Source organism: Phaethon aethereus (assembly GCF_964289735.1).
Source record: "Phaethon aethereus genome assembly, chromosome: 15".
NCBI classification, from domain to species: Eukaryota; Metazoa; Chordata; class Aves; order Phaethontiformes; family Phaethontidae; genus Phaethon; species Phaethon aethereus.
The window spans coordinates 2569400-3142841 of NC_138591.1; the positions used below are offsets into that span (position 1 = coordinate 2569400).

Sequence of the window (573442 nt, forward strand, 5' to 3'; positions counted from 1 at the left end):
TGCCTCTACTCCCACTACCCCTGGGTCAGGATTGGGACCACCGTTGCTGGAAAATAGATGTTCCAGAAAGAAGCCTGTCTGCCAGCATTTTCGTTAATAATGTTGCAATGCATCATATTTAATGAGCAAATTTAGGAAAGCTTTCAATGCATCAATTTTCAGATAAGACAGCCAAATGACCTTTCCAACAAACAACCGTCTGGGGAATTCGGTTTCGTAACAAATGCCTGTTCCCCACCGGGGTCAGAGGAGGAAGCACAGCGGCAGTTGCAGCCAAGAGCACACACAGGGTCTGCTTCCCACCCCCAGGGAGAATCCAGCCCCTGGGTCAGCCCTGTTGGGCTCTGGGGCATTCTCTCCTCAGCGTGGCCCAGATGAAGTAGTTCAGTGTAAATCTGGCAGCTCTTTTTCTGGCCCAGGGCTTTTCTTCTGGGAGCTGCTCTGCGCCTCGCAGGTCTCCTCCATGGCTCCTGCAGACCATCTCCCCCACGGGATCCTCTCCTCATCTCAGGAAGGCTTTCCTCAGGCTTGAGCTGTGCCTTCAAAAGCTCCACTCGCTCTTTTTCCAAAGCCTATGCACTGCTCTTGGGGAGACACGGGTTTCCCCAGCAGCTTGGCGGTGGATTTCTGAGGAGCCAGGCAAGCTGACAGCATCTCTGAACACATTTCATCAAAACATGTCATGCTTTGACAAAGACTGACAAATTCAGATGAAAATCTGTCCTCCCAACCAGCCATTCCCAGAAAGCAAAAGACAGAAGTGACACTCCCCAAAGCCGTTATTTTTTTTACACATTTCAAATCCAGTCACTAAGCCTGAGGGATTGACTGACATTTTTAATATCTCGACAGACAATTCTTCAAATTAAAACTCCCTATTCAACTTTAAATACTCCTTTCTTGGCCAACCTTTTGATTCATTAAAGTATTACAAATGTTAGCTCTTCTGCTGCACTACTGAAAACAAACACCCACCCGCACATGAAGGTCAAGGAAACCTTGCCCTGTGCCCATCTGACCTTCATAAGGTTGCAAAATATATTTGCTTGTTAGCACTTCTGTTTAAGTCCCCAGTTATGAATATTCATTGAGATTCATGCAGACCTCTCAATAAACAGATTTTCAACTGCTAGATGCTGAAGTGCTTTGCTGAAGTATGTGTGCAAAAGTAAAACAAGCAACAGCTGGGATAAAGGAGTACCTTTCTCAAGCGTATCACTTTTTATTCCAATGAAAATAGGTATAAGTGAAGGGGGAAGACACATACGCAGTTCAGCGTTTGCAGAACACAGCAATTCCAAATGGCAGCTTCCAGGTGGATATCTCAGAGGGATCAGGAGTCACCTGGGATTAGTGTTCTTCACCGGTGACTTCTGGCCTCCTGGGTTTCAGTAGGGTCACCATTGACCCCACTGGCACCAGCATCTCCCTCTGGTTGTTCTCTAAGCGAGGCAACACCCAGGCACGTATCTGAATTGGGGCCTGAGGCAGGAGTATATCCAGAGACCGATGGATTTACACTGGAGTAAGAGCCAAGGATGGTATTTTTACTCCTTCCCTCTTTAAGTTGTAGCTAAATGTAGTCTAACTTCCAAAATCAATATTGTTTATGTGTGCCTTAATGCAAACCTCCTTGGGAGCAGCAGGATCCTGAGATACCACCTGATAAAACCAGATCTCTCTTCCCTGAGGCTCTGCGCGCTGCTGGCCCCAGGGACCGGGTTATCGCTGGGATCCAAATGCTTCCTGCAACGCACGGTCCTGGCACAGCCTTGGACCATGCTGCAGCATCCTTAAAAATGGCAAGGCCATGTTTCTCGCACGTGCAAATGACGCCTTTCCCTGGTCCTCCTACCTGCCTGTTACCTTCTGCAACCAGAAAGAAGGCAAAAGCTGCTCATTTTATACTTCTGTGGTTTGTTCCCAGAACGGTTTATCCAGCTCCACCATCTCGGTTACCCGAAATGTCTTAGTTGGTCACCTCAACCTGCACTTTGTTTTCACGTCACATTTATTCCTGCTGATTTTTTAATAACTCCATCTAAATCCAGCCCTGTTGCTATGAGATGGATCATGCTCTGGGGTTCTGTGTTCTCTCTCTCTTTCCTGCTGTAATCTCGTAACACTTAATCCTCTGTATCTCTTCATCTTTCCCTGAAAAGTCACTAAAGGTGAAAGCTTTCTCTACCTGCTCTCTTGCCATCTGTATCTTGACCCTTTAAGCTCTTGATCCAGGTTTCTGACCTTGTGCACTGAGTCATCCCAACCATCAAATGCGTCCTGTTCCCTTAGGCTACTCTCCATTTCCTAGGATGAACCTTCAGAGTTGCTGCAGTGTTTAGGTTTTTTTCCAAAATGGGTGACAGAAAAGCGATAGCCCTTAAAAGAGGTGGGTGCTAGAGGGGACGTACAGTCCTGTCTGCCGGTGATGTGAGGTTAGGTGATGTAAGGCCAACAGATAAGTTTGCATCTGAATTTGACTCGACAGCCCCCGTGCTGCAAACGTGATACAGCACAGCCCCGGACCTGCAGCACGGCCGTGGTCTGGGAATTACCATCAGGGACAAGTGTTTCACTAGACCTTTTCATATAGTTAGGCTGTGCCTCTGCCAGACAGTCTAAGGCGCAAAATGTGGATCTGGGTTTTATATTCCTTGTGCAAGTGAAGAGTGTTCGGATAGGAGGTCCGGGCATGCAGCCATCACTGGTCCAGACCATCTGCCATTGGCTTCCTGGCTTCGAAACTCCAGAGGAAGTTTTTGGGCTTCCCCTCCCAGTGCTCCAGGGGCAAGTCCCACCATGTCTTTCTGTGGAGAGTCTGGATAAAAATATTTTTTCCCTCCCAAGATCTCAATTAACTGATGCTTCTCTTGTTTTTTCCCAGCATAATATCCTGTTGCCTTCTTGAAATTTGAAATAAAAGCGTGTTGCATCCCTGCCCTGGAAGTTAACAGCACACCCAGAGAGCACAAACAAAACCAGGGTGGAAATGAAGGGCTCTTAGCAACACCACGTAGAAGGTCCAAGGCTTTAGGTCCATCAGCAGAGTTCACCATCTCTCCAGCAGACAGCACCTTTCAGTCTGTGTTTGGCCATCACAGGTATCTAGCCCATGAACCTACAGCCACTACAAAATAATGAAGAATAGGATCAACGGGAACATATTTACCCAAATTAATAACACAATGCATTGCACGGGTTCTTCCAACCAGTCTCACATTGAGGTGTATGAGCGATGGCCATCACTGACACTTCGGGGCTGCGGCAGCTCTGCGCAGCGGGAGGGATCGTGCACGTCACATCTTGACTTCTCCGCAAAACTGCTGCTTCCAACAAGCAGAACAAAGACAGGCAGCACACGCCAGAGACTGTCATGTCACACGAAGGGATGCCGGCTCTGAAGAGATGTGATGACAGTAGCTCCCATGGGCAGGGGAAATTAATTGTGCCGCTTCCAGAATTATTGCGATCATTCTGCCTTCCTGTTTGCACCTCTGTTAAGCCTCACGCCACAGGCTGCGTTCGCTTTCTGTAGCCACATGTGTGAATCCACTCCCATATGCCAGGTGATAGACAGAGGTCTGATGGGCCTCACGTCTCAGCCTTGCAAGTATTTTATTTTCTGGTGCGCATGTGCCCGACTACTCCAGACAGGAATCAGCAAAGTGTCATTTACATAAAATAAATTTATGCCACCAAATTGTATTTGGATTTCTCCAAATATTGGAGACGGTTGGACTTGATGATCTTAAACACCTTTTCCAACCTTAACGATTCTGTGTGATTCTCCAACACCCATAAAATCTTCTGTGGGGGAATTGCAACTGCATCACACTCCTGACCTGATATAGCCATTGCATAACTGTGGAGCTGAGCTGGAACACACAGACTAAGCCAAGCAACATGAACAGGGGGTTTCTGCACCCCCGAAATGGGCCGGTTTGCTGGCAGGGTAACATCAACCCTGCCTCCCAGACTGGGATCCTTGACCAGGTTCTGCAATGCCAGTAGCCAGCACGATAGATACCAACTAAAACCAGCATGAATTTAGCCTCAAATCACTTCAGGCAGTTCATTTAGGTGAAATTCGCTGCTGTGCAAGAGGCCAGAGTGAAGTCTATGAACCACTTATGTCTCACAATGACGGAGCTGGTGCTGGCTGGCTGCACGGGGGTGGATTGCAGCCTTTGTGAATCCCTCGAGAAATTTTCCAATAGGATATTAAAACACCTCCATATTGTTCAGCAAGCAGGAGCCAGCACTGTCAGAGATGCACTTAGCAAAGAGCATTTGCAATTTCCAGAGAGCACAAAAAAAGAGGGTGGAAAATGGAACTGTATGAAAAGTCCATACACGAAGCTGTTTCTCTTCCTTTTTTCCCCTTTTCCAATCATCTTCCTTCCCCAGCCCTTAAAAGGTACAACCTGAAAGCTGAGGCTGATCCTAATCATCTAAATAAAATGCTGAAAAATTTCAAAGCATGGCCTATCCCGCACATCAAGATGAAAAAAATACAATATTCTCAAGATTTTTGACCATGCATGGCCAACTTCGTTTAGTGGGCATAGTGGTTTCGGGTGGATGGTTGGACTTGATGATCTTAAAGGTCTTTTCCAACCTTAATGATTCTGTGAACTCTGCGATTTACTCTGGGACCGGGAAGATCTTAGTTTCAGGAAGATCACAATAAATCATAAAGAGTAACCGAGATGCGTACGACACATAGCTGAGATGTTTAATTTCAGTCTGTGCATCGACCCTGGCCGGTGGCTTGGGGCACGTTTGTGTCAGCCAGACCATGCTGGGCACCGGATGCTGTGGCAGCTCAGCTGGCCCAGCCTGGAGGGTGCTGCTGGCGCGGGGATGGGCTTTAGGTGAGCAGAAAGCCCGTATTTCATGGGATGCCTCTCAACAGGTACTAGCTGTTCTGTTTGTGATGTGATGAAAACAGAAAGGCAGGATGCAGGTTCTGCAAAATTTAGTTAAGAATTGCTTTGAACTGATCTCTTGGCGTCGCATCGGTTAACCAGGCTTAGGACAACTTGACAGAGACCTGCACCTCTCACTGGGGCTCAAATCAGCATCGGGAATAACCTGCTCGGTGGTCAGCTGGGCTTAGCCAAATGGTGGTGGTGGGGCATGAATTACACTATGAATGTTCCAGTTTGAACACTATTTTTTGGTACTTTCACCAATAAATCAGTGTAGCCTCTTTTGTGTGAAATACATCATTTTAACTGGGATATTTTGTCCTGTTTGGCCGCACCACAGGTCTGAGTCTTAACAGGAATAAAGACTAAAGCTTGCTGTTATTGCTAAGTTCTCATGAGAGCAAGCATCAAGGTGAGGAGCAAAATAGGAGCCTAATAGGAGCTTGCATACGCAGGCTTTCACCACCACTTTTCCAGTCAAACTGAATTTCAGAGGGAAATGAAAAAACAAATTTGTGGCACTTGGCAATTTAGCAAGTGTCATTTCCAGGGAGTAACAACCACAGCAAGTTCAAGAAACCTGAAAGAAACTCCTCCCGCAGCAGAAGGCTGGGAAAGCACCGCTTTGCTCTGCGGCTCGATGTGCTATCACACCTGAAATTCTCCAAGGGCCTTTTTCAAGTAGTTCTTTGCATCAGGACACTGTGCACGAGCCACCTTGCACAAAAAGTGGTGCTGCATTTAATTTGGTTACAAATGCAAACACACAGACTCCTTTTACTCAGCAACGGGCTGAGGCTGCAACCCGGTAGTTGGGGATAAGAGATTACAGGACACTTCCCGAGGATCTAAAATAGATCCCAGGCAGACAGAGTTGAATTCTGCAATTAACTTCAGTAATAGCAGGATCCTATTCAACTCATAAATCACTTTGGAACAGTATTTGATCTAGTGCCACAGCGTATTGTTCAGTGTGAAACTAAAAGCATTTGGGGAATTTTATATCGAGTGCCCCGGCTCTTTTTGCATTTTGAAGACCTAACACTTGACTGCCTCTGGCAAATGCCACCTAATAATAAAAGCTTGTGGTATTTTCCTTTTCACTAATCCAGCAGAGAGGCAGGCCACGAGTCAGTGCAGTAACTCAGAGGCTGTTGCACGGCTGCAGGCTCAGCCCGCGGCACCGTCACGGCGTTTTCAGCCACACGCAAGAGGGACGGCCCCAACGCACCCAGACAACGGCTCCCGCCGCAGGCGAAGGAGCCACAGCAAGCCAGGAGGGGCACCCACGCCGCCGCCGATTTTGGGGACAGATCACCCGGTTCTGTGATCGTCACAGGGTTGTCCTGCGATGCTGCGGGTTGACTTGCGGCCAGCCGGTTCTCAGTGAGGGCAGTGGGTGCCGAGGCTAAAGCGCTTTGCACGGGAGGAAGAGCGGTGCAGGCCATGTGAAGAGGGAGATCTGCTTCGCCCAGGGCGTCAGCGGGGAAGGAGCTTTTCGGCTTGACAGAGCCCGTGGTGTCTGTCACCTCCGAACACCCACTGCTTTCTTTCCCAAAGCCCCTAACAAATGACATTGCCAGTAATTAAGCAAATGTGGTTAGCGGTCTTATGGCTGATAAATTGTAACCGCTATTCTTAATGAGCAGAGAGACTCAATTAGGTGAGGTTAATATACCAAATAAATGCTATTTGCTCCACTTGAGCATCATCCAAGGTGAAACAGCCTGGCACTGGGAGATACTGGGCACGAAATACAGCCACACCAGAGACGCTGGTGATCGAACATTTGCGAACATGCAAACCATTTGGAGAGCTGTCGCTAAAAACCAGAAATCCCCAGGACACAATAACTTGAATCCTCTCCCGTAACAGGCCAGGTCTGATCAGTACAGGTAATGCTGGCTCTACGACCCAGGCTCTATGAATTTGCTAAATTCAGGCTAGGTTCCCACTATCTGCTTGATTTTATTTCATTCTGGGCTCAGGGGTGTTGCTAGAGGAATGATTAGGGATTATATCGGGTTGAGTCACAACTCCAAATATTTCAGCTGTGTAACCTGCACCGGCCCTTCCTTCAGCATTCACAAATGGGAGCCAGGGCTGGGGAGGAATCCTTGCCAAAATCCTGAGTGCATCAATACCCTTTCTTAGACCTGATCCACTTTCACCTTGGGTCTTCAGAGCACTAAGCTCTTCTGTTTCTTAATGAGATAAAATAGACCTGAGCAGCAAATGTATGAAATTAAGTGTCCCTGCTTTGGCACGGCAGAGAGCAATTAAGGTCATGTGCACTGTTAGAGCTAAGGTTGTGCAAGGAACCTCTATGACTCAACATGGTTGCTGTAGCATCCCAAATTAAATGTGCCTGGTAGGTTTTTTCATGTTTCCTGCATTACATACTCCTCCCGGCCCTGTATTTCTATTCCCAGAAGAGCAGCAAGGCTCACCCTTTCTCTGCAACGTATAATAAAGCCAAGACATGCAGCACCACTGCCAAATGGGCACAGAAAGCACGTCAGGAGAGAGCAAGGAGGAGCTGGCATCCACATCACCTAGTCCAGTGGTTCCTTTTGTATTTTGCTGGTTCTTAAAAAGACCAGATGACAAGTCTTGCACATAGCAAGCATCATAGCAGCAGAGTTATGCCGCTGTCAGCTCATTTCTCCACCCTGGGGAGCGACTGCCATTAGTCTGTGGTCTGAGGGAGCATTTCCTACAGAGAGGAGCAGGTTTCAGGGCCAGAGCCTGTGTTTGGTCACAGTTGTGTGTTTTCAAAGCTTTTTACCGCAGTTTGAAAGTCTTGGCATTTCCTTTCCCTCCAGAGCAGTTTCTGAGCTTTTCCCTCCTTGATTTTACCCAGGACTGAAAGCAAAAGCAATAGGGACTCCTGTCCAGAGCAGCAGACCCCCAAAAACCAGGCAGACACTGTTTAATTCCCTGGACTCTAACACGTATGGACTTGCCATCCCAGATCTACACAGAAGCATGTGATTTACACTTCGCTGTACAGGTGCCTTTTCAATCAACAGGAGAGTCGGAATTCTTCCTGGAAAAGGGATGAAAAGCACAGCCAGAGAAACAGAGGGAAGCATGGCCTTGTCAAGTAATTGATTTACCTTCTTCCTTGCTTAGAAACAGAGTGATGTGATTCCCTACGCAGTGCTGGCATTTTGCATTAGCAAAAAAACAAACCCTGTGGCAATTCCTCTGTTTCCTGCAGCAGTTCTGCTCCTGAAATGGCCTCTCAGTGGCACAGGCAGGAGATCCGCCACTTGCTCACACTGCAACATTCAGGACCTTGAGCCAGCAAAAATGTGTCTGCTCCCCCAACGACCGAGGGAGGAAACAATTTTTTTGGTTGAGTTGGCTTTAATGTAATTTTCCCTGGAAGAAAGCAGTTGCAAACGGCATTAGGTTGTCATGCCCAATGTATAGCAGCAATTGTCGGGGTGCCCAGATCCTCTGCAGCAGCTTTTGGCTGGAGCACGAAGTGCAGCTGCTGTCAAGAAAAAAAATCTGCTGGTCTGGGAGAAGGGAAGCAATGCCCTCACCGCCACAGCACTGGCAGAGGGGCTCCACCGGCTCATCCTCCCTGTTTGCCAATCCCTGAGCTGCAGCCGGTGCTGGCAGAGGGGTTAAAGCTCTGCCCACATTTCTGCTGTGGCCAAATCCAGCACTGTGAGGACACAGATATAACCAGCTCCAAGACCATCCCACAAGAAGATAGGTCCTGCCCCATTATAGTCACAGCGTGGGAACCCTTTTACCAAGGGACTTCTAACTGAAGACCTGGTTAGGCAGAAAGCATATAAAATCTGACAAAATTAGGCAAAGAAAAGGTGCCAAGGAGCGAGGTAGCATGAACTACCAGAGAGCACAAGGGTTTGCAGTTTCCAAATGCTGTATATTGGATCTTTGCCACGAAAGCGAAAACCACCACGGAAAATGAGGGTGCAGCAGGAGAAAGGCATCGCCAGCCGCGGTGCACAGCGCGGAGCAAGAACGGGGACCCCGTCGCCGTGTCCCACCTCTCCCCAGCAGCTCACGGCGGGGAGGATGGAGGGGTCCCCAGCCTGTCCTGGGGCACTCCTTGCTGCTCTGGCTGGAGACACAGCCCGGCGGTTTGGGAAATACCGTTCCCAACCGCCTACCCAGGCAGGCTGCAGGGCAGGGGTGGGGAAGCACCCCATGCCTGCACGGCTTGCACAGGCCAAAGTCTCCAGCCTTTTAGCTATGTATTGCTCCCTGGCTTGTAAGTGGTTTCTATTTGTTTTAACACTTTCCTATTCTATCTGCTGCATTTTATCTGCTACTTTAAATCTTTGCTAGTGAATAGGTTCTTACTAGAATCGTTAAGTTCCATTCAACTCATCCAAACGCAACCCATTAGCTTTACTTGTTGCCTGGTTTCCTTATCTGCATTGATGTTATCTGCCCGTTCCTGTTGTAAGATAGAAGTTTCCTCACTGAGAGGAAGAAAGCAATTCGCCGAAAGGCAGAGGTTCCTTTTGTGCTTACCCTGACCGACAGAGAAGGATCCTTCCAGAAAGCCAAGAGGGACGAAACCTCACCAGAAGCAGCCTCCCTACCCAAAACAAGGCTACGAGGTGGGAATGCAGGGTCCGCTGGACGCCCCTGCTGCGACAGCCTGCAGCACCCCGGGGGAGGGAGGGGAGCGACCAGCAGCGGAGCAGGATGCAGCAGGGCCCTGCACGGGGGTGTCCGCGGTACCGGCTAACCCACCGAGCGCCAGAGCTGCCGCACACCCGCGCGTTGGGTGTTCTCGCACATCCCCAACAGGCTCGGGAAGAATTTTTTCCGGTTTTAGTTGTCATGTCATCACTGCTTTTAAGACTTGGTTACCTGAGGAGAGGTTTCAAAAGGGATGAGGAGGGTAGTCAGGCTTCCAAAAGTGTCCAGCGTGTCCTCAGCACAAACTGCTTCGTGCCTAGTCAGGCTTATAACACAGCCTGGGATCGATGGAGCAACACTGAACTGCTGGGGACAAGCATGTCTGCTGTCAGGTCCCACTCTGAATACTTACAGGCAGAAAAAACCACAAAGAGCTAGAGCTTAGAGGAATTTAACATTTTGAAAGTCGGCAGAATAGGGATTTTAGCAGTCTCATTTGGCTGGGAAAAGCCTGATTCACGCTAGCTCACAGCCCTTGCTAAGCTTATGATGAGCCCGAAGAGAACTGTGATTACAGCAGTTACGAAGGGATGGCTTATTGCTGCAGGCTGAAATCAAATCAGGGAATCAGCCTATCTTTGAAGAGCACAGTTGAAAGACTGAGCACAGAGCAAGATCGCGGGTTTAGCAACTCTAACCCTGGCTCAGGAAGCTGCTGTAAAGCAGGGAGCCAGCAGCAGGATGAGCACATCCTCTCTCACATGTGCTGGTGCTATGGGAGCAGGAGAGAGCACAGGAGCCAGACTGCTTTAGTGGTTAGCTCAGGGGACAGCATCAGCCCTCCCAGGTCCTCTTCTCACCTGGCTCTGACTACTCATTACCACCATAGGGGTGCAAGCAAGGCAATTAACTGTTCTTCAGGTTCACTGCTAAACCTACAGCAAGATGAAGACTTAATCTTCACCTGCTGCTCTATTTATTGAGAATTTAGAAAGTGCTATAAGGGCTCTCTTAAATAAGATGACTTTTGCTTTGCAGCTCAGCAGAACCATCTGAGAGAGTCAATGAACTAGTTCAGAAATTTAATCAAGTTAGATGAGGCTGACAGCAGAGAGCAGCAAGGTTTGACCAGAAACAAGCATACAAGAACAGAGTAACTAGGAGAGAAAACAGGGAGCACACAGAGGTTGTAGTTTCCTTGATGCCATTTGGCTTCAAAAGTACTAAGCACCATCCCAGTCACCAGCTCTGCCTGGTATAATGAGCTCTAATAACACTGTAAGAGCTACTAGCCTGAACACTGGTTTGTCACAGCCAGGATTATAAGCCCTTTGACACCTCTTTCAAGACAGTAATTTCTCAGTAGCTATAGCATTATTTAAAGACCACACAAAAAGGCATTAAATTCTTTAAGAGCAAGATCTTCTGCTAGGTCAGCAAAGGAGTTGCAGCACCAGCAGTGGGACCCCAGGAAGGCCCTTGTAGAACAAAAATAGCATCTCCTCTAATCTTCTATTAAATACTAAAGGACAATTCTAATCTAAAATTTTTCCCAGCACCTCACTCATTAAAGCTCCAGGAAACTCACCCACCCCACCCCAGCAAGCCCAGAAGGTGCCCCAGCCTTTACTGCTGCCTTATACAGCCCCTCAAGTTGTTAAGGCAGCCTCAGGTGGGCTCCAGGTGATTTGCTGCTTCTCCATATAAAGAGGAGTTCAAGCACCCTCCCTAAATTCTGCTCCAGGAAAGGGAGAGAGGAGGGGAAGGAAAGGGAAGGAGAGTCTGTACTATTTTTAAGCTTCTAAGAAAAAAAGGGTCAGACCCTGTAAGGAGTCAGATGCTTTTGTGTTTGAACTCAGAGAAGTGGTGTTTCTAGGTTAAGTCTGCAAGTGCAAGGATTTTTTTTGTTTTTTTCACATTTTATGCTTGCAAGGTAAGAATTGAGAAAATGAGCAAAAACAAGTTATAGAGCAATTATGTGGTAAGAGCTCTGTAGAAATCCTACAAATCATAATGCAATGCTTCATTTAGTGAAATAATGTGTGGAAGGGTAGTGAATGAGCACATTTGGAAGTCATAAGACAGGCTTAAGCGGAGGATTCAGTGGGGCAGATAGATCCCCAGTAATTACCCAGCTATGCTGCAGATTTTCTTATGTGTGGGTTTGTGATACTGGAAATTGCAGCTGAAGCATATTTAGAGCAATGTGAAAGCAGGCCTGGCTCAGCTTCTTCATATGGGGATTTTTAGTGGGAACTATTTCTTGTGGCTTTTTCAGCCTTTCCTCAAGAAAAAAAAAAAAAAGCTGTTACTTAAATCTACAGAAAAAGAAGATTAAAGGTGTGGTGTGCTGCATTCCTCTGCTCTAAGCCAGAGCTGCCCTGGGATGGGCAAGATCCTGGGGTAGAGAGCTCATTTTTAAGGCTGCAACCACTTGCAGAGTCTGATTCTCCTTCTACTTGAAGTGTTTTTTCCTTATATTGAACATAAATCTTGCCCTACCCCCAGTGGATATGGGCATGTCATTTGCTTGCTCTCTTCCATTCATCACCTCCTTGGTACAAGAACAGACGCTGTCCCAGCACATTCTCTCCTTATGAGGTGCTCTTCTGGGGCTCTGATGCTAAAGAATGAGGGTGAGGGTGCTAGATGAGGTTTATCTCCCCTCTATTGCCAAAGTTCGGGCTAGTAAGTGTAAGTCTTGTACAGATTTGCAGTCAGAAAACAAAAGTTATGTTGTCTTAAAAGTCTGGTTTAATCTTTCTATGCCCACCAAAGGAGATTTTTGGGGGGCAGATGCTTCTCACCTGATGTTTTCCATAACCTTTCTGTTACAGAAGGCTCCCGTTCTCCATTTACAGCTCCTTGTATATGATCCCAACAGGTTCCTCCGCTTCCCCTGTTTCTGGCCCTGCCCCAAGGACAGGTATGGTTATTTTGGCAGATTGGTTTATTGGTGCCTTGTGCCATGGGGGCTTCATCTTCCACAAGGATCCTGAGAGGGACCTCCAGGAGAGCTGAAGTTTCTTAACGGCAGCTGAGGCAGTTTTGTCATTTCTGTGTAATACTGTTCACCGAAGGGTTTGCAGAAATGATTCTAACAGATCCCTGGTGACATTTCAAAGCATGAAATACGAAGTACCGATTTAAGGAAGTAATTGGAAAAACAAATACAAATTAATTTTTTTTCCTTTTCATTTAGATTTCAGCACTTAACCCTGCCACTTTCTTCTCTTCAAAAGAGAACCTAAAAAGCTTTTTTCAAAGTTTAATTTCCAAGCCACGTATTACTGAGGGGGTAAAAAGGGATTTAATTCTGTTTCTATACGACAGGCCCTGACAAGCTGCCTGTATGTTGATGAGCAGATCCCAAATATTTGTGCTTTGGATTTGGCTCATTAAACTTCTCTAAATAGGGATGCTTGTCCCAGCGCTTGAAGCTGGAAAAAAAAAAGATGGATGCACTCAAAAGGTATGAATGGCTTTGTACATTAAGCTTTTTAGATATTTCATTTTTTTTCCCCAAAGAACTCGGAAGTTTGAGACTGCTAGTTCTTTGATGCTATGACTAATTCGAATAGTGCAGGCAACCCAATAACATTTTTTATTATCTGAAAGGTTATCCTGCACCTGAAACCAATGTGGCTTTAATGATTCTCCTGCTTATGCCACTGGTGTATCAGTCATGCGCATTTTGAAGGTGTCGTATCGCTTCAGCAATCAGAGCCTCTCTGTGTCTGGGTGTTACGGAGATACACATACAGAGTGATACAGGTGGAAGGATGGGGTTTTGCTTGCTTCCCAGTAGAAAGTAACTTTTCCAAAATCAGTGTGGCTGAACATAAACCCGTTCTCGGTGTGTTTTTTCCAGCGCTGGGTTAAGCACTGTCAATAACTCCAGCTGGGCATGACATTTTAAGAGGGCCGGATCATTTTTTTTCCTTTTTCATTATAGTCAATGCAGGGAACTGCAGACGGGGTGAGCAAAAGCTGTGGTGAAACCGCTCGATATGCGAGGAATGTTAGACAGCCCCATGACCGCATCAGCCTCAGCGAATAACCCCTGCTCCACCACAGGCATCTCACGTGGTCCTCTGCTAGTGGTACCCTGCAAGCGGAGTTTGACTTTCTGCAGCTGCAGAATCCAAGTCTGGGTGGGGAATGATTCAAAACTAGGGACAAAAGAAGCGGGGGGAAAAAAAGATTTTTTTGAGCTCTCAAGTGAGGTATGTGGCTGGGAGAAACAGCCTGCGAATGCCTTCACTGAGGCCAGCGCAGTGGCAAGGTTTCTGCTTGCGCCTGTGCTCGCCCAGGGCTGGCGTCTCCTGCGAGTGCTCTCAGCACTAAGGGGTGTGCTGCAAACAAGCAATGCAGCCATTAGGGCTTTTCCCGTCATCCTCGTGGACACGGCTGATCAGGAAGCTTTTTTGGAAGGCGGGTGGGAAGGAAATGCTGCGCAGTGGCCTGACCTAAGCAGCGGGGGTAGCTGACAGCAGGTCGGTGGTGGATAGGCATAAAATGCCAACTGGGAATGTTTTTTAAAGTTATGCAAGTTTCCCGCTTTTCCTTTTTGGGGTTGCAGGCTGTGATGGAAGCAGGAGCAGACATGATGTTTGTAGACCCATTTGCACCATGCATTTACTTTGCAGATAGGCTACTTAAAAGTTCCTGTCTTCACAAAGATTGTGACACCTCAGAGCTTCGGTATTTATTTTACAGCAAGGGGTCATTAACTTTTCTGTCTCCCCATCCTGATACCTGATGATGGCTGTTTACTGGCCTGCAAGGAGAAGAGTTGGTGTCAGTCTAGTGTGTGGAGTCTGTTAGTGATAAAGTAACTAAAATTGCCACCTGAGACAATTATGTGGGTCTGGATGTTCAGTCCAGTGCTTTCAGTCCTGTACTGTGAAAAAGCAAACCCAGGGCTCTCAAAGCAAGTGTACTCAAAGCAGTATCTTTATTTCAGCTACTTTTCCAAGCAGCTGTGGATAGGCGAGGTACAGCAGTGAAGCAAGAAGTTTTCAGGTATCCTTCATACAAATGGTTCAGGATGCAAACAAGGGACTGGAGCAACTAGGGAAAATAATGTTTCTTGCTGCTGCATGTACCTTTCCACTGTAATATCGATAAATTTTTAAGAAAAAAGAAACCAAATACTCTAAAGTATCACTGCTTGCATTAAAGCACCTTTTTTCTTTCCAGGTTCTTCTCCACTATCTGGAAATGAGGGTGCTACAAGACGGTAGCTCTCAGACGTGAGCGTGGCCTCAAATTCCAGCTTGGCGATGAGCGCTCTGAAATTGGATCCTAAGGCAGGGCCCACCATCTTCCTTAAAATGAGAAATACACGCATTCCCAGCCATGCTGGATGCTCTTGTGTGAGAAGCATTGCTGGCAGTACGGAAGTCTAGCAAAGTTATAGGATGCGGCTATAGCTGTACTTAAAAGTATATGCTTCTGAAAAAGCTTTGCCAGATCGATGTGCTGTTATTTATCTAATTCTAACATTATGCTCTCAGAATGTAATATTAGATGAAATGGAACAAAAACTTAATTTAGGGTAAGTGTACTGAGCAAAATATTGCTCTCAGCACTGGTGCATTCTTGCCCACCTGAGTGGAGCAGACCTGATGTACGTGTTGGTGAGTGTGGGCTCTTATTAGCAATACTGAACACTGCAAAGATACCCAAGTATTTTTGTAGGAGTAATGACACTCCTTAACTAGCACCCAGATAACTGGTATCTGAAGGTGACCCTTAGATATAACTAAAATGTCTTCTCTAAAGCAGAGCAAAGAGGTTAAATTTTTGCTACCAACTCGGCAAACTGTTCAGGGATATTATGGGGGATCTATACAGGGCTGCAGAACTGGGACCACCTGTGTGCTTCTCCAGGGCACACAAGGGCTGAAGCCTTCTTGGTGCTTGTGCAGCTTGCACCACCTTGAAGCACAGTCACCTCCATCCACACAGGTGTCCTTGGCATGGACACACAGCCCTGTCAGCATGTCAGGAGGCCTGTAATCCTTCCAAGTGGAACTAGACATATGCGTTTCTAAGAGGGAAGACCCTAATATAGCTACCAAAGCTTTGAGCCTAAAGTTGATGAATGGCTACTCTACGGCTGGCTTGATTAAATGGCCATTGAAGATGATGTAAACATCAGACTCCTCACTATAGATGGCATTTTCTCGCTCCCGCTTGAACATCCTCACCCAGACCTCCTCTCCTTCCTGCAGGTCCAGCATCAGGCTCTGGCTCTGCATGATGCTCCGATCGCTGGGCTGAGCGTAGAGGATGGCCACCTCTTTCTCATTCTTCATCAAGTGCAGGTAGGTCTCCTTGAAGTTCCAGGTGTGGATGTTGAGGCTGAAGTAGTAGATTCCTGCCACATAGCAGAAGAACTTCCCCGAGAACATGTTGAAGTGCTTGTAGAGGTTCACAAACTCGGTGTCAAAAGTGACGTGCTGGAAGTAGTCTGAGCTATGAAGGGGTTTTCTCCGACCCACCGAGAAAGCAGCGTAGAGCTGCTTGCAGGAATGACCTTGCGGGCCAGGCTGGCCTTTCTGTCCCTTCCGTCCATTAAAGCCACGTAGCCCTCTTTCTCCTTCCTTCCCCACTGCTCCAGGGTACCCTTTCTCTCCCATTTCACCCTTCTCACCTGTGAGCATAAAGAAAAACGATGTCAAACGCAGGCATGCAAGGCTCAAGCTGCAGACACATCCTGGCAGGGACAACAAGGAAAGCAGTTGTGCTAAAACCCTGTTTTCCCAGCACAGATGTCTGGAAGCATTTGTTAGACACCAGCACCCTCCTAATTCTCAGAAGGATAAAAATGCCAGGTGAAAGCTTGGCTCCCCTGAGTTTGTGGTGCCAATGCTCAGTGACCAGTGGTGGAACTCCAGGGCCTGACCAGACTGGTTGCGTGAATCCAGTATTCATGAGCCCAGACCCTCTGTGCAGAGGTTCGGGCAAGAAAAGTTACCGATTTTTCTGGGGTCTGATGTGGGTCTGGGAGAGGTGGTTGGGTTTGTCTGGTCTGCACATCCCCGCTCACAGGACTCCCTGGCATGTCTCCTGTAGTACCTGCCTAATTTTTGTTTGCTTGCCTTACCGAGAGAAAAAAATGTGCAACGGAAAAAGTGAGTGAGTGTCTTTTCTAGTTTCTAACTCTACTGTTTAGTAATTTTGATAACATTTGCATCTGGCTTTTAGCATGACCTAACTTGAGCTTCCAATGATTTTGGATTTTGGTGGATTAGAGCCTTTTGCCAACTCATCTCACTTGCACACATTTGCAGCCCGTGCCACGTCACCCCTTGACCTTCTTTTGAGTAAATAAGGTGGATGAGTTTCTTGCTGTAAGGATGAGCACAGCTTGCAAAATGAGGGTGAGCAAGTAAGATAAAGGATGTTATCGCAGTAGTCAGCTTTACCCACCTTTGAGGATGGTGATATCTATAGTGGGCTGGACTTTGGGTACCGAATAGGCAGGGTCACTGCTCATCCTTGTGTATCGTGAAGAGATGACGGAGACGGGCTGCTCTGAAGGCCCGCAGCATCGCACGCACGAGACACGCCGCGATTCCCGTCTCGGCAGACCCTTTTCCTCCACGGCACCGATGTTGGCAGTGGACACCAAGAGCAGGAGAAACACAGCGCTCATCTTCAGAGCCAGCTGGACCAAGCAAAGGAGCAGAAATTATTAACACGGCGATTCAAATCGGAGCTGCTGATGGGCCATCTGTTAATGTTTCCGCAAGGTGCATTTCTTCTGATTAATTATTAGCTTATCTTGTAGTGGCACCAGGAGACTCCAGGTAGGAAGGGAGCCCCACTGCGTACTGTTTACAAGCAATGGAAAAGGCAATCCCTGTCTCATTACCTACGGTTGAAATATCTGACAATAGACACTAGGTAAACAGAAGAAAAAAAACCAAACAAACCAAACAAAAAACCCAAAGCCTGCTGAGATCGGAAGCTAGGGCTGAGATGCTTAAAGCTGTCCTAGAAAACTCTGCTCAAGGCACACTCACTGTCTGGCTGTTGGAACAACCCTTGCAAAAAGTGCTGGGTGAAAGACTGGAATTGTTGCTCTGGTTACTGTTTCTTGCATCGCCATTCTGAAAAAGTCAAAATTGAATGCAGAAAATGGAACTATTTAAATAGGGCCTAAATCTGATTTTTTTTTTTTGAGGAAAAACCTGAAGGGAAATGAACCCAAAAAATCGAAAGCATTTGTCTCTTTAGATAGTCTCTTTTAGCCTCTTGCTGGTAACCTCTTTCCAAGGTGACGTAGCCAAGGAGTTTGCGCTTTTGACTATATGTGCTGTTCCTAGCAGAATTTCTGTGTATGCTTTCCATTTTTATTTTCCAACGTGCAGAAAGGAAAAGCCAAATAGCTGCAACGGACTGAACTGGGATTCACTCTGCACAAACACTGTTTTTCTGAGATCATCTATTACATTTTCATCTGCTACTGGCAAGCTCAAAAGGCCCTGAATACTGGGTGAAATGAACAGAGAAAATGATTTGGGTGGTGCAAAGGAGGTGAGTTTTCTCTGCCTCCCCATCAGCCTCCATCCCAGGGAGGGACTGGAGCCAGGGATGCGCAACAGCTTCCTCACACCATGTATAATTAGTGTCATTCTACTGATTGCAGTGGTGTTTCAATCAAGACAGATTTTGGACTGATGCCTTTTTTGGACCTTATCCAAAGTCCAATTAGTTAGGTGGACTCTTGCTGACCTCAGCCTGGGAACAGCTTTTACAGCTCCTCTCCTACCAGCTTTAATTCCTGGAATAGTTGGGGAAGGTAGTAGCTAGACGTCCTGGCTTTCAGAAATAACTCAAGGACACACAGGTCCCATCTGCAGAGGGAGGAAGAGGACCTTGCCCTAGGGCTCCACAAAGGCTTTGCTGGGCACAAAATGGGACAGTTGAGAAAATATGGAAAAAAAAAGAAGTGTCAGTCCAGGGCAAGGTACTTGGATTGTACCGGCGTTCTTGGGAGAAGCTTTCTTCTAGTTCTTACCTGCCTTGAAAGAACTGTCATTCACACCTTTTATTACTTGCCGTAATCCAGCTCCCTGGAAATCCGATGAATACTCATTAGCAGCAATATAATAACTTTCCTTCTGACAGCAGTGGAAGTTCTTTCATCAAGTCTGTCATAACTTGAAATGATCTTCCTGTTCATAATTGTACCTTATTCTAGGTACAAGTCTGAGGAGGGATTAATACTGCTTTTATATCAGTGTTCAGGGCCTGAGTTTCATTTTCATTAAGTCCTTTTTAATTTTCCTTCACTTCTTAAGCCATCTTTGTGCCGCCAAACAGGAACAGAAATGCAACGCAAGTCTAAATGGACAGGAGGTCATAAATAACCAGCCCGCACGTGACCAGAACCCAGCTTGCACTGCAGAGAGCATTTGGGGTCTGTGGGATGTTTCTGGGGTCTGCTCTGCAGTGATTAAAGTTTGTGCATATACATAAAGGTCTGAAGAAGACCTCATGTTCACTCAGTCCCAGGCGATCAGGGCCAATATATCCTCTTTAGGACTAAAAGCTGTTTAGCCCTTCTCAGGAGCGTGGGTAGTCAATAACCTGGGGATAAAGTATAAGGCATTTGATTACGTTATCAGAACATTAAAACTGGAGGACATAATTGCTTATAATATCTTTGTGAAGGAGAAAGAGCATTTGCTAAGAGGGGTATTCATAATGAGCGGAAGGAAAAGAATTCATAAATATGAAGAAATTACTTTACATTTTTATAGGCTATTATTCTCCCTAAGATGGATGACTTTCCTATTTTTAGAAGTGACTTAAGGAAAAAAGTCTGTGTGAAAAATCAGTGTTCAGGTTTTACACATTTTACATTACTGTAATCCAAGCACCCATTGAAGAAATCACGGCCACTTGCATGATTCATGGAAAAAAAAATTACTCAAGTTATTGGCTAGAAACTGCATTTGGAGAAAAAAAAAAAATGAAGCAAGTGTTGCAACAATCCAGCCAGTTCAGGGCATCTTAGAGCTGACACCACCCACATCATATTTTCCTTCAAAAAGTTAGCGATGTTAATTCACTAAGGTGGCAGAAACATGCATTTGGTTGCAATATCTGTGGTTAGGTGAAACCTTAACAATGTATGTGAATAAACAGAGTTTCAGATTTGCAGTCTGCTCATAGCAGACAAGAAAGGACAGGAGAAGTAAAATAGGAAAGAGGTGGAGAGAAAGGAGTCCGCAGAGGACTGCAAGAAAAGGACAATGAATTCAGCAGTATGAGATTATGTTTGGAAGATATCCAGCACAAAACTGGAGATCGGGTGAAGGGAAAAAACCACCCCAAACTAGAGAAATCAAATGTGCAACAGGAAATTAAACAAAGGATTTGTTTGGTAAGGTAAGGATTTCCTTATAATATGATCATGTCAAACCAGAGAAAAGATTGATTTAAGACAAACTTCAGAGGAGCAGCAAATACAACTCGTGTGGCGGTGGGGAAGTAAAATCTGACACTTCGGAGAAAACCAAAAAAGATACAAAAAGGATGAAGTTCAGAATTTAAGACCTGTGAGGTAAAGCAAGAGGTTGTTTTTAGCCATTTGTTTTTTCCCTTAAAGATAATTATTGTGACCTTATTTTGTCCAATGTGGCAATGATGGATTTGACTTCAGCTGCACAGGTTTATCTTCTTGAGAAGACAGCAAACAAGAAACCGTGCCTTGCTCTGCTGCGGCCATGACTCACCAGAGCACAGGCTGGGAGGCTGCCTCTCCCGCACATCATTCAGATCCCCGCACGGGAGGGACATCCATCCTCCTCCCCACTGTGCTCCAACATGCTCGTTACTGCCTGAAATGATGCATTAGTACCGCACCGAATGCCCCGAGGCTGCAAAACCGAGTACGTTCCTCCTTGGTCATCCCTTACGATGCTGCTCTAGAGATGGACAGGAGCATCTTGAAAGCAACAGATTAAAACTGAAAGTATGAAGTATCGTCTTCATCTTCTGTACGGGCAACCTGCAAATCGCAATGTGGTTTGATTCAGAAATCTTGTTTTTCCTATTGGGTAGAAAACCCGAGATGATGACAGACACGCAGACATCCTAACGGCTGGGAGGAAAACTGGTCTCATGTCTTTGGAAACGTTGATGTCTGTAAATGTTTCACCTGAGGACAAGAAGATGGTCTCAGCCCTCCCTCTCTCAAAACTGTCTTTTCAGTCCGGCTTTTTTGGCTCTGCTTGTAGCTTGGGTTCATTTTGAAACAGTTGATTGACAACTGATGAGTTTGAAACGCTTCAGTTGAAAAGCTTGTGGCGACATGTAGAAAAATGTAAATTGCTCTGATGCTTCTGACGCCTCTTGCAAAACGCTCGCGAAGCAGAAAGCTCACCGTGAGGTTGAGCACAAGACCTATTTTGTTGCAATAGGTAATTTCAAAATAAATGACTTGTTCTTCTCATAAGACTTTTGAGCCTCCCCACTCCAAAGCCACGAAACGCAGCACAGCCCCCAGCCTCTGCAAGTGGAAGCAGGATGAAACCCAACACCCAAGTGTGAATTTAATCTGAGGCTAAGGAAGAAATTCTGCATGTGTTAAATGGGCAGATCTATCTTTTGGGCAATATTTTGGCAAACAGAATGAGAATTTACTAATGATGCAACGAGACACCTGAACCTGATGAAAAGGCAGTTAATTTCAGTGAATTCTGGTGGTGGGGATGGCTGGTGGTTGGCTGTGTTCATTATAACATTAGAATACATGTTGTTGGAGAGCTGTTTAAATGTAATGAAAGGTTTCTTTGATTGAAACCACTCGAGCTAAGGTTTAAAGAGACTATTTGCTTTTTCTGTCCCTTTTCTTCCCCTTTCAATTTCTGAGTTGAAAGACAATATTAAAATATTACCAAAAGGGATTGTTTGTTCAGGTACTTTTGCTTAGTTCAAAACAAGATGAAAAAGCAAGCAAAAATGCCAGTCTCCTTGCATTAAATCCAAACACTGCCGTTGTTCAGACCCTTTTGAAAGAGTGTGTCTGTCTTTCTAACCGGAGCTGGCGGTATGAGCCCTTCAACGGCTGCTGCCTCGGTGCTGGTGAGGAGGCAATGCCCACACCAGGGACACTATTGTCCACCATGCTCAATCCAAGGCAGAACAGATGATTAAATAATGTATTTTTGTTCTGCACGGACCTTGGAAGCACCCTGTCTTAAAATATAATAAATTAATCTTTTTATTTACACATTTTTTTTACCTGCTATGAACAACCTGCATCAAAAGTGCTGGTTTTCCAGTGATACCTGGCATTCCCAGTGTGTGCCAGCAAAAAAAAGCCAAATTCCTCCCATGCAGGGCTCTCGCGATGCCACAAACCCTTGCTAGGGAAGGGCAGAAACCATTAGTTCCAGTTCAGGGAGTTAAATGATGTGATTCTTTCTTCTTGTCTGCAACTTCTTATTCAAATATATTTTCTTGACACTATTAGAGCTGGAGAGAGCTCCTTGATTGATTTTTTTGGTTCATGATTGAGTTTAATCTTATAGCTCAAGGTAGACAGCTTATGTATGAGGCACATTCGCTCATGCAAAGCTTTTTAATGATTCTGTGTACCTGACGAATTTTAACACTTTGTAAAGCAACACATCTGGGCAGTAGAAATTATAAGAAATCCCCATAATATCTGCAAAAATAGCTTACTTGCTCTGCACACAGAGAAAACAAAGCAAGAATGCAACGCAAGTCAGCCTGGAGGCTGGACCAAAAGGTTTTCCTTGTGGTTAGCAACGTGGAGTTTGCAACCTCAACCCTAATCTTGGCCAAACCTTGTCTTGTCCATTGGCACTGCAAGCGGCCCCTACGGGACGTACAGATCTACATTACTCTACCCCAGCCCATGTTTTCACCGGGTACGGTGGATGTATGTCCTTACCTTGCACGGATGCTCGAAGAATAAATCCCACTAACAACTGTGCTGAGCTCACACGGTGTGATATTGAGAGTTCACGAGGCAGAAATTGCTCTTGGATCCCTGAGCCGTGCTTCACATTGCTGCTAACGTTTTCCTTCCTGTTATTCCTAGGGCTTCACTCGGAAAAGCAATTTATGACTATCTTTACTTTCAATTCACAGCGCACAGGGCAACGCCAGCCGCTGCTCATTTTAATTAGTGACAAATCTTGACTGAAAACCCAAGAGGGCAGTTAAGACTAAAACCTTTCTTGCACCGCAGAGATGGAAAACGCATAGATGTGTCAGCCTCAAACCTCGGCGTCGTTCCAGAGATGGAAAATATTCCAGTTCTGCTTTTTTACTTTTTTTTTTGTCTTTTAAGCCTCAGCCTTCTCACTGCTCCAGACCTCCTTGCATCGCCAGCGGCAGGAAACGAAGCATCGTTAGGGCTGGCTTTGTCTGGACACTGGACTTCCGCTTGGAAATTGTTTAGGATTTTTTTTATTTTCTTCCCCAGGAGGATCTAAAATTTCTTCATGAGCAACTTATTGTAGAAAAGCCCAAAACACTGAAGGAGCTCGTGCGTTTCCCAAGGCAAAGCTGCGACAGCTCAGTGGTTCCTGGGCCCGTGGTGCCAGAGCCGAGCGGGGGGCAGCTCCTCTCCGACATGATGCCGCAGAGACGCTTCGCTCAAGCTGCACATCAGGAGCCCGCCTGCGGCCACGAAGTGATCTCAGGGCTCACGGACAAGAATATTTGGATCCCGAAAAGCAACGCCGTCTAAAAATTTCCGCTGTCTGTAGCACTTTGCAGATGACCGATGGTAACGCCCTCCCGTCCGCAGCGTTTACACAACGGTGCCGGGGTGAAGCCGAAGAGGGCTCGGGAGAGCTGCTGCAGGCAGCGGGGTCAGCTTGAGCCCTGCGAGTTGTGCGCGGGGCGTGAACAGAGGCAAAGCCGGGGTCCGGCCACGGCCCCGGCACGTTAGCTGCAGCCGCGTTGGTAATGGCCTGGGTGAGCGTTTGGTCAGTGAGCTTGTAGCTCCGTTTCTAGTTGCCCTGGTTTGCTTTTTACGTTCTGGCGCTTTTTTAGCACGTGCCCGTTTCCAGTGTGGGCGAATTGCCCCAATTCCTCTGTGCCAGGAGGAGCTGTGAAACGCCTTCGCCCCCACCCCACGTGCCCCCGAGAGCCGCGGCTCGCGCAGTCGCCACGTGCTCTCTGCAGCTGCGATTTCACCGATCCAGCGTGGGAAGGGACGAGGATCCCAAGCAAACAGCCCTTCCTGTTACCTGCACGCGCTTAGAGCCGGGGGACCGTACGGATTTAGCGGGGTCCCCTGCGGGCACCGTGGGAGGAGAGGCCGTGCCCGCAGGGGAACGGCCCCGTGCGCTTGGGCACCGGCTCCTTCACGTGGTTCCGCCTCTCCCGGTCTGCGGCCGGGGCTGCTACCGCACGTAGCGCAGACGGGGAGCAAAAGGACGTTTGCTGGGTCCGCAGCAAACAACTCTTCTCTCTCTCCTTCTCCTCGGTCCCTGCCTGCGCCTCCAGCACCGGGAACATGCCTGCAGTGTCTGGAAATGGCCCTGCTCCGGGCTGGGTGGCTCCTTGAAAGCGGCCCCGTCTCTGTCGCGCGCCCGGCGGTGATTCAGCCCGGCGCTGCCGAGGCACGAGGCAAGTTACAGTAAGTCATTCCCAGGGCAGCTTCTCCGACAGAGCAAATCACCCTGACGCAGCGGACGGCACCCAGCTCTCCTTCACCCTTCCCAGCGGAAAGGCAGCTTTCCCGTGACGTGCCACTGCTGACTCAGTCGCTTGGGGAACTCGGCTTTCTGTGTGCCGAAAGAGAGCAGGCAGAGGTGTCCCCGTGTCCCGGCCCCGTCGGTGCTGTCCCGGCTGGCTGGCTGGGAGCAGCGGGGCACGGGTGGACCGTCCCGTCCCAGCACCACTGCAAACCCCCGCTCATGGCTCCGGAGCGAGCCGCGCGTTGCAAGCGGCTGCAGTTCCCCAGCGAGGCTGGAGATGCAGAGTCCCGTGAAAGTTTCCATGTCTGCGGAAGACGCCAGGAAAAGGCGCTTTCCTGCCCTCGGATCGGGCACCGTCCCGGTCCCCCTGCTCAGCCGCAGCTGAGAGCAAAATCAGAGTAGAAGAAAGCACCGTTCTGGAGTGCTAAGGGTGGTTAACGAAACGAGGAGTGTTAGTAGGAACAAATTAAAGCCAGCTCAGCAATAACCTGGCCTTGCACTTACTTCGCCTGCTGCAGTGAGGCAGAAAAGGCGAGATGAAGCAGCGCAGGCACAGACCACCTTTTTTATGACTCACCCAAGCAACCTGCTTCTGCAGGGTGGGAACACTTCGCTCCCTGCAGCAATAGTATTTTTTTCCCCCAGCTTAGATCAATTTAACTTACCTTGTCACGCAGACCCTTGTCTTTTACTTTCCTTGCTGTTGCTTAGCAGGATGCATAATATGAAAGCTGCCGTTCATTCAGGATTTTCAGTTCTCGGTGGCAGCTGCAGCTTCCTCGCTGGAGTCCAAATGAAACACTGAAAGTCAGTCCGGCTCCTGATGAAACCCAGCAGCTAGGTTGTTTGCAAAAGCAGGGTGTTTTCTTGTTTCTTTACTTGCATCAACTTGTGCTGGGTTCCTGTGCTTTTGTCCTGCTATAGTTTTCTTAGGACTCGCAGCCAGTCTGTCGGGTTGCACAGTGCCTCTCACAATGATGGAAATGAAGACCAAAAAATCTGTGAATAAAAAAAAAAAATATATCAAAAAACCACAGACCCAAAACCACATCCAGTGTTCCAGCCAAGAGAGAAAGTGCTGGGATCACATGGAAATAATTTTTCTTTGGGTGATTTCAGCATCTTTTTAGGCAGGAGAGAGGAGTCAAAAAAAACCCCAAACCTGCAATAAAAGCTCTGGCTCTTGTGCATGAGCTGCAGAAGTGGCAAAAGCCTCTTGCAGGGCTGCAGCAATGGAAAGTGTCCCTGCAGTGGGGCTGAGGGAAGGTGCACGGTGTGTGCCCGGGTGCCTGGGGACAGGCCAGCACCAAGGGAAGACATCACCCCCGCTGTCCCATGCATCTCCATGCTGAAAAACAAGCCGGTGGCTCTTCGCTTCTGCGTGGGCGGATTTGGGGCCCGTCCCAGGAGGGTGATGGGCAGCAGCAGGATGCTGCCTCCCCTCCCTGCTTCACAGGTTTAGGGGATAATGCCTTACGCCAAAGCATCCACGGCAGCATGCGATGAGCATTAGCATCCTACGAACGGGGAAGGAAGGGGAGGTCAAACACAAGCACGGGGAGGGGGAAACGTCCTCAGCGTGCGTTTGCAGACAGTCTTCTCCCATCGCTACCCGTTAGCGTTGTGTTCTGCACTAACCCTTCCCTGACACCAGAAATGGCCGGACAGCAAGTTGCCGCTATTTCACGTAATTGGGACTGAATCACCGACTCCCCTGGCTTACTGCAGCAGCTCCAGCCGGGGTGCCACGAGGGCCGGGAGGTGGTCCTGGCCGTGTGCGTGCCCCTCGGGAGGGCCGGTGGCTGCCACGCTCCCCGCGCTCGGGCAGCCGTGAGGCTGCAGGACGGAGCGCGGTGCGGCGCGGCGCTGCGTGCCAGCAGGGTCAGCCCTTAGCCAGGAGGTAAGGTGGGATGTAGCACAGATCGCTCTTGTCCAAGGGAGCTGAGACAAAGCCGCTCGGGACAGCAAGGAGCAGACACGGGGGTTTCAGAGCGCGCTGAATGTCGCGCGCCTGCCTGGCTCCGGGCAGAGCCGCGCTGCGCCGGTGCGCTTTGATTTAACGCCCACACTTTCTTAGCTGAAATTGCAAATGTGGTAATTTCCAGCCCTTGGAAAAAAGCACATCGTTGGCTTTATTTAAAACCAGGTTTGGGCTCTGAATTTTTTTTGTTCTTTGGGGTTTTTTTTTCCCCCTCCCTTTCTTGTTCTGTTTTGCCTCTCATTGATTGTAAAAGAGGAGGTTAGAAGAGCTGGATGTCCCACAGGGCGTAAGCTCCAGCACCATTCCTGCACTAAGACTGAAAAAGAAAAGCAACGCTTTTGATTGTCCTGAGAACATCAGGAGGGGAAAGGGGTGTTTTGTCCTCTCGCGGTGCCCTTCCCCACCTCAGGTCACAACTCGGTGCTTTAAATATTCCTCCCCGCAGCCCTGCTCTGTCGCCTGCCCTGCACCAGACCCCAGCACTTCGACACCCCCCAGTCCAGGGGAGCCCATGCTGGCCAGGTCATGCCTCCTTCTTTTTTTGGAAACAGTCTCTTCCTTACGTAAGGATGAGATATAAGAGCACCTTGGGAACCTCTCTGCTTTTTCAAAACCCCTTCAAAGCCTCCGCATCCCTCCCTGACCCAGCCAGGTAGGGGACACCTCAGCCGAGGTCCTCAGAAAGGTCCCCCATCCCTGCTCCAGGTCCTGAGGTGTCCCAGCTCCTAAATGCTCTGCACCACCCGTCCCCCATAGCTCCGAGCCCTGGATCAGAGGCAGGAGGCAGCCCTCGCGATGGAAAAGGGGTTTTGCACGTCTTTGCAGAATTAAGTACGAAACGAAACAACCTTTAAAGCTGTCGCTGGACCTGGGTTCTGTAAGGGAGAACTCAAATTGTTTGCAGGTGACTTATGTTGGGAATGTTTGTATACTGGTGGTGTTAAATAAAACTAGCAGGTGATTAAAACAGACTGCAGCATGATTTTTTTTTTTTTTTTTAATTCAAAAATCTGCCACCAGCGTGGTGAGGAGAGGGAACAGGGGCTACCGGGGAGCGAGGGCTGCCCCCGTACCGAGGGGGAGGGAAGATTTAGGCGTGCCGCCGGTACTGTGCTGGGAGGCTCCGTTAGCGAGGAGCAGTGAGGCGAAACGCGGAGGTTTGCTGCTGTCCCAGCACGAACCCGAGCAGCGTCCAGCTCTCCATGAGTCACCCGCCAGTGCCGGAGCCTCGCTGGACCCCCCCGTCCCTGTCCCCTCCCGCCGCAGCCATCGTCCCCGTCCCAGCCCCGCACGGACGGGCAGGAGCAGACTGCGCTGGGCAGAAGCCACGTGTAAACGGGCGCATGGAGCCCCGTGCAGCGAGGGGGAAACGCGGCTGCAGCCTTTCCAGAGCTGCCAGCAAAAAGAAAATCCTTACTCATGCTCTTTTTGGAGGCACCTCAAACAGCCTCTAAGAAAAGAAACGACTTTGTCTCACAAATGCCAACCAGAAGCCTTTCTTGTCATCTTCTCTGTTCTGGATTAAACTCCAAATCGGTGTCATCCTTTCTCATCCATCGTGTTTCCCAGGTACCTGCTCCCCTCCTGGCGCTGGTCAGCCCCTCTCATGGAAGGGAGAGGTTCCTCCGCGTGTCCTGCACCAGTGCCTCCAAAGCCATGCCGCTGGAGTTGCTGCATTCATTTACTCGGTCCCACAAATCACCTGGACTCCAGAACCCAATGTTCTGCATTGATGCATTTGTGTCATGGTCAGCAGAGGCACCACATAGGTGACATTGATGCCTTTTCAGCATTTGGGTCTATCTGCCTCCCAGGGCAGCGCAGTGTGTCCTGAGCACACCGTGCGCGCTGCGGAGAGCGTCTCTCCTTCCTTTGTCATCTGTCAAATATTTATAATTAGAATGCAATTAGTAAATAATATCTATTACCCCTGCTGAGACACGGGAGCCGCTTTGCATCAAGTACGTCCTTGCGGCAAGAACCAATGCACACACAAGTGCAAAGGCAAACGCCGAAGCGCTTAAGGCAGAGGGATGACGCCCGGGAGATGGGAGTTTGGTTCCTGGCCCTGCTGCCGACTGCGTGGGGTTTTGGGAAGACTCCCCTCCGCCCTCCTGGGGATGGCACGACTCTTCTCCCATTCTTCATCGCCTATTTTTAGACTGAGTTCTTCAGGGCAAAAGAAAAGCACAACCAGAGTGCAACTGGGCAGAGCTCTGGTTTCACAGGGGGGTGCGAGGCCACCACTGAGAGCTTACTTGCATGGATATAAAAAAAGTTTATAGATGTAACTCAATAGAAAGAGTGTTTGGGGCTCCAAAAATGATCTTAGCTGGTCAAAAACTGTCCAAAACCAGTCTATATGAGATGGATTTATTTTTACCCTGAAACTTAGGACAGAAGAAAAATGTTATGGTAACCAGCGCCTGGCATCAGAGCTGGTGTCTCCAGATTAAACAGGTTTTCTGCCTCTTAGAACGACAGCCTCCTTTTTTGAAATAATAATCACATTCAAGGAAGAAGGATATTTCTGTTTACAGAGTTGATTTATAAAGCTTGGCTTTTGTCCATGCAGGGAGCACGGAGAAAAAAAAAAAAAAATTAGTTCTGCACACTGCTGAAGGCTTGCAGCAAATTAATAAGAAACTCTGTGTGTGATAGAGCAGCGAGTTCAGGGCATGCAGAGCTGGGGCCGTTACCGCAATGAAAGCAGTAAGAGATTAAACAATATTCAGCTAGAAAATGGACACACCTATGGTAAATTTAAGGGACATAAATTATCAGCTGGCAAAGCCACGGTTTTCTTTGCAGCCTTGGTGTGCAAAAAATTGGTCTGGTCTACAGGGAAGTGAATGTTTCTTTCTAATCACTTAATTGATGAAGTGCCTCGGTTTTTAGGAGGGTGCTGACTTTGTGCTGCAGGAAGAGGAGCTTTGCCTACTTGGGAGCATGTGCTGGAGGATGAGCACCTATGGCCGGGAAAGGACACCTGGAGACACGTGGAGGATGAGCACCTATGGCTGGGAAAGGACACGCGGAGACACGTGGAGGATGAGCACCTATGGCTGGGAAAGGACACGCGGAGACACGTGGAGGATGAGCACCTATGGCCAGGAAAGGATGCCCGGAGACACGCGGCCGCGCGCTGTTGCTCCAGGCAGCCAGTATTAGTGACCCAGTGCTGAACGCGGGATGCGGTCCCCTGCGGCGTGCCGGGATGCTGGAGCCTCTGTGCTCTGCAAACCTGTTTCCCTGCGTGGTCAGGCCACGGCCGCAGCTCTGCTTGTGTGAAAAGGCGTTGGAAACGTCTCAGCCAGCATCCACAAGCACGCTCACCCTTTCTCCTTCTTTTAAGTGAAGGCGTATCTTTGATTTTTTTCCGCTTTCAATCACACTATATATAATGGCTGAAGTTATTTGAGTTGTAACCAGCTCTTTAAATGAAAAGGCATGTTTTATATGGATTTTTCCACTGCGCCGAGCTCGGTGAGAGTGATCTGTGTTTGCTGTCTCCTCCCGCTCGAGGCCGGGGCTCCGTGCCATGACACCGTCTGCACCACGTGGCAGAGACACACACGGATCATTCCTATGGAAACATTAAATATTAACCCAAGTTTCCTCCTGGCTTTCAGCTGGGGTGTCATTTTGGATCACGGCAGCCTCCCGGCACTCACAAAATGCAGCCAGACCTCTGTGGCGGGTCGCCGGCAGCCCGACGGTGTCCCGGGAGCCGGCTGGCTGTGTGCGGAGGTAGGATAATGCAGAGGCTGTGCTGAACTCCAAAACGAAGTGGAAAAAGTGAAGAGCGGCTCTCTGTGCACTGCCAGGCCAGCCAGGCAGCCCAGGAAGAGTTTTCAAATCCTCTAATACAGTAATCCCCAACCGATAGTATGATTTACTGCAGTAAAATATATATATATGTGTGTATATATATATTTTTTTTATATATGTGATCGTGTGTGCGTGGTGCTTTCAAGTGGCCAGTTGCACAAAGCCAAAAATAATTGCGAGGTGATTGGAATTTAAACAGCAGTGTGTGAATGATAATTGGGAACCGCTTAAGAATCATTTACTAAATAGTGTGAAAGCTATGATCTCACAACAGAGTGAGAAAACATTTATGGCTAAAGCCTGGTTCTGAGGGGGACTGGAAGCTTTCTGGATGAGGAGAAATGCTGCGTATAATAGGTAAGGAGGAGAAGCGGGTGGCGTTGTCCAGGCTGCTGGAGCCTTCCCGGGCTGCTCACGCTGAGCAATATTTGCAAAGGAGAAACGAGACGACCTAGATAAATATAGGTTAATGAGCCTTATGGGTTAATGAGCCTTAGGTGAACCTGTCAAAGTAGCAGAATTGCTGATGAGCTCTAATGGAGAGTTAATGGAGGGTAACGTGGCCAATGCCCATCAGCCGGGACTGGTGGGAAACAGATCTCCTAGACCGAATTTCTGTTGTATATTACAAGTTTATTTGACGCAGGCATGCAGACTTCGGCAAAGCACTGGTCAAAACCTTTTAATTAAAACATGAAAATGAGACTAATTCAGGCTGGCACGGAGAGATGGGCGAGCACGTTTGCTGCAGCGTACTGGGGAGGGATGATCTCTCCTGCCGTCCGGGCTAACGGGGCACGATGCCACGCGGCCTGATCACGACGAAGCGGGTCAGCTTTGCCAGGAACCTGCTGAATAACCAAGTGGTACTCTTAAAATTGGCTATAACTGCACTAAGCTGCAACATTGATTCATCGTTAAACCTCATCTACAAGCTGTCAAGCTTTAGGCATTTAAGGACCTGTTCCGAAATCGACATTTGGAAATCCTGAAAGATTTTAATCTTGGTTTTGAGTTAAGCCTTTGTTAAATGGAAATGGGAGCTCACAGTGGTCATAAATAGCATATCCATCTCCCCTTGTATCCACCTTCCCTTTGCATAAAAAGCAGCTTTGTTTTGCTGAATAACCTCTTAGGCAGGACTTGGAGCATGAATTCGCTTTAAACCCTGGGTTTAGTGTCTTTAGCACTAGCTAATCTCACAGGGCTTTAGGCGTGTGTTGAGAACGCTGTCTAAGCCCTTTCTGTGCATCACCTTTTGGGGAGAGGTTTGTAGCCGTTCTCACAGCTTCTGGCTGATGGTGGGAAGAGTGTTTGCTCAGGTCTGTGGCACACGTCGTCGACGTTTCACATCGAGAAACATAAAGGTGGCTTGACTCATTCTGTGCATTTTCTCACCCCCGCCCCGTTACTCCGAGTACTCTTAGGCCATGGGCAGTGTTCCTGCCCACAAAGCTCAAATCCCATTCCCCAGCTGCTTGGGACAGACTCTGGTCAGGCATAGCTGAGGTGACAGCACGGCCAATATCCCATGGTTTGGCTTGTCCCATCCAGGATCGAGGGCCTGCATGGGCTCCCTGGCTGGGAGAGCGGCTGCGCCTTCCGAACCGGTCACCCCGCTATCCCATTGCACATGCATTTCTGGAAACTGGATGAGCAAGTTAAGTGCGCAGTTGAGAGACACGTTATTTAAAAATCTAATCCGGTGACAGATCCAAATCAAAATATCTAAACCCAGGAAGAAGTCCTGGGTACAGCACGAGTGTTCAGTGTTCAGGTAGGTTTGTCACACTGACTGTATTTGTACAGAAACCAAAATGAGCTGAGAAGGAAAATATTTCTCTTTGTTGTTTTGTTTCCAGGACAAAAGAGAGTTTTGATTTTTCACACTCATTTCCTTTCCACTTTTTAGATTACTTGTAATTATATGGTGCTGAGCAAATAGACGGTGCTCTACCTTTTTGTAAATGACTTGGAAGTTTTCTTTAATCCCTTGGTAGGGTTCACCTGGTATGTCATTCATCATGCCGCTGCTCTGCATTCCAGCAACTGGCTCATTTAATTTCCGAGGCTGAATGAAATAGCTTTACCATGCCTGCTTATACAGAAGTAATGATGGGTAGAACCCCGTGGCACATAATAATTGCTGTTTTCCACAGAGAGATGCATGCATGTTCTCAGAATAATCTTTAAAAAGTTAAAACTCATGAGAGTGGGACGGGCTGTGGACAACAGTCAAAATGATGGAGGGTGGTTTTCTTCCCAGGTTCTTTTTTTAAATCTCTACTTTTCAGCTTTAAAATGGTATTTGCTGGTTGAGTCCCTGGGCCGTGAGGCACCACGCTCCCCCTCCCCACGCCGGGCAAGAGCAGCTGCGGGTCCCGTCTCTCCCTGGGGGCAAGAAGTGCCCACATCCACATCCCCAGGAGCTGCCTCAGCCTGTTCCGGGTCTGAGCCTCGAGCATGTTCATCCTCTCACAAAAATGTCAGTCTGAAACCCACCTTTCGCTGATGACTTCTCTGTCAGAAAAGGCAACTAAAAACAGATTGCAGTAATTTTTCAGCGGGGAGATAAATGCAAGGGATGGGTCCTGACAAGCCCTTTTGCCTGAGGGCTGAGCTCAACCCACCGGTTCTGGCAGCGCATTGACGTGCGTCGGTCACCCCCGCACAATCGATACGCTGACATTTCGGGTCGACCTCGCAGACCTTTCCCCAGCACAAGGGAGCTCAGGCCGCCTTTGCCCGGAGGGTTTAGCCCCGCAGCCCACCCCTCCGTCCCCTCCGCTCCCCTGGCTGAGCCCGGGCAGCGTTTCTGCCCTTGGACGGCTCGCGGCTCCTGCAATCTCTGTTAAACGCTCCCGGCCCTCCCCGCTCCGGCTTCACACTCATTTCCTGCGCGGGGGCAGACAGGGCTGAAGCTATCGGTGAGTTTTGATTCCCTGGTGGCAGTTGCAGAAGCAGTGCACAAGAGTTGGCTGAGGTATCAATAAACTAAACCTGTCCCCTCTGCTCTTCTGAGAATTACTCTTCGTTTCTTAAATTGAGGCTGTTCTGTGAAGTCATAGGTTTTTGCTCTTAACGTTTAAAGAATACCCAGGCAGAGAGTTTTCCAAGAGCAAGGACCTGTGGTTTAAAAGTGGGAGCAAAAATCACTCATCGTGTGAGGGAATCAGAGATGAGGTGGTTTGATAATTAAAGAAAAGAATTACAGAATGTGCTTTATAAGCAGATCCAATGCCAAAACTTTTGCTGCCCTCGTGTTACTCCTGAGCTGCCACAAACCCCGGGAAGAAAGTCTTTGCTTTTTAGAACTTGTAAGTGAAGGAAACAGAGAGAAAAATGTCCAGGCAAGTCAGGGGAGAGGTGGGCACAGAAAGCTCAGGACAGCCCGGGCAGAGCGTGAGAAGTCCCCCGCACGAGCCACGCGCAGGTACAAGACCGTGAGATGCGCACGCGCCGGGCTCACATCAAATGCAGAGCAAAGAGCACAGGCTTGAATCTCTCTCCCTGACATTTACTTTAATGCCTTCAGCCTTTCTTACCTGCCAAGGTATGAGTCCTCACATGGACACCTCATCCAGCTCTGCTGCCACGTCATTCACCGAGCCATGGACACATCGGACAGGAATCCACGTGCCCGTGGCAGCAGAGGGTGATGATTTCAGCTGGTCTGGTATAATTTGGGAGACCTTTTTTTTTTTTGTTTTCTTTTCGTATTTGGTCTCATTTTTAAGCAGATGCAGCATTGTCAATAGCGTAAGACCTGGATGGAAGCGGTCTCTGGCCATTCAGCTGGAGCAGTCTGCTCGGGTGGCCCCAGCACCAGGAGCAACCACACAGATCTTTTTTCCATGCTGGCTGCCAGACTGAGGATCTCAGCTCAGCGCCCTGTCCCCGCAGCTAGCGGCGGCCAACAGCATCATTTTTCTTCTCGCGTCTGGAGAAAAAGAGGAAGGAAGGCCTGTAACACTGATCTGCAGGAGCGCTTGACATTGACATATACCGTGAGTATTTTTAGCATCCAAGCACACTTCTTCTTGGCCGCATCATGACACCTGAGACCGCTCCTACAACATCAGTATAAGGGTAATTGTTTTATGGCGGGAGAGCAATGGCATAGAAAGGTTAAATGATTGTTCTCCATCTGCGCAGCACGACCGCAGCAGACCTGGAATAAATCTCAGGATCTCCCTGCACATCCCCACCGCAGCCTCGGAGGCTGTCAGCAGCACGGCGGTGGTTCAAGAGCTAGCTGCCACTCTCTAACGGGTCTAACGGAGACGCCTTTGTAAGGAAGGCAGGCAATGCATCAGCTCCATGACAGTGGCATTCCCAGTGCCCTTCCCAGCTTGGCCGGTGTAGCTCCCATCCATCATCAAATGCTTTTCAGCACTGTACTTCCGAAAGAGGCTCTAGTACCGTAACTTCTAGGCACGGTAGCAGCAGTTTCAGAGCAGTGTGAGGTGAGAGGTGGCAGAGAGCACCAGGAACACTCCACAGGGCAGGCACCTGCTACAAGTCTAATAAACTTGCAAAATCAGTTGAGTTTTTGGCAGAAAAGGGCACTGAGCTGGAGCTCTTCTGTTCCCACTGGCCTCTAAGAGGGGCTGTTAATAGCTGGAGAACTGATAAGAAGAAAAGCAGAGAGTTTTACTCACACAACTTGATATGGAGAAATTGGCTTTTGATGGGAATCCAGTGCTGTGAAATGTTTCTGGGAATGGCAATGATCCCTGTTCAGGATCTCTCAGGTTAACGACTTCCAGGCTGGTTCGAATGGGGTCCCTGTGACAATTGGGGATTGTTTTCTGCTTGGTCATAGCATAAGAGCAAAGCTGCTGGCAATGCTTACCGATGTCATTGTGACTGAAGGCCTCCTGTGGGCTGCCCATGCATTTTAAAATCCTATTCTTGCACAACGACCAGGGATCAAATGAGCAATTGCGGCAAAGATGCTTCTGTGCTGAGCCTACCTCTTCCTTTGTTAAACAACAATCACGTCTCTCTGCTTTGACATCTCACTGTTGGCCACGGAACAAACCCATAGGATGAAGACAAAGCTGTCGGTTAGCATGGCCAGGAAGCAAAGTCTACGGCTGATCTTAGTGATGCTCGTCATTAGGCTGGGTTCCTGTCTCAGGGCGGCCAGCGCTGATACGGAAGCGCAAAGAGGAGAAAGTATCTGCCGGGGGCATGATGTGGAGCACAGACCAAACCAGAGCAGATCTGCCCAACCACAAACAGCAATTGCCAGCAGACAGATGTTTGTCTGGTCTTAAATTACATTGCCTGCACGCCTGGAAAAGATGCTGTCTTATAAATAGCAGTGCTTCAATCCCCTATGGCTTTGCATATTCAGGTCCCACCGTAAGGCGTACAGGTGTTAGACAAAACTAGCTGGAAACGGGCTGTGGGTGTAAAGTCTCTGGAGGTGTCTGGCAGTGGGGTGTCTTGAGCTTCTCCATGGGAAGCTTCTGGTGGTGAGGCGGGGAGTGATACATCCTTTCTGTTCTGCACTGCACAGAAGGAGAAACCCTGGGAAAGCACCATGTTTCTGGCTAGAAAAAAGGGTTGTAAGATTTTTGTCCTTGAAATGTTTCATCAAGAGTCCACATTCTCCGTGCAGATCAGACATTTGCCATGAATATACAGAGGATCCAGGCTGTAAAGCGGCATTTCCCCCACTCCAGCGCTGCCTTCATTTCCTGGGCAGGATCTCCGAGACCTTCCCCCGAGTAACGGCCCCGAAGAGACGGCAAGCGTCGAGCGCTCATTGCAGACTAAAACCCAAGCAGAGCCGGATTCCCAGCCCCGGGTGGTGCTGCCGGGGGCTGTCCCCCGGGACAGGGTGCGGTGGACCCCGCGCAGTGCCGCGTCTCCTCAGCTTCCACTCGCGGAGCAGGGCTCCTGGCTCGCAGGGTCAGCCTCTCCCGCTATGAGATCCACTTACTCCCGGCGTCAAACCCCTGATGAACAGCGACCCAGAACTTCATCTCCGGCTTTTTTTAGGAGGGGGATGATGGAGCTGCGCTGATGCAGCCGACTCGCGCAAGAAGAGAACCAGGCAGGAAAACGAACGTCACCTAACTTTTTAGGGAGAAGGAGGGGGACAGCCAGTGCGACTCACCCATGGACTAACCCAAAACATTCTGCTTTACAATTTAATGTGATGGAAAGCTGCAATTAGCTCTAATTAAGGCAGCCTTGCCGAGATCAGAGCTGCTGTCAGTTCCATTTTCTTACCTCTCCACAACACTGACACGCTGCAATTCATCAGATTAATACTCCCGGCACGGAGTACTCCCCATGTAACACCCATGAATGGGCGCTGAGGATTTATTACTAATATGCTGTGGTGGGGCCCAGAGGCACCCCCGGCTCCGGGCTCCCTTGGATCGGGGGTATATTTATTCAGGGTAAAAAGTCAGAGCGTAGAGGCTGCAGACACAGGATGTGCCCAGGGTGACAGTTGGGATAAATCCACCTTCCTGTGATTTACAGGTAGTGATGGACCCATTAGAGCACAGAGCCAGTTGCCTCCAGGCGTTGCAAACTGAGTATCGTTCGCTGCTGTACGTCCTGAAGAGCCTCAGTGACATTTCTGAGCTGCATCTCAGAAAACGGCTAATAAATGGATGAAACCCAGAAGTTATTATAAAGCATGTCTCATAAATTTTCGTCTCAGTCCATGAGCATCACTGGGCTTCCTGGAAAGAGATTTAAGACCCTTTTCACATCCTTTCTTATGCTGATCTCTTTGCAAACTATTTCATGTGCAGATAAGGCATGTAACCTGCACGTCTGCCTTAGGATGAGTGAGCGTTTCTCTCCGGCGTGCGATAACAGCCGGGGCTGCTCTGCTCTGCGTTGAGTGCAGCCGTGAGCAAAGTGAATCATTCTCATCTGCGATGCGCGGTATTCAATGAGCAGAGATGCTCTATTCTTGCAATTAAATGTAATTTCTCTGTTGCCCTAGTGAATACAGAACCTTACCTCATTAGTGCCACCAGTCTTTTACTGATGCCAGGACAGCATTTTATTATAGCTGTGTTGCACAGGATACTGAGTCAAGACTTGTGCCATTTTGGATCGTGTTATTAACTAAAAAAATCTCTGTTACAATGGATGGATTCACGTCAGCAGATATCTTGAATCTTTTCCTGAAATCAATCATCTTCAGGGATAAATACAGCTCTTGTTATGAGACTGTCGAAGGCTCTGACAATGCCCAGTATCTGTCTGCACACTTTTGGGCTTGGCCAGGAGCTGGATTCCCCCACGCAAGAAATTCCACCCCATTTTACTTCTTATTTTGAAGCAGAAAGGAATGAAACATAAAGGAATGTTGTGATTCAAATGCAATGCTTTATGTGAATTTCAAACTTCAGAAAACAACAGAATAATAGAATCATAGAGTCATCGAATCATGGGTTTGGGTTGGAAGAGACCTTTAAAGATCATCTAGTCCAACCCCTCTGCAATGCGCGGGGACATCTTCAACCAGATCACTAGTTCAGAGCCCCATCCAGCCTGACCTTGAACGTTTCCAGGGATAAATATTGGTGCATAGAAGGAAATCATTTCATTTCAAAATGATAAGAAATGCACGCATTCCCTCCTGGGAGGGTCAGAAGAGGACATTTTGTCATGGGGTGGCTTTCTCATCACCTTCGCAGAGCAATGCCAGGCTTGGGGAAAGGGTCCCGGGTGCCGGGCAGCACAAGGAGCTCGGTGGTGACCAAGGCACTCGGCTCCATAAAGGTAGGTTTTTTGATGTTTACCCACCTCCCATCTGCAGAGAGATGTGAACAGCAGCGGGATAACTAGACGAGACCCAACCATTGCACGTCATTGTGGTTAATGGCTTATTGATGGGATTACAGCTTTTCTTTCCATCATTAAGGTGTGAGATCTGGTTTTAGATTTTTACTAATTTGTTTGTTCGTAACTGTTCAATAGATCTTTTCTGCAAACATGTTTCAGTCCCTGGGTTGTTCACAAACCTGTTTGCTCAATGTGTTCCTGTTCACTTAATGAATTCCAGCTGTTCATTAGTATACCTATCACATGATGTTACTTCTGTTTCCTGAATGGATGCAATAAAATAGATACATTAAATAAAAAGTAAATTAAACAAAAAATGAAGGGTGGAGGAAAAAAAGTCTCACTGATATTTGCAGGAAGAAGAAGTGGAAAACACCTGGACTTTGTGCTGAAGAGGGCAACCTTTCGCCTGCGGAGGCAGAGCAGTGGAGCAGTGGCGAGGCAGTAGCAGCCATACATAGTGCATCAACCATGGTCCAGAGCCGTAACCCTGAGCCATGATGAGTCAAAAACACGGAAAGCGACAAAGGTTCAGTGTTCACACCTCTAGCAGAAGCTAAACCAGCTCTGCGTAGCTTATTTCACCCTGCACTCTCAGCCTCACCATATAAACCTCAATCATAGTGTAAAGCGTGTATCTCAAGCAGAGCAGAACGGAAAGCAGATTTCCTATTTCCCCAAGGAGCTGTTAGGAGGATTTCCAAGTGGTTTTCCATCCTGAACCTGAGAGAGGATGGAAAATCTCAATTTTTTGTGAACTGGAATCACTGAACTTTCTAATTTTGGATTGGCTGACAAGCTGTATTGATTTTAGTTTTATTTTTGTTTCCCTAGAAAATTACTTCTATTCCACAATGGAAGTTAATTCAGTTAGGGCGGAAAAAAAAAAAGAAAAGACCCAACATTCCTCCTTTCCGAGGTGCCATTCTGTCTGTTTTGACAGGTCAGTCACATTTTCTCCCTCGGGAATTTTTAAAAATGGGATATTTATGGACACAGATTCTGAATCCTACGGTGCAATCTACGTTGGCAAATTTAATTTTGCAATAAAGATTTTGTAAATTAAATGAACCTATTCAAATACCAAAAGATACCTGGTAGATGTGGGATTCATCCCACCTCAGTGGAGCCACCCATATCCCAGTCAGGATAACTGGGGCTGCAGACTGGGGAGTATTTCAGCAGGAGCTGTCACGTTTGGGCCCTCTCGCACAAACGTGTTTGGAATATATTTTCAGTTCCTCAGTGCCCCTTGTAATAGAATCAGATAAACACGGGGAAGGTACAGCGATATTCAGGCGACATGAAGTTCTGTGATTACAGCAGATCTTTCAGCTCCTCTGAGCTCGCTGACAGTGACTTATTTCTGTATTTGTAAGTGCTGCTGTTTATGGTGGAGGAGTTCACAGGGCAATAAACAGGATAAAAAGCCAGGCTGAAGAATTTGATTACTGTAGAATCTATTTATTTCAAGTATACCAGTTATTTCTATTATGGGACGTTTTAGAAATAATTCTGCGTCTTGAAGTAGTTTAAAGAAGATTCATTTTCCAAGGAAAAAAACCTTTCTCAAATCCATTTTATCTGCTTCTCAGACAAAGTGTGAAATTAGGAGCTCATCCTAAAATCACCGAAATCAAAGGCGGGTCTTTCCCTTGACATTGGAAGGTTATAAATCAAATTGGATGTGAGTAGCTGAGCAGTACTGTTGTGATGGGTAGCTGGTGCGTGGGACTGAAGATGCACAGTACTGATAAACATATGGGAGTCATCCGAGCAAAGACTGAGTTTCGCTAGGCTGGATGGTGGAGATGCCACCTGAGAGCTTCAGACTTCACCCAAGATGTTTCTGGATCAAGGTTATTTTTCCAAACCTGGTCCCTTGTTGTACTTTCTGCCTAGCTATATGACCAGAAACCTTGAAAAGTGGGGTAAAAGGGGACAAAATGGACAAAAGCTCTTCTTTTAATCTGAAAAGGGAAAATATGAGGGCACACCCCATACTCTGGAAGGTGACAGTAGCATCTTCCAATGCTCCACCTGGATCCAAAAGACACCAGTTGTCCCCACCCCTAGAAAAATCCAAGAAAGTAATTTTTCAGGCTTCCTTATAGTTTCTAGCTGGTTGCAGGAGGCTGATGCTGAGACCACTTGGGCTGTAATCCTACAGGCGGGTGCCCCATGGGCTCTTCCCAGGGCTATTGTAGAGCCCACACCTGAGCTGGCTGCTCAGGGTGTCCGTTCCCAGAGAGGGCTGGAAGGTGCTGAATGTATGCACCAGGAAAAAAAAGCTCTCGGGCTTTTCCATCCCTGTTTCTGCATCATGATCCCTGCTGAGGACACTCCTCAGGGGTTTCCCACAGATCTTGGGACTGTGCTCCTGTGTCTGCTGCCAGGGAGCAATATTGACTGTATCTGAGGGGTTTGAGCCCAAAACCAACAATAGCTGAGCCACAAGACCGATCCATTGGGATCCTACTGCTCACAAGGGTTACTGATGACTCACAACAAAAATTTTTTGCATTTCAGGTACAACCTTCTGTTCCAAATACAAAACTCTTGCTAGTTTCTGTTGAATTTATGAGGTTTTTTTGTTTGCATTCCCAATGCTAGTCCTGAAAAGAGTTGATGCTTTATCAGAAACCCTCATTACTGCACATGGACTAAAATTTCCCCAGATTTCTGATTCTTTTTGATTCTCTGCTCTATTGTTCTTTATGACCCTTTTGCTCAGTCTATTCAGTGTACTTGTTTTTCAGCAGCTGCCTGGAAATATTCACAAAGAAACCACAAAAAACCCTCAGTGCATCAAAGAACAACTTCTATGGAGTATTTGAGAAAGAAAATAGAAATAAAATAATTAAGAGGTGGCAATTAATAAAACATAGAAATTATCTTCCTGCTAAATGGTTTTGAGTTACATTTTAGAAAGTGAAAAACAGGGTGGCCTTCGCTGTAATCATTTACCTGATGGAATTGATTATTTTGTGTACATATTCAGATCACTGTTGCTGCTGCTGCAGCAGAGGTAATTCTAGCTGCCTGTCAAGGAAAAAAACTACAATTACGTTGCTACTGCTGCGGGTGTCCTGTTCTATATGTCTAAGAGATATTTAAGGCCTAGGAGATCCTATTTAAGCAGGTCATAATAATTACTATTGCCTGGAAGGGCATCTGGGCTAGGTCCGTAACGACGATGGTGTTTCGGATCCTCTTGCACATCTAAGGGGTTGGTAAAAATGTTTTCCTGGGGCAGCAGCAATCCACGGTACTGATTCCGCCACCCCAGCCCCTTTGGGTTTACCCACATTGTCGCTGCTGATGTACCGCAAGACCCCGGGCGTGCGCCGGTATAGACGCGGGCAGCTCGCTCTCCGTTTGGGTCTGTGGTCCTTGTACAGCGTGAGGCTCCTGTTGTATCTCACCTTCAAAATCAGCCCACTGCTACTGTGCAAAGGACCTTGCTTCTGTTAAGGGAGATGCAGGGTTTGGTCTCAGGTTGGAATCTTGCGCCTTTGAAGTCAGTTTATAGCATTGGTCCTCAACAGCCTTGTGATGCTCTGGCCCCAGATTATCAGGGATGCATCTACTGAAGGCATCGCCTCCCACATCAGTGTGCATGAATTATTTCCTCCAGCTGAACACCCCACATTCAATAAACACCAGTTTTGAAATACATCCCTGGAGGCTCAGCTTGATCAGAAAGGGCGGGATACCGAAATAGGAGGAAGCGTCTCATTTCGAGGATGTGCTCACGTGGGAATGCACAGGGGAAGCCCGGGGGGTAAACGCCATGGTTAAACTTGTGCCAAGCTGTTTTCTTAATAAGACCTAAAGTCTCCCTTTCTTGATCCAGTGGTTTAAGTTAGCGTCTGAGTTTAACTGATCAAAGGACAAAGTGAAGCCAAGTAGGATCATATTTGTGGAATCACAGAATCATTAAGGTTGGAAAAGACCTTTAAGATCATCAAGTCCAACCATCAACCCAACACCACCATGCCCACTAACCCATGTCCCAAAGTGCCATGTCTACAAGTTTTTTGGATGCTCCCAGTGATGGCAACTCCACCACCTCCCTGGGCAGCCTGTGCCAATGCTTGACCACTCTCTCGGTGAAGAAATTTTTCCTAATATCTAGTCTAAACCTCCCCTGGTGCAACTTGAGGCCATTTCCTCTCATCCTATCGCTGGTTACTTGGGAGAAGACCAGCACCCACCTCACCACAACCCCTTTCAGGTAGTTGTAGAGAGCGATGAGGGCTCCCCTCAGCCTCCTCTTCTCCAGACTGAACACCCCCAGTTCCCTCAGCCGCTCCTCTAAGACTTGTGCTCCAGCCCCCTCCCCAGCTCCGTTGCCCTTCTCTGGACACGCTCCAGCACCTCAACGTCCTTCTTGTCGTGAGGGGCCCAATCTATTGGAAGGAACAATCTATTAAATTTGATAGATCTAGAGATAAAATGACTGCTTTTTCCACAAAGAAAACACAGTCATTCATTGATTATGTTTAATTTGCTAATGCATTTTCTCTTTCCTCAAAAGCTCTAAAATTCTTTCTCAAGAGCTGCCTTCACTGCTACACTGTACGTTCCCCTCTCCTTTTCTCCAGTTAGTGCGTACTTCAAATCTGCTCCTAAAATATTGATATGCAAAACTGCCCTTACAGCAGACCCCATGTAATGAGCTCTGCGCAACGAAGTGCAGACCCCGGCTACAAAATCTGGATTAAGGTACCTCACTAAAAGTATTTTCATTATTAGGGAGAAGAACAATGTTTGGATTAGCCTTCAGGCTTGGTGTGAGTGTAAGGAGAATAATTGCAGATAGTCAATTTATTCAAACTTAATTCCTATTCTTAAATATTCCCAAATCTATAGAAGTCTCCCTTGAAGAAGCACAGGAGAGATTATTTCCAATGGTCTGACAAAGAGGAAGAGCTTGTAACAAAGTGCAAGTCTGCTAGTTCTGGCTTAAAAATTAGGGGAAGCCAAAGTGGCCCCGAGAGCTGAGATGGTGCCTGTTGTTCCTCCAGCCCTTCACCTTGCCCCAGGCACCAGCCGTGAGCTCTGCCCTCCCAGCTAACGCTAACCTCGTGCAACGGAAAAGCACATACGTGATGTGAATATTCATTCCCCTGGCTGCCACCTTGCAAGGAAATCCCTTTTTTCCCCTTCTTTGGGACGGCGTGATTTAGGGTTGGATGGGGGCTTGCCCGAAGGGTGGGAGCCGTCCTGCAGGGCAGATTCACGTGTTGCTCCAGTGGTTCCCGTCTCCCCTGAAGCAGCTTGCAAGTCCTGCCCTTGCCATGTGGCGGGACTCTTCCTGCCCAGTGCTTCCCCACTCCTGCCTGCCCCGTTTGCCAGCGTAGGCAGGTTGCTGGTCCTCCGAAACCTCCCCAGCTTGCACAGGCAGCCAAACCCAGGACCCCGGCCGGCAGCTTCCCAGCTCCATCACAAGCCTGGGAGGACAACGCTGCTCTCACCCCAGGGCCAGTCCTCGGGATGCTCTCAACTCTTCATCAACAACGTGGCAGCTTCTTGCAGGTTGAAGCATCATTGCTCAAACTCCTGACAATGGCTCACAAAACATGCGGGTCCAGCCGCACCGTGCAACGTGTTCCCCGTGGTGGTGAGCGCCCATGGGCCTCACGGAGCCGCTGTTGGGACGGCATCAGCAAAGGCTCAGGGATCGGGTGGATAAGCCTCCAAGCACCCGCTTCAGACTTCAGCCAACGGGTACCGTGGTAAGTCAAAGCACCTTAGTTAAACGCTTTCCCCCTGGGAGCCTGTTTTTGCTATATTGAGCCCGAACGAAGGGCTCAAGCACCACTCTGATGCAAGGGGCTCCTGCTGCCGTTGCAGCCTTTGCTGCGAAGAGCTCCTGCTCTCAGTGAAAGGAAAGCAGGGAGGGAAAGCAACCAGATGGCAAGATTTGCCGGTGGCTCCAAAAGTGGTGATTAGCGGAACCAGGAGAGCCCCGGTCCCTTGACCCCCATCCCGAAGCTGCTCACACCTACAGCTGCACAGGGTTTTCCAGCGCGTGGCCAATTTGTCGTTACTTTTCCTGTTTGACTTTTTTATTATGCCAGCTCAAGGCTTCTCTCTCTTGCTGATCCAGTCTAAAATAATTATTATAATCTGAAAAATTGTGTCTGTCTTCCTGGGAATTAAATATTTAAACTCTCAGACAAATGGGCCTTGCTTATTTCTGTTAAATGTTCGTGCTCTCAAAGTCACAGTAAGTTAAATGTACCTTGAAAAATAATCTCATTTCTGGTTACTTTACTTTTCATTCCTTTTTACCTCCATATAAATTACCCACACTAATTCAATCAGAGAGTTTGACACCGCAGCTCCCTGGGTGGACAGCTGGGAAAACAACTGTCACCTCTGATAGGAAAAAAATGAGAATGGTTTGGTGAGAAAAGCCGAAGGGGGTGAACACCTCCCTTTGGGTGACACACCGACCCCGCGATGCTTCTCAGGCTTCCTCGCATCATTGCCATTTTGTTATGAGCATCTTCTCCGCTGGGGAGTTAACCTCTCGCCGCCAAAGGACTTGCAGAAATGTCAGCACGTTACAGTGTTCCAGAAGACAGAATAGTTAGGGATATGCTCTTTGGGTTTTGCTTTTATAATTTAATGAGGAAAATTGAAGGTCGCGTGTTGTAAAGTCAGTTAGGCTGTGCCCACTGCAGCAGCTCTGCGGGTTTTCGCAGCTGCACGATGGCGAGGGCTGGCTGAAAGCTGCCGAGCCCCAGCCGTGAACCTGCTAACGGGGCTGGGAGAAACCTCCGCAAGTCACTGCAGTCACTGCCACAAGCTGTGACGTCACGGCCCTGAAGGGGCTAAAGAGGTACTGGCACAGCCTGAAAGCCTGTGCGAGATTTGACTTCTGAACCCTTTCGTAAACCACGGGTGGAAAGTCTCTAGTTCAGTGAAAACTGGCACGTGAATAGGATAGGGTAGGATAGGATAGGATAGGATAGGATAGGATAGGATAGGATAGGATAGGATAGGATGGGATGATATGGGATAGGATGGGATGGGATAGGATGGGATGGGATGGGATAGGATAGGATGGGATGGGATGGGATGGGATGGGATAGGATGGGATGGGATAGGATGGGATGGGATGGGATAGGATGGGATGGGATGGGATGGGATGGGATGGGATGGGATGGGATGGGATAGGATGGGATGGGATGGGATGGGATGGGATAGGATGGGATGAGATGGGATAGGATAGGATAGGATAGGATAGGATAGGATAGGATAGGATAGGATAGGATAGGATAGGATAGGATAGGATAGGATGGGATGGGATGGGATGGGATAGAATGGGATGGGATGGGATAGGATGTGATGGGATGGGATGGGATAGGATAGGATAGGATAGGATAGGATAGGATAGGATAGGATAGGATAGGATATTTCAGTTGGAAGGGACCTGCAACGATCATCTAGTCCAACTGCCTGAGCACTTCAGGGCTGACCAAAAGTTACAGCGTGTTATCAAGGGCATTGTCCAAATGCCCCTTAAACACTGACAGGCGTGGGGCATCGCCCTCGTCTCTAGGCAGCCTGTGCCACTGTTGGACCACCCTCTCGGTAAGGAAACGCTTCCTAATGTCCAGCCTAAAACACAGACTGTGATACTCCCGATACTGTGAACACATCTGTCTTGAAGCAGCAAGTGTGCTGCTGTGCCTGCTACATACATTTAGTGTATGTAGCATGTACATACGCTGTATCTCAGCGTACAAAGTCTCATTACCAACCGTGTCCGCTGGATCGGGCTATTTATTTTGTTTACAGGAGGAAGGATGCTGCCATTCAACCACGTTTCCTGGAAACTCCCGTGGCCAGGTTCAGCAAGGCAGGATTTGACCATCAGTCCCTGGCACTGCGCCTGCAAGAGGTATCTGGGCTGGTGGCCTGTAGCACATCAGAGATGAAGATTTATTTGGGCACATTTTGCTGGCAAAGAGCTCCCGGGAAATGCTTTTGTTGTGCTGCCACACGATGCTCGAGGTCTGCTGATAACAGACGTGTCGTTGCTTTGATGCCTCGGCTGGTCATGTGCTCTGTTTCAGCTCAAAACACCGCAAAATAGCAAGAGAAGCTCAGTTTTTAGTGACAGAAGAAATGATCTTCAACCCAAACCACTAAAAAGGCACAGGAATCCTTAAAAAGAGGGTCTTGCAACCCTTGCTGCAGCAGACCTGCCAGCTCCAGAGTCCTCCGCAGGTTTTTCTCTTCCAGCAGTTCACAGCTTGGCACCTTCAACCTGCCAGTCCTACGGCACGGCAGCGGTGGGGAAAACGGATCCTTCCTGTTACCGAGAATAGCCATGATGACAAAATACCCACTGCCGCGTCGCCTGCTGCCGCCGTGGTGGGTGCCGAGCTCCTCGGGAGCTGCTTTCCCATCCCGGCACGGAGCGAGGAGCCGCAGCTGATTTTAGTCTCCCCCTCCCCGAACTGCCTGGGGAAAGGGCAAGGCAGATAAAACTTCGTTTCTGTGGGATGAGAAATTGGGTTGCCGGCAGCTTCCTAGCCCGGGGGACCTTGAGGATGTGTTTTAAGCAATGACCGTGTTGGGTGCCGGCACAGGAGCCTCCGAGTGCTCTGTCTGGCTCCTGCTCTCCAGCCGTGTGGCCGCAGGGATTGATGCCATGGTCGGAGTGCTCCTGAGAAAAGCCTTCGGAGGAACCCAGCGCTCAGCAGCTGCTCGTGTGTGAACATGAACGCAGGAGGAAAGAAACTCCGGGGGGCAGTTTGTAGATAGAAAACCTCATAAGAACCAAAACTTAAGAAAAAACCATCCATGATTAAAAGAGGTTTTGAAAGTGGTAATGCTGCGCTATTTCAATCAATTCATTTGACACCCACTCATTTCGAAGTAATTTATCACAATTAAGATAGGCATTGTAACGCAGCGTTGAAAACTCCGGCAAATTACATACCATTATGCCATTCAGTGATGTTTGCAAGCCTACTTTTTTTTTTCATCTTTTTAATAAAAGCACCACATTTACATGAACCATTATTTTTGAGTGCTCGGAGCCAGTTCTCCTCCTCAGTCGGGGATGTGGTCTCTGGGGAGTGGGCAAAGCCCTTCGGCTGCTGCTGGTCCTTCCCAGGGCATGAAACTGGGATCTGAGGCCAGCAACAGGGTGCTGGGGAGCCTTCCCCCCGCCCTCATCTTCACCTGTAATCACTTCACTGCTGTTAAAGGCCTCTGCAAGACCAAACCCAAGCCCTGAGGGCCCAGTCTGGCACTGGTGGATGTGCTCAAACCAATTCTCATCAAGGTCCAGTGACTGGCATGATTTGATCCATGGGATCCAGGGATGCTGCCAGACATAGAAAAGCCAGAGGGAAAACAGCTTGATGCATCCCCCAATGCTATTCCTCTGCTAATATGCCCAGGAGCCTTTCTTTTTAGCCAGCGATAAGAAAATCCACTTGTTTCTTGAACGAAATGATATTCTGGGAGGCTGGGATGGGGAAGTTTAATAATTTCTGCTAAATTAAACAAAGCTGCAGTTCCCCTGGCAGCCAGAGTTATCTGTGAGTGAGTGATTGCAGAGAAAAATTGAAAGAACTCAGGGCATTTCATTCCGGATTTTTCCAGAGGAAATATTTCTGTCTTGAAAATTACTGAGTTCTATTCTTTAAGGGGGGCTGCGGTCAAAAAGGGTCAGGATCAGTAAACGAACCAAGCCATTTCGGAGCCGGTCACACAACGTATTTCACTTGACCTGTAAAACGATACTTCCCCCCCCCAATTTAATTTCACTAAGGCAAACATGCTGTGAAAACAAAATCTCATATCAGCAGAGGATGATGAATGTTTAATGTTTGTTTGTTTTTTCCATCTTCCTTTACTTATTATTAATTAAAGGCAGCGTTTTCCTGCTCCGCGGCCCCATCTTTCATGAGCTGATGGCTGGCGGTGTGGGTAGGGCCGACACGTTGCTGATTGCAACCACGGGAGAGATGGGGCAAATTCTCGTGCAATGTTTTCCCTGTCCTACCCATAAAAGTTTGGAAGATCCTTGTTGAAAGAACAGAAGTGAATGTGTCCTGAAGTCTTTTCAAGCTGTGAATTTGCTCCTTTCTTTAAGTATAAAAAGAGCACAGGAGGGAAAAACATTGCTGGACTTGCAAGTTGTTGCAATTCTTGGGTTTGTTTGGTTTTTCGTTAATTTAATTTCTCTTCATCCAGTAGGACTGTAAGCAATGACAGCAGATAAACCAGGACAGCAGGATCTCAGTCGCTCCATTTCTCTTAAGTGCTCCTTGGCTCAGCACTCAGTTCGTGATGAGCTGTCAGGGAGAAAAATGGAACTCTTGTTCAGCATCAAAACCAGACAAACAATTTGTAAAAAATAATCTTTTTGACAGATCATATTCTTTTTCCTGCATGAAAACACCTTGTGGGCTTTTCTTTCCCCTTCATCAAGTTTTATTTTTTTCACCCCAAACGCAGTAGATGAGTTAAGTGGATTTCAGCGCAGCGATCCGGAGATTAAAGTAGAAAAGCGGAGCTGTTTCGGCAGGACACATTGGCAGGTGCTGGTTTCTCTGTTCCCAGCCACGTAACACGGCGCCGATCAGCCCTGAACGCAGACCTCCCCTTCCCCAAATACCATCCGCTGCCGGCCCAGCCCTGTGCCGCGGGAAAGCTGGCCGGGCTGAAGGTGGAGAAGTGCCTCCGATCCCGGCAATAAAAGGAGCTGAAAGGAAGAGGCTGAGGAGACAACCCTGGCTTTGACCAGAACAGCTAATAAGCGGTTTCAGCACATCTCCAGCTGCCTCCGGAGCAGCGGGTCAGAGCACGGTGGGAAAGGCTTTGCACGCCCAGAGTTTGCTCAGAACGGGGCGTGTTGGTCAAGCTGGGCTCTCCCTGCTGCTCGGCAAAGCTCCAGCCCTCCGTCAGAGCCCAGGGAAAGCTGCCACGGCTCGCTCTGCCGGCTGCCGCTCTGCGGAGCTCGGGGTCTGTCCCCGAGACGCCAGCGAGGCTCCTGCCGGGGCTGGGGGCCAGCGCTGGCTGCGGTGAGCCCCAAACCTGGTGCATGCAGCAGACATCTTGCTCCCAGAGGACTATTTTTCGCCCAATCTCAGCACAGGAGTGGGAATAAGAGAAAGATTTTTGTCATCTTGCATTTACCTCTTGCCTGGACAGAAGTGTCAGCTGGGGCTGACGGTACCCAAACGGCCCAGAGCAGACCCAGGCGGCCTCAAACCTCAGAAATATGCTCAAAAAGTCTTTCTCCAGAGACTACAAATACAGAGCAGCATCCTGTGGTACCTGTGTGCCAAAGGTACCTGTGTGATGGGAAGGTGAAGTGACAGGGAAAAGGCCACGTCTCTGCTCCTGTTGGAGGATGTCGGGGGAGCTGCCACTCTCCCTGATTTAAGAAAACTTTTATTGCGGGTAAAAGTGGAGCTGAGCATTTGTCATTGTGAAAAATAACAGCTGAATTGATCGTTTGAGTCGCAGGGTAATGAGCCAGGGTCAAACACTTGCATCCATTTTAGACTAATGCTGCTTAAACTTCTCAGAGCCACAAGAATTATTTGGTTTAAACCTAGGGCAAAACTCCAGCTCCGACTTTCTTTGTTTCCCCTGAAGCCATTTGCCACAGAAAAATACTGTTTATCTAAACCCCACTTTCATTAGCAAGATGATTTTTAGCTTTTTGCACTTACCACATCAGTCTATGAAAAGTGTTAGCGGTGATTTTGATTTAAAGAAATATTTCTTTTCCCTGTAAAATGGAGTGTTTTGAACCTGGAAGAAAAAGTTGCCTGCGAGCACTCGGAAGTGTCCCTCCCCTGCGGGAAAACCCGACCAGCGGTGCACAAAGATGGAAAATAGCTGGCAAGTCAGTACGGGTGACTAACGAGGATTTGAACAGAGTCTCTACTCCTATTCTGGACAATCCTGAAGCTGATATCTATTTACATAAAATGTATAATCGAAATGTCAGAAGAGAACAATTAAAATAATTGACTGACATGAATGTCAATGGAAGCAGTACCGTGACTTTCTGCTTTCTGTGGGAAGGGAAAGATGGGTTTGGGATGGTTTTCCCTTTTCATTCATTTCCTTAATCTCTTTTCAATGCACCGAATGTGATCTACTAAATAAAATGTGTGGCAGAAGAAAAAGGTTTTAACCTCCAACATCTTGGAGGGCAGGAGGGCTCTGCAGAGGGATCTGGACAGGCTGGATCGATGGGCCAAGGTCAACTGTATGAGACTTAACAAGGCCAAGTGCCGGGTTCTGCACTTGGGCCACAACAACCCCAGGCAACGCTACAGGCTTGGGGAGGAGTGGCTGGAGAGCTGCCCGGCGGAAAGGGACCTGGGGGTGCTGGTTGGCAGCCGGCTGGACACAAGCCGGCAGTGTGCCCAGGTGGCCAAGAAGGCCAACAGCGTCCTGGCCTGTATCAGCACTAGTGTGGCCAGCAGGAGCAGGGCAGGGATCGTGCCCCTGTACTCGGCACTGGTGAGGCCGCACCTCAAATCCTGTGTTCAGTGTTGGGCCCCTCACTCCAAGAAGGACGTTGAGGTGCTGGAGCGTGTCCAGAGAAGGGCAACGGAGCTGGGGAGGGGGCTGGAGCACGAGTCTGATGGGGAGCGGCTGAGGGAACTGGGGGTGTTCAGTCTGGAGAAGAGGAGGCTGAGGGGAGCCCTCATCGCTCTCTACAACTACCTGAAAGGGGTTGTGGTGAGGTGGAGGTTGGTCTCTTCTCCCAAGTAACCAGCGACAGGATGAGAGGAAATGGCCTCAATTGCACCGGGGGAGGTTTAGACTCGAGATTAGGAAAAATTTCTTCACCGAGAGAGTGGTCAAGCATTGGCACAGGCTGCCCAGGGAGGTGGTGGAGTCACCATCTCTGGAAGTGTTCAAAAACATGTGGACGTGGCATTTCAGGACATGGGTTAGTGGGTGTGGTGGTGTTGGGTTGGTGGTTGGGCTTGATGATCTCGAATGCCCTTTCCAACCGTAATGATTCTGTGATTCTGTGATCTCAATAGATCTTCCTCCAGCAGCATGGCTAAGGTCTCATACTTATTAGGCAGTGAGGGCTTTGTTAGGGTCTAAATGACGTTTTCCCACGTGTGTGCGAAGGACAGGAGGCATCAGGGTGATGGTCCATGGGATGCCCCCATCCTCTGCACGTTCCCTGCAGGATTTTAACCTGGTAGAGGTACTTTCAGGTTTCTCCTTGATTTTTGTGGTTCACCCTCAGCTTTTTCCCTCCTCTGTAGCTGGAAAATCTTCATCTGGTCTTGCAGCAGCTGGTCAGACAAGGTCGTGTAAAATAATTGCAGCCTGTATGCAGTCCCCGGTCTCCAGCCTGCTGCTTTGCTGCAGAACATCCTTTTATTGTACCTGACCTTCAGGACGCCGTTGCAATTCTACAGCAATGATAACAATACTTACGAGATGGTCCTTTTGGCATTTCTGGTTAATTTTTCATACATTTCCGAAAGAAAAGGAAAAAAAAAAAGTGAGAGAAGCCCTTCTTACACACAGCATCGTGTTTTTCCAAAGAGACACCTAATGAGACCATTAGCATGAGTGGTCTGTTCGCTCTATCGCATAACTCCACACCAGAGCCCTCCCGTCGTCATTCTGGTTTCCCTTATTGTCACAAGGGGATTTGCACCAGGCTGCTCATCAGAGGGCAGCGGATGTTTCCCACAAAACTCTTAGTTCATCGCAGCGTGCGACAAGCGGCGCGGAGAACGTGACAGTAATCAGAGCTGGCAGCAAGAAGTGGAGAATTTATTTGTAAGAGCTTTGATTAAACTGTCAGCTGGCATTTTGGAGCAGATGCAGAGCATTTAAATATAGGCTGTTTAGTGGTGGGAGGTCTAATTTTTTTAATTTAAATGTTGTTTTAGGGGAAAAGCTATGGAATGTATTTACCTCTCGGTGCATACACACTTCTTGTGCTGCGACACAAACTGAGAATTAGGAGGCTGGGTGTATAATCAGGAAGGCTCGATGCTCGTGCTTCTGAAGGATGCTCTCTTGCACGCACTGAAAAGTTCCTCTTTCTTCAGCACCAGAGTGCAGCCATGGGGAAGCGTTAGGGTAACAGGAGGAGGTGACATTTGTGACAAACCCAGGCGGTGGCTCAGCCTGGGCTCGCCCCCAGCCTGTGGACAAGAGGAAATGGCCTCAAGTTGCGCCAGGGGAGGTTTAGATTGGATATTAGGAAAAATTTCTTCACTGAGAGGGTGGTCAGGCATTGGAACAGGCTGCCCAGGGAGGTGGTGGAGTCGCCATCTCTGGAAGTGTTCAAAAAATGTGTGGATATGGCGCTTCAGGACATGGTGTAGGGGACATGGTGGTGCTGGATTAATGGTTGGACTTGATGATCTTAAAGGTCCTTTCCAACCTTACTGATTCTGTGATTCTGTGATTCTGTGAAGGTGTGAACCAAGCTCTGGAAAAACTTGCACCAAGCAATTAGGAGGGTAATTAGAATATTTTCCAATCATAAATGATTGTAGAAGGGTTTAGCCAAGGAAAGGCCAAAATTGGAGACGATGCTTCCAAAGGTCGGTGCTTGCAGCGGGAGCGAGGCGGGTGCCTCTTGCAGGGTGGTCCCTGGGCTACAAGCCAGCAGCGCGGCTGGGTATCCCCAGGGCCAGTTGCCTTCTTGCACCCAAAAAAGCATGGCGGGATGCCAATTTAAAGGGTTATACTATTGGTAATGAACAGTAATGATTACCAACATGTTGGCACACCAGGCTGTAAATGAGCAGCCGGTTTTGAACACCCTGAGCACAAAAAGCCTCCCCCTCTGCCTTCACAGCTGTGCCCCGTGCATCCCGCGGGGCACATCAGACCTTTCAGTCTGGCCACTTCTTTACAAATAGAGAGAGTCCTGGGAAATGTGATTTCCCTGCTAAACAAGGTTATTTCCAAACTTCTCGGCTTTCTCAGTGTATGTGGATCTTTGCCACGGTCTTCACCTCGCAGGGGAATCTGTAGAAGATGCTCAAATAACCCCACGCTGCTGCTGCGGTGCTGCTGCCAGCCCTCCCGCTCTCCTCCCTCGGCCGAGCACCTTAGCTGGGCTGTACCTCTCGTTCATCCCACTGGATGGGATATTCCAAATTTAGGAAAGCACTTAATTCCCAGGGATTTCAGTGGGACAGTGCATGGTAAGAACTAAGCCCATGCTTAAGGACGCTCCAGGTAAGGCCACATGATACAGTGAATTTACTTACATTAGAGGGATCCAGCCTCGGAGGTGATGCCGATGCGGGCAGGGGAGGTTTGCTGGCCTGAGGTGGGGAGGGAGCGGCATGGCGCACGCGGGAGATCGGGATATGGCACTGGCAGAGCCGATCTGAGCTGCATTTGCCGGGTGCCTGCCTGCTCTGTCACAGGCTTTGGCTGTGAAAAACATCAGATTTGCCTGCCTTTAATTCTTTATCTTATTGAAGGAGACAGCTGGGTACAGTTTCGCATCATCAGCTCTAGAGACACGGAGACCTTGTAAAAACCATTCTTGCCTGTAAAGCAAACTGAGGGTGTAATAACTGCCGTGGCCAAAGAGTATTGCCGCAGCCAGGAGGACGGGGAAGGGGTGCAGGAGGAGGGCGAGGTTTGATCCTTCCCAGCACAGGTTTCAGGGCAGGGAGCGCAGATCCTGGGGAAGTTTCCATTTTAGACCCACCAGTCCCATGAGGCAGGAAACAATAATGTAAAATTAATTAAAGGTAAGAACTTGTTTGCTCAGCTTTACCATCTCTCAGCGTAAGCTGCACAGGCAAAGCTCTGCCCTCCTCTTCTTTGGAGCCCGGCAGGGACTTCACACAAGTTTTTGTGGCTTCTCACTTGTTTTGTATAAAGATTTCCACGTTTGTTTGGCCAGGGGGGTTCAATGAGACTGGTCTCCTGGGAGGAAGCTGGGGAGGGGTCTGGAGCACAAGTCTGATGGGGAGCGGCTGAGGGAACTGGGGGTGTTCAGTCTGGAGAAGAGGAGGCTGAGGGGAGCCCTCATCGCTCTCTGCAACTACCTGAAAGGGGGTTGTGGTGAGGTGGGTGCTGGTCTCTTCTCCCAAGTAACCAGCGACAGGACAAGAGGAAACGGCCTCAAGTTGCACCAGGGGAGGTCTAGATTGGGTATTAGGAAAAATTTCTTCACCGAGAGAGTGGTCAAGCACTGGCACAGGCTGCCCAGGGAGGTGGTGGAGTCGCCAGCACTGGGAATGTTCAAAAACCATGTAGACGTGGCACTTTGGTACGTGGTTTAGGGGACATGGTGGTGTTGGGTGGATGGTTGGACTTGATGATCCTGAAGGTCCTTTCCAACCTTAGTGATTCTGTGATACTGTGACAACAAGTCCTGTCGCTTGCGTTTGTGTTTTGTGAGCGAGGAGGGAGTTTGCTCACTGCCCCGCAGGCTGCCTGCAGCCCATTCCCGAGTGGAGCGGCCACTGAGCCGCTCAGCAGCAATGGCCCGTGGGAGGCAAAGTTGCCCCTCCTGTGCTTCGGGCGGCTCTGGTTAAGTTTCTCTGAGAACATCCTCAGCCTCGGTGCCTCGGTCCATCACTGCTGCGAAGCCTCCGCAGCTCTGCAAGCTCCTCTGTGACCCAGCGCTGCGCCCCGGACCAGAAACGGTGCGAGGAGGCCATCCTGCCAACAAGGAAGCCTCTGCCCAAAGGGTACAAAAAGTTGTTTGCTGTGTTCGTCGTTGTGTAAGTGCTACAGCAAACCTGCCAGCTCTCCCATTTTGGCAACAGACTTTGGTAGGCTTTTCATGGTAACCTACTGCCGGGTTTCCAGACAAGTGGCCACCGTCCGTGGGCAGACAAAGTCTCCCAGACTTTCACAGAAAGCACAGAGCAGTTTTACAACCAAAGTGGCCTTCGCAAAAATAAATTGGAATTTGCAGACTGAGGTAGATGCGTGCAGCCCCACATTAATCTCTCGCACGCTTGAACCCATTTGGATTTTAAAAGCCTCTCCTATGAAGAGCTCATACACTGCAGCAATCATAAAAATGATCTTCTATTTACAAGGCCTGAAGGCAATCCTTAATCATGAGCCCACATCTGAACAAGGCACTCCATCATTATGGGATCAGTGTGTGAAATGGAAATACAGCCAAGGGCTTTGGTGGATTTCAATTTATTCAATGTGTAATCCTGCTCTGCAGTCCTCAGCTCCAGCGATGCTTCACATCTCCACAGCAAAAGCGGCCACCGGCAGCTCGGTGCATTGTCGACAGCCAGGATCGCACGTGCCGGCACGTGGGACGGGCTGTCCGCAGGGCGCTGGGCACACAGGGCAGCCCAGGGACCACTGCTGAGTGCTCCAGCCTCCACCACATGTGCCCCACTGGGGACCAAGGACACCCCGTCGCTGGTAAGTGGGTGAAAAAGGACTTTGAGCCGCTTTGGTGGGCTCATCTGCAGCAGGTAATTTCACTGCCTGGCCGAAGAAATGGTCCCAAAATGAACAGATCCTTCCATGTTCCTGTATCTCTGACCAGCCTTCTCCTCTGGGAAGAGCAGCTACAGATTAAATTTGTAACCTCTCCCTTTTGCTCTTCACATCCCACCTCCCCTGAGCTGCTGAGTAACTTTGACTCAGTTCTGGCTGATTTAATTCCCTCCAGTAATGATTCACCCAGTTAATGCATTCTGGAAAGGAGCTGGTTAAGGAAGGAGAAACTGCAAACATTTCCAAATAAAGAAAAGCTCTTACATTAAATCTCAGTGGTTTTGTCACTTTCTTCTGCCATTCCATGTCTGGGACAAACCTCATATTTTTTTTCAATCTGTGAACGCAGCCCAAACAAGCTGTGTGATATTTGAAAATAAAATCCCCCATCCTGTTGTCCCTCTTTCCATTTTCTCTCCTCAACAGACATGAAATGAAAAACTTGGATGGTAATTTGTGGTCTAGACACCGTGTTGCCACAACACGCGGCTAGTGCTGAGCTCCGCAAGAGTCTTGCTGGCTCGAAGCTTGATTGTGCTGTTTCTTCTGTGACTCCTAATGGGTCTTGGAAAATGTCTACACAGCAGGAAGAACTCCAGCCAAGTGCAGCTACAGCTAAGTAAGAGCTAATCACAGCTCCATGATTGTCAGGGACCGTGTCTTGGGATGCCAGCAAGCCCTTCATCCTGGCAGCACGGATGGGCAGGAGTGGCCACAGTCCCTCCTGGAGGAAAGCCCCTGCCTTGGAGGAAACTTCTTAAATGCCCTCAAAACTCAGAAGGAAAGATGTAAAATTCACTAACCCTGCAGGAGGAGAAAGCTCAGCATCTAGGCAGGCTTCCACCCAGTGTGCAAGGGGCAATGGAGAGGTTTGAAAGAAAGGTTGGGAGAGAGACCAAGAGGCAGCAATCCCAGCCCCTCACAGCCCTGTTTTGCCTCACACCATCCAGGAGGCAAATTCTGCACCTCACAGGTACAGCATCCAGGGAGTGTCTGCAGATGTCCCACCTGGGAAGGACATGTTGGCCAAGTCCTGCCCAGAGTCCTTTGGGTGCCCAAGAGTCACGGTGGTGGTTCCCCACCTCTTCATCCCAAGCTGAGCACAATACTCTGCCTCTGCCTTCACCCACTCTGCCGGTCTGTCCTCTCCCCAACAGCAACTGGTGGATCGGGAGTTCTCTACATGTGCATTGATGCCTTTCAGCCCTCTGGAGATGGCCTGGCTTTGATGCACGAAGCTTTAGGGTAACAATTTTACAGCTCTTGGCTGCTCTCTGCTCCATCCACCTCCTGCTTGTCCTTTGGCGGGGAAGCCAAAAACACGTGCGACCCACAGGTTGGGCTCATTTTGCTGGTACGATGTGTTTTGTTTACAGCTCTTGAAAACACATACATAGACCTAAGAGCTCTTTCATGGTTGCAGCCTGTGACTGATTCATATGAATGGGAGCTACAAGCCTTTATGACCCCTCCCTCAGTTTTACAGATTTGAATTTATCCTTGGGCAAAAGCTGGTGTCATAAAATGCCAGGAATCTTGGCTCAGGAGAGCCCATGTCCTGCACCCTCTCATCCTACAATTACTGGGCAGATGCGACGTTCTCAGCCAGGGAATGGCCATGGGAGCGCAACGTGGCTTGACTAAATGCCAGCAGAGCTGATGTAATCGTTCACATGCTGGGGCTGCGCTAGTAAAACGTGCTACAGCCTTGTGCACGTCGTATCTATATAATCCCAACTCAAGGAGCAGGAGGGAGAGCTGGGGGAATGGCAGCTGACCGGCTCATCGACATTCTCCTGGAGTCTGGTGGCCCATCTCCTGGCTCTTTGTGTTGCCTCATATGCAGGCTGGCAGAAAAAAACGTGAAATATTGAAAAGATGAGGGTGAAATGATCATTAAAGCTTGTGGAGAGGAACACTTCCCGTGCTGGGAAAGACAGCGGCATTAGCCCCGACGTCAGTCTGCGGATCCCAGACATTGTCTGTCCATGGGGCGCTTGGAAGTGCTGCTCTTGCTCCGCTTTGTGGTGTTGGCGTGAGGCAGGTTGAGCCGGGAAGGTGATGGATTCTCACAGCCACGGCTTCTCGGTGCCTCTAGCCTGAATCAGAGCTCTTCACTGCCGTCTGTGAACCTCCGGCTGTCCACAAGGCATCAGAAATAGCTGCCAGCTCCTGTCAGTGCCCGCAGGAGAGCCAGGAGGAATTAGCAGGAACTGGGAATATTTCATAATAGTTAGTAAAATTGCCGTTGTTCTTTTTCCAGGAGCAGTTGTTGTTCCCTTCCAGGCTAGCTGTGTTTTGGCCTTTGCTATCCTGCAGTTTCTCCTTTCCCTGACCATGGAGGGTGTTTGCTCAGATGGTTTGGTGCTGCTTTGGTTTAAAGAAATTAAAAGCCATTGATCTGAAAGACAGCCCTGTCCCTTAGCATGGAATGTCACTGGCAACATTATGAATTTTTAAAGGATTAAACAATCAATATTTTAAAGAAATAAGTTAAATTCTCCCCATCTTCACAGTTATTTCCTTTCTGGAAGAATGTTTTTTAAATCTCCCGGATTACCCTATGACGGATGTCTCAGTCTTGATTAACTGCATGACTATGGGAAAAGGTCATTCGATTTTATTTCCCTGCCATTATATTGACATAAATCCTCTAAGAATCAGCAATAAAATACCTCATCTTCCTATTTCTTTTAAAAATAAATCTTTATTTTTTACCCTCTCTTGCTGCTGTTTTACTTGCAGCGTGGCCAGACTTGTTGAAACTGCAGCCACGCTTGAAGCAGATCTTGGTGCAGCATCTGAGAGGAGCATAGAAGTTCTTCCATGGAGATTTGACTTACGGTCTGGCTTCTTTTTTTCATTCTCCAAATAGATAATAAAAGGCATTTAAAGAGAAAAGATAAAGTTTCTCTCCATATATGAAGAAGCATCACAAGCAGGGACATAAGCATATTTGATACGACTGAATTGCGAGACGTAAGGGAAAAGGAGAAAATGGGGGAACCAAAGTGGATTAATTCTCCAACAAATTGCCACGCTTCTGCATTTCCAAACAACCGGTGACACACAAAGAGCCTAACTCCTGCCACCGCGTCCACAACAAAGTGTCTCCTTGCGTAGTCTGCACGTCGGGCAAACCGAGGCACACTTCCATAACCCCCATTTGGAGCCGTCCCCATTGTCAGTGTTTGGGGTAAAATCCGTCGCTGCAGGAGAGGGTATTACTGCAGCAGCTGATTTTCCTCACAGCACAACAGTACTATGGATGATGCAAAAGTATAATTTTCCTAATTCCTATCAAAACCCGTGGGATTGAAATATTGTCGTAGAAGCCAGGTGTCTAAAACATTTGTCAACGTGGGCTTGCTTCAAACAGGAATTTTCTTACTGTCTAGTCCTCCTAAATACTCAACTTGCTTACTCTTCCCATCCTCCTTTATTTTTTTTCTAAGGAAAGCTTAAGAGGAACTCATGGGACTAAAGTGCATGTGCCTGGCACATGCAACAAGTCGTAGTAACCAGAATATCCCCCTGTACACATGGTTTTTTGAAATAAGGACACGGTAGTGAGGTTGTCATAGAAACAACTGCATTCATCACCCACAAGATGGTGAGAACAGACTGTTGTTCCTCATTCGGGGAGGAATGATCCTGAGGGGCCCATCACTCCTCCTGAGACAACAGGCAGCAGTGGGAATTTAAAGGCATTCTGCGGCTCAAAGGGTGAGATCTCGTTCGGGTGCATTGTGAGTGTTTCTGTCTCGATGAAGACATTACAAGGCTTGATGCTTCTTCCCCTGAGCAGAAGAAATGTAGGAGCCCCACTGAAGCCTTCCTTCAGGCAAACTTTCTTTGCAGGAAATGGAAGCAAAAGTTTTCGATGAGATAAACTATTTCTCATCCATCTGGTGATAAGCACGTTCCCAGAGAAGGGAGAGCGCAAAGCCTCTAGTAACAAAGGTGTCTGGATTGAGCAGGTACTGTAAGGCTGTGTGTTGAAGGCAACCTTTCTTGCAGGCTTCCATAACCCCTCTGGTTAATTGTGGGCTTAAGCGTTGGTTTAAGAGCTTGAACAACAATGGACCAAAGTGCAGTCTGCTCACAATGTGGATCGGTCAAAGTCTGCTTGGGTACCTGGGCACATGTAATGTTTTATATCTATTAACTTCAGGTATATAAACTCTGAGCAGAAGAAAGACAAATGACAAATAGTGGATGGCTATTTTCCAACAGACTTTAAGAAACTTTTAAGATGAATATGTTTATCAAATGCTACTCAGTTACTAGGTAATACCCAACGATGTTATTAATAGCAAGTCTAGCTCCGGTTGTTTGTTCATGGAGATATCAGCTGCACTGATCTTTCCCCATTCAGCCAGTTCTCCTCATTCCTGTTCAGCTGGGATTCGTCTCTTGATGCTATGAAGACCATCCGGCCACTTTGGACATGGAAAAGGGGATCTAATATGTGGAAACAAGGCTTGCAAACAACCAACTGTGCAATGATCCTGCAAACAACCCTTGTGTGAGGAATTTTTGGATCTGCTTTAAAGGTTCTTCATTGCTCCTGCTCTCAGCCTGCCGTGGACCCAGTGTGGGACCTAGAAATCAGGCACTTCCTAGGAATAAAATAGGCCACTAATGAGCACTGTACGTGGCCATAAAACTGTTACTGCGGCTTTTATTACTGCGAAGACTGATGTTGGGATGCAATTTACTTAGAGGTGCCAGCAGAACTAAAAGACTACCCAGAAATTACTTGGAAAAATTGCTCAGGAAAAGATTTAAAAGTAATTTCCACTTCTCTGTGGGTTATTTTGTAATTACGCTGCAAATTACCTCAAACAGAATCTTGAAGAACAACAGAAAAAAAACCTGCCTGTGTTCAGATCTCTTGTTTAAGACACGTCTGGTGTTACTGGCTGTCCTTGTGGCTATTTGCCATGCAGATTGAATTGAAGACCAATATTTTAAGCAGGTATTGTTTGTACCATGTGCCAGGGGTCCAAAAGCAGAATCTTCTGAAAAATCTCACCTGGGCACCTCGATACTGGTGTTTGCCACTCTGATACTAATTTTTTTAGTGACCAGTGACACGGTACAAGGCTGAAATTATTAGACAGTTTTTCTAAGATTCAGTCTTAGAGAAAATCAATTATTCATGAGAAGATTACTACACAAATATTATCTCCCATTTCTCTATAACCTTCTTTGCTCCCCTTACAGAATGTCATCTGTTCTTAAGTAATAAATAAGTTTTTAATGGGTCTTCACTCCTGGTTTTTCCTAAAGTCCCTGTACCAGGCATTATAAGGTATCATTTTTCACACTATTAACTCCTTCCTCTAGCTCTAAGCAGATGAGAAAACTCTCAGACTTTCCAGAAATTGTCTTCATAACCAGAAATCTCTCAGGATAATAACAAACAAATAGGACAATAATAAACACGATAATAATAAACAAAAAAAATCCAAAAGTAAAAATAGCCCTCACTTTTCATACAGATTAGCAGGTAGAGCTCAAGACAATTGGAAGCTATAGCTCACCTGTGACCCCAGCTCACATGAGAGCCAGCTAAAACATTTTTAAAAATATTTCCTGGTAAATCCTCAGCTTAAGAATGAATGATGAAAAAATAATATAAAACATATTTACATGCCAGAGCGGTGGCTTTAATTATGATTTTTTTAAAATTAGTAATTGAAGAAAAAAATAATTACTGAAACTTGAAGCTATTCCATCCGATTCTCACTCTTACAACCTGCTCGTATTCATCTATTACCATGTGAATAGGGCAGTGATTACACTCCAGCCAATGTATTAGGTTTACCAGAGCAGGATTTCCTTCATTGGCCTAAAGCAAGGGCAGACTAATTTCGTTCACAAAGGAAAATTAAACTGCTAGGCTTTAATTAGGGAAAGCTCCATTTACAACCCAATATGGGGCATAAGGTTATTTGTACTCAGCACAGTCTCAGAGAAGATGACAGCACTTTTCCTTTCTTCTCTCTAATGCAAAACTCTTGAATCAAAATGATAGTTTTGGGCCCTGGACTGCATATTTTCCTCATCCCATCTGCCATAATCATAACCCAATTCCACTTTGATTCCACTTTTTTTTTCTTTAGTGGGTGAGTAAGGTCAATTTGAACATGTTGCTCCTTTCCATATTTTCTAAAAAGTTCCTGTGAATATTCCCATTAGTCTAAATCCTGGTTCACTGTCTTATTTTCCCCTCTTTTATGTGCATTCCTAGAAATGTACATGTGACCAAACAAGCAGTACTGTCTGAAGGTTGGGGCTAAATGACCAAAACTCTTAATACCACAGCTCTGTATACTGAAACACTCTTTAAAGCATTTTATTCTTCTGGTGCAGCTAAAGTCAGTTTTGTACACAACTGCGCAGTGATGCAGCTGCATCCAAGGTGTGTGATCCACCGATTAGGCTGTAAGACTTAAGCATGAAGAACAAGCTAGAATATGCTGCCAGGAAGAAAGGTGCTGAAGGTGTTTTAAGGCAGAATGAAGGAGAATGTTTCCAATCTACCAAAATAATCTTTAGTAACTGTTTTAAGTTCTGTACACAGAAACCCATAGTAGAGCCACATTTATTTTTTTTAACCGACATGCTATTTCTCTCTAATAAGGATTCAACATCTGGACTATAAAAATACAATGATGAAGAGGAAATCTATTAAAAAGGCAAAACAAAACTCTTGAACACAAAGCCTGTAAAATAGAGGCTTGGGCCAAAAGCCCTCACTGACGCAGCTGGTTTTCAAAGAAATGGTAGTAGCTTTTAGCAGGAGGGCAATTGCTGAATAGTGCTCTGCACATCCTGAGTTAAGGTAATACAAATAGCTGTCTGTGAGAAAAACAGATAAGCTAATGGCCTCTCCTGCTCTGGTTAACAGAGCAGGGCTATTCAGAAGTGTATGCTGGCTAGCGTTTTTTTGTGTGTTTTGCTTTTTCAGTTGGGTTTTTTTTCCTCTCTTTGATCAGCTGCTTTTTAAAAGTAAAAAACTGTAATACAGGAAACCATAATACAATTCTGTTCTGTGTCATCTTTCCCCATTTTTTGACGCGTCACCTATTTAACCAAGTGGCCTACTAAGCTAATGGATGAATGACATTTGTTACATTGCTCTACTGGAGTAGATGAATCTGATGTGTTCTCCATTATGGGTAATAGTTCAAACACATGCCTTGCTTCCAGGGAACGGTTGGAACAGATCAAGAGCTCAATTCAACATCCAAGTACTTAAACTGAAAGTCACAATTGCTATTCACAAGCTGTCTAGGTTTTTTTCAGAAAAAAACCACCCCTAAAGTTATTCATTTGAAGGTTAAAAATCCTTGGACTCGTTTTCAGATTACATAAACAGGTGTCATGGACTGGGAGTGGTTTAGCCAATAGTCAGATTATAATCTAACCTGTGCAAACTGTTTTTTTAGCTAATAATGTTTGAACAGCTTAAAAGTCTATCATCTATTTCCTTGCTGATCATGTGATCTGTCAGGCAAGCAGTTTTATTGCTCTCATTTCAGGCTGCCTGAAAATGCTCGAAATCTATAAATGTTCTATCTACCTCTGTGTATATTATTATTATTCACAATATTCACTTAGCATATTCACTTATTAGGGTGAAAAGCACAAATATCACATACTGTGCAAATTATGCATGTATGGCATAGAGAAATTCTAGGTGTAATGAATTAACTTTAAGTTATTTGAAACCCACTAGAAACATCTGTACTCAGACTGAACTTTTAAAGGCAAGACTCAAAGACCACCATACTAATGCATTCTACCCCAAATAGAGGAAAATAACAGTGAATACAGTACTTCTATGTATAATATTATCCATGTATTTTATATGAAAGATTCTAGACTACATTTTTCTTGCAGACTTTGCATAGTTACAGAGATTACTACTGGTAACCTGCTAATTTAAGAACAACCGGGTAGCGTGTGCGATGGGCCATGCACTTTTGCCTATCAATAAAAATACTGTTTGTTTTCACAGCTATTTCTTTTTCTAAATTCATCCGTGTGTCTTCCAGGTTCCTCAGAGACTGTTCAGATTCCAGCAGTTTTTTCTTCAGGGATTCAGTGGACTCCGTTAATTCTTCAGCTTCACTGATCAACCTGGAAAGAATTAAATTAAGTAATAAAAAAAAGAGCGGAAGCCAGTCGATGTTCAGGAAGACATATGAACTATAATGGGAATAAAGATCAACAGCTATAGAATCGTAATACGCAACAACAAAGGACCTCAGAGAGGTCCTACATACATGGTCAAAAGCAGAGTTCACTTTCACAGCTTCTGTACAGAAGTGTCCCATGGTTTAGAAAGTACCAAGAATGTCTTTTGCCACTAAACACAGTGGAACTATCCATCCTCACCTTCTCCCACTCTGTAGGACACTTGTACTAAGAATTATAGGACAGAAATTGCTAAGTAAGGCACCCAGTTTGACTGGATCAGCATCTTGTTAAGCCAGTTTTTTGATATCTGTTCACTGATATAAAACTCAAGTATTAAAGATGATACTTGCACCAGAGATCAGAAAACAGTCTTTACTTTAAAAGCATGTAAGCTTTTAAAGAAGCAGTAGCAGACCATTTTAACAAAAAGGCAGCAAACCATTTTTGAACCAGCACATCATTTCAGCTGAAAGTCAGTGAGGCTTAGGTGCTTTATCGCAATCTGCCTGCAGAGAAGGCACGTGTTTACTTCCTGGGAAAACAAGATCCCCGTGTGCTATGCAAACTGAGTAACTACAAACAGTGTAAGTCTGGCAATTAAACACATGCCCATGCAGCAAAGGACTTGCATGTGTCCTTAAATCCCATTAAAGGCAATGTACATACTGAAAAGCTTGCACATGGGTGGTTTGCTGAATCAGGACCTTAAATGAGTGTGCCTGAGATGGTATAAAGCATTTGGACTAACTATACCTTCTTCCTCACTGTATAAAGAATAGCATATTGGCTTTGAATGGTAGGCACCTTTGCTACAAGGATATTGTAAGCCTGCAAAAGCTGATTCCCTGCTTTTCCTAAGGGTAGGAAAATGTGAAAGAGGAGAATCAATTACAAAGCTTATAATGAGATCAAAACTGACAAATGTGACACTCAGACCTTTAATTTGAAAGGATTTGTTGACCTCCAGTTTTAAAATGGATTATTACTGAAAATCAAATGCCACCAGCCTAATGCTTTGTAGTACCGAGGACTTCTCTCAGACTATGAATTTGTGCAGCCCAATTACATTCTCAGCACTTCAAGCATAATTCATTCAGCACATGGTCCACCTTGTGGTGAGTTTTTTGCTAACAGCAGTAGGGTTGCAAGTGATCCACGTGCTGTCAGATTTTTTTGGATCATCTAAACCAAAAAGAAACTACACAGTTCAGAGAAGAAAGTGTTACAGACAAAAGGCAGAGTTGAATCCATAGATTTTCTATTTGTCAATACATTCAGTTAAAATTATATTCTCCTCCCAGTGATTTCCATCAATTGAATTATTTCTGACATATCAGAATCAAACCTAGTAATAAAAGCTAAAGGCTATGTGTTGCCAATAAAAAATGTAAAAAACATCTAACTTTTATACATCACTTCTGTATAGAATGGACACCTTGTAGGACTTGCTTAATAGTGTTTACCTGAATTGTGCTTCATCTCTGCAGAGCTCTACATTGGGCCTAAAAGACCTGTCATACAGCCTTGTTTGAGCAACTTTCATTGGGGCTTCTTTGTCTTTGATAGCTTGTTTGAGAGCAACAATGTTAGCTTCTTGATCTCCAATCTCCTTAAGGATCTGAAGAAGATACCCGTGAGAAAGAACTGTTTAAAAAAAGATACACATTGTCTCTGTCCATGCTCTACATCTGTTCATGGTCCTAGTGAACCAGTTATAGTTTAGACCTCCTATTTGGCCAGAATATAGAAGAACTAGAAGTACAAAGGTGGTTTTGACCTCTTTATTTCTACTACTACACTGAGAATCTGATCTTCAGCCTAAAAAGAAGCAGAAAATATTCTGCAGCCTGTTCAAAAACTATTCCATGTCTTCTGACAACACATCCCACCTCCATGAGTTGCTTTTATTTGTAAATGTTTAACTGTAAATTATCCAAGAAAAATTCAAGTTATTTTGAATGAGATTGAGAATTGCTGATCAGCTTGGAAATGCATGAGTTTCTGGCATTAGTGAAGAAAATGGAAAACCCAGGAAATTCTGAATCCCTTCTCCCTCATAACCGCTGACACACATGCAAAAAACAAAGTCTACTCAGTTGTCATTACCCACCAGGTGCTAAGGAATGACTATTTTTTCCACACTTGCCAATATCCTCACGCAGAAGTAGGACCTGCTCCAGCCTGGAGAAGGGGCAGAGGCTGAAGACACCTCTGGTCACTTGCCAGGAACTGCTGCTGCCGATACTACTGCAGCATAGCATGGCTTTCAAACCGTAAAAGTGACAACCAGGCTAGCCTGGGAATCCTGGCCCAAAGATCAGCTCCTTATCACACAGTTTTAGGTTTTAGTTCAGCAAAACATGGAAGAAAGTATTCAATTTTCTTCATATTTAAGTCCATCCCTTGTTTAAAGAAGCACAACAGAGAGCAGAAAAAGCTGAATTGGAGCCACAATCCAGCTCTGAAGACTCTTATCAGATACTAAGCTGACACAAAAAAATAGTGTTCGATACCTGACATGGACTAAGACTTTTTTCTAGAGGATAAATCTACTGTGATCTTCTAAAGGAGACTATCACACCTGTAGCCAGCATTCAAAAAAGAACACTTACTTTTTTCAAATGATACTCTAGTTTGTGTTTTGTATCATCCAGCTCCTCACAGCGTTTGGCAAAAGCCTCATTAACAGCAGCACATTGCATCCTCAGGTCCTCAGATACGTCATGAAGAATATTGTCAATCAAGGCACGAAGATTGATGGAAGCCAGTTTTTCTCGTTCTGCCCTATAGATGTTGTCATGACTGAACTTGGCCCATGTCTCTGGTGTTGAGGCACTGGAAGAAGAGGTGAATGGTACACAAATAGGAACCTTGCTCTTTTGTTCAAGTGGCACATAAGAAGACAATGTGAAGTTGGTTCTCTCCCCGCAAAAGCGTTGTCAACCTCTATTGGTTTTTGCTGTTTCATGCAGTCTAGACTTACCATGAAGGAAAAAGACTAATCCTTTATAAAATTAATAAACTCTTGTTCATCATGTGGCTTCTGAGGGAAGTAATACATGACACAAAATCATCCAAAGTTCTTCCATATTTAGCTAATACTACTAAGGCAAAAAAAGTATATACATACTTTTTTGTGAAAGAACAAGCAGTTAAGTCACCAGCAAATAAACACATTAATATATTCAAGCTTTACAGTCTGTGTATAGTTTGAAACAAAAAGAAACAAGAACTCTGGTTATACTTTGCCATGTTGAGCAGCAGAAGGAACTACATAGCACTTGGGTGCTGTGTGAACTGCCTGAAAGGGGAGGGGGAAGCAGCAAGATTTATTCTAGTAGTAATCCTCTCTGTGTACAGGAAGCAGCAGTTGCCTTTCCCAAAAGAATGGCATGCCTGCTGATGTCAAACAGTAAGTCTCAGTAAGATTTAGATCAGCCTTTAAAAGTATAAAGCCAATTATTTCCAAGAAAAACTACAAGCTTGCACACAGTTGCACACAGTGAACCAACTTTGCCATCAGTGGTATGCCATGCTGAGCTGGTAGCACCACCTTTACTATCCATGTAGCTATTTTAAAGCTATGACATTGTATGTCCAAAGAAGCAGCAATCACACCTTTAATTCAGAGCAGTATTACCGCTTTCACTAACACAAAGGATGTATTGTATCTTACCAGGGTTATTTGTGGAGGAAAATGACGGTAACTACTCACCCCTCTTCAAACTTCACTGAACTAGGATGGAACTGGATGTTGGTGCTCTGGTTACTGTATCTTCCACATTTATCATCAATGTTGTACGTTTCAACTTTGTCTGACCAGTCCATTTCACAAACCTCTTTGTGATTTCGATTTAATCTGAAAAGTTATTATCACACATTGTTAGTGAAAAATAATACAGTTAACAAAACTATCAATCACAGACATTTGTGAAGCTATGCTCCGAGCCTTTGTCTTTCAAAGAGCAATGAGAACATTCCTTTTTGTCTTGAAAATCCTAACCAAACTCTATCCCACAACTATCTGCTAGAAGGACAGTAAGCCTGATGGGTTAACCACTACCGTAGACCTTCACCACTGTTCTGTGCCTACTGAAGACTTAGAGCTCTTATAGCCTGAGACAAAGGAGTTGTTGAGCTTTGGAATTTACATAATAATCCTAAAACACAGGATTTTTTCAACAGTGGTGACAGCTGCAGTTATTATGGGGCGAATAGGGAGGAGGGAACTCTCTTCCCATGATAAGACATCAGGTAGTGCTAGTAGAAGACCCTTCTCTTTCGCTAGTATATTGAGCGTGACTCAAATTTAAGACCTCCATAAAGTGACCCTATATCATTCTCCCAGTCTTCCTATCTAACCTTTCAAAGACTGTAGCACGCAGACAGTGTAATTTGTCCTTGGAAGATACAAGTACAATGATATACAGAGTTAAAACTGCTGCTTTGCTGCCAATTACATGAGTCGCATGTCACCCAGTTAATTAGAATGGGTGACTTTTAGATTACAAAAGACAGTGGGTCTTTTACAGATTACAAAAAACAGTGGGTCGCTGTCAACTGTTAACACCAGATGTCACTCTCACCTAAGGAATTAAAAAGACTGCCAGACAGTAGCATGAAGTTGCATATTTTAAGTTCATACTGACATCTGGTGTCAAAAAACCCATCTTGAAAAGGCCCTTTGATCAGATAAATTATTTCAAAGGAGCCTATCTAAGCCTATCTAAAAGGTAGAGTGATATCCAGGTAATACTTTTATTGCACTTAAGCTTAGTGTTGGAAAATTAGAGAACGGAATACAGATTCTGGAAACCAGGACTGAAAATCTACAGCATGGCTTTAGGGCATGGCTCTTCTCCTACCTTACCCTACTTGAAAATCCTGATGTTCCATCACTGAGTATCTGTTTTCAGGTTTAAATGGAATTCACACAGCACATCTGCCTAGCATTGGTAAGATCTTTATCCACTGGGCATTGTAACCCTATACACCAGGAATTATTTGGTTATATAAATTAGCTACTAAGGTATCGTGAAAAATGCTTTACCGCATCTGGTTACCAGCTTGTATCAAAGTTCTTTTCAAAAGTTCCTGGATACTTCTGATAAGTTCAGTTTCCTAGAAAAAAACATTGAGACTTCTGTGATATCCAGAGCAGTATGTACTCTCCTGCAGAGCAATTTGATTTCGGTGGTTGTGGATAAATACTTAAATCTAACACTCATTACCCACAAATCTAACACTCTTATCCTACTATTGCAAGACATGATTTCTGCGGAGTTAGCAGATACTGAGGTAACTCAGCTATAAGTCTAAGGCGGTAACAATACTTGGAATAATTCTAAAGCCTGGGAATTCATTATTTTCATATTGTATGTGGATTCTATGAAAAAGTCTATGTTCTATCAGATTAAACAGAATATCTGAATTACTTGCACAGCCTTGAAGTAGGGAAAGCTAAGGCAACAGCATCATACTCAGCAGGAGACCAGAGTCACTGCCTTGCACAAATGCAAGGTGCCATTTTAAAACTGGGCAGGACACTGCCCTGCCTTGCACAAAGTCAGATGTCAGAGGCTGCTGCCTTGCACAGGGATGTGGTACAGCAGATCAGCTTCTCCGCCAAGACAGTGGCTTCCACAACCTGCTGAGTCCCCGCAGATACCTTCAGAGCCCACTGCCTTGTTGTGTAGAAGAGTTTTATCTGTATGCAAGGGAGAGCCTTCCCATCAGATTCCTGCAGATCTCCAAAAATACAGCTTGTCTGACATATGGTGATAAGATGCTATTTAACATAAGGGAGTGGCAGTATCATAACCTTCTGTTGGCCTGCCTCCTTTGAATGCTTTCTATTAACTAAAAATAGAAGTTACTACTCTATGATTTAAATAGCTACTGTCTGCTTCAGCGAGTGTAGGAAATCTGCCATAATATGAACCCAATGACACTTGCAGCTTTAATTTCTTTATTAGATCTATTTATGCCAGAACTCATTTTGCCTCCGTTGACAGACAGTATGGAGGACTGCAGAATTATCCCAAATATGCAATGATGTTTGAGGGGTTCATTTCCTCTGAGCTGCAATACGGTGACTGCTCGAAGTCATGCAGCTTTGTCTCACCTTGACAATGGATCCGATGTCTGAAGCTGATTTTAGCAGGAATGTTAATTTGAACACAAACATGATCAAGAAAGACCACATTTTCTAATAATCCCCTGTTGAACACAAGGTATCTGGTGCTCATTTTTTACTGTAATAATGCTGCTTTAGGGATTAACTATCAATGCTCTATGAAGTGACTTTACTGACCTGGTGATGGCATATTGCTACATAAAAGCCAGTCCAGCAAGCATTTTCTTTTTTATTATTTAAAGGAATTTAGTATTTGAGGCTTGAATATTAAAAAGAGCTTTTGTATATGAAAAACTCCTAATTAATTTTGCTGGTTTACATCAATGACAGTCATTCAATGACTGCTAAGGGAGTATATGCATACTAATAAACTTTATTCCCAGAACACTGCTGGCACTTGTTGATCCTTGTTTCTGAGAAATACATGAGTGCATGTGTCCCTGCAGTGTCAGTTTCTCCATCATAAGAAACCAACAGGGACCATAAAAAAGATCTTCTTTTTCTAAATGGAAAAGGAAAAACATGACTGGAAAGAAAATATTATTTTTAAGGATCCAAAAGAACACAATTAAAAAAAATAAATAGCTGAAGGTATCATTTTACAAACTGTGAGAACACTAAAATTCACATTCTGCAGGGAGGAAGTATTACAATGGCTGAGTTGTTACAGTAAAAATTCAAAAGGATTTTAAAGAGTTAGAAAGATCCAGCACTCAAAATTACATTTATAGTAATTGATATTATTTTGTGTTGGGCGGTCAGTCTCCATGTAAATAAAGAGAAAACCCATTTCCTGTGAGTAATGTGCACAATTTTAAATAAGAAAAGCCTTCCTTTAGCAATGAAGGTCTTTCACATGGAAAGAGTGAAATAATGCAAAAATAAAGAATTCCCTTGTTCAATGTCCTAAAATAAAATTTAAAAGTGGATTCCCTGTTGAGGAGATACGCATTCAAGTACGACACTTAAAACTGAAGATACGGTTCTCATAATTAAAGGCAGTCTAGGACTAGTTAGAGTGAATAAGCAGGTGTAAATGACAATGAATTTTTAATGCTTATCTATTAAATAATTTTTCTTAACTTTTAAAACAGTTAAAAAGCCAGACTGTATGGCTGGGAGGAGCTGTGGCACTGGGTTGAAGATGAAGATCCTTTGATCTAGGTCCCTCGGTCCTGGCTGTGCTGTTAGACGTCACGGTACAGTCCAGTAGCTGTGGCTGGCTCGTGGGATTGACGTGGGAGAAGGTCCATACTGCAAGAACGCCTGCCAGGTAGCACTACCTGCAGAGGAGCAGGAGCTGGGACTCTCACACACCATATGGAGGACTTCTAAAATGCCATGTCTGCTCCTTCACAGTTTTTTGCAGAGTAAATTCCAACAACAACCATGGCAGAAAGAGCTGCAGCCAGGAGCACAGCTCTCCCAGACTTTGTAATTTCAGCCATAAAAATGTGGGTGATTCCACATTAAAATCCTGGGGGCAGATCTGGGTTTTAGCAAGCGGCAGAATAAATGACCTCTACATAGTGTGTGCGCAGAACTGCGTTGGCAATTCATTTGAAGGCCCAGTCTGCATTAATAGAGGAAAGTCATGTGAAAGAGTTTTAGGAGCTAGCAGCATGTCTGGTTCAGAGGACCATGTTAACTGAGATTTGCATTTCTTCAGTTCATGAGAGGACTTGGTAGATGAAATGTCTTTTTTTTCCCCTTATTTTCCCCATACATGTCTTCATGTGCTGTCTATTAAAATGAAATACTGCCAAATCTGAAGTGATCTTGGCTTCTTTTCAGCTCTCTTCTCCACAGTTAATACTAATAATAAACCTCTGTTATTATAAATGGTTGTCAATTAACAGGGAGAGAACATTTTATAGTTTAGCATGCCATATATTTTATTGCAGTATTAAATGTTTATGATGCAAAAGTTGGATTTTTCTCAAATCTAGTGATAAAACCATCCCAGTTCATGACTTTGTAAGCGTCTAATTAATGGTGCAAAGAAAACGTTGAAGAGCAGATGTTTGTGCCTTCCATGAATTTACAAATTCAGTTCTTTTGCAGCCTGTCTTTTTACATCAGCGGCTTGCAGATGACAGCACTGTCTAAATACAGCACCCAGGGCCAGAATGACACAGTGAGGGAGCAGCTCAGAGGAACGGGTAGAACCCCATGAGAGAGGCTGTGCAGTTGCCCTTGATTACAAATCCAGCTGCATCCATCCATCAGCAACAACATGACACCAGATGTCCCACACATCAGCACAGCGAATAAAAGCAAGCTAGCTTACAGATCTCACTAGATTTAGACCCCCAAACAGCATGTAACAGGAAGACCAGTCTTCAACAGTCTTCAAAATCTCAGCTCCGTGAGTGGCCTTTTTCCTGCTGGTCTCCGAAAGTAATTTAAAAATCCACAATCTGCAGATGTTGAAAATAAGCACTGCACTCTCAACTGAGTTGTCTATGTACAGGACTGTCCTATTGCACACTGGTTCGCTTGGCAAAGCTACAGATCACAGTGTTTGGAAACGGTATTCTGTTGTTTTCCTGGCCGCATTATTCCAGTTAGCAGGAATACATACATATGTATCCTTTCTCCACTTTTTTAAAGTTTCATTTTACACAGTTGACAGGATCTTGGCTAGTGACTTTGTCTTCAGCATCAGGGAATAGCTGGGGCTGACTTCATTTTTGTTGAAGCAAACACACAACAAATCAGCACTCTGAGTCCAGGGTAAAAAAATATCATAAATTAAGTGCATCCACTTATTCCACAGTCTTATCTGGCACTCAGTTAATGAGTCTGGACACGGGACATGTGGAAATAACCTTGAAATGCAGTATATATGCAGCTGAAACGTGATTTATTGACAGTATACCACCACGTGGCAAGTTTTTTGCTAGGGCTTACATTTTCAATATTGAATGTGTGCACATAAACATACTATACTGTCATCAAACTGATGCAAAGGGGATTCAGAGGAGATGTCATATGGGTTACGAAAGTCAAAAACCTCATACAAACAGATGCCTGTACAGCTTTTTATGAATTCAGTTATTTCCAATGCAGAAGCACAAAGAAATAAAATTATTCTATTTTTTTAATCGTCTTTTTTAGTCATCAAAGACCCTTCTTTATTGGAGAAACAATTGTGTCCTTTCGCTTCTTTTTCTTAACCAGAACTGCATTAAGAAAAGATTAGTATGCTGTTAAGTGGAGTCAGTGAACTTCAGAGTAACAGCTGATTTTACTATGCATGTCAGGAGCTTTCACTTAGATACCCTCATCCCTTACTCCAGACGTGGCTATTTAGTGATGGTATGTATCACAACAGGTGGTCTAAATATGACTCCATGCTGCAAAGCAAATAGGATAGATGAGTTGGAACCAAAACTCCCTAAAAGAAATAGATGGTGTGTCAAAACACCTGAAAACCCCAATATTACCTGGATGCATAAAACCTTCATCAGAGATACTTCTGTTTTCTTTGTGAGTCGTCTGAAGTGATTCCTACTGAACAGATAATAAAAGTGCAATTACATGCAGAGATTCAAAACTGCTTGTATATGTGTATTTGATGTTGCCTCTATAGATGTCATCTGCCAAAAGGCTGCTGAAAGGTGGTTATCTTGGCAGGATGCTCTGGGAACTGGGAAATGTTCTTCATTGCTGCAGAAAGCTGAAAGCAGGAACAAAACCTATGTCCTATGGAAAGCTTTTCCATGACTATGTGAAAGGTAGCCCCTTGTTCAGACATGCTCTTCCCCCAGTTGAAGATTCCCTCATGCACATGCCCATGGGAGCGGGCAGGAACATGGCAAAGATACCAGAGATGGTGCCAACACAAGCCTGGGCTGCTAGTAGGACAGGAATAATTTCAAAGGAAGGAAAATGCCCTAGAATACCAATTAACTGTGTGATTAAACCTGCAAGAAAAAGAACGTCTGTTTCCTAACACAGCTGACTTCTGGAAACTATTTCTTCTTTTCCTCAGTTTTTGAATGGGAAGAGAATAAATTACTCCTGATCTCCCTTGCATTACTGTTTCTTAAAGTTAAGATTAGAAAGTGACTGGACAAGTAAGCAACACTCAGAAAAAGTATGTCAGTACTTTTGTGATAAAATTTGCATAACTCCTCCAAATAAGCAAACGTTGTAACACAGAGCTACCCGTGAACTGGGCCATTAACTTGGAAATCTGCACAGCGAACAGTCAGAATTCATGGAAGAGCAGCTCTAAGTGTCAAGAATTATTATTCAATTTTGGAAAGAGTAAGAATTACAAAGTACCATCTGATTTCTTGCAGGGAAAGAGGTATAGAGTACAGCTGCAGCTTAAAGAGCTGGCAAAGCCAGAGAGGGCGCATTTTAACACAGTTTGCAAATATTCATGCCATAAAATCTATTCCTCTGTGCAAATGGGAAGGATTTCCTCTGATATTATGTACTCTTCTTCCTTCTGCACGGCAAAGGTCATTGGCATGGCAACAAAATCTTCATTTCTCAAGAGTCCATCTGCTGCTGGTATACACGCCTCATCTGAACTCACATAATTCTTTTTTGGTGACATCCTACTTGGCTGTTGACGGTCTGTCGTCACAAGCACACAATCACAATTTCAGGTGAAGAATTAGCAGCAGCAGCAACAGATGGACTTCTGAGCAATGAACAAACTATTCTCTGAGATCAGGAAGAAAGAAATACAGGAGAGAAATCCTGCCAGCATTTTTTTTTTTTTTGTAAATCTTACATTTCACAATTTCTCAAAAACATCAGCAGCTGATGAAAATAAATTATTTTCTGTAACCTGAATTTTGTAACAATTCACACACTGAAATATCCTATACACACTGAAATATCCTACACATACTGAAATATCCTACACACTAACTCGCACATGTTTATGTTTTTGATTGGAACAACCTCTCAAATATTGGTTACAATTCAGCTATTGTACAGAATTCCTATTCAAATTGTTGCTAAATCCTGTCATGCTAAATCCTGTCATGCCATCAACTATGTAACTCTCTTCAATATTTTTCTAATAACAAATATTAATCATCAGTAACTCATCATGAATCAACTTTCACAGTATATTTGAGGCTGCAGGCAAGTAATCACTAATTTATTTGTGGGATACTAGAACATGTATCATTCCAGAATGAAAAATGACCCAGAATCTGTTCTCTGTAACATGTGCAGCCACAATAATTACATCAGCTTTGAAGTTAATCTACATGCAGTGTTGGATCTCAGTGACAGATCACAGTGTGTCAGCTGGAGTAAAGAGTCCTCTATGGGAGGAAAAGGATCAAGCAAATTTCTGGAGAGTCTCAGGTTTGTTGAAGTCACACTGTCAGAAATACCATCTGTCTGTGTCCCCCCTCTTGCCTGGAGCTATCATCTCGTGCAGGTGTCACACAACTACGTTGTACTGTTCGTTGTGCTGTCCTGCAGGATGTTTAAAATGATGGTTTGTGTTGAGACACTGTAGTACAGTATTGGATCACCACCTCATCACGAACCTTGGCACGACTATTCCATCAGACTCAGCTGTAAAAGGTAATGGCAGAGACTGCCAGATTTGGACAGCTTGAGCATGGAAACAGGCAAGGAGCATTGCACTGGTCCTGAATAGTCTGCTTATTGGGTACTGCATTTTTAAAGTGTAACCTGCAGAGATGAGGGGACTTTAAGCCAAGTGGAGGCTGGAAGAAGTTTAATGCCAGAATAGGATGCCCACCTTGGTTCAGGAAACCTGTGTTTTTATTTTGTTTGGATCTGGTCTGAGAAGGGGGATCTGGTCTCCTCTAGTCATACTTATGTGATTTTAAATACCTTTTAAACAGAAGAAGGATTTTAAATAATCCTTCTTAAACCTAGGAGTGTCAGAGAGAGTCCAGGCTGCCAGGAAAGGACATTAGGCCTCTGTGCATTGCCAGAAGATACCTTCATGAGCTGCAGTTATCACCTACTGACCAAGCTGTTCATCATTTTAGAGACCAAAGCAGAACTAAGAGAGGGCTGCCAACAACCTTTAACGACCTAACATCATCCTTACCTTCAGCAACTCCCTCTCCACCTCATCACTGACCAGATCTGGGGGTTGCCTCCTTTCCCGACACTGCAGGTTATCGGTGGCAATGGCATAGGGCACCTCGGTGGCATTGAGCGCCCTTTCCAGCCGCAGCTTCTGGGCTGCCAGCAGGCCAGTCTCGGCATCTAGGTCCTCTATCTCCTTCTGGAGCTCAGCCTTCCAGAAGTGTATGTCCTGCAGGCGCTGGCCCAGGGTGGCTGTGGAGTCCTGCTGGGCACGCTGGGCGGTGGCAGCGGCATGTTCGGCCAGCTCCTTGGCCTCGGCCCGGCCACGCTCAGCCTGCTCGCAGCCGGTGAAGACCTTGTGGTACAGATATGAGTTCCTCTGGTGCCACTCGGCGGGCCGGTACTTGGCAGTGTGGAAGCCGGCCGTGGCCAGGCCGCTGGAGGAGTCGGGCCCCGTGTTCAGCGCCGCCTCGCACACCTTCATGGGCAGGTCGGTGGCGGGCACCGTCTGCGGCGCCGGCTCTTTGGTCAGCAGGACCCCGGCCTGCGCCATGGCGCCGGGGCCTCCCGCAGGGCAAGACCTGGCTCCCCGCTACGCCGCGCCGCGTCCTCCCGTCGCCGGGGCAACAACAGCAGCCAATGAGAAGGCGGGTCCCCCCATTGCGAAGGGAAACCCGAGGTGGCAGCGGGGGAACAGCCCTCCCCTCGTTATCGCGCAACGACAGCCACCAATCAGGGCGCGGATCCGCCCCAAGGGCGCGTTGGATAGGGGAACGCCGACTGCCAGTACCCGCCTCCAAGCTGGTTGTTACTATGGCGACGGGGACACCCAACTGGGAAGGCGCAGGGCTGTCGCGGGGCGCGGGCAGTGTCATGGCGGCGCCGGGCGGCCTCGGGGCAGGAGCCGCAGCCACCCTCGGGGCTTGAGGCGGGAGGATTTCCCGACACAGTCCTTGGTGCATGTTGTAACGTTTGCAGTTCGCATGTAGATGTGGTGAGAACAAAGATACGCTGAAGTCTCTACACTGCGTTCTGGCTCCCCTTTGTGATGAGGAACTTCTCTTTTCCAGTTGCTGTGTGGGCCCAGTAACACTTTTTCCTGTTTGTTTTGGAAATACAAGAGGATCCTGACAGGACTTCAGCCGGGTTCCTGCCCAGCAAGCGGTGGAGGCAGGGGGAAGGCACTGCATGCCCCTCCACGCTTGCCCCGGGACCCAGACAGCCCCTCAGGCAGTGGGCAAGGCCCTGTGGAGACCCCGGGGCCCTGTGCGGGGCCTGTGGCATCCGCTGGCTTTAAGCCATTCAACTGAATACATGTTTGCACCTCGCTCCGTTCTTATACCCAAATGTTCATTCTTAAGACAATTTGTGTGACTCTGGCCTCATTGCAGATCAGGTGCATGTGAAATCCATCTGCTGGGGCATCCCCTGTGTACTTTTCACCCGGGGAGATACAGCCTGTGCCTGAATTGTATTAGATTTTGGGGGATTACCATCGCTGTGAAACAAGGAAAGGCGATGAAAGGAGAGGCTGCGAGGCAGGAGCGACTCTTCAGAGCCCTTGGAGGAAGGCGGGAAGATGCTGGAGAGCACAGTGACAATAGAGGGCACTCTGGTCCTTGCACTGCGACAGATCCTCTGTCTTCAATGTCATTTTGATTTAGAAAATAACAAGGAAGAAAAAGCCATGTGCACTACAGCCTGCCCAGCGTCATCCAGGCTAATCAGCTCCTTGGATGTTGAGGAGAGCGACGCCTGAACTGCACCGAGGTGTGCACGGCAGGTAACACACACACGCTGCGGGCGTGGAGTAATGACTCCCTAGCTGCTGAGAGGTGCCATTTACACCGCACAAACTTTTGCAGAAGACATGTTGCTTTATGAGAGTTTGGTCTAAATCCACAGAAAGTCAATGGTCATTTTTCCTGTGGGGTCTTGCACACTTTAGAAAGATCAAGTGGTTGTCCCTGACATAGAGCCTGCGCTCAAAAGATGTGTCGTGCATCGTCTGCAAGCTGCTGCCCACCAACTCGGTGCCACAGCTGGCAGCACATGCCCAGCAAAGGCTCCCTTCCACAGAGACAGTGCTGAAAAAGGAGACTCAGTCCCAGCAGAGAGAAGAAATCTTTCACCTTCCCTTTTGTAAATATTATAATATAATTGGCCCTCCAATTAAACAGCAGCAGTGGATGATACCTTTGCACTGCTGAAGGCACTGCAATGACACCCTTTGCTTTCCCTTTGCAATTAATTTCTGTTTCTCTCCTTTTTCATGCATCTTTAACTGTAACTGTCCTATCTGCTCCTTTCCTTACATTACCCCCAGCTGATACCTTTCTTTCTCTTTCCTCTGCTTGTGGCCTTCTCTGCTCGATGATCTATGCAAATTTTGCATTTTTAAAGTACAATAAGCCTACAGGAAAAGCCCTGCTGAGCTATTCAGAGTGAAAGTCCTTGGTGTGGAAAATACATTTTTTGAAAATAAGGGCAGCAACAATTTGCTATTAAGTAGCATTTTTCTCTGAAGGTTTCAAAAGAGCTTTTATTAGTGTATCTTATCACAGTGCATTTGATGTCACCCAGGCAATTTTGAAGGTGGGTCAGTTAGGGCCATGACAGGATGTGGCTGAGGTTGCAAACTTAGCAGCTGAGTTCTAGGCCCTAAATGTGACTAGTAAATTATAATCTCAAATAGGGGAACACTGCACAAAAAGTACGTAAAGTCTTCCTGATCCAGTGCAAGGATTACTTCAGTGAGCCGTTTTAGGGTTGTTATCCCAACTGGTCAATGTTTCCAAGACCAGACAGATTTTGGAGAGTATTTTCATCAGCCTGTGTTTTGTTTGTAGGGTTTTTTTGTTTGTTTGTTTGGGTTTTTTTGTCAGTCTGAATCTGCTTTCAAGTGCTCACAAATGCATCATGTCCTAACAGGCTGCATATCACATTGTTGCAAGAAACAAAAGCAAAATCTACTGGCACCTGGAAGATTCAGGAGTTCCCTTCATTACCCAGGGCAGACCCAGGGACCCTGTGTTTCAAAGGCATTCTAACAGCCAAGTGATTTAATATGCCACTGTAACATATAAATTATTAACATCTATTCAAGATGTTCCCAGAGCACAAGATGACAAAACATACTGGAAGAAAAGAACAGAAATGTTTTCCAGCTCAAATCTTTTGACTTGCAATAGATCAAGATTTCCCGTGGCTAGAATCCTTTTTACAGGAAACTGGTTCCCCTTCCCACAGCAAATGCTCCTGTTTATGTCAGGCGCCCTGTGAGCTTTTTGGCCTGCCGCTGCTTCTTTTCCCCTTCTTTCTTTCTTTTGTTTGATTTTTTAAATTAACATGAGTGGCCAAGGCAACATTGTCTCCTGGATCCAGTCTTCATGTTTGCACCTAATTCCTTCCATGCTGCTGTCTGTAGGACAGACTACAAACTGCTTGGTGGAGTAGCATAGGTCTTGTGCATGGAGGAGGGAAAGGTTTTCTCTCATCTCCCAGCACCTGGGAGGTTCACATCATGTTCCCAGCACAGAAGTACTGGAAACACTTTGTCCAAAGGTCTGGTTCTTTTAACGTATTCCTCCTCCTTGTAACGGAAATCAAAAGCTTGAAAATGTGACCCACTGCCATCCAAATATCCCTTCAAGCAGAAGCCAACACATGATACAGTATTCTGAAAAATTTGCTTTTCAAGCTATATTGATGCTTTGGGGTTGCCCATGAGGACCTGCTGAAGGGAGGAATCCAACTTACTTTGTTGTTTTAACTTTAATAAAATCTCAGCACCGAGCAGCTATATCATGTATGCTTTCTTAGAATTAATAAGCATAATTACTAATTAAATGCTGTCCCATCAGCAGAGGAATCAGAAACAAGACCAACAAGACCACCTGCCATATATTTTCTTGGAAGAAGGAGCTTTGCTCTCGTGTTTAATGTAAGTAAAACTTGCTAAGAATGGAGACCGTGTTATAAACCCTTAGTTGGACAGGTATAAAGAGATCTACTGCAAACAGGCTACAGACTGATCACCTGGCATAAATATAATTTACTCCCCTTCCCCTCCCCAGCTCTGTCCCAGTTTCCACAGATGAAATATCTGGATGTGCTGGCTGGCAGGGAGACGTGGTGCCTCTGCATCAAAAGCATTGCAGTCACTTTTCATATCTCTGTTATGAAGTGCCAAAAGATGTTTCCTGTCTCAACTAACGTAGTGGGGTGGGCAAAGAGAGCTGAAGCACTTTCCTGGGCGTCTGGACTGCCTGTTAGGCTTTGAAGTGCTCACTGCTAACAAATAACCAGCCATGCACAAACGCAAGCAATCAGTCACACAGTCAGGAAATACCGTCTAGCATTTAACTGTAATTCAGCATTTTGCAGTGAGGGGAAAAAACACAGCTGAAATGGAGTGGTAGTACCTTAAAGTTTGTATGGTACGTTAGAGGGGCATTGGCCTGAGCTGCCCATTCTCAGGACAGACCCGCTTAAAAAATTGTTCTCCCTTTTTTTTTGTTCACAGTGGACATTCTCCTGATGTCCATTTTGTCTGTGAAGCAGCCTGGGGTTGCTTTCACTGCATTTCAGACCCCAGACCCCAGTCCTGCAGTTTGGACTACTCCCATCACATAAAAATTCACACCAATGACCCCCACTGTTTTACATCTAAGAAACACTGCATCTGAGGATCCTGATTTGCTTTTCTTACCTCTATGAATCAGGCAGATACTCACAAAACCCGTTCAATTTATGTAGTTTTGTCATATTTGCTGCTGTTTGAATGATCCAGTTTGTTGAGTCATTTGATAGTCCTCGAAGTCTCTCTGAAACGCAGCTTCTAACTCAGACTCTCACCAAGGAGAAAAACTTGCTGGCAAACGCTGGCCAGGTCCGAGACATTAAAGGCACAGAAACTAGATGCCAGGCTCTTAAATCTCACGCTTTCATATCTTCTCTTGGCTCACCCCAAGAAGCTTGGCGCAGACGGGCACCTCCAAGAACAGCACCAAGGACCCTCATGTCCTCCTCCATTTATCCAGCACCTGATTCTGCATCTCCACACTGACCAGGGCAAGAAATCCTGGGCTCAGACCGGGCATCAGCAAGGAGGGCTGTGTGAGCCCCAGTGAGGAGGGCTGGGGCAGAGGGAGGACAAGGGATGAACCCTGGCTTTCCCAAGCCATGCGACATTGCAAAGGAAGGCCTATGAATATCATGGTCTGGGAGCGCTGCTTCAGAAAAGCCATCTGCTTGAAACAGAGGGCCAAATTCTCCTCGTGGCGACCCACTTGTTAGAATTTGGCTCAGTTTTACTGACAGTGGAACATCCATTTTCTTTATTTAATACAGCATCATTATACTTTTTATCTGCTGGCTGCATACCCCAGTGATGAGTACCTTAGCAGGGTGATAGATAGAAAACACAGTGCATTCATCTAGATGATAGATAAGGAGAAAACGTGGTAAATTAGTTCAGAGTTGAAAAAATACAGTCAATTATTTTACATAAGGCAGCGTCTGGTACTCACAATCCCTGCCTGAGAGTGACAAAACACATGAATAAAAAGATTAAAGAGTTCGGAAGTGCAATTTTTGTTTTAATATCAACATATGGGCAAAATGTTACATTTCAGCTTAAGGAATAAACATATGCTAGCCTCAGGAGCATGGATGTTCAGCAAAAGACTGAGAGCAAAGGTTATCTAAGAACATAGGCATTGTTTTTATACTGTCTCATATAATTGAGATTAGAAATGTCTCTTCTGGTTGAGTCTAACCACTCCCTCCTAGAATTTGATAGATTCAGATAACATTAATTATTTGTAGCGGTATTAGCATTTCTTTTAAAAAAGTAGTTATTTCACAAACAAAGCAAAGCATAAATTGAGCCACCTCAGCATGGGTGAAAACGCCATTTAAAGCCTCATTTCCCAGCCTTATATCTTGGAGGCAGACTGTGTTTGATTAGATCCTTCCAGCAGGTGAGATCAGTATGACTGACAGCTATCTATGCTAGATCGATGCTCTGTTTACTTGCATTTTCCCCCAGCTCTGTGAGATTGCACTTTCTCCTTCCTGAGATCATCTTGATGGGGCAGCATTGGACAAATAATTTTAATTATAGTGCAGGGGGTGGAGGCTTTCCAGAAGGTCAGGGTCTCTGTGCCCACAGGTTTGATTAAAACCACACACAGGTAAAGAGACCAGAGTTAGATGGAGAGCAACACGTCTGGGCCAAAAGGGAGAGAGACGGCAAGTAGAGATTGTTTCACCTCCGCAATCCCCTGTCCATCTTTGCGGTGGTGGCAAACCAGGATGGTGTGGCGATGAGAAAAGTGAGGACACTTCTGTTTACATCACATCAGGGATGTCAAACTGGCAGTGTGCATCGTAGGGACACTCGGAGGTTGAGGGTCATTAGTTAAAACTCCTTCCTTCTCATCTCCTACCCCAGTCAGAGCTGCCATATCCTCTATGGCAGGAGGTAGCTGATTTGCAACAGTTGGGATCTGCTGCCCTCCTGTTACGCCAGGCTGGTCAATGAGGAAACTCAGTGGCAATGCTGGTCCAAAGCTGCGCCATGGTAAGACTTGTTTTGGCAAGGAGCTGCCTGCCATGTGCTGCCAGGCAGAAGGACTGGAAGCAGGAGCTAGTGAGTGCCTGGTCGGGGTCTGGCTTGGCAACGTGGGCACTGAGCTGCTGAAACAAAACCAACACTGTCTTTGCCCAGTACTGCCAGGCACCTTCCTGCTGCTGGCAGCTCCTCGTACAGGTTTGGGCGGAGATAGCTCTTGCATTATTTAAAAAGAGAAAGCAGTCTGGTTGTTCAGACTTTCACTGGAATACACTGGTAAATACTCCAGTAGGTAAATGAAATTACACTGGCATTTAACAGCAGAAAACCTGATCTCATGCTTATAGAAAGACAAGATATTCTCTCTTTAAAATCTTCTCAGCTTTTGACTTTCAAATTCCACTTAGCGATTTTCTTTTGATATAATTTGGTCTTGTTAGATTCCCTTATGCTGATCCACACATCATCTTGATGTCTATTTTTGGAGCATGTCTTCCTCCCAGATCAAACACCTGGCACGTGAGCGTGGGTCCCATTGGTAAGTGTGTGGGTGTGGGAGCACAGCACTGAATCATGATTCAGTCTTTTGAGTTTGTTGACCCTCACCAAATTGCCTTCCCATGTGAAGGATATGGTGCTCTGTCCCTTAGACCTGCGTGAACAATGAGTCACAGGCATTTATTTTTGCTCTCCAACAATTGCTATCAGTCAGGGAAGCGTGTCCTGCGATTCTTCAAAACTGAAATCCATGTGCAGATGCACCAAGCTCTTCTGTAGAAAGCAAGTCTTGGGCTGTCTTTTTGGTGGTGTTTTTTTCTCTTTTCTGAATTCATTCTGCTTACAGGAGCCACGTGGTGATAATCAGACAGTGTACTGCTGACCTTACAGAGTTCAGCAGCCATCTGTTTAAAACGGAGATGTAAAGAATTTCTAGAGATGCCTTTTATTATTCTCTTGGTTCTGGGGAATAACAGGAGGAGTCCTCAGCATGGACAGCAGTTTTACAGCACTAACAAATTCCACAGCTAACAGGAAAACAATCAATTTATCACCCAAGGCCGCTGCTTTCTCTGCATGGAGCCCGGAGGTTTGCTGCGGTTTGGAACGATAGGCCATCAGTTTTAGTTAGCTTCATTTTCCCAGCTTTTTCCAACTTTGTAGTTGAAAACAAAGTCTCTCCTTCAGCTTCATTCTCTTTCTGCAGCCAAAATGTACATCTGCAGGCAGAGCAGAAAGCAGGGATTTTGTTTGAACAAGCTCAGGCCTGTTTAGGATTTTGTCTGGTACAAACCAGGGCCTTGATCCTACACTGAGACATCCTGGGAAGATCCTTGTTCTGGCAAGGAGCCCCATCAGAACCATCCAGCCTCCTTATGGGCGCCATGCAGCCAGCCAGTGCGGGAGATTTATGATGGATGACTCGAGTCTATCAACATTATGGGATACATTAGCATAAATTCTGCATAAATAGTTGCATAAATTAGCAGAGGACTTTGTTTTTTAGCTAAACAATTTCCATCTTGGGCCTTTCTGTATTTCCTTCAGAGCCCTTTCAAAGGTGAGCATGGTCATCTCCTTGACCGCTTCGCAGTCTGATCCTGTCAGGCTCCAATCATAAAACTATGCCAGGTAAAATGGTCAAGGAGCTGACACTAAAGGCTTAATTGTTTTTCTCAGCATGTCTAAACTCAGTACTAATAATTTGTTAGTAAATAAGGAGTATTCCTCATCCACTGCATCAGTACTTAAGAGAAATTCAGTGAAGCCCCAATGATGGTGTTAAGTTTTGCCCCATAAAGGAGGGATATTTAAGAAGTGAAGCTGCTGCTTTTTTTTGCAAGATATAAAATGTGCAATTGTGTAAAACATATAAAAGCCTGAGCCTGAAGGTCTTTGCAAATGGAAGTAGAAGAACGTTTGATTTCCATTACAAACTTGAGCTGAGGTTGCACTCTATGCTGTTCACATTGTCTTTAAACTGGGGAATGAAGAACAAAAACCTTCAAAAGCAGTGACTTGGGTAGGTGGGAATTTCAGCACCTGATAATCTTAGAAAGTGTTTTCCAGTGCAGAGCTGAGCATTTCTCCTGAAAATCACTCCTAAAGCAGTTCCTGCTCCCAGCAGGGCAAACCAGTCCATGTCATGGGCAAATCAGTCCGTGTCCTGGGCCTTCTGAGCTCCTTCTGAGCTCCCCCAGCTCCTGCGTGGGCAGCAAGGCTGCACACTGCTGCGTGAAGCCATGGGAAGGTCATCTGAGGGAAGTGGTGAAAGCTTCCATTTGGACTTAATACATTTTGGTTTTTAAGTCCTGAAGATAGAGAGTGTACATGTTGGCACAGGGCTGCCCTTGGACAGGTGAGCGGGGAGGGAGATCTCAAGCCAAATTTCATTATTGGAGGCAGAACCACTCTTGCTGCAGGTAGTTTCTATGGGTCTGTGTCTTTGCGATCTGCTGCCAGAGTCTGGACATGTTGCTGCTTTCCATATCTCCGGCAGCGCTAATCAAAAGCACAATATGGTCTGAGAATTTCACTTCATACCATGGAATTAGTCGGCAGGAGAGAAAGCTGATAATCTGCACCGTGCAAGTTCTCACCTCCTGCAGCACCTTGAAGTGAGTCACTTGGAAATGGCTTTTGCTGAGCTGCCACACTTTGCCAAGACATTATTTCTCATCAGAAATGCTCAGTGCTTGAAGTCCATGTGAACGGTGCTGAGCCAGGTGACAGCAAGAGAGCAGTTGGGGTCACACGAGAGCGTGACTCAGGCCATGGTGGTAAGGACATGGTGGGGAAAATGGCAGCAAATATTTGCACAAATAATCTCAGTTTCAGGTTAGGTCAATGCCTTTTCCAGAATTCAAGACTCAAACCGTCTAACCAAAACAGCAGCCTTGCACAGTTCAACCCTTCCTAGCGCTTTACTATTATTCTCCTTTTCTGGGAAGAAAAAAAAAAAAAAAAAATTGAAGCCCCATAAAATTTCCAAGTACTGGAATTGAGGATGAATCCCTCAAATGTTCTCAGGTAAACCAGGCCCAGGCAGAGAGATGAGTGATGGGGAAATAGAAATTAAAAGCCTGAGTGTGAATATGAAGAGGGATCTGAAAGTAATTTTCTTAAATACATAGAAAAATCCACAAACCAGGTTTCCTTTTAAGAAGCTGAGAATTACTATTCTATTACTTCAGTGTGTATTTCACTTGCTAGGAGGTATTTAGTATGAAAATTCACAGGGATACGAGCAGGACTTTCATAGTCACTAAGTGGAAGAGCTTTAATGAAAATGACATATCAGGTTTTTGACTGATCAGCACTAAAAGCTTTTTTTTCCTGTCTTTTCTGGGTGGCTGATTATATTTGGGTGGCCAGTCTCTAGCTCCATCAGACCACTCTCTGGGAGGTGAGAAGGGGTGGGGTTCAATATGCAGTTAAAATTGATGTGATTCTGTTTTGGATTTAATGACAACAACTTAAAATTTCTGGAGTGTGTTTCTCTTCTAAGATTCTTCTGATCTCAGCCATTGAGTTTATCTTCATAAACGGCAAGGAAAATGGAAAACTAATGTCCTTGTCTTGGGAAGGAACTTATTCAAATTTGTAAGTTTGAGTAATATTCATAATATATATTACTCTCTTATTACTATTAGCAAATCTGACATTAACAGATCTTCTGCAAAGCTATTAGTCGTTGGTAAATATTTACTTAGCAGCATCAGGACATTTCAGCCTATTTCTTTTCTCATTAATCATTAGTTCATAATATCTTTCTATTATTATTCTGGATGCCTGATCGGTCCCCTGAATTGTGAACACTGTCTCTGCTCCCTGTTTCCTGGCTGACACCAGCAGCTGACTTTCTGGTACATTGTTTTGGGTGATAAAACTTTGGTTCTAGAAGTCCTGAATGCAGGAGACGGTGAACATTTTCAATAACTTCCAGATACTTATGAAAAAACATTAATAATATAATGCTCCCTTAGGAAAGCGCAAACAAAAAGTGGTGTGTTTCCAGATCAGCTTATTCTCTCAGATTCTCTAAAGCAGGGGCAATGAGAAGTGAAGCTATTCAACAAATGCCTGGATCAAACTAACTGTAATTCTTTGGAGAAATGTGGGTGTATCTCTGCTGGGAAAGTGAAAATTAAAGACAAGTACATTGGGTTCAGCAAAGCTCAAGGTCTCGTTTCAAATAACAAGTCATGCGTATATGAGCTAACCCAGAATGATGCTATTTGCCTCGCTCTGTCCACTAGCAACACCCAGTCAGCTCTGTCTTGAGTTGGCTCAGCAGCTTGGAAAGCTGCTGTAGATGGCAGAGGAAAAGGACCTGAGTCTTGGATGCTCTGGGGAGGCCAGTGTGCTCCTTCAGGATTTACAAAGCCATCTGGATGGCACTGGCCTGTGTTCCCGGTGGCAACGGTGAGAGGCAAGACAGCCCTAATACTAAGCCAGCCTCTGTAATTCACTGGCCCTACATATTCCCCAGAATATATCTTATTTATCGTACCTGGCTCATTTCCTAGGACTGAGTCCAAAACTGCTTCTGATCTTGACTGCTAGAGTATCAGTGTAAATACAGCATGCTGTACGCCCTCCAAGAGCAGTCCCCAGCGAGTCGACTGTGGTTATCCCAGACAACAGCCTGATATTAAGATCCCCCATTATCAATGGTTTGACTTTTAGAAAGCCGTCTACATAAACAAAGCCTATTTAGCTTGTGATTGTGCCCTGGAGAGTGTCCTACAATCACTTTCATTTCCCCTTTTGCCTTCAAGTGAAGAATCTGTCCCAGCGATGAGAGCAGAGACCAAGAGCCACAGCTTGGATCCACTCCCGGCTGAGTTACTGCGTTGCTGTGTGGCCCTGGCCATGGCAGGGCATTTTTGTTTTTCAGTACATTAAACTAAATAATGAATATTCTGTCTGGAAGTGGTTGAGAGAGTCTTGTCCCTACAGAAAACTGCATAAGAACAACTCAATAAATGATAATACAAGGAAATTAAAATTTAATGGAAATTAATTGAAAACCTAGCAAAAACCAAACTTAAATTCTTAAGAAAATGTTGTACATGATTTTGAGATCTTTGCTTATTGATAATGGACACGGATGTTTTTTGCTAACCATCCATAAGACAGATTCTGCTTTTTTTCTCTTTGTTCTCCTATAAAAATTACATTTGGCCAGCACTTTCCATGCAAATTTTTGCTTCAGCACAACAGAGTTTTAAATGAAAAAAAGATTCTGATAAAAAAGTTTTCTCTCCTTGTTTATATCATTCTCTCCCACCTTTAACAAAGGATTGGTGCCTTTTGCAGCACATAGGTGATATCTTAAAACGTTCGTATCCTTTGCTTACTTTCTGAAGACACTAAAGGCTCTTTCCCTGCATGACATGTGCTGCTGAAGAGCATCCTCTGCCGTGCCGGGTCTGTGTCCCAGAGTCTGCTCACCCGCTGTTCTGACCGACAGCAGCTCTCCAAGGTGCCTTCTCTCTTCTAGCAGAGATGAGCTTCTCTAGAGTGATACCCATGACTGCTAGCCAGAATTTCATTATAAGATTTTCTCAAATGAGTGGACATGTGCCAAGTTAATACTTTTCCTGGGGCTGTGACTATACGTGGGGACCTATTTTGTAGTGAGAGGTTTTGGCAGTTTTTTCCCCTCATTAGCACTGATAGTTAATTTGCTGTTCCCCTTTAGTCACTGCTGCTGTCAGATTTGTTTCGTCTTCCTGATACTGCTCCTGTAGTGGACTGAGCCCCACGGGGAATGCTGTCTCACATGTGCCCCCTCCATTCCCCAACCTGGGACGTGATGCTGCCCACCTCCCAGGTGGTCTGCAGTGCCTCTATCCTCACACCTGTGTCTCTTCAGGAAATGCTAGTTATTTGTACAGTCCATTTATTTATCTCCTAAGGCAAGAGAAAGATTTCAGAGCTGTAAGTTTGTTTGTAGTGCTCCCACAGAGGAAGGGGATTTTCTGCCTCACTCCTGGTATGCGTCGCCTTGGGATCATGCAGTTACTGTCTCCAGGCAGTGCTGCGTTCCTACGCCTGCTCTAACACTCATGTTTTCCTTTACCTGAAGTTGCAGGAAGGTTTCAGCATGACAGACTTGCCAAGCTTACCACTGCTTTTGGCTTTGAGGGGCTCTGAAGCAAGTGAAGTAGAAGTGAGTCTGGCTGTGCCACTGAGAGAGCAGGCAGCGCCTTTAGACACTCCCCACTCCTCGGGCATACCCCATTTTGTAGATGACAAGGTGGGATGCATCCTCCAGATCTACAGATTTCAAAGCTGAGAATAGCACTGTCATAACTGAACTGGGGCTTGTTTCTTCTTTTTTAACATTTTTTCATTTAGGGCTTGCTTACATGGAAAATTCACCTGGACTAACTGAAGGCTGGAATTTAAAGTGGGTTCATTCAGCTGCATTCGATTCTATGTACACAGAATTACAGAGACCTTTCTTTGGTTTGTTGTGATTTGTCTCCAAAATGCATTAAGATAAACTAAATTAAGTCTATTTTTATTCCAAAGAAATATTTTATATATGCTCATTAATTTTAAAAGTTCTTAGTTTAATTTTGCAGAAAATGTCCCTGTGTAAACACATCAACATTCCTAATAATATTTGGCTGAAATGCAAGATAATAGCCAAGTCCAGGTTCAAATAAAAGGGATGAATCATCTCTAAATCACATGTTACGATGTAATAGGATAAAGGACAATTGTTTTGCTGGAGAGAAGCTGCCATGCACAGACCAACTGTAGGGTCATTTCAGCCTCTGAGACAAGAGCAGGGCGAGTCTGAGGATTGTCTCCTGTGCATCTAGGGAGGGTAACACAGCCTGATTTCCAGAGCACACATTAGCCACAGCTCTCACCCCCACCCTGGATGCTCAACCTGCAAATGCAATGGTGGCAGCAATTGATTCATCAGGATTTGTCTCTTGGGACTGCAAAAATGAGCACAGGATGGAATCAGGGCTGATCCAGAGACGTGTGAGGGTGAAGGTGTCCTGTCCCCTACCGGACTGTAATGAACCCAAGTCCCTCGGCTGGGGTGCAGTCTATGTCCAGCATCCTCTAGACCATCGTAAGAGCTACAGAGTCACACAGTTATCCTATGCACACAGCTTTAAAACTGTGGGCACTCCATGGAAGCCAAAAAAAGTTACTTCATATTTGCATTAGTATAGCCCAGAATAGGAGGTGACTCCCTCTGCCAGCAAAAAAATTAAAGACTGAAATGCCTACTCATTACTTAAGCACACATGGACCCATTTTCATAGCCTTCATATCCTGTGCCCCTGGAAAAAACTGTTCCTTGGAAATTACAGTAATTGTTTTATTCCCTTTGATCTCCACTAATAAAGCTATGGACTATCACTCAGCAGGAGCTGTTTCTCTTAGTTAGGATCTTTCCAACAGTACTTACATTAGGAAGGCTCTGGGGAAATTTCAGTAAATGCACTTGAAAAGAGCTCTGCAAAACTGCTTAGACTTTCTGTAAAAAATAATTCCCCTGCATTTGCTCAGCATACTTCTCTGTTTGTTTGTTTTTCTCTTTATTGCAGTTGTTGTTGGACTGAGGTGAAATGTAGAGAAAAGAGTTGTGACTCCTTGTCAAGAGATCTTACGGCAGCTGGAGAAGAAAGTGAAAGACTTCTGAATCCCAGACAAGTCACTAGAAATCACACTTGAGAATAACAGTGTCCTGCTGTTCATATTTTACTTTCCAACCTTAGGAAGGAAGATGGAGGAGTGATGGATATCCATTGGTCCTCCTGCAGGGATTCTTTCATGTCCAAAATGTGCTGTAAGAGCCCCCAGCATCCGCAATTATATCCCATTGTAGGAAATATAATTTAATTCCCAGGAAAGGCAGCGTGGATTAGACTTAAAAGTAGCTAGGTACTTCACTCTCATGGAGATCAGCGTAAATCCGGCCTGCTAACTTTAAAAATGCTGTTCCCCAGTTTCACGTATGTACATGATAGGAACTGTTGCCTTCGGTATGGTACCTATGTTATTGCCAAGTCCTGGGAGACCTGGTGGGTCGGTCCATTCAGAACTGGTGCTGCAGAAGGACGGCAGCATCTCAGTTCTCCAGCTCCTTGGACAGCAAATGGCTTGTTCAGGAATTTGGGAAGTTGTTAGATTTAGTTCTTAGTCCTCAGGTTTTAAACACTACAGCCAGAACTGAAGATCAGCCTGGCAGGCTGAGTCAACAAGCCAAATGTCGGCCCACCTCTGGCACACACAGGATTGACAGTGATGTTGTGCACGGGCGAGTTCTCATGTGTGGCTCTTGGTGAGCTACAAGATTCTGCAGTCACCTTCTGTTGAGCTGACAAACAATATACAGATGGTTGTAAGAAGATGCAATGAGAAAGCCAAATGTCAGAGCTGCTGGGCATTGATGGAAGAAATCTGACCCTTTAAAAGCAATTCTGCATTTCAAATGAGGTGACCGATGGGGTCCCCAACCTATGACATCTTTTGGCCACTTCTTGCTGTTTTAAGATGAAAGTGGCAGTAGCCTTCACACCAAATAGGAAGGGTCTAAAGCATATCCATGTACCTGCCTGTTGCATAACTGGCAATTGAAAATGAGTAATTGCACCAGCTGGTCTCTTTTTTTTTTCTTTTCTCCCTCCAGCTAGAAACTGTAAAAGCTCAAAAGACCAACTGCGCAACCTTAAAGTCGTATTTACTGTGTTTGGCATCCTGCCACAGGCAATGGGAATATGGTTCTGTAGATGTTGCTAGCTGACTGCTGCTTTATACTTAATGATCTCATGGATGTGCAAAGTGAAGAAATATAAACCCCAGTGAAGACAGGGGACAGGGTTGGTAAGGAATAAAAAGCCTCTACCTCTAAACTGGTTTTGATCTTTATGGGCTGGAAATGAAAAACAGTGATCAAAGCTTAATTGGAAGAGATCAGAAAGCTTTTGAAATTATTAGAACTTGTAACAGGCATCCAGGATGATCATATTTAAAGTCTATGCAGGCTGCTGTGTCAGTCGGCTCTCAGAGCGAGCGTATGCTCTCTCTGTATAGGTGTGCCAGCCCCGGGAGTGCCAGCATGCACACGGGAGTCATGTTCCCAGCCACACTGCAAACGGCACCTTCCTCAGCTCCTGCTGGGTTTCCCCTGCTGTAATTCCTTGGACCACACTGGGATTATTCCAGATTTACTCTGGTACTCTGGTTTGTCAGGCCTTACTTACAGGGATGGCAGCAGGTAATACATGGGACCCTTGTTCCCAGCTCAGTCACTCACCTGGAGCTTGTGTTTTATTTTTCACCACTCAGTTATTTTTTAATGATGAGACCATCACCATGGACTTGGTTATCTTAGAGATCTTTTCCAACTTTAATCTTTCTATGAATATATGATTCTGTGTGACATGCCTCCAGCAGCTGATGCTTTACATGAAGAACCTCAAGCTGCATGAATTGACAACATTGAAAAAAATCAAATAAAGACATATAGTCCTCTCCTGACCTTTTAGGGGCAAGGACGTCCTGTGTATTACTTGTAAAGATAATAGCTTAATTGTTCAGCCTGGCATTTTAATTTAGCCATTGTCCATTTAAACACAAATGTGCTTTGTATCAGGAAAGAGGCAGACAGGCTGACCACTGCCTCAGAGACTTTAAAAGCAGTCATTTTACAACAGTTTTGCTCCATGCTAGTAATATTTTCCCACAGGAGATAAATGTTCTTGGTCTGGTCCTGGGGAGGATGCAATGCTCACACCAGAACAGCCGGGCTCCCCTGTGGCAGGAGCAACAGCTCAGAGCTGGGGACAGAGACCTGCACGGCTGCAAGTATCTCAAAGGCCTGTGCCAAATGCCTGTGTTTTACGTTTTCTTTATCCCACTGTTTGAAGGACTGTGAAACACATAAATGGCTGATGCATGTGGGCACCAAGAGTGGGTCTCCTGAAGGGGGTGAGCAAAAAGTTCACCATGGAAATTGGAGAACTTGCCCAGGAAAAAAACATCTTTCTGCAGTGCACTAACATCTCTTTGCATTGCCATGTGTGTAGCAAAGCTCTTGGTTGGCAGCACTCTGGCAAAGGCATTTTTTCCAATTAAAAAAGTCCTGGACAGAACTAATGCACTTTTCTGAGCTCCAGAGCTGACAACTGCGGGAGTAAAGAGAGGGAGATGTTCCACATCTTCCCTTTTCCCGTGTGAATGCCAGTGGGAACTTAAACTTCATCTGGATGAAAGTGATGTGCAAGGAAAGGACAGAGAGCAGCCACTACCTCTGGCTATGATCCACTGAGAGAGGAGGATGGGAAAGGAGAGGATGTTTCAGTCCTTGACTGCCATTTATTCCAGCACTAAAAGAAAATGAGTTTTTAAAACCTAATGCTGAAACACCTATTAAAAAGAGTACTAAACTCTGGCAGAAGAGTGTCTGGGAGGTAGGGCTTTTTGGATTAACCCAGCTGATTTTTTTTTTATTTATTTTTTACTGCAAACGAACTCTCACTGGCTTTCTTTAAAGGTCACTTTTTTTGAAACTACTGTGCTGGGAAAATGCTTTTAAGTTTCATCTGCTTTGAGTGTGTGCATTTTCTAAGCCCTGGGTTTATTTCTTATTAGAAAATGGTCTTGGATCATCTCTGAGTTGGAAATTTTATTTTATTTATCAGGTGCATGTGAGAAAGAGTTTTTTTAACTTTTTAGACTCTTTTTTTTATTGGATGCTCAGCACCATATCTTTAGACCTCAAACTGTGAACCAAATCCTACCTACTGCACCTTTTATTCCCTCTACCACCTGGCCTCTGCCAGCATCTCATCAGGGGCCCTGAAGCTCCCTGTCTCATCTCCTCATGTCTCTGCCTTGACACACAGAAGGGGTTAAATGGGTTCTCTCAAGTCTGCTTGATTGCTAATGAGCTGTTATTTCCTCCTCCTGCCACTGTCACTATCAACAGTTCCAGAAGGCGAGGCTGTTTTTCCCACAACACCCTCCATGGTTGGTGGAGAGGTCTGGAGGTGTCTGAGGCAGACATTTTCACGTCTTACACTCCTGACTATAATCAGTCCATAGCCTGTGGATGTTCATGGGCAAAGTAAAGCTTTCAAAGTAAAAGCTTTCAAAAATTTGATCGCAGCTCCAGAATGTTATTACATCCTTCTACACTTCAGTATCTCTCTCAAGAAAAATAACTGACAAATAACACTGAGAGGGGAACAGTCATGCAGGGAGGGATGTACCAGCTCAGTTTGCAACCTCAAATCCTTATTAGGGATTAGCTCTCTGGCCAAAACCTGTTGCCTGAGGATTACTAATAGACAAATAGATTTTCAAAGGGTGCCCAAGTCAGCTCATATTATCCAGACGTTGTCCATACTCAGCCAAACCCTAAATCACTAATTCTCATGAGATGTATCAGTTTTAGGTTGCTCAGGAAGAAGCACAGCAGGAAAAAAGCCCACATGAAATACATCAGTCACTCTTTCTCCCAGGAGATCACCAGTTACCCAAATCCATTTGCTTGATGCCCCAAACCCATTTGCTTTGCCAGAGCCCTAGGCTAGAGCGAGCATTGCTTCACTCCACGGGATGTTTCTTACTCTTTTGTGCAGAATTCCCTTAAAAAAGCCATAATAAGTGGGTTCCCTGAACCTATTACACAAATTATGTTTTTATTGATTATAAAGCAGCGCCGGCTTGAAAGGATACTCCCATGACGCTCTGTATGCAAGCATGTCACATAACTCTTTTATATTTATCAACTTCCATCTTCAAACTAGTTAGATTTTTGCTTCATTAATCACATTAAAAGGCTGTTCCTGAACCTCACACCTCTGATGGTTAGAATTACACTTCTGACTTCCATCTTCATTTATTTATAGCCAGTTGATTCACATTGCCACATAAGTAATACTAGAAATATAAAAATAAAATATGATATTTAACAATCTGTCTAGACTGAGGACAGAGAACGAGTCAAAAATCCCTATTTTTATTACTATATACTAAGCATATGATGGTATATTTTACTAATAGGAATTTGCATTTCAAGAGCAGATGAGCAGACAATACAGACGTTAATTTACTGAAACCAAAGCACTTCTCGATCAGTAAGGTTATGTACAATTTGTAGCCCAATGGAAACAGAAAATGTTGCAGTTAAACCCTGCTCTTGCAAAAGTCCTGGCTCTCCTTCGAAGGCTCGGCTCACTGTGCTGGTGAGCGCTCGGGCTCTGGGACCGCCTGTCTGAGCTGAGCCCAGCCTCCTGCCACCTCTGCCTCTTTGGACACTCGCATCTCCAAGGCATCAAATTTGCATCATATCACTATTCTTCACAGCACGAGTAGAAAACAGAAAGCCACTGATTTCATCCAAAGGTATCTGGACCTCTACCTCCTGAGCGTTTTGCCTTCAAGAAGCCAGAAGTTGCCATAGGTGGGGCTTCTTTATTCATATGCTTATAAGCATAGATCAGCTCTTCTGCTCTGGATTGTACAGCAATGAAATCCATCTTCATTGCAGAATAAAGCTCATGTTAAACCAAATTCCAGATGCACAGAAACTCCTTCTATTGCCTCATGGGGATATCGTCCATCCCAGCAACTTGAAAGCTAATAGGCTACATCTGAAACTATTTAATCTTCAAAAAAAACTGCCTTCCACAAGACTATGCCTATTTGTAGCTATGAGAAGATAGCTATTTGTTAGTGTTTCCTAGCAATGGCCCAAGTATTGTCAGCTAGAAATGCTGAAGAATTTTATTCCACAAAGACACATTTCAGAGTATATATTATCCCTCTCCTCTAGAGGAGGAAATGCAGTGTAAAACTGCATAGTTTTCATGCTTTGCTAGCACTAATAAGTTGTAATCAAGCTATCATCCTCCATGTGATTCAACGGGTTTCTTGTTATTTGAACTTCCCCAGGGAACGGTTCACTCCTCGCACTGCTCTGCCATGCGGTGGTCCCACCTGCAGAGGAGGAGTTGGCTGTGTCCCCTTCATGTGCCTCTGCTTGTCGGCCAGCTGCAAACCAGCCTGGCTCCAGATGGCTCCTTAAACCAGGCTTGGACCTGGTGCGCCTCATTGTGCTGGAGCAGGTTAAAAGCTGGTGATGCCCAGCAAGGGCTGGTGGTGGCCAGGCACCTTCCCTAGTTCCTCTGGATGTGGAAGAAAACATCACCACGTTCATGTTCCCTGTGTTGAGATGATGTACCAGCAAAGACTTCCTCTGTGTGTGATTTCTGAGGCGTATGATCTTTGCAGGGAAATGCTGGCCCGTTACACTGCTGGGAGTAGCATCTTCGCTGCTCGGCAAAGCGAAGAGCTGCTCATCCCGCAGCTTGGGACCCGTGTGTGCCCACGGGCCGTTTCGGAGTCCTGGGGAGCACGCGAGGGCGAAGGCGGCTGCTGTGCTGCATGGCCATGCTGCAGGTCGCAGAGGCTCAGGAAACCTGATTTTTTCCAAGCCAGCACAGCCAGGTTCATCCTTCCACTTGGATTGCCTTAGCACCATCACTGTTGCTTAAAATCTTTACTGCTTTGCCCCCCGTGCCTAGCCAGCTGGCTTCCCACCTACTCATTGTGCTGTTGTCGTGTTTATCGTGGTCACGGGCTCTGCACCTCCCTTTTGGCTCGTCACCGTTGCGTGGGAGGAGGTGGGGAGAGGCTGCCAGGGCGAAGTGTGCAGCCAGCACCCAGGACTGCCACCGCCTCCCACGGGCCCCTGGGTGGGAGCGCTGCCTCCCAGGGTGTCACACGCGGCCAAGGGCTTCTCTCTGTTGCTGGCAATACCGTGGTCACCTGGCCCACAGGCATGAGTCTCAAAGCTGGCAGCCTGCTGCTGGAAAGGCTGGAGCATCTCACACACACTGCATTTTTTCCCTTGGCGCGTGTACATGTCTATAATATGGCATATGTTTCTTTTTTCATTTGATAACAAGAGACATCAAAAGAGGTATATTGATTTATTGCCTACGGAAATGCACGCTGTAATATGGCTGCAAGATCCCAACGAATCTGCTAAGTCAATAGCTCCAGCCCCTTCGCAATGAGCAAATGGAGAAGTCTGTGAATTAATAACTTCCCTGACCTCCAGCCTCTGCGAGGCCAACGGAGGAGTTAATCCAGTAATCCATTTTAGCATCTGGAAGGCAGCACACTCCCTGCCTGAGCCTCGACCTACAAAAAAAAAGTGAAAAGAAGAAAAAGCAAACAAATCTTAGGGCTGGGGAGGGGAGGACTGAAATAGAAACAAAAGGGGAGGAGAGGGAAGGACTGCAACCCGACAAAGAACGCTGCAGGCTCATTTGCAGTCCCTGGCTGCCTGATGCCTTCATCTTGCAAAAGAGGTCTGAGGCTTTATTTGTTCCACCAGGATCAGCTGGGCTTTGTGAGCACTTGCTGCTGGTGTTTTGCACTGCTCAGTGCTCAGGGGAAACTAAAGCTTCTTACAGTGACCTCAGCCTGAATCGCTTCTTGCCTCTGCAGTGAAGTCCCTGACCTTTTCCTTCCAGCTCAGCCAAGGGCACGGCGAAGCTCCTGCCCGTCCTGGGACCGCAGAGGGCTTCGGCAGCCGCACAACTGCCGCTGGTTTGGGAATTCTGCTTTCATACACTGTTCTCAGTCACTTTATTACTTTACCAGACTCTAACTAATCAGTCTGAAATTTCCTCTGTAACATTTAAATTAAAAAAAAACAAGGGGGGGGGAAGAAACTGGCTAAAATATTCCAGCTGCTCAAAAAAGAGAAGAGAGTTTTAAAAATACATTTTAAAGGCAAGGCAATGGTATGCTTTGCTGTGATCACTAGCAGTCCAACTTTCAAATCCCAGTGAGAGGCTCAGAGGGGGTCAAGGGTTTGCTATTCTCCCCGTGTGAAATCTGCCTGTGCTGGGACAGAGCACGAGCTGCTGGCAGACAACTCTGTGCCGGGCTGGAGCATTCCCGATGGGCAGCAGTCGATTTTGCTCTGTTAAGGTGCACCCTTCAGACAAGCCATTGCTGGGACACAGATAGACACTGCCCGCGCTGCACTGCACATTAAAGCACTTAGAGGCAGAGGGAAAGCACCTTTTTGGGGTGACTTCCAATGGGACGCTTGGAAATTGTGAAAAAGCTGCTGTCACCTCTTCATGAAGCCATCTGCTGAGCATATACAAATGTGAGCTGGTGAATTCAATATCATAGATTTTATTAAAAATCCAGGCAGTATATGGAGTTGGACAGAAGCTGTTAACAGCATGAATGGGCTTCCGGTAGCAGACAGAGCTCAGCTGCTTTAAGGAAGACCCACTCCGTGTGCTGGGCAGCAACTTGTATTATTTTGTTTTTGGATTACAGTACTCTTTAATTAAAGGTCCTGACTTTATAATCCAATCAATCTAGATAAATAACAACTCTCTTTTGCAGATAAAGTTGTAGGCTTATCACTGCCCAACAGCCATATTTTAAAGACGATCCATAAAATTACACAGCAAATCAGCTTACATAGCATCTGGTCGCCGCAGCTGCGTGCAGGCAGAGCTCTGCACTTGTGCTGACAACCGCATTTCAGCGACACTGTGCCATCCTGGGCATGTGTCCTACCCAGCCCTTCTCCTGTTACCACCATAACAAAATTACTGCTTCCTCAGCAGTATTATACTCTCTACTACTCATCCCATTCATTCCACGAAACCTCCAGCTCAGAGTTATTGTAATTATAAGGGGGAGGTTACAGTGCTGGAAGATGAAATGTAATACAATTAGTAGACCAGTTTACCCGTTCTTCAGCTTTTCCTGCCAAATAGCTTTGTCCTAATGAAGGGTATCAAACAACCATTTCATTGTGATTTAATTGAGCAGTTACTTGTGCCACATGGACATCAAGGAAGGGGTGGATGTGGTGCTTCGGTACATGATTTAGTGGGCATGGTGGTGTTGGGTTAATGGTTGGACTTGATGATCTTGCAGGTCTTTTCCAACCTTAATGATTCTGTGATTCTGTGATTCTGTGGTTGTGGAATGCTATTCAGAGATCAGTGGAAGACACGGCATAGTGGATTAGCATACATACCTGTAAGGGATGAATTGTGCCAGTTCTACCTTTAATGCCTGCTTGCTTGCTGGAGCCTTGCTAGACTCAGCCTCCCCCCAGTCTATGTAAAAGTTTAGAGCTCACTACAAAAGCAGCACAGGGGGATGTGACACCCTGTCCTTGTGCTGGTTGGGATCGTTGGGTGCAGAGGAGAGGTCAGGAAAGGAGCCACGGTGCGAAGAGACTCTGAAGCGATTTGCCCAATATAATGCAAAGAGTTTAGGATTGATCCTAGACGTTTTTTCCGCTCCTGCATGTGAGCAACCCTTTTCCCACACCTTGCAAAACTGCATTTTCTCAACACAGATTTGCAATGAATTTGGCAGAGGTGAAAGCAAGGGCAAGTCGGGCAGCCGTGGCCAAGCTGAGTATGAAATTCCAGAGGGTATCTGTAGAGCTGAGACAAAAAGCCTGTGCAGATCCATCTAAGCAAAACTTGCCCCCAGATAGCACCGCTGTCTCATTTCCTGGAATATATTACCTTGACATAGCTGACAAAAATAAACAGAGGAAAAAAGACCATTCTGTAATGCAATCAAACCTCAATTGCCCATTTGTTTTTGTCCTTTAAAAGAGCTAATAACATGGTAATTGGTGGAGATATCTCCAGGGCTCCATAAGTGAAAGCAAGAGAGATATTTTCCCACCGTGAAATAGAAAGGCATATTTTTCTAAAGAAGGGAGGAAGGTATTACCCAAATTAAAGGAATCCATATAGATTTCTACCTGATATCCAAACCAGTGAAATGTTGTTCCTTTGAATGTTGGCTTTTAATGGATCAGAGAGATTTGGTGTGATTGCTGTAGGAAAGCATCCCTGCAACTGAAGAATCCAAGCCTACTGAAGTGTATCGAGGGTCAAAAATACATGGAAGCAATTTCTCCACCATGGCTATTCTTGCTTACATGGTATCTAGCTTTGGCCCATGACACACCAAAGTGGGATGCACTGTTTTTATGTCCCAAACCCTGTAAAGTGAAGAGCCAACCAAGTGCAGAATATTCAGCTAAAGCACATTTTGTCTTTTAAAGTAATGTCCCTGACCGCCCTTGTCCCCCTCTTCCTGTCATCAAATTTGCATTCAAATTCACCTGTTTTAATAACCAGCCATTATCACCCAAAAGGCACACAAAATTTTGGGACACAAACAGCAAAATTGATCTAATCTTTCACAAAATGCCCAAAGCGGACTCTGATTCTTTGAAATACCTGTTCCTTTACTGAGCCTTATTTTATTTTTTTAATTGACATATCTCTAGCTGGGGTCCAAGAAATATAGAAACATCCTGAAGACAGGTCCTAAAGTTCAGTTCTTGCATTGGTTGGAGTCTGGCTTGGAGCTTCTTTTGGCTCTCCTCTATTGAAGGACTCCAAGGACAGAGATGACACACTGTAGATGCAGCAACCCCGAGAGTCAAGGTTAGGTGTCCAAATCCCAGCCAGTTTCTCTGAGTCTTAACCTTAAAAACATTTCACAAAATCACAGCCTAAAATTGTGGAGGGCTTGAATAATCCCCACCACCATCAAAATGTGTCTGTGAAGGGCTTCTGAATCTCACTTTACCCCGTTGTGTGTGTCCTTGCTTGGCTCCGCGGGGACTGCCAGCGGGCAGTGCTGTACTGGCTCATCGGGAGCACCCGTGGGCTGGCACCGCTGGGCGCTGGCCCCCACAGCACCCATGCCCACGCGGCAGAATCTGCGAGGATGGTCCGATCTTTCACGGAGAAAGAGAAAGGCCCTGCCTGAGCCCTCCTCCACTTCATTGTCTTGCAGTGCCAGTGCCAGGAAGACCCCGAGGGTCTTCCCCGAGACATGGGAAACATAAACTTTTAGTCCTCCATTATCTTGCACATTAATTAGTATTATTTAGAGCCTGATCTATGCTGCTTTTATCCTCTGCAAAGTACTTATGATTTCTTCAGGATCCATGAGCTATATAACAGTAAATTATTGCTTTATTGAAGTGATTGGCTTTATCCTAAAGGAGGTTCTTAAAGTATGGGCTTTAAAGGTTAAACTCTGTGCCAGGGTAATATGTATATCACATTCCCGGGTGTCTTTTGTGTTTAAAAATCGACAGTTTCCATCTGTGAAAAGAGGAATTTAGACGTGCTGATACTCTGACATTTAAATGTGAGCAGTGGAAGATAAACACAGTCTGACATAAAGTAAATGGGGTGATATTAGGGAAAGTTAAATTTCAAATATTCATGCTCCTGCTTCTACCTGCTGGGGTACTGTGTACCAGAAGGAGCATTACCATGCGTTAACACTGTCATGACTCCGGAGTTCGTTACAGCAGGTCAGCACAACACGCCCATGAACGTGATTTTTTCAAAGCAAAGGCCGTAAGCTTGTTCAAAACCTTTTCTGGTCGGTGATGAGTCTGACATCCCTACTTCGCGGCTAGCAAAGCTAGGCTCAGAAGAGATTTAGGATGCAGTTCGCCACCGTGATCTCAGCTGCAAATAATTTTACAGCAGTTCTGGACGTGCAAGGAGCGACAAGCGCAACTTTTAGCCCTAAGCTCCCCTGCTCCAGCCTGCGCCTGTACCTGCAGCCCAAGCAGGTTGCGGTCTAGACACGGACACCCGCTGGCCTTTCTCCAGCCGAGTGAAAAGGCAGGTCTGAGTGGTGGGGAATACCTGAGTGGGCTGGCTGTCATGGGCTGTGGGCATCAGCAAAGTCTGGAGGGAGATGTAGTATCTTTTCTCCTTGAAAAAGAGGGGGTTCCTTCACTTGCTATAGCAGTTTCTGTAGTAAGTAGTATTATTACAAGTGAAACACAAGCACAAGAATATGTAAAATGTGCTAAAATAAGTGAGATAGTGAAAGCAAACAGTAAAGTGCTAGGGGATAGCTGGATAGAACTCCCTTTGGAGTAGTCCCTGTCTGCTCTGATTTTGGTGTTGATGCTGTCTTGTACCCAGGCGACCTTGAACTAAACCAGGAAAACTTGCATTTGTGAATATTTTTAAAATCTCTGGCCCCTTCAGTAATCTGATCCCACACACAACTGTGTGTGACAAAAAAAAACAGCTCTTTGGGATCTTGTCTGACTTTCTCTTTCGGAGCCCCAAGGGTGTGTAGGCAGGTTAAATAATGCAAAAGCAGCTGTAATTACACTGTGCAGTTTCTCTGGAAACATTTGAAAAATATTAGCACATTGTTCTTTTTTTTTTCTTTCTTTTTTTTTTTTTCCATGGCCTCTTTCATAAGGGGTCTAGAACAAATCTAATGGCTTAATGAGATATATGACAACATACGACATGAAAGAGATTTTTAGTGGCTTTCATTACCCAAACTCAATTAGAGGAGAGTAATCAGCAAGTCCCCTGCCGTGAGAAGTGCAGAATGAAAACTTGGCAAGATGGGACAGATGCAAGAAGAGACAGTCATTGCAAAATAAACAGAGAGATACTCACTGTACCCCCCAAAGCACCCAATGAATACTGAAACACACAGATTGCAGCATTAACAACTTGTCTCTGCCATTTTCTTCCTCTAAGCTGGATAATTAAACATAAATAGTCCCTCAATCTATTCTTTTAAAAACTATTAATTTAATGTCGGATAAAATCCTTTGATTGCTTGTTTCTTGGGAGAGGGAGGAAGAGAAATAAAGGCTTGTCTTTTGTTTTCTTTCTTTTAGTCCCACAGTAAAATATTCTTGGATTTTGCTGCGTGGTGTTATATCAGTGCTTGGGACTAACTTAGTGCTCTTTGAATGCTGGACACAGGAATTTCATGAAATGTATGAAATCTATGTCTGCTGTGGCTGGTTCACACATGCAGTACTGGTCCCAGACTTGGAGGAGAGGCAGCACGCTGGGTTGTTACATGCTCCTCCATTTCTGCTCTTGCCAGCGTTATCCACTGCAAGCTGCTAAAACCGAAAACACATGTTCATTTATCCGAGGCCCAGAGCCTGCATGTTGCAGTAACTGAGGACACAGAACCCCCCACGGATCTGCAGAAAGGGGTGTCACAAGCATTTCTATGGCAGGTCTAGGAACTGACTCAAGAGAGCGAGCAAGGGTAGCTTTAAACTACCTCTGCCCCTCTTCCTCCTGTATTCTTGTGTCTCTTGTGCCTAGTCATATGCTGAGTAATACCAGGTGGGCAAACCGTGTATCTAAGCTCGGGTGACCTCAAAGACAACCATTTCCAGCAATTCTGCGGCTCCAGCTGGCTGGCCAGTGGCGCGCACCCACGCTGACCCTCCAGTGCGTCTTCCCAAAGGGCTTCTCGCATCGGATCCCTTGCAAGGGGCTCTCGGCAGCTGGCTTCCACCCTCATTCCTCTCCCTCACAGCTGTGCCCAGCCCGTGGGATGATGCTCTCCTGGCCTACTGCTCCGATGCACCACTTCTTTTGACTCTTCCCCATTAGGCAAGGCCAGGATGGAGGCCCTGTGTTCCCTTCTTTCTAGTCCCATCCCCGTCGGGGTGGGTGAGCTGCCTGCCAGCTCCTGTGCTCCAGTTTCATCTCTGCTCTCGCAGATGCACCGCAGCCTCTTGGACAGCGCACGTTTTGCCATTGCTTTTTTTGGCTATCTGCTGGCTGGAGCTGTGCCTGCTCAGCTGCACGCTAGCCTCAGATCCAAGGCTCTGTCGTAGCAGGCAGCTTGCCTGGCCTGGCCTGTTTTAACTATTGTTAACTTGTGTCCTCTCCATCTTTCCTCTGCTGGATTTTAGCAGACAACCCCCTCTAGAGAAGCAGCCAGCACCCGGCGTTCCTGCTCGTCAGTCCTCCCAGCAGGCTCCTGTCTCGTGCTATGAAGGATGCATTGCGACGATCCCACGATACAAGCGTTCCCTGTCAGTTGCCTGTCTTTACACTTCCGAAGCCAGGGCTGACCTGTGCGTTGGGTCACACGACAGCCAGAGCCCCCCACGCATCTCCCCGCCTAGCCAGCAAGACCCCACGTTACCAGGCTGCTGGGTCCGCGCTTTCTCGTGGCGCTTCTCCCGGGCAGCCCCTCGCCCTGCAGGTCTCTGCCCCACCGGGCACTGAGAGTGCCGTTCAAGAGCAAGGGAGAGGCACCACGACAGGGAATGGTGCTGAGGGACCTCCCCTCCTCTGCCTGTGAAACTGGAGAGCTGAATTTTGGTAGGCTGTTTTCATTCATTAGACATTCTGAACTATTTTGCTGTCTGGTGATGGCTGGACACCGATGCCTGGCCAGACAGTACAGTCTCCAATTTGTCTCTGGCACACCTCTCATAAATCGAATTCTCTTTGCAAATGAAGAGCAATACAGTACTGCTAGCAGAGGTAACCAGGTAAAGTACTTTGAATAGGCACATGATGAGTGAATTCCCCTGAATATCTCAGTCAGTGATGGCTATACACACTGGCCCACACTCAGATATACTACAGTTTTACTCATGTTCAAGGATAATCTCCATTAGTAAAATGCATTCATGTGTACAGCATAAATTCTTTTCGTGGGAACACGTCAGTCCGCAGTCAGGCAGCTTTGCAGGATTGGCTCAAATACTTTCCCAAATGGGAGTGAACAGAGATCAATTTAGACATGTCCTTGCATTATTGCAGGAGGGCAGTAACACAACAGCATGTTGCTCACAACCACTTCCAAGGAGGAGTGTAACACCTACTACAAATCACTGCTTGTCACTGGGGTGGGGGAGAAAGAACTGCCGGCTGCTGGGAAGTAAATGGCTATTACTTTCTGATCCATTTACGCCTGGAGATTCCATAAATGGTGTAGATTTAATTCTGCCCAAATGAGGAAAGCACATGCAGGTTACAGGGGAGATGGATAACTACTCACTTAAAATTCCAGGCAAGACTTCTGCTTTTATGACCCTCGTTATAATTTAAAGACATAACCAACATAGCATATGCAAATTATCACCTTAGATTATTAGCAGGGAAAACCCTACTGCACATATGAATGCACAAATGTGACTTAGCCACAAGCACACTAAGGATATCGTACATGGTCACGGATATCCATTTAAAGGCTTCTGGATCACTGCACTGGTTTCATGGGGCTGAGTGTAACTGGAGTTTGGCTGAGTTGTACTGTCAAAGTGATCTCAGGGCTCGCTGTTGTTGTTGAAAGGGGCAATCCTGCTGCCCACTCTGTCCCCATTCTCCTCCCCCAGGGCTGCCTACAGGCTCCAGCCTCTGCTACAGATCAGACCCTTCACTGGAAAAGCCAGTGAAGTTTTCTGCTGCTTTAGGGGGCTGGACCAGCTCAGTGAAAGATCTCAGGAGCACCAAGGCAGGCATAGGAGGAAGGTGCTAGAGCTTCCCTTGGCGGCAATGAGATATTAGATCAGCTCGGTCGTGATAACCAACAAAGTCTTTCTGTCTCAATTCTGGAGCTTAATTGCCTGTGCAAACGTACAGCCCTTCTGTGCCTCTAGCCCGCACCTTGCAATCCCTCTGCCCACAGGGCATGTGGACTTGTAGGAAAGTGCAAACTGAAAGCACAAAGACATGCACACAAGGAGTTTTAGCCCTGCAGACGTGCATTACAAAGCATCCTGCATTCCCTAAGAAGTGACTTCAACTTTATCCCATAATGTTCTTCGACAAGATAATTTAGTCATCTTAGTGAGCACGACATCCATCTCAGCACTCAACCAGCATCCTGGGTTCATCTGACACAGCAGTCTTCCTTCAGGATGTCTAATTCAATAAGTAACAACCCAAAAGAGTGGATGCTATGGAAGAAGATGGTATACTCAGCAACGCTGACAGATACAGCAAGACAAAAAGGAAAAGCTGAATATCAGCTGTGCTATGCAGGTTTTCCATTAAAGAAAAATTATTATTATTATTCAAAATTTTTACTATAGAACAAATAATGCTAGAACAATCTATTTCCATTAAATTCAGTAATAGTCTCACTGGCTTTTGGACTTTTGAAAATTGTTCTAGTGGAATTACATTACTTAATGCAGAAAGAACAATGTACAGAAATAATAGGCAGGATATTCCTCAATAAGTATCATATCTTTAAAGCATTGTGATAGAAAGGTCTGCACAACATTGTGGCTGAGGTGCCAAAGGTTAAAAGCTGCAAATGCTTGTCCCAAGGGCAGGATACTGGGTAAGCTATCTTGGGACAGCAAGGAGATTAATGGGGTACTCGGGTCTTTTGCTAGCACATGAGGTGTTTTTTGGATAACATAAATGGACTGCATTCCTATGACATCTAGCATTCATCTATCTACAGAAAATACTGGGATAAAATTGATGAAATAAAAATCTCTCTGCAAGTTATCATTCCAACACACTGAATTTCTTTAGTTTTCCTTGATTAAACAGAGAGCAGCTCCCAAGACCCTGTCCCTGCAGACCTAGCATGGGCCATGCAGGATGACTACAAGGCAGGCTGATCCCCCAGAGAGCCTAAGCCAAGGGTAGCCCATGTGCAGCAGAATATTAGCTGGTGAAATACCTAGTGAATGTCCTCCAGCTCAGCTCCAAGCCAGTTCTGCTCATGAAGGCACTGCTCATGAAGCTGGTGGCTTAGCAGCACTCCCTGCATCTGCTTGCTGGCACTGATTGCTGCACAACGACGTCTATCTTGAGAGGCGAGAAGAAATTTATCTCCCAGCACCTCATCAAATCAAGTGTAATTCCTGACCGTTTGCCAAATGGGAGCGATAACTGTGCTAAGTGCCTTGCAGGAGAGTCTTCTCTGAATCACATGTGTGGATCATGAGCTCCCGTCGGCCGTAGTTATATATGACTTGATAAAGCCCTTGCATAGAGGAGCTCTGCTGACCTGCTGAGAAAGGTCAGAGCTGTCTCTATTACACTATGGACATTTTCTGCACATGGCACATTAACTTCCTGGACGTAAAGTAGCTGTACTATGCCTCCAGGTTGCCAAATACAGGCCACTTGGCTCCTGTCAGCTAATTTCCCCTGGGCTTTGTGATCTAGAAGAATATGGTACTTTTTCAGCCACTCAAAAACATCTCTCTCCTATTGTACAGGGCTTTTCTCAGAAGTCTTAAGGTGAGGGAAGCTCAATAATAACCTCTTTCAAATACTCCTAAGGCCAATCTGTAAGTTCTCTGCTCCTCATCCTTTCTCCCTGAAAGGCCCAAAGACAGTCAGTCCATCCCAGCCTCCATGCAACGTTTGGAGATTTTCAGAAAGAGGTGAATCCTTTTTAAAATGAATGCTGCCTATCTACAGGGGGGCATGTAAAATATACATAAATATATACACTTACAAAAACTAGTCAGTGCATTGCCCTGAGCTCAGCTTTCCATTGGTGCCATTCAGCTCTTGCCAGAGACTTGCTAACGGCACTGAATTCATATTTGACTTTGTCTAGCTATTCCCTTTAGGACTAAAGGGGTGTAAAGACAGTATTGCAAGGTAATCCCAACTAGCTGGTTAATGCATACCTGGCAAGCTGTCAATGCTAGTCAGGATATAATGAACAGGTGGAAAACATTGGCAGACTGTTGTATATTTTCTTCTTCTGCAGGAGTACAACGGCAGCATTATCCTTGCGAGGTCTGGTACAATTCCCTTCCGCGTGCCTAGGAATCCTTCTCGTGATTGCAAAAGGAGTTGGAACGGAGCCTTTGTAGCAAACCCCAAGGAATAAACACGAGCCCTCATCTTCGACTTTGTGGGATGGCAGAGCATATGGGGTGCCATTAAGAATGTCATATTCTAGCTTCAGTGTTGCCAAGAAATGCAGGTGATAGTTGTTTGCACCTTGGCTTTTGGCTTTTGGATGGGAAGAGCAAATCCAGTCCTTTGAAAACAGCTGGCATTTCTATCTGTCACCTCTACAAGCAGAGGTGTTTGGCAAAAATATGTAATGAAATACTTATTACGAATGTCAGGTAAAGTAAGCTTTTCCTTGTCGATGTGGATGGAGACTTACATATCTGAGGGAACGGAGGAGTTGTGTTTTTAAGGGGCAGGTGTATTTTGAATGTCGTTTTGTTTCTGCTTCTGCTGATTCACTGTCACTTTGGAACATGTTTTTTATGCTTCCTTCTCTATCTTTTCTATTTAGACTATAAAATCTTCAGGGAAAGTATTGCTTTACCTTGTATATACTCAACACCCAGCACTCACCTGAACCTCTTCATGATTACTGTGGACCAAATACGCAGTATTGTGTCTGCAACAAACTGCTAGAGGTTGTACGGCACTGAGCGCGAGGGTCCTGCTTCTTGATGGGGTACCCAGGAACCAGAATTGTGCAAGAAATAAGCCTGTAATAAGACTATTTTAAATCTGGATTTTAGGAGGTTGGGATTTGACAATGCTTTGCTATATATCCACAGTAATGAAACAACAAACACTAGTGAAATATTTCAGAGTCCTCCTTTGTATAAAATCAGATGTTTCCTCTTCCCTCTCTGTCAAAACTTCAGTGAAGAGGGGAATCTCTGTGCCCTAGGAAGCTTAGAGGTGAATGTTTTGAGCTATTCCAGCGCTTGTGTTATAGCTTGGTGTCTACAGTCAAAATTAGTTAATATGTGTATGCATTATCTCCTACCAGGCTGGCTGGAAAAACACTTTCTAGCCTGGTATGTATTTCTTCTTCATTTGCAGTGGCTTCCAGCCTCACAGTCCTTCTCTAAGCATTATATATACTGATCTAATTTATTTACAGTTAGTTCATATGCCAAACTCATGGGAGATGATGGCGTGGCCTGGTAAAACCAGTGGAGAAGCTAGTCCTCCTAGCATGTAATTAATTATCCATGCCAGACCAGCATTGAAACATGGGTATCAATTTTGTACAGATGTGGCATTTAGTCCTTAAGATAATGGTTGCCTTTATAAAGGCAGTGAATTAAGTTAGAGGATTGACTGGATCGGACTGATAAATGATAGATGATGGTACACAGATTTGGCAGAGCATCCCTGATTTCTCTTGCATGGCTCTAAGTGTCACTGTAAATTGTTTTTAATATAATTTTTAACCTCCAACTCTGGCAATGGGCAACAAATCAGCTTGAATCCATCAGCAACTGGCCTTATGTGTGCATTCTGGCACTCTTTTTTGTGCCCCTCTGGTTTGAATATAGCTACTATTCTGTGAAATCCAGAAGGAAATTTAGACATCATAGAGAAAGGGAAACTTTTAAGTCACTCAAATACAATTATGAGAAAAAAACTCTAAGCAGCAAGAAATAAACATTAAAAGCTGCCAGGAAGATACAGTCAACAAAGATATATTAGGATATCGCTGATTTAGAAAGAGCAAAGTTCGGAAACTGCTTTGACTCCAAGTTTTTGGCCCTTCCTCTTGTCCACAACATTTTTTTCCTTATCCTGTGCCTCCAGGCTCCAACTCCCACCAGTAAAGGCAGGTGCTGTACAGTGTGAATTTGCAAGTCCCTCACTCCCAGCCCCACACATCTGCCACATCCCAGAGTTAGAAGCATGGCGTACACCTCTGAGTCTCAGCCATGTCCTACTGCCTTCACTGGCTTCCTGCTATGGAAAAGCGTCCTCCAGTGCAGGTGGAAAGTCATGTCCCAGGAGATAGCATCTGTGTTCACTGGGACTTGTTTATCAGAGCCATGATACCCTGGATGGGTTCTTCTCACTAGCTATAAGTGCCTAGTTAAAGGTCATCCACAAGAGTGCTTCCAGAGAGTTTGCAGAGAGAATTATGTTCATGGAGTAATTATTTTGGTCCAAGACTGGTGAGTTGGGTCTCCTTCAGGAGATGTTGATCTTTATTAGCTCCTGTGGAAGCCTCTAGCTAGCTGGCTTAGATGAGATGCTTGAGTTACAGATGGCAGAAGTTAGGCAAGAAACTGCCAGGTGTCATTAAGGTAGGTATGTGGGCAGGATTTCTGAACTACACAGGCACTGATGGATTCAGATACTCAGTGTGAATTTTAAAAGCGCATGCCCATTCGGCACCCATTCCAGAGATTTAGTCTTGCCTGGCAGAGATTGCTCTGGAGGATTACTCATGCTTTTGAAAAAACATAGATTGAACAAAAAAAGATCCTTAGGTCTGCAGAGATAAGTGTTGCTCAGACTCATACTTGCTATCTGTCCAAGTGTGTTCCAGTGCCTCCGAGTTTTAGGGTAATGCCACAGAAAGGATTACAGATATTCCTTCTCATTACAACAGTGCTAGTAGAATTTCAGTCATCAATCATGCTTGCTCCAGAGTCTCTTTATGCTCTGAAGCTGATTAGCTGTTGAAATAATCCAGCTTTGATGGCAAGCAATGCTTTATTAATACTGCAACTGACTGCTTTTCTCCCATCATTTGCTTTGAATGGATCCCGTGCTTCTTTGTTCCTTCTTCTGCCCGTGGAGCCCTCAAAAAGGTCTGGTGACTAACCAGATGCTTGGATGCATGTTCTTTGCATCCAAACAAAGCCTAAAATGCAAATGCTGCTGGTTGTGTTCTGGTTTTAGGATCTCTTCAAAGAGTAAACATGATCTGACAGTCTTTCTTCTCAACTAGGCGCTACACAGGGATTTACTGAACTCATCTGCGTAGGGATGTTCTGGGTCCTAGGCAGACTGTAATTGCTTCACATGGTCTCCATCTGTTGCATGTTGCGTGAAGAAGGTCTATCCCTGGAGCTGATACTCCTCTCTCATGTGGACCTAGGGAGGTTCTGTGCCCATGACCCATGATCTCAAGAAGAGAGAAGAGGATCAGCAACAACTCTACTTTAACTAGAGGGGATTGATTTCAGCAATAGTAATGAGCACACCAGAGAACCGGTAGCAAGCTGATAAAGACGCACCAAACAATTAACAGCACTAACACGTAGCCCCTCACCAGCCTTTTCCCTGCCCACACCCCTAGCAACAAGCAACAGGTAAATGAGAAGGATAATATGAAAAGATTAGATCGGCAGCCATTAACAAAAATCTTTTGTCCTACATACGTTTTAAGTTGCCTCAAAGATTTCCTTTAGATGTAGCAAAATTAGGGTGCTTTTTTCCTATGTTAGTTAAGTAGCACCTAAATTGCAATATTTGTTGCTGAACACTAAGCAATAGATGTTAAATGACTTTAAATTAACCTAAATCATTGCTGCAGATGAAAAACTTGCCTTTTCCTGGACCTGCCAGTTGCTGGCCACGATCTGTTGCAGACCCCAGGTTTCATCTGACATGGGCAGAACTGGGCCCGGGGATGGGTTCCCCTTGAAACTTCACAGGAGCCTGCAATAATTTTGCCTTCCATTTGTGAGACTGAACAGCACTGCTGTACAGTTTACTGGATCCCAGAGGAGGCTCTGCTGTCACCATCTTATATTTGGGGAAGCTGTGGAGAAAGGTGAGTCCTGCTTTCTCAGACAGACCAGTAGCCACAGTGGGAATCTCCTAGGCTTTAATTCTGCTGTGCTGCCTACCCTCAAAGCACTCACCATATCTTTAAATCAGTTCCTTCTTAAACCGAATGAGGAATTATGTGCTTAGTGAAAATATTTAATTCAAGAGCCTCAAAACTTTGTCAACATACTTGACAGTGTTTTGGAGAAACAAAACTACCCAGCGATATGATGTCTCGTTTATATGTAAATTGTGAAGAAATTAGGGATAGCAGAGGACTGCCATTACAAATATTACACAGATAACAAATAGTTTGCATATTTGATTCTCTAAAATCTTTTTGCCGTGTTTCAGCTGGGTTTATAAAAAGAAACAAGTGTTTTGGGTGTGTAACTTGCTGGTCTGATTCTCAGAGCTCAGCGTGCCTTCAAAATCAGGTTCCTTTCAAGTGCCTCAAAGCTGGGCAGCAAGAATCATGAGTCTTTTTTTAAATATAAGCCTTTGATATTAAATATGTATTCAAACCTCCCACTGATACCAAGAAGGCTACATGCATATATTCCAAGGTAAAAGAAAGCTCTCAGCTACAACATGCCTAGTGTTCTGGTTCTGAAATGAACATTTTTGCAACATTAAAAAAAAGGGGATGAGGATCGAGACATCGAAACACATCAGTGCTTCATCTTTGGTGGAACTGGAAGGCGCATTTGCAGAGGTGAGAGAGTGGTGTGTTCTGCCCCAGAAAGACAACCTGTACAACTCGCGGCACGAGTTGCAAGGTTCAGAATAGCTCCTGATGGAGACCAGTGAAATCTGTAGGACACAGATAACATGTGAAAGCACTACCTGAGGGGAATAATACCAGAGAAAAAATGGCCACAGAAAACATGTTGGGTTTGTCAACTGCCACCATCAGCAGCTTTCCAGGGTTGTCTGTCTGAGCAAAACAAACATTTCCAGATTGCAGGACTGGAAAACTTGTAATAGATTCAAGTTATTGTGCAGGGCGATGCCAGGCTGGGCTATTTTCATTTTCATCTTCAGATGAAATAGAGTAGAGAACAAGTCTCTGCCAATTTAACTTCATCATAATCCCATTCAGTTACTCCTAGTACATCTGGTAGGTTGAAGATCGCAGCCGTCAGCGGCGTGATCTGTTGCCAAGAGCAATTGCCTCTTCGTATCTGGTTCCAAAGGCCAGAAAGGCTAGCAAGTCCGTTAAACGATCACTGCAGTATGATGGTTCTGAAGTTAATTTCAGAGATTGTAATCACACTAGGCAAATACTCAAAAATTGGACATGCCTGTAACCTCACTATGCTATTCTGGCATTGCCTCAAAATGCGGCTTGTTATGGTTGGAGTTCGGTACAGAGCACGCAGATGAACTGTCCTGCCCTGGGTATACAAAAGAACCCATTATCTCTTTAAAAAAAAGACAATCAGCCCAAGCTTGAATTGATCGGCTGAGTGACTACCGTCTCGCCAATTAGCTGTGTGCTGGTACCAATCAATCTTTGGCAGAAAGCTGCCAGTTCATTTCAAGTGTTGCTAATGCAGAGGGCCATTTTGGAAAGGCACGATCAGAAGTCACTGATTTTTGTTGCAACCGGAATGTGAAACAAGAAAGGCGATATGCATCCTTAGTTCTGTTCTGAAGAGAGCAGGAGCAAGAGGAAACGCATCTCATACCGGGACTTTTTAATAAACTGCTAATAAATGGCAAGAGATGTTTTAATAATGGTAAATAAATGGCATAAATTAAAAAAAAACCATATGCCTACTTAGTCCTGGAGATTGCAAACCATCCTGTAAAGATGCAGTAAACACCAGAAAACTGAAGCTATAGAGACAGTGCTGTAACTTTATAAATGTATACAGATAGCCATCACTGATTAACTATTTATTAAAACATCTCTTCATCTCTGATTAACATATTATAAACTATTTATAAGCACGTTTGCAAACACTGGTGCAATCCATGATGATTTGCAATTATTTATCCATTTGTTATAAGGGTTGTCATTGCTTTTAACCCTGCATGCGCTATCTATAGATGCAATGTTAACAAAGCACCTGGCCAAAACAAAAATAAAGGTTAAAGACTGTAAGAGCAAATACTGAACATACTATAGGTGAAAGGACAGAGGGAAAGAAGAGATTTACAGCCTGTCTGGGCAAAGTGACCAGACGCAGCTAATGCGGTTACAGATGCCCAGGTGATGCAAAGCCCTGTAAAGCAGTTATGGATTCAAACCCAACCCAAGTCACCCTTGGTCATGATAGTGGCTGCAGGGCAGACCCAACATCTCTCTCTGTGTGAGGAGGAAGATTTCTTACAGATTTGTTACCAGAAATGACAGTCTCACTGAGCGCATCACAACCTGTATGAAATAAAACCTTCCCCATCCAAAGAGTAGTCCTTTCACAATGGAGAAAAACACAGACGATTTAGTATTTGCCTGGGGTATGAAAATACTGCACTCATGTGACCTTGGTCACTGGCTTTCTGCAATAAGTGAGTCTCAGTTTCCCCTGAATATCAGCAATGGTATTGATTTCCTTATGAAATATTGCCTTCAATTTATTTTATTTTGTTTTTAATTCAGATGTATGCTGTGTGTTCTGAAAACCAAAAGTCTGTGACTACCTGCTTTTGCCTTATACTCCGGGGTTGCATAGATACTGTTAATGACCTCAACTATCTTTGGAAAGGCAACAGGTATTCAACAATCCTACACAGGTTATGAGAGTAGCATTTTTCTATTGAAGGGTCGTGTTTTTATTGAGAGGACTTGTATTTAAAAAAAATATTAGAAGACTTTTATTATGATGTTCTTCAGCACAATAACATTCTCAGTAACTCAGAGGATTTATTAATTATGTAACCTGATCTGGAAAAAATATTAAAGTACTAAATTAAGAATCAGGTGAAGACAATCCCCACTGAGATGCTGAGATAATGTCTAAACATATTAATACTTGATATCTTACTTTTCCCCCCAGTATCTTCAGAGGATCATATTTCACATTTTCTATACATGGAGATAAAAAGAGTATAGGAAGTAACAAAGACTGCAGCATTATCAGCAGGATTCAATTGATCCAGCTGGCATGATGAAGAGGCTCTTGTCAAGCCAATGCAGGAGAAATCTTTCTGAGCTAGTAGAGAATAAAATCCAAATCAATTGGTGAACCATAGTTTCAGGTCTCAGAGCAGGTCAGGTTTGACTCTTGGAGCGTACGAAACAAAGCAGTTCTCAAGAGGCCTGAGATTTATCTTGGTCTTTGTTATGTCTTTGCACCCATTGAAGTGTTTAAGCATGAGGTGGGTCCTGACCACGTTAATGCACTGTGGTCATCGGCCAGTGGTCTGTCCTTGGCCAGCTTTGGAGCAGAAGTCATGCACATTCTGGTCACAGCAATTTACCCCTGTCCAGATGACGAGCAGTGACCCAGGTACGGTCTTCCGTAAGAAGCAGTTAAATCCTTCTGAAGACAACACGGCAGTTATTCGTGTTTCTCAACGTAATGAGAATCCCACTTAGGTATTGTTTTATCTCAAGTGTTTAAGGGTTTTAGTGAGTCTTTAATAACAGGCAGTCTTTAAATGGGTCTCACAGGGAAGACTCAATTGCATTCCCCAGTACAGACAGCAAATCCAAAGATCACTGTATTGTTTAAAGCGTTTGTAAAGCCCTAACACAAGGGTTGAAATGGTGCTCAGGTGATGGAGAGGGTTTTAGACAGAGCTTGAATTTCATCCCCAGGTAATTGCAGCATTGACTCTCCCGCGGTGAGGTCTGCCCCCGAGGAGAGCAGCAGCGTGAATGAGGCTGGAGCCCGCTGTACGAGGGTGCAGTAATACGCCTGCCTCCCTGCCTGCCTTGTTTCTGCTTTCATGGGGTGTTTTCTTCTCTTCACACTTTTTTTTCCTTCATTTAATTATATGTATTTTAAGGAAAACAGAACGCTGGAGTGAATCTAATTACAAGGAATTTATTGACTTGAACCTCATTCACAGCAGACTCCTAACCCCCATCATCTTTCTGACGAGCCAGACAAGGCTGAGAACTGTTTCTCCCTGTTCTGAGACACTTTGACCCCGATTTGATTTAATTGGTCTCTTGCAATAACCGAGTACTTGTCAAGAGCCAATTTAAAGGTGCTACCATCTGATTTTTCTCTCCAGTAGAAGGATTAACCCCATTAGCAATGAACTCTGTGTTGCACATCCGTAACCTTGCGAAGGAACATAATCCTGTCTCACTCCACCGCCTCATTTTTTCTTCTGCAGTAAATACAAATCATTAAGAATCTCCTCATCCTTCATCACAGTTTGGACCTGTTTTTTCCTTGGGTGGTCACAAGCAGGCGGTGATCCCAAACAGCGATGGGCCAGGATTTGAACTGCTGGAAACACTTGCCAATTCATTCTGGTTTCTCTTTTTAAAATGGCATGGATATTATTTTATGGCTCCCAGCTTCAGGTCGTGGCTTGGTCCTCAGCTCTGAGGAGGACTGAGAGGCAGCAGAGCGGCCATTTTGCAGGGACACGGCAAGACCCGGTCTTCAGTCATGGCTTAGGTTATTTCCTCTCCCCGAGATTACTACCTCTTCCTCCCCAGCCTGTCTGTGGGACGGCAGAACAACAGCCCATTTTCCCTTCAAAGTCTCTCAGAAATCGGCTTTGCGTGTTTTAAGAGAGCAGGCGTTTGTAGTTAAAAGGCTCCTCGCGAGCCCCAGTGAGGCCTGGGGATCCTTACCCCTAATGGGAAGCCGCCGGCAGCGCAGTTGCACAAGGAGAGGCGGCCGCCAGCAGCGCCTGGGCCGGGCAGGGTGACAGGGTGGCCGGGGTGCGGAGCAGCTCTTCGCTCCGCTCCTGTCAGACCAACCTGAAAAACATCCCCAGCTCCGTTCCCCGGCCTGAGCCTGCCTCCATCCTCGTCTCAGCAGCCGTCCTCCTTGGCAACCGCCTCAGGGCGCGCCCGGGGGACACCCGCCTGCCGCCGGGGTTTGCCGAGGCAGCTGTTTTCCTGCAGCTTAAACATAAAGACCGAGACCTCGACTGACGACGGGCTGCGGGCCGTTCTCGGGCTGGGCTGCAGCCGCTCTCGCTGCTTGGCGTGGCAGCGCCCGGGAAGCCGGAGGGCCCCGTCGAAGGCACGCAGGAGGGAGGGAGGGAGCTGCAGGGGAGGCCTGGCTGTGGTTTTTACTGAGCGAGTTTTTAAACATCGAAGTTGTTTGTAACAAGCTATAGGAAATAAGGGGTAATTAGGAGGGATGGAGTTACTCTAGTTTACTGATGAAATTATATTCTTTGTAGATAAGAGCAGAGACACATGAGGAAGACACGCTGTGTAAGGAACAGAAGGTAGATGCTCCAGCAGCCTAATTTTATACACTATAATGCCTCCCTTATCATTAATAACACCATCCTACATTTAAAAAGTGCTTCTCTTCCCAAAGGACCCCAGACTGCATTGTAACTGTTGGCCTAGTCCTGAGGGCAGATAGACCGATAACAATTTTAATAAGAAATTTGTCGGATTCAAGCCAACAGAGGGTTATGCCGTCTCCCAAGGCTGAAACGCAGCCTCTGCTGGGGCGGGGGAGAGCAGCAGCTCAGCCCCAACACCTCGCAGCGGGTTAGCGGAAGCTGGCTTAGGAAAAGGCTGATGGAAAGGAAAAGCGTTGCGCAGAAGGAGCACGCGGGACTTGCTGCTGGGCTCCTGGGACAGAGGCGGGGCCCCGCGCTTCGCTGGCTCTCGGCTCGGAGGATAAATCAGCAGTTTGGTTGCTCTGAGTTTGCCAACGCTGTGGGAGGGAAGGTGTCGCCGATAATCTAATAGGAAGCTGGTGCCGATGGGGAGCACGCTGTTACCTGGCAGAGAGGGATGCTGGTGGAGAGGTAGCACTTGGGAAGCGACACGCTATCGTGCGCTTGCTCTCTGCGGTGCGTGCTGCCGCAGCCCGTGCTGCGGCCAGCTTGGGAGGAGCAGGAGGGGCACGCTTGCTAGAAGTGTGAACAGTTTGGTTTCGAATCCCAGGAATGTCCATTCAGTAAACTTATCCTAAAATTGGAGTAACCTGTCACTTGCTTGCCAGGGGAGGGTGTGGGGTTGTGGAATGTGGTTGTGATGCCACCAGGATCTTATATGGGGTTTTGCTGCTTTCAGTACGCTGAAGCTGCGCAGCTACTCTGAGTGTGAAAGTCTGCCCGGGTCGAACTGAAAGCCTGCTTGTGTTAAACTTGAGGATTTTTGCCATTGATTTCAGTGAGGCCACAGTTTTAACTTCTGGCCCTTTTAGTTATTGGAGCAAAACACAGTAGAAGACCCTAACTACTGCTGGGTGGAAAGAAAAAAAACGTGTATTGGTTTTGGCTTGGAAGTTCCAACATTCGCTTGTGAATTTAAAATAGGAAATCTATTTACCATATGTTTGATTCCAGAAGAACTACGTCTCTGGAGAACCTGCTTCCTTGGGTTGCTTTGGATGGAGAGGGGCTGCTTACAAATTTCTTTGCTTTTCCCCCTTCTGTTTTACTTCTCACATTTACCATTAAACTAGCATTGACATTTCTGTGCCATCTGGCTTTTTTTGTTGTTGATTTTTGTAAGGGACTGGGGGAAGAAAGATTCAGGGTAAAGCAAGGGTTTGTGTTGCTAGACCAGCAGTGAAGAAAGTGAACAGGGAGAGCCTACACTGAAATACTTTGCCAAGGGAGTCCAGGCTTCAAGGAGAGGTTTTAAGTCTTGCAAAAAGGAGAGGAAATCTCCACACATCTGAAAGGTGGGCTGGTTCTGGCACAGCTAGACATACTCTCCACGAAGGCTGCTACAGCAAAGAGGCGCAGTGGTAGATAGCCCAGGAATTGCTGACATACAGATTACTGTTTTATTCATCTCTCTAGAGGCCAAGAAATGTTCAGACAAATGAGGTTGTCCATTTTAAGGACTATAAGGAAGTTTGAAGTCCCTCTGGACCCACAACCTCACATGTTTTGAGGTAGAGGTCGGTAGGTTTGAATGAGGCTACTGTGAAGGGAGAGAATCGGACTTGCTGGCTAGGAGATTTCCCCAGGCTCCTGTTGGATTCATCAGTTCTCGTTAGGGTTGGGACAAGCCTGGGAGAGGCTATTTCCAAACAGGAGGAGTTCTCAGCCTGAAAAACAATAAAGTAGGGTTTCCTGTGAACACTTCATGCAAACATTTGTGGCATTCATAATCTCATCACAGTTTCTTGAAACATCTCACGTTTCCCAGACGATCGGGTTTTTTTCCTAACTTACACCGAACAGCTTAAAAATTCAGTCTGCCCTTGCTGACCTTGTACAGCTGAGGAAAGAGGTCATGGCTGACATTGTCAGCTGCAGTGGTTTCAGACACAGTGTCTGAGCCTAATGTAAGCAGAAATTTATACTTTTTAATTTGGGTAGAAGAGTATGTTAAATGCCCAGAGAAAAAGCCTAGATTGGAGCCTGGCCAATTGGTATGCATTCCAAGTGTCTTCGGCAGGGCAGAGCTGGGGGCTGACATCAGCCTGGCCAGACGAGGCCATGCGTGCATGGGCACACAGATCACCCCCTGCGTCACTTCTGGGGTGACAGGAGAAGAGGACATGTGAGCCATGAACCAGATCATATATTGATCCTTCACAGCATGTAATTTATGTAAATTGCACTTAATGTATGTAGATAGAACTGACATTTCTCCTGGACTGTTTATCTCCAAAGTCTCTTGCAGAATGATCAGATTATGACTCTGCATCACAAGAACGTCTCTTCTCTCAATCCTACGGACCAGATATTTGTTTGTTGTCAGCGCGGGCAATTCAGTTACTAATTCCCAGGGTTAATATACAGTATCAGGCTATTACACTGCATTGTATTGCTCTTACCGAATAACATTACATGTGGTTTATATTTAATTTCAACTCCATTTCTAATTTTGCTGTGGTGATTTACATGACCGAATAGGGCTGTGGATATTGTATCTGCTGCGTTTGTCTTCTTGTTCATCCTTCACCTCTGTTTCTCCCCAACTCCACTTCTCCTCTTGTGCCCAGGCAACTGTCTCCAGGTAAATATTTAGTAATCAATGTTTTTTGTCTATTGCAGGCCAAAATGAGACTTCTTATTCAACTGTTTCACAACTAATTATCCACATAACAACAATAAGAGGATTTAATGTTTTTCTACATATTACCATTTGGTTGGTGTATAATGCTTCCTGAAGAGATATCAGTGAGGTGAGGCTTAACATGGAGTTAAGAGCTGTAGACCTACATGGGATATGGCACTAACCAAGCACGTTAGGATCTAAAGGACCACCCAGAGATTTAGAGGACCTGAGTTAAAGCCTAGCTGTACTATAGCTGTACTACAGGCTTTTCTTCATGGCCTTGATCAAGTCACTCAAACTATGAAGTCCTGTAGCAATTCACGAGTTCTTTCAAAAGTGATGTCAACACTTAAAAGTTCACTGGGGTCTCACTGGAAGTCAGTGGGATTCATTACCCTGAGCCTTAATTCTTCACAGACTGAGACATTTGAATTTCTTCCAGATCTCTGTCTCGATCTCTGGATGTAAGGATCTCACTATCCAAGTTACTGTAGAGCAAGGCAAATAGCAGTTTTGCACCTCACAAATGTGCTGGCAGCGGGCAGGGAGGGGTGGCTTCGAGATGCTCATCCCGGGTCTTCTGCCCACCGTTGCCCAGAATGAGGCAGACAAAGCTTCCCTGGCAGCACTGAAAAGCCAAACCCTCCCCTGCAGTTCTGGTGTATGAAATCCAGTGAGTGAAATGAAGCAAGTTGGTTTCGCCTATGAAAATCAAACCTAGAATATGTAACAAAGCACAATAAATAGGGAAAAAGCAGGGTAAGAGTAAAGTTCTGCAAGCTCAGCACTGTGGGGTGGTGGGTGGAGGGGGTGTCTGCACTCAGATTAGGCAGTTCTGGGTCTTCAGCCTTTTAAGAGTTCTTTCAGGCTTCACAGTCTTTATGAAACCAGTTATTTTCCTCTTATCTGGGTCCCTTTTAATTCATATTGTTTCCAATCCTCCACGCTAGGGAGAGTGTTTGTGCTGGACTGGGCGGGAGCAGGGCAATTGCTGAAAAGGCTCCTGTAAGTATTAACAATAATAATGTGCACTTTATAACCATGGTTAGTATTAAAAGACATTTGACAAACACTGGACTTGGAATGAAAGGCTTTTAAAACCCCAGCCAAGCTATTTGCAATTAGAACACAGTAATGTACATTCATTTTGTATGTAAGTTGAGCTCACAAAAATCTCCTTTTTTGTCCATTAACAAAACCACAGTATCCCCATGAACAAGTCCCCTTAATCTTCACAGCGCATAGTCTGTGATCTTATCCTTAGAAAAGCTGTGCAATTTCATGCAGCTCCAAGAGAAACAAAAGCAAAGTCCAAAGCGAAATGGACTCTCTCCCAGAAGAAATAGCATTGATTCGGGGGTGCACCAATATCGGAGGGTTCTTGCAGCTTGAATGAAGAGTACGATGTATTTAGATCCCAGAAAAGTGCAGAGAGCACAAATTCCTCTTGCTCCTGCATAAAAATGAACAAAACTCAGAAATAAAGGAGTTTGAGCATAAGCACAGCAGTGACTCCATTTCCCCTCCTTGTCTTGAGTGTCTGTTAATGTAGGCTCAAAAATAGAGAGCAAGAGGCAGAGTGCACAGAGAATAAACGTATCTGGCAAGGCTTACTGCCTTCCTGCTTTGCCTTCGTTTCACTATCCTCATTACAAGATTTAGAAATTTTCCCAATTTCTGTATGAAAGATGCAGGAGTCAATCTCTACGCCCCAGGCTGATCGCCACGGAGGGACTGGGGACTGTTTAATCTCCTTGGGCTCCTTCCCACCAGTGCAGGTCATGTAAACAATGAGACCAAAGGAGTCCTCGTGGGTTGTGGTGACCAACCCCAGCTGCTGCAAGCAGCCCTGTTACATAAACCTGTCCATAAATACATCTGACAGCCTGCCCTCATTACTGCTCTGAAGAGACTCTCCAAAAATCCGCTCCTCTGATGGTTAAAAACTTTGTAATTTCCAGAATAAGTCTGTACTCACTGGATCTTATGTCTCTTTACACAAGGTTCACCATGCACCCGTCGTGGGACAGGGAACAGTTCTACTTTGCCTAGCCTTTCCCTTTTGACATTTCCAGCGTTTTTCTTCTTCTCTTGAAAAACAGGCTGTCCATACTCCCCGGTCATGCAGTAGCTTTGCAGGAGTGGAAGCAAATGTTCCAGTCTGAGCGACTCCCCTGAATGGAGCCTTCTCTCATTTTCTGGTGGCTGGGCCACTCTGAAGGCTTAGAGCCAGCCAAAACGAAGCACCAGGCAATGGAAACCAGGCAAGTTTTCAGCTGTTTAAATGCAGTTCGTCCATCTCTTTTGGATAAGCTGTGTTGACTCCTTTTCATAAACTAATATGCCTGGATCTACCCAAGTGAAGAGTTGCCCAGATAGCCTTTGGTCACAGTTGTTATATCCCCAACCTCCAGCTGACCTTGGAATGCATGCTTGCAGAGGTTGTTACTCCTGTAATAAGTAGCCAAGGACAAGCTGCAAAAAGGCAGAGAAGAACCTGACTCATTCCCATCCTTAAGCAAAACATCTGTCTCGCTGTTGTCAGATGAAATCAAGTATTTACTTTTGCACATTAAGAAATTTAAAGAAAAAGTCCTTGTGGGGAGGGCTGTCAGCTCCCCGAGGAAATTATTAGGTTGGACTTAAAGGATTTATGGGAAAAAGGGGTTTATCTGCCCCCAGAGCCTCATACTAGCCCTCGTGTTGTTCCAGTTATTTCATCTGACTGTCTTTACAGGTATTTCGGGTAATTTACCTGCACAGCCAGCCTCAGAATTGCTCTTTTGAACGCAATTGCTGTTATTTGTGAAAGCACCACTCTCAAAAGCAATATTTCATCATTACTGTAAAACATCATCCCTGCAATTATCGGAGAGTGTCTGTGGGAATCTTATGGGAAACATGATGACGCCTGAAGCAAGCCCCAAACCCTAAACTCGCTCTCATTAGTGCCTGGCTGTGGCATGACACCGTCTTACCCCAGCACGAGAGGGATGAGAATTTGGCCTTTACACGGTCATGTGTGAAGGCACTGGTTTAGCTCAGATGAGTCTGGCTTCTTAAAAGCACTTTGCTTCTGGAGGAAGAACACCACTTTATTTCCAGCATAACTCCAAACAAAGAGTACGACACAACGAGGAATTTCTCCTGCCTCGGAGCGAGCTCTTACACTGCCTTCCCTCCAGCCCTTTTCCGACCGGCCACCAGCTCCAGAACTCTGCAGAAGGTTTTCCAGACTCGCTGGGAATTTAGGCTTGTGTCTCAGATGACCACCATACAACCCACCTGGCAACTAAGGGGCAGCAGGTTTAGAGATGTCATAAGGGAAAAAATGGGGAAAGGTGATCTTCAGTCCTCCGATCTTCAGTTGAACCTCACATTTGTTCAGCAGATCACCTGGTCACAGCAGAGTTGTCAAAGCTGGTAACAATTTACAGGTAAAAGAGGTTGGGGGAATCTTAATTACAAAGATATGATTTCTTTTTGTAAATTGCAAATTAAAAAAGGAATTAATTGGTTTTTAGTCACCTGTCGCCCTTGTCCTCTGGAAACAGTGAAGAGAGAAAAAACAGGAAGGGGGGTGAGGCAATATCTAAAAAAGAAATCAGAAAATGAGAAAACATCCATCAGAATGGAAACACCTGACTTCAGGAGGAAAAAACCCGACATTTAAAATTGGAAAATCACCTTGACAAATTTTGACCTTCCTGCCTGAGAAAGGAGTTTGCAGGAAATCCTTTGTTCGCTGTTAGGTACATGCACGGAGGTGTAAAATCAGTTAAAGACTGTTACCCTTATCTGTTTACTACCCAGAAGTTTTAGCTGAAAGAGGACTCCATCTGCTTAGACTCAGAGTTGACCTTCCCTAAAGAAAAGGCTTTTAGATACGGAGATTTTGTTTCCAGATTTCTTCTCATTTAATTTTACAGAATGACTTTACCAAACGGGAAGGGTGTATGACAGTTTGACCAAATGAGAAATCCAGGTAGTGACAGCCCTTCTGGTGTCTCGTATTACACAGCGCAGGCACACACAAAGCGGGGGAAGGAAGGTTATCGGTGTTATCAAGTCATCACCGACGACTACAGCAATCACAGCAAAGCCTGACTGACATTTTCAGCAGTTCCTGTACTTACATAAGCACAGATGTAGATACGGTAAAAGCACATAAGCAAAGGTAGCTCCAGCTGAAGTCACAGCAGTGTTGCAGACAGGATGACTGACTGTGCCCAGTCATCTCCAGGCAGGCGGCTTACTTGCTAATTGTAAGCAAAACTGTAAAAATCAAAGCTACCTGAAGTTACTCAGGTCAGGATGAAATGTAAAGCTTCCTGTGACAGTTATTCAGAAGAGCATATTGTTTTCCAGGGCTGCTTGGTTCACGTATCTCATTTTTGAACCATCTGCACTTCACTGTGTCACCCACTGAGTTAACAATTTGTGACAATTACAGTAATTATTCTGCTACGGTAGCAATGCCGTTGCCCCAATATGTTCGAGGAATGGCTTTACTTAAATGAACGAGAATACCATGAACCTGCAAAAGCACTTGTGGATTGAATCATTTAATTTTCTGATCCTGTTAATTCACGGTATTGAAATACCGATAATGCTGTTCATTAATGGAGCAGTAGAAAAGCAGGAGGCGATTGGTGCTGCGCTAATGAAACAAAAGCTTTGCAGTCACTTTGGGAGGACGCAGTTGCACGATACGCGAATGCATGTCTTCTCTGCAATCTGGAAATCGCCCAAGGTCAAGAACCAAATGCAAAGGCAGCTCTAAGGCTGGCTCTAGCCAGGAGTAGGACGCTGCCGTCCTTGCGCAGCCGAGTGAGCTTCGGGCAGGCTTCCATCCCCACGCCTGGGTCTGTGTCCTGCTGGAGAAGAGCCTGGGTGGAGGCTGCTCACGGCTGCCCACCGGACTGTGCGCACACCTCCGGGCCCGACTCCTTCTGTATTCCTTATGTCTGCGAAAGACTGAATAAGCCGTTGCTTCAAAGGAGGTAGTTGGAAAGTGCTTCTCTTTAATAACCAAATCATTATATGTGCCACTTTTTGGTTTTGTCACGTTCTTCCAGCCTTATCACAGCACTTTTCCATCTCGGAGCGCAGTCTGTATGACTCCTCAGTTGACGGATGTTTATTCTTGAGGTCATGATCTTTCAGCCAGGATTTCACACAGAGCCTTTTTCTCCCATTCCACCTTTGTATTTTAACAAGAAGATGTGGCATGAAAAGGAGAGAACGACACTGAATACTCCATTTAATAAATGGAAACTCAGCAAGGGCACTAGAGGTCGTGACTACTTCATAACTTCCAAATTATGCTGTATGTGAAGCAGGGAGATTATTCTGGATGGGTCCACTTGATTTCTTGCCAGGGTCAGGACTGTGGCATTCTGATGAGGAAGCAGTTGCTTGACTTGCTTCATCAACTATTTACTTCAGGTTTAATGACATCTCAGTGTTATTTTTCCTCTGTTCTTGAGTCATTTGCTGCTTGTCACTCCATTTGCAGCTGAGGATGTCACCCATGTAATTCTGTGAAAGGCAACGTATATCCAGACTTCTGTCAAGGCTGAACCATGTTTTGCTGCTTCATCTTAGTTAGCATTACTTTGCGGTTTTAAAGTAATTATTTCTCATCCTCAGTGGTGAGAAATCAGTGGTGATTGCTCTCTGATTCCTTATAGACTGGGTCCCTTCTGGTCCTGAGCTACAAAATAAAAAAAAAAAAATCTGTCAGGAACAGGTTCTGTAAAGAGTCTGTCCTTTACAAGTTCCTAATTTGTTCTGTCTCCATTTCTCTCTTCTGCAAAATATCAACCAGTTATACTATGGATCCTACCTCCATTCTTACACTAGATTTTAGGTCCTATCTGGCATAGACTGCTTTCATGATAATGATTTTTGTGAAGTTAGTTATGTCATATTTTGAGGGTTTTTTTTTCCTTTCTTTAAAAATCCAGCCCTTTTTTCAATAGGGAACAACAAAATGTGGATTCCTGGATCTCTGCTGGCTGCTGGCTTTTCCCCAGACCAACAGTGACATTTGTGGAAGAGACACAAAGAAATGCCAGAGGCATCGCAGCAGTTTGGGTGTTGTGGATGCGGAACAGGCTGTGGAAGAGTTAAAGCAGCAGAACAACAAAGCGTTGAAACGTCTGCGGTTCATACCTTACCACTCACGAGTTCTCCCTGCCCTTAATCTCCAGGCTGTCTGATAGTGGCTGAGAGTGTCTTGTGCTCCCTCCTGGAGTCCTTCCGTGGGCTGAACAGCCAAACGGGAAACATTATAGGCCTCTTTATAGAAGAGACCTTTTATAGACCTAGGAAAAAGGGGGCTCGAGGGACCCTGAGACATCTCTAGATTACCCTACCCCCTGCCCCAGGGCGGGATCAGCCATCCCCAAGCCTGGGAGCAGCCTGGTTGATACCCAGAGCCCTGGAGACAGATCCTACAGTGCCCCGGGGCAGATCCTGTCACACCTCTCCTTCCCCCTTGACAGCCGTCATTCCTACATTTTGGTCTAAATCTTCCAAGATTCATTATTTCATGACCTGTGCCCAGGTGACAAGCAGAGCAGATCAGTCCCTTCCTCTCCTCACCCATAGTTTTTCCTGAAGGGTCTCTCAAGGACCAGCCCTATATAGGCTGCTGCTGACTTCACCTATTTGCCACAAAGCAGTGACGTCTTGTCTTTGCTTGCAGTTTTCCTCTGTGACAGCAAACACAAGTTTGGTTTTCTTAAGTAAATAATTTTTTTCATTTCTTCGTCAGGGGTGGAATCACTGGACTCAGAGTGCTGTAAAAGATGCTTTCCTCCAGGCTCCCTGGGAGAGGACTGAATGGCAAGGTTGAGCCGTGCCCTTCCCTACCCGGAGCTACCTCCTGCGATTCCCTGGGCACCACAGTTAGAAGCCACGGCCTTGGAATATTTATTTGTTCCTCACACGATGGACAAAACATAAATGGGGCAAAAAGTGGGGCTGGCCACAGAACAACACTTCTGTTGCTGAGGAATTCAAGGTTTCAAACTGGTTTCATTCTGCTTAGAGTGAAAATGAGAGCACAGGAGTTTCGGGAGAAAAACAAACCATTAAACACCCTCCAACGCTAGCCGCTAACCCAGCACCCAGCTGACAGACGTCTGAATCTGTCCCATGAACCGCATCCTCTGCAGAGCTCAGCCCCAGTGTGTCCTTGCTAGGCAGCTTCCTAACTCCTCTGTCCTCTTTCCACCCGCACCGCAGCTGGATCCAGGTCTGCTGAGTGTTATTGCCCTCATTGCACAGATGGGGAGCCTGAGGCGTGCTGAACTTGGCCAAGAGAGTCTTCATCCAGATCCCTATGATGTTTACATTTATTTTCCTAGTCTTTTCACTGCTTTTTGTGAAACCCATGGCCACGTCTCTCAAACCCTCATTCTTGTGCCTCAAAGTAATTCAAGTTCCTCAGATCAAGAACTGGTCAGGACTTTTTTTTTTGTGTGTGTGCAATGTTAGTTGGTGCGGTTTCTTTACTTTTAGGAAAATATGATTTTTTAAACCCAAAATTGTTGATGGGAGCTGATTTGACAAATTTCTCAGTTCAAAACCATTTCCTTTGGGGGGAAGCATTGAAACTGTTGAAACAAGCACGTTTGTATTTTTTAAACAAAAAATGTTTTGATTTAGGGTTCAAAATAAGTTGAAAATAAGTAGGACAAAGAAAAGAGTCAATTTTAGCTTAAGAAAAAGAAATGACAAAAACATCTAAATCAAAATGAACCCTATTTTCATATCACTTACATACAATGGTTTTATAGCCCCTAATTACATATTTAACATTTATTTTCATTCCCAGGCCATGAAAAATCTCTAGTTTCGGTACTTGTCTTGATTGGAAGGGGGTATTTTTTTAGGGGCTGCAGTTTGGAAAGCTCCTCGCGTCCCTGAAGCTGTTTCTTCCCCTCTGGCACTCAGAGCTTCTCAGTTTGCAGACTTGGCTCTTCCCATCTGCAATGGGAGAAATCTTTCGTGGGTGTGGAGACGAAAGCCTCAGTGGGCGAGACTGCCTCCAGGAGAGGACACAAGCACCCAGCAGCGGTTTCCCTCCTGCCCTGTGCCTGTACTTGCTTTGCAAGAGCACCTGAAGTACAGTCTCAGCCCATGGGTCTTTGCCCACCCATACAAAACCACCACATTTTTGCAGCAGTTTGGACCATGCTGCTGTCACATCTCCAAAACACCAGCCCAACACGTGAGACCCACTGGCTCCTCCATGTCCATGAAGAGGAGGGAGGACGGAATGCCTTGGAGATGGCCATGGCAACCCACAGTGGCTGTGTTTGAGTTGGGAAGGGCAGTGGAAAGCCACTCTTGATTCCTCTTTTCAGGGAACAGAAGACAAGCAGGCACTGGTCCCAAGTATGGGGAGTAACAAAATAAAGCCGGGCCATCTGTGGAGAGCTCAGTGCCTGCCGTCCAACCAGACAGGAGGACACTGGGAGGTGATCTGACTAGGTCCAGGAGAGGGTGATTTGGAAGTAGGCTATGGATGAGGAGCGGGGGGACTCTAACTCCAGAAATGTTGTTCTGGGACTCATGTCTGTGCTACAGAAGAGGACGGCATTTGTGCGTGATCCTTGGGGGACTGGGACAGCCTTTGCATTTGCCTTCTCTTTCCCAGTGAGCTCTCCTCAAAGATGTCTCTGATTTCCACTGACTTGACATTTTCTTTTAGCATAGCTTGGTATCCCGTCCAGGTGTTACCCAGGACTGCTGACTGATTAAACTGAACCAGATGAGAACATTTTTCTGATACTGAAGTGACTTTGGAACAAGCACCATCAGCTTATGCCTTAATAATACTAACCTGTACCAAGTGCCCAGTCCAAGATGTTATAGGAACCATCCCACTTACTTGGTCACTTCAGTGAGATTTGAATAAGGCTTGTAAGCCTTGATGAAAAATTCTACTTTCCACCAAAATGCGGCGCACTCTGTGTTGGACCATGACAATAAATCTGCTCCCAAATAACCTGCATCACTCAGGCTTTCTTTAGATGAAAGGTGGGCCTGTCTACTTCTTCATTCATCTTACCTCGTTTCCAAATTCCTGACAGTTCCTGAAAGGGGAGAAGAGGATGGTGATGCTGGGCAGGTGGCAAGGGAAGAAAAAAGGACAATTTCGTGTCATAGTTTAGGAACCAATAATGTATTAAGAAACCGTGAATAAATTTTGCTTCTAAATATTACTTTAAATGTTGTTTTACTTGAATTTAATAAGGACAATGTATTGACCTTCTCAAGGTTAATGGCTCAATGATGTACTAAGAAAAAACATACGCAAGGCCGAATTGATTCTGGTGTTAATTATTTCTCTGGACAATATAAAATGTATTTTGAAAGATTTTCCATGGTACCTGGAAAGACATTTCTGTTCATCAGGTTATAGATGTTCCAGGCAATCACAACGATGCCGTGAGTGTGCTGATTGCTTAAACTACATTCCTTATACATGAGCATTTCTTCCACTGCAAAAATTCGCTAAAAGAAGTAAATTTCCCATGAAATTAGATGAGATCTGTTTGCTTCTGCCCTGCCTTACATCCAGTGCAAAATTTTGGCAGTTGAGCAAAAACTCAACACAATCCAATTTATGGAACCAGTTGTGACAACTCACACAGGTCTGAGTTTTACCTCCCCTGAAATCCTTGGCAAAACATCTGCAGCTCCTTGTTAGCATATGCAAATAGATCTCTGGATATAATCACGGATAGAGAGGCAACAGTAAGTGAGGGTGTGCCCAGTGCTGGCCTTCAGGGACGGCTTCTCATCCCAGTGCCTTATCAATACTTGTATCAATGACCTGGAGGAAAATCTGGAATCATTACTAATAAAGAATGCAGATGGCTCAGACTGGGAGAGTGGTAAATGACGACGACGAGCCATAGATGCGAGTGAGCTCGATCACTCAACAACTCAGATGCAATCAAAGTTCGTCTTTTTTAATACAGCTAAATGTATAGGCATGGGTACCTAGATGAACATATGCATATACTCATGAGAAATCAGTGCGGCATGGAAATGCTCCGTATGGGTAAATTATGCATTTTGCAAGCATAAATACTTTATTGCTGCCAGACTGGTGGGCTAGTGTAGCTTGAAGGAGAATTATTCTGATGTGTTACCAACTTAATAAAGACATTGAACTGCCTGTGCAGTGCTCTTACACCATCTCCTGCTGCAGCCCAGTGAGGCTTGAGAGTTCTGACACAGAACTCCGGTTTGAGTACAGGTTACATGGAATTTTTACTACCATCAGCTTGAGATTAGGTGGGCACCAAGGTTCCAGTTTTCCATGCTTTCCCTATTCAGTGCTTAGGACAGTAGGATGGGTGGGAAATGGGGATTAAGCCTTCATGCACATGCAGGGCACCTTATCAGCTCCATCCAGTGCGACTTTCCTCTTCTAATGATCTCTTTGCTCATTACAAAATGAAGCCAGCCCCTAACTTGCACCAGAGCCAGGGAGCCGCTGTGTTCGCAGAGCCCCTTGCAGATGCCTTTCCTATCTGTGGCTCTTGCTTCCCTGGGGCCGTTACTCCCTTCTGTAACAGAAGTGGGTCTCTGGAGTAGCCGCTCTGGGTGCTGACGGCTTTCTGATTAACGGCAGCGAGAGCTCAGCCTCCCTGCGTGAGCTGGGGGAGGCTGCACAGGGCTTTCCTCTCCCTCCTCATGGCTCAGCCTTTAGCTCTGTGGCAATCGATCCACCACAGCAACCCCCCGGCACGTGAATTCAAAACACGCAAACTCCTGCCACCCAAGCTAAAAAAAGAAGAGCAAACATCAGCACGGCAGAAACGGTATTGTTGGAGGTGTGGGGATAAAATGCAGCAAGGCTCGTAGGGAGAGGGAGCATCATCTGTTAGACCACGTACCTACTTGCTGGGGGGGAAGTGGGATGAGCTTTTGGGTACGCAAAGGTTTCTTTAGTCTAAAATCAAAGCAACCATCTCCCAAGCTGAACAGAGGTTGAGACTAACTGCACTGAGGTTACACTATGTTCATCTGTTAGACAGTGTGGGAGAAAAGGGGGTTGGTACCTCGAGATCATCTGAGAAGGGCAGGAATAAAGTCATAAAGCTTCTTCGAACAGAGGCAACCAGCTAGTTTGCTCTGCTGCTGGATTAACCAGAGATGGAAAAATTGACCATATATTGTTACACTAACAACTCTGATAGTCCTTGATTTTTAGCAGCCAGCAGAGTTATGAATTTTAATTGCAAGGTTTAAATGTGTGAAATATCTACCAAGGTCTTGTTGTGATCTTTGACTCTGGGAAAAAGCACAAGAATCAGCTCTGAGAGCTCTGATGGCGAGAGACAGGAGGGGGCTGCGTGCGGCGCTCGGAGGGGAGGGGGCTCCCAGCCCTGCTCCCGCTGCTAGCTTGGCTGACGAGCTGAAAAGACAAACAGGCAGAGACTTGGAATTAATACTCCCTCCTAACACAATAAAAAAGTTAAACTTTGCAAGCAGAATCCCAGTTTTACCAAGTGGGAACATGGAACAAGGGAGAGAGCAGGAACGTCAGTGGCGGAGCGCCAGGCAGCCGAGACTGAGATCCGAGAGCCCGAACTCAGCCTGTGCCTGCCCGCCGAGCACCCACAGCTCCCCACGCCTGCATCTAAGGTTAAAAACCAGGGTGTTCAGAGCTTCACGTATTTCGGAGCCGACATTCAGGGAGCTTGTGTCAAGCCACAGCAAACCCAAGGGCTGGGTTTGCACCGGAGCTCCGGCAGCGTAGTTGGAAATAAACTTTTTGGCCGTAATGCCTGAACAACAGAAGGCACCGCTACTTGCAAAAGAACATGCAGCCGGGATAAACCCTGCAGTGATTTATTCCTTGCTGCAAAGGCCAGGGCCCAGGAAGGAGAGAGCAGGGCAGGAAGGGGACTGTAAAGTTTGAAGCAGACCATCCTAATCCCCTCTTCGGCAGAAAGCATTAGCACAGCCTTGGAGAGAATTTGTTGGACTCGACGGGGTGTGTCGGACGAGCGGAGTCCTCGGCAGAGCTGGTGCTCCCAGCACAGGCCAGTAGCGCCCTGATCCTTTGCCATCTTGTAAATAGAGGGAAGGGAAATCAGTTTAATCCAAGCTCAGTGTGTATTGGAATATAACCGAAATAAAACATCCTCAAAGCCCAAGAATAAATCACCAAGGAAAGGAATCTCCTCGTGCTGTGTGCCGTCTGCTGCAACTTCCCACTTAGGAGCTGGAAAAACCCTTTTTGTCTGTCGCTTTGGATCTGTTTCTGCGTTTCCTTTGACACACGGAAGCGAGCTGCGCTGCCTGCTGCCCTCACGCCTTCCCCCATAAACATCACAGCCGGGGCCCGTGTGAAAGGCAGCACGTAGTAAATTGGGAAGATTCCTCGACTGAAAGGTTTTTTGAAAGCTGGTTAAAAAATTAATTGCAGCCGTGTGCTCTCTGTCTGCAGATGCGTCTCAGAGCCACCGAGGCAGCGTCAGGAGGGTAACAAAGAGGAATTCTTTGGGAAGCTCTAATTTTTTAATTGTAGGGGCCTGAGGCAATTTTGGTGTTTATCAAAGGACTCAGCCTCAGTGGAGTTAGGGATGGAAAACTTGGGGTTCCGATCCCTGTTTCCAGAGGCAGACCCTGTCTGGTACGGCGCATCAGATCCCCCCGCGGGACCCCCAGCACGGCGCTCTCACTAGCTCGGTGCCTCTGATGTATGTTTTATGCACGTGGTCCCTGTATAAATACTCCACCCTCTTCATTTTCTTTTACACAATGTTGACAAAGCAACTGGTCTCCCTTGTGCAGTCAGGTCATTTTGTGTGTGTTCCCTGATGTCTACAGTGGGGTTAAGCTCCCACTGGCTCAGGCTCTTTCTCAGTAGGTGCACAAATGCCACGGGTTTACTCTCAATGCAGCCTGTTTGCATGAAAATAGTATCTACAGAAGATGCTATCTCTAAACTTGATGCTTAATTGAAGTGCAACTGCCCAACAGTTATTAAAAGTTATTAAGAGGTGACTAATTCTCTTTCTCTCACACACACAAACACAGGATAATCACGTAAGCCTTGTTTCCTTGGGAAACCAACTGAAAAAAACCAGCACTAGCACAGAAACATACTGTAAGATGTGAAAACAGACCAACAGCCCTTCCAGTTGGGGAATGTGAGAAGAGCCACCGGCGAAGCCCCCTGAGCTAGCAAGGTCCACGCAAGTAGGCTGCAGCTTAGAAAGGGGAGCAGGCAAGCACCTTTCCGCAGGCTGCAAAAGCAGCGTGTGTATGTGTGAATGCTTCAGTAGTTGCTCTCTTTGAGCTCAACTGAAGGCAAAATTGCTGTTAATTAATGCTTCGCGTAGCAGTGCAAATCAGAGCCTGCCGTGGTTCACAGGCAGTTGATTGTGTGTGGAAATAAACTGTGGGTAACAGCAAGTGCCCTCCAACAAGTGCCCTCCAACAAGTGCCCTCCTCAGTGAGGGGCCGAGAAGCAGCTGCCCGAGCAGATGACCTGTGTGAGCTCCCCGTGTTTGTGTAGCTGCCGCTGGTCCTGTGTACGTGTCACCTGGGAAATTCCCATGGGATACCCCAGAGTAAATATGGCCCAGTGCATTTGGACTGCTGGGAAAACAGCACCGGAAAAGGTTGCAGGATTGGCAGAGCCGGTCTATCCACCCTCCTGCAATTGTTTTGCACCGACGACACAGCGTAATCAAAGAGGAGAAACCCTCCATCTGCAACTCAGCGCCAGTCACAGTACTCACGTTTTCTAGATAAAACAAACGAGACAGCGAGCGCCGGGCCAGATACCTCTGCGGGGACGCAGCGCAGAGTGATGCTCACGGGGAGTACCCAAGACGTGAGGCTCCTTGGGAGGAGCCTGCCCATTACCGTGGCGTTGGTCTTGCTGTAAGGCGCTGAGCATGCTGTATAACACATGCTGATTTTCAGCTGGTTTGTGTTGACCGGGACGACTCATGCTAAAGCTAAAAGTTTTGACGTCGCGCTCCTTGAATTCCGCCTGCCGTGTAATTAATCCCACTGAGAAAAAAAAAATTAAATGACTAGCTGCCTGCCAAGTGGTGAGGTGAGGCTGCCTCAAAGGGAATCCTTCAAACACCGTGCCCTGACCTCTTTATTTTCCTTTCATCGTTTATTTGGCTATCTCAGTGCTACACGCACACACACCACATCCTGTTTAAATGTACGTTGCATCTTCCTCAGAAAGGGATGACAGAAATCACTGTCCAAGATCAAAGCTAAGGACAGCTTATAAACAAGCTGAGATTAAAAAAAGGCAAAAGTGTTCCTCAAATGTTTCGTCTGTGATGTTGCTTCATTGTGCGAGGGAGTGGGAGGACCTTCACTGGAGACTGTGTGTAGCCCTGGCCTCTGGCTCTCAAGGGGAATTTCGGGCTGAAGCAACACTCGGAAGGTCAGGCAGGGCCAGACCTGCCTGGCTGCCTGGAGCTGGTGAGGAGACATCTTCCCTACCAAAACGAGCACTGAGGAGGCATGATTGCTTGTAACAGAAGACGTTGGGAGTAAGTGCCAAGAAGGGAGAACAACTTTGTAAAAAGCAATGACGTGGGAGCGGCCAGTCTCATACTTCAGGCTGAACATTAAATGAGTGTTTCTAACCATGGGAAGAGCAAGACTCTGGGATGGCCTTCACATGGAAATAAGGAGACCAAGGTGCCGATCTAGTTTTATAGTGGAGCTTCATACATTTATGAGCAGGGATCTGTGAACTGTGTTGGTACAAGATCCATGATCCGAAGCGGTTACGTCCAACAGTTGGGAGTATTTTTCTCACTGTGTTTCAGTAATAAAAAGCTTTCACCTTTGGCCATGTGAGAGATGGAAGGAAGTTATCAAGGCTTCAAAAGTAGCATGTAAGTGAGAAGAACTCTGTAAACTCTGTGAACTCTAACTCTTGCAAGGAAGAGGGAAAGACCTGGCAAGATCTGCACAGGGGCAAATAGTGCACTGTGGACTCTGCATACTCAGAGATAGCGATTTAACTGGCTCACAAATGTCCTCTCTGGCTGTCAGTCATTTCCAAACGCAGGGCTGGATGCAGCTATGATGGTGCTGAGAAGAAAAGGAAACCTGCATCTAACCAGATGTTGCCAAGAGGAAAAGGGAGAGAGGCTACCTTCTCCTGAAGTCCTCAGATGCTATCAGCCCAGAAAGAAGTGAGCAACCAGAAAAGTGGCAGGGCAGTGAAGAAAACCAAAAGCAGAAGTGGTGTCCTAAAAGGATCGACAGGACTCCTTGGCGATTAATAATTCCTTGAACTGAAAGGAATAAAAACTAGATGGCAAGTGTCTGCGGCAGACCAGCAAAAAGGCCGGGAGGAACTGCAGATGCACCTCTCTCTGGTCTCCTGAAGGCACCCAGCACCTCTAAGGGAGCATAAGGGCACCAAGTGGGTGAAGTATCACCTGGCCACCAAAACCACCTTGTACATGAGTAGAGGAAATCTATAACGGAAGAGGGGGTTGGAACCCCATCCTGCATGTCTCCTTCCTACCACCTGCCTGAGGACAGGCTCCTCATCTCCCCGAGAGGCTGTGCAGAGCCCCGCACAATGGGCGAGGAGGCACTCCAGCACTCAAACCGTGATGCCTTAAGTACGCTAACATCGGGCTACCACATTAGACCCCAGGAGGAAAAAGTGAATAAATCTTGCCAAGAGAACTTGATTTCCTTCATGTGATATAATTACAGAGTGAACCTAAGGAAGAGAAGGGAGCAGCTGTACTCGGATACGTGCTGGGATCTGGTACTTGGTACCGTGCCCCAAGAAATGGCACGTTCAAATTTCCCAGCTAAGGAATTTTGTTAGAAGGTGATTTTGTTCCTGCGAGAAGCCCACCAGCGGCACAAGGAAAGGGACAGTCTGCGCAGGAGAAAGCCATCGCTCTCCAAGAGAAGCACCACCTAATGTCTCACCTCCACCAAGCTCTGGGTGGTGGGTAGAACCCTTGCCACCACAAGTTGAAGTTAAAACCTGCCCGCTATTTTCACACTGACTGAAATTAAAGGCTTCTTAAGGGAAAGTGGGGGTCAGCTGCTACGAATCAACAGGGCTCCATGGAAGTCCACGGATTTCTGCTGATTGACCCCAGATGGATAATCCAGCCGGTTCTTATTTGCACTGGCTTTGCCACTTAGGCTTTAATTCGTAGCCCTTCCAGGACAGTTTATGTAATCTATTAGGATTCACCCACCGATCTCCAAATAGTTTTCAAGAGCCAAAGGTGCTGTTTTTGTTTTGCGATTGATATCTTGCTGGCAGTATGATTCAGGCTTCCGGCAGCAGGTATGAGGTTTAACGGCAGGAAATGAGCCTATTTTTAGCTGAAGCATTCACTGGAGGTTCGTGTAAATGGATTTTTTCTGGGTGTCCTGTTTCTTAGGTAATTGAGTATAAAATTTTAACTCTTGCTTTTAATAGAGAACCTCGTCTGAGGAAATAGTTACTGAGTAGATCCAGAAAAGTTCATACCCAGGTAAATACCTAAGGCTGGGAGGGATGCATGAACTGACAGTCCTGGAGACTGGAAAATTAAGATGTCTGTGATGTTTCCAAGCAACAAACGAGGGTTGGGCTAAAGAGAAAAACGCTGGTTTTGATTCGGTTTTAATGTGAACCTGCAGAAATTGTCTTCTTTTGATTTTTCTGATGGGACCTTGAAAAGCTGATGGAAAAATCCAAATATTCTTATGGAAATTTTGTGTTCTGCAGAGGCTGAATTTCCAGCTCGAAGATCAAAACAAAATCACGATGACAGAAAAACACCGATCAGCCGTAAGCAGCTACCCACTTGTCTCCAGAAATCTGGGCCCGTGGTTGATTGAAGTATGCGTAGAAATGAGCAGCCGGGGGGCTCAGCCTCCCTTTCTCTTCTGCGGGGCCAGGTACCCGGTTTTTTCAGTGCGTTAAAGCTGTCCGTCCGCTCCTGTCCCTGATGTGATGTTGTTAGAGCGGCAGCACCTCCTCTCTGAGGTCCTCGGTGGGTGCTCGTTCCCGCCGCACGTCCTGGGTGGGGAGGTCCGAGGTCTGCCCAGCGCGTTTCACGCGGTGCAGAGCGCGTCTCTCCAGCCTGCCCGGGGGAAGAAGAGCAGATCGGCCCTGAGAAACAGCTTTTCTGGGGCAGCGAAGCAGCAAGAAACAGCGTGGCAGCACCGGTACGCTGGACGCGGATTTCTGCGCGCCCGCGGCTTGCTCCCCGCCTGCTAGGCTGGTATCGCCGCTGCTCGAGCATTCAAAAAGCTTTCAGTGCTGCTCCTTCTCGGGTGCTTTTTTGGGGGGGGGATAGAGGACTGGCAGCACGCTGGTAGAGATCTGGGAGGGGGGGACGAGGGTTAACGCTTGAATGGTGTCAAGTTCATCCCTCTGACAGCTCAAGGAGGGGGAAGAGGCAGCCCCCTCCCCTCCCGCACAGCCATTCCGGCGTGCAGAAGCCTCGTGAGGAGGGTAAGGGGTTGATTTAACCTTTACGGGAGGAGAGGGCGGCTGTGCAGCGGCGGCCGCGTGCGCGCGGCCCCAGCCGGGCGCCAGCGCGTCCGGCACGCGCGCACCCCGCGGCGCGCCCGTCGCACGCGTCGCTCCATGTGAGGGTGGATCTGACACCGTGCAGGAGACGTTCGCCCACGCAGATCTCGCTCGCTGTCTCGAACGGGGAAGGAGGCGACCGCGGCCGGAGAAGTCCTCGCCCTCCTTTCTGTCTCTTACGCGCCCGTGCAGAGGGAGGGGGGAGCGGGGCAGAGACAAGAAAGGCTTTTGGGGGGATTAATGAGCGTGGCTGTGCCATAGTGACGAATTTTTCATCTGGCCCAAAGTGTAATTGTAAGGCGGGGATTAGGGCTCTGGGAGCTGTTCGGGTGTTGCTGCCGGGTGTTTTTAGCTATTGACGCACAGAGGGTCAAGGCAAAAGCGCGTTGTGCTGCGCTTTGAGGGAAGCAGGCAAAGCAAAGGTGTCCGGAGGGGGCTTTGGGGCCGGAGCGGGGGGGTTGACCCTCCCGGGGGTCCGGCTTGCTGCTGCTGGCTTTGACGCTCTCGGTGGGGACAGCTCTGCATCAGGCCAAGGTGAAGAGCAGCTGGAGGTGGAAACCCTGGGGAAACCCACGGAGGATGAGGATGGAGGGAAAAATTCACCCCCAACGCGTACTTAGTTATTATTCATAATCAGTAAAGAGGAGAATGACGAGCCTTGCTGAGATGCCGCCTCTTCATCATCTGTGCGTACGTATGTCAGCGGAAGGTGTTTTGCCGTCAGGTGCAATGCCCTCTCCTCCGCTGGCAGCTCTTCAGTCTCGCTCGGAAAGCTGTGCCGTAAGCTTCCAGGAGCTTACAGGGATTCGGCGAGCATTCGCAGACCAAACCGTTTCTCTGCTTTGCAACCTCACAGCTTCCAAATCTCCTCCCTAGCATAAAAGCACGTGGTACTGAGTAAGTGCCCACAGCTGAAAGGGAAAAGATGGCTGGGTTGGTGTTTTTTTTTTTTATTTTATTTAATCCACATTATTATAGCCAACCCATGGGAAATCCTGTTAAAATATCAGAGCGGACTTTCTGAGTGGAGGGAAATGTTACATCTCAGTTAGGGAGTCCTTTGGATGGGCTGGGCTTCAGGAGGACAGGGCTGCTGCAAAACTCCCCGAACAAAGGGCAGGGAGGCACCCACGCTGATCAGTTCGTTGGCCCAGTTCCTTCTTTTCTTAGTGCTTTTCAAAGAAAAAAGGAAAAAACAAAAGAACACTTTCCAACGCACTGAAAATGTTGTGTGCTTCTTGCAATTGCTGCTTTTCACGCTGCCTGTTGCCTCGGTGCCGTGTTGCTAAGGGGGGAAGCACCTGCCCTGGCAAAGGGACAAAACCGGGTGCGTCAGGGCTGCCGCCAACTCCGTGCGATCCCCGGGCTGGGATTTCGTGTGCTGAAGTACGAGAGAGAGAGCAAATGAGGGTGCTCGTACCAGCGACTCACCGCTGCTGGTCTCTACTGGTCCCCAGGCTCCCACTGCCGGGCAGGGTTCATCCGGACCCTTGGTTCGACTCCTTGCACCCTTCTGGGAAGATGGAGAAGCTTGTCTGAGCTTCCCCTGGGGAAACTGAGATCTGCACAGTCTCCCCCAGCCTCGTGGTTCGGATGCAGCCGGGGTTCGGTGGGGACCCCGGGTCCGCTCCCCTCCCCGGAGCCTGTTGGCAGCTACTTACGGAGAAGAGCCCAGCCGTGCTCCCCCAGCCTCCCCTTGGCCTTGGAGCTGCTGCTGAATGTGAGGCATGAGGGGACATGCCAGAATACCAATGTATAGCCAGTTCTTTGAGCTGGGTGCGTATAAGCCCCTTCTGTTCCTGTCATTAGTAGTGGGCAGGTCGGGGAAATCTCGGTGCTCTTGCCTGTCCAGCCATGCTCAGCACCTCGCCTTCCCGTGTTCAGGCGCTGCCCATGCGACCTGGCTGGCGCCGGATGTTTTTCCATTAGAGCTGCAAATGCCTTCTCTTTTTTTTTTTATTTTTTTTTTTTAACCTTGCTTTTGGGAAAAGAGCAGAAGGATTGCTAAGTGACTTTAATTTGGGAGGCTGCAGTATTTCTTCCTCCTTCTCTTCTTTCCCTCTTATTCTTTGTCTTTATTTCTAAATCTGATCTAAATAATTTTAGTTCCTCGGTAGCTACTTCCTCTCTCCCTTCTCTTCCCACTCTGTGTGCATGGGGTGGGAGAGCACAGGGGTGATTTATGTGCGCGGGAGAGAGAGGGTGGCCCAGCGGACGAGCGGTGGGAACCGGAGGGCACTGTGTTGTCCCCACCTGCCAGGGACGTCTCCTGCCCCAGCCCCAGCCCCGTCCTTGATGTGGGGCCACCCCACATACGCAGGACGGCACGCTTGCCGGGTCGTTGCACAGACCCCTTTTCCAGCGACAGCCGGCCCTGCTGTCAGATGGGAGCCAAAATGCTTTTCCCAGTCACCCAGGGAACATCCCTTGCTTTCCACGCAGGGCCCCGTAAGGCTAAAATTAGCAGGTTTTCCCTCTGCAAAGCAAGTAATTAGTTCAGGAGAGGGTACAAGGAGAAGCGTGAAGAGGAAGGGAGCTCCCCTTATAAAATATTTACCTCCTCAGCTTCAGCAAGCACCTCCTGAGAAATTTTGGAGAACTGTCTAATTAGGCTCAGAGCTCTGCTTCTGCTTCCTGTGCCTCCTGCCCTCCCCTTCGCTCATCCTTAATTAATGGGGCCTTTGCATGACATAACGGGCTGTTTGTTTCCTAAGGGGCTTCTTATCCCTTTGTTCTTGCACAAGAAGGGAAAACACCGTTACGTCTAGCAGAAAGGAGTTTTCTTAAAAGATGTGCGGGAAAGTATTAGATTTTTTTATATGTATGTGCGTGCATATAGATATATATATATTTATATACATACGCACACGCATTCCTGAAACACGTGAGCCTTTCTTGTGTCGACCTACAGTTCCTCATAAGCCCTTTTCCCGATATTTACCCTGGACGTACCTTACCCTTTTTAACTTGAGGAATTCCTTTCTAGTGACACCATCGCTCGATGGTAGAGGATCAGTGTCGAAATGAAATGCGTGGGGTCTGAACAAGTGTCCAGCGACATCTTATTTGACTCAGACATTTTCTAATGTCGCAATCCCGTAATTGTTTTATAAAACTCAAATTTGCTAGAAGGGCTTAACGCATTTTTTAGTAGGACTGAGTAATAAAGTAATTGTAGATTTATTGCTCTTCTTAACACTAGGGGAAAGACACACCGCTCCACTTGGGACCACTTAAGCATATAGTGTTTTAAAGGATACAGTTGGGCAGCACGGATTTATTAATATTTAGGGAAATGCTGATTCACGTCTCTCTTTCTTTTTTTCATTCGTACTTCGGGGAAGAAGTGGAAGCGTGGCTCTGCAAGGCCTTACCCACAGCCCTTGGGGACAGACAGCTGGCTTGGCTCTCCCTGAGTACCCAGAGCCTTCGTGGCAACCCCGAGCAAACGACCTACTCCTGTCACAGCCCCTTGGCTCTCAGGCACGTGTTTTTCTCTCCGGCGTAAAGTGAAACAGAATACTGCTCTGAATTTCTTCATATAGTGAGCAAGCTGCTGAAATAATATTGCCTGGCAAGCCATTATGTATTTTTTATTACTAACATAGTAAAATATTGAAATGACTTCCGACAGAAAGAGAAGAGCAAAGGAAAACACCCAGGAGAAATCATTTTATCTCAGAGGCTTTAATTGAATGGTGTAAAACATTTTTATGGTAAAAGAAAGATGATTTATTTTGCTCTTATGATCATCAATACCATAAAAGAATGCCTCCTTCGAAAATCTTTCACACTCCCACTTTTACCTGCCATCGTGTATTTGGGGGTTTCTGCTGCACAGAAGATTCTCGAGGACGGTTTTATTTTTTCCCCTCTGCCTTTTTTGTTTTTTTTCCCCTCACCACTGTGAAAAATCTCATTTGTTTACACGATTGACTCTGCGACGGTTTTGCATCCCCCCAAGAGGGCAGAGGAAGGCGGTGGTCAGCCTGGCACGCTCATTAGCAAGCTTGAGCCTGATCCTGTCCGGGGGCTAAGCCGGAGCCCTGTGCCCATTGTGGGACCGGGGCTGGGGGCGGCAGGAGCGGCTCCTGCCGTCCTCGGGAGCCAGCCCCCTCCTTTGCTCCCTCACAGAGACGAGACCTCTAAGAAAGCTGTTCACTCAGGGTTGATTTTTGTATTGTTCAGCAAAGTCCCCGGTGAGCGGGATTTGCTGCCCGGCGACAGTTCGTCAGACGACTCGATTGTTTCCTGGAAAATCCTGGAGATATTGTAATTTAGCAAACGGTTCTTGCAAAAGAGCCGGTCAGCCCTGCTCTTATCCCCTGCGAGTTCTTATCCACGCCTGTGGTTGGAAAGAAAGATCTCAAGTTCAGAATAGACAGCCCTCTCAGCCCTGGTGTGCGCTGTGCCCGGGGGGGACCTTGGTGCCACGCGAGGGCTGTGACACCGACCGTGAGCTTGGGCGAGCAGCCCGGGGCGGGAGCTGCGGCGGGTCATGGGAAGGGAAGAGCTTTGCTGAAACAAGGCAGAAAACACCAAACGCCCTGAGCAACGTTGAGGTCTTTATTGTGTCTGTGGCTGCCGGAGGGTGAGGTTCCCTCCTCCGGCTCTCAGTGAGGGTGCGGGGTATCACGGCGTGGGTTTGTGAGGGTGACCCAAAAGCAAACACAGGCCAGGAGCAATTCAAAACTCAGCAAACGCCGCTGACGTGCCCTATGCCGAGGGCACTCGACCACCAAGATGGATCAGGGTAGGCACATGAACAAGCCCCCTCGTTCTGAGGGGCTAGATGGGAGCACGCTGGGTTTGATGGTGATGATGGTGACTGGTCTGGCTGGTCCCATCTCCTCTCCCTGCCCAGTGAGCAGCAATTTGGGGCTGCAACTTTTCCATGCTGGCCCGGGACAGTGCGGGGAAACGGGGCAGGCAGCACTCAGTCCCACGCAGAGCCAGCCAGCTCCTGCCAGGGACCCTGACACCCACCCAGAGACACACGGGTGGGCCGGTGGGTGCCCCTGGCCCAGCGCCCGTCCCTGGAGCCGTGCTGCGGGGCTCTGGCAGTGCTCACTTTGCTGACACTTTTAAAGAGGGCAGCCGTTCTCCTTCTGCTGAAGCAGCCTCCTATTGCTAAGGCAAGGTGACTGCATCTCACACCGTCCCAGCTCGAGGTCGCGCTTCTTCGGGCAAGACGACAGGACAAGTTACGTCAGAGCGGCTGCTGTCGCGCTAGGCTCTAAAGGAAAATGAAAGAAAACCCTCTGTATTTCTTTTAAATCGTTTTAGTGCTTGAGAAGTGTGCCTGGCTGACCTCTCGGGAGGCTGAACGTCTGTGTCAACAGAAACGGGGGTGTTATAAGCCATCGAGGGGCAGGTTTTCGGGCTCCTCCTTCCCACTGTTTCGCTATATGCCCCCGGATGGGGGACTGCACTAGTGTTGCCTGGTCGCTTAGTTCCTACCTGATACCCCAAAGTACTTGGTGCCGCCTCCTGAAGCAGCACAAGCTCGTCCCAGGTACGAGCCACTGGATCAAAGGACTTTTTTTTTTTTTTTTTCTGCCCAAACTCCCTGCAGAGGGGACTGTCCCTCCCTGAGGGGACAGCCTGGTGCCCATGACCAGGTCAGGGCTGGCCCATCTGCTCACATGTCATCCGCTCAAAAGCTGTTTCAATCTTACCGTCCCTCCCGAAGCGCAAATACAGATGCCACAGACGGTTTTCTTAGTAGCCTGGTATGGGTGAGTACCTCCAGGACTGAAAAAAAAGAATCTTGTGGTGAAATTATAGAGGAAAAAAAATGTGTCCTGACTTTTTAAGAATATGTGCGCTGCAGGGCAAGTGAAACTGCAGACATTGTTTTGAGTAATTTCTGAAGGGGTTTTTTTTTATTATTGTCTATTATTTTTTTATTTTCCAGTGTGTTGGAGCAGACTGCTGACACACTGTAGGGCGCACATGTGCTAAGGATTCCCTCACTGTATTTCTATTGGTTTTTTTATTAAACGCTGACTTTAAAACTTGTCTGTTTAATGTGTTAAATCCTGGCTCAGTGTTTCTATAGAAACCAGCTGGCTGTTCATTACAGCATGAGGATTCCCAGGCTGACCTCATCAGAGTCTCCCTCTCCGGTCACGCTGTTATCTCTGTCACACGTCTCTGGGTCCGACCTCTCCTTGTGTCACCCGTAATCCCCGCTTCCATCCCCTGGCACCCAGTTTCTCCCCCACATCACCCCAAGTATCAGGTTCCCAACACAAAGGGGCCACGCAAGACCATGTAAGGCTGGGTTTTGCAGGAAAGCACCATCGCCGTGGCAGGAATGATTTATATTTCCTTTCTTCCTCTGACAGTTCTTTGCCATTTACTTGATGCTGAAGGAAAACTACTCTCTTAAAATGCTCCGGGAAGGATCACCATTTAAATATTCTACTGGAGGATTCACGTACATGCACTATATGACCAATAAAAAGAGAATCCCCTCGACTACATTTGACTTCCAAGTGTAAAACCTGCACGTTTTGCAAGCACGTTGCCTCTTAATTGGCAGGAAGCATCTGCATAAATCATAACACACCTATTTCTGCCGCGGCTCCGCAGGCAGAGCAGGGACCGCTGCAACGGGCCCCCCCGAACTGCCAGCGGCCATCGCAGCGTCCTGCGCTTCTCCAGGCGCTGTTCTTGCTTGTCTTTTCCCCACGTTACTTTGATACAGCACACCCTTTCCCTGCTTTTGGCAATGTTTTTTGCCCCGGTGACCAGCCTTTGTGCACGGCAAACTCTCTCATCCTTCCCATCTCTTGCTATAAAGGAGGCCAGACTCAAAGCTGAAGCAGGACACGGGGCAGATCACGCAGCCAGCATCCCCGCAGCCCGATCCCGGGAGGCAGGGACATGAGCGTTGTGCCCGCGTTGTGCAGCATCCCTCCATCCCTCCTGGTTGCATCTGCAAAGCAAAAGCCCTAAAGCACGGCGGGGGCAGCGGCTGGGGGTGCAGTCCTGGTGCTTCGCCCCACGTCCTTGTGTGCTCAGCCTGGGCACTGGGGATTCAGGGCATCTGACACAAAATATCTCTGGATACACACCCAAAATGGGGGATATTTTAGCTGGATGGGGGCAAGACCATCACTCTCGGGTCGCCTGGGAGACCTGCTACTCCTGCTTGCCCTTGGCACAAAGGGCATGGTCAAACCCGCAGCCGAGAAGCCAGCACTTGCCAGGGCAGGCATCGTTCGTTGTCGTTGCCTTTCCCTCTTCATAGCTCTCACCTGCTTCTTTTAGACCATCTGACTTTGCCAGAGATTATTGCAGAGAGCGAAGTAAAGGGCAGCATCCCCCTTTTAAACTGATTGGTAGGGTTATTGTCACTTTAGCCTGAGCAGCTGGTCAATCTTTGGGGCCTGGCTGGGTTTTTTCCTCGATCAGGAGAAGCAGACGAAACAAATCAGGTATACCTAGAGGTGCAATGTGGGATATTTCTTCAGAACATCCATACACGCCTGTTTCCTCAAAAGGCAGGTGAAAGCTGGCTCAGTACCATTTCCAGGGTCATCCTGAAGCATGTGCTGAGCTGTTAAGTCACATTCTTGAACTAATTTTCCTCATTAGCCAACCCCCGACTCTCACATTTCCTCCAACCTACCCTTGTGTGCCCAGACGCAGGACACTCCTGCCTGCTTCTTCCTTCACCAGGTGCCCATGGTTAGTAGTTTTGAGTGTCTCCAGATCCCTCTCCTATAAAAGGAGAGGCTTAATTGCTTTTTCTCTAGCCTACAAGCATGGTAATTAGTCCCATTTTCAGTGCCAGCCCGGTGCATGGTTGATGCAGCCAGGCTGCAGCAGGGAGCTTCGGGATGCGCGCGCTGCTCCGGCCAGCTTGGGCAGGGAGGGAGAGGACTGGCAGCAAGGGAGCCATGTCCAAGGAGACAGGTAAGAGGGGATCCCGATGCCTTGCTAAAGAACTTGGTTTAACTTGTTTTCTGCTTATTTGGTAATTGAACTCTGATCTCTGGCAATTATTTTTTTTTTTCTTCCCCCCGCTTAAGCCCAGTGCAAGGGGGAAATAAAGCTCTTGCGTGTCTGGAGCCACCTAATTCAAGCAGCATTGTCCTAAGCTGCTAGTCCAGGACAGATCTGCTAAATCCCTACTGCAGGCAGGTTACTAGACAGTGGGAGATGGGAGACAGTGAAGGAGACCCTGTGAGGGTAGAGCTGCTGCTTGGTGTAGGTGGACAATGTGTTCTACCTGTTTCTTGCTGTCCACCAGCCTTTCCTAGGGCTATTCCCTGTAATGGGAGAGTATCAATTCCCTTTACCTATTGACCAGCCATTTGTTGGTGCGTTCATCTATTCCTAGAGTTTGGGAGAATGGATGAAAAGGGATTTAGCAGTAAAGTAAGGGAGAATATAAACACCTAGAGAACAGTGTTGCATTTTGGAAACCTTTGAAGAATTAGCACCTCTTCCAGTTTTCCTATTCTCATTAAAGGAACAATACTGAAAGCTGTTTGTTGCTCTTTCAATGCTATGTACTAACATAAAGCTAGCAGAAAGCACTGGGCAGGTGCACAAATGCAGAATGATGTTGAGATCAATATTCAACAGAATAATTGCCAGGAGACAGTCAAATGACCTTCCAGAATAAGGAGCGCTTTGTATGATGAAGCCAAGCAGAAAGGACAGTTGTTACGGATTGGTTGGTACACTAAAATCTTGCCACAATTAACACAACTAAGTCACTGCTGCCACGAGAGAATGAAATAGTGAAAATGGAAGAAAAATAATGTGTGGGTAGCCTAGGGTATACAGGCAGTGGAGAGAAAAGAAATGCAAGAGATGATGGAAAACTTTGCAGGGAGATGGCTTGTCTTGTGGTGTAAATATCACCTAGATAGGTATATTTTGGGGAATCATTTTGACTATGAACATCGATGGTGTTTCAGACAATGTCAAAGAAGACTTAAGAGGACTTAGAGAACTGGCCTTACAAGAAAGGACAGAAATAGGATTGAAACTGTAGAATTTAAATATCTCAGCCATGAGAGAAGTAAACAAATTAGGAAAGCAGTTCATAATAATAGTGGTGAATTAGAAATAAAGCTGCTTCCTCTGCTGTGATTTTAAGGCTGCCTTATCATTCCCTGCTGTAGTAGGGGTCTGTGTGTGCGTGGCGTAATAAAGCAAAACTCCCTCCCGGGTTGCACGGGAAGGAACGCGTGCTGTGCAGCTCTGTGGAAACCAGCACGTTTAAATGGAGAAGAGCCAAGTTCATGATAACTAAGACATAAATAAAAGGGTTTTGGCACTGGAGTTATTTCATCAAGGAAGAGAAATGCAGAGCATCTCCTTTATCTTGGCTTCTGGCTGCCGTGCAATTTCTGACAATGCCCTCGGAGCCGAGAGCCGCCGTGACCCGGTGAGGAGCAAAGCTGGTGTCCCCTGAATTGCCTTTCAGAGGGGGTTTGTCGGGAGCAGGTCTCTGAGCAGCTGAGCCCAACCCACTGCCTTCCCGCTCAGCCGCTGCAGAGCTTGACCTGAACTGTCACTTGAAAGTCCCTTGACTTTTCAAAAAGAGGTTCCGTTTCCTTTTTGCTCTGCTGTGCAGCAAACCCAGCTGTGGAAATTCTGAAAAATTAGCATCTTATCACATCTGCGCACACGAAAGCTCTTGGCAATGCTCTCATCAGTATGCCACGGCCAACCGCGAGCGCTAATAGGCAGAAACAGCCAAATACATTTTGCCCATATTCCACCAACTGTGCTGGAGCAAATTATGCCAGCTTAGTGCCAGTTTTCTCTTGCATTTCACATCTGCTGGAATCCCAGTGCAGAACACCAGCAAGCAGAATATGGTAGATAGCATTAGGAAATAAAAAATCCTGTTTGTATAAATAGTCCATTAGGTTGCATCATAGCAGACGGCGTTTCTGCTTTTGCAAAAAATCCCCGGGCAGTTGGAAACTGCTCACCAGCTGAGTTGCCATAACTGTGGCCGCAGTTACGCAGGCTCTTAACACCCATCTTGAAGCCCTTACATCTCTTGCATCATCTCTGACAAAGCTAACGACATCACGTGCTGAGGCCTGACAGCTGGATTGCGTGATTCCCCCAGCCTGAAGCTGTGGGTGTTTAGGTGATGGCTTTATGGAACACACCACTTTGATGCTTATCCAGTTTTTAACCTGGATCTACTCCCATCTCCACAAAAGTCTCCTGACCTAAATCTGGGTGTGATTTAAGTCTGAGCCTTGGCTCCAGCTGCCTGCTTGCCTATAGCCACATGGGCGAAACTATTCACGGGTTAGTTGTCCTTTTGCAGATTTTCCCTCTTCCGTGAAGGATGGGCAGGCTGTAACACCCTCCCGTTGCTCTCCGCCCAGGCTGGCGTGTGTTTTATCACCTTTTTAATGTATTGGTCCCTCAGCATTGAGTCTCACAGGCTATTTGAACACGGTGTATTTTCTTCCCCCTTTAAGCAACTGCCATCTAATTTATGAAGCCAAACTGACCTCCTACCAAATCCCTTTTGACTCGGAAGAAGGGCTGCACAAGAGATGCTCTTGGATTAGGAACTGCAGAGCTCCCAGGCTGGGATCAAGACGCATCCCCAGGATGGCGAGGGGAGGGGATCTAGCACAAGCTGAATAGGAGAAGAAACCAGGACTTGCGAGGCACAAGTTGCTCAACATCATCACATTTCAATATTTATAGAATGCTGTCACCTCTCAAATGTGAAATTGTGCTGTTATCTCTGTATGTGCAGATTTTCTACAAATGCAGATATACTCACTCCATATGAGAACTCTTTCAATCCCTGCCTTCATTTCCTTCATAATCAAAGCAAACTCTTTAAGAGCTTGTCTTTATTTTCCTTCTCGCTTAACAAGGATGGACTTTTTTCTGCAGTACACAAAACTCCAGGCAACACACCCCAATGCGTTTTGGACGTGCTGTTTCCTGGGTTTATGAGGACTTGAACTCCCCCGAACCATCGCTATCTCTTATAACCGGAGGTTCACACCTTTACTAATTTGCAGGGTCTAATGGTGCCTTTTTCTTGACAGCTTTACCACAAATTAATGAGAATTTCCACCTGAAAAGCTGAGTTTTGGAAAATTACAGTTTCCAAAACTGGGACTACAGGGGAAATAAGTCTGGCAGGAGAAAACGTTACCTTATTGTGCTCTAATCATCATTTCTGCAAATGCTGTCTTCAGGGATGCCTTGAAAAGATGAAAAGGGCCCTATTTCTCCCCCCAGGTAACCTCGCTAAAACTAGAAAAGCTTCACTGCTGGAGAAGTTTGCAAGTTTGAAGTGAAACAGGCACCACCCACCCCAAATCCACTCACCTGCCTGCTGATAAGGAACCTGATGTCTTCCCCCTGCCCCAGCCAAGGTTTTTTGTCATTTTCATGAAAAATTATGCAGATCTGCCCTGTACATTTTGTGATCTGAAAGATGTATCTCAGCTTAATTATTTACCCTGTGAAAACACATTTCACTCCAGGCAGATGGCTGCTGGCTGGGACAATCTCTCATTTTTCTGGCAACCTCAAGACCTGTAGGGACCATATGTTGTACCATATAGCTAATGCTATGGCTGTGTAGCCCCAGTCAATCCTTCCTTGCAGGAACAGATCTGATTTTTTTTTTAATAGCATCCCTGTCCTTGTTTTATCAAGGACTGTCAACAGCATAAAGAAATGCCTTAATAAATAGTGATACATAAATATCAAAACCCTGTATTTACCGCATTCAGTGCACTTGCCGAGCTGCTCATCATCTAATGTCACCGGTGCTGCGTGGCAACCGGTGCTTAAAGGTTTGCTGACTCAAAGAGCCTCTGTACTTTAAAAGGTTTGGTGTAGTTATTTGACAGCCTCTGGCTTCAGTGGGTCCTTTTTTATCTTTATGGGTAGCTGATACTTTTAATGATTATGGAAACAATTTAATTTGGTTTCTGTAAAGTTGGGCACTCAGTATTTTTAGATTATTATTACTACAGAAAAAGATTTGGGTCTGCCAACAAGGAGGACCCAGCATGTTTATTACTTTCCAGGTGTATTTTACATCACCCACCATTGCATCGTGTCCCTCAATGGAGGCACCAGCCCCATTTGCTGAGCCGCCGTCTCACCCAGGTGTTATTTTGGTGATGCTGCGTGGGTGCCCCAGGGCTGCCCGACGACCAGAGCTGGCAGAGGCAGCTGGGCCGTGTGGCCGGCGATGCCGTGTGGCCAGCAGCCCACCTCCTTGCTCGTGGAGCTGGGCTCGGTGCCGAGCCGAGGCACTGCCGGCGGTGCAGGCTATCGGGGATCAACCCTTTGTAGCCAGGTTGGAGAAAATCTGGGCAGCGGCCAGACCTCCGCTCCTCTTTGGTTGTTTGTCCCATATGGAAACAGTTTTCAGTTTTATTCAGAACAGGAAAACCTCACCCCAGAGGCTGTTGGCATAAAACCAGAATTAGTTGTTAAACACAAACCCAGGCAGGTTTTAGCAGGGCTTGAAGTTTCATAGCACAGGTTCTTACTATAGTGAAAATACCACTGCATAGCATGTAGAATTACAAATTCCTGATCAAAAGGTACTGAAATTCTGTGTTACAACACGGCTTTTTCCAAAAAGTCCTCCGGAGGTCTCTGGCACTCCTGCTATGTGTGGTGCTGTAGGCACAGTGCTCAGATGTGTTACGGGGCTTGGCAGCCATTTGGTTTCAGTATGTTGCATTATATGATTAAATCCCAATGCTGTGGCTAGCAACACATTTATTTTTATCTATTAATGGAATGAATATTTGATTGATACTAATTTCTGAAGTTTGTCCTTCACTCCTGTGTGCATTTGCTGAAGGGCATTAGCAGCTTCCTGGCTGTATAGTAAGATGTTACAATAGGGCCAGACCTCAGTGAATCTTTGTTGGTTCAGCCTCTTATTTTGGGTTCCAATTTTCAACATTGAGGGAGTTTTCCACTGGTTTCAGCCAGTTTTAGCTAAAGCCTTTTCAGAGAGACTATAAACTCCATGACTTTTTATGCAAGTGGAGCTTTGGGGGAGGTCCTCTCTGAGATGGGAGATGAGTGACCTGCTCAGGAGAGATGGGAAGAAGGAAGAATTTTTTTCCTGGAAAGCCATAGGGATGAAGGGCATTTTCTCAGTGGGAAAGCAGCAGCAGAGCGATGCACAGCCTGCCATGCGGGTCTGCCGGGAAGGGGTGGGTGGTTCAGGCTGCCGGGGCATGGGGCTGTTCATGGAAAGCAACCTTTAGGGAATATCATGAGTGAAGCTGCAGGTGAGAATCCCGCAAAAGCGAGTTAATGCTCTTGTGTGTCTGCCACAACAGTGCTGCTACACCTCCCCGGGGAAGCTGAAGCTGCTTCTCTTCCCTCCCGCACACCCAAGGCAAGTCCTTGTCAGGCGGTTATCAGCTCATGGCCCTGCTGCTCTTCCAACCCACTGAACCCATGCTAGATGAAATGAGGGCTAACCAGTCACTACTGTCTTGTTCATGCCACTAGAAAATTCGCAGCTTGTTTTGGGGGCATTTTTTTTCTTCACATATTTTGCTTTGTAAGTGACATTGCAGCAGAACTTCAAAAAAGAAAAAAAAAAAGATGCTGGAAGTCGTGGCAACTGGGAATCTGTGTTTGCAGTTGGCCTTTTCAGGCGTTGTCAATGCATATTTTGCCTCCTGCTGCCAGCTTGATGCATTGTCAAAGGATGTCATGTTTAATTAATACTATGTGCAAAGGTTGCTGGAGAGGACACTGAGTTTTGCTTATTAAAAGAAGATTAGTTTTTCAAAGCAGGTGTATTTTAATGAAAGGAAAAGTTACCGTTATGTTCCCTACAGGCAGGGGGAAGCAGTCACGTGGACTTCCTCCATGGATGCATCATTTGTGTGGATGTCACAGCACCCAAATGCTGTGGAGCTGTTCTGCCAGTAGTGGGGTTTTTTCCAGACTCACCCTTCAGTGCTTCACTTATGATCTGGAGGAAGACTTTGCATATTGGAAACAACTTCCGCTGTCTGAAGCCTCGACTAACGCCATGTTCAATGTCTCGGTTCCCGCAAAGCAGCCCTGCAATGCAGAGCTTTGCTCAAGCCCCCCCGCCTTACCTGGGCGCTTGGTAGTGATTTTAGCATTGCCAGCAGCAGAGAAGAGATCAAATCTCTTGGACCTTCTCTCGCCCGCAGCATTATAAGATGCATGTAGAGCCGTAAGAGCATCCCCCGTACGTGGTTCCCTGGCATGATGACGTGGCTTAGCAAGCCAGACTGTGCCCAGAAAACTGGAGTGACCTTCGCTCCCCGACACACAGCCGGCTGTTGCCCAGCCCTTTGGCGGCGAATGGTACAGCTGCCCAAAAAGCCTGGGCACCTCCTTGGCTCCATGCAGGAAAGAGCTCTTGACCTTTAATCTTTTTCAGGCCGATGGGTTGAGTCGATCAATGTATATGTAGGAGTGGAGCACACTTCCAGGGCGCTGATCATAGCATTGATACTCTTCAGGTTATTTTTTAGGGTTTTCATCCAAGAAGTTTTGAAATCGCTTCTTCAGACTGATCAGTACTATGTTACCCAATACTGTGGAGCACTTTGTAAGCCACTACCATAAATAAAGGAAAAAAAAAGAGGAGGAGCCTGGAGGTCAGGAATCCACCAAGCAGCCTTATCATTATTTTCTTCTTCAGTTAGAATATCAGTAGCCATTTTTGAAAGAAGAAATGACTTTTAATTATGCTGCATTGTAACACGGTGCTTTCTGCATCCTACATACACCTTGACAGTACTTCATCGTTAACCCACATAAAAGCACTCAGGCAAATGAAAACGTTGCTATAGGCAACCCCCTTTTGACATTGCAACATTAATTGCAGGACTCCCTGAGTAGATCAGGGATTCCCTACCCATTAGCTAACCACATTGACAAGAAGGCAACAGCAGTTAAAAATGAAGGAACAGAGCTGACCTTTGTCTTAAAATTCTATTGCCTTCTGCAGTAAAAAAATAAAATTAAAAAATCACAAGTTTTAGCTATTGCAACTCATAAAGGACTTCAATTGTGTGAAAGGAACAAAAATTGTTTTTATAGAATGCAGTGGAATGAGTAGAAACGGTAATTGCACAAATGTATTCCAATATAGTAATTGATACTTAAACTCAAATAATAATCTTCTAATCTACATTACTTGTGATAACTTATAGGAAGGAATTATTAACAATACTTTCTAACAGGTAGTCTTGGTCAGGTTCTCATCCCTTCAAATATCTTGCTTTAGAAAAATAAGTTATATTTTAGGAATTAATGAATTCTTCCACTTGAGTTTATCTTCAAGTTAACCAAATTCTGACAAATCTATAAAGCAAACTGCATTCTCTTTATTGGAGTCTGGCAAAGGGTGACATTTGTGTCATGGATGTGCTTTGTGGTGTTCCTGGGAAAATAATTTCTCATTTCAGAGTTATAATCTTCAGAAAAATTGCCGTTTTCATATGCTCAGCGAAGACTCACTGGGACAGAGAGTCCCTGAAGACTGTCTACGCAGTGAGCCTTGCTGGAAGTCTGCAGGCGGATGGGAAATTGTGAGTCTGGACTGTGAGATGAGCCCAGGCAGCAGAGCTGGAAGCACCAAGCCTTGCCGCTGCTGGCAGCGCTCCTGCTGATGTCTGGAAGCAAAGGGAAGGAGGAAGGGAAAGAGGAAGGTGAGGGATTCACAGAATCACTAAGGTTGGAAAGGACCTTCAAGATTGAGTCCAACCATTAATCCAGCACCATTATGTTCCCTAAACCATGTCCTGAAGCGCCACATCCACACGTTTTTTGAACGCTTCCAGAGACAGTGACTCCACCACCTCCCTGGGCAGCCTGTGCCAGTGCTTGACCACCATCTCGGTGAAGAAATTTTTCCTAATATCCAATCTAAACCTCCCCTGGCGCAACTTGAGGCCGTTTCCTCTCGTCCTATCACTAGTTATATGGGAGAAGAGGTTTGCTTCAAGAGGGACAAGAGTTGAGTCTGGTGAAGGCGTGGGGGGCCTGGGCACCCAGTGGGAACTGGGTCAAGGAATTTTGGAGATCTGGAAATGGCAGTTGGGCTATTTTTTGGCCAGCAGTCAAGTCAAGGTGGTGGAGAAGCATGTACTTCCAGAGGATTATTGCTTTCTGCCGTGCAGCCCATGGGCACTTGAGTCCTGGATGAGAGCACAAACCAAAACCTCTGCTTTTACCCCCAAAGTATTTGCTGTTGAAGGTATACTTGCATGATTTCCAGGGATTTCCTTGCCTGTCTGTTTGCAAAATTGGCTTTACACACCTCAGAGGAGCAGGACAAACCACCTGCCTGGACCTGCTGTGAGGCTGCTGGAATCTATCTCTGCTGCACCAATTTTTTATTTTAAAGGCATCCATGGGCAGCTGGAAGCACAGCACCCGTGTGTATCTCTTGAGAATATTGAACTTTTTCCTTTTGAGTGCACCCCTATAACTGCTGCCGACAAAAAGGACAAAATGCCCAAGCCAAATTTCCAAAAGATTTTATAATCTAACAAAACCCATACTTGCTCCATTTTTTCCCTTTGTCTTTCTAATTAAAATGCAAAATGAATCTTACTGGAATTAAAACTGGGTATTTTTTTTTTCCCCCCTTTGCCTGGGATCCTTCTGGAGTAAGGACACCCACATTCCTCTTATTCACATTATACTAATTGGTAAATCAGCTTCTTACTAGCTGCCCCCGGCTTTAATGAGGAGATTTGCAAAGAGGGGGCGAGGGCAGCTCGGCGTGATGCTGACCTGGAGGAAGAGCAGAGCCACGGCGTGACCATGCCAGCTGCAAAGCGTGTTTTCAAGCCCAGCATCACACATGTGGCCTAAACTAAGTTTCATTTTACTGAAGTCGGGAACGTTGAAAAAGAAAGAAAATTGATTTCCTCAAAGTTTTTTAAAATCTTGTCTTTATTATAAGTTTCTTGGGCTTTGTGCCAGAAAAATACCACTCATTATTGCTTATGCCCTCGCCCACACCGAGGGTTTCGGCATCGGTAGCCTTTGAGATATACTGAACTCACCCAACAATCGCCCTAATGGGCTGTAACTGTCTTTACTAGTTAAGAACAACTATATATTAAAAAAAATCAGACTGAAGTCACAGTGGAGCGTATTTGAGCAGAGACATTTACTGGAAGGAGTGAAAAAATCAAACTCGTACACAGATCTTTTTCTAATGCAATTATTGCATGGGGTCAAAGTGTGAAAGCTTTTCCTTGGTAATCAGCTGTTAGCACAAGTAAGCTTATGCGGTTTGCTTGAAGAGTGGAATAAGGCTTGTTTCAGAATAATATGGGCAGGATCCATGATGCAGGTCCGTCCCTTATGGGCTCAATTTGGCCACTTTCTCTTATTGTAGCCACAATAATTATCCCACAGGCTTTCATCAGAATATTTGCAAACTGAGATACTGTCAATATAGGAATAGTAGGCAAGGTGGAAGAATCTGTCTCTCCCCGCACCCCTCCCCCTTTTTTTCTCAACCCTGTATCATTAAAACCTCTGAAGAATGGGAAATCAATATTTCCAGCTGATTTCTTAGCGAGGATGAGAAGGGAGGAGAGGATTGGATGACCAGACAAAGCAAATAGGTTTGAGAAAGGGAATCATCTTCAAAATGTCATCAACAAATCTGAGGAAACAAAAAAAAGCTGCCCACAGAAAAAAAATAAAGGGTTATGGTCAAAAAATCTCAGCATACAGATACAAGTGGATAACATACAACTTTCCAGTTGTCACTATTCTCGGGAATGATGGTGCTAGAAAAATATTAGAAGGGCAGTGGGTTCCCATGTGCCTTGCTTCACAGACAGCACCCAGAAATGCCTGATTTTCCCTTATCTTTGCTTGCTTTGGGAGGGCATCCCTGGGCACATGTTCCCGGGGTGGATCTGGCCCGCTCGGCTGCACAGAGCTCATCTTAATCATCTGCCGCCACATCCCCCGGGGACCTGCTAATGAAAGACAGAGAGAAAAACCCCATCCTGGCAAAATCCATGTAATGAAATACGACTGAGCTAATGCGTACCGCCACCAATTTCCCAACTTAACACCCATGAGCAGCCTCACACGACGCATCAGTTGGCAGCGCTGTATTAAGTGTTACTTCTTCAAATCGTGCAACAAAGGGACTTGTCACTTCCATTTCCTTCACGGGTGTGATATTTGTTTTATAATCGCATCAAATAAGGGAAGTATTTTTTACTTTATTCTGTTTAACTCTTGGGCTGGTTACCCAGGGTTTTCACCAGTTTTAGGACTTGGAAGAAACACGAGGGCCAAGGCGGGTGCAGCAATTCCCCGGCTCGCACGCATGGCACCGACCCCACCGGTGCTCTAGCAGCTGCTGCAAACGTGACGTCATGTCATATAATACTTTTTTTGCTCACGTGAAGCTCCCTGCCCGCCTCCTCATCGCAGGAGGCGGAGAGGCAGAAACGGCTTAGACGAGCCAGCTATGTATCTGCAACGAGCCCGGCTTTGAAAAAAAATTGCCTCCGTTAAAACCTGGGGAATGCTTTGCCCTCTGTGGCTGCTGGCAAAGAGCCTGGGCACAGGCTGGTCCTCAGCGTGCCACTCGGAAGCCAGGTTCCCCCTCTGCAATGGCTGGAAGCCTCCAGCTGGGATTGAGTTGGCCTTGCTTGGTGGTTTCTTGATCTTCTGCCTTCTTCACAACTTAGCCATCGAGAATGAAATCCGTTGCGTTGCTGGAAGAAACCCCACAACTTCGTTGCAAGTGAATCTGCATCGTCCCAGTGCTTCTCCAGGGGCGATGGTCTGTTGGGAGGCAGAGCAGCTCACGAGCCCTTGATGCTGGCCACCTGAGACCCAACGGGGCACCCCAGGGTGCCCAGCTCAGCACAGATCCTGGCGGCATCGCTTGCCAAAGCAAAGGGAGCGCTCCCTCCTTCCGTGACGTGTCCCAGCCCACAGCCCCAAGCAAACCCTTCCCCTCCCAGCGTGCGGGCAGGCGCGCTTCCCCGTGCCGAGCTGTGCGCGCTGGGTACTGCAGTCAGGTTCTGATGTCTACACGTTTCTCCAACAAAGAAGAAAATGCAAGTGCTTTTACTTCCTCTGATTGACACACTGTTGCGTGAAACAGCAATGGTAGCAGCACGGCTCAGCTCCAGCAACCGACTGCGTAAACAAATCGGTGTCCAGGACACGTTGTCCATCAAAACCAGCCTCTAAAACCAATTTCCTGGCTTTTACTTGTGCCAAGGCTACAGCAGTAAGAAAGCTGTTGTAACAAACCTTTCTTGGCCTGCCAAACTGGGGAGATATTGCAAAGGTTATTATTTAAAAGAAAAAGTAAAAGGAACACTCCTGGGCAAAAGGCTGGATGAAGGGGTTGTGCAGGAAGGACTTTATGGACAAGAGGAGGGCTGAATCCTTGTGCCAGCACCAAATTAAAACATCTCTGTTATTTACTGGTTTGATGGTTGTTCAATGCAGAAAACAATACTCCCTCGGTTGTTAACATTTCCTGCTAATGAATTCATACTTCTCCTGTGGAAGGTGGTAGGTGTTATATGTGCAAGTAGCGTTTGATTAGTATGAACATTCAGATAAGACTTGAACCCAACCTTGGAGGAGGAAACCTGGAGCTTAATACGAGCTCTTGCACAGTTCTATCTATAAATACCTCTCCTGCTTTCATTCTGTTCACTGGCGGGGGCTGGAAGTGCCAAAATGCCCAAGGAGAAGTTGTTTTTATGACCTCTCCAACCTGGCCAGATGTATCAAGCAGGAGGAACTCACCAGAAAAGCTGTTTGCATTCAATTTTCAGCCCAGTTTTGCAAATTCACATGGCAGAACCACCGTTCAAAGAGCAGCCTGGCAACTTAATGGTGCTCAACTAGAGAGAAGGGGGACAGCCCAAAATGTCTGATGCATTGCGAGAGCCTTCAGCGACCACAACACACAGCAGGCTCCTGTGCTGGAAGCAGTGCAGACAGGGAGATCCCAGTTCACATCTGGACTGGGGAGAGGGGTAGATATAGAGCAGAAGGGAGACTATTTGCCCCCCTCTTTTGCAGACGAGATGGGGCTGCACCATGCTTTAGGGCTGCTCCAACCTGCCCCTGCCACAGTGACACCAAGTGCAACACTCATCGCACCTCCCTTTCGTCGGGGAGAAAATGCCTTTGTCTGCACTCGTCATCCGAACTCCCCATGAATGGAGAGAAGTGGGCACCCAACAGGGTGATTCATCTTGTCCTTATGGAGCTGTCTAAAATAGGTCAATGAATCATGCTCTAAAAATGCCTTTTTCTCCTACAGAATAGCAAGGGAGTTTCAAGGATGAGCTCAGCCGTAGATGCTGTGGACATCTAAGGATGCATTTGCCATCCTACCTCTCTATTTCTTGTATTTTGTGTGGGCTGGCCCAGGGAAGGCTTTTCAGAAGCCTGCCGGGAGCAGCTTTGCTACGGAGAAAGCTTGCAGGTTTGATGAAGGGCCTTGGTATCTCCTGTCAGCTGGGTGCATCCATCCAGCCTCATGGACAGGGACATCCTTCTACAAGAGTACCATGGCTCCATGGTGCATCTTCAGACTTTCTTCAGCAGCACACCAAAATCTCTCCCAGGTACAGACAATGCCTTGGACTTGAAGACAGTGGGTAGCAGCACCCAGAGCACTTACAGTCTGTACCACCCTCCCAAATGCTTTTGGTTGGAGTAGCATGGCCTCAGGGAAGTGGGTGGATCATTGAATAACCTTCTGCACCCCCATGCGTGCACATAAGGAGTGACCGCTTTTATTCTGACCAAGCCTGGCCCCCACCAAATGGTGAAAGGCTCATTCCTTGGTCAGCAGTCTTCTTCCAGCCGGTCCAACACCTCTTCCCCCTGCCAGTGGGGCTCAGGATCCAGACAGTTTGTCCTCAGCTCCCTGGCAGACTCCGTTCAGTTCCTGACACCGATCCTGACCACACTGCTGGTGCTGTACCTGACTGATCAAACCAGACTCATCCGTATCAGCCGGGACGGCTCTCGTCGCTCTGTCACGATCACCATTTATCTCAGCGTGCAAATGTCCTGTGCCGATTGCCCTGAGCTTGACCAGCTCCCTCTAATGAATTGCTCAGGATGGGTGGAGACGGGTCAGCCCTTTCCGTGAATCAGAACGGCCAAAGGCATCGTAAACAAACAAGAATAATCTGCTTATTGCAACCAACCTTTGTTGCTCCAACCTTTCTGGAAAACTGTCACTTTGGCTCTTCTGATTTTGCCACCTCGCAGCTCAGACCCTGCAGCCTCAGGCATGTGAGTCAGGTCTTCAGCTGGGAGACGTCGGCTGAAGGCTGGTGTCTACCTGGCTCGGTATTTCATTGTAACTGCGTTCCCAAAGCCAAACAGGGAACGCTTCATATGTTGGGGTCCAGATGTCATCCACACCGAGACAGTCCCAACACGCTCAGACCCCGTTAACAACTAGCACAGTGATGAGGACAAGAAGGTCATTTTGGGGGGGGTCTCTTGGGCAGACTGGCAAGTGAACAGCTGACACTTGGCAATAGAATTAATGTGTTCCTCAGCTCTTGAAAAAGCTGTAGCTGGTGTAAATTATTGAACCTGCGCTGGCTTCAGTGGAGTGTCAGAGCCGAAACCTTATTACAACGTTTATTCATTTATTTTCGGAGTTTAGTCAACCCAGACATCTGTCTTTAAGACAGTGTATTAACGATACTGCCAATGGGTTCGAATTTAATTTTATGCATCCATGAAAAGCATAACTTCAGCCATGCCACACAGTCCTGATTTACAGGCAAAATGAATAGCAGCTCCACCAATTTACAACCGCCTGATGGATGCTGTGATGTCTGTAACGTAAAATTAAATGGAACGGCATTATCTCCAGGAGGACGGCGAGGCAGGCTGGAAGCGCATTCCTCTGCGCCCGGCGGTGGGAAGCAGAGTGGGCATCCAGCCGTGGCAACTCTCCTGCCCGAGTGGCATCTCCTTCTGTGGCTGCTTTATTTTTTCCTCTGTGTGTCTTGGATCACTCAAGAGCTTGGTTTTGAGGGCTTTGGAACACAATCGTGATTAACAGCTCCATTCGCTTGCTCAGCCGGTGTATCTGCTTACCAGGAGAGTCATCTTCTGCAGATGATTATGGGATTGCCTCCTGCCACTGCCCTCTGCACCTTATCCGCGATGAGCACGCCGTGGGAGTTTGGAGGCGGTCATGCATTGTAAAGCTTCCGGAGCTTTCCCAGGGCCACCTCGTGGTTGGGGACACCAACCCGGCCCCTCCTGCCACCCAGGGCTGTTTCTTTTCCACCTCAGCACACGGAATAAGACTTTAATGGGATCCTCAGGGAAGCCGGACGCGGTTCAGCCATGGGAATGTGAAAGCCTCGCTACCTTTAATTTTTAATTGCGCCTTATCAGCTGGCATCAGGGAGGATGAAGTTTCATGATGAAATTTTAATTGGCCAAAGCCATTGACCCATTTCCGTCCGCGTCCCTGGGTGGCCGCACAGAATACGTGTTGGGCTGGCAGGAGGATGTGCTTCATGCCAGACCTGGGGGCCTGGGGCTGAGAAAAACCCCAAACCCCTTTCCAGGAGGGTATCTGCCGGCTAGCAAGCATGGATATTGCAAGGGCCAGCTGCACTCTGAGGGTCTCTTCAGTCGTGGAGACACTGACACAGAGCTGGAGACATTGCGCTGACAGTGAGGGACCCGCTCCTGTCTTCCTCTTGGCCTTGCAGAATCTCCCAAGAACAGTTTTCCCTGATGGGTCTGGTCCTCCCAGTCAGCTGGAGATTTCTCATGAAGTGATGGCACCCCTGTTCCGCCCAGCAACTGGGAAAGGAATGAAAAATGGGGGAAATCAGAGAGAAAGGTGTTTTCCCCTAAATCAAAATCAAGAAACCAAAACTTTCCAGAAAGGGCCAGTTTGGGTGAAATTGTCGGGTGAGAAGTCCCAAAGTTCATCTAAGTCACCTTTATTCCACCTGAAGCATGCCGCGGCAGCCGAGGACCTGCCCTGGACCGCTGAATATTTTAAACAAAGCTCCGAGCAGCAGGTCTCAGCTCTCCGGGAAGATGGCAGAACCAGAAATCCTTTTTAGAGGAGGGAAGCCAGGAGGAAATCCTGCCAGATGAGATTCCTGACATTGCTGTGCAGACTCAGGATGCTCCAATGTTTTGGATAATCACAAATGAATTTGGAGCTGGGCGCGGAGCCGGTGCCAAATGTGCTGTGCCGGGCTGGGGAATGAAGGCCAGGGCTTTCCCTGGGGATCATCTCTCCCAGCGCAGAGAGTCCTGGTACGCACCTCGTACAGCACACGTCCTCGACGAGACTCGGAAAACTATGTCAACTCGACATCATTTTCATAGAATATACAGCGTTGTTTAACAGTGAGGAAAATTCTCCTAGAAAAAGGGCTTGAAATCCTCTTATATATGAATATGAATTTGGCATCATGTAGAAAATAACATCCTTGTCAATCAGGAGCCGTGTTATAAACACAAATCTGACGTCAAATCCAAGCATAACAAGGAAGCTGACTGAACGACAGATTGTGTGGAAGACTTCCAGAAATGGGCTTTAAAATGCAGTTGGCCAGACACTGCATTCAACAGCATTTAGAGATGAAGTCACCATTTAAAATTTCAAGTTTCATTTTTAAGGAAAACAATGTGCTCTGTTACCCAGATGGAGGTTTTCTTTGAAAAGATGTCATTAACTTTTAAATCACCTGATATCATCCACCACCGATACATACACACACCTACGCAGGGGGAGCAGACAAAGAAGCTCACAGAAATCCACCTCAAGGTGACATGTAATGCCTTCAGGAAAAAAAAAACCCAAAAATGGAAAAAAAAAACCCAAAAAACAAAAAAACCCCATACCATCAGAACCCAGAGAACCCCAAAAAGCTGAGTAGGTATATAAATGAAGTTTTTAATTGGCACACAAAATTCAGTGGTAACACAGCATTTCCTAGGGGAGAGCAATCACGGGAAATGGGAGAAATATATCCAGTGCAATCCTCAAAGTAGGACTTCCTACAAAAAAGATCAGGTAAAATCTTTACTGTGTGGGGCAGCTGGGAAAACATTCATAATTGAAAAAGGCAGATGCTGCCTTGAGCTGCAGGGAGGTACAACCGGGGAGAGGAGAGCCAAGCATCGCGCACAGTCGATACAGCCGTAGAGCGAGACGCCAGCTTGGCCACGTCCCCGCCGGCGAGCGAAACCGGAGCGCGCTCGGCCGAGCGGCAGCACCGCTGTTAATACGGGTCGCGTTAAGCAGCTTTTCCGGGAAGCAGCGATGTGTGTTGCCCTCTAGATGACAGCAACGTCCCCTAACGCTGCATCCTCCAGAGAGATGCTCGCTTTTCTCCTCCCACCTCCGGCGCTGATGCTTTGTGCGCTCAGCCCTTCGCCGCTTCGGAAGTGAAGATTTAATAGGGACTCGTGAGGTGGGTTCTTCCTGCCAGTTTAATGCTAATTAATTATTCAGGGTATAGTTGAGAGCAAACCTGGAAAAAAATCAGCTGGCGTTTCAGTATTATGCAATAAGCACCACTATTATTTGCAAATAGATGTGTCTCCTTAGATTTAAAATGACAGCTCATTCCTCTATGTTAAACACCAATTGAGATTATTAAAAACATCTATTGAGACTTTAGCATCTCTGCAGTAAAATATTCATCAGTTCCAGCTTGTTAGGGCTCGAAAGAGCAGATATATTTTTAATAATCAATTGCCATTTAAAATACCGTAACATTCCAATTAGACAGAAATTAAACTTAAATGTCCCAAATAAATTAACTTTGCATTTAAATTGTTAATTGAATAAAAATGTTTATGGCTTTGAAATATTGTTCCTTCAACTCTCTTTTGAATAAAGGTGTGTCACACTACATGAAATGTGAGTTTAAATACCCATTCTTTCCGCTCAGGCTGTACAGGTGCTCCTCCACAGATTGTTTTCACAGCAAATGAAATTGCCACACACCAAAAAATCAGGCTTGTTAACTAAATACTTAATCAAAGTCTTGACGCTACAATTTGCTGGTGGGTCTTGGTTGGTGACTTCAAATTCTCAGCACCTTGCGAAGGCGTCGCGCAGCTGCAAGGTCACGCGCTGACGGGCGTGCGAGCGGCACTGCCCATCACTCCAGCCCAAGACCCAGAAAATAGGTACCTATAACCTAGAAATTATTTATTTTCCCCATCTGGAAATTATTTATTTTCAATAGCTTTTAGGTCATTGCTGATCCACTGCTGATAGGATGCAATAGTTGGTCGGGGGCATAATGGAAAAGAGCGTGCCGAGGCTCCAGGCGTTCCCAGGAGATCAGCGTGGGTCCGCAGGGGAATCCTTTCCACCCACTGCCCTAATTCATACCCCTTGTAGCAACCTCATCAAAGGGGGATAGAAAACGGACTGTGGAAGGGTGGTAGCCCTCTTAAAGCTGGAGCCAGCCTCCCCAAGTCGGTTTTCATCCGTATCACTGGAAAAGGACCTCAGTTTTCCTCACCAGGAGGTTTACACGCTTACAGTGGGCAAAGAGAAAGTGTTAAATTCTCCTTTCACTGCAAGAGTTTTCCACAACATTGGATTTTAACCTAAGAAGCCCTTCAACTACGTATGCTCGCTCTGTGTTTCACTGTGTTTTGGTAGTGCGTGCAGAAACGAGCCTTCTCTGCTGCTCAATTCTCAACGCTCAGTCATTCTGCAACTCCTCTCTGGCCAGGTTTTACCTCCTTCCCTTGGAAATATGGATTAACATCACTCACTGCATCTTCTCATCACCAAATCCATCTCTCCTATGCCTAGCTAGAAGGCAGGCAGAAAATAATGATACTGTTTGTACAGCAGATGGGCTTCAGTTCACGTTTGAGTCTACTCAACCCAAGTGGACTGAACATTTAAAAGATCAGGAAAAACTGACACATACGGAGTAGCTTCATGTTGCTTGAAGGAGGCAAGTCAGAGGCCAAGCTTAAAATATGGTCTTGGTGCTCACCTGTGAATAGGTCAATGGTTACAGAATCTCAAACTCCGTTATTCCTCCTTTCCTCCTCAATCCCTCAGGATTTGCCCGGATCTGAAGAAGACAGAGATACAAATTGTGTCCCCTGGAATTTGCTGCCGAAAAGGTTACACTTTCCCCGTCCAGGATTGTTTATTCACCACTGCAATTAGCAGAAAGGAACAGAAAATACAAGGCCCACTTGAAGCAATACACCAAAAGCCAGGGCTTGACTGCCTCTTTTGTTAGTCTGGGATTATCCTTATTGTTATTTTATAATCCTCTGAGCTCATCTTCTTGCAGAGAGAGGCACTTTCAAAATGCCGACATGGAGCCATCAGCAATGATCTATCTGGAGAGCGGGATTAGAGGTCGCAGCTCTTAAACCAAAGAAATCAATTGAGATTCAGCGGATGCCTTGCTGCTCAGCATTCTTTTTATTGTTATTTTTATCATTGTCACACTTTTTTGAAGCTTTCTGAAGATTAGAGATAGAAAAGGCCTATTAAGACATCCAGCCTCTCTCACCACAGGCAGATCAGGAATGATCCCAGATTGTCTGGTTTGAGATGTGCCGACCAGCAAAGCTCCCACCGCTTCTTCGGTGCTGTCCTGCGCATGGGGGCCGATACCCATCGCAGCATCTCCTTTATTCCACCCGCCCACCTGCGCGCACGTAAAGTTTGGGAAGCGAGAAACCTCGACACAGGATCAACTCCTTGAACCTCTTGAGAAAGCCGAGGTCTTGCTGGAGAGCAACGTGGGGACCTGGGATTTTGAAGGAGAAGAAGGAATATTTGGAGATTGTGTTTTTTGAAGGAGCTGGCTTTCAGCAGAAATGTGTGTCTGGCTGAACATTTTCCATGAAAAGTGGCTTTGGGGTACATGCACTTTTCTCGGTGGAAAAAGAATTTGTTGCCAGCTGTGTTCGAAGTTCATGGTCCCTCCGAGGCACATCAAGCTCTTATTGCTTGACGCCTATTTGGGTCTGAGTGAGAAATAAAGCAGCAAGGAGCACTCATTTTTTTAATGCACTTTTTTTTGTCAGCCAAGCAGTTAACAAAGCATAAAATGCTGTGAAAGAGAGTAATGCCCTGCTTGCAAAACAGTGCCATGTGCAAGGCATCCCCTTGCTGATAAGGCTGCAGGTAGACTCTGGCAGACCTGCTCGGTCTTTGTCAGGTGAAACCTGTAAGGTTTTTTTAAATGAGATTTTTTTGCATTTTATCTTTTTGCATTTAATGGCGTGCGGGTCCAGCTCAGTTGCTAAGCAACATCCCCACCGGGCCCTGGGTTTCCTTCCTCCTACAAATGGGAAACAACACCAAAAATCCCTCCATGTTCAATGAGATGAGGCAAAACCCTACGATTTAGTGATCTTCGTTGCATCCTCCCCTCGAAGGGCTTGTCCCTGCTGAGAAGGCAACCAGATCCGTAACTCCCATCGTGATGAACAGGGCTTCAAGCGGCGAAAGGAGAATATACCTCTGATGGGGAAAGCACCGTAAAGGTACGTGGAAATAGCACAAACACTAGTACTGCCACGAGTAGGAGCCAACGTGGACACCCATGCCCACCGCCCGGCGAGAACCAGACGGTTATAGTTAGCGTGTGACAGCGTGGTAGACTTGGCTTGGGTTGAACAGACTTTTATAACGTCTCTCGCATGCCGCAGGGCAGCAGGGAGGCTTTCTGGGGTGCTGGAAAGCTGCATTTTCGCGCCTCGGCGTTGAAGGAGGGGTTCTGTGTTGTGCTCACCACCCCGTTTCTCGGAGACGTGTTTGGTTTTGCAAAATCCCTGCACCGTATCTCAGCTGTTTGTTGCTCGTATGAACTTCACACTGTTCCAACAGTTTGCTTGCTTAGGACTTTTTTTTTTTTAAGTAAAAATTATAGCCGTGAGCAAAAAACTCCCAGTATTTGTGTTATCATATAATGTTTCTAGCGATAAAGATAGCAGAGCTGCAGAAGCTCGGGATGATCTTCCCACGCCTTTAGCTGACAGATGCATTTCTAAAGGGGCTCTTTGCTTTGAGGAGCCTCCACTCCGCTGCAGCCATCTCCAAAGGCTTTTGGAGTGCTGGAGAGCTGCAGCTCCCGTTGTCTTCAAGCGAAGGAGCGAGTTTTCCCCCCTCTACAGCTCCAGGGCAGACCCCTCCAGGCAGACGAGCAACCTTCCAGCACCCAAAATTGGCAGCTGGAGGGCCCAGATGCCTTTATCACCTCGCGTCTAACTGTGCAAATGTTAGAAGGGGAAAACACTGCTGTGAAGGATCAGATATATCTGTATCATTTGGAAAGCTTCCTGGCTAATTAGCAGGACTCAGGGTCAATTAGGCTGAGATGAATGAAGGGCTCCTGTATCTTTCTTTTCCGTGTGGACGGAGCACCCGGCTCAGCATTCCCACCCAGCTTTGCGTTAGACTTTTTGCCTTTTTTTTTTTTTTTTCTTCTCCCCCCCTCCCCTAAAGCAGCAGCCCTGTGAAGCAGAGAGCAGCTCGAGGAGCTCGCAGGGCGTTGAGGGCGATGCGCGGGGCAGGTCGCACGTCCCGCCGCCCCGCAGTGCCACGCGAACGCGGTCTGCACCCCCTCGTCTCACCGGCCCCACGGGCGCAAGGCGAGCGGGAGAGGGCAGGGAGGAAGCACGCTTTTAACGCGGCGGTCTCGAAATGAAGCGACGCGCGCGCCTGATCACAGCCTTGTCACGGCGTCTGCTCGGCGCTAAACGCGTAGACGCGCGCTGTGATCTCGCCGCGCCGCCGCCAAGGAAACAGCCCTGCGAAAAAAGGGGCGAAGGTGAAAAGCGGGAAGCGAGGATTTGTCTGTGCTGCCTCGTGTACGGCCGGCGGAAGATAAAACCTTTCAGGAGCGCCTTTGATGAAGCTGTTTTCTCAGGAAAACGCGATGAATTACACACTCGGCTGAGAATATTAACGTGTCGCAGGCGGCAGCGCTGGGACCGCAGACCCACGGCTGCGCTGACGGCCGGGGGTGGTTTGCGGGCAGCCGGCCGGCTCGGTGCTCTCCCGGAGAGGCTGCCCGCGTCCCACAAGCGGGACCGCTGCCCCCAGACTGCCCACGGGGAAGCGGGAAAGGCTCCCGCCCTGCGGCTCCTGCCCCCGAACGATCTGGCTCAGGGAAGGTCGGAGGCACGTGCTGACGGCCGTCCTGCTGGAGACAGCGCCTGCGCTCTACGCGGCTGGCAAAATGAGCTTAGATGATGTTAAACTTTACGTTTAACCAAACCGGGCCATTTAACACCCCGGTTAGTTACTACAGGTGTTACCCTTATTAAGACTATAAGCCGTCATTACTCAGACTGCAGCCAGGCAGCCTGTTGCGCGGGGTGCCGTGCTGCGCCCGAGCAGGTAACGCTCTTCCCGCAGGGTTCACACGCATTAACTACCCTTTGGGTTTTATGGTACACGCGTAGGGTTAGGCTAATAGATGGAAGACAACCCCTGATTGTCTGAAAGTTGCGGATATCATTAGGTAATGAATAGTCATAATTTCTTTTAATGATTTTAATTCATTTTACTTAGTGGCATTTCCAATAACCGTGCCGTGTACGCTCTAACTGTTCTTCCCCGTCGCTTGGGATTTTTGCCAGTGGCTTCATTACTTTCAGGTTCCTTTCAGCCTGTCTGCCTCAGGAGTGACGACACTATCAAAATAAGGACGTTGAGCTGCCATCTGTACGGCAGGAAGCTGTTAGCAGCTCGTCATTTAATAACATACATGGTCTGCAGACACAGAGCCAAGGTTGGCAGGTTCCCCCACATTCCAGGAATGCAAGCAGGGCAAATTTAGCCACGTTTAGGTTCTTGTAAAACAAGCTTTTACAGAACTTCAGAAAAATAAATGTTTCCATAAAATGTAAGCACAACAGGAAAAAAAAAAAAAGTGTGGTGTTTTTTTCCTAAGCAAACATTTTTCTGCCTGTCTTGCAGCTGAGATATTGCGATTTTATGCTAGTGCGTGTGGCCAGAGAGCGATGCTGAATAGGAACAGATGGGCAATGTATGCAAATCGCTCCAACGAAATGGAGACTAACGAGTTCCCGGTGACCCAGGAATCCCACCACAGGAAGGCGCGGGGGTGGCAGGACCCACAGCGAATCTTTCCACGCTGCTGCGTGCAGCCTCGCTCATGGGTGGATGCGGGAAAAAAAGACTCCTCGGGAGACTTTGCATGTAACTCATTGGTACCCCAGTGTCAATGCGCTGCTCCAGATGTAGTGAGGACTCCCTTGGATGAAAACCAAAAAGAAATGTCAGTGTTTCTGTGGCTTGTGGAGACTCTGTCACCATCCCCAGCACATGCCAACCACAGACTTGTAAAGCAGAGCACCTTGCAAGTGCACTCAGAGGCATCAGGATTTAGCGCTGCATGATATTTGTATTAAGAAAAGTCCCATCTTGACAAGCTGAGGGTCGGTATCACCTTTGGAAATGCCTGGTGCGCTTCTCCCAACGCCCAGCTGGGACATCTTGTCCTTGTTCTCCATCTCACTTGGCAGCCAGTTCCCACCCATCCCGCCTCAGCCCTTTACATGATGCAGCATCTGGCTTGAAGGAGATGATCCCTGGTCCAAAGCTCATTCCCAAGTAGTTTGCTCCCCATAGCGCTAGGATGGCAATGGCACAGCTAACTTCCACCTAACACCCTCAGCCAGCTTCTGCTGAAAACGACACCCGTTCACCCCCTAATTACAGAGGGAATTCCAGTAGGTCCTTTGCAGGCAAAGAGCTGATAACCTGGCGAAAACTGTAAGGGCTATTTCATGAGGTGGTGAATCTCCATTTAAATCAGTTGTACTGTGCCAATTTGCATCAGCCGAGGATCTGACCTCCACGTTCATGACACCAGCATCAGCACTGAACCGTACAGAGTGGAGATCATCTCTACCCGGAGGAAACATTGTTTTTCAAAAAGCTGTCCATTGATTTAGCCATAAAACAGAACAAATTTTTAAACTGCATATGAATTGGGGCTTTATTATTCCTTATCTACTTTGTGATATGGTTGGTATATTTGTTTGAGCCAAAATGTTATAAAAATGCACTTTAAAGGCCTAATAAAACTGGAGTTAACATTACGCACAGCTTGAGACCTTGCGAACTGACTATAAGGCAAAGGAAACCTGCTCCAGCTCTCCCTCTAAAAAACTGCTAGAATTAAACATACCCTTGAACTTGTCTGCAAGGCAACCTTGAGCACACAAACAGCCCACCGGCCCCGCTGCCCAGAAGAGCAGGTCCTGGCACACACAGCTGGCACCATTGCTGAGCAAAGGGAGGCTGTTGCGTGCCCCGTCACCGAAAATGCTGTTCCCGGCAGCATGGAGCTGCCTCCAGCAGAGCTAACGCTCTGCTGAAAGAGTGTGAGATGGATGCTGGGATGAAGCATGGGGAAGAGAAGGAGATACAAAGCAGATAAAAGCAAGAATCTCTAAGTGCCCTTGTAATATGGGAATGGGAGAGGAAAGAGCCTCCTGGGTCTTGAAAGGCAGCTGCCTCTTGCTGTGTCCGCCAGTCCCCTTCGCATCCCGTATTAACCCCAATTACCAGTCTGGTTCGTTTGTTTTTCCCTATCCCCACCACTGAATGGCTGGTCTAGAAATTCCCTTCTGTGGGGAATGAAAACATCCTTTTAGCCTCTAGACAGTTTATACTTATTTGTTCTCATGCCAAAATTGTCCATTAGCTTAAATAGCTCTCCTCTCTAATGTTTACCTCTCCAATGTAGTCATAGGGAACCATCATCTCCCTACCTTTGCTGCATCTGAACATGTCTTTTTTGATGTCTGATGCCACAGCAAATGCTTAATGTTCCACTGTTTTCTTTATCACTATAATTGCTCTGCAGGTTTGAAATGCACACGCTCATCACTCAAGCCTCTGGATGAATATCCATCATTACCGTCTTTTCCCATCTTGTCTCTCATGACACAGCTTGCCGGGAAATCTGGCAGCCTTTCCATGGCAAACTGCATGACCTTGCCGGTGCTTGTAGGACAGAACATTGGACATCTGGGGCTTCTACTCCCAATTTCACATGAATCTTGGGTCAGTGTTGAGCACTGAGTTGTGAATGTTTGACCTTTAAAGCAGTTCCTGACTTCAACTAGTGTTTCAGTTGCTAGTGTCCCAATACCAGATTAAAACATCTACCATGAGAAATAAAAGGTCACTAAATCTGAACCTTTCCTCTTTATGCCCAGAGGACTAGAAACAACATGTCGAGTGACACAGTTGCTAAGATGCTTTTAAATCTCTTCTAGTCTCAAGGAAGCTTTTGGGACCTCCAGTATGCCTAAAAGATAGACGTTTACACAAAAAAAGGTTTCTGTCATCATTTCTCACCAGGTACACAACGTTTGCCAGCTCTGTGCAAAGATGCAGCCCCAGATAAAGAAGGACCCCATGTGCCACCAAGAGCTGCAGGGATAAGATCTTGAGCAGCCCAAGGAAGCAACCAAAGAGGATGCAGAAGTTGTACCACTATCGTGGGCCAGTTGGACCTTGCAGAGGTTTGAGAGAGGGACCATCAACAACGGCAGGGGGAAGAGGGCTCAGATAGATTGGTTGTTTTTTTTTTTAAATAAACATTGATTTTTTTTTTTAAATGTGTGTGTTTAATAACTTTCTTCAGAGCTCTGAGATCCCCTCCATACTGTGGGGCTTGATGTCTCCCTCTGCAATGGGGCTGTGAGCACCTCTGGGCAGGGGACGGAGCCTCGGGTGAAACGCAGGCGCAAAGGCCAGGAACAAGTGAAAACACCTCTGGAAACCAAAGGAGACATTCCCAAGTGCCTGCTTGTGGTGAGGAGATAAGGTTTCTTGCAATATAACAATGCAAGTATCAAATCACACAGAGAAAAAGAAACATCCGAGCCCAAATTTGAGCCTGCAAATAAAAATACGGTGAAAATTGAAAAGAGTCTTTGCAAGGCATCCAAACCAGAGTCACCAGGAATGCCGGCTGCTGAGGAAGCAGCACGGCACAAACGTTGGAGCCAGTGCTTTGCTTTCTCAGTCTGACTTCAAGTGCAAAGCAATGTATTCACGTGCCAGGCCCAGAAGCGAAGCGGTGGGAGGGCGTGGAAGGATAGATATCCAGCTGCCTGGGGGAGCCTTAGGCAACAGTGAAACCTCTCCCATCCTTGTGGCATTTGGGCATCTCACTTCTGTTTTGCAGACTTCTATCAGATAGCCAAACCAGGGGTTTTTGACAGGTGCCCACAAAGCCCTTGAAAGCACTGCTTTCCTTCCCAGTCCTTCCCACGCATTTTTTTCCATTGACTTTAAGAAGAGGCTCAGGTAACCTTGAGATACCTCCAGCACTGCCTTCCAGTACATCTCCTATGGCATCATGGTACGGAGCCCTTGAACATCAGGTCTTCACATCAACTGGAATTTCCTGGCATTCACATCCCACTTGGGAAGACTGCAGAAAGACGGCTCTGATTAGGATATATTCATGCCATAAAGGCCCCTTCATGGATACTTTTAGGCTTCTTTTAAATGTGAAGAGTAACATGCTCCAATAGCCACAGAAATGAGATGAAGAAGAGGAGCTGATGCTCAGCTGCATTCCCATCGGAAGATGAGGCTGCGACATCACAGTATCACAGAATCACAGAATCATCAAGGTTGGAAAAGACCTTTAAGATCATCAAGTCCAACCATCAACCCAACACCCCCACGCCCACTAAACCATGTCCCGAAGTGCCACGTCTACACGTTTTTTGAACACCTCCAGTGCTGGTGACTCCACCACTTCCCAAAGTCACCACGTGCAAACCCCCAGACAGTGAGCACCATGCGAAGGCAGCACATCGCACAGCTGATTCACGCCGGCTGAGGGCATTTGGCCTAAACCAAGATTCAGGGAAGAAAAGGCTCACTTGCTGTTATAATAATAACTAGGCCAGGTTAATAAATAATAATAAGGCCAGGCTAATGAATCTTGTGACTCCCACGAAAGAGAGCTTGCGCCGTTGGCAAGATGAAGCACCTTTCATTTGCCCCCAGCTCTTTAGTACAGAACAGATTTTCGCTGGAACCTGCCATGGCCAGGAATTTCATCCACCCCTTCATGAGGAGAGCACTGTACCTCTGTTGTGATGTGGGAGGACTGCATTTAGTATTAATAAATAATCCTTTAAAGGCAGATTTTCCGCAGCTTCTTTTTGTAACCCGATGACTTGTATAGCCATTTGCACCTACACACAGCAAGAGAAAGCAGTGGAGGTAAAACACTGGTGGGGAGGATGGTTTTGCAGCCGCTTTACATGACTTTAATACTGACACAAGGCACTTGGTGATGCTGAACTGGCCCTTTAGCATTCAGAGCCTTTGCTGCTTGTGGGTTCTCGGCTCAAGACTAATCCTAATGCAAGTATAGTATTTTGGCAGCCGAGGGGGAAAAATTACTGTCCTACTGCCTACCCAGTCTCTGTGCATTGCCTTTACTGTGCTTGACAACAACCACTTCCATCTCAAGGTTTCAGGCTGTCAGGATTCCAGGCTCCCATCGCCCGCTCTGACCTTGAGCAGCCTTCCGTTCCTCAGTTTCCCCAGCAGTGAAACAGAAATGGTGCTTCTGTCCTCCCCGGAGCCCCCTGAGACAGGCAGTAGAAAAGCACCGCTTAAGTGCACTTACGATGACAATGGATTATTTATTATTCCCCCAGGACGTTGTTCCTCAGCCTGATACATCTCATTGTTAAAAAGCTATTCTTGATATTCAGCATGATTTCTTTCCTTCCCCAGTTCCATCCCATTACTCATAGTAATATCCCTTCTCTTGTTTCCTTTCCCAAGGGGAAAGAAGAGGGTTGCATTTTTAAGAAGTGACATTTTGTGGCTTGTTTTTATACCCAATAAACCTTTCCTGAACACAACTGCTGAGCACCTCCAGTGGCTTTGAGGATGATAGTGAAACCCATTCTGTGAAAGCTACTCTGGCCACAAAAGTAGTTAACCGGAGGGATTAGAAAAGAACACAATGCACAAAAATTCATTTGCTTCTTTCTTCATTTTGTTTGAATACAAACATTATCTACCTCCAAGGTCCTCTAGCGTTATTACACATCCTCCTCCGTCTGCTAAAAAGAGGCAAGGACTTTGGATGAAATGTACTGCCACATTATAAATAAAAAAAATATTAAGTGTAAACGTTAATGTATTCATTAAATAAACCCTCAACTGCTTCTCCTTCTGTTACCTTTTTTAACACACTTTGCATTCACATCGCCGTGGCTGAGTTTCAAATGCTCACCCTGTAAAACTCAGTCGAGATCAGCAAACTGAACAGACATTTATTTGCTTCTGGGACAACACATATAAACCTGGCCATGGCAAGAACAGAACTGTACAGTACAAAATATGCCTTTTAGAGGTCAAAAATAATCCAACAAGAGACAAATGGCCGCACTGAGATGGAAAGACCTTTATCTTGCCCCTGCATGCACACCACCAACTTTTCAGCCTTTTTCCGGGACTTTTCCCCACTTGATCTGCCTCTCAGTGAGACCTCAGGCTGCAAATTGAGGGTCTAAACCTGCCAGCAGGTTCAAAGGGCTGAAGCCCTGCTCCCACACTTTCCCCGTGACAGAGGGACAGGCCACCGTTTGCAATACCCATCACCATGTGTGTGTTGTGTGTAGTGGTGCGGGTTCATGGAGAGGGTCATCTGCAGTGGAGGAATTCAGCTCATGCATGGGGACTTCCTCAAAGGACAGGAGAATCCCTGGCTGGGGAAAGCGTTCAGGTCCTCTGATGTAACCCAAAGGAGACATGTCTCCCCCAGGTCCTGCCCCCACAGGGAGAAGCTCCATTGTGGAGTCTACAGGAGATTTGCTGAAAACACTCATGCTGTAAATACTGTTCAGAGAACCAAACATCACATGTGAGTCACTGGTGTAGATCTGGTCAATATTTCAATTCCCAAGTCCCACAAGCAAATTAAGATGGGCAGACCATTCCTTCAGGCCTTCTCGTCAAATGCTCTCAGAAGTCAGAGAAACCCAACACCTTCTTTTTCTCTTGTTTTTTTAATCAGAAATGGCTGTCAAGGAATACTGCATTACCCTATTTTATTTTGGGTTATTACAGTGGCTTCTAAAATCCTGCCAGGAAAAGGACCTACAGCTCCTTGGGCATGACTAAGACTTGTAGTATCAAGTGCTTTGAAAACACAATCCCTTCCCTGGACCAGCTTATCGACAAAATCATTAGGACAGGCAGCAGATGTGCTTTCCATTACTCTCAAGAAAATTGAGGGGAAGTTCATGCAGGTGAACCTCAGTGAGGTTTTCCAGAGCCGCAGCGGTATTGCTGACCATCGCACGTGCTCGCTGCCCCGGGTACCGTGCGGCACCAGGGGCTCAGGTCCATTGTCCTTCTTACTCTTCCCACACACCCCATCCAAACCACAGAATCACAGAATCACAGAATGGTGGGGGTTGGAAGGGACCTCTGAAGACCATCTGGTCCAATCCCCCTGCCAAGGCAGGATCACCCAGGCCAGGCTGCACAGGAACACGTCCAGTTGGGTTTGGAAGGTCTCCAGAGAAGGAGCCTCCACAGCCTCTGGGCAGCCTGTCCCAGTGCTCCGTCACCCTCACAGTAGAGAAGTTTTTCCTCATGGTGAGGTGGAACTTCCTGTGCTGCAGTTTGTGCCCATTGCCCCTTGTCCTACCACTGGGCACTGCTGAAAAGAGACTGGCTCCATCCTCCTGACAGCCACCCTTCAGATATTTAAAGACATTGGTAAGGTCCCCTCTCAGCCTCCTCTTCTCCAAACTAAACAGCCCATGGTCTCTCAGCCTTTCCCGATATGAGAGATGTTCCAGTCCCTGGAAATGCTGCCATTTGAGGGGTTTGCAACAGAAGGCAACATACACAGCCCTTGGAAAAGCCTGAAATCCAGATGATAATTGTGTCTGGGCTATGAGCAACACAGCAGTTCATGAATGGTTTTTCTCTTCTTTTCTACATGCAGTTGGACAGTGGCAGCCTGTGATTATTTTAACTGACTAATGTGCCTGGAAATCCTTTCATTATAGTGAAGAACCTCGTATAAGCAAACGAGTTTGGAAAAACACAGAGACACGTGTGGGACGTTCCTGCACCCTCCAAACAATGCAGAGGGGGAAGGGAGACAGAGAGGAGAAGCCACGAGGGGACATTAAGGAAGGATTAGTGCTCCTCTGAAACAGCAAACAAAATGAAAATGGAAATAGAGAGGGAGGTTGAAAAGTCAGCTGCTAAATGCTCTGCAAGTAAATGTTGTTAAATATTTAAATTTCACAATCAAGCACATTTTTTGTTTATTAAAAAAAAGCCAGATAGAGAAAGAAAGAGAAATGCCCAGGAGGACTCCGTGGTTGAGTCATTAAGCAGTGTAATGACATTTCCACCTCCCTTCTACAAATAATTATAAGTGAATTATGTACAATGGAGGAATTTCAATGGCTCATCTGGAGCTGTGTAGGTACCTGATGGATGGATCTCCCTCTCACAGGCGCCATTTCACACCTCCCCAGCAGGAGCAGCTCAAACGCAGGCACCAAGCTCAGGCCTTGTACAACGATGGAGCTTCATGGGAACAGGAAAAAGCTGCTTGTCCCCGCTCAGATTTGCAAGGACTCATTTTAAGACGAACGTTCAGTATGATCCCGTTAAAGCCTTGTAGCTTCTTCCAACGTATTTATTTAAGAGTTAAATGAAAAGAAGTCACTCTGCAAGAAAGTCCATTTGGGGCTAGGTCGTGATTTAATGTAAACAGCTTTATTTTAGGAACTTGAGCATACCTACAGCCGACCATAAGCAGGTGGGTTCATGCATCTTCCCATCCCATTGAAGCCAGTGCTGTGTGCACTTATTGTCTGCCACAAACACAGAATAAATCAGGCATTTTTTAATCCCCAGGAAGGGGCTTTCACCTCTGTGAGCCTTTCTAAGCAGCTCCCAAGGCCTGAACTGGCACCATCTGGGTGTTGGGAGCTGACGGGGGAAGCACCTTCCAGGAGGGTTTTCTGCTCTTTCAATAGTTGTTGTTCATCTCAGCTGAGAATGAAATTACAAGTATGTATAAAAATGAGTAATGAACAAGGCTGAAACATTTTGTTTCAATATTTTCAATTAAAACAAAACGCCTGGGGCTGACCTGAAATTTGTTTTCTCTTTTTATTTTCTTGCCGTTCCCCAGTGGAGACTTCAGTGGAGCTGATAGGATCAGGTTGGCCAGCATGGTCAGGGATTTTTTTTTTTTTTTCCACACAGCTTGATTGTTAGAGATGTTTATTCTGAGGTGCTATAAAAGGCTTCTAATTTTTAGTATTCAGAAGTTTCCACAAACACCAAGCCACTTTCAAGTCCCTCAAAGCAGATGCTCAACCCTGAAGAATTCATACTGAGCAGATCTCCTCCACCACCCTGGCCTTCACCCACCACGGCCATTAATAAGAACTGTGCCTTCTCCAAACTCCAACAAAGGCAACAGCAGCACTGATACAAGCAAACACTAAAATGAAATTGCTGGTAAACAGTGAATTCCTCAACCCAGACTCCATTCAAATCATCATTTAAATACACATTTCCAAACCTATGTCCTGCCAAAAAATAAATGCATTTAAATGGTCCTGAGACGTACGTACAATAATGCCTTTTTCACCCACCCTCATGAGCCTGATAAGGAGAAAAAACTCTCATAAAACATGCCAAATTTCTCTCCCATGCTGATATTAACAAAGATCTGAATCAAAGGAGGGAGAAAGAGTGGAAAAGCGATTTCTGCTTTGAAGCCTGTAACACTTAGGGCTAGATCAGATGATAACGGGCTTGAGCGGGGGGGATGGACTTTCATGTCTCAACCCTACCTAAGTGCTGCCGAACCCCAGAAGTGCCTGAGATCTGAATCATACTGTTTGACACGGAAGTATTTTAAACATGGATTTACGGTGGAAAGGTTGGCTCTAGCCTCTCTGCTAGCCTCCACCTTCAGTCTTAGGGACTCAGGTACTCACCGTGCAAGGTGACAGCGCCAAGAAAATCACTTTTTTGCCCAGATCTGGGCTATGGTCCTTCCTCCCCACACAGCGACAAACTCCCCACGGCACAGTGCTCCGCTCTGGTGAGCACCAGCTCCAGCCTGAGCAGGGGCTCAAGAACAAATCTTTGGGGTCTGTTCCTGCTACCGTCGCTCTCCGTCTGCCTCTTCCGCTGCGGAGAGCCGCTCGGGGTGAGCTGCTTGCAGCAGCTCCAGTTGGAGGGGTTTGCACCCCAGGCTCTCACTGAACTGGGTCCAGGACTTTGTGGCTGCTTCTGAAAACCTTGCTCTGTGCCCTTTTAGTAATAAAGCTCTTCTTAAAGCAGGCTTATGCCGTGAGACATGCAGTGGGAGATCGGCTAGCATTCAGGAAGGGCTCTGGTGCCCTTGGACATGCCTGGGATTAATGAGCTTCCCCAGGGAGCAGGGCAAACCGAGGTCTGAAGACCCCACAGCGCTGGCCTGGGCTCTGCACAGCCAGCTCGTTCAGCAATCCCACCTCTCTGTCCCTCCAGTTTTCTCATGCTCCCTAGGGAAATAATTCGTTGGAAACTCGGTGAGCAGAGGCGGAGTGAGCATCCCGATGCCCTGGAGGGAGAACAACCGGCTGGGCTGCGCACACGTCTCCTACCATCCCTCGTACGGTCGGAAACGCTCCCTTCCTCCCTGGCTACACTTCAGGGTGGTTTTGTGCATTAACATTAGTATTCGTGCATGATCCAGAAAATGTAAACTGCAGAATAACTGGCTGCATTTAATAACATTTTCCAGGCTACACTGGTACACCGTTAACATTCTTTCGTACCGAGTGACAGTTCGGTCATACAGAGGGAATGCTTGGTTCCTCCACTCACCGGCACAGAACGAAACCCGGGCGTTTTGCAAGGATCTGGTGGTGCGTGAATGAATTTGTTCCAACCTCTTAAGCATGTCTCCCATGGGCAATATTTTATTTTCCACACGGCAGCAACTTTTCTCTTTTGAGAAGAGCAGGCCACTGATGCAACAGAGCTATCCTGCTTACAACAAGAGAGGAGCCCTCAAGAGAGGGGTTGCAGGCTATCAATAAAGTCATCAATCCAGGAGTGACTCCACCCCATGGATGGCCGAGTGTTGTGACACAGAAGATGTTGCACGCATGGAGGGGTGGATGTGGAACCAATGTTAGCACTTGAGGACAGAGGAAGTTCTTCTTTGAGGGGGGAGCTTGACACTGAACAGGTATATTCCTGTTCAGCTAAAATGTTTGCCTTTTTTTGGTGAGATTTCACCTCAGTTGGCTGTCTCAGGGTGGAGTCACGCATTGATGATCTTGAAGGTCCTTTCCAACCTAGTGATTCTGTGTGTGATTCTGTGATTTAGGTCAAGCAGGGGAGGTGAATGGAAAGGTCGCTGGTACAACGTTTTTGATGCACTCTGGGACATAAAGCATTTACTGTCCATTGGCAAGTCCTCCCATCAGTGTTTCCAATTTAACTCTTCTAAATCTGCCCGTTTGCTCCGACCAGGCTGAAGCTGTCCCTCGGTGTCTCATGGGAAGAAGCCATCCCACCCGCTGCAGCCGGTGGGCTCAGGGCCAGGGTAGTGACTGTGATTTCAGCTCTCATCAGTGATATAACAATGCCTTCTTTGTTAGTGTTTTCTCGGGGAAAAGCTGCTAAAAGAACTCTAATATTACATGCCATAGGGGAAAGTTTAGAGACACAGCATAATTAGGAATAGAAAAAGCTTTCTGGCTTTCCTTACATCAGGGATTTGCCACAGTTAGTTTCTCCTGAACCACAGAAATTTACTTCCTGGAACTGAGTGAATAGTAGAAACAGTTTTCCACAATGAGGCACACACTTGACACCCCAGGGCTCATAAACAACAATTCTTATACGATAAACCTATTTCCAGGGTCTGCAAACTCCTCCCTCCAACTGGCAGAGCCCTGATTTTCCATTTTGTGATTGAGATCTTCAGTAAGCTCCTTGGTGCCTTTTATGTCTTAAAGACCCTTCAGTGAAAATGCAGGAATATAGAAGATAGGAATAGGGGACCTCTGCAACATCAAATCTGCTTGGAAAGAGGTGCTTGGGCTAGTTGGACCTGGTCTCCAAGCCCTGCTTTCAGCCCTGTGTTGAGCCTTTTCCCTTTGAGATCAGCATCAGGATTGCAAACCTTAATGGTCAGGCACTGTGGGAGCTGTAGTTTCCCAGGTGCAGGGACCAGTAGGCTGCTGGGAGAGGTGGGTGGGTATATAAGGGGATGCACGTGGGGCAGGAGGAGGTTTGCAGGTGGTGTGTTGTTTCTGAGGTGGCTGGTTAGGGGCTGGCTTGCTGCATGGAGCTGAGGGGTTCCATGCCGATGGCCTTGGAGAAGCGGTGCCTGTTCTTGCCTGGTGTCTTCGTCTTAAGAGGAAGAAGCATTGCTTTGCCTCTTAAATTGGGAGAAGAAGATGAAAGAGAAGGCAAGCAAGGGATGCTAATGGTACGTGCACAAGCTCAGAGGTGAGGGTTTTCTGCTTACCTGGGGTCCCCAAACCTATGCCAAGACATCTGAGAAGTACTCCGTGTCTGGGATGCTCCAGATCTCGCCCTCTGGTAAGGGAGCTTTGGGTGTCTTTGTAGCAGCGAGGCTTCCCACGAAAAAATGGGTCACTGCAAATCCCTTATTTATCCCTGTCCAAAATACACTAGCATGAGCATCTTGAGAGAGGGCTTTGGTCATTTCTAGACCTAGACCTGCCCCGGTGCTTCCTGCTGCAGGTCTGCAGCTGGGCTGGAGCAGGCACTGTGGACACCCATAGCTGTGGTGGCTGGGGCATGATGGCCCACATGTGGTTCAGCTTTCAGCTATGGTATCTCAGCAAGTCTGAGAAACTGGGCGTTTCCACAAACCCAGGCAAACCCTGTCTGTCAGGCAGCCGTACCCAAACGCTGCTGTGCATATAGCATCGATCTGTGGGCTGTGATTCTTCATAAAACACTTCTGTGTTCATGTTTGCCTCTGGTTTTCTGCACGTTACTATAAAAATGAGCATTTCTTGTAACCCTTCTGAGATAGGGGTGGGCTGCAGTGTCTGGCTGCTCTGTGCTCTTTGTCTGGGGAGGCTGGAGGTTGTGGCTGGGAAGGTGGTGGCCAAAGGAGGACTAGTAGGAGCTCCTCTTACTTGCATTGTGTAAACATGTTACGTGTCTCTCCAGGGCATGTTTCTATCTCAGTGTCTTTGAAAACTGAATGCCTTTGCAAACAGACCCTGCTTACCTCATTCTGAGTGTGTTTTCCTGACTTACAGACTTCATAAATGCAAGAAGGTTAAATTTTTAAGCATTTGCAACCAGTTTTCCTCCCATCTGCCAGCTAACTTGGAGCCAGATGTAACTGAGCTCAGAGAGATTGGAGTGTATTTTCCTGTTTAGTATTTGAAAAATGGTTTTGTTCAGGTCACTGATGGCTCTTTGAACAGAGTAAATATTTGATGGTGGCTAGTGCTGCAAAAACACATGCTGTGTTTTAGTTGTGAAAAACAATTTTATTAAAAGTGTGTGAGCTATTAATATATGAACTGTCTGATGGAGATGTATTTTGGTAATGGTCAAAAAGGTCGATGGCAGAAGTAGGAACACAAGAGTCTCCAGAGACTTGAGCTGCAAGCAATAGCTATGAATCTTCTATTTCAAATACTAAGGGCCAGCTCCAGTTGCCTGCACACGAGTATTTTGGTTAGCTGGCTCCAGCAGTTCCATCTCCTGCAGACACCCATCCATGGAAGGTCTGGGTCGTTCTGCTCTGGGTACCAGAGCTGGGGCACAGCTTCAGATCACACTGTGTGGTGCACATCAAAGAAGCAGGTTTCCATTATCAGGCTCTTATCTTCACAGTGGTTCACTGAGCTCCAAAGCTCCCCAAGGTTGCTCTTCTGGGACTGCTGGCGTGGCTTGGAGCAGCAGAGGAGTTCAGTGTTCCTGCTAATGGAGTTCATGCACCTCTAATGCCTTTTCCAGCCTCTCATGCAACCCCATCCGTCTTGGGGTGACCATGCCAAAACCCTTTCACTCTCAGAGCTGGGTATGACCACTCCTGTCCACAAATGGCAGCGCAAGCTGCAGTCCTGGTTCTCCCTCCTTTACCGTGCTGACTTGGGAAAGCCCCTCTGGCTATTGCACAAAGACTCATCATAATACAATGTTCTTCCTTAAAATGTGGAACTTGTCTCATGAGAAGGTACCCAGCTACAGCCTGAATGCCTCTCTAGTATGTTGGGCAGGCTGTCCTCACCTCATCTTTTGATCACTTAAACCTGTTCTAGATGCCTGCGTGTTTGTGATGCTCCCTAGTTTGAGAACAGTATCCTGTAAGTAAAGATTTTTTGAACTGAGGATCTAGGACATCCTTTAGTTTTCCATTACTAAAACACGGTCTAGAAACCAATGAGCAATCAATCTTCTCTCCTTACTAAACAATCTTGCTGTTTCAAGAGTCTTTCTCCTTTACAACTTCAGAACCAATTTGCTGCAGCTGGCGCTTAATGCTGCATTAAATTAGGTTTAAAGGTAGAGAAAATGCTAAATGAAGTCTAATCCTTTCCTAGCATATATAAATACTTTTAAGTAGCTGAGTATTTGTAGCAAATTGCTTCCCCGGAGACTTTCTCCTGGATGACAAGCACATATACACTTCAAAGGCTTCTAATATCAACATGAGAAGAAGAGACTAACTGTGAGGTGAGGAATATCATGACACTTAGACTTAACCCACTGCTCCAGATCTCAAACCTGGATGGATGCTGCCTGCTTGAGTCTCGCTAGCCATTGATCCTGATGCATATTGCAAAGGGGTAGTTAACCAAGAAGAAATCAGTGGTGCAATATCGGAGTAGAAGGATGCCCAGTATAGCCCACTACAGCGTGCGGTGACACTAGCATCTACCTGTTGCTTCAGCTAGCTGGAGTGAGAGAGATACAACCACTGGGATTGCTCTGACTGCACTAGCATGATGGGTTGCCTAAGACCAAGATCACTTCCAAAAACTTTTTGGTACCTTTGTAAAAATATTCTGCTGCATCTCTAATGGCTACAGCAGTCTCTTGCCTGTGGCATTTGTCTTTTCACATGAAATGGGGACACTGCTGTTTAGTCCAGGAGCAGCCTTGTTCCTCAACAGAGAGCACTTTGTTAAACTCTGCTAAACTCTCTCTCTAAAGCTATTCTGCTGCAGAAACCAGAAAGACTGTTTTGCAGTTGTAGAAAGAGCAGTAACAGATGTGGCACGCTCGGGCTGCTGGAGAAGAGCAACCCGCTTCCCAGGGTGCGGGGAGAGGAGCCACACATTCCTGTGACCTGGGAAGGAGCAGCTCTGGGGAGGACGGCATGGTGACGGAGACCCTGATGATGAGTAACAGTGCAGCAGAAGAGCAAATGATGCTTTCCGAAATCGGTGCACGCTGAACTGAGGTTGAACCTGAAGAGTTGTTCTCTGTAAGGCTTTTTCTGCAAGGTGACAGCGGTTGGAGTCGTACGCAGTTTGCAGCCCTACTAGAGGAACGAAGACCCAGTACGTCTGTAACAGAGCTGTGAAAAGCTTACTGCAGCTGGCTGTGGCTTCTTTTCTTTTGGGACTGTCTCTGACTCCTGCTGTGAAGATGTGTGAGAGGGTTTTCACGCACAAGAGGTGTGCAGAGGTCTATGCCAGGAGGGTCAAGATCCTTCTGGTGTGTAAATAGCTAGATGGTAGGTTGCTTTCCAGGGAAGAAAACAGCATTGTGAAGATGTGTGGAGGGGAGACATGCCTCTTCATGCTCATCATGGTGAATGGTCTCTACAAATGACTTTGAAAAAGGCTTTCTGAAGCAATTCCATGTAAGCTACAGACAACTTCATTACAGAAATCATTGTTTGCACTGAAGTAACTGGTAGCTTGGGTGTTATTTTTGCTTGCAACTTCTGGAAACGGTTCTCAGCTTGTAGAAATAAGTGTTGCCTTCATGGGAGCCAGGGGCATCTTTTTAATTGACGAGCTGTGTGTAACTACGGTGTGCAGAGAACCTTGAGACAAAATTACATCCCTAGACCAATATGGACAGGTATGGACATGCTTCTCCTGCCCATTCTGGTGGGATGTCCTAGTTGGTCCAGCCTGCTGATGGAGGATGGCTGGGTACTGCAGTCCTCAGCTCCTGAGCTGGCTCTGCTCCTGGGCACCTCCTCCATTAGCCCTGGGAGAAGTGCTGTGGCTGGAAGCACCGGTTTAGTCCCTGACTCCTTTCTCAGGCTGACCACTGATATGGGGAAGGGTGTAAGGATTGTTGTCCAAGGTCAATGGCTCTGTTACCCCATAGCTATCTGGTCTGGAGAAGGCTTGCTTTGTAGAGAGGTGTGCCATAGTTATAAGCTGGTCTAACCACTAGCCTTAGTAGCTATTAATCTGATACATGGGGTTTTTATTCTTTCCATTTTAGAGTCTCTTAGACTACAAAGGAATTTGGAACAACCTGATAGCTGAGGCTTTTCTTGTCGCAAGAACAAAGGGTAAGCAGCTATCTCTTTCAGCAGCCTAGAGAGGCTTCTAGCCAAGACTGAGAGATTAAGAGAAGCTATCTGGCAGGCAAGTTGGCTTTTGGAGGGAAAAACAGGCTTTTAAGCTATTGAGACAAGGGAGAGCTGAACTGAACACACAGGAAGCAGCGAGCAAAGCAGAGGTGTTTAATATGCTTTCTTGGTTGCAAGGGTAATGGAGTGGGAAAGAATTAGCAAAACCCCTTTGTTTTGCTTTTTGGACTCTTAGCATCCCAAGTAAATGTTATGTAGCACAGACATATTGTAATTGCTCTTGATAGCTGAGACAGCAAGTAAGCCAGAAACTTTCAGCTGCAGTGAGGAGTTTACGTCTCTAAATGACCTCAAAAACTCCTCTGGCTCCACCTTTATCAGCACATAAATATTTTAGGCAGAAGTGAGCACAAAGCCCATGCACCTTACAGTTGCAGGGATGGATATATGCTCAGAAGTGCCTGAGTAACTTTTCCATAAGCCCCGTTCACTTTCAGCTGGCTTTGTGCTGGAAAGTCACTTGGATGCTCTCGGGACCTCAGCACCCATCTCAGCAGTGTCCTGCACACAAGGTCATCAGAGGCTCACTGGGGAAAGCTGGAGTGAAAAATGCCGGTTGTTCAGCATTGTAGCAAAATACTCTCTTCTGTGAGGTCTGAACTTCTGGTTGGCCATGACTTTGTTCCTGCGTGGGTCAGAGACTCCCGTTTCAGGTACATGATTGCTGAGGGAGTTCCCTGACTTTGCAGCACTGTCAGTCTGCAGCTCTTGGGAGCTGGCGTCCAGCTTGGCCAGCCAAGCGAGAAAGCTGGCCCTGCTCAAGAAATCCCCCTGACCTCTCACCATGCTCGCTTGGTTTCGTGGGATCAGAGCAGCCACGATTAGCTGCTGTACAGGGTTAAAGCACTGCCCCTCCAGCTGATTCCCCTCTTGTAGGAGAGCGCAAGAAAACTGCAGCAGCTGAAATTCAGTCAACTGTGTCCTGCTGCTGCTCAGTCACCTTCCAGGATGCTTTTTCCACTTTTCCTCTGCTGTCCTGGCTGTGTTCCCACTAGAGCAGGGAGTGGAGAAATGCTGCTGTGTGTTCCCTACCTGCTATCTCTTGCTTTTGGGGTCCTTCCACTGTGGCCGGGGAAAGGAGCCAGCAGAGAAGTGCCCACGTTGCAAGTGTTGTGCTGTGATGGGGTCAATACTTGGGGGTTTCGTGCAGAAGTGATCTAACAAGAGATGGAGTGGGATCTCTTCCAGCAATAACCTGTGGTTTGATTAAGCCTCTGAGAGGTGGTGTAGCAGTCGCAACCCTACCTCCAACGAGCATCGCCTGCCCGCTGTGGTGTTGAAAACCTGTTGAGGGCAGTGCTCAGAGCAGGAACGCCGGTGTCCTTAAAGCCAACATGAACATAAACTCAGTGCTGCACCCAGCGTCTGCCTGATGTTGTCAGAGCTCAGCTTGAGATGTGGCCTGAGGTTACTCAGCCTCATACTGGGGAGGTGGAGGTGGAGAGGGAATGTATCTCATCTCTGTCCTGTGCTGCCCCTGAGACTTTTTCTGCTATTAATCCAAGTTGTACCGTGGATGCTGCAGACCATCCTTTGGCTTTTCTAGGACAGTCTTGATTTGTGACAAAACACTTATTTGCTGTCCATTGGTGCCTCAGAAAGCAAGCTGTGCCAAGACTGTGGGTACCAATAACCTTCAATCAGGCTGTAATTGCTTGTTGCAGCTCTAAAGAACATAGGTTTGAACTTTTTATCTAAGGAGTTCTTGCCTGAGGAAAGCAGACTCCCCCGTCCTACTGTGCCTTTGATGTAGGAGAGGGCAAGATGTCCAACCCAAACTCCTCGGCAGTGAGCTATACCCACATAAGGTACCACAAACTGTCAGATAAGACCTGAAAGAAGCTGTTGCATCAATTTATATCGAAACACAACGCTCCTCCCTTCCTCTTCTGGAGAAACCAGGACTTCTGTTAGACCTGGGGATTTGGATGGGAGCTACAACAGTCTGTCCCCAAAGAGAAGGGACCCTTCTTGCTGTTTCTGTGAAACTGCTGTTCCTCGGTGTGCTGGCCCTGTCATGGACCATTGCAAAGCTCTGGTTTGTGCTACCTCCTCTGCTGAGGTGACCAAGGGGTTTGGTGGGGCTATATGGGCAGCTGTTGTAGTTTGGTAAACTCCAAAACGACTGTCTCCCCTGCTTTGTTCAAAGGGAAGGGAAAACATCATCTAGGTACTAATTCTGGGGTTCACAAATGGTGAAATGAAGTCCATAAGCTGCTCACTGGTGGATATTTAGGAAATAAAGAAATTGGCTCTTATTACACGAGAATCTGCCAGGGTTTGTGCAATCAGGTCTCCCTCAGCAGTGAGCGCTGCACAGGCTCCTTGCTCTCATGGCCACCTAATTAAACTACTCTACAAATCGTGGTTTTTTTCAGAATCATTTATATTATGTCCAACACAGCTAGTCAGTTTGGGGAACAGTTATTAGGATTTAAAACAATAAGCTACTAATTATCTCTTGCTCCAGGGCTGAGTGGGGAATGCAACCTTTTGTCTCTCCTCTTAAATGAGGAAGCTGAGGAGCTGTGCAGGGAGCTGTGCTCGGCTGCCTGCGAAGAAGCCTTGCCCTCTCCTGGGACATCCTTTATTTATGCTTTGCTCTCCCTCCTGTGCTGAGCAAGCGGTGGCTCTAAAGCCTCTTCCACTGGAGAAATCCTTTTTCAAGAGGAGTCCTGTGCCTCTGCTCAGGAGCAATAAGCGCAGCAGCCATTCTAACCCAGCAGTCCAACCTGCCTCGCTAGACATGTCTACTTTGACTCCTCTCTTGTCAATGAGAAGTCCTTTTGTATCATGCACTGTAGCCTCCAGACTGCTGGCTGCTGCTTAGATTGACTCTAATACATTTTAAATAGTACTTCCCTGAGCGTTCAACCTGCCTGGTCATGAATGTTTTCTTCTAGGTATGAAATGAAACATGGCAGCACGAGGGGCTCTTCTCAGCTAGGGCCAAACCCACCTGTCCTCTGGGCAACCAAAGATCTCTTTGGGAACACTACCTGGGCTCTGCAGTCCTCCATGCTCCTCTTGGTGCTTTGCTCTCCTATGAAAGCTGACCTTTGAGATACCTCAACCTTGCATTCAATATCTGTGTTCAGCTTCCATTGAGACAGTCAGAGGCCGAGTCAGCCAGCTCATGGGTTCCAGCATATCCCTTGGGTAGCTGTTCAGTGTTAAGGTACCTTATCACAAGGCTGTTGGTCTTTCTAGCTCATACACCGTTAGTTGGGGGCAGCAGAGAAGTGTGTCAATCTCTGAAAGGAGAAGGGTCTCTGGAGTCAAGCCCTGCAGAGCTGGCCTGTGTCGTTACCAGCGTTGCTTGTGACCTTCAGTTAATGTGTCTTTTGGTGGGCAGCAAGCTGTAGATGCTGCGGTCTAAAAAGCCTGGCTTCTGCAGTGACACTACAAATCACGAGCAGTTTAGTGTTCTTGCTTCTCTGCCTGGGGTCCTCGCAGTTTGCTAGGTGAACGGAACTCTGAAACTCTGAATGCACTTGAACTGGGAAGATGGATGGAGGCTCCAGTGACTGACCTGGGGGAAAGTAGGGATCACTGGAGGAGTGTATCTCACTCATGAAGAAATCAAAGCTTAGAGGCCAGCAGGCATGTCATGAGCACCACCCTACCTGCAATTTTAGTGACTTATCCTGGCAGTTTTACTCTTCAGGGTAAACGGTAGCTTTTGGGGCAATCTTCAAAGCCACAAAGAGCTGGTAGCAAACCTTGGCAATGCTGCTAAAGGTACACCATACCTTATGGGCCTGAGCGTAAGACTTGTTCTGCAGACCTCTCACCAGCTTCGTTGCCCTTCTATGGATACACTCCAGCAACTCATTGTCCTTGTAGTGAGGGGCCCAAAACTGAACACAGGACTCGAGGTGCAGCCTCACCAGTGCCGAGTACAGGGGCACAACCACTCCCCTAGTTCTTGCGGTGGACCATGAGGTTTTGCCTCATGGGCAGCTCTGCCCAGCTCAGGGCTCAGTGATTGCCCTAATGCAGAAGCAAAGTCTTGCCCCTTGCTGGTTTTAGGAGGAATTGGATGCTTCTCTTGTGCTTGCATGGAAAGCCCCAAATTCACCATAAGGACTGTCTTGTCCATGAGATGCTTCAACCAGAGTCAAGATCAGAGCATTACTCATTGTTAGTCCTGTGAAATAGGAGTAGTTGGGGGAACTTCAGCCAGATGGATGTCTTTATTTATGCTGAGTGGTACTTTACACCAGCCTGCTGAAGCAAATCATCATGATTAAATGTCAGAAACTGGATTCTGGTAACCTTTGGTAGGAAAAGTTTCCTGTCTAGAGGAGTATTTAAAGAATGAAATACTCTCCAGTGCAGTGTGTGAGTTTAAACCCTCTTGAAATAAAATACCCTCAGAACAGGCTTTAAATACAAGTTAGGTGACATGCAGACAAGTACATGTCTTCTGTCTGGGAAAAACTTCATCTCGGATGAGTAACTAAGCTCATTTTATGCTGAAAATTCTTCTTCTGCCCCCAAATGGCATGGCTAGAAATTTTTCTGATAATGACCCTAAAAAAAAAAAAGCAGTTTTATTCCTTTCTTGGTTGTCCTTGATGTCTAAAGCAGATGCCTGGTTCTGCTGGCTTCGTCCTGCCCTGGCTGAGCAGTCAGCAGCTCAGAGCCGCAGAGGCTGCTGTAAACGCAAGAAGTTTCCCTGCGGTTGCGGTGGAGTAACTACAGGGATAAAGCCCTTTCTGCACCGCTGTGTGGATGCAGATCTGTTAACATCAAAGGTGCTGCGTGACCCTTTGAAGTGGCTGGTGGACCGTTCATGATGCCTGGGTCACAGTTTGGGACCCCTGTCTGCGGTGCCACAGGGCTTTGTTGGGAGTGATGAGATCATGCTGCCATTAGGAGTTGTTGTAAAGTGTAATCAATCAAAAGTGTCCCTGCCTGTCAACCCCATCATCCCAACCCCTGCTGAGCCACTTAAGAAATGGCCAATTTGTGAGCTATTGCTTTGGATTGTCACCTCTTTTCTCTGCCTTTTTTTTCACCTTAGACATTAGAGATGTTAAGCTTTATCACGTCCAACTTGGTGAGTCTGCTCTTACACCTACTGCTTCCCTAACATTGTACAAATGTTCTCCAAGTCGTCCAAAATCTCCCTTGCCACGTAACTTTCTGTGAGTGACTGCTAATAGGTTATAATTACTTGGTAATTGGAAATAGTAAATCTACCGTCTTTTGTCCTCTCTGTAGTCTTCCAGGAATCAAAAGCTATATCCTCAGCTACCATAAATCTGCCCACCTCCATTGACTCCAAGTGGGAAAAGCAAACAGCCCGGTTCCTTACCTGTTCTCTGGATCTAAGTAAGAAAAAGAGTCAAAGACTGTCTTTGCTTTGCAGGTCACACTTAAAAAATAGCTCTTCTAGTCTCTCCAGGAGATTAATACTGGGAGAGGCACAAAAGCGTTGCCACCTTCTAACAAATTACAAAGACATGACAGAAGTTGTCTAACGGGGACATATTATTCATAGGATTAATGACACATCTGAAGCAAGTTGTTTTATCTGGAAAGAGCTGTCTTAACAGAGGATCTAGTGTGTGGCTTAAACCCCTTCTCAAATCTGTCATGGCTGAGTTACAGGCAATATTTGCTTTAGATAGCTTGTTTCCCGTTTTTGACCTATTGGTGATGGTGCTCAATATTTAAAGATCATTGCTTGAGAACAAGTGTAGATCAGATAGTGCCAGGCTGCTTTCAGGAGCAAGAACTGAAGAGGGAAGAAAAGACAGTGGAGAGGCAATGATAAAATGTCGTGGGGAACATCTCCTCAGGGGACACGCTTACCTGTCAGTGTGTCTTCAGTCACGCCAATGTACAAACCTGCTTCGGCCTCCCTCCTTTGCCAGAAAATGATGCTGCAGTGACCATTCCCAGGGTGCTGTGGGGCTGGGGTGTCCCCATGGCACGTCTCGCCGTGCTGGCCGCCTTCCTGCCAAGCTCCGATGTGAAAATCCAGGGTGATCTCCTCGTCAGTCTGTGAAGATTTACCGCGTTCAGCTGAGTGACCTCTGCTAGTCTGCAGGATTAATCAGTGAATTTAACCAGAAGCAAAACAAACCAGGAAGACAATTAAGCTATTGACTCAAGATGCTGTTGCTGTTAGGAAGGAACCTGCTATGCTAATAAAGCTACACAGACAGCTATTCGCTGTCAGTAATTTTGGTTTAGGCAGGAGCTTGGTGTTTTCTATTATTCAAGTCAACTTGGTTTTGGAGCATTTCCTTATGAGACATTGAAGCAGGGGACTTTGTTATCGGCTTGGCCCTGGAGTTGTGTTTGGATACTGGGAATCACCAGGAGGGTGTCTGTCAAGGGCGGGGGGGTGTGTGTAAGTACGAGTAGTTGCTGGAATATTGAGATCCCAGCACAAATCCAGCATCATACATTCATTCACCACTTATGACTCTGGTCCTCCCACCATCTCCCCGTTTCCAGGTGGCTCTGCTTGGACAACTGCAGTGTCTGATGAGCTGTGAATCTTGTGTGACTGCCAAAGTGAGGGCTTGTCAGGCTGCCACTGAAGAGCAGCCGGAAAGGCAGCGGATGTCCACAGCCTTGATGTGGAGTCTGAGTGGCATTGCTGCAGGAGAAGGCATGGACCCTGGCTGAGGAGGAAGGGTAGGTGCAAGCCACATTGAGATCCTGGGAGTTCCTTGGTTATCTACCTGCACTAATTCCTTGGGGCTGGAGGGCAGGAACAAAGCTGTTTGGGTGTGCAGTCCCTGGTGCAAGTTGAGACCCTCTTGAATTAATAATAGCCAGCCCTGTGGACAGAGGATGGCCTAATTCCCATCAAAAGAGCTTGAGGGATGCAGGATTTGTCTAGCTTTTGGAGTAAAAAAAGGTCTTATTGGCTCTTCTATCATTCACCTGGCTTCTTTTGTTGAGCAAGCCATTGAAGCTCCTGGAACCCTAATTTTTTAATAACTGTGAAGAACCATTGCCCTGCCTTCCTAGAGGGCTGCAGCTTGTGCCGAATGCCAGGACTCTCATGGGGCAGGGCTTTTCCCCATCCAAGCTGGTGCTTATGCTTGTATGAAAATGCATCATAAAAACACTCTGATTTATACTCAAATGCAACATTTTGACAGCTGAGCTCTCCATTCGGACTTTGTAAGGTCTTTTCATACATATTCTGATAGCTGTAGGGGCTAGCATGTCTGAACTGAGACTTTTGATGGGAAACCTTAGTGTGGGGCTTTGTTCCAAACAGGGTTAAAGGGGATTTCTTTTAACAGTAACCTGGGTTTCCTCTGGAGTGGAAACTCTGATGTTCAACCAGTGCTGATGAATAAGATGTTGGAGGTTCAGCACAGCGGGTCGCATTTTTTTCAGTGTTCACATGGGTGTAATACATGGTATTGTAAAGTAAATCCCTTGACTGCTCAAACTAAAGTGCTCCAGTTTCATTGGCATTTGGCCTACTATTTCAGAAAGGAAAATGTCACTGCTGACCTAAATAAGATTTGCTTCTAAGAGGCTCTGGGGTGAAAACCTGCTTCCATTGAAATCTAGAGGCAGTCCTTGCATGGATTACAGTGGAGCTAGTTCCATATTTTCAATGCAACTCTGTGCCAATTAAAGGTAATAGCTTCCAGGATAGTGCCGTCACTAATGAAGGGTGAGCCTCCAAGTTTCAGAAGGTCTGTTTTTAATGAGCCCCTTGAAACGTGGATGTGTTGTGGAACACCTTGTATCTGGGCTGGGACTGTTGATGGGAACAGGTTTTATTCTGGATTTTCCTATCTGAGCCAGAAAAATCCTGGGAGCAGATGCTGCCTTTCAGCTTTTGCAGCTGAAGTCACAACCCCGAAATGCAAAAGTGGAGAAAAAATGTGGGATTGATCAGAAAACTAAACATAGGGAGAAGCAAGGATGAATTTCTCTAATCCTTCTGAGCAAGCATGAGAAGAAATGTTCACTTGTTTATCTTTACATAACATAGATACGCCTTTTTCTAGAAGGTCTGTGTAGGACAAATTATTTCATTTCATACCTTTTCTGTGAGGCTTTGTTTTAAAAAACTAGTTGGCCCTTTTCAGCATAGACATGGGAACCAGAATGCCGGGTTCAGCCTCTGCCAGGCTGAGCAGAGGACTCGAATATCCCTGTACATCTCTGGTCCTGCAACACCTGGACAAGAAAACCTGCTCCAGAGCAGGAGGCAAAAAAACCTCTTAGGTCCAGGAAGGTTTTTGAAATGTGACTTGTGGGGCAAGAAAGCTTTGGGAGTATTGGTGCCTGTTCTTTCTTACTAAGCTAAGGCTGTGACTTTGCATTTTGGTTGGAAAAAATATCCTCCTCTTCCTGAAAGTCAGCTCTTCAGGTCTGGGCACAATGTCAGGTGGCAAAAGAACTGAGAAAACAAAGGCTTTTGGTGACTTAAAAGAAAAAAATAACCAAACAGAATGCGCTCAGGCACGGTTAAAAGAAAAAAAGGGGGAGACAAAGGGGTAAAGGTGGAGCAGACCTTCGTTTACCAGAAATGTTTGAGACTTCCCCTTTGCCTCTGAGCAACCCTGCTGTAGTCTAAAAGCTGGTGGTACTGGTGCCCCTCCTGCTGCTCAGGGGAATGAAACCCCAAAACTGCCAGCGCAAACTGCGTCATGGAGCGGCAGGGGTACGAAATGTGGAAATGAAGTAAAAAGGAGGTGGCTTGGGAGGGAAAGTGTGACGGCTCCTCTCCAGACGTGACAAAGGGGCCAGGCACACGCTGCTGTGCTTAACCCCTTTCATTGGCTGGAACAAAACGATTTCTCCTAAACGTGCTGCATTCCCTTTTTTTTTTTAAGCTGCCCTATGAATAACGCTTTGACCACTTTAAAAGCTGACATACTAATGAAAGACTATTAAATCCTGCCACTTCCTCTGTAGAGCAGGAATAAGTCAAGATAGACACAACTGTGGAGAGGGAAAGAAGGCTCTGAATGTGACGGTTTATTAAACATTTCACCCATATATTTGATATGTATGAGGCTTCTGTCACTGTCCTACTAATGCTCCTCGAGACAAGAGACAGGAGGCTTAAGGTGGAGCGAAACACATCCCTGCATGGGAGGCTCCTCTGGCTGTTGCAATGCCAGAAAAAGGGATGGGGAGAAGCCCGGGAACCCCAAACCCACATCCCACGGCATCAGGGTTTCCGTCTGGTCCAAGGCGATGCCTTGTCTCGCCGCGGGTGAGTCTCCCGCCGCCTCTCTGTGCCATTGTTACCCGAAATGAAAGGATGCTTTGGCCAAGAGCTGGAGCCCTTCTACGCGTGTGCACGGTGGAGCGGGTGGCAGAAGCGGGGACAGCCTTGCAGGTCTCTCACCCTATTTCTTAGGGTCATGAAACAATTTTGTCTCGTTTGACCCACTCTTGCTCCCACTGTTTAGACAGCCAGATAGGCACCTCGCCACACTTATCTGTGGAACAGATTTTTTTTTTTAACTTGCTGCCAGCCTAACGCTTTGCAGATATTTCCTAGTAGCCCTGAAGAAATGATAATGCAGGCCAGTAGAGGAGGCAGACGAAATTTGCTGGCTAACAAAGATACATTTAAATTAAATTATGCTTCACTGGCCATCCTGCCACAACAAGAAGAATTCCACCCTGAACTCGGCCTTGCAGATTATCTGCAATAAACACAAAGTTGCCCAGGGCTGGTAACCCAGCCAAAAAGGTTTTGTGACCCCATTTCAGGTTGAAAACCCCAGTTTGAGAAATGCTGAGCTTTCTGGAAAAATAACAACCTTGCTTATAGTGGTCCGAAGTGGAACTCTCCTTAGAAAGAGGGAGGCATCGAGCTTTCTCTAAGGTTACATAAATATGAAGTTTGGGTGGGTGAAGGCAACTGCTTCCGTCACCTGCTCCATATTGCAGGTGTGCTACAAGGGAGAGGGAAATATCTCACTTCTGGCTGCTGTGATGAGTTTCCAGTGGTCCTGGGGATTCAAATGTGTTCTGGATTTTTCCTGCTTGCTAAAGCGCTTCAGTGGAAGATGTTGAGGCAGTATTTCTTTATTCCAGCAGTATCAGGTCTTTACTGTCTCTGGGTCCTGCTCAGTTATCCTTTGGAAAGTCACCCAAACATCCCAAGAAGGTGACTGGGGAGCTGGAGGGAGGGAGCCCATTCAATCCCAGGGTCCCCTTAAGTTTTTTATGACTGTAAAGAAATAGGGGCATGGAAAATATTGGAAAAAAACCTTTTGCTTTTGGCACGCATCCTTCATCCCTCCATGGTGCAAGAAGAACCTGAAGGCAGAGCACAGGGACTGAAACTCTGCTTGTGGCTCTGAGCATGAGGGATAACCCCACCTGGCCTGGTCAGTCTGCTAAAAAAACACGGTTTGGAACAGCACTGCCAGAGAGAGTGGCTGCCAGCACGAGCTTGGCCATCTCCTGAGGTTTTAATCCTCGCTTGGGTTGACTGGCATGTGAAGGTGCTGGGGCAAAGCACAATAGAGCCTGCAGGAGGAGGATGAGCTACCTCTTAACCAAAGCAGCCAAAAAACTTATGTCCACCATAAAAAGATTTATACTGGGAAGCTCACACAGATGGCAGGAGGTCTTTCGCTTTTATCTCCTGGACTTGTCTCATTCTTCATCTCCTTTGAACCTCTGGGTTCAGCTGGTGCAGTTCAGGAGATCGCAAGCATGGGAAGAGGGAGAGACCTCTGAGGTGGTTGGCTCTCCTCTTTACCTCCAGATGATCCCTTCAATCTCGTTTTTATTCAGCTGAAGTTTTTAAATAGAGGTGGCTGAATTATTCATAGTGCATAAATTAGCGGATGGGCACTGTCTTTTTGTGACTGTTCATCACGGAGATTTTTTTTTCAGGTGGGATGTTCACTGCTTAGAAATTCCAGCTGTATTTAATAGCATTTTCCAGCAGTTTTCTCAGATCATTTGTTTTAAGGTAGGGGTTGGCTTCAGTGGTCTGCTTGGGATGTTTTTTCTCTCCTAGGGTTGACTTGCGCTCTCGACTGGGTAACAGCATATAGCAAGTGCTCTTCCTGCAGGTTTCAAGCAAAAATAGCTCTTGTGGACCAAAGGATTTCCTGCCTTATGAGGGGAAAAAACCCCCATTGTACAAGTGTCTATTGGTAATACGTGGCCAGGGCATACTCTTGGGGGGAAGGACTGTAAGTGCTTATGCCCCTGTGCAGAAACTTGTCTGTGCTTTTGGGACCTCTGCTACATCACCCTTTTGCATGTGTAAAATGGAAACTGGTAGTTATTTCCATAGGCCTTGGTTTATCCAATTTTAAGCAGGTAGTAGAGAAGACTTAAAAAGTTATCACACGCATGTGTCTTGCTCTTGGTTCTTTCTGATATTCAAAGTTCTCTTAAAAACTGAATTTCCAAAAAACATTGCCATTTCCCCTCTCCATCCCTTCAAATTGCCTTAAAATTCTCCCTCCCCTGGTTTTCCCACACTTGAGGACCTGTACAAAAGCTCCTCTCGATATGCGGGTCCCCGTGTATGAAGAGATAACCGGTAACGCGTGCTGCAAGCACGCTTTAGTTTCGGGTTTGGCTGGGTGATATCCCTAACCCCCTGCTCCTGGGAGCTACTGGGCGCCTGCTGCTCCCGGTGGGGACCGAGGACGCGTGGCCCCTCGCAGGGCTCAGCCCTCGGCGCGGTGGAAGTCGGCGCAGAGACGCGTTCAGCCCCAGCTGCTCCTCTCCTCCCTCTGCCACAAAGTTCCCGGGGTTAATTTTTCTCCTTTTGATATTTTTTTTTTTTCCCCCCATCAAATTATCTTCTTGTTGCACTGCCCATACTTGTTAAAGGTCACAAAATAAATACTGTGCCACTGTCTTGTGTATCAAAGCTGCTTTCTACACCAGCTTTTCATGTGTTTTCAGACCATTAAAACTGTCTTCTTGCTCTTTGCTTTTGTGATCAAAGCATCATTCATGCAGTAATCTCATGCAGAATGTGCTTTATCTCTCCCAGCAACTATTGCCGCCTCCTGTGATGCTGCTCTTGGAGGACGTTTCTTTTTCTCCAAATGCTTTTCTCCTTCTCTGGCTCTCCGATGGACCAGCTGGGGAGGGAAATGGTTAAATTTTTTATGAGAGGGAGGGGAAAAAGTAAAATGGGCCTTATTTGTTCTATAATGAGACTCCTGGTACCACCTTAAGCGGTTACTGGCTGTTTGTCAGTAAGCCTAGCAAATAGAAAATTGTCTTATAAACTGTTTTTAAAGGCTGAAAGGTCATAAAAAGGATTTAGCACTATCACAGGAGACAACTTTGTTTAAACGGTGTCATTAGTCTCTTTGTAGACCTTTTTATAGTGCCTTTGCCCTCACTCATTGCTCTCTTCTCTTGTTTTTTGGGGGGGTTCTTTTTCCTTCAGTCAATATTGAAGTTGTTACAACCTCCTGAAAGCCCCCTCGGGGGAGATGGGCTGGGTGGGTAAGCCCGGGATGGAGCTCCGTGTGGAAATGGGGTCGTTAAGGAAAATGGAAAGGGAAACCCAGATTCATACGGAACAGAAGGCGATATGGTTGGGGTGAGGATGCCCCTCGTTATTTTTGGACTGTGTTTCTCAGAGTCAGAAATCCCAAAAGCTTTGTGAGGGGAAGCGACGTGGCAGAGACCCTCATGGTGCTCACGTGAGTCTGAACAACCAACAACCTTCAGAGTTCACACAAACTCACCCTGTTTTCAATAGCAAACAGTGCTACAAGGGGCAGGAAGCACAGGGGCTTCAACTGTATGAAAATAATTCAAGTTAAAAGAAGACCTTGGTGTGTTGCAGGCCAGGAAATGGGGGAATCTCTGCAGAGGGATGCTGAAGGGGCTGGAGCTGGCAAAAAAAAAAAAAAAGAGTTAAAAAAAAGAGTCTGTTGGCAAAGTATTTTCACAGATGTGTCATTCAAGAGTGGTTCATATAACTGAAGAATGGCAAACAGAGTACTCCGTATGAAAGGAGGAGGAAAAGCAATCCTAGCAGTGACTGGCCTTTCACAGCCTGCAAAGCTTTAGACAAATTGTGAAGGAAAGAATAATGGGATGAAAATAGGACTGAGTCCAATCCAGACTTACAAAGGCACATTGAACCTGCTTGTCTTGATATTTTTTTTTTGTTGTTGGTAGGGGAACTGGTTTCCTCCACAAAAGAAAAATGTATTTCTTCTTCAGCTGGCTTTTGGTTAAGTAATGTTGCAGGGATATTTCAGTGGATGGAGAGAAATGAATCATCTGTGCCAAAAGACAATGCTGGTGCATGGAGAAGTAAGTATTAATAGGCGATTAAAAAAATTCAGCCTGAAAAACAGGATCTTAGCAGTCAGAAGAAAGGCTTTTGCTGGGGCTGAAGACCCCGTTGGCCATGGGTTTGAGCAGAGCTGAGGGGTGGGTCTGTGTGCTGCAGGAGGTCCCGCCATCCCCCCAGGTACCGCTAGTGCGATGTCAGAGCCCAAAGAGACGGCGAGGGAGGATTAGCAGGATCAAGCCAAGCAAAACTTGCTGGAACCGTGCAGGTTTTCACGCAAGTCAAATCTAAGCGCCCGGATATTCACAGTGCAAAGCTAAGGCTGTGGACGTGGCTGAAATGACCTTGGTGAAGACGAGGGCTGCTTGCTGCAGGTGATGTGTAGTCCTCCGCCAGCTCCGTCCGTACACAGCCATGGGTATTTTCATCTGAGCTGTGCTTTGCGTCAGCAAATCTGGGATACTTGCTGTGACGCTGCTGAATTTGGGCATCACCTGACAGGTGATGGGATAAATCACTTGAATCTCCCCTTCGCCTTCATGTATTTCAGGGATGTGGTTGGATTAGAGGAGGGCTCCTTGGAAGGGAACTCTGCCGGGCGTTCGGTCAGCGAGAGCTGCCACGGCTGCTGGGATGCAGGAGCTCCTGCAGGAGCCAGCCTGGTCCACGGAGCATCAGAGGAGGCATAACCTCGTCACCCGCTGCTGTGCCGCGTGCAGGAGGAAATTCCCTTTTCTATCGCCACCGCTGTAGTTTTATGGCTTGTATCGTGTCTAATTATTTTCCTACCTCTGAAGGAAAGTCTCACCTGCCCTTCTCGCCAGGATTTTCCTGTGCTCCTGGAAAATGAGGCTGCCAGCAGAGGGCACACAATATATGAATATGTAGATCCTATATAGGTCCTGATAGTAATTGCCGCCTAATGCTCGTCAGCACGTCCTGAGCTCCTTTTCTGAAAGGCGAAACGCAGGCAGGGCACAAAGGGGCTTGTCTGAGGTTGGAGAACATCAGGAGCAGAACACATGACAGAACTGAGAAATTCACTTATCACAAACAGGCCTCGTGACCAAGGACCTGTGCCGAGGCCTTTAAAGTCTAAATTTTGGGTGGCCAGTAGGGGTGTTTTGGGTGCTCCCCTTTTATTGCCCCAGAGCTGCCAGGGTAGAGAGATAGAGGCAGAGGTGACCTCGCTGCAGCCTTCCTCCTCCCGGTTGCGTCCCTATCGGGGTGACACAAGTGCAAGCGTGGCGGGTTGAGCAGGAGGATCTGCCGACCTTCATCCTCTGCGGGATCTGGGGGTCCCTGGCCAGGCGCTATCTTGCAGTGTGGCTCTGCAGCCCTCTGTAACGCTAGGATGTGGTGCTTACCCCCATACCCACAATATGGATGCTCAACCCTCCGGCAACTTCGATGCCTTCATGTCCTCTGTTAGCACACGCACCGAACTGCTTTTTGCCCTTAGAGGCGAAGATGTCCCTGAACGACATGTGTTTGTCAGCTCTTACCTCCTTTCTAGACAGCTCCAATCAAAAGCAGTTTAGTGCGCTTCAACCTTCATGAATGGAAATTTCCCCCATCTCCTTCCAGGTCCTTAGGGTTTCCAAATGTCAAGTTGTCAACTGCAAATGCTATTTGAAAATGCTTAGCAAGTTGTAGTCCGTTGGCATCAGTCAGTCACCAAAGATAACCGGCTTGTTTTCTTGCTCTTCTCTTTAATATTCCCTCCCAGCAAAGCTCTGGAGATGTCATTAGGAGCAGCGAGCTCTTTGGAGCTGGGCTAACAACTGCTGAGTAGGTCGTTCCTGAATAAATAATTTGCTTCTCAGTTTCTCTCCAGGCCACAAGCTGAGGGCAGCAACTCCTACCTTGGCATCAGCGGCTCAGCGATGGAGAAGGTGCCGGCTCCGAGCACGTGGGGACTGAGCCGCTCCTTTTGCACCGGTGGTTTCTGGAGAGGGAGCCTCAAGCGAGTGGACATGATAGCAGCCCCAGAAAGCCTTGTACCGTTCTCCAGGGCTGGATATGCCAAAATAGCGGTGAGAGGAGAGGGAAGGAATAATGATGCTTGCAGCTCTACCAGATATGGAGCCTAAAAGCCAACACAAGTGAAGTCGTGATGGGCTCTGAGCCCTGTTCTCCCCCTCCATGATCAATATGGGAAGCTGTGTGCGATGAAGTCACCACCCTGGGCCAGAAACTAGTTGTGTGGTAGCTTTCAGTGCAATAATCGGGACCCGTTTAAATGTTCTTTTGTTTATTTATCCACCCAGAATTTGTCAGCAGGGTCTGGTTTTCCTTCTCTTCCCACCACAACCCCTCTCCCAGGTCCTCTGCGTTACTGTGAAGAACCATCACATGAAATAGTTTCAGAAAATAACCAGGAAAGTTGTACCTTCAGCCTTAAGATGAAGGGCTGAAAATGTCCCTGTGAGGTCCTTATACTTGTCACCTGAAAATAATAATTCTAATTAGCTTCAATGCCTGCCCTTGGGTCCAGCCTAATACATCCTAATGAACAGTAGCTGATTGAAATATATCCTTGTGAGTTATTTAAAATAATAAGTGTGCTCCACTCCAAGGGAACCGTTAACGATGTTGGCGGGTCACCGGCAGATCCCCTTGCAATGGAAGAGGAGGGAGGTGGGAAGAGCAGAGGTCTGGTGTTTTCCATGGGGCCCGGGAGGATGCGAAGCGCTGACTTGTAGCCCAGCGAGGAAGCCTTAACTAATAGAAATGTCTCTGTCTGCAAATCGTCAAGGCTTTTGGTAGCTGGTTACCAAGTGACTCTGCTTAAAATAGCAGTAAGGACGAGGCAACTCGGGTTTGAAGCCATGTTAGCGCCGGGGTTTGAGGCTGGAGAGAGCCTGGACAGAGCCAGGACGTGTCCCCTTCTCTCCCCATGCAAACACGGGCTGGGAGAGAATAAACTGCTGTAACTTGCGTGATGGGAATGAGGAAGAAGTCACTGATTAAAGCGGGATAAGAGGCAGCTTTATTCTTGTGAATTATCCAGATGGCATCAAACATAAAAGCAAATCTTTACATGTTTCAGCTGCTTTGCAAATGACCTTCGCCCCCCACCCCCAAATATATGTTGTGCCTCTTGTCCTGCAAAGCAAATCTTTTGAATTTTCAGTTTTTCAGCAAACTGGATTTCCCTTAACCGGAGAGATTTCATTGGCAAAAGTATCTGCTTTTGTTACAGCCATTTCTCTTCCCTACCTCATCCTACGAAGGCTGAAGCAGCTTCAGGTGACACCACCGGTGAGATGGACTGAAAGGCAACCACGGGGCCCAGAAGACCCTGGTTGCACCCAGGGTCAGAGCTGCCTGGAGGGACCCACCTGCAGCAAACTCTTCTCAGACAGCTCCCAGGCTGGGATGCACTTGCTAAAATGGCACCTCTGCATTTAAACACACACACCAGCCTCTTCCTCTGGGTGCTGCTGTGCGTCTGGACTGTATTACTCGGAAATATGTCTTTTCCTGTGCATCCCAATGTCTCTTTAGCTGCCTCCACCAAGCTGCCCTTTGTCCTGCAGATAAGTTTAACCTATTGCTTCTAGCTTGTTTGCACCTTTATTTACTTACCTACCTCCATAGGTCTATAAATAAGAACATTTTCACGTACAGAGCTAAGGAAAGGGCAAAGGTGACCTGAAGCTGGACTTACAACATTCATTTGTCTTTGGCTTGCAGAAGACGTGCGCTCCTGCTAAATTTTTGATACAGATTGAGCTGCATGGCTCCTATTTGGGCTAGCCAGAGACTTGCTTCTAGAAGCATATGCTGTCTTTTTAAGCTCCATGTCCTCTTCTGTGTCCATCCCCCACGTGTCTTGGAGCCCTGCGACACGCAGAAAACGGGTGATGGAAAACTCCAGCGTGCCACTGATCTATACGTGGCCATCACAGGGTCGCCCCATAAGGGAGACCGTGGAGCATTTTCCCCTATCCACTTCAAAATTACCCAGCAAGGGGATTTTACACCCTCCTTCCCTTTCAGGATCACCTGAAATAATCCCTATTTCCTTAAGTATCAAAGTAAAGAGATGGTTGCACGGATTGCAGCTGGCAACCCCTACGTCCTTGGGTGCATGGGGGGGGTAGGAGGGAGGATTTGCTCTCTGGTTGCTACAACCTGCTGATGCCCTTTCCAGCAGCCCTTCTTCGACGCGGGCAGCGCGGCGCCCGGGCGGCAGCGCGGCTGCTTGCGCCCACGCTCCGCGCGCGCCTTCGCCTGGCTGCGCGGGAGCACCTGCGCTCCCGCTGGGCTAGAGCTCGTGGCTGTGAGCAGCTTGCGACACTGATGGAAACGCTGGTTGACAGCAGACACGGGGAGCTCTTTCAGAGCCGGTTTTGTCATCCGTGGGCTTCTCTACGGCAAAACTACGTTGTCCCCAAGGCTATAGCAAGTCTGGATTTTCTCAGGAGCTTTACCTGGGCATAACTTTAAAGCTCTGGGGTTTGGGGCTGCGTCTCCAGCAGGACTGTTGCACGGGTGTAAATCAGCTCCCGAGTTCGTGGCAGGAGCATGTTGTGGCCATACAAGATTCCCATCCAGACTTGTCCCCGTGCTCACCTGCATCTGCCTGGGAAGCCCTGGGGTTGGGGCAGCAGAAATCACTTTGACTCTTGTCTTGCGCGTTTGCCCTCTACAGCTCGGATCTTCTGAGTCTGTAGAGAAGACGATGTAGAGCGGGTGCCCCTTACCCTTCCCCAGACGGCGGCGCTCGGCACGCCGCTGGAGGTGCCCATCCGTCCCAGCGCAGCCGGCACGGTGGCACGGCACGGGAGGAGAAGGCCAGGTGTTTTAGGCAAGGTTTGCAAACGGGGCCGTGACTGCGCCTGTCCTGGGCCCGGCGCGCGCAGCTGTTCAGCGTCTACTGCTGGGATTAAAATAGCCAACATGCTCCTCGTGTCCCACCGCGCTCCGCTTTGCACGCGCGAGGCAGGGCGCTGCAGCAACGCCCCGGGGTGCGGCCCCGCGGCGGGGCTCGGCGCGGGACGAGCGCCGGCCCAGGGCGCCGCAGTGGCTGCGTCACCCAGACGTGCGCGGTTGGGTAAGCGGGCGGGTGGGCACCTACAGAGCTCTGCAGTACGACTGGCGGTACAGCCCGTGTTATTTTATTTTTTTTTGGAGGGGGTGGGGATTTAACAGTGCTTCTTGGGAACGGTTTATATTTTTGCCGTGCATTTGGTCCAACTCTTTCTAAACCAATTACTCATTTAACTCGGTTTGGGTAAAGAGATTTTGATAGACTGAAATTTTGGCCTTACAGCGGTAAAATCTTTTTAAATACTGCCCAAGCCAAAATATTTATTTTTGGCTTTGTTAGCTGTCTGAAGTGATGAAAGGATTCTTTCGGGCAGCTGTTCCTTACGTCTTGTATCGTCGGCTGCCCAACAGCAAGGGAGGAAAAGATGGTCTCGCGGATTTGCAGTAGTCTGGTGCCTCCTTTTGCTCACCTCCTGGGAGCTGGAGATCACTTGGAGATCACCAGCATTGACCGTCTTGCAACGTGCCCATCTCCAAGGAGGGAGATGTTAATTTTGTAATTAGGTCTTAGGGGAGTCTGGATCTGCTCCTGGCTCTGCCACAGGCTTCCTGTGGGACCCCAAGGTAAATTCTGAGGATAAAACGTTGTCGTCTCTTTGAGGATGACAACGGTCCTCGGCGCGTTGGCCTGGCAGCGCTGGACCTTGCTGGGCTGAGAAAGGAGGAGGGGAGCGGAGCAGCACCGACCCCCCACGCGCGTCTGCGGTGCCTTGGGCTCAGGCCACGGCGCGTGGGCTCGCCGGACGCTGAGCATCACGCAGGGGCTTTGGGCACGGCAACCCTCAGCCGGGGGCCGCAAACTACAGGTGTCTGGGCTTTGATTAAAGACCAAAAAGCCACGGCTGTTGCCTTGTCGTGCAGGGTGGCAACGCAATAAATCAAGATAAAAATCAGCGGAGTGTTAAACAAGCCATGAGTGATTTACAATAAATTGTGTAAAGAACATTATATGACTTTCATAGCATGAGGAAATTACTGCTGGAGAAGGACGCGGCACCGCTTAGCTTTTGTTTCCTCTCGCACTTAGAGTGAGCTTTCGCTCGGCTCCGGCACGGCGCCGAGCCCGGAGCTGGGCAGGCTTGTGCGTCGCTCAGGCCACCTGCACGTGTCCCGGCTGAACAGTTCCCTACTTGGTAGCCAAACCTCCGCAGCAACGCGATACAGAGCAATATTTTGCCTCTCTGGATACACTCCCTTACCTTGCATTTGCTGTACAACAGTTGTCTTCGAGGGTTGGCAGAGAAAAGTCAAACGATTCAGCGTGTGGAAGAAGCTTGTGGGTCCCAAATTGAGTTCTTTCTCGTGCATAGCATCCTCTAATATGTTCAGCCCATACATATTCTGTATATATCCCCCGCTATGTTAAGTCCTCTAATACATTCAGGTCTTCAACCCCATCTTCTTGGGTAATTCATTTAAACTATTAGCAGCTGTTTAAAAGACTTCTGTCCTGTAGGATTTGGTTCTTAGTGCAACAAAGGTCATTTTGTCCAGAAAATTAGCTAATCTGCACCATCAACAGTTTGCTTCAGTGATTTCAAATGCTCTGTCACACCATAAATGCATTTACCAACAATATAATCAATTAGAATAGCTTCACCTCTGAAGGGGCCTGACCTACAGTGAAGTCCTTTAAAGGAACAAATTCATTTTAATTCATTTTAAAACTGCTCTGGTGCCTCTTTGGTTAAATTATCTTTTATTTGTCTTTAATTTTCTGTTGTCCTCTCAGCAAGAAATCAGATTCGTGCAGTCTTTGCCGTTTTAGATCTCTACCAAAAGCATTTTTGATACTGGCAACAAACTGAAAACTCATTATTTTTGTCTTGTCTTGCCCATCTAATAAACAAGTGGCAATGTACCAGGTAAAGTAAAACTCCTCTCATTCTCACTGAATAAGACTACAGAGCAATCAATGAAGTTAAAGGACATGAAACTCCAGCTCCGTGAAAGGGGAAATCATGGCCACAGTGATTTCTTGCCCCACGCAGCGTTATTCAAAACGCAGTCAGGAAATCTGGCCCACCAGGACCTGCACGATTGTTAGCAAAGGTACCGGGGAAGTGCTGGCACGCGCTGCTCAAGTCCACCTCTGAGCTTTAGAGATGAGCTTATTTGCAAACTAAGTGTGGACCAACGCTAACGTCCCAGGGACTTCAAGGGGGCAACAACGGCCGCTTAAGGGTCATATTGAAGAGAGAAGCTTCGGTCCACAGGTCTGCAAGTGGAAGAGGAGACGTGTCAGTAAGTTATGTGAAGGCTTGAGCATGAAGGCAGGGAACTTGAACATCAACCCACAAGCTGACATGACTGATTGAGAGAAAGCACATCTGCGACTCTTGGGCTCCTTGACATTGCTTCCTTCTCGCTGAGCAGGTGCCCAGCTCGAGGAGATGAGGAGGAGGTAAGGCAAAGGCGGAACGTGGAGACCAAGCTTGTCTTCCCCGCTCAAGGTGGTCTCTTCCCGTAAGTTTGGGCAACTTTTTCAGGAATGCACCGAATGCTGCTGCCAACCTGGTACCTCCTCTTCTGTCTTTCTGGGGCTGTTGGCTTAGAACTAACTTCACGTGGAAATTATTTGTATCAAATATTTATTATGGAAATATTCTATTTACAACATGCGCTAAAACCACAAAACATGAGAAGGCAGATCTGAGCAATGTATTTTTTTTTTCCTCAAGGACTTGAGGAATATTTTGCACAGTTATTTTGAACAGTTTTTATATTTAGCAAGTCTAAACATGATATAAGAAGTAAATAAACCAAAGCAGCAAACACAACAGAAGAAAGAGAGAAGCCACAATGCAGCTTTTGAGCCTGCCCAAAACGTGTGGGTTTGAAATACACTCACTCAGTGATGTATCTGGAAATGCTGCACATTCAGCCGTGAGACTGGAAATGCAGTGCAAGGTGGGTGAAGGGGTTTGAAGGTGGATAGTCTTGTGCTGCTTTAACACAATGCCAGAAGTTGTTAGGGGATGCTTTCTCCTGAAAAATGATGTTTTTTCTGGAGGAAAAAACATGAGCAGTAGACTTGATCTCAAAAGCATCATATTGGTTGAGGCACCATCCCTGTTTTCCTCAGGATTTAGGTGGGACTTCAAGCCTTGTTACTCCTTGTGTGGACCTTGTGGTGGATTTCTCCGGGCTTGGCTACAGAGAACCTAAACATTGCTCCATAATGGCATGAAGACCTAGTATGAGACTTTATGGGCAGCGAATACTCACTAAATTGCTGAAGGCGAGGAAAGAAAATCCATGTCTGCTGCTGCCACTGGAATGCAGATAGAGAGCTGTTGTAGGGACTTTGAGATCCCAAAAACGCATCAGGACAATCCAGTATGTTTGCAGGGGCTCCCGCGGGGCTGTGACCGGGATAGAAGGCACCTTGCAAAGTCACCCCTAAATAAAGGGCCGAGGAGCAAAGCGGGGGGATATTAGGTTCAGGAGTAGGATGGGAGACTGCACATGGCAAAATGAGTGGAGAAGGAAGGGAAAGGACTGAGGTGGGAGGAAGGAAAAGTGAGAGGAGAAGAAAGAATGCAGGAGAAAAAATACTGGATATTTTTGTCAGAAAAAGGTGCAGATTCCAGGTGGGAAGCGCTGCGATCTGCCGGAGGACGTGTGCGGTGTGGCACTCTGTAGTGAGCGGTTGATGAAGGTATGTTGAGTGCAATGGAAGAACTAGCCCTGGAGTAGATAAGTGTTTTCCTGTGCTGAGGAAATGACAAATTATGGGTGAATTTAAAAGTCATAACAGCAAAAAGATAATTTTGGCTGGGGACCTATTTATCTATCTATTTTTAACTGCATTTTAACATCCATGTATTTTAATTATAAATACATTTTAGCACCCGCACAGCCAAACTGCCATGGTGCCAATCTCCTTTTTTGGAAATTTCTCCGTAACATTTTGAATTTATTATAAATTCATTGTTTCTAATACAATTTTTCCCTTCTCTCATCAATTTATTATCTGTTTTTCATTTCCCTTCTCTTTTGTTAATCTTTCTAAATAACTTTAAAGTGGTCCTCCATCTATTTAGCTAAATGAATTCACTCCACAGATACTCATTATTTTGAGGATGATTTATGCAAGCACTATTAGCTAGATTGTTCCTTGTTTGAAGGTTTTTGTGCAATCAGAAAAACCCAGATTTGAGTCAGCTAGAATTAGATCCAGTAAAAAAAAAAAAATTACATAAGGTATTCAGCACCTCTGTCAGACTTCATATATGAGAGGTCCGCTCAATAGGCATAAAAACACAAAGAAGCTTTAAACTATGGGGCTGACACACTGATCTCATCTTAGCCTGGGAAACGCCGTAGCATCAAACCCCGAAAGTCAAATTAGATTTTTTTTTTCCTTTTTTCCCCCAGCTGATCCTCGCAGCTCCATGGGAGGAGGCTGTGCATCACGTACAGTCACACACTAGGGCATTAAGCTGTGCTACGCTGCTTGATTTACGGTCTGGGTTTCATCTGACAGCACGCCACGATGGCACACCCAGCGCATTTTATAGATGTTGGCAAAGGCTCCTCTTTGAGCCTCGCTAGCGAGCAGGGGACGAGTCGCGCAGGGATGCCTGGTCCCGCTCCCACCGTGCCCGTGACCTTGAGAAATTGATTTTTAATCCCGGTGGGGTGTCACCTTGGCAGTGGGTCTCCTTCGGGTTGCTCCTGACTCAAGGTGTAGCAGCCGGGAGGAGCATCCTGCCATCCTCCCCGGAGCTGGGCAGGCTGGAGACGCTGCTCACTCCTTCAGCAGGGTCGCTGGAAGGGTTACAGCCTTTGAGAGGTTGTAGGCAAGTTTGGAGGAGGAATATTAAATAGAACTGGCTGCTTTATGAAAAATACCTGAAACAACTGGGGATTTTCTTCTAAAGTCCTATCTTGTCTTTCTGTGACAGTCTGCAAGTGGCTGCTACACGCTAAATACCATCAAATGGGGAAGATCGGGGAGAAGGTGGGGTTAGGTGTCCTCAGTCCGCGTGCTGGCTGTCACGGTCGGAGCGGATCTGGTTTCTGAGCTGTTGAAACCGATGTGGCTCCAGTAACTTCAGGAGCCCCGTGAGTTTTCCCTGCTGAGCTCCCACCTCAGCGAGCACCCGGGACGGGTGATGTCTTCCATGACGGGAGCCAGCACCGCTGCCTTCCCAGGGCTCGCGTAGCTCACTCGTGAGGCCGGGACGGGGACCCCAGCTCCCCCCGCCAGTCTGTACGACTTCGGGGCAGATGGGCACATCTCCAGCCTTTCCACCCTTGCACGCGGACTGGAGCACGCCCGGGCGCGTGCTAGCGGGGCACGATTTATTAGGGCCAGCTAAGAGCATTACACATCCCATTATGTCAGCTGTGATTTTGCAAGCCAAGTGCCCGTTCAGGGTATATTATATTCTGTACCCTCAGATTGGTATCTCCCCCCGCCCTTGTGTCCTTTATCCAGTTTATTAATGTTAAATGAAAAAGACCAGTGTGTTCCTCTCACCTGTGACGTTTTACCCAATCTTAAAATTTCTGGTGGTTTATTGGTGGCAGAAACGCCGTGGCCAGATCCTTCCGACTCGTGTCGACCTGAAGAAGTGTTACTGCTGTCAGTGCAGTCAGCTGGAGTAAACGGAGCAGAATCTGGCCTGCTCCTCCCAACCACTGTATGTGGGTTAAGCAGGAAATATGGGAGGAAGCAAATACTTCTGACAACAAAACGTTGTCTCTTTTCCATAACGACCACTGTTGGAATTAATCCCGATCCTTTGCAGAATGAGCCAAAAATCCCCGATGGGGTTAGGATCGGGCCTTACCCTTTGCCAGGCTTCTTCAAAATCCTCCATTTGACAATAATAGTCCTTCTCAGCCAACATCGTAGCGTGGAGTTTATTAATAAGACTCTTGGCTTTAAATACTGTCCATCAGGCAACAGGTTACGACCTTGAAAATGTCAGGCTGCCCATGCTCTGTCTGGCTATGGAAAGGATGTCTGCAGTCCCCGACAGCTCCGAGCTCCCACCCCCAGCCTTGGGGAAGGGCAGGAGCCGGGGCTCCCGGACAGCTGGTGGGGGAAGAGTTTTGAAGATGGATTTGTTAGTCATGGCAGGGCATCCCGCTCTCCTGACACGGAGCTGGAGGGGAGGCACGCAGGAAAGTTTATTGCCTGGGCAACTTCTGCCTTTGGGAGAGGGTCAAGAGGCGTCGCTCGCTCTTGAGGCTTGGCCTCTCCTTCTCCCGATTCCCATTTTAGTAAAACCTCCTTTTCTCCCTGTAAAGGTCATTTTCCTGTGCAAGATAATTTATGAGTGGAAGACGGTTTGCTCAAGGAGAGCTCCACCAACTCACATACAAATCTTCCCTTCCCACAGTAATTTATGATTTGCCCTAATTAGTTTGTATAAACGTGTGGAAACTCCAAGTGCAGTCTCTTCCTTGCACCGTTCACGTTCGCTTTGCAGGCTGTCCCCTGCTTGTCAGAGGCATTGTTTGTTCAATAATAAAATTGCCACATACTGTTAATCACAACCTGCAAACATCTAATAAAACAACCATTGAAAGTGTGTATGTAAAACCATCTCTTCACTAGCCCCATTAGGCTCGGCTCTTTCTGCTTTGAAAGCTGCATGACCTCCCTTTTCAATCAATTCCCAGTTATTAACCATGGAGAATAGCACTGGGAACAGCATTTGCAAATTGAATGTGGTGGTATATAATGAACTCACTCTTTAAAACATTCCAGTTGAGGGGAATGTATCTAGCTAACATTTTTTAATCTCTCTTCCCCTCTACCTGCACTACGTTCAGATATAATTCACAGAATTTGAAATAACTCAAAAGAAAAAAAAAACAACTTCCTAAGCGGAGTTTAAGGGGACGGTGCCTGTAACGACTTTCTATTATCTGTTTATTCTGATCCCTCCAAGCTAAGCCCTTGAGCAGATTAGCTACTCAGCTAAAAATCGCTGCAGTTTAAGAGCCGATCTTTATTTATTGAAATGCTCCGACCTCTAACTTGGGCTTATACATTTATTTATTAAAACTAATGAATTAATGGCCTGGTGGCAAGCGGGCTTTCCGGGGGGCTGTGGCAGCCTCGCAGGCCCCCCCGTGGGAGCGGCGCCGGGCGCCTTCCCACGCAGCAGCCCCGTGGGGCGGGGGGGGGGGGCGGCGGGGCCCTCCCGCCCCCTTGGAGCCCGGGGGGGGGTGTCCATCTCCCCCCGCTCCCTCCACCGCCTTCCACGCGTGAGGGTGTCTCTCCGAGAGGGCCTGCCCTTCGGAGCCTGAACAAAGGCAGGGGGAGGGCAGCGTGGCCGGGGGTGGGGGCCGTGAGGGCGGCCCGACCCCCCGGGGCTGCCCCGGCTCCTCCCGGCTGCCCGCCCCCGCCCTGCCCCGCCGGGCTCCCAGCCCCCGCCGCCTCTCCCCTCCCTCTCCTCTCCCTCCTCCCCCGGTAAATCCGAAGTTTCCCGTTAAGCACGGGCGAAGCTCGGCTTAAAGCGGCTGCCGAGCTGCCTGCTCGCTCCTTGGGATTACCGTCGGGAGAGGCTCCGCTCGGCTCGGGAAGGGCCCCCGCCCCCGCCTCTCCTCCTCTTCCTCCTCCTCCTCCTCCTCCCCAGCCCTCCTCCATCCTCCATCCCCGCGGGCGGGCGGGCACCGCACGCCGAGCCCCAGCCCGTCCCCCCCCGCTGGATTTAGGGGTGTGGGGGTGTGTGTGGGGGGAGACCCGCCGCCTCCCGGCGCCCCGATTGCTGCCTGGTCCCATGTGAACTGGAAGGCACGGCTATGCTCCTGGGGACACCGCGCTCCGCCGAACTGAGGTAGGGCACCCCCCGCGCCCCCCAGCAATTTTCCATCCCCGAAAATAAGAAGGAAAAAGCCGGTGGGTGAGGGTATCCGGGGGGGGGGAGGGGGCAGACCCAGCTTCCCCGGGGGGCGGGAGCGGCCGCGCCCGGGAGGCGGCTCGACCCCAATCTCCCGTCTTTGTTGAGGCTGGAGCGGCGGGGCCGGGCGGGAGCCCCACCGCCCCTGACCCCCTGCCCTTGCCCCGCAGGTCCTGGCCGCTACCATGACTGATGGCGAGAGCCGAGAGCCGCTGCCGCGCCCGGCCGGCGGCGAGGTGCGGGTGCCCATCGCCGTGCCGCCCCGCCGCCCCGCCGAGCAGCTGCCGGAGGATGCCGGCCCCGGCCCCGGCGGCTCCCCCGGCCGCGACCCGCCGCCCGACCTGGCCTCCGAGGAGGAGGAGCAGGTGCCTTACCCGGCGCTGGCACCCACCGCCTTCTTCTGCCTCAAGCAAACCACCCGCCCGCGCAGCTGGTGCCTCAGGCTGGTCTGTAACCCATATCCTTTCCCGAGGGACGCCGCACCCCCCCGGCCCTGCGGGACCCCCCCTCCCCGTGCCTGGAGCACCCCGTCGGGGCTGGGCGTCCCGGGGGCTCCCGGCTCCCTCCAGCGCACGGGGAAGCCACGAAGCCTCCGGGGTCCTCGGAGAGCCCCGGCCCTGCGCTGGCCCGGTCCCCACCTCGGGCAGGGGGACGTGGGGCTTGGCAGGAGCGGGCCAGGAGCTCCCCCCCAGCCCCCGCCAGCTTGGGCTCGGTCGGGGGGCACACGCCCCTCGGCTCCACCAGCATCATCCCACCGTCCGGGGTGGGAGCGAGAGGGACGGGGCGGCCGGACAAGGTGCCCGGCCTCGGCATGGCAGGGTGGTGGAGGATGCTGAGCCACAGCCCCCCAGGACCCACAGAGGGGAGAGAAACCCCTCAACTTCACCTATCTCTCGGTGGGGCGGGAAGGAGCGAAGTTTAAAGACAACCTCGTATGTATTTGAGACGCGCTGGGGAGTTTCAGCCGGGTGCTGAGCCTCTTGCTGTTTATATAAGAGAGCGCGGAGTGCAAGTGCGCTTTCTCGTCGCAGAAAAATGGAGCGGGTTGGAGTTGATTTGGGGAAGGCACATGCCTTGCTCCCCTCAGGTCCTCAAAACTCCCCTTTGCTTTTTGTTCTTTTGCAACTTGCAGGCAGGGAAGGAAGAGGACAGTCAAGCCTCTAAATCCCCCCCCCCCCTCCCTTGTGTCCTTTATCCAGTTTATTAATGTTAAATGAAAAAGAGCAGTGTGTTCCTCTCACTTGTGACATCCAGAAAATTGAATTTTACCCGAAATGCTTGTGTGCAAGCAGAGAGTTGTCAGTCTGTCTTGCTAATCTTCAGAAAGTGAGCTTTTAGCTTTGCTCTGCATATCAGCTAGAAGCATTGACACTGTGCAGATAATTAATGCTTTTACCTATCCCTGATACCTGCCTGCAGTTTGCTGCCTATATCCTGCCGCTGCTATTAAAAGCATTATTTATTAATATGGTTATTATTGATCTCACTTCAGTTAACCGAAGAAACCCATGTGTGTCTGAGATCACTGTTCTCCTCAGCAACAACACTGAGTCGAGTGTTGTCGTTAGGAGGAATTGCACAATCTTCCCCAGAATGCTGCCTGTTATTAGGAGAAATACTCGGAGGGAAAACCCACAATTTTTATGGCCTTGGGTCTCCTCTCGTTTGAACTAGATTTACAGAAACTATTGACTTTTGCAGAGATATTTCTCCTTTACACCGTCGCAAGGGGGGAACCGGGCTCCTATACGTGCACGGGTGGAAGGGAGAAGTAAACAAGGAGTTGATCTCACAGCGACGCTTTAGCGGTATAAATATCAAATGTAGATGACGGTTCCCTAACCAAAAAGTGATCTACCTGCTCCTGGAGGGGCTTGGGGAGGGCCCTGCGTTCCTGTTACAGCTAAGAGCGAGTCAAGGCAGATCTCTTAAAGCGGGTTATCACGTTTCAAAACTTTGGGGGCAGGCGGGAGGGAGAAGCCTTCTCCTTCGGCTTTGGTGGGGTCTCGCCCTCCCACGCGGCGCTCTGGGTTCGGCATCCCCGAAGCCGGTACCGCTGGCAGATTAACCCACAGCGGGAGGAGAACAAAGCAGCGTCGGCAGCGAGCAAGGGAGGTTTGTGTAGGAGAGGGTTCAGGTGGGCTCGCGCTGCCGTAGGGTGAGGCTGTGCTTTTGTTTTGCCTTTCAGCATCTCCCCTAAGAATTCACAGGAGAGCGAGTTCCTGTACAAAACTTAGTCGTCCGACAGAATATTAGATGGAAATTGTGGCGGTGGGTTAACAGTGAAGCAGAAATTGAATAAAACTACATAAGCCCTGTGTTGTAGCGTTAGGGCTGTCAGAGCCGGTGTGCTTTGGTTGTAGCAGAGCAAAATTTGCAACGTGTCGCAGCAATAGGGACGAGCTCCTTGCTGGGATTTTTTTTTCCCCTTTTCCCGATCGCCGGCAGTCCCGCACGTCGCAGTGAGAATAATCCTTCGGTGTCGACTGTGAAGTTTCTTGGCGAGAGCGCTCACGTTGCTGGTGGCTGTGATTTCTGAAGCTGCTTAACGAAGCTGTGCCGAGCAACCTCGAAGCGAGGAGGTGTGTGTCTTGCTCAGGGGCTGGTGCTGTGCCCGGGCGGTGCTGGGTGCGTGTGGGACCCCAGGATGCCGGAGGTTGGGCGGCTCGGGGACGAGTGCCACCGCCGTGGGGCTGGGACGCTTGGGAAGCAGCTGGATGGGGAGACTGTTCGCGGACCGGTGCGGTAAGGGCTCCTTCCCCGAGTGCCCGTCCTGGGGAAGGAGTAACTTGTGAGAGAAGATGGCAACACAAAGGTGGTTTCTGGCCAGTTGTGCCGTTTTGGTGACTCTTCCTGCCCACCCAGGAGCACAGATCCATAAACCACGATAATGAGCTTTACGTTTGCGTTAAAATTTGCCTTTGTTACAGAAGGAAGGGACGTGGCTCTGAAGTCTTCCCAAAATCTGAGTCTGAAGAGCTTCACTGAGGTGCTCGCTCAGCTGGGAAGCACTAACCCCTTCTGAAAAGCAGCTTCTCTCCCTCAGTGGTGCTTTTTCTTGCTGGGGGAGTTGTCCTTTGCTCTCTTTGGGGTTTATTTGCGGGGGGGGGGGGGAGGAGGAGAAAGTCTCGCTCCGTGCCCCGCGATGCCCACGTCCCTCCTCTCCCAGTGCTCACCGAGTGTTTCCCGGTGTGGAGCGCGTCTCCGTGTCTCCCCTGCGGTGTTTCAGCTCCAAAACTTGCCCGCGCTTCCCCCTGCCACCAAGCAGAAAGACACGAACCCCGTCCCCAGGCTGCGGACAGAGCTGGCTGGCTGTCCAACTCGCCTTGAAAAGCAAGGGTGTCCCATCCTGCGCATTCGAGGTCCGGTTCCCGGCGGGTCCCTCGTGGCTGTTGGGCCTGGTCCCGCGGGATGCTCCTGGCAGAGGTGGGGAGCTGCATCCCGCTGTGCCACGGGGTTTGCGCCGCGGACCTGGGCACGCCGGCAGCCAAAAAAACCCCAATGCCACCGCAGTTCGGGGAGTGCCGTCGAGTGCATCTCGCGTGGGGCTTGTGGCAAGCCCTTGTCAGATCGCCTGACCGTGAAAGCCGCACGGCCGCTCCGAATATTTGTTGGTAGCCGAGATAGCCCAGACCTGTGGCCTGGAGCAGGTGGAAATCCTCTGTGGCTGGGCCAAAAGCGTGGTTTGCCTCTGCGGCTTAAGCAGAGGGGGTTACTGTCGGGCTTAGAAATGGCTAAAAAAAGCTGTTGCCTGGTTCTCGGGGGGACAGGTGGGGCGGGGATCAGCTTACGGGGCCGGGAGCCTGCCTCGCCGGAGGCACGCGTCTGCCCAAAGGGCTGCACATCGGCGAAAAAACGGGGAGTGGGCAGAGGTAGTAGATGCACGTTTGTGTTTTTAATGCGCTGCATTCGGCAATGTTAAGAAGAACCTGGAAAAAATTCCTGCTCCCCCCCGGCCTTTGCGTGGTTTTGTGTTAATAAAAACAACAAACTCCTGATTTCTCAAACAGCAGAAAGCTAAAGATCCGCGAGGAGCTGATTTTCAGCTGTGGGAGCAATAATCAAAGAGTTGTGTCCACTGAAGTTTAATCAAGAAAGTGTTCGGACTGGCTCTGGGTCCCACTTTCACGGGTGACTTTTGTCGAGCTGCTTGCTGTGTAGCGTCGTTCTTCAGCTTTCCGGAGCGATGGCTCCAGCACGGGACTCTCCTTCCGAGCTCCAGGGTTACCTCCAAACCCAACCTCAAGACTTTCGGAGCACATAAACAGCCCAAACATAGTTCTTGCGATATGGGCAATAACCGAAATTAAATTTTCCACTGTCAAGTTGTATTTTCCCTCTGTTAGTACCGATTTACTTTTAATTTGCCTTTTTTAAAAGAAAGATATATAATTGGAAGCAAACTTACTTATCTCTTCAGCCCTGGATCTCCTACGTGGGTTTATTTATGGAGGTCTGTGGGTGGGACTTCGTGTGCTTGGTGCGCACGCTGGGTGGTACAGAGCGGGATTTTGGGGTTTGTGCTCCTGCGAGGTCCTTTCCTGGCTCTTCCCAAGCGCCGCCGTTAATGGCTCTGGAGAAACACGGAGCCACGCCTGTATCCAGAGGGATGTTTTCTTTAATTTTTTTTTTTTTTTAACCGTTGCTAATATTTTGATAGATGTTGAGTCACTTTTTGTCAATCCCTCAGATGTCCCTGCACCTGGGGGGGGTGGAGGATTTGGATGCGGCTCCTGGCCCTTGTTGGTTAACACACGTGTAAGACGGCGACGGGCCGGGGTGGCAACGGGCAGCCGGCGCCGTCCACGTGCCTGAAGCCCGGAGGAACGTTGCGTCCGTCGCGCGGCTGCGAGGGCTTTCACCGGGTGACCGGCTGGAGAAACACGTTCTAAGCCGGGTGTAACGCGCAGCGGCGACTGAACCTGCTTTCCGTCACGGCGCCGAGTGTCAGCTTTGCCCCGTGGCTTTGATAAGGCTCGAGCAACTTTGCTGGTTATTTAGTGATTCACAAAAACACGCAGTGATTCATTATAGGTCGGATTCTGTGTGCCTTAGTCAGAAAAAACCCTCCGCTGATTTATTTTCTCAAGTGGCTACAGAGCTTCTTGGTGCTAGCTGATTTCTGTGGGACTTGGCTCTGTTCTCCTGTTTGGGTAGAGTCTCTGCTTGCATCAAATCTAGTTTTTATTTTTTTAATTTTTTTTTTCTTCTGCAGCACTCCTCCTAGCAGCACTTGCTGGTTGCCCTTACAAGCACTTTGGGGCAGACCCAACGTCCACAAGAACATCCTGCGTGTTATTTATTTCCAAGCGTTCCTCAGTACGGATGTCTATAAGCGTGCTTAGATGGTCAAAACCCCCGTATTTCATGCAAAATGGTGTATCTGATCTTTCTAACGCTCTAGTCTTCGCTCCGTCTCAGTGTCCTTCGTACCGGGCTAAGCTGTTTGCTCGGCAGCGTTATAAATTCTTCTCTGACATGAGACTTGCAGTTCTCTTCGTTCCTTATTGCGCAGTTGATGTGTTCTGGCTCCTGCGCCCGTGGGAGCTCTGCCATTTGTGATTTGGGGGGGTTACGCTGAAGCACACGGAGGTGTGGGCATAAGTGACCGGGTCTGGCCTCCCATCAGCGCGACAAACTTCATTTGATTGCTCTATAATGAGCGCGTATCAGATTTGAGAAGCTTTATCAGAAAGCCTTTGCTTTTAATCTGTTCTTACTCAGGCTGTATCCTGACAAGTGCAATGGGAGGGTTTGACCGAATCATAATTTGTCATCTCCAAATATAAATATTGCAGTTAAAATATTTAGCGTGCTGTGGAAAAACCCGTTAGCGAATAAATGTATTTCTGGCCTCATCCTGGGAGCTGCTGAGCATCCACGACGCCCACTGAATCTGGTGCGAGGCGCAGGTGCTGTGCACCAGCAGCATCTCCTGCTGAATGACAAGCAGTTAGGAAACATAAGGAAGAAAAGTCCTGTAAGTTGTAACTCGGCTAAAAATATGTTGTCCACATGTGTTTTAGCTCCTTTCATTTCAGCGTTCTGTGTTGGCTCAATACAGCTAATCAACAGTTTAATCCCGAGTTTAATACCAGCAGAGCTGTCTTTGTTGGCTTGTCGTGGTCCCTGTATCCCCGGCCCCGCCGAAACCCATCATCGCCCACCTTCGTGCGGTGCCCTGAATTCCCTCAGCGCTGCTCGTGGGTTGCACCTCTGTGAAATGCCTTTTATTCCTGTCTTCTAGCCAAGCTCGGGAGCACGGATCGGTGCTGGAAGTCCCTGTCCCTGGAGTCGGTGACGTTCAGGAAAAACGGCCGCGGAAGCGGCAGCGTGGGCGGGGGGGTGGCTCAGAGCAAGGTGTTAGGCTCTCTGCAAACTCAGGCAGGCGTTGCTGCTTGGCTCCTGTTTTCAAAATTACTTTTGCAACAAAAGAGGGGTAGACAGCTAATTACAAAACTACTTTCGAAGCAGATGAGGTTTTGCCGTAGCCCTTTGCAGCAAGGATTGACGGTGAGCGTAGGGAAACCGTGAAAAGAGGCGATGCTGGTGCCCAAGGATGGAAATGTGAAATTGCCTGATGAAATGCAGTTGACTCATAACAAAAAAAAAAAGTCCATCTGAGGAAAGCGTATCAAAAGTGTAAGTAACAAAAATAAAATTAGATTTTTGACTTTAATGAAATATAATACTCAGTAAATAGAATCATGGTTAACCCCTCCCCGGCGGTGAGACTGACGGCGTACGCTGCGCGCGGTTGGAGCCCCCGACACCCCGATCACCTCTGGCCCTGCGGCGTTTGTGGGTGGGTTCCAAGCTGAGCGTGCAGCTTGTCGCAGTTTCATGGGCTCATCGCAAGCCGGGATTGCAGCAGGTACCTCTGGGCGGGTTTCATTCGCAAATGCACTTAGAAAACATTTGCTTACCGATTTCTTACCCCCTAACCTGGTTAGTGCCTTTATTGCTACAAAAGCCGATGGATTCAAAAGTTAGCACGTATCCATATTTACTGTATGTGTAGTTTCACTGAAGATGGTAATTGAAATTATTTTAGGGTGTCTTTGTGCTTTTCCTTTTCTACTACATTTTTAAAAAATTGTCCTGCGCTGGATATTCTCCTCCACTGAGAAACTGAGATGCTAACTTGTTGCATCAGATTTTACTAAAGATTACTGGTAATCTCTGTGAAATATCTACAATTTACTTGTTATTTTCAGACTGTAATTTATAACCCTTCGGAGCAATTAATGTGCTACTTTTCAAGGCATTTACAAGATGCATCCCAGACTCCACTTTGTAAAGTTTTTCCAGTTGCCTTCAGTTTTCTCACCTCTCAAATCTGGTGGGAACCAATAAATGCCGTTTCAATTTGCAGTTTGTTTACAAGTTTGGTTTATGTATTGAGTCCATATGTCTTTTTTTCCAGCATGTCTAGATGGCAAATCCCTTAGAACCGTAAAACAATGTATCACACGAGTCGAACTGTGCTGGTCAACGGGAACAGAAGATCAGAGCCTTCTTTACGTTAGGGATGAATTTTATGCAGTGTACCCCCAAACTGGATATAGATATTTTCTGAATTATCATACAGGTGTCTTTAAGATGCTTTACTGTATTTTAGTGAGTTTTTTTTTTTTTAATACAAATGTAGTTTTAGATGTGTTCTAATTGAGTTTATGCTTACCTTTTCCTCAGCTTTTGTTACTTGGTGTTCTGGGGCTCGGGCTGGCTCCCGTGGGGCCGGTCGGCAGCATCCACCCGGGCTTACTTGGCAGCAAAAGCTCGGCTTTATCTGCCATGCTCTATCTAAATGACATGTTTGGAGTAACTCCATTAGAGCAACCCGGATCACATTAGTTTACAGTGAACGAACTCTGAATCAGTTTTTTTGCCGTGTGTTTGCGTGTTGTTCTTTCTTGTTTCTTTTTTTTCTGTAAATCGCTTCTGCAGACAGGAAGCGTTGAGCTGCCTACTTAGAGCTACGGTTAGTTTCCCACCGGATTATGCACGTAGCTTGTGGTCTGCCGTTTCCTTACGCTGGTGTAAATCAGGAGGAGTCCCAGGGGTACAGCCCTGGCTCCTTGGACTGCGCGCCCCGAGACGCACGACCGTCTTTTCCTTTTATCGCACATCACGCTGTTGAGTTCAACCTTGTCGGGCGTCCGACCTGTGCAGCAGCAACCTTTGCCACCAGCGTTAAAACTAACGCAAGAAATATGTTACCTCTGTTTACGCAGATGTTTTAAGAGAAACCTGAGCTTAGATCTTTGCCCTCAATTCTTAAGGCAGCATCTGGCGCTGGTATCCAATCCATTAATCCAGCCGCCGAAGCAGCCTTGTGACTTCAAATAAGATGCATTTCTGACTGAATATTTAGCTGCCTGGGACAGGAGGAGTTATTACGTGATCTCCCCTAACAGTTAATTCCAAAATAACTTGACCAACTTAAAATTGTCAGGGTATGCACTGTGTTTCTGAACCAGCCATTAGGAGTCATCAGCCTGCGTCGAGACAAATTGGAAGTGAATTGGAGGCTGATGAGCTCTGCACAGGGCTTCCAGGGCTGTTCCCAGCCTCCTGCCGCAGGGAAATATCGGAGCGGTCACTCCGGAGCCGGCTGGCCGGGCTGGGGGCGGAGGAGAGGAGCTTTGACAAGATGCAGCTGTAAAAGACAATTTTCCTCTTTCTTTCGCTTAATAAAAATCTGTTCTGAGCACTGTACCAGGCGGACTAGTTTGGCAATGGATTAAATGTGCAGCTTCGAGATCTAATTTTGCCCGTTTCAATTGACAGATGGAAATTGTGTGCTTTCACAATGCTACTAGTATCTTGCAATTTTGCTCCGAAGCAGTGCCTCCGCAAGCCATCCGGAGAAAGAAGATGACTTTGTATGTGTGTACGTCTATTTGTGATCGCAGAGCCTTCAGAGGGTGAATTCAAGCTGCGTGACCGCTCCAGGCCCCTTTCCTCCATCCTTGTGGTGCGAAGTAGAACGGGGTTTACCTGAATATCTAATATTCTGCTAGATCTTGCTGCAGAAAGTAGACCACGAGTTATGGTCCGGGTTGTCTGGGATGTCTGTCATGTTCCAGAAGGCTGGAGAGTCACATTAGCTGGGATGTTGGATGAACGTTGCAAACAGGGATGTTCTATGGGGAGCATCCCCCAGGACCCCCACGAAGCTTGGCGTACCCAAACTCTTCGATAGCCGTCGCCCTCCTCTCCACGCGTTTGTTTTGATTCTCCTGCTGTTCGATTAAACCCTCTGAGATTTGTGACGGGTACGTGGGCGTTTGAGCAGGGATCCGTTCCTGTCTCGCAGGAGCCGCAGCCCAGGCTGCTGCTTGACGTGGTCGAGGAGAGACAACGTCAACTGACGCCGCCTTCGTTGGGGATGGCGGGGAGAGAAGAGGACGAAGAGCTCACCAGGAGACAAAGCAAAGTGTGGTTCTTGGTACCGCCAACAGAAATCCTTTGGGCTTAGGTTTTGGGCACAGCTGATGGGAAAGCAGAGGAACGCAGAAACGCAGTATTTGTGTGTACATACTTAATGTGTATCTGTTTTTACCTGTATTTGTGTGTCCCCGTGCTGTCGTTTCTAGCAGAATGGACTTGACTTTGTTTGCAAAGGAATGAAGACCTTTCTCATGGAGGTTGATAGCAAGCAAGTTTATTCCTTGGGTTAGTTTGTCCGTAAGGATGCTGTCAGACTTGGAGGTGCTGATTGAAGTCCTGGGGTGAAGTAACGAGTCCACGAGATCTTTGCCGTCCCCTCTGGGTTTCCACCGGTGGAGGAGTGTAGGGAAGCATCATTTTGGGTTTGGAAAAGAAACCAAGACCCTATTCTTCAGCCACATATTCCAGGTCAGGTGGCTTCAGTGGCAGCAAAACTGATGGGTCCAGGAGGAGGATTTAGCCCTAAACACGCTCTATATCCCCAACCTCTTATTACCAGGCTCTTTTATAAGTGTGTTTGTGCGGCGCCTGTAATGGTACAATGTACACTGTAATTTTGTTGTTAAATCTGAGCTACTTTGGCATGGTGGGGGCTAGGCAGCTTGTAGCGATTGGAACATTATGGCTTATTGAATTTCATAGCCTGGAGGATTGAACAGTACAGAGCGACTCTTGAGGAAGGGGGGAAAAAAAAAATAAAATGTCACCCATTTCTCCTGGATTTTTTTTTTTTTTTGTTTTTTTCCTAGGCCAATATTTAACATACTTGGGTTTCTGGGCATGGGCAGACGGGTGGGAGAGATGCCAGTGATGGGAAGCAAACCCAAGGAAGGTTGCCATCCTATTAAATAGTCTCCTAAGGAAAGGGATTTGGATCCATTCCCAAGGGCACCGGTAAATGCCACGTCTGTAAATATGCTGGGATTTCTTTCACCTCGCTTCCCACTAAAGATTTTAATTTAATCTCTATCAATGCTGGTAATGGAAGAGCAGAGGGCAGAAGGGCATTCTGTTTCAGGTGTGGTTGTGGTGTTTTCCCTTTATTGGTGATCCTCACGATTTTTTCTGCAATTTCAAGCATGCGCCGGTGCTGTAAACACTTTTATTACAGTCACAACCGCTGGCGCGGGTCTCCTGGCTGCTCCACTGCAAACCTTGGCCTCACAGGGGTTTATAAGGCAACAGCAAAAATTCACTCGATGCTGAATCATGTGTCTTTTACATGAAAAGAGGCTCGTGAAGGGCTTGATTTACCACCATGGTCTCTTAAATCTCTTATCAAGGCACAAAGCGAGTGCAGGGTAAGTTCTCGCGCACCGTGTCACAGCCGGCTCCCGAGGACACAGCTGTGCCGGGGCAAAAGTTGGGTTGGCTTTTATGCGCTGTTGTCCTTTGCTTTTCTGATGAGGATCAGTAAAATTTTCACTTGTGAGTGGCTATTTTTAGTGCCCATGTGATCTGGAAGATACCTGCTCTGGACAGGGAAAAATGCTACATTTCATATAGGCTTTGAAGAGATTTTTCTCATTTTCACTATTAAGGATGCACCTGCTCTTGTACTGATAATTTGGTGTTTAAAAGGGGAGCTCTGGACCTGCTGAAGTTGGGGGTAGCTCTCTTGTTGAGGCCAGGGTGAGGGATAAAGAGGGATTTCAGAGTCGGGGTCTTGGCCAGATGTTGTTCTTCCATGTCATAGGCTAACCCTGTTTTTCTGACCCCGTCTCAGTGTTTGTGGCGTGTCCGAGTCCTGCTCCGATGGCTCTGTCTCCAACCTACAGTTCGATGCCCCCGTTACGGTGAACTGAAATCTTACCCTGTTGCTAGAGCAGGATGTGTTGTGGCTGGAAAAAATCATAAAAAAAAGCCATAGCAAAATGGAGGGTCTTCTTAAGGTTATATTTACTCTAGTTTTACATTAAAAAAAAAAAAATTAAACATGTCTCTTATTGAAATTTCCCAGGCCCTGCTGAGTCACGGCTGGTTTTTTTTGTAGCTCTGCTGAGTTTTCGACAAGTACCCGCTAGGCTTTCCCATGTGTGTTTGTCGAGGGATGGAGCTCGCAGAGCTGCTTCTTGTGTGCACAGGCAATCAATTACGGAGCCCGTTTGCCATTTGCATTATTAGTGTTTGCATCAGGGCAGCGCTTAGGCTGAGCCTAGAGCCGCTGCAAGTGCTGCAGAGCTCAAAGTAAGAGGCAGCCTGGGGCTCGGAGAGTTTCGGAGAGAGTGAGTTGGCTTCTTGCAGAAGGCAAGGAGGGAACCAGCGCCGAGGAGCCATGAGGCGACTTGCGAGGGATCGTGCCGTGGATGAGTGCTGGAGTTGGGGGAGAGGTTGCGACTTGGGCACCTGCGATTCCTCCTGCGAAGCATCTTCAAAACATCTCATATCCACGTGTGCAGAGCAGAACCTCAACTAAGCAACGAGGATCAGAGGTTAGGACTAATTTATAAAGCCATGCAGTGCGTGCGGCCGTGCTTTCAAGGCGCTCCAGAAGAATCTCTGCTTGAGGAGGGACAGGCAGAGCTTATGGATGATGGGAAGGGAATAACTTCAGCTAAACAGGGTAGAGCTTTGGGCACTACATGGACATCAGCAGTCCCATCTTGCTGTGAGCTTATCTGGTATTTTACTGTTGGTGCTTAGCTATGACCAGTTTTCGCACGCGGGCTCCATGGGCATGGAGCTTTCACTGTGGAAGGGCGGTTGTTTCCTATTGCGTTTGCGTGTTCCCATGGTCCTGTCACAGCCCAGTGGGACTGTTCACTTCGGGTAAGGGCTGTGGAGTTTGCCTTTAAGCAAGACAGGAGGGATCACTTAGGCAAAATCAATCCCCTGCCTGCTCCGTATCGCTTTGTCCTGATAAGCTGTCAGTTTAGCTCTAAACGCTGTGTTTGAAAGCACATCTCTGCTCTCCAGGATGGGTCAATGTCAGCAGCAGTATTAGCTGGAGGGTGGATTTAAGCCACCAGCTCATCACAAGAAAAGGGACCTACATCTGAGGCATCGTTTCTTGGCAGCCTGTGATCTTTCATAGGTTGGGGAGAGATTCGGTAGGATAAAATATCCTCGGCTACCTCTGAGCCAGCCCTGCAGTTTAATGTCAGCCCTAATACCGGGGTGTAGCAGTGAGGAGCTGGGGGTGGAGATGTGGTGGGGTGGGATGGAGCTGTTTGCTCGCCAGCCGGGTGCGGTCTGACGGGTGTCCTGATGCTCCAAGGAAGGGTGGGCCATGAAGGGGTTCCCCAAGTCCTTCTGCAGCCTCCGCTCGGGGAAGAGCCACGGGCAGGCAAGGCACAAGTCACCCCCTCGAGACAGTGGTGCCGCTGGAGTCCCCGAGGGAGTAATCTCAGGGGGTCACTTAAGGACCAAGTTCAAGCTGGCCTTAACCCTGCGTTTCCTGGCTTCGCCTGATGGAAGCCAGACCCGTTGCCTTGTTTGAACACCGGCTTTGCGGCGGGGTGATGGATTGCAGCGTGAGCTTTACCACCCTTCATCACTGCTTCCTCTGCTCTTTTGGCCCGTTGTGTTCAGTTCAGTCAGAGTTTATTATAAATAACTTCAGATAGCAAGATGAAATATTCTGGGCTCGCTTTTTTTTTTTCCCTTGGCAGTTGTGGAGCATGAATCGGCTTCAAGGCAATTGAGGTATTTTAACGTAACATTTACGGCCTATATCTATACAAAATGTGACTTGTGTTTATAGAATTGTGCCTTTAACAGTCTCTTATCAAAACATATGGGCCTCTACGGTTGGATGCTGGGGTTTCTCTGGAGCGTTCCCCAGACAATACAGTTCCACATTAGATTGTCTTATGATGTCTGTAGACTTAACCGAGTCTGTTGTTGCGCGCGCACAGTTGTGCGTCTTCCCCATCTGGGCTGCGGCGCTCGCTTCGCCTCCTCCCAGCTCCTTCCGAGAGCCCTTTGAAACTCCCTTATCGCCGAGTTCTCCCTCGGCCAGCGCATGTCCTTGGCGGGCAAGGCAATGTCACCCCGCAGAAAAGCACATCGTGCAAAACAGGATAAGGGATCAGCAAAACGGAGCGACGGGCTGACAGAGCGGTTCTCTTTGGGAGCAGGCAGCGGTGAACAAGCCCTGAGAAGCGAGGCTTGACTTTTTTTCCCTGCTGCAGATCTCACGGAGGTCTCGTTCCAGAGCCACCTCTCCTTGTTTGCATGACGTGGCCTCACCAGAGGCTGGGGTCACGCTGGGCTCCCCATCATTAGACCGTGAAACAGGGAGACGCGTCCTCCCCCAAAGACGTTAGTGCGTCAGGGAATGCATTTGGCCCCGGCAGCGTGTCCTGGTCCAGCCTCACCTTGGATGCCGTCCGGGTTCTCTGCAACTTCAAATGGCTCTTGGTGCGACCCATTACCAAACCACCGTTATTTCGCCTGCCGTAGCGAGGGGCCCAGACATCCGCTGGATGCCCTTTGCCTTATGACGCCTGGACCAGCATCCTTAAAAAGGCACAGAGTCCTAACAGGGCTGCCGGGAGGAACAAGATCTATGGGGCTCTGCGCTGCTGTTGCGTCCCGTGGTGTTGCTCTCTCTGGTATGCTGTGACATGCTGCCCTTTCTGGAGGGCTGGAGAGCTGAGAGCCTTCCAAAAGCTTCACTTTCTCATTCAGAACCTGCCCGAGCTTCCATCTCGAGCTGCTTTAGTCTGTAAATTGGAAAGAAAGTTTGAGCAAAAATTTGCCTTCCTGTGGAAGTTCTTGTCCTCTCCAGCTCATAAATTTTAATGGGAATTGGGCACGCTGAATTTCTAGGTAGCTGTGCAGATCTCAGCCTCTTCTGAAATGAATCACACTTACTCAGGCCCGGAGGAAGCTCCTCATTTACCTGGGTGTCTGGGGTGGCCCCTAACGCCTGGGTTTACGTCCTGTGCCTGTCTGATAAAAGCGCGATAGACCCGTTTGCTTCAGGCTGATGTGTGCAGAGGCTCTGGCGAGCGCGGGAGGGTAACGCTGTGGCTGCGCAGTAGCGCCCGAAGGAACCCAGAAAGTCACCTGGCCGTGGGCAGGGTCTGCTTCGCCTTTCTGCTGGGTGTAAATGCTTTGGTTTGTCCGAGTTCAGAAGCTGGTGGCCCAGGTCACGCTGCAGCTCCCAGGACAGAGCCAGCAGCTCCCGCCAGCCTTTGGAAGGGCCGGTAATGGGTGACTCTCCTGAGCTGCCGCTGCTGGACTCAAATCCCTTGGGTCCCATGGGACTACGCGGCCCCTTGGGTGCCCCGGTTTCCTAGCGATGCTTTTTGGGCGTCAGGGAGACAGCGGCTCGCTCACGGCGCTTCAAAAACAGAGACCTGCGGCTCTTCTGTCTGCTTGGTGTCTTGAGCATCACCCACCTTGATCTTGTGTCTCCTGCCAGTGCTGGCCCTGGGTAACCTCTCCCACCGCTTCTGGTCCCGCTTGGGCTCTTATGGCTGGGGAAACACCCCGTTGTCGCCTGTTTTTCCGTGGGTGCCCGGCGAGCCCCTGCTCCGTGGGGCCTCTGCTGCTGGGAGGGCGCCTGCACCGGTGTCCCCGGGCTGCGCAGCCGCAGCTTCTCGGAGCCGTCTGTCCACTAGATGTCAAACCTCCGCTGCGAAAGGGGTCTGCAGCTGGCAGGGGAGGCTGCGGCCGCCGCCACGCGCAAAACGGGCTCTGAAGTCTGACGCGGGCGGGCGTCCGCCGATTACCTCACTGCCCAGCTGGGGCGAGGGGGGGATTTCAGCTGGCTTTCCCTGTTGACATATTTCAAATTAAAGCGGGGTGGGAAAGGAATGCATTTTTTTTTCCCCCTTTTTTTTCCTGGAAGCGTATGAATCCTTTCACGTGAAATGCTTCGAGGGTTCGGTTGTCCTCCAGCTGAAGGCTTCAGACATGTTGCCAAAGGAACCTCCAGATTTAGCGGTAAACCTACGGGGACCCGATGCTGATCTCATGATCTTAAACTTTTACACCAGTTTTTACGGGAAGCACTTGCTTTACCTTGAATAGCTACTGATGATCATGAGCATGATTTTGAGCAGAACCTCCCCCTTGAGATATTGCTGGACACTGGTGGGACTGGAGTGTGGTCAGGACCTCTGTTCTCGTACAGATTGGATGTCTCTGGGGCTGTTGCTTGGTAAAATGATACTTACTTGTAGCAGGAATCTGGTACTTCTTTTGTAAAGTTGGGAAGTTTCATTCTGGTTTATTTATTTTATTGACCTTTGGATCAAGAGATCCCACCGGTTGCTGAATACAGGGAAGGTTATTGCTTCACTTCCCCTTGCTTTTATGTTCTTTTTCTCTGTGTATTTGCACTGCCAAAGATAGGAGGTAGATAAACCTTTTAGGCTGAGCCAGTTGCATTCCTTTGGTGGAACCAATCATGAAGATGTGGATGTAGTTTAGAGTGTTATATATGTTCCTCTGTGTGTATATATCCCCTGAAGGCTTGGCTGGGCTCCCACACATGGGTGCCCCAAAGGAAGGAAATTGTAAGCAGTCCAAAGCCTGCTGTGGTCCCACCAGACCGGGGAGCTGAAAGCATCCAGCCAGCCCTTGGCACATGCTGCTCAACTTGTGTCTCAAAATTCCCATCAAGCAAGGTTTCCCTTTGTCTTAATTAAGGGGGGAAAAAAAAAAAGTTACATACTTGTATTTTCCTTAGTTCAAGTGTGAAGGGAAGATTCCTGTTCGGGATTATTTTTAGTCTCTGAAATTATTCATGAGGCTGCTCTCTCTGATTTATGACAATACCCAGCACATCGCCATGTAAATGACTTTTAAATGGAATGTTTCAGCAGTTTTATAAGAATTCCTCATGTGAGGGAAAATAAACAGTTTGTCATTTACCAGACTGTATTTGATTATTAGATTTGTTACTATAAACGTCGGGCTACGCTTCCTTAAGCCGAGGCTGCCGGAGACGTATGACTTCAGAGAGCCATACCGTTAAATAAAAACTAACCTGACGTGAGCAATCGGCCTGGGATTGATCAGGCTTGTTCCCCCCTGGCCACATAGACGCTTGTTGGCCAAAACAAAATATCTGGTAGAGAGATTAGCGTGAGTCTGGTTTTTCAGATCTCGTTCAAAGAGCAGACGGGCTATGAAAGGTGAAGCACGCGTGTTTGGCACCCTGGGGTCCCGGTAGAGCAGCAAACTCTCATCCTTTTCACTTGAGCTAAATTCCTGTGTGGGAAGGAGCTTTCTGTAAGACCCGTGGTTTGGTGAAGCGTCTGGGCTGCGAGGCCCGGGAAGAGTCAGGGAAGTGGCCGGACTCTGGCGTTGGGCTGGCTGTGTTTGGAGGGCCCGGCTGGGTGAAGCGCGGCGTCGGGCGCCTTCAGACGCCGGTGCCCGCAGTTACCGATCTCATCGCCGGCAGGGACCCTGCGCCGGCGACGCCGTCCCCGCGCGCCCGCGGCGCTGGCACGGCTCTGCTGCGCTCGGAAGGAAATGCCTCCTGCCCGGGGCTGCGCACGGCCGGCGACACGCGTCCCTTCGCGAGCCTCCAGGCAGCATTTTGAAGCCCGGAGCGTCGCCGCTGCAACGCCGGGCAGCGGGGAAGCGTTGGGGGACACGAGGTGCGGGCAGCAGCGAGCAGAGAGGGGAAAAAAAAATCAACCATGAAATTGCTGATTTTAGGAGCTCCACGAGGGAAGAAAATGCTTGTTGTTAGACGCCGTGTAATTGCACCGCGGCGGCCTGGGTTGCCAGTTTGCTCAGGAACGGTCCTTGCGCTTTCTGACCCGGGTGGTAAGTACCGGGGAAGAGCAGAGCGGATGAGAAGAGTGAATTGTCGCCGTGACGTGGACCAAGGCTGCACGTCTGGGTCCCGGGGCGGGCAGGGCTTACGCTCACGAAGGCTGTAACCGCCCTGGTTGTGTCGCTGTGGGTTACACAGAGGAGGAGGAGATGCATCCTCGTCCCGTAGCACGATTCCCGCGTTCCCCGTGGCTGGGACAGCAATTCTTACCGAGCCCCCACTTCTCCTCTCCTGCACGTTGATGCAGGACTTGCTTAAGGTGGATGATTTCAGGGGATCCCCTGGGCGGGCTTGTGGTGATTCGGGGACCTGACGCGATTTTTATGATGACAGCCTCCTCGTTTTGCAGAGGGTCAGTTTTTGTTCAGCCCCTCTCTTCCCCCAAAGCCTTCCACAGTGCGAACCAAAGACAAAACACAGTGATAGGGATTAAAAAACGGCTGCTTGGAGTGGGGCAAACTGCCTTTCCTCGTTGCAAGGGATGGCTCGTGCCTCCGTGGGCCTCAAGCGTTCCCCTTCTGAGCACTACGGCTGTACCAGCATCTTCAGCGGGCGCGTTTCTGGGTGTCCCGGTGATGGCGGCGAGCTGAATCTCCAGTGCTGACGCGTCCGAGCAGAGGGAGGTGTGAGGGGTATGTAAAAGGGTGAATGGTCTGAAAGGTCGCGGCGGTAGACGAGTGGGTGGGATCGGGGGGGGGCCTGGAGGCACGTGTACCTTTTCCCACCGCAGCAGGTTTGGCTGCGATTCCCCAGATCCAGCCTCCGTCCCCATTCCGCGGCAGTGCTGGGGTTGGCCAGGGCAAGAGCCAGGGAGGCTGCAGGCAGGAGCTCGCACTCCGTCGCAGGAATTAAACCGAATTAGTGGCAGAGCCGAGCCTTGTGGGCTCGGCAATAAATCCTCCCGGAAATACGGTGTTTGTCTGGGCTTCTGTGACGGGGACGGGCCCCTCGGGGGGGACGGTGAGATGCAGGACAGCCTGGCCGCGGAGCGAGAGCTGCGTGGGGAGGAGGCACTGTCCCCCAAGACCACGACGCGGGCTGGGGCGGCTGCAGCCAGGGGTCATGGAAAGCAGGAGCAGGGGCTTGGTGCTACCACCGCACCTCAACCGGGGCTTCTTCCATCGCTTGTGGTCACCTCTGCCAGCGCCGGTTCCCCAGCTTAGGCGCTGTCCCTCGCCGGGGCCGATGCCATCCTCGCGGCTCTGAGGTCCCACGTGCATTTCGGTCTCTCGCGGAGTGCCTGGTCCTTGGCACCACTCTGCTCGGGGGGATACAAATTGTGATTTTTACATGCCTAGGTTGTTTTGCTCATACTTCCCCCCCCCCGCCCCCCGTGAAAAGCCAACGCTGTGTTGTAAAAACAAATCTCTGGCCTTTTGCTTTCCGAACAGCAAAGGGCCGACGTGTTAATAGGAGGGAGGGATGGGGTGGCAGGCTGCCAGCGGGATGTGCTTCTTCCCTGGGGCTCCGCTTGCCAAGATGCCACCAGCCCGGCTCGGGGAAGGCTTTCCTGCGGCCACACGCTCTCTCCGGGCAGAGTGTCGTTGTCTCCAGCCTGATGCGAGTTAATCACGTACAGCCGCCCGGGAGCGGCGGGGCTTTCTGAGGAGGGAGAAGTTTGCTTGGCGAAGCGGGGTCCTGGAAGTGCCCACCCCCACGGAGCACCCCTGGGTGCCCTCGCCCTGCCCGCCTCGCGCACCCCCGTCGCTGCTCTTCTCACCAAGGGCAACCATTTAATTATTGTTTCTGGATGCAGAAAAGGCCCTTTTTTCCTCTTGTGCCACAAATGACTGGACATCTCTTCATGCATTTCTTTTTTTCTCCCCCCCCAGCAAAACAGAATTTTAGAAGTTGTCTTCCCCTAACTTTTGCCAAGGAAAGAGGCCTATCTCTGTGTCTCTATCCTTTTTACATCTTAGGATGTTTAGAGCTGTGCTGAAACCAATTCCAGGTTTAGGAGCCTGTTTCTACACGTGGTTTGGCTCCTTCTGGTGTCAGGGCAGCAAGACGTAAGACGTGGCTGTCCCATGAATTCAGAGCCCTTCACATCCATCCGAGGCAAGTCATCGCAGAGGGGTTATTCCGTATTGGTTTAAGGTGAGCAACGAAAGCCTTATAACCCAAATAACGCCCTCTTTAAGCTTAGCTCGTTTCGATGTGCTTGTGGCTGCGAAGCGAGCGAGCCGCGGCGGCCAGCTCAGGTTCGCTCTTCCCGCAGGCGGGTTCCCCGCAGCAGCCGTTTGTGTTGGTGTTTATTCACCTCCCGGGAGGCTGCGACAGGTCTGAGGCCCCTTTTTAAGAAAACGCTGCTGGAACTTGTTTATCCTCATCTCTTCTTGAGGTGTGATGCACTCAGGAGCTGTCGCCTGCTGATACGGGTCTGGTGGAGCTTCGCTGCGCTGAAGGACCGTACCAGGCTTGGTGGGGACTGTGGGGAAAAAACCCACATACTGACACTAAAACCGAAGAAACAGCGTTGAAAAATGGAACCTATTCAATGCCTAATGACCATCTATTCTTTCCCATACCGTTTTAAAAACGAAGTATGAAACTTCTAATGCTCAAAGGATCACTTTCTGGTATGCAGCTGTGCCGCACATAATATGCAGCACACGTTCATGCTCAGAAACCCAATAAAACTGGTAATTAGCCCCTGGAACAAATTAGAACCTAAGATACAATTTTATTTTGCATAGTGCCTTTTCTGCAAACTGTGTCTCAAAACACATTGGAGAGTTAAGTAATGCAGAGCTTAAATAATAAGCGCACAGGGAGAGAAAATTAATAGAAAAGGATGTATATTGCTGCAAAGCGAGGAAAATCGAGGTTGGGAAGAGCTGAGGTTGCTTGTGCGGGTACCACGTGGAGCTCGGGTCGAGCCTCGGCTCTCCTTGCATCTTTGCCCCTCTGGGGTTTGGTCTCTGCGGGTGTTAAGGAGGGGACGTGTCTGCGCAGGGCAGGGGATGGAGGGCTCCGGGAACGCAGCGTGGGGCTGAGCGAGCTGAGCCACGAGATGGATGAGGTGTGTACAGCAGGCTGTAAAATTAAGGAAGGCAATTTTGAGCAAATTTGTTCATCTTTCCCTTTCGTGGCTGAAGACAGAGTAGCTATTGCACCGCGGCTCTCCCTTCCACTCCTTCTCGGCCTCATTGACTCAGCAGCTTGCTTTAAATCTCAGCTGAAAGCATAACTTTTTCTCCTTCCCTCTAACTCTCGCTCTCCTTCTCCGTGCTATTATTTTTAATGCTAACTTTGTAGCTGTATTTAACGCTGGGCAGCGCCATGGGGATGCAGAGTGTCAAATACGGCTGGACTGCGGCGTGTTGCAACACGGCGGGCAGGAGAGGCAAGGACTGTTTGTTGATCTTTTTCTCCTTATTCTCCATCCTTGGAGATAGGGCTGCCGATAAATCCTCCGTCTTTCACTTAATGCTCTGGGGAAACTTGAAGAGTGTGTGGGGAAAAAAAGATTGCAAAATATCCGCGGATCTAATGGACCTGGTCTTGGGCACGTTGAAATCAATGGCGGTTTGAGCTTCAGGGGGTCTGTGCCTTGCCTTCCTTGAACAGAGTGTAGATTTGGGCCAGGCTGTCTTAGCATCACAAGGAGAAAGAGGTAAAATTGGGAGAAAACAAAGAAGAGAAGTTTCTAAACCAGGTGCGAGCACCAGAGCTCAGAGAAACCTCGTGTCATGGGCAGAAGAGAGCTGCTGCAGATCCCAACACCTTCAGCGTGCTCTCACGATAATGGTCTCTTTCCTCCGCTGTCTTCGCGGGGGTCAGCCTGTCCCTCTCCCCCTGGCTGCCTCCGTGGCTGGTGGGAACCCGCACACACCTAGAGTCCATCACGAGCCTCGTCGGTGGACGTGTCTGCAAGAGCAGCACAACGTGCCATTGATCCTCCTTGGAGTTACGCGGTTTCAGAAGTGGACGTTGGCCAGCCCGCAGGACCTTCACTAAATCTCCAAGCCTGTTGTAAGCTGTGCAGTCTGTTTATTGTTCTTAAATTGCTTTTGCATCTACAATTTCTCAGTTTGTATTTTTTTTTAGCACATTCATCTGCATGGTTGTTTGCTTTGAGAAAGCCAAGCTGGTTTATTGAATGGAAGCGTGGATGCAGGTGTCGTGGTCCAAGGATAGAAGCAAGGCAAGGTTGGGGAAAACGCTCTCTTTCTTTAGGCCAAGTGATACGTCAGTGGGGAAGAAAAACATATCAAGCTTCTGGGTTCAGAGTCCCACCTTGAGTAAAATGTGCAACTTATGACGCGAAAGCGGATGATTTTTGTCCTAGTGCATGGGAGATGTTAGCTCCTGCGCGCGAATTCCCTAGGCAGATCCTGAGAAGAACGCCTCTGCACCTGAATGACAGCAGGGCTTGCAGTAGAAGGAAGCTATTGCGTGGCTGTTCCCTTTGCCGGCCCAAACTCAGCCACTAAAAGTCTGTGGTGGCTCCGGTAACTCCGTTATTGGTATTAAAGTGGTAGCCTGAGGAAGGAACAGTATTTTTCAGGAAGGAAGAAGCAGGTTTTATTGTAGGGTTTACACCTGGCTCAGGCTGAGACATGACATACTGCTGCAGGGAGGACAGTGGTGACCTTGCAGGAGACTGGGTTTGTACCAGTTTTGCAGACTTCAGGCTTTTGGAAACTATACGTGAATGACAAACGTTAAAGCCAGAAGTTTTAATAGGAGTGAATGATTTTTAGATGCCTATTTCAGGCAGGCAGGGCTAATTGGCCTCTGGTTTAACTGAGGGCCATTGAGCACCTTGATATCTGCAGAAGTTGTTGACTTGCTGAAGTTCAAGGCTGCTGAAAATTGGGTACAGAGGCTTGAGCTAAATACCTCGGGGTCTGTGACGGGTGAGTTTTTGGCTCATAATGTCATTTACTGCCGTTCTTGTAGAAATATTGTTTCAAGAGATCCATAACCTACTTCTGAATGTTCTTTGGGTTGGGTTCGCTTCCTCATGCCAGCCAGATGCTGAGCTGAGGCGGTGGCATAGATTCATGGCTTTGCTTAAAGAGAAATGGAAATACTTGGACTTCTTCACATTTAAAGCAATCAAGGTGGTAATACAGTTTGGTGAACTCTCCTTCCCTGGAGCTGTCTTTGCACACAGAGAAGGAGTCGCCTTCCCTCGTCTCCGCACACTTATTTCCCTTTGTTTTGGTGCTCTGGAAAATCTTCCCCGTACAGATCGTTAACGAAGTCAGATATGCGAGAGCTCGGGAGGGACGTGGCTTTCCCTATGTTTTTAGGCCATTTATATACCGAAAGAGGCCTGCAGGGCTTTTGTATGCTGAAAGATGAAACCATCTCCTGAAGCCACACTGCAGAGATTCAGAGTGATTTTTTGGGAACCTGGAGCAGTTTTTGCAGTGCTTTTAACTCTTGCTTTAGTCTGATGGGATTTCTTCATCTCATTATGCAGCAGATAAAATACTGTCCTTGAGGAAAGGAATTACTGTTTTATACAAAGACTTAAAATACCTTGATTTTTCTTTTTCTCTAGAAGCCTACTTATTTAAAGTGGATTTTGGCTGTGGTGATAGGTACCAGAATGGCCTTGAAATGGAAGTCTTTATCTTACAGGAAAAAGCACAGCTTGGGCAGAAACGGTGCAAGGTGTCTTATCAGTTTGCCAAAGTGTCTCAAATTCTACGCTTGAGGGAGCATCCGAAGAGGACAGGTCCTCCGCAATTTGAAGTCTGTGCAAGTGGAGGTAGATGCAGCACAGGTATCCCGGAAAGCTTAGCTCTTCAAGGCCACGGTAGCATTACAATACCACGCTTTCTAAAGACCTACATTAACCCAACAGCAGTATTTAATAGGAAATAGCAAGGAGCATTTAAAATCCTTAGTCTAATCCTACTTAGGGTAAGTTGTTTTAAATTCCACTTGTTATGCCAATTAAGCACCAGTATTAGAGTAATGCTTTAGGTTAAAGCTATAGACATTTCTAAAACCGTCTTGCAATTCTATGCCTCGGTTTTTCCTGAAGGACGCGTTCTCGTAGGTGGTATTTGCGTGTGACAGTCATCTCCCTTGTCTCCAGGACTTAGAGCAGTGGGGTGTTTCATGTTTGCACGGTTTCCCTGTAAGGGATCAGGGCTTCCTAACTATGGATGCTGCAAGTCCAAACCCACTGGTACCAGGGGCTTCTTGCTCTGCAGAGCATCCCTCGCAACGTTGGGTGGTCCCGGGTACCCACAGCCCGTCTCTCTTGCCCCAGTCCTGCCTTCATACAGCAGAGCTGGACTGTCCGCAGCAGCGAGCCAAGCAACTCCCTCTTGAGTACTATTAATATCTTTCTTCTACAAGTCTCACAGTCTTATTATGGTGAATAATGAAAGCATATTCCCCGACCTTTGCTCCTTCTATCCAAATTGCATTCTAACAAGTATATGTATTTTTGACCCATCACATGATGGGAAAAAGACTCCATCCTGCTCAGACAGAATTAAAAGAAAGTCAAATTTAAGAACATATCTAGATGAAGGCTTTCCTGTTGGCAGCTTGGTAATTTGCTGACTGCTGTCTCTCTTTTCAGCCCCTCTAGTACGATGAACTTTAACAGCATCCCAAGCAGTCGCAATAAAGAGAATCTCTGAAGTAGCTTCTTGCCTTTGTCGTTTGATTGCTGCAAGGAAAAACAGTTATGATGCCGGGTTTTATGATATCTGGGGTTAGATTTATTAAGATAGAAACATGTAATTTTAGATTGGGAGCTCTTTGGGAGCAGGGCTGTCTTTCTGGTCCGTTTGTACAACAGCTACCATGATGGGATCCCGTTGTGTTGTGGGCCTGAGGGGACTTCTGCATTACGAATGTATCGTTGTTCAGTTTATCTGTTTATGGTGGTTGCTGTTCAGAGAATTTTAAAATGCTAGAGGATTTTATTTGTAACTTAGGAACCTTGTAACAGATCTGTGTTAGATGGACATCCGCTGGTGCAGCGTGGAGATTCCCAAAAGGGGTCGTCTTGTCCACAGGAGAGGCTCCAGAGGGAAAAGTTTGGAAGCGTTGCCCTAACATTAACAAGTAGGGAGAAACAGCCGTAGACCTGAATTGAATATTTATTGGTTTTTATCAGATTTCTGTCTTATATTAGCAGTCTTAGGTGGTGAACACATTTTGCTATTTATGTAAACAAAAGAACTCATATATGTGTGTGTGTATGTATATATATAGAATATATATCTCTCAAATGTGTTAATCTGCACTATCTGACAGTTTCTCTGATGTGGGAAGCTCTTTCAGCCAAAATGTCGGTTTTACTACTTGGCTGAGAGATTAGGCTGGAGGTATAGGAACCAAACCCTCTCCTGGATGTTTGACAGCCGTAGGCTGGGATCTAATATTTGCATGTGAAATGTATTTGGTTAATATTGCCTGAGACTTTTTATTGTAACTGCAGTGGATAAAAACCATGGAGATGGTTTGATTTGTTTGATATTCGTATTAGTTTATCATAAGAGATTATATCTCATTTATGTAAAGCAAGCAAGCATGAAAAAATAGAAGCCATACATTCTTCCCCCAGGCTTGTTCAGTTATTATACCATTATTACAGTTAATTCAATATTATTTGGCTTTGAGAGGAATAGCTATTGTTACAGAGGTGCTCCAGAACACTTAATACTACAAACACTACCTAATTGTCCTGTGAGCGGCCTCATTGAAATCCATAGGAAAAATCACAGGAGCAGGTCTGATATCAGCCCTGTTCTAAGCTACGGATTTGGGACAGTTTTTGTAATGCTAGAGCTCTCATTTTGAGAAAACACACGCAGAATATCAGCAAAGCGAAGCGAGGCAGATGCTTTCCAAGCCCCTTTTTCAGCTGGGTTGTGAGTTCAGCGCAAGCTCCGTGTGTTGAAGCCTGCCTGGGGTTTTGGGGACCGAAGGAGGCACTAGGGCATGAAAGGGGACATATTCCCAGGAACATTTATACTTTAGGGATCGAGTGTTACGGCCCCTTAAACTTTTGTTGCTCCACGAAAGAGAACAAGAGATGTAAATGAAGGAAACCTGAACTCGGCTGGAGAAAAGGGCACGTTTCATAAAAGAAACAGGGGTTCTTCCATGCTGCACGGCCCCGTCGCGTGTATTCCGCAGGTGCTCAGAGGGGATGCTCTTTCTGGTCCAGATAACCTACCATCTCCCTTTTGCAGCTCCCAGCAGCTTTATGTTACGGGTTTTTCCTCGTTCGCAGTAAATTTGCCGTTACAGCAGAGGACATAGAGGTTTTCTACGTGTTTATCTGAGCCCTCCTAACGTTGGCATCTCCCGCGCTGTCCTCTCCCGAATCAGTGACTTGTCTCACTGACACCTGAACGGGGATGTGCGTAATACAGCGAGGTTTTCTGGAAGTGCTATAAAACCTCAAAGCTGGGGTATTCCCTGCCCAGACAGGTAATTTTTCAGGAGCGAGGGAGCGTGTCGTGTTTCCCGGGAAAGCCGGGAGCGAGGGAGCAGCGCTGGGGTGTGGGTCTCGTTCTCCCTGCTCTGGCTTTGCCGCGTTTTCCACCTTCTGCTCCTCTCACACGTAATAATGCTTTTTGCAGCCCAGCCACGTTTTTAGGACAAGAAGAGAATTGTGGTCTCGCATCTGGGGCGAGCGAATTTAGCAAAGCAGACAGCGGGTCTCAACGGCAGGAGAGATGAATCGAGGGGACATGGGGGACATGGCAGCGCCCGTTGGGGTGGGCTGGGCTGGAGCCATGTTGATCCTGCTTTTTGCTCTTTTTTTTCAGTTTTAATGGAGAAATCTTCTTATTTTTACCCTTTGCAGCAGCTCGTCAGGCCACAGCGTATCCCTTAGCATGGTGTTGCCCTGCAAATGGGGTCATCCACCCTAACCGCTCGCTTTTATTTTATAGCATGGGTTAAAGAGGCAAGTTGGGGAGGTGGGTGATGGGGAGCTGGGGGGACAGCACCCTGACGCCCCTCGCACGCGTGTGCATCTTCCCTTCCCTTTGATCCGCCTTCCCAGAGGATTTTCACACCCACGCTCATAAAGAAGTTTCTTTGGGGGGGGTGGGGGGGGAGGCAGGGGGTGGAAGGGAGGATTATTAATGAGTTTGGAGCGGTTGCCATGGGAACCTGTTGCTAATGAATCTCTGGGGTTTCCTCTCCACCTTGAGCCACGTTTCCTGGTAATAGTGTTCCCATGGCAACGGATGTCACTGATACCCTGGCTGGCTCCTGGGCCACCGCCTCGGATGGGCAGATAAAGCTCCTTATTATGTCAGCCGGGGGATTTATACCGTGTAAGTAGGCTACCAAACCCGCAGTCCCTTCTCCTACACCTCCTGCAAGTTTGGGGACTTTTTTTTTTTCCAAAACAGTTTTAACATTTTCCCAGAATTCCAAACCTGATCCCTTTCTCTCTGTTTTTCCACCTAAAGCCTGGCATTGCTGCAACCTTTGCCTCCCACGTCAGTGCTCGCTATCTCCTGGCTGCCTCCTCTTCCTCCCCGTCTCCGCTGACTCACTGTCTGGCCCTGCGCTGGGGCGAGCCGGTGCTGAGCATTTTGGGACGAAAGCCTGGGAAATGTGGGAACTGCTCCCCAGCTCTTTGTGGTGGGCTCAGTTGCAGAGTGTAGGATAATTAGCTGCAAGGTAATTAGTTTGCAGCCCTGTGTTTTTTCAAAGGGCGGTGTGGTCCGTTTGAGCTGGCTCTGTGCTTAGCTGGGGGGCTTGGGCTTTCTGTGGGTCTTTGAACAGTTCTACACGTGTAGCTGATGGAGAATGAAAAATTTAAATACTCTTTGCCTGTCTCCATCCTTGCAAAGGGGCTGGGAGCTCCCAGGGCCGGGGTCGGCGCCTGGCACAGGGGCAGTGGGGTGGTGGGAGAGGACATGAGCTGCACCGTTGTGCTGGAGAGATACCTGCTGTTGGGTTTTGGGGTTGGTTTGTTTGGGGCTTTTTCCCCCCTAAAGCAAGTTTCCAGGTTATTTTGGGTTTTTGTTGTTTTTTCCCCCTTTCCTGTGGCCCGCAGCAGGAGGATGCTGCAGTGCTGCCCCAAACCACGCTGTGCCTGAGCTGAAATCTCTGGCTGGAACCAGGAGGGTCGGGAGGCTCTACGGAGCGAGGGCCACGCTCGGCTCCCCGTCGCCTGGCCTGCAAAAGTTGCTCAGCTTCAGATCCTTATTTGTCTGATGGTATAAAGTGGATTGATTCAGGAGCTGTGACCCAGGCTTGCTCTGCGGGTATCTGCGGGCATGTGGCCCCGCTCCCTGGGAGGTGGTGTGGGATGGGGACTGTCCCCGTTTTCACGCTGTGGGCAGCTGCACCCAAGCCAGCGAGGGCTGACATGGTGTTTCTTTATTTTTTTGAGGCTCAGTTTTGAAGCATTTCAGTCTTCTCTGCCTGGCTCCCACAAGCAGATACCAACGCTGCCGGAGTCAGGGGAAGCCTCTCTCCACCCTCACTTTAGACAGCCAAAAGCAAAGGAGGAAAAAAAAGTGGGGACCGAGCGGTACCTCTCCCTGCTCTGCTGGCACCCAAGAGCACTGCTGATTTTTAGGTGGACAACACCTCCGAGTGCAGCCAAAAATGGGGCTTGAACCTCCTCATGGAGAGATTTTTGGAAATGTTCAGGCTTCTGATTCCTAGGGTTTTCTGGGCACTCCTTGCAGAGGGATTTTGAGACCCGTGTGTATCCAGCTAACTGGGCACCCCCAAAACTCTTCTCACCTCCTAAAGGGGATTTTCAGCTCTGAAACTCGGCTAGACCTGGCGCTGCTGACGGGCAAGTTGTGGTGGTGGGAAGCACCGGCGCAAGGAGCTGGTTTCTCTGGGGGAGACGGTGGGGGACAAACACGGGTGCCCGGGTGACACTTCGCACAGAGAGCCGGATCCTGCTGGGTGGTCAGCGTGCTGGACTGACACCAAATTCACCTGCATCTCTACTTGATCGCGGTTCTCTGCAGAAAACTGTGTCTTTGGTTTACTGTAGCAAGATTAATTATCCGTGCTAGGACGGGTGTTCAGGCAGCACCATCCCCATCCGCACTACGTATGTGAGAAAGGCAGTGAGAGGCAAGAAAAAACGTGTTTGCATTCCTGTTTAATCCCAACTTTCTCGTTGCGGTGGTAAATGAGGTGCATTTCATTAATGGAGAATGTGCCTCCGTGTAATTGCCTGGTAGCCGCTGTTCTCCGGAGTGGCCAGCAAAGTCTGGCGCCGCCAGCCCATTATGTAATGCGGATTCATTAGGAGAGACCCGCGGCTCTAACGGCAATCCTCGACAGAGGTTTGCCTCCGAGTCACATATGTGGCATTGCTCGGAGTGGGAAGTCTGGTCAAGAGCTTTCCAGCCATCTAAAAGCTGGTTTGCAGCAGGAAAATCAGGTGTTTGCACAAAAATGGGGCAATTGAGAAGATTCAGTAATGTACAGTAACAAAAAATGTGGTTTTTTTCTTTAATTTATGGGATGAATGCAACAGGACAAAAATCTCCTCTGTAATCAGCAGTGTCTCGTTGGCAAGCAATGGGAAAGAGGAGAATAGATGGTTGGTATCTTCGGGCCCTGGCAGTTTATCTCCTCCTGCCAGCTATCTTCCAGCCACTAGCCCTGGTTGTAAATCGCCAATGAAGGGAGCAGCAGTCTGCGTAAGCACTTAAGTGCTTTTGCTATTTTTCACCAGACAGTACTGACTAATCTGTTAAAGCCAAGTCACCTCTCATCATGGGCTTTGGGCATGATGATATTTTTCTCTCTCATAACACTTTTCGTACAGGAATATATATATATTTTTTTTTTTTGGTAGCACTTTGTAGGTGTGAATAAATCGAATGTCAGGAATTGAGGTGGAAGAACCGAGGCACAAGAGGGCTAGAGTACTACGGGAGAGCAAGAACAGGACTAGTAGTGCCGAGAAATCCCAAAACCTTATTCCATCATCAGGCTTTGACTCCTTAATGAAATCAGGGTAGCAGAGGGCATTTCTCCCAGGATCGCTATCGCGGAGATGAAAGCTATCGAGCATTAAGGGTGATCATCTAAAGCTTTCCATGTGCCTGTATTCCCAAGTATGAAAGAGCATGGCTAATGATACCTTGTAAAACGATGAATAATTTATCTAGTGATTGATGGTAGCTCTGAAGTAGGTATGAGATCCTCTACCCATCTCACAGATGAGTAAACTGAAGCTAATTGAGTCTTTGAGAGATCACAAATAAATTGAATGTGTTGTAATACAGGATGTTGCTGTTGATCTTGTTTATGTGAAAGAGAAAGTAGACTCTTGGCAGCATGAAGTTACCCTGCTGCAAGGAAAGGAAGATTAAGTAAGTGCAACCCAGCAAGTGACTGGCAGGTGGGGTGGCCTTCGACAGAGAGAATCGGTCTTTGTTCGTGTCTGTCTGGATTCCCAACAGTTAGATAAGAGTTGTTGTACCGTAGTTGCATGCAATGGCATATGATTAGAGGATGGACAGACAGACAGACAAAAATACCTCATGGGAAAGACCTGCTCCCTCTCACTGCTGTTTATGGCCTTCTTTCAGCTCAGTAAGTGGGTGGTGGAAATACAGTGCATCGTAAGCAGCGCGCGTTTATTTTCCTGGTGTCGTGGTGCACAAGCCACCGCGGGACCACACGGGCCACGTCTGTCTCCAGGCCCTGGGTGGCTGTCGCCCTTGTGCCATGCACTCTGGTGGTGCTCCGAGCTTTGGAAAATCTGCCTGCGAGAAGGGAGGACGTGGAAGGAGGTCGGTGTCCTGCCGATGGCCCTACGAGTTGAAATCTCTCCAGTTCAGTTTTTTCTCGGTTTTAGGGTGGAGGAGAAAAAGGCCGCAGTGCAAAGCCCACAGTCGTCTTTGATACCCCTCTTTGTAAAACAGCCTCTTTCTCCACCACTACGCTCTTCTGAAGAAGAGCATCAGCTCTGGATGTTCGCTGCCCGTCTTTCCACGCGCGGCCGTAACGAGAAGGGGCTGGTCCCTGCTGACGAGGCCTCCCTCTGCTTCCCTTCCGCTCCCCTGACTCGTTACAGATGGGTTTTTGTTGTTCCCAGCGTTCTTCCTCAGAACGGCACATTGCAAAGAAGCCTTTTCAAAAATGCGCTTCCCTGCTTTCTGCTGTTTTTTCATTGGTTTTGTGTGATAAATATTTCACTCGATGCCAGCCTTCTAGCCTGTGCTCTTCAGCGCTTTCCAGTTCAGCATGTGCAGTGATCTAAAGAGATTTATTTAGATGAGAAGCACTCAAAAGACCTGTCTGCTTTTCCAAAGAAAGCTGAGTTGATTATTTTGTGTTTAAATCTGCAGCAGGCCACTTGGAGTCACCGTAAAATGTTTTGATGTGCCGTGGCCATCTCCCATAGATGCCTTGCTTTCCAAGGGCTTCTCTGAAACGGATGGCATTGCTAGGGAGCCTGGAATGTTTTGCTGCTTAATTTAGTCTGTTTATCTCAAGAGGTCCTGGAGTTCAAAGACTACGAGATGCACTGACGCCATTCTCTCGCTCTCCCAAGCAGCTGCCTTTTCATCCACGTTGCAGGTTGAACCACCCGGGGCTGCCTGTGCGGACCGGAGCATGCTAACCCATCTGCGGTAGGACTTCTACTTCTCAGTCGTTTGATAACCCAACCTGACTGATGCTTCTTGCTCTTCCTTTTTCTGGGACTCCACACACCAGCCAACACGATGTTGCCATTCCCCTTGTGTTTGCAGCTCCCACCAGTCTGCTGCTTGCTTCCAAGCAGTGCCTGGGGAAGAAAGATCAGCTTTGAGGAAGATGTATTAAATCTGGCAGCCTTTCTCCAAGGCTGTCGTTCCAGTTCTGCCATCCTTGACCTTGGATGAGAGGCTGATGGGCAGGCTGCAGGTTGCCAGCTGGCTCACTGGCATGAAGTCCCCAGCCTGTCAAGCTTGGTAGAAATGCTGAGGTTTTCAGTGAGGTTCAGATTTCAATTTAGTGGGTGTGATTTCATCTCACCTGGAGTGTTATAGACCCAGGGTGATCACAGTGGAATTACATCATTGCATGAGAGAGGCTGTTCACAGCCGGTTCCTCTTAATCTGAGGGACTGATTTAAGCTTTATTCACAATTTCTACCATTATTGTTTAAAGTTTAAAAAAAAAAAAAGTCCTCTGTTCAATTAAAAGAGGATGGAAGCATTGCATTCAGATCAAAGCCAGACCATTATTAAATTCCTCAGTTGCCAGAAGATAACCATTTCTACAACAAAACGTTAAGTGGTCACCCTCTGATAAATGCAACCTTTTACGAATTTAATTAGAAAACATTTACTTCATCCAATAATCTTGGAGTGCTGGAAAGGTATGCCAGTTGCCAGGACAACCCATTCCTCTCTTTTTTTTTTTTGTAATCTTTATTTTTCCTCCCCGCTTTATTTCTCTTATGTCACTTTTGATCACATCATCTTGAAAGGAGATTTTATTATTTAGGTATTCAGGCTAGCTTGATTGAAAGGCAGATTTTTTTTTTTTTTTTTTTTTTTAGCTACTGTAGTTTCTGGAGCTCTTCTTGCAGAGTCCCTCTGTATTCGTGCCCGTCCTCTACGGAAAGTCACGGCAAGACGAGCAAGGCAGCGGGAATGACAGGGAATGCTGCAAGATCGGAGCAGAAGCAAACGAGCGGCACGTCTCCCCTCTTCCCCTGAATGCCTCCTCTTTCCTGCAGTTCTCCACTGTGCAAGTCCTTGAGCTGTCTGCCCGAGTTCGTTTTGTGACGTGGGATGTGGCGTGAGACGCGTGAGCGCACGCGGCAGCAAAACTCCTGTGGCAAAATGAGGGTGGCTCAGGAAGTCTGTCTGATACGGGCCAGTTTCCTGGAAAAACCTCTTTTCTCTCTCCCATCCTTCCCTCCCTACTGAAATAGTCTGGATGTTATGTTGGTGGTTATTTTTAACTAGTTAAGAAGCAAATAAACCCAAAAGAAGTCGTGCACGCAACGCTTTGCTTCCTGGCTGAGGCTGGTTAAGCCCAACTAGTTGTCTTGCAGCAACTAGATACCAGCTGCAGCCTCGCTCCAGCCCCGCGGAAGAGTTTTCTGTGGCAGGTCCATCCACGCGCCGTGGGAGCAGGTCGGTCGCTGGGGCTGGGAAAAGGAACCGGGGCAAAATACCCGCCAAAAATCTGAAGTCCTCAGCGAGGCCGTCCTAAACATGGTGAAACCCAGGAAAGCCGCCTTCAGCCCTTGCTCGGGCATCCCTTGGATCAACGCCACAGATTGCCCACGTCTTTTACAGACCAGGGTTACCCATCGCTCCGCTGGTGGGATGCAGCCGGCGCCGGGGTGAAGCCGTGAGCGTTTTGCGGGGGACGGGTTGACGGGTTGATTTAAGCCGGCAGAGGACGAATGATCCCTCTGGTCCGTGGGTCCAGAGGCTGCGGGTAGCCGGGTGAGTTATGCAGGGATGCAGGCAACGCGCGTGGGGGAAACACCTTCACGGAGCGGGGAAAAAATATTATTTAATCCGCAGTTACAAGGATTTCACTTTGCAATGGTGAGAAGATGAGGTGTGCTAGTGTCTAGTGCAACGCCAGGACTTTTATACCTCCCAAATTCCTCTTGACTTTGGGGTGGCAGACTGCAACCCGTCAAGCAGTGACTGTGACTTAACCCCGCGCCGGGTCGGGTCCCGGCTCTCCCCGGGCTGTCGCCCTTTCCTTGCGAAAGGAGAGCACCAGAGAAATTCCTCTCTTGCCGCAGACGGTGGGAGATGCTCCATTAGTATTCATGGGGTGTGGTGTCAATGCTAATGTGGTGTTTTTGGTTTTTTTTAATTTTTTAAAAATGTGAATGGCATGCGCACACATTTTTGGGAGGAAATGTTCCAAGCGTATTATTTACGTATGAAAATGCAACGGCACGGTGTGGGGAGATTCAGGTTGGTCTTGACTGGTGTGGGGGTTTTCTGTCGCCCCTGTGTAACCGTGGCTTTGGATTACAAAGATACTTGTTTCTTATTCAACCTAGATAGCTGGGAAAAATGGAAAAAGCTACAGAATACATAAAAGAATTGTAGCTGGACTGCAGTGATTTACAGGGACATAATTTTGTTGATTAGTTTTGGTGCTGTTCCCATGTTACACAATGTCACACAAATCCCAGCGCGCAACCAGCCCAGATGTTTGATTTTTATTGCTTTTACATAAGATTGGGAATCGGGAACGGGTTCTGATTACATTTCCTTTTCTGTGAAGTATTTGGGAAGCCCAAATGGTCTCCTGCTAGATGATGTATTGCCTCTCTGCCTGGGTTATACTGCTTTGCATCAGGCCTTATAGAAGCACTTGATGGAACTGGTGGACTTTTCACTCCTTCTTCTCCTAATTTGAAGCAATTACGATTGCTGTGACTTCTTCAATAACGATATGATACGGTTGTACTTAACAAAGCACCGTTGACTCAAATTCAACTGAAATTTGTATTTGCTTTTATTGCTGGTGGAGCTGCGAGGGGAAAATGGGTAGAAATGTTTAAAGCAAAGATGCAGGGTTGGCAGTGCTGGAGGAGGCTGTGACTTGGGCTTGGTGCTTCTGAGTCGTTTGTGTGGGGAAAAGCAGAAGATAATCGGATTTTCAATTCAGACATCTCAACGTGGAACTGTACGATTTCTTTTCTTTGCACCTACTTTGGGTTTTAAAATTTCCATCAACCTTGGTTTACAGTAGAGCTTTTTTTTTCCTCTAACAAAAAATTAAAAAAATTAAATTTGAAATAAAGCCCTGAGCTTATAACAGTTTACTTTGACCTGCAAAAACTGGAGGAGGATAAAAGGAGATGGATTATAAAAAACCTCCTGGTGCTCAGTGCTGGAAATAATGGACCAGTGGGTGTCAAAAGACTTGAATTTTGAATCCTGCCTTTGCACAGACTTGCCATATGATCTTGGGGAAATCACTTACTAACTCCTGGATTTTAGACCCTCTGTAAAAAAAGTCTAAAAGAACTCGGAGCTGCTATGAAAAAAAACCTATATGTGTCTCCAAAGGTTTATTGATTGCACTGACAAGTCCACTCCAGGTGGGCAGTGCCGTGTCGTCTCCACCTCCTCTGCAAAATCTGGTTGCTGCAGAGGTGACATCTGGATGTGGCACTTGCGGAAGGTATTTGGGAGCTCGGAGCTCTCCTGAAGCAGGCGTGACTTGTTGGAGGGGGAGAAGTCTGGCTCTGGGAGGTAAAAGCAAGAACAGGAGAAAACAAGTGACACTTAAAGCTGGGAGTGGTGGCCTAAAGGGCTGGTAGATAAGCTGAAAGGTGAACCACCATGTCCTGGTGGAGGGCAGGAGCACAGAATCATGGAATGGTTTGGGTTGGAAGATCCAGCCTTAAAGATCATCTAGTTCCAACCCCCCCACCATGGGCAGGGACGCCTTCTGCTAGGTCACATTGCTCAGAGCCCCGTCCAACCTGGCCTTGAACACTTCCAGGGATGAGGCATCCACAGCAGCTTTGGGCAACCTGTTCCAGTGCCTCACCACCCTCACAGCGAAGAATTTCTTCCTTATATCTAATTTGAATTTTCCCTCTTTCGGTTTAAAGCCGTTACCCCTTGACCTGTCACTACATGCCCTTGTAAAACGTCCCTCTCCAGCTTTCTTGTAGGTCCCTTCAGGGAGTGGAGGCTGCAGTAAGGTGTCCCCAGAGCTTCCTCTGCCCCAGGCTGAACAACCCCAACTCTCTCAGCCTGTCTTCACAGCGAGGTGCTCCAGCCCTCTGATCATCTTCGTGGCTCCTCTGGACCCACTCTAACAGGTCCATGCCCTTCATATCTTAGGGGTGATGCTGGGGAAGAATGAGGCGGTAGCCAAGCAGAGAGGGTGGCTAGGAAGGACAGACAGACAATGGGCATGCAGCGTCGTGATCATGGGCTTATGTGGAACAAACCACAGCTGAGCCTCAGGAGGGCTGAGATCCTCCGCGGGGACCTCAACTTGCACGTGGTGATCTGGCCCCTAATCAATGGGGATTTTCAGTTCCTTATCCTGGAAGAAAGAACCTCCTACAGACAAGCCCAATTCATTTTGTGGGTCAATGGCATTACTAGGGATGATTTTGGCATGATCCAGATTTTACAAGTTTTTCCCTTCAACTTGTGTCAAAACATATGAATGAATTGGAACGCAAAGCCTGTCTCCAAAATGCGGAAAATATAATTAAAAAGGGACTTTGCATGTATTTCAGAGAACATTTAAATGCTGAGGGTGTTTCAGTCTTTCATTTCAAATTTAATAGTGCTGAACGACTGAGACGAAGGATGCAGAGTTTTTTTGTTCCTTGATGGGGGCAAACCTGTTAATGGACTTCATAAATTGATTTTTGTGTTGTACTTTCTCTAATCAAACAAAACTAACCAGAAAATCCTTTAACAAATTTCTGTGCGAGCAGTGTTTGAATTAGCAGCACATCCTCATGCGTTACAGAACCAGCATTTGTTGTTTAATGAGAGAAACCATAAAACCAAATGTTAATAGAAATATTTTCATGAGCTATTAATTTCACGCAGCCCTTTGCCCCAACTGAACTAATCAATGTGGCTGGCTGTTTGGCTTTTGGGGGCAGCCCAGATGTTGCAGCAGGATGGTTGGGCGTGAGGACCAGCCGCTGAACGTGGTAGGGACCAAGGCCGGTTGAGCCATCTGCTTTTGTTACTCACAATCAGTAGAAAGAAAAAAAGGAAAATGTAAAATTATGAAATATTATGCTGAATTTAAAGCTTGCCCATTTTAAGAGACTTGTAAACGTTCCATGTATTTCTTTCATGACCAAAATCATGAAACTGCCTTCAAAATGGTAACCTAGAGACCCCAAAACCCGCAAGCTCTCCCGCCGCCCAAAAGCGAGCTCCATAAAAACCTCCCAACCCCGAGCCATTAAGATGTTAAGACGTTCCTTTTCATCTTAGGCTTTCTGGCTTCGCCTGGCCTGCTTGCACTTTTGGGTGAATAAGACTACGTGGACTGGAGCTTTTTGAAAAAGGAAAGCGAGCTGCTTTTTAGACAGACACCTGGCTTCAGAAAGTTGTGCTGAAAAAGAAAAGCCTCAAAAAAGGTTATTCCCATAAAATTATGATAATTGGCTGGGATCCTTTGAAATCGCCGTGCCTGCCAGGCTCCCGCTGGCCTGGTGGCGTACGTGCTGCTGGAGGTGGCTCTGCGCTCCTGAAGTTGTCTGGTGCCTCATGCGCCCCTGAGGTTGTCCCAGGGATTTCGGGAGGATGGTGGCTTTCCAGCCCCCTGCCTTAGGGAGAAGGCAGATAAATAAGCCAAATGATCAAGCCTGCAGCTTCTGCCGCCCCAGTTGCAGGCTTGCGAGAGCTGTCGGGAATGATGCTGAACTGGGTGCGATTCCAGCTCTGGAAGAGTGTTGTGAAAGGAGGAGCCTGCTTGTGACACCAGCTTTTTTTTTTTTTAATCATCATCATTTGTTAGCTTAACTCTTCCACTTAACTCTTTTTGCATGCTCTTGACATGCTGTGGTCTTTTGCCCCGAGGCCAGCTGTTGAGCTTTGATGTCTCTAAGCACTGGTTGTCCTGTCCTGATTCTCAGGAGACTTGTGATGTTTTCCCACTGCACTGTCTGTTCCGTGGCACTCGTGGCTGCTGCATCTTTCCCCAGCCTTCGTGTCCTGAAGGGACATCTCCCTGAGTCAAGGGAGAAAAATGTTCTCTCTTCCTTAATTTTTGACAGCGAGTTGTTTCACAATTTGATTGCTCAGGGTTGGCCAGCGGAAGAGAGAAAGCCATCAGTGTGCTCAGAAGCAGCAAAAAAAAAAAGGTGGTAATGGTTTATAGCTTGTTTCAAAATGAGATTAGCAGTACTTGCTGCTTCTTTGTCCTGCTGGTTTCCCTTATAATTTAATCAATAGCTTTGATTGGTCAGTAATGGCACGTGCAACACTTGGGAGCTTTATTTTTTCGCCAGAAAGGCTGTGATGGAGGTGAGGGGCTTGTTGCTGTTTGGTGTGTGCAGCGGGATGGGGAGGCTCCGCTGGAGGAAAGCCACCAGCCCACTCTTGGAGGTGATGGAGGAGGATGTCTGCCTGCTGTCACCAAACCCTCTTGGGTTTCATAACTCCTCAGTTGCACCCTTGGGGGTTCACCATGGACACCAGTGAGAAAAGGGGACAAGAGCGATGGGACGGAGGGTGAAATCCTGAGCTTTGTGGTGGTTTGGTGGTGAGGTCCTTTCCAGGAGGGGCATTGACAGCTCTTCGCTGTGTGAGATAACCCAGTTTGTGTCACCTCCTGGCACTGCTTTGCTTGGTGTCTTATGATGAATTCTGGGTTTGGACACATCTGGGGCAAAGTAGACCCTGGACAGCTGGTTGGGCTTGGTGCAGTAACATGCACGTGGCATGAACGGAGGCAGGAGAAGCACCCATCACCTGGGAAGTGAAGCCCTTGCCCCTGCAGGGTTGTCTCCCTCCAGGATTACGTGTCCTCTTGGGTACCAGCAAGTCTTGGCTCTCTTTGGGAAGTTTTTCTGAGGTGTAAGAGCTCACAGGATCCAGATCTCTTCTTGTTGATGCTTTCTTGGGTTGTGTTCCACCCAAGGAAACGTTGCCCATAGGATGCCTTTGAGGACACAAATTTCTTACAGCTTTGTCTCCCAGGGACCCACCTTAAAACCAGATTGACATAAATAGGAATCAAATGCTTTATTCTAGAAGCAAGTACATCTAGATGCAGGAGTTGTTCAGGAATAGCGAGCTTCAAGTTAACCCTTTAAAAATCAAAATCAAACCCTTGAATTCCAAGGAGAGTTGTGGATCCTCTGTGGATGTGGGAAGGAAGAACCTCAGATAAGACCCTTGATTTTTGGGAGGGAGGATGAGCTAGGTGCAGCCAAGCACCAGCTGCTCCCAGAAGGGGACTGGGAGGAGACTTTGATGTATAGAGAGCGAGGTTATTTCCTATCTCTCCATTGAGTCACCAGTCTCGGCAGGATGGTGTGCCGGCTGTGTCATAGCTTCAGTAGCAGAATTAGCAGCCTTTGGTGCTGGTCTCACTAGCTCCTTCCCGGCGGCGAGCAGAGGCCGGCCGTGGTTTCTGAGCAGGCTTCTACCCGCGGTGTGCCGATGCTGTTTTTCCAATAAAACTCTGTGGAGGCTGTCGGTTGGGTCTGCAGGGATCTCTCCTCAGCCTCTCCCGTTGTCGATGGCAGCCGCAAAACCCGGAGGGCATGGAGGACAGAGGCGCCTGAGACGCGTTCTGCGTACGCCTGCGCCTCTCGCATCCTTTGAACCCGGCGTAGGCGAGGACGTGAAGCACGTCCCAGGCTGGCGCCTGCAGGGGACAGAGCCCTGGCCAGGGATTTACCTCTGCTTAAGCAAAGGCCACGCTAAGCGAAGCTCCAGGCTGAGGAGCTAATGGGGAGGAAAAGGAAGAGAAACTGTACAGCTGCTGATTAATTGATAGCAACATCGATTTTCCTCATTAACGTTTCAAGAGCAGGCATGACGGGCTCGGCAGCGGCCGTCCCCCACTGCCGCTCTCTCCGCTCGCTCCGTTTGTTTGCTTTCTGCAAGCGCGGGTTTTGTAAACCTCTGCCCACCGTCCACGTGGTCCCGCTGCTGGAATACCGCAGAGGTTTCCCTAATGACAAACACTTGATTCAGGAAGGTTCAGACTGAAAAAAAATCAGTGTCCCTCCGTGCAGCCGTCGGGTGTTGCCGTGTTTTGCATCCGTACCTCGAGGTGGGTGTCTGACGTGTGAAGAGCAGGTCACGTCCCGCTGAGGGTTTCCTCTGGCTCTCGGCCGCGTGCCGATCGGGGGTCCCTGGGGACGCGGGCACCCAGGCGTGCTCGTCAGCACCGCCAAGCCAGCGTTGCACCATCCCAGAATTTTCCTCGTCTTTTCAACCAGCAGCACCTTTGAGAAGCAGCTTCGTGAATGAGAAGAGCCGTTGCCTCAACTGGGACAGGGCTGGGACTGACCCGGCTTTGAGTGTCAAACTTTGAGCCCTTTCCTGGGGAGAAAACAGCAGCGTTTGTTTCCGGGGGTCCTGCCACCTTCTCTTTTCAGCTCTGTGCCCCTCTGCTCATCTCAGTCCTGGCTTTCTGTGGATTTTCTTGGGGATTTTTCTGGTCTGCATCAAGTTCTCAGGCCAAAGACTTGTTCTTCTGACATGTCTCACCCACACTGGAGGCCCCGGATGCCTCAGGAGGTGCCAGGGGTTCGGCAGAGAGCTGATGCTGCCCTTGCCCGTTGGGGCTTTTAGCCCCGTCTTTGCCCTTTTCATCAGTTTCTGAAGTGAAACTGGGGTGAAGTGACCCTTATCTCAGGTTGCCGGGGGACACCCCAAGGTTTGAGACCTTGCTACAATTAAGGAGTGAGGTTTTCGAGCAAGGAGCAGGCAGGAACCTCTCGTATGGCCCAGCCAGTAGGAAAAGGCCAAGGTTCCCACTGGATTAAGGTGAATTATGGAGGGATTAACCAGTTCAGGGTTTCCTGCTGTGGTTGGGCCCTAAATGTTAATTACTGAGCGCTCCGAACTGCTCCAATGCCGTGTCTGGCAGAGCTCATTGGTGCTGAGGGTATAAATCTATTTACTCCAGCCCCATCTCCGATTCATTATTTATCGCTCAACATTTACTTTGTAAAACATCTTCCTGTAGTCGATGCGGCGTCGGCTGCCGGCACCAAACAGACCTTTTGATCCCCAATTTGGGTTTTTTCTGTTTAACTTGGTCTCGGGGGGCAGGGAAGGGGGGTTCGAGGGGAGGCTGGGAGGGGCAGACGTTAAACGGAGCAGCTGATCTCCACTTTGGTTTTTTTGCTGCCGTCAGTTGTTCCAGTTTTGTAGATGATGTCCTCCCAAGGAGCGAGGTCGAAGCAAGAGGGAAGATAAATATATGCTGAGACACACGGCGCTGGGGTGGAACGGCCACTTGTTGCGCTCTCCCCTTGGAGAAGCCTAAATTGCAGCTTTGCTGTTGCACATACTTATTACCCATTGTTCGATTTTTGCATTTAATTAGGAAAAAAACCCCAAAATTTTTTTAATTTAAGGTTTTAAAAAAACAAAGGTGGTCTTAAAACCTGCCGGCGGCACGTTGCGCCGTCCTGCGGGCTGGTCTTTGCCTGGGATGCTTTGGAGAGCTCCGTCCCGTCCCAGGGGTGCTCCCAGTTTGTAGGTGGGAGCCACGTAGGGACCACAGCCCCCCACATCGCCACCCTCCTCCCCTCCCACGACCGCTGGTGCTGGACCCGCAGGGCACTTGGGAGCCCTGGCATTGATCTTGCTCTAAGGTAATAGGATGATTTATTTGCTGTTTGCAAAAATATGAAATAACCTATATCCATGTACTTCTAGGTTATAATCCCTCTTCTTTTTCTCCAGGGTGACTGCATTCCGTGGAGGTTTTTTTAAAGCTTTTTTCCCCAGAGTTGCCTGATTCTGGATTAAAAATAAGAGTGGCTCAAAAAGTGGGCTGTAAATACAAAATTAACATATGCTGAATGTTTTTATTAGATTTGTCCTTTCCCAATGACTTCATTTTGATTTTTTTTTTTTCCCTTAATCTTAAAACTGGTCCATCCCCGCCCCCCCATCCTTCTCCCAACTTCCTTACCCCAGAATCAAAAATTACAAATCCTTAAAAAAACAGAGGACTTAGCATCCCTTCCTGGCTCCCCACCCAGCGCGGTCCCCTCCCATCACAGGCATCGCATCCTATATAAACTCTTCCATAAACTTAATGGACTGCAAAGGATTCAGATTTCCCTCTCCTGCTAATTTGGGAGCGGGCGAACCGGCCAGGCTCGCACGGGACACGGTGCGTCATGGAAAAGGCTGCTTTTACCCTCTAAATGGAGGCGGGGGGGGAAATCAGAGGAATGCAGCCACTGCCATTAGCAGGGAAAATATAATTCCAGCAGCTCCTGCTCCTCGGAGGGTGCCGCTGTCCATCTGCGGTGCAGCGGTGGCACGTGAGCATGACAGCAACGAATAATCTGTGGCAGCATCATTGATTCCCGTCAATAAATTACCAGTGATTGAGATCGCTCGATATCGTTCTGGGTGCCAAAGCGAATGCTGCTCGCCCCTACGCATAGGTGCCAAGTCAAAACGTCTTGGGCAGCCTCCAGCCCTCCGTAGGTGTTGATTTTTTACTATCAAAAGTCCTTTGTATTGGTTGTATTTTGCGACAAAATCAGTTGCCCTTTATTTTTCAATGCATTCATTTGACAGAGATGTTTTTTGGGGGGTGTCTTTTGGGGGGGGGGTTGCGGGGGAGTTGGAGTTTTTTTTGGTTCATGAGTTTTTATGATTGGAAGATAAATTCTCCTGTGTAGCAAGCATGAAAGATTTATGTTGGAGTAAATGGATTGGCTTGGCATGCAGACAGTGGCCGCACAAATTACTCTTTCTGAGCTCCTTGGAGATAATTAAAAATATCTGCATGGGCATGAGAGGAACAACAGACCAAATTCTGTCTCGATTGCACCGGGTCACCCCTCTCCCTTCTGCCCAGCCAATGCTGGTGATCGGGAGCAGATCCAGCACATCCTCTGATCTCCTCTTTCATAGTAATTAAATTTTGCACTCATGAAAACACGGCTTTTAATGGAAAAATTAAAACTGATCTATGGAGCCTCAGTGAGTGACTGAAATTGAGGCACATTGTCCCAAGGGAATTGATGCTGAACCTTTAAGAGAAATACGGTGACAACGGCGGATGAAAATAGGATTAACGGAAGAGAAATTGCGCAGAGGAGATGTTGAGAGGAGCACAGCACGAGCTGCCCGTAGTCCACCGAAGTGATGAGTGAAGCGCTGACTTCTGGAAACGTTTTGAACCGGTTATGGACAGGGTGCGAGACAAGGTGGGATCGAGGGGGGTGATGGCTTTGGCAAATGCACCAACCTGATCGTATCCGATTGTGCAAGTGTATTTCTGATGGACAAGAAATACACGGCAGAGGACAGGTTTGTGGTGGCCTTGGATAAGCAAGAAAACCTAAAATGTTGCTTTCTTCTCTGTTTTTTCTCATTCTGTCAAATACTGTTACAGACTGTGTATAGCTGAAATGATTTTTTTTTTTTATTTTAGTTTTTTTTAACCTTCTTTAGCTCAAAATCCAGATTTGATCTGGTGGTGCAGTAGGCAGCTAAATCCCAGTTTCCCTCTTTTAATTAAAAGTAATGCGATGAGTTGTGCGGCTCTGCGCAGCGGTGAGCAAAGCGGTCCCCGCGGTCCCCTCCCGGCTGACGAAGCGTCACCTCTGAAAATCCAACTGGCTTTTCTGAGACGTGGGAAAACCCTCCCACAGTAAAACAGTGCAGTAATTTGTTTTTTAATATTGCTTTGATGCTGCACTGGCTGGGAGTGCTCTTCCTGGGCTCTGCTGACAGCAGTTTTAAGCTGGGGGAAGTCCTTCTTTTTTTTTTTTTTTTTTTTGTCATAATTCAGAACCTGAGCATAAAATTCCGGCTGAATCCTGGTTCATGGTTTGCAGTGTCAGTCGGTCAGCTGCTGGGTGCATTGAGCTGGACGGTGTCCAGGAGGTTTCTCCAGCGCATGGTTCAGTGGTCCATGCCTGTTGATGCTCCACCAAAGCTCCGGCCAGCCTTGCTGTGCCGTGCCTGAAATAAATGGTGGGAAGGAGGCAAATACGCTTGGAAAGAGCAAGGCAATTTATTTAAACCCCCTTCCTTTTGTTTTAGAAGCAGGGTTGAACTTTGTGCACCTCTTCTATGAGCATCTTTCCTTTGAGCTGGCTGTCCTGACGTGTCATTTTAGTCCCCTGCACTTAACGGTTTCTCAATACAGTGGGGTTTTTGTGGGGGTTTTTGTGGTTGTTTTTGGGTTTTTTCCTCTTGGCAAGTCTGGTGGCAGAATAGCTCCACTGGGTTCCTCCAACAGGAGTGGAGCGTCGCTAAACAAAAATAATTTGACATTTGCAATATTTGCGCTGGCACCATATGCGCCAGACAGAGCAGCAATTAACACCTGATCCGAAACGTGAATTGGCTGGTTGAATGCCTTATAAAATTAAACCACTTTATATCTGATCCTTTCCTCCTGTTGTCTTCCGCGGTGTGGTGGCAGATGAGCGTTCAGCGCCGAGAAGGGAGCGGTCGCTCAGGGCCCTGCGGCCCCCGTCTGGGGGGGGGTCTCTGTGGGACCCCACAGCACCCTTGGTCTCCCCAAAGCTTCGAGCATGCACAGAAACATGCTAGGTGTCTGGGAGCGAGCAGAGATTTTTTTTATATAGAAACTCTATATACACACATCTGTGTATCTAAATTCCATATTTACAGAGCATCTCCTGGAGAAACTGGCGGCTCGTGGCTCAGACAGGTTCACTCTTCGCTGGTGAGGAACTGGCTGGACGGCCGAGCCCAGAGAGTCGTGGTGAACGGCGTTAAATCCGGCTGGCGGCCAGTCACAAGCGGTGTTCCCCAGGGCTCGATTCTGGGGCCGGTCTGGTTCAATATCTTTATCGATGACCTGGATGAGGGGATCGAGTGCTCCCTCAGTAAGTTTGCAGATGACACCAAGCTGGGTGGGAGTGTTGATCTGCTGGAGGGTAGGAGGGCTCTGCAGAGGGATCTGGACAGGCTGGATCGATGGGCCAAGGTCAACTGTATGAGGTTTAACAAGGCCAAGTGCCAGGTCCTGCACTTTGGCCACAACAACCCCATGCAATGCTACAGGCTTGGGGAGGAGTGGCTGGAGAGCTGCCCGGCGGAAAGGGACCTGGGGGTGCTGGTTGACAGCCATGAACACGAGCCGACAGTGTGCCCAGGTGGCCAAGAAGGCCAACAGCGTCCTGGCCTGTATCAGCACTAGTGTGGCCAGCAGGAGCAGGGCAGGGATCGTGCCCCTGTACTGGGCACTGGTGAGGCCGCACCTCGAATCCTGTGTTTGGTTTTGGGCCCCTCATGACAAGAAGGACGTTGAGGTGCTGGAGCGTGTCCAGAGAAGGGCAACGGAGCTGGGGAGGGGTCTGGAGCACAAGTCTGATGAGGAGCGGCTGAGGGAACTGGGGTTGTTCAGTCTGGAGAAGAGGAGGCTGAGGGGAGCCCTCATCGCTCTCTACAGCTACCTGAAAGGGGGTTGTGGTGAGGTGTGTGCTGGTCTCTTCTCCCAAGTAACCAGTGATAGAACGAGAGGAAATGGCCTCACGTTGCGCCAGGGGAGGTTTAGACTGGGTATTAGGAAAAATTTCTTGACCGAGAGGGTGGTCAGGCATTGGCACAGGCTGCCCAGGGAGGTGGTGGAGTCACCATCTCTGGAGGCGTTCAAAAAACGTGTGGATGTGGTGCTTCAGGACATGGTTTAGGGGACATGGTGGTGTTGGGTGGATGGTTGGACTTCATGATCTTTAAGGTCCTTTCCAACCTTAGTGATTCTGTGATTCTGTATTATAAATGTATATACTATACAAATACTCTGTTGGAGCTAATCTTTAAAATTATTTGGGTAAGTTCACTGCACAATGGTATTAAAAAAATAAAATCGCAGCCTGTGTTACAGGTATGAGATTTCTGGGTTTTTAGTTCTGGAGACTGCTGGAATAAGGCAATTGATGTCCGTAATGTTTTCTGGTTGATCAGACGTGAAGTGGGGCAGGGATGCTTGGATGCCCGAACGCAGGTTGGTACTTGTGCGTAGGATCACGTGCAGAGAAATGTACAGTAAGTGCTGACGTGTGGACGGAGACGGGGCGCGTGCTGCCTCTTATCCCCTCCAACCAGGAGAGGTGGCTTTGGCCCGTGTGAGGAACAGAGGCTGCAGTTTAAAGCTCAGAAAGTCCTTTAAAATACCTGCATTGAGCTCCCACTGTGTCAGTAACAGCGTGCACCGACTACGGTTGCTCTGTGTCTAAGGTCAAGTCTGGAGCAGAAAAGAGCCCGAGAGCTATTTATATAATCCCCACTGACACCATATCTCACAATTTTTAATGTATTTATCTTCGCAGCACCCTGGGGAAGGGGCGTCCTACTGTCCTCTCTTGGCAGGTTGGAGGCTCGCGGGAGTTAGGGATTTATCCGCGGGAAAGCAGGGGTGCAGGAGCGGCGCTGCGCCCCGCGCTCCCGGGCGCAGGCGATAATCACCAGCCCGTGGTTTTCCCTCTGCAAGCGAAGGTTACCCGACCTAGAGATGGAGTCTGGAGAGCTTCGAGGTGTCGCAGCGGCATGAGCAATCGTAAACTCCGCCGCTAATAAACTCCGCCAGAAATCCGGCTGATTTTTGGGGGTTTGGTTGGGTTTTTTTGTTTGTTTGTTTTTTTGTTTGCTGAGGAAGACGCATGAGCGGGTGCTCTTGTTCGCGGCGGCGTATTTTGGGAAGAGGCGGGGACGCTGAAGCAGGATCCGTAGATGTGCTTGCACCCCCCGCCGGGGGCTGGCACGGTGCCCACCGGGCGATGGGTGCGGGGGATCCTCCAAAAGCCGCTGCAGAGCCGAGGCGGAGCTTTGCGGGCCGGCGCTCGCGGTCACATAACTTTGCGAGGCAACGGCGATAACGTGGATCCGCGGCGCTGCCCGCCGCGAGCCTGGGGAGCGCTGGGAATAAAGGGGCAGCACTGGCGGCTTGTAGAGACCGAAAAAGGGTTTAATAGTGAGCCCTGCTCGGGGGAAGCTTCTGTTAGACGCCCAAACGCCTCTGCTTAAAGTGGCCGTTAGCTACGACAGCAGGAGGGAGAAAGCTTTCAAAGTAAAAAGAAAAAAAAAAGAAAGTTTAATTTTTCCTCCACTTCAGTAAAATCCCTGCAAAATCTGATAAATCTCTAATCGAGCCGCGTGCCTACGCACAAAGCTTGTCCTTTGCGCAAGGTAGCGAGCTGCAGGAGATGTCTGGGGGAAGAGCAGGGCTGGCTATGGCGAGGGTTTTAAAGAGGCTGGAGGGGTCCGGGCTTTCTCCTGTGGAAGGTGAAAAATGCACCGAACCCTTCCGTGTGCCTGAGGTTTGTCAGGAAATCTTTCCTAATGACTTCACTCCCCGTCTCTGCTCTTAGCTTCAAGTTTAGACAGTGTTTAGAGGGGAGGACATCTGTAAAGATGAATAACAATGATAATTTAACGAGGAGTCCGGCCAATTTTACTTTTAAATCAAATTTCAACAAGGCCGGCTGTACCACTATAAATTCCAGGGCTATTTATAGTTCAAGTAGAGAGCAGAGGTAAAGGGAAGATTTAGAAAACTTTGGTATTTCAGCAGCTTGTTATCAGAACGCAATTTGTAATGAGGCAGATGCCGTTAATACTGTCGCAGGCCGTGATGTGACTTGTCTGGAGGGAGGTGGTGTGTGTTAAAAGCCCTGCGCGGGCTGCGTGCCCCAGTTCCTTTTCCAAGGAACCCAAAGGAGGCATCCGCAAGAGCTGCCCATGCAAGACCTGCTGCCCATGTGCCCTCCACACTTTGGCTGTGTTCAAGGACAGGAGACCCCCGGGGCTGTTTTTGGTGACTTGGCCCTGATGTCCTTTAGGACGAGCAGATGCATCCTTCTTTCTCCTACTCTGCTGCCTCAGAAAGGCGATTACAGAGGTCTTATTTGGCAAAAATCACTGCATTTTTGCTGAGAATGGGCCTTGCCTGGCATTGTTTGGGCTTTTCTTGTTCTCCTCCGATGGGCTGAGGAACCACCATGAGCCCAAGTACTCGAAAGCATTTGACCTAATCAGTCAATTCAATGTTGAGTCTGGTTTTGGCAGGAATGTGAAACAGCCTCGGTCTTAGGGCATGTTGGGTAATAGATATTAAACAATGTTCTGCCAAAGCAAATAACGTCGGGCAGTAAGGGAGATGTCTCTGAGCTGAGGATCTGGAGGCTTTGCAAAGTGGGTCTTTCCATAGTGATGGAGATGCGCTATGGATTTGCAGCGCAGGATTTGGCCCTGAGCTGCCTGAACTCACGGACCATGCCAGTAGGGAAGTTTATCCACTCCGGTTCACACTCCTTTCAACTGATGCATTAAAAAGGGCAATTTCTGTTTGTATGTGGAAGGGTTGCTCAAAAAACCGGAGTGGCAAATGTTGACTTTCGAAGATCTGACCCAGAACAGGGAGGTGATCGGCCACTTAATGGTCCGGGAAATTGCACCTCCTGAGTCTCGACTTTTAAGAGCAAACTCAGTGTTTGGGAATTGGGCGACAGGTTTTTATCGGAGGGAATGGCGTTTCCTTCGATCGGGCAGAGTAAAAGTGGCAAGAAAAGGGGGTTTGGGTAGCGTCATCCAACTGGTGGCACGATCTCCGCATATTTTATTGTGCTGAACTGTTAAGTAATCGAATGACCAGGTGGGAAGAGAGAAAGGACATCTTTTCAAGCCCACTCGAACCCTCTAACTCTTCCCAGTAGCACTTACTGGGTTGCTCCCTGCTCCATCTTCCTCTGCCGGCAGCAATTGCCAGATCTCGCTTCCGACTCGGAGGTCGGTCAGGACGCTGAGACGCCACAGGAGAGATTTGCTAGAGAATAGCAGAGAATTGCTCTAATTTCTCTCCCGCTTCCTCCTCGGCTGTTGTCCCCGATGCCTCGTTCCAGCGAGCTGGACCCCGCGGGCTCTCCTCCGCTCCCAGCTCGGGAGCCCGCCCGGGACGCCCGCCGGCAGCAAACCCTGGCAGTGATGACGGGGATGCTTGTGGCCGCGGAGTCCAAAATACTGCTCCCTTCTTGCTTTTTGTTCGCCTTGTGAAATCCATGTATGGGGTGTTTCCAGGAGAAACCTCCCCGCGGGGCTCTAATCTAAACAGTGGCAGCATCCCAGTACTTCTGCATAGACGTGCAACTACACCCTCCTGCTCGCAGCGGCAGGGAACAGACTCGAACTCGAATTAAGGCGTTATTAGGAACACCGAGCAGTACTTTTTTCATGTAAAAACCCCACCTGGAAGCTGGCTTTTAAGTAGCTGCGACATGATTAGAAATCTGGAAGGAAGAAAACTCTTATCTGCTTGAAAGGCAGGAGCTGGTGGGATTTGAGCTAATACCAACACGTCCATTTTGAAGGGTTTTCTCTTTCTGTATTTCCTTTGCTGTACAAGTCTCTGCTCCCACCCCCAGTAAATGAGGCTAGCTCCGTACCTACTTTTATGCAATGCAACCGGCGTCCTGCCTCTGCAGAGATTTCATCTGAGCATTTACGCATAACGAGACCCACGCTGCATCCCAAATTCACTGAACTTCTGTGGTCGGACCATGAAGGAAGCATAGAGGGGGAAAAAGAGGAATATCCCTTCTCCCCCATGCTTGTGCACCCGTGTTGGCAGGGAAGGCTTGTATCTGTCCCAGCTGCCTGCAGTGGCAGCGCTGAACAGAAGATGAAAGAAGTTTCTGAAAATCACGACTGTGTTGGCGCAGCGCGGATGCAAATGTTTTCCTGCCGAAACTCGGGTCTGGGGTAGCCTGGGGATCGCGTTTTGCAGGTCTCCATCCGCAGCCGGCTGGAAGGAGAGGCAGAGGGGAGCTGCCCCGCGGCCGGCCGGTCCCGTAACGCAAATAAGCAATGAAACTGTTTGGAGACGGATGGTGGTGGGCTGAACGCCGAGCTGCGGTTCATATCCATCAAAGGAAATGCAGAAAGAGATTTTATTACTGCAAAATCTTCTGACTTCATCAGAATTGCTTTTTGTCCTTTTGTTTGGGTTTGGGGGTTGTGCTTCGAGGGTGAAGAGGCAAGCTGCGGGGAAAAGCGGGCCCTTCGCGTGAACGCTTTCGCGTAGCAGCCCCCACCATCCAAATGCTCGACGGGAAATCTGTGATCGGCCCTAAAAATGTGTCGTTTGAAAAAATCAACAGCACCCTCCGCCCTGCTCTGGAGCCACTGGTGGTTTTGTGCATCGCTGTGAGAACCCCGGGATGGTTTATGCGTTCGCAGCCTATGGGTACCACGAATGAATTCAGTTGTCTGGGAACCAGCTGATGGCAGAAATTGAATTGGCTCCGTAGCTGCCAGCGTGCCGCTAACTGGCACGAGCCTTGCAGGGCACTGGGACAAAAGCTTCAAAGCTTATAGAGAAGAAGGGGGTAGGCATCGCTGTCCTCTGTTCTTTGTGTACCAGGGATGTCCTTGGGGACGGTGTGTTTCCCATTAAAGCGCTTGGAAGGGCTCGAAAAAGGTCCTTATTGCCATAAATCGATGCCCAACTAACTGCACGGGGCAGGGCAAGGTTTTCTCGGCCGTGCGTGCCTCCGTGTCCCATGGCGCTGGCAATGCCACGCGTGCTTTTTAGGGTTTTCGAGGGCTCTTCCGGCCAGTGCCCGAATAATCCCACCCTTATTTTGGGGGTGAGGCGGGGGGTATGTCTGCGTGCGTATATGTTTGTGTGCGCGTGTGAATTAGGAGGCTGGAAAACGCCTGCTGGGAGGTGAGAGCCCCAGTCCCCCTCCCGGCTCCGATCCGCTCTCACGGGTCCTGCCTGCAGCTTCGGTAAATAAATAACGTTGGGGTGATGCTGTTAATAAGTAATGTTAATTTTTTATAAATATTTTTTATCATGATTTATTACCAGCAGTAAAACCAGCTGCTGGTTTTCTCCTCGGTGGTTTGCGGGGTGACGGGGCTGCGGATATTTCAGATTTGTCGCCATAGAAAGTGGAATATAAGGGGTGGGGAAAATCAACCGAAAACCAGGTCCCTTCTGTGTGAGTTGTGGAGGGGACTGAGTTTTTCAGGGCTAACTGAGCACTGGATGTTTTTTTTCTCATCTGCAGTAGCTCTGGACTCTGGGCTCACTTTGCTCTCTCCATCCCTCGTGAGGACCCGGCTCTCAAGGGACAGCAGGGGATTAGGGAGGAAGATCTTCGTCCCACAATGCACAAAACAATGGGGAAAAGAATCCAGTGAGGGAACGATAGTCTTGGTTCTGTTCCCTCGTCTTCCTGCCGTAGCAGATAAGAACGGCTGGGAATCGTGGAGATTGTGGCTTTTTCATAGACTTAAACTTGGCCGGTGATGCCGTAATCTTGAACTTGTGACATCAGAGTTCATGTCCTGACAGCAGAGAAGTTTCGTGGTGTCGTGCCAGAGGCTTTGGGTTTGGACGGGGAGGAGCAGGGAGGCACCTGTAAAGAGCCCTTTTACCTAAGAAGGGCTAGTGGAAAAAAAAATCCTATCCTGAGTTTGGCTTTTCTTTCCCCTTGCAGCCAGCCAGCTTGACATTTCCCATTCATAATACTTTTTTTTTAAGTATTTCTTTAAGGTTTTTTCTTTCTTCTCTGCCTTAATAAATGTTAAGCACAAACTGCTTTTGCCCCAGTCCACCCTACACGTGGTGTGAACAAAGGTACTAAAACATCCGAGGCAGCAGCAGCTCTAGAGCTCTCCAGCTCTCTGGGGTTCGGGGCTGGGACCAGGAGCTCCCAAGCTCCTGTACGGCGTCTTTATTTCTGGGTCACTGTGGTCCAGATCAGCTCATTTATTCTCCTGTTGTATCATCGTTGTAAGATCAGGCTATTTTGAGAAAGTACGGTCTGATGCTAACCCATGGGAGCCCGTGGGATTCTTTCCGGTCTCTCCGTGGGGCGGGCGCCTTGTGCCGGGGCACTACGGGCAGGCGTCGAGAGCAAGAGGTGGTTTGCCGTGGAGATGCTCGGCGGTGCGGTTGGTGAGAGCGGCCTCGAAGCCCGTGCCCGGGCTCGGGGCCGTCAGCTGCCTCGTTGGCAAGAGCTGGGGTCTGGGTGGAGGTAGCCTTGAACCAAGGGCACACGTGAAAACGAGGATCCTCGGGCTGAATAGTTGCGTGGGGTTTTTTTTTAGCGACGGTGTTTTATTTAGCTGGCAGCTCTCCCTGCGATGGAGCGAAGAGCTGCCACCTTTATTACTTGCAGGAGTAAGGAGGAGGGGAAAAATGCAGCATAGTGCAAATATTGCCAGGCAGCAGAGGCGAGCCAGATGAATTTGTTGTTTATTGAGCTGGGTTGCCTGACAGATATGAAATTCTTCGCGTGAACTGTGTCGGGATTTCTCTGGAGAGCAGCTGTTCCCTTTTTTTTGTTTCCCTTTCTCTCTTTCTGTGTCTAGTCGCTAAGCAATTTAGGAGGACCTGGGAAGGGAGGGACGGACTGTAAATAAAAGAGATTTGTGTGGCTGGGGGGGGGGGGTGGAAAAGGCAAAATAATAGCTGCAAAGCTTGGATAAATGAGTTTGGGGTTTGGTTTTTGGTTTTGTGTTTGTTTCTTTAATAAGTGCTTTCCTGCAGCCAACTGCTTTGCAAAGTGAATGGACCTTCTCTAGCTACCAGTAAATAATGAGAGATTCCTTTTGCCTGTTTATTTTAGTTGGGCTGTGTTTTCAATTGAAGTAAACCATTTTTACAATATCTGGTGCTATAAAATGTAGAGAGTGGCACGCATTAGGAAAAATAAATGCCTAAATAAATGCAGTAAAGTGGGGTGAAACAGGATTTTGAGCGCGAGGGTAAGTGCTGACCCACCTGGCGAGATGCTCCTCTTGCCTTCAGCTCCCACGGGAGGTTACGTTGGTAACAGGAGTCAGGAACTTGCCAACGAAAAGCATCCTCTGGGCCCAGCTCAGGAGGGACCGGAGTCAGCAGCGAGGCGCAGGCTGACTTGCCCAAGGCGAGGATTCTCCCCTATTTCAAAGAAATAACCTTCCTGGGAGTAAAGGGCAAGTTGAACATTTGTAATACCATAAAAACTCTTAATTTTTGAAGAGCAGAGGTGCTGGCCAAGCGCCGCCGCTCACACATCACTTTGCGTCCAGCTGCCTCCCTCCCTGAGGAGCTCAAAGCCCCCCCCGGGGTGGGTACGTCCCCGTTTTTGTCCCCATTTTCCTCCGCTGCGTTAAGGAGTTGTGTCCCTTCTTGCAAACGAAGCGAATGGGTGCGGAGGACCCGCTGGCAGCCCCCGTGTTGCTGTGAGCGCCAGTGCCCGCCGCTTTTCCCTGGAGCTTTTTTGACATCTGGCAAAGAGCAGTGGTTTTAAACGACCTTTAAGACTCTTAAATCCGGCTGGCGGCCGGTCACGAGTGGTGTTCCCCAGGGCTCGGTTCTGGGACCAGTCTTGTTCAATATCTTTATCGATGACCTGGATGAGGGAATTGAGTGCTCCCTCAGTAAGTTTGCAGATGACACCAAGCTGAGTGGGAGTGTTGATCTGCTGGAGGGTAGGAGGGCTCTGCAGAGGGATCTGGACAGGCTGGATCGATGGGCAGAGGCCAACTGTATGAGGTTTAATAAGGCCAAGTGCCGGGTCCTGCACTTTGGCCACAACAACCCCATGCAATGCTACAGGCTTGGGGAGGAGTGGCTGGAGAGCTGCCTGGCAGAAAGGGACCTGGGGGTGCTGGTTGACAGCCGGCTGAATATGAGCCGGCAGTGTGCCCAGGTGGCCAAGAAGGCCAACAGCGTCCTGGCCTGTATCAGGAATAGTGTGGCCAGCAGGAGTAGGGAAGTGATCGTGCCCCTGTACTCGGCACTGGTGAGGCCGCACCTTGAATACTGTGTTCAGTTTTGGGCCCCTCACTACAAGAAGGATGTTGAGGTGCTGGAGCGTGTCCAGAGAAGGGCAACGAAGCTGGTGAGGGGTCTGGAGCACATTTCTTATGAGGAGCGGCTGAGGGAACTGGGGTTGTTTAGTCTGGAGAAGAGGAGGCTGAGGGGAGCCCTCATCGCTCTCTACAGCTACCTGAAAGGGGGTTGTGGCGATGAGGGTGTTGGTCTCTTCTCCCAAGTAACTAGTGATAGGACAAGAGGAAATGGCCTCAAGTTGCGCCAGGGGAGGTTTAGATTGGATATTAGGAAAAATTTCTTCACTGAGAGGGTGGTCAGGCATTGGAACAGGCTGCCCAGGGAGGTGGTGGAGTCGCCATCCCTGGAAGTGTTCAAAAAACGTGTGGATGTGGCGCTTCAGGACATGGTTTAGGGGACATGGTGGTTCTGGATTAATGGTTGGACTTGATGATCTTAAAGGTCCTTTCCAACCTAGTGATTCTGTGATTCTGTGAAACTCAACAGCTTGATCCTGCCCTGTGTTTGCGGAGCCCAGTGCTCTGGGATGGTGCCGAGGGTGAGGAGGGCCGGGGGGTGTGAAGGCGGTTTAAGTAGTGATGCTGCCTTATTGCTGTGGCCGTGCAGGGATGATGCAGATTCGGCAAAGGTTTGTTCCTCTCCAGCGTCCTTCATGGTCACCAGAGTTTTAGTTCTCTTGTTTCCTTTGCCTGTGGAACAGATAGCAAAGCCGGTTGGACGCCGGTTGTTCTCTAGCCAGATGATAAAACAAATTATTGGAAATTATACCGTGCATATATTCAGGAATTTTTTTTGTTTGGGTTTGGGGAAGTCTGCGGCTATTTTGGTTTTGGTTTTGCAGGTTGCTCCAGCTTCACCTGAGAATTATTTTCTGCCTGGTTTTTACTTACCACAAGCAATTGTGTAGATTATAATTTCCTAGGACAGACTCCTTAACTGATGCTTATTTCCTCTTCACCCTCATCAGTGCCTGGGTGCCATCAGCAGTAGCAATTTCCTTGTTGCCAATTAAAATGTGCTACAATGAATTGCTTCGACATGTGCAAGCCCACCAAATTGGTGTAGGTATTCTCGGCCGTGCAAGCGTTTCCCAGGCAGAGACCCTGCTCGGACGGCTCAGCTGCCATAGGGACAACACTCTGGCTCGTACTGGCAGCGTTGTCACCGTGGGCCAAAAGGCAGGTAGCAAAAGCAAAAGACTGTCTAGTTTTGTGGCATGAACACTAGCGTGCTCTGACCTGGGCTTTGCGTGGTCAAGACTTGTTATCTTCAACTGGATAAGAGCAGTTGACCAAAAAAAACAGAGGAGGTGCCCAAATCTGTTGGTATCTGCCATGCCTTTCCATGGGAGGAGGCGAAACCCCAGGTGCTCCATCCATATCCTGTCTAATGGCTCTCGGAGTACGTTTGTACTCCCAGGGCACCAAACAATATTTGGTGCTGCCCAAAAGCTTTCACAGCGCGGAGCATCGTGCTCCCAGAGAGCTCCTGAACCAGCGCCATGGTGGTGGGTGCCCGTTTGGTGTGCTCGGTAGGAGCTGGGCAGGGGACAGGTTGAGACCCAGCGCCTGTCACCCCCGGAACTGGGATGGCAGCAAGCCTCGAACGTCCTGGCCAGGCTCTCTCCTGCCATATGAAACAATTTCTTGTGGCTGTCCTGCTATCCCAAATCACTCTGGTCGAGAGATTAAGTCATTGCATCTTTTAACAACAGTTCAGCGTGGAGCGAATCCAAGCAAAGATCTCGCATCTAAAAGATGCTCTGCCCAAAACTCTCCCTTCCCAGATGAGACGAGCAGAAACTCCTCCAACTGTTGCAGTTGGAGTGTGAGGGAGAGGCTGGGAGTGTGGCCAGCTTGAGCTGCAGCGTCAATGAGCAGAGATCCATGGCACCGGGTGAAGCTTCCCAGTGGAAATGAGATAATCTCCTGGATTGTGCAGGGCCCGTGTGATGGGCTGGCACCAGGCAGATTTATGACAACCTGTTCTAGGATACAATATTGGATGGGACAGTGCTTATATCTCTTAGCATCAGCTGCTGACGTCCTAAGGAAGAAGACGAAAAGCTGGAAGAGAAGTGTCAAAACAAGTGCTTTTATATTCTTCCTCTGTCTGTCTTCATGGACTGGTAATATCCTACCCAAACCCATAAATCCAGTTCCTGCCTATCTGCGGTGGAGGGTGTTCTCCACCCCGTGAAATGTAATTTCAGGCGTTACGTGCCGCGCAAAACCTGGCAACCCACCTACGCGCGGCAGCCGAGCGCAGGCAAAGTTATCTAATAACAATTGAATATTTGACTTGAAGCAACTTACTTTGCAGCCTTGAGCTATTGACTTGCCATGGTACCTGAGAATTAAAAATACAGGCAAGACAAAGCAGGTTGGCGTCTTAAAAGGCGACTCTGATGTGAGTGATCTCTTCTGCCGTAATCTAGAGGTTTTCTATTTCCTATGTTAGCAAAGACAAAGCCACCTGCCTTAAGTCGGGTTAATATTCATCGATGATGTGGACATCGCATTTGGTATTATCTGGCACTGGAGAAGCTCCAGCCAGGTCTCCTGGCTTCACGTGCAGCACTCCTGCTCTCCTGAAACCTCAGATCACTTCCCAAAGCCTTCAGAGATGCTGGTGACTAAAGTGCAGCTGAGTCTGGGGTGGAGCGTGTCGGCTGCTTCATAATACCCAGACACGCGGCGTGACATTCAGCCAGGAGTAGGCACTGAAAATGAGTATTTGCTTAAAGGCGCTCGGGAATTTAACCCCAAGTTGAATTCTAGTTGAACCCCAGTTCTCAGGAGTTGTCTGATGGCTGGTTTTGGAAAGGAGAAGCAACGAGACGAAAACATCTTAACAAGCAAATGGCAGAAGACTGGCTGAGCTCGTGCCTCTTTTTCAGAAGGAAGATTCTCGCGCTATTAGGGGTGTTTACACATTGGGATACAGGGAGCATACCGGAGTAATGCGATTCTCCATGTAGTTAGTCATTAAATTAATTCCTGCGTTTCTTTGTCAGAAAGTTGGCAACACACCCTGTCATTGTGAGCCGGGGGGGGTTAATGAGCACATTCTTCAATATTAATCTTATAATCAAATTCTATTGACTCATCATCCCATACATATCCTCCAAAAGTCTTACTTCACGAAAAGCTAGAGCGTTGTGCTGGCGGGAGGGAACGATTCGCTTCGGGGCCGGGAGCCAGGCTCTGGCTTTGGGCTCTGCAGTTTGTGCTGGGGTGGGTCCCATCTCTCGTGGGACGTGCGTGCTGTGGGTGCATCGTCGGTACTGATGATTTACGGCATATTTTGGCTGTGACAGGATGGACGCCCGCACGCCAGGACGCACGGTGCTGTTTGCAGCTTTGGTTTGGAGCGACTCACTGATTGCGGTTGCCGTTGGGGATAACTCGCTCTTGGGAAGCCACAATAAAAGGGTGAAGTTGATATATGGCAGTAAAACAGACTTCGGCCACTTAGATGCTGGGTTTGGATGATTGCTCCCAGAAGGGTGACATTTACCCCTGAAGATAAGCCTGGGCGCCGTGGGTGGGTGCGGGCTCTCGTTTTGCTGTTCCGTGGTGCTTTTCCTAATTGTGTCCGTTGGGCCCCAGATCAGCTCTCGTCACGGAGCAACCACGGCACTTGCGCGGTTTTTCCTTTCTTCCGCTTATTCTTTCACCCCCTCTCCTGCCTTTCACCCCGCTCCACTTTCCCCAGACCCTCCAAGTTCAAGCCCTGGCCGCAGTCAAGTTTGAACAGGACTGCAACGAGGCCGGACAAACCCACTCTGTCCCCGTTAAAAGACGAGGAACGTTTTTGATGCTGAAAAATACATTTATGATGTCACTTAGCCTTAGACATGAAGCCAAAGCTAGTGCAGCCTCTCCTCGATGGGGTCTGAGACATCGCTCGATAGCCGTGTTTACTGTAGAAGCACATCTTTCTGCATTTTCAAAGACAAATCAAGTACTCGGCAGTCAGGAACGTCTCCTTTGGTGCTTTTGCATATTATTTATAGTGTCAGTGAGCAATGCAGGGGCCCCTCTCTGTTGGTGTGAACGTGGATGCTGACATGAGTGTTTAAGATGATGGTGCACGCTCTAACTCAAGGGTTTGGTGTTCAGAGGCCACTATCACCAGCAGATCTAAATCCTGCTTTCTGCCGAATGGTTGTTGGAAATTAGCTACGTTCTCAAAGGAATTTAAAACTAAGGAGGGTGAATAGAGAGGGCTAAAGAGTGTGACAGGGTCTGGGCGCAGCTTTGGGACCTGCTTTGCTTCGTTGGGACCAAAAGTTGGTGCCAGCTTTGGTCACTGTGTAGGCTGGGCATTGGTCATGGGTCGTCATGTCCCCCAAGAGCCCCCAAAGCCCTGAGCAGCCCCACAGCAGCCCCCTCAGGGGTCAGAGCCTAAGGGCGTGCAGCTCTGCCAAGTTATTTTGCCAAGGTGCTGCGTCTCCCAGTATTTCCCAGTGAATCTCGGTTCAAAAGTGACAAAATCTGCCCTTCCCCTCCCAAAACTGCCAGCCCTGCTGACCCAACCTGGGCTTGCCACTGAGCGGGGTTTTCCCCTGTGATGCTGACAGCCCTCCGTCCCCGGCGAGCCCCTCTGCCTGGCGTCGCGACTGCTGTCCCGCAGCGCATCACTCCAGCACAGGGCATCAAACTGTTCTAGCTGCCAGCCGCTGCGTGGCTAACGGGGTTGCAAAACAGCAGAAGGGCTGGTTTTGTCCCCAAAGCCAGGTCTGGACGCCACAGGCTCCCAGGGACACGCTTCTTTAGGAGGAAGCAGCAGTTTTAGAGTCGCTTCTCAGAGCAGCAGCGGGATGGGTCCGGCTGCGGCATCTCTGTTCCTGCCGTGGGCCAAGGTTGCTTTGGGCATGATTTGGCAGTGATTAATCCCCGGTCCGTGCGCTTCCAGACCCCCCCAGCAGTTCAAACCGGGTCTGGATCTGGTGTGCACACGCAGGGGAATTTCAATCCATCTGACCAGAGCCATAAATACAGAGTTTGTGTCAGCTTTACACTTTTGTGTTGGCATCTTGCAGACCACGGAGGACCGAAAATGCCTGACCCAGCATTTATGTGATAGAAAAAGCCTTAAAGCCAGAGTTACGGTATGATGGAAGAGCCTTGGTTTCCAAGGGTGTCATTTTGATGTCTTCTGCCTTTTCTTTCCAAATAGAAAAAGAGTGAGTGCGCCCTGGAAAGCTGGGAGGTGCTGGAAAAATGCCGTAGAAAAACATTCTCCTACCACCATCCTGGAGAATTAAAAGAAAACCAAACCCAAAACAATTTGTGGGAATTTTAACAATTGCATTTGGGGGTTTCTTTGAGGCTGTGAGGAGGGTACATGCCCTTGCTCTGCACCGTGGCTCCTGGGGTGCAGCGGGGCATGGCGGGGGGCCCTGGGAGCTGGAGGAAGCAGCAGGTCCCTGCTTTTGCCTCCTACAGAGCTTAAAAGTGGTTAATGGGGGAGTTGGGGGAAAGGGAGAAAAATCCAGTCGAGAGTGTGTGTGTGTTCACTGCCGAGCTATAAACTTCTTGAAAATACGGACTTATAAGGCAACACTTAAGAGAATCTCATTTTGAGCCTTGTTGCATTAATGGGCAGTGGGTCTATTTTTAAATAAATTTACCAGAGGAGAATACTACTTTTTCATGAAACGGAGCAAAAAGAAAAGTATTTTGAGCGCAATGGTTTTAAATGGAGCATCCTCTCTTTAGCAGCCCAGCAGCTAGTTATGGAAAGCCGCTGGTTTTCTTTCATTTCCCATCTCTACCAGTAAAATAAGGGGTCGGGAAGGAAGTGACAGGCGTGAAGCGAGCAATGACATGGCGGGCGATGGCGCGGGGCGGGCGCCGAGCCTGGGATAAGCCTCTGAGAACCGGGACTTTAGCAGCGTCTGCTCCCACCATAGCTGCTGCCTTTGCCCTGTCTCTTAACAATTGCTTCCAGTTGTAAATGTCAAATTTGGCTTCCGAGCAGGGTTTTGGAGGGGAGAGAGGAGGAGACGGCTCGTGCCTCGGTGTCGGCGGGATCATCCGTAAAGATCCTGGGGACGCCCGTGTGTTTTATTGTCGAGTTTGTGTTAGTTGTGCCGCATCGGGGAAGCGAGGAGGAACTTCAGCGTATGCCTGAGTCTAAGTACAGGTATGACTCCCACCTACAGTAATCACCTGTGGTAATTAACTGGCATTAACGAGCAACCGGCAGCAGCTCTGCAGGCAGATGGGTCAGCAGAGCTCGCCAGGGCCTCCGAGGTGGCCCCGCGGGAAGGCTGGGCTGGAGGGGCCCTTTCCTCACCCGGATTTGGGAGCCATCCCCAGATCTTCCTGCTTCGGCTCGGCGGAACAGCAGGTCTTGGCTGCGCAGAGGCCATTTCTGCTCCATCCCACCCACGGGCCTCTCGCGGGTAACGACCAGAGAACCGACTGTTACGCTTTACAGCCCGTCCTTTGGGTCTTCCTTTTTTCCGAAAGAAGACTCCTAGAGGGGAAAGCAGGCTTAGATCTTAGAATTTCAAAATATCTAAAATGTCTTTTTTTTTTTCTTCTTCTTCTTCGTTTTCAAATCTTCTTCAAAACTTCTCAAATCGCCCTTCCAGGGGCACAGACGGTCTCGTGCGGGAGGGCTTTGCAGCAGCTCTCCGGCTGCGGTGTGACGCGCCGCGGCGGCTGGAGGAAGGCGCGGAGAAGGGAGCGTCACGGGAAGGGAAAGCACGTTTTTTGGCCGCTGTGAAATCGCAGGTGCCAACACCGTCACCCCCAATGCCAAAGCTCGCTCGAAGCTGAGCCTGAGCTGCCTTTGCGGTCGGAGCAGCCCCAGTTTGCTCCCTCTTGCAGCGGCCGCGGGGTCCAACCTCAGCAGCCGCGGCAGGAGACGGCCTGGGGCTGCGCTCCGCTGACGGCCAGCCTCCCAAAAGCCGCCGTGGGGCTGCCAACCCCCAGTGCTTCCTTGGCAGGGTGCTGGGCTGGCCGGAAGGCAGCACCCTTCAACACGGGCGCGGTAGCAAGGCTCTGCCGGGATCCTGCTCGGAGAGGTTTCTTTCCTCGTCGCTGCCGACGTCTGCACAGACACCCGGCGCGGCTCGGGCTCAGGACGCTGGAGCCCAGGCAGAGGAACCCGGTAGGACAGTTTATTCCTTGGCTGTGACGGTGAAAGTATCAAGGTCAAATGTGCGCTGTCATGAAGGTTTCGTTTTTCCCCCACGCTCCTCTAACCTTTCCTTTTACGTGAGAGAGGGATGTCAGCGCGACTCCCTTCCAGCTGACGGGGCTTCTGTCCCCACCGCACGCGTGACGGTCGGGTGGCCTGAAGCCTCCTCTCCCCCATCGCCCCGGCCGGGCATCGCGGTTCCCCCGGGCATGTGCCTGGGGGGGTGCAGCAGCGTCGGGGCAGCCGGCTCCCTCTTTGCACGGCCAAGGGACTCTGGCAGAGGCTGGGAAGAGGCTGGAGCGCGGGGGGCTCCTGCGTGCCGGGGTCTCCAGCTGCATCCCATCTCAGCCAGCGACAACGGAGCAATCCCACAGTGTCTGCGCAGCCCTCGCCCAGCGCGAACGCTCGGCGGCGGCGAAGGGCCGCGCTGCGGCGGCGGAGCCTTGCTCTCCGAAGGAGCGTTAAAAGCCGCCCTGTCCCGCGCCGGCGCGTCAAGCCGTGGCTTTGCGGGGGGGAAGGTATCTCGCGCGGGGACGGCGGCCCCACGGGACGTTTCGCACGCCGCTGCTGGCCCCAACGGGAGGAACGCGTCCTCCTCCTCCTCCTCCTCGGAAGGGCGGGCGGGCGGGCCACCCTCCCCGCTCCCACCCCAGCGGGACCCCTGTTACCCGCACCCCGCGTGTGGGACTGGGGCAGCTGGGTCCGGCAGCGGCCGCGCGCAGCCGTCTTGGCTGCCCGCTTGGATGCCGTCGCCTGCGTTGACACCGTTTTTCTGGCTGAGGCTGAAAGCGGAGGTTCTACACAAGGTGGTATTTTACGCTTAGTCTATGCTGGACGGGGCTTGGCCTTTGGAGTTTTTCTGCATTTTTGGGTGTGGGATTGAATACATGAAACCCTCTCCTTTCCCAAGCCCACCAGTAGCACGTGCTGCTCTTTTGCCGCCGCAAAACCTGGTGGTCTGCTCCCGTCCAGGCTGGCCTGGACCCGGGACGAGGGGACGCTCGGCTCCCCGGCGCTGCTCCCGTACTCGGCCCCTCGGTAGCGCGGCAGCAGCCGGCGTCCGCGCTCGGCGAGCGGGCCGGGGGTATTTGTAACTTACTGGGACTTGGGAAGGCGGGGAGAGTGTCTGCGCCCCGCGCCTGGGAGACCTGTTGTAATTACACTGCAGGAGACTCTGTTTAGCAAACTTCGTCACCGGGCTCGCAAGGCGATGGATCGGCCGCAGCACGCGGGGACGCGCGAAGGGGGTGTGGGAGGCTGCCGTCTGCGACGGAGACGGGGGCAGCTGGGATGGGAAATACCTGTCCCGGGTATGCTGTCCCCCAAAACCCCCCGTTCTCTGTAAGGGCAGCTCCTTGGGGCCTCTGCTCTGTCCCCCGTTACGTGCTGCGGGATCCCCCGCAGCCAGGAGGCCACCGTGATGGCTGAGCGTTGCGGTACGCTCACCCTGAACTTTTGCTTTTCTTTATGTATTTCCCAGCAGTCGCGAGCGCAGTTCATCGCGCGAACGGCTCATTCAGCATCACCCCACGGTTGTGCCTATAGCCCCGGTACGTTAACCGCGCTGCGCTGACGCGTAATTATTCTCCATCAGGTGGTGAGCTTCCTGGTTAAATGAATTAGGAGTAATTATAGGTATCACAGCGTAATTGCAACGTGGCTGCTGTTTGCAGGATGACTAATTGCCGTATCCCGTGAAGCGGCTCTACCGTGCGTGTACACGCGCCGGGGTCGAGGAGCGTGCGGTTTGCTTCACCCCTGCCACTTCGAAGCTGTGCGGTTCAGCTGGCCGGTGCGGTGTCAGTAAGCGGCATATCAGCTTGTCTTGATGGTGGAAATACGGACATTTCTCCACGAGTTCCTTCCTCCCGTATCTCCTGCCTCCTTCTGGCTTTCAGTCTTGTTCGAATGCCCGGGACGGGCTGGGCTGGGGGAGGCTGGCTGCCGTTTCCTTGCCCCTCCCCGGGCATCTCCACCTTGTCCCGCCTGCAAAACAGCAGCGAATCCACGCGGGAATGGCTCAGTCCTTGCTTTAACCTCATCCCAAAACACCTCCCTGATGTTTGCACGCTGCGTCCTATTTGTGCGCGTGAGGTGATGCGCTGGAAGAGCATTTTAGGACCGAGGGGTTTCTCCCAGCGGAGAAGAACCTTGCAGTCCTGATTCCTTCGGCGAATTGACGTTTTGCATGTTGCTCCGTCCCCTCTCCCCGCGCCCTGACCCGCTCCCCGCTGCCAGCCGGCATGTGCGCGCGGTCGGAAACATCGCCGCGCCTGTCGTGGCGGTTTGCTACCTGCCGTAATTATCCTGAGTTTTCCGTGACGCGGAGCCGAAAGTTTGCTGCTGAGCTTGGCTCGCTGGGAGCCTCGTGTCGGTGGGATGTGAGTGACGTGAGCTGGGGCCGCGAGTCCTGGTGCAGAAAAGCAGTGGCTGCAGCGCGGGAGGCAGCGGCTTAAGTGATGCACAACATCTGGCCTGGTTAAACAAAGCAAATAATCACGTTGTAATCGGCCACCCTGGGAACTACCTGCTGCCGCCGGGAGAGCTCTCTTGATGGAAAGGAAAAACCTCGCGGGGGTTATTTCTGTGCCTGCGCTTTGCAGCACTCGCGGTTCTGTTTCCTTGGACCACGGGTGACATCCAGTAGCCAGCACGCTTAATCACAAGAAAATATTTTCTAGGGATCTTTCAGAATATCTACTTCAGCCTGAATTTCAAATAAACATTGCCATGTTTGGAAATCTCCCCGGCGCGGCGCGGCGCGGCCCCCCCACCCTCCCTGCGTGAGCTTTCGCTAACGGTGACTCACCAGAACCCTCCCGGCAGCAGAAATACCAGCCCGAGCTGCCTCTCGGGATCCGGAGGGTCTGCGCTCGCCTTTTGTTGTATCCAAAATACAAGTCACTTGCTCGCTCTTGGTCAGCAGATGGATTTTCCCCCTTTTCCTCCCCCCTCCATTTTCCCCCATTTTTTTCCCCTTTTCCCTCCCCGTTTTCTGGTTTTACCCCGTGGTTTCAGCTCCTTCACAAGCAGGAGCGATGCCCTGGGATGGCTGTGCCGCGCGGATGCGGTGCCGCTCCCGGGTGCTTCCCAGTCCCGGGGCGTCTTTCCCCCGGGAGCTCATTAAGCACGGGCCAAGGCACAACCGGGATGTATTTATTCCTCCCCCCCGTTCTCTATCCTCTATGTAGTGGATTTAAATGTAAATGTTAACTTATGGCTTTAATCCTCCTGGGCAGTGGGCTTCGGAGGTGGGCGAGCATGAAAATTAGTGGAAGCTATTCTGCTGGTCACCCAGGCTCTTTAATTAATGCCCTGCAAAATTGCACTTCGATGAGGGATAGCATTAAAGGGGTAATTATAGCCGTGCAACGATTAGCTAGGCTGGTGTGGATGTATTTCCAATTTGCAGCCAAACAAAAAGTTCGCTCTTTGGCTACTGATAGGTACGAATCTACGAACTCCGGTGCACCAGAGGGGAACGAACATCCCCAAACCCCTTATTTGTTTCTCCAAAAAGAGGAGAAATGAAATGATGATGACCACCAGTGACGAAGGCGCATTTCCTTCGGCGGTGGACTTCTTAATTAAAGTTGCTCGCACGTTAAGCGTTAGAAAAAGGCAATGTTTAGGACTGCGGGGAGCAGCTCCAGGGGACTGTTCTTGGTTTAGTTAAACCAGTGCAGGTGAAACCTGCCCCAGCAAAGCGCCGGTGGCGGGGAGACTTCCCGGGACCTATTTACTTTTTGATAAAAGTCACTAAAAATTACCCCAAAGCCCAGAATAAGGGCACCGATTTGTTACACATGCAACACGCAGTCAATTTTATCCGAGTTAAATCACCTCCTTCCTCTCCCCCGTCTCCATCCCCATCTCAAGTTCATCTTCTAAGGATGTTTCATTAGAAAACTGGCAACTTGAAGCTCAAAACCCCCTTTTAGGCGTCGCACCGCGTGAGCCAGCAGCAGTCCCCAGTGATTCGTAATCATAACCTGCCCGTGGCTGCGGTTGGTTTTCTGGCTCCGTTGGCCTCTTGCCGTTGATCCCCCGACGAAGGTCCCGTGCCTCGGTCCCCGCTGCCAGGGTGGGCGCTTGCAGGGCGGTTAGAAAATCAAACATCTCCTGGGGGTTTTTTTGGGGGGTGTTTTGCATCTTGAGAGTCCTGGCCCAGATGGCAGCTTTAATGCTTCTCTGCTCGCTGGAGAGCACCCAGTAAGGAGAGAAAGCGAGAAAGACAGACTGTTCTGCCTTTAACATAGCTTATACTTCTTAATTTATTTCAAAAAATACAATATCCAAAGGTTCCAGCTGCCAACTTTTTCTCTTTGATGGCCTCATAAATCCTTTAAATTAAAATTCAGTGTTTTCCCCTGAATTGAAGTTAAATATTGATGTAGTAGAGAGACGGTGAAGCTAAATGTGTATTTGTATGTATGTCTGAACGCTGCACTTAAAAACATTTGGGGAAAGGCCTTTAAATGAAATAGTTTTGCATTCATCCTTGCTGTTTCTTGGTAATTCTCTGCTCGGTGGTAACACTGAGCTCTCCAGGCGGAAAACTTGAACGCTGCCTGGAAAATCTTAGCTTCAAATATAGGCGATTGCAGAGATATACATAAAATAAATAGCTCCGCAAGAAGCGCGTGAGACTATCTCCGTTTCCCACGCACGATAGCACAAGCCCTTTTAGCAAAAATTCAGTTTTGTATTTAGGCTTGTGAGGTTAAATTTATCTTCGGGGAGGGGGAAAAGCCCTTCCCACAGGACCTGCAAAACGCTGAAGAAGAGAGCGTGGCTGAGCGCTGCGCGGGGGATCTAGGACTGGTCACGAAATCGGGTCTGAAAGGGGTTGACCAAGGACATCGTCAGCGCGCCGGGCTCACGCGCCGGGCGCTCGCTGGGTGCAAACACCCTTGTGCGCAGCGCAGATGTGTTTTGCCAAAGGTGCCGCTGCCGCGGGAGGGGGTTTTCCACGGGCGCATTGATTTCCCTGGGCTTTCCCAGCTGCCGAGAGCTGCTGGGCTGTTGCAGGAGGACTTGCACGGTGCTGGCTCAGCTGTGTGTGGCCACCGAGCGCCAAAAAATAGGCGAGCTCAGCACTAAAAGACCGAGCTCGTAACCGCTGCCCGTCTTTGGGTTCGTCTTGGTTTTGAGGGGCTGATTTCTGGCTGTCGCTCCTCCCCGCGTGGTCCCTAACGGCTTGCCTGGCTCCATGCAATTATTTTAAGGATACCTCTGCTGTCAAAAACTGACACGCTGGCAAAGCATCCCTCGCTTTAGTTCCTTTCTTAATTTCTCTGGGCTGGTTTCAGCCAGGCAGTCGTCTGCTGGTCGGACCCGGGACTGGAAGGGAAACAAGAATTCACGTCTCCAGAGGCATCGGGAGGGAGGGAGCCTTGGGAGCTCCTGGCCAAGCACCCGTGTCCCTGCCTGCACCCCATCCTTGCCTCCACCTAACGGGCAGGTTCCTTCCTCTGCCCACAGCTGGTTTTTCATCAAAATACCAAAAAACCCCATTTTTTTTTCAATAAATTTCCTTTTTCCAACAGGAATTGTAGTGGCACGAAGAAAGAAAATCTCAGTTTGTTTTAACCTGAGCCAGTCCTAGCGCTTCCCATCCCGTTAAGATTAATTCATGTTTGCATTTACACCCATAAATAGTCCTGCTGAATTCATAGGGACCGAATATATGTGCTAGTGAAGTATAGAAGGGGGCTCTGAAGGATCAGGGCCGTAGCTGTGCAGTAACAGCAAACCAGGGCACTAACATATGACTTTCATAAATCCTGTGAAACTCCCTCTCTGATTTCGATGAGCTGTTACCTTTCCTCGCCTTGATTTGTAGTGAAGGGGATGGTGGTGGTGTAACTAAAAAAAAAACCCAAAGAAAAATGCACTGAAGTTTCATTTTTAGATCTTTTCTCCCACTTTTCCGCTCGCTTCCTCATTATTTAAGGAATATAGTCTGTATATACACAGATGGAGGTATATTCGTGCACAGATAGATGCGTACACATATGTACGTGTGTATACGCACACGATGGGGATATACCTACCCCCGCCCCTGAGCTAGGTCAAAACCGCATTGTCCTCCGAGTTCAAAATGCCATGCCTGTTTTCCCAATGGATTTGGCATTCCTCTCGGAGCCAGCAGGATGTTTTAGGCAGGGAGCCACAAATAATACGCAAAGCCAAGCCAGGACTGTGACTTTGTTTTTGAGCTTTGCTTGTAGATCATTGCCATGGAGCAGGCTTCAACACAGAGATGCAGCAGTTTTGGGGGGAATTGAGAGGCAGCAGGGGTGGCGTTTCGGAGCCGGGCTCTTAATTTAATTTATCCAGTGCTCCGGCGGTTGCCCTTCACCTGCCTGCACTGCCAGGTTGAGAGCAAGTTTGTACCTCCCTCCTGGAGTGATTAGAAACCAGCTTCCCTAGAAACCTTCTGGGAACGTATTTAATTGGGCTCTAAACAGTAAAATGGGAACTTCATAGATTGTTATGTATATGTGACTTTTTTTTTTCTTTTATACCTCGTCAGCAGCTTGCAGCTATGGTAACAACACAAAGATGAAACAGAAACTGGATTAAATCAATACATCAGACAAGTACCTAACATATACGCTGCTGCTTCGCCCCCCAAATAGACAAACTGCCGAAAAGCAAGACTGAGCTAGACTGTAGGGTTGTTTTTTTTCCCCCGGCAAATCATTTGGGATCACTGTATTTATTTTTTCAACTCTTGCTTTTTCATTTTCCCCCCTTTTTAACAAAATTGGGCCTGTCATTTAGATTGCGATGTTTTGCATACTTTCAAAGTCACAGGGCAGAGAAGAAAAATGAAATACAAGTTGGTTTTGGTTTTGTTTGGTTTTTTTCTAACTTGGGAAAGTAGATGGCAGTCCCGAAAGCAATTTTAAATATAGCGTTTTTGCGGAGCTCTACCTGTGCCAGAAGCACGCAGGACTTGGTCCCAAGTCTTTTTACAGGTTCTTTCACGTCGCGAAGCAGCCGGGAAGCCGCAGCCACCCATTGCGTTGCATTTCCCCAGCGCGCTTGCGCGACGGTCGCAAAGTGCTTTAAAAATACTCATTCGGTCCGATAACGAACGCGTCGGGGAGGGCGAGGGTAATTTCGGAGGTGGAGGCTGTGCAGCCCCGTCCCTCCGGCCGCAGCTCCCGGGATGCTCCGGGGATGTTGTCGTTCCAGCTTCGCCCCGTGACTCGGAGCGGGAATTGCATTCAGCCCTCTGCTCCCCATCCCGACCGCGTGCGTAAGCGATTACTGTCGTCTTAAACCTCCCTTTTAATTTGCAAAAGCCTGCTTTCCATGGGCTTGAGTTTCCCAGGCTGACAGGCGGATAAACGCCGGGGAGAGGCGGCGGGGATGCGCACGGCGCGGCGTTCCGGGAGCGGAGGGATAAATCCAGCCGCCAAATATCGCTCCCTGCTTAGCCTATGTGCCGGTGTGGAAGGAACGCAGGATGCGGCCCGCAGGACCGATGAACAAAGCATGGCACCCGAGTTTGTGAACCCTTAAAATGAACACGCGGGTCGTTTTGTTTGGCATTTTTTTTTTCAGCACGCAAACTAATTTTTACTCGGTTTAATTGTTTTGGTGGGGATGTTTGGACTGACAAGGGTATGCAACTGCAAGGAGCCTTAGCAACCCGAGTAATAAAGAGTCTTGGACGAATGTAATTCCTGCTCTGTTTCTACCGGGAGACTAAATAAGAAATGCTGAGAACCAGACTTCTCTCTTGCTAGAAGCAGACAGGATTGGGGCCCCAAATTGAAAGCACATTCTTAAATCATGTTAATGGCTCTGGGATGCGGTTCCTCACTCGAGCTCCATTGTCAGCCATGGGAAGGCTCCTTCTCTGGGTTGAGCCAGAGACAGTTTGTCCCTGTTTGGTAGAACCAGCTGGTAAAATCACAGCCAGTTCCCAAAATCGCCTATTTAAAAAATTGCTGCCGGCAAGTTTCACTCCTGGCCTCTCCTGTGCAGGAGCAAACTCAGCTGGCATGGCCGCTGGGGCTCGTCCTGCCTGCTCAGCCTCGGGGGGAATCCTCACCCCTTGCAGGGGCGGACGGAGAGGGGCTCCTTGCCGACCCCGCTGCTGGTCCTGCTGCGTTGCCCCGCAGCTCTCGGGGCGCGGTGGCCGAGGAGCCCCGGTTTCCGTACGGTCAGGTCGTGCCCACGCGGAGCCTCCCTGCGGCTGCCGGGGTTTTGTCTTGCTCTAAACGAGGCGGCAGCTTCCGTCATAGCGGATCGGGGTCTTCCCTCTGCCTCACGCTGCAGTCGACTCCCAAAACGCAAACGCTCCCGTGGCCTCTAACGGGCTGAGATGAGTGTCCTGCTTGCTCATGCCTTTCCTCTTTGGACACCGTCACGAAGTCAGAGACAATTTGAGGGAGCTCTGAACCGCAGGCTGTTGTAGAATCAGGGACTTCTAGGATGGTTTGGGACAGAAGGGACCTTTAAAGACCATCTTGCCCAAACCGCCACCGTGGGCAGGGACTTTTTCCATTAGACCAGGCTGCTCAAAGCCCCGTCCGACCTGACCTTGAACACTTCCCAGGGATGGGGCATCCGCATCTTCTCTGGGCAACCCGGTCCAGGGTCTCACCACCCTTCTCATAAAGAATTTCTTTCTTACATCTAATCTAAATCTACCCCGTTTCAGTTTAAAACCGTTACCCCTTGTCCCATCGCTACAAGCCCTGGTAAAAAGTCTCTCCCCATCATCCACCGCAGTTACGCAGTCATGATTTCGGAAGTGCTGTTCCTCTGGTATCTATGGGCAAACCTGCCTCAGATGGTGTGATCTCCTCGGTAGCGGCTGATATAAGGTTAAATCTCTTTTATACATTTGTATTCTTGTGAAACGTCTCAGTAAAGCATTTGGGCAGTTTCTTTAAATAACCAGGGACAATAAAACGTTATCAGTGGAAAGGCCATCTGTTCCCCTTGCATTATCCAGGGAGTGGACGTACACGTTCTCCCCACGCATCCCTTTCTCCGTCCAGCCTTCCCAGGGTCTCCAGCTCAGGTACCAATGACTGTTGTACCCATTTTCACAGCTCTTCTTCCAGAGTGCTTTTCCCAGTTATTTGTGTGCCCAAAATCCGGGTATCCTTGGAGGAAAGGTTGCTGTCTCCGTAGCTGGCTGCCGTAGCAGGAGCTCTTTGTCCCTTGGAATTTCTCTGTCGCTTGGCACTGCTCACCGTGTGTGTTTGGCCCAGGCTAGGGAGACCAGTTAACCTTAATCAAGGAAGGCAAATGAAAGGCTGGGAAATAATCTTGTTGAAGTGTTTAGATTTAAAGATCTGACATTAGAGAGAGTAAATGTCAAATTGAGTTTAAACAACAGAATAACACTTGAAGGGCCAAATTTTTCTCTGGTGAATATGGCTGCAAATCCACTTGTTTTCCACAAAGAGCTTGGCTGTATTTCTAAGCAAGCCTTGCACTCCTGGTCTGAACCGCGGGGTGCTGAAGTCCACGGCAGCCGCCCACTGACTCACCTGCGGAGCTCCAGCCCCGCCGGCCGCGGGGACCCTCCGCAGCCCACTGCAGGTGCCGGCAGGAGCTGCTGCCTCTCGGGTCTCCCCTGTGCTGTCAGACCAGCGAGAGGCTTTTTTTGCTCTTCCTTATCCTATAATCTCCCTTTTATTTGGATAGCCCTTGTATTTTCCCTGCTGTTTCCACCATACCTTGCTTTCTGTGTTGACTGGGACCCTGCCCAGTGCATTTTCCACTTGCCCCACCAGCCAGGATCCTTCCCAGCGCTCCAGGATCTCCGGTGTCATTTCCCACCCGCGCTCACCCTTTGAGGATGAGCAGGGATGAGCCGCAAATTGAGAACGCCCATTTTGAATCTATTCATTTTTCTCCTGACGGGCTTTTCGTTCCCATGCAGATGCTGTGCTCAGGAAATGATGTTTAATCATCCCTTGATTGAACAGAAAAACAGTGAATATCCTCAGATTCGGGTTTTTCTGAGAAGCTGTTAGGCAATTGATCAAATGATGAGAAAGCTCATTTGGCTCAGTGGGAGCATGGTCTTCAGTTGGGAACTTATTTATGAGGTCCTGCAATGAAGATGGATGATGCTTATGGTACCTGCAGTAGAAAACAGAGCTTGTAATTGAGAATGCAGGAAGGTAGTGGTTGTATTGTTAAGTATGAGCCCCAGAAAAGCACCTGAAAAAATATCAGGACCCTGACGCTGCCTTCAGGTGCGCGTGCTTGAGATTTCTTCCGAATGCTTTCAACCAAAATCATTCCACGTAGCCGTACCCACCAGGAGTCTGCCGAATGCAGCGGTCCTTGCGGCTCCACGGGCAGCGAGTGGCAGGAGCAGCATGGAAGGAACATTAATTAAAGAGCGCTGATGAAGTAATTGGCATTAAACATCACCGAAGGCGCCTTGCCGAAGAGTTGTAATTATTGCAGAATGCGGTCGCCGGAGGCTAATACACAAAATCTGTTGTCACAGAGCATGGGCGCAGCCCAGGGAAATAGCACGTGGATGGCTTGTCCGGTGAGACGGAGCACGGGTGGGATAACACTGGGGAGGCTGCTGCTGCTGCTCAGCTCTCCGGGCGGCTCCCGAGGCCACCGAAGCCTGCCTGCTCGCCAAGTAATGCCGTTACACCTCCCTAACGAACTATTTCTCCTGGAGAGAGGCCAGGAGCAGAGAGCCGGTGCTGCTCACGGGGCTTTCCTTCAGGAGCTGCTGGATCCACGCCGGGGCTTGCTGTGGCCAACGGATGTGGATGAATGGGAGAAAATTTATGAGATCTTGTTAAGCGGGCGGCAGGGAAGGCTCAGGAGGGTTTGGTTATGAGACCTTGACAACGCGGTGGCAGGGAACGTATGAAAGGCGCAGGCACGTTGGAAAAACATTAATATCGCTGGTAAAGAGGGCGTTGCGTGTATAGATCGCAAGGATGGGCTTAACTGGATGAACTGGAGATGCAATAGGATGGTGCGGGACTATCGGATAAAATAATAACCTTGTCTGAAAGGTGGGGCTGGACGTGGTCCAAACTACAACCGATTTTCAGGTCTGTCTGTGTGTTTGCTTTTCGAAAACAGGTTTGTTTTTCCAAGGGTTATGTTTTATGTTGGATTCCCTGAAGAATTTAGGGATGGCTTAGTTAGAGGAAAGGCTTAAATTTTGTTCCCCCTGCCCCCAAATAAATCCATATTGGATTCTTCATCATCTGAAGCCAAGCACCCAGCTGGACGGGCAGCTCCGGCTGAGGTTTGTAGCCTTGCGGTAGGTCTCTTCTGCGGGATGCTGAGGGAGACGCTTCTTTAAAATCTGTCACTGTATTTAGCATGGAAGAAAAAATTTGGTTTGCATGAGGGGAAGACCACCATCGTAATAGCGGGCTGGTTCTGGTTAGCTCGCCGGTGGCTTTGCGTGCTCCCCGGCACTTCATGTCTCCGTGGCCGCTTTCAGAATAACGTGTTCTTAGAGAATAACAGCGCACGACTCGACGCGAGTCAGGCCGTCGGCATTGGCAAATCAGGTTCCGCAAGCTTAGGATTTGGGGAGATATAACGGCAATGTGCTATCCTGCGGGAGCAGCGTTCACATCACGTGTGCCGGATTCCCACCCCTGTATTATCTTTCAGGGCTTTCCCCCGCCGCGGCTCCGCGTCCTCCATCCCTTCCCCGGGCAATTACTCAGCTGTTTCTCAGCTGTTCCTTGTAGCGTCGGGGATGAGAAGGCAGTACTGCTGCTCCGTGGGTAGAGGTATTACTTCTGGGGTTTTTTCCCTTTTTATGGTTGGGATAAGCTGCCCCTGAGCTGCTGGAACAGCTGTGGGTCAGGGACAGCCAAGCGCCGGGTGTAGCTGTGCCCGTGTCTGGAGGGAGCGGTGAACTGAACGGCCAGAGATGGTTATTTCTGGTTTGTCAGCCTGGTGTTGCTCGTGCTGGTAGGAGACCGGTTCCCAAGCGCTACAAAATGAGGCTCTTCAGAGGTGTGTAATTAGGGAGGGGACAGTAAAATAAAACTGATCTCCTTAGGCTCAAGTCCTAACAAATCCTCGTGCTCCCTGCGCGGTTGCTGGTTTTCACGCTGTGTTCAACCCGAGGCTGACAAATGAGGACCTGCTTCCCTTCCTCACCCCTTTAATCTACCGGGAAGCCCATTTGCAGTTACTGTTAAATTTGTTTTTAACTTGCTTTCCTTTTTTCCCATATCTGAGGGCATCCCGCTCTCGGCTACACGTCCTAACAGCCTATTATTATTGCCACGTGTCAGACCGTGACCCTGCAGCTCCGCGAGTCGATGCTTTGCTTTTCCTGGTGGAGACAGAAACGTGGGTTTCTCTGAGAGAATTCTTTATATTGAGCATACGGATTGCCAAAACCTGCAACCTCCTTATCCTCTGCAAGGGGGAACGGGGATAAAGCCGTGGCAGAAAGGGGATGCTCTGCTGGGCTCTGCCTTGGGAAGGAGGTTGTGTCACTTGGGCCCACTTCCGAAACGCATGCCTTGCAGGTTGGTCTTAGTTTGATTTTGAGGCAGTAAAGTTTTATTTAACTAGAGAAAGAAAAGCAGCAGCAATAATCATTGTCATCTGGCTATGTGTGAGGTTTTAATTAAATACCCATCGTTGTTCCTATTAGTTGCTTTTACAAACCTGGCACTTCTCATGCTGCTGAGCGGCTTTCACGTGCTGTCAGGAGGAAAAGCCTGAGCGGGTCAGACCCACTTGTTCTCCCTCTGGCTTCTCTTGTGGGTTCATTTGTCTTCAAAGGCTGCTGTCAGCACTTCTTGCAGGCACTGAAGGTGCTCGCCTGTGTTTCTAGAGCTCACGGGAGATTCAAGCAAAGGCACAAGCTTCTCTGTCCCCTTTGCGTCTTCCAAGCCCCGTATCCCAGTGCAAAGCCCTTTGCTGCTCTTGTGCTGCAGCTTTCATGTTTTGAGGTTGTCTTTCTGCTCCAGGGCCCTTTGGGAAAGGAGGTCTCGATATCCTCAAGGCACAAACCGCTCCATTCTCCCTCGGTCCTTTCACATCCCCTCCCCTGAACGCTGCTGAGATGTGAACCCTCAGAAACAGGACCCTGCAGCTCTGTGCCCTGGTGTCCATATCAAGGCCAGGGATTGGGGATTGATACCCAAAATCTGAGTCCAGCCAACGTATCCGTAGTTATCTAATACCTTAAACAGCTGTGGGACCTAAGGAAGCAACTGGAAAGTAAAGTGTTAATAATTTTCTGCCGTTTCCTAATCTTGCTTGCTGGATCCTTTTCAGCGTTTCTCCTGACCTCAGAGTTATGCTCATTCGTTCATTGTGTGGTGTGGCCGATCGCAGCTCCCCGCCGCAGCCTGCGTTTCTCCCAGGCTTGGTGGGAGACATTTCGGCACTGAATTGTTTCCCAGTGCTCCCATTGAGTTCCTCTTAAGGAAAAAGTGATGCTGGGGGGTCCTGACAAAAATTCCCGATTTCGAAATAACAAATCGATTTGGGGAAGACGTATTGTATTTGTGCCTGTTTCGTGAGCGGCGCAGAGGGAACCGCTCGACTTGGCTTCGCCTGCTTTGCGTGTTCGTGGGAAACAAAAGCACGTGCGTGTGTAAGGAGAGGAACCCAACCTAATGCCTCCGAAGTGCCAGTTGCTTTGCACAGACCCAGCCGTCTGTTGAGCCTCGCAAGAGGGAGTTGTTACCTCGCGGGTACGTGTTGAGTTGGAAGAGTAAACGCAGCGTACGTTGTGCGGCGCCTTGTAACGCTTCCACCCTCGGCGGTGGCAGAGCTGGGAACGTGGAGGGAGCTGCTCACGCTCCGTCTTGTGGCGTTTGCTGCCGTTTTCTCTCGCTTAGGGCGAAAGATGTACTCTTTTCTTAGGGGGGAGGGATCGGGGTTTTGCTGGGGATCGCGTGGTGCGTTTGCCTTTGGTGGGGCATCTTCATGACCCAAGAGGTCCCTCCTTGTCCTGTCATCCCCACTATGCGTCAACCACGGCCGGGGTGGAGAGCTGGAGCATCTGACCCCCCCAGGGGGAGAGCTGGAGCATCTGAGCCCCCCGGGGAGATGGGTGGTGGAGCTCAGCAAAGCGGCACCTGCTCCTGGGGCCAGCTCGCCGCCCTCGCTTAGAGGCACAGCCCGTGTAATCCACACTGTCCCCTGAACTCCGGTTTCCTTCCCACATCTACACCTGCTGCGAGAGTTGTGCTTGCTCGGGGCTTTTCCAGCACGCTACGTTTTTATGCGGTGTTCAGTTTTTCCAAGCTGCTTCAGCCTAGGTTTTTAAATATTTGCATAAAAAGTGAGCGTCGGCTCCTCGAGTCACCCTGCACCTCAGAGAACTCTTGGTCCCCCTCGTCGCAGATGCCCCAGGTAGGACGGAGTTGGCCACGGTGGTTTTCTTTTTGCAGAAATTTGCAGCCCAAAGCAAAGACGTCAATGGAGTGAACTTTTCATGTTTTCAGGAAAAAAAGGTTGACCGTAAGAAACCTGAGCCCCCAAACATCATGCAAAACCAACTGAAAATGGCTTCCCCTTTTCAAAGGGAAATGGAGCTCCCCTCTGAAGAGGGAACTCTTGGGGGCTCTTTTTGTTTCATTCACAAGCCCGCTTTGCCTTTGTTCGGATAAAAGCTCCCTCAGAAAATTTATGACCTTTGCTATGGTGAGAGCCAAGCTACCGAAGGACAGTCCCCGCGTAACAGGGAAAGAGGGGAAATAAGGAGGCAAATAATGAAATACAGCCAGAAGAAGTCCATCCTGAAGGCTGAGGTACACACATGGGCTATATATATAACTGAGGTTTATGGCCCACGGGAGTGACTGTCACCAAAATGCAGATGAGTCCCTGCCCTGCCCCTGTGCCAGGTTCTCCTGGGCTGACATTTCGAAGGGGGAAATAATTTCTCTGTCGCTGCTGCTGCTGCTTTTCTGCCACCGAGCACATTCGCATTCCCGGTGTCACACACGGAGATAACTGAAAAGCTGTTCTGGGCTTGTTTAGCAGAATGAAATTGTATCTCCTTGAGCCTTTAAGGAAAAGTCACACCACTAGTCAAGTATAAAGAATTGCTGACCCTTGTTGCTGAGATAAGGGTATAGTATCAGGCTTTTTTCTTCCCTCTTGTCCCTGCTCAATAGAAGTTAGGAGTGTGCCTGCCTAGAGACACAAATAGAAGCCCATCGCTTTTACCTGGCGTGAAATAATGCCGTCAGGAACAGAAAGACCCAGAAGAACGGCTGGTTTGCAGAAGCTGGTGGGATCCCACCCCCACGTCTCGGCACCGGGACCCCCGTGCACGGCAGGAACCCCCCCACCGGGGCTGCTGCCCGCGCCGTCCAGTGTGAAGACCAGTGCTCGGGTGGAGGGTGGCTAAATCCCGGCGCCTGTGGTTTTCCGCCTGCCGGGTCCCGCTGCCATTCCAGAGGGTGGAAAGAATTCCTTGAGCCCGGCGGGAGCTGCTTTTATCTGCGCAGATACCGGGGCCCCTTTTGGAAACTCTGCTGGGGAGAGGAAGATAATATAATAAGAATGTGACAGTGAGAAGGAAAGGTAAAGCAATGAGAAAAGACAACGCCTGGCAGCCCGGGATGGAAAGAGATACTTACAGGAGGAGGTAATTCCTATCTTTATGCCCAGGGAGGTTTCTGTCCATTAGTCACTTTAACATTAATAAGAGTTGTGTGGCCAAGTCCTAAAGAGTGGCTTATTATGAAGAGTGCAGCCCACTATAAAACATGTCATCCAGAGTGATGGACTCGCCTTGCAGCCCCGTTATCCCAGAAATGTGACGAGAGAGAGGAATGAGGGTTGCAGCCTGCTGCAGCTGCTCTCCGGGAAGAGGCGTCCGGCTCGCGCTCGGCTGCCGGTGGCCCCGTGCTCTCCGCTCGCACCTCGGGCCACCTCACCGACGTCGGCCCCGCTGCTGGCTACGTTTTGGAAGAAGCGACGGGGCCCTCCAGCATGACTGGAGAAGTGGGAACTTTGAATTCTTCATCCCAGTGTGCCTGGAGGACTCGGATACCCAAAGGGCCGTTGATGGAGTGGGATGAAGTCCTCCGCGTTGTTGGGCTCACTTGCTTAAGCTTGTTATCTCTGGTAGCATCCAGCCTTCGCCCTCCGGCAGCACACTGATGTGTGGTGAGCCGGTGGCCTCCATCTGAGTCCCACGGGCCACGCGCTGCACGCATCCATGGGCTCGTTAGTTCCCGTGTAGCAGATAGGAGAAGTCAAAAGACAGGTCACGCTGCAGGTGCTGGACTTCACTTCCCACGTGTGCGCAGCCAGTTGAGGCACAAGGATATTTGGTGTGTCTCTGCTCGGGGTTGCTGCCTTTACCCGGACCAGCAACTCAACATCTACCAAAATGCCTCTTGGAGAGAAACCTCACTGCTGCCCGTGGAGCCTTTGGCTTGGGGGAAGCTGCCCTCGAGTGCGTAGGGCAAGGTCCAAGCTCCGCTGGCAAGCTGGCTTCCAGCGCTGCTGGTGACGGTGACGTTCCTGAGTTAATAAGAGCGTTTCAAGTCCGTGCTCTGTGTGGTTGCCAGTCTTGGAAGTGTCGCCAGCTCTGTTTTAGTAATGAAGCCGGGCCGGCAGATTGCAAAATGATTCAGAGGAGAAAGCCGTGCGAGGGGGGGACGCGATGGAGTCATCTCGCGCCGCAGCGGCGGCGGGGAAGGCGCGCCGCGTGGGGAGCTTGGGTGGGGAATGGCAGGGGCATGGGACCCCCCAACCGCGGGAGCAGGTTTTATGCAGCCCTTTCAGCTCCGGGTCTCCTGGTGCTTTATGAAGGAAATAGGGGTCATTGCTTTCATTTTTCTCAGTGGGTGGAATTGAGCAGGAGACTTTCACTGAACGATCTGAGCGTACGGGGGGGTGTCTGCCGCTTTGCAATGGACTCACCCGTGGAGTTCAACAGAATTTGGGCGGCGGGAGACAGCGGGTGAGTTGGGTTGACGTTTAAGAAATAAAACAAGGGGCTGCCTGTGAGTGGAAGAAGGATGATCCCTGATTATCTGGGCTTGTTCTCGGTGCTCAGTGCTTTGGTATCGACAGCTCATTCCTCGCCATGCAAGGGTGGAGCAAGACAGCCACGTGTTTAGTTTAACAACCGGATGAGAGAAGCCAGGAGGGATGGCCCGGGGCCGGCCTCTTTCCAAGGCTGACGACCACCTCCTCCAGTAGTTTATGGGATGATTTGATGGTGCAAAGAGCCACCCGATAAGCCTCATGCGAGGCTCACCTGAAGGATGCTCAGGTGCCCGCTGGCAGCTCTTGTCCGCACACCCTGGGGGGAGACCCGCAACGGCAGCAGCCGCTTCGTCTCGCCCACGTATGCCGGTTGCCCTTTCCAATTTGGCAGCTGCTGGGTACTTCTTAAACGCTTCAGCCGTGTTCCCTTGGTAACACTTTCAGATGCAGATCGCAACGTCTGTAGGAGAAATATTGAACTCCGCATCCAGCCACTTAATTACCTGGCGAGCACCGTCCCGTTAGCGCGTTAAATGCACGGCTATTCCTGTTTCTCAAATGCAGATGTTATTTTTAGTTCTGACACGTTGCCAGTATCAAGTAACCAGCAGGATCGGGTGCTCTCGACACGGTGCCGGGGAATTCACACGGGGGAACCCTTGGGATTTACCGTGTAAGTTAAGACCGGCCCCGGCTGCCAAGGACGAGGCTGGATTTCCCCAGACGTCCTGACCGGCTGCTGCTGCGTGCCCGGTGGGTTCGGGTTTGCTCCGGTGTTGGGCTGGAGCGGTCCCGGCGTCTGCTGCGGGTCTGCCCGGTGTTTGGGGGGGTCCAACCCAGCATTGCTTGCGGTGAACTTGGTGTCACCTCCAGTGGGTGCTTGTGGGTGCAACAAGGCTCCTCTCCCGCTGCGCCGTGCAGCGTTCCCCATCCCGAGGAGCGACCGATGCTCTACAAAATTACTTATGCTGAAGGTTGTAAAGCAAAGGGGGAAAAACCGAACCTCGTGTGCAATCCATGGCAATCCAGGTTCATTATAGCTCCCTGCCAGCTCTGATCTCCTTCTACCAGCCTCTCGTTTTATTAATTTGTCCATCTGCTTTGAGGGAAAGTGAGTGAAGTGGTACGGGGGGGTTTTCTCTTTCCTGTTACAGTCCAGAAAACTGGAGAAAAAAGTCAGCTGGGAAATCTAGGCCAACCCATTGTGGCTCAATCTGGGTCTTGAAACCATCAAACTGGGCTTATTTGAAAGTGGTCATTTCTTTCTCAGTCTCACTCTTTTGATTTTATTTTGATTTTATTTTATTCAGTCATCTGGAACAAGCAGGCACAGAGGGGAGGTGAAAGCAGGGAACGCTGATAATAGTTCTTCGGCAGCAAGTTGGGCATAAAATAGCTTGATCTGTGGGTTTTGTCCTTTTTTTGCTCCCGTTTGCAGCAGTTGAAAGGCGTTCGCGGAGGGGCTGGGGCGGGCGGGCGTGGACGCTGTGGGGAGGCTGGTTATCCCTGGGCTTTGCAAAGACGATGTGCTGGCAGGGGTTGTGCCGTGTGAGCCCAGTGGCCCACCCCGACAGTTGATGTTGTGCCGGAAATCTCTGTCCTTTCCGCACGTCGAGCCTCTCGGGGAGGCCGTTGGTGATTGCTCCTGCGTCCCTTCCTCCGACCTCGGCTGCAGGGCAGCGGTGCCTGCATGCCCGCTCCCGAGCTCACCGCAGCCCTTACAGCATCCCTAATCAAGGGACCAACACGTCAGTAAGTTGAAGACTTGTATGTTCAGACGCTGGGGTTTTTTGGCCCACGTACCCCAGCTGACAGCCGCCCTGACTTGGCTTTTTACTCCCTGAGTGTTTCCGTCAGGTTTTGCTGCCTGCAAACCCAGAGCTTGCTGCTTTGATGCAAACTCCCTCCCTGCAGCCTGCGAATCCGGCACTTGCGGTCTCTTGCTAGTTCATTTCGACCGTGTCATTAGCCCCAAGCTTCGCGGTTCCCTGCCCTCGCGCAGGGTGCCCAGAGGCGTGCGCCGCGGCCGGCGTGGGGTGCCTGCTGGCGGTTTCCCGCGGGAGGAAGAGACGCGGATCCCCGGTGCTCTGCGTGTCCTGTGCCCTCTCCTGCATTCGGTCGCCCTCTTCTATCTGCACCTTGCCTTAAACCCACAGGGCGGATTTTTCCTCCTTGCCCCAGCCTGTCTGTTATCCCGGCAAGGTCTCACAAGGTGGCAGTGTTATTGCTAGTCCACCAGCGGGTTGCCTGGTATTTGTTCAGCACAGTAAATATACGTGTTTAAAGTCAGCTTTGATATTGGTTCTGATGCTGCAGAATGTGTTTTATAGTGTAGGGGGAAAAGTTGGGCGTGGGTGGCTGAGAGCAGCCCGTCCCCGTGCCCATCGCAGAGAGCTTGCCTGCTTTGTCCCCCAGCATCCGCTGGAGCACATGGGACGCAGGACATCGCCAGCGCCTGCACCTCCTGGGGACTGGCAGCCACTTGCAAGAGCAGACATTAAAGCAGCCGGAAATGTTTTCTTCAACTAGGAAGCAAAACCTCGTCTGCGCTGTCGTAGCAAGGTCCCCGACCGCTAACAGCGGCGATCTTTGTCGCTGTTGTCTGGTTTCTGCAACACCTCAGCCCCAGGGTCTGCCCCACGGCTTCCCGCATGCACCGCAGTAGTTCAATACCAACATGGAAATCCATTCTCAACGGGCCAAACCGGACACAAATAGCAGCTCAGGCTCTGGGAGGCTGGGAGCAAAGAGAAAGCCCAAACTCTGTCCGTGCTTTCTGTAAACCGTTCCTGTCCCTCCGCTGCTCCCCGGTGCTTCGGAGCAGACGCTGGGGCTAGAGGACGGGCACAAGAGTGTTTTCTTCAGCAGTGTTTCCTGCATCTACCCGCTGCTGCTCCACCTCCCGCATCGCTGTCCCGGCCATGCCTGGATGTCCCTGCTGCATGGGCAGACGGTGCCCGGGGCTCTCGGAGCCAAAGCCCCAGGAACACCAGGGGGTTCGGTGGCTGACGCGGGATGTCGGGGCAGGAGGGAGCCGGGACGGGTCGAACACGGAGGCCGCGTTGCTGCCGGACGCACAGACCGCTGTCCTCCCGCTCCTCCCGCGCCGCTGGAGACCCCTGTGGAGTCCCAAGGGGAAGAGCAGTAGATCCCCGGAGCCGCGTGGCTGCACGCGTCACCAGGGTGGTGGGGTGTCCTCTCTGCCACCCCAAATCTGGGCCGACCGGCGAGATGGTGCATCACGCAGCGGAGAGCTTTGCTCCAGCACCTGGCACTGGTGCTGACTAAATCAGAGCCGGAGGTGCTCTGGTGGGTCCCCCTTCGCTGGCCCCCCTAAAACACCCATCAGCCAGCGCCAGGTGTTGGGGTGCTCATGGTGGGGAGCTCAGGTGTGCACCCTCAGCTGCCCGCACGCTGCTGCTTCCCAGCGATAACGAACTTTATGGCTTGCAAATGTGGTTTCCCACCTCGGCAGCTCCGTCTGCATCACTTACCGTTGGAGCAGAGCTGAGGCAGCCAGGCTCCGCCGGTATTTACTTTATTGAAAAGCTTCTGCGTGCCTCTGTTGCGTAGTACGGCAGGATTATGGTTTCAGAAAGCACTTAGCTTATCGTGTGCCCAGCCCGACAGATCTTAGCCTAAAATGCTTCACGTTGCGCACGTGCTCGAGCGCTTGGCTGAATGGGAACCCGTAGGATTGCGTAAGCACCGCAGCGTTTTAGGTAGAAATCATCACAAACACCGAGCTGATCTCTGAATCCTCGCTGTTGCTGAATATTGGTGGGAGTAAATGTCATTTTGAAGGGGCGAGCCTGTGCCGATGTGTGGCTGGGGGTCCATCGGGAGGGCTGGGGGGGTCGTTAATTGTACAAGCTCCGTCAGGCAGCAGAAGCAGAAGAGCTGGGGGCTGCGGGACCCCCCTGGGAACCCGTGTTCGAACAAGCGGCCGCGGAGCTCGGTGGTGGCAGTGGTGCTCTGCTCGACGGCCGCAAGCATGCACACATCTGCCGGCCAGAGCTCTTGGCTCTTCGCTGGCCTTCTTGTTTCTTTGGTGTGAAAGCAGCTTTTGAAACCCGGGGGACTCCTTGCAAGCAGAGGGGTGAGCAGGACCTCTGAACAGCAAACGCTGGAAAGCTTTTCTGAAGAGCAAGCTGTAGTCTCTGTAGTTTGCACCCCATGCGCCCGTCTCCCCGTGGGCGAGGGGGGACGAATTTAGAGCAGCACCAGCCATCACTCCTGCCGGAGCAATGGCCACGCGAGGCGGAGGCAGGTATCACGTTAGTCCCAAAGCATTAGACGCCCTGCAAGGAGTCTTGATAGGACAAGGGGTAACGGTTTTAAACTAAAAGAGGGGAGAGATTCAGACTAGATACAAGGAAGAAATTTTTTGTGATGAGGGTGGTGAAACCGCTGGCCCAGGTTGCCCGGAGAGGTGATGGGTGCCCCATCCCTGGGAACGTCCCAGGTCAGGCTGGACGGGGCTCTGAGCACCCTGCTCTGGTTGGGGATGTCCCTGCTCATGGCAGGGGGATTGGACTAGATAACCTTTGAAGATCCCTTCCAACTCAAACCAGTCTATGATTCTATGATCTTTATGGGTCCCTTCCAACTTGAGATATTCTATGATTCTATGATTTCCAAGAAGGAATTTAATACCTTCTCCTTTTATACTGAAGAATTAAAAAAATTCTCTGCGGGTTCCCATTGTTTAGCAGCATCCAGAGGAGCAGGTCTTGCCTTCGGCATCGTGCTGTGATGCTGCAGTCGTTGGGGTGAGCCTTTGGGAAGCACCTGATGCCGCTGCCCAGCTGCAGCGAGGGCTGAAGCAGTTCATTCCTACCCATCATGTAAACGACCGGGGACTCAGAGAGCTGGATTAAATTGTGATGGAGTTGGGCTTTCTCCAAGCCTCAGCTTTAGGCTTATATCCCAGCCATATGGCCAAGGATGCCACTAACTTCTCTCCAGCCTCCCTGCAGAAGGCATCTTGCGACGCCTCATGTGCGTCGCCGGAGGCTTTCAGCATCGTTACATTCATTGCCGATAAGAGTAATATATAATGTTGATGTAGATCATCTGGCAGTCTTAAAGTGCTTTTAAATTGATGATCTGAGCATCAGAACAAGTGTTGGTTGTAAAAACCAAACCGCTGCCGTTCTGCGGTATTGCAGGCACACGCTGAGCCAAGATTTTGAAGTAAAAGGCAATTTTGGGGACTGCAGGATCAGGGAAAGTTTTTTCTCCAACCTCTTCTGAATAAAATTGGTTGGTTTGTTCTCAATTAATATATACGCTTTTCCAAAATGTGACAATTAAAAAAAATCCTGATGAGGATTCATGAAATAAACACTTTCTCTTTTCTGAATTTGGTTTCGTTGGGTATTTCAGAGCTTTCCTTTAAGAATTCGAAGCTTTTTGTTGGGAATTTTCTGCGGAGGGTTTTTTCCACGCGTTTCTTCGTGCCGTTTTATAGCATGTCAGAAGCGTTAGAGCACAGAGTCCGACTGGTTTATTATTGCACAAAGATGAGGCGTTGCTCCAAAACGTTTCAGTCTGTCCCCTGTAGCATCTGACCGTAATGACTTTAAAAAAGTAAATTAAAAAAATGCTTCAGTTCATGCATCAGTAGCACATATCGGTAGTGAATAATTCCATACTGCTATCAGTACTGCACCAGGGAGCTACAGAAACCTCATCAAAATAACCTACAAAACCACAAGGAAAAAAAAAAATCGGAGTTTCTAACTTCTTGTCTTTTTTCCACTCCGCCGTGCTGTCTCAGAAATGCTCTCGGCCGGGGACTGCGAGGGCTGTGCGCAGCCGGGGTGTCCTGGGAGCGGGGCGCAGCCTCCAGAAGAAGGTGGTGGTGGTAATTTGGTATTTCTGCTGGGCTGGGAAGGGCATACGCCTGCGCTAAGACGTGCTGAGCAGCTCGCTGAGCGCTTCGTCCTGGGCAAGTGCCTGTTTGGCGCAGGGAACGGGAAAGGAGGCGAGCAAGCGAAAATCCCAGCTTGACCAAAATTTTCGATTTTGGCGGAGGCAGCAAGAGTTCAGGTTTGCAGACTCAGCCTGTAGGAAGAAAATAGGAAATTCTAATTACCGATCTGGAAATGTGTCCCTAAAAGATGTGACACAGTGAGCCCAGCCTTGTGGCAAGGAAAATCTCTGGTGCCTTTGTGTCTGAAAGAACTTGTGTATATGCGCTGTGAAGTATGGTGCAAGCGGGCTCCTGCTGCAAATCCATCATCTCTCGAGGTCAGGGATGGAGATTTTTTCTTCATCCGGTCTTACTTACCCAAGGGACGGCACCAAGGACATGAGGACAAGCTGGTTGTCACCTGTAGTGACCGGGGAACGGTGGGCGCGTGGCTGGCCCCAGCGATGCCCCATGTCTTTTGTGAAGTTACTGGTCCAAACTGGGACATCGCAGGCCGATTCCAGCCCCACTCATACGGGAGGGCTTTTTACGCGGCATTAAGTGTCCCCTTGTCCTCGTCAGCCCACGCACGGGGGAAACGTCACACGACTTGTACATCTTCGTGCAGACAAGGGGAAAATTGTGGCTGACCGCAGGCCTGGCTTTCCAGGGGGTATTTCTGCCAGGTACAAGTCAATAATTAGGAATATAAGCGCGGCAGCATCAAGCATGAGCAGAGGGAGCCAGAAAACATGGCTTTGTCCTTTGCTCTGCCTTACAACCACGAGAAAACCTCCTTGTGGGTCGTCTTGGGCTCCGTCTCGGCATCTCCCTGTAGCATGGACATCCCCCGTCTCGTTACCCTGGCCAGGAGCTCAGCAGGGACACCCTTCCCAACGGTGGCTGAAGGAGGCCCCTCTGCTTTCCCTGCAGCCCTGGTTATGGCAGGAAACACCCCAGAGTGCCCGAGAGCCCGCACATGGAAGAAGCAGCGTTTCTCTCCCACGCTTCTCCCCCAGAGGCCCTTCTGAGAGATGACATCTTTTCTTTAACCCCCTGACTTTTTTCCGGGGTGTGAATCAACATGTGAAGTCCACAAATGAGGATGCTTTTTTTTTCTCCCTTCCCTTGTGTTTGGGGTTTTTTTTGTTGTTTTTTTCTTTTAATTTTGCTAAAGGCACCGGCGTGGGGATGTGATTTGAGGAATGGTCTGCTCTGAGCATTTTAGTCATTGGGTACCCAGAAAAAGCCAACTTAACGGCATCTCTGTGCGGGGTAGGCTCACTCAAGACATGCCTCGTTAAGTGGATCTCTAGGAAAAGATGAGAGCTGAGGGGAGATAATTTCAACACGGCATCCCAGCCTTGCAGGGGTGGGTTGCCAGTGTGTACGTCACCTCCAGCGAGGCTTGGCTTCCTAAATCCCCTGGCAGTTTGAAAATGTCACCCTTCATCTTCACCCTATTCATCAAGTTTCATTTTACCAGGGAATGGCCCCAAAAAGGGACGAAGGGTGCCGTATCACGAGACTTTCCAGGGTGTAGCATTGTATAGAGAACGAATGTCCCTGGAAGTATGTAAACTTCTGCTGCTTTATCCCTTGCCCACTAAGTCCCAAATCTTGTTAAATCCAAAGGTTGGTAGCAATGGTTTAATGTCTTAAGCATTGACCCAAATTACCTGCTATCTATCCTATAACTGATTAGAAACACTGCGGCTTGGGTAAAGACCGTCTCCTCCACAAGCCTTCCCATGGCCTGACAGTTCTGCTTTAACGAGTTTTATTGGTTTAGAGTGCATTTGATAGCAACAATTTGACTTTTACTTATTGTAATGCTTTTTTTGTAAGCAGATTGGTTTGATTTGAGTTTGGTTTTAAAAGCCTTATTCATCTCTAATCCAGAATAATACCATCTCCGTGGCTTTTAACGTGATTAAATAAGGACAGCCTATGACGCCACTGGCCAGTTTGGTTTCCCAAAGTATATTGGATTTAGCCCCGAGTGAGACTGCTGGGCCATAAAAGGAAGAATTTCGGTGGGCTGCTTTGGGCAGTCCGTAGTTCAACCCCCATGTTCTCGCTGAAGGTCACTGTAGTACAAGTGCTCCATAATTAAGGGTGGAAAAGGAGAGCCTTTTTCAATTGGTGTTAGCCCCGTCCCTGGATCTATGACACGAAGCTGCGCCGCATTCCCCGCCCGTGATGCAGGAGCTCTTAACGTCACAGGATTTCCTTGCTTAAAATCTTGTTGATGACCGGTGATGGGCAAAGGAGTGGGGTGACCTCTGCATTGCCATGGCCATGGACTTGTCCACCATTAAGTAACCACGCTGCAGAGCTCTTGGGATCGCACAGCCAGCACTGCCGCATCTCTAGTCCTCCCTCCATCATAGAATCATAGAACCATTAAGGTTGGAAAAGACCTTTAAGATCATCAAGTCCAACCGTCAACCCAATACCACCAAGCCCACTAAACCATGTCCCGAAGTGCCACGTCTACATGTTTTTGAACACTTACAGAGATGGTGACTCCACCACCTCCCTGGGCAGCCTGTGCCAATGCCTGACCACTCTCTCAGTAAAGAAATTTTTCCTAATATCCAATCTAAACCTTCCCTGGTGCAACTTGAGGCCATTTTCTCTCGTTCTATCGCTGGTTTCTTGGGAGAATCACAGAATCACAGAATCACAGAATCACTAGGTTGGAAAGGACCTTTAAGATCATCAAGTCCAACCATTAATCCAGAACCACCATGTCCCCTAAACCATGTCCTGAAGCGCCACATCCACACGTTTTTTGAACACTTCCAGGGATGGCGACTCCACCACCTCCCTGGGCAGCCTGTTCCAATGCCTGACCACCCTCTCAGTGAAGAAATTTTTCCTAATATCCAATCTAAACCTCCCCTGGCGCAACTTGAGGCCATTTCCTCTTGTCCTATCACTAGTTACTTGGGAGAAGAGACCAACACCCTCATCGCCACAACCCCCTTTCAGGTAGTTGTAGAGAGCGATAAGGTCTCCCCTCAGCCTCCTCTTCTCCAGACTAAACAACCCCAGTTCCCTCAGCCGCTCCTCATAAGACATGTGCTCCAGACCCCTCACCAGCTTCGTTGCCCTTCTCTGGACACGCTCCAGCACCTCAACATCCTTCTTGTAGTGAGGGGCCCAAAACTGAACACAGTATTCAAGGTGCGGCCTCACCAGTGCCGAGTACAGGGGCACAATCACTTCCCTGCTCCTGCTGGCCACACTATTCCTGATACAGGCCAGGACGCTGTTGGCCTTCTTGGCCACCTGGGCACACTGTCGGCTCATATTCAGCCGGCTGTCAACCAGCACCCCCAGGTCCCTTTCCGCCGGGCTGCTCTCCAGCCACTCCTCCCCAAGCCTGTAGCATTGCATGGGGTTGTTGTGGCCAAAGTGCAGGACCCTGCACTTGGCCTTATTAAACCTCATACAGTTGGCCTCTGCCCATCGATCCAGCCTGTCCAGATTTCTCTGCAGAGCCCTCCTACCCTCCAGCAGATCAACACTCCCACTCAGCTTGGTGTCATCTGCAAACTTACTGAGGGAGCACTCGATTCCCTCATCCAGATCATCTATAAAGATATTGAACAAGACTGGTCCCAGAACCGAGCCCTGGGGAACACCACTCGTGACCGGCCGCCAGCCGGATTTAACGCCATTCACCACAACTCTCTGGGCTCGGCCATCCAGCCAGTTCCTCACCCAGCGAAGAGTAAACCCGTCTAAGCCTCGAGCCGCCAGTTTCTCCAGGAGAATGCTGTGGGAGACGCTGTCAAAGGCTTTACTAAAGTCCAGGTAGACAACGTCCACAGCCTTTCCCTCATCCACTAGGCGGGTCACCTGGTCATAGAAGGAGATCAGGTTGGTCAAGCAGGACCTGCCTTTCATGAACCCATGCTGGCTGGGCCTGATCCTTTGGCTGTTCTGCAGATGCCCTGTGAGCACTCTCAAAACCAACCGCTCCATAATCTTCCCTGGAACAGAGGTCAGGCTGACAGGCCTGTAGTTCCCAGGATCCTCCTTCCGGCCTTTCTTGTAGACGGGTGTCACATTGGCAAGCCTCCAGTCTTCTGGGACCTCCCCTGTTAACCAGGACTGCTGATAAACGATGGAGAGTGGCTTGGCAAGCTCCTCCGCCAGCTCTCTCAGTACTCTCGGGTGGATCCCATCAGGCCCCATAGACTTGTGGATGTCCAGGTGGCTTAGCATGTCCTTGACTGCTTCCTCCTGGATTATGAGGAGTACATTGTGCTCTCCATCCCCGTCTTCCAGCTCAGGGGGCTGAATATCCTGTGGATACCTGGAGTGGCTATTAAAGACTGAGGCGAAGAAGGCATTAAGTACCTCAGCCTTGTCCTCGTCCTTGGAGACAATGTTCCCCGCCATATCCAGTAGGGGATGGAGATTCTCCTTGCCTCTCTTCTTGTTGTTAATATATTTGTAAAAACATTTTTTATTATCCTTTACGACTGTGGCCAGACTGAGCTCTAGCTGGGCTTTTGCCTTTCTAATTTTGTCCCTGCTTGACCTAACGAGATCTTTGTACTCTTCATGAGTTGCCTGTCCCTTCTTCCAGAGGTGATAAACTCTCCTCTTTTCCCTGAGTCCCAGCAAAATCTCCCTGTTCAGCCAGGCCGGTCGCCTTCCCCGCCAGCTCTTCTTACAGCACATGGGGACCGCCTGCTCCTGCGCCTTTAAGATTTCCTTCTTGAAGACTGTCCAGCCTTCCTGGACCCCTTTGTTCTTCAGGACTGTCTCCCAAGGGACTCTCTCAACCAGTGACCTGAACAGGCCAAAGTCTGCCCTCCGGAAGTCCATGATAGCAGTTTTGCTGAGTCGTCTCCTTACTTCACTCACAATTGAGAATTCTATCATGTCGTGGTCGCTAAGCCCAAGACGGCCTCCGACCACCACATCTCTCACCAGTCCTTCTCTGTTTGTAAACAGCAGGTCCAGCAAGGCACCTCCCCTGGTGGGCTCACTCACCAGCTGTGTCAGGAAGTTATCCTCCACACACTCCAGGAACCTCCTAGACTGTTTCCTCTCTGCCGTGTTATACTTCCAGCAGATGTCCGGTAGGTTGAAGTCCCCCACAAGAACAAGGGCCAGCGAATGCGAGACCTCCGCCAGTCGCTTATAGAATGTCTCATCCGTCTCTTCATCCTGGTTGGGTGGCCTGTAACAGACTCCCAGCAGGATGTCTGCCTCATTGGCCTTCCCCCTCATCCTTACCCACAAGCACTCTACTTGGTCTTCACAATCTTCAATTTCTATGCAATCAAAACACTCCCTAACATACAGAGCCACCCCACCGCCTCTCCTTCCCATTCTATCCCTTCGGAAGAGCTTATAGCCATCCATTGCAGCACTCCAGTCATGAGAAGCATCCCACCATGTTTCTGTGATGGCAACTACGTCATAGCTGTCCCGCTGCACAATGGCTTCCAGCTCCTCCTGTTTGGTGCCCATGCTGCGTGCATTGGTGTAGATGCACCTGAGCCGGGCTATAGATTTCAACTCTGGCACGTTGAACCTACCCCTAAGTTCAACTCTAGTGAGCCCGGTTTTAGCCCCTCCCCCCTCCAATTCTAGTTTAAAGCCCTCTCAATGAGACTATCACCCACCATGCATGTTCTCTGCTCTGGAAGAGAGATGCTGAAGCACCCAGGCAGGACCCAGGAGTGATTAGTGATCACTAAAGACTGATTAGTTCCCTGTGTGACCTTGTGCCAGTCACCCAACCTCATTATGTCCCGCTTCCTTTGTGCTTAACCAGCGGATAATCCCTGGCAAAGTAGCTTTCTGTAAGGTGCTATAGGATAAACCTGTTGGCAGCTCCGAGGTGCTCGGCCGCAGGGATGTGCCAGCGGCCGGAGCCCACAGCACGGATGGACGATGAATCCACTGAGCATGGCAGAAACCTGTAAATACAGCAGAGAAAAGAAGTTACTAGGAAAAATAAAGTGCCTACTAATTATTGTTGCCACTCCTTGTAATAGCCAAGCGCTTTAGAAGTAAATCGCAATTCACAGACAAGGGAAAGCCACAGGCCAAAATCCTCCACTGGTGGAAAGTAATCCAGGGACTTGGCTTGTTATGTCTGTTTGCATAAACTCACACGTCTCTCTTGATACAATCTTAAAGCTCTTCAAATCCAAATTCCTCATATATCTGTAAAAATGTGCAATTTTTCAGGTCTTTTTTTTCCCCAATCCTGCCAATCCCTAAAAAAGACGGTGCTTGTCTTCAGCCGTGAGGGATCAGGTGAGGGTGCGTGTGTCTTCCAGGCTTGGGAGCAGGACTCTCAACCCGCGTCCCCAAAGCTCACTGTCAGTTTGGAAAGGGAGGCACAACTCCCATCAAAGCCTGTCTCATTGCCTTGTCTGCCACCAGCTCACAAAACCAAAGGGAAATACTGTGGCAATGTCTTCAGCTTCCTATCTTCCTGGCTCCCTGGAGGATGGTTCGTAATTATGGGGCAGTTTCTCCATGTCCGCGGTGTCATCAGTAGCTGTCAGAGATCATGGAAGGTGATGGTGGTGGGATGAAAGCAAAGCCACTGCTTCTGCTTCTCTGAGTGTAGTTGCCCTTTAGGTAAATGATAGTCACATCCACAGCAATTAGTGCTTTCTGAAGTGTGTTTGATTAAATTAGATAGCCCTCTTCCAAAAGTGGGAATAATTAATGTATCAGTGACTTGAGTGCTGGCAACTCTGTCACTTTGCTGTCAACTTTCAAAGACATCTCCAAGTAGCTGGGGAAGGGAGCAGTTATTTTCAAGTCCTTATTTCTGTGAATTCTGAGACTATTCATTGGGGCCTTTTCTCTTAAGCATGTGTTTAATTTCTGAAGCCTTGACTTGGCGCGCAGTCAGGTGGATGGCACACTAGGCGCTGAAGTGAGGCATCCGCCTTGTATTTTGTTGACTCAAGTCCGCGTCTTGTGGTTGATAGGTCTGGACACTAAATTCCCTTTTTCAGCAGAAATAGAGGTGATGCAGCAAAACATGAAAAGCAAGTCTTCCTGGTGAGTAAAGTGCAGGATGGGTCTCCGCGCCCATTCATCTGCTGGCATTTCTGAGCCGGGAAACGCCAGCAGCTGCCAACGGTGGGAGGACGCTGGCCCCCATCCAGCAGCTCGTTTCAGAGCTTCGTCACCGCCGCGGCTGCAGAAGCTGCTCCTGGCACCGAAACAGTGCAATGGGCTGCCAGGACCCTGCCAATGGGGCAGCCTCGGTGGCCTTGGCCAAGGCTACGTAGAGGTGGCCACCACGCACGCCAACCTCTGCGTGCTTCGGAGGTGTGCTGGCTTGCTTTGCACGCCTCTGTGGCTGGCTCCATCAGCAGATGTGGCTTTACTGTCCTCCCTTCCTAGCAGGAGCTTTGCCGGTGAGGTCAGCTCATGGCACACCGGTCTGCTGACAGCAAGGGAAGTAGGCATGAAGTATAATTAAATTGAAAGCATATTTAAACTGTTTTCTGAGCACTACTTATGAAGGAGCATGGATATTCAGAACATATTAAACTGTCAAATTTAATAAATCTTAAGCAGCATGGCCGTGGGCCAACACCAATGCATATTTTCTGCAGCACCATTTAATTAAGAGTGAGTATTGTTCTTTAAGCTTATTCATTGTTCGTCTGAAGCAGAGTGCACAGTAAGAGCCGTGGAAATGAGTTGGTTCAATAAATTAGACCTGGCTGCTGCTTTTTCGTTCAGTAACGTTGAATCTTAACCCAGAAAAAAGAAACACCATGGAAAGGATAAGGGCATTACAGGGAGAAAACAGCCACGGTGACGTAACGGAGGAATCGGCGCTGCTTGCTCCATCGAAAGCAGCCTGATCACAGGGGCTGCATTTAACGCATTCGTTGGGATGAGTTAAAATGGCAACTGGTCAGGGCTGGAGCAGGTCTTAAAACGGGTCATCGCTCTTCTCCCTGCGCCACAGCCGGCTGGTCACCTGCTCTGCCATGAGCCAGGAGGAGTGTGCTGAGCTGAAGCGCAGCTATTATAACGTCAGTATTACCTTGATGAAGATGGCTTGCTTTTTTTTTTTTTTCTTCCATCACAATCTTGTTCCTCTGTGGCCTTTTGAAGCAAGTTGAGCAGACCAGGTCATGAGAAGCCATCTCCTACACAAACCGCTCAGATGTGGTCTCCAGCACTAAAAATGATGGCATGGTCATGGGAGCTGTCAAAAAAGAAAATGATAAAGAGGGGCAAAGGACCCTACCTTTCTCCCCAGGGTTGTGCACATTGGGAAATCATCTCCAGCTCTTCTGAGCAGCTTTGCAGGGGTGGGATGCTTTGCACGAAGGCGTTTGCATGGTTGCATGTATGGACCCATCGATAATGGGGTCAGTAGCTTTTTTCCATGTCTCAGCTTTCTGAACCAAGTGATGGCCAAAGGGCCTGTTTGGGTTGCAATTTCCTGAGTGGAGGCTGCAACCAAAACCACCAGCAGTTTTAAGAGGGAAAGAAAAAGCAGGTGGTGGAGAGGATGGAGGTGCTCTGGGCCATGCAGAAGCTTTCTGCCTTGTGTTGCTTCTTCATTCAGCTGTGGGCTGGGGTTGACTGTCCCCAGTTTGGCAGTTCTATGCTGGGTTAAGAAGTTGCTGGCAAAGAGGATGTGTGTTGTATGCCTCAAAATTTCACCGACGTTGATAAAGTCTGTGGAAACCACATACTCTTCTATGGACATGACAGGAGAGCTAGAAAACTCACGCCACAGAAATGTGTGAAAATAACCATAATTTTTTATGATTGCTTCAGGATTTCTTTTCCAAACCCCTCACAGGCAGGGTTGGAAAGGGTTGCTGGATGATACAAAGTCCTCGGGTCCAGGGCTTGAAACCACTGCCTTGCTTTGCAGAAACTTCTTGAGCTCATCTCCTCGTGCATGCTCCTTCACCTTATATATTATTGTTTTTATTGCTTTTATTCGGTTAAAAATTCCTATTAAACAAGGCAAAGCATCACCCAGTGATGGGTGAGGAGCCGAGCAAGCATGTAAGGGTGTTAACCTGGGTGCCAGCCCTGCCTCCAGCATTCAGCAGCTCCCGGGCTGCTGGAGCCAGAATCTGCCTTCGTTCATCTCTTAAACCTCCACGGATTTTTCTCTTCCATGGATGTTGCTGTTCCCCTTTACCCGTGGTAATGGATTTTGGTAAAGCGGTTAAGTCATATCAGTGACATGAGCATTTTAGTGCACAAAAAGGGCTCAAATCTTCTTGTCCCAGCGACGTCTCTTAGCGGATCCGGGCGAGGAGCAGAGGGGAGGGATACCCGACAAGGCACAGCATGGGGGATAGAAAAACTCCTTCGCTGGGCGGTCATCCGGGTTCATTTGGAAGTTAAGGGGTTGGCTGCTGAATTTACAGTTCCACGTACTGATCTGTTTGGCCCCAGCCAGGACGGCTGGTTGTCCCCACGTGATTGCAACGCTATTGCAGAAACCGGGTGTTGCTTTTTTGAAAAAAGTTGATTCGCTTTGAATCATTGAAGGTGCGGATGGTGATTATTTTCGAGTTTCTAGCAAAACAGGTGTGTGACGTAAGACCCGGTGTGATGGGGGGGGGCTCGAGCTCTGCCGTGCTTCCGCGCCCGATCGAGTTAGGGAAACACGTAGAGCTAACGAGAGCCCGTAATGACAGCTGTCCAGCAGTGCCGCAACCCGCCAGCTCTCTCCCAAAATGGCAGGCAGGCGGGTGGCCCGGGGAAGCCTTGAGTCCTGCCTGGAAGCCACAGGGCGTCGGATCGGCGCCCGACGGGGCGGGACACGGGGCGAAGGTCCCTGGGCAGCCGCAGCCTTCGCCCGGGGCTGGGAATACGGGGCGTGCTGCGGCGGTGGGAGAGCTCTGACCCCCCTCAAGCCTGATATCATATACATTCACCCCCCATTTTGCTGGAACTGCTTGAAGAATTGAACAATTCCCAAAGCCCCTGCAGCTGGAGGAACCTGGCGCAGAAAGCCCGTCCGCGTAAGGAGACGGCACGGGTGGGCCAGGCACGGCGCAGGCCCGTGCTGAGGCCAAGGACCGCGGTCGCAGCCCTGTTTCCTACGGCTAACGCTCTCTGGCCTCGTGCGGAGCGGTTCGAGAGCCGGGCAGGGAGGAGGCGGCCTCCTCCTTAATTTCTCTGAGGTTCCACTGAAGCCCAAAATGGCTGTAAGGGGCATTTGAACTGTGCTCCACAAGGCTGCTGGCAGCAGATTTTGAGACACGAGGATGGCTTTTGCTATTCAGCTCCGCCAGCGAGGCGCTTCACCCATTTCCGTCCTTTAGAGGTACCTAAAAATGAGAGTGATTGTTGTAAGACTCCAGATGTTGCTCTTTGGGGGGAAAAAAAGAAGTGAAGTCAGAATAATTTACTAAGGAACTTCAGATGGAAACGAGGGACGCTTTCCCAAGATCAGGCAAAATAAAACATTAAAATTCACACCCACCGCTTCTGTCACACTTTCTTAGGCTCTGACAACGAGGAGGCCAGCATTTGGCAATTCTTCATTTGGAGCTGTCAGTCTGTAACCTTCAATTTAGATAAAACGTGAGAGAAACCGAAGTCCCCTGCTCCGCGCCCGCTCCTCTCCTCCTCCCCGCTTGGTTCCCTAACGAAAGCCCAGCTGCGCCAGCCTTTTTTTCCTCCCCGAACCTTAGGACCGATGAGACCGGGGCGGCTGCAGTGCCACTATTTCCCCTCCCGCGTGCTGCATCGAGACCCTCATCCCACAATTACGAAGAAATCCGAACTAGGCAGTGCCCGGCTGTAATAACCCTGGCAAATTCAGAGCCGAGGTGCGCCTCTGCAGAGTCGGGGCGCGGGGCATGCCCTCCTGCCTGCGGGGCTTCGGGTCCCCTGTGCTTCACCTTGACTTTTTCTGAACTTACGTGCAAGCTTTGCAAAAGCTGCTTGTGCCCTGTAGTTTGTGGCCGGGTCAAGGGGAGGCTGCGGGGGAGATGTGAAACTGGGCGCAAAGCTAGAAACCCCGTCTGAGGGGGTTTCTCGGCGGAAGCGTGTTCCGCGTTCGTGAAAATCAGCTGGTTTTAGTGACGTGTAGGGACCAGCAAGAGCGCAGGATCGGTCTTCGGGTGCCCACTGAGCTGTGCTCAGCAGATGAGGGAGCAAAGCCCCTTTGCTGGGTCCGACTCTGTCTCTATCTATGTGGGTGTTAATTTTTACAGCTGAGCTTTAATTGAGTCGGTGAAAATGGAGGCGGGGCGGGGGGAACCAAAAAGGAAAGAAAAAATTGTCACTTGAAGATGACAAGTGAGCAGGTAGTGACGGGTAGATTGTCAGAAGCAACCGAGCAGAAGATTGACGGCGCAGGCGCGCAGGGACGCGGGGCGTCGCGCGCAGGGACGCGGGGCATCGCGCGCAGGGACGCGGGGCATCGCGCGCAGGGACGCGGGGCGCGGGGCAGGCGGGGGAAGGCGCCGCGTCGATAAAACCAAATGAGGTAACGGGGGAAATCCTCCTCTTGCGGTTAGTCACTCTTAATTGCTCAGACGTTTCCAGAATTACATGTTCTACTGCCAATAACCTCCCCAGAAGTTTGCAAAATGCTATTTTAAAGCGCCGTCTCCACCCCCAACCTCCCAGCCCAGCTTTTGGAGGAGACCTTGAGACGGAGCGTAGCATATGCTTCCCGCCTTACGCTGCGGACGGGGTGTATTTCTGGCACCGTTCAATGTCAAAACACTCCCAGTATTTTTAGTAAAATTGCTCAGTAGGCACGAGCTTCTTGCAAACCAAGGGAAAACAGAGCTCCCTTGCAAATATTCTTGGGATTCCTTGAAAGGGTACCAGGCTCTCGCTTTCCTCTCGCCGCGACGGCGCGATCCCGCTTTGAGTAAAGAAATGCCAAGGGTGGCAGCGCACCGAGAGCAGCAGGCGGGATTGCTGCAGCCGGGCCCGCGGGCTTGCGGGGTTTATACTCATTTTCCTCTGCGCCCTGTTCGTGAGGCCCCTGGCCCCGTGCACAAGCGGCTTCGAGGGGCTTCTCTGGGTTTTCTGCAAGCGATCGGATCTAAAATGCAAAGATTTTCCATGTCTTAGGAGGGAGAGGGCTGGAGGCCTTTGCAATGACTCTGAACTGGAATGCAAATATTTTTCAGTTCAACCTCTGTCTCCAGCTGGAGAGACGGAGCAAACAAACAGCCGAACAGATGAAAGCAATGCGAAGGGCACCGAAGCCGTTCCCTTCTGATGACGGTGCTGATAAAACATCTGAAGTAGGACAACGCGGCGACTGGGCGGGATCGGCTTCGGCGGGCGTACCGCTGGTTTCGCAGGCTGCCCTTCCCCGCGGTCCAGCCGAGATCTGCCGCCTTTCGGAGCCGGGGAGCATTATCTTGCTGATTGGTTTTTAAATGAACGGTGTATGCTGGTTTTTTGAAGCAGTAGTGTGGTGCCCAAGGAGGTCTGAGCGTGTAGCCCGTGTTTTCTGGAGCCTGGAAAGAGGCAGAACGGGCTTTGAGTTGCTGGTCTAGCTCAGGCACAGCAGACGCCTGATCTACCCCAGGTCTACCCCGTGGTGATTTAGTCCAAGTCTGTTCTTACTGTTTCAAGTTATTTCTTCAAATCAGAGTAAAACAACAAAAAAAAGTTCTTCCCTGACCACGCCCCCACCAGAAACAACCACGTCTCCTTCCGGCACGTACTTTCTGCAGTTTCAGAATGTTCCTCTCCACCGCAGCCTTTGTCTCAGATTTAATGTGCCGGGTTCGGTTGGTGGGGAAGAAACGCTGAGATTTTTCCCTTATTTTTAATCCTTCAAGGGACTGTTTAGTCACGATTCAAAGTGGACTTGTATTTCTGTGTTTCGTGAAAGATGCGACTTTGTTGTTGCAAAATAACGGTATGGAGAAGGGAAAACAGAATAAATCATGAGATGGATAAAGGAAGGGGTGGAATGCTTTTATCTATTTACTTAGATGTTGTCCCCAACTATTAACATTTTATGCCACTCACATTCACTTTCAAATCTGCGAGACAAGGAAGTTGCATTGAAGGGGATGAGAAGAGATGATGCAGTGGAACATAATTAATTATTAATGTTAATATTTCCAAAGAATTTATGGTGGCTGTGGAGGGCTCTGTGTTACGTGTTTATCTCGGCAGCGTTTTCTGCTTCGTGCCTGCAAACTGCAGGTTTTGCCGTGCAAGGCTCCGCACTTAGCCTCTTGCTAAATGCATGTTGGCAAATTGAACTCGGAGGCTTTCAATGCGAGCAATGGAGAACTTGAGCTGGTCACTGAGGTGGCAGGCACGTGTATGCAGGGCAACGGATCCCCGGGCAAAAGCTCCTGAGCCAAGATTTGTCTTCCATGGTGCAGCCACATCTTCGTATAGATGCAACCCCTCATCAGGGTTTCTGGGTTGATGACTTTGCTGATGGAAACCAGCACCATCCTGGTGAGGATAATGGGGGCAACGTGACCTTCAGGGCCAGGACCATGAGAGAGAGATCTCTTGTGAGATCCAGGGCAGTTTGTCTTTCTTCTGTCCTCTTCTCTTTGCAGTCTCCAGGGCTTCAAGAAGCATAAGCTTATCATAGAATCACAGACTGGTTTGGCTTGGAAGGGACCTTTCAAGGCCATCTAGTCCAACCCCCCTGCCATGAGCAGGGACATCTTCAGCCAGATCAGGTTGCTCAGAGCCCCGTCCAGCCTGACCTGGGATGTTTCCAGGGATGGGGCATCTCTCACCTCTCTGGGCAACCTGGGGCAGGGTTTTACCACCCTTGTGGTGAAAAATTTCTTCCTTCTATCTAGTCTAATATTGAGGTTTAATTGACAGTGGGAATCTTCTAAGCTCCCCCTGAAGGAGCCATTGATGTGTACTTACAAAAGACGGAGAATCGAGATGTATTGTTACCGCTCAGCTCCCGGAGCTGCCAGTGAATTTATCTCCGACTGCGCTAGTGAGGCTTGGGAGATGAGGAACGGATTCATATGCACATGCCCTTGCTGTCACTGCTACGCTGCAAAGGCAATTTCATCAAATCCTAATTTCATTCCTATTCTGACACTTTGATTGAGCTGTACGCCGGTGCTGTCCTGGGCTCCCACATTAGCGTGGGTTAATACAGATTTGGAGGCAGTTCTGCGCTTGCTGCTCCGCAGGATTGATGGGCTCTGCTGCGAACGGAGGTGAAAAGGACGCTTCTCCATCAGCCTTCCCCAGGCATCACTTTCCAGCCTCCTGCTGGGCTGTGTTTCAGAAAGCCGGGAAACCTGATTCACGCTTACGCCAGCTTGCTGGCATCACACGGGGGCAGACGCACGGCTCTCGGTTGGCGGGGTCGGGATGTGTGCTTGGGTGGAAACCCCCAAAATGTGAACGTTTGTCAGAGCCATCCGTCCGTGCATCTACAAAGCTGGGCTGGAAACAGGGGGGCCCGGAGGTCCCACTCTGCAAACCTTTGCTCTTCACTTGGTTCATGACTCCACCTCAATCAGATTATATAAATACAGCAGATGAAGTGCGCAGAGGATTTCTGGGTCTAGGTTTTTGTTTAATTTTAATATCAAGGTCTTTTGACGCCTCCGAGCATCCCCAGCCCGCAGACTTGACACCATCCTTCAGCAAAGCGCCTGCGGCGCGAGCTGGACGTAACGTGCAAAAGCGGCTTCTTTTGTCCAGGTAAGCCGGCCCGTCCGTCACAGCCACCCCTCAGCCCGCCCGGTCACCCCAGCAAGAGACACGGGGACACTTCCAGCACGTGCTGAAAGTCAGGAGACTCCCACCCCAGGAGCCGCAGCACAACCACTGGCTGCGGAAAAGCTCTGGCAGGAAATTTCTTTCACTGGGTCCTCCCAGTTCGGGCCGAACAAATACCCGATAGGGCTGCTGGTGCTCGATACTTTCCTACCCAATTAGCAGAGTGCTAATTGGTGAAGGCGGTGCTGCTGCTGGAACGAAAAGCTCGCTGATGCTGGGCGCTACCGACGCTGCCTCCTGCGCCGACCAGTGCCACCGCCGCGTGCCGATAAAGCCTGGCTCAACCGTGCCCTGTGCTGCTGCCCTGTGTGCTGGAACAATGGTCGCAGGGAGACCTCTTTCTGAGGGAATAACACTTACATTTTAGTTCCCAGACGAAGCAGGCCGAGTTTTGGGCTGTAATACTTGATAGACCGTTAGAAGACTAGACTTGGTTATAGACTTGATGGAAGTCCCAGAGGGACCGTATGAGGCTTCAGTGCCGTGCAGGTCCTGTGCTGGGCTACGGCCGACTGCTGGTTAACCGTTTCACCGTTAACATCCGGCTTTCTTATGTCCCTTCCTTGTCCGTAAGTCCCGGCTGGCCGCGCTGGGCAGCCCCTCGCCGATGCCGGTGCCTCCACGCACACGGAGGACTGGCTTCCTTATTTCCAAGCAGCAGACGACGGCACAGATCAAGAACCGCCCTTCTCAGCTGTGAAAGCTGTTCGCGTAATTTTAATGCCTTTTCCTTCCCTGGGTTGATTTCCCCGTGTAGAAACTCTTCCTGCAAAGAAAAGCAAAATGGCAACGGAAAAGGCTGGGGCTCTCCAGAAGTGGTGGGGCTGCGTTCGCCGTCAGGCGGGCTCGGCGATGAGGGCCAAATTACAGGTGCTGCTTCAGTCCTTTTCGTGTGGGGAACGAAAGGTATCATCAAAATGCAGTTTGGCATCCGGGCACAGGCAGGGACCGCTCCTCCCTGCAGGGCAAAACACCCTCGTCAGAGAAACGGTGGAGGGGAGGTAGTTTCGCACCATGGCAGCGGCTCGGATGAGCCACCTGCCCTCACTCCGGCTCTCGGCGAAAACCACCCGGAGCCCATGGCTAGAGTCTGCAGGTATTTCTCGTTTCTCTCTCGCATCAAAGGCAGCCGTCGGCATTTCAGCCAGCGCCTCCGCTCTTGCAAGTCGTTTGTTTTCAGAGGAGCTCGTGATAAAGACTCATAAAAACCAGGGTTGCAAAATAGCTGGAAATTTGGCTTGCTCCTCTGCCATCCCAGCCAAAGGAAGATGCTGCAGTTCTCCGGCTAATTTAATTGAAAATGACCCGAGTGCTGGGGCTTTCCTGGGTGACCCTGGCTCAGAGGCGATGCCCGGGCTCTGCCTCACCCTCCCTTCGCTCTGGCCCCGTCTCCTCCTCGGAGCTGCAAAAATCGCTGTTCTCCCCTTGAAACACCCAGTGAAGAGAAGCAGCCTGGAGATCGGAGGGTCCGTGGAAACAAACACCAGGAGTTTTGTTTTTTTTTTTAAAGCTCTTAACTGTTGTTGGTATAATCTTACTGTTCTCTGCAGTGTAAAAAGGTCAGAAGTTTGCTCCCGAGCAGTGGTTGGGATAAACAGAATCCAGCCCGGCATGGGATGTTGGTGGCCACTGGGTTTGCACTTCTGTACAAATGGACTTTGTAGACAAGTTTTCCAGACGGGGAAAAAGAGACACAAGTCAGCAGAATGAAAACACAGGGTGAAATGCTTTGGATTTGAAGGAAAATTCCCACCGAAGCATCTCACGATTCCCAGTCACCAACTGATGAAAACCTCTTTAGTTTCATCTTCCTTTTGTTTGCAACCCAGATTTTGCTGTTGTTACCAAAACAGCCACCTTCTGTGGAAACTTCCTTTGCCAGATAAGAAACCAGGAAAAGGAGAAAAGTTCAAGCAGGGAAACGTCAGCGGACTCCGCTGCTCATTCTCGCTGCGTTTGCAGCTTGCTCTCGGCAAACAGGGACCGAGGGACGCACCGGCCATTAATTTCAAGAATTCAAACCCAATTGTGATTTCCCAGAAGGAGATGAAAAATCTCGAGGTAGGACCACGCTCACCATGCACGCACGCTCAGCGGCACGGGCAGCACTGAGATGCGATGCAGCGCCCGCGTTGCGGATGTCCCCGAGAGATGGGCACAGCAGATCTTTCCAGATAAATGAAGTGATTTCTTTTCTCAGGCTTGCCTGAAATAATCAATAATAAAACGATCCAGCAGAATGATTTATTGTCATCACTAAAGCAAGGAGGGGATGAACGGAGGAGCTGCGTGTGGCGGCTGCCGGGGTGGCTCCGGGGAGCTCGGCTGCGGGGACTTGGCGCAGGGGCGAGCAGAGCCCCTGTTGCACCCTGGGGTTTTTGGGCGTACCCCAAATTGGGAAGGAGGCAAAGTCTGTCGCTCGTGCAGGATTCGTTTACGGGCCAGGGGCATTCGTGGGAGTGAAATGCTTGAAAAGACCAGGGCTGTCCGCAACCGGTACGTGCAGCGGGTAGCGCCTTTGTCCGCTCGTGTTGTGGTTTTAACAGAGCCTGTTCTCCCCTGCTACCCCCAGGAGGCTCAGCCGCTGCCCTGGGAGGTTCCTGACTCTTTTTTCCCTCTGCCCAAAACATGATCATCACTGCCCGCTGTCCAAGCCACAGGGCTTGGATGTGCCAGGCTCCTTATGCAGAAAAAAAACCCCCAAAAACCAAAAAAACAGAAATTTTGGAGTTTCACCTGGTAAAAACCTGCCTGGAAGCAAGTTTCTCATGGAACCGGTGGCTCAGCCCGGTGCTTGGCCTTTCCGGCACAGCCTCGCCTTTCCCGGCACTGGAGATGCCGCGGGTTTCCCGTACCGCCTGCGTTTTTATGGCTGTGGGGTTTTCCTGCCCCGGCATGAGCTGGGGTCCTGTGGGGTCAAGCACCCACGGACGGGAGCAGCTCCCCTTGCTCCCGGCTCCCCGTGGGGTGCAGCCTTGCGTAAGCGTTTGCAGGCTGAAGGTGTCGAACAGACTTATATTGATTCCTTAAAGCTGCACGTAGTTATGCTCAGCAACATTCCAAGCTCTGATATGTGTTTTTATTGCAGCTTATTAAAGCATCAGTGGTTGAGAGTTTATTTTTGATGTATTTTATTGCATGGTGATTTACAATAAGCTCTTAAAGAATGCGTAGTCATTGCTTCTAATAATCATTTAATACATATTCATAAAGCATTTCTAAATGGTGCCTTCATTCAGGATATTTTATTGGAAGCGACACACAGGCTGGAGTCTTCCGAGCTGCGTGAGACCGATGCAACATCTGATAAAGAGAAATCATTTTTCGCTTATCGCACGGTGCACTGCTGTGAACCTCCAGGTAACCTTTAACTTCTTCGGAAATGCAGTTCTCCGGGGCAGGGAGGGGAGGGAAAAAGAAAAGAAAAAAGCTTTGTTTAAGTGTCTCGGGGGTCAGGCAGCTTCAGCCAGCGCTTTGCATTGAAACCTGGGGCAGCTGATCTGTGGGGATGGAAAACGCATCGGCTGGATGCCCCGAAGAGTTAAAATAACTTCAGGCAGAGTTAAAATCACTTGGGTTTGGTTGGTCTGTTAAAGTGTTTTCTTGACTGTTGAGTGTGCAAGTGTTGGTGACGGCAGTAGGATCACCAAGTACGGCACAAACATTTATCTGGCTGAAAACTGAATCTCTAATTACAGAGAGAATCCCTGAGACTTTCAAACAGGAGGAACCCTTGGAGGAAGCCATTGTCATACAGGCAGGCTGCTACCCAAATGTCAGCAGTGGGGATCACACTTTGTTTGAAACCCTGGTGTAACCCCAAAATCGAGCTTTCTCGTAGCGGTGCTTGGTCCTGGTGGTGACCGCGGTGCGTTGTAATGCGATTTTATCGTATGTTTGGACAAATCCAGGGAGGAGAGATGGGCTAAATGACTTTGATGGTCTGGTCCCAGACTGGTAAATTTAGGTGGGGACAAGGGGGAAGGGCACCGCTTTTGGGGAGCAAATTGCTGACGTTTAAGCAATTTGGTAGATTGACAATATCTAGGCTTTACTTACTTCTTCTCCATCGAGCTCAAAGCACTTTGAAAAAAGAGGTTGCTTGCTTCCTCCTGGTTATAGAGATGGGGAAACCGAGACACAAAATGGCAAAGTGTTTTTCCCAAACACCACTCTAAAGCAGAGCCCCACCGGCTGCGTCCCGTGCTGGTCGTGTGCCGGTCGACTCTTAATTCCCCGTACAGAGAAAAGCAGCAGCGCTGGGCGGAAGCCAAATGCATTCCAGACAGAGTTACGTGGCTGGGTGCTTGTTCTGGTAAACGCTAAGTTGGTACGAATCAGGTTTCTTTACGAAGTGAATGAAAAGAGAAGGAGAAATTTGCAGTGAAATAATCAGGGCTCAATACTTTGCTCAGCTTGGATGGAAATCCTGCATTTCCTTCTCTGACTCTGGGCACGGGGTGCTGGGTTAATGCGTGCTGGGCGGGTGGTTTCATTGGCTTTGGGTGACTTCAGCGCGTGACCAGCACGCGTGCAGCCGTCGCCAGTCCCCGGACACGGGAAACTTCCTTTGCTTTAGGTATCCTGCTCTTCCCGATGTGCTAATAAGGAATAACGAAACCTTTAACGGGATGCTGGGGAAAGATTCGTCCTTGGAGGTCTTTACCTCTCTCTGTAGAGAGGATTCGGTCCTTTTTGCTGGTGTCCGTTTGCAGGAAGAGGGTGGACTGCGCCAGTTTGGGTGTTTCGGTCCGGGCTGGAAGGACGTGCCGTGGCTGCGGGGGGACCCAGCGTCCCGCCGCTGGCTCCCGGCACCTGCTCGGACCTGCAGCCTGGGAGGCCGAAACGCTGGGGGCTGAGCTGCCGAGCTGCTTGCCTTCGCCTGCAAAGAGCCGCGGGCTCCTGCCCTCGAAGGGGGACCCCCGAGTGCAGCAATTTGCTCCTTCTCCCCATGCCTCCGCTAGCGAGAGCGACGTGCCTCCCCACGTACAGAAGCAAGGCTTGTATGCAAATAGTGCTGGCAGTTGTGTAGCCTGGAGTCATTAACATTTAGGAAGCTGTGATTATATAAGAAAACAAGAAAATAAATCAGCAGATACTTTGTCTTCCTGTTTTAATGTCCATCGCGGGATCCAGCAGAACGGTTTTGCTTAAAAGGAGCATCGAGTGCTGTTTTGAGCAGGGGCTGCTCTTGGGTGGTTAATCACGAAGGCAGTAATTGACTGTCATGCCGCTTTCTTTCTCATTTTTATTCTCATTATTCATCGCCCAGGGAGAGAAACAAAGAGACGGCAGCCAGAGGGAATAAGAGCAAGTGCTGTTGCCGGGCTCCCCGGGAGCCAGCGTGGGTGTCACCTCCTCCGCGTGGCGGAGTGCCACCGAGGGGGACGCAGCCCCCGGGGAGCCGTGCCTCGGCAGAGCGGTTGCGCGCGGCTGCGCGGTGTCGGTGCGCCTCGCCGTGACGGGCGTTCGAGACTCTCCCCGTCAATTCTTTGATTAAATATTTTCCAACAGTTTGTTGGGCAATGAAGCGCGATTCCCAAATTTAAGTCTGTTGCTATTAATGAATTCTAGTCCTCAAGCCAATGTTGTGGGTTTTTTTCTTCTTGGGTTTTCTTTTAAAGTTAAATATATTTCTCCACGTGCCCTGGAGCTAGAGCATCTACTGAATTTTCAGCCTTCCCTGCCCAAAGCAGGTTGTCCAGCTCTGCACCCCACTTCTGCTCCAGTCCCCACCACCCGCACCATGGCCCGGAGCTTTCCTTTCCTCTGCCTTTGCAAGCTCTTTCTGTCCCTTTTTTCCCCAAAACCCTTTTTCCCTTCCCCCTGCAGACCCCACTGCACGGCCTGCCCCGTTGTCCCCGTCCTGGCTGCCCTCCCGCCGGGACCAGCGCCGGCGCGGTGCCCCGCGGTACCGGGGAGCTGGCGGGGACTGAGCTGCTTTCTCAGAGTTAATTTGAGGCAAGAAAGGCACAATTAGATGCACATTTCAGCCCTTCCCGATGTTTGACTAATTGAGAAGGGAATTGAGAGTTATTTTTACTTGATGCAGAATGTGGAGATGGCAAAATATTTTTCTTTCTGGAAAAGTTGTTTGGCTGTTCAGCACGGCCGAGCGAATTTCGCTGTCGCCACAGCCCTGCGATGGCCACAGCAAAGCGCCGATAATCCAACGCAGTCAGGAGAGGAACAATACTAAAAATTACAGCTCTCAGCACCAAGCCATGCCGTCCTGCCCCAGGGAGAGGGATCATTTCCATCAGTCGGGAAACATCAGGTCACAGCGGGAACCGAGGGCTACAGCGAGTGTGTCGTGCCCAGTCTGGTCTTACAGACAGTGCGACATCTTGGGTGGAGAAAAGTGGATTACGGGATCTACCTCGTGGCTACAAGAAGCAGTGGCAAGTTCCCTGGCAAAGCTGAGCAGTTTCTGCTGCTTGCAGCCAGACACGAGCAATTTTTTTAAAGAATTCTGGTTTTCTCATTGGGGATGGCACTATTACGATATGGTTTGGGTTTTGCTTGCAAACAAACTGGGAACTTTCTAATGGCTTCATGGTGAAAAATGGGTTTAGCAAGAGCATCAGCTCATTAGCAGCGATGTCCTGTGCGTGGTAGGAAGCTGTAGGAGAGCTGGACACAACCGGGCTGTAGATTGAAGCCACCGAGAGGCAGAGGTGCACAGGATATGTTGAGGTCCTCGTCCCCAAACTGGTATTTACAATGAGAAAGATGGAAACCTCTGGTCCTGATGTTAAATCCCAGAAAGAAGGCTGTCGCTATTCTCACCTTGTTCAGTGCATGGAGAAGGGCAGAGAAGTTTTCCAGGGGCCAGGTTTGCTTCAATATCTGTGGTTGAACTCAAGGAAGCACTGTAGAAGGTCAGTGGAGTAAGTCTCCCAGATGATTTCGAGAACCTGTGCCATGCTCAAGACTTTACGGATGTGGGCAACTTCACAGCTGGGGAACTCTGCCGTCAACCGAAATAGCGGATCCTTCCCAGTGCAGATGCGGAGCCGCTGGCACGGTGGGAGGTAGGAGTATGTAGAAACGCATTACCCATGGGCAGGGTGAGGGATGCAGCGCGCTGTGCCCGTCTCATTTACCACCCGTGAGAATGACTGCCAGGGACCGGCGCGGGAGAGAGGAGATTGCCTTGTAGCCTCACATCCATCTGCTGAGAAGTCTCTGGGTACAACACAGAGCGAGTCTGGGATATCCTATCCAGAGTCTCTCGATGTGAACAGGTAGAGAAAGCAATCATGTCAAAACCACAGGGATGCACAATCTGTGTTCATCAGGGCTGCAATTAATTACACTAAATGAGTTTTGGTACCGCCAGGTCTTAAGGGTTTTCATCAACTTAGGAGCACTGCAGCTTGGTGTCTTAACCAGGTTGGATGTGCGCTGATGGCTGGAGCTTCCAGAAAACCCGCCAAGGAAGGAGACACACAAGGAAAAGTTAGGAACAGCCTGAAGGGCCAGTGTCTGCGCCTTCAGGTATCCTCCTTTTTGGGAGAAGCGAGGCCGGTGAACGCTCTCCGGGCAGCTCAGAAAGCAGCATGGCCGACTTGGGGCTGGAGGTCGGAGCTTGCGTTAGCTCCTAAAAGCACAAACTCCTGTGCCGTCTCTCTCTGCCGGCCCTCTCTAAACCTGTGACCCGTTCAGTCACACCGAACATTAAAAAGGCCCAGAATTAACCTAGAGAAATGGGTTTAGGTATTTCCCTGAATTTATTATGCACATTTAATGACCAGAACATCGAGTGCATTGGTACTAAATCCATGAGACACGTTCTCCCAGAGGAGCACCGCAAAGGCTTCTCAGAAGGATTGCCCATGCTGCTTCATGTGAGTCTCTTTTCTCATTTTTCCCAGCCTGTCAGTGCTTGCAAATGAATTGCTACCTGTCTCGCTACCTTTGGTTTCATATCCACGTCACGACGGACAGTTCTCTCATGCAGGAAAAGGAGGTTGGTGCATACAGCCTGCAACACCTCCAGAGGAGTTCAGCCCAAGGTGAGAATCGCTGCGTTGGGCTTGTATTTATTGCTGTCCAGCTTATGGGCTAAGCCTGGAAGCCTTTCTGCAGCTCTGTGCTTCCTATGATGCCTTTAGCTTTTATTTGAACACCATGGTTTATCTTTGTTCTGTTATTGAATGGGAGAAACACCAGATGTGGGTTGTTCTTCGCTCAGCCCTGCCGTCCTGCCTGCACAAGATGCCAGCTTCTCATTGCCACAGAATTGCCCGATTAAAGCTGAAAGCCCTGGGTTCGTTCGCTGTCAGAAAATAAATCCAAGGTAGCACTTCTTAGAAGAAGAAAATCGAGACAAAGAAAACTGCACGGGCAGAACTTGAGTAATTCAGGTTAATCATCTGTGTGCCACTAATTACCATCATTATCTGCTTCCTTGGTCCCGACTTGCCTCTGAAATTCATGTAAACACCAGTGATCTCCTGGGAATTCCCCTCCTTGCCCCATCCTCTCGCTGCCGACCCCATCCTCTCGCTGCCGTCAGGCAGCGTTGCATCCTCCCCTCCTGAAGCATCATGCTCGCCCTCCATTTACTGCCCTGCCCGCTCCTTAAGCCCGCGCAGAACCCGCAGGAGGAGGCACGGTTAAGTGCTTTGCTGGATTGGGGCCAGAGCTGGTCGAGTTTACAGACGCGCCCGACCAAGTACTTAAATCTTAAATGCTGCCAATCGCTGTTGCGGCTTAACATTAAAATGCCCATCGGCACTCGGAGCAAAAAGCCTCTTCCCCGCGGCACCCTCGGGAGGCAAATGCAAAAAGGAGCTGGTTCAAATCCAGACGATTTCTGTCAAAATTTAAAGCCTGCTTCGCAGAGGCTCTCGGTAGCCTTCACCTCGCGCTGGCTGGTAGCTCTCCACTGCAAACGTCCGCTGAATTCTATGGTTTTAGCGCGAGTAAAAAGCAGCTAGCAGCCAAAAAACCCTCTGCAAGCTCATTTCAGCATCCCAGTCGGTATTCGTTCCCCTTTGGCTCGCTGCAATCCTGCTCGGGTCAGGAGGAGTCTCTCCGCAGAGAGCGGCGGGCTGGGGGTCAGACCCCAAACTCCCCGGGTGGCCAGTGTTCCCTCCGGGGAGCCCATGCCGGGACCCCGACGCCCCCCAACACGTCCTTCGCACGTAGCCGCTGCTTCCAACGCGAGCCTGACGCCCGAGAGCCTCCCCCAGCCCTGCTTTCCCAGCTGGCTCTTCCGCTCGGCTGGCGGCAGCATCGCTAAGAGCCCGGCTCGGGCACGCGCGCTCCCAGCAAAGCGCGCTTCGGATTTCCTTCGTGGGGAGGTGGACGGGATAAGTTGGAGCATCCCCGATGCTGAGCCCAGCCTGGAGCCCGTCTGCTCGCTGCGGGCGTTGCGGGTCTTATTTGTGTCTGTGCACACCGAAAAAAATCTGAGAGGTTGAGTTTTATGCGTTTTCCCCAAAGCTTTGCTAACGCCCGTGTGCGTCCCAGGGCTGTGGTGGTTTTTCCTGGGATTTGCCGACACGCTCTTTCGAAAGCTGTAAGTGGTGCTGAGAAGGGGCCTCGTTAATACCGTACTGTGTTTATTAGACAGGGAAACCAGATGAGTAATTATCTCTGAGGTAAAGACCATAGTTTGCTGCAATCTTTCCAAATAGCTTTAATTGATCTTTATTCTTCTATTAGCAAGATGTTGCTAAATAAATACCTTCTCGGAGAGCTGACGCATCAGGAGATGAGCCGGTGGGCTGCAGCTCTGCTTCCCTTGGCCCGAATTCCGCTGTTCCCTGCGTCCACGGGCGCTTGCACGGCTCAGCGCTGGGGACGTGACCACTGCCCGACTCGCGTCGGACCGGCATCTGATGAGCCGTTGGTTGTAATTGCATCCTCTGGCCCCGTAAGTTTTCTTCACAGCAGTGAAACCCAGCACGGAGGCTGGCATCGTGCCCTTCCCCGTTCCATCGCGGCTACCAGCAGCACCTGAACTGGCCCGTGGGCAGCCCTCAGAAACCTGCGTTTGCCAGTGTCACCGATTGACTCCAGATAACTGGAGAGGGAGGTAATGAATTCCAGCTGTTTACTTCTTTAAAAAACTCATTTCTGTTTAGACATAATTACCTAGCCTCTTCTGAGAAAGGCGCCATTGATTGCAGAGCTGAATTAGCATTTTGTTGCGTTGGCTCTGACAACCGCCTGCACCGGTACGAGAGCCCTTCATGAGCATTAACTCATTTAAAGTGTAAATTGCAACTCCTTTTTCATTTTCCAGCGTGAAGACCCGGCAAGGCAAAGCTTTGCTTGCGGCATCTCGGAGCGTCTCCCGTGCCTGTAACACCACCAGGGAGCCGGGGCTGCCGGCAGGTGAAAGGGAGGGAGCGGGGCTTCCCTGTTTTGGGAGTAATTTTGGGTGCTCCCCCTCCATGCAGCGACGCTGCGGGGTGAGGATTGCAAGGACGGGTTAGAAATGTGGCCGTGATGGCGGTTGATGCTGCCTTGGGGCAGAATTGGGCCAGTAAAGACGCTGAAATTCAGGCGCGATGGCTCTGAGCTGCGTATCTTGCAAGGACCCCGCTGCCTGCGCCGGTCCGTACGGGTAGTTTCGCTCTCGCAGAGCTGCCCCTCTGCCCGGAGCCGGGTGGGAGCGCTGCCCCCGGCATCGGGGGAAGCCGGGCGGGCGGAAGGGCTGGAGCAGCATCGCTACCCGGCGCAGGGGCCGGCTGCCGGCCGGGGAGGCAGGTCCCTTTGCCCCCGCCTTGTTCTCTGCCCGCCCAAGCCGCTGCACCCAAGTTGTTTCCCACGAGCTGCAAAATACAGCTGCTAATCTTTCCCTCCTTTGCAAAACTTATTAAAGCCCAATGGCGTAAAGGTTTATACAGTGGCAGAGTGTTATTATTAGTTCAATCTCCAATTTTATGACAAACAAGCCTGGTTTTAATAAACGCACTTCCCAGCTAGCCCCCGGGGCCAGCGCCAGCCCCAGGCAAGTGGTGAAGAGAAGCTGGGCTGGCCGAGGTTAACGCCGGCCGCAGTTATCTCCTGCAGAGCCGCACGCCCCGCGCCGCGACGGGGCCAGGCCTGAAGTTGCTCCTGAAGCCGGTTAGTCTTTGCTGGCAGGTTTAATCCCGAATGGCATTTCCTCCGCGTGTCGTTGCAGGGATCGGTGCCCCGGTTTGCAACGCTGGCGAGGGCGCGGAGGGCTCCCCAGGCTCGGGCCCCCCACGAAATCCGTCGCCGCTTTGCCCCGTCCTTAATCTTCGTTTAAAAAGGAGTCGGGGGAGCGGCGAGCAGGCTGCGCCGTGCGCGAGGCGCTTCCCTGCAGGAGCTGCTGCCCGTGGCCTCGCACGCTGCCCGCTGGGGGGGCTGGTGGCGGGCGGCGGTGCCTGCGTTCGCCGCGGGGTGTCTGGCGTTCATTTTAGCGCCCTTCTGGAAAATGAAGAAAATGCGGTAACTGGGCCGCCCCAGCGCGCTGGGCTTGAGGTTTTGCCGTTCCCGGGCGGAGCGGTTGGAAAGCGAGGCGTTGCCGTGTGCAGATCCTCCCGGAACACAGGATCCACGCACCCGCCTTGCAGCAGACTGGTTTCAGTTTCCTGTATTTTGTCGGGGTTTGTCCCTCAGTGGGTTGTGTGGCTCTGGAAGGAGCTGATACTGCTTTGGCTCAGGCTTGAAACGAGGGGGTTTTGCCGGGACGCAGCGTGGAGCGGCGCCCGTGCCGGGCACTGCTTCGCCGCGGAACGCTGACTTTCCAGGTGAAACGCAACAGGGCTTTTTCTGCAATACCAAGCTGGGCTTTTTAGGCTTACCCCCGAGCAGATATTCGGGTGTCTGCCCGTTCCCAGAGCGTCCAGGGCTCGCGCACGGGCCAGGGCTCGGGATGCCTTTGCTGGTCGGTCCGAGGGCAGCCCCAGGCTGCTGCCGCACGGCTTCCATCGCCTCCCGGCTGCCGATGAGCCGCGGACGAGCCGCCGTGCCGGTTGCTGGCAGAGATCCTGTGTCCCCGCCACCGAGGGCATCGCTTTCCCCGCACCCTCTTCCTCTCCATCCCACGTTCCCAAGAGCCGCACCCCAGGAAAGGCTGTTCCTGGCCCCTCCGAGCCCTCCGTTGTGGGAGCAGAGCCGCTACGTGCAGCCCATCCGTGCTGCCGGCGACGGCGTGAGCCCCACGCGATCCCCTGGTCTGTGGAGTTTTTTCCCCCGATTTGAGACAACAGGCCTGGCCTGCCAGCACCCCCCAGCATCCCCCCGGCATCGCCGGGGAAACACCTACCCAGCCCCTCAGCTGCTCCTCTGCCAGCTGCAGCTGGTACCCACCGCTAACGAGCGGAGGCTTAACGAAGGGCGAGGCAGCTGGCTGCTCTCCAGCCTGGCCTGCTCGGGACGGAGAGGGAGAAGCTACACCGGTGTTTCTCGTGGTTGCAAGCCCAAATTGCTTTGCTTATAGCCACCCTGGGCTCCGCTTCTCTGGCACCGGGGGGACAGCACCCGTCTGCTGCCTGCGACCAGGGGCGTCCCCCCGGGGAGCCCCACCGATGCCGGGGGGTCTCCAGGCTGAGAAGGCACTTGGGTCTGGCGAGCTGAGGTAGGAGAGCTTGGGGACGAAGGTGAAAAGGCGGGGGACGAGGGGGGTAAAGCTTTTCCTCGCCTCTCCCGGACTTGCCCTCCGCACGCCTTGTCTGCAGCTCCCGCTCGCCGCTCCTCGTCGGGCTCGCTTCTCCTGGGCCCGAATAATGCTGTTTTGTTGGAGTTGCAAACACTGCAGGGGGAATTTTTTAAAAGCTTTCGTTTATTGCTGTGTGGAAAAAAAAAAACCCAACAAAGCAGCCCAATAACTTTTCTATTAATATCAAGCTTTGTAAGTCTTTTGTTTGGTTAGTTTGTTTACAAAATCCCTCATTTTGGATCTAAACGACTTGACAGTGTCCCTCTGAATACGTGTTAAAATAGATCTCGGTTTCGTTCCACGCGTTTTGGGGAGGATATGAGGCAATTTCGCTTGTCAGCCGCGAGCAGGAGACGGACGGGGCCGTTCCCCGCGGGGTCGCCGTCCGGGGAGGGGGAGCGGAGCAGCGCAGCCTTGGCAGCCTCTCAGCCTCGCTCCGCTCCCCGCGGTGCCTGATGGTGCTTGGGGAGGATCTGCCTGGGATGGGGGGGTTTAAATGAACAAATAATGCAGCAAGGAGAGCCTCGTTGGCGCCCCGGGCGCGTTCTGCGCTGAGCGAGCTCCTCGCACACCACGCTGCCTGCGTCTCTCTGAAGGGCTCTCCAGCCAGCACAGAAATTCGGGGATTGCGATGCAGGGCTCGGCAAAGCTGGAAAGCGAAGCCCATCTCCAGCAGCATCCTTACCGCCGCCTCCCAGCCCGACCTGCTCGAGGCCGGCTGGACCGTGCTAATGGTCTCCTCCTTCCCCCCTCCTTTTGCCTCGGTCCCTCCTGACCCTGTCGCTTCGTTAGCAGTGCAGGTGTTAATCAGCATTACGGTAATGAGGAGCCTGCGTAAGGAGTGCGCTGGCCGTCGGGATGCAAAGAACTCAGGCTCCCCAAACTGGGCACACCACGCTTCTCCCTGCGGCACTCATCAGCACAGAGCCGTCGCTAGCAAACGCGGTACCGGGCTCTGCTCATCAGCCCAGGGGGGTTAAAAAAAAAAAAAAAAAAAGGGGGGGGGGGGGGGAGAAGCCCTGAAAAACAAATCCACAAAACTGAAACTATTTTGCAACAAAATTTAAAAAAAAAAAAATTTGAGTCTGCAGAAAAATCTAGCTCTCCATCGAAGCTTGGCTAGGCAAACGGGCGGTGGAGGTCTGGGTTAGAGACTGCATGTCTGAACCTTGTGTGGCCTGAAAATCTGCTGAGGATTGGCTCGTGTTCCCTTGGTCTGAAAGGGATGGCCAGCACTCGTTCTTTTTTTCTGTCAGCTGCATCTTGAGATCCACTGTTTATTTATTTTGATAATATTCCAGTTGGAGGCAGAAGCAAGAGAGAGCAGAGATGATCAGAGAGAAAAATTCAAGCTGTTAGGGCTTTTCCTGGCTTGCGAGAGCCTGGCCGTGCTGGCGTGGCCGGCTTAGGACAGCTGTCAGGGTCACAGCTGGTTGCAGACGGCTGCAAAAGTCACTTCCAGGGACCTTTGCCCCTTCCCATCGCAGAGTCCTCATCCCAGAGCCACTGGGCATCCCCTTTCCGTGGTCCCCACTGCGGGATTTCGGTCGCTGGCTGGGCGGGAGCAAGCGCCTGGAGGACTGTGCACAAGGACATTGGTTGAGGCTCCCAGGATTTGGCTTGTTGGCTTTTGCACTTGAGCACAATTACCATTTTCAGCATTTTTCTAGCCTGGGCCAGCGGACAGGCACGGAGCAGTAAGTCCTGCTCTCCCCGGGCTGCTGGCGCAGCACCCAGTCTCCATCCCCGGCAAAGGTGGGGTTCAGACGCTGCGTTGCTTTTATTATGCTGGCGACTGGCTTGTCTTCGGGGCAGATAAAACATTTGCGGATGTGCCTGAAAACCAGCTTCTAACCTTGCGGTTCACTCGCACGGCCAGACCCTTTCTGCAAGGGAAAAAGGAGTTGATGTTTCCAACCCAGCCGCCGTGGCTGGGTAAAACGTGTTTTCTGGCTTCCCGGTTTCGCCATCGGTCGGAGCAGTAGCGCGGTCCAAGCCAGCGTCAGCACGACCTGGTGAAAGGCAGCCGCTTGTTTCTGCATCACCCGGCATTTTCGGGCACCCCTCGTACGAGTATCGAGTAGGTCTGAGCCCAGCTGGAGCCAGCCCCGGAGCCTTGCTGTGGGTCCCACACAGAGGAGTCTGGGTGCCACCGTGAGGGTAGTAACAACCAGGCGCTTGCATGTTGGTTTTGTCCACGAATGATGCAATGTATAGATCACCACGGACCAGAATAACTAGATTTCTTCCTCTCCCCGCTTTGTGATAGCTGGATCGGGAGAGAGGCACTGAGGAGGGTGTTTCCCGTTGAGCCTGGAGAGGACCAACGAGCCTTGCCAAAATACCGTTAGGGAAAGGTTTGCAGCAGAGCAGAGCAATGGGGGAATCGACAGAATTGTCATGTTGACGTAGTTACTAACTCCATGCGTGAGTGGTGAGCGCGGCACAGCTGGAGGTACCGGGACCGGAGGATCCAGATCTGGAGGTGGATGCTCTATATCCCATAACCTCAAGAACTTTGTTATAAAGTCGTCACGCTCCCCAGTTTTACCATGTTAACATCCATGTGTGTTCGTCCATTGGAAACGCGCTGAAGCTCCAGGTCCAGCTCCCACCAGCTGTGCTGAAATACAGGGACCTGCACTGGCCACCGCAGCCGGGTCCGTGCTGCTGCTGCCTGTGGTCGCTGCCTTTGTCCCCCTGATTTTTGTAGCCTGTCCCCATGGGGCAGCCCGCAGGCTCCCGGGAGGAGAGTCAGGGCCATTTCCCCATTTTTGGGGACCTGGGATCAGTCATGATCTTAGATCTCAGAAGTGCTGGATCCGAAATGTGCTTCACTGCCTTTGGCATTAAGGGCTGCGTTTGTCATCCTGGTACAGACTGTGGCTCAGCTAAAAGGGAATAAAACTGGAGAGTTGTGCCAAGGAGGAAAAGCACATAGAGAGGGTGAAAGAGCATTTTGGGTGAGCTGCATGTAAATGCATTGCTCATGCAAAGAAGCCATTAAAGAGCGTGAGGCTCTCGGATACCGCAGCAGCGAGGCTGGTAAGTCCCTGGATAGAAAAGCCACAGAGAACATCTTTGTGAAAGCAGGGGGAATGTATTTGTATTTGCATTATAACTGTTAAACAGCCAGGAAAGCGGATGATGTGTCTCAGCTCTCGGGTGAATTCAGCCATCCAGGAATGCGAGTGCCCCTGAGCCAGCCCAAGGGAAGGGGTAAGGACCGATGCCGCCCTGGGAGTTACTGGGAAATGCCTGTCCGGGCATCCAGACCTGCGTCAGGGACAAACATGGCTTGTTTACCAGGAACGAGCCCTCAGGAGGGATTTCCAGCTGGTTTTGCTCCAGGCCAGCAGCTCTGCAGCAAAGTCCTTTTCTCGGCGATGTTGTGGTGTTTCCGGCCGAAGGTTGGTCGGACGCTGCACCGAGTGGACAGCGTGGCACCCCCGGGAAGCAGCGGTTCGGGTTCAGCTCCCATTTGGGGCAAAGGTTTGGGTTTCAGCTGCTCTGTTACTTCCCCAGGGTTCGTTCAAGCTCGGTTAGGTGCCGGTGGGGTGTACCCAGACCCCAGCTAATCCAGGACAGCAAAGCGGAGAGAAAGCACTGCGGCGTCCAGCCAGACCCGGCTTTGTCAGAGGAAACCTAACCTCACGGCGTAAATGCCACTATAGCGGTACGAGGGTTTTAGGGAGGGTGAGCGGGTTCAGAGAGGAAGGTTAACTGCAAAATCCCTCACACCGCACTGTGATGCTTCCACGACCAGCAGCGTCCTGCGCCGGGATGCTGCGACGTGTCTCCTCTGGCACCGGAACGTACCCGCCTGCGCAGGGGCCCCGCGCCACTGCACGGCGTCCCCGTGCCCTGCCGAAGCCCACAGCCCTTCCCGTGACAAAGCAGGTCACTCGGTCGGTAAGGTCCTTTTCCTCCTGAGAGTATTGTGATTTGGGGTGTTGTCACGTCGCAAACGTGGGACACGGAGTTATTTAAAGCAGTAAGTAGAAAATCACTAGCTGATAATAGAGCGTGGCTTAAATTCGAGCTCATTTAAATGTCAGTCTAAGCTGCCCCTTGAATCAAAGCTGCTTAAATTATTCTGAAAAATAATTGCCTCTATTCATCAAAAGAATATGTGCCATGGATCCAAGTATAACATGGAGTATTTGATTGGGGGTTTTATTATATTCTCCCCCCCCCCCTTTTTTTTTTTCAATATTGCTAGCAGAAATAAAACCCTCTTTGCTCTCCCAGTAAGACTCTCTTTTAACAGAGCAGGTCAATCCATCAAACTGCAGTTCTGAGATAGGTGAGTTTTATCTGTCCATGATGGATGTTGCTGCTCATGCAAATCTGTCACGAGCCCCTGGCTGCAGCCGCGCTCGGCTCCTGAGGAGCAGGACTTCGGTTTCCCGCAGCTGCATTAAAATACGCAGCTGCCCTGAGTGGGAAGAGTGAGGGTGGAGGTTGTCTTGGGGCAGACCCTGGGGGCTCCTAGTGATGGCACGGTCGTTCCTGAAACTCGGTGGTGTAGCCGCGTACGTCTCCTGGGTACCGAGGATGAGCGGGCAGTGAATGGAAAGCGATGGAAGGTACCAAAGTCCCGTCTGCTTGTAATGGTCACGGTTCTTATTGACCTTTATTTTTGGCACTTGTTGCCTCGGTTAGCTCCACGCACGCCTGCGTCCGCGGACGGCCCGGCTCCAGGTCCGTCGGGAGCTCAGCAAGCCTCGAGGGCTCGACTGCGGCTCCGCGCATGCGGAGTCAGGGAGGACCCAGGTACAGCCGGTGCCGTGGGGCCGGCTGAACCGCTGCGCACGCCCAGCTGTGCTCTTTTACTCGCTCAAAATTGGACTGAATCTTTCATTTTGGATGCGTTGAGGCGTTTGGCAGAGGCTGAAAGCCTTCCCGAGGCCAGCTACAGCTGTGCGGAGCCTGCGCTGAGATAACTTTGCTCACTGAGCTCAAGTGTGAGTTGAGGGTTACAGGGAAAACATCTGAACATCATCAGTTGGATGAAAAGGGCATTTCTTGTGTGGATGGGCCACGCTTCTTGGGTCGATTCGTTTTCTCCAGCGCAGCACATGGCGGGAGCAGATGTTATAGACAATAAGTCAGAAACATTTTGCCGTTTTGAAACCACCCTGCAAGCCCTGATCCGGCGGTGCCGCCGTCTGCCAGCTCCTCACGCGGAGGAGCTTTCCTTTTCCTCCCTTTCCTCAGCCCCCCTGCGCTGAATGCAGTGCCGGGCAGCGGCTGCGTTGCCTCTTCGCTCAGCCGCAGTTGCACGACGTTTTCTCCTTCCCGGGTAACCCCGGGAGAGATCATTAGAAACGTCACGACATGAAGCCACCCGGGACCCGCCTGCGCGCCTTGAACGGCTCCACTGGGCGGGCAGGGCGGGCGGTGGGTGCCCGTTCCCCGCGCCTTTCCCTTCCCTGAGAGCCTGGAGACTCTGTGCGTGGGAAGCGCAGGGCAGCAGGCGCTGGTGGGCGCGGATTTTGTGCCCGGATAAAAGTGCAGAGGCAGAGGGAGCGCCCGGGCAGCCCATGGCCACGGCGGCGGCGAAGAGCAGGAGCCGCAGCGGGACCGAAGCCAGAAGCTGTCAGAGCTCTGGACTGCGGTGAAATTAGTTTCTTCCTTTAAACAAACTTCACGCCCCGTGTGCATCCCTGATTTTTGCCTTTGTATTAGCATTTCCCAATTACGCGATGCTCTCCGGCTGGATGACATTTGGTATTGCTGTTTACTGACCCTGGGGACCACAGCGCTGACATTATTGCTACCAAGTGACATTTACATGGACACCAACGTCATGTTGATATCAATAACGGCAGCCAAGTGTATGACACAGCATTAACTATGTGAGGCAAGAAGGGCAGCTTCTCTTATTGGTGCTGATACTGTTTTAAAAGAAATACCCGGCCAGTCTGGAGTTCAGTCGACAAAACTTCTGGCAAACCACGAGAGCTGGTCTGGCCGAGGGGCCGAGGCTCGGGGACCCGCGGGGTGGCGAAGCCGGCTGCAAACGGAGGGGAGCCAGCCCAGCCACGCTCCCTGCCTCCGTTCGTATCGGACCCTCCTGCCCCGGTGTCGACGGAATGGATTTTCGCTGTGCGTGAGCGGAGGACGCGGCTTGTTCCGGCATGCCGGAGCCGTTTGCTGGCGTTCGCTGGGGCAGGACTCTGCCGCGTGGGGAACCCTCGGCCCGATCCCTAGGCTGGGTCACGGTTCCTCCCCGCGCCATGCCACGCTTCTCCTTCGCTCATCCTATCCCGTAGACCATTTGCTTCACCACTGTTATTGCCGTTATCGTTAGTATTATTATTATTTCTCCCTAAATATAATATATAGTATTATTATTATTTCTCCCTCTACGCAAAGAGTGTTTCGGCTTTATCCAAAAGCCTGTGAAGTTCAGCCCGAAGCGGCTCAGCAGCCGGTGGCTGGATCCTATGGGACGATGAGGATGCAAGTGTGCACCGAAAGTGCTGGGTCATCGCGCCGCTGGTGCCGGAGCAGGTTTTGAGGGTGTCGCTGGTTAAATCACCGGCGGGGTGGGAGCCGGAGGGAATCCGAGCAGTGTTGTTAAAGCTCAACGTCCCTCCTCGACTGTTAAATACTTCATGCCTGGCTGCGGGGAGAGCCCTGGCGCTTGTATCATTCGTGTTCCGAGTTCCTGCCTCGTTTGCCGTCGGAGCAATCGTTGCTTTTAACGGTGGCTGGTTCTCCTGCCCGGCACGGACAGCAGCCACGCAGGGAACCGCCGCGAGCGTGGCTGGAAACGGGCAGAGATGGGGCAAATTCAAGCCAAGAAGTCTCCTGCCAAGTCGTTGCCTTCTCCTCAGGGCTGATCTCGTTTGGCTGCAAATATTTAGAAATCCTGGATAAAGGCTATGGGGCACGTTGAATTTAAACAGGCAACAAAATTTTAATGCGAGTGACCCAATTTTGGCATGAAACACTCAAGTGGAGGGAGATAAGCTCAGGTTGATGGAAACATCCCTCTCTCTGGGTGCAGTTTGGCTCATTAAAGCGGGGATCAGTGCTGATAATAAATATTTAAGACATTTGAAAACACCCTGGGCTGTCGATCTCTGACGCCCTGACGAGATCAATCCAGGCTGCGGGCGTCTCGGCCGGGACCCCGATGGCAAAACCAGCAGGGGCTGGGGCTGGTTTACGGAGGGAGATGTCACCGAAATGCGGCAGGTCAGGTTTGGTTTTTTTTAAACTTGACTCTGTTGGTTTTTTTTTAAAAGCTTGACCTAACGCAGCTGAATTGTCATAGAAATAAGAAAAAAAAACCTCCACGGGTGCTCTCTAAGGCCTTGCAAGCACCAGCCCTGAACGCCGTGGTGGTGTGTAAAATGCCTGAAGCATCTAAGGTAGGGAAGAAAAACACGGTTTTTCTCTTTCCCGAGAATCAGGTTAAAAATTCTTCCTGCAATTATTGCAGCATGGCGTGAGTATCGAGGAGCCTGCCCTGGGGACACACGGGCTCTTCCCGGGGGCGGGCACGGTGGCGTTGGGGTCACCGGTCCCTCTTGTCTTGTCACCTAAAGGCCAGTTCCCGCTACACCCAGGGCTACCGGGGCACGGCTCGAGTCCCACGCAGCTCTGTCCGTAGCTGACGTGAAGGACTGAGGAAAGAAAGAGCACAGCTATTCCCCTTCCAGCTTCTTTCATCTCTTGGCCCTTTCGTTTGCCCTTGGAACCACGGAGCAGTTTGGGTTTGGAGGGGGTCGGCGCGAGGCGTCTGCCTGCGGGGAGGCTTGCGACCCCCGTTTAAGGGGCTCTGCAGCGGGTACGAGGGGCCCATACCCGCTGCGAGAGCGTTCCTCGGGGCCGCTGCTCCGACAATCCCTAGAGCGAGACCCACATCCCCACGAGTGGTATTTTCATGGGAAATACCAGCTGTCAAATCACGGCCCAGGGTCCTGCTGTCCCTGCTTGGATGACGCCGGGAGGTGGCTCAGGCGGCTCAGGATGGGGTGCGATTTCTGCCTGACACCCACCCCAGGTTGGGCGACTCACACGGGGCCGTATTTCGTCTCCTTTGGCTTGTACCGCGCTGCGTGGGTGCAGGTTGGGCTTGCAAGCAGGAGCACTGGCCCTCGCAAACCATCCTTCCAGCCTCTTTCTCCGCTGATATTTCCCCTCTCTGTAAAAAGGGATTTTTTCTCACCCACCACACGGCACTCCTGTAGAGTTTAATTTATTTGCTTGTTTTTTCTTGTAAAGCACTTTTTCCCTGGCTGGGTAGATGAGGCAGACAAGACAAAGTCATCCTCTTCTCTTTATTTTCAGGATTCCAGCTAAGTTTGGCTTCCCAAGGGCTGCGTTTTTGAGGCAGCGAGCTGGTGGAGCAATTCAGCTGCCTGCAGGCTGGGAACAGCGTGCGTTTTCCTGGGGGCACATGTAGGGAAAAGGCGAACGGGATGCAAAGGTGGTGTTTCCAGGGGAGTTGCAGCCCTGGAGCAGCTTCATCTTTGTGCTGGTCTTCATCAGGAGGGGATGCTGCGACCTTTGTCACCTGCGTGACAAACTCCTCGGCACCGAGGGCTCAGGGGAAGGCTGCTTCCCCTCCTCAAGCCCATCTAATTCGTCAGGATACTGGTGTAAACGGGAGAAGCCGTGCTTGGTCCAGACCTGCCGACGCACCAGCTGTATGAGGCGGGCGGTATTCGCCCCGAACCCACCCGCACGTCGCCCCGCGGGAGAAGCGCGCTCTCATTTACCCACCAAGCAACCACCAGAAAGCAAATTAAACCCCAGAAGCACGGCCCCACGGCTTCATGCGACGCGTGAGCCGCAGCCAGCGCGGGCAGGACCGGTGGCAGGCGGCTGGCGAACTGCGTCTCCCCCGTCCTCTCCCGGCAGCCCCGTCTCGCATCGCCCACCGCCGAGCGCGGCTGACGTTGGAGATATTTAGGGCTCAACCTCCCAGCCGGGGTTCGCCCCCAGCAGCATCGTTTCGGGAAGCCAAGCCGCAGCCCGGAGTTGCCATGACACTGAGCCGCCCCCGAGGATGCGGCTGCGGCTTTCTGCCCTCCGTGACCCGCTTCCCCGAGTACGTGGCGTCTCGCCCACGCGCCCGTCTCTCTCAAGCAATTACCTGCTCCGATTGCTCACCCTCGCATGTCGCTGCTGGGATAGGTGCTTATATGTATTTTAATCAAGTGAGTCACGCAGGTGGAGGGGACCAGGCGAAACACCGTTTCTGTCCTCGTCTCCTTGCTGGGTAAATGACGGCTGGGAATTTAGCGAGCATGAAACGCTCTCACTGGGGTGGATTTAGTGGATTCGGAGGCTGAACGGGTTGTGATGTGTTTAGAGCTCATTTGGGTTTATTTTGGGTGAAGCTGTACGGGGTTAATCTCTGGCCCTGGCCCTCAGATCTCCACCACCGACAGTCGGGAGTGGCACCTTTGAGTTACGGAGGCTTTTTATCACGGTATGTGGAAATGGCAGGAACGGAGGCGTTCCTGGGTGATCTGAACCCAGCACTCGAGGGCTTCGGAGCAGTCGTCACAGGCAGGAAAACCATTCTAGCCCCAACTCCTCTGGCAGGGTCCGGCTGTGGGGTTCCAGCTGCAGAACCTAAACCACGTAGGATGGTGTTTTCCATCATATAATCGAAATGACAATTCAGAGGGCAGCTCCCGAGCCGGCCCGGCACGGCACGGCTGTGCCAAAGTCCATTCCTGTCACTTTAATCGATACAACCTCGTTTCCTCTCGGGGCGCCTTGGAGCGGTTCAGGATGCCTTAACGACGCGCTAAATCCATTTGCTATCATCACCCCGGGCATGAACAGGCACTAATTTAGCACAGGCAGGAGAGGTGATGCTTCCAGGGCGACGCGACGCATGCCGGCGGGCTGGCGTGGGGACGTTTTCCTGCGGGTTTGGGCGTAGCAATGGTTTGCGTTGCCTTGATTTCCCTGCTGAGCGCATTTGGGAGGAATGAGATCCGCCGAGACAGGTTTGTGCTGGGGAGGCACGTGGCAGGGAAGAGCAAGGGAAGCGATCGGGATTTCCAGATCCCGCTTTTATGCTTGGAAAGCCCCAAGAACAGGGGGATTAGTGTCGCATCGACTGAGCCGCGTCGGGAGGCAGCGCGAGCGTGTGCACCCCTCGGGGTGCTTTTACGCCCGTATCATCCTTTTAGTTTGAAGTTTAATCCCCAATAGCTGCGATTTGCTGCATCGCCTGTCTCGTAACAGCCTTACAAAGCTGTGAAAACCAGCAGGGAAAATGAAGCTGTCTGACGAATGACACATGACAAGGACTTGGAGTTAACTGCTTTTAAATTCATTACGGCTCCAAAAGATTGGCTTGAGCAAGGTAAATGATTTAAGGTGCGTAATGAGATGGGTTTAGCCTCCTTTCGCTGCCGGTGGGTGACCTGTGAGCAAGCTTTGATCTCTGCGTTCCAGCGGTTACCGAGAGTTGTCAGCAAGCGGGCTACCCCAGGACCGCCGGCCCCTTGGCGGCGGCGGCTCGGCTGCGCGCCAGCGACTTTCCCGTGGCAGGACAAACGCCAACTTCTCGGTGCTTTCAGAGCAAATACCTTCGGTGCTGCCCAGGGTGCCAAAACCAAAGAGGAGGCCTTCAAAGGGCACGTGGGCAACCTGGGCGCTGAACGTGGCCGCTGCGCGGCCGGTCTCTGGTTCGCAGAGAGCGGCGCTTGTGCGAGGGTCTCGGGAGCCGCACCAGCAAACTACTGGGATGCAATTATTCCAGTAACTCAGGCTAATCCTTTCTTAAGCAAGAACTCTCTGCAGTCAGCCCCATCTCCAAAGGCATGTGCCAACTTAGTGTCTTTCGGGCTGAAATATCGCTCTGGTCCGCGTGTTTGTGGTGCTGTTGGGGAGGTATATATTTCCGAAGTGCAGCTGCCTCATTTTGTTTTACAATTCATAAGCAAACGAACCCAAATGATCCAGTGCAGTATGGGTGCTAAAAATAGCTTTAATCAATCAACTTTTTAAAAATAAGAACGTTCCTTAAAATTATGCCAAAACCAGCCAGCGCTGCCTCTCGGGAATTTTATTCTGACTCATTTTTCTTCCAGTTCTGTTCTTCCTTTTTCTTTCTTTTTAGGGTTTTTTTCCTGCTATTTACCAGATATCGTTGAGTTTGGACTGTTTTCTGTTACTTAGCATAAAGGATGAGGTGGATATTGCAGACTTTTAAAGCTATTTTTGTCACTGGTGGCATGAAGGGATGGGAAGCGTTCTTACTGTAATTTGACGGTATTTGGGCAGCACCCCAAAATACGGGTAAAAGAGGCACTAGGTACTTTTAATTCAGTATTTGTACAGTGGAGCTGCTTCCTACCCGTACCCAAACCTTGCAGGGTGGCCCATGCATCGGTCAGAGGACACGGACACGCAGAAGCGGCGGCACTGCCACGGGGCTCGGTGGGACACGGCAGCGGCTGCGCCCACCCGCATGCCCCCGCTCTCTCCCCATCGCCACCCCCCTTTCCCGCAGGTGTTTCGATGCTCTGCGGCTCTGCTGGACCCGCGTTGCCGTCTCATGCGGCGGCCGCTTTGTGGTCCCACCAAGCGGGCGGGCATCCCCGGGGTCTGGCGGAGGACCGAGCCCCTCTCCTCCCGCAGCCGCCGCACCCCGGCCTCTGCCGGGGACGGGTGCCGGGTCGGGTGGGTGACAAGCAGGTCCTCGGGTTTCTGCCCAGCCTCGTTTCTAAAGGCAAATAAGGCTGTGATTTTGCGAAGGAGGAATCACACCCCCGAGTCCTGCCGCTCTCCGATGAGCGGTACGTACCCAGCTTAGCAAGCTCGGAAAATCCCAGTCCCTCAGATGTGTGGGTAAATATATATGTGTGTGTGTGTGTGTGTTTAGTGCATTAGTCACATCTTAGACTATAAAAACTGAAACTTCACTTGGCTGCTTTTTCTGTAAACATATGTTCTCCTTGTGACTATAACTTGGCTTTTATTGCTTTGTGTCGTCCCTCAGCGTCGCGTGCAGTACGCACAGATACGGTAACAGTAATAATCACAGTACTGCCAAATCCGAGCGTTTGGCATAATGGGTTAAGTCTCCAAAATCCCCTGACTGGCTTAAAAATAATAAGATGATGTGAAAGTGGTAAGTGCCATCATCTTGTCTTGCTGCTTCTCGGTTGCTGGGTGTTTAGGCTTTTGGCTCAAACCTCCCTCCGCTGCGGGCACGTAGAAATGAGGGTCGGGGTTGGGGAGGGGAACTTTTAAATGAAGCTGAGACTGATCCCTCTGCCGGAGCCGGGAATCTGAAGCAGCACGTCCTTCATCACGAGGCATGGGGTGAAAGCAAGGGAGTTTGCGACGCAGCCGTGATACGGTCCTGGCATTTTTTTACTGTGTTTATTATAGAAATATTTTTAGAATTCGAGTGACGGATGGTAGAGATTATCTCCCCGAAAACGGGGAGGCACAGAGCGGCTGAGCTGCCTGGTGAGGGAGCGCGGTTGCGTTACGGTACGTCTGAGCCTGCCCCGTACCCACCTCACTGGAGGTTTCCGCGCCCGTTATTTGGAGCGGGGAAAGGACCGGCGCAAAGCGCACACCGCGCGGACCAGGGCTGCAGACAGTCTGCTCTGTACCCGTGCAATTTTAATATAGATATTAAAAACCTGGCTTTCCAACAAGACAAGCAGTTTCTTTTTAAGTCTTCCATTTTTATTTTTAAGCAGGCCTTCAGGTTTTTAAAGAAATTATTAGACTTTGACCTGCAGGCCAAGAAACCCCCTTAGAGCATTGCGCAAACGTGTAAGGATCTGAAAGTCTTCCAGAAACAGGAACCGTCCGCGTCGTTTTGCTGGCCAAAAGGCGTGAAACGGAGATCCAAGTTGCATCATCGCAGTTAATTTTACGTTTCTCTTTGGGCCAAGAATCGGAGGTTTATGGCAGGAAGGAGCTGGAGGATGCTGGCTTTGGATTTGGCGTTTTTCGGATCAGCAGAGTCATTCTTTTCTCCTGCCTGCAACCGTCCATGTCACGGTATACAAACCGTCTCCGGAGGAGATGGAGCTGCCAGGCCTGGCTGGGGCTGATCTTGGATTTTAATTAGATCCGTGCCTAAACCGGTTGAACTAAACGGACGCAAAGCAGAGCATGAGTGCTGTGAGCTCAGTGAGGACACGGCTTATTTCTGCTTTTGCTCGGGTTGGTTCTGTTGCCATGAACTCAACGGAATTAAGGCTCTTCTAAAATCAAATGCGGGGGTCTGGAGGCCCGGGTGCTAAAGTTCTCCCTCCGGGTTTCGTCCTTGCGACCCGTGGGCAGGTCTGCGTGCCGCCGGCTGGAGGTGCGGTGATGACGCCGGGCTCTGCCCCGTTCCTCTGCTCCTCACTTTGAGGCGAGAAGTCACAAACGCACCGCTTTGAAAAGAGAGAGAGGAAAAGAAAAAGTTAAATCTGAGGCCAAATGCAAATGTGTCTTCAGGAGACACTCGCTGTGGTAGGAAAAATTGTTGGTGCTATGGAACACCGTACCACTGCAGGTGCCCTCGCTCCGCTCTGCATCTTAAGACGCAGAGCGACTCCGATGTCCCAATCTGCTCTGGACCCACCAGGCAGCAATTTTAAAGACTTTTTTTTTTTTTTTAATGTATTTGTTGGCTGGATTCTTTAATTAATCGGTAATGTCCTTAGGAGATGAGAGTCTTGCTGCGTCACTGCCTCGGTGACAGAGGAGCCGTGTTGGACCCCGCTGCCGGTGGCAGAGGGCAGGGGCTGCTGGCAGAGGCAGGAGGTGCCGGCAGCTCTCCCTCCGGGCAGGACACATGCACAGCTCCTCCACAGCTTTGTTTTGGGTTGCCTACGCCTCAAACACCCCCCCGGCACTGCTGCCGGTGCCTAGGTGATGTGGAGCTGACAAGTGGCCACCAAACCTCAACTCTCTGCCTTGGGCTCATGCCGTTCGGTTTTACTGCTGAAAACAGGCGAGCTTTTCTTGAGGAACTGCTTCAACACACCCTTGAATTCCCACCTTTCTCTTTAAATCAACTCAGGGCCTTACCAGCTGAACTGGCATGGCAGAGGTCAAGGGGAAGAGCAGGTCTTGCCCATGCTGAGGCATCCTCCAGCAACCAGAGCTCTTCATCCTCAAGCCTCAGTCTTTCACAGAGTCACAGAATCACTAAGGTTGGAAAAGACCTTTAAGATCATCAAGTCCAACTGTCAACCCAACACCCCCATGCCCACTAAACCATGTCCCAAAGTGCCACATCTACAAGTTTTTTGAACACCTCCAGAGATGGTGACTCCACCACCTCCCTGGGCAGCCTGTGCCAATGCTTGACCACTCTCTCGGTGAAGAAATTTTTCCTAATCTCGAGTCTAAACCTCCCCTGGCGCAACTTGAGGCCGTTTCCTCTCGTCCTACCGCTGGTTACTTGGGAGAAGACCAGCACCCACCTCACCACAACCCCCTTTCAGGCAGTTGCAGAGAGCGATGAGGGCTCCCCTCAGCCTCCTCTTCTCCAGACTGAACACCCCCAGTTCCCTCAGCCGCTCCTCATCAGACTCGTGCTCCAGACCCCTCCCCAGCTCTGTTGCCCTTCTCTGGACACGCTCCAGCACCTCAACGTCCTTCTTGTAGTGAGGGGCCAAACACTGAACCCAGGATTCGAGGCGCGGCCTCACCAGCGCCGAGCGCAGGGGCACGATCCCTGCCCTAACGGCGATTTCACTAAAACCCTGTGAAAAGCTGCTGGGGAGCGTCGACATCAGGAAAGCATCAGCATCAGCCGTTGCACTAACTGGCGCCAACGACGTTTTTGGGGCAGAGCCTGGTTTCTGTGTTGCCACCTCTGAACCGAGGGCGAGGGTTCAGCGTGAGGACGGTGCCGATCCCGCGGCGCTGCGCGGCCGGGAGCAGCCCCCTGGGCAGGCAGGGCTCTGCCGCTGCCCCGCTCCGGCCCGAAGGGCGCCCGGGGCAGCTGAGCTCAGCCCAGGTACGCTGGAGATGTCGTTACCCGAGAAATTGTGGCAGAGGAAAAAATATTAAGCAAATCTTTTGCAATTATCTTTGCCTCCAGCGGTTAGTCTAGATCTCCCCGCTGCATCTTTTTCTTTTCAAATCTCCTAGCTGCGAACTTGGCTGCTTTTAAGCTGGGTGGTGCTTCGGTGGCCTCCGGAGCAGCAGTTTCCATGGTAACTCAGAAGTGCCCGTTTTTGCACAGCCACGGTTTGAGCGGGTCGCAGCCGCCGCCGGAGGGCCGGGAGGGTCCCAAGCCGGTCCCGTCGCAGCTCCAGCCGCCGAGCAGGGAGCCAGGGCCGGGCCGCCCCGGGAGGAGCAGCAACCCCGGAGGGCTGAGTGTGGCGTTACCATCCCTTGGCTTCCTCGGCCTCCTGGTTGCGAAAAAGCCGGGCAGGGCGTGCGCAACGCCGCGGGCTCGCCCACGAGGCCGTTCTGTGCCACGGGACTTCTGTCTGCAGCCACGTCTTTGCTCTCTGTGCTGGCACACACCCGGTGTAAGGCTGGTCTCGGACTTTTTTTGCCTTTTCCTCTCTCCTTTTTCACTTCTGGATATTTTCCCGTCGTTATCAGAACGGGGATTTCCTTTCTTGCCGGGCGTTTCGAACTGGCCCAGGCTCTGTGGGGAGTTTGCTGTGAAGAGATGCGCTCTATAATCCCACCCTGCACAGCAGCATCACCTCCACTGCCCAGGGGACTTGCTTTGGGGCATCTCCGCATGGCTGCCGGGGGCTTACGTCCCCCCTAAGGCTCTGGGGGACTCTGGAGGAGCAGCGGGCAGGGGTTAAATCACCGCTTTGGGGCTCCTCTGGAGGCAGGAGCACGGAGATGGGGAGCAAGCTGAAATTCCCTGGAATACCTGTGCACCGGAGGGACAGAGGATGAGTCCTACTGGGGCAGAGCACTCGGGGTAATCCCGCTTTCTAATTAGGGATTTCACTGTCATTAATCTGACGTGAAAATAAATAGAGCAGCAGCTTAATGCTTTTGAGGGAGCCGCAGGCAGAGGAGGAGAAGGTGGGCTGGAGGGGCTGGGCAGGGACAGGACCATTCGGCTCAGACCCCTCCTCGGGAAAGGCCCTGGAATGAGGGAGGAGAGGAACAACCCTGGGAAACATCCAAGCCCTGAGCAGGGGCTTCCTTCTCCCTTCTGCAGTCTGTTCTCCAGCCAAAGCAAAACTGTTCCCTACAGTGCATTTTCTTCCGTCTTTTCAGCCTTTTCGTCAAAGGCAGCACAAGTTTTCTTTTGTCTCTTTTCTTCCGACGTGCGGCGGCGTTGCCGTTTTCCATCTCACGGCTGCGGCTGACCCTTGCTGACTACGCTGACAGCCTCGAAACATCTGTGCCCACAGAGGTACGGGACAACCTTTCTTCTTCCTGTTAGAAAATTCAAACAACTCTTCTGACATCCTGAAAGACACTGAATTCGGCTTTGCTGTTAAATGGACAGGGGACGGCAGTGGCTCTGCTGGTCGTAAAGGAATTGGGGCACTCATTCCAACTCCAGTGACAATTCTTCTCATGCAGGTGATTATTTAACCATAAAAACCACAATTAGATCATTTAGAAGCAAGAAAGAAGTTTTTTAGAGATCTGATGAGCGGAGCACCTGAACAAAGGTCTGGGGTAGCTCAGCAGAACGGGGTCTTTACCCCACAAACGTCTTCAGCTTCAGCCACTCCACTGAAATAAAAAACCAGGGGCAGATGCCAGATCCAGAGGGCAGGCAGGTTTTCTGCTCAGAAAATTTTCTTTTTTAAATGTTTGTCATTTTGTATCGTGATGAGAGCGATCTGAGCAGCAAACAGGCACTGACCCCGAAGCCAGAAGAGCCCGGGGTGCAGGAGACCCCGGCATCCGTCAGGGCTTCCCGTACTCCCCAGGACCCCCTTCAGCAACGGGCTGTGCCTCTGCCTTTCTGGGGACAGACCCTTCCGAGTTTTATGCAAAAAAGTCTGTCTTAATTGAACGTTGCCATCAAAACTGGTCCACGCCAACGATTCACTTTTGACAAATTGGTGTTTTTCTAATGGAAAACAAAATCTGAATCTTGATCGGTTCCGCTAGGAACAAGGGCTCAGGCAGTGGAGAGCAGGATGGAGAACAGTAACGCAGCCTCGGTGGATGGTGGCTTCAAAAGCCGTGTCATCCTGTGGCAGGGAAGAGCCTCGGTTGTACGCTCCCCCATTGCCAGAGCAGCAGGGGATGGAGCCGGCGTGAGCCCGGGGTCAGTGTCCCAGGGCAGGATGGAGGAGCAAGGTTGGAGCAACCAGGTGCAGGGCCAGTGTGCTCCCCTCCTCCGGGGAAAGCAGGAGACCTAATTCATCAGCACAGTTATATTTTTTTTTTTAACAGTGCAAAATCCACGTGCTTTTATTTTTTTTACTTGAAAGGGGAAAAAAAAATCTCCAAGTATAATAACGAATGCAACAGCAGGCACCCTGGGAATAGCGCAGGAGCCGTGTTTACAGGGGGTTCCACATGAATCCCATCAAGCAACGCAAATATTGTAAGTAGGATGCGGCCATGGGTTGGGCTTTCTTTGGGACTGATGTGGGCTGTTTTCTCTGTGGAGCAGTATTACCACTCTGCTGCTAATCAGGCGAAAGGGAGGGGGATCCAAAGAGCCCCTAAAGATGTCAAAAATCAGAAAGAAGTCATTGAAGGGAGGGAGAAACTAAAATAAACCGACGTTGGTATTTCAGCGATGCACGAGTGCTCTGGGGCTGTGGCCAGGAGCTTCGCCTGCTCCAGCTCCTCCGACATCGCTGACGGGGTGACCTGGGTTTTTATTTCACTTGTTTATTTGATTTCATGCATTTCCATTTTAGACAAGTGGATTTCCAAGTCTGACATGTTTGGTCTTCAGCATGGGCTCCATGGTGTTCCTAGCTCTGAATTTTCAAATTACAGCCCTCTCTAAAACAAGAAGTGGTTTGGGTTCAGGTTTTAGGGAAGCTGCAGGACCTGACCCCGCTGATTTCTCTTTTTTCTTTTAATCTGGATAAATGAGAGCATGTGTGCAAAAGTAGTTTGAGACCGCAGCCCTGCACTTGCCTAATCTTATGCTGTGATAAATCTTACGCTGAACTGCTAAAATGCCAGATAAAATACTTCTAAAAGCAGCTGGGATAAATATGGTAGATATTTTTGTTCAGGTTTCCAGAGCAGGAGAATTGTTGTTGTCGGAAATAATGTCTGTGTGCTTCTTTCTCCGTGATCTCTTGCTCCCATATGCTTGTGTGTCTGAAAGCATAACGGTTTATGAATAAACAGATGTTTCCAATTATTTTTTGTAAGAACAGTTCTCTCATTCATGCTTAATTTGTGAAACTCCTGTTTAGTTCCCCCAAATCTTTTTTTTATTATTTTTAATAGTCATACCAGCAGCAGTAATCGTAAGCTCTGGGCCTATTTTGCACTGACACAAATCACCACTTACTGCTTTGAAACTATTAAAGTTAGTGCAGCTGAGCACTGGTGGGTCCCGTAAGAGAATACGATCACTTGTTTTGGTGACTGGAGACATCCAGCCTTGAGCCCTTTCACCTCTGTGCTGTGCACCCTGGGTCCTGGGCTACATCCCGTATCCCAACGTGCCGCCAGCCTTGGCCCTACCAGCTTGTGCCGCCGGCTTGGCTTTGTTTTGCCTTCGTCCTCAGTCATGATGTAGAGTTCCAAATGGACTCTGTAGCTCCTTGAGACTTAGAAACTGGGTAGGAAGGAGGTAGCCGGCATTCAGCACCCGTTCCCGTGACTGGAGATGGAAAACAGGAGAGCAACCTCACTGGTTGGAGCATGGGACCGGGCACAAGCAGGGCTTCTGGTGGTGCCTGAATTAACTCATCTTTCTTTCTCTTGCTTTCTTTAGCTTCGTAGTGAAAGGTGATGCGAGCAGAGGTGTGGGGTGATGGGCTGGTAAAACCCTTTGAGATCTGGAGATGAGAACTGCTGTGGGAGGAGGACAGAGGTGGCTGTGCTCTCGGCTGCCCCGGGGCATGCACGTGGTCCAGAAGAGGGTGGAGGTGTGGAGGACTTGAGACAGAAAGCGTAGCCGTGGGCCTGGTTGTGCTTCTCTGACTTTGCTGCTGTGTAGGAAACGAAAGGCATCCTTTGTCCCTTCATCTCAACAGGAGTACCCTTTCTAAGGCTCTCTCCTCAGTTGCCAAAAACTTCAAACCTTAGCAAATCTGGGATGTTTGGCAGTGTTTTCTTTTGTGCTTGCGGGAGGAGTGAAGGGTTTTGACGTGTAAATAGCGCGGTGCTTCAGCTTCCCTCCTCCCGATGGCCGCTGAAGCGTGTGCTCTCCTTAACGCCTTCCTCTCACCTGGTTCGAGCACGTCAGCATGCTGGTCATCCTCCTGAACTGCGTCACCCTGGGCATGTTCCAGCCCTGCGAGGACGTGGAGTGCCAGTCGGAGCGGTGCACCATCCTGGAGGTAAGGACCCCACGCTGCCCGCTTGCCCGCAACATGTGGGGTGTGGCGGGTTGGCCATCTCGGGAGCTGGGACCCCCATCTTGTCCCTTTTCCCCAGGATCCAGCCGTGAAAGCCCTTCCCATAGGGATAGTTTTTCCAGTGCAAAGTCTGTCCTCTGAGGAGACCTGCTGCCACAGCCCTAGGTGAGACCCGAAGGCTGACTGATTTGGACTTACCCCAGCAAGATTCTTTCTTCACGCAACCAGTAAGGGTAGTGGGGGGCTCAAAACTGGTCATCCAGCTCCCACTGGAGGTGTTGAACGCTTTTTAATTACAGGACGGCCAATGCCGCAGGGAACCTCTTGCTCTCAGTCAGTCGGTTCCACCCCAGCCAGCTCACTGCCGGCACCTCTGGGATTGCTGCAGACTGGTCTGTGCCGTACGGCACCGGTGACTTTGCCCTTTCATTCCCTTCTTCACAGACAAAAAAGCACGGGCCGGGCCCATGCCTGCTCTCCTCTGCAGCAGAGCCCACCAGCTGCAGTGCAGCGTTGCCAGGTGCCAGGATAACTGACCTTCGGAAAACGCATGCATGTACGACGCTCAGAGACCCTTCTTGGCCACCTCAAACTTAGTAGGGCACCACGCTTGTCACTTCATCCCTCGCTGCGTCCTGGCAATCCCCTCACTGCCATATGCCCGCGGGATTTGTTTTGGAAGCACATCCCAGCAGCATCTGGTGTGTGGGCTGCACCTTGGCGCTGGGCTTCCTGCAGCAACTGCGTTCTCAGGCTTGGAACCAACTTCCCTTGTTCCTAATGCGTTACATCAACCAAGGCAGGGACTACCGACATGCGGTAGTGTAACGGGCTTGGTTCGTTTGCATCCCGCACAGATCTGCTGCTTTACTTCCCTTTGAGCATTTCAGCCATATGGCAAGGCCAGTGAGATCCTTCCAACCAGCCTCTCCTACCTCTTTCAAAGATTGGTCCAGACCTGCCTGCAAATGCCAGGAATAGCAGAGTTTCTCGTCAAACCCTCTTTCAACCTTAAAAGAGACTCTGTTAAATGCAGAGCCAAGTAAACCAGGTGAATTGAGAAGCCACTAGTTATGGAATGAGATCAGTTTTGGAGAAACTTGCCACCAGAGGCATCTAGCATAGGGATCGTCTCAGAGGGTCAGGCTCAGGGTTGGTGTGAAGCGGCATCCAGAGGTGGCTAGTCCATCTCCTGCACCAGAAAATGTCACGCTGCGGGCAGCTGTGGGCTAAGCTGCCCCCAGAGAGCCCACCAGAAAGCGTCCCATCTCTCCTGGAAGGCTACACTCCATGTGCCTGCCCGTTTTCTGCATCTATTCACCCCTGTGGGACTTTGTTTGGACAATGCCCATCCCTGCCAAAATGTCCAGGCAGACAAAGGGAATCCGGCCTGGATGAGGAGGTGACATTATTGAATGTTTGTTATTTGCTTCCTTCTTTTCATAATGTAATCAGGTTGCAACCACACGGCTTGCATGGTCTGTTCTCTCCAGAATAGACAATCCTAGAGTCTGCAAGGAGCCCAGGCCCTGAATTTGGTTTCTAATACCAGCTGAATGATTACAACATATTGAGCATATTTGCAAAAACCATAGGATTATCCTGAAGGGTTTGCAGGCAGAAAAGGGCTGGAAGTAAAGCCATCATTGTCCCTCCCCCGGTCACAGCTTGCAGGAGGGAATGGAAGCCAGAACATGAGGTAGAAAAGCCTGAACTCGTTTATGGAGGCGTTCGGATGCCAGTTATTAAATGAACTGAAATAATGGAGCAAAACTTCTGTGTAGTTTGTCAAGGGAAAGGTTGGTTGATAAAGCCAACAACCAGAGAAGATGGTGCTCACACACAGCCGTGCGGAGGTACATGCGTGTGCAGTGGGAATGTGACTTCCACATGGATGCTCTGTTAATTTTACCGTTAATCCACTCAGGCCTCAGTATGGAAGTGCCAGAGACACAATACCAAACGGTGTGGCCACGAAGAGAGTGGTTTGGACAGCAGCAGTCATGTCTGTAGATCAAGAAGTTCCTGTGCTTTATCAAGTCTCTCATTCAAAACAACAAAGCCTCGGCACGTGATTTAAAAGCAATCTGTATCTCCCGATGTTCAAGTTTACAGGCAACGTGTAGAGGAGTATTTGCAACAGAGTCCATTTCATGGTATTTTCAAGTATTACATCCACTTTTCATGCAAGTACCTGTAGTCTCCAGGAAGGCTGGAGAAACCACAGCTGTCCAAGTCCCCTCTACTCTACAGAAGTCATTCTTCAAGTAGAGGCTGAGGCATGTTCTATAGGGCAGCTATTGATTAATTTGCATACCTTTATTTTCTCCTCTTGTTTTCACGGTAATCTAAAATCCAAAATTTTGACCTTCATCAAGAGGCTCCTGCGTTGGGCACACAGGCTTGCCAGCAGGATGCCCTGAGCTTCTGCACCACGACAAACCGCTCCAGGCGTTCCTCATGCGCAGCAGAACTGCCTTAAAGTTACTGTCAGCCTCTGCTCAGTGTGCACATTCTGGGTCTGTGGGTAGGAACCTGGTCCCTTTGGGAATCCGTGAAGGCATCAGAGGTGAAGCACATCCCCCTGAGTTAGATGGGACAGATTCTTTCTAGGAGGTATAAGCTGCCCAGTCTGGAAACGCAGCTTCCACTGCAGGTTGCTGGGACCTCACAGACCCAACCACAAGCTGCTGTTGAGTGCATAGGCTTTAAATGCCAAGAAAAATACCCAGCCCGTACAACAGTGATGTCTTTGTGTCTTTCTCAGTAGATGAATGGAAGCTGCTAATGCTTCCCGGGCGGTGGGCTGGCCCTGGAGCTGTGCTCGGGGGTTGCCGTCACCCATCGGGTGTCGTGGGTTTTATTCCCGAGTTCGGTAGGTAGCACTTTGGCACCGGTGCTTTGCCTTGCAGCATCTGCCAGGGTGTAGAGTGCCTCTGCGGTGGGAGCGCTCGTGTCTCTGCTTACCCTTTCCCTGATAAGACAGCACGGCAGAACTGACTGTAATAATCTTTTACTGGTCTCCAGGCATTTGACGACTTCATTTTCGCTTTCTTTGCGGTGGAGATGGTCATCAAGATGGTGGCTCTGGGGATCTTCGGGCAGAAGTGTTACCTTGGAGATACGTGGAATCGCCTGGACTTCTTCATCGTGATGGCGGGGTCAGTAACAAAGCCTCATAAATTTGCTCTTCGCGGTGAAAGCAAGAAAACCCCAGGGAGCCAGATCTGTAGGTTGTCCTGGCTGGTTTTCATAACGACTTCTGAAAACTGCCAGGCTCAAGCCAAGGCAAAGTTTCACAAGTCTTGTTTGGTTTCACCTCTGGCAACCGTGCCGGATTATGGGGTGGGGTATGAATGTCAGGGCAAAAGGCGTTGGGTTTTCAGTAGCAATCCTTTTGCCAGTGTCATCTCTTGTTAAAGCAAGCGCACGCTGATTTAGTCCTTGCGATGGCCAGTATGTCCCAGTGCTCGTGGTTGAGACTGCTGTCTCCAGAACGGGTGGAAAAAACACACAGGAGCTCAGCCCTGCTCCTGCCATGTGACACCATTAGAATGATGCAGAGAGGCAGAAATTGGCCAAACAAGGAGAATCTAGCCCAAAAATCTGGTTCAGAAGGTTGAAATCCCAGTGGAAGAAGCGGGCCAGGAGTTGACCCAAATTACAAATGCATGCAAATGCCTTCTGTAAACTTCTCTTGGTTTACATTTTAATACCATCTCCCACAGCTGCTTATTTGTGCAGGATGTGTTGGTAAACAGATATAAGGAAAAACTGGGTGCTTTTGACACCAGTTCCATCACACCCATAGGGAAAAACTGAGTGGACTAAAAGCTTGGCAAGTCTAAAACTTTTTTCTGTAAATAAATGGATTTTAGAAACCCCAGGCTCTCTGGCTTGCTTAGTATCCCTAAAAAGGGATAGACTGCTTTAATTACAGAGCTCTGCCTTATTTCTGAATTCCTGGGTTTGTAATGACCAGCCTGGGGTTAATTAGAACATTCCTGTAATATGTTGGGGCATTTCTACCCTTGCATTAGTGATGTACAATCTTCACTGCACTAATGGAGTTTTGTTTTGCTCCATGTCATTTGTCTGGAATACAATTAGGAATGGCCTTGCTGTTTTGAATAAAACATGAGATCTCCTGAGCGGGGCTTCCTTTGAACCCGTGTGCGCTTACAGCCCAGGAGAGAACAGCAGGGACAACAAAAAAGCAGTTAATTATTTTTTCTTTCCAAAACTGCTGCAGCATTTAAGCCAGAAATAGTAGGGGAAGAGCAAGGCTGTGGTTGCAGGGGGAACTCGGGATCAGAGATCCGCTATCCATCACCAAGGCGCCGACAGTGGTTCCCCACACTGAGCCTGCAGGACGAGCTCTCCTGACGGGTGAGCAGGGGCTCCCCCCATCATCAAACAGATCATCCCAGCGAAGAGGGAGAATAAAATAGCACGTGCAGGCAGAAAGGCTGAGCTCTCTTCATACCCCAGAGTCAGGTTTGGCACCAGGATCTTTGTTCACATAGCACCTGGGGCGAGGGGGAATGTGGCTGGTAAGTCAATTTGGTAGTTTTCCAGGGCATTTCCCCACTCTCCGTGGCTGGCATATGTTTGAGAGGAATGAAAACGGCAGAAGGACCAGGAGACCCTGACGGGAAGCCCTGCTGCCAGTCTGGCGTTACTCAGGCTGAAGATGAAAAGAGGAATAGCCCCTTCTCGGGCCGATCCTGGGCCATCTCCAGATGATTTTGGTGTATTTGAGCCATACCTGTGACATTATTTCCCATCTCTCAGAAGAGAGGCTGGTCTGGGGGCTGGGCTGGCCGGTAACGCTGGTGGAGGGCAAGGAGAACCTGTGTGATGGGCTGGGGTTGTCCACCTCTCCCACCTTTCCAACCGATCCAGCAAAACTGGTCGTGGTTTTAGCAGGGAGCACACTACTGGAGTAACAAGAATTGCCTCTTCCAGCAAGTGGATGGATGTGATGAAGTTATGATGAGGCTTCTTCTGATAAGAAGGGAAACAAGTGATAGGTAGCGCTGCCTACTTTGTCCCATTCAGTCTCCTCGAATAAGCCGATCTGGCTTCCTAGCAAGTATACCAAGGAGAGCGGAGGGTAAGCAGGGAAGCTACAAAATAAACATATCTTCTGCCTCTAGCAACAGATTGTGTCTGAAGTTTGTTCCAGCACTGAAAGCCCTTTCATGTTTTGCTCGCCTGAGAAATGTACCCTGGAAAATTTCAGACCGAAAGGAGCTTACAAGCTTTCAGTCTGTCCAGCAGCCAAGTTGAAAGCATTTCCCGAGCACCAAGACTGTTGTCCACAAGAGCTGAAACCAGAGAGGTTTCCTGTGCATCCAGTCCCTGGAGATGTTGCAGGCTCATATGACATGCTTTGGACATCTTTAACTTGACAGGTGAAGGACTGGAAACTGTTCAGGGTAGAAGACATCGCAAAGGCTTCTGCCTTCTTTTTTTCAGTACCCAGAGGCTGTAGGGAATTACCTACCAAATGCTGGTCCACCCAGACCTCCCGTCCCTGTAGAGCCAAAATCTCCAGCTCCAGCAGGTTTCCATCAGGCTTTTCCAGGGTATTTCTTGGTTTACAAGTGTGGTATGAGAACAGGACCCCAATCTTCACCTTGACAAAGAAACCTTTGACTTTTTCATGAAGGTTTCAACTGTTTTCACTGCTTGTAGAAGGTCCGGTCTGGAATCTATCAAGTGTTGCAGGTTGGCTTCAGTGGGCAATGTAGATCGCCCTAAGATTTACTTTCAAATCCTAAATGGAGTATCACGGAAGTCCAAAGTATCAGGGGCAAAAAGTCTGTTTCCTACAACAAATCCTGGATTATTCATCTTTTATCAGCTCCCTTGAAACTCCCAGGGCCAAGTAAAAGTGAGGCCCCAGGAGCTGGCCCTTTAACACGCTAACAGTCGCCCGTGCTCTCTGGAGTACAAAGCCAGCTCCCAGTGGAGCATTTCATACTCCTTTTACACGCTATTAGTAGTTCAAAAACTGTATCGGTTACACTAAAATCCACTTACTCAGCCACCCGATAAATTGTGAGCGTGCTGCGTTGGGACCGCGCCAGCCAACAGGTTCAGGCTTCGGCACTGTTCGCTCCAGGGACTTTAAACAATGCTTCGTCTATTCTTGCGAGGTCTGTTCAGAGCAGACACCTGGTGCTGGCTCCGGCCCCTCGAGGCAGGTGTGAACGGGCATTTCCGATGGCTTTCCCGCTGTGTGGTCCTTCGTGCGGCTCCGGGCTGCTTCCCCTGCTCTGCTCCTCCTGCTCATGAACACGCCTTAGATTTAAAACCTGTTTTCATGCCGTGCTGATTTTTAAAGCTATTCATCCCGTTTGGCTCAGTTCCTACGTGCAAGCTTTAAGTTGGTTTTGATTTATAAAGACTCACTAACTACTTCAGGAAAAAAAAAAAAAAAAATCTCTGGAAGGCTGTCACTAAAAGCGGCTCAAATCACCGGAGCCTCTGCACGGCAAATTAAGGCTAACGGGCCAAAGTCACCTCAGCGCAATGCCAGTGATACCGCAGCGTTACACCAAACAGCTTCAGGACAAAGCTGGAAGAGAAGCAAAGCTCAGAACATCGAGATATTCCCGATTCAAATTTGTAGAGCAGGGCGAGGCATCAAATATGAAGCGCATGGCTCCGGCAGAGCAGGGCGTGGGCACGGGCACACAGGCAACGAGGCAAGGCTGGCCCGAAACCAAACCTCCCTCTGCCGTTGCCTGAAATCCATTCGGCTCTTGCTTCTTGACGGCACGTAGCGATTTCGGTCCGTTCTGGCTGCGGGATGCTTCAGCTGGAAACCGCTTTCCTCTAGAGCGCCTGGTTGCCGCAGTTTGGCTCATGTTTGCCTTCCTCCTCCCATATTTGTTTGTTTGTTTAAAAACTAAACAAAACAAAAGCTCTTTCTCCGTGGGATCCGACAGCTTACTCGCAGGGTTGCTTTTGATGCTGTTATGTTATTTGAACAGGCGTGGTGAGAGATTTGTGATATATTTACAAGTGCTTCCCTGTAGTCAAACTCATAAATTGTAATTACAGCCATGCTAACTAGCCATAACCCCATTAAAAAACCAACACTATACACATTTGCCACTCATTGCTATAAAAGAGCAGGAAAACTGACTTGCCTTAACATCCTTCCCAGCCTGGGAGAGAAATGTTTACGTGAAACGGAGACGGAGCATGAAAAAGAAAATGTTCCCTATTCTTAATAATAAAATGGAAACCAAACTACTTTAACATCATTTGTCAGCTTGGTTATTCACATTTTTGTCAGAGGCGGGGAGATAAGCTGGTGTGAAAATACGCTGGGGTGCTAGTAGGGGGTATAATATCAGAAGCATCTTCTTGACGTGGAGGGGTACGGAGTTGCGCAGTAATCTCCCCAGCAAGGCTGCGGATGTGCCGCCAGCCGGAGCGCGGTAAGGTAGCGGAAAGGGAGAGCAGCATAGCTGCGGGAGCCGAGCAGGTAGTTGGGGGCTCCCCCTCTGCCCCGATTCCCGTGGCCCCGACTCCGCAGCTCCATGCCGTGCCACGTCCTGCTTTCCGATGCGTTACCTGTGCCTGCAGCCCGTTAGCCCGGGAGCACATCTGCCAGCGTCGCCGCTCGTGCGGGTATTTTCAGTCTCTTAGAGGCTAAAATATCCCTTGTATTCCCCATTGGCAGCATGACGCACATTATGAGCTGCAAACACACAGTGGGGGGGGTTGGAAGCCTGGGCTCTGCGCACAGGTAGCAACAGCCCCGAGCAGGGGGGTGCCCAGAGACCGAGCATCCCACGTCCTGACACCTCTCCTCCTTCCCCTCGCAGCATGATGGAGTATTCTCTGGACGGACACAACGTGAGCCTGTCCGCGATCCGCACCGTCCGGGTTCTTCGGCCGCTACGAGCCATTAACAGGGTCCCAAGTAAGTTACACCGTCATCCGCGCCGCCGCCGCGCCGCCGGGCTGGCCGCGTGCTAAGCCTTGCGGTAGCAGTCTACTTTCCTGCTGCTGACAGCAAGTTCATTTATTTTAATTTTTAACAGCAAGTTAGATATCATTTATTATGATTATCAGTGTTAGTAAAGGGCAAGGGTTATTTTATAGATTTTATACCTGGGGGCCCCAGATTTTCATGACTGTTTTCCAACGTTTTTGTGAACTCTCCGAGGCAAGTAACTCTCTGCTCCTAGTGCGAAGTAAACAACAAAGTTCCTATAAAGAAAGGGGAAAGGTCATTTCTAAGAAGGATCTTCCTGCCCTGGATGGGTTCACTTTCCCCGCTCTTTCCATTTCTTTGTGTTCAGGATTCGAAGCGCAGCAGCGTCCGTTGCTGGTAAAATACCACAGAGGTTTTGCTGTCATGTAGAACAAAATTGGGTTCATCCACGACAGAAAGTTCAAGTGGCCCGTAAATCCATTTTCAAGTGGCTTCAGCTGCTTGTCTTCTAAATCCAATTTGAAAGACGAACCAACAAGTTGAAATAATTTCCTGCCGGAATCAGCCGTCCGCTGAATCCTTTGCAAGGTACTAATTTCATAGCGCTTTCATAATTTTTTAACCAAAATCCACTCAATTCGAAATGCAGCGGCATTGTTTGGAAATCATAGAGGTACCTTGCAAAAAAAAAGAGTACATTTTCTGCATTTTTTAAGAGCGCGTTTGAGTGGCACAGCCCTACCAGTCCTCGCTGAACATCCTGCCTAGATTAATTACCCGTCGCGTTGGCACATCCAGGGACCGCAGAACAAACTCCCCCAGAAGGGTTTCGGTTCCAGTACCCCAGATGAACATGCAAGGGAACAGATGGATGTTTACTCACAGGAGTCTTTCAACTTTCCCTCTGAGCTCAAATTCTTCAGGATTTTTCTTTTAAAAAAAAAAACAAAAACAAAAAAAACCCTGTAAATTCGACAGTGACACCATTAGAAGTTAAAAACAAGACAAAGAGAAACGAGAGGCTAAAAGGAACCAGGAAACCCTCCGGAGCTTTGTTTCCTAATGCGGTTTTGTTGCCAGGGTTTCGGAGCAGCCCAAAAGCACAACACAAAGTTTTCCTCCAGGGTTTTGAGCGTGGTGGCTCCGTGGCCTCGCTGGGACGGGGAGGGGCGGAGGGACGCTGGCACGTGCTCGGCAAGGACCCCCGCCGAGGTTTCGGTTCGGGTCGAGGATCAGGCTTGCTCTGATGTTATTTAAATCCACGAAGCCCTTCGTAGCTCTCCCTTGAAATAGTGGGAGTCTCAAGCTGGGATTCAGCTGGGCTGAGAGCAGAAGCCGGGGGAATTTGAGGACTTACATGCCTATTAAACTGAGGTCCAGGGATCCAAATGCCTCCAGGTCTAGGTCAAATTTTGATCTGGGTCCAGCTTGTGTTTTTCTTCCTCAGGAGCCTGATATTGAAGCTTTGAAGTGAGCCTTTTAGGCTTTCTTCCGCTTCACTTGCCACTTTGATTTTTGTTAATTTTTTTTTTTCAAAAGACAGGCAATAGAAAAACTTTGATTTTTTTGTTAATAATATGTGAGATTAAATCCAAAGAGCTCAATCCGTGCTTGGAGTCTGGTGGCTCAGCTTGATGAGCAGCTAGGCTGGTCTTACAACACTACCAGTGTCTTGAACAAGTGCCAGGGCAGGATTAGTATTCTTAGAAATATCTTGGTTCCTGGAGGGCAGATAATCACAGACTTTACTTCTTTACGAGACACTAACTCCATCCACTTTTAACATCAGTCCTTCTACTGTTTCAGACTGATGCCTGATATAATCCAGGGTCTGCAGAGAACGGATAACGACAGCCCTGTATTTTGTTGTATTTTTGCCGTTTCCGGCAATAAGAGAGTTACGTTTCTCGTCTTTCATCCATGAGGATGTTACAGCTTAGCGGGGGGAATTACCTCGGATGTTCACCGCATCCCAGCCAGCAGCGCGGCAGCAGGTCCCGCTCAGCCCCGTCCCCAGCGCTGGCACAGCGACGCTCCCCCGGCCACCGCGCCGCTGGCGGGAGCAGGGTTTTGGTCACAAAAGGACATCGAGCAGATACGAATTACGGCTGGGTCAGAAGAGATGAGCCTGGCGTTCAGCTGCAGGCACAGGGGAAGCGGGGAGCCAGGAGAAATACCCCGGTGATTTATCCCTGTGATGCCTGGGCACTTCCCTGGGTTCCAGCCAGTGCTATTAGCTCTTGGCTTCCAGGCACAATAAATTCACCCACAAGATTATTTTGTTTTTATTTTATTTGTTAAGAAAAGAAAGGAGAACCCCAGCCAATAAAAACATCACCTCTATTAGAAATTATTCCTTGAAAATGACTGGAAAAATACAATTCCTGCGACTTTTATGTTTGGCAAGGGCTGTAGTTAGGGATTTTTTTTAGCAGTGGTTACTGTTTTTTCAAATCCATTTTACTGCTTTATTTTTATTTTTCTACTATGCAGTTTAAACCAGGCATCACATGGAATGGGAACGAAAAGAAATCCTGATCCTCGTTTCAGCCTAGCCGATGCTTGTGCTCTTTTCCCATGGCACACTTGACATTCTGCTGAGAGCCCAGAGCACCCTTAGCGGATAGCGAACAGATGGATTCAATCTCGAGAACGGTGCCACTAAACAACCCAAAATACCAAAAGTAGCTGAGCGGAAAAAAGTTGTCTGGCACAGGGAGATAAATTTTAACCATTTTTGGAAAAAAAAGAGCGAGGATATTAGTGAGGGGCGGGGAGGGGAGAGAGAAGAAAAGCCCAGCATCGTCTTTCCAGTGGGAATTGAGACTTTTCTGCTTTTCCAAAGATAGATTTGCAAGGCGAGTCTGAAGGGCAGTGCTGTGGGATGTGCTCCTGGGGGCTTACGATGACAGCACGTGTTGGGAGCAAGCGTTAATCAAACCCCCGTTTGCCTCCTGCTCTGGGTTTCCCCCTGCGCGTGGAGCGGAGGCCGGTGCTCTCCCCTCGGCTGGCACTGGCGCTGCGGTGACGGGACGGCGGGGATGCTGGCCAGCGTCCCGCGCCCGTGGCGCTCGCCGACGCAGCCTGGCTGCCAGCGCCGTGTCCCTTCCCCGCGGGGTGGCACTGGCGCCGGGGCGGCACGGGGACAGGGCTTGGAGGGCAGCCGGCGGGGCTGGCATGGGGCTGGGCGCCAGGATCGCGGCTGCTCCAGTGAGGCATCCACTGCCGGCGTCAGCAGCGGGGGAGCCGCGCCGGAGCCAAGACGCAGCTGGGCATGGAGACCTTGAAAGTCTCTTGCCCTGGGATGCAGAGGTTGTTACTCACACCTCATTATTTATTAGCGCAGACTTCTTGGCCAGGGCGGTTTATCCACTCGTGCCGTGCTGACAAGGTAACGTCGGTTCCGGCCCTGCTTGGCCGGGCTGCATTTCCGCTGGCAGAGCGACACGAGGAGGGGGTACAGCGGCGTGACGGGGCTCCGGCTCCTGCAAGCGCTGCCTGCCATGGCCTGGGAGGTGCCGGATCGGGCAGGCACTGCCGTCCTGGAGGCTCTGCTCCTCCCAACACCCATCCCTGGGCTCTGCGGGTGCCAGGCTGCAGCCCGCGGCGGCACTGAGTTAGCAGGAGCGGCATCAGGCGTGACTTGGGAGCTGGCTGAGGGAAGAAGCCAGCGTGGAAGTTGGTGGGGGAAGAGAGACTGCGTTAGCGTAAATGCCGCTGTCTGTTCAAATGGGGTGACTAATGGAGAGCAGCATCCTGCCAGGGGAAATGGAGGGAGAAAAAGCTCCACAGAGGCAGGCAGGAAAAAGTGTTTGCGGAGCAGCATTTTGGTGGCATAAAAGGCCTCCAAAGGCGGCAGTGTCGCCTTACCCAGCAGCTGCATTGATTTCCACCATGTCAGAAACTTGAGTCCTGCTCTGTGCTGAGCGCCGGGCTCCCAAGGCTTGGTTTCTGGTTTTATTCTTTTCTATAACTTAACATTTGCCTTTGCCTCTTCCTCTTTTCATTATTTCTCCTCTCATCAGTTATCAGCTGTTGAAATGATGGCTGGTCGGTGTCTCAGAGGTTCATTTAACCTCTGTTGAACTGCTGAGTTGCAAGTCATTATTCCCTTTTTATTCCTGTTTTACCCTTGAGTTTGAAGGTGCCCTGATGTGTGAGATGGGGCAGCCCCAGGTGCCAGCCCAGTCCCTGCCTCCTTGCCCAGTCTTTCAGGGGCAGCAACACTGGGAGCATGCTGGATGGGGATGCAAGGGTTAGCTGAGGGTCTGCAAGGCTGACTCATTGATCTTAATTAGGGTGAAAGAGTTTGTGCAGAAATCAGCATTTCCCTGGCAGCAAAGGTGTGGGGGGAGCCCCTGCTCGGAACACAGGTTCATAGGGAGCAGAGAGGTGCGGGACTGGCCGGGAAGGTCTCAGAATCACAGAATCACTAAGGTTGGAAAAGACCTCTAAGACCATCAAGTCCAGCCATCAACCCAACACCCCCATGCCCACTAAACCAGGTCCCAAAGTGCCACGTCTACACGTTTTTTGAACACTTCCAGTGCTGGTGACTCCACCAGCTCCCTGGGCAGCCTGTGCCAATGCTTGACCACCCTCTCGGTGAAGAAATTTTTCCTAATATCTAGTCTCCCTGCCTCCCATGCAGGAGGAGGGGAAGGGAGCAGAGCTGAGAGCTTTGCTTAGAGGCAGAAACATTTGCATCCTGCTTTCCCCCCTCAAAACAGTAAAAATTTCTCCTGCCTCCCCTGCTTGGCAGTCCTGCAAGCTTTGGAGCGTCATCGGCTCTCAGCTGCTGGTAGTGGCCAGCAAGAAGAGGAGTCCTCCGTGGAAGAGTTGCTGTTGACGGAGGAGGCCCAGAGAGCAGCCACAGCTATCATCCTACACAAGGCTCTGTATTGTTTAGGGAAACAATTTGTGTGATTCATGAGAGATGTTCAATATGTTTATAAATATATATTTTGACAATTTCTCTGGAGGCTGATGGTTTGCGGGGGCGTTTCTCCAGGAAAGACTGTCTTGCAGCTTTGCCCATGTTTGTGTGTCGAGTGCTGTGTTACCGAAAACGTCTGAAAATCCCACTCTTAAGTCCACCCTTTGGAGATACGCTGTTTGTTCCCATGTTGCTGCTAAACCTTTTGCACTCTTTACCTTCCTTTTCAGCCTTGAGATTTAGGGGAAAACATCAACATCCCAGTTCTTCTGCCCAGGATGCGCTGGCTGCATGACCAAGCCGAGAGCAGCTGGGATCGGTGTGGCATTTGCGCTCTCCCTGTCAAAGGGCTCCTCTAACCTGTTTTCTCCTTCTCCCCACAGGTATGCGAATACTCGTCACCCTGCTGTTAGATACTCTGCCTATGTTAGGCAACGTCCTTCTCTTGTGCTTCTTTGTCTTCTTCATCTTTGGGATTGTCGGTGTGCAGCTCTGGGCAGGGCTGCTGAGAAACAGGTGTTTCCTAGACAGGAATTTTGCAATGTAAGTACAGCAAAAAAAATCTCAACCTTTTCTTCCTTTCTCCCTCTCCCCTACCGGAGAAGGAATCCCCGGCGGTCAGCAAGGTTAGCGTCCAGCCGGGATGCAGCCAGGGCCGGATCCGGCAGCACATGGGTGAGAGTGTGACATGACCGTGCCGCCCAGCTGCAATGGCAGCTCTTAACAGGGCTGTCTTCTTGACTCGCAAGGTTGTTGGCTTCAGGACTCCGAGTCTGGCTAGGTACTTTTTTTATGAAAAACCCCCACTTGTCAGCAAGCTACTGAGGGTTTGGAGTGGCTCCCTCATGTTTTCACTCTGCACCCGAAAGACAAGGATGTTAGTGGTTTGGATTATCTCTGTCCAAGGAAGCTGAGATCCCTGACTCTGGGAATTGGAAAATTTAGAACAAGGAAAAGCATTAGACCTCTCCTAAAATTGCCAGTTCCCAAAAAAATCCATGTCTGGGAGGTCAGCTAGCACACCACACCACCTGGCAGTGGGTTGATGAGACGTTCTGCATGCTGGTACAGACAGCACCATGGAGATGCTGCTGAAACACGCAAATAACTCTTTGTAGGTGTATTAAGATAAGAAGCTTGATGTGAAAGGCATTAAAGACATTTGTACACAACTCTCATCCTGGCACAGGCATCAGGGATGGGCAGGACATTTGATCATCAGCTCTTTTGGATGCAAACTTTAGTTTTGGTCCTTCCTAGCTAGACAGTTGCATGGACCAGCATCCCTGCCAGGTGCTGAGGGTGCTAATAGGCCTTAATTCCCCTGATGAGCCTCACCTAGGACCCACACCCACACCCTGCCCATGGCCCAGGAGCTCTATTTAAGCTCAGCCTGTGCTCTCTCAATTCTGGTTTGAGCTGTGCTGTTGGTGTGCCTGTCTCTAGCTCTTTGTTCCTGGTTTCTTTGGCTCCTGAGTTCCCTTGCTGGGTCCTGGATGTGGTTCATCACTTGCCATGTCTGGGGCTTTGAAGGGACTCTGCTGCCAGCCCTGGGCTCTGCCTGCTGTGTTCAGACTCTGCAGGTGCTGCTGGCACTGGGATGACCCTTGGCTCCTGGCTTATCCTCTGGCATGGGACAGTCCTGCTCTTGCTGCTCCCCAGCATGACACTGTGTTTGGGCTGTTCTACACTTGCCTGTTCAGAGGTGCAATGTAAGGATGCACCTTAAAACCCGCCAGCATATCAAAATGAAGTGCAGCCTGCAAGCTTCTGTGGAAAATGGAGGTCTGCCTGGGAAAATCCTTCTGAAGGGCTCCTGTCAGAGCCTGCAGGAGATGTCAGTGGCTCAGAGGTGAGGAAATGCCTGAGGCCAGCTAATCAGGGCAACTCTAGCTCTGTAAGACAAGATAGAACCTGTAATTTTATCTGTTTGTAATCATCTGCTGTCTATAACTCGTATTGTGTCTGGAAGACAAGCAGAGATTATCCCTTAACTCTACCCCAGGTCCTGTTCCTGCCTCTCACTGGTTAGTCCTGTGGCTTTCAGCTCTCTGATCCTTCCTCTGTGCTGCAGACCATCTCTGGTGGTGCTTACTCATCCCATCAGAGATGCTGAAAGGCAGAAAATCAATGAGTCTGCCATGTGTGTATGCGTCTGCTCCTGCATCTTGATGCTCCAACCTCATTGCTCTCCTGCACCCACAGCAGGTATTTGATGATCGTCAAGACCCTCCGTCACTCAGAGCAATCCCTGAGCTGTCATTTCAAAGCCCAAGGCTGTGTTAAAGTTGTGCTCGCGTGGCCCCATTGCACGGGGCAGGCGCCGTGCGCAGGCAGTGCTTTGAGCACAAGGAGCACAGAGCTGTAATTAGCTTCGGGAGTCCCTCTCATCTCTTTGGCCAGGTTTCTAAAATCCTGTGTGATTTCCTGCAAAGCAAAGCTTTAAAAATTAACCACAAGGGAAACGTTTGCTAAGTAGAGATATTAAGCAGTCCCAAGGAAAGCAGACTGTTATGTAATGGCCATTAGCAGCATCAAAGGTGTCGCAGGATTTTCTGATCAGGGTCTTGGTCCTGGTCACTGAAGGCAAAATCAGGCTCCCTGTGCTAAGCCTTGGGACCTGTGCTTGAAGGGGCAGGAGGTTTGTGAGAGATCTTCTCCTTCCCACTTCACCACAGCTCTGCACTGGTTCCTGGGTGCCCCCCAGCAGCAGGTAGCAGTGAATTTGGGTGGCTGTGGGCTATCATATGGCCAAGTCCTGTTGCTTGATGCCCTGTGCTCAGGGATACTGTGAACAAAGTTATAGTGTTCCAGAGAAATTTGGAGAAATGAGGCTTCTGGCATGCCCATGGGGCAGCTCTGTTGCAGGACAGGGCTACTCCAGCTCTGCTGGTGCCAGTGTCAGTGTAACAAATGTGGGTTGCTCTGGTACCAGCACCCAGACTGAAGCTACTGGTTTGGTCTCTGTTTTGCTGGGTTAGCTTCAGACCTGAGAAACCTGGCTGCAATGAACCAGTCCCTGTATATCCCAGGTTGATTGGAGCCTGGTGTGAAAGTTTTGGGGAATCCAGGTGAAACTCTTCCCATCTTTTTGGTTATTCCTGATTCATTCTCCTGAATCCATAGTTCTAGTCATTGGGATATGGTTCACCGCTGCAGTGGTCTTTAACACCCCAACAGCAAGTTCTACAAGGGGAAAAGGCATGGAGTAACTTTGGTGTGGCAGTAACAGGGAAAGCACTTTGGGGTTACATTGTTCTGCTATTGTAAAGAAGGGCTAAAATATACAGCACTGGGCTAAAAAACCAACAGGTCCTGCTGACCAGCAGGAAGATGCCATCTGCCTGCAAGACAGTGTGGAGATACAGGCAAAGTCAAGCCCTGGGTTGGAGTGGAGAGGGTTCATCACTCCGTGTGCATGTTCCATCCCTGTGCCAAGCTGTCATGCTTGGCATCAGTGCTGGAGAGCCCTGACCATCCTTCCCCCTTCCAGAGAAAGCTGCCACAGAGAACAGTAACGCCAATAAAACCTTCACACAGGGGATGCAGGATTAAAGTTAAGCTCTGGTTTTGGTTAGAAGTAGAATAATGGAATGATGAAATGGTTTGAGTTGGAAGGGACCTTAAAGATCATCTAGTTCCATCCCCCCTGCCATGGGCAGGTGTGCCTTCCACTAGATCAAGTAGAAGTAAAAAGAATAGAGCTCTGCGGGAAAGAGGGAATAAGATTCTGGTCATTTGGTTTTGTCTGCCAAGTCCCACTAAATCCCAATGTTGTCCTCAGCCTAATATAATGTTTACCAGCCCTTCAGCAGGTTGCGAGGGGCTGGAGGTGCTGTGCGCCTGGGTTGGGACTGAGCAGATGGTGGTCCTGGTTCAGATTTTCCTTACAGCCCCATGAAAAGGAAGACCTGAGTTATTGGCAGGACTCACCTTGGTGGTGGTGTTAAACCCTGCCAGGTGAAAACAGAACCACTTTAAAGTGAGGGTGAGCATCTGAATGCAATCCAGGGTGCCAGGCAAGGAAGGGTCATAGCCCCAAAAGTTTTCTAGAGTGTAAGTGTAAGCAAGCTTAGAGACTGGTGCTTCAAATATAGTTTCTTATCTGCTACATGCTTCTTTGCATACTTGCTGCCAGCAGCTTTCTGGGCCATTCAACTTTACAGCAGGCATCAGTTGGAAGAAGTGACTTTGATTTTGCCATCATTCTTCTTCCTGTGGAAACCTTTTCTTTTAAATCCCCCTTGAAAGTAGGCTGCTTCAAGTAAAGAAACTATTTTAAAATATAGTACATCCTGACAAAAAATTTGGGGACTTCTTTGAGGTGCACTGGAAATATCTGCTTTCTCTCTCTTTGAAAATTGCGCTGTTGCAAAGTAAAATCATGCTGGAAGGAGATTTTATTCAGGACACTCTTTTAGTAGTGACTTCGAAGGAATTAGAGGCAGTTACTGGGCTGTTGCAGTAGTGAGCTGGCAAGCAATAAACTGGAGTGGGTCACTGCTGTTCGGGGCATGTGAGAAGCTGTCACTCCCCGGCCAGCCCTGGAGACCAGAGTGGTGCTTCAGAGGTCTCTGGTGGCTCAGACACCTCCTCACCCCCCCGGGGAGCTCGCTGGCTGGACTGCCCTTCCCCTGGCATCGCACAGCAGTGGGGAATGGCAGTGCCAGGATGGTCTCCACCGCTGTGTGAGCGAGTGCAGGAGATTCCTGACAGTGGGAGCTGGAGGGGGGAATTTTGCTTTTTGGTTGGTCTGGTCTGAGAGGAAGGCTTGGTATGCATGGGAAGAGCAAGCGAAGCCAGCAGTTTATCTGTAAGATCTCCAGGATGTGTCTGCCCCCAGTGAAGCCCCTCTGGCTCCCTCCTTCCATCATGAGCTGCTATCCCTGTAAATAAAGGAATAGGGTCACCCCCAGCTCGTCTGGGTTGTTACTGCTGGGGCTGCTCCTTACTTGTGTTGTGTTATGCAGGGGAGCGTTTTCCCCTCGTGGAGCCTTTCAAGGAGCTTAGTGGGTTGGAAGCAGGAGAGGGGGGAGAGCTGGATAAGCTTTATCCTTATCCAGTGCTGCAGGACAGTTATAATGTGAGCGCTTCAGTCTTAATTAACTCCGTACCTGCTTGGCATTGTACCGCGTTAGGCTCCGTGGCTTTTGTAGAGCTGCAAGAAGGCACAGACGGCCAAGGCAGACAGCTCTGAGTTTGTCTGAAAGGTCCTTCTGAGTTCTGCTTAATTGCTCCTCCTGGCATCGCTCTGTGCTGCAACGTTGGGTTGTCAGCAGTATTTCCTCCAGAGAGCAGCCTCCTCGTGGAGGGAACAGATCTTGCTTGGTGCTGAGTTTCCTCCACCTTTTTCCTTTCCTCCTGTGCTCCTCAAAAAGTTGTAGCAGGATTGTGCTTAGCATGCACATGCCATGCTCCAGCAGTTGTGGATGGTGTCCTGCATGAGATGGTTGGGTTGGGAGGACTGAGCCTGGGGACAATGGAGCAGAGAATAATTGTTTAGCCTCGTTTGACATGGGAAAGAATGGACTTTCCTGTCCCACTGTTGTCCTTCCTGCACATGAATGTGCCCGGGGACAGGGAAAGGAAAATACATTGCAAAGCTGCTGCAAGCCCAGAGAAAGATGTGCACTGGGCAGCTGGCCGAGAAGGGGGTGTTAATCCTTCCTAATGTGATAACAAGATCCATTCTGGGGCTTAGTTTCTCATGTCTTTTCCCCAGAGCACAAGGGTCTTGTGATTAGCGGATTCATTACCATTAATAAGTTATTTGGACTATGCCTGTTGGCAAGTAGCAAGGAAGTCAGATTGACCTTTCCTGCACAGGGAGGTAGATGGTCTTGGCAGAGCTAATTCATTTATTTTATGGATATTGGGGATTCCCTCATTCTTCAACACTGTTGTTTCTCATTCTTGCTCTCCTCCTTTCCCTTTTTTGGTTTTGCCAACAAAGGAACTAGAAAAAGTTCTTAAATTTTCAGTGCTTACTGTCAGTTGGTGTGTCCCTTCCCTGCTGTACTTGGTGATGGCAGAGCATCATGCAGGTGCAGGTCCCTCCCAGCCGGATGGATGCTCATGGTGTCCCTATGCCCAGGGCAAACGAGGAAGAAGGAAGGGCTTGTGAAGGGCTGGGTGGAAACTGGCCCCCACATGACTGATTTCAGCCTGTCATAGGGAGGATTTTCTTCTAGATTGTAAATTATTCTGGGGGACAATTGCAAAAATGAGCAAGACAGGGAAAAGGGAAGATAAAATCAGTTAGGCAGCAGCAGAACCAAATCAAGCTTCATCCACTCTTTGCAGTCAAGCTGTGCTTTGTTCTCCTGGTTTTATTTTCCTCCCACAGGCACCGAAGTGTGTCGTTCTTTTGGTTCTCCAGAGGGCTTGTGCCCAGATCTTTTCTACGCAGCTTGTTAGATCACAGCCCAGGGCGCTGTATTCCTCCTACAGCCCAAGGCTTCCTAAACAGTGACTCATGAGGAACGTGCAGCCTCTGAAATCTGTGCATGTGGCTTCATCAAGGGCCTTTCCAGTTGCAATGTGTAGTGAATAGAGCAGCGTTGTGTGGGAAGGATATTGGTCCTGTAGGTCCCCAGCCTGGCTGCATCTCCTCCTTCCAACAGAACGGGGTACATGGGCTCCAGCAGAATTGACTGGCACACTGAGCTCTGGTTAGCTGTGTCCCTGCCCAGCTGGGGTGGGCACATCAGGAGATCAGAGATCAGCTCTGGGAAGTGAAATAAATATGATTAAACCGGGAGAATAAACATGTGTCAGTCCTGCAGTTGAGAGGGCAGACAGCTGTAGAGTCGCGTGTGGTGTCGAATGTTGTGTGTGTTGTGCTGTGGTGGGAGAGGCAGCTTGCAGGGGAGCTTGGGTGTGAGATCGGAGCGAAGCATCGTGCTGATGCGTCATCCCTTCTGTCTGAGCACTTCTTCCATGGTCAGTGTTCTTGGCACAGGCATGTGTGTGTCTGCATCTAAACACAAAACTGCTCCCAGGAAAGGAGCTTGTGCAGCCATAGCTGCTAATTACACAATCATCCCTCCAGATGGTCCATCTCCCTCTGCAAGTCCAGCTTTGTTCTGGGTGGAATCCTAATTACACTGGCCCACAAGCTGCGGTGTGCTGAGCCTTCCCATCCTGCCCACTGCCAAAAGGTGTTTATGATCAGGAAACTCCTGCTGCTGGTTGTGTGATGGGGTGTTGCTTTCAGAGTGGTGAAGGAAATAAGTTTTTGCTGAATTTAACAGCTCCACCTGGCTCTGGAGCAAGTTTTCCTGGATAATCAGTTGTAGTTTGGAAGAGTATGTCACTGGAGTGGCACATCCAGATCAAACCAGCATTGTTTGAAGGGAAATGAGAGAGAGCAAGGGATGTTCCCAAAATCACACAGGGTTGTTGCAGGGCTGGGAGTTCAGTTTGTAGTTTTAGGGTTGCAGGTTGCTGTCTGAGACTCACCTCTGCGGCTGTCTGCGAGCACCAGGCTTGGGCTTTGAGCTGCCCAGAGAGACAAAGTTTAGAGTTTGCATGACTTTTCACATCAGGGATTTGAGAACTGCAGAGATCTGTTGAGCCTGAGCTGGAGGTCTGGGTGTTTTGATGAGAGAGTACCAAATGAGACCTCTCCTGCCATCATTTTAAGGCCTGAAGAGTAGCTCTCCGCCTGTAACCCACAGAGCCCTGGTTTCAAGAGTGGTGAAATCAGCCCCAGGGAAGCAGGTCATACCCCAGAGTCCTGTGGCCATGCAGCTTTGTTGTGTCGGGCAGTGCACAGCACAGCCCAGCCTTGGTCTGAGCTCTGGGGGTGTTAGACCCCTGTCACCACCACAGGGAGAGGAAAGCCCTGATCCCACTGTCCCATTTGAAAGATTTCAGAACTACTGAGCACATTGAGTTCCTTGGGAGGAGCCTAATGAGACATGCACCCGTGGCCTCTCAAACCTGGAAGTTTTGGAAGAAAACGTCCTTCCAGAGGCTGGTGGGTCTGGGATGGCTCTGCCCTGGGCTGCGTCATGTCTCATGGAGGTGCAGAGCCCTCCCTGCACCTCCCTGGGTGAGCAGGCTCAGCCAGGCACTGTGGCTGTAAGCAGAGATGTCCCAGGTGTGTGGGGTCCCCACCACAATTTTTTTTTTGAGGGTGCAGGAGCCCTTTGCATCTGAACCCCTCTCAGTGTACCCACTAAGGCCGAAACAGACGTGCTGGGGCTCTGCTTGCCACTTCTGTGAGTTAAAGTCACTTCTCAGGTGTCTCCTGCTTCCTCTCTCAAGTTTCCCAGCTGGCTCCAACCCACAGTCTGTATCACCCCCAGACACATCCCTGCACCTCGGTGAGTTTTAATCCTTCACAAGCCTCGGCAATACCCCCCTCTGTGTGACAAACTCTGCTGGTTGTAGTATCTGATGTTCTAGCAAACACCGTGCTAGTGTAGCACTCAGCCTTTTCTTCAGCTTGTTTTATATGGAAATTTCCTTTGAGTGAAACCAGTTCGTGGGAGGGGAAGGAGAAGGCTTTGAGGCAGTCCTGGAGGAAAAACATTTTTCAGATTTCCTCCTTGTCTTGAATCTAAGGCATAGAAACCGTGAGGAAGATACTCATTTTGTCTAGAGGTGTGGGAACACCATGCAATGGGAGAGGAGTAATTGGTGAATATGCTTAATCATGAGCGAAGAATGCCCAGTTCCTCTGGCGTTGCTGCTTTTGCCTATCCCTGAACCTGGATGAACCCTCACCACCCATCTCAAGTAATTCATTGACAGAGGACAATCAAATTCCACAGGAGAGTTGTTCAGGATTAATTTCCCCTCAGCTCTGCCCTGCAGCTATTGCTACTTCCCTAAAGTGCAGTTGCTGAGTGACTCTTTGACTCAAGGGTTTTGGGGAGCAATTTCAAGCAATTGTGTAGAGTAATACTAGTTTGGCACTCGTAGCCAAATTTATTCAATAGTTAGGTACATTCAGAAACAGATAAAAATACAGCTGTCCTGTCTTGAAGAATTGCCTGCTTATCTTCTACCCACATCTCACTCGGTTGTATGATTTGTGTGTTGCCTTTGCCCTTATCTCCTGACTGATTATATAGCTTCTTAGAACCCTGCAGCTCTGAACACAGCAGATAAAGTCAGCTCTAGGACTTTGCACCTTCTCGTTTTAAGCAGTGCTTCAGCAATGTGAGTGCCAGTGGGTCTCGCAAATGCTAATCAAACAGCATGAGAAGTCCTGGGCTCTGCTTGTTTGCTGATCTGCTCCAGAGCACGGCTTGGGAAAAGGCACATCCCTACCATGCTGCAATTACAGCACTTGCTTATTGTAGCTGTAACGGAGCCATAAACTTTATCCAGGCCAATTAAATCAGATATGCAGGAAGCACACGGTCCTGTTAATGTGGGCTCTTTCTTTTCTTATGTAAGTGCAGAAGGAATTTGAGATGGCCTGTTGCTGTGTGTCTCCTCTTTAAAATTCAGCTCACTCGTCCTGGAGAGGTGCTGAGGGGCAAATTTATTGGAAAGCTGCTTTGCCATCAGCTTTTCTGAGGCATGTTCCAAGCATCAGAAGAGCTATCTTAAAATCCTTAGATGGAAACAAAAGGTTCCATAGATTTTTGGGAAGCACCTGGCCTGCTGGGATTTTTTTCTCTATACCCGCTCATTTCAACTGCCCAGTTTGCTTGGGAAAGCCCAGGCTGATCTTTAACTGAAAGGTCACTGGTGCTTTACAGGATGCTGTAAGCAAAAAGCTTTGTAGACAAAGGTGGGGTCTGATATCTCAGCTGTGGCTTGCTTTCTCAGTCTGATGGGGCTGAGGGGCAAAGGAGAAATAACCGACCCAAACCAGGGGCAGGAACCAGCGCCTTTTACTGCTGCTGAAACAAAAAACTGGCTGCATTGTTTGTTCTCATCCCTCTCTTTCTTCCCCCTCCAGGACATACAACCTTACCTTCCTGCATCCGTACTACCGGACAGACGAAGCAGAGGAGAATCCATTCATCTGCTCATCGCATCGTGAAAACGGCATGCAGAAATGCTCCAACATCCCAAACAGGAAGGAGTACAAGGTGGAGTGCACCTTGAGCATGGACTCCTACACCCCAAGTTTATACAACCCTGACTTCAGCAGCAGGAATGCCTGCATAAACTGGAACCAGTATTACAACGTATGCATGGCAGGGGACGTAAACCCACACAATGGAGCTATCAATTTTGATAATATTGGATATGCCTGGATAGCTATTTTTCAGGTAGGATTCTCCTAAAGATTTTTCTGTTTCTTTTTGTTTTGTCACCTTTTGCTTGGAAAGATTTTGATAGATGCATCAGAGGAGAAAGGAATTTGCTTTCACCTGCATGAAACTGCAAATAAAGACACATCGAGTAAGTGAATCCGACAATAATCTGCACAAATGTTGCAAGGGAGCATTTGGAGAGAACAGCCATTTCTTCGGTGCATTTTAGAAGAGGGGGAAAATACTTCGTGAGACAGACAAAAGTGTGGCAAGCTCTAGCACTGCAAATCAGACCTGGATGAATCTCAAGGATTTTTGAGACTTAAGGTCTTTATTGCGGTAATATCAGAAAATGGAGAATGTTGTCCAAGTCCTTAAGCAAGACTTAATATTATTCTAAAATGTAGGAATTAGCTTGATGGCATGGCTTGGGCTTGATTCTAGAATTGCAGGGTTATCTGGTTATCATGGTATGCTGGAGGGAGGAAGAAATAATCCTAATAGTCCATTCTGGCTGGAGTACCTGTGAAGAGATACTACTCATGGAATTTGAGTCTGTCGTGATCCACCCCTATACAGCTCTTCCCTGGAGACCAAAGTGCTTCTAGCTCAGACTGGGTGAGCCTTTACAGGTGACAAAAACACTCCAGCAACTGAAGCATTTTCAAAGCATTTGTAGCTCTGGAACATTGGATAACTCATCTACACAGTCCAGAGACTGTGGTCTCTTAGGGCTAGCCTATTTTAAATGATCTGTGTCCTGTTCTCCATTTTTAATTTGCACTTTCTGTTTTTAATACAAATTTCTTTATGCTTTTGGCTAGATGCCCTTTTTTATTTAGTCCTCCTGAAGTGTAGGTGACATCTATTCCTGAAAGAGAAAAAGTTTTCCTTTCAGTTTTGTTAATGATGAATAATTACTCATTCAGAGCTCTAAATTTCATTTATGAATTTCCTTCTAGTTTCATATTATAATATGAACTTAATGATTTCCAGTTTTCATCTGGAAGTTGTAAAGGGGTGATTGCTTGCTCTGAGCATCTTGTTTGCTCTCATGCTGTTGCAGTAGCACACCTTGAATCACGCTGCTGTTGGTGTCAGAGGCTCAAAACCAAATCCAGGAAGGTTCAGACAGATCCCAAGTCTACTAGGCTATGTTTCTAAAAATGCTTTGGTTCTCTCTTGGAATTAGTATGTCGGGAGGAGCTGCCATAGTAATTTTGAATATTCCTGACTGGTAGTGCATGTTGGATAAAGGAAGGAGGAAAATCAAAGGGAGAAGAGTAGGTGGGTCTCTGGCTGCACTTGCATTCTCCTTTTTCTGCTCTTGCATAGCTCTTTGACAGAGCTTGACGGATGTGCCCAGGAGGTCCTGTCTGGCTCCCACCACACGGCAGCAGTTTCTCGCCAGAGAAGGGGCAGAGGGCAATGTGTTGCAGAGTGCCTGTGCTAGTGCACTGAAAATGAGCAGGTGCTTCTCGAGGGGTCCTGCCTCCTTTTTACTTCCTGAGCCTTTTTGCAGGCTGCAAGTTTTTATTTCATGTTGGTATTTCATTTCCTCAGCCTGAAAATGTACAGTGTTAAGCCAGGAAGAACACACAAGCCACAGCAGAGGTTTCAACCGATTCCTCTGGGCAGAGTGTCTGGCAAAGTTGGATATTGTATCCATAGATTATTCTGGGAGCTACCAGGAGGTTTATGATTGGTTTTAGTGCTGCTTGGGCCATCCAAATGCTAAAGAGTATTTCCAGCCCAAAAACTCTTCTTACATCTTTATTCCTTTAGAAGTAAGGATTCACTTTTAGAAGCTGAAAACAATATAACTCCAGGTAAAAAAGCAGCTGTTGGGAGTAAGGTGCTTGCTTAACTTTGCTATGGGAAGAGTAAATCACTACTGCAAGAGCTTGGATGCTAAATGAAAACAATTGCTGTAAGCAGAGAACATTTAACAAATAAAGCTATTGAGTTGTGCTCATTACATTTAGTAGTTGAAGCTGGGTAGCACCAGGTCAGCAGTTAGATGAGGCCTCAAACTAAGCAGTGCAGAAAGTAGAACTGATGGGTTTAGTAGCTCAGGAGCTTTCCTGTGAATTGGTATTGAATTACTGGGCAGAAAGCACTCTGCTGTGTTCTGGATGAGACGGGTCCAATTGTCCTGATCCCTCCTGGGGAAAATGAATACATGGTATTTTGGAAGAGTTATAATGGTGGACTGAACCTCAAGGTCTGGCAAGCCTCCAGTTTGCATAATGGCAATCTTAGGACTCAGCTGGATAGACCATCCCTAATGATTTATCCCAAGTGAGTTGGAAATCTAGCATGGTTTAAGAGCTGTCAGAAGGGAGGATGGTGAAATGAGCCCCACAGGTGAGATTCAGAAGGAATCTTCCAAGTGCAGTGACTGCAAGTCATGCCCAAGAGTTTCCAAGGGCAGCTTGATACTGTGCAGGCTGAGGACAAACAAAAGCAGACTTTCACAGGGAAATCTGAAGATCTGTACTCCAAAATGTCCTTGCAAATGGTGTGCCAAGGCAGGAGGCTAGCAGTATAGCCAAGCTCTTTCAGCTGCCAGAATTTGGATTTAAGAAGCCAAGCTGAAAGACATTTAACTTCATGGTAGTGATCCTGAACTTGCAAGTAACCTGGCACGTGGCAGCAGGGCGTACCAAACAGTGAAACGCGTTGTTGACCTTCCAAGAATAAGAGTAAGTCAGAGGCATCAGACATGAGAACCAACCTAGTGCAAATAATAAAATCTTAATGCAATGAAGATGATGGCTGCATCCATGGGTGTTTGAAAGGATAGTAATTCCTTATGTAATCCTGCAAATGATTCATGTTTTGATTCCCCTCATTTGTTGTGTAATAGGCTAATTCATGTATATATTTGTTACAAAGGCAGGTTCAATGGCAAATTATGTGAACTAATTAGCTTATTACAGAATAAATGAAAGGAGATGGAACCTAAATTAACTGTGAGGTTTGGCATGATATTAAGATCCCTTTATTGCACATGAATTTCAGCCGCAACAATAAGAGCAGTAATTACAGGTATTGTTGTCACACTGCAAATGATGAATTACCCACCTAACCAAAGTCTAATTTAATTTGAATTACTGACACTCTCAGTGGAGCAACCAAAACACTGCCACCTTCCTAACTGTCGGTCTTGGTGTGGCCAGGTCTGAATGCTGCAGAAACCCCATTAAAAGAAAAGAGGGTTGGATGACTGGTAAGATACACCGTTTGGGAAGAAGAGATGATTTAGGCTACTTTGCAAACCACAGAACCATTGCTTGGATGACTTCATGCTGGCTTCCAGAAAATTAAGATGTCTAATAGCACTTTACATCAGGAGGCAGTGCTTTTGGCAAAACTCGTGAGGCAAAGTTGAAGGAGCAATAACATTCAGCTGGGCAGAACCAAGATGAGATCAAGGGAACAAGCTGTTCCTTTGTCTTTCCTTCCAGAGTGTAGTTGAAAGGACTGAACTTTGAGAGTGAACGTACAGGGAAAAATTACGTGGACATTTCAGGAAATGTCCATCCAATATAAGAGAAAAGATGTGTCTGGCAGAGGGGCTCTGACACTGCTGGTGCTGGCTGAGTTACCTTTTCTGTGGCCTCTTTGTCACATGTATTTCAGAAGTAGCTGCATTTTCTAGGGGTCTTCCTTAATGAAGGACACTCTTGAAATTAGTCCGTGGATGCAGCTCTTGGATTCATGATTCTGTTTCTGGCTTGTTATTCTGAGTGCATACTGCTTCTACGAGGTTTTGCTTAAGACGACATCTCGGGGTAACAAGTTAATCAAGTCATACAAGTAATGCATCTCTGGCCCATCATCAGAAGGCCCTAGCGAGGGAATTCTCAGAGGAGACTGTTTTGCATTCAGCAGCCCCCTTGATGCTGTCAGGAAAAAAAAGAAAGCCTTGTTGTGTTCACGAGAGCTGAAAACAGCCCAGCAGGCACACAACATGATAAGAATGCCCAAGAAAGGAAAAGCTGAATCACCTTCTGAAGAAAGATATCTAGAAATAGAGCAGCATTAAAGGAACTGTCAGCAGCAGCAAGTGTTCAAGGTGTTATCCTGATAGTGTGCTTAGATGGAGAACTTCTCTTTGCACCTGGTCTCACCAAAGCTAGCAGTATCTTACAGCCATGAAGGTGTGGGTGACCAGCTCAGGAGAGAGAACAAGTTTGGGGTGGGGAAAGTGGGGGAATCGATGCCACCCACTTCTTCCTTCATTTGTCCTTCTGCGGATACTTCACTCCTAACGCGACGGCAGGCTGCCCGAGCAGGTCCGACAGCTGGCAGCGACAGCCGTATGCTGCAGGCCACCTGCTGAAATATCCCTTTTGTCTGGATGTGAACTTGCCTCTTCTGTGCTCTAGCTTGTCAGAAAAGCCCCTGGGAGCTTGTGTAAGCCATCTCAATCCAATCAAGGATTTATTCATTTTGACCCTGAGCTATGTGCTGATGAGGATCTTGTTTTGTCTTCGTGTTGCTGACTCCGCTTCAGCCAGGATCTGCACCTCGGCGAGCTGTACCTGTAGATGGGCCAGCTGAGAAGGTACAGACCTCGGGGGGAGATTTCAGGTTTGGAAAGAGGAAGGTTCATTTGTCTTATTTCACCATTGTTTGGCGCCCTGATCTGTTCCACAGCCATTGCCCACTTCACATTGTTTCAGCCTCTGTTCATGATTGAAATCCTTCCCTGAGGATTTCTCCCTTGGCCAGAAATTTTTCAGCTAAATCTGTAATGGGAACCATATCTTCTGTTTGAATTAAAGGAAAAATGACCTGCACTTCTGCTATGGCCAAACACACGAATGAGCTTGAAGTCCCTCCTTTTCTATACTATCACTCAGTCAAGAAAAGATCTTGTTCGAGGAGACAAGACCTGAAGCTCTAACATTGATTTCCCTTAGAGTAAGCACAAACCTCCACTCTGGAACCTACTGGTAGGACAGAATTGGCAGGGTCATTCCTCTTGGTTCTTACTCACACATCTTCCTCTTACCCGGGCTGTCACTCAGATGGATATTAACAGGCACCTTTTCCCCTGCTGTGTTGCTGGGACCTCAGGGTACCTCAACCAAGTTCCTTACGACATGACAGCTTGGGAATGGTTACCCTAATGTCTCAAGAGTATTGTACCTGAGATGCTATTAATACTCTTGCTTCCCTGTCTGCTGCAACCTCTGTTCTTCCACTTCCAGTAGTCTTAGATATGGTGGGGAACAGCCAAAAGGCACTCTGAAGCAGAAGTGAAAGATCCTGAGGCTTCCAACTGCGATTGTATTTGTGTGCAACACGTAGTTTTGTGGGCCATGTTTTTCAGAAGCAGCTGCCACACTGGGTGCCCATGTTTTCAGAGTTCATTGAGTAGAGAATTTTTTGGCCAAAAGGACTTTTTTGTCAAACGTTTCATTCTTTAAACTGAAGATTTGTGTCAACAGAGCTTATCTGTGCTGAATTTGGCAAGAAGTTTTGGCTGGGGAGAAAAAAGGGAAAAGAGTTCAAAGCTTTTCATTTCCACTGCTTCAAGATGATGCTTTGTCACTAGACCTGAATTTGTTTTGGATCACCAAAAATATTTCACTCTAAATGATGGGATTCGAGTTTTGTTGGTGTTGCTTTTTTTAATTTGGTCAGCCAACTAAACATCATTTTCTGCATTTGAAGAGCTTCTGTGCTGAATACCCAATCTAAAAATATCCAGCCCCTTTAAAGCACCTCAGAGCATGCTTCCAACAGGACTAGTTGCTTTTGAAAAAACTCCTTCATTTTGAAAGCTAGAAAGAATTGTCCCATGTGGTGCAAGTCAGAGAGGCCACCCTGATTCCAGGTCTGGGCCCACTAATCTATGGGAGGTATTGAAGGGACCCAGCATGGCATAGAAACCTACTGCAAACTCTGTAGTTTTGGAAGGGTTTCATCCTACCTCAATCATAGAAAGAGGAGTGCCTGCAGCAAGCCATGGCCTGATCTGGAGTCCAGTTAGGTGATGAAAAAGCTACTGGTCTTGAGATACATCAACAGTTCTCACAGGGAAATCTTAATTTGGTTTGATTGCCCCAAACCTGCTCCATGACCAATTGCTGCTATTGCACCTTGCAGTATGAGTTGTACATAGCCTAAGGGAGACTTGCATGCTAAGCCAGAGGTTCAGTTCCCTTACCCCAACATCCCCACACAACTGTCTGCAGACTGTGTTGAGTTGGCAGATCCATCCAGGAGAACAAGACAGCCTCCTGACTCTGATTAGAGTGGATGGGTAAAGCTTGGACACTTGGACACCTGAAATGTGTTTTGTGTCATAGTCCTGCACAGAGGGCTAGTTGCGCTTGAAGCTGTGCACCCTTCGTCCTTAATAGTCTCTAATATAGTTTGAAACAAGGTGTAACAATACGAATAAAAAAAATCCTTGCTTTTTGCATTTGGGCCAGTACCCCAAGTTGCTGCTGTGTTCCAGACAGTGGTGTCTGGAGAAGCGCTGTCATTCATGTAATTGCTGTATGGTACGCTCATCTGTAAGCAAGGAACTCAGTCTGACTTTGGTTGCCTTCTCATTGCAGACTCTTCATCTTTCAGCTTTGCTCTGCTATGAAACTCTGATTTATGGCACGCCCTATGATAATGGACTCATTATTGCTGAAGCTAAACAGTTAAATACATTCCCTGTGCATAAGATACTTTACACAAACAATGAAGACAGGATAATTATCACAGTAAATCAAACCTCATGAATATGGACTGAGATGTGATTTGTTACAAGCAGCAGTCATCTGAAATCAGTGATGTTTTTGCAATTGGATGAGGATCTTGCATTATTTAGTGTGTAATGGAGAGACAGCAAGTAACCTTCCTTTTGTAGCAAAAGTTAAGTTTTTATGCCATTTTTAAGCTTGTAGATTAACTTTCATGAGTTCCTGGGCCACCAATAACAACGTCAGTGATGTGTCCAGCTTTCCTTCACACTGGCTGCACTCTGTTTTTCAAGATCCACTGTGAACTGGTAATGCTGACTAGAGATTACTTTTATGTGGAACAAATTTGAGAGGTCACAAATCAAAATCAACTGCAAGGTTGCACAGTTTCCTTTTATTTTATGTTTTGCAGGGCCACTTTTCAGAGCAGATGCATGCTTTGCAAGACTCAATTTATAAAGAAATGGCTGAAGTCGCTTTGGAAAGTAAGCAGGCACTCAAAGTGAAAGGAAAAGCATCTGTTCAAAGGATGTTACTCAGAATATGATAAAACCTGTTTTTCTGACCACAGAGGTTACTTAAAATGTATTATGAGGAAATAATTAAAATTGTGAAGTTGACTTCAAAAATAATGATTTGATTAGCTGCCAAGCACTCTGCATATGGAAAAGGAATACTCCGTTATTCACTGGTCAGTGCTTGCTAGCCAAATCAATATGCCCGAGAGGACAGGATACGAGGCTAAGAGGCTTTCAGAAATGAATACTGAAGGCCTTATAAAACGTACTGAGACCATCAGAGCAATTAATAGCCCTTGCAATTTATGATATTATTGGATCTTGTCTTGATGAGGTTTATAAAAATAATAAAAAAACACTTGCAGCAGGGCCAGGGAAATGACGAGATAAAAAGGAAACAAAACCAAATAATCATGGCAGTCCTCAGAATTGCTCTTCGGTTCAGCATGATTGATTTTGATGCAACTAATTCCCATCTTGTCCTCAAAGGACCCAATTTAGGCCAAAGAAAAAGACGTCAATTAAGACGAACATTTCAAATGGTTTGGAAACACTTGGATTTCTCTGTATCTCTATATCATCTCCTGCTTCAGCCAGGCACCGAGTTGAACCAGCACCTGCAATTCTGAAATCAACCACCAAGGAAATTTCTGTTTGCCAGAGCTATGCTTTTTAGGGGTTTTGATCAAAGTGTGAGATGCTGATTTTAGTTCCCATACTTAAGGAGGCTGTCTCTACAAATGAAGTTTGTTCAGGTAATCATAGAAGTGAAATCTTGTCATGAGAAAGATCAGGCCTTAGGGCTAGGCTGGAGTTTTGTATGCTGCGCGTTCAATTCGTATAATCTTTTCAGCTTCACTTCACACAGTAATTTTCCAAACTTTCCTCAATTGATTAGTGGCACCTCGAAGTTGATTTCTATCTGCGGCAGTCCATCTGGCACTAGCCATTGGTGCTTTCTAATATACAGAAAGTGATTCAGTGTTTGACTTTAGTAAAGTAGTTTGGGTTGGAGTTTGGGGGGTGGTTTTTTTTTTCCCCTGGATGATTTTTTTTTTTTTCTTAACTGACACTAAAGCAAAAAATAACCTGCTCTTGAGTGGATTATAGCCAAGAACTTGCAAGAATTTTGGCAGAGCTCAAAGACAAGGATTTTTATGATGAAAACTTCTTGACATAATAAAAGAAATTGTTCTGCAGAGACCTTTGAAGTGACCCCAGAAAAAACAATGTAAACCTCCTGTCTCCCTGGGAACAATGAGGAGGTCTGAGTTAATTGCCAGAGTCTTTAATCTACATCTCCCTTGTGATTTTCACTCTGGATTTTTAGATTGATTCTGATTAGCTTGACTAGAAGACCTGATTCTGTCCCCAATTATGCTTCTATAAATCAGATGAGCGTCTTTGTTACAACTGATGAAATTATTGTGGTATGAGCAAATCAGGAGGATCAGAATCACAGGACAGAAGACATTAAAAAAAAAAAATCTGATTGTCGACTCTCATCCTGCTCATATTAGTATGGTGATTAGGGAGTGCCTGACTGGGGACTGCGTCAATGGTATCCAAGCCAAAGATCAGCCAAGTCAAAATCTGTCTTTACGTTCACCTGAGTGAGCTTTCTTGTAGTGACGGGAGAAGGGATCAGACACAAGACTCAGGGCTTTAGTACTCAGCCTCATAGGTACTAATGGGAGACAAATGTTTTATCCCATCCCTGCCCATGCTGCGTGAGAGGTAAAGGACTGAACGAGCAGGCAAGGTGAATCAGACAGCATCATACAGGATCTCCCATGAGTTAGAGGACAGCTCTGTTCTCTGCCCAGACTCTCAGTCCTTCAAAGGCAAAAATCATTTCCCCATGCTAAAGGGGCAGCATCTCTGTTCCCACTGGGTCTGCAGCATGTGATTACAGTTGGCAGCACCCTCCAGGACGACCTTGCCAATCATCGTAATTGAATCTTTCAGCTATTTCCCCGCAGCTGCCAATTTTAGTGTGCCATGTATCTTACACATCTTTTTCATCAGAGCAGAATTAGGAAATGTGTTTCTTGCCATCTTATCTCTGTTGATAAATAATTGTATGTTGCATTTATTGGAAGGTTTGAACTGGTACATTTGGAGACACTGTTTAATATGTCTGTCTGTGAGCAACCATGGCTTGAACAGAATTTAATTACTGAGAATGGATTTCTGAGATTGGAAAGCACAAGAAAGGTGCTCAAGGTCCTTGGAAGATATCTATAAAGGGCTTGGAGGGCCAAATGCTGGAGGTGCAGTCAACTGGATTAATCAGATTGGATTGGAGAGAGGAGGAAGTCATTTCTGCTTAGCGAAGTAGGTGATATTGCATTCAGGGTACCCCCAGGGAGGAACAGTAGGCAAAGAAATGCTGAAAAAATATATCCATGTTCTTGGGAGAATAGCAAGAGTTGCTAGCTTTCCCTCTGTGTTCATCTGGTCTGAGAATAAATGTGTAGGATCAAACTGTGTTCTGCAACAGTGAACCTTGCACCAGTGCAGATGCCTTCGACTTGGTTCCAAAAATAGTTAAAGAGTTTAGTTCATGGTGTATAGACCAGCTGTTGGCAAATTCAAATAGTCTGGTTCCCATTTACACCAAGGCCTTGCTGGGGCTGTGCAATGAGATCTTGGAGTAAGTAAAAGTGTACTCATTAAAGCCACTCAGAGCACTTTAAAGGACAGCATGAAAGAAGTCTACAGCATGGCAAGAATCAGGCTGTAAGAATCATAGACACTGTTTCAGTCCAGACAGGTGGCTATGCATGTGTGTTGTCCTGCATTTCTGCAGAGCTATCTGATTAAAAAAAAAAGAAGACAGATGTCTGTGAGCACGCTCTTTTACAGGATTGCTAGTACTCTGTAATCCTCAGCAGCTCAGGAATTCTTCCCCTAAGGTACTGCTGCATTTATACTGGGTGATGAGTCCAAGAATGAATCCACAAAGATGTCAAACAGGAGAACAAAAGCCCAGCAGTCTGTTTATCCCTCCTGTATCCCTTTGGTTTACAAGTGAGTAGTAAATAATGCAAATTCTAATTACACCTTAAATATTCGGAGGGCCGGATGAGCATTTTCAGCCCTCCAGAGGAGAAATGTGGTGTGTTGATTGATTCTTGCTGAAAACGCTGTCTAGCATGCAAGAAAAATACCTCTATAACTGTTGGTTGGCCCTCACTCTTGTCTCAGCAGCTGTTTCCCAGGTGCGGAGCTGGCAGTGCCTGCAGAAGCCCAACAGCAGCCCTCAGGTAACTCCTTTTGTAGAGAGGGCTCTGTGTTTAATCGCTTTAATACATTCGATTTGAGGATTGCCAGCCAAATACACCTCTTCACTGAACTTGCATCCAATATGTTTGGAATCCCTGGGCTCATTTTTCATCCCCAAGTGTGAATGGATGGAGCACCTGCTGTGCCAGCTGCGGCAGCCTGACTCTGAAATGCCCATCCAAATAGAGGGGAAGGAAGGGAGAGGATTTTGAACAGCACAAAAGAGACTATTTCTTAGGTAGCTGGCAATGATTTGGTTTAGCCTTGTGTCACCTCCTAACTTGATCCCTCCAGTTTCCCCATGAACCTACACAGGCATCGAGTGCAAGAGATGATCGGGTGCTGTGCACAGCCCACACAGGTGAGGAATGCGGCCAAAAAGAACTTTGCTCTCTATAAATGTTTCAACCGTGTTAAAGGAAAGGCAGAAAAGGGCAGCTTGAGTTTGATTGCCTGTCCGTTCCACACCGCTGAACAGACTGACTACTGCCTGTGTCTGCCCTGGCAGCTTAACCCATTCTCAGACTCCAGGGTGAATAACAGCACCTACATCCACACAAAAAAATGTGTCTGTTGCTGAAAACTTTCTGCCACAGATTCATCTCTGGGGTTCATGTTGACCAAAAGCATTCTTTTTGGTTTTGTTAAACCTAAACATCCTATGCCACTGGAAGCGTAGCATTGCTGTCTGATACCTGCACATCACTAACCAGCAGCAAGGATGTGATATGAAAGAATATCTAATGTGTGTCACGAGGAAGAGGAGAGGTGGGTGCAGTTTGTGTAAATGCAGCCAGCACATCATCAGACCTGATTGCTCAAAGCCTTCTAGCAATGTTGACGGTAAAACAGCTGCAGAGACAACTTTTACCTGCTCCTTGGCAGATCACATTTATTTGTTTTAGCGTGGAGCTGTATTCACTGTCGGCTTCTCACTCAGCTGCATGGTCAGTGTTGTTACGTGTGCTTCAACGTGGGAAGTGGGTTTGAAAACTTGCTGGTAAGACACCACCACATTTGACTTTAGGGTGAGAGGAATCAAGAGTAGATAGTGTCTCTTTTCCAGCACCCATGAGCTGTGGAAGGTGCTCTGGCAGTCTCAGGGAAGCTGTGAGTACTGATGGTTTTGTGGACAGCAATGCTCTCTCCCTTGCAGATGTGGTCATATACCAAAGATCCATACCTAGAAGCTTCTTCCAGCTCCTTGAGTAAAAACAAAACAGGAGAAAAGTGGCAAGGATTCATATCTGAGTTTCCTGCCAGTGTTTTGCCCTGGTGCTCCAGGCGTGACAAGAACATTGTTTTATTCACTGCCTCAATGGCAAGTGCTTTATGGTTCAGCTTTTCTTTACATGCCGTACAGAAAGTTCTCCACACCGATGAGGCTTGATCCTTTTCTTGTTCACAGCAAGCTAATTCACGGTTCCTTCACTGCAAACATGGTTTAAATCAGGAATGATGCCACTGAAATTGGAGGCAGACAGCAATTCTGGGTTTGTGCTAGGACCACCAAGGCTCACATTTGGCGTAGCAGATAAGGTACGTCAGTGCAAGTAAATTCAGACAGGAGCTTTGATTTTTGTGGAAATCATGCTGGAATTTCAGCTCTAGGACTGGTAGCAAAATAGCAATAGAAGTTTGGTATGTTTTATCTAAATAAAAAGCATAAAATACATAGCAGAATTTGCTTTGCTCTGCACATAGCCTTGTGTGGTGGTCATTAAATCTTCAGCTTCTTTTTTAGTGGAAGGAAAACTGAGAAAACTAGTATGAAATCAGTTCTACATTTAATTAAAGTAACTCGCTTCCATTCAGAGGCTTTCCCACTATGATATTGGTGATGCAGTTGTAACCGTGAGCCAGTAGGAATCACAAAGAAATTGGTTGTACAGAAACAAAATTGACTTAAAAACTTGGGAATTTTATGGGTAGCATTACAAAACCAGGAGCCTAAGGTAAAAGCCCAGATCTCTGCACAGAGAGGCTCTGGTGTTGTTTATCATACCTCCTTGGAATTTCTTTGTGCTGGCTGTGAAACACATCAGTGTTTCAGATGTTTTATTGTAATTTTTTATCATTTTAATCATACCAGATTCCTGTAGAAACCTCAGGCCAGTCTTTGGTCACACATTGCTGCTGTCCTAAGCCAACTGGGAAAAGAAGTGCAGCAGGTCTGGATGGATCCTGAGAGATGCTGTGGAGTGATGAGTACCAGGCACTATCAGAAGATTGCTGTTTACTGACTTTTTGTTTGACTTTGGTTCTCACTCTTTCTTTCTCTGTCTTCCTGTAGGTTATAACCCTGGAAGGATGGGTTGACATCATGTATTATGTGATGGATGCACATTCTTTTTACAATTTTATATATTTTATATTGCTTATAATAGTAAGTATGAACCGTGAGATGCTCCCATTCCTTGTCCTTGTGGGGTAAAGTTGTTCCCTGGGCTTTTCACAGAGAAGAGCCAGCTAGGATCAGAGTGGGGGACCTTCCTCCCGCCATAAAGTGTAATCATGCAGATTGTGATTAGTGCTGTAGGGACAGATTATTGGCTACAGCAGTCCTTTTAGTGTCACATGTGATGCATAGTCACAGCTTGTCAAGCCATATGGTCTTCCCTCCCTCTTACTCTCACGGTCTTGGTCTTGTCACCTTGATGTGTCCTAACTATTGTGCCTTGGCCAAGCAACTGCTAATCAGAACAGAAGTGGAGAGGCTGTAGCTTTTCCTCCTTTAGCCTCTTCAGTGTGCCAGAGGACACTTCATTTCAATGAAGGGTTCAAAGAGTTCAAACTATTGAACACACCTGAGCCCTTTAAATAACAGTAATAAAAGCAGTGCACCTTTCTGAGGGCTCACGGTGCTGTCGTTCCTAAAAACAAAGTATTACTCACTGGAGGTGCTGGAGATTTCCTTCAGAAGTTGCCATTCCATGTTAGCAAGATTCTTTTTTTACAATGGGCACAACCTTCTCCAGGAGCCTACATCTGTGGAAACGTTAAGCATTTAAGTTTGGAGAGATCAGAGGGAAAAGTACCATGTAGATGTCAGGCAGGACATGGGATGTAGGCACTCTGAAGTGCTTTTGTGACTGGATATTCTTTATATATAACCCCATCCTCGTCAATGTGGTTTTGAAGGCCTTGGGAAGTCAAACTATCACAGCTCCCACCACTAGTGGGAGAAGCATGGATCGGAGCAGTGTGAGAGTTTCCCAGTAATGGATAGCATCCTGAAGGAGTGATTTTTGAGCCTTTAGCAATGGGCCTTGCACAGTAGAGATTTACGCTCCACTCTTTTGAGCCCTTCTCTACATATGGATCCTTGCAGAAAAGCCAGAAGGTGACTAATCTCCAAGTCACTTGGAGCTGGGAATGGTACCCTTGCTGCTTCTCAAACAGTATCCAGGCTGATATTACAGACTGGAGAATAGCACTGTAAACCATCTCCCAACGACTTCCCCTGAGGATTCACCAGACAATGGTCCAGATTAAATCCATACGTTTCCTACTGAGCACAGCACAGAGGTTTGGCCATGTAGACAGTGGCACTTTCTTGACGTCAGTCCCTTTCACGCCTAAGGGCATTGATTCTCTGATGGGAATATTTGATATTTTCCTTTGGCTGATTTATGAACCCAAGTGGTGAAAAACCAGTTTGTAGACTCAACAGCTGAGGGAAGGATGTAGCCTGAGGTGACTTCACTTTCTTGTCCTTGGGACTTCATTCTGAAAACCTGGTGTCACCCAAGAACACATCAACTCAATCAGACAATAAATCAGGCCTTTCTAGGAGCACTGAATCTCCTGGAGATGTATTTCTGTGTCAGAGAGATAGAAGAGTATCTCACAGATGCATAGACCCTGACTGTCCTCCTCAAAATGAAGGGTGCACTATGCCGTGGTGTGAAGTGTTAGAGGAAGAGGCAGCTTCAGTACAGCACAAACTGGTCTTCAGACCATCTTTCCTGGCAGTCTGGCCAGGTGTTCCCTAGTGATCTGTGGTGGTAACTGGTTGTGTTGTGTTTCATACACCCTGGGTTAGTAGCAAATGTCATCACTGTTGAGAGGAGGAAAGTGGTGAAGGCTATTGAGGCTATTGTTAACAGCTTGCTTTGCCATTGCCAAAATAATTTAACATGGCTTAGGAGCAAATTTAGCAGCTCAGGCACATGTTGACATAACATTTGGTGAACAGACCCTGAGATTTGGCATGTTTGGAAATCTTGGGATTTCTAAGAACCACACTTCAAGTCCAGACAGCATGTGGTGGGGAAGAGTGTGTCTTGCTTTGTAAAGTCCCTGCTGATTCCTTTCCCTGTTTTCTCCAGGTTGGTTCCTTCTTCATGATTAACTTGTGCCTGGTTGTGATAGCAACACAGTTTTCTGAAACAAAGCAGCGGGAGAACCAGCTGATGCAGGAGCAGCGGGCCCGTTATCTCTCCAATGACAGCACAATTGCCAGCTTCTCGGAGCCAGGTAGCTGCTACGAGGAGCTGCTCAAGTACATCTGCCACATCTTCAGGAAGGTGAAACGACGGACAATACGCCTGTACAATAACTGGCAGAGTAAGCGCCGGAAAAAAGTTAACCCAAACAGCATGACAAATGGGCAAAGCCACCGAGGCAAAAAGCACATCACCTCCATACACCACCTCATCCACCATCACCACCACCACCACCACCACCACTATCACATCAGCAATGGGAGCCCTCGGGGGCCACGCTCCAACCCTGAGATCTGTGACCTGGAACTTAAGGTCATGAAACCTGGAGGCCAATTGATGCTTCCTTCTCCATCACCCAACCTGCAGAGCCCTGCTCCTCCAGATTCAGAGTCCGTGCACAGCATTTACCATGCAGACTGTCATGTCGAAGGACCACAAGTGAACTGTAAGTCTTCCAATGCCCCTGCAAGCATTAAACTCTCTGCTGGACTCTCCAACCATGGCAACATGAACTATCCTACCATCCTGCCTTCTCCAACTAGCAAAGCCAGTTCTGTCCCGGTTCCCAAAGGAAAGAAGAATGGCAATTCACCCGTGGCCGTGGTTAATAGCCCTGTAACTTTGGGCACGGATTCTTATGGGAAGCTGCAACTGGTAGGAGAGCATGGTAAGGACGAACAAGCTGATTTTTTTTTTTTGCTTAGGAACACTGGGCAAGGGCAAATTGCTCAAGAGTTAAGGTGTTAATGATAGCCATGTAGGGTGCTGAAGATGGAGGCTGTTTTGAGAATGCTATTTGAACCAAGCGCTGAAGCCAGAAGTAGGACAGGTTGAGGGACTGAGAGCTCTGTTCCTTCTACCCTTATATTTGTAGCCATTGGGTAAAGCAAGATACAGGATGGTCTGGGCAGTGAGTTCAGGACACTGCTGGAGGCCTTTTTCCCATGGCTACAAAGCATGTGTTTTTGAGCTCCTCTCATGTGGTTAGTGATATCCTGGAGATTCTCCCTTTGTTCCCGCCTTGGCACAGGTCTATGCAGCCCTTGGGATTACATCTCTGGTGAATGATGGACCTGCCGGCTGCAGCCCTGCAGCAGAGAAACCCCAACTGTTGGCAGATGGTACCCTGAAAGGGCAGAGCAGGTGGAAGCTGGAGGAGAAGCATAAGGTATAGGAAACAAAAGAAGTTTAAAACAGGGAGTCACTGAAAGAACTCAAAACAGGCACTTCTGGCAACCCCTAGTTCTGTTCTGATGGGCCCCTGCGCCTCTGAATTTCTTTTTGGCAAGAAGGTGCAGAAGGTTTGGAGGAAGGCCCATGGCCACTGCAGGGTCTGGCTCTGTGCTTGTCCTTAGAGGATGCGCATGAGGGCAGGAGTGTAGCAGAGCTACAGGCCTCAGGCTTCCCTTCTCATTTTTCCCCACATGCAGAAGAAATGTAGGACTGAGTGGTACTGCAGATTTGGAACTCCATTCAATCTGAGTGAATGAGGAACATCTTGGGGACTCTTTTGTACCTCTGTCCCATCCCTATCTGTACAGAGTGCAGCCACACCAGCACTGCTAGTTAGTGTAGTTTTAGATCCCTTCACCTATAAATCACCCACTGCTGGAGTAGTGATTATATGCAACTTAGGTTTTTGTTTTGCAAAATGTTTCCAGTCCTCATGGCTGGAGCTGAAGGCTGAAAAATACAGCATTAAGCCCTCAAACAGTAAAAAGTCAAAAAGGTCTAGCTTCTATTTTTTAATCTCTCTAAGCCAAACTTGTCATCTGTTTTTTTCAACGCCTGTGTTTTCCAAAACTGTTTATCTGCATGTGCATGGACACAAATATTTATCCTAATGATGAATGTGCTGAAAATGTATCAGGCTGAGCTTGGTGGGGGTCACAGTAAAGGTTGCTTGCCAAATAGGTTGGGTGACTTGTCTTTGTTAATTTTTTTTTTTTTAAGTGACCGTAGAAAAGGGTAAAGTGGATTGTTTATAGAAATTGCCTTCAGACATTTCTGTACGCTTGGGAGCTTAGCAGGACGGCAGAAGGGGGCAAGGTTAGTTGCAACGTTCTTCTGTTGTTAAGCAAGGGCTTTATATGAATCACTGGTTCATCTTTAACTACACGAGTTAATGAAGGTTATTATGAGAATGTGTATTTACCTTACGATAAAAGCCCAGGGTCTGCAGAAGTCTGGAACTGGGAAAGCAAGGATGAGCAGAAGAGCTGTTGCTTGGAAGGCAGTGTTCAAGTCAGAGGTTTGGTTCTTGGTGCTTGCAAGGGGATCTGCTGCTGGGGTCCTCTTCAGCAGAAGCAAGCCCCAGATCTCAGTCCCAAGTGTGACATCCCAGGGCCACTTCAATAACTTAGGAGATTTCCATGTAGCCTGTGGTGGTTCTTGGAAAGCTGGAGGTTAGATGGAGTTGCTATTAATAATGCAATTATAGTATCCTCTTTTTACAAAGGCATTTCAGCCCAGAGGATGCCAAAGTGCTTTAAACAAATCTCCTGAAATTGTTTTGTCTCTTTCAGAAGCGTGATCATATCTAGGGGAAGGGGGTGGATGCTGCAGGTCTTGGCTGCTGAGCAGCAGCTCATCTGGCACCCTGAGGAGCACAGGGGCTGGGAAGGGAAGCAAGTCAGCCAGGTCCATCTGGAGACTATGTCACAGAATGTGTCAGTGCCCAGCTCTTCCCCTCCATGGCTCTGGCTCTTTCCAGGCCCTCCTTCCCACTCCTGCCACAGCCCCTCCTGCCACACCAACAGGGCTGAGTCGGATTGACTTCTGCACCGCAACCATCTTCGTACAGCAGGGGTGATGGATGTGTCTTCCAGGCTTCAGGAGGACCTTTAAGTGCCAAGTAAGCTAGCTCCTGAGGGTGCAGCTCTGCCAGGCACAGCTCCCAACTCATGTTTCTCCATCCCAACCTAAACTTAGCAAAGGAGCCATGTGAAGTCCATACGCTGTGCTCAGCAGGAAGGTGAGGTGGGCTCACAAGCTTGCCCAACCCTCCTGTCCTCAGCCTCTTTGGGCAAACAAAGAGCTATTTCACTTAATTCTCTCTCCAGTCTTACAAGTCAACAAGCAGAGTCTGTTCACTGCAAGACTTGTGCAAGGAGAGCACACAAGTGATAATTGAGAGCATTAAGGAGGCATTAGCAGCCAGGGCACTCACAGCCCCAGCTGGAAACAAGGTTGGTGTCTGCTGGGAAAGATGCAATTGTGGGAGAGAGTATTCTCTTCCCTTCTTTTGTTGTGGAATTGAACAGCATAAAGTACAGCCTGTTCCTCCGCGTTCTCGTGCCCTGCAATGCTGTGAGGTTATTTTAGCAGGCAGCCAAGGAGACTCTGGTATTTTGAAGACATCTGCGGCGCCAGTGTTTTTCATATAATTTTTAACACTTTGATAGCGTTAAAAGACGTCTGGCAAGCCCACTATCTCTGCTATCCGCGCTACTGTGGCTGCGCTGCAGTCTTTCCTTGTCAGATCCGTCCTGATCAGAAAAGCCGTGCTAATGCACAGTGCTGCACCGGTGCTGCTTGCAGGTTGAGTACGGGGGCAAATATTTCCGATCCCCCTGGTGTCTTTGATGTAATGTCCTCTCCTGCAAGGCTGTTTTGAAGGTCAGTGATATTTGAGTGACGTTCAGGCAAGTAATAATATATTTTGACTCTTGTCACAACCCAGTTTTCAAGCTAAATGGGGTGCGTTTATTTTCTTTGGTGCTGTCTTGTCTTTAAAGACATCCTCAAGTGTCAGCCAGGAGGGGCTGAAATTAGCAGCATTACTGCTGGGTGAGCTCCAAGCCCCTGGGCCCAGAGCCAGGAGCATCCACTGCCTTTTGCTTGGTCTCCCCAAAACCAATCCAAGTGTCCCCATCCAACCTCCAGACAGGGGCATGTTATAGGGGAAAAATGTCCCCTCACCTTACTTCCTTGAGGCTCAAGGAAAGCTTTCACTGATGCTTGAATGGCATTTTGTAGGAAGGATCCCTAAAACGCAGTATTGCATTCGTGTTGGGGTTTTTTTCTGCCATTAACATCTGGTTCCTAAATATGAGGAAACTGGGAATTTGATTCCTAAATATGAGGAAATAAAATCTGGTTCCCATTCCACCTGAATCATCCTTGTTGTACTTGTCCATATCGTCTCCGTACCCTGGCTCTGTGAGGGCAGCGAGCATTTCTCCTCACACCACAAAACATGTGGCAATGTGTTTGATTTTAAAACACCCTGAACACTCAGTCCTGTGCCTCAAGCAAAGAATTCACCTGAGCTTTATTAAAGGCTGAAGGAGGGATGAAGGAGACTGAAGGGACTACGTGACTCTCCAAGCTGTGATCTGTGGTCTGTAGCCACCTTTGGTCCATTTCTCCCTCTCCCTCCTCATTATTAACTAAATGGAAGTGCTATCTAAATTGAGTGTAACAGCTTGATAGCGCTCAGATCACCGCTAATGATGTTAGTCTGGTCAGATATAATAAAAAATAATTGAAAGTGAGAGGTGTGCCAGTCAGTCTTCCCCCCAGTGGCAGAACACAAAATGGCTGCCACGCTCTGTGGAGAGACTCCTTGGCCCCATGTCCTTGAAAAGGGCTAGAGGGTGGGTGTCAGGGCGTGGGCAGAGGGGAACAAAGGGGGAAAATGACGAAAGCAAGAGCCACCTGGTAAGATGGACAGCTGGAAGGATGTATTAGGGTATTAAATTTATTTGCGGATGCAGCAGAAGCTGCTCTGCCCTGGACAGGCCCAGCACTGCCTGAGCCGGGACATGGGGCTGTCCACCATGTTGAGGGTTTGAGGTGGCTCATGGTGTGTGTCTTCCCTTGCAGGTCTGCGGCGGACGCCCAGCCGGCTGTCAGGGCTGAGCGCGGCCTGCCCGCTGCCCGGCCCGCCGGGCGGCACGCTGACCTGTGAGCTGCAGGACTGTCCCTTCTGCGCCAGCCTCCTGGAGGACCCCGAGTTCGCCTTCAGCGAGTCCGACAGCTGCGGCTCCGACAGCAATGGTGTCTACGAGTTCACCCAGGACTTGCGGCATGGTGACCACAGAGACCAGCTCCAGCAGCAGCGGGGCAGGAGGAGGAGGAAGAAGAAAAAACCCAAGGAGAGGAACAAGGTCACCCGCCTGTGGAAGGCTTTCGGCTGCAAGCTGAAGAGGATTGTGGAGAGCAAGTACTTCAACCGGGGGATTATGATCGCCATTCTCATCAACACGCTGAGTATGGGCATTGAGTACCACGAGCAGGTGAGTGCGGGACTGGCCTGAAGAGCCCTGAGGTTTCAGGGCATGGTGGCTTGGGGTGACTCCGTCAAAGCCATGCCAGAAAAGAAGCAAGGTTATCATGCAAGTTGGAAACACCAAATGGGGCTGAGGGCCTGATCCTGCAGACGTGTGATGAGCAGGAGCATCCTTCTGTGTGTGAAAAGCCTGGGAGGTAGCTGGCAGCACTGCTGAGGTGTGGAGAGTATAGATGTGTGTGTTAGGACATGGCAGCTCAGAGCCCGACTGCTTAAGTTGTTTGCTGTGAATTATTCATATAAGCAGGAATTGTTCTGCTGGAAATTCCCCTTTCGTCTGATGGTGATGGTGCATAGCGGACCTTGTAGTGCAAATAACCCATGCAGAAGTTTCTTCTTTGATCCTGGACCTTTAAATAAAGACTTCAACTGTCAGGCAATGCCAAAAGCAACAAAGGAAAAAAAAAAATTAGTTTCTCCCTGAAGTCTCCAAAACCTTTAATTTGCTCTCATAGGGTGCAAGTAGGTCTTTCTTTTAAGTGTTTGGAGGGAGGAAAGAGAAATCATGTTGCTCCCAGTATTAGTCTGAACATGGTGATGGCAGAAAGCGGTGCTGGCAGCTGAGGACAGCTTGTCCTTGTTGTTGGCTGATGGGAGCTTGAGGGGCTGTGCAATGGGAGAGGGAGGTGTGTCAGCTGAGTATCTCCAGTTTGTCACTCTGGGGAAAGCTATGTTTTTCTGGGCTTTTCTTTCTTGGCAAAACTGGTTACTTTCAACTGTTTTCTCAAGATGTGCTCTGGAATTTCTTGTGCCACCTCTGTATCAGGTGCAGAAAATGCATCCCAGTGAGGCCAGGAGATCCTCATACTGATCTTCCGTGAGGTGGGTAGTCAAAGGTTCATCCAGTGCTCTCCCAAAATCTCCATGGCAGGATCAGGACCAGGTCAAGGTTATTTATAAAGCTATTCCTCCTCTCTGCCTTGGTCTGTCCACTCAGGAGTGAGGAGGAAAGGCAGACAGAATATCTTAGTCCATTCAAAGGCAGGATAAGAGGCTCTGCATTTTCTCCTCCACCTTTTCCCAGGATTAAGCCCTGCTCAGGACCATGGCAAACAATCTTCCAGAGTGCTGCTACTTTTTGTCTCTACTTGTGTGCTTTAAATCCCCATATTTTATGCTGAGACATATTTTCTTTCAGAAAAGCAAGTACTCAGCTAAAACACATGAACCTCAGCTGCGCAGCAATAAATTAGTTCACACTTGCAGCAGAAAGTGTCCAAACCCAACAAAGAAATAGCTGTCGCTGTCAGCTTTCTGTTTGGTTAGTTGTTCCACAACAAGTTTTAAAATTAGGAAGTACACCTTGTCAGTAGTCTTTGAATAGACCATTCACTCCCACGGCGGCTGCATTTCTGCATGGATACTCTTTTGTCAGGCAGATACAGCTTTTGTCAGTCCTTGGGTATTGCCATGATGGGTGCTGGGGGAAAACCTTAGGCAGGCTGCAGTGAGAAAGCCCAGGGACTGCATGGAGTCTGTCCACAATCACTCGTATAAGGTAAATTGTGATAACTACATCCTTGCTGCTAACAAAGGAAAACTGTAGCCGGCAGGTTTACATTGGATTTTAGCTTGTAAAAGATTTGCTTAAATCACCTCAAAGCCAATGGCAATAAAGATTCTGAAGCTTTTGGCTACGGAGCATCAGACTCCCGCCAGCTTTGCTCGCAGGCACTGCCCAGCATGGGCCCAATAAAAAGGGAGAAATTTTGAAGTGAAACCTGTAAAAGTTCCTCCACGTGCCTGACTGCAAAGTGTCTTTGGTACACAGCAGGGATAACGAGCCATGGAGCTGTCAGAGCCCAGCCTGGAAACACCTCGCCCAAGCACTCCCTATCAACAGAGTGACCTCCAGGGCATCACCAGAGGCTGAGACACGATCTGAAAGCAATAGAAAGTGGCTCTAGGCTCCCAGACTGTTTGGCATGAAAGCCTGGGGTTTCTGCAAGCAAAGTGGGGTGATTTCAGAACCCACAGCCCTCCTCGTATGAGAATTGGCTGCGAGGCTTGGGGTAGGGGGCTGGCTTTGTGTAGAGATAAGGAGCAGATGCTTGAGCAAAGCTGTCACAAACCCACAGTGTGGTGTTGGGAGGGAGGGTAGAATGGTTCATTTTGGGTATGCCGTGATCCTTGCCAGGAAAAACAGTTTAATCACAGCTTTCTGGTTACTGAGTGATGGATGCTGCCCAGTCACCCTGCAGCTCTGCTCAGAGCAGGTATTACAAGGCGAGAAGGTATGAGCCTTCCCCAGGCTGTTAACCAGGCACGGGTGTTGCCATTGTCTCCTTCTCCATCTTCCCAAGGGCAAACTACAGGCTAGTTCCCAAGTCATAAGGATTTGGGAGCTGCCTACAAAGATAGCTACTTTGTGGCTCTCTGCTTTTCTGTGCTCCCCTGAGCTGTTCAGAGAAAGAGCCCCCAGAGAGCAGGGTTCAGGGGCTCCCTTTGAGACCTCTTATGCTCTGTGCCTGCTGACAGCAGCATGAGCAGGGGACTCCTGGGCGCTGAAACCCTGCAAAACATCACCTATCATGGAGACATTTGCCCTGGGTGGAACAGCTAAGGCAGGTTCCCTGGTCTTGACTCTTGCCACTTGTTTTCAGACATCGACTGGTTTTATCAAACTCAGCTGCAATCAGTGCAGCAGCCACAGGGAAGCCCTCCTCAAGCCTCACTGTCTGTAAGGAAATGCCCAATCCCTTTTATAAAAAATTATTAATGTCTGCTTGCTTTTCTTTTCCGGCTTCTCAGAGTTCCTAGTCATCAATGGCTTTGCAAATAGATGGGGCCACCATGTACATTTTTGTTTGAGTGCTATTCAAAGCCAAGACATCAATCCTCCGTGCGTGTGGGAGGGGTGGAGGGTGCTGAACAGCATATGGCGTGGAAGATAGAGCAGTACTAGTCTTCGGTGCGTTATCTCGCCTTTCATCCCGGGACGTGGCTGCACTCTGCAAAGAAGTCTCACGGAGCCCTCTTGAGGCAAGCGAGCATTACTGTCCGTATCTTCTGGATGAGGAAATCGAGGCTGCAAGGTGCCTGGCTGCAGACAAAATCCACTGGGTTTTACTGCTGTCCCTTATCGTAGCGGCAGGGCAAGGGATCAGGTATGCCATAGAAGCGCTTTGGTAGCACCCTTTGACGAGGCAGGAAGGTGATCTGTACTGCCGCAGTCCCACATGCTGCCTCGAGACCTGTCTGTATCCAAATCCCCTCAAGGCTTCCATGTGTGTTTTGTTGGGAATTTGAAGCTCACAGCAGTCTGCTCACGGTTACTCTGGCTCCTCTTGGTTAACATAGCTGGCACTGCCCCATTTAATGCATGTAGCCCACATGATACCCTTTCAGGCAAGGATCCTTCCTGTGGCTAGGGGCACAACCGCTGTAGCAGCTAGCTGACTCATGGGAAACATGAGGAGATGCTAGAACTTCTTTGCACAGAGCTGTCCTTTAGCAGTCCTGCTCTTCTCAGAGGCAGAGTGAAGATTTCATGGCAGGAGATCCAGGTAGCAGGAGGCAGTTGATGACAGGAAACGAGTTTTTTGGGGACTTCAATCATTAGCGGCAATCGGATCCTCCCGCACAGCGCATCCGCGGGGTTAAGAGCCAGCTCAGTCTCCAACTGCCACGTTGTACATGGCTGGTAATTAGGAGGTTACAGGATGCTGTTAGTTAGCAGCAGCACAACTTGTATTTCAAAGGTTAATTGACTGGTTTGGAGTTCCTTCCCCCCCGTCTTGTGCTTTATTTATTTATTTGTCTACCTCCAGCACGAATAAGCAATCCCACAGATGAGGAAAGCCAAATACAAAGAAGGCAGCAATCCTTGCATTAATCTTCCAGGCAATTTCAATACACTGGATGATTTTGTTATGCATTCATTGCAGCTGACAATTCTCCAGAGTATCTGAGAATGTACCACAGCACTGCAGCAACCAAGGAGGACCAGTGCACTCCAAAAGCATGACCTCTGCCATGCCTTTGGGGTAGTGGGGAGAGACACCTGGCACAGGCAGGTCCTGTTCCAGGAGCTGTGTTTCCAAGTGCCTCTCTGCCAGTGAGAGCTGATACTTTATTGTCCCAGAGTCAGCTCCGGTGTGTGCTTCGAAGAAATAATTCCAACTTCTTTGGTCTGCCTTGATTCCCAGCTCCCTAATTGTCCGGTAGAAGGACAAGAGTCTGGTTCATTTGTCCAAAAGAGATGCTGACATTATCCCTGCAGAAGGGTGAACTCATCCCTGAGAACCTCTGGTTTAAGTTGTGAGGAGAGACCCCCACCTGGCTTCCCAGAGGAATTTGCAGAAGTAGCTGTTCATACTTGTAATGATTCCACATAAAAGGCTCAATTTACATCAAATGGCACTTAGAAATGCTATTTTATACTCACTTCTCAGAAGAGAAGTACAAATTAGTATTTGTTCCAAGCTATTGCTGTTCAAAGAGCTTTTAATTGCTTTTCTGATCCCTCATCCATGGTATGTTTCATTCAGAGCAGCTGTCTTTAGGTTGGAGCTGACCTTGGTGGGCACCCAGTGGTCCATTGCTTATCACTGTAAGAGAAGTATTGGTTTTGAGTAGCACATTTTATTATTCTGGTGTATAAGTAATTCTGTGTGATTTAAGGTAGCAACTAGCTTCTCTAGTGACGTTCTATTTTGTCAATTTTGGCTTGAAAAATCAGTTTGGCCTGGAAAGCTCAGCACTTACTCAGAAAGCAGAGGAGAATCTTTCAACAACATTTGAAGCAAATTGCTTAAATTCCTTTTGAGTTGTGAGTCAACAAAACATTATCCTGATCTGAGATTCTCACTTTCAGCTAGCAAAACTTGTTCGCTCTTCCAACTTTTTGCATGGTCCAATTTTAAGAGCTCACATGCTGGCTGGACTTGAAGCAAACAGATTCCCCCAGCCCAGAATGTGAAAATTCATCCCAATCTGTTTGTGCTTATTGCATAAATGATGTGAGACTCATCCAGCCCTTAGTAGTCCTTTGATTTATGTGTTTGGGCTTTGTCAGCTGCATACCAAGCTGTCCCTCCCTGCTCTCCCTCCGAGGTCCCAGCAGTAAGCGTGGGGTGGACAGATTTCCCCATGCGCTGGTTTGGTAGGGAAGCTGCATCAGTCAAGAACACGTGCTGGGTCTCCTGAGCAGAGCAACAGAAATTTGGCTCATTCAACAAACACCTTGTGATAACCTGAATTCCGTCCCCATCTTCTGGGAGGGAAGAACAGGGCTTTGTCTGGAGACTTTGGGGAAGAGAGGTGTTTCCCATCCTCTTTTGTGCCCCAAGATCATACCACCTTTTTGGTGCTCTCCAGGCCACCTTTATCCAGGCCCCCTTTTTTGCAGACAGCCACTCTGTCAGGATATTAACAAACCTGGTAACAGTTTGGGGATCCCCTCTGCACAGTTCAGGCTGTGAGGCTTCTGATCAGAGCCAGCAGCAGCTCATACATGGAGCATTTACACCTGGCAAGGTGTCATTCCCATGTTAGAGTGAATCAAGGGTCAGAGGCAAGATAGCATGAACCGATGGCAAATGTTTGCAGTTAAAAGCCAGGTGTCCCGACTCAGGGCTAGATCCCTGTCTGCCGGACCTTAGCGGCTTTCATGGCAAAGCGTGTAAATCACGTCCTTCCACAGGGAGCCTGCTGTGAGTGGTGTTCACGGAGCCTCCTCTCTTTCTTACTCTCTTCTGTAATTTAACTGACTCCACTGCTCTGTTTTCCTTCTGTTGGATTGTATGTTCTTGGTATATTTTTTTTTACTATATAAGGCAAAGCATACTAGAGATCCATCCATTCCTCTGCCTCCTACCAGACAGGAACAGCACCTCTCCAATGCAGAAACTGAGGGTAATAACTCATTCGAGTGTTGACATACTGAGCAGTCAGGGGAGAGTTGGGAGAACAACAGAGCTAGTCATGGTGAGGGGAGTTTGCAGTCTGATCTGGTTCCTATAGATGTGCTCATTAGTCTAGGGAATAATATTAGGATATTCCCTGTGGAACCATAGGCACGTTTTACCACCACCAAATGGTTCAGTTCCTTCCCCTTATGCAGTTTTTTGTTCTCTGTGGTGAGGGATCGGCCATATAAATCACATCTGCTCTCCGCCAAGACGACAGACTTCTTAAGCAGGTGATAGCAACGTGTTTCCCAGCATAAGCTGTTGCATGGAGACTGGAGATCTGCACAGAGCCACTAACAGACCCACACCGTGTAGCCACAGTGTGTGGGACCCACCAGATGCATTTCTTCTGTCTGGGTCATGCAGCGAGTCAGCTGAGACAGTCGTGGTGCCCTCCAAGGCTTCTGAGACTGAATCCATGAAACCCTCATGCTTCATAAACATACATGATGGCAACAGGGGGTTATATATAGAATGTAGACAGATTGTTTGCATTTCAACTGGCAGGTAAAATAAACCAAGTGTAATATAGCCCCAAGAATGAAAGCAGAGTGCACTTGCCAGCTGCATTTCATCACAAAAATGTGCATAAATCACAGCCATGGGCGGCCAGCTTCAAATGTTATGCTGACAATGGCTCTAATGTGCTCCAAGGCAGGGAGGATTGACACAGCTGGACAGCGGGGTGTCCACTTACTGCAAAGGGAAACTGCATTGAGAGAGGGCCTGTAATGAAGAAGGTGGCTTTCACAAACAAGGAACGTGGCGTTGCATTGAGCCTGCGCCTTCCTGCTGGCTGTCAGCTGAAGGCTTTTCATCTGGGAGTGGGTCTGGTGAGAAGGCTGGCTTTGATCAGGTAAGCAGGCCTCAGGGTGAGCACTCTCCATGCTCCAAAGCAGGCGTACCTGGTAGTCCCTTGCCTGAGCAATGACAAGATACAAGTTCAAGGAAGAACTCGAGTGTCTGGTTCGTGGCAGCTGTGATCAGCAGCTCCAGAGAGATCGTGGTGCCTTCAGGCAATACACAGAGCCCCAGTCAGGTCCCTCCGAGCAGCCCATGTGGCTTTGGGACTGCACATGGCAGCAGCTTGCCATTCTTCCAGCTGCCCTCCATGAGAGGCAGCTGGGCTGCAGCGACAAGAGCAAGGCTAGCAGAAAACAGCAGAGGGGGAAATGCAAAAGACCGAGACAGCCAAACCAACCGATGGGGGCAGGAAAACGTGCTTAGGCATCGTTGGCAAGGCTTGGGGAGGAACATGCCCTGGCGTGGTGGGAAGCAAGGAGTGGCTTGTGTTGTCTCAGGAGGTCTGGGGAGGAGAATTCAGGAACACCACCTCCCATGTTAGCCGAGGCTGTCCCTTTGTTTCTTTACACTTCCCCAGTCTGTCTGCATCCATCTTTTGTCTTTTATGGATTTTTTGTTCCAGAAGACAAGGATTACATTTTGTTCTGTGTACATCACCCCACCATGTGGGGCTCCCGGGCAGGGCCTGCCAGATGTTATTACAAGTAATAATAACAGTGGGAATGGGAACAGAGAACTGCACCTCTCCCGGCACCAGTTTTTATGCCTGGAAGTTGCAGGTAGACTCTGTGAAACTGAGTTTACAGCCCAAATTCAAACCAGATGCAACAGTGAGTGTAACACAAGGGGATATGTAGATAAGAGGATGGGAAGTGCGGTGCATGATGGTGCTGTGCCATGAACTAACAGTGCCTATAGATTGGTGGTTCCCAACTGTTAGGGGGCAAAGGAAATAGTCATGTTTAGTTTAATACTTTTGTGTGTTTCTGACCACTCCCTGCGGACGATTGCTTTCTCGGCAGACCTGGAAAATACAGAAAGGCTTGAAAATAGATTTAACTGAGAAGATGTTAGGAAGGCATAAAGAAGACAGTCATGTCACACCTAACAGCAAAGTGGGGTTAGTATTTGGTAGTACCTATAAAATGATGGCAACTTTGTGAGCTCTGGGTGGAGGTTCAGTGGCATTGCTAAGGCATCCTGTACACTGCCCTTCTCTGGGTACCTCTGTGGTAAGAGGCAGAGCTGGCTGCCCCCATTGGCAGGCAGAAGATTAAAGATGCTCAGGGTAGCAATCTAGCTCCTTACATCAGAGGAGAAGAATCACTGCAAGGAAAGAAACAGGTATGTTTACTGCTGCTGTCAACCAGAGTCATGAATTTTCCTTAGGTTTTAACCGTGAGATTTTCCAGAATTATGAATGAAGCTTTAAATGTCTCCTTGAAACCTCCTTCTGAATCGTTTGATCAGGATGCTTTTTTATAATTGGTTTTGAGAGATGGGGGGACAAAACTGCATCTGAAAGGAGTGAGACTCTTACTTGAAAATGAGGGAGATTTGGCATGCCTGCATGCATTCTTTTAAAGCTCTATTTTTGTTTGCTCTGTCTGGTTTACAGCCTTAAAGGCAGCCTGACTCCCAATTTGGGAAAAACACTCTGTGCACAGGCCTTGTAGCATCAGTGGTAAAGCTTGCTAGAGCAGGGAGTCTGCCACTGAGGAGGATGGGGCAGGAAGACCACTTGGCTTTGCTCCCCCAGTGAAGACATTTCTCAGCAGTTTCCTTTCCTGCCTGATGCCTATACAAATTAATATCTCTTCTCTCCCTGTCCCATGCTTGTCCCACGCACAGACAAATCCAAAACTTTTTACTGTAGTGCCCCTGGAGAAAGCATCAGAAAGAAAAGTGGTTTATTTATTTTATATACTCCAAAGGGAATTGACTTTGCTGCAGACAGATGGATCCTGCAGTTCTCTGACTCTTGGCTTGACTATACATGGACTTGTCTATGCTTTAAAGTTAGTCTGGATTGAGGTAGTTTATGAAGCCAGAGTGTTTGTGGCTGCTCCTGGGAGGTCTACCTGGATCTTGATGATGGGACCAGGGGAACAGAGCCCTGGCTCTGTGTTCCCCAGGTGCGCCTTGCTCTCAGAGCTATCCAGAACCTAGGGAGAAGCTTTACAGCTCCAACCTGCCCCAAACCCAACCAATGAGAGGAAATAAATCGAACCACAGGGAGCTGCTCGATATGGGGGACAATCGGAGTTTTCCTTTTGTTCGTGAATGGTTCAGAGGCAAAATATCAACACTGTCAGCATTGTTCATCCCTGGTCACTCCCGCCTGGAAGTGCAAGCAGTTTAAAGTCATTTGTGTAAATTAGTTTCAGCCAGAGAGTCTGAAAGCAGCGTGGGTTGCTGGGCAATTAGCTCCTTGCAAATGGCCTGTTGTCCTGGTTTCAGCTGGGATAGAGTTAATTTTCTTCCTAGTAGCTGGTATAGTGCTGTGTTTTGGATTTCAGATGAGAATAATGTTGATAAGACACTGATGTTTTAGTTGTTGCTAAGCAATGTTTACACTAAGTCAAGGACTTTTCAGCTGCTCCTACTGCCCAGGCAGCGAGGAGGCTGGGAAGGAACACCTCCAGCACAGCTGACCCCAACTGGCCAAAGCGATATTCCATACCGTATGGCGTCATGCTCAGTATATAAACTAGAAGGACGTTTGGAGTGATGGCATTTGTCTTCCCAAGTAACCATTACGCACGATGGAGCCCTGTTTTCCTGGGGATGGCTGAACACCTGCCTGCCGATGGAAGTAGTGAATGAATTCCTTGTTTTGCTTTGCTTGTGTGCATGGCTTTTGCTTTATCTATTAAACTGTCTTTATCTCAACCCATGAGTTTTCTCTACTTTTACTTTCCTGTTCTCTGCCCCATCCTGCTGTGGGGGGAGTGAGTGAGTGCCTGCATGGAGCTTAGTTGCTGGCTGAGGTTAAACCATGACACCTGTGTTATTGGAGCCATATTGCAGAAGATCTCTCACTTCTTTTGAAGCTGCCAAAACGAGAGATCAGCATCTTGAATGTCTTTAAAGCAGATCTACTAATATGGGACGTTGGAGTGCTGGCAGGCATCAGCTGACAACGTATGCCATAGTACAAGGGACCGAACTGCAGAGCATGGACGTGCAGGGCGATTAAATGCCAGAAATCTCAGTTTATGCTGAGGACTATTAGGAGCTGCGAATGCCTCTGAAATCCCCTAGAGCCAGAGGTGAGTGGGGGGACAGCTCCCCACTTCCTCTGAGAACAACATAACCCATCAAAAAACTTTCCAAATATATCCAAAAGATCATTCCCCTTCTCTTGTTCCCCGTTCTTCTTTCCCTAGCTGTGTCCCCTCTTTAGGGTGCCACAGGGATCTCCAAAGGTTCAGGCTGGAATTATGTTATTTACATTCCTTTCTTCCTGCTGCTAGAGTACCAGCATATACAGATACACCCCGGAGTAGCAGGTATCACTCCCTTGCTGTAGTGTGGGTAGTTTGATGGCTGAGGACGTGCCTCTGCTTTCATTTTCGTGCACAGGTTCTCCCTGTTCCTGAGACTAAATTCAACCTGTGAGTGAGTGATGAACAGGCAAGCTGAGACCAACAGACAGGAACTGACCCTGCAGCTAACAGTGGAGCGGACGTTTCCCACCTGAGCTTACAGAAGTCCTTCTGTATTTCAGAAATGATTTAATGTTATGGGTTTCCTCCTACTCCTTTCCCCCACCGCCCTTGCTAGTCAGTGTGTAATAGCAGAGGGTTTCATACATATTTGATTTTTTAACTGTAGTATGAAATCTAAACGCTGTATTTATGGCTGCAGCTGTCACTCCTCTGAAAACTGCAGTGAAATGAAGGTTAACAAGTTTGGGCTCTCAGGAAAGTATGTAAAATAGCACTGCAGAAGACTTTGTGTCATCACACCAGAGTGAAGAACAGATATTTTCTGAGGTTCTCCAGTCCAAGGTTATTTATCATCATCTGAAGCAAATACTTTTCTAATTGTGTATCCTTGTTTGAAATTCTCGAAACCCCAAATCAAATTCTTTCACCTTATACAACGTACACAGAAAGTACAGAATACAGAGCCTGAGGGGATGGTTTAATAGTTTAAGAATCAGGTTGGCAGCAGCCAGACTCGATGCAGCCATATGTTCAAATCCCAGGGGTGACCACTCACCAGGAGGTAGGCAACGCTCCGTAGCATTCATTGTGTGTTCACTTAAAAACAGATGTCCTGATTACCGTGGCTGAAGGAAGAGATATTCTGCTTCTCTTCCAAAGAGCAAGGGCACACCGTGCTGTTCAGTCCCTCCCACCACGTTTGCACTGATTCTTTGTGCTTCCCTACTCCTGCCTGTGCACAGTCTGAAGTTTGAAGCCCTGGCTGATTGATTTTTAACGGAGATTTGCTTAAATAAGACAAAATAGCTTTTGGCCTTTGTTTAAACAGAACTTTGGTCTGAAAAGTATCAAATACACTTGGGAATAGTGTACTTGGTATAGAAGGTCTTGTCAGAGCCTTAGGGCTCCTGGCTGTGTCTCTGTCGGGTCACTGCACTCAGGTTTGGGCTCTGTGTGGCTCAAGGTAGTTGTGTCAACACAAGACGTGAGCTTTCAGCCATGCCCGTGGGCCTTTCTGGGACTGATTGAGTGCCTAGGAAAAGCAGAGTGGAGCCAAACTAGGACCTAGCATGGGTGTTGAGGGAGTTGGGCACTGGAGCAGACCAGAGCTCTGATCCAGCAGGACCATATGGATGGGTTGGGATGGGATGTGAAAGCTTTGTCTTAACAATGCAAAAGGTGAAGCCATTAAGATTGATGGGGCTGGGGTGTGGGAGAGTTCAGACATATTGCTAGTAATCCCATCCTTCCTGTTGTGTGTTGTTTTTGTTTTTAAGACTCTAAAATAGACTGTGTAGGAAGTTGCAAGATTTGGACTCATCTGCCCAGCGTTGCAGATTAAGGAGATAGAGCTGCTCTGAGAGGAAGCCAAACGCAGCTCCAGTGCTCTTCTGAGAAACCTCTTCATGCATGAGGATCACTTCTGCCTTGCAAATGCTCACATCTCTCCCTCTCCCTATCATGTTCACACCGTAAGGAAATTGGGCAGGCTGTCCTCTCCTGTATTAATGCCCCATTGCCTGCAGTTAATTAAACTCTGCATGATACTTAATGCAGCATGTCAGTTTGGTTAATGCCTGTCAGCCAAAGTGATAACTTATCCCTGTTACCTGCAGCTCTGAGTAAGCAGTCATATTCTGGGTCTCTAATTCACTCCTCGTGCTCCTCTTGCCCAGGGTTTGCTGCTCACCCAAGATTTTGCTGTGCCGAATTTGGCACCCAGAAGGTGCAGTTCCATTTTTTTTAGCATCTCCATAGAAACCACTTTGGAGTTGCAGAGTGCAGGGTTTGTGCAAATTTAAAAAGAAACTAATGTAATGGTTCCATTCAATCAGGTTTCAGACTGCCAGTCGCCTGGAAGGAGTGTGTTTCAGTGATAAAGTTGGGAAGAAAAGTAGCGGAAGTTCTCAAAGGGAGAGATGCAACGATTTTCTGCTATATAAGCCCAAGATAAAGCTTTTATGATGACACAAAGTTTCTCTGAAGATTATTTGGAGGGAGGCACAGACACATTTTTTAGTCTTCCGCAGAATGTAGGTAAATCTCTTGCCTAGGAGGATGCCTGTTTATGTGCAAAGCTGCTTTTTTATGTGCAAGCTCACTTCTTCACCTTGTTAACACAACTGCCTCTCAGTTTGACCTCTCTTAAAAGGTTTAAATGCATATAGATTAATGTACTTTTGATGTCTGGGCTAATGAAGTCCTGTGCCTCCTCTGCTTAATTTCCTAGTTTATAGGTAGAGGCTCAGCACTGCTCAGGAGTAGCCAGGATTGCGCCTAGGGTTGGTTTGCACCTGACTGATAGAAAAGTTAATTCTGGGCTGGGTAGTAGAAAGGCAGGCGTGAACAGAGGATGCTTCTCTGTAGTAATTTGTGCTTCTCTATCTCTAGCACAACCACCTAAGGCAACTTTTAGATGGTGTTGAACACAGAAATAAAATAAAAAAAACATTGTTAGACAGTAAAGGAGGAAAATTCTTGCTGTGCTCAGATGTCCAAAGGTCGCAATGGTTTAGCAGCACCAATCCAGGTCCATGGTCACCAAGGCAATAGCTTATTGCCATGGAAACACTTGCCACCTTCTCAAGCAAGAGCATTTGAGCAAGTCCTGATATTTAGCAAATAACTGCTTGAGATCCACTGTGTGTCCCACCCCTCGACACATTTGGGGACTAAGAAATAAAACAATTTTACAGCTTTCACCATGATCTGTCCATTTTGGAAACCCATGAGGAGGATTTCCATCAGGGAAGAAACATTTGCGAGCTCAGTTGCTTTCTCAAGGGCTTACTGTTTGCATATGGTTGTTTCAGCTTTACTAGTTTCTTAAAGCCACTATGCTAGAGATTGCATCTAAATTCTCTTTCACTCCCGCTCTCTACAGATAAAACCTTGTGTTGCCTGTTTCATATGAGAACTGACATAGCTCTTTGGAGGATACAGATCAGTTTGGCTTATTCTTGGGGTTGCCTCTTCAGCAGGGGATGGTTGGCCCTGCTCCCAGGGCAGGGAGCTGGATCAAAGCCCTGGTGCGGTTGGCGTAGCTGTGAGGTCTGGTTAGAGCAGAGGGTTGGAGCAGCCCTTCCTGTGCGCCTGTTCCTCGTGGCTCTTGCTGCGGGAGAAGCATGACTTCTGCTGGTCAGAGCCACAGCAGGGATGCGAAGAGCTGCCAGGAGGAAAGCTGGAATGTGGCATGGAGGAAGGTTGCAAATTAAATCTTTTTTTTTAATTGTTTGTTTGTCTGAGCTGCCAATGTCTGACAGGTTTTGCCCAGGTGAACACCTGATGTGGACAGCGCGTCGGCAGAGCCATGCAATTCAGTAGGGCTGCAGAGCGGTCGGGCGCTGCTGTCATGGGGGAGCAGGCGGTGCAACGGGCCAGAGCTCATCTCGTCTACCTGGAGGGTTTCTCTGGACGTGGTTCCTGCACGCGGTGTGGGGTCAGGGTGGGGGCATCGTGGCACGGCAGCACAGATGATAGCATGGCCTGCGCAGAGCACGAGGGCCAGGCACAGCCTGGTGTCATGTGGGAGGAGGAAGGGAGAGGGCTACCTGGTCCTTTGCCCGAACCAGGCATCTTCTGTAGAGAAATTTCTGCAAGATGATAAATCAGGAGGAGTGTGCTGCCTCTTTTCGCATTTCTCTGCCTTGCAACTCCCCTTGAAATGACAGCAGCACATAATTGCATCGCTTTGGCGTTCACAGCGTCAGTGCTGATGATTTGAGAAGTGTTATTGTTGTTGCCATTAGCAGTGTAATTAGTGTTAGCATAAGAGTCCCCTTCGCCCAATGCACCAAGGCTGAACTGACAACTTCCAAAACCAAATACATCCGCTTCAGCAGCTTGGGGAGAGAGTCTCTACTCTCAGGTGTTCAGCAGTCCTACATCTTCTGCAGCTTGGCACTGCAGCCTTGTAGCAGTAGTGAATTACAATAATTTTAATTAGTACTACTGTTATTAAGGCTAATATAATTGAATTTCATTATTTTAGCAGTTATTTTATTTCATTATATAAAATCAGAATGATTAAACTTTTTTTCTGAATCATTTTGTTCCTGTAACAATAGAAACATACTGCAAATCCAGGGCATGCTTGGGGGTGAGGCATATTTCATGCAAAAGGAATGTGAAAAAATGCAATGGATAGTCACCTCCACATTTTCAAGTCATGTTTTCCAGATTTTTGGGTTCTTCCCCCAATATTAGAAATAAATATTGCAAGAGAAGCACACTGCAAAGCCAGCACAGTTATTTTCTGTGAATTTTGTTCCTTGGTCTCTGAATATTGGTGGTGGTTTAATATAATTGCATTTCATTGGGTTTTTTGTCAAGAAGGTGAAAACGTGGAAGCACTGGGCCATCTCCAGACTCAATGGTGGTTCCACTGAAATTGAGAAATTCTGCCAGGTGAAAATCCAATGGCTGTCTGTAAGATACAACCAGCTGATATGAGGAAGAACAAGAGTTGCTGAGCTATCTTGCTGGTTTGTGCTCGCATTCAGTAATTCCAAGCGTTCACTTCATGCAATGTCCAAGTGATGCGACTACGCCGAAGGGCAGCTCTGTCTTGTAGCTCCTTTCTGACCTCTTGTGTCCCTTCTTGCCTTAGCAAAACAAAGTGCAGTTGTCTCAGGGAGAAAGAGGGATGACAGTGACTGTAGTTATTTTTCAATTTCTGAGTTTGAATGCCCATATTACACACACTCAAAAGCTAAAATGGGGCAATGGGCTCCCAGGAGCGGCTCAGTCCCTTGTCTCCAGAAGTGGTGGTGGTGTGTCGCTCACCACCGCCTGCCGGCTCTGATGCAGGCTGTTATCGACGACACACCTGAAGGATCAGGACCCAGAAGCTTTCCTTGCCAGTCATAACAGCACATGCTGCAGGCTGCTGGCAAATACAGACTCTGATTTTGTACCTTTTTGTCTTTGCTTTTTCTTTTTGATCCTTGTGGATGGTTTTAATTGCCACTTTAGTCTGATGCTCATGGCTAAGAAGAATGTATCAATAATTCACTTACAAGAACATCGTGGCAGCTCTGAAGGTCCCATCTGCCTGCTTTGGCTGCAGGCTAGAGCACCCTGGGCTGTTCACAGCATTGTGTTCTCAGGGACAAAAATAAGCTTGTAACAATTGTCTGGGCTGCTTTAGGTTTGCTAGAGGAGAGGAAAGGTGGATTGCCCCTGAATTTGTTCTCCTGGCTCCTAGCCTATCTTTGAGGCAGAGCAGAGAGGAGTTGCTGCCTGTATTACAGATGTGGATTTGCAAATAATCATTTCCATGCTGATGAAGCTTTTGAATCTTAAGCTCTTCATGAGTGTTTCTGGAAGCTGCAGAGAAACTGTATCAAAACTGAGTCTGTACCAAGTGCAACCCTGTCTTGGAAGACAAAAGGGCCGGACAAGCTGTTTTGTCCCCACAGGATGTCACTGAGTTTCATCAGCTGATGAAAAAAGTGGTAAGATGTAGCTACCCACTACTGTGAGAACTGCCTGTGCTCAAATGTCCAATACATGTTTAGGACCACGTGAGAGACTAGGCATTACTCTAGGAGTTAGGAAAAGAGCTTGGGAGTCCTGCCATTTGGCATCTCATTGCAGACACTGAACCTTTCCTTGGTGACCCATGAAGGCTCAAGTACGCAACACCCCACTGTTCTGTAAGATATACCACTAAGTTTTCTCCTAGTGCCCACCCAACATTTTTGTTTTCTTCTTCTGCCCCAAGATCTTTGAACCTCAGAAAAGCTCTCCTAATCATCTTCCATCTTTCCTTCTTCCTCTTAGCACTCAATTACAGCAGATTGCTCAGATTTTTCTAGAGAATTATCGTCTCCTTGAACTTACTTCCCCATCAGGCCACTTCAGCTTTCTCTCCTTGGGCTTAAAGGATGACTAAGTCAAGGTCTTAGTCAGACGTAGACTAAACATATTCCCCATCTTGTTCTTCCCATCAGCAGTCCTCTGTCATGTTTTCTTGATGTGCCTCATCTCCTAATACCAGTACACAGCCCGCAAAGCACGAATGTGCATTTTTCAAAGGGACTCTCCATAAAGCTCTATTAGCAAGGGATGAGTAATGGTTTGACAAAATAGATTTAAGTGGCCCCTTCTGAATCATCTTGGCAGTAATAGAGAGAGTGTGTCCATTTTTTTATTAAATATTTCCAGTGCCATTAGCTTGGGTGAAGTAAACAACTTCTATTGAGTTTGCCTGCTAATGACAACCAAAAGGCCTTTGATCTCTCTGTTATCAGAGAATGAGCCTGTTGCTTGGATGTGGATAAAGATCATATAATCATTGCTAAAGGTGCCTCTTGCAGTGCAATCAAAGCGTTTGGAAACGGTTCTTTATTCTCTCGAAGTTCATGTTCCTGCCACCTTTAATGGACGTTGTCAGAGCCGCCTGTGATGGGCATCCTGTAACCTCTGTACAGAGTCAGAAATATGCAATTATAGTTTGGCTGCAAGATTTTAGCAAAGAAAATCAACAATTAACCTTGATTTCTTGTACAGACTCCTTGAGGCAGGGCCTATGTGTTCATTTTTGTCTGAAAGGGCCTGTAGCGTATTTCCATGTTTCTTGTGTCTATTGTTTTATAGCATGTCTCACAACATTGTATGCTTTTTCTTAAATTCTCCAGCTCTTGAATTTTTGTTACATCTAAAGCGAAAAGATACACCCTAGCTCTTCTTTCTAGTTAATGTTATGGAATACAAAATATTTTCATCCTAAATATGAAAAGAGAAAAAAAAAAAGAAATTAAATCTGTATGAATGATGCATTATTTTTTAAAAAATGCATACTTTGTGATTAGCCAGCAAAGCTGATTGCAGGCCTTAGGCTGATAATTTTTGACCGTTTGTTGTTGACTTCAGCACAGATAGTGGCCAAGAAAAAAAAGGTTTGCAATGGGCAAAGATTATGTGAATATAATTCCTTGTGAGTGTAATTTTTTTATGGTGAGGGATAAGCCAAATATATTGGATGACAGTCAACACAGGCCTTGCTAAGAGATGTCACGCCTCACAGATCTGCTGGTTCTTTGAAGAACTCCACCAGCATATGGATGGGAGTGATTCAGGCTGTATAATTTCCTTGGATTTTCGCCAGAGGCTCTTAAAGGAACTAAGCCGGTGTGGGGTGGGATGGCAGTCTGCTCGTAGAGAGAAGCTGGCTCATATTTAACAGCTGCTTTAAGAGAATAGGGAAGGGGTACAAGTAACAAGTCCATTTCTAAAACATTGGGACGTGGCCAGAGGCATCTTCTGATGCACTGTGGGACATGTTCTCTCCTGCGTACTCCTGAACAGTGTTCCAGTCATGGCATTGCTGAGAATGAAGGGGTGATCATGGCTCCACTTGGCATCAAGCTCAGTCTGAACAGGCACTTCCTCGCTTGCATCCAGCACTGGAGGAATGATTAGTCATTCGTTGTCCTCAGTTCAGGCATATTTCCGTTTTCCTTCTTTTTTTCAATGAAACTAATCAACGTGTTAGTACTGACAGAGGACCAGTTCCCAGACTCTGCACTTGAGCACCTCTCCCCAGGTGAGCTATTACAGTGCTCTTGGTGTATTGCTGGAGGCATTCATCCTTGGTTGTTATCTATCTGGAGAGTTGCCTCCTTCCTCCTGTGACTTCTTGTTTAATAACTAAACCTGAGCACTTCTGGCCTTGTTTAGGGGGTGTATTTTATAGGGTTTGGGGTTTTTTTAATTTTTTCAGCCGTCTGTCAGACCAAGTGATCCTCCATCAAGATATAATCCAGCTGATTGGCCTACTTTTCAAGAATAGTAGCTTTGGTTTTGTATGCTAGTGCTGATAGCATTTCAGATTGCCCAGGTCCTTTCCTCCTGAGGGTGGAGAAGACAGCAATTGATCTAATCCATCTTGGCATTTATGCCACTTGAAATGAAATTGCATTTTGCTGAATGAAACGGAGAAATGGGAAAGTAATACTGCAAATATGTTGTGCCATGTAGGACCTTCTGCCTCGGAAGCTTCCTAAGGAAGCTATAGCAGAGTTGATTATCCCAGAGAACAAACTCTCTTGTTGTACGAGACGGAAGTGTGGCAGCCAAGGTCTCTTCTGTAGGAAACACTTCCGACAGGAGTCAATACCAAGTGAACTTGAAGGATTCACACAAAAATCCCAGGGTGTATGTGACTTTGGTATATGGTCATTGTTGGATAACATTAACTCTAATGCCTTTTGGGTTTTTTTTATGCTGGAGTACATCACACTTGTATGCAGCTTGCTCCATTCCTCCAATGATGCCCTATTTGCAGCTCCAGAAAGGAGCAGTGTGTTTTGCATTTAGCTGGCCATATGCAGTTGGGTAAGCAATTATTAGCAGTGACTTTCATGCCACAGAGCAGAGAGGTAAAAGCAATTCCACAGAGCATTAGGAGATCAAGTAGGTCAATTGAAAGGAGGAAAAATTACCATTGGCTATCTTCAATGAAACTGTTATCGCTCCACATGAAGGATCCCATTTAGGGGAAGGCATAAAACCTGAGAGTAGAGGTGACTGAGAGAATAAATTCTACATTTTTAATTCCAAAGGTGGAGAGTGAACATTCATCAGTAGGCATGAGGAGGAGCTTTCTCTTTCCTTCTGTTTCCGGCCTACTTTTAAGTAGAGCTCATTTGGAAATCTCTCAGGAGAACATTTTTTCATCAGAAAGCACACACTCATTGAAGTCACAGCTTTTAATAGAGACATTAATGACAGCTTAACCCTTCCTGAGAAGGGCTTTTGGGTTCTGAGAGGTCGTGGTGTCTGGCTGTCAAAGGCAGGGCAGAAGGCACCTCAGAATAGCAAACATCTTGGTGACCAGGGCAGTCTTCTAGGAGCTGGGGCATCCTGGTTCAAGTCCCTGGTCCCTTTCCAAGGCCAGAGAATATAAATAACTTTCAGCTGTGCTCATGTGCATGGGAAAGCACCATCCAAGCCATTTTTTCTAGTAAGAGACATTATATCACATGAATGCAAGGCATATGATTCTCTGGTTTGAGCCATAGTCTAGATTGACTAAACTGGTTTGAAGTTGATTTTAAGACAGTAAGAGCCTTATGTTGTAGTAGATAAACTACATCAAAATGGTTTACAAAAGAAACATTTCAAATGCAGAAATTGAAAGGCCCTCTTGTATTATTATTCTTTTTTTTTAAGGGCAGGGAATGCAGAGGAGGAAAGAAGCCAGGTCTTAAATTGCTTGGGGTTTTTGTTTGGTTGGCTTGGTTGTTTGTTTACTTACCTCAGAAATATCAGAATTATTCCATTTGGTCTTTGACAAGCAAAAAAGGGGGGAGAAAAATAAAGGTCAAAATGTATCCTTCACATTTGCTAGCAGTCTTCTGAGATGTCACTTGCATTTCCTGACAGCTCTCTGCTTCAGCTGCAACCTTCTGGTTCTTTAAACTCCCCCAAACAGGATCTTCTCCCCAAACTGCTTCAGAGGCATTAGAATGAAATAGCTGTAAATAAAAACAAGCATACAGCTTGCGGAGTGTAGGGCAACCTTGTCTCTTCTTGCATACAATTGCTGCAGTATTGAGTCCCTGCTTGTGAGATGTCACAGCCTCCCTCCTTCACCCATTTCTGGGCCGGGGATGTTCATGTTCATTATTACAGTTAAGCCACACTACGCGCTCACGTTTCATTACTGGAGCGTGAAACGTGTTCCACGTCCCAGCCCAGCCAGGGCTTCCTTTCGACAGAGCCTGCAGATGCTCCCAAATCGCATGGGCCCAAACACTCTTGCTCTTATTCAGGTGTGAAATTCGCCGTCTGCCTGTAGTGCCTTGAGCTGCTTATTTGCCAGGCTTTCAGGCACGCGCCGTTATTTTCGGTAAGGCAGTCGCCAGTGCTCAGCCTCCGCACAGGCTGGGCGAAAGCTTGGGGAGGGACGCACAGGCCCCTCTGACTGCATCATTTCTGCATCCCTGTGTAAATCTGCAGTGATATTCGGGCTGTTCTCGTCCCAGATGTGTAGAGCAGGGGCTGTCTGGGGGAGGCAGGACAGGGTTCCTCTGCCGGGGTGATAAATACCTGCTGTGACTGAGGGGAGAGACCAGCCCTCAGATGCCAGCATGTAGAGCATCCGCTCTCACGCTGGGTGGCTGATTACGTTGTTCTGGACAGGATATATAAGTAATAGCCTCGTGGGTGCTTGAGGTGACAGATTCTCCTATAACATGCCATTAAGCACTATAGAAACTCCAGCTTGGGCCTGCCCCATGCCACCTCTGGTTGCTGGGCTGACTTCAGAGGGGTCTGAGCTTGTGCCCAGGAGGGCAAGTACTGCCAATGTCTTTCTGTCCTTTGGCCAAAATTTTCTCTGTAGCAAAATGCCTGTGATGTGACTGTTAATCAGGCCCTCCTTTAGTCCTTGGGCACAGCTTGCATTAACAACACAGTTAATCTGCTCCTGACCCATGAGCAGAGCCTACCTGAGGAGACTAAGGCTCCTCTTTAGTTGAATTTGCCATAGGAAAAGGATATGGGCAAGAAATTGGTGTTTGATGTAAGTTTTCAAAGGAATGAGTGTGCAAGAAACACAGCTGAGGGTTTCAGATACGAAGTTTGAGCTTGTAAGAGTACAAGGATTTGGGGATCACTGGATGCAGGTGAGCTGTGGCGTGTGGGGAAGAGGGGACAGCCGCGTGCCCTGAAGATTGGGATAAACCAGCCACCTCCAAGGAGAGGAAGGAAAGGAGACAGGCTGTGGGTTAGAGATCCCTGCACGTTCTCAATGGGTTAAATCCAGCCTCCAACAGTCCCATGCAATGTTTTAGCCAAACTTTCATCCTATATGCAGAAGGCACACAGACTGGTGCTCACTGCCTAGCACAGTGGGAGTCTGCCTGCAATATTAGTCTTATACACCCATTCCATACATTTTCTAGTTTTTTAGAAAATGTTAGAGGAATATTTTGTAATTTTGAGCGCTCTTTAGCGATTTCATTGATTTTCTCTCCTCCTGTGGTGCCAGTGCTTCAAACTCATTTAAGCTATTTTCCACAATTTTTGAAAAATATTTTGTATTAAAAAAGTCTAATCCCTCCCAAACCATTGCTTTAATCTGTCCCAGAAAACTGGCTTTCATCTTACGATTGCTTTCACAGTGGTATGTAAACCCTACAAATGTAATATGGAGCCCAGTAATCCATCAGTTAAACAGATTAGTTATGTAGGAGGCTGTATGGCTCAAAGAGTAAAGCAAGCAGGCTTTACTCTCCCTCCGTAGAGGAAAAGCCAGCTCAAGTATAGCTCCATGCTCTGCAGTCAACGTGCACCAGAGATGCAAAGGGCTTCCTTCCACCTCGCAGATCTCGTGGCAGGGATGGGCCCTGGAGGGTGGCTGGTTGTGGTGTCTTGGTCTCTCAGATGCGTGAGCACAGATGTCTGTCACAAGATGAAAAGGTGAAGTGCGAGGCTGAGCTGCCAAGGGGCACCATCTCCCCGCTCCACAGCGAGAGGAGGAGGATCGCACTGCAGTTGGTATCCCTTTGCATGTTTTTTTGGGGACTGTCACCTTTTTGCAGCTGGTGACATCATGACCGAGCTTGCAGGTGTCCTGGTATCACCTGTCTATCTGTGCAGCATGTGGAAAAGCCTTCAGTGGAAGAGTAGAAATTCTTGAGTTCTCATCCTGACATTGCCAATGGCTCACTGTGTGAAGTGGATCTTCAAATCCCCATAGTTAGGTTTCCTTTTAATAGGGTGGAGCAGAACCGTCGCACGCCATTAACCACAGGTCAGGCAGAGCCACAGCTGACACCACTGCCTGGCCTCTGGAAGGCAGGAGCTTGTATTTGGAAGGAGGAGCGGGCTGTGCACAAGTGCCGGAGGGAGAATAAGTCCTTGAAGCTAGACCTGCTCCTTCTGCTTTGTTCTGTGCATCACTGTTACTGGATCTTCACTAGGAAGTACCAGGAGCAGGCCCTCCTTCAGTCCTTGGGCACAGCTTGCAAGCGCCTTTCCAACCTATGAACATACTGAAAAGTAAAGTTGCTTAGTGCTGGGTAGGTTATCCAGCATTGCGCTAATTGCTATGGTTTGGGTTTATTAATCTAAAAAGTTGCGTGTTTTGGATTTTCCCTCCCTCGTCTACCTCACTGTAATTAGCCTGAATGCCTTCTCCCCTGCTCCCTACCTTTCTCGTGCATTCCCTTTGGTTTTTAATTCTGTGAAATGGGGATGATGCCAAAGACTGCAGACAGGTGAAATCTGTTGCAATGGAATAACTGGTAATTGGAAAAGTACAATCTCTCAAAAACGGAGTGAAGAGAGAAAATACGGAGTGTCCGGAAGCAAAGCGCAAATTGACAGTTCGTTATGTCTCCTCTTCCTGGTCAGAGTCTCTGCAGGCCAAACTTAAAAATATAAAGCAGAAAAGCCAACATAAACAAGTGCTCAAAATCCTATTGACAGCTTTAGGCCCAGGACTAGAATAAAAACAACACAAGTGCAAAGGATGTTTATGAGACTAAATGTTCTGGATTTGTTTACCACTCCTCTGCGTCTCTGCCAGCCTCAGCTCTCCCTGTTCAGGAGTCGAACGGCTGCTTTGGGCTCAGGGGGGATTTCTGAAGCAAAGCACATCTTTTACTCTGGAAACTTGCTTCCCCGTTCATTCAGCAAGAGGAACCAGGTATCAAACTGCCCTTTTCTCCAGTGTGATGCAGGTATGATTATTTCTGCTCAGTATGAGAGCAAAAAGGTGCCCCAGCCAAGGCATGCTGCCATCCTGCTGGTGACTGAACCTAAGCTATGTAAAATAGGTGGTTGTGGATGCAGCAATCAAAAGAGACGTGGTAGAAGATGGGTGAGAGGAAAAAGAGAGACACAAAGAGATAGTGACTTCCTTGAACAGGTGTAGTAATTCAGTTGCACAAAGAGAATCTAAGGCTGCAAAGTCCTATTCCTGTTCTTGATCCTCTGCTTGAAAGACCCATCAATAATTTGACCATTATGGGTTTCTCTTTTATTGAATTTCTCACGATTCCAGGAAGGCTCTGGGGTTGTGCTGTGTCTTGCTAAAACCAGAAGTATCAGATTTTCAGAAAGAGACTAGTCTTCCAAGGTTTTCACACCCAAACTATTTAGGAAAGGATTTTTTCTCTGTTTATCTAAACTCGGAATGAACTGCTGAAAGGTTTGAGTTTTGTCCCTAATAAAAACATGGTTTTGAGTCACGGAAGTATTCTGCAGCATAAATATGACCTTCAAAGTGAGCAGAGGTGGTTGTGCTTTCCTGGGACATGTTTTGCCTGGAGTTAAGGCTAACTATTACTTTAAACTCATATTCAAGGATGCTGAAATCTTGCAAATTGTTCCCATACAGTTTCTGCCCTTCTCTTGAATGGTGGGAAACTTAATCCTGCAGCTGAAGTATGCGGATTCATTTGAATCTGAAATCTAGAAAATTTGTGCTCAGATCTGAACCTTTTTTGAACATTGCCTGGGACCTGCCAGTTGAACTTGTGGGTTAAACCACTCTCTGTGCTCGTTTTTGCTGACTGTATCCAGCATGGTAGTTCCCATTCCAGCCTCCACATCTGGCACTGTGGACCCTCGTACCAACATGACAGCATTACCCACCATCTCCCACATTGCATCCACTGTGGGCATTCCTGAGCGTTTTGTAGCCTCATGCAGTGCCACCTGGTTGCCATTTGGCAATGCTCCATTCAGCCTGTCCTGTCTCTGAAAACCTGGACTAACGTAAAGGTCAACCATCACAGCAGCAAAAGATGTGGAGATATCTGGAGCTGATAAGGGGTCATGCCCTCCCACTGTTTTTTGAAAAAGGAACTTTTCACTGATGCAGTTTGGAGCCCTTTGGTGGGCAAGTAGTTTCCCCTGTCAGAGTTGTTAAGGTTTACATAATAATATTTGTCAAAAAGCAAAAAATAACACTTTATAACTACTCTCTTAGAAGTAGAGAAGCCAACCTTTCCTTGCTAGAAGAGAAGTTGCATTTCATGACACAACCATGTCTCAAGCAAAATGCCTGAAATTTCCTTTTCTGAGAAGGTCAAAACAAGACATTGCAGCAATTTTAAAGCTTTGTTGAAACTTCATTTTCTTCCAGCCAGGAATTGTGACAAAAATAATCCTTGCCTTTAAAAGTTTTGTTTTCAGCAAATCAATATTTTGTTTTTCCCAGAGAAAAAGCCTCCTGGAAAAATTCCTGCTCTGGGGTTGGCTTAAATTTGAACAAAACAACAGTGTCTCCTAGTGGCTGACTCCAGGGGAATGGCCAAATCCATCTTGGTTTTCAGGTGTCTCTTTCTTAACCCTCCTCCTAGCTCTTTGCTCATCAGGGAGTGAGAGAAGTGGGAAATGAATTGTGCTCTAAGCAAGAAACCATTTCATAAGCCATAAAAATATCTATGGCAGGCTGTTTTCTAGGCTCCAGTTGGTGTTGAAAGAAGGTAATTACATTTGAAGGCTATATCACTGGATGCTTGGCTCATCTGCTGTTCAGCTTCCACTCTAATAATACAAAAGCTCACATCAGCAGCTTAGCCAGCATGCGGGGCTATCCATCCTTGTCTTTGCCCGGTGGCTTCTGCCTCCGTGTCACTGCAGGATTGTGCTCCAAACGTCTCGTGTTACAGCAGTCCTTGGCACTGAATTAGTTCTGCCTCACACCAAATATGTTCACTAAAGGCTAATGAAGATCTCTTGTCTGAAGCACGATTGGCTTTGCAGTGTCAGCCTGCTGTCCATCAACCTTGCCCAGGCGTGCCCACCTCATCTTGATCTGCTGGATCAGCTCCTCATCACAGCTGTTGATGATCTCCTCTTGGGCCACCTCCTTGTCTTCTCCTTTCCCTCTGCCTCGTGCCCTCTCTCCCCTCCCCTGAGAAATGGCTGTGGCTTTTCTCCTGCGCTCTCTGAGCTCATATATGAAGCAAAAGTCACGGTGCTGGAGCGTAAGAAAGAAGGACACCGAATGATCGAAGGAAATTGGCAAATCAAATTCGAGCAATGATATCGGCAGATTAACTGGTTGCAATGCCATGTGTTCAACAGGCCACAGAAAGATCCTGGGATTGGCTTAGAAAACATGGGATTTTAGAGAATAATAACTTACAAATTCTTTTTATTTGCCTGAGAGTGTTTTTAAGTTTTTTCAGATTAAGCTTTTCAGGCTGGATACTGACTTTTTTGGTAATGTCTCCTGAGGTTGTCTTGTCATATTTGCGTAACTCCAGGATTAAGGACTTTGAAATGATCACCAGCTATCCCAATTTTCATGATAAAATTGTGACTCTTGGCAGCACATGTGGCAGCAGCAAGGTGAATTTGGAGAACTCTGAATTAAGTTTTACTTTAGCGGGTGAGACTGCTGCTGTATTGCAGACTACAAGGTACCGTAGGTCGCGATGGGCAGGTTCTCTATGTTTCCCAGCTGAAAGAGCTACAGAGCAACTCTGTCCTTTCAAAGCTGCCCAAGCTGCAGCTTCCTTGCTAATGATTTTGTCATTAATTTCCCAGCCTCGACATGCTAACGAGCCATCCTTGGCCTGCCATGAACACCCTGTCCCAAGGAGCCCTCAGTCTGCTGCCTGGAGGGACACAAGAATTTAGCAAGTTATTTTGCTTCTTGTCAAGAATGCCCTTGTATAACCCCAGCTGAGGGGAGACCGAACGTTCCAGCTGCACGCTGCTCCTGACAGATAGCTCGAGGACAGTGCGAGCATGGTGTCCCGTCACCACTGCGACGTGGCTTACAGCGGGACAGGCGCCTGGGAGCCCACGGGGCTATTTCAGGCTCAGTCTCTGTTGGGGAGCTGGTTAGATGCCATCCTAGAGCAGCCCTTTTCTTCAGCTGTGTTTTCATTACAAAGGGAAGACCTCTGCCCAGGTTGTTTTGGCATCATCAGAGAAGGGAATAGCATGGACGAGCACTGATGTCAGGGAGGGAATCGTTGTCCTTGCAGCAGGGAAGGTGTGAGGAGGGCAGCCCGGGGATCGTGCTGCTCAGATGCACTGCGCAGCCATCTGGGCCAGCCCTTGCTAGAGACTAAAGAACCGAAAATTGCACAGTCCTTCCCCTGGTGCCCCTTAGTAATTAGTGTATATGGATTACAACCATGAGGACTGAGGCTCCTAGTGCTCTTTCTCCTGGATAAATGGTTGAGCAAATGACAATCTATTGCATAAAGTAATTTAGGCTATGAATGATGGTTCATTAGCAGCCCACAGACTGTCGCTGCCTGTAGTAGGGGCTGTGTGGGCTTTTCCTGCATTCGAGTTAACTCTTTCACCCCCTCCTTCAGTTGCCAAGGATAGAGTTTGCAGAGTGGAGTTAAATGTGGCTGTGCCACAGTATTACAATGGTCTTCTCCCTTTGGAGCCTCAAATAATGCAACAACATCCCCAAGAAACTGCCAACTTTTAACATGGTGTCTAATGACGGATGGGGAATAAAGGAAGCTATTATCAGTCAGAAGATGAGTCAGATATGAAAATAACACCTTTTTCTAGACAATGTTATTACACTGAGGAAATGAAAAAGACTCATTTTCTTTTGCAAAGGAAGAGGTCTTGAGCATTAGAAATGCGCATTGCAGAGCCTGGTGCTCTTTGAGGGAGTTGCTCCAGTAAGTGAGCAAATCCCATCCCACCTTTTGCATGTGTCCCCGCTGTGACACATTTTGGAGCATGGGTGCTGGGCAGACATTTCTGTGCTGGCCAGGAAAGGAACATCTAAGGCTCTGTCTGAAAAGCAAGATTGTAGCCCAAGGTAATTTGGTGCTGGTGATAGAGAGAGGAGAATGGAAAAATCAGTTCTTGGCTTAAAGCTGCATGCACTCAGAGAAACCCACACTGATCCTGGAGGGAATCCTGACACTCAGGGACATAGTGCTGTCATTTTAACAAAATCTGCTGTACGTTACTAACCAGGACTTCAGAAGGAAAAATCATCTTGAGGTTTTTTGGGGACAATTTCCAAAGGGAGATAAATATCTCAAGGGAGATCAAACTATTGATCCCACTATTGATCCCACTGACTTTCACTGGTGTTTGTTTTCCTAACTCTCTTAAGAGACGTCTACAAGAAAAGTGCTTTGTTTGTATGTGAATAGAGCTATGCTGTATTGATGGTGGTCCTTCTTTGGATGTAGTAGCATCCATAAAGTCCTGCTGGGGTTAGTGCAATAAAGACAGCCAGCCCAATGCAAGTCCAGATAGAAGCCTTACAAGCCATACTAGCCATTCACCTGGATAATTGTATCTTGCAACAAGGAACAAGCCCTCTCCTTTGCATAGCTTTAGTTTTTTGGGCCCATATACTGGGCACAGTTGTTCTGCAGCTGCTCCAGAAATGGGCTTGGATTCTGTGTTTCCAGTAAGACCCACAGGGACTGTCCATGAGGCTTGTCTGCTGTTCCCCTCAGTCACTTATTTGCCTCCATGGCTCTCTGGAAGGAACATGGGAAGATGTGGCATTTTTGCATCATTAGCACAAATCCCAGAGCTGGAGGAACATACCACCCTTTAACCGTTTCCTCTGTGCATCTGTTTGACCATGTTGCTTTTTTGCCCCATAGCCGGAAGAGCTGACCAATGCCTTGGAGATCAGTAACATCGTCTTCACAAGCATGTTTGCCCTGGAGATGCTCCTGAAACTTCTTGCCTTTGGTCTCTTTGGTTACATCAAGAACCCGTACAACATCTTTGATGGGATCATAGTTGTCATCAGGTCACTACCAGTTCTTTCTGCACTGTAATTTTTCTGCCGAGGGCTCAGACCAGTTGGGGAGTGGAACGGGGAACAGGAACAATGTGGCATGTGTTAATCCAGGGCTCGCTGGCTATGACGTGCTGGCCTTTTAGATTCCTGTTATTAGAAGGGCTATCCAAAGTAAATGGACCTGGCAGATGGAGAACAAAGTCTATTTATGCCACACATCTGGCACTGTGGTCAGTTTTCCACTGAAGTGCAGAACGGCTGGTCCTGGGAAAGGAGTACTGTGAGTGTTCATATCCCAGCAGCATGCCCTCCCTCACCCGAATTAACATGTGACCCAGGCCAAAATAGGGCAAGCAGGAGGGTAAGAGAGGGCACTGCTCTGCTGTCCTCTCCCAGGGGAGCACTATCCCAGCCTAAACTGGGGATGTCACAGCACGTGGGTGAGAAGCTTGTGCAGCACCTCTCTGTGCTGGGATTCTTTCTAGCAGTGCTGTTCACCTCTCGATCAGTAATTTGGGGCAGAGAAGTCAAGGAGACATAGAAGGTGTACAGCAGGATAGTGCTCTGGCTTCAGTTGGCCCATCCCTTTGATGCAGAGAAGTGAGGAGCAATAGAGGCCCAGAACAAAGGCCAGTCTGTGGCCTGATCAAACCAACCCACCCCAACAAATGTAAGTCCCTCCTGATATTAGCTTGGTACAAAATTGTGATGCACATTTTGTGGCTAGGCTTGTGACTGATCGTAGTGATGCACGCTATCAGGAGACATGCTGTGTTGTGAAGAGCCACAGAAAGCAAGGGAATTAAAGAATTGAGAAACCAGCTATACAGGATACAGGTTGTGCATGAGCATGTGTGTCTGCACAACTGGGAAGTGAAGGTGTTTTTCAGAAGCCAGAAAGTAGCAGGCAAATGAACTACCCCTTTAGGGCTTAAATGGTGTGATATCATCTAAGAAACCGGACTGCTCAGGGCTTTCACAGTACAGTGATATACTGTTTATAATTCTTCTCCTTCTGGTGTTCCTGCAGCGTCTGGGAGATCATCGGACAGTCGGATGGAGGCCTTTCTGTGCTACGAACTTTTCGGCTGCTCCGGGTGCTGAAACTGGTGCGTTTCATGCCTGCCCTCCGTCGCCAACTGGTGGTCCTGATGAAGACAATGGACAATGTAGCCACCTTCTGCATGTTGCTCATGCTCTTCATCTTTATCTTCAGGTACCAGAAGCTGCAGCTCTTCTTTGATAAATTGTTCATCTTGCTTAAGTAATATGTAGATTAGAATAACGATATACTGCATTTGCTAGGCTGCCTACACGATAGAAGTGCTCACAATAGACTGACAAGCAGATGCTCAACAGACTATTTACCTCTTTTTGGTCTCACTTTTTCATGCAGTGCTGTAATTCTCTAGATGAATGAAGTGCACAAACAGGGAACAATTGGTCTGGAGTTCCTGGGAGGCTCGTTTAGCTGTGTCTCAGGAAGCTGTCAGTAACTGGACTCTACCAGTTATATTTGAGATGGAGGTTGTACAGACTCCAAGACTTCTGTCTCTCTGACCCTATAATGCTCCTCAGGATCCTGTTCTTGGAAATCGGTTGGATTAGAGAGTTGGCAATATGGTTTGTCATTTTCTAGACAAAGGAGATGCTTGATTTGACTTCCGTGTAGACAATTGTAATGAAATGTGACACAGAAGAACCAAGTCGCAGGGTTTGATCAGTGATCATGTCAGTGGTGGAGCAGAGCCCTTCTTCCTGGGAGATACCACTGGCACACAAAACACTGCAGGGGGACAAAGTGTACCAAAAATCGCTGCAGTCCTCCCTACAACCATATTTCTCACAATAATGTGTTTCTTCCCTCTCCCTTTTTTCCCATTCTAGCATTCTCGGCATGCATCTTTTTGGATGCAAGTTCAGCCTGAAAACTGATACAGGAGACACGGTTCCAGATAGAAAGAATTTTGATTCCTTACTTTGGGCCATTGTGACTGTATTTCAGGTAAGCTCTGGATCCTCTGGGAAGTTTTAATGCAGGCCACCTGAACAAGTTATTTCACCTTTTAAAACAAACTGTTCCAGTAGGTGTCAAATTTGGACTGAAATGGCACTGTAGAGTTATTAGGGAAAAGTGATTGTGTTTCTGATTTCTGAGTTAGCTGGTCTCTATAAGCCCTGGTAGAGAAGCAATCTACAGCGCATGTCTGTTGCCAGCAAAAGTAAAGTCTACGAAGGGGTGAAAATCCACCCTATTTTCCTTTCATATAGTCGGTAAGATCAAGACCCACAGTCTACTGTCTACTCTGCTCCTATTCTGTAGACCTCTGTCTCCTTACTTGCCTTCACTGCCCCAAAAATGTACTTTGCAAACAATTTAATTTAACTGGGAGTGACAAATACTGTCACAAATCAGAGCTGGAGTTGCTGGCTGTATGTGCTGGGAAAGTCTTTATACAAAAAGTGTTTCCTCTGCAGACGAGATCTGTTATGTGCTTGAAATTACTGGCATATTCCACAATGGAGCAATAAGCTGCTATTTCCAGGGCATTCTAAATATAAAGATTAGTCTTTTCTGTTTAAAAGCTCAGTCCTTAGAGCCCAAGTGGAGCACAGAGTAAACAATGTTAAGCTAAGTTTCTAAATGCAGAGTAGGTGTTCATCACAGTACCGTTCAAGGTACAAACCAGTCCAGAGTCTTCACTGTGAAGAACATAACTTCTTGCAAAGTTTTCCTTCTTACAAAGGAGCAAGGGGAAATTGGCATTAGTGTCACAGGTTCATATTTTTCTTTTACCAACATAAATACAGATCTCTGCATTTATTCTAGCAGTCCCATGGGCAAATAGAGTTGGCACAGTGCACAAGGGCTCAGTCCTACATCCCGTGAAGGTTAATGAGTGGCACGACTCAGTGCAGCTGACTGCATTCCTATCCCCAAAGCTACCTTGTTTTTAGGAGAGTTAGAGGCCATTTTCACGGATCTGTCATTCATTTTTCATAGGCCCCTGGTTTTTCTGAGCTCCAGGAAGGCTAGGAGAGTGGGATTCCCTTAGGAAGGTCCCTTGGGGCAAGGCTTTGCAAAGATGTGTATTTTTTTGCTCAGCTTGTCAGTGCTTTTACCTAATGGAAACCACTTTGCTTCCCTGAGTTTCTTGAGCCACCCCATGTCATTTCTCATGTCAAATATCACGTCCCCTACCCTTTCCTTCAGCTCCAGATGCTTTATAAAGAGCTGCTTGAAAGGAGACAACAGCTCTGGCCTCAGGTCTGTTATCTTCTGATGGTTATCAGAGGAGGCAATACTGCCACCAAATAATGGGACTCGTACCAGCACATCCTTCATGTTACCATGTCTAGGATCTGAACTAGTCATCTTTGTGGGCAGCAGTATGCTAGATCCTCCTGCAGAGAAGGGAAGTTTGGCCAGGAGAGAGCTCTCACGCGCAAAGATCAAGTAAAGGAATGTTTGCTGTCTCACCTCACGAGACCTGTTAATGATTATGTTCAGAAAAGGTCAAAAGGAGAGGAAGAAATGGATGAGTCAGTATTTGAATGCAGCTGCTATGCATGAGAGGAGTGGAGTAATTAGAGAGTCTTCCCCTTCACCTCTCTGCAGATCCTCACTCAAGAGGACTGGAACGTGGTCCTGTACAATGGGATGGCATCTACATCCTCATGGGCAGCACTCTACTTTGTGGCCCTGATGACCTTCGGCAATTATGTGCTCTTCAACCTTCTTGTTGCCATTCTGGTAGAAGGCTTCCAGGCAGAGGTAAGAGATCTGAGCAGAGGGAGGGAGAAAATGAAGAAGCACGTCTAGGCAAGAGTGTAGGGATGAATCCATGTCAGTGCAAACATCTAGCCATGCAAGCAGCCATGAATTTAAATTTAAGGCCTGTAGATGAGCTGGGTTGGGCACATGAAGCTCTTGTGAATCTGTCTCTGCAAATAAGGCCCACTGGACTTGGCATGGGACTTGGGAGACCAACACTTTGGTTGATCTGCTACAGGGTAGGATGAATTTAACTCACCAAATCTCCCATAAGTCCTGTGGTTTGTGTTTCTTTACGGTGGGCCTCAGACCTTCAATGTATCTAGCCAATGCTAGTCATGGGGACCAGGTAGGACGTGAACTGGCCCTCAGTCCAGGCCTTTCCTTGTGACTCTGTCCCTTACCTGTTATTTGAGGCTAGTAGCACAGCTGTTCAAAAGCTGTCTTGCAAGGTTACAAACATTAAGTTTTGAGATACTTAGGATGATGGAGGACATATAAATGCTAAAGAGATTTTTGCCTACCCCTGAAAATAAGGTCTGTATCGGATCAATGAGCAGGGAATTTATGATAAACTGCAGGCATCTCATCTCATCTCACATGGAGAGGATAAGAGAAATGGTTTTATTTCTCAGTCAAAAGTGATATGGCATGTCCTGATCTGAACTGGGCAGGAACCTTAGCAGCTGTGCAGGCAAGTCCTGTGCCATGTGATCCAGAGCAGCAGGCCACACTGGTGTGAGTGGTGTAAGTGGTATAGTACTGGTGTGAGTGGGGAGCCCCTGCAATCTTTTAAGTTTTCCTCCCCACTGGCAGCTCCACTCCAGATCTCCTTTCAGCATCCTGAGAGAGTGAAACCAGCCATCCCTTGCCCTACTCTGCTCTTCTCCATCTTCCTTTCAGATCACAGCAAGTCCATTTGGGGGAGATTTTAAGGGAGAACAATCTGTTTCAGTTGTAAATATAACAATGTGTGTGCACATATATATTATCCAGAAAAAAATTACTGTTTTCGAAGTCCTAGTGCAAACAGAAATTATTTTGAGACTTACCAAAAATCATCCAGTCTCAGGTAAAGCTAAGAATAGTGTCATCGAAAGGGCTTACGTTGTGCTTTGGGATTTTTTAATTATTACTTTTTTATTTCTGCACCATCAAGAAGGAAAAGTTTTCTTAGTGCTGGATTGCCTTCAGAGACACACAGACGCAGAAAGAAAATGAGAAAATGGCTTCAATTTTCACTACCTTAGCTCCCAAGGGAAAGAGGAGAAGGAAATTATTTTTATAGGATTTTTTTTCACTTTTCATTTTTCTCCCCAGAAATGGTATCGTGCTCTCATTTGCCATGTTTAGATCACACTTAGAGGAACCTTCGCTGACCATGGAATATAATTGAAATATTCACGGACCAAAAATTCCCTTCTCTTAAGGCAGCACAGCCACATTTATGTCTTTCAAGGATGTCTGCATACATTCATTTATAAAACATCCCTCCTAGCTTACTCACAGCACTTGCAAAGGAAAATTAATTGAAAAAATAGGAGCCAAACCCCAGTTTGGAAAAAACCAACCCTGATCTACATCACTCAGGGCTGTTTCATGGATGTTGAGGGTGGTGAGTGCCACCTGCACATACAGAGAAGACACAAGTCGTCCAGCTCATTGCTTTCAAAATGAACAGCTCTGCACTGCACTAGTGGGCATTTTAATGTCTTGTACAATGTGGTCCATGCCCTGAAGATGCAGCAGAGGTGACCAAGAAGAGCAAGAGGTCTTTTCCCAAGAGCTAGTCTATGTGTCAGTGACTAGAGCTCATGCTGACACTGTTTATTTCCAAATTCCTGTAGTTTTCTCAGTGTCACTGATCTCAGCATCTCCTGGCTTTGCTCTGGATACTATAACACCTTTGCCATATTGCTATTCTAGTGCAACCTGCTGCAGGTGGAGGTGGATATTTTAGCTACTAACCTAGTAAGTCCAAAGCAAAGGAATTGCCACTATTTCTACAGGCTCTGCAGTAGCTGCTGTCTTCCAGCCCAGAAGGGGTTTTCATCTAGGAGAGCTGTAGCTATATTCAGAGCAGTTGTGCTGGACCGCAGTTCTGCTAGAAAATGACACAGGCCGTAGCAGACTAACGTCTGTGCTAAAGTAATAGATTTTCCTGAACTGAATGCAGAAGCAACCAATAGAGTTGGCCATATAGCAGCTCAGAGTATTCAGCATAGAGTATTCAGAGGCCAGACATGTCAAATATCCTCAGATTCCATCAACCAGCAAATCTGGGTGGAAAAAGAGGACATGCCAGGGAAACCCAAACAGACGATGCATCTGTGACCCAACTGGCTGGAAACTGCTCCTGCTCAAGCAATCTTACATTTAGGCACAGAGAGCCCTTGTACAGAAGTTTGCATCCTTTGTTCCTGATTGCTTTAAAGCAGAAGAAACTTTTCTCCTCTTGGCAACCTGGCAGCTTGCAAGTATCTTTGTACAGCAGAGATCCCGTTCCTTACCTGCCCTCTTGGAGGTTGAATCACCTGCTAATGTGAAGCCAGAAATGGGCAGCCTCGTGCAATACTCTCTGAGTGCATGATTACGGACCTAGCCGAATAGCTGTCGTTTTCTTGCTCAGGCTTAATGGCTCCTTTCGGAGCTCTTATGGACCATGATTTAAATGTGCATGAGGAGTAGTTTTCCAAGCTTGTATTACTCACTCAGTGCTGCCTTAGAAAAGGCCAGCAACCACAGGGATGACATTTGCAGGGCATATTTTGCTCTCCACTTCCATTTATTATAAATCCTGACATTAAGCCTATGGGCTTGTCAGTTGTCTCATAGTGAGGGATTAGCTGTGTTACAGAAAACCCTTCTCAGGGCTGTATTTCAGCTACCAGGGCTCAATTCAAGTCTTGCACTTATAAATGCATAACTTAGCTCTGGTTGTAAACCAAGGATATTTACAGTCTGCTTGAACAAATCCCAGGAAGAAGTATCAGTGGAGCTGGGTTTTCTTTCGTCATCCCTGGTTCTGTTGGTATGTTGGGAATATGGCAGAAATTCTTGGTTTGACCTCTTTGACTTTGCCATCTTACAGGGTGATGCTTTTAGCAATTATAGGAGACACTGAGGTGCACTTCTCCTCCCTTTGCTCAGGTGTTTCTTTTTCTTAGATGGAGAGTGGCTCCTGAGAGACTTGTACAGCTAAGAGGGTGCACATTAGAGCTGCTCTAAGCTCTGAACCATCACTGGCATTTCAGCAAGAGCACTAAAAATTGTACTGTGAATCACAGTACACAGTCTCAGCTTGTTCTCAGGCTTGATCTGCCTATGGAGCAAGTCTGGCAGGAGTATCCCTAGAAGAGAATAAGCTTAAATGGCCACAAAACCATTTTTAGTACATTTGTGCTTAGGACAACAAGCAGCCAGACTTCAAACAGGACTATAATTGCATATTTGTGCTTACATTGTTCCCATGTCATTTTGAAATCTACCCCAGAGCTGCTCTGAAAAAGCAGAGAAACCTTCCAAAATAATGCAAATCTTTCATCTACTCTGCACTAGTGGTTCTGCTCCAAAACAGAGAAGATGAATAAGGGAGCTTAAGCCTTTCAGTCATCCTGTCTGGCAACACCAGTTAGCAATACATCACAGATGAAATTAAGTTCACTGCCACTTCAGCACCATGTCTCTAGAAACCATGGTGATTTGTTCAGGCACCAGTTAAGGAACTGTGCTTCTTTTTCTGGGATCAGCTGCTTTAATCCAACCATTGCTATCAATTTGCACAGCTTTTCTGTGGTCTTGATGGATCAAGCCAGAGTCATGCCGGCAGCCTGCTGGAGTCTCTTCTCTCTGCAGACCTCCCCCAGCAGAGGAGAACCTGACAGTAGCTTTTCTGTCCCAGGCTTGTACATTATTTAGGCTGGTCATTTTTGGTAGCAGAGGCAAATATATTTGAAAGGGAAAAATAACTGGACTTCCAGGAGGAAAGCCAGTCTGAGGGTGGTTGGCTGTTTTCTGTCCTGAGATGATGCTGTGCTGCCAGGAAAGCTGGCCTCATTCCCTTCTGGCTCAGCTTCAATGTTGCCAAGAGATTTCCCAATACAATCTCAATTACCAGCCAGTGTGAAGAAAGCAGATCAGGGCTGGGTTTTCAGATCTAAGTCAAATTTACAGTGCTGTCAAATAAAGAAGAAAAACCCTTTGACATCCTTTGAATCCTTAAAACCGAAGTGCTTTCAGCTGGGATCATGAAGAGTGCAAAAATGGAACCCCACAATGCCAATTTTTTTAGTCACTCTTGATTACAGTTGCACTTCCATGTTCTCCCCTGGGATACACTGTTCAGTGAGGCTGGGCACAGTGTAGGAAACACGACATTGCAGGAACAGTAGTCGCAATCACATCATCCTTTCTGTCGAAGTACAAAAATGAATCAAAGCAAGAAAGAGGGACCTGCCTGGGATCATTCCTCAGGGCAGTGTCAGAGGGAATTTGGCATTCTGCCCTCCTAGTTCTTGGGGCCACACTTAAACTAACCATGGGGAGCTCTGAGCTGCTAAATAATCCAAATGGCCTTTGTGGTAAAGTTTAAACAAATTGGGCCTGTTAATTATCTATCTTTCTCCTTTCTGCAGGGTGATGCCAATAGGTCAGACACAGATGAGGACAAGACATCTGCCAACTTTGATGATGATTTTGAGAAGCTAAAAGACCTCCGAGCAACAGGTAGGATTCTGCATTTTCCTGGGAATCTGAGAACTACAACTCTGCTTCCACAGTCATCTTTTCATAGAAACTTACGGGGAAAGTGGAAGAATCCATTTTATTTGGCAATTAATCTGATAACTATGTTAACACAGCAGCTATGCAGAAAGCGTTGGGAAAGCTAAATGAGCGCCTTTAAACAGACGTTCTTCTAATTTAAACTATACTAGAATATTTAGATATGTCTCATCATTTCTTCTGTATCATTACCATGGAATGGTTTGCTGACAGCAATATTCTCACAGTACTTCTCAGCAGCTTTTCAAATCAATCATGTTCTCATCTGTTCTTTTTGGTTTCTCACACAAATGCATTTAGGTGAGGTTTGATTGATGGAAATGTTGCTGTTCATTTGTGTTACAGGAGGGCCTGGCAATTGATTTGAGGTAAGGCCACCGTGTACTGGTGTAATAAAAACACGGAATAGCAGGTGACAGCCTTCACTCTGTGGAATTTGCAGCCAGATAGGTGATAGGAAAGGTTCACATATTTTAACAATGAATAGCGTGATGGTAATGAGGAGCCAGTTTAGTTCCTCTGTACTTTGATTCTCGGCTTGGGCTCTTGTTAGGATTATGCTTCTAAACCAGGATTTGTTTCAGCTAAGGAAATGATATTGATTGCGGTGTGCAGATGGAATTCAGCTGAGGAAGCGGCAGAAGTAGTTTGTTGGGGAAGCTGGGACAGAGCTGGATCACAGCAAGGTGATGGAGCTGCTCAGTCTGCAGATGAAGCAACAAATTCCAAACACCAAGTGATCAAATGAATGTCCGTTGCAAATAGTTGGCAAGGAACCCACACCACCAACTGTGCACCAGCTTTGCACCAACTATTTGCTGAGCAGCTTCAAATAATAAGAAAGTTCTAGGGGGAAGAAATATGGTCACCTCTTCCTAGGTAATACAGGAATAGAAAACAGGGCTGAACTTGTCATCAGTCAAAGTCCATGAGTAATTGTGTGTCTCCATAAGCCTCATAGGTGCCAGCCGGTGACTAAACAGGACAAGGACATTAACAATTCTATTACAATGCCATTGGTCTGTAAACAGATACACTGGCAAGAGGAACATGTTTGCAGATTAGCAAATTTTGAGCTGGATCTTCCACCTCTCAAAGTGAATGGCAGTGTTCCCATGGACTTCTGTGGTGCAGAAGGTATTTGTGCACAAGCCAGCAACTAAACAGATGATACAATAGAAGCACACTGCATTACAAAAGCAGCCAGTGGAAGAAAAATAGGAGCAGTAGTGCACGCACTTGAATTTCTCACTGCAGACTTCTTTCCTGCTGGTCACAGATGCTCCCACCCTTCCCTCTCCTTAAGAGATTCTGCAGTTATTAAAGCAGAACCCACTAAGCTTAGTAAAGCAGGAGCTAGTTCAACTTTAGTTTTGTGTTTGAAAGTAGGCTTTTGCTTTTGAGTATTACGTCACTCCATAGGGCTGGAGGTGTTATGTCTGGTTTGTCTTCAATTTTTGCAGTTTTTGCAGTCTGTACTTGCCATACAGCTAAAATAGATGCTTTCTGCAATTACCCCAGAGATGTGCCATTAGATTTCTCTGTTACAGGAGGTTTACTCTTCTAAACCAGTGGATGTGTAAAAGCAACTTCCATTTACTATCCCCTGAACAGATAACTAAAGACTAATGTCTGCGTAGTGCCTTCCCCATGAAGGAACATAGAGCACATCAGAACTGCATAAAAATCTCTGTGCAAGACTGTATGACAAGGAGAAGAGAATAACTTCCTAGGGTGAATTTAGCCAGTCCTCGATGTTCTTTCCCTGGAAACTCTCTCCCAGCGCCCGAAAACCTCACTCTCTAAATCACAAGATACAGTGAGCAAAAGAAATTTCCTTTGGAGGGCAATGAGTTCCAAGTCCTGGCAGGGCTGAAGGCCTCTTAAAAGGTTGTGGCATTTGCCTTATGCCTTTCAATGTGGTGTGGGTGTTCTTATTGCCCACAGCATTTCATCTCCATTTAGCAGAGTTCCTAGAAGACCCAAGGAGCAATGTCCCTTTTGAAGAGTGATTTCTGTAGCTGTAGCTGAGCATTCACCTCGTATTCTTTCTCCCCTTCTCTCCAGAGATGAAGATGTACTCACTTGCCGTCACCCCAAATGGACACCTGGAGGGCAGGGGAAGCATGCCACCTCCTATAATCATGCGCACTGCTGCCACACCAATGCCCACACCGAAGTGTTCCCCACACATGGATTTAGTGCACACTTTTGTGGACTCGAGGAGAGGGAGTAATGCTTCGCTAGACCCCTTGAGCTATGATCAGAAGTCCTTGGTAGGTTCCTGTTGCTAAAAACTCTCCCTCAAGTGCCTGCAAGCGGCACAGATGATATATATGTGTGTGTATACGTGCACATGTGTGTATATGTGCACATGTTGCTGGAAAATAAAAAGGAGGGCGACAGAGATAAGTATGTGGACAGGCAGGAGGAGAACAGAGCCAAGAGGGAGAAATGAATGGGTGTGCTATGCTGGGGCAGGACAGTAACAACATAACACTCAAGGACAGTGAGTATATGAAGAGGGGAAACAGAGGAAAAAAGGTATGACCTGACTGATTGCCACCAGGCACAGCTCATGGAGCAGAGATCTGGCTGGAGCTGACTGCTTTGGCAGCTGGTTGCGTTTGGCCTGCAACAGGGGAGCAGGAGGGCAGTTCTATGAAAACAGAGGGAGCAGAGTTAATAGACAAAGTGGTTTGCTGCTGCTGCTTATCTATCCCATTCCTCTGCCCTGTAACTGCAATATCATGTTCAAATCAAGGCAGCGGACCATGAAGGCACTTCACACAGAGACAGAGCCACTATCCCCTTTGGTAAGCTGCTTAGTCAAGGCAATGCTTTTGAAAAGAAAATAGAGATGACTGTTGTTTGCCTTGGGGTTTCATGGGTTTGTGAGCTGCTGGAGAGGGTGTGCATCGTTTGAATCCTTTCTCTGAGAGCACATCAGTGCCACCAGCAAAAGGAAGATGAAGCAGTCTGAGGAGAGCTGGCCAACACTGAGAAGGAGGAGGAAGGCAGTTTGCCTCATTTTGTGCTGGGAGGAAGCCATGGAGAGAAAAGGATTTTTCCTTCTAGCCTTTCCGCTCTGACCTTAAGTGCTCTCATCCTCGCACCTACCAGCCAAAGTGCACTGACACACTGATCAGTGCCAGAAATTTGCTGTAAAAGAAGCATTCATTCCACCTTCTTATGCAGCAAATTGAAGACAAAGTAATACAAACAGGGGCACAATTTCCAACAGACACTCATGAGTCAGGTGCCAGAGCCCCTGCGAGCCAGGGGAGTTGTGTGCTGAAACCACTTGAACATGAGGAAAGAAAATGCCATGTCAGCAATAGTGTCTTTGGGTTCAGTTTTTATGCACAGTTAATGTTGCCAGGACAGTAGGAAGTCATGCAGCACAGAGGATTGGTAGCTGTGCTACAGGTGTAGTTCAAAGCGCACCTTCAGTGTGGGCTTAGCTGGGTGCTTGGCTCCCATCTCAAGGTATTGTCATGATGAAATTGGAGCAGTGAGAAAAGCTGGACGGGGAAGACAAGCCTTGCAAGAAGAAGGGTCTTCCAGTCTGGGCGAAATGCCATATCCTTTGGCTTCCTCCAGCAAACAAACCTTCAAATGTCTTTCTCCTCTCTCAGTCCAGCCTCCGCAGTTCCCCTTGTGCCAACTGGGGCACCAGCAGCAACTGGGGAAGCCGACGCTCAAGCTGGAATAGCCTGGGCAGAGCCCCAAGCCTCAAGAAGAAGAACCAGTCAGGAGAAAGAGAGTCCTTGCTCTCCGGGGAGGGGAAAGGCAGCACAGACGATGATTCCGATGACGCCAAGTCCAGCACGGTCAGCAGGCCCTCGTTGCACCGCCGGGCAGAGTCCCTGGACTACCGCAGCTCCCTGGACCTGCCCGAGCTGCTCCAGTTGCCTACCATGCGCCACTCACTCAGTATCAGCCCCATGGCCGTTCTGCCTGCCGAGTACCAAGACTGCAATGGCAAGATGGTTCATGTCCCCAGCGAGTTCTTCCTGCGTGTCGACAGCCACAAGGAGGATGCCATGGACTATGACGACGACATGGAGGATGTGAGTTGAGGGGGAAATTGGGTGCTCATGCGTTAAGTGGCTTTTCCGCTCCAAGAAGGCTGATTAAAAATCCAGCTTGGAAATGTGTTACTGCCTAATGGCTGGTGTAGACAAAATGAATCCAGATCCGAGGGATGGACCTCCACTTCCCAAAAGGTGGGGGCTTTTTTAGCTAATGGGTTGGGCTGTTGCATTGCAGTGATCTCTAATGATGTAAAACTGCAAGGGGATGTGCACACATTTGCCTAGTTTTTAGACTGATTGAAATTGTCCCCCTTGCCCAGGATGCCTCCAAAACTGAGCTATAGGCAAAACAGCTAGGTAATGTCTTTGCTAACAAGAGCTGTTTGGCGTCTCGAGGCTCAAAAGCCTAGAAAGAGTGTTCTCTACTTAATTTTTGGTTGTTTAAGGCCCTTTTGTTTTTGACACAACTTTGGATCTCAAAATGATACCTGCCTAGGAGTCTTGCTTTGAGCAGCCCCTTTCTTCCACCCCTTTCCTTCCTGTTTTGTTGGACAAAGGTGACAATGCCTGCCCTGTCCTAAAAGCCATGACTCCCTACATGCACTATGAAATGCCATGTACTGCCCCCTTTCACAAAAGAACTGTGAAAGTTGAAGAGGCAGAAAAATGAAAGAGGAAGAAAAGGTGTTTCTTCTTTTCTATCCAGAGTTACTGCTACCGAATTCGTAAAGTCCTGGAGCCCTACAAACCACAGTGGTGCAAGAGTCATGAAGACTGGTCCCTCTACTTGTTTTCCCCACAGAATCGGTAAGAAATCCCAGTGAAATGCCAGCCCACCAGGTTTTTGTTGTAATGGAATATTACATTTCTAGCCAGCCTTCCCTTGAGAAAAATCCCTCTCTGATGCAGAAGCACTGAGAGTTTTAGAAATCAAATTTCTGATTTTTAGGTAACTTTTTCTGTTACACGTGGGCAGAATTGTTGCATGGTTCACTCCATGCCTGTCTAGGAAGAAGGGAGGTTTCACCGTCATTAATAATAGCTGTCATTACATCTTCTTTACTGGATTGATAATAAAGGCTGAAGCTTGTGGAGAGACTAGTTCACCACCTGGGCTTGTGCTGGTGGCACAACTGCTGAAGACATGTCATTCAGGTAGGAGTCTCTTGCTGACCCAAACATCTGAAGGATATTTTTCTCCCCACCATTTCTTCAGGTTCCGAGTGATGTGCCAGAAGGTCATTGCCCACAAAATGTTTGATCACGTGGTGCTGGTCTTCATATTTCTCAACTGCATCACTATAGCACTGGAGCGACCAGACATAGACCCACACAGCACGGTGAGTACCTAAGTCATTTTCTTCCTTAATCCAGATCTTAGTTTTGTCAGGGCAAGACCCTGCAAGATGAAAGATGTTTGTTTTCTAACATCTTTAAATAACTTGCCTCTTTTTGTTGTTCCGTGTTTTACAGGAAAGGATATTCCTAAGTGTTTCTAATTACATCTTCACTGCAATCTTTGTGGCTGAAATGATGGTTAAGGTAATTACTTCTTCATCCCATGGCCCATAGTGAGGGCTGGCAAAGACCAGAACATGACATAGTTATGATCTGGGTGAAGATTTAAATGTCTCTCTTCTCCTGGCTGTAGGTGGTAGCTCTTGGCTTTTTCTCTGGGGAGAACACCTATCTGCAGAGCAGCTGGAACGTCCTGGATGGAGTCCTGGTCTTTGTATCTATCATTGACATTATTGTCTCCATGGCATCGGCAGGCGGAGCTAAGATCCTGGGTGTCCTTCGTGTTTTGAGACTTCTGCGGACCTTGAGACCTCTCCGGTACGTTCACCAATAGGGTGGATGAGTTCGCTTTGTGTTGATAGATCAAGGAGTTTGAAAACATGCACATATTCCATCAAGGTCTTGCTTAGTAGCACAAAAAGCTGAAACACAGTATGGGTAGAATTGTCTTTGGGGAGCTCTTATCTAGTGAAACTGTTTGAAAATAGTGAAATTAATTATAATACAATTCATCTTCGCTAGCAAGGAAAAGAGCGGATGGAGTTTGGAGTGAGAGGTATTATCGTGCTCAGGCAGTTAGTGCAGTAAATGCCTCCTCCATGCTGCATTTTTATCACCGTTTTACAAATCAGTCTGGCTTCTTGTTAAACCACACAACCTCACAGTCATTCCCAAGCAAAGAGGTTGCGTTGGCTGGGAGAGAATTTTCAATTGAACAGGTGCTGACAATAATTTGATAAGCTCCAGCATCTCTACCTGCTGTCCTGTGCCTGCATATCTAACATTACTGCAAAACAATTTAGCGCTCAGCTAGGAAGAAGAAGGGGAGACGCTTTCAGTATTTCAGAAAAGGAATAAAGAACATTTGTGTTTTGTTTACGATTATGCAATAACAAAGAGTGTTAATGCTTGGGGGATTTTTATCAGCACACGACTCCCGTTCTATTTCCAGCCTGCTTGGCAAGAAACACAAACCTTTTTACATGAAATTTCAGGGGAAATAAGATAGGCATCTCCTGAGACATGTAGGCTTTCTGATGAAAAGCAGCTTGCTTATGAGAGTAATAGGAAGAGGCAGTCTTATTTAGGCCCATGACCACAAGAACAACAGCTATTTGTCTGCTGCTCTGTATTTCCTTAGTGACAACTGACTTTGTGAGTGTTTCTGTCTCCTCTTTTGCTCCCATGCTCTGTTTTGCTGGTGGCCACGAGGTCCCCTTGCAGTCCTGGCTCACCAGGAGCCACTCTGGGTCACCCTGGACAAGCCTTGGCCTGGCAGCACCTCAGGGCACCTGTCTAACACACATAACTAGGAACAGAAATCAGGGCATAGGCAATTCATAAGTAAATGTAAGGGGGAAAAAGGGAATTGGTCTTGGAGAATAACTAGGCCAGATCCTATTAATAGAGAGGAATTAATCACCTGTCACGACAGCTTCACTTATCACAGCCTCTTCTAGGATACTCCAGGGACCACTGCTAACACTTTGTAGGTGCAGTTCAGACTGCCACATAATAATGCTGCCAAATACGCTGCCAAACAAGACCCTATTGAAATGCTTTGTCCCTGCAGCATACAACCCTTCTCTTTGCTCTGTGTTTGGCAGGCATGAAAGCATCATTAGCCATGCAACCTCAAGCTACCTGCAAGGACTCATACCCTCTCCCCTCTACCAGCACCTCCTAAAAAAAAGCTTTGATGTTCTTTGGTCAAAACACCCACCTTCCCAGAAAAGCTTGCTTGGGCTAGTTACACTTATGTGTGCAAACACCTTTTTCACACACCCATGGGAGAGCTGTTCTCCAAGCACTCATACAGGAAAGAAAAACACTTGTTCTCTGTAATACCCAAAAGCTGCTTCAGGCTGTGCTCAGAGCATGCCTGGCCTCTCATAGCCCCACAGAAAGCAAGCTTCTCTTTAATGGGATGACCCTTTGGCTGTGGAGCTGTTGATCACAAGTTCCTGTTAGCTAAGAGTCAGTTCAGGAACTAATTAGGAAACAAATTGAAATTACTTTGTTTGAAAAGTTGTCATGGGGCCCAGACCAGTAGGGCAGGTGAGCACTTGTGCCTGTAGAAAGAGGACAAGACATGCTCTCTAGTACCACTGTGAAGCTGATTACTCATGTTATGTTAGGAAGCAGGCTCCTGCCTGGTGTGTGTCCCTCTGCTTGGATCAGAGAGACCTCAGAGGGGATCAGCTCTCTGACTTGAGGTACAAATAGCTCTATAGTAGGAACCTCTGTGATATTTTGCCTGTAGAGACTTCCCTCGTCACTGTTACTAGTAAGCAGTTGCCCAACACCCTGCTGACAGGGTGTCTTACACTTTTTTAATTCCATCTAACGCAACTGTGAATGTTCTGGTTGTCTGAATAAGTCACTAATCATCTCTGAATGCTACCTGGAGGTAGAGGAGGGTTGTGTTAGCTTTACTGCAGCTCCAGCAGAGGAGGAAAAGCAACCATATAATAACAGGGCATGCGTAAAAAATAAAATCTTTATTGTTTTGCCATTTTTTCCAGAGTCATCAGCAGAGCCCCAGGTCTGAAGCTGGTGGTAGAAACCTTGATCTCCTCTTTGAGGCCTATTGGGAATATTGTTCTCATCTGCTGTGCTTTCTTCATTATCTTTGGGATTTTAGGGGTCCAGGTACAGTATTTCCCTCACCACAGCCATCTGTAAGTGACTGCTGCAAAAGAGAAGCTGTTCTTCTCACCACCTGGGGTTAAGGTGGAAGTAATGAGCTTAAATTTCTCCAAAGGAATATTTCAGTTAGGTATTAGGAAAGAAGAGACAGGCCCTAGAAGAAATGCTTTTGGGTGGGGTTGGCATCTGCTCATTGGAAGGTTCTCAGGGTTGGAAGAGCAGACCTCCCTGATGAACAGCACAGCACCAGCTAAGCCTGCCTGAGGGTAGGGGAAGGAAAAGACAAATTCCCAAGATTCCCCCTGGCTCTGTGTGCTAGGATGTATATAATATCTCTTCCACAGATGGGAGATTGTTATCCTCCCAACAAGACAGAGCAGGCCTGCAGGATCACCTTCCTTCCGTGGCTGAGGCATTACACAACAATGTCTCAGGACCTGAAGTTTCACCAGAGGTGTTTTTCTGCCATGTGTGTTAAGACAGGTATCTGAGCTGGAAGGAAAGGAATCTGAACTTGACAAACAAGGGGAAAGAAAGATAAATCAGGGGACAGACTTTTCAAAGCTGCTGCTTTTTTGTTTTTCTTTTTTTTTTTTTTTTGCTTCTCAAATACAGCTTTTTAAAGGCAAGTTCTACTACTGTGATGGTCCTGATGTAAAAAATATCACTACAAAGACTGACTGCACTAATGCACGCTACAAATGGGTTCGGCGGAAGTACAATTTTGACAATTTGGGACAGGTAAAGTCCTCATTGCAGGGATTTTCTGTACCAGTTTTTAATGGATGAGCACTTAAAATGTATTCCTTGAGGAGAGTGTGGAACCTCTGTCATAGGAAGTTTTCAAGAATGACATAGGCATTCATCTATCAGAAGCACGCCTAACTATGTAAAAACGGATCAGGTCACCTCTTGATCTCTTGCAGCCAGACTTCCTAGGGGTTATACAATTCCTTGTTTATAGGAGAGTGTTGTCTTAACGCCACTGCTTTTGCATGCAGTCCTGATGTATGGACCTCACTGTCACTTTTAGTCTCTTGACTTCTAGCTGTTATGTTTGCAAATGAAAAAAATAAGGTGCTTTATACTGGCTGAAAAGCAAGACAGCCCATAGTAGGACCCAGAATATATTATTGTGTTTTAAAACCCCCTGACATTGGGCCAGCCTGACATAGTGATTTTTAATCATGCTTTGGTGACCAGAAAGCCTGATGTGTCTGAGCAAAAGTCAGCCTATATGTGAGGGAAAAGGAGCATTAACAACCATAGTTTGCTCACTTTTAAGCCAGATATGGAAACAGGTAAAAGCAAGCCACAATATGTTCATTTCTCCACCAACTCCAAGCCAGATGATATGTTATGAGTTGTGGATTTGCTGAACATTGTCTGTTGTTAGTTTCTTTTCTGGGGACTAAAATGCAAGACCAATGTTTTCTGTTTGTTTGTTTTCTTACAGGCCCTCATGTCCTTGTTTGTCCTCTCCTCCAAAGATGGCTGGGTGAACATCATGTACGATGGTTTGGATGCCGTGGGTATCGACCAACAGGTACATGTACTGATGTGATACTCTGATGTCCAGATGTGATACTCTTAGAAGTCTCATGCCTGGGTGACTCTGATGCTTTTGAAGTCCCAGAAGGAGCACAGCTATAGGACCTTCTTGAGGTCCTGACTGCCCGCTGGGCTGCCAAGGTTTTCCATTCTCCAATGAATAGCTTTTACAGTGGCTGCGCCCTGTGTAGTACACAAACAAGCATGGGGTTTTTAATTAGAATAATGGTACTTGAGAAATGCCAGATGTGCCATTGCACTGCGGCTTCACAGAAGGCATGATGAATAAAAGCAAACTCACACAAGGTGGGAAATGACCAGGAATGCTGTGAAAGAGACATTGTTAAGTTTGTGTGTTAGGTGGCATTTGCAAAGGAAAGTCAAGAGTCTTAGATGAGTAGTACCCCATCATAGCTCCAGTAACAGCTTGTACTTTATTTTCCCCTGCTTCTGAGGATCTCATACAACAGAGAAACATTAACTATGAGCCCACATCTCAGAAAAATAATCTGGAGCCTATCTTTAACTAAAATGATCTCTCAGGTGGAGTGATGCACATCCACTGAGATTTATCTTAAGCTGTATGAAATAAATGCCAAAACAATTAAACACTATAAGCCAATTTACGGAGGCTAGAACAGGTTTTACAATAAAAGTAAAATTCTAGTTGGTGAGAGAGTGAATGAGAGGAAACTGTTTTGGGAAAAATCTCTTAACTCCTCTCAGGCCCTTCCTCCCCGCTCCAAAAATGTACTGTGCTGTCTTGTTGCTAGAGAGTGCCCAATATTCTGACTTACACACATCTTGTCTATGCTGCTTCTCTCCTGTTTTCTAATTCCCCACCTCACCAGCCCATCCAGAACCATAACCCTTGGATGCTGCTCTACTTCATCTCCTTCCTGCTCATCGTCAGCTTCTTCGTGCTCAACATGTTTGTGGGGGTGGTGGTGGAGAACTTTCACAAGTGCCGACAGCACCAGGAGGCGGAGGAGGCCCGGCGTCGGGAGGAGAAGCGGCTGAGACGCTTGGAGAAAAAGCGCAGGAGTAAGGAGATATACCTGTCTGGTCGGTAGACTGCATTACAAACCAAAATCTTTCTGAGCCCTGCCTGCTCCCAAAGCAAGACTTTCATTTTCCTTTGGTTTTGTTTCCATGGGATTCAAGAGGCTGGTTTGCTTCGTTACCTCTTTGGCGGTACCTTAAGTCTTGGGTTGCCAACACCCTGGAATTGTCCTCTACAAGCCTGATGTAAAGCATTACCTGTTTACTTGGCTGGGGAGAAAATCCTCCTCCAAGCAGAGTCCTCTATCATGTTCTGCAAGGCAAAGTTGTCCCAAGCACCGAGCAGGAGCTTGCGGTGTGACTGAGGGATGCAGTGAGTAAACAGCTGCAATGCTTACTGTGTGCGTGAAGGCCAGTCCAGAGGGTAGCCCTGTGGCTTAATGTGCCTCTTGCATCTGATGATGGTGGTGGTTTGATTTATTAATTCTTTTCTTAGACAAAATAATTGTGATGCTTTTTAGAGTCCTAGCGCATGACCCCGCATGCCACAAACATGATGCATGAGGGCATGAACAACGACAGCCCTGGGGAGACGAATGGAGCCCCAGGATGGGGTTGTCCAGAAAATTCTTCTCTGGAAGATGTCCATTACAAGAGATGCTTGCCCCATCACAGGCTGGGGGAGCCTTTCACTGCTGAGCAACGTGCTGGGAGTCAGTTTGTCCTTGCAAAGAGGCTACATGCAGGCTGATGCAGGGCCATTAGGGTGCAAAAGAAGGCCTTTAGCTGAAATCCGCTTAATGGATATAGTAGGAACCATCAAACCAGACCACAAAAACACCTGAGCTTGTGCTCGTTTCCTGACCCAAACCTTCCCAGGGGTTTTCATGTATTAATTCTCACCTCTACTGCTCCTTCGCAGGCTCCACCAGGGACAAACTGCCTATAGCATCTGGTGGGTATTCCCAGGGAAACTGCCAGGAAACCAGCCACACCGACTTCCCAGCCAGTTTTAGTGATCAGGGATAGCCTGCACTAGATGCTGGCAAGCATTTTTTAGAAGTAAGTATGGGAACATGGCTTGGCCACTGTAATCAAAGATGAGCTTAGTCAGAGATAAGGCTTGAGTGCTTCTGGCCCTGCTTGCTGCAGCAGTCCTGTGGCTCTCTGCCTAGCAGTGTGCTGCCCTGTGTAATCTCCTGTAAGGACCTAATATCTCATTGTGGCAAATGGCTAGTTTTCTCCAAAACATCAAGCCATAGGTATCCATTTTCAGCTGGGAAAACTGCAGTTAGGTCGAATAGTCTTTTGCCTGGCTCTAAGGACGTAGCAGTCAAGAGGCTTTGCTAGTAGAAACCCCAGCCAATTTCCTCCATCCACCCATGCTTCGGTCAGAAGGCAGGCAGCTGTATCCCTCGCAGCTCCTCTCCTGCTCTTGTGGTCCTCTTTATTGGAGGCATGGGAGACCTCAGCACTAAACATCTGCACCATGATCTCCACAGGGCCTTAGTGACAGACTGACCTGACACCACAGTGAAGGCCAAGCCCATTTCATTTTAGCTCGTTGTGAGTTAAGTAGCTGGGTTAAAATGAAATCTAGATCAAACTAGCCAGCTGCAAACAGACATTGAATATCTTCAGAGATTTAGAAGAGTTCAAATGCAATTTCATTTCCCTTTTCCCATTTTGGTTTTTGAATTTGAGGTTCCAGCTAGGATTAGAAGTGGAAATCCTGAAGGCAACATTTCCAGCACAATAAGAGAAATTAGTTTCAGGCTCTCAAGAGTCCTCCTGTTTGTGCAGTATTTCTACCCCAATGTGCTGACCCAAGAAGACATTCAAATAAACTCTAAGTTTATATGGGAGAAAAAAAAAGCTTATTTACAAAGAACATTAAGCATCCTTAGAGAAAATAGACTGGGGCACTGGTAAGGAGGGGTAGCTTAACCAGAGCCAGTTGCTGTTCCTAATTACTAAGTACAGGCTTGTCTGTGGCTCGCTGCTTAGACACCAAAAGGAGCCAGTCCCTGTCAAAGTGATGGACACTGTTGCATTGCCCCTTTTTATCTTGAAGGGTAGAGTCAAGGAGATATTTCAGACCACAGACCCAGGCATTGCACAGATGTGGGTTGTAACATTTCACCGAGAGTGTGCAGGGAGGAGGACAGCTTTCTGGAAGGCAATCAAGTCCAATATAGCAACTGAGAGGCTAAACGTTTGGCCATGTGCTGGGCTTCCAGGAGGTTACCTCAGATCGTCTGGCTTTGAGGTCTCCTACCTTCCTGTGTTCAGCATGGACAGCTTGGCATCCAAATTTGAGCTGTTAACAAGATGAAATCAAATATCTGATACGCATTTGGAAGATTACTATTTACATTTTAATGGATTTTTTTAATTTAAATGGGAAGAGTTTTCACGTCCTGGGTAATTTAGAAGATGACGGATTTGGTGAAAAAATGTGGCAGACTCAGAAAGATGTGAGATGTGGTCGGTGCCGTGCGTGGCAGAGTCTCTGCGGGGGAGTGTCTGTGTGCACATGCAGGCAGGGGATGCTGCGCGGTGACAGCGGGCTGGCCAGCTTTCCACGTGCCCCAGCACTGTGTGTCTCACCCGTACGGAGGAGCGGGCAAGAGGCCAGTCCCCACAGGGCGGGATGGGCACAGGTGGTTCCTCGGAGGAGCAAGGAGCCTACGTTGGGAAGCCTAGCAGGGAGCCCTGCTTTTACTTCAGTTGCCATTTCTAGCGTTTGGCCTGAAGAGACCAAAAGGGGAGGAAGAATTAGAGCTGTTAACAGCAGTAAAACGCAGCATAACTAACGGATGTACTATCTGGGCAACACCCGTCCATCTGGACTCGCCCTGCCTGCCTGGCATCTTGTCTTTGTGTCCTGTCTCCTGTCTGTAATGTCCTCTGTGTGTAGCAACCCTGTGTGTGTTTCTGTGTATTGAGGTCTTTGGGCATTTGTAGGTACCTACACACACAGAAATGCACCACTGAGCCATAGTAGGTTTGGGCTTAGGCCTGGAAATGTGTTAAGCCTCAGTTTATCAGTGCCTGGATGGTCCCATCCGAGCAGGCCCTGGGTACAAATCCCAGGCGCTCAGGCTGGGTCAGGATTTGGACCCTGTGTGCAGGGCTACGAGCCTGGCAGAGGGATTGCTCCGTGGAGGACCCAGCCCTGCAGCAGGACACAGCTCCTTCATTAGACCCCGTGCAGGTGGGATGGGGAATCATCATGTGTCTGGTTTGAGGGAACTTTTCAGGCCTTTCAGGAGGCTGAAAACTCTGGCAGGAAGGTCTCTCTCAGCCCGCATCTCTGCTGTCAGATATCACCTCAGACCTTTCCAGAAAGTTTCTTGTTTACCATCTGATGGCCACTTTCATGGAGCGATAGAGAGAGGGCGACGCCTCACACCCCAGAAGACACTGAGTTTCCCAGTTAACTCTGCTCACATGAGAGAAGAGGGCAGGGGGTTGAATGCACCGTAGGAATGCGTTTGATGTGGTTTTAAAGGCAGAACTGCACAGCGTACTTCTTCATGTGAAGGTAAAAATTCAAGATAAACAAAAATATTTTCCTGACGCAGTCACTACCTCCATCCACTATATCTACTATGTAAATAAGTGTAGTGTAATTTAATAATCCTGCAGCTTCTAACCTTTTAATGAGGTTCTCAGAAGACACAGACTGAAACCAGCCTCCCCAGATTAAAGTTTTTGATTAAACCCACATGGATCAGCTTGATCTCCTCTCTGCTTAGGATATGGGGCCAAATCCAACCCGGCTGTATCTGCTGTGAAGCCAGCAGCCCCTGGCCCGCTGAGCAGAGCACGACGTCAGGTCAAACACAGGCAGTACCCTGGGCTTCAAAGGCTGCAAGCGGAGTCTGGATGATGCTGTGTGCTGAAAGCAGTGCAGGCAACACTGGAAAAGCTGGAAATGCCTGACACAGGCTGGGGGAGGCCCTAGCTGGGGAGCAGAGAGTGCCTTTCAGTAGTGTCACCAAGTCACTGGTCCCCGGGAAGACCCCAAAATCTGAGAATTGAGAAAAGCCAAATGCTTTTTCCTGATTTCCACTCTGTACGAGAGGAACGTGGCCACAACTGTGTTTCTCTGAGGCATTTTCCAACAGAGCTCAGCATCTGGGCATTGTAGAAGGAAGAGGCCAGTTTTGTTCTGAGACCCAGCAGAGATGCCTTTCAGAGCACTGACTGTACGCCTTTCTCTCTAGGGGTGAGCAATCATGGGCAGCACACAGTGGTATTTAAATTAGTCCGTGCTCTCAATGCCACAACCATCTCTGTATCCAGCAGAAACATTTGAGCTGTAACTAAGATTTTGGGCACTGCATATCTGTGTCTTTAGTATTTCCAACTAGGGAATTATCAAACCATCTTTCTTATTTTTCCAGGCAGCTGCAGGTATAGAGCTGCTCTGTGCCAAGCATGCATATAAACCCATTAGGGCTTTCTAATGTTTCATGCAGAGGAGAATAATGGAGGAGCTGTAGCTAGTAATTGTAATGCCAACCTAAATGCTTTTAAGCTAGGAGACAGTGCTTCATTAGTTTTTGTGTCAGCAGAATCACAAGCAAAGTTTAAATATTCTTCAGAGAGGTGAGATTCAAGCATTAGCCAACATCTAGAAGTGGGGATGAGAAAGGACTGCGGTTTTCCTTTTGCATACGTTCGATGGTTTCTCCTTTCCCTCCTGCATTTCCACCAATTCAAACCGTCAGCTGCAGCTGAAAGGATAGTTGTCTGTGTTTGATAGAAGTCTGCTAGTTGGCTGATTGGAGTCTCATCCCAGAAACGATTTCCCTGGAGAAAACAGGCACAGGTTGCATTTTGCCTGCTGTAATTAACGATGCATTAGATCTCCCCTGTTTGCTGTGCCCACATCCCCACGGTCCACTGTTCTCCTCATACAGGTTCTTCTGCAGACCCCTTGTCTCTGATTGCGCAGGCTGTAGCAGTAGGTGTGTGCAGTGACCACTTATACCCAAACTGGGGAGAATAACGTAGTATATTCTCACTAAGAGGTAAAAATGTGTGTCTGAACTGAAAGAAGGCCAGAGCCACTTGCTGTGCTGTTGGCTGAAGTAAAACTTCTGTTCCTAAAGGGTCCAGGAATGAACAGTGACCCAGCAGAGCTGGGGGCCTTGGAGCTCTGAAACGCAGCCTCCCTCCTGCTCGGAGCGGATCAGAGCTGCAGTGACACTGTGTGGCTGATCTCTCACTGCTTTCACCCTGCTGCAACCCCTCTGCCTTCGGGATTGTCCTGACCCAACACCAGCATCGCCGAGAGCAGAAGCTGGCCTGTCCTTCCTGCACACCCCTGCTCACTTCTGTTAGCCTCGCATGAGCGGTATCTCCTCTAATGGACATTGCATGGGTTACTGCACTGAGCATGGCAGTGTTGTTGCATGTGTTCCAGCGTGTTGTCAACTTTATCCCAGACTGTCCTTGTATGTGTCCCCCCAGGAGAAGTTTCTTCTTCATCTGTTAGCCTGGCTTCAGGGATGTGGTGCATCCTAAATGAGTAAGGCATTTCCTAGCGCTCCCTCATCCCAGCTCAAGTTAAACCTATCCCAGGTTTTCTGAGCAACCAGTTGACCAGGTGTAGCCAGTGCTGAGCGCTGGCAGAGGGTACAGACACAGACCTCTGTGACACTTTCACTAAAACAGACCCACCTTTATGACTGGGTGGTTCCTCTTTACTATTTGTATACCCAGCCCATGTAAAGAGAGAGTTGTGTTGCTGACAGGCAGCCTAGAAGGTTTTCTGTTCAGTGGCTTTACAGTGGAAGACGTCTTCTTGGGATTATGCTTTAGTTTTATAGTTTATAAAATGTAATAAATACCTGATCTTTTACTGAAAAGTTAATCAATGGCTGCATTTGTGCAGGTTAGAGAGTAGCTGGAGTCACCTATAGCCTGTTTTCCCTATGTGCTGATAGCCAGTGTATTCACACACTGCCCATCACTGCTAATGTTCTTCTGAGATCCATTAACCTACCATTAGTCATTAATAAATAGCCTCTCAATATAAAATTTTACTATTTGGGGTATTATCAGACCTCCCAACAAGCTGATTTTTTGCATTCCCAAGAAGACAATTCCAAAAAAAAAAAAAAAAAAAAAAAAGTATGTCGTAATCCTGAATACACATGAAAGCACATTATACAGACTTAAATAAATATTATACTGCAATGCTTTTATTATTATTTTTTACACACACCGGACGATTAGCCGAGCTCAGTAGCAAAGACAGCCCTACCAGTCCAAGATGTCTGGTAGGACTAAAGCACATGAAAGCAACAGAAAAATGCATTCAAAAACAATTGTGTTTGCTTTCATCTTGTTTTTCCACACCCATTAGCAGGAAAAATAAGTCCAGGTGACCCCAGTCAGAAGGAAATGTTTTTTCAAATGCCTCCACTTCACTTTTAACTACCAGAAAAAATAGTAGTTGAAAGAGAGCAGCAGATTCAGTTTCCCTTTATCCAATTTATTTTAGAGTTTTGGACTCTTAATCTGGCATCAGTTGCACTACCAAAAAAAAACCCCACATTTCAAGAGTCACTCCATCTGAAAGATATTAGCAAGATGAGAGGAGTGGAAAATGTATTTCAGGGGGTCACTGAGTACTTTTGAACCTCCTTAATTTTAAGGTGAAGCCACTCTTTTTCCCCAGCTCCTCATGCATTTAAAGCTGAATTTGCTAAAACATTTGCAAAAAAAAATCCCTCTTCATTAAGAACAATCCTGCTCTGACTTAGTATGACCTAACATGTCTCTTCCACTTGCAAAATCTACAGTAATGCTGACTTTGGCCTTAAATACACTCTGAATTTTTACATTTCTTGCGTTTGAAAAGAATTCGACTCCATCCGAGTGCCCACAGCCGTCTTGTGGTCACAGTCTAATTTGAGAGAGACACGCACAGTAAATACAACTCAGTCTCAGGGCAGTGTCCAAACGCTCCTTGGAACAGCCTCGGGAACTTGGTCATGTACAGAAATTTCCCCATTTCAAAGAGAAGAAAGGAGCAGTCGTGACCAGAGGCAGAGATATAAACTTCACATGGTCATAGCCTGAATGTTTTTTTAGATGCAACCATGCCCTTGTTCTTGTATTTCCCAAGGACCTTGTGCTGACAGTCTTTGTCAAGACAAATGCTGAGCACCCCGCTCCATTGCTGTTGATGCTCTCCTGTGCGCTGCTAACCCTCACGCATGTGTCCTTCTTTGCCACAGGCATCGCTATGTTTTCTTTAGACCTTTAAAATCCACCAAAAGCGTTCTCTTGCAGAAGCTGAGCTCAGGTTATGTTCTTCACTTACTTATGTGGGTCATGCCTGACATCAGCGGGATTAGGAGATGCATATCAGAGTCCAGACTGATGAGACCTGCCCTCGGCCCTTCGTCTAAACTGGAGTTGAATCCTTGCTGGGTTTGAAGCTTTTCTCTTGGCTTTGGGTCTCATTTCCATCCTGCTTCTCACCCTTCCTGGTTTGTGGCAAGGGTCCCATTAAGTGAAAATCTTGTCCTCTAGCCTGAGAGACAGCAGTAAGAACAGAGAGCACTTGGGAGAAAAACAGACCTAGTTGTCAAAGCTGTGGAGATCCATCCTGCAGGCACAAGAGTTTTGGCTCAGCCTGATAACCCCACTATGGTTCCTGAAGGTGCTAGGTAGAAGCATTTGGCCATTTCATGTGGCTTGCTTGAATCAGTTCTCCCACATGCTGAATCCCCGTGTGTGTAAGACGTGACCCACGGGCCACATTGTGATGGCTATCAACCATGCAGCAGGGCCTGCGTTCATTGCATTGCCTTTTTTTTTCTACAGAAGCCCAACGCAGGCCTTACTACGCTGACTATTCCCCAGCACGGAAGTACATTCACACCCTCTGCACCAGCCACTATCTTGACCTCTTCATCACGTTCATCATTGGGGTCAATGTCATCACTATGTCAATGGAGCACTACAATCAGCCAAAGGTAAGAGCCACCATCAACGTGTTGGCTGTGAAACACAGCAGTGTGGGGTAGCAGAGGACCTGAGGACTGTATCACTGTTCCTTTGGAATACCGTTGACCAGTGAGGTCTGCAGCCAGCCCTGCTTCCCTGTGACCGTTCCCTGGTGCTTGAAAGTGTCAGCAGGCTCCAGACTCAGCATTGCAATCCATCTAACTCTAGGCCAGCTCCAGCATTTGGGAGTCACTTGCCCCAGTCAAAAGCTTGATTTCCCTGCTCTTGCATTAAAAAAGCAGAGAATAAGGCTAATAGAGAGTGACCTAAACTTTTTACTAGGAAAAGACCAGTCCAAATACTTCCTTTCCTGATCCTAGTCATGACTGATCCTTGGACTGCAAAACAGTCCAGAGTTGTAGAATATCCTATTAACAGATATAAACATGAAGTTAATGCATGCACAGCAACGTTTCTTCTCCTCAATGAATTTAGAATAAACCGACTCTTAAGCACAACCCTTCTTTTCTTTATGTATCATAAAATCCTTCTTTCCCAAGGAAACCTTTGGCATAAATCATATAGCCTGTCCATTTGCTGCATAGATTAATCTTCCATCGCTTTATCATTCACAGAGCTCTAGGCTCAGTGTTTACTTTTCTAGTAGTGCATGGTCTGCCAGGTAACCTGCAAATGCCTCCTGGAAGCTAAGCCCGAGGGGCACTGAGCCACCGGGTAATGCACGTGTGTTTTACGCTAGCTGACTTAGCTGACTGTGTGCTGTTCTGCCCCCATAATTCCTTTGCATAACAGCCTTTGTTTCTCATGTAAATGTTATTTATCCAGATTAGGTCTTATTTATACTTGTTTTATATTCATGTAAAACACAGTGGTGTAAATCTGAGTGCAAACCATGACAAATGATACAAGAATTCGGGCTCAGGCAGTGTGCTTCAGGTGAAATAATAAATTGTCCCACATGCTTTTAAGCTGTTGTTTTATTTTAGGCACTGGAACAAAAATAGAGATAGTAGTGCATTGAGGAATGCCAGCATCTGAAAAACTTTCAGCTCTTATACCCCAAAAAATCAGTGCATGGTCATCCCACATATCTGGGGTCAGCAAAGCACGGTCATCACACAAATGTGATGAGGAGAGCTTTCCCGTGGCCTGAGGCTTCCCCTGTCAGTGAAGCAGACATTGCTTTGCAGGCTTCTCTATTGCATTTTATTTCCAGTTGCATCTGCTTTGATGTTCATTGTTGTCATTTTCTTGCTGTAAAACACCTATACTACATTTAACTAAATTCCCCTTCCCTCCCTCCTCTCCCCAAATCCCCACCCAACCAAAGAGCTGTTACACTCTGCAACTATCTATTTTAAGGTCCCAGCAAGATTCTTTTGCTATTGTTGGTCTACAGTTCCAATGAAATAAACACTCATCATCCTAAAGTATAAACACTGCGGGTTCCTAACTTCCGAGAGCAACTCTACAGAGAGCGTGAACATTGCACCAAATATGGACATACTTTGCCCAGCTCTAGAGATGTAACATTTTTCAAAAAGGCAAGATTTAATTCATCTCCAACATTATTTATTTTTCTGAGTGTTTTAAGCAAAGCCATTTTCCTAAGGATTGCCATGCTGAAATAAAGAAACGATCCATCAAGTCTTTTATTCTACCCAAGACTAGGCAGTTCAGAGGAAGTAAACTTCATTAGATGGGGAAGGGGTAAAATTTTCTCTCTGACCCAGACTGAACAATTTGTGCACTGAAGTTGGAGGATTGATAGCTCTTCACATTTTTAGCACAACTAGTATTAGTGCTTATGAGGGGGTTTTTTGTAGCAGTTTCTACTCCTTTATTTGAGTTTTGCTGTGTGCTTCAGTGCAGTTTTGTAACTAACTGAGCTCTGCAAGCTATTATGCCTTTACTTCTTACATCTCTCTGCCTGTGCCACCCTTGTGCCTGCCAGTTCCTCTGCAGGGGCTCTAGGAAAGGATAGCTTGGGCTGGTCTAACTGGTGTCTCTCTTTTCAGTCCCTGGATGAAGCCCTGAAGTACTGCAACTATGTGTTCACCATAGTTTTTGTGTTCGAGGCAGTTCTGAAGTTGGTGGCATTTGGTTTTCGAAGGTTCTTTAAGGACAGGTGAGGGTATTTTAAACTCCTGTGCCTTTGGGATAGAGCTGTATTGACCCAGTTTCAAAGACAGATGCTGGGTAAATGTAGCATTACTATGATCGTACTACATGCTGTGTGCAAGGAAAAGCAAAGGGCTGTCTCTCCATGGGTGCAAACTTTATAGTGTAGGAAGTAAAAATTTTAAGAACTGCTGGTGCTGCTTTGCAGAAGGAATTCAGGAAATCTTACAAAATTCTACATACGTTCTTTCCCTCAGTATCTGCCTTTCCACTAGGTCTGACCAGCTTAGCTTAGAGGTCAGAAACAACCTGTTGACATCAATCCAGTCCTCAAAAGAGTAGTTTTGGCAACCTAAGGTCACAGAGCTCCTCAGAACAAATCTCCTTTGCAGTCCAAACCGGTCCTTTGGTAGACTGCTGGCTTTGTAAAGCCATTGGCAAAGGCAGAGGTAGTTGTGTTCGGCCCCACTGCCTTCAGATCCCAGCTGCAGAGACCTACGGATCCTATTCTGCCTAACATTTAGCCAGAAGCAAATGTGTGTGAAAGCATGTTGTGGTCTGGCGACTTGCTGGGGAGCAGGGTAAGATTGGACACCTCTCCACACAATCAGCTTGTTTGCTTCATTTATCCTGACTGAGTGGTTGGAAGCTGCTATAAGCAATATTACTTAGGAGGGAAATTGCATAGGAAAGACACTCAGTTTCTTCATTTCTTACTGTCTTTCCAGTGCTGGTGTGGAAGGGCCTCTGCAAGTGTTAGGGTAGAAATCAATGAAGACACTCAAGGGGAGTAATTCAAGAGACAGGTGACATAACATGGGAGCAGCTGTATTGCATCACATCAAAGGTCCCTCTAGCCTAGTGTCTTGTCACTGAGAGTGGCTCCAAGTGGATAGCAGAGGGGAGATAGGGAGCGGGAAGTAAGCAGGGACACTTCCCAGTCACAGCCTACAGCAGCTTGCGGCTCAGAGGCTGTCTGTGCCAGCTGCAGTGAGTTGATTTTGTACCACATAGATCATGAGCCCAGATATGAGGCATTTGGGATTTGCTTTTGCTTCTTATTAACAGATAATTCTCTACTCCTGGGTGTCTGTGCATGTATGATTTTGATTTTTTTGTCCTTCCTCTCTTTGTCTGTTAGGTGGAATCAGCTGGATTTGGCCATAGTTCTCTTATCAATTGTGGGAATCACGCTGGAGGAAATTGAGATGAATGCTGCACTGCCCATCAATCCCACAATAATACGCATCATGCGGGTGCTGAGAATAGCAAGAGGTACGGCCTGCTCCGTAGGTCTCCAGACACATCAGGAAATGGTTTGGCCATTTGTTCTTCTAGTCCTGCTGTTTCAGTTTGACTTGAGAACAGTTAGGTGATGAGGCTGCAAAATGTCAACTCAGAGACAAGCTAGGTGGGGTTTCATGGGTGTTTCCAGTGGCATCTTAGAGTAGTCTCTAATTAGAGACCATTAGAGTGGTCTCTAATACACACCTGGGATCACAGACCTTTTATACTGTTACCAGACAACAGCAGGAAGTGGTGGAGAAGGGAGGATCAAGCCTGAGATGGTGCTCTTCACTGACTAAGTGTCTTCCCATCACTCTTCCATTTTCCTGCTAGGGCACGCTGGAGTTCTGGCTTTTGATCTGTTTTACTGATGTCCTTAACATTAATTGGTGTGAGAAGTAGTCAGGATGTTCAGATGTTCTGTGGGCCCTGCCAGGATACAGTGAACTTGCCATCTGTATGAATAGATGCAAGAGAGATGTAAACCCTCCCTACAAGATCTGAAGCTAGATTTCCTTTATGGGTTTTGCTTGAATGAAATACTTCCCAGCCCTGCTGACCAGGAGTTGATTCTCATTGTAGTGCTGAAACTGCTTAAAATGGCTACTGGGATGCGAGCTCTCCTGGACACCGTGGTACAAGCGCTTCCCCAGGTAAGCCCCCAGACTTCATCCATGCCCAGTTCGTTCCTCTCAGTGGACTATGCTTTTTGGGCCTGGGGACAGCTCTGTGCCATCACGTTTGGTGGGCACTAGAAGCCACCTGGGGAGGATATCAGCTTTCTCTGCTGCCACCAGTGCCTTGGTAGAAGAGTTTCATATGGCACATCCTACTCACATATTGTATGTTAGATGGGAGAACCGGAATGATGAAAGGAGAGTTAACAGAGAGCCAATTGCTGTAGGCAGAGCTCTTACAAAACACAGATTTCACTGGCAAGTTGAGGAAACACAAGGATAGACAGAGAAAGCTGTTGGTGAAAGCATTGGAAGTAGACAGCTTCCAGCTCAGCTGTTTTCTTTCTGAGACAGGAGCAACCATGTTTATTGACACCTATTGACAAAGGAGCTGCAGACTTTAAAAGGGGAATAGGGGAGACATTTCTGAGTGTTAAAAGCTTGAAGTGGGGTCTCAAATCACTATATTCTCATGAGCTGCAAGAGGAACAATGATGCTGCCAGTCTTAATGATATTTGATGGGTTCCTTCAAGTATTCAGTTCCTGGGACCACTTTTTTATGGATCCATTTATTTGAAAAAAGAAGGAAAGAAATGTTTTGCTGACTTGCACTTCTCCCTCAAAAAGATCTAAAGCACATCAGAAGAATTCCAAGAAGTTAAGGGTTCCTTTGTTTTTAAAATCTTATGCTATTTAAGCTGTCTTCTGCTAGTTTGTGTGTTTGATGGTCTGAGTCCTAGTTGTTCAGTCTTTAGAGTCAGCTCAGCTGTCTACACATCCAATTTCATATATCACCAGGATCCTGTATCCCACCAGACAGTACTAGAAATGTTTACTGCCACATTTTATGCAGAAGTGAGTATCAATACGAGGTGCCAGGCCATCAAGGATGAGGCAGAGGAACTCTGCAGCCTTCTTCTCTGAGCTGGCAATTCAGAAGCAGCACTTTTAGGATGCACAGGCATGGTCAGACAAGTCCTTAGTTTTCAACCCCTCCAAAACATCCCACAGCTGAGTCATTGGAAGGATCTTTATGAGTGGCCCCACTCCATTCTGTGTGGAAGGCAGCGCAGTGTGCCCTGGGATGGGCTGGGAGTCAGGCCTCCCCTCTCCTAGCCCCAGCCCCATAGGCACAGGGAAATGGCAGCACACCATGGTGGGCAGTCACATCTTGATCGGCTTCAGCTGTCTGCAGAGGCAGGATGGTAGCACTGTGGCTTGGCCAAAAGCAGACACCATGTAGACATCTCTTCCAGAATATGAGTGGCCATATGAGAATCAGTAGAACTAGTACATGTAGTTACCCAAATGTACCCCTGTGAGTTAGTTGCTAAGTACAAAGAAACCCATGAGCTATTCAAAATGAACTGGGAAACAAGGGGAATTTCTTTTTCTTGGAAAGACCCATTTACTTTTCATCACTGCCATAAAGATGTTTCTAATCTGAGACATTTGCCCTTTGGTATTCAGATTTCCTTTTCAGTGAAGGATTTTGGCTGAGCCTAAAGCATGGAATTTACCAGCCTGACCCCTGTTTTGGCATTTCAAGAAAGCATTTGATTTGTGTCTATTCTTTTTCTTTTGAAAGCATTGTGATTACAGAGCATATTTTCTCCCTCTACTTGTTTTCTCTCCCCCCCCCAAACAATAGGGTGGCTGCAGGCCAGGCTTTTTGTTTCCTTGGGGTGTTTTTGCAGTTTTCATTCAAACCAAAGTCTCTTTTAAAGGGAAATCCCCAGGGATATTCCAAGCAGATCTTGTGCAGATAAAAATGCCACTTTGTCCTCCAGTGAAATTCAGAAACTCAGAAGGGAAGTTTGTGAAGACCTCTCCAACAACAATGACTCTTTATAAAGCTACAACTTTCATTTCAAAGACAGTGGAAGAGCTCCTACCCCAATTAAGTTAGCGGCCTAAAACCACAGCTGGAAAATCCTCATCGAATATGTCTTCGAAGTGACAAGAAAAATGAATTTGATGTTTATTCATTAAGGTTTTTGGGGAAATTCTTTGTCTGGTGCATGTAGAATGTCCATTTATGGGCTTACCATGACAAGGTATTGTCATTGCAGTACACTTTTTTTTTCTTTCTCTTTGGGATGATTTTCATCAGCCTCCTATTTGCTTTTATTCAGCAGCAGATACAGCTTGACTAACACTTAGAGAACCAGCTATCCCCAGACTTGGGGGGATCTTAGCATTTTGATCCAAGGTTGAAGCTGTCACGGTACAGGCTTAGTCTTCTCTTCTGGAACTTCAGACTGACCTTGAGCTGTTGTTTTCAATGCAGGAAGACTTCCAACCCTACTACATCCTCCTTGTCTGGTAACCTTGTGCCTACCAGTTCAGAGATGATCTCCTCCACCATGCCTCTGAAAAAAATGAGATGGAGTAGAGGAGAACAAATGAGGAGAGGCAAGAGAGACAGAAAGAGTGGTCAGGGAAAGATCTCAAAATGTCACCTTCTTTGCCCACCAGCTCCATGCCCTCTTAGTCCCAGCAAACATTTAGGATGGTGTGAATCGATCATCACGTTCCTGCCATAGGCCATCTATGCTTGTGCAGCACTGGCTCTTTTACGCACTGCTGTGCAGTCTTGAGGCAGTATTTCCTTTTCAAATAGGAATCCAAGTTTTCCAATTTCACAGAGGTTGAACTAGTAGTGGGGCCATGGTCACCTGGAAAGGCACCGCCAGCCTCAGCTCTGAAGGTGTACCCTCATGGCATACCCTTTGGAGAACAAACAAAATCTGTTATGGACTTTAAAGTATGAAGTGCTAAAATGAGCTACGCTGGTGTAAACTTGAAATGGATCCACTGTTTTAAACTGAGCTGCTAAAAAGAGCTGGACTAGCGTGACCAGCACTGACTTCATCACTTAGACATTGCCAGTCCTAATTAAGCCAGTTCAGTGCTGCCATTCACAGACCGAAAACTCCCCTGTGATCGCAGATGTCTGCCCCCAGCATAACACAAGCCACACAGCTCTGCACTGAACTTCAGCATGTGTTTTAAAAGCCACCTGGTCTTGTTTTAAGGATGCAAAGTGTTAGGGAACTGGCCATACCCTGTTGATGAAATCCATTCTTCCAGTAGATGTTTACTCTTTCTGCTAAAAAAGATCTGGTGTTTTTAGTCTGAATTAACCAAGTTTGTTTTTTCACTGGATGCAATTTTGCTTTTTTTCTTCCAGAACTTCTTCTTTCTGGAGCAGTAAGAGATAAAATAATCTCTTGCAGTCTGGCAAACAGAACATTGAACTCCTTTAATCTCTCAGTATGAAGCAGGTTTTCAAGACCCGTTTCAACTGTTTTCCTCTTCTTTATGAGTTCTGGCCCCATTAAGACTATATAATGAGTTATACCACTCTTATGCTTCAGCTGAATATCCCCTTGCTTATACATCTGGTGGCTGCATCGGTTTTGTAAGCAATGTCTGCTCTGTAAGACTCCTATTTGGTGGTAATCCTTTGGTTCTTTTCACATGCCCTGCTTTCCAAAGGACAATTTGCCTTTTCTGTAGCGTGGCCTGCACTTCGCTCTCAGATTTGTAACTTTGCATTTGGCTGGGTTAAAATGCTCGTTGTGTAAGTGAATCCACCTCACCAAGCAGCCCAGCTCAGTCTGTACAGTACTTCTAGTATCGATTGCCCATAAGAAAACCCGCAGTCAATGCTAAGGTGCCAGTGCTCTTCCTGATGGAGAGAACAAAGTGGAATCCAATCCAAATGCCATCCTGGCTCTGCAGGGCCAACAACAGTAAAATGTGAAATTTTCATATCAAAAGATCTCGGGTTTTTTTCCTTCTTTTTTCTCATTTGGTCTGTGGACGGCACATTAATTAAATGCAGGACTGTACAGTATACCTTCTCTTTGTCTTCAAAGCTTGGAACTGCCCCCAGATGGACTCTATGCCAAGAAAAAAGTGAAAAACTCCTCGTTCTATCAGCGCCCTGAAGGACAGAGTCTGTAGTTTGTTCCTGTCCAGGAGTTTAACTCTTCGCGGTGCTCTAAATCCTGTGCTTATCTCAACTTCAGCTCTTGAGGAGGTTTTCTGGCATTGTCTAACAGCAGTTGTGGGACAGAAACAATAGCCTGCTTTTGCCAGACACGAAAACCCACAGTGACTGTGGAGCTCAGAGAGCAAGAATAGAAATGTCTTACTAGCAAGTGTTGTAGATGAGACAGATTCTGGAAGACAGGTAGGTGTGTACTGTGATGCACACTGGAAAGAAGTGCAGAAATGCCTGAGAGATTTAGGTAGCAAAGCAGAAATCATTAGGTAAAGAAACCACCATTCTGCTTGCTGCTAGCGTTGGTCTCCATGGGGCTGAGTGGATGCACAGAAAGGGGAGCTCATTCAATTCAGCCAGTGGCCTTGTGGTTGCACCAAGGAGATGACTTTTGCCTCCAAGGTGGTCTGTTTGGCCCTTTCCACTAATCCTGGAATTCACACAGATGGCCTCTGTTTTCCAAGCAGACAAATGTGTTCATTTTCTCTTGGGTCTAGCGCATAAATTAGCCTGTGTTTTCCTGCTGCCAGGATTATTGCTTTGGCGGGAGAGTGCTGGAAGGAAGATGAGGAGGACTCATGTCCTTGTAAAGGATTGGCAGAGGCTTAGTTTTATGAGAAATTGCTCTTGACAGGCATCCCAGGGAGCTGTGTGCATTGCCTGCATGGACAACTGAAATGCCAAGGTGTGGGCCAGTGATGCAGAAATAGTTGATGTCAGAGCAGAGAGAGACACAAGAGGAGCTGTAGCGTGCTTCAGCCAGCCATTGCAGGAATAGAGCAGCAGAAGACATGTGTTTCATCAGTGCCTCTCCCAGAGCAGGGAGCGTAGAGGCCAGCAGGATCTAGGGGGACTTGGATAGGATCACACAGCTGACAGCACAGTGATAGTGCCCAGGTGACCATGTCCTGTTGTACATGACCAGTGCAACACACTTGCATATCAGGCTAACACAACCTGGCATAGTTGCTCTATCTGCCTGCAGCTATGGACTTTTTGCTTAGTGGTATAGGTCAGAGGTTGAACTCAGATGGGACATGCAGTGGTGCTTAGCTACTGCAGTGTCACTTAGGGGGAGGCAAAAAACTAATAGCAATGATGTCCACAGAGCTAAAGCAGAGACAGCCTCCCCAGCCCGTGCAGGGCAGTGGGAGAAGGGTTTGGCTGGGTGTGTGGAGAGGAGAGTTGCTTTCCTTGCTGCTGAGCAGGGTTATTCCAGGGCTTTCACAATGGTAGATCACAGAACCATCTGGAATGCAGCATGGTGAAGGGTGGTAGGTCCTCACACAGGGCCTCCCTGCTCCTCTGGGTGAGATGGAGGACTCAAGTCTCTCTCCCCACAGTATCCCTTTGTCACAGGCACACAGACACTTTTGCCAGCAGTATATGAGAGCCACGATGCCAGAAAGTGAAGGACCAGGAGGAATCACAGATATTCACCAGTGTCTTCATCTTCTCTTGTGGCTTCTCTGAGGTACTTGAGGGCACCAAAAACATCTCCAAGACATTCTTCATCTCTGCTTCACTCCCTACAGGCCACAGCCTCCCCTCAACACTGGAGCCACAGCAAATGATGGATAGACCCTGGCTGCCAGAGGGAGGGGTTATCTGTAGATTTCTCTGCCCAGCCAAAGGCACCAGCCCAAGTCAGGGGGAGTCTGATGGATAAACAGAGCATGGGCTGACCTGTTCAGTGCTGCTAGAGCAGAACCACTTCTCAGAGCCTGCTTGGGTGACCAGTTGCCAAAGTTGAGGTTGCTGACCAGAGCTGGATCTCTGTCCCTGATGGAGAGTCCAGCACTGGCATCCTAGCCTTTGGCTGCTGGAGAAAAGTGCCTGGATGTGCTCCTGCTCCCTCCCGTTCCTTCCATCAACATGATTCATGCACAATCTTTTCCTTGCCTGGTCTCAGTAGATCTCAAGTCCTTTAGAGACATTAATTACCTATCCACAAGGGTATTACAAATGGGTATGTTGAGTTACAGGAGAGGAATGACTCACTCAAGGTCACAGGCACACATACAGTCTGCCTTCTCTGCTACTCAGCAGCCGCTGGCTGACCTCACTGCCTCCGCCTCAGCCCATCTCTGAGAACATGCCTTGGGTCCTTCTCTGTACTCAGGCCTTGGTGAAAGCCATGCGCTGAAGAGGACCTTCCTTTACTTTCCTGAGGGACATGTACCAGAGCGCCATGGACTAACAGGGACAAAATATTAAATCTGGCACTGACTTCTACTGATTCAGTACAGCCAGAAGCTACACAAATAGACCAAGCAGCTTTGCTGAAGCACCTAGGTAAGAGGTGAGCTATTTTGCTTAGCCACATACTCTTGAGCACCAGGTGTTTGTGGGCTGCCCTCTCCAACATCAGGAGCCACCAACTGCCTGCACATATCCATGTGAATGCTATGTCTTCAGGGGGGTGGTCAGGGCAGCAGCTGCACATAGGGAGCAGCTCTGGATGTCTAGATACAGGGTGGGATGGAGTTTAAGAGTGAAGGTGGTCCTATCATCCATCCCAGGGTCTTTCACTTGCTGCTGTCTCCCACATCTCTCTTTCACGTATCCAAGTTTCCAAATCAGAGTCAGACATTCAGTCACTTCCCAAGAGATCCTGTGCATCAGCTGAGTTTTGGAACTGCGCATGTGTCTGCTCTCAGCCAAGGCCAGATGCAACCTTAGACACCAGCAAACACCACTTCAGCAAACATGCTTCCCTTAGTATTTTTAGAGTATGCTTATGGCTGTGGTGCCTTGAGCCAAAAGCATCAAACACAGCAAACCCATGAGTGTAAACTGGTCTTTGAAGGACTAGTTATGAGACACATTGGTTCAGTAATGTAATTAGTCACGATCTTAAATACAGAATCTTTTACAAATGCACACTAGATAGTAGGCAAATTGTTTATGAGCAAATGTCAACTCATAACATGCTTGACATGTTGAGAAATAGATAATAGTTTTGACTGATAACCTGGTAATGAATAATTTTGATGTTAGTCTAAATTCTTTGGAATTTCATCAATGCCAAAAGTTTGCAGGCTGATTTATTAGGCATTAATATAGCAGTAAAATATTCAGCTTATAGGCTTCTTTGAAAAAAATCCAAGACCCTCTTCTGCAGTGCTACATCAGGTTTTAATATACATTCAAACTAGAAAACTTGTTTATCACTTTTATTTTCCTTCCCTTTAATTATTTGCTCATTTGCCTCCCCATCTGTGTGTGTGTGTGCATTTGCGCGTGTGCCTGTTTTCTTGTGTTTTCTGATTTGCAGTCATTTTGCAGACTGCCTTCTAATGTCTTACAAACCACCAGTGGTCCAGCAGACATGAGTTAGGAAACACTATTCCAGAAGATGGTACATAGAGATGAAATAATCTAGACCAGCCATCCATGTCACTGTATTATCTCTATTATCCCCTGGAGTATGGTAATAATGTTAGTGGAATTGCAAAGCTCCATGTTTAGCCAGTTTAGGCTTTATAGCAATTACAGTCTCCACTGGGTGATTTGACTATTCCCATTTCTTTAATACCAAAAAAAACCCTACTTCATAAATGATAGCTGTGTTAATTTTATGATAACAGGTATCATACTGATAACCTTTCTAATGAAATTAAGCAGCATGGTCAAAATACCCAGCAACACTGCGGCTGTGCTGCCTCAGAGAAGAAAGCGCGCTCAAACTGTAGAGTTCACTAGAAGATACCTTGGAGATCATCAGCCCCTCAGCTTGACTACCTGAATCACCACCTATTTCATTTTTACTTAGAGATAAAATGATGCTTTTGACACCGTGTCTAACTGGAGAACTCGATCGCTCTATCTCCATTACAAGCTGATAGACATGAGGCATTTAAAAGTGGCAGGGAAAGTAAACGTGGCCAGTCGCAGGTAAAACGCAGGTGGTTAGCTGGGCAGGTTACTCTGCCCTTTATGTTCTCTGCCGGAATGACAAAAAATCTGCTCTTTGAAATGTTTTAAAGGCTTCAACTCCATGTAATGATTGACTCCAGTGTGGATAACTGTAATGCCATTGTTATTAAGAACCTTTGTGTTCCGTTTAGCATCACTGCACTTCTATTACCATCCCCTTCAGCCACCGTGCCGTGCATGTTAATACCTAGTAGTAGCACACCACACAGTGTTTGCACCGCGTGAGGTGCTCGCATTTAAGTGATGGTATCTGGAATAAGGCTTTTCTTTTGAGACACTGAAAGCTAAAATTCGGGTAATTGTTGTTGAGAAGTATCTGTAAAGTGGCAAGGCTAGGAGAGCTTTACATCTTACTGGAGCATATGTTCCTTTTCTGAAAGCCTTCCAGACCAGCGAAACCTTTGAAAACCAGGCAGTTCCTCTTGTGGCTTGTGACATGTCTTGTTAATGTCACTGTCTTGAAACCCTCAGCCTTTGTGCTCAGAGTCTCAAACCTGGCAAACAGAAAGGAAAGACCCTTAAAACTCAAACCAGAGCACCAGGTCACTTAAACTACCACTGCGCTGAAGTTAAGTGCTGCTGAGGCTACAGCTACGGGTTGGCCAAATTACAGATGAAGGCAGCATTCCCGGTAAGCGGAAGGGCGATGGAGAGACACTAGCCACAGAGGCTGCTTTGCACGTGGGAGCATCTGATCCTTCCCCAACACAGGAGACTTCTCTGGGTCTGTTAAAGCAGAACCATGAAAGGGGACCAGAGTGTTGGAAGCCAGAGGAGATGATGATTAGCCTCTGGACACCAGTCCTTCTTTTGCTTGTGTTGAAAATGCGATGGAGTAATTTAATTCGTGACCTCAACTTGCCTGACCCTTGTTCTGCTTTCTCCTTGTGTAGGTAGGGAACCTTGGCCTACTTTTTATGCTCCTGTTTTTTATCTATGCTGCACTGGGAGTGGAATTGTTTGGCAAGCTAGGTGAGTAATGTGCCTGACAGAACTTATTTCATCCGGTTGATGTTTATTTGGTATCTAGCTGTTTCCTTTCTTCTCTCTCTCATCCTTGGGCCTTCCTTAGCTTCGCGGTCTGAAGATTAAAGTTTTCTCTTGATCTCAGGGTCACAGATGACACATGAGGATGTAATACAGAACCTGTCTAACATACGCACACACACCCATTTAGAGATTTATCCAACACCAGCCTTGGCTGTAGAGGAACTATTTACTCTTTAAATATAATTGTCCAGCATGGATATGTTCATAAAGATGGAAGTTTGCTACTTAAGACAGAACATGAGTCTGTAAAACTGGATGGTAGTCAGATTCGTGCTGGAGAGATGCCACCGTAAACATGTCCCTCCTCAGAGCTTCCACCACACTCTATTAGTTTTCTGCACTTGGCTGACATTGCTCTTCCAGCTGCTCAAGTCTTGTCTGTCCGTTGTTCTTCTCAGCATCACCTTCCCCTTTCCACCTAAAATGAGGAAACATCCACTGGTTCCTGATTGTCCAGCATCATTTATTCCTCTGGCTTGAGGATACTGCAGAGCTGATCATGAATGTGTCCACCACCACCAAGAATATCAGATGGAGTCAGAGAGAAAACACTACAGCCCTTCCTTGCCCAGCTTAGCTAGGCCAAAGCAGTCACTGCCTTTAAACATGCTGTTGGAAGGAGATGTGTCTGCCTTCTCAATGTTTGCATCCCAGTTAGGGCTTCAAGAGCATCAGAAGGGCCATTCCTCCTCGGTGATTTTATGGCTGTCATTAATCCCCTTTATGAGTCCAGCCCTCTGCTTGCATTACAAATGCCTGAAAGCAGAATATTTATTTCAACCAGAGACAAATTATTTTTCCGTCTCAAACAAATTCTGGAAAGAAATTAGTTCTGCAACCACCCCAAATGAAATACTGTGGGTTTTTTATTACATATCTAGATATATAGGTATGTATTTGTACAGCCACAAAGGTGAAAAATGTCTTATTCCCAGAGGCACCTTCTGCTGCTCTGAATACTTTTTGTGTTTCCACGCACACACTTTGCCAACGCCAGCCACCAGGTAACTACAGCAAGTGGTCAGAGACATGGAAAGCCCTGATCTTGCCTGGGGCAAACTGCAGGCAGTCAGCACACTGCTTCCCATCCTGATTTAATTGGGAAATACTTTCACTTCTTATTCCTGGTCACTGCTGGCCTGTGTCAGCCACAAGAACCATCAGTGCTCACTCCTCCAAGACTGGTCATTTGTGGGTTTTTTTTCTATTTGTTTTTCTGGTTTTCCTTCCTATTTGCCTCTGAAATAAAAACCTGAGAGTGAAATGCTGTTGCAAGAGGCATTGCTGCCTGTCTGTTCTAATGAATATTTAATAAGCCTGTGTTTTATGGAAAGAGGGACAATTCATATGTTCAATTTACATTCATTAGTATATTAATTCTCAGGGGAAAACATGTCAAATTGTTCCATTTTATCTCAGTGAAATATCCCTCATGGTAGATGTGCCCTGTGAAAAATAATCAAGACAAAGATGCAATCAAGAGGATAACAGACAAAGGGCACTAGAGAGCAGTATTTGTTGAGACACCCTAGCAAATCTGCTTATTTCCACCTCCTTTTAGATCTCTTTGTGTTGACTCTGCCTGTTGGGGTAAAGTCAAGAGAATCACAGAAATGTTGGTGGAGGAGGCCCTGGAGGCCTCCACCCAGTCTCCCATTTGAAGCCCCATTACTAGCTCAGAGCAGGTGTGGCTTTGTCTAGCCAAATCTTGAAAACTTCCAACGACAGAGATTCCACACCTCTCTGGTGACCTGTCCCAGGGCTGTTGGGCCCTGTAGATGATGAGACCTTTCCTAATGTCCAACCTGGACCTCCTAAGCCACAGTGTGTTGCTGTCCATTATATCATCTGTCTCCACTGAGAAGAGTTTGGCTGCATGATCTCTACAGCTGCCCTTCAGTAGTTGCAGGCCACCACGAGATCACCGCTTAGCAGCCCTCCCTGATGCCAGGAATCAGTGTGACAAATCTCAGGGCTTCACTGTCAGGCTTGGGGGGCTGCTCTGAATAACCACTGGCAAACTTCACTTCACTGACGTGCTTCTGCTTCTCTCTCCTGCAGACTGCAGTGAAGAAAATCCTTGTGAAGGTCTGAGCCGGCACGCAACTTTCACCAACTTCGGCATGGCCTTTCTCACCCTCTTCAGGGTGTCAACAGGGGACAACTGGAATGGTATCATGAAGGTATGTGCAATCTCTGAGTACTTTCTTCTCTCTATATAGATATAGAGTAGTAGATATATAGACACAGATTTCAAACAAATTCAGACACCTCTTGTGTGAAAACAAAAAAGGTTACCTTTTAAAACATCAAAATTAACATTAATATGTTAAAAAGAGTGAAGTTTCAGGTTGGGCGAGACTTAGGACAAATTATTGCTTGAGTTTCGCCCAACCTGAAACTTCACTCTTTTTAACATATATATAGTACTTCAGGAAAATTATGCCAGTCCTTGTGGCTGAGAGAAGTAACCATGCACTCTGTGCCCTGTGCCTATGGGACATAACACAATCGTCCTCTTTGCAGGTGATGTAATTCATGGTGTCCATATTTTCTTCTGGCCATTTTAGTTGTACCTACAAGCTACTGTGTCTGGGATATGTAATTATATGCTTTGCAGTCCTCAGTGGGTTATCTTTGATGTTTCTGTATTTGGAGCCCAAGCAGAGCCCGAGCCCTTATTAATCGCTCATCTCTCCCTCTCTGTTGCAGGACACTCTCCGGGAATGCACTCGGGAAGACAAGCACTGCCTCAGTTACCTGCCTGTTATCTCTCCCGTCTACTTCGTCACCTTTGTCCTCATTGCACAGTTCGTCCTAGTCAACGTGGTGGTGGCAGTGCTGATGAAGCACTTGGAGGAAAGCAACAAGGAGGCCAAGGAGGATGCTGAGATGGATGCTGAGATTGAATTGGAGATGTCCAGAGGAGCAACTACCTCGGCCACCAGTGGAGGCAGGGGAGGTGCAGTGGCCCCGGAGAGCAGGGCACCCTACAGAAGTCAGGAGACCATGAAGTCAGAGCCAGCAGTGCAGGTGAAGCACCAAGCCCTGGTAATAGTTCACACAAAGCATCTGCTCTTCTTGTGCGCAGGGTAGGAAGGGGACGGTTCTCACCAGTCACTGCTGTCTGATCATCAGGCAGGCAGATCCCGAGTGACACAGAGCAAATGAGGCAGGAGAAAAGGCAGCGTGGGAGGAAGGCAGCTTTCCCGGGTCCCCCTACGGCAGAGATGTCACCACCACCTCCACATCTTGAGTCATCCCGGGTGGGCTCCCTGAGGTGGAAGGCTACTTGAAACGTGTTCTCCAGAGCTAACGCTGTCCTGATCATTGTTCTGAGGGAGAGCTGACTTGCCATTTCCAGTTCATTCAAAGGTTGTGAAGCATAATAGCCACAGGTCTCTGTCCTGCTCTCCCAGCCAACACATCGGTCCTTGTCGTTTTAGCATGGGCAGCAGCACCGGGGAGTCCTGGGAATGCTGGCACCGTCAACCCTGACACATACAGCAAAGGATGGCATAAATTCCCTTTAGACAGACACAGAAGTCCTGCTCAGGTTCTTTTTAATCCCACTTTGGGATTTCCAGAGGACCCTCAAGCAAATCATAGTGCACAGCTCAGGAGAGCACGTCTGGTACTGATGTAAGATGCAGCTTCCCACTGGCTCATGCCCTGCTTAGGGCATGGCTGACTCGGACCCTGGGAATTGTCAGAGCCCCTCAGCAAGAGGCTGGAGATTCCTGGAGTGATTTTCCAGACACTTCTTGCTCTCTGATTTCTATTAGTCCTCTAGAAAAATAGGGTGATCATAAGTCAGGGGGAGAAGGAGGGGCATGAGATAATTGTCTCATCCCGTGTCAGCAGCATATGATTAAGAGTGAATACGAAATTGCTTTGTCACTGTGATTGCAAGTAAATCTACTGCAAAATCAATGGGGGATTTGAGATTAAATTGCATTAGATTAGATTTTTGTAAAATCTATCAGACTTTATTAAGTCAAGTAAAAAGAAATTTAGTTAAAGGGCAATAGGGAATTCACTATTTGAATGTAGTTTCTAATAGATATTTCTGCAGGAAAATGCACCATAAACACCCAGGCTGCTTTTCTCATTGCGGGAAGAGAGGGCACATCCTTTCACAGAGGCTGTGATTGCAAACTGAGTTCATTCTCCTTGGGTTTTCCTCATCTTCCCATACCTCCCGAGCACATCAGGAGCCATGCAGAGCCTCCTCTTAGCCCTAGAAAACCCATAGTGAGAGGTGATGATCCCCAGGGGGAGAACAGCGTGAGCAGGGACCTGGCTACAGATTTCCCCCTGCGGATGAGATTGCTCAGATGCAGGTGAGGATTCGCAAGCGAGGGCTCCCTTTCCCCTGTGCGGCAGTGAGGCAGAGGCACCGCGGCAGGGCTGGGTTGTGGCAATGCCCTCACCCATCTGGGACACCCAGGCTGTTCTGGGCAGGCGTGGATGGCTGGCAGCTCGGCGCTGAGCTTGCTGCTCACTGCACTGAGATTTAATTTCACTACCTGAGATTAAATACGTAGAGCTCTGTATAAGTAATCCCGCCATTGATGGTGGCATGGGCACCCTGGGAGGTGTTGCAAGATGCTCTGTGTTTTCTTGCCATTTCTGACAGTTTTTGCAGCCCACATTTTCTTTTCTTTTCCTTTCCTTCCTGCTCTGGATGAATGGGGCAACTAGGAAATGCCACGGGGCAAACATGTTCAAGCGTTAAGACTCAGCCTTGCTCTGCTACTGATGCCTTTTATCTCCCCAATTTGAAGGAGAAGCTGAGCTGTGAGAATGTGTCTTTAGCCATCCCAGACTCAGACACGCTGGAGGGGGCAGAGGCTCCTGTGATGGAAATCCCGTCCTTCTGCTCTGTTCCCCACCATGTCCTGACACCTTCCCACAAAACCCCAGGCCACGAGGCGGAGGTGAATGACGTCGCGTCGTTGCTTCTGCGTTGTGGCGTTGTGCTTTGGTGCTGTGCAGCTAGCGGTGGTGTCTGAGTTGTCCTAAACCTGTCGCTTCACAGCCACAACAGTCATTTCCATCCTCTGTCCTTCATACTGCCTTTGCGTGTGCAGGGGCTGGGCAAAGAAGGTGTCCCAGCCCACTCTGCCAGCAGCCTTGTGTGGGACATGAACAAAATACTCTTTTTAGCTAAAAAAAGTCTCGCATTTGATGTGCGGATGTGATGTGTGAGCAGTCTGTCCTCAAATGAAGTATCGAGAGCTGGAGGCAGGTGGAGTCCTTTGTGGAGAAAACACAGCCCAGTTTGGTTTTCTTACTGTTACTGTAAGAACCTCTTTATGACACAGTATTAAGGAAACAAAGGTATAATAGATCAACATGTTAGGCTTTCAGCGAGCACCGGAGCTGTGGATTCAGGAGATGCTCTGGGGAGATCACCCAGCAGACCAGAAGGGCTGTAGCCCCCTCTGCTCAGTCCCTCCCGAAGGCACCATGAATCGCTGCCCACGTCACATCACGTCAGGGTGTTGCACGGTTTGCCCTGCTGCAGCACAGTGCCCTCCTCGGGGTGATTGAGCTCCAGGTGTCCCCGGGTGGGCACGAGATCATGCAAGCCACAGCCAGTGATGGAGACACACATACTGCAGTGGGGAGCACACTTCTCGTCATCAGAGAACTTCCGGGGGCCACGCAGAATTAATCTGCTTTAGACTTGGGCCATTTTCCCCTTTATTACCCGACGTCTATCAAGGCACCTTCTAGTCACAAGTAGCTCACAGCATCACAAGCAAATTCTGGGTTGAGATTAAGCTCTTGACGACCAAGTGGTTTACCCTGTGCAGGAGGAGTGATATGAAGGTATAATCCTCGAGGAGGTTCCCCTTCATAGCTCTGCCAGGTGTCCATTAGCTTGGCCACCTGGAAGCTGCAGAGGCTCAAAGGGAGATCGCAGGGAAGGCATCTTTCAGGGACAGGCAAAATTTGGGACTTTGTAAATGCAACTGCAAAGGGTCCTGGGTTTCTGCTGACAGAGCTGAGAGTTCGTTACCTCCGCGGGAAACAACAGCACAACCCCGGATGGCACCGGAGCTGGCCTGTGCAGGGATGCCAACGCTGGCAGGCACAGGCAGGGAGTTACCTCCTGCCCTCGTTGTGCCTCTGCCTTCCCCACCGCAGAGGCTGCAGGAAACAGCTAAGCTTTCTGGCAGTGCTGGAGGTGCACGCCTTCAGAGAGGGGTCAGGAGGAGCCCTTCCTCTGGGAATTTTGCCCACAGCTTGTTTGCAGGCTCTTGGCTCCAGGCCTCTGAGAAGTTACAGTGTTCCCTCTTCCAGAGTATCCTGCCAGTCACCTTTGCTTACAGACTATCTTCTGGCCATTTAATCACCCAGGAAGGGTCGTGTCCTGTGGAGGTATTTGCAGGATTATTTCTTCTCGAGCTCCCTCTGCAGCAGAGCAAAGTCAGAGCTCCAACTGATTGTTGATTCCCAGACACAAGAGGAAGGAATTGTGCTCACTGGTTAAAGATGTGTAACTGAGCCTCTGGCTGCATCACCATGAGCCTCTACGGTCAATTTTTAATGCCTTTCTACTTGGCCTGAGGGGGGTCCCATGGTGAGTAGGCTCCCACCTTGCACATCCCTATCAGATGCCTGAGATCCTCCCAAGCTCTCAGGGTGCCTGCAGGCAGGATTCACTATGTGCAGTCTCAGCAGCACTGGTCCAGGTTGGGTTTTCATGGGTTTTGAAGGAGCCACATTGATTTCCAGGGCATCGGATCAGGCTCCCGACTGCATCAGGCGTTTCCCACCAAAAGAGCAGCAGTGCCTGTGGTGGTGCATCTCCAAACCTTCCTAGCTGTCGAGAGCAGCTCACCAGGTGTGAGCCAACAAGCCTCCTGTCCAGGTTTCATATTTCAGGTACTTATTACAGCAGCTTTGAAACCTTTTGAAATGTGCCACGTCCCTAAGTCAGTTGGGTCTCAATAGCTGAAACCTTAAAAATTGCAGTTGTTTATGTCAAGAGGGGATTTCTGTTCATTTGTCCCCACCAGAGAAGACACATACAAGAACCTGTAAAGACAAACTGAGATTTAGTAGACAAATATTGTGATCCTTCTGTTAGACTACTGAGAAAGTGGAGCAAGACCTTTTGTTCTCTGTGTGGCACCGGGGTGTTAACAATCGCCCGCCTGCGTTCAGCTCAGGTGCTGCGATGCTGATGGCTTATTAGCTGTAATGGCCAGAGGCCAACTGGCACAGCCACACTGCTGATGCATTAATATATCAGACGAGAGACCTGGGTTGCACCCGGAGGGCTGCTGGGCAAGGCAGCAGTCAGCGCTGGATGCCAACTACCTGTAAATAACTGCTGCTGGTCTCCCCGTCATCTCAGCCAAGCTCAACAGCATAAAAGCATCGAGTAATTTGTCTCAGGATGTGTCTCTTTAGGGATCTGAGGAAATAAATTTGTAAGCCAGGAATGTATGGAAAAAACAGATTTAACCAGATCCTTGGTGACCTCCAAACTATCCAGCGAGGGATCTCAGGCCCAGATTTTGCTAGCAGAGAGGGAAAAACAGCCTGGCAGAGCAAAGCAAAATACATTTCATTTAAGACATGCAGCTGGGAAAATGTTTTCAATCAGTCACTGGAGGCTGACATTAAAGTAAAACCAGAGCACTTAGTCGTACCTTAGATAACGTGGTAAAAACTGTGAGGGGAATGTGTCTAGTACCAAAACCTCAGGGCCAGGAGCCAGGCTGCAGGTGCTGTTCCAAGGGCTCCCACTCCCCCCACACTCGCCAAGTCGTGGCACCACCTCTCACAGCTGCTCTGTCAGCACCACAGGGACATGGTCTGAGTCCCTAAAGCTTCCTAAGACCCCAGGATAAATTTGCTATAAGGTGCCTGAAGTGACAAGGGCCTCAGAGAAGTAGTGAGGGGTCAAGTTTAAGGTTTGTGATGTGCTCTGTCCGAGCATTTCCAACCAGACCTGTTTCACAGCGAAAGTAAACACAGAGAAATCCCTTTTCTACCCCCAACCAGGCTTCACACCCACACACGTGCTGCCATGGTGTCTTCTCCTTCCCTCTGCCTCCTGCCATGTGGCTGTCTTCCTCTGGGGTCAGTGGTGCCCAAAATGCTCCATGTTTTAGGAGAGAGGCCGCAGGGTTTGCGGTGGTGTTCATGTGTGTGCTTAAATGTCTGCCTGTATGTGTGTTTTGGGGAGATAATACAGGAATTTCCAGAAACACTTGGTACCCTTGGTCATTGCGACTGAGGACTGGCCAGTTTTGCCCACCTGTCCCAGAGTAGCTTTGAGAAGGGCATCGCCACGTAGGCCGGGCTGAAAGCATCCCCGGGAAAATCAGAGCAGAACCTTGTGAGAAATGCTGGCTTTCTTGAGTGTTTAGAGGGTGGGCCCCATTTTTCTGGACTTCACTTTTTCTCTGTGGTGTCCAAGAGTCAGCTTAGTGGTGGGTCATTGATGCCTCATTTTACTCCAGTCGCAACTTGAGCTCCTTACTTAGCTGGCACGGCGTAGCTTTGGTATCCCGTTGCAGTCACCAGGGCTGCAGACTCACTGTCAGATGCCAAGAGGAACATCTGCACAAGGTTTTAAAACAAAAAGTAGACGAGGAGGAAACTGCTGTAAATTCACCACCAAGATGCTGAATGACCCCATCTCCCTGTCTCCTTGTTTTGCAGGGCGGCGCAGTCTGTCTGAGGCCACAGGACTCCCAAAACCTGCTGACGGTCCGCAAGATCTCCGTTTCCCGCATGCACTCCTTGCCCAACGACAGCTACATGTTCCGTCCGGTGATGCCAGCGAAAGCCCCTTTCCCCCTCCATGAGGTGGAGATGGAAATGTATCCCTGCAAATCCCAAAGAGGTATACTGCTCACAGAGCTTTCCCTTCCTCCTTCTAGCCAAACCACGGGGCAGCAGGTACACGTGGCGGTTGGATGTGGAGTAAGCAACCCATGCCGAATGTGGGCTGAGCCAGGGCTTGCTTGCGCCGATTTGATGCCGTCAGCAGGACTGCAGTTGCCCACACACTGCACAATTTCGTGTTTTCGTCACATCACTGCATTTTCTCGGGAGAAAGCTGGTGGCTTGGGTGTTTGATTGGGAAGAAGTGGGGCTCCCAAGCAATGTCGGAGGCATAGAGGACAGGCTGTTAGCTGAGGAAAAGGGTTACAAGCTGCACATTTCTTCTGAAGTGATCAGCCCTGACATCATGAGTACGAATCAATAAAATCAACATGAATAAAAGCCAGAGTCTATATGACTTCCTGACAGAGCTCCTTTACAGCTGTTGTTTCAGGGAGTCTTCAGTCTCAGAGCAGTATCTCGGTAGCACAGTACACTGAGTTCAGAGGTGCAGGAGTTTCTTTGGGTTCATAAAGATTGGAAACCACTCTCCAGTGCCTCTCTAGCCTGGCCTTACGATGAATCTTGTGGAGAGAGCCCCACAGTCAGGGAATCACATTTACCCAACTGCATCCCAATACATTTCCCCTAAAATGCCTTTCTCTCTCTTTTGCTGGGCGAGTTGGTTTGAAAGGGAAATCAATAAGAAAGAAAATATCTGCCTCCCTAAAAGCACACGTGCTTCTTGAGTGTCTCCCAAGAACTTACCAGCCTGGTTTCCTTTGATGCAATGTTGTTTGAAATGCAAGAACTGCTCGGACAGATGAGTAGTGGGTTTGCAAACGCTGGTGGGGCTGGCAAGATCTGCTCTGATTTCCTTGGGTGAAGTAACTCTATATTTGTTCAAACTCCCTCGATACCAGTTAATGTTCTCTGCTCAGTATTTATTATTATTTCACCTGCAAATTCTTTGCTAAGCAAAGAAAACAGAGGTTGAGTTTCATGGCTGGACTACTGGGGATGGTTTTCATCTCTGTAGTGGGTGTAAATCAGGATTTATACCAGTGTAAAACTGCTGTGATGTTGGCAGGGGTGGGTAGAACTGACCAAGAATTTTCTCATGTTTCCCAAATTTCTCTCCAAGAGCAGTTGAGTGATGGATATGACAGCTCCCTTACTTTTTACCTGGTCTGGTAGATGCATCCAACCAGCATCACCCAGAGCTGTGCTGCTTCTGATCCGACCAAACGCTGAGTCAAGTCACAGTCCCATAAGTTACGTGCAAGTAAACGTGAGCCCACAGAGAGACTCACATTAGCATTTGTGCTTTCATGGACTTTTCAATGTCCGTTAAGGATGTCTGGTCTTCTCCCAACACTTTGGTGACTACACAGTGAAAAAATAGTGTGAGATGACGAGGTCTTGTGTTATTCTGGTCTTAGATGCAGTTTCCTGATTTACTAGAAAAACAAGAGAAAAATACACAAATCCAGAGATATTCAGTGTTCCTGAGTATGCAGTTTAGAGGGGGGTTTGGTTTCCTATATGAGAGCTAGATGGAAAGTTTCCAACAGAAGGAAATTCCAACTCAGGACAGGGAGGAGAGCATAGGGTTTTGATTTTATGACCATGTTTGTGACAGATTTTATGACAAAGTTTTTCTGCACTGTAAAAAACATTTCGTAAAGCCTGGATTAGCACATTGAGTGGTACAGACTTGCACTGAAACACTGGCTCTAGGAGAGCCCTAAAAAAAGCTAGGGAGAAGTGGGGCAGGTTATGGGGTGGGAAGCTCACTGCTCTGCTCTTTCTGTGGTATTCTGGAGAAAAGCTCCAAAAGAAAAATGATTAAACACTAACTTTTCTTTCTTGCCAACAACAAATCTCTTTCTGAAATGCAACTGCAATCTGTCTGGATGGCTTTTGTGATAGGTTCAAGTTCCCTGACCTCTGGGCGAGATCTCTTGAAGTGATGGATAGCTGTGTTTTTAACACGGAGCAGCAATGTAGAAACAGACGCTGGGTTTCAAGCTAATGAGGACAATAAATCCTGCAGCCAAAAAAATAAAAAAGCAAAAGATCTTTCAAACAACGCAGAACTGCAGTAAAGCAGCACCATGAAGGGGCTGGGGTGGAGGGATTGCCTTTAGAGTCAGCCAGGGGACTGGGAGCCTTCATAAAGAGGCTGATTCCTGCCCGATACATGAGCTCAGGGACTGTCAAACCACTTGAAGCAGTCTCCATGCTGCTGATCGGACCATGTTCAGCCAAGGTCTGCCTCGTGGACAGACGGTGGTGGTAGCATTTGGGTTGTGGTGAATGGGAAAACTGCTCTGTGCCTGCCAGCGGTGTCTCCTCCCGGAGAAATCGGTGGCAGGCTGCCCGCTGGCTGTAGGAGGCTGTAGGTTGGACCTGTAAGTGGAGCTCTGGAGGCTCCGAGGGAGCTGAGCAGTGCTGCTCTTGCCTCCATATGGCAGAGCAGCGTAAGGTTGCAAGCCCGTGCCTGGCAGCACTGCAAAGACAACCCAAGTGTCCCGACTCAGAGGATCCGGCACAGCCACCAGGTTTCCCGGATCCATGTTCTCCAAACGGGCAACATCGTTTTACAAATCCACCCAAGGCAATGCTACCGGGCAAGCGAGAATGGCAGAGTTTCAAACGCAACCCCACCTCCTGCCCTTCATTTCCTGCCATGTGGTCATGGTGGCCACCATCCACCCTGAGTGTCGCAGCGGCTGCAAGAGAAGATTCCTGTTACCTGAGACAGAAAATAGAAGCTATGAGCATCAAGTTTGTAACAGGCGATATCCCGGAGCAAGGCAGAGCCACATGCAGTGCTGCTGAATTGCAGAGACTTCATCTGTACCCTCTCTGCCAGCCCTGATGAGATATGGCCTAGTAGTGAAGGCAGGAAACAGGACAAGGGACACCTGGTTTTGAGCCCTGGCACTGCCCAAGGCTTATGCTGAGGCTTGGGATTTCAGCCAGACTAGACAAGCTTTTCCTTTCCCCTCCTGCATTTACTCCCCTTGCTGGAGTCTGTGGGCACCGGTTCTGCCTCAAACCCTCAGAGCCCCCACACCAGCAGTGGTGGTGACTATTCTCTCTCTGCTTCCTAGGGTCCATCACCTCCATCCGCTCCCAGCCCGTGGGAACGTGTTCCTCCCTGAGAGTCCCAACGGAGTCCCTCCAGCTGGCAGTCCGTTCTCCCAACCACGAAAGCCGCCATCGCTGGAAGATCCTTCCTCCCCACATCACACCTCGATCTCCTACTCTCAACAAGCTGCTGTGCAGACAGGTGAGAGGCCAAGAGCCTGCAGAGGTAAACTCCTTTGTAGTCACCTGGATCTTTCGTTTCTTTTCCTGTTCCTTCTTGGGTTTCTTTTCTTGGAGTTGAGAGTATCATTCCCCTTTTTAGAACAAAATGTTGCTGGTGCCATAAACTTTAATATACTCCGGTCTCAGCAAGTAACACACAGAGAAAGGCCCTTTTTACCCACTTTCATCTTTGTGGATGTACCTTTCTATGAAAGAACAGCTAAAGCACAGAGAGAAACGCCCAATTCAGTTTAGCCGGTGCTGCGAGAAGCCTGCGGCCAGCCCTACACCGTGTCACTGTAGACAGGTTGCACTGACTCAGGATTTGGTGCTAGAGCAAGACCAAGACCGTGCAGAAAGACCCAGCAGAGACAAGCCCTGTACACGTAGGCTCGGGGTCTGCTTGCTAGCAAAACTGCATCCTCTTGTACAGCGAGGGTCCGACGGAGGCTGGCACGAAGGGGCAGGAATGGGGTGGTGTGGGGTGTGTTAGACCCACCAACCGTTCTGCCGTGTGCCGTCTTTCACCACTGGAAGTGCCGCTGGCCCGGCAGATCCCCAGGCTCTCACCCCATCTCTCTCTCTCCTCATCTTCCAGGAGGCCATTCGAACAGACTCCGTGGACGGGCAGACTCCAGACCGTAAGGACAGCCTGCAAGCAGAGCCTGGAGAGACCTTACCATCAGCAAAGCAACCTCAGAGCACCTTTGCTCCCAGCCCACTCCATCCCAGGGCTGCCTCCCTCCCGGGCACCCCACCACGCTCCCCCCCATCCTCCCCGCATCGACACCCCAGCACACTCACACGGAAGCACGCCTGCGGCCAGCACGGCGTCCCCAGCCGGCCATCCAGCCCCGGTAGCAGCCCTCCCAACCCCGAGGGCTGCCTCTTCGAGTCCTCCGACCTGGCTGACGAGGAGGTTCGCCACATCAACAGCTCAGCCAAAGACTGGGGAGGGGAGTACTCGGACACTGGGAGCCGCTCGACTTCGCCGTTCATCTCCCCGGCCCCATCTCCAGTGCCACTCAAGAACTGCAGCACAACGAGCCTCTCCGGGGGCAGCAGCAAGGAGAAGGACTTGAAGAAGTTTTTCAGCATCGATACGAAGGGCTTCCTCAACAAGCCCAGCTGGGCAGATGACCAAAGGCGGCACTCCATCGAGATCTGCCCCTCCATCAGTGATGGGGACTGTAGCTTCGGGGACCCTGCCGAGGAAAAGCAGCGCATCCAGATGGAGTCCGAGTATGTCCACGGAGCCCGGAGGAAGAAGAAGATGAGCCCACCCTGCATTTCTATAGATCCTCCCATGGAGGACGACGGCGGGGCGGCCTCACGCACCAAAGCCTCCGAGAACAGCATGCTGCGGCGAAGGACCCCATCCTGCGAGTTCCCGGCTTATAGAGAGGCCCTGGAGCTGGTGGAGAGCCAGCCCGGGGAGCCGGCCTCCAAAGCGGAGCGTCGGGGCCAGCCCCCCTGCCGTGGGGAGCACCTGACCATCCCCAACTTCTCCTTCGAGCAGTCGGATGGCAGCTCCTTGAGCAGCCTCTCAGATCTCCTCCTGGACAGCGGGCAGTCCACACCGGCCTCCGTGGACTCCCGGCCAGACCCTGCCGCCTCCGAACTGAAAAAGCCGGATCACCTAAAAACTCAGTGGAGCAACCCCGAGAAAAGCAAAGAGCTCCTGGGCATTGCTAAGGGCCCCCTCCGGAAGCAGGACTTGGTCCCAGTGACTGTTGCAACAGAAGACGACATCGATGACCCAGTATAGCTTTCTGGGAGGGGGGAGCGGGGGGTCTCAAGGGCTTGACACCAATGTGGGTTTCCAAACCGAAGGGACTGAGCGGCCGCAGGTACGTGAGTGGCTGCGCTCGCGCGTTTTTTCCTTTCTCGCAGTCACTTGTTCTTAAGAGCTGTGGAGGTTTGCAAAAAAAAACAACACACACACAAAAAAGAAAAAAAAATTAAAAAGAAAAAGAAACCAAACAAACGGCTGGACGAAACGGTGACGGGTTTTGGGGTGGGGGGAGCGGATTTGCAAAGCGGTTTGGGGGTTTCTTTTCTAAAGGGAAGGTGGAGTCAATTCAGAGGGTCGCTTCGTTCCTCCCACCCCACCTCCGCGGCCTCAATCACATTGATTCGGGTTCAAGGTGGTGGTGGTTGGGATTTGGGGGATTCTCTTTGGGTTTTGTTGTTTTGTTGGTTTTGTTTTTTTAAAGATGCTCAACTTTTAACAAGGCACCTTTTAGAAATGTCACATTACGCGGGAGTGCCCGGGAGATGGGAGCTGTACATTGTCTGTATATCAGCAGTTATATAAATAGAAATAATGTATTTGTGAGATACAAAACAAGGAAAAAAAGACAAAAAAAAAAAAACCCACAAAAACTCTCTCTTCATAATGCACATATTTTTATAGAGAAATGGTACTGTTTTTTGCATTACATGTGACTCTGCAACCGGGTGGTGTTTCCTTGGGTTTTATGTGGAACTAATTATTACGGCCATTCATTTTCCAAATGTTTCTCTTCTTTCTTCACTTTCATTTTTTTCCTCTCCTTCCCTCCACCATCATCCCACCAGCTTCTCTTCACAGCTGATGCTTTAGACGTCTCTCTCTTTTTTTTTTTTTTCCTTTGTACTTTAGAGGTTGTCCTAACTACAGAAAAAAAAACCAAATCACTACTGAATTGTAGCCAGTGCAATAATAAGTTATTCATTCTTCTTGTTTGTACAACTGTGCTGTTGCCTTTTTTTTTCCTTTTTTAAGTGAAATTCAGGTTAAATGTCGCAATAATCTGAACTAACATGCGCAAACATGGTTTCTTGTGTTACAAAGAAGAAAAAAGATAAAAAAAGGAAAAAGTTAAATTTACAGAGAGATAAAAAAGCAAAACAAATAAATAGTAAATTATTTAAGAAATGTATTTTGTTTACTGCAGTTCAAAGTAAATTATTGATACAGTATATAAAGGTATACAGAGCTGTCTTAGGTGATGTTCTTCGCGAGCATTTAAGCTAACGCTGTGTCCTCCTCGTAGCAGAACGCCTTCGGAACCTCGGTGGTAGCCGTAACCGTCCCATTTGCACTCCTTCTGTCGGTCTCCCCTCCGCACCCCCTGCGCCCGCACGTGGACGCGTTCGCCCTCCCATCGCCGGCTCCGACTGAGAAGCCTCTAGAGGAATTCGGGTCACCTGTTAACACCACTTTTTGGTTTTTGCAGTTTTGGGGTGGATTTTTCTTTTTTTTAAGGCTCCGGTCCCTGCCCCCTCCCTACCCCTCACCCAGCCCCTCTCGCCGTGGGACGGCTTCGCCGTGGAAAGCCGATGCTAAACGAGAGCGGCGACGAGCCCGTCGCGAGGACGCGCCGTCAGCCCAAGCGCCGGGCGGCGGCAGCGCAAAGACATACAGGGGAAAAAAAAGAAATTAAAACAATCGGTTTTGTTTGGTTCGTTCCATGCCGCCTCATATTTATGCATTCACATATATCTTCTGTTATTTATGCATCCATTACTCAAAAGGAAATGTATCTTGTTTCACATGTATTAAACTGTATAAACTGGAAGCGTGGCCTGACTCTGTGCCGCAGGGCGGGGTGTAGCGGGATACCGCGCCCCGCTCCAGCGCATCGCGCCCAGCCGGCAGATCCCGCAGCCCGGCCCGGCGCTCTCCATCCCGCCTCCGGAGCTCAGCACCCCAAAAAACCTCGTTCCTAAATGTGGGGTCCTTTCCTAAATCCTGGGCCTGCACCGGCCCTGGCCCCGCCGGCGTTTGGAACTGGTCCCACCACCCGCTCGGCTCTGACGGTGCCGCTCGGCGAATCCCTCCCCTCGCGCAAGAGCCACCATATGTCGAGCAGCTTCATGCCGGTTGCCTCCACGCACCTGCGCCGCTGTAATTAAGAGTCATTTAGGATTATTGTAAATAATTATTCTGTCTCGGTGGGATAGCGAGGAATTCCAGAAAAGCGCCGTAAAAGTAATTATTAACAGCGCTTTGGGGACAGTGGCAAACTCCTTCCGTTGCCGTTGAAGCAGCAGAGTGGAAAGGAGGGGAGGTGAATTCCCCTGCGCTGGGCGGAATCCCGCCCGGAGGCGCGCGGGACGCCCGGCTGTCCCTCGGCATGTCCCTCGGCGGAGGGGGAGGCTGCGCGGCTGCCCCTGCTGTTACTGCGGGAATTATTTAGCTTTGCTGGGAAAGGCAGCGTCCCCCCGTGCCCAAATCCCCTTCTCAGTGCCCCGGAGCTGGAGGAAAAGCCTCTCGCCGCGGGCGGCTGCTGGTGAGAACTCCCCGCGCGGTGACGGAGAGGCGGCTTGCGGAACGCGTCGAAAGGGCCTGAGGCCACGGCAGATGGCGAGGATGAGTTCGGAGATTTGCTCCCGAGGCCCCTGGTCCCGGCTCTGCCCGCGCTCCCGCGCCACGGCCCAGCACCACGCCTGTGTGAGATGGCCGAACACTGCGGGCATGGAGAGCCGGGAGCCAGAGCCTTGATTTGCAGCGGGGATTGCAGCTGGGAGTGTGCTAAGCGGACCTCCAGCAGGCTACAAAGCAGCCGAGGGGGTATTTTATTTTATGCTAGCAGAAATGTAAAGCGAGGAAACAAAGAGGCGTGGGTGACCACGCTCCATCTGCCTGTCACCCGGCCCGGATCGGGACAGGACGGGACAGGCGTCTCCTGCCGCGGCAGGAGCCCAGTGTGGCAGCAGCCAGAGAGAGGAGAAACCCGCGGAGATCCCCCAAAACACACGGCGAGTGCTGAGGGTGGGTTTTATGTTACGAACCATCTCCTTTGTAAAGAAGTGATTTGTTAAAACCAACACGTTTTGTGGAGCGGGAGCTTTGAGCAAACTGCCAGTAGAGAAGGGGTTTATTGGGAATAAACCCCGGTGAAGCCCCGGCAAGAGGAGCCCTGGCCCGGCACAGCGCCGGGTGCCGCAGGCAATCGTAGGAAAGCCAGGCAGCTCTTCCAGGGCAGCTGCCCCATTGCCGGGGGAGCAGAGGAGGGAAAGTCAGTCCCCGATTTTTTTCCATTTCAATTATAATTCTTTTTTGGGGGTTTGTTGTTTTGGGTTTGTTTTTTTGTTTAAAGGAAGAAATTTAGAAGGTATTTGTTCCTGGCTGCTCTGGGACAAAGGGAAAGAGCCTTTTCCCATCGCTTTCCCAAAGCATCTTTCCAAATTCACGGGGTCTGTGGTGCAGCAGGGGGGCGTGAGCTGCATCCACAATCCGTCTTCCGCAGATGGACGAGCCGTGGCAATGACAGTGCTGCCCCACGTTGCCAGAGCAGAGGTGTCTCTCCAAACCGCATCTCTCTGCCACTTGTCACCTTCCCGACCAGGAATTTCCAGCCAAGGAAAGAAAAATCCAATTTGAGGCAGGAACCTCTGGTGTAAGAAGCTTTTTCAACAAACTGTTGCTTTATTGGGCTAAAATAAGCCTAAATCAGACCATTTATCATAGAATCACAGACTGGTTTGGGTTGGAAGGGACCTTTCAAGGCCATCTAGTCCAACCCCCCTGCCGTGAGCAGGGACATGCCCAACCAGAGCAGGGTGCTCAGAGCCCCGTCCAGCCTGACCTGGGATGTTTCCAGGGATGGGGCATCTCCCACCTCTCTGGGCAACCTGGGCCAGGGTTTCACGACCCTCATGGTGATAAATTTCTTCCTAATATCTAGTCTGAATCTGCGCTCTTTTAGTTTAAAACTGTTACCCCTTGTGCTATCGCAACAGACCCTGCTATAAAGTCCGTCCCCATCTCTTACCAGCCCCTCTCAGCCCTGGCAGCTGCAGGAAGGTCTCCCCGGAGCCTTCTCTGCTCCAGGCTGAGCCCCCCCAGCTCTCCCAGCCCGTCCTCCCAGCAGAGCTGTTCCAGCCCTCGGAGCATCGCTGGGGCCTCCTCTGGACCTCCTCACTGCACCAGGAGTGTGAAGCACAGGGGGTTGCAAAAAGGCTTTCCCTGCCCATGGTTACAGCTTGTGGTGGCTTCAGGAGCTCTGTGGTTGGGCTGCTCTGGGAATCGTCCCTTTCCTGGGACCCTTCCCCCTGCACAGGGGCTCCCACAGACAAAATCCCAGGAATGAAACACTTGAGGCCTGTGAAGAAGTCGGCCCGGGCTGGCAGTTTGTTGGCGGCGTGGAGAGGACACACCATGGGTCTTCACTGTCGCAATCCACACCATGACGACAGCTCTGCTCTCAGGTACTGTCCTGGTTTCAGCCAGGATAGAGCTGGTTTTCCTCACAGAAGCTAGTGTGAGACTGTGTTTTGGATTTGGGATGAGGAACTGTTGATAATGTGCTGATGTTTTGGGTTGTTGCTGAGCCGTCAAGGACAGTCCAGCTTCTTGTGCTGTCCTGCCAGCGAGCAGGCTGGGGGTGCACGGGGAGCTGGGAGGGGACACAGCCGGGACAGCTGACCCAGACTGGCCAAAGAGATATTCCCTACCATACGACGTCATGCCCAGTACATAAACTGGAGTTGGCCGGGGGGGCGGAAATCGCTGCTCGGGGACGGGCTGTCGATCACGGGGTGGTGAGCAATTTCTGTATTGGGCCTCACTTGTTCTTGTACATTCCTTTGTTGGTATTATCATTATTGTTCCCTTCTTTCTTTCTGTCCTATTAAACCGTGTTTATCTCAACCCACGAGGTTTTTCCTAATTCTCTCCCCCGTCCCGCTGTGGGAGGGAGAGTGAGCGAGCGGCTGCGTGGTGCTTAGTTGCCGGCTGGGGCTAAACCACGACAGGTACGAAACGCCTCGGCTCAGGGGCATCAACAGAGCAAAATAACCTTTTCTTTCTTATTTCTGAGCTCAGTCGAAGCACAGGCAGCTTGCCAAGACTGGGATATGGTCTCCATCCCACGACATCTCTCCCGCAAGGCATGGGGCACCGAGACATGGCCTGTGCCCCAGGCACGAGCTTCAGCTGGGAGCTGCAGGTTCAGAGCTGCTTCAGCTGAAAGGAGAAGGGATTCAACGGACTTTTGCTGCCTCTGAACAGCTGGCGAGGCTCACCTCCTCCCGGGGATCCGACCTCCCCGGCGCAGCCTCCCTGCCGCGCTGGCCTCCCACCGCAGCTGCCTGCGGGGTGGTCCCGCAGCTGCGACGTCTGTCCCGGGCCCCCGCCGAGACCCTCCCTGGGGCCTGGGGACGTGGGCCAGGCTCTTGCAAAAGCGGGAGGAAAGGACCGGGCAGGAGCCTGGTACTGAGAGCAATTAGCAAAGCCAAGGTGTCTTTCATAGTTTGCCAGATGCAAGACCCCACTCTGTAAAGAAGATGGTGGGGATGCTGATGGGGGTGTAACGGTCTCTCTGAAGGCAGGGTGCAAGTCTTTACCGTGTGCCAGACCACGGGGAACTCGCTCACCTGCAGCAGATCTGGTGCTCCCAGCTGAGCGCCCCTCAATGTGCCGTGTGGCTTCAGGACCCTCCTCTCCCTCCCTGCAGGTACCGGTCCCGAGGCATTCGGTGGTGGAGTCACCATCACTGGAAGTGTTCAAAAAATGCGTAGACGTGGCACTTTGGGACATGGTTTAGGGGACACGGTGGTGCTGGGTGGGTGGTCGGACCTGATGATCTTAGAGGTTTTTTCCAACCTTAGTGATTCTGTGATTCATCACGGCTTGGTGGTGAATCCTCCGGTACATGTGGACGTCCTCCCTCCAGCCCAGCCAGGCCCCGCGCTCCCTCTTTCCCCACGGCTCTCCATCCCCCATGGCGCAGGAAGCCCATGTCGCCTCAGAGGCTGCTGCGAGACCTCACATTGCGGCAGCGGGGCAGGGGACTTGCCTGTCCCCTCTGACAGAGCCACGCGTTCCCAAACCCCCTGAAGCTCAGCAGGACCCGTGACGACTCCTTCCATGAGCCTGCAGGAACATTCTGGCAGCGAGTCAAGCTGCAACTGAATTATTTAGGACCAGACAGTGACCATGAATTGCTCCCTGATGTCTCTTTTAGGGATGGTGACCTGGACGTACAGGTACAAACTCCCCGAGCTCCCACAGCCCAAACCTGGCCATGACCAACTGCACAGAGAAAGAGTTTCACATCAGCCGGTGTTAATTTTCCTGCTGATTGAATCTCCGCAATGTTAAGCAATTTCCACCAGGCTGTCTGCAAGGGTTGCGTTGTTTAAGATCGGAAGTGAAAAGCACCGGGTAAATGCAAGTCATTATTATTTAATTGGATCGATTTCTATTTTGCATTTTTAGTGACAATTCAGTCACATCCATTTGTCAGCCAGACTCTGCCCCACCGCTCTCCGTTTCCGCAAAACCACAGCCCGCAGGGACGGCAGCGCTGCGTCGGTCGGGGCTTGCCTGGAGCCGCTTCGGCAGCCTTTGAGGAGCGGGGATCAAACGAGGATTAAAAACCACCATGTTGAGGAAGGGGCAGAGGAAATCATCACAAAGTGACTTGGAGAGCCTTCAGATGGTCTCTGTTTCAAGGCTAAATCTCGGATGGCATCAATCTGAAATTCTCTTTATCAGCCTGGGGAGGAAAAAAGCATTTAAAAAATAAAAACCCAAATCTGAATCCATCCCCACTGCAATTAGATACAACCTTTCATCTGTCAGTGTTGCGAGATCATGCAGGTTGCGTGAATACTAATAAGCATTTGATATTTGTACAAGCTTTCTTAGGATGAATAATTAAATTTAGTTTATCCATTAAACCTTCCTTATCAAGCTTTAAATACGTGGCTGTGTTTTAATGGCTGGGGCCATCTTGTCTTCCATACAAAGGGGCTTAATTAGAAATTTTAGTGCAGGCTGCCAGAGCGGCAGCACCAGCAGAGTGGTCTGAGGGGCTGAAATCTCCATGGGGTTTTGGGTGGGATTTTTAAAGCAGCCTGACGTGTCTACCTGCTGCAGTCCTGCTGGGGCCCTGGAATAACTCAAGCTCACACCAGGTGAGTGCTCGATCCTCTTTCAGCAAAACGGTGTTAACATAGGCAAGCCCCACTGCTCCCAGGCCAGGTTTTAGCCCCTTCAGTGGGGCCAGCCCCACGGCGAGCTCTCTGCGGAGGCTGGGAGGGTGCAGAGGGGTTGCTCCGGGCTGAGGGACGTGCAGCGGCACGGACGTACTCCCTGGTTCGACGCTGCTGCAGGCAGAGGGGTCACCAGGAGGGTTTCATACCCAGGCTGGGGCTGTGGCCAGGCTGGGCTGCGCCTTGTGCCGGGACCCTTCACTGGTGGTCGCTCACTTGTAGGTCAGGGTTGGTGTTTTTCCAGCTGTGGCCATTGGAATATTCAATGAAAAATAATCTGTTCATGAGAAAAGAGAGAAAATGCCCGCAATCTTCATTATGTCACACCACAGGAAAGAAACCAGATTAATTATTTGAGTATTCGATTGAAATCCCCTGGAGCAGCTTATCCTTGATTCCGCTTTGCCCCACTCAGAGGCACAAGCTGCCCAAGGCCCGTGTGGCGACATCTCCAGGGTTTGCCGCAGACGCTCAAGCAGAGAGCGGCTCTCCCACCTGAGTCATCCCCCCAAAATGCAGCCACGGGGCGAGCGGGTGACAAGCCCGAGGGCTTCGCGTCCGGCGGAGGAAGGAGCTCACTTCCCCTCCCTCATCTCCCCAGACCCTGATTATTGCTCTTATTCCTTATGCCCTTATTGAATCTGATGGCTCCACCAGGAACCAGCTTTTCCAGTCCTCCTCATCCTCTCCCCCTTCCTGCCTGCATGTTAATTTATTCTGACTGGCTCAGACCAAGGCACTAATTAATTTTTCTCATTAACAACAGCAAAAAAATAATCTCACAAATGGTAACAATTTCCAATACAAATTAATTCTTCAGAGAAGACGGGGTATTTCACAGCTCGTTGGCAGCAACACCTCCCGTACCCAGCGGCCACAGGGGCAGGGGGGTGTCAGAGCTGGACCCCAACCTGCTAAATGACCCGTCGTAACGAGGGGGAGCAGAATAGCGAAGACTGAAATGTCTGCTTTGGCTTTTTGCCCTGCTTTGGGGGGATATTGGTAAAATGTTGCTCGGGCTGAGGATGGAGCGAGTCTCCTCAGGCTCACACCGGGCCCGGGTTGCAAAGCGCAGGGTGACCCCCCGCCCCGGCATAGCCCCCTCCCCGCTGTGCCCAGGCTGACGGGGACCCTCCTGGTGCAGCCACGGCCCCTTGGGCTCCCTTTCCCGGCTGACTCACGGCGTTCGGACACGTAACGTAAAAGTTCGCCCTACCTGTCCTCGCCCAGTTACCTTTCCACCAAAATAAATCTGTGAGTAAATACATTCAGCAAGAATTACAGTAGGAATATCCTCCTCTGGTACGTGGTTTGATGTTACGAGAACATCCTCCCTCCATGCCGTTTACTTTGAGCATCAGGTGGAAGAGCTCTGAGAACAGAAGTAAGAGGCCGTTAAGACAAAGGGCAGGGAAGCTCTCTGCAGCCTCCTCGCAGAGATAAAATGCAGGCAGGGATGAGTCAGGCTGGCGACGTTGTGCAAACAGTCTAAAAATAAAACCGGTTTATTGCAGATTAATGGCACTATAAAATGTATTTCACTGGCCATTTAGCAGGTGTTGATCGTAAATATTTGGGATTAAAAATAAACTTTGCTGCTGTGCCACCTTGTTGTCGTATCTGTCTCACCCACCTTCCCCGAGCGCCTGCTGGAAGCAATGAATCAGCCCCGGGGTTGGTTTAATCATACTCGGAAATGTAATGGTGACAAAGTACCTGTTTTCTGGGAATCTCCCTGCAGCACAGGACTTTCAAGCGCTCGCTCTACCAGGCAGGAGTGAGCAGCAGCACCCGGACCTGCCACTCACATCAAGGGCTGTAGTACTGCTATTGCAAGTACGTGGAAGGAGCCCAGAGACGGGGTGATGGGCAATGGGCACAGTACGAGATACACCTCATCAGCTGTATCGCCCTCTCTCACAGGGCCTGTGCGTGACAGCTTTTCCCAGGAAGAGAAGAGCCTCCACCGGCAACCTCACTCCCCAGGGTTAGCTCAGCCCTCACCCACCCAAGCGCGGACTCAATCCCTACGGAAACACACAAATGTCTCCGGGAACACCACCGTGCTCCGGCCCCCCAGGAGCGAGGCAGCCTGTCCGGTTCTGGCAGTCAGGTCGAGATACATGGGCTTGATTCAGCAGCTCTTAAGTGACAGAGCTCCAAGCAATCTGGATTTTTCCAACCCCTGGCTCTTTCTGGGAATGAAGAAAACTTAACTCCCTTAGCTGCTTGACATGCCTCGCACATGGAGGTCAGTGCTAAAGGGACACCGGGGCGCTCGCTAGACTGGGAGTCGCTCTTCGGGAGCCGACGTGAGCACGGCCTCGGCAAGAGACGAGAAGTCGGCGAGCAGCGGGCGAGTGCCCTTCCTCCCCAGGGAGGGTGAGGATGGCTGCGGCCCCAGCGCCCCAGGGAGGCTTCCCGTTAGTCCCTTCACATATCGCAGGATCAGGGCAGGTCTGAGAGAAGAGGTGAATGTTTTATGTGGCCAAGAGAAATAGCAACATCGTTAAATAGCACCCACAGAGCTGCCACAATCCACGAAGTTTCATTATGTTTGGAAATCGAACTCCCTGACGGATCATTAATTAAGTTTTCCAGCAGGGTGAAAATGCTTCCTTGCTTGGGATTTCATTCTAGTCACAAAGATTAAACATGCAGCTAATTAGAACAAGACTGGCATGTAAGGTAGGAAAGAAAAAAGGTCTCGTTATGACTGGGAGGGGGCCGAGTCCTTCCAGGAGCAGGTACGGATGACTCACAGCTGCTGAATAACCCTGCTGCCTCATGGGGAAGGTCTCCCAGTGCTGATATTAGCACCTCCAGCAGCTGTATATCACATGCCAGGCAAGAAAAAAATCCTTAAATTGGCTCTTAGCTAGGTCTGAGGTAGCTGGTAGCCAAGTAAAGTGTTAATTAAACAGCCTTGCTAGCTGCATCAGACAGCTGGTTGAGAACTGTTTTATCTTCCCCCCTGATAATTTTCAATTCAAATGAATTATTTTCTCTGAAGCACTCCTGAGAGGCAGGGAAGGAAGAAGAAAATTTCAGCCATTCCCTCCCATCCCTCCCGTTTTTCTGCCATTCTTCTCTTGGCCAAAATTGTTTGCTGAATGTTAAAAAAAAACCCAACAAACTCGAATAAAACCTGAAAACTCGAGCTGAAAGAGACATTGACAGAGAATATGTCTGTTGGAACGTGGAAGGTATTTTTCAGCTGAAGTGTAATGGTAGTTTAATTTCAGCCCAATATCAACACACACGCACCACCCCTTTCAACGGAAGAGGCAGCAGCTTGGGGTGTCCCTTTGCCTTAAGGAAAGAAAGACACCTGCAACAAACAGTCCACAGTGTGGCACTGCGCAGAGCCAGAGCAGCAAAGCCATCTCCACCAGGTCTGCCCACGGGAGATAAAACGGAGCTAGTGCATGAGGACAAGGACTGAGGCGTTGTCCCAGCCGTGCTAGTCCGTGTCTCTGCTCAGCCCATGCGTGAAAGGTCTCCCACTCATTGGAACCACAGCACAGGAAACCCAAACAGGCGCCGAGCCAGGGCTTCCTTCATTCCTCCCATCCTTCCCCAGAGGATCTGGCGGCATTCGCGTGTGCCCCGGATCGCTCTCAACGAGGGGAGCATTGTCTGGGATGCAGAAAGGAGACGAAGGGATGAACCGCAGCAGATGGCCGCCGAGCGGCCGAGCCTCCGCGGCGCCGATGTGCACGTGGGCAGTGAAGCTTCCTGGCGTGAGCAGCGGCACGACCGCGGCCCAGCCGCGCCAGCGCCATCACGTCGCAGCCTCTGTGAGTAAACAGCAAGACTTGGTCAGCAGATTTCAGTGGTTTACAGCTCTGCAGAGCCTCAGCACATTTATCTGCCTTGTTTACACACAAAATTCACCCCCTCCTTTTAATTAGCACAGGCTAATTAAACCGGCCCAATCCCATTTCCTCCCCTTCCCACAGCATGTGCTGCCACATCCAGACAACAGCGTTATCGAGGCACAGCTTGCTCCCGTAAGGCCGAGGGGAATAAGCACACAACAACCCCACCAGCCTCTCCCTCTCCTCACGCCAGTGTGGCTCTGCAAAGGCAACCGTCCAGAGACCCCAAAACGCGCCATTTCCCACCAATCCCGAATGCTTTTCCTCCCAGGAAAACACCTCGTGGTTCTGGCCCTTGCCCAGGAGCGGACGGAGCCGCTTCGGCCCGGCCGGCAGCAACATCTAGTGGCCACAGGCTCAGCGCCTGCTGCCGGGAGGAGGTCCCAGTCCCCTGGCTGCGCTTCAGCAAGAGCTTACTGGGCCTGATATGGGCTAATGTTAAAAAAAAATAAAACTAGAACGCTCAACATATGAGGTGGTATGAAGAATAAACGGGGAGAGCGGCCTGCGGGCCTCAGCCCTGGCCCCGCAGGCCTGGTGAGGCGGCCATAGGGGTGAGGGGCTGCCGGGCTGGGGGGGGCACGGCCCGCACCGCGGGGGGGGGGGCTGCCGGCGTTTTGGGGCGATTCGCCCGCGTTTGGGCGGCGGGGAAGCCGCTCGGAGCGGCAGCTCCGCGAAGCGCCGTCCGCCGAGAAAGCCTGTCCCCGCCGCCGCGCCGTCCGTATCCACGGCAACGGCCGGCGCGCGGCCCCTCGCAGCGGGGCAAGGCCGCGCCCGGCGCCATGGCGGCCGCCGGCAGCCCCAGCGTCTTCCTTCTGGCGGTCAACGGGCAGATCGAGAGCGGGCAGGTGAGCGCGCCGGACGGGCTGGGGGGTCCACGTCGGCCCCCAGAGGGGCGGAGAGCCCGGTCCCCCGCCAGGCAGCCGCCCCCCGGTAACGCGGCCTGGCTTCGGTCCCGTAAGGGACGCCGGTGGTGCGGGCGGGCCCTCAGGCCCCCTAACCCAGCCCGGCTCAGCTCCGGCACAGGCGACGCGGGCTGGCGCTCAGTCATGGTGGCGCAGGCTTGGGCGGGCCCTCGCTCCCAGTAATTCCCACCAACACAGCCTTTCTCTCCCACAGTTCCCCGGATTTGACGATCTCTACTGCAAGTTCTGCTTTGTCTACGGCCAAGACTGGGTTCCCACGGCGGTAAGGCCCCATTGTGCACCCCTGAAACCCGGCCTGCCCCCCCGGCAACGCACGTGTAATGGGTTTAGTGCCAGCCCCTGGCTCATGCCACGCTCTCCTCACAGGGCCTGGAGGAGGGCATCTCCCAGATCACCTCCAAGAGCGATGTCGCACCCACCACACTCGTCTGGAACTTCCCCATCGACATTACCTTCAAGAGCACCAACCCATCCGGCTGTGAGTGCTGGGGGTGGTGGGATCCAGCCCGCAGACTGGGTGCCCCTCTCACACCCACTTTTTTGCAGGGCCGCAGATTGTAGTGAGTGTCTATGGACCTGACTTTTTTGGAAACGATGTAGTCAGAGGTTACGGAGCTGTTCATATTCCCTTCACACCCGGAAGGTGAGGTGACAGCCTGTCATATTTCAGGACTGAAAGGGAGGGTTTTTTCCCTGTGTTGTTACAGGAACAAAAATATTCCCCTATCTCCTTATCACGTCTTGTCCGTTTGGTACAAAGAGCATGGATTTTCCAGCAGCCCCTGGTTATCAGATAATTTTTGGTAATCCTGTAGGCAACTGTAAAGTCAAGGCGGGCAGGTGGAAAGCCCAAGTATGAAGTGCAGTACGTTACCTCTCCCCCATCTCTCTCAGCACATGCTAAGCTTTCATGCCCACCGGAAATGGCAGAAGATATGCTCTTCCTATGCAAACAAACCCTTTCTTTGGGGAAAGGAAAGTATTATACATTGAGTTGTTCAGTGGTCTGATGTGTCTGAAATTCAGGTACCTTTATAAATACAAGAAGTCTTGCTGGTGTGTTTGGTTAATTTCTTAAGTTCTGTGCCTATCCTGTTTGCTTTAGGCATACAAGAACCATCGCTATGTTTGTTCCAGAGTCGACATCTAGGCTGCAGAAGTTTACAAGGTAATAATTAAAGACTTAAAAAAAAAAAGTCCTTCTTACACTTAGTCACAAAGATGTATCCAGCTACTCACTGGTGCATAGGTGTGAAAACTTTGTGTCATAACCAGATAGTTTTGTAGGTAAAAATCACATTTTTAGGTGTCTAGGTCTTTTGAATAGCATTCTTAAAACGTGTTAACTACCTGCTTGCGGTAACACTAACTCATCTTTTTTTCATCCTCACATTTGAAGACTGTTGGTTTGAAAAAGAACGCATTTCAGCAGAGCAGACATACACGAGCTCTTGTGCTGAGCAGCAGCTCCGTGTTCCACAGGTTGACTCATGTTAGCAACGCGACTTGCGGAGGCGCTACTTAGACTAATTTTACTGAGCATTTTAGTTGCCACATTGAGAGCAACCTGGGAAAAAAAGGTGGAACATGGAACAACAATTCCCAGTTCTACCTTTTCTTCCATCTGGAATGCATTTGCTGTAGCCTTTGTCTTGTTTACACACACGCATCCCTTCCGAAGCAGCAGTTTATACACAGCAACAGAGGGTATTGAGGTTTTTTAGCTTCCATTGTGTTGTTTAAGTACAGTCTGAATGATTTGTGAACACGTTGTTCAGTTGTGGATTGCCTGTACCAGCGGAGCCTACCCTTGCGTAGATCCAGCCTTGTAGTACTTGAGCGCCTTGGCTCGGAGGCAGCGTGGGAATCTCTGTGGCTGACAGTCAGGATTCAGCTGATTTGCTTTTCTTCTCTTTATGACACCCTTTTTTGTAGAATCTCCACTTTAATTTGTATGCTTTTGTATTATGTGCACCTCTGATGTATTCAAAGTAGCTAAGCCTCTCTGTTACTCTGGGTAATCAAGAGTTGAATCAGTTTCAAAAACATCTTTGCCGTAGAAAGATTCTAGCCCAGAAATAACTTGGCTTTAACATAATGTGTATGAAATTTGATTCTTTTTTTTTTTTCCTTAGAGAGACAAAACTTATCTTTGATCAAAGAAGATCAGCAATAATGTGAATCAGTGTTGAAAACCCTCTACTGCAAACAAAAGCTGGGAGTCTCATTAAATCCCCCCTTTGCTTTTTTAATATGCATCTAACGAAGTGTGTCAAATCTAAACACTAATGAATGTATCCAATTAATTATTTTCTATTTTCTTCTCCAAGTTGGTTCACAGGGAGACGTCCAGAATTTACTGACCCCAAAGTGGTAGCCCAGGGAGAAGGAAGGGAAGGTAAGTCCCTGGGAGCTCCTGACTGCCACCCTTGCATGACAGCAGGCCACAGCTCAGCCATCCATCTTCTGTTGATAAAAGAACCTAGTTGTTCCTGCTGAGAGCTGTCCTACCTGGCTACGTGAGGAGTTCAACAACTATTCAAAAACCTCTCTTAACCAGTTTCGTTCACGTCTTCTTTCTTCTAGTAACGAGGGTGCGTTCTCAAGGCTTTGTGACCATTTCCTTCAACGTAGTGACCAAAGATATGAAGAAGTTGGGCTATGACGTGAGCCCGAGCGACATGCAGAACCCTTCCCTGGTGCCTGTTACAGAAGGGATTCATAAGTATTGAACTCGGGCACGAGATGTTCGAAGGCTCACAGAGAAGTTAAGCGCTTTGGGACTCTTTGTGGCAAAGGGAAATGAGCATCCGACTAAACTGAGAAAATTTCACTTGAGACTGTTATTCCAAAAGAAACACAAGCCCATGAGGCTTTGGAATAATTACCTACGTATAATCCTTTCAGTAAGCATACAGGTTGAAGTATTATGTCAACTAATGTCATCAGATAATATTTAGCGTTTTTATGAGCAATATCAGACTATCTCAAAACAAGACCTGTAACAAAATATTCTTTATAACAGCCTTTTGTACACTCTTTATATACTTAAAGAATAGGAAAGTTTATAGTTGTAGCAGTTTTCCTGTGTTTAAAACATCATTGCAAACCCAGTTCTTTTTACGAATGGTTTTTGTGGTAGAAATGGGAAATTGAAATTATTGCACCTTCCAAAAAGGAGGGAATATGGAAGCATTCCAGTGAAATGCACACGTGCTTCTCCGCACCACACGCTTCCCTCTGCAAAAGCAACAAGCAGTTTTCTTTATAATCCCACATAGTCCTTTGGAGTTTGTGCAACCAGTTAAAATAGCTCATGCACTGCAGAAACAAACCTTTCCACATTTTTCAGTGAAGAAAACCCGGGTTTTATAGCGTGTGACGGGAACTCCAAAGCTGATGCGCTGTGCTCCGATAGCTGCAGCGTGAGCCGGCCTCCATCTGAAAAGCTTCTCCTCTGACGTCATGCCATGGCCTTTCAGTGAATCCCCCTCTAAGCTAATGTTAGCGCTCTTTCAGGCTGAATAAACCCAGTTGTCTAAATATATTTGGTTTTCTACTGCTAGGGTTTTTATTTGTTTATGCCAGAATGGATGTTTCAACATCCTAAATCATCCAAAATCTGCTCTTCTTACAGGCACAAGAGAGAAAGAAGCGTATGCCACCATGAAATGACTAATTGCTTAGTCATTTTCATATTTAAATTTGGACATGTAATCTCTTGTGTCTGACTGCAAATACCAAGCGATGACTTAACGTGATACCACCCTATAAGCGAACTACCAAGACTTTGAAACTGTAGAAATACAAGTATTAACACACGGTGTTGAACTGCAGAGCCTCCAGGACTTGTATCAAATAAAGCGTCCAGTTAGAGATAGTTATTATTTCATGCTGAGCTGTGTGATTGAATAAATATAATTTCTGAAAAGATATTGTGGTCACTGTAATTTTGCTGTGAGTATTAGCATCTTTTACACTATTTGTAAGTACTTTTCCAAACATGGTTACAGATGATTTTTCATCTCTTTCTTTTTTCTCCTGTCTTGTTTCTGTTGGTTTTACACTCCCAGTAAGCTCCTCCACCGGTTGTTTTGGCAACTGTTGCAATCTCTCAACTGAGTCATGTTGGAATCCAAATTAATAAGCATTTCCTGTTGGCTCAGAGGAGACGCAAGGAATTTTGTTTCCTTTTCAAAAGTACTTGGGAAGCAGTTAGCTACAGTAGCAGAGTGAATATCTGTGTGTGAAATACTTGAAAGGTGAACATTAAACCTACTACCGCTGAAATATTTTTTCCCCTCAAGTGCAGTTACCTGCCCCCATTCCAATTAGAGCAAAAATGCACAACAAGAGATTCTAGTAATGAGAAACCTATTAAACCCAGATAAAGCCCAAACTTTGTGCCCACACGGGTGCAGTGAATTTATTCACGCGCAGCTCTGCAGCGTGGTACTACGACCGATCTAAATTGTTCCTGTTTTGGATGAGTAGTTGGATGCTTACCACACCGAGACCGATCAAAGCCGACACGTGTGTTTGCACAGCTTCACTGTTCACAGCCAAGCTGCAGGGACCCTCAGAAGAAAGGTTAAAACAGTGAAAAGCAAGTTTTTAAAAAAAAAAAACAAACACAAAACAACAAACTCCATAAAATAGTATTTCAGATACGTGACACTAAGCAGATCCCACACTGCTACCTGCATTATTAGGCTGTCTCTGGGGTTTTTTTGGCTCCTCAGTGTCTCGAGCATGTTTGTTAAGAACCTCACATACCTTCCTCAAGGCCTTAAAAATATGTTTAGTTTGCGAGCGCTTCACTGCGGGAGCTTTTCGGTCCGACACAGTTTGCTCCCTGCACAAGGGCACGCGTGGGGGTGATGTTTTCAGGAAGCGTTTCCCGAGTTCAGCGCCGTTCCTTTGTTCCGCGGGGCGACTGTTGATCTCCCTCATAAACATGTTCCTCTCCCAGAGCCAGGCTTGCTGCTGCCTTCACAATTTTCGGGAAAACTCCCTCTGGTTTAAGTCTTTGGTACTCGGGCATAGCAGAGCATCTGCAGCTGCTTCCCCCTGGAGAGGATCCCCACTCATGAGAGGAGTGAAGACAGACGCGACGCGGTGCTGCGAGAGCGGGACACATTAACAGCAAGGGATTTATGACCCGTAAGCGTTCCTTGCAGTTAGTGTTAAAGGTTAAACGAACCTGTGCTTTAAGAACACCCAAAACCCAGCCTTGCTGGGAGGTGGAGTGGAGGCTCAAAGTAATTTCCCTTCACCCACTCTCCAGGCAGCTGTATCCACCCGACTCGTTTACTGGTTGAGCATTCTCCCTTTTTTTTCCAAAACTGAGGTTCCCCACCCCTCGTAGCACAGATGACAGCATGAGGCTGTCAGCGGGCCCTGCGGCTCCTGTTTTGTTACGCTTAGGTCTCGCCCAGACAGTGAAATTGGCCATTAACCTCCTCATTCAAGATGAGCAGGAGAAAAAAAAAAATAGAAATCTTTGTTCAGAACATGCGTCCTGACACAGGATGAGGCTTCAAGGCCACCAAAACAGAGCGGGACCCACTAGAGGGGACAGAAGCCTGTGAGATAGCTGGGGACTCCGCAGAAGCCTCCTCCGCTCTCTCGGGCTGGAGGAGCTTTGCAGAGCGCTGCCGGGCAGGACCGGGCTCGCTTCATGGGAGAGTTTTCCTGCTGTCACCGTGGAAGCCAGCCCTGGGAGGGAGACAGCCAAGGGCACGGACTGACAGCAGCTTGGGAATCAAACCCTCCAGCAAAAGGAAAATCATTCGGAGAGTCTTTAGGAACTGATATTTGCAGCCATTTCTACCAAAACGAGAAATAGCAGCATGAGCTCCTGCCCTCTCGTGGCAGCTTTCAACCTTTAGGAAGATGCTGGAGGTTGCTAACAACAATTAGCAATGAAGGACAACCAAGTTTTTCCTGTTCCTACATGGAAATTGCTCGGTGCAATGGCATCGGTTGCCCTGCAACTGCCCCTCGTCCTGAGAGCAGGGGGCAAACCCCCCCCAGCGCCACGAGCCACCCGAGCTGCCGAGCCGGGAGCGGGACCGAGCCGGAAATCTGCACATCAGCGAGCGCTCGAGAAACCTTCTTTGTCCTGAGGCTAGCAAGGCTGTTTTACAACAGCTGTACTACAGCAGCTAGAAGTTCTCTCCCGAAAATGAGAGTCTCAAAGATGGATTAAAGCTGACAGCAACCGCTCCCAGCAGCAGTGTCGGTTTAGGAGCAGGAGCTTCCTGCTAAATACTCCAAAGCAGAAGGGGAAAAAAAAAAATGGGAAAATCAAACACAAAACCACAGAAGCACAGAACAGCCAGATTTGAAGAAAATTGGAGCTTCAGGTCCAACTCTACCGGGCTCATCGGTAGCAGCATTTCAGCCCATCGCAACCCAGCCCCAGGATGACCCGTTTGTGCCAAGGTCACCAGAGCATCGTGCCAGGACCTGCTGCCTGGAGATACGGGGGGCTAAATGCCCCGGGTCCGCAGCCCTGGACACGGGTCTGTGGGGTAACAGGACAGGACAGCTGGGGTGGGAGATAGGGGTCACGCAGAATGGACAGCATCGGCGAGGGGAGCCGGGCTCGCACCCACAGCCGCAGTGTGAAGCCTGTCTGTGGCTGGCCAGGCACCGCCAGCTCCCTGGCATCTGGGGGACATCAGGCCCCACCAGCACCCAAGAGCACCAGCAAGAACCACCTGCCTCCGAGCCTTTTCCCTTTGGCCTGGCGGTGCCAGTGGACAGCACCGAGCAGCAGCTGGACGAGCGGGTGGCCAGGGCAGAGCCCACGCAGGACATCTCCAGGGTGGCCCTTGAACACGCTCAAGGAACTGAGCCCCCCATGAGAGCACCATGAACCACCCCTCCTGCACTCACCACCCAGCTCAGCCGGCGCCCAAGGTCCAGGCACACAAGCCTGTGCCAGCAGCACGTCTGGAGCAGCCACCAACAGCACTTTTGAACCCCACAAGGGGTGCTCAGCACTAGGGCCCTTTCCTCCTCTCACCGTTCGTCCACAGGGTACTCGCTGCAGAGGGGATCCCCGAGGCTTTTCCAGCTGGGGAGGCCCCTGGGAAGCAAAGAGGGGAGAGCTGAAACCCTCACGGATGTTTGCAAGCCCAGAAACAACCTCCACATTTGGAACACAGGGAAAAAAACCCACAAAACCAAAACCACAAACCCCCCCAGCCTGCAGAGAGCACCCAGCACCCTCCACCGCAGCGTAACAGGCTGCGGAGCGCAAGGACAGCGGGTTACAACAACTAGGCTTGAGACAACAGATTTCCAGTGCCTGGCCACCTTCAGGGCACAGATCCTGTTAGAAACCATCCTTCGGCCACTGAAACCAGGCCCGAGCGCCCGGGAGGGAGGCTCAGAGACGCGAGGGTGCAACGCAACCCGCTTTCAGGGCAAGGTGCGAGTGATTCAGCCGCTCGTCCTTCAGAGGGAAGATCAGCAGAAGCATCGAACTGCTGTAGGCTTCTATTTTTATACCTCTATTCAGGCCAAGATATTTAAGTACCCAACTTCACCTCAGAGAATATCACTACATTTAGTGCCAGGCTTGCTAATGAAGACATTAAAAAAAGGAAAAAACACAACCCCACTACCGTCACCCAACACAACCCCAGGCAGCCCACGGTCTCCTAGGCCATCTGTGCTGTTACGCCGAGCCAGAACTGGTTCCTTTCAGCTTGGTTAAACCACTGTGTTTCATCCCCCGGCTATAAAACCTTCAAGAAGAACACGGACCCCGTTGCCTGATTTTCACAGCTTCCATATTCCCACCCCAGTGGGGCACAAGGAAGGAGTCTCATGATTTTCCATCTTACTAGAGGTGGTTCAGCCACAGCGCTACGGGGAATCCCACGCGCATCCACGGTAGCGTGACTGGTGGGACAAGTCCACGCCCCGTCAGCATCCCGTGGAGGCTGCTCAGCCCTCGCCTCCGCCCGCTCCAGCAGCCGGGCGCAAAATTCTCCTCCAGCCCTTGCACAACGCAGCCGCACGGCATGATCCCACGGGGCGTCACGGCGGCTGGGAGGGTACGTGGTTTCACGGAGGGGGCATTAGGCAGCTGCATCAGTGACCACTAAATGCAGTGCCTTTGCTCCAGGAAGGTCTCTGCTGCCAGCAACAGGACCCCGGGCTGGATCGAGCTCTGATCTGATCTACAGCAGCTCCAGCGCGTAGTGTTTAAACAGGGCTTAAAACCACGATGCCGTAGCTGCTTGTCAGGCTCTCCCAGAGCATACTTAAGCAACCAAACTGCAAAGCTGGCAGAACTGATGCCCCAGTGAGATTTCACGTCAGGCGGCAGCAGGCAGGGAGCCGAGAAGACAAACTCCACCTTTACTGTGGCTTTATTCCAGCTATTTGAAATGTTATCGATTTTCTTTCACCTGAGAACGGGAACGCAGTTGCTCAACTAGTGGCACAAGTGTTGAGAACAGATCAGGTAACATGTCCAGGTTGCTTTTGTAAGTGTTTGCTGAACAGCCACAGATGATTTTTTTTTTTAATACCTGCTCCCTCCTTCCCCGGCATTTCATCCGCATCTCACGGCGCACACCGCCTTCGTCCCTGCGCACGTGGATGCGTTAGGAGGATCTGTGCCCCGCACACAGCAGCCGTCTGGTGGCCATGAAAGAGGATGCGTTACCTCCCCCCCCAAAGCATCTCCCTGCTCCCCTGTTCATAATTTACTGTTTCAACCCCTGCAAACCGCTGGGTTGCGTTACGCTGGTAGGATGCCAATCCCCTATCGACCACCAGACTGCTGCCAATTAGCCACCCTAACGGGTAATTGCCAGGGATGTCTGAAGCACCAAAGGGATCTTCCACTCATTGAAGCCCCCAAGTCTTCAACAATTATAGGGTACGATCGATTGACACCAAAACACGAAGAGACGGGATTGCTACCACCGTGTACCACACCGGCTCTTCATCATTTATAATCCTGAGCTCCCAAACAAAGTCTTTACGAAATCGATGTTCACGTGTGTCCCAACTCATGACAGGGAGGAGATTACCTGGAAGGCAGATGACAGCTAGCTTTAAAAAGGCGGAAGTTTTTAACACAAGGGGCTGTATAAATCATGTTCGTTCTCCGAAACGTAGATTGCAGGCAGTCGCAGAAGTCTTGCCAAAGCCATAGCACGAGCTGGCCCAGGCCCTTTTCTCACAGTTCGATGAAAATGAGAGGAAGGACAGAGTTGCACCACTTGGCCCCGCACAAACAAGAGCCAACGGCAATGTACGTATTCAGCAAAAACACTTTGGCAACGCCGGCGCGGATGAGGACAAACCTCTAGATAATACTTTTCACAGATAGCCCTTTTCCTCCACAAAAGCAGACAAATACCACCTCACTTCACAAAGAGGAAGAGGAAGCCCGGGACGGGGGAGAGCAGCTTGCCCAAGGTCAGAGGAAGGCTCAGCCGCAGCCAGACCTGTCACCACCGGGAGCTCAGGCTCCCTCCAGCACCCTCTCAGCTTGCAACAGCCTGCAGTATTCAGCTCCTTTTTAAGAGTATTCTACTCATCACAAAAGTTTCCACTTTGAGCCCTTCCCGAATCTTTCCTGCAGCGAGCACCTTTATTTTAAAATGTGCAATTTCAAGAGGCCAGAGTAAAACAGTGAATACATACTGACCACACAGAAATAGAGACCGGCCAGAGAAGCAGTAAACACACGTGCCCAGAAGAGCCCTCCCGCACAGGAGCAGAAAGCATCCTTCTGCAAAAATAAGAGGAACCAAAAGCAACAGGTATCCAGGCTGCCACCCCGGCAAAGGAGTTTTTCTGTCTTCCTTACCAGCCCAAAACCAGAAGCAAAATGAATCAAAAGGCCTGACCGGAGGCAGCCTCATTCTCCAGGGAAACCGGTGGGTTTGCACAACACCCCCAGCCAGCTCTGTACCACAGGTCTGAAACCAAGAGGCTTTTCTCCCCGGGGCCACCTTTCCAATAGTCAGGTCTCTAGCACCACTGCAGTTTTAGCATTAAGAAATTAAGTATTTGATTAGTGATGAGTCTGGCAGCAAACCTGGTCGGGCTCTTGGAGAGGCAGCTCTTGAAACAGCCTGCTAATGAAGTACCCTTCAATTTAAACCATCCAGAATTAGAAGCCAAAAATTCACTTCCCAGCTGGAGGCAGGCTCCCTGCTACCCCCTCTGCAAGGCTACCTGATCGATGGGATAGAGCCAATGCTGCAGGAAGGGCAAGACTGAACTGCTGCAAAAACGGGAAGCGAGGACGCCCAGAGTCAGTTTTGTCACAGTTCCCCAAGCCTTATTCCACGAGCAATGGCTTCAAAAGTCATGCCTTCCCCAGACTCCCGTCTTGACATACAGAAGCCTCCACCGAGACAGGACTTGAACATCCCTCCAGAAGTGCCACTGAAAGGGGTAACGTGGTTTAAAGAAGCAATTCAGCCACCTGCAACACAGCAAGTCTTCATTTTTATTGAGTTAGTAAGGTCTCAGCTGATTCCGATTTAAGTGATCTATAAGAAACCCTCCTCTTTCTCATCCTCAGAGCAGGCCTGCCCCAGGAAAGTGATGCACGCATCGAGGAAATCACATTGACAATGTACAAGAAGCATTACTCTCAGTAACGGTTAGATTTCTCCTAGCACCTAGGACTGGTAGCACAAACCTCAAATCATCTCAACCAATCCATCAACTTTCTTGAAAACTACATCAAGCATGGCAGCGACAGGTTGGTTTTTTTTTTTTTGAATGGGATATAAACACTTCGCAGAGTCTTGAAAAAGCAACACGGCTGGAATATAAGCAATACAATTTTAATTCTGACCAGTCACCTACAAACCCCTTGTCTTTCCACTGTTCTGATGGCATTATTAAATATCACATGTGTGACATCGCTCGGGAAAAATGACACAAAGATACAGACATTATGATACAATAGTACAAATGATAAATTATTTATACAGTAAATAATGTCAATAGCACAAATTCATAAAAAGCAGCCAGCTCCCAGTATTATGAAAACAGTTTGGTAAATATTTAAATTGTAACACTTGTAAAGGAAGCGAGTCTTGTGAGATTCTGCTGTGAAAAATAAACCATATATTTCTCCACAATTTGTGCAATATTAATACATACAGTACACATTAGAAACTGTAACAGCAAAAGGGAAGATGGATAACAATAGTTGTCTTAGCTACGGGACTTCAAAAAGACTGTAAACACCACAACCCACCATGGTTTTCCTTCCCCGTCCCCTCAATGTAGTTTAGTTTCTATATAGTATAAAACTGAATAAATAACTGAGCTTATTTTGGGTTTAAAATTATGCCAAGATTTTTTTTTTTAATTTTTTTTTTTACAAAATATTTAACACTTTATCTTTGGTCAATTTGACCAGTAAGGCTATTTCGGGATACTAACATTTTAAAAATCAAAAGCACTTTTAATATTTGCGAGTGAGAAAAGAAGTGGAAGAGGGAAACTCATTTGGAGAAATACACCAGAGCAGATGTGATCAGATACGCACGCGTCCTCCATGCAAAAAGAAGTGGGAGGGCGGGGAGGGAGGAAGAATTATTCTGGAGAGCAGTTTAATTATCGCAAAAAAGAGATTTACCATTCTGGACACAACTGAAGCTTCACCTGGCTAGGACAGAAACCACTGTTCAGCGTCACTGCCACAGCACCCCACACCTGCAGGGACACAGGCACGTCTCCAGCCCAGGAACCAAGCAGATTTACCAAACCAGCTGCTCGTTCTCTTGAGCTCAGTTCCCCCACGTCAGGCTGGGAATCTCGGCATGGTTAGTCCTTAGCCTAATGCTTTACAGCACCATAGTTTGGGCTGATTGCTCTTCAGAGCGCCTTGTCATGGTTTATGGTGCAATATATGTCTACATATATATATTTAACGTAAAAGTAATACAGCTCTTACAGAAGTGGCTTGGTAAAAGCAACAATTTGCCATTCAGCAGTTTCATTAAGCGAGGGCTTCCTACCAGACCAACAGCACATTTTTATCAATTCACGGTGATAGATCGTGACTCTGAACTGTAGATGACTTCATCATTTTAAATACTTACTATCAACCCCATCTCGCCTCCAAAAACAGTTACCTAGTGTTTCACAAGAGGATGCGGTTAGAACTTCTTGGCTGAATAGACAATGCCCCATCTGACTGTTGCAAATGCATTCAGGTGACAGACTAAGGGAAAAACATCACGTGACCTCAATTCCACTGCTGCTAAAATGAAACTGGAAAAACAATGAAGGATAAATCTTGCCACAGATCAACTGGAAAGCACTTCCCCCCCCATCTGCAAGAATTACACCCTTCCTGGTCTACACTTTTCAATAACTTCAACAACAACAAAAAAGTAAAGTATTTTTCCTTACTCTGAAAGGCAACATGAATGGTTTTTTTGTTTTGTTTTCTTAAAGACATACTGGGTGTGGACAGCAATTCTCTTTCCTCCTATATAAAACCAAGAGCAGATGAGCATTCTGAATCCTACTTGCAAATTCAATAGTATTCAAGAGGATAGAACAATCTGCATAGAAACATCCACACATTTAGCATTCCGTATACTAATAGAGCTACACTGACCTAACACAGCTAAAATCTGTGATTGTACCCTAGATTTGATAGTCTTTCAGCCTCCCCTACCCACCAAAAGATATAACCCAGTCCCTTCCACGTTAGCCAGCCCTCTTTCCCGCACCACACAACCCTAGACTGGCACAGTCCCACACAGCATCATTACACCAGAACACAGAACTCTGGCAATTTCTTTCAGCTTCTTTGTTTTTTGTTGGTTTGGTTTCTTTTTCCCCCTCCTTCTAATTAGGGAAAGGCCACCAAGATGCATCAGTTCACTCACAGGGATGCCCTCAAGGCAGTAGCAAGCACTGGGACATCCCTTTCCACAAGCTCTGCGGACATTTGCGTTGCTCATGAAAGCAGAGCTCAGAAACGTTGCCGTCTTTGAGAAGGCCAGGTTTCCACCAGAAACACTGGCTGAAACCTGAGCGTGGTTTAGTGCCGATGAGTCCAGACATGCAAGTTAAAAATGTATAGTTCAGCTTACAATTAATAGTTGTAAATGGAACCAGTTATTAATATGGAGTGCACCTTTCATTAAGAAAAATTAGTCAATAAAATTAATGAGTCGTGTTTGTACATTAGAATTTTTAACATCTCAAGAAGCATTACAAGAAAAAACAGCCTCCCTTCCGATCTTCACAAAGGCTAAACGTCTGTCCATTTTGGTAATGGGAAAACAGGAACAAATCAAGGGAAAGGCGACTTTAGTGTTTTCTCTTTTTAATGTAGTCTTAAATCATGTTATGCTCAAATTCATCTAAAAATAATTAGTCACGAGAATGTTTTGATTTGCATTACGAATACTTCATTTAAAAGTAAATATTTTAGTGTTAATCTTCCCTTTTAAACTCTCTTTACAGAAACAAAGAGCTAAAACCATAAATAAGAGGGCATTAAAACCATAAAAATGACATTTGCCAATATCTTAATTTTTCAGCCAGACTTGATAAATCTATCAAAACCAGACAGTTAAATAAGAACCACATTATAAAAATTAGCAAAAAAAGGACTATTAGGTAACTCTGCAAACTCAAATATGAAACTGTACTAAACAAAATATGTGCAAAAGTATACAAGAGTAACTGCATATAGCAAGGTTAAGCCTGAATTAGTTTTAAAGCTTGCCCCGGTGAAACTGAATTCAAAGTTGTCCCATTGTATTTCTTTTTTCTTTCAACTCACATTGTAAGTCAAATAAAAACAAAATACACATGATAACTTCCAAACGAAGCTGGTACTGGACAAGCACAGAGCAGGACACTCACTCAGCACGAGTGCAGCATGCCACTCACAGAGAGTTCCTCAGGAGTCCTTAGAGTAGTGTACGAATTCAACACTGCATACAACAGCACATGTTATACTCGACAACTTGAGAATGTTCTTGGGTTTTTTTGTCTTTTTTTGTTTCCTTTTGAGACAAGCTTGCTTTCTCGGTCAAACCTCTGATACGAAAGCAGTGCGATTTTGCATTGCAATGTTTAATGCATAAAAACCAGCCACCTGGGCCCTCCGAATCGTTCTCTTCTAAGAGTAAGGACTATGGGTGAACCAACAGTCTAGAACTGTGTATAGTTATGTGCAAAACATTCACTAGCACTCTGAATCTCAGGTCTATCATATGGGCATAGGAAGTGACAGATGCAGGTAAATAGTAATTTCAGGACCCAGCACATCATCTGACATCTACAAAATAGCCAACAGAGTTTAAAATGGCAGGTTCTCCCTAGAAAGTGTATTGAAATGATTAAGAAAGTAACAAAACGGGCAGAATCTAACTTTGGTGAAAAGTCTGAACATTTCACGTAATGCTCAACAAGCCAAAGTAAGGTACCATCTGTAGCAAAGACTAGATTTAGATTAACTGGTAAGTAGAGACAACTCTTCAAAGATCATAACTGTAAACTGCAAATCTACTTCCAAGTCTCTTACACACCGTTCAGTCCACACAGGCCACGTTCATTTCGCTGTAAAGACTTCAGCCTGGAAACACTATGAAAAGAAAAGTTCCTTTAATTGGGTCTTTATAGGAGAAAAGGGTTAGTTGTATTTGTAGACTGGGATGCTGACGGCGGGATTCCTGTACTGTGAAGAGGTTGGGTCATTGATCCTGCAATGCTCACGTTCAGCCCCTGGCCCATCCTTGTTATAGATGCCACAGTGCCCATAGCTGGTATCGGTGCCATTCCCACAGGCACTGGGGCCATGGAAGACAGAGGTATTGGCTCCATGCTTATCGGTGGCACAGCACTGAAAGAAGGGCTGGTTCCCATCACAGGACTCGCTCTCATCTGATTTAGAGTGAGTGGCTGAGGCTGATTCACTTGGAAGGGGTTGATTGGAGTTGGTGCTGTAGCGGTGCCTAGTTTTGAGAGAAGAAGGGGGAAACGGGAAAGAGATCGCACCTCCATACACACAAGGTTTTGAAGATCATCTTTTGTGGCAAAGAACGCATCTTCTATATATCCCCACATGCTCCCAACCCCAAAACACCCTGCGGAGAAACCTGTGTGGATGCCATTCAGCAAACTGGGGCCGCACTGGTGCATGAGTACAGTCTGTTTCCTTGAACCTATCAATGCCACAAGACATCCTTTTGCTGACCAACAGTTTCCACTTATGATAGGATTCACTAGAGAGACAAGGTTCTAAATTTTGTTACCTAGAACATGCCTAGCCATGACATCCAGGTCTCTTTTTTTTTTTTTTTAAATGCTACTTAAAATCTGCATTACAGAAGAGAACTGCAGGCTCTCTGTACTGCTTTACTGCAATCTGGCTACTGCAGATTTGTGTGTTTGCTTCAAGATGTCATCCAGTCAACTCCATTTAGAAGCTGTACATGTTTCTAGCACTGAGTTTTGACAAGAATTCATAGAGTAAACAAGTTGTTTCCGAATTACAGCCGTGCTAGAAAAAGCAGAGAATAACTTTCCCAGCGTTTGAGGTTCTTTGGACTGCTGCCAACACTACAAATTCCTTTTACCGTATATGTATAGCGTTATTTGGATGGCCTAGTGACCCCTTATAAACTTTTTGTAGTAACCGGTAATGGCAGATACACAGACTTCCTCTTGCTAAACACTGCCAAGGCTGTTCAGAATTACTGGTTTTTTCCCTACCCAAGGAGTTTAAAAACACATCATTTTTGTCCATTGGAAGAGTGAAGAAAATAAATACTGAAATAGCATTTGAAGTACTTCACCATACTAGTGTCACACAGAAATTTCAGTGCATATGAATAGCTTTTAAAGAATAGATACATCTTCCACATGTTCAGTCTCACCATCTAGGTCTGCTGTAAGTAAAGGCTCACTTCTAACAGGGGCCAATTTACGGGAGAACTGCAATAGCCTTTTCTTCCCCCCGCCCCCAAAATACACTGAGAGCGTGTTTTGATCAAAACTAGTTTATCATGCTAGCCTAAAGCCAGCCTAACCAGCAACCCACTAAATTACACTGCAGAATTTGCTATCTGGAACCTTAGGTTGCAGTCAGAGATGCTACTGTGCCTTCTGTAGCACAAGCAAAAGGGCAATTCCTACCTGCTTCCATAAGAACCTATTACCTTCCCAAGGGATTCCCTGGTGGGACAGGTTCACATTTTATCTTTTCTGACAATCAATCAGCTTTAGCTCAGGCATTTTTGATAACCCAAAGCCTTCTTCTAACACAGATCATTTTGAGAGAGCAAGGGCAAAAGTAGAAGAGAAGCTGCTTGATCAGAGTTCAGCCAGCAGATCAGCTGCAGATGCAGGAGTAGAAACTCTGCGCTTTCAGGGTCCGGCCATATACCTTGAAACCATGCTGCCTCACCCTCCTGCTCTCAGTCATGATCTGTTAGCTGAAGTAATCAAGAAAAATGAGCCCAAACCAGCTTACGTTAAATGAAATAGGATTGAGTTATGCAGAGTTTTCCTATAGGAAGGGAAAGCTAAAATAGAAAACTTAAGGAACGTGCAGAAACAGACCTGGTGCCAAAAACGGATTCAGTGAAGTAACAGGTTGCGGCGGCTTAGACACCAGTGAATCCAGGTTCACCAAAGCAGCATTGGGGCCCAAAAAAGACTCAGGGGTTTTCCGAGCTGCACTTTGTTTGCCTGATGTCATGCTTGAGTGCTGGGAATCAAAGAGATCAGGACTTGTGGTACCGCTATGCTGAGATGGCAAAGTGGAACCTGATTCAGCTGAAATAATAATAAAGAGAAAAACAAAACTTATCTCATTAATCTACATAGTCAAGCAAAGAAAACCCTTAAGTCTCTGATGCAGAAATGTTTTAAAATCTAATGTTTGTATTAGTCAGATTTAAATGTTTCAGTACATGTTACACCCTCATAGCATGCAAGCAGATAAATGTTCTTTAGATGAGCATGAAGAAGCTACAGTTAGAGTTACAGTGCTCTACTGAAGGCGTTCCCTGATTTACCCTGACAGGTATTCTCACAGCTATGCTGCAACAGATGGGACTAAGAACCTTGGCTTTTGCTCTTGCACTACACCACTGCTGCACCCTTCCTAGCCAGATTCTACCAGGTTTTCTCTTTTGCGATAAAGAAGCCTAGCCCAGCTTTGAATTAGTCACCATTCTTTTTCAGGCAGAACCATCCTGAAAGTACATAGTATGAAAGCACTTCTACCTTAAGGTCTGGCAGTTTTTATTTTAGTGACTAATGATGAAATAAAAAAATAAATGAAAGCATTCATAGAAGTGTATTTTCTCATCTTCCTACTATTGTTACACACTAGAATTTACCTATTTAAGAAATTCAGTCAACATTGTTCTGTTTGACACTGAGCATGAGCCATACTCCAAACATGTTGGATACTGTAAATTTAGAAGTCAAACAAATTTCTGGGTCAATGCAGCAAAAGGTTACAGAGTGAAATTCTATGGCTTACAATGCAAAAAGCTCATTCCCCATAAGTTCATGCACAGGCCAAAATGTTAACAACAAGCTTTTACTGCTGCATTATCACCAGTTTTAATCTTTTCCTTTGTGAGAGTAATTTTTTTTTTTCTCTAATAAAATTTAAGCATAGAGACATTTGTTGCTGAGACTATCACCCAAACTGTCCACATGCTAAGAATTTGATTCATACCTGGCTTTTTGGAAGTTCGAAGTGTGTCAAATTCAGAAAAATCATCCTTAACTGTACCATTCAAATTACTGAAGAGGTCAAAAGATGTACTTCCTGTTCAAAACAACAAGACAGCCCTGTCATTACCAGATCTTCGGTTGCATCACACACCTGACCCTACTGAAAGCAATTTCTAACCCATTCATGTTACCAAGAAGCCACTCTGTCAGGTTCCAGGCAGCAGTTCAGACCAGCTTGAGTGCTCCTACTCTTATGCAGGACCATGAAGAAGGACAATGGCAGCGAACTGTCCTTTCTTACAGTATCAAGCAACTAATTCAGAGCAATGTGCTTTTAAATCCCAATGTAAGGCACACCTTAACATGCGGGGTTTTACTGAGTGTCTGCACTAGAGAGATGTATAGGAAGGTATATATTGCTGTGGAATTTACAGTCTGAATGCTAAAGTGCAGTAATCAGCCCTCAAGCAAAACACACTTCCGAATACAGCTCCAAAGACAAATGTAGCATTGCTACAACCTAAGTGACAATTTGACTTACACTTCTGAAGTTAAAAGGAGGAAGAATGCAATAGAAAAGGCTATCTATACCATGTAGAGATGGTAAGGGCCTGTTAGCTAAAGCACCAGAACTTGCCCATAGTTTGCAAGCAATGAAAACATAACATTTTCAAAATGCGGACACACCCTTACCTCAAAACAGAGGAAGAAAAACCACACCTAAATGAACAGCAATCACACTCCTGAAAAGCTTTAAAGTTTTCCTTTTTTTTTTTTAATTAGTTGAAATGTTTTTCTGATTTAATTTTAACCTTCAACGTATTTCAAGCAAATGAAGGTTCAGACTTAGCTCCATAGAGAGCGCAAAAAGACAAAGAACACGAGAGAATGAGTAAAGACTGTGTATAACAACAACACTTCTTATCAAGATCAAAGACCCACCATAGTTAAAGAATCATTCTCATAATGATCTGGTTATTGCCCTTTGCCCAGTGAAAAGCTTATTAGACAACTTTTTGCAGTACCCTGAGATTCTTCTGTTTATTATGTACTGCGATGAATGACTAGCAAAAAATGCATTTAGGATGCATTTAAGCCATGGTGCCAACATGAAAATACCAGGTATTAAGATTCATCAAGGTTGCATTAGTTACAGAGCATGTACATCAGCACCTTCTGCACCTTGCTTAACAAGGGCTTAGGGATAACTTTCACACCCTCAGTCTGAAGTAACAAACCTTCATTTGCACCTCCAGAAGTCTCCTCAGAGTGTGGAGCTGCTCAACCTGTCAATCTACATCTGCAGAGACATCCATCTGCATAGCTATTTATCATGATGAAAGGTAAAATTATAGTATCATTCATTTCCAGAAATTAAGTCCTTGTCTAATTAAAGATAAAGCCCATTTATCTGAACAGCAGCAGCTGTAAGTGCTCAGCATGCATCCACATATACCAATAAAAGAATCTAGAAGGGACAGAGCATGAAGAAGCAACATGAATTCACAGCTTTAAGTCAGAATAATTACATTTGAAGTTCTTTTCACTGCTAGCTATTACAACTCCCATTTATTTTACAGACCAGCAATTGTTCAGCACATAGCTTCTTTTAACCAAGCAATGCAAGAACATCGTTCAGATTTCACCTTCACTACTCAAACAATACGGATATGGGATGAGATTGTTTCTCACCAGAAGTAGAGAGAGGTTTGTTCGCAGGTGCTGGTCCCCAGGGATCCACAGAAGATTTTGCTGCAGTAGAAGATGGCTGAGCAGGAGCCCAAGGGTCAACATTTTTGGACAAAGACTGAGCTGTGGATCCTGCTGGTGCTGCCCAAGGGTCAACGGAAGCAGCTGGTTTGGCACCTGCAAAAAGAGCCAGCAGGAACAAAAGTCAGTACAGTTTCACTTTGGAAACTTTCCTGGGAGATTAATCTCTCTCATGAGCCATCACTGCCAATTAATACTAAACATAAATAGGTGAAGCAGTTCAACGTTAGGAATAATGATAAGTCTCAGCATCGGTGTCATACATACTGAACAAAAAACACAAGTAAATTCTGCTCAAGAGAATAAAACAAGTCTCGCATTTAAAACTCAGTAAAAAGAAACCCACAGTTCCAACAAGAAAATAAACTTGCTTTTGTTACAGACATTGCCACCACAACAGACAACATCTGACTGAAGGTGACCTAAATCACGGGGTGTATTTATGAACTCCCAGGAAAGAAGGTTTCTAAAAAGTCTGTGTAAGAGGTATGAAATATACAACATTAAGACTTGGACAAAGGAATCTGTAAGATTCAAAAGGAATAGTTTTCAAACTCTTTTAACCATACTGTTATTTTATGAAAATATAATCAGCTTTTCTGAGCTAGTTGTGCTTTTTTTTTATTCCCATTTGTAAGCATTCTTCCTGACATAGATCTAAGCTGTCCACTGATACCCCTTCCTGTATTTTTTTTTTTTTAACCCCATGCCTGTATGTTCAGATTCCCATTTTCATTGGAAGATGCTGGCAATTCTTCGTTCCTACAAATTCAGATTACCAAACTGCTTCAGGTTGCACACAAGGTTAGGGCTTCCTAGTGTAAAGTGACAAATTAAGGCAGTAAAGGGAGAAGGAAAGAGAAAGAAACTTGCCTCATGATACACAATTTCCTGCCAGTTTTTTCTCCTTCCTCCCCAACCTATTAATTTATTGCTTTTCAGCTTAGGTGACCTCTTCTTCCTTCTACCATTAAACTATTTTGGCTTATCAAACCCCAGAACCACTGAAGCAAATCACATTTCAGATTTGCAGTGGGCCAGGTCTGTGCTGGAAGGTATTACTCTCACTTTGTTCCTGTGTTGTCCATCCCTGCTGCCCCTCCCCGGCCTTCAGAGCGCAGGAATGGGAAGCTAGTACTTTAAATGCACATCCTGTACAACTCTACGGGGATCAATTGCCCTCAAGTCAGATAGTACATGCAAACACATTTTGTCTTCCCAAGGAAACTTCTCAACCAGTCATGCTTTAATTACTCAGTGAGAACAACTGTATAATCCAGGAGTAGGACAGAATTACCCATGTGGTACACTGCTGTTGCCTTTAACCACCATGTGGGTTTCAAGTTACAACTTAACATCATTTTATTTTTTAAAACTACACACAAACCCCCTTGGCCTCACAATATTCTTGAAAACCAATTCAATGCTGCACACAGTGGTACAAATTCCAATTTGTAATGTTGGTCTTTGTTTCATCAACAGGTGGCACGGTCTTGCTATAGCTTCAGACCAGGGAATGCTAAAATTCTCCAAGTCCGTCCAACTATTCCCACACTGGTACTTACATTTCCTTTATCTACCCTTAGTGCTGAGTTACGAGCAATGCCACACAAGAAATGCTAATGACAGCACTTCCCATAAATGGAAGCTTTCAAAAATGTCTCTTCTTTCATAAAGACAGCACACAAAATTAGAGCACTTGGGAAGATACCTTCCCATAGCTTCCATTATCTCTACTGAATTGCCAAAGCACATGCAGGATTTGAGAAATACAGTTTAATGAGTCACTCTTATTAGCAGTCAAATTCATAAATCTTACATCCTCAAGACTATCCTTGGCAGCCAAGTAACCAGCAAGCTGGAACGAGGGGTTGTTCTATGGCGTTAATAAAGTTGTGAGCCTCTGAGAGGAAATGCTATAGCTGCAACTGATGCAAGGAAAATCTTGTCAGAGGATGATACATCAAGCACAAGATTTGGAGGTGGATTTTGTTTGTTTTTTAATAACGGAAAAATACATTGAACAGCCTTAGGGCCCAAAACTTGGACTTTTTCTGATTTCAGGCTTGCAGTTCATCACCAAAAAGAAACAGCAGCTATGTAGGTGCCTTTAATGCCACCATGAGGAGGCAGGGGGAAAAATGCATTTCATTATTAAACTTCAAAATTTTCATCAGGAATCTGGATGGTGGTGTGCTGAATGCTAATGCAAATGACTTTGCAGCACTTTATAGCAGAGGTCATAGAACCACCAGCCTGAAGCAGAACTGACAGAACTAAGCTGTTAGTCTTCATGAAAAAGCTTCCATTTGCACAGAAACCCCCTGCTCCTCAAAAAAGAAAAAAATCCAAAGCTCCAATTCCACAGACGTAGCAAGCTTAACACACACTGTGAGGAACCATCAACTTCCTTATGCAGAGGAGTAACTCCTTGGACAGACTTTGGCTAACCTAGGAAACAATACACTACACAGGCAGCAAAACACACACATGAAAGCAAACATGCAAAAAATGGACTTAAATGTTCTTTAAGATGTAAAGCACTGAATCTCTCACTTCAGAAACAGATTCCATGAATTTAGCATCAAAAGCTTATGAAACACAGTGAATATTTAAAATGGCAACCTTAATTTTTTTGTTTAGCATAAAAATCTCCATTTAAACAATTTAATCCATTTGGTTCTGACAGTATACGTATCAGATTTCACTAGAAGCAATTAAAGACATGGTCATTCAGATCCATAGCCTTCCTAACCATAGCAGCCTGCCTAAATACTATATTAAATATTGGCAAGAGTCTAAACCCACGACACTGGACAAAACTAGTAATCAAAGCATGAGCACCCCTCCAGTCTGAGACAAGTTGTTTTTGCTGTACAAAGATGACAGAAGCCTCACTCTCCTCTTTCTTAAGATTCCAAATGCACACACAAAAACCCAGCTGCTTAAAAACAAGGACCAGAGTGCAACTTCCATTTGTTTGTGCTTGGAAATGAGTTAGGGGAACATTAGTTCTAGAGTACAGGAAACACTCAAAATGGACTAATACACTGTCATTATCAAGTATGACATTGTACATCGAGAAACTCTGAAGAGCTCAACGTTAAAAAGCAAAAACTTTTAAATAAGCATTCTTCCCGGCAGTTTATTCTTACCGAATGATTGCCATGGGTCAGAGGCAGTAGCTGCAACTGTGGATCCTCCCCAGGGATCAGTTTGGTTTGCAACAGCAGGAGGTCCCCAGGGCTCCGTTTTCTGCGGGGCCGGTGCCGACGAGGGCAGGGCATCCATTAGGTCCAGCAAAGTGGTATGCTGAGGGCAGGAATAATCTGAGCTTTAATCAAGAGCATTACCAATCTGAAGTACAAACCCAAGAGAGTGAAGAAGCAATTTTTTTTTTTTCCTTTTACACACCTGCATTGACTAGTAGTTTGAAATTTAACCCACATGGAAGAAGCTTTAAGCTATACAATAAAGTAATCCCAAAAGCATAAAAGAGCTCAGTATTAAGCTATTTTGTGTTACTGTATTTCAGCTTTTGGCAGCGTAACCGGGAATTTCTTAGTCGAAGGCACTACCTCCTTCTTTTTGGGAATTTTAATTGTGTCTCTGCGACTCTCCTCCAGAGCCATCTGTAATCTCAGATCATCTCCGCGTCTGAGGCGCTCCTCCTGCAAAGGAAATCAACACTGTTGATATAGACCATTAGCCTAGACTGTGCTGCTTGCTCCCTCCAGGTGTCTAGCCCCCTTGGCAGTACACTGCCAGGGAAGGCTTGGGCAGTTCTCCCTGCCACCCCAGGAGTGATGCGCACCACAGGCACGCGCAGTGGGATTGCCAGGATTATTTGCTGTAACTTGTACATAACACAAATGGCGGGGAAAAAAAACTTCTTGTGATTCTTGTCTCAAACACGAGGTCAGGAGCACCCTGACCCTGTAACGTCAGCGTAACAGTGTGATTGTAACAACATCCATTTTGCTGACTGAAATTTACCCTCGTGTTGTTTTACTCCTAATGAGAAAGCTATAAATGAAACATTCTTTCCAAAATTTAGTTACAATGCTAAAAACACTACAGAACTTAAAGACAAATTATAATTTCTAAGTTATTGTAATGTTTTTGAGCATCAAATCACCACTGAAGGACATGGTGATTTAAACTTTAATCTTCCTGGCTTTTGTCAGGCTTCCCTCCACACCTGATGCAACTGTTATAAAGAATAATATAAGTGAGTTAATCCAGCCAACTCCATGCATATTTTGTACATTTTTAACATCGGTAAACTACCATGTTTGTGGTACATTCAACTACTTTAAATATCTTTGCTTGCATCATATCTTTCAGAATTTGACTAATTCCCCAGCTGGTATTTCCCTTGTGATTTTTTAAAGCTATTTCAACTGATAGATTCTGATTTTATTTTCTTTAATTTTATTGCTCAATAATGGCAAAGTTTACTGGGTGATAGTTTCCCCTTCCAAGCACAGAGATACTAATGCAGCAGTAAGCGAAAACTGTCACAGGAAGCCTCTAAAATATTACAGCCACTCAGCACGGACGACTTGAATTTTCACTCATAGCTGAGATTCAACAACTTGGTTATGTATTAACATGCAGTAAACTTTATCCACAATTACAGCATTTACTCCAAATTCAGAATGAACCGCCTAAGAATTAACACAGTAACATAACCCATGTGATAGATTAGCAGCAAAGTTATTTTAAACCAGGTTCTTTATATATTCTAGCACTTTGCGTCAGGTCAGCCTTCTGTTCCAGACAATCTTACCGAATGAACAGATCATTCAAAATTTCACTGTAATCAGAATTCTTTCTGATCTGACATTTCTTATGCTGGCCCTATTAATGAAGGTTTTCAGGACTAGTCATGTTTTCAGTTCTTCCTAACTGAAAACATCTTCAGTAACGTGATGATTAACATCCTCCCACGTAAAGTCTTCTTGCAAAGTGACTGTCATCTTCCACTAGTCTCAACAGCTTGGAGGCTGAAGTGACTTTAAAAAAGATTTTTTTTAAAAATATATTTTTTTAAAAATAAATAAAAGAGCAATATCTTCCAAAATGGCCTTTCTTTCCCCCCATTCCACCTGGAGCAAAGCCAAACTGCCATTGAAAAAAACAGAACTGTAGTCTCAACTATCAAAGCAGCAACATTTTGGAAAACCTACACGGGAACTGACCTGCTCCGCCACTTCCCGGCTCATTGCCAGCGCGAGCTGCAGTTGGAGCTCCTCTTCTCCACTTGTCTGAGGTCGGGCTTGCTCGAGCTCTGAGGAAACTCGAGGGGATGTAGCTGTTGGACAAAAAACCCAGCAAATTTAACACACCAAGCAACAAAAAGATGTAACAGGTTTGATTATTTCTCTGACCAGATCACCCCACTTTCACACTGCCATTCTCAAAGGTCCCTAGCACAGCAACTAGCCCCTGGGGTGCCACCGGCCACCGACTCACCAACCACCGTCAGCTCCCTCAACTATCAGAGATAAAGCTTGACTAAGGCTGAGGTTAACAAGCCAGAACAATTATGCACGGAGAACTTTGCAAGACAGTTCAATTGCTTTAAAAGGAAAAATGTTCCTGGAAAACAAAGGCTTTTTTGTGTTAGTGAGGTTGTAATATCAACAAGTAGCACCAACGAATGCAGGACACCCTGTCTCAGCGTATCGGAGCTTCGTGGGGGCAGGACACAGACTTAAAAAAAAATACAGAATTAATCATGCAAGAAAACATTTGTGGATAATTCTTACATTTTACAATGTCAGTAAGAATTTGCTGGGGGTTGGCCAATATCAGGGTAAAACTGGATACCACCCACTTTTCTGTAAAATAATACTGTCTTAATGGGACAGATAAAGAGCTATTCTTAATTGCTAAGCAGGCTCAGAGACAAACAAGCCAGCTATTCATACTCAAAATTTACAAAATCATTCTCTGTTAAAAAAGTTTGGTATATAGGTTGCAGGGGGGTTGTTTGGGGGTTTTTTTGTTGTTTGGTCTTTCTTTGGATGAAGACCTCTATTAGCTAAGAACTGGCTGGTAATCTCCCCCACTCCTCCTTGAATAACAGTCAAGCTTAACAGCTAAAATACACAATTTCTCAAGACACAACTCTTCTTTTACTGATGTTTTCACTAGAGTAGCATGCAGAAATTCCCCTCCCAATGGGACAACACCAGTAGATTTTTATCACTGCACAGTAATTAAACAATTTTTGTGCTTGCACTCTCTCAGATAATTCTCTAGCATCCAAATCATTTACACAGAAATTTTATCTTACTTTGGCAAGGAAGTTTCTATTTAATGGTTGGCATGATAATTAGTTTGGCTAAATATATATCGACATTTAAGAAAGAGGAACCATATGTCAACCTCAAAGAAATCAAGTTCCTTCTTAAGAGGTCAGTTGGGCATGTGAAAACTAGATTGACAAACTGTAATTTTAAAAAGCACTTTTTCAGTCACTACTTTAATGCTCCAAGTATTTCCCAGTATTGTCTCTCCCTAAGTTTAGGCCAAAATGACATTACAAAATAAAAAGTGCAACCCTCTCTCTCATCTAGCAGACCAGAAGGAAGGTGACTCTCCGTAAACGAGGAATGACCTTTCCTTTCCACCATACACCCAACGTGCCATCCCATCCCACTCCGTTTCTAAAGGGACAAATTAATTTATCACCCAGAACAATTCTTTCACATTGTGCTGATCCTGAAGCTTTGTAGCCAACGAGACAAGCTCCTTACTTCACATAAAGATGTTATTCATACCTCAATTCTATTACTTTTTCAAGCTTTCTCATATAAGGTATCTAAATTTAGCCTGCTTCACAAGTACTTTTTGTTCCAACAGTCACAGACAGGCTCTCCAATATATTATATGGACTATTACGGACTTGAAGTAGGAATAAACAGGGCATCAGATAAAGGATGTCTGACAGCATGGAAAATATAACCTTAAAATGATTGTAAGGTTTGAATATTCTTAAATATGAAAATAAAAAGAATTAAAAAGAAAACAGGATAAGACTCAACACCAGGTTACCAAAAGGTAGCCCATGACAGAAAACCTGAGATCCTTCTCTAATTTGTCAGTCAAAAAGGAAAAGCAGTAAAGTTAATCTATGTGGACTCAACAGAGCATTTTATGATGCTAAAATAGGACGTCACTGTTAAACAGGTGGTAGTGTAAGAACTGAAATAGGTAAAGAACCAGAGATTATGAAAAAGAGATTATGTCATACTGCCTACCAAGTTTACTAACAGTTTCTCAAGAACTGGCTTTAAGACCGATCTTAAGAAAAATTATGTAATAATTTTCAGGAGGTTATGTGAAAATGCAAAGTTAATGCTAAGAAAAATGTCAACCTAGAGGGAGAAGCAGGAATATTTAAAAAAAACAGATGACTGAGAAGGGAAATGGGATGATACAGAGAATGAAAAATCATTTCTTTGATGACCACCTTCTACTAATTGGGGGCATCAATTGCAGGTGACAGATGTAGAGAACTTACTTTAGTGCTAAAACACTAATGCAGCTATTACTAACATTAGCACTCCTGCATCAAAGCATTAGTCAGAATTCATCTAACTACCAAATGCAATTCTAGTCATTCAAACCCAGGACAGACAATTTCAAAACAGAATGGATAGGGAAACACGTCCCTTCTGAGCACAGAGAATATTTTATGTGCTTATCTTTGCAAAAAGGCGATTGAGCAGTTTATGGTTGCTAAATACACCAGGCTTGCAAATACTATGGAGCGAAAAAAGCTATGTTAAGATAAAGGGACAAGAACTAATGGTATAAACTGACCATGAGTAAGTTTGAGATACAAATAGAAAGAAGCAGCTTTCCATCAGGAATTATAGAAGGAAAGAGTTTTAACTGGTTTAAAAACAGAGCTGGATAAGCACACAAATGGGACACCAACAGAGTCACCTGAGAACAGATGGCAACCAGACTATGATCAGGCAGGTACCTTCTGGTCTTCTGTTTTTTTAACCGCAGTTGTGAGGAAGAATGTGATTTCCTGCATTTTTTGCATAGGATTTTTTCCATCTCTGTTGACATAACTATATTCCATAACAACTAAGCAGCTGATGGTAGAATGACTTTAAAATTATGTGAAATGGGTTAACGCCATTGATTTTTTTCCTCCCATTTCCACATGAAAGACTACTTACTGAAAGTGCTCACCAGTTTCAGCTTTTAACGGCACACAGCACTTTTGCACTAAAAAGCTGCAAGAAGCAGGGATTGCATCCTACTCCAAACGACTCACTCGCCCTCTCACGGTGGGTCCTCGCCTCCCAGCTGCGCACGGGAACGGCAGGCTTGCTTTGGCAGAGCACTACATTACCTCACAGCTCCCAACAGAGACCAGCATTCAGCGGCTCCAGGATCTGGACACAGATAATAAGGGGTCCCACAGATATAGCTTATTTCTTTTCACTTTCAGGCTTTTCAGCAATTCATTCTACTCGGTTTTCTTAACTCTAAAAGGCACTTTAGAGGTCCTTTTACAAAAAAAGGAAAAAATTGACAATTTTAGATTCTTCCTTGGGCCTTGCATTAGAAAACATTTTTATGTTTCTATTCTACATTTGAACTTCTGCAGTGGTTATAAAACCATCTACATTAAATAGCTGCCAGCATATTCTTGATAAAGGATTAAAGGAAATTCAAAACACTGTTCTTGGTAGTAATCTGCCATGTTTTATCCAGCAACACTCAAATTCCTGCAGTATTATAACTGCCCTTCTATATTGGCCTCATCCTGCATTAACGTTTTAGTTGCAAGGATCTAGCATAAAGGTTATTGCCTTAGTAACAGTATGGCAGCCACACAAAGAATCTCTTATCCCCCAGCACATGACAGTTAACTCAGATGTTTATGTAAGATGGGACTCAATAGATCAATTCTGATCTGCTAAGCCCCGCTCTGTCACTGCTTTGAGAATCTGGAGATCCCGGACTCCCTAGGCTGCCCAGAAGCTGCCATGTGGGTACCTGCTTCTGTCTGCCTTCACAACAAGACTAGCTGCAGTGCAAGGAATTCACTTCCAACCTCAGTTAATCGCTAAAGCAGGATTCTCCTCCACCATCTGTCTCTAGTACAGGCTATGACGTCTTTCATATATTATTTATTGGTAATTTACTATATTCTGGCTATACTAAAAGCCCTCTGTAGATGTCTATAGGTTTGGTTAAGTTAGTGAGTTAAAACATATATACAGTACACAGCTAGAAAACAAAGTCATTGCCTATATTAACAATAAACATCCATCCCAGCATAAAAATTAGACTGGGTATTTTCATTCAGAAGCATGTGCTTGTTTTTTCAGGTTTGTTTTTTGTTTGGTTGGTTGTTGGGTTTTTTTGTGTTGGGTTTTTTTTTGTTTTGTTTTTGTTTTTTAAATGTCACTCTAGACCAAGTGATGCCACAGAGTGCCATGGAAAATAAGCCCCAGCTTTATAATTTGCAGGTGGCATTCTTAAAAACAGAATTCAGTTCTTAGTCACATTTCTTCAGAAAGAAAAGCTGCTTCCTCACTCAATCTGTACACCTACAAAGGTAGGCAAAATGAAGGCTGGCTTGAAAAATTAGAATAATATCAAGGTAAGAACTTAGAAACTGATAGCAATTCACTTGGGAACCAAGCAGAAATTCCATTTGCTAGTCTTCAAATGAAAGGCTACTCAGATAAAGATGGGATGCTTCCAAAAAGCCAATCTAACCTCTCAAATTATGAAAGGGCATGTGCAAACTGCTTAATCTAGGAAGGAACTGTGTAATCCACCTTTCCATTGGGAATTAAAGAGCTCTTTCAAATACAAGAAGAGAATTAATAGCACCTACTAATGCAACAAGATGGAGCTGATCAGCCCTACTGCATGATTTCTAATTGCACTGAAGCAGACGGAGCACTTTTGAAATTCATTTAATACTGAACAAATCCTTAAGGCTTGTTTTGGTTAAAGAGCATTTTTTTTCTCTCAAGTGATCCCTATGCTCATCTTAATAGACATAGTAAGATAATTTATTGCAACTAAAGAAGCCTGGTTACACCAATGGCATCTCCCACCTTTACTTAGAGCACCAGAAAAATAAAAATATGATAAGAGGATTAAATCAAGTTGTCAAGTGACATCTGACACAACACAGGAGTCTACCAAATTCCTTCAACACCTCAAACTACAGAAATTATCCATGCAGCTCATCCAGATTTCCCTATGATATGCCAGATATTCCCAAAGATAGAAGGTCAGAGATGTATTCCAACCTGCAAAGGTGCAGGATAGGTTAAAAAAAAAAAACACTTTATAGAAAATTCAGAATGCTGCTGTTTTTAATGTCAAACTGAAATTAGTCTGAATTACTTTCTACTCCAACAAAAGGAGAGAGAAAGGTGAAATAGATGAGTGAACACAAACTTGCTGACGCTTCACAAAACTGTTTATATATAATGAGTCAACTTAGTGTGAATAATCACTGGAAATATTAAAACTCATATTTCAGCTTGAGAAAATTGCTCCCAAAGTCTTTACAGGTAAGGTTAACAGACTTGGCATTTCAAAAGATCCACAAAAGCCCTTTTCAGTCCATCTTTCACCAATCTTTTATCAAATAGGCTGTATGTATGATGAATCTGATTTCTCAGACAAGCAGTCTACCTCTGGGCAAAGTGCTCCTCTAAAATCAGGTCACGTTGCATTGTTCCCTACTCTGCCGCATTCGTGTAAATGAAATCAGGACATTAAAACACACACCAGTCTTGCTCTGCCAACATTTCTAAGTGCAACCCAAACCCAAGGCAGCAGATGGCCAAAGGAAAGGACATGTGCACAACCCAAAATAACACAAGTAGCTCCTGGTTTAGGCATAATAGGATTGGACCTCTTTAAAAAACTGGTCTTCAGTAAACTTCGTTTTAAAACATGAATGCAGTACAGGGAGAGGACCAGCATTTTCCAGGGATGCTTCAAAGTTGAAACTAATTCAAAACACACTATCTTCTGGGGGCAGGGATGTCAAGGGAATTGGCTTTGTCAGTCACTTCCCTCCACATAGAGTATTTTTCCATCATTTTTCCGACTCCCGTAACCACACCAGCCACAAGGAGCTGCAGCAGACTGCACTGCTTCCTGAGCTCAACTGTGACAGTCCAGATGGGTCTGCTAAAGACAACACAACTAACCTGCTCCCAAGACAGTTGAGAAAGAACAAGCTAATCCAAGTCCCTACACTCCTACCCCACCTCCTAAGACCTTCTGCAGGCCCGAGCTGCTTGAGCACAGCATTTTGCAGGACTGTGGGTTACGCTTCTGCCACACTGATGACTCCAGTGTAGCAACAGGGTAATATCCCTGTGTAAGCCTCGGCTGAAAGAATACTTTAAAAAGTTACTTACTAGATGAAGGACTTTAACAAAGGCAGTCCCCAGCTTGAAACAGCATCACAGTTCAGACTTAAGAGGTCTATATTAAGAACACCCTACTTCTCCCCATGCAGCCATAAATCCAGAATCCTATTTAAGTAGTCACTGGCAGCCGTAGATGAAATAAGGCTAGGAACAAGAGACTGAAGTTTTCAAAACTGGGTGACTAATGTCTGGCATAAAGACAATATTTAGACAAAAAGACAGATTAGGGGTGGAGAACTATTGCTTCAAAAGGTTTCAAATATTGATCTTACGTTCCTTCCTCTCCCCAGTAGGTTTAGTTTCAGCACCACACAAGACCATTTCCTTAACATGAAATAAAACCTGGTATCAGATTTCATGCAACTGCACATTTTCCAAAATAAAAAAGAAACCGCTTTTACGTATTTTGTCATGGAATATTTAATAGCTCCTCACTTGAACATTAATTGCCCCTGGCTTAAAGCTGGAAGATGGCCAATTATCCCCAGTATGTCAGAAATCACTGACAAGATGGAGGTTGGGAGGAGCTTTATTATTGTTGCTTTTAGCTTTACAGTATCTCTCTTGGCTCCCATTTACAGATTACGAGACTAGATAGCAAAAACATCCTAATACTTTTACAAAAGTTTGCATCAAACATTTTGCATGTCCAGAGAAGGGCAACAAAGCTGGTGAGGGGGTGGAGCACAAGTCTTAGGAGGAGCAGCTGAGGGAACTGGGGTTGTTCAGTCTGGAGAAGAGGAGGCTGAGGGGAGCCCTCATCGCTCTCTACAACTGCCTGAAAGGGGGTTGTGGCGATGAGGGCGCTGGTCTCTTCTCCCAAGTAACCAGCGACAGGACGAGAGGAAACGGCCTCAAGTTGCGCCAGGGGAGGTTTAGATTGGATATTAGGAAAAATTTCTTCACCGAGAGGGTGGTTAGGCATTGGCACAGGCTGCCCAGGGAGGTGGTGGAGTCGCCATCTCTGGAAGTGTTCAAAAAACGTGTGGATGTGGTGCTTCAAGACAGGGTTTAGGGAACATGGTGGCGCTGGATTAATGGTTGGACTTGATGATCTTGAAGGTCCTTTCCAACCTTAGTGATTCTGTGATCAACAGTCAGTAATATTCACCTGCCATAATATACACCCTACAATTATACAAGCTTTACAGCACAGAGATCTTCAGGGCTAACAGCATCATTAAGGCAAAGCTTTGGGGGAAAGGATTTTATTAAAAACTATCATGCTTCACCATTTCACTTTCCACAGTTTCTAAAGGATTGTTAGAGATGAGGTGAAAATACCTGCAAGGAAACAGGGAAAAATGTCCTTACTCGCCAGTGTGTGTTGTCTGCAGTAGCAAGGGACAATGGTACATCAGTCAAGGGATCCTTTTCCATCTTGAATTCTCACTCTATACAGGCTATCAATACTGCTTTTATTTTTTCATAAAGGATAAGCTTGGGACACAAAGACCAGCAGCTCTACAGGAAAAAGCTTTCTGGCTCAGTATCAAATACAAAACCCAATTCTTATATGCACTGTCAGATACAAGCCTACACATACGCTCAAGAAGCTAGAGAAAAGCAGTAGTTTGAGCATTGCAGTGTTTACAGTCAATGCTATACAGTACAGCTAATTCATCACTCTGAAGAAACTGAACAAAAAAGGATCCACCAACTTCTCCAATATTGCACTTTTAGTAACTGACAGAAGGGGGAAGAGATCCCTCATGCACAACCTGGACACATTATCCACTGGAAGTTACTTGTTCCCCTAGTGATCCGTCCTGGAGAAATTACTAAGCACTCTTCAGCCAGCTCAGGCTTCTTTTCTTCTGCAAGAAAGTATTAAAAGTGAAGAAATTTTATAGCCAAACACAATCTTTTCAAGTAAGGGGGATGCATTCAGCTAAGAATTCTCAAAATCTGCCATCTCACCCATTGTGTCTAGCAAGGAATAGAAGTAAAATGTGCTAATACCAAAGCACCGAGAGACAAAACATTTAATTTGGCTATGTTGGAAAAGGCTGTTACACTTTCCCAAACTTTATTAATATATGAATGTTAATAAGACATGCTAAATATTTAGCAAAGATGTACATTTTTAATAGGCAAATATCATGCTATAGATGGCAAATCTAAATGTCTCTGATCTCCTCTTCAAAGGCTCAGAGGAATGAAAAGACAATTCTACCAGAATATACAGTACAGCAACCGCATCTTAAAACTGTTAAAAGGAGAGTATTTCCCAGGAGCTAAGCATAACCTCAGTCTTTTTACATATTTTACTGAATCCTTATTTTCAGAACAAAAGAAGGGTATCATTATAGAATAAAAGAAAACATGATGGATACATTCTTCATCATGTTCACGTCAAATAATGAAAAGCATCTTTTCTATCCAATTTAGAAGGTACAAGAATAACCCTACATTTATGCAACAGATTAAATGTCTGGATTTTGATGAAACTCCTTCCTCGTTTCCTAGGATAAAGGACAAAGCTCTACACAAAGTTTTCCATTATCAGACGCACTTAGCACAGCTGTTTTGCGAGGTGCTGGTTTGCTTTGCTATACCAAATTAAACCATACAAGAAACATTAAAACTTCAAAAGATACAGATCATAAAAACTAACAACCAGCTGTATTTTTGCTGATAGATAATTAAGTCCAAGAGAGTCTACAACGGAGGAAGAACCTAAAGAAAAAAAAGAAAAATTCTGAGATTTTTAAAGCTTCTTAGGTACATGCTCACAGGGGAGGAGAGAAAAAAGATTAAGAAATCATTACCTCAAAAGCAATCCTGCAAATAGAGATATACGGCAAAGTCATACACAGGCAAATGAGAGTATCCAGTAAATCAATACTGTGTACTGAAAGAATAACCAAACTTGCTTCTTGACATTTAGTCCCCCATCAAAATTCTTCTAAGTGTCCAAGGAACAGTAATTCAGAAACACACCCTGTATTGCTCAATCCTTGCTGTGCAGAATAGTTTGAAGCCTCTGGTAGCATTTAACATGACAAACAATACTTACTTGCACTAATTAAAGTTAAGAGCTGGTGAAGAAACAACCCTGTGCAACAAACCAAAGGTGTGCTCAGCATACCTTAGTGCCTATTATTGCAGTCCATCAGCATAAGTTAAAAACAACAATATTTCAAGCTATCTCCCAAATGAAGAATTTCTGTTGTAATCAGAGGTCTACAGACCTCCAAAGAAGAAATGCTATTGTAGTGATAACAATATACATGTTCTTCTTTAAAAATTCATACTGAATCAATGCTCAAGTATGGTTATTACAAAAAGCCTAAGATGTTCATTATTCCACTACTAACTAAGAGACAAGATAAAAATTCTCATACCTGGAAATCTTCATGCACTTTTTTTGAACCCCGCATCCTAAAAGCATTTCCTTTTGGGAAAAAAAAAATCTTGCTCTTCTCCATAGCTTTAACTGGACAGAGATTTTCTTCATCCTAGCTTGATTTTTCCTCCTACTGCCTTCAGCAGAAAATCTCTGTATATGTCAGGGGTACTGACACCATTCACGTATTAATAATCTGAGAAGCACTTTGGGACACAAGACATGACAAACTTAAGATTCTGAAAACTGGTGCTCAATCGATTCACCACACTGGCTCAATTACAGTCCTCCACACACTATAAGCATTCATTTAAAGAAAAGATTTTCCTTCAGAATTAGACCACAACCACTGACATTCCAGCCAAAGCAGCTTTCATCAGATCATTACTTATATTAAGAAGGATTTAGTGCCAAATCAGGCCTCTTCCAAACATGACAGGGAGTTCCCCCAAGCAGTGGTATAAAGAATCCATTCTTCCCACATCATTGTATTTTCTTTAAAAGAATGAAATATAGTATTTAGTACTGATACTTGCATTCCAAATGCTGATAGTATAAATATTTAAACACTGACATATTCAAAGAGCTACTCCTCTAAGAACTGCTGAGCAAGCAATAAAGGAAATTAAATACCAATATTCTTCCTAAAATAAATAGCAGCAACATAAAGAAAATATCTAGCAAAATTATCTGGGAAATAGTCTGTATTTTTAATTTTTTTCTTGAATTTTACTTAACAAAAAACCCTCAACACGACAAGTTTTCAAGCACTCCTTTTAAAACTAGAAACAAATAAAATCCATTAACAATCTCCCTACTGAGATTGGGGACTATCACATCAAACATTGGAACATGTTCACAAAAGCAGCTTGACAATGCTACCTTTGGGAATTGACAGTAAACAACTGCTTTTTAAATTGATTTACGTCAACACACACATCCTCTCCAAAACAAACATTTAACTAGTCATTCTAAGAGACATTAGTGCCACCCAGCAGACCTACAAAGACTCAACCATTGCAAAAAGCCCCTTGCAGTCAGCATATTAACCCTCCTAGCAGGGACCATCTACTCTCACGTCCAACAGCAAAGCAGAATACAAAATCTCTCAAAATTATATCTGTGTTTGCTTGTACTTACAGCCATGGTAAGATGCTGGGGATCCTCCAGACTTCCCATATTCTTGCTCCGAGTAGCTGGTGGATAGGTTTGGCTGACTGGAGCCTCGGCCAAAGGTGATCTGATTGCTTCCCACTCCAGTGGCCACCTGAGCCATGCGTTCTTTGGTCTTCAGGGCTTGGGCCCTCTCTGTCTTGAGTCGTTCGTCATCCTTCAGAAGAGACACTAGCTGCTTGGATTTCTCCCTCACGTTGATGCCCTGGTCTTTACCATCTCGATCAATATACTGAAAATCTTTCAACGTCTGGATAGCAAAAATATTCTCTTTACACTGCTGCGCCACTCTCTCAGAACCAGTTTTAATCAGGTAATCTAACAGAGTAAGGGCCTTGTACACATGTCGCCAGTTCTTGCCATGGTCATTCAGTCGTTTCCAGATCATGCTCATAATTTCAGAAAAGGCCACAACATTGTAAGTCAGATCTGCTATTTCAGTCATTAATGAACTGGAGGGACCCCAAGGGTCATTAGAGGTCGCTTCCCGAACTTTTATTTCGGCCTCTGAATAATTGTTCACAATGTTCTTCATCTGCCGCCTAATAGACGAAGTCGTCATTTTTATTTCCCTTTTTAACAAGACAGATTCCAGAACACAAACAAAAAAGGGCTATATTTGCTCTTCTAGGAACGTTTCTGAACTGTAAAGGCTCCGGATCAGTGGCTTACTTGTAACACATTCCACTACAACCATTTCCTCTCTTCAAGAGAATGACACGAGAAAATGAAAATCATGACCTGGGTAAGGGAAGAAAACAAAGCACATTAGCTGTGTCTCTAATTAGGAAAGCAATCTGTGTACTCTTTTGAGAAATTTTGCTAGAGTTAACTGATGAATTTTCTCCCTGAATATCTTCAGGACATCTGACTTTGAAAACAACTTGCTCTTCTCACAAGCAATGTTAAACATTGAAGATTAAAAACCTGAACTGCTGAACAAGACAAAGGCAAGAAAATATCCATGCTGATGCAAATGCAAAGTTTGAAAAGACAGAAACAAAGTCCAATAACAACTTACGTATTTAGTTTCCAACAAGGTAAAACACACCTAGAATTTTTAATTACAGAAATTACAATGCTAGCTTGCAGAGCTGAGATGAAACTACATTAGAAATTCCCTGCTTAGCAGCCATTAGCTTCCTGCTAGCAGCTGCCAACTGCAGTTTGCTACCACTGCTGTAGGAATCTGCGTATTGAGAGAATACGCAAACTTCCTAAAAATTAACCAGGCTATTTCTGAAACCTCAGGTGAGTTTAAAGCACACTCAACTTCAGGGCAGAGTTCTTGAACAGTGCTCTGCATTCAGTTGAGGCCTCAGGAAGAAAACTGAGCACCAGAACGATGCACTCCAACTCAAGGTGACCTTTAATGTGAAGCAGATTAGAAGGGAATTTTTTTTTTCCCCCCAAATGCATTTACTTTGTGCATTTGAAAACACCCATCAAATCTACAGTTTCTGCTCCATGTGCCTTTCACAGTGCACAGAACAATTTTTAATTATATGAAAATGGAATTGTAAAAGCAAAATGACTGGCAAGAAAACCCAAGGACAAGCTCTGAAGCTGAAGAGCTGTTTCAGTTATTTATTTAAGGTCATCGTTTCAAGTAAACAGAGGCCTATTAAGCTTTAGATACATTACTTGAATAAATGGGCAGATTTTGCTATTACATTAACACAGTTAGGATAGTCTTTGATATTCACCAGTTGCACGAACACTAAGCACTGATTCTGTAACAGAATTTGCCACATTAATAGAGATTGCACATTCCAAACGTCCTCTAATAATGTTTATCCAAACACTCCAAAGAAGCAATAGTATCACTTACAAGAGACACTGGAGAGAAGTAAAGCACAGATTTCAAGCCAAACATTGTTATCATTCTTCAAATTACTATGATGCCATTTAGAATGAAAGCGGAATTAAGCGTCAGCTTGGAAAAAACACAGCTCTATAATGACTTTTTAGCATGAAGCCATATACCCTTCCTACAAAACCATTCTGGACAAAACTACCACAGAACAGGTCCAGAGAGTTACTGTATTTTATCTTGTTCCACCAAAGTTAATTTTTGGCAGAATAAAAAACTATTATGACATCATGGAAAATTACCTTTAAATGAGACCAACACTAAACTCCAGGTAAACTGCGTCATCCCGGTGTTTCCCCAACATTTAAAACCATCTGTACAAGAATGTCACTCTGTTGTCAGATGGCTAGTAGCAACAGGAATAAAAAGGGGCATATTCTGCTGGGGCATTTACAGGTTTGTTAATTATAAATCCAGCATTTGAAAAGGATCCTATTCCCAGGTGCTCACGACTGCTGCTTCACTCCAAATGTTAACCTTGTCCAAATCTGCTGACTCACCAGCCCTTATGATCACTCTCTAATGCATTACCCCCAAAAGGCGAGGCACCAATAAATAAAATATTAAAAAAACCTCACACCACCACAACACACACACTCCCCTTAAAGCTAAATAATTTCTTTTTGTCAGTAATAGATTAAGGCAAGTTCACAGACAAAGCTGAAACAAGTTATCCAAGGAGATGGCAGCATCTGGTAGAAAGATGGTCACAAAGAACAGACTGCAGGCAATAACCTCTTTAGCTGGTAAAACTTGAGCCAGAGGACGCAAGTGCCAGCCCAATCATGAACACAACTATGCTGATGCTATGGATCCCAGATCAGAAGAATGCAACCCCCTCCCATATGGACTGAACTTGTCACCCAACCAGAAAAGCAGTAAATAACATGAAAAGTCAAGAACATGAGAATTATGAAACCTCCTAAGCCAGTCAGATAAGAAGTCCACCAAGCCCAACATCCTCAGACACAAATCCTCCTGTAAAGAGTATGAGAACAGAAAATATATATTCCCTTGCCTTATATTATCAGCAGCTTAAGCATCTCAGATGCAAACAGTGGTGGAGGCTCTACCAGCCAGCAACAGGCACACAGTGACTCTACCAAGCCCCTGTTTGAGGCCACTTGTATTTCCCGTTTCACTCTCACCAAGTACACCACAGCGGTGCAGTGACCACGCTACACAAACAAGTACTCAGCTTACTTTAAACTTGGACATTTATTCCCCAAGTCGTAGGCAGGGGGCATGCTTTTTAACAAAGAACACGTCACCTTCGGCTTCTTTATGTCACCCATGACTTTATAGAAGTTGGCCGTCTCCTTCTGAACTAAGGATCATCCTCCTGAAATTCAATCCCTCTATTTAGAAGCTGCTCCGTATCTCCAATCATCCCTGATATCCTTCCATGCATCTATTACGCTTCCATTTCTTGACATATATGCAGTTCCAAGTAGTCTACATTTCAGATTTGGCAGTACAAAAGTTTATATCACAACATAGTCATTTACTGCTTAGGATTTCCCATTCTTTATCAAATACTTTCTAAAAGTCTATTTGCTTTTTGGTAGTTGTGCCTCTCTGCTCATGCACATGAAACCAGAGTCATTTCTCATGCCTGTGCAAATGCATTGAGGCTATTTCATCTGCCATTTTATCACTCGGAAGATCTCAGTCTTTCTCCCTTCCTTTCAATTCAAGTTTCATTTCAAATTTGACTCATTTGGTTCAATTTGGCCACCTTATTAATTTAGAAACGATGTGAAAAAGGAAGTATTTGCAATAACACTGAGGTCTGGCAGGACACATCACTGGGAATAACCCTTCACTGTGAGAACCAACCATTTACTCCTAACCCCATTTCCTGTCTTTTAACCCGCTGTAAATCTATGAAAAACATTCTTGTCTTACGAGAATTTTGTTTCTTTAAAGGCCAGAGATGATAAGCCTTAACAAAATATTTTTAAGTCAAGTATACAAACAAATGCCTCACCTATGTTTACCTCCCCAAAGGAAAAAAAAAAAAAGTAGTTTTACTACTTGTTGCAACTTCACAATCTTTTGAAAAAATCATTTTAATACCACACATGATATTTGGAAAGGTAAATTTTACAGTACATGGGAACACCTACTAGTCCTAAGTAACACCAACTTTGGCCAATGAAATAAATACCTGAAGAATTAATCATAATCACAACCTGAGCAGTCACACTGACAATAGGGTGCAATTCTGCATGCCATCCCAAGCTGATTGTAAGCCAGCACCAAATCCAGTGGCCTCCCAACCCTCCAACCACTTCCCCTTTCTCTCTCTTGCATCAAATCTAGCAACTACACAACAGCACAGTAAAACTAATCAACTTAAGGTTGCGTAGAAAATTAGCTTTTCAGCACTGGTTTGTTTTCTGTCGAATCAGTGAGCTGAACAGGCTGTACAGCAACACGGTCACAAGCACTGCTGCAAGGCAGACTGTGAGAAGAGTAAAAATGATCCAACCCTGGCCTCACTTCTGAAGGAGCTGATTAAATATAACATAAAGCTGTCAAGCTCTGAGAAACAGCACCAGAAAGTGAAGAACCTTCGTTACTGCCCAACTACACCACACACACTAGGAACCTGTGCACCTGGCTTCAGAGAAGAAACCAAATGAACAAAGGCATGACCCAAGGCCTTGCTGTGCTCCCCGTACAGGCTGTAGCTAAATCAAGGAAAAAAAATTGTGGTTTTGCTGTAAAGCGTGAGCAAGAAGCAGAATAAAAATCACAGCCTCACTGAGTGCAGAAGTGGTTTTGGAGAGAACCCCACATTTGGGAAATACGTTTATGTTTAGGATTTATTAGTTGAATTACCAATGAAGCTATACCCCAAAAGCAAGCGAGCTTGGAGTATGTACATGTGCAGGAGGCCCAATTTCTAGCAGCCTCATCCCCCAAACTGGAAGCTTTGCTAGGGTGAGGCTTCTGGAGAAGGCTACTAGCACAAAGTAAATGTGGTGTAGTGCTTTAGAAAAAACAAAAGTAGAGCAAACATTTCAAGAATAGAATACATTGGATGAAGTGAAATAAGCATTTTTCACTCCTCCAGAAAGTTAAAGATTTCTCTTGTTCTGTAATAGACTTGAAAACGATGAGTCCATTAGAGCCAGCATGATTCTTTACCTTTGTATCTTTGGTTCACAGAAACAAAGGCATTTAATGACAATCACATTAAAGTCTGTTTTTTCCTTTTCTTGATGGAAAGATGTGTTTTCTAATCCTATTCTACTTTTGACCCACTAAAGACAAATTTATTTAAACTTATTTTTACTCTATTAGAAACGCAGAGGATGCATGGAGGGAAAGACGATGGAATTTTTTTTACACACCCTCCCCCCAATCTAGCTGTACCAACATTCTAGATAACTACTTTGGCATTAGCAGTGACCCTCACTGAGAACTCCGTATGCCTTTCAGTACCTGCTTTACAAACTCTCTGCTTCCAGACTACACGAAGGAAGCATTTCACTTTATTACAGGTCATGGAACACCATTAAAAACCTATCTTATGGTTAAAGAGATCAAAATGTGTAGACATGGCACTTCAGGATATAGTTTAGTGGGCATGGTGGTGTTGGGTTGATGGTTGGACTTAATGATCTTAAAGGTCTTTCCCAACCTTGATGATTCTGTGAAAAAGCCAAACATCCCTACTGCATAAAAGCAAGATATCATTTCTAATGTACTATCAAATGCTTACAGAAAGTTTAGATTTTTTTTTTTCCAGAGACCTCAGCAAATTAACTTCTCACAACAAACCACAAGGAAGTACAATGCACTTGCAACTTCAGCAAAAATCTGGGTTTGCATTTTTAACAGTACAATTGCAAAGAAAGCAGAAAGTAAGACTAGTTGATTAAAGCTGCTATTCCTTTCTAACAGGAAAAAGGCAATCGGCTGGAACGGATTTCTTTAAAAGGCTAAGCAGAGAGGGGTAAGAGGGAGCTGTTAGTCCTGTTCAGTTTAGGTGATCCTTCCCTATTTTCTCTCCCCTGGTCCCTACAAGCCATCTTCTCTGTTTTATAAGAAGCTTGTCAAAATTTAAATAGATAGAAAAGGAAACACACAATTCTGTAAGACAAGGTGAAGGGTACCTGTGTTATCAAGGGTAACCTGGAGGGGAATGTCCCACTTCCCTTTTGCTATTCCAATAGTTTCATTACACAAATAACCCGGATGAATTCTCATGGTGGTTTTTTTCTAGATACAACATGCAGACAGAAGGAATTCTTGACTGAACTTCTGAACAGCTTGCTCTCACAAGAGATTAAATTCAGTAAAGGAAATCAACATGAGGAAACCACCTTTAATTTGTTAAGACTAACAGAGAAATGAGGACAAGCCACAAAGTCCTTAATAAACTTAGTTCAAAGAAACAGCCATACAAATCCACCTATATACAGGCTTTCAGCAGAATCCATTCAGATCTCTGGAATGTAAAACTCAAACCAGGGTTTGTCTGCACTGATAAAACACACTTCATATCAAGCCTGAAGATAAATATACACATAGTCCAGCTAAGTATGGACCGGAAGTATATGAAAAGTCTTTGATATCAAGCAGGCAATAAAAAGTGTGAAAATTAACATTAAACATAAGTCGTTTGCCAGAAATTTGCACAAAGTTTTAATTAACAGTATTATAGACAACACATAAATCAGATATTTACTGTAACATGAATAAAAATTTTAAAAAACGTTATTAAGTCAGTCATTCTGTGATTTCAAGGCAGTCTTTACAGACACTTTAATCTACATAAAAATATCTCCCCTTTCGTGAAAAACACGGAAATATAACTGAAAGTTTTCATCCAAAGATTCATATTGCAATTACACAAAGAGATTTTTCCGGCCATCGCTAGAAGATACACTCCAACAGCTCAGGCAGGTTTCCTTATTCATTTCACAGGACAGTCTTCAACAGCCATGCTGGCATGCGAGAGACCACAACACTACAACACTGGGGGCACGGGCAGGCGCTCTCAGGCCAGCCGTGCTGCTAAGCAGCTCTGAATTATGAAGGCATATCCTCAGTATCAAGGGATCCAAACAGTACACCCAGGACATCTGCACCCCACTGTCATTTCAAAGGGACATACGTGAAATATAAAGCCTTAAAGAGCCACCAAGAGCCTTCTCCTACCCAAGACATGCTGACACAGCTGCTATGAGAAGCTCCAATGTGTCACAAAGCCAAAACGTGAGCTTTACCTCTAGGACGTGAATACACACAAATAGCTGGAGATCTGTTCTCCTTGCTGTCAGGATGATCCTGGAATACAGGTCCCTGAGGATAAATCAGAGAACCCAGGGCCTGGAGAAGGAAAGTAATTCTCCCTAGTACACAAAGAATCAGGCTAAGAGGAAAGCATTGCCAGATGCTAAGGAAGACACTCCCCCAGACAGACAGACACCGACACCACACCTGCACAGAGCAAAAAGCACACACTCCAACACATCCCCAACCATAACAGTAAGTCAGCTTCTATTTACGACAAAGAAAAAAAGAATCCCATTGCCTGACACTGTAAATTCACATACTGGTTTTCTTGTGATAGCTTGTTACCTGTACAAATCCAAACTCACTGTGCTTTTAGAAAGTGTCATTTTCCACAAACAGGAACCAGAAATCTTTGACAAAAAAAAAAAGCACAAGTCTTTATTTGAAATTCAAGAATATATCCAGAAAAAATGATGGCAAAGGCATTCTTCTTATACTGGATGCCACACTGCTAGAGAAATTTTCAAACTTAGTTAATTCTCTTTCACATTTTTTCTTCCCCACTGTAATTCTTACAGAACAACTGCATGACCAGAGGATATCATTATCTTGCCTAGAGTATAATATCCTACTGTAATACAAACATTGTTCCCAGAACCAAACAGGAAGAGGGGCAACTGTACATTGTGGTCACTTGGAGAAGAGTACTAAGAGAAACGAAGAAGCTTGGCACTATACATAAAAGCCAACAAGTAGCACACTTATTAGCGCGCTCTCGCTGTTGTACAGCAGAGAAAACAGCAATTCATGTGAACAGAACAGTAAAATGAAGACACTGAAGTTACCATCAATGCTCTTCCTCAACCTTCAAAATTATTTAGGAAACGAGTTACAAATGCAGATTGGCAAATGGTTTGAAGAACAGGGTTAACTCCAGGGGAAAGGTTTAATTTCCATTTTTCACAGCTTAAATGCTTGTCTTCTTCAGTGTAATTTCTGAGAAGAGGAAATGGTTCAAAATTAAAAGTTTTGGAAGCTTTCCACTCCCTTTTACAAATGAGAGAACAAGGTCAGCTTTCACAGACAGCAGGTGGCCAAATTATTTCTTTAAATAAAGAGTTAATACTGAAAGATAATTCTCCTTCAAATTTATGCATATTCATGAATCGCAAGGTTAGATTCTACACTGATTTTACAGTCATGCCTCAGACTCGCAGAGAAAAACTAACTCCAGCTTGCATAGCCACTAAGCTGTGTGATTTAGACATACAGATTTGCCCAAGTTTTCTCTGTAACACCTTTTTTTACTATGTGTCTACTTAAATTACCAGGGCAGTACCTGAGCTCAACAGAGAGCTTATCTCATTATTCACAGAGCCTACAGAAAGGGGAGGCAAGGACCAGAAATCTAGCTTTCATCTCGCAACCGAGAATACAGCAGCACTACCTGGCCGCTTTACTTCGAGACCCGCCAAGCCAGAGTTGCCAGTGCTTTGACATTCACAGTTACATTTGACTTTGCAGCCCGTAACACAGCTGGAATTATTGACAGCGTAAGAAGTAGCAGCAAATACGCTCTGAAGTGCTTGCGAAAGGGGACAGCCTCTGTAAGAGCCATGCAGATCACAGCAAACGATCCAAATCCGACCTACACTGGAGGTCTAATTTTAGGATTACAAGCTTTGACAACAACTCTTTAAAAATAACACATTCCTCCTTCTGTGCCTGGGTCAAGTGTCATCGACAGTACTACCTTCATTCCACGCAGCAGATTTCAGTTTATTTTTCACTAGTAATACAGCAAGTACCAGCTGTGTAATGAATAACAGAATATTGCAGAATTACAAAACAGTGTAAGGTTAAGCCATTACGCACTGAACCAGAAATTCTAAATGCAAATTAATCCAACACGGCACTGAAAATACCTACCCAAACTCTTTAAAGGAATTTGTTCTCTGGGGATTACCTACTTGAATGAAAGCACTTTGTCTTTTATTCTCACAAATAGACTAGGGGAAGAAAAAAAAAAAAAACAATGTGTGCCTTAACAAAAAAGTAACAACCTGAAATACAATTCAGTTATCAGGTGTATTTGAGTAGCATTTTTAACTGAAATAAGGACAGCGGGAGACATATCTCTCATTCCATACTTTCATTTTGGAAGGGAGGAAGGTATCTAATATTCTTGCCAGAGGATGTGTCTTAGAATCTATTAATAATTAGAAGAGTCCAGCCTTGTTACTTAGGCTGCTTACTGGGTGACTTTGGCAGCTGCCAAAGGGAAGCCATTATATCTTCTCTCATAGATCAGCTTGAACACAGGAGGAACTGCAAATCATATAACCTAAAAGCTTGCAAGTCCACAAAATGTTAGCTACATTCTTTAAGTCACCGTGTTTTCTTATACAATTGCAATTTTAAAAATTCAAAGCTGACAAGAACTACTATATCCAGATGTATCTCACATGTGCTTATGTATCAGACTTGATATTTTGGGAAGGTACCTGCTACTTACAGTTACCCAATGATTTCATTAACTAAATTCAGTTTGTACTTCATTATTATGAAGCAGACATCACCATGAGCAGTTTCTCCTATCCACCTACACACCACAGACATGCAACCACATTAACAAATTCAGTAGGCCAAAGGCAAATGCTCATCATGACAAAGATTAGGGGGAAAAAAAAAAAAACAGTTTAACTCTCCATGTTACTACTGCTAGAAGCTGAGAGACCAATTAAGACTTCTACTTTACGACATGAATGTTTAATGAAAAGGATTGTTCAAGGAACAGCACAAGATCTGTAAAGCCATACCTGTCCATGCATCCAAAACACTATTATTTTCTTCAGTTTAAAAATTGTTAAGCATACTGGCTGCTAACAAAAACTACAACTCTGTAAAGAAACAGGAGACTGATTTAATATCCTACCTCAATGCCCATTCACAGCACAAAACTTCAAGCACAATCCCGCACAGCCACCATACTTGTACACTCATCTTGAAAAGTCAACACATGGTCTTAATTCGACTGTAACGTAACTGGTAACAATTAACATAAGGTTACATTAATCCTCAGAAATTATGCTACATGCAGTTGTATGCTCATGACTAAGTAAGTTGCTATAAAATTGTAAAGCAGGAAACATGTATCCTAAAATCCTCTATGCACCCTGCTGGAAGACCATTTTGGCCAAAACCCAGGGTTTTACACTAGGCTTTACAGCCAGCAGTCAGGCTCAGAGAGGAACTGAGGATGTGGCTTCACATTACACTTCATTCTCAGCTTGCTGAGGGCTGCTACTGTAGGCAGCACCCCGCTCCTACCTACTCTGCCGTCACATGCCACCTCCCTGCCCCTCACGCCAGATCTCGAGATAGAATCGGTTCAGTGAGCTGATCTGACAAACTGAGCAAGGCGAAGGGGAGATGGATAGCTGGGCCTTCTGACAGATCAGGTCACCAAACCAATTAATCCCAAGGTCACTCTAATTACTTTAAAGTATACCACGAATATGGGAAGTAACGTTCATTTCAACAGCAATCTACAGTTACATTTCACAAGGCAAAATGTAAAGCTGCACCTTGAAAGCTTAAATTGGTGGTAAAGATGATGGTTTAGAGCTGGGGCTTGCCTTCAGCAGGTAACGCTGCAAGAACTGCAAAAGGCGGGTTTTCTGGGAAAGCTCCTTTTACTACCTAGCTGATAGCAGTAACACATTGATTTTGTTTCATATTGAAGACAGACAAGGAAAAGAAGGAAATTTTGTCCTCTCAAAATTGGCTAACATCTTAAAATCTTGGTGCTGCCCTTTCTACACACTGATTCTAGCTGTCCTGTAACACTTGCTGTTCAGCTTTCCTTCTTATTCCTCCGTATCTTTATCTTTTTGTACTGTACACACCACACAGTTTCTAAAAATCTGTTCCAAACAACTCTACCTCTCTTTCTGCTTCCTAACAGAGCTGTCCAACATACCTAGCATCACCACCTCAGCAGGAAAAGCAAATCCATCCAAAGGAGGGCTGCTGGGCAGAAAGTATGTGCAGGCAGAGGAGAGGTCACAACAACCCTGCCATCAGCAGCCTGGATTTAGACTGGGTTATGCTTACCATGAAACAGCACTCAAAAACACTGCTAGTCACTTCGGTCTACTTCTGTGTTGCCCCAGTTCCCAGGTTTTTTCCCCTGGAACCCCCAGTTCCTGCTTTTGAGCTATATTCTTAAGTTCATCTTTGATGGACGTGAATCACTAAAAGACCAAAAAAAAAAAGAAGTACATTTGATACAAGGATTTTTCCTCATTATGCTGCTTAAAAGTCTCCAATTCCTTCATTCAGGCACTGGTAAGAATCATCCCTATTCACGAATGCAAAGATTGTTATTATTATTTTGCTGATTTTTGTGGAATTTGGAAAAAAAAAAATATCTGGCTTGAAGATGCCAGTAAATCCCACATTTTCTCATGCAGTTATACAGAAATTTTCAGCTGCCATTCTAACAATTCCTCAAGTTTTCTGAACCTGTCCTTCAGCAGTAATATTCTACCTACTCTTTTATCTATCCTGGATATTTAGACTGAAAATTATTTGAGTGGGAGTTAGCTTGCTCTTCTCAAAGAGGATGACAAAGACTTGTTACTAAAAAGCATCTGTGCCTGTTCCGTTATTAAAGGTCATTTTCTTCCAGCTGGCTCTCACAGAGAACATGTTATACCCTCTCAGCTTCGACACTCTGCAACCAGCAACTCTGTGTATGTCCTCAGGACTCCATATACCCTGTAAGGATTCCAAATGTAGAAGACAATACCTACCATGTGTAATCCAAAACTCAAGCTTCTGATATTTCTGAAGCAGCTGATTATAGCTTGAGACATGTAAAAAAAAAAAAAGCAAGTAAATCCCCTGTGTAGTACTACTACTATCTGTACCTCCCATAGCTGCCTGGTATCCCTGCACTGTTAATTATTGTTTTAACCACTGTTTTAAGGCAACTCATTAAAAATATTCTCTCTCTTTACATTTATAAACAGAAGAAGAAAGTGACTTAAAATCTCATCCACTCCATTTTCTAATCTTTTTTCAAGAACATTCCATCTAGTCCAAATGCACAGAGGAAATTCTAGCCCATTAACATCCATCAGCTAACAGAAGGGTAATGAATTCATCAATATCGCTAAAATGCATGGGTATGGTATCATGCTGAATCATTTAGTAACTACATTTGCAGCAAGAAGAGCTCAAACAACCCACCTTACACTGCCAGCAACCATCTTCCTGGAGGAGGAAAAATGAATGTATTATGGTCACCCCCAATTTTGTTATCCCTCTTGATGAGGTTGGTAGTGTCTCTGCACACCAGTATTTGCATGCCAGTCAAATAGTGTCTGATGTTGCTCCCCTCTGGACATCATCTTCCTTAGCCAAGCCACCTGCACACTTCCAAGGAGCTTTCATTGCTCATTTTTCTGCAAACAACATAAGGACCTGGCTTTTCCCTGCTTGTTAACGACCAGGTCAACTATGTTAAGTCTTAAATTGAGTTTCCAATTTGCAAAGAAATAAAATAAAACAAAACAAAAACCCCACATATCATTCCCTCAACACCAGGCTACTGCGATTCTTACAGTGCCACAGACTTGATTCTGGTTTTTTTCTTTGTAATCTATTTACAAGGCTATGGAGGGACCATCTTCTTCCTCCAGCAAGAAGCCTTCCTAACAGTGAAAAGTTCTAAACATAACAAAAGCTAAAAACTACCAAAATCAGTCAGTATTAAGAGAAAATACACTTTCATCATCGTTAATAACTACCAAAAAAAGCCCACACCTGTGGCTGGCACTACAGGCAGAGTATCATGAGGTAAAAGGGAAAGGAAGAAACAATGTTATGGACTACAATGGTATTAAGTTACTGATCCCAAAAAAGCGAAAGGAAAAGGTATTTATTCTTTTTAAAAAAGTAAAAATCAGACTTAATAAAATAAAGGAGGCTATCCCTAAAGTGTAGATTAGAAAGTACTTGTTTCTCTTTGCTTGTTTTGCCTTGTTCGGGTATGCCAAGTCTGGTCTTCTCTGCTTCACTGCAGTTTCAAAAGTGATAGTAAGTACACTGCACTTTTGTTTACACTTTCAGTTATAATGGTATCTACTCTAAGTCCAAGAATAAAAAGGTTTTTGTTAAGGTAGCCTTTATAAACCGAGTATAATTAATTCAACTCTCAATACCTTAGCTTCCTTAATATAGATAATGTCTTAGAATACATACACTTACACATGTGTCTACATATCCTTAACTCCCACGGCTTAATTCAATTAATATTATTAAATCTTTAATGCTTACCTTCAAAGGCTTTTTTTAATTTTTAATAGCTCTCATAGGTTAGCATGAATGTTTTAAGTCTTTCTACTAGATTTTAAATAAACTCCTCTTTTCTTTCCACTTTGATGTTTGCCTTTCTGACAACCCTACACTTTGTGAAGCTCCTGGAACTTTGTTTTCTGTGAAATGATGACATTACAAACTCAAAAAAAAGATATGTTAATCACTGAGTTGTAATCCGGGATTTTTTTCCCTCTCACCTGCCCTCTGGGCTGGGAGTTGGCAATAGAACCGCTTTAATCAAAACAGTATAGAAACCCATGAGGAGAGAGAAAGCAATGGGGGGGGGGGCCTCTTATTTGCATCTGTTTAGCATGCAAGCAGCAGGCGGGGCTTAATTCTCCTTTACTCTGGTTTCCCATGAAAGGAGAAAATGCAAAAGTCACCATATTTCATTAAAATAGGAGTTTTGACAAAAGACTACTCTGGCTTCAGGGAAGCACAAGTTTTGTGGCATTTAAAGACACATCCATTTCACACGTTTGATAGGCACTGAATGTGTTTTTAATTGTAAAGCTTTGCCTGTACCAATGGCATTACCATTACAGATTTGATCAGTTAAAGCTCTGGCTTATATATACATGCATCTACACAGACACACATACATACATACGTATTTTACCAGTTCTGCTACCTAGTAAAAGTTCCACTGTGAGCACATTGTTCTTACCACCAAGGCAACTTACACCAGCATGTTTCTCCCCTTCTCTTACTCTCACTACCTCAAGACCCCTATCCATCTTCCACTGCTCAATTTCTAAACTTTGAATTTGTGAGACAAAAGAGACAAAGTTTTGATAGCTTGATATTTCAGGTCTTTCTATAAAGCATAAACTAAAAAAAAAAAAGGGGGGGGAGGGGAGAAAAACAAGCACTCCTCCTTTACAAGTTTATTTTTCTTCTGAATAAGAAAAAGAAATCCCTTCTTAAAATAAAACTAAAAATCAGCATTTCCAGGGATAGGAAAATGCACTATAGTATTATATACACTATCCAAGCTGACAAAAAAAAGAATCTGGCTCTGTCCCAAGGCATCCAGACACAATTTTGTGCTGGCACGTACATAACAAAAATATTTCTGCATTCAGGATGTTCAAGCATGTTTCTTGCATTCACACCTGGAAAGCTAACAGTACTAAAAACCAACATGCCATGTTCGGCATCGACTGTAAGCCAATGACCGGCCCCAGATCAACAGATCCCTCACATGTTCCAAATGAAGTACGTGCTTAGATACTTTGCTTGATCCAGACCGTGAAGTGCAGAACAGAAAACCCATAAACCATATTAAAAACAGTATAATGAAGACAACCTACAAAACTATCCTGCTGTTCTTCACCGCTTCAACATTTCAGCAGCCTGCAGTGTAAGTAGAGAGTTCCCACCATGCAGTATTACACATCTTCAGTTATCCAACATTCTGTCTTTTAAAGCCGACGTAAACACTCTCTTCGAAGCATCGTATATTCGTATTATTGTGAAATTAAATATACGCAGACACTATTAGCTGGCAGATAGACACCAAAATGTCAATTATACTATGCAGCGTGCTTAAACCAGCAGGCTAGGCAAAAGGAGATTATGCACTAGGTAGTCAAATGTAAAAAAAAAAGCCAGACATTTCAGTCTGTCTCAGTGTTTCACAAAGGGGTCAGCGATTTGTAAATTTTAAATGCAACACTTAAGCAGTTTTGCAGACTAAAAAAACCTTCACATCCTTTGATGATATATCTCAGTGCTTCTCTGCAATAAACCAGTTTAAAAGTGATTTTGCTGCCACACAACCTTTTTTACTTCAGCTTCTACAAAATTTTAAGAATTCTGAAAGCCAGTTAAAACCAGTTATAAACATTCCTGTGTTTTACTTCCTTATTAAATCTCTCCAAGAGAACCAGCAAACATATAAACACAAATATCTTTCAGAGAAACTACCCAGGTACCAATCTTTTAAAATTTTCAGAAAGCAGTTGCTTTGCTGAAAAAGTATAAAAACCATGGGCTGCACAACTACAGTCCGGTGCAGTAACAGTCTTCCTATTCTTCCGAGTAGCATGTAGAAGCTTCTGCTTTAAAAATATACAGAAGAAAGTTGTAGAGATTCTCAAAAACTACAATTACAATATTAAATATTGATTTCTGATCTCCATTTGCATACTTCTAAGAAAAGGACTTGGTGTCACCTATGCTATTTATCTAAAAACATTCCAGCAGAGGCATTATCTTTACTTTCTGAGAAACACTCTCCTAAATTGGTAAGCAAAGTTTAACTTAATGAACTCTGCTCAACAACAGCAGCAAAAAAATAGTAACACTTCTCATCAGTAACAAGCATTCCAAGCCCTTAAAAAAAAAAATCACTGCAAAAAGCATAGTATTACAAGAAGCAATCATAAAACCATGCAATAAGCCAGTATGGGCTCAAAAGGCAATTATTTCATTAGGTAACAGAACAGATGCGAGTCTTATGCTTTCAAATGGTTATTATAGAAAGATGTTTTTATCAAATGATTATCAATACCTGGGCATTTTAAAGATTCACCAAATCTTCCCCGGATCTGAACCCCACTGGTAACGCACAATTCAGATCTCTCTCTAAACCGACATTACTAGTGACGTTCCAGCAATGTCACAAAATGGTAGGGTGTCTCACTGATTAATTAGATAACTGAATAATTAAAAACATTAAAGTTCTGTTTTTCAAATAATAATTGAAGTGCTTTTCTTTACATATACCACATGACAGAGTACATTCTGCTTGACCATACATCAGAGAACAGGCAGGCGTGTTAAAATAGTTCTATTTAGAATCGAAGGATAAGGATTAATTTATGAGCTTAAATTTTGGCTGATTGCATAGGGTTAGATCAAACATCTATGCCTTACTGCTGTTGTCACAGGCCTCATCCCTGTCCAAACAGAGCTGACAGTTAGTAGAAAAGCAGCTGCAGCAGCAATTGGCTCAACAGATTTGGCTGAAGAAATCCTCACTACTAAAAGAAAAAAAATAAATAAAAATCAGGAGAATGACAAAACTAAAATGCTGCTTGGGGCCTGTTCACCCAGTTAGCAACACACAACTAGCCACTTCAGGACAGACTTTCTACCTACAAGGAAACATGTTTGAGGGAGTCTTTCATGCCTGCATCTCAGGGGAGGAAGTTACCTTTAAAAATACTTTGTTTTGCCTTTCCCTATGGAATATTAGAACTATATATACCAGTTATTTTAGTGGGTTCTGTCCACGAGGTCCTACAAAGGTCTGTCTTGTGGACTGTACAACCCTTACACCAACAAGCAATTACTCATGCAAATAGTCCCAATGAAGTCAGAAGAACTGTTTGAGAAAGAAATTGCTTGCCAACCTAAGGGTTGCACAATCAGAAAAAAAAAGTTACAAAAACATGGAGGGGGATAAAGTGCATCTGACAAAAACTACAATAAAGAAATAGCTGGTGACAGATTGTTATTTAAGTACAAGGAAGTGCTTTAAACAGGAGCAGCTGTAATAAGATTATACGATTCTCTATTAAGATTCTTAAAATGTCTTTGTTCTAGCAAAGCTATGAAAAGACCATTGCCCTTATAAAGGTTCAGAAACTCCTAAACTGATGTTAAGTCTAGGAACTAATATGATTACAAAGCAGGCAAAGAAAACATGTAAAAGAACAGCCTTGACACCATTAGCACCTTTGTCACCCATGCTGACACTTCTAACTAGCATGGGTACAACGTATATTGTAGCACTTCTTGGTGGCAAAACTCAACCAGAGACAGCAGACCCAACAAACAGAAGGACAGAACTCGCTCTGCTTGGGTTTCTGCTTTTTAAATAATGAAAACTAGCAGTTTGATCTTAGAAGACATTACATTATGTGACATCTTCAGAACTGCAGGCAAGTCTCTATAAGGTTATACTGCAGGGAAATTAAATCAATGTCTGGCTGTTGAATTTCTCTAGAGAAACAGATGTGGCATTTTAGCCATACCCCCCCCAACTCCACCATCTATCTTTAAGTAGTCACTTGCAGAACGACAGGCCCAAAAATTGACCGTGAGTATAACTACTGCTACGCCGAAAAACAAACAAGGTAAGCAAGTCTTCCGATTTCTGTCTTGAAGGACGGAGAAAAAACATCTCTGGGTAAGGTGTCTGGCACATTTTTAAACTAATAAGCAGCTCTGAACTTTCAAAAAAAAATTACTTAATGCATAAAAATATTGTTCATTGAGTGCTGCACTATAAGCTTGAAAAAACAAATGATTCACAGATTAATATTTTACTTTAAGGGATAAGAACAGAAATTTCCATTGAAAAAGAACATGCACCAAAACATTACATCTAAAGGTGATCAAATCCATGCCATAGGAAACACCTACATGATCTGACTGGAAAGAGGAACCAGGACTGCTATTCAAATAAGCACTAAAACAGATGTATACATGTGCAAAGTACAAGGTAATTATGAGGGCAAGAAAGTAGGAGGAGATAGGGAGAAGTCTAAAAGACAAAAGACAGGTTTGCACCACGTCTACAGAAGCAGATTGCATTCAAGCGTTCTCCTGGGTCACCCTCCAAACTATTCTACTTCTCATGCCTTGTGTATTTAGTATTTATTATACAGTTACGTGACAGAAGACTCAGCAACTGTAGACAACATTAATAAAACAGCACTTGGAGGAAAGACAGGAGCAGTCAACAATGTGGAAGAAAACTGCAGAGGTCTCATGCAAAAATTTCAACTGATTACTTCAGACAGCTCAGGGAGCTTCCCTCATAACCATGGAAGGAGAATTATTACTTTAAAATAAATTGTATGCGTCAGGACAACAAAACATACCAAGTTTGAGATTCATTAGAACTTCACCCAGCCACCTCCACCATAAAACTTAGATAAGCGGAGCCTCCGATGCAGAGATGTATCCAGTTCTGCGCTGGGACTGGTTTTACCCAGTCATACTCCTAGAGCCAGCTGCAGTCACGCTGCCAGTGGGGACCTGTTCACGCCTGAGCTCTCCTCTGCTCTGTACTCATGTTTTCCCCACCTGGAAATAGCTGGCTTTTTCAAGTCAGAGCGCAAGCCAAGGCACAGGCAGTGTGAAGAGACCAAGCCTGACCTTGAATGCAAGCTCAAGGCACTAGTTGGAGGCATTTATGTTAACAGCCCTGGGTAACATGAAAACAGATATACACACTATTAACAATTAACACAGTACAGGGCATTGGTTCCGAGATCAATTTTTAAGTTCAGTTTTTCTAACAATATCCAAAAAATTGAGCTAAAAATTACCTATAAGGAAGAAAAGCATTTCACTAAGCATAGTGATTCAAAGTAATATTTCTATACAAAAATGAACAACAGGGAATTACAAACCAAATTCTGGTAAACATCTCCAGTTGCCAGTGACATTGCAACTACAAAATACAAAATACTTTCCCACTAATTTTCTCATTAGTATAATCATTCATACAAACTACAGTATTAGATATTTACACGCACTTAACTTCTTCTGGTAACTCTGAACACACATACTAGAGTTTGAAGGAACTCAATCTCAGTAACTTAAGCTACTCTCTCCTTACCTTTAGTTACCTACAAAACTCACCTTAGAACTGTTTGATCCAACTATTTTGCCTTTCATCAATAGTTTGGAGCATTATCATAAAATCAACCAAACGCCAAGTTTGAAAACCAAAGACAAAGCTGTTATTTGCAAAATGATAAATAAGCAATACCAGCTCTTCTGTAGCTACCTCCTGCACCACTCACTGAGAGGCTCACCTGGACAACCACCTAGTTCTAGGTGCATCCTAGAACTTAGGTTCATCCTGCAGCTTACAGTCTCCGAATGACTTATTCTAACATACAAACATTCTAAATTCCCTCCTTCCCCGCCACCCAGAACAGGAAAACAGTCCTGTAGCAGCCACCTAAACTGATTAATTCTGGGACTTTCTGTGGTCTACTATTCAGCACATACCAGTATGTAACCAAACTGAAGTACACCAGTACTAGCGGACCTACAATTAGACCTAGCAGGTTTTATTCTAGAGGACAGCATACATGTTGTTCTCCTTCACTGCGTCTCATGCCTTCTTAATGAGCAGCCAGGCTACTGAAACACACAAAAAAACCCGCTGTTCTTTGAAGCACTTAAGACAGCAGGATACGAGTACATTTCGATACTTTCCCTGCACAGATCAGAGCGAGGCAAAGTGGAAAAAGAACATTACAGACGTTCATACAAACCAGGCACCTTTCATATTCTATTAGCAAGATCCCAAGACACAGTTTAGTGCTCTGCAAATATGGCACTGGAAGACTGGAAAGTTGCTTCCTGAGTACCAGTCATTAAATAAAGATTTTAGAGTAACTTATGTTCTTCTAGACCAGGCAAAACCAATAGCCATTTCCCCATCCTATGTACAAGACCTAAGAAAAGCAAGATCATGAGTATCATAGCTACTCTGTAATGTATTTCTCCTAAAACAGATTATCATTTAATGATTTCTCTCTCAAAAAAAACCCAAAAAACCCCACAAAAACAAAACACCAACTTCTATCAACAAAGACTATCAGCATTTTTATGAAGTAACAGATTAGGCCTTTGGCATTTCACTCAGTGATCCGAGGCTTCTTAAAAGCTCCGAGTTTTAAAGCAATCAAATGGCTCACAGCTGGAACAAAATTAGCATGATTAACCAGTTATGTAAATAATGATGCGGTCACTACAAGCTGAATTCATTTATGCTCACTGCATTATACAGCACTGCTTGCGCTGGACATCAGATGTTTGACAACTATTCATTAGAAATGACTGTAGGAATAATGGAGGTGAAAAACAACACCAACATTACCATCCAGGCTACCCGACAGCCAGGTCTCAGGTACCTCTTCTCCTTTTAGGACAGGACCACCTGGTAACTCGCAGATAGGAGTTTTCTTTCCCAAATATTATCCAGTGCTACTTAGCTCCTACCTAAGGTCAACTATTTTTTCTAAAGAGAGAGGTCCATCATGTTAGTATCTCATTATATTTCATCTCTTAAAGGCAGATATTAGTGTTCATTTGTCAGCGCATGTAAAAGTCAAGCTAACATGTAGGAGAACCATCATCCCAGTGGGATGATGTCACAAAGTTACTTTATGGCATCAAGGAAGTTACAATGAGCACCCAGAAGTCAAACTTCCTGAAGTAAAACTTGCAGTCAATTCAGCCTTATTGGAATTCATCTACAGGAATGCATACTCATGGTTAATTTGTACCTGATAATTTTTTATAACAGTTAAATATTTAATATATGGAAGGTTATCTCTGAAACTCTATCTAGCTAGTTTACCATTACCTCAAGTTTACGAAAGAAAATTTATCAAAAGTTGTGTTTCTTCACAATAAAATGCTATATATGAGTTTCTTCAAAGAGAACATATCCAAGAATCAGCCAAGACAAACATATTTAGAAGTACTTCCTAAATAGGCTGTCTTTTGCTAAAGATATCATTACATATTTATATTTTAAATCAAAAATCATTTCTAACATCCCATATTTTACATCCTAACAATCCAATTTTCTATGACCTTGCCTCGCACAAAACACAGCAACACACTGGAATTATGCAAGAGTTCTGTATTACCATAAAACATGTATTTCAGTGGAGAGAATAATAAAACTTAATCTTGTGGCCTGATTTGCATTTCAAACTCCTCAAGTCAGCCTCTACAGTCCATAACATCCGCAACACACTTTAACAGTCTGAACAAGTATTTTAGGTCTCCTGTTGAAAATGTATTTGTGTGTGTATATATATATAAAATTCAGGATATTTTCTTAGTGGATTAAGAAACGTGTCCAATTCGTGTAAATTTTAAATATAACTTAGCTTTTCAGATCAGTGATGATGCCATATTTAAGAGGGGGGGGAGGAGGGGAAGCATTACATGCCCCCTGGCCAAATAAAACTGAGACCAAATGTTACCAATACGCCTTATGGCTTTAAAATAGGTAACTTCCATGGTGGGTAGCCTGTGATGTAATTCTTGTTTCAATATACTTCACAACAATAATAATGCTTAATATAACGCAGCACACTGACTACCCAAGACCAATCTGTAGCATCAAAGGCACTGCAGGTAAAGATGGGGGTGGGGGGGGGTGGGAGGGGAATATATATAAAATAAACTCTTAAAAAAAAAAGAGTTAAAACTACTACTCCACATCTTCCAAACCGGCTACGTTCCTGGAATAACGAAATAAATCCCACACCACCACAGTTAGGGTTAACCACGGAGAGTCCCCCCCGCCGGAGCAGGCCGCCGCCATCCCCCGCAGCCCCAGCCCAGGTGGCTCCCAGGGACGCGGCCGGCCCCACCGGCCGGCACGGGAAGGCAGGCCCGAACTTTCCGCCAGCGGCGAAAGCCCCTCCGGCGGCCGCCGGCCCCGAGCGGGACGGAGCTCGCACCCCAGGAGGCGAAGGGCCGGGACCATCGTGTCCCGTGTGTGTGTCCCCCATACCGCAGCCCCGGCAGCACCAGCGCAGCGGGTCCCGGAGGCGCGCTCCCCGCTCCCGCGGCCCCGCCGCCGGGCTGCCATGATGGGCAGTAACTGTTGCTGCCCACCCCATGGAGACAACAAAGGCCACCCCGGCCCCTCCGCCGGGGCTGCCCCACCGCCCCCACACACACTCCGGCGCCCCCCGCCCCGCCCCACCTGCCCCGGCCCCGCGGCTCTCAGCCACCGCCCCAGCCCCGCAGCCGGCCCACGGGCCCGCTCCCGCCCCACGGGGAGGCCCGGAGCCCCGGGGGGCCTTTCCCGCGCCCACCCCGCACCCCACCGCTGAGGGGAAAGGCGGTGGTGGGGGGAGCTCTTCCGCCGCCGCCGCCCGCCCGTCTCCCGCCCCAAGCACCCTGCGGTCTCCCGGACTGACCTGGCGCTGCGTGCGGAGGGTGCGGAAGGAGCGGGGAAGGAGCCGCGGGAAGCGCGGAGGGGGTGTCCCTGTGCCCGGCCGCCGCCGCCGCCGCTGGCTGGGTTTGACACCCACACGCACCATCCAACATGGCGGCAGGCAGGGGGAGGCGGCGGAGGAGGCGGAACCGGCGGCCGCGCGCGCCCCCGAGGCGCGGCCCCGGCCCGGGCGCGGCGCAGGGCCGGGGGTGGAACGGCGGACCCCGCCCGGGCAGCGCAGCCCGTCCCCGCCGCCACTGCCCTCCCTCCTCACCCGCGGCAGGCCGTGGCAGGCCACCGCCGAGTCTCCTCACAGCCAGGCCCGCCGCCCCCGCGGTCCTCCCGGCCCAGGAGGGTTGGGGGCAGGGCCCTGGGAGAGGCCCCGGCTCCGGCCCGGGCCCATTGCCGCCCCCGATGGAAGGAAGACGCTTGGTCAGTCCTTGGGAAGCCGAGGGTAGCCCCCTCCTCGCTCATGTCTCCACGGGGAAACCGATTTCGGGGCAGGGGTCCCCCCCAAAAAGCTGGGCCCCGGGTGGGTTGCCGTGCCCCGGAGCAGCTCCCGTCGCCTCACGCAGCACGGTTACTGCGCTTTTCCCCTCCTGCCAAAGACTCCAGAACAAAATGCAGCATTTATGGATCAGGGGACACTGGGGGATGGCGGGAGGCAGCTTTCTGGTCACCATGCTTGGAGATGAGAAGGGGAGCTCGGTGGAGGGACACACCGGCACGAACTCAGCCCACGTCCTTCCCCTCTGAGGATAATGACTAAACCTGCATCCGGGATCGCAGGCTGGAGGAGCTTAGTGGTCTCATTGTAGTTCTCTCTGAATACGTTTGTTCCCATCGTAAAACCATGAGACAATTCAAGGAAACGGGACATTGCTGTTCTGGAGACGGTCGGGGTTGGTGCGGGTCAGGGGAGAAGCTGGCTCACAGGACTCCGCTCATATTACAGCTGGCTCCGGGTAGTGCTACTGGTCATTTAAAACCCAAATTCTTGAGGAATCTGGCCTTACTAAAGCATAACAAAACAAAGTAAACTCAGAGCAAAATCCAGTTTAAGGTATTGCTTTTCAAGTGAAAAGAAGGTCAGGTTGAGCACTGCAAACTTAACGGCCCAGACTTTTCTCTCGTGGAGCCAGTAGCAAAATTCCCGCTTTCAACAGGAGACAGATCAAGGTTTAAATACAGAAGAAACATCAAATAAGCTGCATTAAAAGCAACTTGTTTAGAAATGCTGCAAGTTCAAATGCTTTGAATATCATCTGGTAGCTGGGAAGCCAAGTCTTTTGCAGCTAGCTACGATGCTAGCTTAGCTGTTAACCTTGAGCTAGGCAGAATTAAATTCTGGGAGAAGACAATAAAGGATCAGCACACATGACACTATCAGCAGGAGCTGAAAGAACACTTCCCTCTTTTCTTCTTTAGAAGAAAATGGCAATGATGGAAACCTAATGTTTCTGCACATGTTCATTAATCCTAATGATTAGGTGCTGACAGGTCTGAAGAATAAGAAAGCTCATGGTTAAAATGAAATGGGAAGAACAAGACTGTTCCTGCTGCCTTCTCTCCCAGACCTTCCTTCCTTCCAGGTCTGGGAAGACAACTCTGAAGCAGGAGGTGGCTTCCTCTCTCTTCCCAGCTCCATCCCAGGTGTCTGTCTACAGCACAAGTATGTGAATCAAGGAACCCAGCAAAGAGCTCCTGCAGCTGGCACACCCTTATCAAAAACCAGTATTTTCTATCAACCAGATCAAGCCACTTGGTGCAAGCAAAACATGCCAGCCAAGTAAAATTACACTTCTTTTATTTTATTATACCCATGTTAATGCCTTAAATCCTGCAACACTGGAACACAACCTATACAGCTGCACCAGCAGAGATTTACCCAGGCTGCAGAGGGACGATCCCTTCTGGCAGTCCCCTGAGGACATGCCCAGTGAGAGGGGACTCGCAGCAGTGGATCTGTGGCTGCTGTTTCGTATTAGCAACAGGAGGTCACCGCTATTTGTCCTGTGATTTTAAACCCAGGAGCTAGTGCAGAAAGCTTTCCACCCCAGCGCTGCCCCATCACTCTTTCGAGCGGGCTGTACCACGCCTTGGATGTTGACCTGAGCCACTCTATCGAATCATTCCCAGCCCACATTTCAGCTGCGTTGGCAGAGCCAGAGTTCAAGGCCATTATTTGCAAACTGAGCTCGGCATCAGAAGCCGATAGCCGTGGCACCTCCCCAGTAGCTGCGCCGGCAGCCGAGCAGTCCACACAGAGGAAGCAGATGGCGGCAGCAAACCCAGCGAGTGGGAACAGAGGGGCTGCTGCATGGCAAGGAGCAGGAGGATAACGAGCAGTGCTGTAGTGCAATGTCTGGTATGCAAGAGACTCTCCCAGTAAAGACAAGGCAGGCGCAGCCTCCCCCAGCTCTGCCCGGCCATGGCTGCCCTCCCAACTAACCTAGTGAAGAGCGGCTGCCAGGAAGCCACAGGAGGGCCTGTTCCACAGCCATAATGTGAGTATCGCCCACACAGCGACTACTGCCACGTGGGGCTGAGCACACCACTAATTAGCTAATGAGTTTGTTCCAAATGTCTGGCCACGGTGTGAGTGACAACAGGAACAGCACTTGGAAAAGCACCGAACAATGACAAGTACATTTGTCTCTTCTTGCTGACCCCAGCCCCGCATTAACAAATAGGTCACAAACAACGGCGCTTTACAGTGATCTAATCCTCCAGCCATATGTCAGCTGACCGAAAAAAGAGACAGGAAAAAAAAGCTGCACAGAGAACACCAAAAAGCTCTGCAAAAATTATAAGGAAAACTTGATAAATATATCCTTGCAGTTTGAAATTTGATTTCCTCACTCTATTGTTTCTCATTTCCTGAGAGCTGGCTTGGTGGATCACATTTTCTGCTTCTGTCTCCAGTGCTTGTAACCAAACAAGACTGAATCTCATTATCCTGATGCATGGCCCTTGCTGTATGCAATCCGATCTCTAAATCACAGTCATTTTTGCTCCATTACCGATTTTCCTTCCCAGTCTTAACCTGTAGGTCTCCAAAGGAATCAATTTGAAAATAGAGGCTAGCATCATCTAATGAAGGTGTGTTTAATGTTCAGCACTTAAGTCTGTATTAAGTAGCCAAGTAAGAACCTGCCTCGTGTCTCAGGAGCTTGGGCACCCTCCACTCCCACCAACTCCAGTGGGAGCTGGTGTTTCTCAGCCTCCCCAGGAAGCCACATGCTTCCACATAGGGTAAATAGGGACTTAAGTCCTTGAGTGACCAATTTTGGAAATCTGCTAATTAAATGAGAATCTGGGCAAATGCAATCATTATTGTCCTTAGAGCCAAAGCAGCGAGACATTTCTTAACAAGCACAGGCCCTCTTCTGTATTTTCCGAGCTGTTTGTGTATTGCTGACAGCAATACAGAATATATTCAGACTCATACAAAGTGATGTTCACCCCAGGTTATTCCCTCCTGGATTCATGAATATTTAATTGAAATATGCAAAGTCTGAGTTACACTCTTGTCTGCATTGATTAGACACATGGATCCACAGGGTCCATTGTTCTACCACACATACAGGATTTATCTACAAGCTGAGGAGAACCAAAATAAAAGTTTAGTTCCTATCATATTTAGTCTGTTTTCTTCAAACACCTTTAAACAAGTGTAGCTACAAGGAACAAAAATCAGAAAGGTGGTGAATGGGGGGAGAGCACAGCCCACTAAGTAAGCCTGTGCCTGACTTCAGCCGGAATAGGCCCAAGTTTAACAAGAACAGAGCATGCTTACAACCACCATGACTGTTTTAGTTTCATTTGTGATGCAGAGAAACTTGCAGAACTGTTTCCAATGCAAATGTTTATTTTAACGAGTTCAAAATTAATATACCTCTAATGTGGGCTTTCAAAACAGACCTTTTCTGAACGCGTTAGCAGATTCATGGAAAGAGGAGAGAGAATGCAACCCCAGCACATTCTGTTTTTCTCAAAATGAATATGCACTGACAGCGCAAGAGGCAGTGACGTTTGAAATGTGCTTAGTTCTAGTAATTACCAAGTGTTGCGTTTCTTTAGAAGTTAGAGCCGTTCTCATCTGCGGGCACCTTCCCTCATTCCTTTCTCCTTACTGCTCTGTAGGTGCAGTTTCTCCCCATGCCACATCCAGAAGCCAAGGCTACTCTGTTGCTTACATTAAATCCCACTGAAGCCTTAGGGTGAAATTCCACAACAGTTTTAATTGACCTAAGTCAGGGTGTTGTGGTTCCTGCCCTTCCTCCACCACCCGTTCCCATTCCTTCCCTACCACCAACACCAGCTTGTACCATCTGTGGTGAAAGCTAATCACTTTTTTGGGAGGAGGGTTACTTCTCAGCCAGTTTAGCTCCCTGAACCAGCTCACCAGAAGGTCAGATGAGCACCCCACATCAGCAGAAAGGAGGGGACAGGACCACCACAGGTCCTCACTGACTGATGAGAAGGTATTTTTCTTGTTTAATAAGATACAATCAACACATTTGACCTAAAGAGCCTGAATTTGCTGCTTGTTCCCAGGCTGAGAGCACTCACCCATTGCGACTGCATATTTTGTGTGACAGACTCAGGCCCAGGGTATTTGTAGTGAAGATGGGCTCATTTAGCATTACCATCTGGTTCCCCAAAGCAAGTTGCCAAGTCAGAGCCTGTAAGCCCGTACTGGAGGACAAGGATTCCCTTGCAGTTGGTACAGTTTGTACTATCCCTCTTGAGTTCCTCCTTGCCTTGATGAGAGGACTTCCTGCCAGGAAGGAGATGATGGATGACACCACCCATCAGAATTCTTCTTTGTCATTCCTGCAGCCACCCAAAGAATGTCACCCAAAAGAGTCAGGCCCTCCCTTCTGCCCCAGGCCCATCCTCAGACCAATCGAGGCTTCGTAATAACACAAACTGCAGGATGACTTGTGTTGTTGCACAAGGATCTCATGGGGCCAGGGTTTATCCTCGCTCCTCCCAGCTGTTTCTCACCTTGAGGGAAGCAGCCCTGTGAGGCTCACAAAGAGGAAAGTATCAGGAGAGCAAGAGGAGCTGTGCTCCTGGCTCCGCAGCACCCTCTGGAAGTTGGGTCTCCTCTCCTCCTGGTGGGCTGGGACAGCAATTTAGGCTGGTCAGGAAGGCGAACGCCTTTGTAAGCTGATAGAAAAGGGAGGGGAAAAGTGAAGCATACCTAAAACCAAGCAACCAACCAACTGCTGTCAGAGGACATAGTACACAAGTACAAAGTTTCATGTTTAAGCACAAAAATCCAGGGCCTGTGAGAAAAAACACCACCTTGCCCACAGCTGCCACTTATCTGGGGTGAATCGGGGTACCAAAACTGAAATCAGCATTATCACACCAGTGTGGTCTCAAGCAGCGACTTGGGGCACCGTCTGCTCAATAGGAGCTTCCTCGTGTGTGTTTTGTTCCCAGAGCACCCGATGGTAAGCCTTGCCTGGCAGCACAGGCTGTCTGGAAAACCACATCCGTTTATAACCCTGGGAAATAAGTTGTATAGCTACAACGTATGGCTACAGCCATTTTTTAGCTCAAAAATTTCATAGCATTTCTCTCAGTCACAGTAGCAAAGATGAGACCCCTGAAGCAGACCACTTACTGGAAGCCACAGGTGTTTTGAGCTCTGTCTCTTTTAAACCAAGGAGGGATTGGGAACAGTGCCGCTGTGTCCCTGGATTACAGCTGGATGCCCATCACTGATTATCACAGATGAAAAGCTTTTTCCCCTTGACAGATGAAAACTGAGGGCTGTTTGGTTTGTGTTTGCACAGCACCCAGCCAGTCGCTTAATTACTTGGCCCAATTTCTAGGTTTCTGATTCCCACTTCTGCAAGTGACTTCCTCCGTTCCCAGGCTCACAAATCCAGTTGCAACTTTCGTATCTGCATTCATGGTCATGACTCTGAGCGACCTTGTTGCTGCTGCCCCATCACAAAGAGCATCTCATCCTCAACAGGGCTTCCCAGGTGTTTTCATAATGCAAAAAACTCAAACAACAGTGCAGAGCTGTAAATACATAGTCCCCGTGTAATCAACAAGCAGATTAAAAAATTCACCAGCTGGGCTGGAAGAGATTCATGACAAGCCATCAGGACTCCACAAAGCAAACAAACTGCACAGCACTGCAGGCAGGAATTTCTCAGGAACATGTTCAATTCTAACACTATCCGACCAAGCTGCTCCCCAGATCAGTCCTGCTGAACAGCTGCTCGGTGAGCTCCTCAAAACCTGAGGACTTCCTTGCTTGAAGAAAAATGTCCATCTTCAACAACAGCAGGTTTCAGTAGCCATTTGAGCATCATGGCTAGTCAAGCAGGTTATAATTGGCTGTAATTAATACTCCTACAAGCTTCCACATCCTTATGGACTGAATGAGACTGAGAAATACAGGATTGCTCCCTGACCTCGTGAACATTAGAGGAAGTCAAAAGGAACTCATTCCTTTCTGGTCTTTAGAAATCAACCATCTGATCAGAGAAGGTAAAAGGCAAATACCAGTGCTGCCGGGAACTGGCTGCGCACAGCCCTGTTTCTTCTGGGGCACAAACCACAACAGCCTCAACCTCAATCAAAAATAACTGCAAAGCAAGTTGCTACAGACCATAGGCTTCCTCTAACCCTCAAGAAGCCTCTTTTTATGTTTGCATGTCACTCAGAGGACATTGGGGGAACATGGGGGTACAAACCATGGTGCAGCCACAATAGATTTTAGCAATACTGAAGGAGGCCTTCGGCGAGATGCATACACTGCATAACCCAATCAGTGAGGGTGAGAGCCAAATAAGCCTAAGCTGCCCGATGTATTGAAAAATCCCACATCTGTCACCGGTAGGCCAGAAGAACAGTTTGTGACACCTGCACAGCTAGGCTTAGAAGTGCTTTACCCTCAGCAGGATCTTAACCACTTGGAAAGGAAGGGCTGTGCAGATGATTGCCTCCACTGAAGCCACTAATCTGACCCTCAAAAGAAAATTGACAGATGCTTCCATGCAAACGCCCTGCACGCCCTGCTCTGTGTTATTCCGCTTGCAGTCCTTCGTTACAGGCATGTTGCGAGGAGTGGGTCTGCATCAGCTTTGCACTTGGTTATCATCAGAAAGAAACATGAGACTCCAGTGTTTTCCCTCCAGGCAGGGCAAGACCTCCCGTTTTGCTCAGAGATCAGAGCCTGGGGGCAGTCAGGAAACTGGAGATTCATGGGCAACTTTTTCAAGATGCATCTTGCAGTCATAGCTCTGGTTCAGGAGGTGTCCAAGCCTTATACCGCTGGGTCCTGGGAGAACATAACAAGGAAACCTGTCTGCTCACCCACTTCCCATAGTTGTCCTCCAGCATTCACTATCGGCCACTACTCGTGTTGGGATTCTGGACTGGACACCTTTATCCTTAAGCAGGATAGATGGTCTTATCTTCCCACAGGCTGGCTCCCAGCTCTGCGCTTCAAAGCCACATGTATGTCATTTTTGACAGCAGAGGCTGAGTGCAGCACTCATGTGCTGTTTCTCAGCTCTCCTGAATAGGCTGTCATGGATTTCTCCCAAAAGCTCCATCCTTTCCCCAGACTCTCCATTAACTGGCATGTTTTACACCCTGGAGGCTAAAGCCGCTACTAAGCCTTGTAGGCAGGTAGCATGCTTTTTAAGCCTGCAGCACCCAGGGGTGCTTAGGGCCTGTCCTACACAGGTAGATTCAAACATATGCTAAAATGATTTGCTGAACCAGTAAATGTTTCTGCCCTGGGGAGCCAAGAACAGTGCAGCTGCAAAACACTGGAGGCTGCATTGCTAATCCCAGCTGAGGAAGCAGCAAGCAGATATCAGCTTGGGCTGCAGACCTTGGATTAATCTCATGGTCTCCGGAGGGAGAAAACACAGGTACCCAGGCTGGAGAGGGGCTGTAGCCCTTTCCTGAGCTGTTTTTGAGGGTCTCCCAGAAGTGACTCTAGCCCTTTGTGCCCAGTGCGCTCAGTCCTGGCTGTTCCTGCTGCTCCGCCGGCTCCCCAAGCTCCTCCAGCCACCTCGCAGTGCCTCCTCTTTCTCCACATCGCTGCCAAAGGGCAGTGGCCAACCCCGCTCTGCCTGATCCGCTTGGAGCTGGAGCTTACCCAAGATCAAGGTCTTGCCCTCATTTCTCATCTGAGCCTTGCAAGGAATCAGGTGCCTCATGGTGCCTTTAACCCCCTGCTCCCAGGCAAGTCCAGAGAGGCTGAAATCCCAGTCCCTGCAGCTGGGAGGACCAACAGGGACATTCAGCATGATGCACTCAGGATCCCCCTCCCAAACACTTCTCCAGGGCAGCAGGACACCATCATATAACATTAATATGTCAAGACAGCATGTGGTCGTAACACACCATTGCATCCTGCTGCCACCTAATCGTTAGCTCCACGAGCTGGCAAGGTGCTCGGCCACGCAGAGCCTGTAGTGACCAAGACTGGCAGCCAGCCACCGCTCCCCAGCAACACCCAAAAGCCAGAAAAACCCAAACCTAGTTCCTCTTTCAGCCTGAGGGAGGAAGAGAGGGAATGAAGGAGGGAAGGAAGACAACAAATCTGCATTTCAGATGCTTGCTGAAAGGGACGCTTTACACAAACACAGACATAGAACAGAGTAGTTTGCTATATACTTTGCTAGATATTACAAGTGCATCTATACGTATATATGTGCCTTACATACACCTACATGGAGAGGGTTTTATTACCTGTTCTAATGTTATTGTCCTACATCACTCAACCCAGGAGCCCTGCTGGAGCCACGCTGCAGGCTCAGCCCAGCCACGCTGTTCCTGTGCCACCAGCTTCACGGGGAGGTGGCCCAGGCCCCTGGTTCCCTGGGCACTTCATGAACTCTTTGACCGAAACAAACACTGCCATTTCCAGCACCGCAGGAGTGTTTCTAAAGAAAGCAGTGCCTCAACTTTCCATTTAAAATGAAGAATTGCCTTGTAGGAGTGCTGCATGTAGCATTTGCTAAGAGGCAGAAAGCAAGAGCATGTATCTTGGAGCTATCCCCTGGGAAGTTTTTCTTTAAAACAGGCCAGATCCCAGTCTCATTTACACAGGCAGATATCTGGAGAGGCTTTAGTGAAGTTACCCTGGATTTCCACAGCTGATGTGTCAGAAAACGCAATCCAACAGAGCCCCAGGGAGGAATCCATCAGTTTTATTGTGGCCTCCCAAAAACCTTCGCTCACTCTTTCCTCTTGCCTTGCACAGGCAAAAGCACCACTCGGGAAAATGGCATGAGAATGCACTGTGCCACTAAAGCAACGGCAGCAGCTTAATTTAGCTTGGGTTTCTAACAAAGGGAAGGAGACACAGTAGTGCTGTGTGGGTAGGGATGGGCAAGGCCACACACACGGATTCCCCCTCATAACCTTTGAGGCTGTTTGCTCATTTCAGACCAAGCTGATGACAGGCTGGGCAAAGTTTTCACAGCTCCTTCATTTCTTAACATTTCCTGCAAATGAGCAGCTGGGGAGGGGAGAGGAACAGCTCAACCCTATATCAGACTTCAGAGAATCCACACAGACCTGCCATCTCAAGGCCCAGCTCTATTGGAGGGGGGGGGAAGGCTGCAACATACACTGTGGCAGCAGGAATAAATCAGAGTGAAAGCAAAGCCAGGGGCTCCGGGAGCCCGGAGGACTCCTGAGTGCATCCCCTCCTTCCCCGCAGGAAAGGGCGGCGCAGAGCAGCCGGAGCATCCGGGGAATCCGCAGCTGCACCTGCATCCGTCACCGGCCAGACACAGAGGGCTTCAGTGCTCCATCTTCCCTCCGCTTCCTCCCTCTTGTCTTTCCCCATCTCTCCCCTGAATAGGCGGTTTCAGGAGGAGCACAGTGCCTGGATTCTCTTGGATTTTACAGCGCATCCGGCGCTCCATGCCTTATCCCAGCGGGCCCCGCTCCAGCGGCCTGCCTGCCTCCTCCCCGCTGCCTGGCGCATCGCCAGCCCGGCCAGGGATGCGGCAACACGCACATCCTCAGCCCCAGGAAGCGGCAGGCGAACCAGCCTCCTCCCTCCGGCCACCAGCCCTCTGCCCCAGGCCATCCCCGCGGCTGACTCGCACCGTCTGCCCTGGCACCGACCGAAAACCTGCCACACGGGACTCCTCTCCCGCACGCCGGCGCCACGAGCTCAGCCAAAGGGAGCCAAGCGCGTCCCTGCGCCGGCGGTCCCCCGGCTCCCTGCCCGGGAAGCGTCCCCCGGGCACGTTCCCCCAGAGCAGCGCGGCGCTGACGCGGCACCTGCCCCCACGAGCCTCCGTCCAGCTGACGGGGCCGAGCTGGCCGAAGGAGCTGGGTGGGTACGGTGCCGAAGGAGGAACCACGGACGCTCTTGCCACACTTCCAGAGGAAGGCATGACGTGAGCTCTGGCTTAATTGGTTATTAATAACTTCTTTGTTAACCAGCCGGCCCTAAGGAGGAACCGAAATTCAGCTACTTCTCCAGCGGAGAGCTCAGCACCGCTCCGCCAGCAGTCATTGACAACCTCTCCCTGCATCACTTTTGTTCTCGGAAATCGCAGACCTCCCTAGTGAGTCACGGCGGCGACGGCATCGTCCCCTCACCTACGCACGCCTCGCAAGGCTTCTTGGCTGTTTTCTTTTTAAATCCTAGAAAAATAACAGATGCCGTTGTTGAGGGGGAGCTTCTCAGAATCTGTTCAAGCACTAGGATGTGTCCGGATGTGACCGAACTCACGATTCCCCTGAGACGAGCCCTTTGGGAGCTGCAGAGCTCCAGCCCCTGCCCATGGGTGGTTACTTCTGCCGCCCCGTGCTGCCGGCTCAGGGCGAGGAGCTTTCCTCCATGGCAAACACGGACAGCAAATAGCCTCCACACCCAACCCCACGCCTCCCGCCCAAGTTCTTCGGAGCTGCCAGTTAAAGGGACCCTTCTGATTTCTCTCCCATGCAAGTCAGGGCAGCGATGGGGCCCTCTCCACCTTCCTGCTGTGCTCACAGCAGGGTGGGTTTCCAGCCCTGTTTGGGGATGGCTCCTGCAGACGCAAAGAAATGGCAGAAAAATCCCCACTCCCATACGTGCTGCGGCACCAGTCTACTCAGATAATGTTGGTATGAGGACCTTGCCTTCCCCATAGCCCACACAAACAGCCCAACACTAAGGAGGAAGATTGGAGGCTGGATGCCACAAGCAGTTTCTCACCCCAGAAGCCTCCATCAGACATTCCCAAAGCAGCACTCAGCAGAAAACATTGTTCACACAGCTTAAAGCAGAGCCTGGGTTGAACTGGATTAAGGCACCCAACAGGTCTCAGAGTTACTCCCAGGTATATCAGTGACCACAGTAAGGTCCCAGGGCAGAGCCCAAGGGTCAGCATACCACAGCCATGGAGCACACAAGATCTGCTTCCAGCTGGGCACCAAGTGCCTGACCTAGGTAAGACCTGGATGGCTCAGTCCTCTCCAGGTCACACACAGGGAAGCCACAGCCAACTGGAGGGAGGACACCTTACAGACAGAGAGACAGCCCACCTCTTGCTCCTCAGGCATCCCAAGTTACCAAGAGGAATCAGCTCAGGGAACAGCAGGATCTCATGAGCATCTCCAACACACAGGAGAGAACACCACCTCACCAGCCCAAGGCCAGACAGTGGCCTCCATTTTCTTTTCTAGAGCCCAGGGAGACAACTATCCTTCAGCTGTTGCTGGCCCTGATGATTAACTCATTAATGGTTAACATCTCTGTAAATGATCCTCACCTGATTCTCCATCACAGCCATGCCCCTGAACCAAAGCAGAGGCAGCGCGTCTCCCAAGAGCCAAGCACCAGCACTGCTTGCATCCATCAGCCTGAAACTGAGTCCTGGGAGTGAGAAGCATTCGGTGTCCCTAAGGCTGCTGCTTATCATGTCTGGTCTCTCCCTCCTCCACCAAAACAGTGTTTGGTCCGTTCCCAGGAGCCTGGTCCCAGCCACCATCCAAGGCTGCACACCCCTCGAGGAGGCTGTTTGGGTTGACCTGCCTCCTCAGTAACCCTTTCCTGCAGGTTTGGGACTTCATGATGTCTAGTCCTTTCCCATATCCATCATCAGGGACAGGCCCAAGTGCCAAAAGTGAGATCCTACCACCAGCCCTCCATCCTTGGCTTCCCCCACGGGAGCTAAGGAGCATGGTCCCACTTCCCATCCCACCTACACCACGGGCAGGTGGGACCCGCTCTGATTTACTAGCCCAGAAACCCTAATACCAGCCCCAAGCACCCTTGTAGACTCCGAGGAGATGCAGCTCCATGGCTGCAGACCACCAATGCCTCAAGGGACCTCTCGCAGCCACATTGGACCAAGGGTGGCAAACTGGCTCTGGGTCTGCTGGCTGCCCCTCCTGTAAATGCTTTCCTACGGGTCCTGCGGGACAATGAGGGGTTCAGAGGGGTCTGGTCCTCCCAGCGCCAGCCATGCTCTGTACTCAATTACACCAGGGTGTAAACGGTGACTTAAGTTCCTCAGTATGGGCTGGGCTTTGTAGAGAAGTAGGGTTACGCACAAGAAGTCAACGCATGGGAGCTGCTGATGTGGCCTCTGCTGCGAGGGGGGAAGTGCTGACTCTGAACTCCTGTTTACGGGCACTGACGCGGCGTTTTCTAGCCCAGGATGTTGCTTCCTCTCTGGGTGGGGCCTCAGCGGGGCACCCACTTCCTCAAGAGACAGAGCATCCCCATGGCATCCCGTGCCGTGGGCATGGGTCGGTACCGGTCCCTAGGCACGCAGGCCGCTATGGGTGACATGACACCTCTGCGCGGTGCGTGCATCAACGACGCCGGCCGCTGACTCGTCTGCCTGGCTTTATCCACATGCAGCATCCCACGCATGAGCTCAACGCCAGGCTGTAGCCTTGCAGCCACCCCCGGGCCAGCCCCGCTGCCGGGGTGCAGCGCCCCGTCGCCTCGCTCTCCGTGCCCCGGCACTGCTGCCACCTCGGGGGAGTAGCCAGCTCCCGACACGCAGCCTGGGGCCAGCGTTCCCACCCTGGCCCCACTCGCTGTGCCCGTGCAGGGCATTTATTCTGGTCTCCAGGGTCTTGCTGGGAGGCAGCTGGTGGCCGGTGTGATGGCTCACCCGTTCTCCTCCCCTCTTCACCTGATCTTCCCTCCCTCCTCCTCCCCATCACCTCATCTTTTCAGCTCCATCCTGCCCCAAACATCCCCCTTTGCTGCTGGGGACAGATAGAGCTGGAGGCACACGGATTGCAGGGTTTCTTCTCAGGAAAACTGCCCGTGGCGTCACACCAGGCCCCGTTCTCTGCGGCTCGCTCGGGGCGGTGTCGTGCCGTGGGTTTCTTTTCGCAGCGGCGCAGGGGGAAGCATGGCGTGCGTTGGGCTGTGCTGCGTTGCCGGCCGCCCGGCGCAGTGGTGCGTGGAGAGGCAGGACCCGTCGCTCTCCCCGCTCGGTGCCCGGAGCAAAGCCCCTGTGCGCACCGGGGGCTGTGCTGCGAGCCAGTTCGCATCATCCAGCCCCGCCGCCATCTAGGCCTGGCTTACAGCCCCGCCACGACAGGTAAAGCCAGGCTTGAGGCACGCCCTCCTCTCCCGTCCTCCCCCAAATGGCACCTTGGGCCACGGCACGGACGGAGAGAAGCTGGGGAGTCCGGGATCACCTCCTTAACAAAGTTGTCCGGGCCCATAACGGAAGGGGAAGAGGCTCCCCTGCCTCCTCTTCCTCCCTCGCTGAGTGGGGATTTTACAGCCAGGTAAACACAGGATGTTGATGAAATGGACTCGGCAGATTGGGCAACCCGGGCGGTGGCAGGAGCTCCAGGCAGCTCCCAGCACCCGCCACGCAGCTGGGGGCAGCCATACAGGGGGGAAAAGGCAATGCCAGAGCTGGCTGCACCCTCCTTGGCCTGTACCCAGGGTCACGAAACTCCTCTCTGTGGAGGGAGAGGCAGCATGGGCTGGTGGTCAAACCCGGGACAGGGTGGGCTCCCTGGGTTGGTTCCCTCCCATCCGCTGCTGTGCACCCTCGGGTGAGCCGCTGCACCTCCGTGGCCCTCGGGTTCTCCTTGCCAGCCGGGCTGATGCTCACGGTGTGCAGCCCCGAGCACCTTGCTACACCCAACCGAGGTAACCACGTGGCACCTTCTGGGTCCCTCAGAACACCAGGGACGCGCGGGGCACGGGGATGGGGGTACAGACCCCGCAGGATTGCACCATACCGGGCATCGGCTCAGCACCCGCCGCTCATGGCTGGCACTGCCGGGACTGGCTCTTCCCTGCTCCGGTACAGTGTGTGCTGTACAAAATATGGCTACTTGACAAGGCACAAGAGAGAAGATGGCGGGGAGAAAAAAAACTTGTTTTGATGTTTCTTGGATGTCTCAGGCCAGCGGTTAGTCAGCCATTGGCTCCCAGACTGAGCCGTGCAGGGCTCTGCAGCATGGCCTCATGGCTGGCAGCCGGGCACCACGGGCGTCCCTGGCTTCTTCTGGGGGCTCTGGTGAGCATGGGATGGGGCAGATTTGGGGCTACTCATGAGCAGGCAGAAGGGTTTTCCCATGGCATGAAACAGCTGGAGGCCAGGAGGTGCCGGGCATCTCCAGTTTTGCAGCACCAGTGTGTTTGTGCCCCCTTCGAGGGGTTCCCTGGAGGCAGCGTGATACCGCGCGGGTACCAACCACCACGCTGGGCCCTGCTCCCCTCCTGGGATCAGGGCACCCCATCCCACTGGCCGTGAGTCGGGATGGGGCACCCAGAAACCGGCTGAACGCAGGAGCATTTGGCTCCCAACCCAGAAATGGGGCTGCAGACTGCTCCGGTGTTCAGCCCAGCTCGCTGCTCGGGTGTGGGTGCTGCTGTCACCCCCGCAATAAGCATATGCCTTCAGCCAGCAGGCAGGGCAGCGAGCCACGAGCGGGCCACGAGCGGGCCACGAGCGAGCAGAAGGCACCCAGCCCCAGGAAGGAACCGCATCCAGGGCAGCAGGAAGGATCGGGGCAAGGGAAGGGGGGGACAGGGAGGGGGATGTGATGCGGGAGGTGGTGGGACAGAGATGCCAAAGGGGCTGCCTGCTTCGTTAGAGTGTGAGTGGAGGGGCGAGTGGCACTGTCCCCGGTGTCCCCAGCGTCCCCGGTGTCCCCAGCATCCCCGGTGTCCCCAGTGTCCCCCTGGATACTGCTGCCATCTGCTGGCAGGACCCAATCCTGCTCCGGTCCTGAGTCCAGCCACTGCGCCAAGGCCCGGGAGCCCCCTCTGTGACCCCACTGTCCCGTGCCCCCCTCCCGGGCACACAGGACAGCATGGCACCATGCATGGCTCTGGGCCGGACACCCTAAGGTGCCCGCCAAACCTCCCTGCTGCGAGCCGGACCCCAAAACTTCTCACAGCATCCATCTGAGGCACGGCGTGTCGTCACCCCACACTAACCGGGCTGCAGATTTCGCCCACGCCAGCCCCCTTGCAGAGCCCAGGCACCTCCGCGCCCGGCTCACCCCCCAGCACTGCCTTGTTGTGTGCCCTTTGCGAGCAGAGCCCCTGCGTGCGGGCTTAGCGTCATCCAATTGGTGCTGGTGGGTGCAGGGTCAGGATCAGGCCCTTGGCCGGCAGCGGGGTGAGAGCAGTGGCTCTGCTGGGGCTGGCTTCTCCAGGGAGCGTCCAGCGCCGCTCCTCTCCAGGACTGCCGAGCGGCACAGGAAGCTGGCCCCGAGATAGCCCGCTTCCCACTGCAGTGTCGTCCCCTGGGTCTCGTTGGGCCGCAGAGATTCGCTGAGTCCTGTCCTCCTCGTGACAGGCGTGTGCACACCGAGCCTCTTCCCACAGCAACCCCCCCAGCATTCCCAGTGTCTCCGCTTCCCCTGGGACCAGCAGGTCCCAGGGCAATGCTGGGGATAACGGGGACTGGGGCGTCACCAGGTGTGGGGACACCCAGGGCCACCTTACACATCCACATCTGTGCTTCCCATGGGCACCGAGGCCCTGAAAATAGCCTCGGTGGGCTGTTACATGGCATTTGCTTTTCAGATGCACTTGGGAAGCGGGGTTAACGTTTGGAGGAGGCAAATCGCCGAGCTGGTGTCCCCGCAGAGGCACCGCGGCTCATCCCTCCCAGGGCAGATGGCAGCGGCGTCCTGCTCCTCGCTGGAAAATGCCCAAGTCCATGGGCAGGGGTTGAGCCGCAGCTGTCCCCAGTTTAATTCCTCGCAGCAAAGCAAAACTGGCATCCGGTGGATTTTCTGTGCGCTTCATGCCCCGACCCACGCGCACGATGGGAAGGGTGCACGGCATTGGGGACCTTCCCCTTGGGAACAACGCCCTGCGTGTGAGCCCTGCGGACTCAGTGCCTGACGCCCACGAGAGCTGCAGGAAGTTGTTTCAGTCTAAAAGGAATTTTTTTTTCCCCAGCCCTGCAAAAGAAAGCTGGAAAAAATCAACCCCCAAAGGGCCACAACCCAAAAAGACAGTAACAATTATGCTGAAACCTCGTTGTTCAGAGCTGGGACCTGGTTTGTGATTTTTAGTCTGATTTCCAAAGAAACCAGGTGTGTGCCTCCACCCTGCCTCCCTGCACTTCTGCCCATCCCACCCGCCGTGACTTTTTTTTGCCAAAACAACTCTTCCCATCGAGCCACCTTCCAAAGGCCATGCTACCGCTCAGCCCTTACGAGACATCCGAGACTCCTCCATCAGCACTCCTGACCCACCGGCCGTGCTCTCCAGACACTCTTCGCCCACATCCCCAACCGGTGTGTCCGGCCCATCGCCATCCTGTTTTCTTCCAAAACCCTTTGGCCACCAGACGCCACCGCCCACGGGCCACCACAGAGGCAATGCCAAATCGTGCCGCCGGCCGACGTGTCCAGGTCCTTTTGCAGATGGAGCCCCTGGCATCCGGGCAGGCCTGCACAGCTCCCCCCCCCAGCACATCTGGGCAGCCGTGCCTGCCGGCAGCGTCTCACGCAGTGCTCACCGTTTCGCCCCAGCAGCGCGCTGACATCAGCGCGGCTTCCTGCCCGCCAGCACCGCCACGCCGCGCGCTCGCCCTGTACCCCCACAGCACCACGCCGTGGGGCGACGAGCCCCAGGCAGCCCCGCGCCCCCGGCAGGGCCAGCCCCCGGGACCCTTCGCCACCACTGCCCGGTGACAGCCGGTGCCATGGAGTCGGTGGCTCTCTACAGCTTCCAGGCGACGGAGAAGGACGAGCTGCCCTTTCAGAAAGGGGACACCCTGAAGGTACAGGGGGCAGGGAGGTCACCAGCCATTGGGGGGTTGGATGCTGCTGCTTTGAGGGACAGAGTGGGCACACGCCGTGGGGCGAAGCCAGTGCTTCCATTGTGGTTGGCTTTGTTGCCTCTTCAGGATTTCCATGGGGGAGAAGATGACATCCTTGAGGTTTTTGGGGTGCAGCACGGCATCCCCAGCAGCGGTGGCTACACCTTGTCTGTGCCACCAGCCACATCTCTAGGGAGGACCCAGCTGGGACGTGGCGTGTGGCCTCCCTGGCCACCAGTGCCACCAGCTGTGCTCTGCGGCAGCCCCCCAGGGCTGGAACGCCTCGTCCCTGCCCCACAGAGACGTTGGGGGCCACGGGGACCTGGCAGCAGGGAGCATGCGCCCAAAGTCCCACCAGGTCCTGGCATTGGGATGGGCTCTCAGATGCCACCATGGCATCCCAAAAAGCTTCAGGGGGCCTCAAACCATCCCCAGGGGACTGCAGCCCCATGATGAGGGGCGAGGGCACCCGCACCCTGCCGCGCTGCCCAGCCTCTCACCCTTCTTCACGGGGCTGATGCTGTGATGCCAGCAGCTCCTCCCGAACCCCCGGCACCCTGCAGCCACCCATGGGTGCAGCCAGCCCTGGGGAGGGTGAGGGCATGGCCCAGCTGTAACCCAGGGCCCCAAATCCACCTCCCCTGTCCCTGCCTCCCCGGTGTGTTTTCCCCGCGGTCTCGGCGCCGTGCCCCAGGGTTTCGGATCCTGTTTGCACAGCTGTGCCGGCCCCCGGGCCCCTGCGTGGGAGGCTGGAAAATGGTGTCATGCGGAAGCGGGTGTCAGTGGGGCGCTTCCTCCCACGGAGCACCCAGCTGCCACCCCCTCGGGGGGACACGGGCCCCTGGCTGCTGCCCCAGCTCCTCCAGGGACAGATTTTAGCCTCTCCCCTGGCTGGGGGCACCCCCCAGCTGCCGGCACCGGCGGTGAGCCAGACCGACGGTGAGCCAAGGAGGGCTGGGGGGGAGCAGCCAGCTCTGTAGAGGTACCCCCAAACACCCCCGAACCATGCTGCCTTTGTCAGAGACCCCTTTTCCCCAGCTTTCAGTGGGGGATGTGGGGTCTGGGGCAGCAGTGGAGGTCCCACTCAGCCCCTCTCCCAGGGGGACAGCAGCCGGGCTGATGCCTCTCTGCTCCTCTCCCACCCTAGATCCTCAACATGGAAGATGACCAGAACTGGTACAAGGCTGAGCTGTACGGCTGTGAGGGCTTCGTCCCCAAAAACTACATCAAGGTCAAGCCACACCCGTAAGTACTGTCCCACCGCGTGGGGAAGGGGGGCTCTAAGCCCCACTCTGGTAGCACCCACCAGCACCAGGACATCCCCTCCCATCACCCAGGCACTGGTCCCAACGGTGTGTCCCGATGCCCAAAGGTCTGCCGTGAGCCAGGCTAACCCCACACATGGGGAAACTGAGTCACAGAGCGATGGGGCAGCGATGGGGTCTGCCTGCCAGGTCAGTCTGCCATTGGCACCACAGCCTGGGGGCGGGACGGGAGGCAGCAGCATGCCCACGTACCCCCAACACACAGAAATTCAACCCTCGCACCGGGCTGCCCGCTAAATAAATGATAATTGGGGAACAACAAAGCGTTATGGGATTACGACTGCATTAGACACAATCCTATTACTGTGTTATTAAAGCCCGGCATAATCCATCTCTGTTTTAACCTGTGTTTTATGTATCATTATCCCCTAGTAAATCACATTTAAATGCCATAGCAGAACCTGCTCGGGGCTGCGGCTGGGGAGCAGGAACGCGTGGGCTCGGGGCAGCCCGGGGCAGCTCCCGTTGCCTCTCCGGCTTCGGTTAACAAGCCGGGACAGGCAAGACACAGCCTCTTCCTTGCAGCACCTGGAGAGCTGGCTCTGGGAGATGCTCTGCGCTACAGTCCATGGCTGACCATTCACAGGGCAATTTTAATAGGTAGCAGAGGATCTCCATGGTCTGGGGCTCCCAAATATACAGACACAGCCTTGGCAGGGACGGGACTCCGCTCCTCCACCTCTTTTCGGCAGCTGCTGGCAATGCAGGCAGGAAAGATTTCATCCTGGCATGGAGGGTTTTCTGCTCTGCGAGCCCTCCACCGGCACCTGGCAGGGCTGTTCCCAAGGAGGGCCGTGGGACACGGCAGGGAGTGGGGGGGACAGGCAGCAAAGTGGGAGACAGGGCACCTGATGCGGCGAGCTGGGTGACAGGATGCGGTTGTGGCTGTCGGTGATGCTGCATGAGCCCTGCATGGACGAGGCAGCGCACAGGGACACGTCTGCACCCGCAACATCCTGCAGTCCCCTCCTCCGCAAAAGTGCTGTGATAAATCAGGGCGTTGGGGAAAGGGAAGGGAGAAATGGCTGCTGGGGGGTCCCAGCCCCACGGGGAGCCCCACGGGCACCCCACTCCTGCTGGCACCGGCACTCTCGGTGCCTCCATCCTGCGGGGTGGGGATGCGGCACCGGCGTGTCCCCAGGTGTTGAGGGGTGCCCGCGCGGCTGAGCCCCGCGCCCCTCGCAGGTGGTACGCGGGCAGGATCTCCCGGCACCTGGCAGAGGAGCGGCTCCTCGAGCGCAAGCACCTGGGAGCCTTCCTGATCCGCGACAGCGAGAGCGCCCCGGGGGAGTTCTCCATCTCCGTCAAGTAAGTGGCGGTGGGACCCGGACGGACACGTGGCAGTATGGGCAGGGGTCCCCCGCAGCCCCCACTTCGGGGACCGAGGGCATCAGGCCACCCTCGCGCGCACTCCCCACCGTGGTGCTGGGGAAGGGGTGAGCACCCTGCCCTGCCCCGGCTGCCTCGAAGGGGCTGGGGGCTGCGGAGCCATGGCCCCGTCACATCCAGGCACAGCCTCGCACAGGGCCTTCCTCTCCTTCCTCTCCTCTGCAGCCTCGCGCTCCGCCTCTGTCCCCGCCGCTTCCTGCTCCCTGCCTGCACCCTGCCTGCACCACTGGGCTGCATTGCTGCCTCGGCCGGGGTCCCTCGCCGGGGTGCCCCTAAATACGGCCATGTGGGTCACGACGGGGCTGCGCCCAAGCTGCAAGCGCAGCCCAGGGGACGTGGCCTGGAGGAACAAGTTGCCCAGAGCATCCCCAGGGACGAAGGGACGCAGCATCCCAATGCTGCGGGGCCGATGATTTTGGCATGGGCAGCCGGGGCTGTAGGAAGGCAGCGTGCCAAGGGGCAGAGCCTGCCCTCGGGGCCTCTCACTGCATCACTGCCCCTTCCCTGCCCAGGGCTGGGGTAGCAGGAACCGGCCCCAGGCCAGCCAGGCATTTTCTCACGCTGCTAATCTCTAATTAAGCGTTTAAGGAGGTTCTTGCCCATAATGAAAGGGAGCCGTGTTCTGCCGTGCGTCACCAGCATGGCCAGGTCCCTGCCCCTGCCCGGGGGCCTAGCAGTGGCAGGTCCCCGCAGCGGTCCCCCACTAGCCCCGTAGTGTGGGCACCCCAAACTGCCAGCCCCAGGTACACACCGAGGGGGTGCCAGCACGCAGGGCTGCCGTGGGAAATCCCGGCCTGCCCCGTTCTCCTGCAGCCTGGATGTCCCCAGGGGCACAGGAGATTTGAGAGCCTGAGCCCAGCTTTTGCAGTCTCCTCCCGATATGTGCTGAGCTGAGACCTGCAGCTCTCACCACACTTTCCTCAGATGTGGCCCCTGCCCTGCACGTGGCCAATGCTCTGCCAGGCCCGAGCCCAGGGGCATCCTGCTGTGCGGGGGCTGGGCATCGAGCTTCAGCTGTGTGTGGGATGAGCTGTGGCAGGTCTCAGCTGCGGGTCCGTGTAGCTAGCATGCTGGGGACCCTCGCCCACTGCCTCGCCCATGGGTCCAGGAGTGACCCCAGCGCCACCATTGCCCCTGGCCATGGCAGGATGGGTGTAGTGGGACCCACGGGCACAGCCGCACCCCACACAGTCCCTCCGGAGACCCAGCCCAGCCAGCAGCCCCTTTTGCCCACGATGCCGGAAGGGGGTCTGAGTGCTGCCAGCACCCCGGGGCCGGGGTAACGTCCACCCTCCATCCACAGCTATGGGCAGCACGTCCAGCACTTCAAGGTGCTCAGGGAGAGGAACGGCAAATACTTCCTCTGGGAAGAAAAGTTCAACTCCCTCAACGAGCTGGTGGATTTCTACAGGACGACCACCATCACCAAAAAGCAGCAGATCTTCCTCCGGGACGAGGATCAGACCCAGGAGGTACCATCAGGGGATGGGGCCATGGGGATGCGCAGGGCTGGGATGCAGGGCAATGGCGTGGCTGGCAGCGGGGTCGGGCTGGGAGTCCGTGTCTGATCCCCTTTGGGATCGCCCATCGCTCCCCTAGTACCAGGGCTGCCACCACCCCGCTATGGTCCATGGGGAAACCGAGGCACAGGACAGGCCCGTGGGTCAGCAGCACCGTCCTGGTCTTGCTTCGCCCCAGCCGGTGCTCACGGGGAGGTGTGATGGGGCCGCGGCTCCCAGGGGATGGGGATTTCCTCCTGCCTGGACTTTTCCTGCTCCTCCCTGCCAGCCGCGAGACACTGGCGCTGGCCAAGCAAGAGCAGAGAGGGACAAAACCGAGGAAAGCAAATGGCCAGCGCAGAGCAGAGACGGGGTCTGGACCACCCTGGGTGCAGGCTCCCCCTCCGCCCTCGAGTGAAGCACCCTGGGGATCTGGTCCCCAACCCTTGCGTGAGCCCCCTCAAGTCTCAGCTCCCCCGACTGTGGTGTCCCTGCAGAGGGGGACACGCGGGGACCCCCTCAGTGCCCGGCTGGCGCTTGGCCCCCCACTCAGGCTCGGCTCAAGGCGGCGTCGAGCAGGAGAGGCTGGAACGGCCTGAGACATGCAGCGCCGTGGGGAAGCTGGCAGGGTGGAGAAAAGCCACCGGCGCAGCTCAGCAGGGCAGGGCTCAGCAGCTCGCCCCAGGCCCACACCGCTGTCCCTCGGGCCCGCGGTGATGCCCGGGGCGGGTGGCAGAGCCCGACCGGCTCGGGACGGGGTGCAGCCAGCTTTGGGCGAGGTCCAGCAAAGCCGAGCCCTGGGGCGGTGGTTGTAGGGACAGGCGAAACTGGGAGCTGGGCTGGGGGCAGCGCCGGCACCTGGAGGGACCCGGGCAGGAGAGGGATGCCAGCCGCCTCTGAGGGGCAGGGGTCCCCTGGGCACCCATCTTGGCTCTCCCAGGCAGCAGGAACTGGGAGAGCCCCGTGCCCTGGGGGGCTCCCCTGCACCCCAGGCTCTGGCTGCACCCCAGGGCTCTCCCCTGCACCTCAGGGTGCTCCCCTGCACCCCAGGCTCTGCCCTGCACCCCAGGGCTGTCCCCAGCACTCCAGCTCTTCCCATGGCAGGATTTCCCTCGCTCTCATCTCTCGTCCTCAAAGCAGGCACCCCAGGCACCCCAGCATCCTCTGTGCTTTGCCCCTCCCAGGCTGGTCCTCGCGGCGCGGTGGGACAGCGTCCCCGGCACGCCGGGGGCTCGGGCAGTGCAGCCTGGCGTGGAGGGGCTGGCGGAGGGGGGACTTCTCCCCACCACCAACCTCTACCCTCGACTTCCCTCCAGGTGAGGAGACCCAAATTCGTGCAAGCCCAGTTTGACTTCTCGGCCCACGACGGCTCCCAGCTGCCCTTCCTCCGCGGGGACATCATCGAGGTCCTGGACTGTCCCGACCCCAACTGGTGGCAGGGGAAGATTTACGGGCGCGTTGGCCTCTTCCCCCGCAACTACGTCCACCCCATCCGCAAGTGAGCTGCCGCCGGCGCTGCAGGCGAGCGGGGAGGACCGCAGGCCCCGCTGCCCCCCACTTGCCGGAGCTGCTTTGTGCCCGCACGCCGACTGCGCGTCCCTTCGTCCCCATGGACGGTGCCCGTCCCCACGCCGGGCTGCCGACGCACACGGTCCCGGTGCCACGTGGGCTGTGCTGGAGGTAGAGGCCAGGCCGGCGGTGATCCCCATCCAGGGGTTGCCCAGCTCCGGCACTCCAAATCATCAGCCACAGCTCTCCCTGCTCCCCCGACCCAGGAGACCTCCGCTGCCCCCAGCCCAGGCATCGCCTCTCACTGCGGGCTGGCAGCGGCACTCCGCGGGGAGGGAGCGCGGAGCATGGAACCGGACCATAAAAACTTTTTCAAAGCTGTGACCCATCGGGGTGGCAACAACAGGGGAGGAAGAGCACATGCACCCCGGACCTTCACTCCTCTCCAGACCCTGTAAGAGAAGCCCCGGCTCCACGGAGGGCTGCAGGCAGCCGGGATGCTGCCGGGTAACGCTGGGGCTCAGGGCGCCGGGGAAGGCTGGTCCGGGGGGATTCAGTCCTGCGGCTGCTGTTCATAGCTGCAAATTGTGGCTTTTTTTAATATTATTTTTTATTTAGAGCTAGTAAAATGTGTTTGGGTGACACCCCTGAGTGTGGCTGCTCCTTTCCCACCACCACCACGGTGGTCCCATGGCCGTGTTCGTGCGCCCACTGCGGTTTTGCTCCTCCTGCAGCCCCCATTCGCCCAACATGACACCTCGCCCCGGACCCCTCCCGGGGACTCGCTGCCCCCACAAATGCCCCACACACCTCACAGCACCCCCAAGATTCATTCCAGGTCCATGGCGCTGAGAACGCCCAGCTCATTGCGCCAGTGTCCCAAACGTGACAAACAGAAACCATCACTCAAATCCCCGTTTCTCCCTCCCAGCACGTTCGCCCCCCAGGCAGGCCGCTAGGCAAAATAGGCATAGCAGAAAATATTGACACACATCAGAACAACGGCGTTGACGCTGCAGACACCAGCCCAGAAGGGGGGCTCCGTGGCGTCCCTGAGGGCCACAGCCGGGGGTCCCTCGGCCTTCGCTGGCTGCTGGCTGCCTGGGGCGACTGAGCAGGAACCTGGCACAGAAGGATGGCGAGGGTGGGGGACACGAGGCCACTGTGCCACTCCTGGCGGGTGGCACACCCCCGGGGAAACTGAGGCACGGGGCATCCATGCCGTTCTGCTGCCCGTTACAGGAGGGAGCGGGGGGCACCGAGGATGCCTGACACCCCCCAAGGACACACTCACCATCGGGGTGTCCCTGGGACGTGCCGTCCATGGAGGGCTGGGGGTGCTCCCGCAGGAGGGTCCACCAGGTGAGATCCTTTAGCTGGAAACGGAGGTGAGATTTGGTGAGAAAACACCCGCCGGGCCAGACCCCCATGGGGACCCCCCCGGCCGAGCTCGGGGTGCACCTGGGCAACACCGATGTCTCTGGCCGAGGAGGTCCAGTGGGTGGACGCAGCCATGGGGGCCAGGGTGAGGGGTCCCGGGTGCCCTGCTCACCCGTGCTGGAGGCGGCGGGGGGGTCAGCAGGCTGCCCCCCACCACGACGGCACCCGTGGCAGCGCACAGCAGCACGGCGAAGTGCAGGTAGTGGATGTCGGCGAGCAGCCAGGGCCGCCCGTCGGGGACCCCGCAGCGGGGTGTGGGGTGTGCCAGCTCCAGCCCCATCCTGGCCAGCCCCAGAGCCAGCCCCGCCATCAGGCCCCAGAAAGCTCCCTGCAAAGCAGAGGCCCCCCCCCAGGGGGGTGGTCGGAGGGGGGACGGTCACCCCACAGCGGGGACAAACCGCCCGTGGAGCCGGTCCCCCCAGTCAGCCCCGGGAGAGGGTCGAGCAGCCCCTGGGTGTTGGGGCAGCACCTCTCACACCAGCCGGCTGAGCCTTGGCCCAAACCTGCACCCCCTTGGCAGGGGGTGTCCCCTGCCAGCCCCATCGGCTGTGCCACGCTTGGTGGCCACACACGGTGCCACCTGCCTCCTCCTCCTCCTCGCACCAGCCACCCACCAGCTCCCTGGGGACACTCCAGCATCGCCTCCCCGCTTTCTTCCCCCCAGCCACCCGGCTGGGCCCCTGGGAGCAGGGCGGGCAGGAGCTGGCACCACCCCATGTCCCCAAGCTGTCCCCAGGGCCACCCGGGCATGTACCTGCTCATTAGCTCGAGGCCAGAAGACGGCCAGGATGAAGACGGCGGTGACGGGAGGAGCCAGGTAGCTGGTGACAGCCTGGATGTAGACGTAGAGCTGGCCACCGCTGGAGCTCTGCAGGATGGGGATCCAGACCACGCTGAGGGCCACCAGCACCACCGTGACCACCCTGCGAGCGGCAGTGATGCGATGCGGTGCGGCGCGGGGTGATGTTCCTGTCCCACCCGCGCCTCCTCGCGCCCCTGGCATCACCATGGTGGTGGGGGGTCCCCAGGGTCAGGGGTTGGGTCCCCGTGCCGGTGCAGAAGAGCTGGCCGGGGGATGCCGGGGGTCGGTGGGAGGGTGCTTGTCAGCGAGTGACATCCCCGGGGCTGCAGAGGATGCTGATTGTGCCACCGCCTCCGTCCTGGGCAGGCAAGTGCTCCCCAGGCCCCTGCCCAGCCCCGGGGGCTGCTAAGTTAGACCCCCCCATGGGGAAACGCTGGGCAATGGGCACTTTTGCTATGAAAAGCCCCCAGCTGCAGAGGCTGGGGGCTCTGGCCAGATTTGGGTGATGCTCTCAGCACCTTTGCAGGGCCAAAGCAGGCAGCTGAGAGCGGGGATGTGGGCTGAGCTGTCCCGTGCTCAGCTCCCCCCAGGCAGGCTGTTATGGAGGGGTGCATTTGTCCCCCAGCACCACCCCGTCCCCATCCTCACCCAAATCCCAGCCGCACCCTGCAGCATCACCCTCCTACGAAGCAAGAGGCATTGTCCAGTCCCCAGGTTTTTGGGCCCAATCTGAGCAGGCAGGCTGGGCAGGACACGTCCCAAAAGCCACCGTATTTATAGCTCAGCCCGGCTTGTTTACACCTTTGCAGAATTACCTACATCTCTGCTCATCTTGAAAAGCAGAAGTAGGAAAAAATAAAAGAAAAAAAAGCAATGCAAGCATCTCTAGACGGAGTCCCCCCACCCGCCCAGCGCGCTGGAAAGAGGAAGCAGCCTGAGCGCAAAATACACGCCCTGACCCAAGGGGTAGGAGAAAAACCCCACGTTCAATACGTTTCTGAGCCACAGAGAATGCTAAAAGGTCATGGGAAAAACGGAGGAGAGTCTGAGCATGGTGGTGAGCCGGGGGGGCCTGGGCAGCCGTGCCCCCCTGCGCACGTGGCCCAAGGTCAAGATCCAGGCACGCATGGAGCGCAGAGACCCGGCACAGCCTGCCGCGGGCAGCTCAGGGGGCATTTGGGGAGGATCGGGTGCTCTCGCCACCGTGCCGCCGCCTCGGCACGGAGCGTGCATCAAACGCCAGCGGGGATTTCCAGCCAGGCGGCACGGCCGCAGCAGGAGCTCAGACCCCCAGGTCCAGGAACCGGGACCTCTCTCCGGTCCCGTGAACAGATCCCTTCCCTCCCTGTGCTGAGCCGGACGGGGCATCCCCACCATGGCAGGTCTGGGTGGCGGCTGGGACCCCTGAGACAGCTCCTCAGAAATAACCCCAAGCTGCCTGTCCTCACGCTTGCAGGTAAGAAAACCTCAAACTTGCAGCTTGAACAGTTTGGTTTTTTTTTTTTCCCTCTCCAAGACATTTATCATTTGTTATATTCCCTGGGGCCGTACGGCGGCGGTCCGGGATCGGCTGCAGCAGCGACTCCCACCCCGGGCAGGCAAAGCCCTCTGCAAACACTCATTAACTGTCCTCAGGAAAGCTCTCCGGCGTCATTACACCCCTTGTCACCGGCACTGCAGCCAGTGTCAGGGATTGGCAAGGTAGGCCCCCAGACGAGCACCCCGCTTCCTAGGGGAAGCCGTGCAGAACCGCAGCTCCCTGGGATCGACGCCCATCCCCTTCCCACCCTCCGGAGACGGGAGATGCCAAGAAATAGCTGCTCCCGGAGCTGCGGGACCAGCCAACCTTCCCCGCAGCCCCAGTGCAGCCCAGCCAAAGCCCTGACCCAGATTCCCTCCTTGTTATTGTCTGCCCTGCGCCGAGGACACTCCCCGCGCACCCCGGCACCGTGCCGGGGCGTTCCCCAGCGCTGACTCTGCCGCCCCGAGCGCGGCACCGCGGGTGGGTTCCCGGGCTCCCCACCGGCAGCCGCCATCCCCCGGGAGCGGCCAGGGCACGTGCAGGCAGCTCCTCCGCCCGGCGCAGGTCCCCCGTTGCCTTGTGACCTTGGCGGGGAAGGGGCCGGAGGCGGCGAGGGACAGGCTTCGCGCCGGGCACAGCCCTGCCCCTCCGAACGCCCCGGCGCGCCGTCTGCCTCTCCAGCACTTTCATACGTAAAATAATCCAAGGGCTTGTTCTCCTTTCATAAGCCTGGCTGAGCGCAGGCACTGTGCCGGCTCCCGGGCACCAAAGGCAGATCACAGAGGGACAGACCGGCCCCGCCGGTCTCCCCGAAACCCACGGTCTCCCCGAAACCTCCAGTCCCTACCTGCCCACCGAGAGCAGCTCTCGCTCGCCGGCCCCCGGCCTCAGCTTCCTCCAGATGTCCATGGTGAAGAGGGTGCTGCTGCTGTTGAATATGGAGGTCAGGGACGACATGAGCGCAGCCATCATCACCGCGATCATCAGACCCCGCAGCCCTGGGGAAGAGAGGCACCGTCAGGGAAGAGCTGAACCGGGAGGGATGGGATGGGATGGGACAGCCCTGATGCTTCACCCAGGGTAATGCATCCCCCTCCCCAGACACACACCAGGATCTCCCCTGGGGCAAGGACAGGGTTTGGGGACACCCAGCTGCACCCCGGGATGCTGGGACCCTGCGCTGCCCCGGGGTCACCCACATGCCCTGCCCTTGCCAGGGCCACCCAGGGAGGGGCTGCAAGGGCCATCCTGCGCCTGAGCCCACCCGGACCGGCCATGGGGTGTGTGTCCCCCCAACATCCAGACAGCAACGGGCTGCACGGGCAGCCCTGGGGTGCAGCAAAGCCCGGCAGAGGCGGAGGTGCCTCCTCGCACCCACCTACCGCTGGGCATCAGCTCAACCACCAGCTTGGGGTAGGCGATGTTGGAGCAGCCCGCGGCGGTCCCGCACACGCGGGTGCACTCCTCGGGGTCCACGCAGGCCACGGCGTCTGGGGGACAGAGGCAGGTGATGTGCCGGGACCCCTCGCGGGGTGGGGGCCAGCCCAGCGCCCCCTCCCCCCTCCAGCACCCCTCTCACGGGGCTGGGTGTCGGCCCCTCGCCACAGCCACGGGGCCCAGGCCTCGGCAGGGGACCGGGGGGAGAAGCAGGGAGCACATCCCGCATGGAAATCCACCCCTGCCTCCCCGCGGCCTCGCTCCCCCATCAGCCTCAACACAGGCAGGATCCGGCCCGGCAGCATCACCCTCACCTCCCGCTGCCTTGCACCCAGCCCAGCTCCGGTCAGATCTACCCCCGCCGAGCCCTCCCCACATTAAAGCCAGCGACAGCCACCCTGGGGGGACCTCCAGAGCCGGGACGGGCCCTGCCGGGACCTGGGGCTACGGCCAGAGGCGGCAGAGCCCCGTGGGCAAGCGCTGGCCGTCCCCACGCACGGGGCCGGGAGGGTTCATGCACCGTTGCGGCAATTACCTCCGCATGGGCAGCACCCAGCAGCTGCCTGGGACGCGCGCGGCAGCTCGCCAGGACCGTCAACGCCCAATTGCTTCTGTGTCTCAACGAGCGCCGAACCCTTTTTTTATTGTTGCGCTCATAGAATATTGAAATGGATGGAAATGAATGTCAGGCATAAATATGGATGGGCTGCCTGGCTCTCCGGCCTGCATCCTCCCGCCGAGGAGCACGGGGAGTAGCACGGGTGATCCCCGCACACGACCGGCTCCCGGAGCATCCTCCCAGCTCTCCCGCATGGTGACCCCCGCCGAAGCGGGGTGCAGCCCTCGGCCCCCCGCAGCCACGGCTGGGGAAGGCGAACACCAGCTGGTAACGCTGCGGGGCTTTCAGTAACGGAGCGTGGGGCGCGACGGGGCACGACGTGGGCTGCAGCGAGGGTGCGATGGGAGTGCAACACCGGGTGCAGGCAGCAGACCGCGGGCAACGCTCAGCACATCCCAAGGAGGCCAAAAAAGCCCAGCCTGAGCCGCCTTTCCCCAGGGTTAGAGTCGGCGTCGGGGCTCCGGCGACTCTGTCCTCCAGCAGCTGTGAGTAAAGCTGCCGTCATCGCTCTGTGCCTCAGTTTCCCCCTCTCTAAAACACCACGTTGTGCGCGGCTCCATGCAAATGGCTGGCGGCCGGCGGGGGGGAAGATGCTCCAGAGGGCAAAGCAGCGTCTGGGTGTTACAGCCCAGCCAAAACACCCACCCAAGGGCTTAGCTCTGCCGCCAAACCCCTCGGTGGGACCCGGGAAGCTGGAGCTCCGGCAGGGCAGCCGGAGTCCCCGAGCAGGGAGCAGAGCCCAGCGTCGTACCCCGCTGCCTCGCTTTGTTATTAGGCCCTCTGCTAGAGATGGGAAATTAATTAGGAGCTTGTAATGAATGCTTCCATCTGCAGCCAGGAGGTGCCAGCGCCGGTGCCGGCTGCGGGAGCGGGGCCGTGTCTGCCCTGGGTGCTGCCTGTCCTGCAGGGCGACCTGTCCCTGCAAGGGCAGGGGATCGCAGAGGAGCTGCCAGCTTTTTCCCTGCACCGGGGCCACACGAAATTTGGGTGCTGAATTTGCCATGTGGGGCGAAGACCCCTGGGTCCCCCACCCCCCCCCCCATGGGTCTTCACCCAGGGATCTTCGCCCCACGCAGGGTTCAGGCGATGCTCCAGGCGTGGGGCTCTGCGGCCCCAATCCCCCCGCCGCCAGCATGGCTGTAGGAGCCCGCACATCACCCAACGGACGGGAACGCCGCGTTTACGCCGCCGTGTAATAAATCATAAGCGCACACACCCCGCTAAAGAGACCATAAATCTCCTCGCACAATAAAAACAGAGCCGGGGCAGCCGGCAGCGGCTGAGGTGGGTACAACCGCAGCACGCTCCGGCCACACCGTGCACACCCATGCTCCACGCACCGGTCTCGAGCTGAGGCATCTCCCAATCTACTGGAGCTGGGCCACCCAAGAGGGGACAACGACTGGGGATGAGCTCCCGGAGCTCCCCCATGGGTGCTGGCTGGGTGCTCGGCTCTGTCATGTTTGCTGTCCCAGGTGCAAGTCCATCGGCGAAGGGGCCACCACCGCTCCATCAGCAGGGCTGGGATTTCACCTAAAACACCCAGTTTTGCCTCCAGCACCCTGCACCCCTCGCTGCCCAGGCCATGGCCTGGAGGTGACATCCCACCACGAGGAAATCCCCGTGCCGAGGGCATGGCTTTTCCATAAAGTCATCAGCTCCATCTGAAACACCTCCTGAGCTGATACTCGTTCCCCGCCATGCTCTGATCCCGACACGCGGCTGTCGCATCCCCACATCCCCGTGTCCCGCGCCGCCACCTCCCGCACACGACAGACCAGCGCTGGGCGAAACCCGGCACACGATTTCGCACCGTGGGACGGGGCCGGGGGGTTGATTTTGCCAGCCTTTACCGTGCGCTCGCATAAACCCTTCTGCTCCGACGCGAGGGGAGAAAAGCCACCGCTCCCCTAAGCAGCCCATTACCATAACTCAAAGCTGAGCAGGTACCAGCTCAGCCTGCCACAGCCCAGCTCGGAGAAAGCCCCTTTTTGCACGTTTCTGACTAATTTTTCCTCCCAAAACCTCCCTGGGCTCGGCACTTCGCCGCGCCGCAAGCCCCAGCCGGGGAGAGGGCAGGCGGGATGCCGCGCGGCCACCGTGCCCGCAGAGAGGAGCGCTTGGGTGGCCGGGCGCCCGGGCAGACAGGCGGCTTCGCCTTGGGAGCCTGACTCAAGCGGGGCTTTCATTTACACGGCTGCGAATCCAGATGAGCTGCTCCAACGCCAGGGAGCGAGACGCAGCCCCTGGCACTTTCCTTTTTTGCATCGGTGCAAGAATCTGACCCCAATTCTTGAAATTCCTCTTCATCTGAGTTCCCAGGTGGAAAGCTCCACAGTTCTGGCTTGTGAGCACCAACTGATGAATCCAGGGTGGGGTTTTTTGCCCATCTCCCATTTATTAATGCCATCTGTCATAACGAGGGCAAGTGCTGTGACCACATCGCTGCTGCAAACCTCACGCCGAAGCAGAGGAGGGTTTAGAGTAGAGTAGAGCAGAGCAGAGCAGAGCAGAGTAGAATATTTTCAGTTGGAAGGGACCTGCAACGATCATCCAGCCCAACTGCCCGAGCACTTCAGGGCTGACCAAAAGTTAAAGCGTGTTGTCGAGGACATTGTCAGGGCTTAAGAGGCGTTTGGACAGGCGTGGGGCATCGCCCCCCTCTCTAGGCAGCCTGTGCCAGCGTGTGACCCCCCTCTCGGTAAAGAAACACTTCCTAAAGTCCGGTCTAAACCCCTCCCGGTGCAGCTTTGAACCATTATGGCAGCTTTGACCCGGTGCTGCCTCCAGGACCCACCTGGGCTCTGAGCTCCTGTGCTAGCACGGGGCTCCTTGCACTCGGCGCAGGAGGGGTTAACCACGAGCCAGAGCCGCTTTCCTGGAATATATTGACTTTTACCAGCCAGCACACCGGGCGAGGGGGAGATCTCAAGGGAGAGACGCTTTTTTATTTATTTCATAACAAACATCCAAACCCCTCCCCAGCCACCCACCGACCACCCGCACGGTCCCGGGGGACGGAGGTGCGAGGGCAGCATCAGGCGAAAGAGTTAATGTGCGGGCAGGGCCGGGAATGTGTGAAGGCAGCATGTGACTGCAGGTGGGGCAGGGCGGAGCCATGAATCACCCTTTTGCTTTTCCTCTTTTCACTTCTTGCTCTTACCTGTCCGGCCCCGGCACTGCACGCTGGCAGGAGCCCGAAATAGTCGACCTGCCAGCCAGGGCGATGCACAAGAGGTTGACGGAGTCGTTCGCTGCCGCAAAACCCACCGGCTGACCCAGTTCTCCAGGAACGATAACCACGGACGGCATTTGGGCCAAGAAGTCCTGCTTTTCTCTGCCTTTTATTAAGCCGGGGTTTTGTTCGTTTGTTTTCCACTTTTTATTTTATCCGGTACTGTTGTCTTGAAAGAGCGGAGGATGAGAAGAGTGTGGACCAGGGGGTAGAGGACCTTCCCAGCAGTGCACGTGCGCCCGGGGCCGTCTCTGCCCCGCCGCACAGCCCCGACCGACCGTGGGAAGCTCCAGGTTTTCCTCGCCCGGAGCCCGCTCACTGCGCAGAGCCGGGAGCAAGCAAGAAACCGAATCCTCCTCCCTGGCGGAGAAGAGCTCCGGCGCGGCAGGAGCCGGCGGAGGAGGGAGCGGCGTGTTTCCCCAGCTGTGCGTCGAGCCAGGGAAGGGTGAAGCAAAGAAAATTGTGTATTTAAAGACTGGGGAATAATTAATTCCTTATTTATTGTCGACATCCGGCGCTCGCTGGGGGCACAGAGCTCCCTTCGGAGAGGGTACCGGCACGGGCGGTCACCATGGCTTTCTCCCAGGTGCAGTGCCTGGACGACAGCCACGTCAACTGGAGGTCCAGTGAGTCCAAGCCTGAGTTCTTCTACAGCGAGGAGCAACGCCTGGCCCTGGAGGCACTGGCCTCCCGCGGCCCCGATGCCTTCTATGAGGTCCTGAAGAAGGAGAACATCAGGGACTTCCTCTCCGAGCTAGAGCTAAAGAAGATCCTGGACACATTGGAGACGTACGACCCCGGCTCCGAGTACATCCCACGCCACGGCAGCAGCGTGGGGGAGAGCGAAGGTGATCACAACAGCCAAGGGGACGAGCAGGACGTGGCCCCCTCCCTGGAGTACTGGCCCCAGAGGTCCGACCGCTCCATCCCGCAGCTGGACCTCGGCTGGCCCGAGACCATCGCCTACCGCGGGGTCACCCGCGCCACCGTCTACATGCAGCCGCCCATCGAGGGGCAAACGCACATCAAGGAGGTGGTGAGGAAGATGATCTGCCAGGCTCAGAAGGTGAGGTGCGCCGTAGCGATGGGGCAGGGTCTGCCCCGCTTTGTCCTGCCGAGGACAGAGCCTAAAGTCCTGCTGAGCCAGGCAATCCCCATCCTGCGGGGAGCTCTGCCCAAGCAAAGGCATCGGGGTCAAGCGTTTGGGTTTTTCCCACGTTCATTCGGTGTAATCAATAGTTGGGGGATCAGATTTTGCTGAAGATGCTGTTAGCCTGGCCCAAGGCTCCCCGAGAGCAATGCGACCCTTCCCATGATCCGTACGGCAGCATCGTTAATCCCAGGGTCCCTATGGGGCTGCGGGGAAAACCACCGGGGAGAAAAATGGGTTGAGCTCCTTCCCAGCTGTGAGCCCACGGTCCCAGGAACCCCACGGTCGTTATTCCCAGAGCCCTGTGTGACTGCATGTGGCAGCACGCAGGAACCGGAGGAGGCAAATTCAGCCCTGGGGCAAAGCAGCCAAAGCCACTGGTCTGGCATGGACGTACAGGAGGGTCAAGGTTGTGGTGCTCCAAGCCGGCCTCATCCTGGCTTTACAAGGAAAACAATGAGCCGATGTGCAGGACAAGGCTGGGGAGATGCTGAGGGGATTTGGGTTGAGACTTGTCCTCCCTGTGGCATCAAACCAAGGAGCTGGGAGTTGGGGTGCGTGAGCGATGGGGTCAGGCCGGTGTCAGGGCGGGAGGGAGACGACGGCATGCGTTGAAGGCCAGCAGTGGTGGGCAGAGGCTGCTGGTATTTCCCAGTGCCCCAGTCCCAGTTGAGAAGCGCAGGAGGGGTCGGTACCTGCTGGTTTCGTGGTTGAGGCCCTTTGAGCTCTGTGTGTCCACTCCCTTGAGAAATCCGGCTCCAAGCGAGGAGCATCCCAACCCCGGGGATGCTCCAGCAGGAAAATGGGGCGACCCTGCCAGGGTGGCTACGGAGCAGGGGGAGGCAGGCTGGGATGCATCGGGTCCGCCTGGCCCCGGAGACCCCCACACCAGGGCTGGCGCTGGGGATCACAGATCCTGGCAGCAGGGAGGGAAGCTGGTGGCACGCAGCCGTCAGAGCCTCCCCGGGACCAGAGCACCGGGGCCTGAGCACCGAGAGCCCCAGCTCAGGCAGGAAAAGGGATCTCCCAACGCGTCCGAGGCAGCCGGCTCACAGGGACGGCCGACGTGGGGGATCGGGGCTGCCCCGCTGCGGACGGGAGCTGCCTCTGGCCGCTCTCGCCTCGCAGAAGTCAAGGTGACCTGTCCTTACCTGCACTGTTTTACCCACCAAAGGGCTTTGCAGTGAGGGCAAAGGGAAGGGAGGGCTGAAGTCCCACGGGATGGAGGATGGGAGAACTCACCCACTACAAATAATGTCTCATCTTCGGGTCTTTCTGGCTGCCTCTGACCCAGGCTTGCAGCTCCTGTCTGGCTTTGCCTACTCACCGCTTCCCGCCTGCCCCCACGCAAACAGCATCTCCTGAGTCATCCTACCAGCCGCCTCCTGCTCAGCAGAGCCGGGCGGTTGAGTCAGGCAGCTGCCAGGCCCTGCTGCCTGCACCATCCCCACCTCTCCTTGGAGCCTTTCCAAGCCACAGGGACGTGGCCGTGGTTGATGCTGCCGTGCTTGTCACCGGTACCTTGATGCCCCATGAGCAGGGCTGGGCTCTGCCTCCTGGGCCAGGTGCTCCTGCCGGTGGGATGAGACATGGTGACACCACGGGTGACATGCAGGAGCCTGCCTGGAGCTTATGGCACCCCAGGAAACAGAGAGATGGGTGCTTGCTTCAAACCTGCAGCCTGCAGGGTCTGGAGGTGGCCGGATTTACGGGGTCTGACAAGTGGGGTTCTTCCAGAGGTCTCCCACCCCGTCTACGAGGACTGCAGTTACTGCAGCTGAACGTGCTGTCACGCAGCTGAGCCCAGGTGATGGCTGGTGTGGGAGTCCTCAGTGTGGGGACGCTGGGCTGGACCACCGGCCTCTGCACCAGACGATTTCAGCCAAGGCTTAAAGTCTTCACGGCAGCTTGGCGGTGAAAGAGTTTGGCTGAGGAAGCCGAGAGCGGACAGAGGGACGGTCCAGCTGCCACCCCATCAGCCCGTGGCGGGCCATGCGCCCTGTCCTTCCTGCGGCGTCCCTTGGGCCACCCTGCGGAGATCCCTGCCGAATTGTCCCGTCCCACCAGGCGATGGCCGTACTCTTCGTGCACCTGTGAAGGAGCACGGGCTTGGGAGAGCTTCAGCGTTGCATCCCAGAGGCCGACCCTCGCTCCAGATGCTGTCAAAGACACTTGGTCCGAAACGCTCCCAGATGCCGAACACCAAACACCACCACGTGGGTTGGTGCCTCGTGGCCAGAAGAACAAAGTTCACCTGACAGGCAGCCTGGCCGAGGAAAGTTCAGAGCCCACGTGAGCACTGCTGACGCTGGGTAGGCTCACGGCAGCTCCCAGCTGGGGCGAGGAAGCCAAGAGCCGAGATGAGAGGCCCCTTTGATGGTGCAGATGAACCTACTTGCTTGCAGGAACAAGGCCAAACGCTGCCGAGTTCAGAGCTTCTGCTTTGCTCTGCAGAGAGGCAAACCCAGGTGAGCCGCAGCAGGGGATGCAAACGATCCGCTCCTCTTTCTGGGAATAAGCAGGAGAGAAGAGAGGCAGGATCTTGTGGCCACGTCCCTGCTCTCCCAGCAAATCCCCATCTTTGTGACCAACAAACGGAGGTGGTCAGGGACGTGGTGCACCACCGGGCTTCAGCCGGGAGACCTTCACCAGGTCCAGCCGTGGCACAGCCGTCCCTCCCTCGGGCTACAAAGCTTACAGGATGGGTAGGGAGGAAGTTTCTCCTCTTCTCTAGATTTCGGCTCTATCTGACCAGAAACCTGAGTAGGCTGAAAACACTGACCTTGGCCAAACGCCTCCAGAGACAGCAGTGAGTCTGACCTCCTCTCTGCACTTGAGGTTCCAGGTTGGGATTGTGGAGATATAATTACTCTGAGCAACTTCCAGCAAAGGTTGGGAGGCCCTATTAATTACTGTTTACAAAACCTGCCGCCATTTCTGGATGAAAGGGTCGACAGGGGAGAGCAATTACTAATGTTACTTGTCCCACCTCTCCTTCATCCCAACACGCTTCCTCTAATTGTGCCTTGGTACCTGCCTAATTTATTAAATGCCCACGTGGTGTTTCCCCAAAAGTCATTATCTGATGATTCAGAGTGAGCTAATAAAGAGCTGTAATTTCCTCTATAAAACATGATCCTGCAGTTTACGTGCTCATCAAAGCCGTTCAGAAGGATCCCAACATCGTTTGCCCAGCGTCCGAGGGGATGCGAAGCTCGTCGCTCCTCGGCATGTTGCGACCCAGCACCTGCACGTCTGCTGTGTCCGATGGATCTTGGCAGCTCCTGGGACCCTGGGAAGAAAAGCATCACCCGCCTGGGCGCTGGGACCAACTGGCTGTAGATTTGGAGCTGGTCTTCTCCGCACCCTCCGGATAAACAGCAAAGGGATGCCAAAGCTTCCCGGGATGACGCAGCGGCAAAGGGGCTTTGGGAAGAGGTGCGGCTCTCCCGCTGCTGGGGACCTCCCCGGCACCGGGCACGCGGGGCACAAGCACTGCCCCGGTAGAGGTGACAGGGACGAGGGTGCCCAGCTCGCTCACCGCAGCAGGATGGCATGGTTTGCTCCAGACACTCCCATTCCCTGGGCTGGGAAGCAAATAGCACACAGGGTTTCGCTCCTCCAGAGCAGACAGACCTCCGTTCTTTGCAGATTAAACCCTGCGCCCAGGTTTGGCACAGACCCAACCGGTCCCAGCCGAGGCTCAAGCAGATTTCGCCCCTGCGGTCCCTGGACAGCCACCGCACTGCGAGCGCTGCCAGCGCCATCCTCGCTCTCCCCGGCCCATTTTCGTGCCAGGGCAGCACGTTGGCACACTAGCGTGAGATCCCGGTGACAAACCGAGGCCAAGCCTGTCCTGCAGGCAAGACGCAGTGGGGAGGGAAGCAGAAGTGCGGAGCGGCGACAGGATGCACCAGCCGAGCAGGAGGAATCGGGTGGAAAACGTGGGCAAGCGGGTGAGAGCTGGGCTGCCTCGCCACTGCCTGAGCCAGCCGCCCTGGGCAACTGCCTGCAGCGTGCTGCCTGCTCGCCATCCCGGCATGAGCGGTGCTTGGGATGGGGGACATCACCGTGCCCTGCCTGCATCCTTGCAAAGCGCCTTCCCATCTTCAGAGCCATAGCAGTGAGCCAAAGCCTTGGGAATGCCAGGACCACAGTGGGAAAATGCCATTTTCCTCCCAAAATGAAGGCAAATACTATTCTCATCCCCATTTTATAAGCCCTTGACTTCCCCCGGAGAAAACACGGTGCGCAGACAAAGTGACATGACCGCAGCCACAGGAAGCATCGGTGTCAGAGACAGCAGAGAAGCATAAAAGCATCTGCCTCCTTGAGCTGGGGAGACGCCATCCCAGCTCAGGTGCCCCTCACCCCAGATTCACAGCAGAAGGCACAGCTCCTCCCCAATTACATGCTGTAAATGGAAACGCCAAGCCCTGAGCTTGAAGAGTAGCTTTGAACCTGTCCCTCTTTACATCACTGGCGAGACAAGCGCGGTCCTCGCTGAGCAGCCCATGCAAAGCAGGCACACAGTTTTCTGCCTCAGTTTCCCCACCAGGACAACAAGGACATGCAAAACACGAGCAGGTGCATGAGGGAGTGAGGATTTATCCTTTCATGGCAAAGCCCGTCGAGAGGCTCTCGGGTGAGGATAAATGGGAATTTGGTTAAAATCGAGTGGCAGAGCCGTAAAGTCCTCTCTCGCTCAGCTCACGGGGCACCTCCCAAAATGCTTGTGTGTGGCTGGGGTTGGGGAGGTCGAGGCGGCATCGGAGACAGCGCGGGCTGAGGCTCCCCACGCAGCCTCGCTCCTCGCCCCATCGCCTGCAGAAAAGGAAGGGAAGAGCCAGCAGTGTCATAATGCACGATCCTCCTCTTAATTAGAGCTCTCCAACTCCTGTGGCACAAAACTAATTAAAAGGCAGCTTGGTACTTTGAGAGCCCTGGACTGGACGTGCCTGAGTGTGCAAGCACCCGGCACCACCCCGATCCCTTCCGTCCCGAGGGAGGAGCATCCTGGGGTCTCCCGGTGTCACTCTGTGCCAGCGGAGCCCTCCCGGAAGGGCCGAGAGCACCCATCTCCCCCTGACCCAGGGCACCTTCCAGGAACAGCCACCGAGATGGGGGCAGGTTTCCAAGCACGGGACGACGACACGCCAGCGCCCCGATGACAAGCCGCTTTCCCGCGTGGCTGCTGCCAGCCGGCGTGGGACGAGGCGAGGCAGACACGGCTGCGGGGCCGCGCTGCCCTATTGCTTCCCCCGGGGGTTGCAGCGAGATGCTCAGCTGTGCTGCAGGCAGCTGCCTCCAGCCCCTCTGCCCGCACGTGTCTCGTGCTGCACTGTCACCGCTCACCGTGTGAGCGATGCCGTCTCCAGCAAGGCAAAATCCATGGGCGCGGAGTGAACTTCGGTGCTTAGGCAGCCATCCCAGCAACATCCCAGCACGGCTGGACACGGCACAGAGACACCTTCCTATCACCCCCGGGACTCGCCCCGGCAGCGAATACCCTGGCTGCAAAGGCAGCTCCGGCTTGCCAAAGAGCGGTGACGCTGCCGTGTGCCAAACCCTACCGTGGCTGCACGGGGCGTTGGCACCGTGGTCGCGGCTCTGCTCCGCTGTCGTACAGCCTGGGAGGAGGGAGGGAGAGGGAGGGAGAGGGAGGGATGCTCACGGGGGGGCTGCGCAGTGGAAGCGGCACCCCGAGGGCTCCCAGCCGCGCACGGGTGGGCCCAAGCACCAGCTGCATCTCGGGGCCGTCGGCTGGCCATGCTACCCTCACTCATCTCTCTTCTCCCCTCTCCAGGTCATCGCGGTGGTCATGGACATGTTCACCGATGTAGATATCTTCAAGGACCTCCTGGATGCGGGCTTCAAGAGGAAAGTGGGGGTCTACATCATTTTGGATGAGACCAACGTGAAGCACTTCCTACAGATGTGTGAGCGAGCCCAGATGCACGCTGGCCACTTGAAGGTAAGGATGGCCCAAAGGGTCCAGGGCCGGGTGACCTCCTCCAACGGAGGGACATAAATCAGAGCTATCAGCCCTGCTCCCTCCTGTCCTGGGGTATCACAACCCCCAAACTTTGGGCAGTGCTAGATGAGCTTAGGCCGTTTTTCCTGTAGCCAAAGCTGAAGGTGATGCCCAAATCCGGGAGCAGCAGAATGGAGAGGAACGGCTGAGAGATGGGGACGTGGATTTCCACCCAGCAAAGCTGGATGCAGAAAGCCTGGGGGGCTGCTGGTACCCAGGCAGGGCTGGGTTTGGGGCAGAGGGGTGTCAGGGAGCTGCGGCCCCACAGGGGTGGGCACGACTCAAGCAGGGCTCTGCAAAGCCCAGGGCAAACCTACGTGCTCAGCTCCTCCGGGTGAACAAGCCGGCAAGAGGGAAGGCGTGAGAGGAAGGATGCTCGGCCAGGGCCGGATCCCGGCTGTCGCCAGCCCCATGCCTGCTCCTACCCCAGGGGCAGGACCGGCAGGAGCAACCGCCAGCCGGTTCTCTTGCTTTCGGGCTTTCCTGCAAGTCAGAGGCTGGAATTAAAAAACTCGATTTTCCCCTTTTCCAGAGCCTCCGCCCCAGCACGGGGCCAGGAGCGGAGCAGGGAGGCACCCACACCGCCCGCGGGTGCCAAGGGTGCCCTCACC

At 48.5% G+C, this 573442-nt stretch overlaps 8 protein-coding genes across 11 annotated transcripts in view; 4 read left to right on the plus strand and 4 right to left on the minus strand.

Annotated features, from left to right (window-relative positions):
• Positions 1-15679: 15679 nt before the first annotated feature.
• On the minus strand, positions 15680-17232 carry C1QTNF8 (C1q and TNF related 8; the record flags this gene model as incomplete). The annotated part of the gene is made up of 2 exons (XM_082006566.1): positions 15680-16227; positions 17007-17232. The coding sequence occupies 2 exons, from the start codon at positions 17230-17232 to the stop codon at positions 15680-15682; spliced, it is 774 nt and encodes a 257-aa protein (XP_081862692.1).
• A 46102-nt stretch (positions 17233-63334) lies between these two features.
• TEKT4 (tektin 4) lies at positions 63335-76460 on the minus strand (the record flags this gene model as incomplete). The annotated part of the gene is made up of 6 exons (XM_082006970.1): positions 75812-76460; positions 68662-68732; positions 67327-67470; positions 66224-66446; positions 65075-65229; positions 63335-63551 (listed from the first exon to the last, which is right to left on the minus strand). Exons 1-6 carry the CDS (start codon positions 76343-76345, stop codon positions 63335-63337), a joined length of 1344 nt encoding a protein of 447 aa, XP_081863096.1. The 5' UTR covers positions 76346-76460.
• Positions 76461-208509: 132049 nt separating this feature from the next.
• CACNA1H (calcium voltage-gated channel subunit alpha1 H) lies at positions 208510-465402 on the plus strand (the record flags this gene model as incomplete). The annotated part of the gene is made up of 35 exons (XM_082006716.1): positions 208510-208781; positions 337710-337821; positions 340867-341000; positions 345687-345784; positions 351119-351278; positions 360658-360973; positions 373771-373863; positions 375809-376592; positions 380753-381165; positions 409182-409333; positions 410355-410540; positions 411212-411329; positions 412944-413099; positions 417734-417824; positions 419949-420157; positions 421520-421954; positions 422625-422725; positions 423135-423258; positions 423392-423460; positions 423570-423754; positions 425962-426088; positions 426701-426826; positions 427542-427631; positions 428488-428680; positions 436490-436641; positions 438652-438761; positions 439896-440029; positions 440624-440694; positions 449564-449642; positions 451782-451903; positions 452433-452771; positions 454508-454660; positions 458409-458592; positions 461693-461871; positions 462490-465402. 35 exons carry the CDS (start codon positions 208510-208512, stop codon positions 463657-463659), a joined length of 7437 nt encoding a protein of 2478 aa, XP_081862842.1. The 3' UTR covers positions 463660-465402.
• Positions 465403-475542: 10140 nt separating this feature from the next.
• Positions 475543-478418, plus strand: B9D1 (B9 domain containing 1; the record flags this gene model as incomplete). Its single annotated transcript, XM_082006489.1, has 7 exons — positions 475543-475608; positions 475880-475948; positions 476053-476164; positions 476233-476329; positions 476792-476854; positions 478017-478084; positions 478273-478418. 7 exons carry the CDS (start codon positions 475543-475545, stop codon positions 478416-478418), a joined length of 621 nt encoding a protein of 206 aa, XP_081862615.1.
• Positions 478419-490332: 11914 nt separating this feature from the next.
• On the minus strand, positions 490333-511711 carry EPN2 (epsin 2; the record flags this gene model as incomplete). Its single annotated transcript, XM_082006850.1, has 8 exons — positions 490333-490670; positions 492280-492495; positions 493412-493504; positions 495103-495276; positions 498336-498492; positions 498759-498851; positions 500385-500497; positions 511117-511711. 8 exons carry the CDS (start codon positions 511709-511711, stop codon positions 490333-490335), a joined length of 1779 nt encoding a protein of 592 aa, XP_081862976.1.
• A 39042-nt stretch (positions 511712-550753) lies between these two features.
• GRAP (GRB2 related adaptor protein) lies at positions 550754-556806 on the plus strand (the record flags this gene model as incomplete). 3 transcript variants are annotated; one of them, XM_082006693.1, is made up of 5 exons in its annotated part: positions 550754-550831; positions 552018-552115; positions 553381-553503; positions 554888-555056; positions 556268-556806. In XM_082006693.1, 5 exons carry the CDS (start codon positions 550754-550756, stop codon positions 556583-556585), a joined length of 786 nt encoding a protein of 261 aa, XP_081862819.1. In that variant the 3' UTR covers positions 556586-556806. The 3 variants fall into 3 exon arrangements, with proteins under 3 accessions (XP_081862819.1, XP_081862820.1, XP_081862821.1); XM_082006694.1 differs by having other exon boundaries at positions 556283-556806; XM_082006695.1 differs by having other exon boundaries at positions 556400-556806.
• Positions 556807-557547: 741 nt separating this feature from the next.
• The window catches only part of SLC5A10 (solute carrier family 5 member 10), a gene marked incomplete at its 3' end in the record, with an annotated part of 37801 nt that continues 21906 nt past the window's right edge, over positions 557548-573442 (minus strand). The window contains exons 9-14 of one of the 2 annotated variants that reach the window (XM_082006514.1): positions 561739-561846; positions 561204-561354; positions 558787-558955; positions 558145-558360; positions 557887-557968; positions 557548-557714 (exon numbers count right to left, since the gene is read on the minus strand). In XM_082006514.1, the coding sequence (XP_081862640.1) occupies positions 557548-557714; positions 557887-557968; positions 558145-558360; positions 558787-558955; positions 561204-561354; positions 561739-561846 (893 nt within the window). Of the gene's footprint in view, positions 557715-557886; positions 557969-558144; positions 558361-558786; positions 558956-561203; positions 561355-561738; positions 561918-573442 lie in introns of both variants that reach the window. The other variant, XM_082006513.1, reaches the window with a different exon arrangement.
• Positions 566219-573442, plus strand: part of FAM83G (family with sequence similarity 83 member G) — a gene marked incomplete at both ends in the record, with an annotated part of 13262 nt that continues 6038 nt past the window's right edge. The window contains 2 exons of the mRNA XM_082006469.1: positions 566219-566713; positions 572604-572771. Coding sequence (XP_081862595.1) covers positions 566219-566713; positions 572604-572771 — 663 coding nt within the window. The remainder of the gene's footprint in view (positions 566714-572603; positions 572772-573442) is intronic.